This window comes from Budorcas taxicolor, chromosome 11 (genome assembly GCF_023091745.1).
Source record: "Budorcas taxicolor isolate Tak-1 chromosome 11, Takin1.1, whole genome shotgun sequence".
Taxonomy (NCBI): domain Eukaryota; kingdom Metazoa; phylum Chordata; class Mammalia; order Artiodactyla; family Bovidae; genus Budorcas; species Budorcas taxicolor.
The window spans coordinates 95,826,393-96,267,476 of NC_068920.1; the positions used below are offsets into that span (position 1 = coordinate 95,826,393).

At 38.6% G+C, this 441,084-nt stretch overlaps 5 protein-coding genes and 1 long non-coding RNA gene across 7 annotated transcripts; 3 read left to right on the forward strand and 3 right to left on the reverse strand.

Annotated features, from left to right (window-relative positions):
- Positions 1-23,361: 23,361 nt before the first annotated feature.
- On the reverse strand, positions 23,362-184,865 carry ASB3 (ankyrin repeat and SOCS box containing 3). Of its 2 annotated transcripts, none has more exons than XM_052647499.1 (10): positions 184,762-184,865; positions 98,714-98,922; positions 91,266-91,424; positions 60,410-60,522; positions 59,680-59,815; positions 56,863-57,040; positions 54,545-54,742; positions 42,035-42,292; positions 35,759-35,892; positions 23,362-24,040 (listed from the first exon to the last, which is right to left on the reverse strand). In XM_052647499.1, exons 1-10 carry the CDS (start codon positions 184,863-184,865, stop codon positions 23,835-23,837), a joined length of 1,695 nt encoding a protein of 564 aa, XP_052503459.1. In that variant the 3' UTR covers positions 23,362-23,834. The 2 variants fall into 2 exon arrangements, with proteins under 2 accessions (XP_052503459.1, XP_052503461.1); XM_052647501.1 differs by lacking the exon at positions 184,762-184,865 and adding an exon at positions 129,571-129,702.
- Positions 103,477-112,505, forward strand: CHAC2 (ChaC glutathione specific gamma-glutamylcyclotransferase 2). The gene is made up of 3 exons (XM_052647504.1): positions 103,477-103,662; positions 109,768-109,803; positions 111,516-112,505. The coding sequence occupies exons 1-3, from the start codon at positions 103,528-103,530 to the stop codon at positions 111,909-111,911; spliced, it is 567 nt and encodes a 188-aa protein (XP_052503464.1). The 5' UTR covers positions 103,477-103,527; the 3' UTR covers positions 111,912-112,505.
- On the forward strand, positions 129,842-153,426 carry ERLEC1 (endoplasmic reticulum lectin 1). Its single transcript, XM_052647503.1, has 14 exons — positions 129,842-130,122; positions 135,628-135,732; positions 137,156-137,236; positions 137,695-137,772; positions 137,906-137,969; positions 138,773-138,807; positions 140,824-141,047; positions 141,138-141,267; positions 146,162-146,323; positions 146,960-147,019; positions 149,578-149,702; positions 151,136-151,213; positions 151,515-151,590; positions 152,525-153,426. The coding sequence occupies exons 1-14, from the start codon at positions 129,961-129,963 to the stop codon at positions 152,594-152,596; spliced, it is 1,452 nt and encodes a 483-aa protein (XP_052503463.1). The 5' UTR covers positions 129,842-129,960; the 3' UTR covers positions 152,597-153,426.
- GPR75 (G protein-coupled receptor 75) lies at positions 178,274-179,971 on the reverse strand. The gene has a single exon (XM_052647502.1). The coding sequence runs from the start codon at positions 179,894-179,896 to the stop codon at positions 178,274-178,276; it is 1,623 nt and encodes a 540-aa protein (XP_052503462.1). The 5' UTR covers positions 179,897-179,971.
- A 4,322-nt stretch (positions 184,866-189,187) lies between the features above and the next one.
- Positions 189,188-285,504, reverse strand: PSME4 (proteasome activator subunit 4). The gene is made up of 47 exons (XM_052647439.1): positions 285,263-285,504; positions 264,322-264,462; positions 263,054-263,170; positions 251,677-251,721; positions 249,804-249,953; positions 248,484-248,547; positions 247,691-247,765; positions 246,398-246,520; positions 243,924-244,016; positions 242,903-243,168; positions 240,214-240,400; positions 239,361-239,450; positions 238,578-238,642; positions 238,139-238,289; positions 236,892-236,990; positions 236,608-236,677; positions 236,076-236,143; positions 235,262-235,477; positions 234,657-234,814; positions 233,337-233,432; positions 226,134-226,189; positions 225,174-225,230; positions 224,911-224,966; positions 224,718-224,816; positions 223,238-223,300; positions 222,868-222,963; positions 221,469-221,600; positions 219,708-219,917; positions 218,523-218,659; positions 217,633-217,686; positions 217,371-217,500; positions 216,674-216,755; positions 213,967-214,120; positions 212,844-212,913; positions 212,187-212,312; positions 211,504-211,656; positions 209,410-209,514; positions 208,774-208,865; positions 207,770-207,901; positions 207,000-207,208; positions 205,737-205,822; positions 198,072-198,200; positions 196,870-197,025; positions 195,041-195,203; positions 191,957-192,090; positions 191,118-191,256; positions 189,188-190,700 (listed from the first exon to the last, which is right to left on the reverse strand). The coding sequence occupies exons 1-46, from the start codon at positions 285,502-285,504 to the stop codon at positions 191,122-191,124; spliced, it is 5,532 nt and encodes a 1,843-aa protein (XP_052503399.1). The 3' UTR covers positions 189,188-190,700; positions 191,118-191,121.
- An 83,079-nt stretch (positions 285,505-368,583) lies between these two features.
- LOC128056949 (uncharacterized) lies at positions 368,584-411,210 on the forward strand. The gene is made up of 4 exons (XR_008200189.1): positions 368,584-368,602; positions 369,098-369,271; positions 391,966-392,120; positions 411,111-411,210. It is a non-coding gene; the product is annotated as an uncharacterized LOC128056949 (long non-coding RNA).
- The last annotated feature ends 29,874 nt before the right edge of the window (positions 411,211-441,084 follow it).

Consider the following 441,084-nt stretch of genomic DNA (forward strand, 5'->3'; position numbering starts at 1 on the left):
AAAATTGTCTTTAAATAAAATTCATGCAATTTTTATGTCTAACAAACCATTACATTTTTATTACTGAAGTAGTAACAGTAGTTTATTAAATTTTAAAAATGCCCTATGGATGATCACTGAAGGTCTTTCTTCTTCCTCAAGTAGCTCTTAAGTGACAAAAGTCATTGTTCATCACGATTACTAGGTATTAGTCACAGATCATAAATAGCCCCTATTTCTTGCAGTGGGTCTTTAGGGGATTAAAAAAGGACAAAATGAATAAACTGCCCTCTGAACCACTTAAAAATCATCCCATTTAGATTTAGAAATATTCAGGAGAGAGATAGTCAAAGCACTGTCAAGACCACTATTATCTGCATTTTTTGTAAACAGGAACAACTGATCTTGCACAGCCCATAAACTGTACCACCAACATTGAATAAGCAAAAAAATCCCTTCTGCTGAGGTGTCCCCCTCTCTGTCTGAATCACACTTGAAATATTTATGGTGACTCTTGTTACAGTAAAACTGCTCTCACATCTATCTTCCCCCAGAGTAAAATCTCAATTTTAAAGGGCTCCTCAGTAATTCTGTGAGTTTGTGATTCAAATTATCTTAGAAGCTTTGGCAGATGAAGAACTATAAAGACTTGAGAATGAAAGCTCAAACTGGCTGCAAGGATCAATAGTCTCAAATGGAGTTGTTCTAAGGGAAATAATGAAAAAACAGATATTTTACTCCTTTGGCTCATTACACTTGACATCTGTAGTCTTTTGGGACATGGTGAAAGTTTCCACTCTTTATTTTTGTCTTTTTTCTGCCTTGCATAGGTCTCTGAATACCACAGCCCCTACAGTCTGAAGATAATAAAGGTATTTTTTTTCTTTCTTCAAATCTTTCAACACTATATTCATCCAATTTCTGTCATCATATTCTTTGTTTCATAGTCTTTGCATATCTCTATTGTACTAAGTAATTTAAGGCTATCTATAAAAGCAGAGACATTACTTTGCCAACAAAGGTCCGTCTAGTCAAGGCTATGGTTTTTCCACTGGTCATGTATGGATGTGAGAGTTGGACTGTGAAGAAAGCTGAGCACTGAAGAATTGATGCTTTTGAACTGTGGTGTTGGAGAAGACTCTTGAGAGTCCCTTGGACTGCAAGGAGATCCAACCAGTCCATCCTAAAGGAGATCAGTCCTGGGTGTTCATTGGAAGGACTGATGCTGAAGCTGAAACTCCAATACTTTGGCTACCTCATGCGAAGAGTTGACTCATTGGAAAAGACCCTGATGCTGGGAGGGATTGGGGGCAGGAGGAGAAGAGGACAGAGGATGAGATGGCTGGATGGCATCACGGACTCGATGGACATGTTTGGGTAAACTCCAGGAGTTGGTAATGGACATGGAGGCCTGGCGTGCTGCGATTCATGGGGTTACAAAGAGTCGGACATGACTGAGCAACTGAACTGAACTGAACTGATCTTAGTGTACAAACATCCTAAAACCTTGTACAAAGGAGGTCCTTTAAAATGTTGGGGAAACCTACAGACTTTTAAGAGATTAAAAGACACACTAACTGATTATAGAATGTGGGATTTAACTGTATCCTGATTCAAACAAATAATGTGTTAAAAAAAATTATGAGTAGGGAAACTCAAACATTGGCTATTTGACAACATTAAGTAACTGTTAGATGTGATTTAAAATGCATTGTTGTTTGAAGAAAAAAGAGAAAAAGAAAAAAAATAAAAAGAGTATTTGTGTGTGTATATATACCTATACATACATACATACATCTGTGGAAGAAATGATATGAAGTTCGGAATCTGCTTCAAACTAGTTGGGAAAATGGGTGGGAGTATAAATGAAACAATGTTAACTATGACTTTAATTGGGTGGTGGGTATCTGGTAGCTCAGCCCGTAAAGAATCTGCCTGCAATGCAGGAGACTCCGGGTTGATTCCTGGGACGAGAAGATCTGCTGGAGAAGGGATAGGCCATCCATTCCAGTATTCTTGGGCTTCCCTGGTGGCTCAGCTGGTAAAGAATCCGCCTGCAATGTGGGAGACCTGGGTTTGATCCCTGGGTTGGGAAGATCCCCTGGAGAAGGGAATGGCTACCCAGTCCAGTATTCTGGCCTGGAGAATTCCATGGACTGTATAGTTCAGGGGATCACAAACAGTTGGCCACGACTGAGTGACATTCACACATACTTGGAGGTAAGTAATGATGCTTTAAAAAGCACCCCAAGTCGTGGATTAAAACATTTATTTTGCTCACAAATCTGCAATTGGAGCAGCGACTGGTGGAGACAGCTCAAAGATCTTCCACTTAGTGTCTACTGATGATCGTGCTTAGTTGCTTAGTCATGCTCAACGCTTTGCCACCCCAGAGTCTGTGGGCATTTTCAGGCAAGATACTGGAGTGGGTTGCCATTTTTCTCTTCCAGGGGAATCTTCCCCACCTGGGATCAAACCTGCATCTGCTGTGTCCCTGGTATTGCAGGTAGATTCTTTACCCACTGAGCCATCAGGGTAGGCCCAGTGACAATTGGGGAAGCTCAAAGTTGGAGTGGGATCACCTGAAAACCTATTAGCTTATGTCTGGTGGTTGATACTGACTGTTGGCAGGAACTTTTGCTGAGGCTGTTGGCCAGAGCACCTAGGCAGCCAAGTTTCAACGGTGACGTGAGAGGGAGAATGCAAATAAGCACAGGACAAACCCTCTAGTGTCTTATGACCTAGCCTCTTATCACTTCTAACACATTATATTGGCTATAAGCAAGTCACTAAAGCTAAAGCCAATTCAAATCCAAAACTGTTTTGATGGGAGGCCTGTCAATTTAGAGTTCACTCTGTAAACCAAAATTTATTTACATCCCCCCACATGCAAATTATACTCAATCCTCTCTCAAAGCCCAACCCCCAGACTTGTTTATCATAACAATAGGCTCAGAACTAAGGACAAGTATGAATCAAGCCAAACTGCAGGTGAGTTTACTCAGATTAGTTTCTCAAGTTAAGTTTTTAAATTCAGTTTTTGGTCTAAAGTCTTATCAATTAAAGACAAAAGGTATCTGGCCTCCATAAATTCTAGCAATGGTTAGGAAGGAATACACACACAATACATAAAGATCTAATTGAATGACAATAACAGCACAAAGGAGGGGGAAATAGAGCTATACAGAAGCAAAGTTTCTGAATATTGAACTTGAACTGATATTAACCTGAGCTAGATTGTTACAGACTGTGATGTTAATTGCCAGGGCAACCACTAAGAAAATAACTCAAAAATACATAGTAAAAGGAATGACAAGGGAATTAAACTCATATACTAGAAAATATCTATTCAATACAAAAAAAGCAATGGAACAGGGTAGAATTCCATTAAAAGCAAATACAAAGATGAAAGAGAATGACAAGAATAGCACCATACAGATGATATAAGCATGCCAGAGAGACATGCCCATAAATGATGGGAAGTATAACCTTGCATTTCAAAATTAAAATTAAAGAAGAAATTAAGAAGATGATAAGAGATTTAACCAGAATTAGAAAAACTCAAATGAGAGGATTGGAGATTTGATGAAAGAAGAAAAAATTTAGAAAACAATTTAAAGTAAAAAAAAAAAAAATTTGCGAAGTAAATACTAAACCAGAAGGAACACACAGCAAATATGCACAATATCTCTTCCAGTAATGCTGGAAGAGAAATAAAAGATGAAAAGGAAAAAAACAACTTAATTCAAAAGGAAATGAAAAAAATAATAATTTGAAGGAAAGCAATGGGTTCAGAAGGTAGACAAAGTAGATTTCAAAATGTATACAACAGAGAGTCACTGAAGAAGAGAACTAAAGAAATGGAATTCAGAAAACACTAAAAATTTAAGAATTTAAAAAAATCTTTTGCCTATATGTTGAAATGACATTCACCTGAGAAAATGAATCCAGAACAGCCAACACTAAGTAACAGAGGAGGAAAAAAAACATTTCCTTCCACTCCTCTATGTACAACACTTATTTTTCTCATTACTCTTAATATTTATTTCACTTTTGACACCAAATGTATGTTTTTTTCCCCCTACACTGACTAATTCTCTGGCACCAGTTGGGTGTCCTACAACTTTATTCAATTCTGAAACTATCTACCAGGAGTTAGTATCAGGTCCCACAAGTTATTGGCTCAGTATCCCTATTTCAGACCCAGTCACAAGTCCAAGCCTGTCATACTTCTAGCCAACTGGCTATAAACTAGGGGTTCTCACAACCCTCTCCCCAGGTTCAATAATTTCCTAGGATGGCTCAAAAAAATCAGGAAAGCACTTTGCTTACTGTTACTCATTTATTACAAAGAATATGGCTCAGGAGAGGCCAAATGAAAGAGCTGCATGGTACAAGGAAGGTGACAAGAGGCATGGAACTTCCATACCTCTCTAGGTGCACCACTGTCCCAGCACCTCAAGGTGTTCACCTATCCAGAAGCACTCCAAAGGAGGGAAGCATTAATCAGTATGATTCAATAAGAGGAAGTACTTGAGGTTTAAGAACTGAAAGGAAGATGGAAACATCTGTGTTTTTAGATGGCATAATGATAGACTTGTAGAAACAATAATAGTAATTCAATGGAAATCAATGGGAAAACTTAAAAACAAAGAGACATCAGTAAAGTGGTAGATGACAAAATTAACACAAAATCAACAGCTTTCATATTTATAAATAAAAACCCAGTTAAAAAGCATAAATGAAGAAGACTATGAAATACTTCTGAAAGACATAAAAGTAGATTTGAACAACAGGTAAAACAAACTGTGTTCTTGCATACCACATCATAAGAAGACACATCATTCAGAAGTCACTTTTCTCTAAACTAATTAATAAATTTAGCCTGAAAGAACAAACAAGGGAAAACAGTCACAAAGAAAAGAAAATACCAATGAGGAGTTGGTCTTGTCTGGTTTTTAAGATGTACTACAAGCCCTCTATTATTAAAACAGGTTAGTACAGGTGCATAATCAGAAGACACGAGAGTGGAAAACAAAAAAGTATACTGATATGTAGTGTCAATTAATACTGATATGTGTCTCAATAAAAGGGGAAAAGATGAATTTTCTAATAAATGTTGTTAGGATAACCATATACATTTTAAAGAAATCATTAATATTGGATCCATTCCTACCACCCATGTGAAAAGATATTCCATTAGAGAAATACAAACTGAAATCATACTGATACATATTTGTCACCTATCAGGTTGGCAAGTAGCTAAGAGTTTTACAGTTTTCTCTAGTAACACTCTCCTACATTACAGGTATACACTATTTGCCTCTGAAGGGGAATTTAGCAGTATCCAGCAAATTAATGTATGCATTTTACCTTTTGACACAGCAATCCCAATTTTAGGAATCTTCCAGAGCAAAACTGGCCAAAAAAAAAAAAAAAACGGGGGGGGGGGGCACAAAACTATTCACTGTAGCACAAGTTTTAATAGCAAAAGACTGGAAATAATTCAAATGTCCATCAATTGGGGAAACGCTGAATAAATCATGGTATATCAGCACTGCTGCTGTAAAGAGAAATCAAGACTATCTACTACTACAGAATTATTTCCAGGATACATTATTAAATGAAATAGATGGAGAAAACTGTATATACTACCCCTAAATAAGGAAGGGGTTTGACAATATATGCTTTTGTTTAAAGCAAATTTTAAAAAATTATAAAATATACAAAAAAAAAAAAAAACTTCCCTTGAAAGAGTCAGAAAAGAGGATGAACAGGAAACAGAAGCCAGATTTATTTGAATATACTTTTTTTCTTTACATTTAACTTTGAAGCCTATAAATACTTCTTACAATTATGAAGCAACATTAAATTTCAAAAATCCTTATAAGATTGAAAATCAAACATATAATCCTGTGTATTCAAGTAACTAAAACAACAATTTGACCATACAACCCTAAGTGCGTGCAGGCATGCTAAGTTGCTGTGGACATGTCCAACTCTTTGCAACCCTACGGACTGTAGCTCACCAAGTTCCTCTGTCCACGGGATTCACCTGGCAGGAATTCTGGAGTAGGGTGCCATTCCCTTCTCTGGGGGATCTTCTGACCCAGGGATCGAACCCATGTCTCCTGTGGCTTCTGCACTGCAGATGGGTTCTTTACCGCTGAGCCACTAGGGAAGCCCCATAACCCTAGTGAGATATACTTAAATAACAAAAAGAACCTGAGAGGGAGGAAATTTTTAAACAATATTATAATATTATTGATGGTAGTGCAGAAAATGTTATTGAGACTACTGTGTGTGAATCTTGTATAAAACAAATGGGTTATTGTTATCATCACCGAGAAGTAGGATTTTCAACATAAAACAAACGAAATGTGCAGATGTAAAATCACTGAAGTTATAGTTTAAAAATGTACTTCTGGATTTGAAGAATCAATTTGCAGAATATGAACAGAATTAACATATACTTATTTCTTAGTTCTGTTCACTGAACAATGATGAAACTAGAAGTGAATATCCCTAATGCTGAGATTACTCTCTATGTGTATTATAGTCTATAAATAGCATTTCTGAAAAAAGTAAACAAAGCTTTTTAGAAAAGTAGCTAATTCCAGTTCTGAGGAAGGAAACAGACACAATAAACAGAATTTCTTATCATCAGAAAACAAAATTATCAAAGCCGACTTAAATGTTAGCTTAAAATGGGACAATCTGACTATCAATAAGGATAATAACTACAATGGATTACATTATACTAAAAAAATCCATGTTCATGTTAATAATAAAAATTATCAATCATCTTTTAGAAGATATTAGAGAATCAATTCATTGTTCAAAAGAACCAAGCATTGTACCATTTTTCCTATATGTATTAGATGTCAGGATAACCAAATAATTAAGGGAAGTTCTTTTTTTAAAGTATTACAGCCAGTAGAAAAATGAATTTATAATTAATTAATAGATCTAGCTAAGAATCACTAGTGGCTGCCAACATCACAGAAATAAAGTTCTCTTCACCTGTGAAGCAGTAGTGTAAGGGAAAAAAGCATGTAAGAATCATATGTCAATCTAATCAAGTCTCTAAATCCAGGGTTGATTTTACCATCTGGGCCATCACACAGGCCTCTGTGCTCTAGAATGGCTCCATGTTGGGCTCAATATTCTGTTGTTCCCATCCTGAAATTTGAACAAAGAGCCCCATATTCTCATTTCACACTGGGCTCTGTAAACTATGTAACCTTTGACTATGGAAATAAGATTAGTGGATTAACAAGATAGCTGCACTAAATGTAAGACCAAAAACTGAAACTCCTAGGAGAAAAAGTTGGTAGAACACTCATTGGAATACACGGTAGCAATATTTAGAGGGACCAGACTCCTAAGGAAAAGGAAACAAAAGCAAAAATAAACTATTGGGACCTAAATAAAGGAAACCATTGACCAAACAAAAAGACAGCCTAGGAAATGAGAGAAATTTGCAAATTATATACATGAAAAGAGATCGGAATCCAAAATATAAGACAGTTCATACAATTCAATATCAAAAACCAAACAACTTAAGTTATTGGCAGAAGACCAGTACAGACATTTTTATGAAGATGCTATAACAATGGCCAATAGGTATATAAAAAGATATCCAATATCACTAATTATGAGAGAAATGCATCTCAAAACAACAATAAGCTATTATTACCTCACACTTGTCAAAATGGCTATCAACAAAAATACCACAAATAACAAATGTTGGAGAGGATGTGGAAAAAAGGAAACCTCTTGTACATTGTTGGAAGGAAAGCAAATTGGTTTAGCCTGGTTGGAAAACAACATGGAAGTCTCTAAAAAACTGAAAACAGAACTACTGTATGATCAAGCAACTCTATTCTTGGGTACCTATCTAAAGAAAATGAAAACACTACTTCAAAAAGATATATGCACCCCCAAAGTACTGCTCAGCAATTTTTACAATAAGCAAGATATGGAAAAAAATCAACAGTGAATAAATAAAGAAATCACACACACACACACATACGAATACTATTCAGCCAAAAAAAGAAATTTTCAGTTCAGTTGCTCAGTCGTGTCTGACTCTTTGCAACCCAATGGACTGCAGCAAACCATGCCTCCCTGTCCATCACCAACTCACGGAGCTTGCTCAAACTCATGTCCATCGAGTTAGTGCTGCCATCCTACCATCTCATCCTCTGTTGTCCCCTTCTCCTCCTGCCTTCAATCTTTCCCAGCATCAGGGTCTTTTCCAGTGAGTCAGTTCTTTGCATCAGGTGGCCTAAGTATTGGAGCTTCAAATTCAGCACCAGTCCTTCCAAAGAATATTCAGGATTTCCTTTAGGATGGACTGGTTGGATCTCCTTGCAGTCCAAGGGACTCTCAAGAATCTCCTCCAGCACTGCAGTTCAAAAGCATCAGTTCTTCCATGTTCAGCTTTATGGTCCAACTCTCACAACCATACATGACTACTGGAAAAACCACAGCTTTGACTAAACAGACCTTTGTCAGCAAAGTAATGTCTCTGCTTTTTAATATGCTGTCTAGGTTTGCCATAGCTTTTCTTCCAAGAAGTGAGCCTCTTTTAATTTCATGGCTGCAGGCAACATCTGCAGTGATTTTGGAGGCCAAGAAAATGAAGTATGTCACTGTTTCCACTGTTTCCCCATCTATTTGCTATGAAGAGATGGGACTGGATGCCATGATCTTAGTTTTCTGAATGCTGAGTTTTAAGCCAGTTTTTTCACTCTCTTCTTTTACCTTCATTCAAGAGGCTCTTTATTTCTTCTTCACTTTCTGCCATAAGGATGGTGTCATCTGCATAGCTGAGGTTATTGATATTTCTCCTGGAAATCTTGATTCCAGCTTGTGCTTCATCCAGCCTGGCATTTTGCATGATGTACTCTGCATAGAAGTTAAATAAGCTGGGTGACAATATACAGCCTTGATATACTCCTTTCCCAATTTGGTACAGTCTGTTGTTCCATGTCAGATTCCAACTGTTGCCTCAGATTTCTCAGGAGACAGGTAAGGCGGGCTAGTACTCCCATCTCCAAAAATTTTGCCCAGTTTGTCATGATCCACACAAAGGCTTTAGTATAGCCAATGAAGTAGATGTTTTTCTGGAATTCTCCTGCTTTTTCTATGATCCAATGGATGCTGGCAATCTGATCTCTGGTTCCTCTGCCTTACCTAAATTCACCTTGAACATCTAGGAGTTCATAGTTGTTGAAGCCTTGCTTGGAGAATTTTGAGCATTACTTTACTACCATGTGAGATGAGTGCAACTGTGCAGCAGTTTGAACATTCTTTGCCATTGCCTTTGGGACTGAAATGAAAACTGACCTTTACCAGTCTATGACCACTGCTGAGTTTTCTAAATTTGCTGGCATATCGAGTGCAGCACTTTAACACATCGTCTTTTAGGATTTGAAATAGCTCAGTTGGAATTCTATCACATCCACTAGCTTTGTTCATAGTAATGTTTCTTAAGGCCCACCTGACTTCACATTCCAGGATGTCTGGCTCTAGCTGAGTGATCATACCATCGTGTTATCTGGTTCATTAAAATCCTTTTTGTATAATTCTGTGTATTCTTGCCACCTCTTAATATCTTTTGCTTCTGTTAAGTCCATACCATTTCTGTCCTTTATTGAGCCCATCTTTGCATGAAATGTTCCCTTGGTATCTCTAATTTTCTTGAAGAGATCTTTAGTCTTTCCCACTCTATTGTTTTCCTCTATTTCTTTACACTGATTACTGAGAAATCTTTCTCTCTCCTTGCTATTCTTTACAACTCTGCATTCAGATGGATATCTCTTTCCTTTTCTCCTTTGCCTTTCACTATTCTTCTTTCCTCAGCTGTTTGTAAGGCCTCCTCAGACAACCATTTTGCCTTTCTGCATTTCTTTTTCTTGGGGATGGTTTTGATCACCACCTCCTGTACAGCGTTACAAAGCTCCGTCCACAGTTCTTCAGGCACTCTATCTAATCCCTTGAATCTATTTGTCACTTCCACTGTATAATCATAAGGGATTTGATGTAGGTCATATGTGGATGGTCTAGGGGTTTTCTCTACTTTCTTCAATTTAAGTCTGAATTTGGCAATGAGGAGTTCATGATTGAACTATAGTCAGCTCCTGGTCTTGTTTCTGCTGATTGCATAGAACTTCTCCATCGTTGGCTGCAGAGAAAATAATCAATCTGATTTCAGTATTGACCTTCTGGTGATGTCCATGTGTAGAGTCATCGCTTATGTTGTGGGAAGCGGCTATCTGCTATGACGAGTTCTCTTGGCAAAACTCTGCTACCCTTTACCGTACTTCATTTATTGTGTACTCCAAAGCCAAATTTGCCTGTCACTCTGGGTATCTCTTGACTTCCTACTTTTGCATTCCAGCCCCCTATGATGAAAAAGACATCTTTTGGGGGGTGTTAGTTCTTTCTAGGTTTGGTAGGTATTCATAGAACCATTCAACTTCAGCTTCTTCAGCATAAGTGGTTGGGGCACAGACTTGGATTATTGTGATACTGAATGGTTTGCCTTGGAAATGAACAGAGATCATTCTGTCATTTTTGAGGATGCACCCAAGTACTGCATTTCAGACTCTTTTGTTGACTATGAGGGCTACACCATTTCTTCTAACGGATTCTTGCCCACAGTAGTAGACAGAGGGTCATCTGAATTTGCCCATTCCCATCCATTTTATTTCATGGATTTCTAAAATGTCAATGTTCATTCTTGCCATCTCCTGTTTGACCACTTCCAATTTATCCTGATTCATGGACCTAACATTCCAGGTTCCTATTCAATATCGTTCTTTACAGCATTGGTTCCATCGCCAGTCACATCCACAACTGGGCATTGTTTTCACTTTGGCTCAGCCTCTTCATTCTTTCTGGAGCTATTTCTCCACCCTTCTCCAGTAGCAATATTGAGAACTTAATGACCTGGGGAGTTCATCTTTTAGTGTCCTAATTTTTTGCCTTTTCATTCTGTTCGTGAGGTTCTCAAGGCAAGAATACTGAAGCGGTTTGCCATCTCCTTCTCCAGTGGACCACATTTTATCAGAACTCTCCACCATGACCCATCCATCTTGGGTTGCTCTACAATGGCATGGCTCATGGTTTCATTGAGTTAGACAAGGCCCTGATTCATGTGATCAGTTTGGTTAGTTTTCTGTAATTGTGGTTTTCATTCTCATCTGCCCAAAGATGGATAAGTGCAAGAGGTTTGTGGAAGCTTCCTGATGGGAGGGACTGGCTGTGGGGGAATCTGGTCTTGCTCTGATGGGCAGGGCCATGCTGAGTAAATCTTTAATCCAATTTTCTATTGATGGGTGAGGCTGTTTCCTCCCAGCATTTAGCCTCAGGCCAAACTATGGTAGGGGTAATGGCGGTAATGGTGGCCTCCTTCAAAAGGACATGCCAGCATGCTGTGGCTCCAGGACTGTTGTATTCAGTACCACAGCCCCACAGCAGGCCACAGTCTACCCAGGCTTTGGACAGAGACTCTGAACACTCACAGACAAGCCTGGCTCAGTCTCTTTTGGGGTCACTGCTCCTTTCTCCTGGGTCATGGTGTGCCCAAGATTTTCTTTGTGCCCTCCAACATTCTGTTTCCCCAGTCCCATGGAAGTTCTGTAATCATATCCCACTGGATTTCAAAGTCAAATTCCCTAGGGGTTCTCAGTTCCTTTGCCAGATCCCCAGGTTTGGAAACCTGCTGCAGGCCCTATAACTTTCCCAACAATGTGAGAACTTCTTTGGTATAACTGTTTTCCAGTTTGTGGGTACTCTGCTCAGTGGCTCTATGGTGGGATAATGGTGACCTCCTCCAAGAGGACTGATGCCACATGCCACGCCTTTGTTCTGGTCTGCTCCACCCAGAGCCCCTATCCCTGTGGCAGGCCACTGCTGACCTGTGCCTCTGCAGGACACTCAAACACTCAAAGGCAAGTCTGGCTCAGTCTCTTGTGGGATCCTTGGTTCCTGGTGCACACAAGGTTTTGTTTTGCCATTTGCAATAACACTGATGGACCTGGACTGTATTATGCTTAGTGAAGTCAGACAAATACTGTATGTTATCACTTATATGCGGAATCTAAAAAAATGAATGAATATAACAGAGAGACTTACAGATACAGTGAACAAACCACTACTGAACAAACTAGTGGTTACAGGTTGGAAGAGGGAAGAGGGGAAGGGCAGGATAGTGGCAGGGGATAAAAAGGTAGAAACTACTATGTATAAAATAAGTTACAAAGTTAATTATTATTTTAGCTGCTAAATTGGAGGCAATTTATTACACAGGAATATATAACTAAGACAAGAAAAAAAAAACAGAGAATATGTTAAATGACAGTATGAGTATGCAATCAGCAAAATTTTCAACTATGGGAAACTCTGTAAGAAAATAACCTAGTATCTTCAACCAAAAAATTTCAAAGGAAAAAAAAAATCGCATCACAGTGATATTTTTGGATCTGGATTTAAGAAAACCATTTAAAAAGCTACTGATCAATTAAAAACACGTAAATACTAACTGGATATTTGATATTAAGAAATTATTCATTTTTAAGTTGGTATAATGAGGGTATTATCATTATGCTTTTTAGAAGGGAATCTGACTTCTAAGGATATATACTATTTACCAACGTTATGTCTGCAATTCATTTCAAAATGGATATGGAAGAAAGGGAACTGGTGGGGGAAAGGAAAGAGTAGCCATGAGGTGATAATCATGAAAACTGGGTGATGGGAACATGGAAGCTCACTATATAATTCTTATTTTTTTCAAATGCTTTGAACTATTCATAATAAAAAGGTATGTACTTACATCAGCACACATAAACAAACACGACACTAAGACATTCAAGAGTGGGCTGAATAAAATGAAATAATTATAAGCTAGATGAGCATAAGGATTTGAATGTTTCATTGTCTAAAATAAATAATTTTGACGAGTCAAAATCTAAATTTAGATTGCACATTACTAACAAATGCATCTATTTATGGAACTACTCTGGCATGCAATTGATATCTTTGGCACATATTATTTGATCCAATATTTCAAAATAACCTCAAAAGTATTAAGACTTCTGTTTAATGGTTTGATTCAAATCATAGTCATATTTAGAGACCAGACGGACTTTCTTCTGCACCTATTCCATCATGTTAGAAAAAGAGCGGTAATTAGCACCTTATAATGACTCATGATAAGACTTTTATCATCCACATAGAAAAGTAGTGAAGAGAAGGTTATGCTAACCATTTGATGGTAAAAGAGACATAAACAGATGCTATTCACAAGTCACAGTGCACCAATGGCAATTACCACCTGTTCTGCTTTATCTATTAGTGATATGCATGAGAAAGAAGCCAAGAGACAGAAAAATCATGCAGACACTAATTTTTACTGCAACAATGGTATTTTAAATTCTGTCCTTAACACACACTGTACCTAGTTATAACAGAGTAATGCAAAGGATATGTAATTACATAACTATCCTGGGCTGAGACCAGATGACAAGCACAGTTCACATAGCTCTCACTTCCATTCTTTTTCTTCTCATACAAAGAGGAAAGGGTTGTCTGCTTTATGCAGCTGTCTTAAGAAAGGAATTAAGTCAGAAATGCCTCATTATTTTTCTTTCCTACCAACTTAGAATTTGTAATAAGTCATGGCTTGAGCCTGGCTACAGGTATCAGTAACACAATATAGAAAACGGTACAAGATTGTAAAGGTGAGACTGATTTTAACTATGAAAAAACAAAAACTGTCCTCAAAGTTGTATACAGATTTTTATAAATGTAAGGGAAAGAAAATATTACAACATATAAGTAAACAGAAATACTAAGTTTGGATTATAGGACTACAGCTCCATTTCCCTTCTTCCCTTTTCTTCCTGAATTTTAAGAACTTTTTCCTTTTAAAATGAAACACTTAAAATGCTATTATTCTTATGGCTACATGAGAAAATTTAAAAGACACATTAGCAAAGGGATAGGTTAACAGATACCCTTTACTCAAAATGTTTTATTCACTAAAGCAACTGCAGAAAATACGTACCTAAAATGTGTGCCTAAAGTATATGTTTCCACAAAAAATATAATTCAGACTGGCCTCCTCTCAGTGTAAACACTGACATGTCGTTACAAACAAGGCTATACATTTTCCTACCAACAGGTTAACAAAAATACTAAGCATAATCAGTTCCCTGTCTCATGAAAGCCACAGGTTTTTATTAACTCCAACAAAAAAGAAAACAAGTTTACTTATTTCCAGGTGTTATGATTCAATGACCATTTGTCATTTAATTAACAACAATAATAATATACAGAGGAAGAGTGGCCTCAAAAAGAAATGAGGCTTTCTCTTCCACCTCTAAATGGAAGAGAAAGCAAAACAAAAAAAAAAACTCAAAAGTTGCACACAGGAATATTAAATTTTCCTTAGATGTTTTATTAAAAAAAGAAAAAGGACAAAGAGAAAAATACCAAGTATGTTCATATACTATTATGATAGTCTCTAAGCCTTCAAACATGGGCCATATTTACCTGAAGTTATAAACACCACTTTCTAGGGAGAATACGTGGGTGTAAACTCAGAGATCTAGTATTAGCTCTATATAGCTCTAGTTCACTGTACTTAGCACTCCTTTCCTGATGCAGGGACACTCACTCTAGGTTATCTTTCAAATAACTATCCAGGTCACACAGAGTAATGGGTAATGCAATTTATTGGTTTGGACTCTCACTTACACATAATCTTGACACCTCAGTTATGTAGCTGCTTGGGATAAGACAGAAAGGAGAAGGCAAGTGCTCTGGCACAGGAAATTCAGGGGAATTAATAGTACCAAAGGGTCAAAGGTAAAGTTTTAGAGATCCCTTTGGCTTAGAGATCCTTTTTAAATTGAGTATTTGGATAAGTGAGCAGGGTGAGGTTCCATTTGCTTTAACTGAAGATGAACCAATGAAAATGGAAGCCAGTGTGACATTTTACCACTTAATTCACCCTGCTACTGCTAAGTCACTTCAGTCGTGTCCGACTCTGTGCGACCCCATAGATGGCAGCCCACCAGGCTCTCCCGTCCCTGGGATTCTCCAGGCAAGAACACTGGAGTGGGTTGCCATTTCCTTCTCCAATGCATAAAAGTGAAAAGTCAAAGTGAAGTCGCTCAGTCGTGTCCGACCCTCAGCAACCCCATGGACTACAGCCTACCAGGCTCCTCCGTCCATGGGATTTTCCAAGCAGGAGTACTGGAGTGGGTGCCATTGCCATCTCCTGTTATTCTCCCTAAGAGATCTAAAACATTCGATCACACAACTGAAAATGGCTATATTACTAGAAACTTGACACTAGCCTTTTACCTAACCATTCACATCATTTAAAATCTTTCCACAACAGTACTATAGACCTGCTAGTACTAAGATAACAATCAAACTGAAAGTGCTTCTTCAAACAAATATTTCTATGACCAAACAAGAAATATAATTAGGGGAATATACCTCCAGCAATATAGTTGTTGCTGTTCAGTTGCTAAGTAGTGTCTGACCCTTGGCAACCCCATGGACTGCAGCATGCCAGGCTCCTCTGTGCTACACTATTATCTCCTGGAGCGTGCTCAAATTCATATCCATTGACTCAGTGATGCTATCTAACTATCTCATCCTCTCCCACTCCCCTCTCCTGCTGCCTACAATTCTTTCTAGCATCAGGGTCTTCCAGTGAGTTGGCTCATCCCATCGGGCGGCCACAGTATTGAAGCTTCAGCCTTAGCTACAGTTCTTCCAAGGAATATTCAGGGTTGACTTCCTTTGGAATAGACTGGTTTGATCTCTCTCCTGTCCAAGGGACCTTCAAGAGTTTTCTCCAGCACCATAGTTCAAAAGCACCAATTCTTTGGCGCTCAGCCTTCTTGATGGTCCAATTCTCACATCCATATATGACTACTGAAAAAACCACAGCTTTCACTATGTGAATCTCGGTCAGCACAGAGATGTCTCTGCTTTTTAATATGTGGTCTAGGTTTCTCATAGCTTTCTTCCCAAGGAGCAAGGATCTTTTAATTTCGTGGCTGTAGTCACTGTCTGCAGTGATTTTGAAGCTGAAGAAAATAAAATCTGTCACTGCTTCCACTTTTTAACCTTCTATTTTCCATGAAGTGATGGAACCCAACGTCATGATCTTAGTTGAGTTTCAAGCTAGCTTTTTCACTCTCCTCTTTCACCCTCAAGAAGCTCTTTAGTTCCTCTTTGCTATGCTGTGCTTAGTCGCTCAGTCATGTCCAACTCTTTGCAACCCCACAGACTGTAGCTCGTCATGCTCAGTGTCCGTGGGGATTCTGCAGGCAAGAATACTAAAGTGGGTTGCCATGCCCTCCTCCAAAGGATCTTCCCAACCCAGGGATCGAATTTAGGTCTCCCACACTGCAGGCGGATTCTTTACTGTCTGAACCAACAGGGAAGCCCTAGTTCCTTGTTAGTTTTACCATTAGAGTGATACCATCTACATATCTGAGGTTATTGATATTTCTCACAGAAACCTTAATTCTAGCTTGGGATGCATCCAGCTCAGCTTTTCACATGATGTACTCTGCATATGAGTTAAATAAGCAGGATGACAATATACAGCCTTGTCATAGTCCTTTCCCAGTTTTGAACCAGTGCATTGTTTCATGTTCAATTCTAACTGTTGCTTTTAGACCTGCATACAAGTTTCTTAGGAGACAGGTTAGGTGGTCTAGTACTCCCATCTCTTTAAGAACTTTCCAGTTTGTTGTGATCCACTTGGGCTTCCCTTGTGGCTTAGCTGGTAAAGAATTCACCTGCAATGTGGGAGATTTGAGTTCAATCCCTGGGTTGAGAAAACCCCCGGGTGGAAAGGCTACCCACTCCAGTATTCTGGCCTAGAGAATTCCACAGACTGTATAGTCCATGGGGTGGCAAGAGTCAGACACAGCTGAGCAACTTTCACTTCACTTGAACATTCGTTGGCTTCGCCCTTTGGTGGGGCATTGCCCTTCCTTGGGATTGGAATGAAAACTGACCTTTTCCAGTCCTGTGGCCACTGCTGAGTTTTCCAAATTTGTTGGCATATTGAGTGTGGCACTTTAACAGCATCATCTCTTAGGATTTGAAAGAGTTCAGCAGGAATTCCATCAGTTTCACTAGCTTTGTCCGAAGTAATGCTTCCTAAGGCCAACTTGACTTCACACTTCAGGATGTCTGGCTCTAGATAAGTGACCACACCATCTTGGTTATCTGAGTCATTAAGACCTTTATTGTATAGTTCTTCTATTATTGCCACCTTTTCTTAATCTCTTCTGCCTCTGTTACGTCCTTACCATTTCTGTCCTTTATCACACCCATCCTTGCATGAAATGTTCCCTTGGTATCTCCAATTTTCTTGAAGAGAGCTCTAGTCTTTGCCCATTCAGTAGTTTTCCTCTATTTCTTTGCATTGCTCATTTAATGTAAATGATATAGAATTTTTAAAAAAGAATTTTTTTTATCCTGCTCAGCCAACTATGATGGCTACTCCATTTCTTCTAAGGGATTCTTGCCCACAGAAGTATATATAATGGTCATCTGAGTTAAACTCAACTATTCCAGTCCATTTTAGTTCACTGATTTCTAAAACACTGATGATCACTCTTGCCATCTCCTGTTTGACCACTTCCAATTTGCCTTGATTCATGGACCTAACATTCCAAGTTTCTATGCAATATTGCTCTTTACAGCATCAGACTTTACTTCCATCACCTGTCACATCCACAAATGGGTGTTGTTTTTGCTTTGGTTCCATCTCTTCATTCTTTCTGGAGTTATTTCTCCACTGATTTCCGGTAGCATATTGGGGAGTTCATCTTTCAGTGTCATACCTTTTTGCCTTTTCAAACTGTTCATGGGATTCTCAAAGCAAGAAACCAAAGCGGTTTGCCATTCCCTTCTCCAGTGAACCACGTTTTGTCAGAACTCTCTGCCATGACCCATCCATCTTGGGTGGCCCTACATGGCATGGCTCATAGTTTCATTGAGCTAGACAAGGCTGTGGTCCAAGTGATCAGTTTGGTTAGTTTTCTGTGATTGTGGCTTTCATTGTGTCTGCCCTCTGATGGAGAAGGATAAAAGGCTTATGGAAACTTCCTGATGGGACACACTATCTTGAGGGGGGAAACTGGGTCTTGTTCTGATGGGCGGGACCATGTTCAATAAATCTTTCATCCAATTTTCTTTGATGGGTGGGGCTGTGTTCCCTCCCTGTTGCTTCTCAGTGTCCAACTCTTTGTGACCCCATGGACTGCAGCACACCAGGCCTCCCTGTCTATCACCAACTCATGGAGCCTACTCAAACTCATGTCCACTGAGACAGTGATGAAACCCAACTATCTCATCCTCTGTCGTCCCCTTCTGCTCTGCCCTCAGTCTTTCCCAGCATCAGGGTCTTTTCAAATGAGTCAGCTCTTTGCATCAGGTGGCCAAAGTATCGGAGTTTCAGCTTCAACATCAGTCCTTCCAATGAATACCCAGGACTGATCTCCTTTAGGATGGACTGGTTAGATCTCCTTGCAGTCCAAGGGACTCTCAAGGGTTTTCTTCAACACCACAGTTCAAAAGCATCAATTCTTCGGCGCTCAGCTTTCTTTATAGTCCAACTCTCACATCCATACATGACTACTGGAAAAACCATAGCCTTGACTAGACAGACCTTTATTGGCAAAGTAATGTCTCTGCTTTTTAATATGCTGTCTACGTTGGTCAGAACTTTCCTTTCAAGGAGTAAGCATCTTTTAATTTCATGGCTGCAGTCACCATCTGCAGTGATTTCAGAGCCCCAAAAAATAGTCTGCCACTGTTTCCATGTCTATTTGCCATGAATTGATGGGACCAGATGCCATTATCTTGGTTTTCTGAATGTTGAGCTGTAAGCCCACTTTTTCACTCTCCTCTTTCACTTTCATCAAGAGGCTCTTTAGTTCTTTACTTTCTGCCATAAGGTTGGTGTCATCTGAATATCTGAGGTTATTAATATTTCCCCAGCAATCTTGATTCCAGCTTGTGCTTCATCCAGCCCAGGGTTTCTCATGATGTACTCTGCAGAGAAATTAAATAAGCAAGGTGACAATATACAGCCTTCACGTACTTCTTTTCCTATTTGGAACCAGTCTGTTGTTCCATGTCCAGTTCTAACTGTTGCTTCCTGAACTGCATACAGATTTCTCAAGAGGCAGGTCAGGTGGTCTGGTATTCCCATCTCTTTCAGAATTTTCCACAGTTTATTGTGATCAACACAATCAAAAGGCTTTGGCATAGTCAATAAAACAGAAATAGATGTTTTTCTGGAACTCTCTTGCTTTTTCCATGATCCAATAGATGTTGGCAATTTGATCTCTGGTTCCTGTTGCTTGACCTGAGCCCAAGCTATGGTGGAGGTAAGGAAGATAATGGCAACTTAAAAAACTCAACATTCAGAAAACTAAGATCATGGTACCCAATCCCATCAGTTCAGTTCAGTCGCTCAGTCATGTCCAACTCTTGTGACCCCATGGACTACAGCACACCAAGCCTCCCTTGTCCATCACCAACTCCCAGAATTTACTCAAACTCATGTCCATTGAGTCGGTGATGCCATCCAACTGTCTCATCCTCATCGTCCCCTTCTTCTCCCGCCTTCAATCATTCCTAGCATCAGGGTCTTATTTTTCAAATGAGTCAGTTGCAAAGAACACAATCAATATAATTTCAGTATTGACCATTTAGAAATGTCCATGTATAGAGTCATCTCTTGGGTTTCTGGAAAAGGGTGTTTGCTATTACCAATGTGTTCTCTTGACAAAACTCTGTTAGCCTTTGCCCTGCTTCACTTTGTACTGCAAGGCCAAACTTGCCTGTTATTCAGTTATCTCTTGACTTCCTACTTTTGCATTCCAATCCCCTTTGATGAAAAGGGCATATTTTTTGGGTTTTAGTTCTAGAACGTGTTGTAGGTCCTCACAGAACTGGCCAACTTCAGCTTCTTCAGCATTAGTGGCTGGGGCACAGACTTGGATTACTTTGATGTTGAATGCTTTGCCTTGGAAACAAACTGAGATCATTCTGTCATTCTTGAGGCTACACCCAAGTTCTACATTTCAGGCTCTTTCGTTGACCGTAAGGACTACTCCATTTCTTCTAAGGGATTCTTGCCCACAGGAGTAGATATAATGGTCATCTAAATTTTTAAACTCATCCATTTCCATCCATTTTAGTTCACTGATCCTAAGATGATGATGTTCAATCTTGTCATTTCCTGCTTGACCATGTCTAATTTACCGTGATTCATTCCACGTTCCTTTGTGAAATTCTTTACAGCACTGGACTTTACTTTCACCACCAGACAGATCCACAATTGAAAGTCGTTTCCACTTGGGCCCAGTTGCTACATTCTTTCCGGAGCTCTTTGCAATTGCCCTCCACTCTTCCCCAAGAGCATACTAGCCATGTTCTGACCTGAGGGGCCTTATCTTCCAGTATCACAGATCTTTTTGCCTTTTTGTACTGTTCATGAGGTTCTCCAGGCAGGAATACTGGAGTGGACTGCCATGCTCTCCTCCTGTGGATCACATTTTGTCAGAATTCTTCACTATGACCCATCTATTTTGGGTGGTCCTACAAAGCATGGCTCATAGCCTCATTGAGTTACAAAAGCCCCTTCGCCAAGACAAGGCTGTGATCCATGAAGGTCTCCAAGAATAGAGAGGAGCATAAAAAATGAAAGGCAAACTTTTAGACAGATTTTCTCAACTTCTTGCTATACCTCATGCTGATGGAACCACGTCCACTGTTTCAAAAGACACCGTTATTTACATTCTTATCACAGTTATTACTTATAAGTTTTTGAGGCCCAAACACAATTACAGCAGAATTTTAGAATAACCAATCAAATATACTCAGAGGTCTTGAAACTGTACCTGAGACTATACTTGAAGATCTATGAAGTATTACAATTTTCATACAGGTTTACAGAAAAACTTAGGTGAGAAAAGATCCAAAGTTTGAGATATCAACTGATCATGTGACATATTGTCAATGTCACAAGTGGTCGTGGGACATGGAGGTAGGTAACTGATCTGGGATGCAGGACCACCAGAAAGCTGCATATCAAGATACTTGCTACATGGCCAAAAGGGAGAGAGAAACAAAGAAATGATGTACAATGACTATTATTACACATGATAACATAAATGAATCTGAAAATGCACACAAAAGTAGGAGGAAACTAAAGAGGGCATAGTGGATGATTCCAGGAAAAACAGATTGTTGGTGCTAAAACCCAGAAGAGTGGTTACCCTTCTGGCAAGAACACAGAGACTAGAAGGGCCACAAAAGGAACTTCCAGCATGCTAATAATGTTCTGTTTCTTGAACTACATGCTGATTACACAGACATTTTCATTTTGTAAAAATATAGTTGACCCTTCAACATGTTTGAGCTGGTGCAGGTTTACTTACACATAGACTTTTTTCAACAGTAACACTACAATACAACACAATCTGCAATCCAAACTACCATACTTGATTAGATCCATAATTGGTTGAATTCAGAGATATAGACAGTGACTGTAAGTCATAACCAGATTTTCAATTCTATAGAGGGTAGGAGTCCATTAACTCCCATGTTGTTCAAGGGTCAACTATAATCAGTTTGTATACTTATGATATGTATACTTTTCTTATATGTGTTAAATGTCAATAAAACATTTACTTAAGAAAATGTGATGTCCAGATTACATTATATGAAATCATCACAGAAAGATGTCCTGTGACAGGAATGTTGAGCAGGAAATGCACTTAAAGGACAACATCAAATCAAGGTAGGATAGACTCTTGACAACTGTTATTAAAACCAATTTATGTCCTGCTCTGATACTATATACCACCATTAGAAAACCACTGTATGGAGTTCTTCATCAGGCTCACTGAGACTTTAAGAATACTAAAGCACCATGGTACATGCAGGGCAGAGGTTCAAGTTCACACTACCTGGATGTATCATTTTGATCAGAAGTTGTTAGTGTAATTTACTTACCTTTAGATACTTCTGGATTGGATTTCTTACTGAGTCCTTGGTATTAGTCATAAAAATAATATTTATGTATTATAAAATAGCCTAAAAGAAAGATATTGCATACAGTAAGTAAAATCATTTATGCTTTAAATACTAAGGGTCTTAATGTATCTGAAATATTTTTAAGTTTTTAAGAATAAGAGCTCAATGATAAGTTATGAATAGTTGAATTTATTACATATTTAAACATAAACAAAAACACATGAAATGATTCACCCTAAAAGGTAAACATTCTATGTACACTGGACCCTAACAAAAAAACTGATTATGTTAAAAGCAGAGACTTATTAGGGTTTAAAAAAATAAGGATACAGACATTTAAAAAATACTACACAGTACACACTTTTTAAAGAATTTATTAACTATTAGAATTTCCACCTGTTTTTTCCCTATACACCCTTACTTCTGCATGTATACCCACTTCAAACTCTTATCTCCACCCCACAGGCAGCAACTGTAGCTCCAATCTAAGCTGAATTTAGTTATCCTTTTGGACCTTAATGTCTTCATCATTTGGTATGCCATCATCACTGCTGTTATCAAACAGCAAAAGTCTATCAGCGATGAATCTGATTGACCCACTCCCATCTATATTAAGTCACAGAATCCAAATAGGATAGAATACTTGCCTTCCCTTGGACCCCATCTCTAGTTGTCTAACATGACAGTATGCTTTCCTAACCTTTATCTCAAGACAAATGCCCACAGCCTCTTATCATAGCTCACTCGATACAATATTCAGTCCTCTCTGACTCTAGATTCCTAGCAAACAAGTGTAAAACCAATGAGGCAGTATCTCATTAACCTAAGTCTCTAAGGTTTAAATTTCATGGACTATTTGATAACTTATCCAGATAGTAAAAAGGAAATATATTATAACATTAACAAAACTAGCAACCACTGCTTCATAAGATTGAAGCTACCCTCTGATCTGGAGACTGAATGGACCTGCAGTGTTACATCTGGTCATGAGCAACTCAGAAATACATACCTTTCTTTCTTTAAAAATGATACCACAGAAATGTCTCTCCCAGTCTCCTAGTACTAAGTAAATGTGGTAAAATGCACATTTATCTCAATATTGACCTATTTTTTTTTTCAACATGTCTTTGAATTTAAGTCTGTTCTTGCCTTTGCAGAAACAGGAATCTTTTTTTTTTAAGCCAAAAAGAGTATCAAAGAACTGAGAAAAAAAAAAAAAGCAAAATGATTTATTTTCTATAGTCTTTAAAAAGAGAATTCTCCCCTGAGTTTACCTGTGAAAAGCCAATGAATTTCAAATGAATTAAGAGATGAGAACAGAATACAGTTCTTTTATAAACATAAGAGATACTCAACTTCACTGTGTGTATATTTCCAGTGAAGACTTATGCCTTTTCTTCTAAGCTCTAGCCCTAAGTAAACACAGAATCATAGGTGGAAACAGGCCATGTTTAGCACTAGAAGCAGCATTCACAGTTCATTCACAGAATAAAGCAGAAAATGGTTAGGTAAATGAATATTACAACATAAAGTGTACTGATGATAAAACTGCAATAAAGTAACTTACATGATGTTTACAACACTTTTTTTTACCAGGTAGCCTAGTTGTAAACATTTCCATTAAACCACCGCCCTCTAAAGCCTAACCAACGACACAAACAAAAATCATCTTTTGTGACAATAAAATTGTGAAGAACTTGTACTCCATGGCTCCTTATCTTGGTGGTTTTCAGAGTAAGACAAATACTGTGTTAAGAGGTTTCACTGATTTCTCCATCTTGAATAACTTCCAGTTCTGGAACCTCATTCATCCTCAAAACCTCTGCATAGAGCAAATAATCATGTAGGATTCTGGGAAGAGGCAACTGACGGATAAAACCATCAGACTGTAGGTGTTCTAGTTTTAGACGGGACCAAATTTCCAAACGACAAAGGTGGGTCAGGGATGGAACAGAGGCTGGAGAAACAAACATAAAAAGAAAGATAAAAATGTTGAACCAGAAAGTATAACAGTCCATTAAGGCAAATGCCCTTTTTCCCCCTCACCTCTGTTAGTAAAAACAAGTGGTATGCTACTTAGACTTACTTTTGAAAGATTACTTGGGCCAGGATGACCAAAATAAACTCCATTTATTTATTCATTTTACAACCTTCCTGGTTCTTCTTCCTCCAATTTCTGGCCACACATTCCAAAGTCAGTACCCAGCACCATACAGAATTAATGTTCAAATCCTAAATATCTGGCAATACCAGTTGGGACTTAAGAAATGGGTGATCTAACTTTAGAAATGATAGAAAAGCACAGCAGCAAACATTACTTCCCACTCCCTCTCGCTGCAAATGGTCTCCAGACCCACCACATCAAGTGAATAAATAAGTAGCTTATATTCGTTTTGCTCTTTTTATCCATGAAATAGAATGAAATTTTAAAATTGACAGAAAAGGAACCTTTACTGAAAGCCTACTAAGCCATCTGCCCACACACATTCTATGTTTATCTTCCTTTACTCTGTGAGGTAGGCATTATCACGCTCTCATAGGGACAAGAAAACAAGAGATTTAAGTAACTTTTCAAAGGCCAAACATCTAATACATGGTAGACCATGATTCAAATCCAAGTGCCCATGACCCCAAAACATGCATGTATATGTACGCATGCTAAAACCACTGCTGCTAAAAGCTAATAACCAATTAAAAGGATAACCAACATATGCTTAATTAGCAATCATATGACAGTGGTTTTACTAAGATGAGAAGTGTTAATTAAAGAAGTTAATGTTCATGACGAGGGGTACCTCCTCACCACCGCCCTTCCTGACCTTCAATGTGGCATAGCTCCTCTAGGCCCTCCTGCGCTCCTGCAGCGACTGCTCCTTGGACATCGGGTTGCTCCTCCCCGACGCCGCCCCTGACCTCGGACTTGGGTAGTTCCTCTCGGCTGTTCCTGCGCTGACGCAGCCTGGCACTCTTGGCTGCTGCCCCTGACCTCGGACGTGGGGTAACTCCTCTTGGCCACCACCCTTCGGGCATGGGGTCCTCCTGGCTTCTGCCCCTGACCTTGGACGTGGGGTAGCTCCTCTCGGCTGAGCTTCGTGCACTAGGCGCAGCCGCCCGCGCTTCGTGCGCCGGGCGCAGCCAGTCAGTTTTCATTCCAATCCCAAGGAAAGGCAATGCCAAACAATGCTCAAACTACCGCAAAACTGCACTCATCTCACATGCTAGTAAAGTAATGCTCAAAATTCTCCAAGCCAGGCTTCAGCAATACATGAACCCTGAACTTCCTGTTCAAGCTGGTTTCAGAAAAGGCAGAAGAACCAGAGATCAAATTGCCAACATCTGCTGGATCATGGAAAAAGCAAGAGAGTTCCAGAAAAACATCTATTTCTGCTTTATTGACTATGGCAAAGCCTTTGACTGTGTGGATCACAATAAACTGTGGAAAATTCTTCAAGAGATGGGAATACCAGACCACTTGACCTGTCTCGAGAAATCTGTATGCAGGTCAGGAAGCAATAGTTAGAACTGGACATGGAACAACAGACTGGTTCCAAATAGGAAAAGGAGTACGTGAAAGCTGTATATTGTCACCCTGCTTATTTAAATTATATGCAGAGTACATCATGAGAAACGCTGGACTGGAAGAAACACAAGCTGGAATCAAGATTGCCGGGAGAAATATCAATCACCTCAGATATGCAGATGACACCACCCTTATGGCAGAAAGTGAAGAGCTAAAAAGCCTCTTGATGAAAGAGAAAGAGGAGAGTAAAAAAGTTGGCTTAAAGCTCAACATTCAGAAAACGAAGATCATGGCATCTGGTCCCATCACTTCACGGGAAACAGATGGGGAAACAGTGGAAACAGTGTCAGACTTTATCTTTTTGGCCTCCAAAATCACTGCAGATGGTGACTACAGCCATGAAATTAAAAGACGCTTACTTCTTGGAAGAAAAGTTATGACCAACCTAGATAGTATATTCAAAAGCAGAGACTTTACTTTGCCGACTAAGGTCCGTCTAGTCAAGGCTATGGTTTTTCCTGTGGTCATGTATGGACGTGACAGTTGGACTGTGAAGAAGGCTGAGCGCCAAAGAATTGATGCTTTTGAACTGTGGTGTTGGAGAAGACTCTTGAGAGAGTCCCTTGGACTGCAAGGAGATCCAATCAATCCATTCTGAAGGAGATCAGCCCTGGGATTTCTTTGGAAGGACTGATGCTAAAGCTGAAACTCCAGTACTTTGGCCACCTCATGCGAAGAGTTGACTCACTGGAAAAGACTCTGATGCTGGGAGGGATTGGGGGCAGGAGGAGAAGGGGACGACAGAGGATGAGATGGCTGGATGGCATCACTGACTGGATGGACATGAGTCTGAGTGAACTCCGGGAGATGGTGATGGACAGGGAGGCCTGGCGTGCTGCGATTCATGAGGTCGCAAAGAGTCGGACACGACTGAGCAACTGAACTGAACTGAATGTTCATGAAAACTAGGAGTACTAAAAACAGATACTGGTTTTATGTGAATCAAATCTAATGCCTTTTGTTAAGTGCAAGAAATCCTTCATAAATCCCTGTGAAATGAACCAAAGATTACCAGACCAGGATCAGAGCAGCAAAGACAAGTACAATCAAGAGCCCAACTGACATCAGACCTGCTGGTCTGACTTCAAGTCTAGGGTTCTTTATTAATAACCCACAGGGCCTGAGACATGCTAGTTCTCTACCATCAGTAATATCTTCCAAACCACTGAAGTGAGTCCATCATCTTAGATTTTAATTTAAGCTTACTAGTTTAAGTTTAGTTCATTCAGAATTTGGGTAACTCCTCAAGTCACAGTGTTTCAAAATGCCAAATTAGAAAAGCAACAGAGTTAGTTTATTTTGTAAATAAAACCAAAGTCTAAGAAGAATATTCCCTTAAACTGTGAGTCACATAGATTCCCCACTATAAAAATAAGACTACAGCAACGACAATATAGAGAATATTTACTTCCACTGTTTCCATATTTAATACTGTTTAAAATTTTATGCTTATCTGTAAACTTAAGGAAGAATCATTCTCACTTCAAAGATGAGAAAACACAGATAAAGGGAACACTGGAATGATCAGCAGAAAACCATATGGAAAAAAAGCTCAAACTGCAAACCCCAACAATTTTCCAAAGGAGTACTAAGTAGGTTCAACTTCAACAAGCAGGTGGCCCATGTTCAACTGTTACACATAAGGAAGCCCTCCCTTCCTCTGAGATCATGAACAATAGTTGGCCCTAATGTCACTGGATATGCACAAATGTAATAAAAGTTTCAGAAATGAGCATAACTGATTCTTGGTAAGCACACAGCTCGGCTGGTAGAGACAAAATGTCCTAACCGCTGCAAACACTGATTATGCCATGGGCACAGCCAGAAGGAACTGATAGAGAAAATGATAAGACTACAGAGCATGTACGAAGATCATGGCATCTGGTCCCATCACTTCATGGGAAATAGATGGGGAAACAGTAGAAACAGTGTCAGACTTTATTTCTGGGGGCTCCAAAATCACTGCAGATGGTGATTGCAGCCATGAAATTAAAAGACGCTTACTCCTTGGAAGAAAAGTTATGACCAACCTAGATAGCATATTCAAAAGTAGAGACTACTCTGCCGACTAAGGTCCATCTAGTCAAGGCTATGGTTTTTCCTGTGGTTATGTATGCATCCAAGAGTTGGACTGTGAAGAAGGCTGAGCACCGAAGAATTGATGCGTTTGAACTGTGGTGTTGGAGAAGACTCTTGAGAGTCCCTTGGACTGCAAGGAGATCCAACCAGTCCATTCTGAAGGAGATCAGCCCTGGGATTTCTTTGGAAAGAATGATGCTAAAGCTGAAGCTCCAGTACTTTGGCCACCTCATGCGAAGAGTTGACTCATTGGAAAAGACTCTGATGCTGGGAGGGATTGGGGGCAGGAGGAGAAGGGGACGATCCAGGATGAGATGGCTGGATGGCATCACGGACTCGATGGATGTGAGTCTGAGTGAACTCCGGGACATGGTGATGGACAGGGAGGCCTGGCGTGCTGCGATTCATGGGGTCGCAAGGAGTCAGACACGACTGAGCGACTGAACTGAACTGAACACAGCATGTGAGTTAAAGTGAGACTGGTTAAGAGAATTTTTACTCATATTATATTACAGTTTAGTATGCACCTGGTTAAACTGAAACCTTTCATTCTGTACATTGTTAATGTAGATAGCTATTAAAAATCCAAAAGGAAGATAAAGGATGGCTGTGCAACCTGGAGGAGAACGGCTGGCTCAGAGCTAAGGAATCCTTAATACTTCTCCAGCTTCACCAATTTGACAGACTACACTGACATACAAACTTCTCAGTCTGACCAGGGAGTGTGCCTCTAGCTGTCCCACAGTTTCCTATAGTGCAGACAAGCCTTTCAGAGCCATCTGACTACACCACAGGAGCCCTATTGCTCTATCTTTCAAAACCAAATAAACCATTCATCTGCTTATGCAGATATGTGTGTAGAAAGCTTAATCATCTGTGATCAAGCCAAACTGGACCAGTACACATTTATTAGGGACTTTCCTGCTGGCTCAGACGGTAAAGAATCTGCCTACAGTGCAGGAGATCCACGTTCCATCCCTGGGTTGGGAAGATCCCCTGGAGAAGGGAATGGCTACCCACTCCAGTATTCTTGCCTAGAGAAGTCCATGGACAGAGGAGCCTGGTGGGCTACAGTTCATGGGGTCACAAAGAGTTGGACATGACTGAGTACCTAACACGTTTATTATGGGAAGCTTATATGACTTGTCCATGTTGACACTGTAGAGAAACAACGGAGCTGATACTAGATCCAAATGATTGGACCCCATGTCTAGGGTTTTCTAAACTGGTGATAAACCCAAAATAATTCTCTTAACATCTTCTAAACCACTGAAACTATCATAAATTTCAAGAGAGCTTTCCATTCAATAATTTTAAAAAGGATAATTATTCCAGTTACTGATTCTACTTTCAACGCACTATTTTGATTTTCCTCCGGTGAGCACAAGGTATCACTGGCCTGATGAACAGTTAGAGGTAAGAACTATATTAACGTAGACAATAATATATTCATCAGTGCCATCTTAGTTTAATATGCCAGTGAATACTAAGGGAATTGTATAATGATATATGTAATATTTCAAGGCATGCAAAATTCCTATGAAAGTTTTAGTGATGCATAGTATTTCCAGATGTGTTGCCACTAGACTGAGAGAAGATCAAGACAAGCCTTGAATTTATAATATGGAAAAGCTCAGAAACTGTATGTAAAACATAACGTTCATAAAAACCTGTTAAAACCAGATTTAAATAAATCTCTCTTTTCCAACATTATGGCACTGATCATAGTCTAGAAAATGATGTATAAAACCACAGTATAAATGATGTACAAATTTGTAAATGATGTATAAAACCACACTATATTTGGGTCACTTTTCTGACCCAATCATTTTCAAGTTAATATCTTAAACCCAGTTTACCTCCAGACCTATAAGCAGACAAGCAACCTTTACCTATTCATTTCTACATAGAAGTTTTCAATTTTGTTAACTTTGTCATATGTACAAAGAACAATCAAAACAGAAGGTCACATGTTATATGAAATTGTACTAAAATTAAAATAATGATCAAAATAAACCCCAAAATTCTTAATTATGCTTGTTAATGCCAAGTTTACTATAGTACAGCAATACATATACATCATAAAAACCCATTACCTATATTTTCCAGAACCATTTCATCACTAGCCTGCCTTCATGCCAATATTCAAATGATATATCTGCCTTGACTTTATTTCTATGGTTCCTCTGCAGGGTTTTCCGCATCAAATGCATCCATCTGACTTCTGGGATATCTACTACAATATGTATTTTCATCACTAATATAATGTCTTTATGGTTCCATCCTTTTGTTCACAGTCTTCCTTAACTTACTTGTACAGTCTCTCTCTCTCTTCCACTGAAAACGTCCACTAAAAACTTCAACAAATATAAAAAGAAACTACCTAAAGACGCTGGAGTATAAATAACAGATAGATTAGGACAGGAAATGAAAACTTAAAGAATGACCAGCAGAACAGCAATGAATAGAATGAATGGAAAGGGCACCACCCAGTAACAAGCCCTGAGCTACAGTTGTGAGGCGAAAGTGAAAGTCACTCAGTCGTGTCCAACTCTTTGCGACCCCATGGACTATACAGTCCATGGAATTTTCCAGGCCAGAATACTGGAGTGGGTAGCCTTTCCTTCTGCAGGGGACATTCCCAACCCAGGAATCGAACCCAGGTATACCACATTGCAGACAGATTCTTTACCAGTTGAGTCACAAGGGAAGCCAAAAATACTGGAGTGAGTAGCCTATCCCTTCTCCAGCAGATTGATTCCCCAGGAATCAAACGGGGTCTCCTGTACTGCAGGAAGATTCTTTACCAACTGAGCTATCAGAGAAGCTGAGCTGGAGTTGAGGAGTCATTATTAACCAGTTGTATGACCTTCAACAAGTCATTTAGGTGCTTCAACCTTCAGCTCCTCTTCTATGAATCGAGCATAATGCCTCATCTATACTATGAACATAACTGACACCTCTCTGAATCTAAATGTTATAAACTGCACAATATATCATACAAATCCTAACCATCTTCTAATCTAGTGAAATTGAAATGTTTTGGCTGCACACTTAATTAGTGAAAAGTCTTTTGAGTACTTCATTCCAATGTATGGATATTTCAGTTCAGTTGCTCAGTCGTGTCCAACTCATTGTGACCCCATGGACTGCAACACACCAGGCATCTCTGTCCATCACCACCTCCTGGAGTTTACTCAAACTCATGTCCACTGAGTCAGTGATGCCATCCAACCATCTCATCCTCTGTTGTTTCCTTCTCCTTCTGCCTTCAATGCTTCCCAGTATCAGGGTCTTTTCAAATGAGTCAGCTCTTCACAACGGGTGGCCACAGTATTGAAGTTTCAACTTCAGCATCACTCCCTCCAATGAATATTCAGGACTGATTTCTTTTAGAATGAACTGGTTAGATCTCCTTTCAGTCCAAGGAACTCTCAAGAGTCTTCTCCAACACCACAGTTCAAAAGCATCAATTCTTTGGCACTCAGCTTTCTTTATGGTCCAACTCTCATATCCATACACGACTGATACTGGAAAACCATAGCTTTGACCAGAAGGACCTTTGTTGGCAAAGTAATGTCTCTGCTTTTTGATATGCTATGAAAAGGCAAAATAATAGGATACTGAAAGAGGAACTCCCCAGGTCACTAGGTGCCCAATATGCTACTGGAGATCAGTGGAGAAATAACTCCAGAAAGAATGAAGCGATGGAGCCAAAGCAAAAACAATACCCAGTTGTGGATGCTACTGGTGATACAAGCAAGGTCCGATGCTGTAAAGAGCAATATTGCATTGGAACCTGGAATGTCAGGTTCATGAATCAAGGCAAATTGGAAGTGGTCAAACAAGAGATGGCAAGAGTGAACATCGACATTCTAGGAATCAGCGAACTAAAATGGACTGGAATGGGTGAATTTAACTCAGATGACCATTATATCTACTACTGTGGGCAGGAATCCCTCAGAAGAAATGGAGTAGCCATCATGGTCAACAAAAGAGTCCGAAATGCAGTACTTGGATGCAATCTCAAAAACGACAGAATGATCTCTGTTCGTCTCCAAAGCAAACCATTCAATATCACAGTAATCCAAGTCTATGCCCCAACCAGTAACGCTGAAGAAGCTGAAGTTGAACGGTTTTATGAAGACCTACAAGACCTTTTAGAACTAACACCAAAAAAGATGTCCCTTTCATTATAGGACTGGAATGCAAAAGTAGGAAGTCAAGAAACACCTGGGGTAACAGGCAAATCTGGCCTTGGAATATGGAATGAAGCAGGGCAAACGCTAATAGAGTTTTGCCAACAGAACGCACTGGTCATAGCAAACACCCTCTTCCAACAACACAAGAGAAGATTCTACACATGGATATCACCAGATGGTCAACACCAAAATCAGACTGATTCCATTCTTTGCAGCCAAAGATGGAAAAGGTCTATACAGTAAACAAAATAAAGACCAGGAGCTGACTGTGGCTCAGATCATGAACTCCTTATTGCCAAATTCAGACTGAAATTGAAGAAAGTAGGGAAAACCACTAGACCATTCAGGTATGACCAAAATCAAATCCCTTATGATTATCCCTTAAATAGATTTAAGGGACTAGATCTGATAGATAAGAGTGCCTGATGAACTATGGATGGAGATTCATGACACTGTACTGGAGAAAGGGATCAAGACCATCCACATGGAAAAGAAATGTGAAAAACCAAAACGGCTGTCTGGGGAGGCCTTACAAATAGCTGTGAAAAGAAGACAAGCAAAAAGCAAAGGAGAAAAGGAAAGATATAAGCATCTGAATGCAGAGTTCCAAAGAATAGCAAGAAGAGATGAGAAAGCCTTCCTCAGCGATCAATGCAAAGAAATAGAGGAAAAAAACAAAATGGGAAAGACTAGAGCTCTCTTCAAGAAAAGCAGAGATACCAAGGGAACATTTCAGGCAAAGATGGGCTCGATAAAGGACAGAAATGGTCTGGACCTAACAGAAGCAGAAGATATTAAGAAGAGGTGGCAAGAATACACAGAAGAACTGTACAAAAAAGATCTTCACGACCCAGATAATCACGATGGTGTGAGCACTCACCTAGAGCCAGACATCCTGGAATGAGAAGTCAAGTGGGTCTTAGAAAGCATCACTATGAACAAAGCTAGTGGAGGTGATGGAATTCCAGTTGAGCTATTTCAAATCCTGAAAGATGATGCTGTGAAAGTGCTACACTCAATATACCAGCAAATTTGGAAAACTCAGCAGTGGCCACAGGACTAGAAAAGGTCAGTTTTCATTCCAATCCCAAAGAAAGGCAATGCCAAAGAATGTTCAAACTATCGCACAATTGCACTCATCTCACATGCTAGTAAAGTAATGCTCAAAATTCTCCAAGCCAGGCTTCAGCAATACGTGAACCGTGAACTCCCTGATGTTCAAGCTGGTTTTAGAAAAGGCAGAGGAACCAGAGATCAGATTGCCAACATCTGCTGGATCATGGAAAAAGCAAGAGAGTTCCAGAAAAACATCTATTTCTGCTTCATTGACTATACCAAAGCCTTTGACTGTGTGGATCATAATAAACTGTGGAAAATTCTGAGAGAGATGGGAATACCAGACCACTTGACCTGCCTCTTGAAAAATCTGTATGCAGGTTAGGAAGCAACAGTTAGAACTGGACATGGAACAACAGACTGGTTCCAAATAGGAAAAGGAGTACGTCAAGGCTGTATATTGTCACCCTGCTTATTTAACTTCTATGCAGAGTGTATCATGAGAAACGCTGGACTGGAAGAAACACAAGCTGGAATCAAGATTGCCGGGAGAAATATCAAGAACCTCAGATATGCAGATGACACCACCCTTATGGCAGAAAGTGAAGAGCTAAAAAGCCTCTTGATGAAAGAGAAAGAGGAGAGTAAAAAAGTTGGCTTAAAGCTCAACATTCAGAAAACGAAGATCATGGCATCTGGTCCCATCACTTCATGGCAAATAGATGGGGAAACAGTGGAAACAGTGTCAGACTTTATCTTTTTGGGCTCCAAAATCACTGCAGATGTTGATTTGCAGCCATGAAATTAAAAGACGCTTACTCCTTGGAAGAAAAGTTCTGACCAACCTAGATAGCATATTCAAAAGCAGAGACTACTCTGCCGACTAAGGTCTGTCCAGTCAAGGCTATGGTTTTTCCTGTGGTCATGTATGCATCCGAGAGTTGGACTGTGAAGAAGGCTGAGCACCGAAGAATTGATGTGTTTGAACTGCGGTGTTGGAGAAGACTCTTGAGAGTCCCTTGGACTGCAAGGAGATCCAACCAGTCCATTCTGAAGGAGATCAACCCTGGGATTTCTTTGGAAGGAATGATGCTAAAGCTGAAGCTCCAGTATTTTGGCCACCTCATGCGAAGAGTTGACTCATTGGAAAAGACGCTGATGCTGGGAGGGATCGGGGGCAGGAGGAGAAGGGGATGACCGAGGATGAGATGGCTGGATGGCATCATGGACTCGATGGACGTGAGTCTGAGTGAACTCCGGGAGATGGTGTTGGACAGGGTGGCCTGGCATGCTGTGATTCATGGGGTCGCAAAGAGTCAGACACGACTGAGCGACTGAACTGAACTGAACTGAACTGAAGCAGAGATGTCCAAAAGTCAGTTGGATACATGGGACTGGAACCAAAAGAGGTTGTGGCAAGAGAAACTGACTAGAAAAGCATTAGCTACATTAATACCTCTGAGAAAGGCTTTTCTAAATCTTCAGCGGAACTAAAATCCTCTTAAGAGATGATGATTATTGTCCTAGCAAGCTCTACCTAGCACCTAATTAAATAAGCAGCCCTTGATGGATTCAGTCTACCACATGATAATGCATTCACTTTCAATTCTTGTCTTCATCTGGACAGACGTGCCATATGTTAAAGTCTTCAGAGTGAACTCTCACATATACTAATTGATAGGCTGATTTTCCCACTTGGCATATGCTCCTTTTTGCCTTTCTGTTCCCAAATAGATATTTCATTATCATTAAAGAAATTCTATACTGGAAGGTTTAGAGACTCCAAAGAGATTACACTTTGTTTTCAAAGAGAAACCTAAGAGTTTGAATATACCTCAGTTCAAGAATATATTTTCCTGAATGTCTGTTTTTGACTGAGAAAATTTACTTCAATGTAATTTTCTAAGAAATTAGAAGATATTTCTACATATGCTAAGTTCACTTGTTAAAAACCTATTCAACATGTTTTATGAAGAGTGACATTTCATGCAAAAATAGTAATGAAGAAATAATTTTCCTAACTTAAGACATAATCTGGTGAACAAAATAGATTAATATAAATCTACATAAGTAAACAGAAATACTTTGCCTATGTTATATTTAGTTTAATTCGGTTTCCTTGTATATAATCTTATATTGCATCCTCTTTCTTTTTTAACTAGCTTAAAAGCTTTTTTTTTAAAGTGAGAGTAAGTTCATAATTTGTTTTAAAATAGTCATTTAAAATATCAGTCAATTCACAAAATTTCTACCCAGCTCACTTGCATAGTTATATCTTACCAACACACTGGCATACATTCAGTAAGAAAAGTTAACAATAAAGAATGGTGATACTTCCTTTTAGAGACAATAAAATATTAAAGAGACCACACACATCAACACGCACTCCGAAGAGGAAAATTACATTTAGCATTTTTCTGACCACAAACTAAATATTGACCAACAAAATTTTTAGGATTCACTTTTGCTTGCATAACCCTTACTAAAAACAAAAGGGTATCATTAAAATATCACTAAATACCTGTTATTCTTTACATGCTCCTTAGGCTAAACTTACAAAATCCGATATGATTTATGTTGAAGGAAATTACTATGATCTCCCTCACAGTCCCATCCTCTCCCCATATAAAGAAAATGCAAAGGATGCCCAGTTTAATTATGTTCTCCAGTGACTCTTATCACTTAAAATTACAACACAGCTAGTGAAGACAGAGGAAAAAAAAGTAGTGACGTGTATTGAAAAATTGTATTTTCTTACCAATACGTTGCTGGAGAGCCCAAGAGGAGTTTGAGGCACGAGCAGAGAGCATCTTTTCAACAGCTGGAGGAAGTCTCCTCCAATTAGTAAACTCCAAAGTGAAGATAAGAATGTCATCACTGACTGAGTCAATCCTACATTGACAAGATATTAATACACATTTAGACACAAAATTCACCAAGGGTTCACTGTGAAAACAAATACCATATACCAATTCTTACAACATCTTGATGTGGAGGCAGAAAGACAACTGCAGCAAAGAAAATATTCATGAAACAAAAGGCAAGTTCAGTGGATATGGAAAAATCATCAAACCAGGTTCCTACATGAAACTCAAGTGACTGTGCGAGTAGCTGTCCAGTAGATGACAAGAGGAGTTTCTACTCTAGCAGAGGTAGAATGCCTTGCCATCCCCAGCAGCAGCGGTGAGAAAAGGCAGATTTAGTGTCACTGTCATTAGTGGATATGCCATTATCATCCTCCCAAGTGGACCATCTTGCAAAATCCAGATTGGTCATCCTTACAGACACTTAATTGAACAGTGAAAGGAGAAAGCCTAAACACCCCAAAGCGAAAGTCACTCAGTCATGTCCGACTCTTTGTGACCACATGGACTATACAGTGCTTGGAATTCTCCAGGCTAGAATACTGGAGTGGGTAGCCTTTCCCATCTCCAGGGGATCTTCTCAACCCAGGTATCGAACCCAGGTCTCCTGCCTTGCAGGCAGATTCTTTACCAGCTGAGCCACAAGGAAAGCCCAAGAATACTGCAGTGGGTAACCTATCCCTTCTCCAGTGGATCTTCCTGACCCAGCAATCGAACTGGGGTCTCCTGCATTGCAGGCAGATTCTTTACCAGCTGAGCTATCAGGGAAGCCAAAGCTGTCCCTAAACTGGTATATGGGAGAGACAGCCTATTTCTGACCAACCCTCAGAGATTTACCACAACAGTTCTTGTCAAGAACCTTCCCTGTTATAGATATGACTCTAGAGGATGTACCAGAATAAGTTTTGTCTTTAAGGACTGAAAGAAGTGACGACAAACAGTTCTACTTCTCTTTTTTCAAAATAATGTCAGATTTCCTACCAACGCACCCAAAAGAGACTTCCCAAATTTTGTAAGTACTTGAATCCTAATGGAAAGGGCAATGACCTAAGAAAAGTTCTGATTTCTAACAACACTTCTACTACTTACAAACACATTGCCTAAATTCTTTAAGCCCTAGATACTGGTCTCTAAAATGAGAATAACACTTACCCTGTGTATTTCAGGAGACTGTTCATAAAAACAGCTGAGGCAATACAGTGAACAGACTTTTAAAACTATAAAATACTATATAAATGTTTCATATAACTAGAGCCCGCTTGGAATTTTCAGTATTATATTCTCAGTGGGCCTTATAACATTGTACACATGAAATTTAGTCAAAGCGTAAAGACAACTCTAAATTCTAACATCTTGCACTCAATTAGATACTCCCCTAACATCACACTGTTTGAAGAAAAATAAAATCATTAGGGTCTCTGGTGACTACTTCAAAACCAGAAATTCTTTTCAAGGTCGCTTTTTTGGAGACATTACTGAGCAAGGACAAAAGAAAGGGAAAAATAAAAGAAAAAGAAAGAAACTGAGTAATACTCTAAACTTGTCATCTCAAAAACAACTTATTTCATGTAATTCAGGATCCAAAGTATCCTTGAAATGACTGATTAGAGTATGAAAATTATTTCCCAAATTTTTAATTCTCTAACATGCAAACTCATATAAGGAAAAACAAACTACAGCTCAAACACTCTGGGAAACATTTTACTTCTCAAGAAGTTCTCAGTGCAGTCACAATTTATCAGAAAATACTGAAAATAAATGAAATGATAAAATAAATTCAAAGGCAAACAATCTCCTTCACTTTCTAGGAACCCACACCAAAGGTTTCTCAGTTCCGGTTCCTTATTTCTTTTTTAATGGTTTCATTTTTCTACCTTAATGTGCTTTAAGTCTCACTGTGATCAAACACAGTCATTTTTATGCAGTTATCTAAACACACACACAATAAATCTGTTTACACAGCTTTAGTTAATGTTGAGTATTTTACCAACGCTGACAGTGCCACTAAAAATGTATTGTTACTGTACTACACTGACCATTACATTGTACAAAGCAGTTGTGCAATCATAAGCGACTGACAGTTAATCAATTAAATGCACAGATGACATTCACTTTCTATTATTTGTCTATTGCACTGAGGGTGTGAGGGAAACCTAGTCTTGCATTAAAATATTTCAACTCTGCAGCTCATATTGTGACAGGCAATTATTTAGTCAGATACATTTTTAAAGACTATTTAAGACAAGCAATATCTAGGAAAGACATAATTCACATGACAAAGATTAAGCAACAGACTTACATGTGACATAAATAAAATACAACCAAAATCCACTTTAACAGCATATTGGAATTTTTATGGGATAATTTTTTATAACAGTTCTTTGAATGTAAACTGATCAAAGAAAGCAAAACATTCATCACATTCAGCATAAACACTGGCTTTATCCATTCAATAAAAGATAAGCAAACAAAAATTTGACCATGTTATGCATTTTTACTGCTAAAGTGAAATTTTCTATCGTGTTTTTTCTAATAAATATAAAGTAACTAAAGTTATTCCTTCAGAGTAAATTACATGCAATTTTTGTTCTCAATTCAAATAGCTGAAAGTTTTACAATTTACTAAAAATAATATGTAGTTTACTGTTTATTAACTTTTTTTCTATCCAAACACATCCAATAAACAAAGCACAAACCCAGTGGCTTATTACCACAAAAAATAGGCAAGTTTTCTCAAATAGACAAGTTTTCACATGAGGGGCTGGGAACCCCATGGGGATAGAAGACTATTTTAGGAGCCTTTTAGGAGGATAAAAGCCTTTTAGGAGCCTTTTAGGATAAGCTAAATAATTCCCTTTTCTTCCAACAGTCTGTGTAGTTGTCCGAGGAGGAAAAGAAAAGAGGATACATTTAATTTTTTCCTTAAATACGTTATTCCTAATTTACGAATAGGAAAGAGAAAAGTTGCCCCAGATTCCTCCAGTTTAGGCAAAGGATTAAAGTATCCTTGTCACTCAGATGGTAAAGACTCTGTCTCCAATCCAAGCGACCCGGGAGCGATCCCTGGGTTAGGAAGATCCCCTGGAGAAGGGAATGGATACGTACTCCAGTATTCTTGCCTGGAGAATTTCATGGACAGAGGAGACTGGTGAGCTACAGTCCATGCGGTTGCAAACAGTCAGACACAACTGAGAGACTAACAAGGTACCTGAAACTAAGTGACAAAATTACCACAACCCTGGGGATACACAGGACTAAGGCAGAATAGCATAGAGGCTACAAAGACAGACTTGAGCCATACTACTGGACAGCCTGGGTCCCAATCTTAAGCTCTAGCACTAAATAGCTGTGTGAACTTTGGCAAGTATGTCGTACAGTCTGTGCCTCAATCCCCTTCTCCATAAATTAATGATAATAGTATCTACTATATTTAATATTAAATGAGTTGACAGTAAATAATCAATCATAGTAGCTACTGTATATCGGGCAATATTTTAAGTGTTGGTTAAAGAAATAAACTAAAAACCAGAATGGAGCATGAAAGCTGAAAGTTATAGGAAGTAAGATGGAGCCAAGTAAGTAGCTTCAGTAGTAAAACACAAGGAATATGGTTGAGAAAAATGTGGGTGCCTTGTCAGACTTTACTTTTTTGGGCTCCAAAATCACTGCAGATGGTGACTGCAGCCATGAAATTAAAAGACCCTTGCTCCTTGGAAGAAAAGTTATGACCAACCTAGATAGGATATTCAAAAGCAGAGACATTACTTTGCCGACTAAGGTCCGTCTAGTCAAGGCTATGGTTTTTCCTGTGGTTGTGTACGGATGTGAGAGTTGGACTGTGAAGAAGGCTGAGCGCCAAAGAATTGATGCATTTGAACTGCGGTGTTGGAGAAGACTCTTGAGAGTCCCTTGGACTGCAAGGAGATCCAACCAGTCCATTCTGAAGGAGATCAACCCTGGGATTTCTTTGGAAGGAATGATGCTAAAGCTGAAGCTCCAGTACTTTGGCCACCTCATGCGAAGAGTTGACTCATTGGAAAAGACTCTGATGCTGGGAGGGATTGGGGGCAGGAGGAGAAGGGGACAACCCAGGATGAGATGGCTGGATGGCATCACGGACTCGATGGACATGAGTCTGAGTGAACTCCGGGAGATGATGGTGGACAGAAAGGCCTGGTGTGCTGCAGTTCATGGGGTCGCAAAGAGTCGGACGTGACTGAGCGACTGAACTGAACTGAACTAGGAGTAAGAACAAAATGGAGTGACAGAGGAAAGGGAACACCCTGCCAGGACTGCCCACAGTACCTCTATGAGCTGGATTTACAGAAGCATTTTGTGGAGGGAATGGTGAGGGGCAACTGCTACTAGCTGTCAGAAGCCCAGACACAGCAATAAATTCCACCAAGTAAAAAGTTAAAGGTATTTAAATAGCTCTGTTAATAGCTGGATATCGCATTCAGGAGAGAGTGTTCATATCTCAGCAGTGAGCATATATGTGCATGCACATGTGCACACGTAAGGGGGGTTTGTTACGACAAGGAAACACATACAAATAACTTCTGAAAATTATATTTCTCAATTAACTGTCAATAATTTTATATCTCAGTTATCAAAAAAATACTATGAATTTTTGTGAAATTTTATTTAAATGGTATACATAGAATTACAACAGTGAGTACTTGACAGATAACGATGTATTAATCAATCAACTGCTGGAGAAAGAAGTAAATGCAATCAGGGACTCAAACCACTGTAAATTATAAACAAAAAATAAAGTGGAGATTAGAGCATGTATCTAAATTTTGCTTTACTTCTATATTCCTCAAACTGCCTATCAGATAGATGGCAGTTTTTCCTCACAAGCCACCAAACTGAAACATTCAGTATCAGAAAGACATGATAGTCCTAAACCTAAAACTTTAAATCTCTGCTTAGAGAAAATTGTTGAATTCTATATTATGGTAGGCATAATAAAAAGGTGAGATACTGGGATCCTGCCAAATAAAGATCTTTTCTTTACAATATAGATGGAGAGGCCACCAGGTGGAAAATGGAGTCACAGAAATGCAAATTAAATTTACAAGTAGGAAGCACCAGTGTTGCCTGCATGAATCCCAGAGAGGACCTCTTTGAAAAGCAAAATTTAAATAATAAGATATCAAAGCACTTTTCTGCTGAAATCCAAAATTTCAGTATTTACCCAAACATTATTTTATTAAATGGTAGTTCTGAAGAACAAAAATGAAATCTTCCAAATATTTCATTGAAATTTTATAAAATACCCCATATTCTCTATATTCCTAGAGACTTTTATTCTATTTTCTCACTTGACTCAAATTATCAGGCCAAAAGAGTTCTCCCACTGCTACAATTATCAATAATTTCTCAGTCCATCTAGACACATAACTCCTGCAAAGGCTTGTAGAACAGTTTTTATCCTTTTGCCCGAGAAAAATTCTGACTCAACTTTTATATAATCACTCATAGGCAATGCCCTTCTGGGAAACCACTTGAGGTAAACAGCTGTATCCTCAGCTGCTTCAGAAATCAGTATTTATTGAGAGAGACAGTTCAAACAGACAAGACGCTACAGGATAGGAGTATTCAATCTAGTTGACTAAGGGATGCTAGAAATCGCCAAAGCTGCTACAACCATTCTGTTGCAGGCATTTTAAAAGCAGCATGAGGGATGGCCCAAGTAGAAGAAATAGCCCTTCCGAGAAGATTCACTGGCACCCATTCCTTTCCGTTCCCTTCTAGCCGCCTCTGACCTTTTTCTAGGATTCTATCCTTACATTCAGGGCTTCCCAGGGGCTCAGTGGTAAAGAATCCGCCTGCCAAGCAGGAGACGCAGGTTCAATCCCTGAGTTGGGAAGATCCCCTGGTGAAGGAAATGGCAACCCATTCCAGTATTCTTACCTGAAAAATCCCAAGGACGGGGGGCTTGGTGGGCTATAGTCCATGGGGTCACAAAAGAATCAGACACGACTTAGCAATAAACAAAAACAATCCCTACATTCCATCTCACTATTAGCAGGTCCCCAATTCCTTCATCCCAACACAGCCATCACAATCAAGACACACACAATAACAACCTCTTCCCAACACAGGGATTTCAAGAGACTGGGGAAAATGAAAAGAGTAAGGCCCACAGTGGTAGGATTTCTTACCAGGAACTGCACAGTAGGTTCAGTGGGTCAAATCCAGCAAGCAGCAGAGATGGCAACCACTCTTTGTAGTTCGTCTGTGCTTTAACTGCATGGTTTATAAATTCAGACATATGGTCCCATGGTGTCGATGGGCAACATTTCTTCAAAAAGTAGCGAAATACTGAAAACCTCTCATACTTCAGGCAGTATGCCAAATGAAGTTCATTCAGCTGAGCTCCATATTTCAAAAGAATATTTACAATTCCAAAGAAGTCACAGCTCCATCAGCAAAAAGAAAGGAAGGTAGGGGAAGGCGGGGGAAGGGGAAGGGAAGAGAAGATTTTCACATTAAAAAAAATTCTTACAAATAGTTAATGGTAGTTATGACTGGAAAATAAGAATAGCAGATGCTCAAGAGGGAGGGGACATACGTATACCTATGGCTAATCCGTGTTGATGTACTGCAGGAATCAACACAACATTATAATTAGATATACAGCAGAAACCAACACAATATTGTAATTATCCTTCAATTAAAAATAATTTAAAAAAAGAATGGCAGACGTGATAGTGGATGGTTTTACATGTCCAGTGGGTTGAGACTAGAAGACATTTAATTTACAACACATTGCATGGTTTTTAATTTTCAACTATGAACAAGTCATGCCCTTAGAATTTAAAATACTTACCTTAAATAAAATTATCACTGACAAGTAAAACTCTTTTCAAATTGTGATTTTTTATACACAATGAATTATCTATACTACAAAATACTTGCTAAACAAAGTTAATAAACAACATGATCAGTCAAAAAAGACAGGATCAATTTCCCCCTTTCTTTTAAATTTCTAGTGGTAGAAAGCAATCAAATAGAAAGCCTTTTTTATGAACAAAAACTTAATCTACAGCTTTAAATTTTTTAAAATTAATCTTTATCAAGTGTTTTACTGAATGAAAGTGTATTATTTTATACCTGCTGAATTGGTTACATGTTTTAAAAATGATCATCCTGCTAAGTTGTGCTTAAAATGACTAAAAGTAAGTTTAACTCTTTTATGAGAGAGCTAATTGGCAAAAGGTGTCAAAAGAGGTATTATAGCAAAGATGTAAAGAGCACAGACTGGAGCCAGACTGCTCAGCCACTTACTAGCTGTGTGACTTTGAGCAAGTTACTTAACCATCCTGGCACACAGAACTAGCATTATATAAGTATTTGTAAAATAAAATGATATGCAAAGTAAAATATGACAAATTTAAATATAATAAACATAAATCCTGGGAATTTATCTATGAGACAAAACTAAATTATACACTATTTGCACAAATATATTAACCACAGTATTGTCTATAACAGATTTTTTTTTAAATAAATTAACTGTTTAACAGAGGAGGAGATATGTGCAAAATATGACAGTCATTAAAAACTAAAATTATGATGGTTATGTGATCATATTTAAAAAACTGTTAATGATATAAGTTTAAAACTTTAACAAAGTTCAATAAACATGTATGTTCACTACACAGACAACTGTGAAAGAAAATATGCAGGAATAAAATAAGTCTCCTGAAATTGGCATTAATGCTATTATAAATAACAAGAAATATTTAAAAACTTCATTATTCATAGTATTAAAGAATCTAAATAATTAGGAATCATAAAAAGAATATAAAAAACAAATATAAAACATTTAAACCATTGTCATGTGAGACCAACTACTTCTGAGAACTTGAATGCAAGGTTTCAAAGCAGTTAAATACCATATATATAAATATCACTTATGTAAATTTTTGTAAATCTGTTTTATTTGCTCTCCAATTTGTGCTTCTTTTCTTTAGTTAAAAGATTAAATAAAAATTCTCTTCATTATCAATAATATACATAGCAATTAGAAAAGAAAAACTATAATCCTAAAATTTTCTTTGTAAAAATTAATCAACTTTGTTGTCTGTCTAGTATATATTGATATTTGTTCCTGGAAACACCATCATTCTTATCACTGTTCTTGAAAAGAGCCCTGTATATACTTTTTTTTTCCTATGGCTATTTTCAGATACAGTAAAGCTAGAAGAATTTATTGCCAACAGTCCTGCACTACAAGAAATGCTAAAAGATATACTTTTTTTTTTGTATTGGGGTTTAGCCGATTAAAAAACAATGCTGTGACAGTTTCAGGTAACAGTGTAGGGACTCGACCATGCCTATGTATTTGTATCCACTCTTAGAGGATATACCTCTCACTGATGGTTTTAAACAGTTATAAGCAATTTCTTTCAACCACTCTGACCTCATTTAACTAGGCCCTCATTATGCTGCCTGCAGTTATTACTTGCTGATTCCACTACAGAACAGATGAGCAACACATGACATGGACTTTTGCACACATTCCAACAAACTTATAGCAAAGTGGGAAAAGCTCGAGACACTGCCTTATTACGAATGTGATACACAATCCTCAAGAACACTTAATTTTCAAGGCATGTATGTTTACATGTACACTTCAGAAACTGGCTGAACTCTTCCCTTAAGCAACGTGAAAGCATCAATGGCCTAACCACAGATGCTTTAGCTCTCAGAGAGGATGACGTATTTTTGCTATAGAATACAAAGGTAAATGAGAGCCCTAAATGCACCCTGTTATATTAAGTGCCACAGATAGCTAGAGAATCTATTTTCTGTTTAGGAAAAAAACTGTAAAACCAAGAGGCTTTCCTATTCAAGTTTCAAATATAGCATCTAGCCATGTGACTCATGCTAAGGAAAAACTTAGGGACAAGGCCATTGATAAACCAACCATCCATCTCTAAATGTTAGAGGAACATGTGCACATATAACTCTCCATAATAACAACCTTTATCTATTCTACACCAGGCAACTATGATAAACGTGTTACATGGAAGATTTGCCTTAATATTCACAATAACCCTAAAAAGTAACTTTTATTACCATCTCCACTCTAGATGCAAAAACTGAAGCTTAATCACAAAACTAGGAATTTGTAAAACTGGGATAATAGTAGCAAATCAAAATCCAACAGTGAATATGATATAGCAAATATCAGAAATATCTCTCCTATAAAAACAAAACATCTCAGGAAATAGTCACATCAGGAATTATTTTAAGGCCAGACCTATGTTTCTTGAAGTATGTTCCATCGAACACTAGTCCCTGCAAATGATCTATGTTAAAAAATCCTCCATAATTAAAATATTCGAGAAGCCCTTTATAGTATGTGAAGTAAGTGAAGTCGCTCAGTCGTGTCCAACTCTTTGCAACCCCATGGACTGTAGCCTACCAGGCTTCTCTGTCCAAGGGATTCTCCAGGCAAGAATACTGGAGTGGGTTACCATTTCCTTCTCCAGGGGATCTTCCTGACCTAGGGATCAAACCCAGGTCTCCCGCACTGGAGGCAGATGCTTTAACCTCTGAGCCACCAGGGAATACACACTAGTCCATATAAGAGAGAAATATAGGATGAACTTAATTTTAAACAGTATGCTAGTTACATTTTTAAAATATATGCTCAAATATTTTTCTTCAAACTCCAGATACACTTCAGAGGAAGTAGCTTCAGAATTAAAGCAATAGATCCAATCATTAATCAGAAAAAAGCATAATAAAGAGGATACAAAATGCCCCAAAAGTCTGTAACTACACGAACAATCGTGTATTTATTGTAAAGTTCATCCTATGTTTCCAAATTTTTAGAACTCTGGTAGACTCATCCCTCCTTAGGAATTCATAAAACACACCACCATAAAAAAAAATTATTAGAAGCCTTTCAGGAAACAAATCTAATTACCACTGCTTAACCCTGTGTTTTCCAAACTTAATTAACTAAAGAACCCTTTTTATCCTATGTATTATCTATTAACAATGTATAGAAACAGTATTCTACAAAACACAGCTACAACTCCTTCCAATTATCACACTGCCTTGTATTAGAAGGAATAAGAGCACACACCTAAAAGGCTTTTATAAACTACCTACTGCTACATTATAAACTCTTTTTCAACAGAACTACCATTTACATGGTCAATAATAAACACAAAATAAAACTGGAGGATCATAAAACTTTTTCAGCATGCCCTGAGCTTCTGTTACATTATACATCTCCAATATACACAACAAGCTCCAGCAACTCAAGTAACTTCAGTGCTCTACAATGACCTTGATTATTACATGTCAATGAGCAAGATAAAGGCTTAGATAAAACTTTGGTTAAAATATAAATTACATGGGAATATGTATGTGTTTCTCTTAACACTTAATACAAATTCCCTTTCAAGCCCTGATGGTGAATCAGGAAAACTCTTCAAGTCCTAGAGTAGTCCTTATTTAACACAAATAGCAAGAACTACTTATGACACATTAAGAGACTTCATATTATGTAACAGTGAAAACCATAAGGCACAGAGAAAGAGAAGTTTAAAAACCAAAAATGCAATGCCTAAACCTTACTTGGGGGCTTGTACATTTTCCATCATACTGCCCTTTTAAGTTCAAAACTGTGCACAGAAACAGGATCAGATAAAAAAGAAGCACAGTAAAAGGAAATTCAACATGTTAGTAAGGTTTCTTTTAAACAAATGGAAATGGACAAATATCCTAATAACCTAACAAAACTTACAACTGATTTTTTAGCTGAATTATTAAAAGGCCATATAGGAAGTTTTACTGAATGGCTTTTAACCATCAGCTGCAAATAAAATAAAGACATTACATTATGTCAGATGTATCCATGTGTGATATAATGATAAGAATGGACACAATTATTTTTATAAAATTAACAGGATAACAATGATCAATATTGATTAGAAAGACAGACGTAATCAGGTCAGTTAAACCAGGAGCCCTTTCTATAGTCATATATAAAAGGCATTAATATTTGTTTAAATTTCCTGTAATTTCTCAACTTCCCATCTCTTTCACCCATTCCAGTTAAAGAAGTCATTTTCTTATATTTTCTCATTTGAGTTGAATTACTCAGCTATGCCCCTGAAAGACTGGCTTCATGTCACTGGAGCTGTTAACTTGTTAGCCCCAAAGGACAAAGAATTCTTTTGTACAGTAGTGGAGGAAACAAGACAACTTTCCATCATGCTTTGGAGTATGAGAAGAGCTAAAGGTCACTACTTCAAATAGAAGCCTATTCTCTCCAAGGGATACTCAGTAAAAATGTTTCAGAATGCTAATCCTGAGCTAAAAAGTTAAACTGGCTGAATAAAACAAAAAAGAAGGGAAAACTCAAAACCCAGAGCCATTATTTATTATCTTCATCACTTTTTGATATTAATTATACTGCTAACTTTACCATAACGTAACTTTACCATAATGTAACAGGCCAACAGTGCAAAGAGCATCAGAAATGTTAAATTTCTAGATCTCAGGAGAAATGCCAGAAAACATACAAATAAGAAAACAAAAAGTTTTTGGAAACTATAAGCAAGGTGAAAAGGCAGCCTTCAGAACAGGAGAAAATAACAGCAAAGGAAACAACTGACAAAGAATTAATCTCCAAAATATACAAGCAGTTCATACAACTCAATACCAGAAAAATGAACAACCCAATCAAAAAGTGAGCCAAAGAACTAAACTAACATTTCTCCAAAGAAGACATACAAGTGGCTAATAAATCATGAAAAGATGCTCAACATCACTCATTATCAGAGAAATGCAAATCAAAATCACAATGAGGTACCATCTCACACTGGTCAGAATGGCTGCCACCAAAAAGTTTACAAACAATAAATGCTGGAGAGGGTGTGGAGAAAAGGGAACCCTCTAACACTGTTGGTGGGAATGCAAACTGATACAGCCACTATGGAGAACAGTGTGGAGATTCCTTAAAAAACTGGAAATAGAACTCCCATATGACCCAACAATCCACTGCTGGACATACACACTGAGGAAATCAGAATTGAAAGAGACACAGGTACCCCAATGTTCACTGCAGCACTGTTTACAATAGCTAAGACATGGAATCAACCTCGATGTCCATCGGCAGAAAAACAGGTAAGGTACATAAACACAATGGAGTTTTACTCAGCCAAGAAAAAGAACACATTTGAGTCAGTTCTAATGAAGTGGGTGAAACTGGAGCCTATAATACAGAGTGAAATGAATCAGAAACACCAATACAGTATATTAACACATATATACGGAATTTAGAAAGACATTAATGACGATCCTATATGCAAGACGGCAAAAGAGACACAGATGTAAAGAACAGACTTTTGGACTGTGTGGAAGAAGGCGAGGGTGGGATGATTCGAGAGAATAGCATTGAAACATGTATATTACCATATATAAAATAGATGACTATTGCAAGTTCAATACATGAAGCAGGGTACCCCAAACTGGTACTCTGGGACAATCCAGAGGGATGCGGTGGGGAGGGAGGAGGGTGGGAGGTTCAGGATGCAGGGATACATGTGTACTCATGGCTGACTCATGTTGATGTATGGCAAAAACCACCACCATATTGTAAAATAATTATCCTCCAATTAAAATAACTTAAAAAAAAGTTTTTGACTCATTAATAACTAAAGTCAGGTAAGTGTTGATTAAATCTTTTATACAATGACCTTATACCAAACCAACATTACTATAATAACACACTGTTACTATAAAAATAAAATTTCAAAACTCATACCACAGACTTCCCTGATGGATCAGTGGTCAAGAAATCTGCCTGCCAATGCAGATGCGGGTTCAATCCCTGGTCCAGGAAGATCTCACATACCATGAAGCAGCTAAGCCCATGCACCACAACTATTGAGCTCTAGAGCTCAGGAACTGCAACTACCGAACCCACGTGCCACAACTACTGAAGCCCTGTGCCCTGGAGCCCGTGCTCCACAACAACAAAAGATACCAAAAGGAGAAGACCACGTACCACAAAGAGGAGTAGCCTCGCTCCCTGTAACTAGAGAAACGCCCACTCAGCAGCAAAGACTCAGCATAGCCAAAATAAAACAAAACAACACCGGAGATCAATTCCAGATAGCAGAGCACTGAAACTGCAACTAGCCGTTGAGCAACTACTGACAGGACACTGGAACTCACCGAAAAAAGATATCCCATGTCCAAAGACAAAGGAGAAACCACAACAAGATACCTCATCCACCAGAAGGCAGACAGAAGAAGCAAGAAAATCCCACAGTCACCAGAACGAAAACCATATCACAGAAAGTTAAGCAAAATGAGAAGGCAGAGGATCATGTCCCAGATGAAGGAATAAGATAAAATCTCAGAAAAGCAATTAAATAAAACAGAGATAAGCAACCTTCCAGGAAAAGAATTCAGAATAATGACAGTGAAGATGACCCAGGATCTTGGAAACAGAATGGAGAAGATGCAAGAAATGCTTACCAAAGACCTAGAAGAATTAAAGAACAAACAGATGAACAATACACTGGAAGGAATCAAGAGCAGAACTGAGGCAGAAGAACAGATAAGTGACTGGGAAGACAGAATGGTGGAAATCACTGCCACAAAACAGAATATTTAAAAAAGGATGAAAAAATATATATATGAGGACAACCTAAGAGACCTCTAAGACAACACTAAAGGCACTGACATTTGCATTATAGGGTCCCAGAAGGAGAAGAGAGAGAGAGGATCTGAGAAAATATTTGAAGAGATAATAGCTGAAAATTTGCCTAATTGGGGAAAGGGAATAGTCAACCACGTTCAAGAAGCACAAAGAGTCCCAGGCAGAATAAACCCAAGGAGGAATACACCAAGACACATAGTAATCAAACTGGTGAAAATTAAAGACAAAAATATTAAAAGCAACAAGGGACAAACGACAAATAACATATAAGGGAACTCCCATAGGTTATCAGCTGATTTCTCAACAGAAACTCTACAAGCCAGTAGGGAATGGCACAATATATTTTAAAGTGATGAGGAAAGAACCTGCAACCAACAATATTCTACCCAGCAAGACTCTAGTTCAGATTTGATGGAGAAATCAAAAGCTTTACAGACAAGCTTTTGTTAAGAGGCAAGCAAAGTTAACAGAATTCAGTACCACCAAACCAGCTTTACAGCAAATGCTAAAGGAACTTCTCTAGGCAGGAAACACAAAAGGAGGAAAAGATCTACACAAAATAAACTTGAAACAAATTAGAAAACCATAAAAGGATCATGCTGCTGCTGATGCTAAGTCACTTCAGTCGTGTCTGACTGTGTGCAACCCCATAGACAGCAGCCCACCAGGCTCCCCTGCCCCTGGGATTCTCCAGACAAGAACACTGGAGTGGGTTGCCATTTCCTTCTCCAATGCATGAAAGTGAAAAGTAAAAGTGAAGTCACACAGTCGTATCCAACTCTTAGTGACCCCATGGACTGCAGCCTACCAGGCTGCTCTGTCCATAGGATTTTCCAGGCAAGAGTACTGGAGTGGGTTGCCACTGCCTTCTCGGAATAGGATCATATGTATTGATAATTATTTTAAATGTAAATGGATTAAATGCACCAATGAAAAACACAGACTGGCTGCGGGTGGGGGGATGAAAACATGTGCATGTATGCACTTCCACTCACCATATCACTCTACTTAATTCCCCAAACTGTATGTAATTATTTTATATTGTTAGGTTAATCATGTTTCCATTATGGCTTGCAATTTAATTATTTTTTATTTTTGGTCTGGTTATTGATTGTGAAAACTGATAAACATTTTTTACTATTGTGATCATGTTAGAAAAAAATTTATACCACTCAACATATTATCTATTACCAAATATCTGAAAATCAAATATCTAATAACTAATTTTGGAAAACAGTTTTCCAAGTTCCCTGGTATTATTTTTGTGACCAAAACTCAAATTCTTATTCATAATCAGTAAATGTAATACAGGAAATTCATAAATGTCTTAAGAAGAAACAGAACAAAAGCTATTTTTAAACAAAATTAGTCAATTGTCCTTTAGAAAGGTAATTCTAATTTGAATAATTTTAAGTATGTAACCCAGAGAACTCAAATTTTCAGATGCATATTGAAAGAAATTTAAAAATTAACAAACTTTTTCCATTTCTTTCCCCAGGCACTGTCTATGTTACCCTCCTGAAATACTAAAACAAAATCTACTGGGAGAATTGACAGTTTTCTTGCTTGATCAGCTTTACACTGAATATCAAAATAATCAAATGATTTTCCCATTATATGTACAGCGATTACATGCAAACTAAGAACCTGACATTAGCTTATGTAAATGTATTACAAAGACTAAAAATTTAATTGATGCTATTTTTAGATAAACAGAGAATGGCAAAAGATATGTCTTCTCCAGAAATGAAGGAGAGAATTAACCTTGATGTTTTTTTCTGATGTGCCAGACACTGTGCAGTGCACTATATGTATATACAAATATTAAATGTGAGCATATGTGACAATAAAGCTACCATCTCTTAGCCTTAGTCTCTTGGGAAATGTTTCCCTTTCAATTAAATTTCCCACTGGGTGGGTAAATAATGGCAAAGATGTTTCAAAATTAAGTCTACTGCCATGGCTCTGGCAAACAAATAAAAAATAAACTGTAAAGACTGAGAGAATGTACCCTCATCAAAGAGATATTCTGATGTTTTCGACTTTTTCCCTATGGACTAACAAATAGCATTTTCTGGTGAGTTTTCTTACTGAAAACATACCTTACTAGTTAAAAATACATTTGGTCCAATTATAAGTTCCCACATGGAAGAAAATACATGACAAGTCCTTTTAAAGTCACTAAAAACAGATTTCAGTTATGATACATAGGGCCACTTCACATAGCAACATTGCCAAGAAAAGTAAAAAACAAAGTCTAATAGCTCATGTCTGTGACCAAAGACCACCATAAACCACATTGTTACTTCTTTAAGTTTCCAACAGTTTGATTATTTTGTAAGCATGCTTTTCTTTGAGCTTCTCCTATTTGGTTTACTTAGCTTCTTAAATCTATAAACTTGTGTCCTTATCTAATGTTGGGATGTGTTTGTCCATTATCGGTCACAATCTCCTTCTCCTCTCTTCTGGATCCTAATGACATGAATGTCAATACTGATGATATTGTCCCTCAGGTCCCTGAGGCTCTGTTCTTTTCTGTCCCCCCAATCTTCTTTTTCTCTGTTCTTCTGTTTGGATACTTTATATTGGTCTATCTGCAAGGTAACTGACTCTTTCTTCTGTCAATTCCATTCCACTATGAAGCTCATACAGCTAACTTTTCATTTCAGATATTACACTTTTCAGTCCATTTGGTTCTAATTTTAACTTCTAAGCTGAAAATATCTACCTTTCCATTTATTTCAAGTGTGTTTACCTCATAACAACAGTTATTTACAATTATTTGATATTTCCAACATCTGTATCATCTCAGGGTTGACACATGTTAATTGTCTTTTCCCTCTAAAATCAGTCATATTTTTCTGGTTCTGTCAAGTAATTTTAGACTGTATCCTAGATATTATGAATAGTAATGCTATGTGTAGACTCTGGGCCCTGGGTCCTGCTATAATTCTTTGACCATAATACTGATTGTGTTTGTTTGCTTTAGCAGGTATATAACCTAGTTAGGTTTAGACTACAATTTCTTTTTCACCTCTACAGATAGTTATTCCAATGCAAATTCAGTTCTCAAGCCTTTGCTATGCCGCTTTGAGTCTGGCCCCATGAAATGTGCCACTCAGACCTGAGACTTGGGTCATAGTTCAAATCTTGTTGTCAATAATTTCCATCCCGTGCATTCAAAGGTTGGATGGGTTCTGGACATATGTAGGTTTGTACACAGAATTAAAAAAACCTTTCTCCAGGATTTCCCTCATACCATGTCCCAGAGGGTTCTATTCTACCTAATTCTTCAGGTCAGAAAAACATTCATTTTAAGGTATTTTGGTGTTAATAGGAGCACTGCTATGGTTTAACATGTTTAATTCAAACTACACTTATAAGACGCTGAGCTATGAGGTAAGGTGCTATGACAGAAGAACCAAAAATATCGTTCCTCCAAAAGCTAAGATGAAGGCTAAAACAGATTATTGATATGCTGGACACAAAGACATACAACTATACAAAACTATTATGTTCTTATCAAATAAAAAAATGTTCAATTCTGATCTAATAATAAAAAAAAATGGAGACATACATATAATGACAACTGAATCAACTAAAGTCAACAGTACAGCCCTAGTGAGGCAAACTAAAGTAACTAGGCCTCCTGTTTAGAAAGATAAAACCAAAGAAACTATATAGTGAACTATGAAATCATGAAAGTTATGCAGAGTGGATCCCAGATACTCAGATTAACCAAAACTACAATACTCAGAGTACAGTGTGTACCCAGAGGCTTAAGTTCAGAACAAATAAAAATGAACCACTATTTTACACAGCAAATGTTAAGAGATGGTAGAGAAAGAAAAGTTTAGCAAATAAGTTCTCGATAAATTTTTAAGTCATAGCTAGCAATCCATAATGGTGAATTTAGGAAAGCCAATGAAATTTGAGATCAGCCCACAAACCTCTTTTGCATTATTAAAAATAACAGCTTCTAGCTGCACAACTTATTTTACTATTGGTTGGACCACAGATTTTACTCAATATGGCTTTTCTTACATATAGCCTTTTTTAATTTATTCTATTTTAAAACCTTATGAGTCTGATAGACAAATCTTGTCTAGTTTGGCCAGAAGCTAATCAATAATCTATCAATAATTCTTCATTTATTCTACTCACAGGATCATGGTAGATTAGCAAAAGAAACATTAACATTTTTAAATTTAATTAGTGTGACCTACAGAAATAAATGCTATATACCAAATACATTAAAAGTGCTATAATATCAATAAAACTACAGTTTTATTTTAGATTCATAACAAGTCTTATAAATATAAATTTCAAATGACAAATAACCTGAAACACAGTCAATACAATACTTGACAAATTTTAAAATCTTTTTTATCTTTTTATCTCAGTTTTACTGAGGTATAATTGACAAATAAGATTGCAAGATATTTAAAGTATAAAATGTGATGATTTGATACACATATACATCATGGAAACATTCATCGCCTCATATAATTATCTTTTTGAGAGCATTTAAGTTCTACTCTCAGCAAATTTCAATTCTATAATTCAGTGTTGTCCGTTATAAGTCACCATGTTAAACATTAAATCTTCAGGCCTTAATCACTGTATAACTTAAAGTTTGTTTTAATTCTTGAACTATTTTGAAGATCAAAGACATCAGAGAATTCCTGCATTTACTTTAATACATTAAATATATCCCCTAAAACTGCTACACCAAAAAATATTATCCAGCTCCGAAGAGGAAAGGAAAAAAACCTGACATCATCACCTTGTTTTTGTTATAGTTTGATTAGCGAAACGATCAAAGGTACATCATAGAGACTTTTGTTTTTGTCTGTTTTTCTGTTTTTAAGTTCCCAATTTAGCTCTAAGACATGCTATTTTATCACAAAAGAAAGTCATTTGGAAACACATCTCCATACACCCAAAAGAATGAAAGTAAAGTAGATATACATACTCCTTTTGGAAAGCCATACACAAGGGAGAACTGAATCCAAAAACGAGGCACATCTGGGCATCTGGGCTGTAGCCAGACTGGAGCAACATTTCCAGGCACTCCTCGTGCCCTCCAAACACTGCTGAGTACACAGGACTCACTTTGTTTGGCCCAGTGTCACAAACCTGGTTGGTGAGTGGTATTAACAAGTCCAAGATTCTGCAAATACACAAGTTCAGGAGTATGTTTCTATTTGTACATAATTGTAGACATTTCTACAAGACATATTTTGAGGCACCCACTGATTGAATTTAAGGTCTGTCTGTCTTCAGTGTACTTTCTACCGTACAATAAATTATTACAAGCTACATACTCCAAAATGCTTATTACTTGTTACTTATTACTTATTACTTGTTGCTTATTACTTATTACTTGTTGCTTAATAAGAAGGCCCTTAAACGTATTTGAAACAACTAAATAATGTTCCTATAAAAGTAAATAGGTAACATATTGTCCTTTTTTATTTTTTTACTAATTATTTACCACTACTCAAGTCCCCCAAATTCAAATTTTATATGAGATGTTTTAGGATATAATAAATTATTTAAAACTCCATTACACTAAATACAAACTTATATCAAGACAATAAATTATTTTCCTTTGTAAAGTAGCAACCAAAGTTTTATTTTTCTAATTAGTAAGAATTTTTTAGGATGATGAGAGACATGAAATGAACAGTATTTACATCAGGAAGAAATCAGAATTTCTGCTAAAATATTCTATTCTCAGAAAAGAAGATGAGCTCTTTTATGTGTTATGGCAGATTTATTTAAAAGACTGGTTGCTAACTAGAGAAAGTTCTAAACAAAAATCATTAAAAAGTTCTTAGATTATTTGTAGACTTACCTCTGGCACTCAGCTGGAGAGAAAGGACTATTCTACACTATAAGGATAATATAAGCCAGAAATTCTCCTCTTTCTGGGAAAAGAAAGGCAGAGCTACACCAAAGTATATTTATAACATTCTTTCTCCTTGCCACTTTTCCTTAGGTAAAATAGGACTAAGATAGCAATATTTAGGGAGAACCTATATTTACTAAGAAGAAAATCATCAGTGACCAACAGAAATCTCAAAATTGAGAACAAATAAGAGCAAATTCTCAAGAGGGTTCTGATATCAATTTAAAGCTCAGCGTATAACTGTAGATTTATGATTAAATAAAATATCAAGAGTTAAGAGAAACATCAAATTTTTAAACCTAAGTATTTTGCTAAAATAAAGAACCTGTCGAGTGTCTCTTACACGTAATAAATGGGAAAAAATTTTTAAGTGAGTTCGAAAAATATACTCTTCAGTTCAGTTCAGTCGCTCAGTTGTGTCCGACTCTTTGCAACCCCATGGATTGCAGCATGCCAGGCCTTCCTGTCCATGACCAAACTCTTCAACAAGGCACAAACAAGATTACAAATATGTTTAAGAAAACAGTAAAATACCATGACACCTAGTGGCATAATAACCCAATTACAACATCTGCTTTTCTACTATACAAACATATTAAATACTAAAGACAAGACCATTTCACTATTACTTTTTAAATTAAATAATACTCACAATAGCTATAAAAATTACTACTGCAGTAATAAGACTCTAAAAACTTAAAATATATTTTTAAAAACTGTTTGGTACCAATCTATATTCAGATAGGCTGCCATATTCTCAAGGTAAAACCAGGTTCTGAACTGAACTGAAGATTCTTAGAACTCCCAATTTCAGGGAGTTTCAACTTTCTTTAAGTCTCTCTCTCTCCAAAAATTTCATGTGAATTTCTGGCTAGGGAAGAAGAGTAACAGAGGCAGGATAAAGTACCAGGTTGAATTTGAAATCAGACAAAGAGAAGTCCAGTCAAAGAGTTCAAGATGTGGAGGACTGCCTAGACCCAACGAAAAAGAACTCCAACAGAGATCACAAATCCAAAACCTTTCTGGGGTCAGGGAGGTAATATAAGTATGTTGAAAAAAGTCATCAGATCAGTACCTCAAGATGTCTAGGATAAAACTGGAATGGAGTGGAACAGTCGCTTAAGCAAGTCAGAGGGAAGATTTAACACCCTGAGAAGGTCTCCTGGGCCACTCTGCCTCACTCTAAGGAACTGCAAGACTAAGAACTGCAGGGGATGGCATGGCAGACAGATGTGGGGTGGACCTAACCATCGAGCACATCAGCAGAGAAGGGAACACCAAAGATTATGCCTGGAGGTAAAGGGGCTGGTCCAGAAGATCTAATTTCTTACTACCTCTGAATTATGAGACCATTTTTACTTTTCATTTTTAGCACTTACTTTGTATGGCCCATCTGTGCAGCTGCATGTATAGGTAGCTGCCAATTGTCCTCATTACAGTAAAGATCAGGATCTGCCCCACTGGAGAGCAAAAGCTCCACACATTCTGTGTGGCCCTCTTGAGCAGCAATGAACAAGGGAGTAGCTTTGTCCAAGGCTTGACAATTGACATTTGCACCTAAAATAAAACATTTAACATATAACCCTCTTTAATGCAAAAATTAAAAAGATGATCAACAAACAATTCAAAGCAGCTGCCTTAAAAGGGCTATCATAGTACAACAGATTTTCCTCCTTAATGGATACTGTTGTTGAAACATTAATTTTCAATTTCTTATTGGTAATCATTTAAATTGTTTTTGCTTAAAGATTAATATTTTAGAATTCATTTTTAAGCTAAAATATGAATTTTACTTTATGAAGGACTCATTTCATTCCAACCCTTCCTCCAACAAACACTCTGAGGGTCTAATAAGCAATCATTTTTTAAAAACTGCAAATCATCAAATATGGATAATATTTCTGATCATTATTGAAAGAATAAGAAAAAAATCTAAATTATGAGACTTTATAGATGCCACTAATTGATTCAGGCTGAGTGGTGAAAAAAATTCCAGCAGATATGATATACACAGGGGCTATGATTTTAAACTAATGTTGACTATACTCTCCATTACATCCCTTTTCTTCATGACCAGTGTGTGATGAACAGAGCCCACAATAAAAGGAAAAAGCTCTATTTAAATGGGTTTCTAAGCTGAATTTTTAAGCATAAGTCTAATCAATTATTTAGAAGCAAATGTATAAAGATGTGAAAAAGTTTAGTGACCTCAATTTCTGTGAAGGTTTCATAAATAGCAGACTTTCTCAAACTTTTCTCATTGACAAATAATGTGCTAAGTTATGCTAACTATGTGTGTGTTAATACATGACCACGAAAATTTTTAAATTTCTGGAACACACCTCAGTGGAAAAATCATCATCCTCAAGGGGGAAGACAATTTTTTATTTAAAAGGATGTTTCATAAATATACCTTGAATAAACCAAAGCCCTGAAATGGGTAAGAACAATGCAAAATACAAACAGTAAGTCAGAATTCACTGAACGGTCAGAAATTCCAACTGGGTATTCAACACGTCTAGATACATTGAATCTTCTTGACTTGCACAAGGTGGATGCTTCCTCAGCATTAGAAAGAAATGAACACTATAGCTGAGGAAAGATTATGTCAAAAAGGAAACCTACTTAACTTTCTTTTTAAGCAATGTTTTGTTTTGATTGACAATTTTAATGTATAAGAAATGTATAATAATGTTGTTGTAGTAAGAATCCGACTCCAAGCTGTTTAAGTGACTTGCCAAAGATCTGTAATAGACACTATTCACTGGTGGAACGTATAAGGAATCAATCTCTGTAAAATTTCAGGTAAAGAAAGTTGGGGAAATGAGGAAGAATTCACTGAAAGTCATTTTAAAGAGTTAGAAACATGTATAGTTACATTATAAACATACCTATATACCTTTTCAACTTGCTGTTCATAACTATTCAGAGAGAAGGAAAAAAACAAACAGGTGCTTAGTGTTCCAGGAGACAGGCCCAGCATGAGGAGAGAGTCACTAAGCTGCAATTTAACCTATTTCATTCTAAGTATTAGTTACACACTAACAATTGGAACTTTGGGGACTGGAAGTCATAAAATGCATCATGACAGTCCGTGGGAAGGTACAGCACAGAAGGAGGAAGATGAGAAATCAGAGGCCCGTGTCTGAGTCCTGATTCCACCAGTGAATAGTGTCTATTATAGATCTTTGGCATGTCACTTAAACAGCTCGGAGTCTGGGATTCTTAATACAACAACAAAGCACATGCTTGAGTAAATGATTTTAGGGATTATTTCAACTCTAAAGATTTATAGACCTGATATTTGTAACATATCTTAATTTTACACTTAACGAATGCTTGTTTCTGTTGTTTACTATGTCAACTTGAGTATTTCAAGGTTTATAAGGAGAAAGCAGAAATAAGAAAATATGTGCTCTAAATAAACTTTGTTTTGGTAATTTATTAAAAGTTTAGATATTATAGAAGATATGTGAAAAGCCTAGGTATTAAAAAAAAATTGTGTGGTGGCAAATCTGGTGTCTCTCCCATCTGCTCTGGACTATCCATGTTTTGTCAGGTTAGCACTGTGCGCACAGCAATGGTGTCAGAAGAACTGAAAAGCCCTTATATAACAAATGTTTCTGGTCACAGAAATGTCACACAGAGTAATAAGCATCCCACCTCAACACCATCTTCTCTGACAATGCTGAATATGTAATGGCTGTCACTGAAAAACTTTTAAGCAGGTTTATGTTGCTATTTATTAACATAATAGTGTAAACAGGCTTTGAAATAAACCCATTTAAATATCACACAATTAACCAAAATACACAAGTCAGAGGGTTAATGTACAAAATAGCTATCTAAAAGATTAATTAAGATTATATTAGTCATGTACCCGAGAAAGCTGCAACAGTTCAGGTAGCTATAATGAAGGACAGCCCCATCATTCAACTTGCCAATAAACCTGCTTTAGCAATAGCTCATTAAAGTTCTGCTGAGGTAAGTTAGTAGTTGCGCACTGTATTATGTTAGTTAATAGAGACTTAGTAACCAGGCTTACAAATTAACTTGTACGTACTCTTATTTACCACTAACTTAAGACAATAAATTTCAGAACCTGATTTATATTTAGTTAAGAATTACTCTTCCTAGGAAGATACAGCATTAAAGTCATGATCTTAATAGTGCAAAGGCTAACGGATTAGTCTTACCCGATGATATAAGTATGCTCAAGCTTTCCAGCTTGCCATACTGAGCAGCCACAAATAAAGGTGTGATTCCAAAGTCATCCTGGCATTCCTTGTTTGCTCCTTTTTTAAGAAGCAATTTTATGATCTCAGCATTTTCCTAAGGCACAGATTCATATTTTAAATAAGAGAAAACAAAGAAAATAGAAGATATCTCTCTTTTTATTGTTGTGTGTGTATATGCTTTTTATCCTCACTAAAGGAAAACTCTTTTTTAAAAGTGTTTTGGGTGATGGGAAGAAAGTGTTAATCATTATTCTGTACCTTAAGCTAACCCATTAAACATAAACAGATAAAACAATGATCTCTAGGAATTAGAATCCTTATAAAATCCTGCATAATTAGTCTGCAAGCCCAAGCACTAAGGTATTATCACAGTTATCTAAACAAAGTGCTATAAATATAATAAGCCATTGCTCACTATCAATTTATATATCCCAAATATTCTGACGGCCTCTTACCTCTGCTACCAACATTTGAAAAACTTACCTAATCCCTGCAGCCCAAAGCTTCTAGAACTACTAGAGCAGCAGGCTTATTCAGAACGATCATTACCATTTAGACTGCCTTTCTGTACTGCACTAACCACCATAAATCACAGGCAAGTAGGAAGCAAAGACTGTCTAGAATTATCATTTTAAAAGGGTAAAACACACAATTTACATGGAAATGAAATAATAAATGCAGAGTTTACCTGAAAAGTAGCCTGGTGCAAGGCGTTCCATCCACACATAGAGTGGGATCCATTAACATTTGCTCCGTATCGAAGCAGCAGCCTTAACACATCTATCTGTCCATTTTCAACAGCTGCAATACAGCAGTTAAAAAAATTATCGTCAATAAAAAGGCATGTTTGTACGACTGGGCACTTTGGTGATGTTTCCATCATTTATCCAGCCCAGAACTCACAATACTGTGACCATTCCTATCAACAAATCAAAACATATGTGTACGCCTTGTTCAAGAATAAAACATTTATCACAATTATCTCAACCCAAATCCATTAATATATATACTCTTTTGGGACACCCACAAAATTATTTTTAATTGTATCTTAAAAGATATAGAGGAAATGGAAGCAAAGAGCCAAACATTTATTCTCTCTGATAATGGAGACAATATGTTTCTATTTTGTTAAAATGCAACTGGAAGGGGCATGGGATGAACAGGTAAGAAGAAACAGCATCAGTCTGGAGAAACAGACTCAAAAGAATTGAAATGTTGGCTACTATTACCCTTTCATCAAAAATGACAACAGTAACTGACAAGCAAACTGAAAGCATAATACTCTAAGTCTGTACTTTAGATATTTTCAGCATAATAAACAACAATCTTTGTTACAATGATGTTCTTTTACCAACCAATGAAAATTTAGTAGAACCCTGCTTATTTGAACTAAAAGGGGACTCCAGACAAACTTAGGAGGGTTGTTAAAGAAATGCATATTATTTCACTACAGTAAATGAAACGAATGACTCCCAAGTTGCCACTACAATAGATTATTTGAAGGAAGAGTTTGCATGCCTACAGAGACCTAAAAATTATGTGCCCTTTTACTAATTACATTATGCTACTTTTTTCCACATATCTAACTTAATATTAGCACAGGATATGTGTAGTCTAATATCATGCACATGTGACAGTTTATGAACCCTACCTAATGAGGATGGACACAGGTATAATGCTATTAACTTGATACAACAAACAGTGGGGCTGAACTTTCTACAATATTATCCACCAAAAAATTTTGTTATGAAGGTGGGCAATTCTAAAGGAGTTAATGAAAAAATAGAATGCCAGAGACAGTTAGACATTAACAAAATAAGTACACACATACACCATTAGCAAATCATGTACACTGTGAATGCTGTGGTATTAGGCTATTACACTAACTTTTTAGAACTGTAACTGTGAAGAAATACCAGTACCTACAAGGACAGCAGAGATGTATATAGGAAGCTCTGATCTGTGTGCCTGATGACGTGAAAGGAGTTTTGAAAACGAAGATTTTTAATTTCATTTCAAGCATACAGTTATTCTATATCTTCTACTGTTGTAGGAGGCAGGAAGTTAGAATCAACAAGTCTCAGTGAAAAGTTAAAAAGGCAGTGAAAAGTTAAAAAGGCACTAGACATTCGGACAAAGGACCACACTTGAAAAATGGTAATATACATGAAACAATGGGAAGATGAAATCCTTAAATTTTTCTCATAAGGATAAAGAAGTTCTTTAATCAAGAATTCTCTTATACTGGAAGGTTTCAGATATTCAAACACCTTGGTTGAGAGAGTATCACTGAAGTAGTTTAACCTAACTTCTCTTATTTCTAAGTTAATATTCAAGGACATTTTATCAGGCAAAGAAAGTTTTTCAAGCTAAGTTATGTTTCTATAATCAATTAAAATCAACCTATTTGGGGGTGGAGGTCAGGATAGAAAAGGAAATAAATTTGTTTCATATCCAATTCATACATCATTATCAGTGACTGCTGGCAAAAATCACTCTACAGTCAAGACCTTAAGTTGAAGATTATCAGGTTGTCAGTGGTGATATATGAAACAGAGTGAAAATAAGATTGTTTCCATGAATTAGGCTGACCTTCTAAAAATGAAAGTCAAAAAAAATTTTATTATTAAATACAGTACAGAAGTCAGAGAGAAAAATTTTAGTATCATAAATACACTAAGATATCTGAATTCTGCATGTCTAGTGAAAAAATTTCTCAGTGGCAAAGTAGTATTTTTATACCTTTTGCTAATTATTTCAAAACAAAGCAACTGGTTGACTAATGGGTAATAATTAAGAAATAGTGGTTTAGAAAAGTGTATTTAGAGCTTATACCCTACTAAGACAGGCTGAGACCTGAGACCTGCTACCATGCTTGCACCTGGACAAACATCTCCTCGATCAACAAAATAGCAAGAAATTGTATGGTACTAAAAAGAACTGCATGCATGCACAGATGGAGCAAATCCTAGACAAGAGACTAAAAACCCAAATGCCACTTCTGAAGCGCCTAGAGCAAACGGGGGTCGGGGGCCTGCACACAACACCACATAAAACGCTGACAAACCACCTAAGCCATTCCTGTGGCCCAAACTCTCCTGACACTCCTACCCTCACCCCACATAAGGAACACACTCACCCCAACTCAGGAAATGAGCAAGGGAACCTGTTGTTTGTTCTCACTCCCACTGCTATAGCAGGGTTCCAATAAAGCCTTGCTTGAATTTCTAGTCTGGCCTCTGATCAACTTCTATTGGTTAAGGAGGCCAAGAACCCTGGCTGGTAACACTACCATCAACGCCTCTCCTTTGGAAGAACTGAGTAACTTTTTATCCTTATATAACAACTTAACAAGCTGGAGGGGCAGTGGGAACCATTCCATGACCAAGTGTATTATGCTTCAATAAAAGTTAATTTAAAAAAATACCCAAACTTGAACTTAAAATTTGCTCCTCCTTATCATAAGGAAACTATGCTTCTTGAGGACAGAAACTGGGTCCCCTTCCCCTTACGTGCTCAAGGCCAATCGCAGACAGAAGACAGACAACAAATAAGCATTGACTAGGTGAATGAAAAATAAATATCTAAAATAAAATGAGATTTTCTCTTTTTAAGAATTCATTCGTCTCCAAACAGAACAGGTTACAGAATTGTATTTCCTGATATGACAATACAACGGCACTAAACTAGCCAGTGTAACAGTAGAAAACAGAGAACAACTTTTCCTAGTATTAAACCATGGGCAAAAGACTATGACTCCTAAAGAAAGGGGAGGAAATCATGGCAGACCCATGATGATCCCAGCCATCTGCCTGGGGACATTTCTGGATTGTGGGGCAGTGAGCTAAAGTCCAGGCATAAAAAGAGAAAGGTTGAAGAAAGAATACTCCAAGAAGAGGAAACAGCCGAGGAGACTGCAGCAGTCTGCTGAGCTGAGGAAGAGATCAGAGTTTAAGCAGTTGAAATGGGTGGGGCAAAGCCCAAGAGAAAAGAGAACTGTGCAGGGGGGAATCCCACTGTGGAAGTTGGCCAAGAATCCTTGCCTAAGGTCCGGGTTACACATGTGCAAAGAAGACGAATCTTACCAGAGAACTGCTGAAGAGCTAAGAATGCAGCAGATAACCGGAAGACAAACAGTGCTGAGGGGCAACGGGACTCCTAGGAGTTCCGGCCCAGTCAGAGCGGTGAAACCACACGGCTTGCTACCTCAATGCCTCATTAACACTCCAGGCATCTATCTAAGAAATCCAAAAGGCAGAGCCCTCGGAATAAAGACCACATCTAAGACTAAGGACTACTCTACATCTTCTCTAACAAAGCCTAAAATAAGCTCTGATCAGAATGGAGGCAGAGGATGAGAGTTGAGTCCTCCGGGAAGTTAGACTGGAAAATACGATCTCAATAGAGCATAAAATCAAACCTAAACATATTTAAGGTGATAAGCCAGTAAATAATCTATTATTTAAAAAAAGAAAAATAATAATTATTCCTCAGAGAATAACAAAATTCAAGTCTCTATGAAATACTATCCACAATGTCCAGTATACAAGTCAGAAAGTAGTAAGGAGAAACTAACCCCAAAACGGTCCAGATTCTGGACTGAACAGATTAACTAAAGCAGGTACTATAAAAACAGGTTAATATCTATGGTATACAGGGAGGCTAGAGAGAGAATCTGAGCAGAGGAAAAAAACTTAAAAAAAGAAAAAGAAGAACCAAGTGGAAATTCTATAACTGAAAAAAGAAATGGATGTGCTTGAAAAATCAGAGATAGTAGAAGAGTTGATGTCCTTGAAGACATTAATATAAATCATTTAATCTAAAGAAATGAAAGAGGAAAAAAAACACTAAAGGAAAACCAACTGTATATCAGGGCCCTGTGGACAACATCAAACAGCGCACCATACATTAACTGGAGTCCCGGAAGGTGAAAAGAATAAGAATCAGGCAGCAAAAAAATATATTTGAAGAAATACTGCCTGAAATTTTACAAAATTTGATTTTAAAAACAAAAACAAAAGCCATATTCACTTATAGATCCCAGAAAATCAGCAAACTACAGTGTTTTGAAAACAGTCACTACTCTTAAGACTTCACATTATATGTAAGTTAAGGATGATTATATAAACATACTTGACAGCTCTGTGGAAGAACTTAAATGATTATAAAAGGGGGTGCAAACAACAAGCCACTGAAATCAACTTAGCTATAATAATAGTTTAATTTTTTTCCAGGGCTCTTCAGTTCAGTTCAGTTACTCAGTCACTTCCGACTCTTTGCGACTCCATGAACTGCAGCACACCAGGCCTCCCTGTCTATCACCAACTCCCGGAGTTTACCCAAAATCATGTCCATTGAGTTGGTGATGCCATCCAACCATCTCATCATCTGTCGTCCAGCATCAGGTTCTTTTCAAATGAGTCAGTTCTTGGCATCAGGTAACCAAAGTATTGAAGTTTCAGCTTCAGCAACAGTCCTTCCAATGAATGTTCAGGAACGATTTCCTTTAGGATGGACTGGTTGGATCTCCTTGCAGTCCAAGGGACTCTCAAGAGTCTTCTCCAATACGACAGTTCAAAAGCATCAATTCTTCGGTGCTCAGCTTTCTTCACAGTCCAACTCTCACATCCATACATGACCACTGGAAAAACCATAGCCTTGACTAGACAGACCTTTGTTGACAAAGTAATGTCTCTGTTTTTCAATATGCTATCTAGGTTGGTCATAACTTTCCTTCCAAGGAGTCTTAATTTCATGGCTGCAATCACCATCTGCAGTGATTTTGGAGCCCCAAAAAATAAAGTCTGACACTGTTTCCACTGTTTCCCCATCTATTTCCCATGAAGTGATGGAACCAGATGCCATATTAGTTTTCTGAATGCTGAGCTTTAAGCCAACTTTTTCACTCTCCTCTTTCACTTTCATCAAGAGGCTCTTTAGTTCTTCTTCATTTTCTGCCATAAGGGTGGAATCATCTGCATATCTGAGTTTATTGATATTTCTCCCAGCAATCTTGATTCCAGCTTGTGCTTCATCTAGCCCAGCGTTTCTCATGATGTACTCTGCATATAAGTTAAATAAGCAGGGTGACAACATACAGCCTTGACATACTCCTTTTCCTATTTGGAACCAGTCTATTTTTCCATGTCCAGTTCTAACTGTTGCTTCCTGACCTGCATACAGGTTTCTTAAGAGGCAGGTCAGGTGGTCTGGTATTCTCATCTCTTTCGGAATTTTCCACAGTTTATCGTGATCCACACAGTCAAAGGCTTTGGCATAGTCAATAAAGTAGAAATAGATGTTTTTCTGGAACTCTCTTGTTTTTTCAATAATCCAACGGATATTGGCAGTTTGATCTCTTATTCCTTTACCTTTTCTAAATCCAGCTTGAACATCTGGAAGTTCACGGTTCACGTATTGCTGAAGCCTAGAGAATTTTGAGCATTACTTTACTAGCATGTGAGATGAGTGCAACTGTGTGGTAGTTTGAGCATTCTTTGGCATTGCCTTTCTTTGGGATTGGAATGAAAACTGATCTATTCCAGTCCAGGGCTCTTATTTGCATTCAAAAGAAAACTGGCCATTTTACCATGTCCTTTAAGACTCAGCAATAGTAAATAGTTAATCCAATCATTCAACCGTGCCAAAGACAGTAATAAGCACGAGAGGCATAGAAAGCAACCAACCTACAAAGTAGTTGCCTTCATGGAACTTCTATTCTAGTGGGACTGATAGTAAGTTAGCACATTGATAAAATAAGTTCTGACAAAAGCAACTGTGAAATTTTTTTATGGGGAAAAACAAGTGAAACTTACTAGGTAAAGTAACAGGCAGTAACTGAGTTTGAGAATGCTATGGTCTGATCTTGGAAGCTAAGCAGGTTCGGACCTGGTTAGCACTTGGTTGGGAGAATGCCATGGTAGAAAATGGGACAGACATCATCTCTTTGATACAGAAACTTCTGAACAGAGAAATGAGAGACAAGAAGCAGTAAGCATGCAAAAAAGTGGAAGATGAGTACTCCAAACAGGAAACAGGAAGTATAAAGGCAGTGAGGTAGAAGAGCTGAGTATATGTAAGGAATAATAAGATTGTCAGGAGAGGAAATAAAGCAACCAAGGTAGAAAGACGTGAAATTTTGTAAGCCTTGACAAAAAGTTAGGTGTTTTTGCTTTTTTTTTTTTAAGGAAAAATGAATTTGTAGCAACTTTTAGGAGCACAGCTCATCACCTGCTTGTTCGGAACATAAATCTTGAGGAGTTGAGTGATCTGCCCAATGTCACAGAGCTAATGCCTATCAGACTGGAGACCAGGCTTCCCAGCTATTAGTTAGGACTCCCTCAACTAGTCCCGGTAATATTAAAAAGAATAGGAGTCAGCAAACTTTCTGTAAAGAGCCAGAAAATACAGTCCCCAACTTAAGATGGTTCAACAACAATTTTTTGACTTTACGATAATGTAAAAGGGAGACACATTCAGAAGAAACTGCACTTTGAATTTTGATATCTTCCTGGGCTAGCAACATGTGGTATAACCATCTCTCACAACACTGAACAGTGGCAGCAAGCTGCAGCTCCCCATCAGCCAGCCACCAAATCACGAGGATAAACAAATGACACACTTGCAACCATTCTGTTTTTCACTTTCAGTATAGTTTCAATAAATTACATGAGACATTTAACACTTTAAATTATAACATAAGCTTTGTGTAAGATGTTTGTGCCTAATGAAAGGCACAATGTAGGCTAATGAACATGTTATGAGCACGTTTAAGGTAGGCTAGACTAGGCAATGACGTCTGGTAGGCTAGATGTATTAAGCGGATTTTTAACTTACAACATTTTCAGCTTACAGTGGGTTTACTGGGATGTAACCCTTTCCTAAGTTGACGAAGATCTGAACTCTATTATATCTAGTTTCTCTGGTTCAACATTATATTTATAAGATTTTTCAATATTATTGCCTCCAGTTGCCGATCACCCCTTTTTGTTGCTGTGTACCATCTCCTTGTGTAAACAGAACACTATTTACCCGTTCTATTGCTGGCAGATGCTATTTGGAAAGCTTTCTGTCTGGGGCTGTTAAAGAGTGTGCAACAATAAGAATATTCTAGCACATGTCACTTTTAGTGAACACTGATACACATTACTTTGGGATATATCCCTAAGGACGGAACTGTTGGGACAGAAGATATGTACGTATTTAGCTTTAGTAAATTCTTCCAAACAGTTTCTCAAAGTGGCTGAAACAAATTCACACTCCCACCAGTAATCTATCTTTCGGTTGCTCTACATCCTCATAAACACTCGGCAATTTCAATCTTTCCTTTTTTACCCATTCTGGTAGATGTGTAATGTTTACTCTTACCTTAAGCATCAGTTACCTCAAATTCTCTTTGAAAGTAGTCGAGATATGAATAAATAAACAAAATGTAACACTGTCTTTGTTCTGAGTTCCTTTGGGACTCATTAACTTGGGTACAAGTCAAGTCATGTTAACTGTAAACTAAAATTTCAAATCTTGACATTGGGGTTACAGAAGAAACAAGTTGATAACAGCTATAACTGGCTGACATTACACAGGAGGTTCACTATATTCTCTTTTCAAATACACTTTAAATGCTTCACAATAAAAGCTTTTAGTATTTTTCACCAGCTCATGGCCCCACCCGCATAGTATGGAAACTGCATTACCTAACAAATTCTACCCCCACAAAGACTTCTAGTCTCCTAAACCTGTCATCTGCTCTGAGACACCTTCCTGGTGGTTCACAGTTGTAAAGGCCATTTGAAGTTTATAACTGGCATAGTGCCAACGAGAGTGTCACCTAGGCCGTAGGCTTATCTCCCAACTCTGAACATGCGAGATGCCAAAGTACTGCTGGTTTCCCTGCAGCCCCACTGTAGAGGCAACATGCTGTATGTCTGAGCACCCTTGGAGAAGATGCCCTGTGCCCTAACCTTCAACATGTTCTGTCCCTAAGTCTCCTACAGAGTAGGGCCACTAATAACCCTGTGCCTCTCAGAGCCGCTCACAGAAACAGATCCTTCACCTTCTGCTTTCAGCTCCTCTCACTACAGGGCTCAAATATGAATTCCAGGCTGTTCTTCAATACCCATGTTTCCCAAAAGCCCCCCTACCTCCTAGTCACACAAATAAAAATCTCCACCTGAAAACCATTAATTCTACCCCCGAATTTGCCATGTACTGGTTCATGCTCACAAAAATGCTCAGATGTCTCAAACACATCTGAATTATAATTTAGGATCATAATGGTGTCCTAACTGTAATGGAAAGAACACAGACTGTGTAGTCAGGCACTCTGTCCAGCTATGAGCAAGTTATTCCCTCACTCACATTTATAAAATAAGAATAATCTACTTACCTAGGGGTTTTTATTTTGACTAAATAATTAATATAAGTAAATACAGTAAGTGCTCAATAAATGTTCTTTCCTTCCCTCCCTCAGTCCCCTTACCCCCTTCCTGATAAACTACTGGTCACCTTCTCTTCTTAACAAACTATACATACAGGATACTCAGAAGGTTATTAGCTTTTCAATCATGAGGAATTAGGCCATAATTAAAATTACCTCAATTATTCAGACCTCTGATTAAACTTCTCTTACCAACACTCCATGTGCCCTAAGGTGAGTCTGTCCCCTATGCAGAATCAATCCTTCTGACCAACAACCCAATTAACTGCAACAACCATCACCAGCACTAAGAGAACTGCATATTCAGGTCCCCTTCAAAATGAGAGTGCAAACTCTCAGGTTTCCCCAATCTACTGTCCGAATTATTTCCTCCATGATAATCATCCACAAATCCGCTTTATTAGTTTAATAAACGCTTATGTTTAACTTTCCTCCTCCACAGCCATAACTGATCTGTCTTACAAACATATACACTATTTCCCATTCAAAAAAGGAATTCAAAGCTCATAATCCTCTTTCTTTGCATGGTCAGCTCCTCTATGAACAGTCATTCACTTGCCCAATGTTTCTTTCTTCCAAAAAACAGAATTGGGTCTATAGGTAGGCAGATGCTTATTAACACAGAACCTTTACGCTTTTTTTTTTTTTTTTTTTTGGTCCTTCCACTTCCTGTCAAAGTTTTCACAGACCTAAAGACACTTCTTTAGATGGTTTGGAGCATAAGTCTGATAATCACCTAATCAACTGAGAGTAATGAGGGAAATTCATTTGCAATTTCTACCATCCCACTGATAAGCAAAGGACAGGATAAGTTGGTGTTTTCTTTGTTCCCTCACCTCTCTACATGGGACCCACCTAGTACTACATACTATTGCAAAGAGGACCAACATTTCAAAGACAGAAGAGGACCATAGCTCATTTAAGGATGTACAAAGAGCTGCACTCTCCAACGCAGAAGCCAGCAGCCATACGTGGCTACTTAAATCTGATTAATTAAAATTAAATGAAAATTTGAGTACCTCAATCAAACTAGCCTCATGGAAAGAGTTCAAGATCCACACTAGGCTAGTGATTGGACAGTACAAATTTAGGACACTTTCAAGAGTTACTGTACTGTCAAACTCAGCACATTTTTTAGCCTTAAGAATCGCTGCAAGCTCACTGAGCATTTTCTGTTGTTCGGAAGAAAGTCCACTGCCTATAAGTGCAAGAGGCCCATCCCGACGCTGACCAGTGTTTACTACTGAGCAATGGCTAGTTGATGATGATTCCTTCTTCTCCGGTAGCAGCAACAGTGATTTCATATTTTTACTGTCTGCATAATCCACCCGCTGCAGACCAAATATGTTGACTGCCTCCCTGGAGGCTCCATAGGCGAGTAACAGCTTGACAATGTCCACATGCCCATTCTTCAGTGGTGCTCACCAACGCCTTGTGCTGGAGCAGCAATTCCACCACCTTCAGGTGCCCGTGATTGCAGGCTTCATGCAATGGTGTCCACCCAGCATGATCTTTAACATTTGGGTCACTTCCACTTTGTAAGAGGTATTCAACGGAAGGGATGTCGCCCTTAATTGAAGCAATATGGAGCAAAGTCTCTCCTCGATGATTTCTCTTCACAGCTGTAAGGCTAATGGGCCACAGCTTTGTTGCTGAGGGACTACACATCATTCATCTGTAACTTGGACTGTTCAGTGTAGAAGGCGGCATACCTGGCGAAAGGCTAATGGATTCAACCAATATAGTACGGCTTTTCCTCCTTAACGTGTCACCAACTTTAAGTTTGTTCGAAGGTGGTAAAGAACAACCAGGCAATGGCATGTTTTCTGAGAACACTGTTTGCTTAACAGAGTTTCCACCAGTGCTCTGACTGCTGCTTCTGCATCTCTTAGAAACAGGACTGAAAATTCTATCGTGATGCCCAAGCTTCCCATTACAACCTGATGGCAAGGATTTCTTGGACGGAAGATAGTTTGCAGAGACTGTCTTTTCAGGAGTCACTACTCCATTCTTGCTCTCAATTTCTGGAGAGTGCAACGATTCTTAAGGCTAAAAAATGTGCTGAGTTTGACAGTACAGTAACTCATATCATTGTTCCTGGTGATACAGTTCAAAGCACCCTGAAATGTATGCTTGGAATTCTCAGTGGATACTGGATCCTAAAATTTGAATGGGTGAAAGTATGTCTATAAAGCAAAGAATGTGAACAGGAAAGAAAGTATGAAATTCCTGAAGGACCACAGAAAAGCAGGCTCAACAGAGAACAGCTGTTGCCAAAGCTGTCTGATGGATGCTACTTATATTTTGGGGGAACCTTCAAACACCATCCAAAGGACAACCTTATTAAGCTTGTTGCAGCCGGTGGGGGCCAGATCCTTATTAGAAAGCCCAAGCCAGACAGTGATGTGACTCAAACCATCAATACAGTCGCATACCATGCCAAACCTGATTCTGATCAGCACTTCTGCACACAGTATATCATCTATGAGAACCTGTCTAATCATCGCCCAGAAATGGTTCGGCAGGGCAAAGTCTGGATGGCTCCTTCCCGCTGGTTTATAGATTGTGTGATGTCCTTTAAGTTGCTTCCTCTTGACAACTGAATTCACACAGTGTAATAACCTAGTGATTGCACTGTTTTCATTAGTCACATTTTTACAAATAGGTAGACTCATTCATCAGAGAAGGCGATGGCACCCCACTCCAGTACTCTTGCCTGGAGAGTCCCATGGACAGAGAAGCCTGGTGTGCTGCAGTTCATGGGGTCATGAAGAGTCAGACACGACTGAGCGACCTCACCTTCACTTTTCACTTTCATGCATTGGAGAAGGAATTGGCAACCCACTCCAGTGTTCTTGTCTGGACAATCCTAGGGACGGGGGAGCCTGGTGGGCTGCTGTCTATGGGGTCACACAGAGTCGGACATGACTGAAATGACTTAGCAACAGCAGCAGCAGCAAGTTCCAGAGGACAGCTTTCGTCTAGAGTTTAGAATTTAACTGAACTGGAATTTAACCTAGAATACTAGGCATCTCTACCTCCAAGATACATGCCTGGCAATGAAGACAGGGAGCCAGGCCATTAGTTGTGGTTCCTATGGTTTGAGACAGGTGTTCAAGGAGAGAAAGGAAATGAGTAATTCTGGAACCTGGAAAAGTACTGTGGATTCTCAAAGAGAAAAAGAAAGTAGAATCAGAGGACTAGAGTTCAAGGATAAAGAATAAAGATGAAATAAAACATCTCATTTTGAAGACAGAGCTCAGAGTGCCTGAGGTACACAGAGAAAGGGGAGAAAGGGTTTCCTTTTTTCGATCCAAACAGATTTCGTCTATAAGACTCTAGCTGACACAGCAGAAAAGAAAATCCAGAAGCTCTGAGGACAGGGACACTACTCCTCCCCCAACAGGTCAGACTACTATGCTGAAGAAATTGTACAAACTGAAGTCTAAGAAAGCAAAAATGATATGATAACATCATTTCCTGCAATAATTTCTAGGGAGACATTTATACTGTTAAAGAAACACAGTTTTTCCATTTCCTGTATTTAAGAGGGAAAAAGAAGTAATCTGAGATAACATAACATGAATATCAAATATTATTGAAAAGAAGAAATCAAGGAAATGGAAACAGCCGTGCATAAAACTTCTAACCAAAATCAAAACTCAGTTGAGGCATGGAGCACACTGAGTGCAGCCACAAGGCCCACACACAGACTTCATGAACACGAGGACTCAACACAGGATTCTCATCTGAGAGAAACAGGATAAGAAATAAAGAGCGACACAAAATGTAAGTAATACATCTAGGAATAAGAAACTCAAACTAAAAATAGTAAGCAATGATCATTATTCAATGCAGCATTCATCAAAGAATAAATTTCTAAAGGAAGGACTTTTAAAAATGTGACTATCCTACTGAATGCTCTTTTGGAAAAATGCCTAAAGTGACACTGTGTTCTAAGGAACTCCTATAGACAAGTTCTGTACCGAACACAAAAATCGTAGTGAGTTGAGTTTTATATCTACAAGCTAGAAATATACTCTTTCATCTTGAAGCTCAGATTTTGACCACAATTCTACTGAGAAATATCATGATCAGTAAGGCTGTATAGAACAGTTTAACCACAGGCTGGCCATCTCCTCCACTTATAGCAACAGGTTGGTGATTTCTGAGGAGTCTCAGAGATTACCTATATATCATATTAGTACATTTGATTTGTACATGAATTTTTAACTGCATCTACACTCTAAAGTTCTGCATCTATTCTCCATTTTGCACTTCAAATTTCTACATAATTCAACAATAAAATAATTTCCACTGCTTATCTAATTTGAGTAAACTTTTTCCCTATCTCTTTCACAAAGCAAAAAAGAATATTTGCAACAATTTTATCTACCGTGTATTTCTCTGGTCCTGTGATTACACTGACATCTGGTGGCACTAGAAAAGAATCTAGACAGCAAAGAAAAATAAATTTTTTTCCACTGTTGTGAATCCATCCTACGAATTCTATGACCTCAGATTTTGTTTTTCTAAGATTACCTATTCCTAGGACAGCAAAGTACTATACTAACTCCACTGATGGCACGTTAGTTTCAAACTTTCACTATAATAAAGTGACTGGCAAAGATGGAAAATTATTTCAAAAATGTCACTGGGTAAGCTGGACTACCCACAGGTATTTATCTCATAATTAAATTTTATAATCAGAACAGGATAACCAACAAAACCTTATTGTATAGCACATGGAACTCTGTTCAATGTTATGTGCCAGCCTGGATGGGGGTGGGGGTTTGAAGGAGAATGGAATCATATACATGGATGGCTGAGTCCCTTCACCATTCATAAAACTATCACAACATTGTTAATTGGCTATACTTCAAAACAAAATGTTTGTAGTGTTAAAAAAATTAAATTCAAATATAAAAAATAAATTTGGAGAAGAAAAAAATAAATTTTATAATCAGAACAGTTATGAAGTAAGTTTTTCCCATTAAAGATATATACATAGTTTCAAGCACTTTCCGTATATATTCAAATATACTTCGATAATATGTCTTGGCCATGAATCTTTAGTCTGAGAAGTGAAAGGGAAAGTCACACAGTCGTGTCCAACTTCTCTGCGACCCCATGGACTACAGTCCATGGTATTCTCCAGGCTAGAATACTGGAGTGGGTAGTGTTTCCCTTCTCCAGGGGATCTCCCCAACCCAGGGATTGAACCTAGGTCTCCCACATTGCAGGCGGATTCTTTACCAGCTGAGCCACCAGGGAAGCCCATTAATCTCTCATTGGGCCTAATTTATCATAGGTATACATTTATAGGTAAGAACAGTACACACATGGTTTGGTATAATCTGAGGTTTCCAGCATCCCCTGGTGATCTTGGAACAACATATGCTCCACAGATAAGGGAGAACTACTAAATTGACATAAAATTAAAAAACAAACAAAACTAACCCAGGGTTCAAACCCAGATCTCCCACATTGCAGGCGGATTCTTTACCAGCTGAGCCACAGGAGGAGCCAATCTTTAGCCTAAAAGGTAGTATTTTGTTGCCTAGAAAATTTTTTTCTAAAGTTATAATCGAAAGTTCACTTCTTATAAAGGACCTGGTGTCTCCCAAGTCTTTAACAATCTTAAAAATGTATACTGATGGGAAAAACCATGACCTCGTGGACAAAGTTTATTATGTTAGGAATATATTAATAACAGAGCTTATGAGAAGTACCTGATTCCATGATATGTCTCTATTTCTGATATAGAGAAGTCAAATGGGCAATTAGACAACAGAGACCATATCCAGAAAAGCACATCTTTCAATCACATGGAAGTCTTAGGAGACAAAAAACTAAAATTCTATTATTTTATTATTTCTCCACATGTCTCCCCACCAACAGAGCTGAGAGAAACATTTTAGACAGCACATCTTTAAATTTACATATTCATCCAGAATTATAACAGTGAATCCTACAACTCTTTATAATGATCCAATTCACATTCCTGAAATTCTCATAAAGCAGTATCCTCCTTACAGGAGCTACCTCTGCATGATCTCCACAGTATGGCTTACAGAAATAAATCACTACACTGAGGAGTCCCTAGCAGAGAAAAAGTATATGGCAAAACATACCCCATCCCAAGGACTCCTAATTATAGAGAAGCAACACTTTTATTTCAGCCATGCTAACCAGTGACGTTCATTACACAACTGGCCAGTGGCAATCATAATCATAAATAAAGGAACGACTGCATTAACTACGTAACGATTCCACCTGACAGCCACACATCCATACTGTACAGCAGTGCTACTCAGTACTGTTCACAGCCTGTTGATCTACCAACTGTTATCAGTCCTCAACAAAATGAGAAATTTTTACCAGGATGTAAATCAGTTATGTCCTTAAAACATATTGTTTAGTTCAGCTGACATTTCTCTTGAAAGAAAACTATTTTGATAAAGGAAGTTGTACAAATGTAAATCACTGATTTACATTATGGCTCAAGCCCCTTATCAACAGACTGCCATTTCTGAGTAGCACTGGTCTATGGTATCTAAAGAGAACAGAGATTGCACTGTATGAGCAGGATGCAGTGAGGAATGCCTCATTTAAGTCTATTTCTACCATACACTAGAATATTAAACTATACAAAATACTGACATCAAGAATTTCTGTCTTACTTTAAAAATCTGGACTTTCAATTTTAATATTGTGAATAAAGTAGTTGCCCTTACTCTTCTTAGAAAGCATTAAAGAGCAATTAATCCAAAATCAGCAAAGAAAATAAGAAATAAAAACACATCCTGCATTTTTAGCAAAACTACAAATCCCACTAAAACTTCAGATCAAAAATAGGTAGGAGCTTTCAAAACAGAGGTTAATCGAAGGCACCTGTGGGAGGAAGGGGAGAAAGTGTCAACCGCACATCTCACAAGTAGCAGGCAAAGTAAACTTCTCAGAGGTGGGACGGAGGCTCCCTCTGAGGGATTAAACATAAATGTCTAACAGAGGGATAAGATTCATTAACTAGAAGGAAGAATACCTATGGACAGAGTTGAAATCTCAAAGTCACAAGAGCTGGGTCTAAATAAGGAATAACACAAACATGCTACATTTGTAGGAGTAGTTTGTCTGGGCTAGCACGGAAGTGAAGCTTCCCACAACTGCCTATACCAACCAAACAGTGAAAGATAATGACTAAATGAATTCACTCACTGGAAAAGTTCAGTTCAGTTCATTTCACTTCAGTCACTCAGTCATGTCCAACTCTCTACAACCCCACGGACTTCAGCACACCAGGCTTTCCTGTCCATCATCAACTCCCGGAGTTTACCCAAAATCATGTCCATTGAGTCGGTGAAGCCATCTAACCATCTCATCCTCTGTCGTCTCCTTCTCCACCCGCCTTCAATCTTTCCCAGCATCAGGGTCCTTTCAAATGAGTCAGCTCTTTGCATCAGGTGGCCAAAGTACTGGAGTTTCAGCTTCAACATCAGTCCTTCCAATGAACACCCAAGGCTGATCTCCTTTAGGATGGACTGGTTGGATATCCTTGCAGTCCAAGAGACTCTCAAGAGTCTTCTCTAACACCACAGTTCAAAAGCATCAGTTCTTCAGTGCTCACCTTTCTTTATAGTCCAACTCTCACATCCATACATGACCACTGGAAAAACCATAGCCTTGACTAGACGGACCTTTGCTGGCAAAGTAATGTCTCTGCTTTCTAATATGCTGTCTAGGTTGGTCATAACTTTTCTTCCAAGGAGGAAGCATCTTTTAATTTCATGGCTGCAGTCACCATCTGCAGTGATTTTGGAGCCCAAAAAAATAAAGTCTGTCATTGTTTCCACTGTTTTCCCATCTATTTGTCATGAAGTGATGAGACCAGATGCCATTATCTTAAGTTTTCTGAATGTTGGGGTTTAAGCCAACTTTTCACTCTCCTCCTTCACTTTCATCAACAGGCTCTTTAGTTCTTCTTTGTGGGTGGTGTCATCTGCATATCTGAGGTGATTGATATTTCTCCCAGGATTCTTGATTCCAGCTTGTGCTTCATCCAGCCCAGTGTTTCTCATGATACATTCTGCATGTAAGTTAAATAAACAGGGTGACAATATACAGCCTTGACCTACTCCTTTCCCAATTCGGAACCAGCCGGTTGTTCCATGTCCAGTTCTAATTGTTGCTTCCTGACCTGCATACAGGTTTCTCAAGAGGCAGGTCAGGTGGTCCGGTATTCCCATCTCTTTAAGAATTTTCCAGTTTGTCGTGATCCACATGATCAAAGGCATTGGAGTAGCCAATAAAGCAAAAATAGATGTTTTTCTGAAACTCTCTAGCTTTTTCCATGATCCACTGGATGTTGGCAATATGATCTCTGGTTCCTCTGCCTTTTCTAAAATGACCATGATGCTTTTGGGAAAGCATTGAGGGAAGTAGGAGACGGAGACAAACGAGGATGAGAACGATGGATGGTATCACTGTCTCAATGGACATGAGTCTGAGCAAACTCTGGGAGACAGTGAAGGACAGGAAAGCCTGGTGTGCTACAGTCCATGGGATCACAAAGAATCAAACATAACTGAGGAACTGAACAACAAATGAATTCACACCCAAAAACCATACTGCTGCTGCTGCTGAGTTGCATCAGTCGTGTCTGACTCTGTGCAACCCCACAGATGGCAAGCCACCAGGTCCCTGGGATTCTCCAGGCAAGAATATTGAAGTGGGTTGCCATTTCCTTCTCCAATGCATGAAAGTGAAAAGTGAAAATGAAGTCGCTCAGTTGTGTCCAATTTTTAGTGACCCCATGGACTGCTGCCTACCAGGCTCCTCCGTCCATGGGATTTTCCAGGTAACAGTACTGGAGTGGGTCGCCAGCGCCTTCTCTGAAAACCATGAGTCAAAAGGAAAATTAGCCAGTGTGGAATGTGGCTCAAGCTGCATCCTGTTGAAAATCTCCTGAAACAAAGGTGAAACCTGAACAAAATCTCACATTTCCGATAAGTTATCAAAAAGGAACAAGCACACATCTATTAAAGACACCAAAAAGGGGGAAGAAAGTTATGGGGAAAACTACTGGTAGACCAAAACAACAACAAAAACACAAAACTCTTATTATAAAAATACTGCCAGAAAATGAATGAAAACTGTGGCTAAACCTTTTGTTGTAAATTTTAAAAGGAAAAAAATGAAGCTGGTGTAAAAACGCACAACTGGAGATCAGTAGAGAAATAACTCCAGAAAGAAAGAAGAGACGGGGCCAGAGGAAAAACAACACCGAGCTGTGAATGAGACTGGTGACGAAAGCAAAGTCTGGTGCTGTAAAGAGCAATATTGCATAGGAACCTGGAATGTTATGTCCATGAATCAAGGCAAATTGGAAATGGTCAAACAGGAGACGGAAAGAGTGAACGTTGACATTTTAGGAATCAGGGAACTAAACTGGACTGGAATGGGTGAATTTAACTCAGATGACCATTATGACCATTGCTACTGTGGGCAAGAATCCCTTAGAAGAAATGGAGTAGCCATCACAGTCAACAAAAGAGCCCAAAATGCAGTACTTGGATGCAATCTCAAAAACTAGAGAATAATCTGTTAGTTTCCAAGGCAAATCATTCAACCTCACAGTGATCCAAGTCTATGCCCCAACCAGTAATGCTGAAGAAGCTGAAGTTGAATGGTTCTATGAAGACCTAGAACTAACACCCAAAAAAGATGTCCTTTTCATTATAGGGGACTGGAATGAGAAAGTAGGAAGTGATGAAACACCTGGAGTAACAGGCAAATTTGGCCTTGGGGTACAGAATGAAGCAGGGCAAAGGCTAACAGAGTTTTGCAACTGGTCATAGCAAACACCCTCTTCCAACAACACAAGAGAAGACTCTACACATGGACTACCAGATGGTCAACACCAAAATCAGATTGATTATATTTTTTGCAGCCAAAGATGGAGAAGCTCTATACAGTCAGCAAAAACGAGACCAGAAGCTGACTATGGCTCAGAACATGAACTCCTTATTACCAAATTCAGACTTAAATTGAAGAAAGTAGGGAAAACCACTAGACCATTCAGGTACGACCCAAATCAAATTCCTTACAATTATACAGTAGAAGTGAGAAATAGATTTAAGGGACTAGATCTGATAGAGTACCTGATGAACTACAGATGGAGGTTCGTGACATAGTACAGGAGACAGGGATCAAGATCATCCCCAAGAAAAGGAAATCCAAAGAAAGCAAAATGGCTGTCTGAGAAGGCCTTACAAATAGCTGTGAAAAGAAGAGAAGAGAAAAGCAAAGGAGATAATGAAAGATATACCCATTTGAATGCAGAGTTCCAAAGAACAGCAAGGAGAGATAAAAAAAGCCTTCCTCAGTGATCAATGCAAAGAAATAGAGGAAAATAATAGAATGGGAAAGACTAGAGATCACTTTAAGAAAATCAGAGATACCAAGGGGACATTTCATGCAAAGATGGGTTCAATAAGGACAGAAATGGTAATGGACTTAACAGAAGCAGAAGATATTAAGAGGTGGCAAGAATACACAGAAGAACTGTACAAAAAAGATCTTCACAACCCAGATAATCACAATGGTATGATCACTCACCTAGAGCCTGACATCCTGGAATGTGAAGTCAAGTGGGCCTTAGAAAGCATCACTACGAACAAAGCTAGCAGAGGTGATTGGAATTCAGGCTGAGCTACTTCAAATCCTAAAAGATGATGCTGTGAAAGTGCTGCACACAATATGCCAGCAAATCTGGAAGACTCAGCAGTGGCCACGGAACTGGAAAAGGTTAGTTTTCATTCCAATCCCAAAGAAAGGCAATACCAAAGAAGGCTCAAACTACTGCACGATTGCACTCATCTCACACGCTAGTAAAGTAATGCTCAAAATTCTCCAAGCCAGGCTTCAATAATACGTGAACTGTGAATTTCCAGATGTTCAAGCTGGTTTTAGATAAGGCAAAGGAACCAGAGATCAAATTGCCAACATCCACTGGATCATCGAAAGCAACAGAGTTCCAGAGAAACATCTATTTCTGCCTTATTGACTATGCCAAAGCCCTAGACTGTGTGGATCACAATAAACTGTGGAAAATTCTGAAAGAGATGGGAATACCAGACCACCTGACCTGCCTCTTGAGAAATCTGTATGCAGGTCAGAAAGCAATAGTTAGAACTGGACATGGAACAACAGACTGATTCTAAATTGGAAAAGGAGTACATCAAGGCTGAATATTGTCACCCTGCTTATTTAACTGCAGAGTACATCATGAGAAATGCTGGGCTAGATGAAGCACAAGCTGGAATCAAGATTGCCAGGAGAAATATCAATAACTCAGATATGCAGATGACACCACCCTTATGGCAGAAAGTGAAGAAGAACTAAAGAGCCTCTTGATGAAAGTTAAGGAGAGTGAAAAAGTTGGCTGAAAAACTCAACATTCAGAAAACTAAGATCATGGCATTTGAAAAGACCCTGATGCTGGGAAAGACTGAAGACGGATGGAGAAGGGGACAACACAAGATGAGATTCTGGTGCCATCACCGACTCAAAGGACATGAGTTTGAGTAAACTCCATGAGTTGGTGATGGACACAGAGGCCTGGCGTCCTGCAGTCCATGAGGTCGCAGAGAGTCAGACATGACTGAGCAACTGAACTGAAATGAACTGAGACATAAGTGCTCAGGTAAAAGGTAACTACATAATAGCTGATGTAATATAAACCTGGACAATTTAGAAAAGACCTGGGAAAAATTAAGTTATCACAGAAATGCAATTGAAGCTGTAAAAAATACTAGAGAAAACAGACATTTCTGAAAAGGAACAAAGCAGGAAAAGTAAAAACAAACAAAACAGGTTTAGATTAAATGATAGATATGAAAAAGGACAAACAATAAACAAATAACTGGAGCCCAAGAAGACCATCATAACAGAATAAATATTTAAAGATATAATTACAGAAAGACTTACTAAAATAAATATTGAAACAGCATTTCATGTCTCAGAAAACTCTGAAAGAAACAAAATACTGCCACTAAAAACAGAAGAAAATCAGAGGCCTCCAACTTCAACCCTAGAACATAATAAATATCCACTACAAAGTTTCTCAAAAAAATGTGTCCCAAATTTACCTAATTAAACTGCTATACAAATATAAAATCATTTAATTCTCTGGTGGTCCAGCAGTTAGGACTCCACACTTCACTGCTGAGGGCCCATTTCAATCACTGGTTGAGGAACTAAGATCCCACAAGTCGAGCCACACAGCCAAAAATAATTTAAAAATAAATAAAATCATTATTCAATTATGATTATGAAAGAATTAGAGGAACATTATCTTCATGGGTCCTTTTAGATGACTCATTTAAAGAAAAGAATTTAGTTAACCAAGCAAGACTGGAAAAATCATGGCAAAATAACTGCTGATAAACTTCTAAGCTATTTAATCATTGAACTATAAGAAAAAATAAAATGAAAGTATTAAGATGGCAGTATGCTTACCTTATGGAACAAAAAGATATAGTCTTAAAACATAAAAGAGTATGATATTTTACATCAAGAAAGTAAACAGAACAAGAAATTAACATTTTAAAAATGTAACCTTTTAGTGAACAGCCATACTTCAAACCTGAGAAAACTCAAACTTCTCTTTTCAAGAACATGCCCTCAAATAAAAATGCTAAGGTTACAATCCTTGAGAAAGATGATTAATCATCTATTTAAAGATCTAAAAATAACTCCAAAGATTAAGTTTAATTAATATTAAATATATGAATGCTAAACCTCAAAATTCATAGCACCTCAAAAAATAACTCTATGAATGATCACTGATCCACGAAAACATAAGTGAAAAACGAAATCTAGGTTGGTTTGTTCAACTCTGGAATATACCAACACAATCAAAGGACAGGCCACATGAGCTTAAGTATGACATATTTTATATATTTAATATTGAAATAGGCACCTCTTCCCAGGAGGCTCAGTGATAAAGAATCCTCTTGCCAATGCAGGAGACACAGAAGAGGCAGGTTCAATCCCTGGATCAAGAAGAAAGTCTGGAGGAGAAAATGGCAACCCATTCCAATAATCTTTCCTGGGGAATTCCATGGACAGAGGCGCCTGGCGGGCTACAGTCCATGGGGTTGTAACAGCTGCATGACTGAGCAAACATACACATTGAAATAGGCAGCCTCACATAACACTGTTTATAAAGCACTTTACTAATAAATATGTTGAAGGTTATGTTTAACGTTGAAGGTTACACAGACTAAGCAGACTCTGAAGAACAAAAAATGAAAAATGGTCCATCAAAAGCCAAAACGGCATGCTGTGCAGTTATCACAGAAAACTGTCCTATGAAGTCACAGTAGGTTAGATTTTAGCTTTCCAATTTATCAGTGTTGTTTTAAATTTAGCAAAATAAAGAGAAAACCTATTTCCTTCAAAATCAGCTATATTTTCACTTAGAATCTTCTATATTTATAAATAAAGGTATTCTTATTTCCAAAGCAGTTTAGAATACTTACTGTGAATGCATTTATGAAGCAAGGGAAAAGTAGCTGGGAAAGAAGGCAAAAAAAGAAATAAAGGGCAGACTCCTTGTTAAACATAAACTTTAAGTTGCATGTAGCAAATGATGTTCTATATGAACAATTTTCATGTGGAAAGATACAGAGATGTTTGGTAAATTTCCCCTTTCTTGTGGGGTTTTCTCAATTTAAGTCTTACTGCCATCAAACTGAAAATCTGCCTTCCAAACTCAATTTTATGAAAATCTTGGTGAGCTCTGTACTGGAAGATATTCCCATTACAAACAGTGGAGTAATAAATTTTCTAACTCTCTGCTTTCAGCCTTCAGTTCAACAATAGTGACACACCATTGATGCTGATGACTTTTCCAGCTACCTGCAGTTTTCATAATTCTGTATTAAATTTCTATCCATTGGTCCTCAAGTTTAAGTTCACTTTGAGCCACAGGATAGGTACAATGACATGCAAGGGGAATATAGCTTCCCTTGGGGGAAGAGGCAACATACTCCAAAGTTTCAGCAATGAACAACTTTGGAAGATAACTCTACAGATGGGGAAAGAAGCTATACTACATGGGCAGTTCCTCTTTCTCACTTTACGTCCAGGTGATCCAACCACTCTTCCTCATCTAGAAATTATCATCTATAGTTTGGTTCAAACCTTGAAGTGTTCTGGATTTTCTATTAATTTTTTTAAAAAAAGACTCTTCCATTATAGAGTGAAACACAGATCACTACAGTTATTTAAAAGAGGAAGAAAGATACAGGCAAGCAAAGCAGATTACTAAAATTTGTCTTATTATTTACAGTGCAGAGCAGACACTAGAGCCCAGATCACCTAACTTAAGAAACACCTAATGCAACAAAAGGAGTAAAATACCAAGGGATTAATCTACCTAAGGAGACAAAAGACCTGTATGCAGAAAACTACAAGACACTGATGAAAGAAATTCCAGATGACACAAACAGATGGAAAGAGGTACCATATTCTTGGATCAGAAGAATCAATACTGTGAAAATGACTACACTACCCAAAGTAATCTACAGATTCAATGAAATCCCTATCAAACTACCAATTGTATTTTTCACAGAAATAGAACAAAAAATTTCACAATTTGTATGGAAACACAAAAGAAACCTGAATAGCCAAAGCAATCTTGAGAAAGAAGAATGAAGCTGGAGAAATCAACCTTCCTGACTTCAAACTCTACTACAAAGCTACAGTCATTAAGACAGTATGGTACCAGCACAAAAACAGAAATACAAACCAATGGAAAAAGACAGAAACCCCAGAGATAAATCCACGCACCTATGGGCACCTTATTTTTGACAAAGGAGGCAAGATTATACAATGGAAAAAAGCCTCTTCAATAAATGGTGCTGGGAAAACTGGACAGCTACATGTAAAAAAAATAAAACAAGGACATTTTTTAACACAAAATACAAAAATAAACCCAAAATGGATTAAAGATTTAAATGTAAGGCCAAAAACTATAAAGCACTTAGAGGAAAATATATGCAGTACACTCTTTGACATACTAACAGCAAGATCCTCTTTGACCCACCTCCTAGAGTAACTGAAATAAAAACAAAAGTAAACAAATGGAACTTGATTAAACTTAAAAGTTTTTGCACAGCAAAGGAAAAAATAAACAAGATTAAAAAACAATCCTCAGAACAGGAGAAAACAATTGCAAACAAAACAAATGACAAAGGATTATCTCCAAAATATACAAGCAGTTCATGCAGCTCAATACCAGAAAAACAACCCAATCAAAAAATGGACAGAAGACCTAAACAGATATTTCTCCAAAGAAGACATACAACTGGCGAGTAAACACATTAAAAGATGCTCAACATTGCTCATTATTGGAGAAATGTAAATCAAAACTACAACAAGGTATCACCTCACATCTGTCAGAATGGGCATCATTTAAAAATCTACAAACGATAAATACTGGAGAGGATGTGGAGAAAAGGAAACACTCTTACACTGTTGGTAAGAACGTAAACTGATACAACCACTATGGAGAACAGTAAGGAGATTTCTTAAAAAAAAAAAAAAAAAACTAGGAATAGAACTACCACGCGTGTGTGTGTGCGTGCTAAGTCGCTTCCGTCATGTCTGACTCTTTGCAACCATATGAACTGTAGCCCTCCAGGCTCCTCTGTTCATGGGATTCTCCAGAGAAGAATACTGGAGTGGGCTGCCAGGTCCTCCTCCAGGGGATCTTTCTGACTCAGGGATCAAATCCACATCTCTTACGTCTCCTGCACTGGCAAGCAGGTTCTTTACAACCAGTGCCACCTGAGAAGCCAGAATTACCGTACGACCCAACAATCCCACTGCTCAGCATATACCCTGAGAAAACCATAACTGAAAGAGACACAAGTACCCCAAGGTTCCTTGTAGCAGTTTTTACAAAAGCTAGGACATAGAAACAACCTAGATGTCCATCGACAGATGAATGGATACAGAAATTGTGGTACATATATACAATGGAACATTGTTGTTCTTCAGTTGCCAAGTAATGTCCAACTCTTCACAATCCCATGGACTTCAGCATGCCAAGCTTCCCTGTCCCTCATCATCTCCCAGAGTTTGTCCAAGTTATGTCCATTTCATTGGTGATGCCATCCAATCATCCATGAGGATATATAATGGCACATTCAGTTGAGTTCAGTCACTCAGTCGTGTCCGACTCTTTGCGACCCCATGAGTCGCAACACGCCAGGCCTCCCTGTCCATCACCATCTCCCAGAGTTTACACAAAATCATGTCCATCGAGTCGGTGATGCTATCCAGCCATCTCATCCTCTGTCGTCCCCTTCTCCTCCTGCCCCCAATCCCTCCCAGCATCAGGGTCTTTTCCAATGAGTCAACTCTTCACATGAGGTGGCCAAAGTATTGGAGTTTCAGCTTCAGCATCAGTCCTTCTAGTGAACACCCAGGACTGATTTCCTTTAGGATGGACTGGTTGGATCTCCTTGCAGTCCAAGGGACTCTCAGGACTCTTCTCCAACACCACAGCTCAAACGCATCAATTCTTCAGCACTCAGCTTTCTTCACAGTCCAACTCTCACATCCATACATGACCACTGGAAAAGCCATAGCCTTGACTAGATGGACCTTTGTTTGCAAAGTAATGTCTCTGCTTTTTAACATGCTATCTAGGTTGGTCATAACTTTCCTTCCAAGGAGTGAGCGTCTTTTAATTTCATGGCTGCAGTCACCATCTGCAGTGATTTTGGAGCCCCAAAAGATAAAGTCTGACACTGTTTCCACTGTTTCCCCATCTATTTCCCATGAAGTGATGGGACCAGATGCCATGATCTTCATTTTTTGAATGTTGACCTTTAAGCCAAGTTTTTCACTCTCCTCTTTCCCTTTCATCAAGAGGCTTTTTAGCTCCTCTTCACTTTCTGCCGTAAGGGTGGGGTCATCTGCATATGTGAGGTTCTTGATATTTCTCCCGGCAATCTTGATTCCAGTTTGTGTTTCTTCCAGTCCAGCGTTTCTCATGATGTATTCTGCATATAAGTTAAATAAGCAGGGTGACAATATACAACCTTGAGGTACTCCTTTTCCTATTTGGAACCAGTCTGTTGTTCCATGTCCAGTTCTAACTGTTGCACATTACTTAGCTATAAAAAAAGTATGCATTCCCATCAGTCCTAATGAGGTGGATAAACCTAGAGCCTATTGTACAGAGTGAAGTAAGTCAGAAAGAGATAAATATCTTAATTATTAACACATATACATGGAATCTAGAAAGACGATACTGACAATACTACATGCAGGGAAGAAAAGGAGACACAGACATGAAGAACAGACTTTTGAACTCAGTGGGAGAAGGAGAGGGTAGGATGATTTGAGAGAATAGCATTGAAACATATATATTACCATATGTAAAATAGATAGTGAGGATTTGCTCAATGACACAAGGAGTACACCCAGCGCTCTGTGACAACCTAGAGGGGAGGGATGGGGTGGGAGATGGGAGGGAGGTGCAAGAGGGAGGAGATATATGAATACCTGTGGCTGATTTATGTTGATACATGACAGAAACCAGTACAATATTGTAAAGCAATTATCCTCCAATAAAAAATTAAAAAAAAAAAAAACCTAACTGGAGAGTCATATATCCATTTACATCCCTATGTTTTTGCAAAAGCTCAGGCTTGTACTTTTCCTTTTCTCTTCCTTTTTAAAAAATACTCTACTTCCCTACTTCCAAACAAGAATCTAAAACAACTGATGCAAGACTTGAGCATGTAGAAGTACTCTATGTACGACATCTCCTTGGTTTAAAATCTCTGCTTAAGTCAAAATATTTTTTTATTACCCGATACAAAACATAATTAGGGTGGAAAATTTGCTGTCCAAGAAACTAAGTAAATCCTATTTAGCAATACAGAATTTATAGGATTTATTTGAAGTAAATAAATCCTAATAAATTACTGAAAGTAAGTGATTAAAAGTTATTCACTGGTTTGAATTATCTTGATCACTCTTCCTCTATTAACATAAAAATTGCAAGTTAACTATATCCTGAAATATAAATCACTAAATATTTATATTTAGCAGGAGCTTCCCTGGTGGCTCAGATGGTAAAGAACTAGTTTGCAATGCAGGAGACCTGGGTTTGACCCCTGGGTTGGGAAGATCCCCTGGAGAAAAGAAAGGCTATCCACTCCAGTATTCTGGCCTAGAGAATTCCATGGACTGTATAGTTGATGGGCTTGCAAAGAGTAGGACACGACTGAGCAACTTTCACTTTCACTTTATGGCATCCCAGCCTCTGATCTAAGTTTGGGAGTTAGGAGAGTGAACAAGATAAAATCCCTGCTCTCATGGAACACTCTTTCTAATGAGGGGAGTCAATAAACAAAGTAGCAAGTAAATAACTGTAGCCAGTGATAAGAACTATGAAGATACTAAAATAGGATAACATGGAGCACAGTGGATACAGACTAAGTAGACACATAAAACTACATGGCTACTGTTTTCTGTTTTTCTGCCTTGGGGAATACAAGACATAGCATTTCTCAAATGTATGTTGATCTGGAATCCTTCTGTCAATGAACATGTATTAGCTCACTGAATCAATTCGGGAAACGCTATTCTAACCAATACAGAAGCAACAGCAAGATCAAAACTTATATACAGCACTCCTGATTCTAAAATACAGTGTTTTTACATCGCCTCATCTGTGAGAGTTGAAATAATAATAGTACATATTTCATAGAATCACAGTGTAAAATAAAGGCAATTCATCTAAAATACCTGATACAGGGCTTAGTACACTTTTCTGATAAATAAGTATTACTGTTACTATTAATACAGTACTCTACACATGATATCTTCCCCTGTCATCCCAGGGTGACTTCTGTTTCCCTCTTTTAATACTCTGAACTCTTAATCTCTGACAGGCCTTAATTCATTTTGTTCACGTTTCTATGTTAGATTTTTTTAAGATAACAACGGGAATAAAGATTGCACACAGCACAGCCTCAATGAAAGCTTAAGCTTTCTATGCAGTTGTACAGAATATTCAAGGTGGTTCAAATGTGAATGTGGGGAAAAAAGAAAAAAGAAACTTTATATAAAAGTAATCTCCCCCTCAGGAAATGCAAATCGTATTACAGCAAAGCTTCCATGAAACATCTTCATAACAGTATATATCACATATTGAAAACACTCTTATAAATTAATATCATCAGTAATAGATCATTTTCTTCCTGATAAAATGCACTATCATTTCACTTCTGTGGTATTCCTGGAGAAATACATTACCTGCACTTTATCAAGAAAAAACATGAGAGAAACCCACACTGAAAGACATTTCACAAAACAAATTGCCTGAACTCTTCAAAAATGTTAAAATCATAAAAGATAAGGACTGAAAAACTGTTACAGGAGGCTAAAGAGACATAACATCTAAATATAAAAAATAATCCTGGACTGACCCTGAACCAATAAAAAAAAAATTATTTGTGGAAAAGGAGAATAGTGGAACAACTGGCAAAACTGAGAAATCTGCAAATTACATACAATCTGTAGATTAAATAAAGCACTGCATCAATGTTAACTTCCTGATCTTGATTATTTTATGGCAGATATATAAAAGAATTTCATTGCCTCTAGGAAGTTCACACAAAAGTAGGTAAAGAAGCTTTCTGGTATAATTTAATCTAAAAATGCTTCCAATAAATGACACATGGGTATACAGTGAGAAAAAATGATACAGTGAACAAAGACAATAGAACAAACTTTGGGTGAAAGGTATATAAGAATCTTTGTAATGTTATTTCCACAAATCTGAAATTATTTCAAAACGAAACACACTTTTATCTAATAACAGAATAGAAAAAAAAAAGGAAAATGACAAATAGTCACAAGAAAAGATGTTCAATGTCATTAGCAATCAGGAAAAATACAAATTAAAATCACAGCAAGATACCACTAATTCCTATTAAAATGACCAAAATGTAAAAAAAGCAAAAGAAAAAGCTGTCAGTTCCAAATGACATGGTAAGGATATGGGGCAACTGAAACTCAAACGTTACTGGAGAGAATGCAAAATGGTAGAGTGACTTTGTAAGAAATTTCCAAACTTTTCCAAAATTAAATATATACTTGGACTTCCCTGGTGGCTCAGACAGTAAAGCGTCTGCCTACAGTGCAGGAGACCTGGGTTCAATCCCTGGGTCGGGAAAATCTCTTGGAGAAGGAAATTGCAGTCCACTCCAGTATTCTTGCCTGAAAAATCCCATGGATGGAGGAGCCTGGTAGGCTACAGTCCATGGGGTCGCAAAGAGTTAGACACAACTGAGTGACTTCACTTCACTTCCAATTCCAAAGTTAAATATATACTTACCACATGACCTAACAATCCTAAATATTAACTTAAGAGAAATGAAACCTTATATTTAAAACAAAACCTACATGCAAAAGTTTGTAGCAATTTATTCATAATCACTGAACACTGAACATCACAATTCAAATGTCCATCAATTGGTAAATGGATACACTGTGGTGCACTCATACAATGGAATACTACTTAGCAATAAATGAAAGAATTATTGATACGTGCAACAATATGTATGAATCTCAAAAGCAGTATGCTAAGTGAAAGAAGTCAGTCTCAAAAGTCCCATGTTGTATTATTTCATATATATTTATGTGCTTAGTCACTCAGTCGTGTTTCACTCTTTGTGACCCCACGGACTCTAGTCCACCAGGCTAGAGTAGCTTGCCATGCCCTCCTCCAAGGGATCCTCCCAACCATGGGATTGAACCCAGGTCTCCCACATTGCAGGTGGATTCTTTACCATCTGAGTTACCGGGGAAGCCCATGTATTTACGACATTCTGTTAAAAAGCAAACTACAGGGGAGTTCCCTGGTAGTCTTAGGACTCTGGGCTTCCACTGCCATGGCCCAGGTTCAATCCTTGGTCAAGGAACTTGATTCCTGCCATACAGCAGGGCCAAAAAAAAGAGCAAAATACAGGGATGAAATCAGAAAACAGATCAGTGGTTGTAGGCGTGAAGTTAGGAGGGAACGCTGATAAAAATACGAAACATGATGAAATTCTGGAAGGTGATGAACTCTTCTGTGTCTTGATTATCACTGTCATTACACATTTTTATACATACATCAAAACTCACACAACTGTTCACTAAAAAGAATGAATTCTACTGTACACAATTTTAAGAATATGTATTTTTAAATTCACAAGGAAAAATTACTTTCATAGACATTTTATTTGCAGCCTAATAAAGACTAGGTAGGTACTATTACTCTCATTTTGTAAGTGAGGAAACTGAATCATACAGTAAATAAGCGAACTTACAAATAACATGTGGCAGAACCAAACTATAGTCCAAATACTTGGATTCTATATAAATAATTTATTCTCTTAATTTTCTCATGTTCCACTAAACTTTATGGACCACAGTGTGCTTGAAGACAAATATGATCAAAGATAAGCAGGGAAGAATAAAAGACAGGTAATGGAAGTATGCCCTTTAGAATTTGGCCTCTGTTCTTAATGAATTAAAAAATAGAACGTAAAGGAATAAGTCTGAATAGTGATCCATATAGGCAACAGATTAACTGGCGTTAAAGATTTAGCCTGTTAATTTCTTCCATAAAACTTAAAGTTTTTAATGCTAAGAAAACACAGAAGCAAACATAAAACATGCACAGGTAACCCTGTAACTACTGCTACAATTTAAACTCTACCTGGTCTTCAGAGCAACACTGAGAACAATGATGGTGACTACAATTTACAAAAGATTTTACAACTTTAAACAGACATTTAAAGATATCCTCCCGCCCAAAAAAAGATGATTATTCCCAGATGCTATCAACCAAGGGTAGAAAATGAAGAAGAATCTTTAAAAACACCTTTCTGGTTTCAAAATCAAAGAAATGGCAATATAATATTTGCCGTAAATACAACAGCTTGAGGGAAAACCTGGCTTAGTTTCTTAAGCAAAATATAAAATTAAAAAAATAAAAATTGTTATCTGTACCACAAATAACATACTTCACCTAAAAACAGTGGTGTGGTCTCCTCTAAAGTAGTTGCATTCGGATCTGCCCCAGCTTCTAAAAGAATCTGTATGATCTTCCAATGTCCCTGACTTGCAGCAAGATGTAACGCATAGAAGCCCTCAAATGTCTTTGTCTTGATGTAGTTTTCAGATGAATCTATGAAAGAATAAACTATCAATTAGAAGATATCACTTCTATTTCTTGGGATTAAAAAGCAAAGATTCTAAGAATAATTTAATAAAATACTAAAAGATAAGTATAAATGGGAGCTCTTATAGTCTAAAACTCTAGAAAACCAAGAAAAAGTTCTATACGGGTCACAGTGTAAACAGCTCTCCAGTAGTCTTAACACAGATTCTGCCCACATACTCATTTTCTCCTCTGTTTTTTGGTAATTGGGGGAAAGAGAGTGGCAGGAATTAAAAGGAAACATAAGAGCAAGATTAGAGATTTACTGAAATATTAACAAACTTGATTTTTTGAATTTCTAATTTCCATAAGGAAAATGGTCTCATCTGTAGCATTATTTCTTTGCATTCAACTAATAAAATGAAGGCAGTTTAAAATACACCTTTTCTAAGCTAAAACTACGTTCTAATCATTAATGAAGACTGCATTTCTAAATAATAAAATGCACTCCAAAGAAACTGAATTGTAACAAACAATTTATAAGGAACTTATAAATTAACTGACTTTAAGTTTTCTGGGGTTTGTTAGGAAAATCTCTAAGTTTTGGTAGCATTCAAATTATGGAAATAATGTCCACATTAAATTTTCTGAAACTCCACAACAAAAGGTAACTCTCTTACTTGGCTTCCAAAACAATCATATTCTAAACCCAGAACAGAGGGATGGGCTGTAAGGTGACTAGGGAAGTCACTTCTGAGAGTACAAAAAGTAGACAAATTTTAAAAGCTTTAAGTAATATCTTTCTTGAAATATCAGAATTAAAACTAATGCTCCTGACTAAAATAATCATCGGTTTTAAGTAATTCTTATAACTCACTACTGAAACTGGGGGTCTAAGCTATAACATAAATAAAAAAAACCAGCCTACAACTTTATAAGCTACACAACTAAATGGCAAGATAGAGTAGTTATATTTTAAAAGTTCCTATCACAAAGAAAGCGTTCCCCAGATTAGTCAGAAACGGACATTTATTCAGCTATCCACAAAACTATCACGTTAAGGGACTTCCTGGTGAGCCAGTGGCTAAAATTCCACACTCCCAATGCAGGGGGCCTGGTTTCAATCCCTAGTCAGGGACCTAGGTCCCATATGCTCTAACTAAGACTTTGCATGCCACAACTAAAACCTGGTACAGCCAAATAAATTTAAAAAAAAACACAACTATAATCTATTTCTATATATGTTGAAATTTTCTATAGAACATTTATACAGAGATATAGGTTCGATACGGATACATAAATAGCTTCCAAAAAGAAAATTTCAAAATGATAGAGATGTTGATTCTTCCCAAAATAATAATAAATTTATTATAATTCTAAGCAAAATGTCAACAGAACTGAATGTTACTTGATTGACTGGTTTAATACTAATAAAGTGACTCATGTTGATAGGGGTTGGAGAGAGTAAATAAGAATAACAAAGAATTTAGAAAAATAAAACAAGGAAAATATTGAGGGGAGCCTAGACTTTAAAAATTAAACTATGTGTTAAACTTAGAATAATATAATAATGTGATCCATCTGAAGATAAATCTTTTTTTTCCCCTTAAACTTAATTGTATTACTTGTTATTAACAAAAACAATCTACAAAACATGAGGAAATCCACCCATGAGTACTTTTTAAATTAATGCAGATATTGACATAGCTGTAGAGCTTGATAAAGAACTAAGAGTTCAAAGCAACATATTAACTTGGTTTTGAATCTTATAATTTTTCACTCTTATCTTTAAATTGCAAAATAGTGTAACAAGCAATTTTCATTAACTTAACACTTTTAAACAAACACCCAAGTAGTTTCCCAGTCATCTGTATTCATGCTCTGCTCACAGAACCTCCAGTGGTGGTGATGCCTTTGTGACAATAGGCTGAGATTGTAATACAGAGTCCCCATCCTAAACTCTGTTAATGCAGGAGACACTCTAACAGTTTCTGCGTGATCTTTAGTTAGGAAGACCCAGCTTGAGGTCTGTGAGATCCACAGAGACTTCCGAGGACAGGGGACCCCTGAGCTGACATCTCAGTGATGAGCAGGTGCCAGGGAAGGGGAGGCAGTGAAGAGTCCTCCTTATGTGAAAGGAGAACAGAGAGCAGGAGGACCTGAAGGGAGGCTGGTCAGGAGGCTGGGGAGTGATGACGACCCTCTCCTTGACAAAACTTTAGCCAGTCTCTCCTAAGCCTTCTTGAATAAGCCTAGACCTTGTCCCAGGCCCCATACTCCCGAGTCGTATCTTTGGCCTCCCTAGCCCAGTTCCAGAAAAAAATCCTACTGAGTCAGTTTAGCAAGAATCCCCCTATCCTGATATCCCCTCTTACTGGTTTTCCATTCATGAATCTCCTCACTCTGTTCCTTGACTATAAATTCTCACTATCATTATGTTCAAAGTTTAGCCAGCTCTCTTCCTCTGTCATGATAGTCTTGACAGTGATTGCAATAACCCTGAATACACATTCTTATTCACTAAGCTAAATTGCCTTATTTATTTATCTAAGGATTTCTAATATCTGTTATCATACCCAGTATAACAGCATAATATTTTCTTAATATGAACTAATATAAAGCACTATGAGTTAGATCATTTATTGGCCACATAAAAGCACTTGTTCATAAGATTATAATTAATTACAAAAGTTTAAGTAACCTTTAGTCAGCAAATGGTTTAATATAGAATGGCATGATTAACTGTCAATACCAATTACACCAAATTTCCAATACAAGAAAGAAGAAAAGCAAATCTGTGATTTGTGCTAAAACTTTATACAGAAAGCTAAAGTGAAATATATTTATATATATATATATAATACATATATATATGCATATTAAACTTCTAAGTAATCTATACTACACTTGAGTGTTCTCCAACTTGAATGAGAAGGCCATGTATGACTGATTTCTAGGCTAGATTCTGGATCCAAAATAATGGTAAGCCAAAGCCTTTCTCACCATTTAAGACTCTTCCATTAGGCCTGAGCACCTTCATACTTTAGTGTACTAATAGACTGCTTTAGGAATCTCTGATAGTTCACTAATATTAGATGAAGTTCAAAAATGCAGAAATTCTATAATAAAAGACAATATAATGCAAGTGCTGAGCCACAAAGGGCAAGAGAATTATGAATCATATAAAACAAGGGTACAGCAAGCATAAAGAATGACAGAAATGTCAAACCTGCTTGGGAAACTTTTTAAGATTAACCTACAATACCAGGTTAACTGGTACAGATATGAAGATGCCACTGTCATCAGTAGCAGAAGAAACCTCACTTCATTCTTCAAGACTAGAAACGTTCATAGGTCACCATCACTTTAAAAATACCTCCTTATGTGGAACTGTATGCTAGCTAGACTTTTACAACGTAGTCAGTTATGTTGTACGTTGACCAGTCTCCACTGCTCTTTTTTTTAAATTTGAATCACTCAGAAAAGCTCTATTTATAATCTTTCTTTAAAAGGCAGAGGACCTGAATAAAGTACAAACTTTAAGAGATGAGCCAGGGGAATTCAGAAAACATTTCTGGAAGTGACTTCTAGGTTATATAGACCTTTTGCCTCATTTTAGTTGGATTTCTCTAGTTAGTGAATCAGAACCATACAGAACAACCAAACTCAAAGAAGACTAAGACCGAAAATGTCACCACCTGCTAGAACAAGTCATATACATGCTTCCTACCCTCTGAAAATCCTATTTCTTCTCTCCATCAGTTAGTCAGTCAGTTCAGTTGCTCAGTCATGTCCAACTCTTTGCGATCCCATGGACTGCAGCAGACCAGGCCTCCCTGTCCATCATCAACTCCCAGAGTTTACTAAAACTCATGTCCATTGAGTCGGTGATGCCATCCAACCATCTCATCCTCTGTCATCCCCTTCTCCACCCACCTCCAATCTTTCCCAGCATCAGGGTCTTTTCAAATGAGTTAACTCTTCACATCAGGTGGCCAAAATATTGGAGTTTCAGCTTCAGCATCAGTCCTTCCAGTGATTTCCTTCCGGATGGACTGGTTGGATCTCCGTGCAGTCCAAGGGACTCTCAAGAGTCTTCTCCAACACCACAGTTCAAAAACATCAATTCTTTGGCTCTCAGCTTTCTTTATGGTTCAGCTCTCACATCCATACACAACTATTGGAAAAACAATAGGTTTGACTAGATGGACCTTTGTTGGGAAAGCAATATTTCTGCTTTTTAATATGCTGTCTAGGTTGGTCATAACTTTTCTTCCAAGGAGCAAACATCTTTTAATTTCATGGCTGCAGTCACCGTCTGCAGTGATTTGGGCCTCTGAAAAAAATAGTCTGTCACTGTTTCCACTGTTGGCCCATATTTGCCATTCAGTGATTGGACCAGATGCCATGATCTTCATTTTCTGTATGGTGAGTTTTAAGCCAAGTTTTGCACTCTCCTCTTTCACTTCCATCAAGAGGCTCTTTAGTTCTTCTTCACTTTCTGCCATAAGGGTGGTGTCATCTGTGTATCTGAGGTTATTGATATTTCTCCCAGCAAATTTGATTCTAGCTTGTGCTTCATCCAGCCCAGTTTTTCTCATGATGTACTCTGCATATAAGTTAAATAAGCAGGATGACAATATACAGCCTTGACATACTCCCTTCCCAATCTGGACCCAGTTTGTTGTTCCATGTCAAGTTCTAACTGTTGCTTCTTGACCAGCATACAGGTTTCTCAAGAGGCAGGTCAGGTGGTCTGGTATTCCCATCCCTTTCAGAATTTTCCAGTTTGTTGTGGTCCACACAGTCAAAGCCTTTGGCATAGTCAACAAAGCAGAAATAGATGTTTTTCTGGAACTCTCTTGCTTTCGATGATCCAGTGGATGTTGGCAATCTGATATCTGGTTCCTCTGCCTTTTCTAAATCCAGCTTGAACATCTAGAAGTTCACAGTTCACGTACTGCTGAAATTCTTCTCTTCATCAGTTCAGTTCAATTGCTCAGTCATGTCCGACTCTTTGCGACTCCATGAACCGCAGCATGCCAGGCCTTCCCGTTCATCACCAGATCCCAGAGTTTACCCAAACTAATGCTCACTGAGTCGGTGATGCCGTCTAACCATCTCATCCTCTGTCATCCCCTTCTCCTGCCTTCAATCTTTCCCAACATCTGGGTCTTTTCAAATGAGCCCACCCTAATCCTTGTGTATATACTGCAAATAAATTAGATTTATCCAAAATTTATTTTATAATAGTGAACTCTAATAAAAATAGCAAGAAATTTTATTTGACCTTTATATCAACTATGTTAACTATGGGTGGCCATCTCATCCTCTAAAAACATCAAGTCTAAAAAAAACAGTCATTAACAATGAAGATGGTATTTTTAATTTCTAGAAGAAAACACAAATGATTTACATAGCCAGTTCAAACATATTAAGTCAAAAGCATGCCTAATTTTATTCAGCAGCTAAAAGGAAAAAAAATTGTAACATAAAACTGATGTGGGGGTACTTCCCTGTGCTCCAATAGTTAAGACTCCTTGTTCCCAATGCAGAGGGTGTGGGTTCAATCCCTGATCCAGGAACTAAGATCCCACATTCTAAGTGGCCAAAAAGAGAAAAAAAAAAACAAACTGATGTACAAAGAGATAACAGGGTATCTAGAAAGAGCTTTTTAACCAGAAACAAATATTCAAATTCATGCCTTTGTCACCAGAGATAGTTTGGGAATTCAAGCTATAGAATTAACTTTAAACAAATTCTGAACACACGTATTTTAAAATTTGAGTCATAAATCTTATTTTTTTAGTATCTTTAAACATTCAACTATAACAGACTCTAGAACATGTGATTTAAAAAGCAGCCATGACAAACTGCCTGCATCATGATTATTAGAGACTTTAGCCTTGCTATCACTCATCCCTTAAAACAAAACAAACAAAAAGCCAAGCCAAAAACACTGTAAGGATTATTTTTCTAATCCATGAGGAAATCAGTAATTTTGATGAGCTATAGCCCCAAAAGACTACCTTCTGAATAGCTATGCCTGGTGATGGTAAGTACAAAGAGAAGAAAAATCTGAGTTTCCATGATTAATGAAACGTAAACAGTGCACCAAATGTCATAACATGGAGTGTTATATTCAATCTCAGTTTAAATTAACTGAATGCTAAAAATGTTTATTTTGCTTAAACACTGGAAGCATGCTATAGTGGGAAAACATGAGTCAGAGAAAAGGATTCAAGTCAAATTTCCTAGTTCATTATATAAATTTTGACAAGTCAATTTCTCTTGAAAGAAAGATCAAGCTTTGCTTGATCTTTTCAACAATAAAATGGGTATAACAATGCCTCAATAGCAGCTTTGTATTTATTAGATAAATAATGTAAATCAAGCATCTAGTACAATGATTGCCACAAAGCAGGGCTCAATCACCATCAGTTCCCTTTCCATGCCCTATTCCCTAAGTGTCAAACTCTTTGCTTAGTCTCATTTACTGAGCTCTTCACTCAGCAGTGTGCTGGCAAATGTGTAACTGGCTCAGAGGGAGAGGGAAAAAAAAGTTTATGCAATTGGTTTGTAGCACTGGCTGAGTTCTGGGGTAAAAACATTTCCATATAGCTGACCTCAACCTATGAGCATGATCTCAACCTATGAGCATGAAGTCAATCAAATACAGAGTTGGAAAAAGATGTACATGATTACTCTCTGTCCCATTACTCTGTTTTGTTTTTTCCACAACACTTTCACCTTTTGAAATTATCTTGTTTAACTGTTTCAGTATTTACTGTCTGTTTCCACCCTCACAGGATTAAAAACACCATAAAAGCAGAGATCTTGTCCGTCCCACTCTCTTCTGTATCTTCATTAAATATAAAAGCAAACTAATTGCAGAGAGTCCCAAAATTAAGGAAACCATAAAGTATTTCTAAAAAAGACTAATATACTCACATCCTCAATTTCAGCAGCACTGCTCTTTTTCTTTGGAGAAAGAATAAAAAACAAACATAACCAGTAACTACCAAATGCTTAAATTAAAACAGCAGATACTTTTGCCACATCACCTGGCTTAGCAAGAAAAATCAGCCAGGCACAAGCACTTCCATATAAAGGACAACATTTATAGATGTCTAGCTGGAACACCACACTTACATAATTCAAGGTGGGCAATCTAACCATTCTTAATAACACAGGTGCAGTCACTGTATGACTACAGAAAGGTAAACAAGCCTTACTGTTAGTTAAGTCATGTATTATCACTTTTTTTATTAATCCAACTTGCAAGTCCAGCCTTTCATACCGTGAATTAACTTTACCTGCACGAATTAACATCCGCAAACATTCTACAGAGTTGTGATAAGCAGCTTCGTGAATTGGCATCCATCCCCTGTTATCAGCAACATCAATGCTACGCCCCTTTTTGAGCAGTTTTCTTAATACTTTAACATTGCCTTCTCTGGCAGCAAGTCCAACCGTGGAGCATGTATCAGCATATGCCTCTGTAAAATCCATTCTTTTGACCAATCTACAAAACAAGGTAGAAAGAAAACACTATCATCAATAAATACTGTACTCCTAGATATTAGAAGAGCACAGCTGATCTGTGGCATCTTTTATGTAATTGCTGAGGAAGAGCCTGAGGTAGAGATAGCAACCTGTCATGCCATCACCTCTGCTAGACTAAACCAGGAAGTCTCTCTGCTTGGGGTAGGATTCCATAGAATGCTCATATTAAAGGTATCAAGGGAGTTTAAAGTGTTCCATCACTCCTTGTCTGAGCAACTTCTTCCGGCAGCCTTCCTCTTCCATTCAGACTCCAACAAAATACACTCATTGGAATGCTGTTGACGAGAGCGTAAGGCCCTCAGTTAACCCCAAATGTATACTCTATTGTGTAGAGATGGCCATTTAACTACCAGCAACATTCAGCCTCAAGAATTAATTTCATAGCCCCTTACAGGAAAAAGCTAAACCCAAAAAAGCCAGAAAGGAGTGAAAGACTTTTTTTAAAGAACAAAAATAAGCAGTAATTCTAGTTTTTCTGCACCTGCAAGTCCTTTCCAGAAGGAGCGAAACTCTCAGGTTCTCTTTCCTTGATCAAACAGCCCCATTGACTGAATATGCTAAAATGAACAAAGAGCATGATAAAGAGATGGGTTCAGCTTTTCTACACTAGCCCAGAAAGTTTTTCACAGAATTACTGCCCTCTTCCTCACAATCTCCCTTCAAAGTTCATCTCAAGTTCCCCTGGAGTCAGTGTCCTGTATAGCTCAGAATGTGACTCTTACAAACACAATTTCTTGTTAGTCAAGCTATGAGGCAGATTGGGCTAAGACCCAGGATTTCAGGGCAATGGTTATCTCCCAAGGGGTAGCCCTTTCTCAGTAACACTTCGGTTTCATCCTTCCTTCAGTTTTTCTAAAGATCTTAGGAGGTAGTTCAGGAAATGCTAACATGTCTAGTCCAGTATGGGTAAAAAGGTTTCTAGAGCCATATTCTAAATAATTTAATCAGAAAGGTGGGTTTGAGGAACGAGGTTAAAAGTAAGCACACACAGTATTTCTTGTAGTGCTGGAAAAATTTAAATGTATCTATGGTCATATTTTGGAGAAGGCAATGGCAACCCACTCCAGTACTCTTGCCTGGGAAATCCCATGGACGGAGGAGCCTGGTGGGCTACAGTCCATGGGGTCGCCAAGAGTCGGACACGACTGAGTGACTTCACTTTCACTTTTCACTTTCATGCACTGGAGAAGGAAATGGCAACCCACTCCATATTCTTGCTGGGAGAATCCCAAGAATGGGAGCCTGATGGACTGCCGTCTACAGGGTCACACAGAGTCGGACACAACTGACGTGACTCAGCAGTAGCAGCGTAGTCATATCTGGGGCTTCCAAGATGGCATGGCACAGAGGTAAAGAAACCGCCTGCAAATGCAGGATTCACATGCAGGAAACTCAGCTCAATCCCTGGGTTGGGAAGATTCTTTTAAGCAGGTAATGGCAACTCACTCTAGTATTTTTGCCTGGAAAATTCCATGGACAGAGGATCCTGGCAGGCTACAGTCAATGGGGTCGTGAAGAGTCAGATGCGACTGAGCACACACACAATGGTCATATTTAAATATTAAAACTGTATCTACAGGAACTGATTCCATAGAGAGCTAATGTCAGCTATGATTTAATCTGATTGAATCAACTGTCCATTACTAAGAAAGTGAAGATATTTACTACTACAGAACATTTAATTATTCAGTTAATAATTATTTACTGAACACCAATTAAATGATCAGCAGTAAGGAGAATATAAGATCACAAAGACATAGATTCTATCTCAAGTTATGTACCATCTCACAGAAACAATAAATATATGTGATTCAAAATAGAAAGCAGAAAGTGCCGTAAGAGAAGTATAGATAAAGAGTCATGAGTAGTCAAAGCAGGGGAAAACTACTTCAAGCTGTGCCTAAAAGATAAGGGAGGCTGTGACACTGAGATAACATGCAAAAGAGCATTTCTAGACAGAAGGAAAAAAAATAACCAAAATTATGGAAATGAACAAGCAAGGGTAAGTAAGGTCCAGTGAGTAATGGAAGCAACCAATTCACTTTGGAAGGATTAGGTACACAGTAGAAAACTGAGATTACAAAGGCAGGAAAATCATGGAGAATCTTGAATGCTAAACTGTACATTTCTGAACCACACTACTTGTAGCAAGGGCCATTACATCCAAGTTTCACAAAAAAGGACAAATCACACATTTTAGGACAATTTATAAACATATTCATCTAAGAGAAGAAAACTTTTTTTTCTACACAGAAAAATCACAAACACACACACAAGCAAGAATACTATTCCAAAGACATTAAAAAACAGCATTCAAGTAAAAACAGGTAAGCATCCCTTCTGGCTTTTCTCACAGTTATAAATACTGTTAATAGATCTAGATTAATATGGGGTAATCTGAAAAAATTAACTCTTTGCACTTAAGAGAAAGAGAATCCAAAAGAAATGTACTATAATAGCAAGATCATTCTCTTCAACCCTTAATACAACAAGTTAACACGAATAAACTGTTTATCTTACTTAGGAACTTCCCTGCTGGTTCAGTAGCTAAAATCCCAAGTTCCCAATGCAGGGTGCCAGAGTTCAATCCCCACTCAGGAAACCAGATTCAACATGCTGTGACTAATATTTTTCATGTCTCAGCAAAACTGAAGAGTCCATGTGTGCAACCAAGACCCAGCAAGGCAAATAAATAAAGATCTCTTTTAATAAAACCTATGTTCTAGACTTTAAAAGAGAATACAAAAATATATATAATGTATTAACAAATATGTATGATAAATATACCTCAGCTGGACCTGAACTGGTAAAATATCAGCTACAAAAATTAATTTTGAGGCAATTAAGGAAATCTGAACACAGAATAAATATTTGATGATGTAATTATTGTTTATTTTCTTGATGTTTATATTGGCACTCTGGTTATTAGGAGAATGTCCTTATTCTTAGAATTATTTAGCAGTTAAGTCACAGCACAAGCAGCTTCAAACAATAAAGCGTCTGTCTGCAATGCAGGAGACCCGGGTTCAAGCCCTGGTTTGGGAAGACCCCTGGAGAAGGAAATGGCAGCCCACTCCAGTATTCTTGCCTGGAAAATCCCATGGACAGAGGAGCCCGGCAGGCTACCGTCCATGGGGTCGCAAAGAGTCGGACACGACTGGGCTACTTCACTTTCACTTTCGCTTTCTAAAGAGAAATAAAAGATAAAGCAACTGTGGCAAAATGTTAATTATTGGATCCATGTGGAAGACATAAATGGTCACCATACTCTATATTTCTAACTTTTCTGTATGTTTGAAATTTTTCAGAAAAATTGGGAGGGGGAAACTAACCATTCCCAGCAATGTGAAATCACAACTTGAAGAAAGTTAAGACCTTGTTATTCTTAAACTAAGTTTTTCTTTGTGACAATTTTCTGCTGACTTCTTAAGAGTATAAATAATACTCTTTGAACCTGGATGTTCTAGTATTCTTTTACACGGCTGAAGACTATAAAACATAAATTTTCAAGAAAGAACAAGCATTTCTTTAGGCTTCTGTTCTCACATACATAAACACGGCCTTGACGGCCCAAGTGAGCTTCCTGAACAGTAATTCCAAGCAGCATCTCTAACCTGCAGATCAAAACGTTTTTTAGGATACTTGACCTGCTGGATAAATTCATGAAATCTGTTAAATTCTTCAACAGAAAAACGTACACAAATCCCAAATCCTGTATAAAATTTCAGGAGGCCCACATATGGCTTCCAAAGCCTATGAGCAAGCTAAAAACATTTACCTACATTTTTCTGAGTGAGTTTCTGAGTATATACTAAAGATGACTAAGATCGTTTCACAGAGAAAATTTTAATATATACGCAGCTTTTGTTGAAATAATGATAGCTCTTCCATAGGCACAAAACTTCTGTAGTAAACTTTGTTTTTGAAAGGTAAAAAAAGACTTTTTTTAATGTAAATAAAGTCAAATACAGATTACAATCCCTGTTTGCATTCCCCTAGCTCTTGTTAAATGGGCAGAAATCCAGTTTTTAAAGCATAAGAAATGTCCTTCTACGTGCCACATAAGGTGCCCATAAACAGTTCGTCTCCGTGTATCTAGACCACGCCACCCAAGATTCCCACCCTCTCTCTTCTCCTCCCATTTGAAAAAAGTAAACACACCCAACCTTAAAGCTACACTAAAACGATTGTGGGTACTGTAGTCTTCTGACCACAAGCACCTCGGGAAAGGTAGGGTGATAAACAGAAGCTGCTGAAAAATCCATTGCTTAGCAGAGAGGAAATCAATGCTTCCAAATACCCTAAGCAAGCAGACGAAATAATAACGTTGACTGAGACAGACTAGGAAGCCGTTCCGCGAACTGCAAGTCCCAGTGTGCTTTGCGCCCCCAAGAAGGGAGTGCAGGCTTTGCGCCTACGCAGCCGGTTTCTTGCGTCCGGAAAGTCGTAGACTCTTGCCGGCAGCAGCTCCAAGACAGCAGCTCAGAGACCACGAAGAGGGGACGGCCACTGCGGCCGCCACCGCCACCACCGCCAGCCACCACGGAGGAAAAGCAAGGGAAGGATGTGGGTTTTTGGTTACGGGTCTCTCATTTGGAAGGTGGACTTCCCCTATGAGGACAAGCTGGTTGGCTATATCTCAGGCTACAGCAGGCGCTTCTGGCAGGGCAGCACCGACCACCGCGGAGTTCCTGGCAAGGTGAGGCGCAACCAGTCCCCCACACTTAATGTCCCCGGAGCACTGTTCCTCAACTCCTTGTCCAGCTCTGCGGGACTCACACCCCACCGCCGAAGGTCAGTAGGTTAGGGATACTGCTGCTGCCTCTGTGCACTTTCCTCGGCCACCTGCCCCCGACTCTGGGATCCTAATCCAAGGGCAGTCCTTTTGAAGCCGCTAGAGATGCTGGTGGCAGTTACTTCTTGAGGAGGCAAGAAACGTGGGCACAAGCTCCCACAAGGCGACGTGCTGAGAGGGGATCCCATTTCTTGGCAACCACCCTCCCTCCCCACTCCACCCTCGGCACAAAAAGGTGGGAAGATAAACCTTCCTGTCACCACGGAGTTGAAATACTAAAATCAACTAGTAAATTCAGCTTTTTAGCAATTAAGTTTATTGGCATTTCTGCATTCTGCCAGATTTTCATTGGTCTGAGTTTAAACGTGCATGTTATTTCTGGGATTTCTTTATATCTTTCCAAAGGTTTTATTTTATAACACCTATGGTCACAGAAAAACTAGTTTCCAAAATTATCTCTGGTTATAAAGGAAGTTATGTTGATCACCTTGGTTGTCAGGTACTTCAGAAGTTGAGTCCGGCTTTGTTACCTAAGTAGCACCGTACCAATACTATGTCCAACATTATTTTAATGTATTTTTCTTCAGTGGTTCTCCTCTAAATTGTAAATGTGAAATTAAGTTCTCTGACTGCATTCTTCAGTCACTTATGCAGGGACATTTATCTTAATACACTGTAAATACAGAGAATAACAGCTCACTGCTTATGCAAATCAGCCTCGTTTTTGACTGCAAGACAATCCATAAGAAAAACTAAATTTTGAGTAATAATTTGGATAAGTTGAACACTTATTATAGCTAACTTTTAGAAGAGTACAGAATGTTTAATTGCTTATATGTTGTCTAAAATACTGATAATTATATGAGTTTACCACTTTCTTTAAAAAAAAAATTAATACTGGCTCAGAAGCAGGAAATCTAAAACGCTAGAAATCAGATGTAGAAAGAGATTGAGGTTAATTCCAAAGAAATACCTGTAGCCTTGCATCATGGAAAAGGGAAGAGAAGAAGGCTGTAGTTTGAACCTGCTCATAAATGAGACACAGGATTAGAATCATTTTTTAAAAAGCCATTCTACCTCAACTAGAGCTGGTAAATTAAGAATCTGGCTTTAAGGTAGCAATGACTTGAAAAAAGAGGAGTGATTTACCACAAATGCACATTTACAGGCCAAAAGAGATTTCATGGCCAAACTATCTCCAAGAATATTGTAAAATAACATTTCAGACTTTAAAGAACTAAGTTAAATAAATTGCCTTTTGAGTTGTCAGGTATGAGCGCTTAAAATTGCCATCTGCAAAGGAATGCCTTACTAGGCTTCAGTTTAAAAAACCAAGTGTTAAATACTTATGAACATGGTTAGAATAGCATATTTCAGTACTCTACTCTCAACCAAAATGTTTGTTACACAGCACGCTGAGTTATGTACACTGTCAAAACAAACTGATGATAAGAAATCGCCAAGTCAATACAATTCATAAGTCTTTAATAAAATATTAAAGAAGGTAGCTATAAAAGTCAATATCTCTCTTTACTTAAATATACTAAAATATAAGGTAGGAAAGTTGGGGGCGGGGGCACTGCAATGGCTAACAGTTTGATACCAATTTTTAAGAATCCATCCTATCATATTCAAGGAAAACCTAAAGCATTAAACATTTTCTAAGTATACTGTTCTGCTAAAAAAAAAAAACTGGAAAGAACATTATTTTACTTCACATTTTCTATTATAATGGAGCACAAGCCTTATATAAATATTAACTGTCTTACAAACAGAAATACAAAAGGCTACAGAAATACCTAGCAAATTAGAAGAATAATGTAGATTCTACATAGCCCTATGTTTTTTATAGCAACATATGCTCCTAGTGAGCTAGTCATCAGTACATATGAAATGTGATGTTACTAAACAAATGTTGGACTCATTTCTACATACTGTAATGTGACATTCGTAGGAAAAATGCCAAACCTACTTCCTTTCCTAATTATGCTTTCTTTTTAGCTTCATTAAACTTTAATATCTTCCTAAGTTTAATTAAGCATCTTATTTATTTCTAACAAAACTAGCAATTTCTTATCAAATTAAGGATTTATTTTAAATGTGAAAAAATGTTCACATCAGAAAGAATATATTTCAATTTCAAAAAGAGAAAACATTTTAACACAAGAGATGATTGTGAATATTTACATTTCTAGATGGTGATCAGAAAGGATTTATTTTAAATTTACATTTCTAGATGGTGATCAAAAGGATTTATTTTAAATGTGAAAAAGTGTTCACATCAGAAAGAATATATTTCAATTTCAAAAAGAGAAAACATTTTAACAAGAGATGATCGTGAATATTTACATTTCTAGATGGTGATCAGAAAGGATTTATTTTAAATTTACATTTCTAAATGGTGATCAAAAGGATTTATTTTAAATGTGAAAAAGTGTTCACATCAGAAAGAATATATTTCAATTTCAAAAAGAGAAAACATTTTAACACAAGAGATGATCGTGAATATTTACATTTCTAGATGGTGATCAGAAACATTACTCATTACCCAATGAAAGGAACCAACATGGCTCATATTTCACATCCTCCAATCCTATTCACCTTTCAGGACCCCTTCAGTTTCAATGCCCTTCCCAAAAAATTTAAGTGCACTTACAAATTTACATTGTTTCCCCAATAATAATAGGAACAAGCAGCTTAAGTTTTATAAAATATTTCTGGGTAAATATATCAGTAGTGTCAACAGTGCATGTGTATTTCATCCATAAGCAGTCAAAAGGACCCATCTATTTTCCCTTAATGATTCCCTACATATGCTCTTTGTTTTGTTTCAATTGTCACCACCTACATCAAGGACTTTACTGCCTCTCCCCTTTTCAACAATTACTACTGAGCACTCACATATAAGTGGAAAACACCTATGCAAACAATACCTAGTAAGTGCTATAAGGGAAAAGATGCAATGAGAGTTTAGAAGGAGCTGCTGCAAAGTTGCCTGAAAAGACAGCCAAGCCTTTACGAAAAGAGTGGCAGGAGGATATCCAAGGGATTCTAAAGAAGGGCATTCCACTCTGCTGTGCAATGCTGCGCCGTGCCTAGTCATGTCCGACTCTGCGACCTCATGGACTATAGCCCTCCAGGCTCCTCTCTCCATGGGGATTCTCCAGGCAAGAATACTGGAGTGGGTTGCCATGCCCTCCTCCAGGGCATCTTCCCAACCCAGGGATTGAACCCAGGTCTCCGTACTGCAGGTGGACTCTTTTACGTTTGAGCCACCAGGGAAGCCCATTCCACTCTGGGCACTGGTATATTCAAAGATATGAATGTTTGTAAAGGTCCAATCACTTCATAGCAAATAGATGGGAAAACAATGGAAACTGACAGACTTTATTTTCTTAGGCTCCGACATCCCTGCAGATGGTGACTGCAGCCATGAAATTAAAAGTCGCTTGCTCGTTGGAAGAAAAGCTATGACCAAGCTAGACAGCACATTAAAAAGCAGAGACATTATTTTGCCAACAAAGGTCCATCCAGTCAAAGCTATGGTTTTTCCAATAGTCATGTATGGATATGAGAGTTGGACTACAAAGAAAGCTGAGTGCCAAAGAACTGATGCTTTTGAACTGTGGTGTTAGAGAAGACTCTTGAGAGTCCCTTGGACTGCAAGGAGATCCAACCAGTCAATCCTAAAGGAAATCAGTCCTGAATATTCATTGGAAGGACTGATGCTGAAGCTGAAACTCCAATACTTTGGCCACCTGATGTGAAGAACTGACTCATTTGAAAAGACCCTGATGCTGGGAAAGATTGAAGGCGGAAGGAGAAGAGGTCGACAGAGGATGAGATGGTTGGATGGCAGCACTGACTGGATGGACATGAGTTTAAGCAAGCTCTGAGAGTTGGTAATCGACAGGGAGGCTTGGCGTGCTGCAGTCCATGGGTCGCAAAGAGCTGGACACGACTGAGCGACTGAACTGAAAAATTATAAATAATTTGTTACAGCTTGAGAGGGAAAGTGGTAAGAAGTGAGCTTGGAGTTAACTCATGTAAAGGAATTTTTATTTTATGCTGTAGAATATTATAACCCTGAAAAATTAAAAGCACAGGAAAACTCAAAACCCAATTTTTGCAACAAAAAGTCAACCCAGAGCCGCGTAAAACAAACTGGAGGCAGAGAGCGAAAGCCCTGAGGAAACTAAAGGATGATGAGAAAACAAATTTAGAAAATAATCAGAAGAAACAGCTACCAAGAATTAGTGACTAGGCTGGTGAAAGGGGAAGCAAGGAAAGGTGGAGAACAGAGCTTGTCCCGCAGACCACTAACATTTCTTGCTCACAGTCTACCTCCTTCCCACTTAAATGTGCATACTATACACTTTACCACCATGAACATCCTTGTATTGATGCTGGGAAAGGCTGAAGGAGAAGGGAACAACAGAGGACGAGCTAGTTGGATGGCATCACTGACTCAGTGGACATGAGTTTGAGCAAGCTCCGGGAGATGGTGAAGGACAGGGAAGCCTGGCGTGCTGCAGTCTATGGGGTCACAAAGGGTCAGACACAGCTGAGCGACTGAACAGCAAGTATACTTTAACACACCCATCTTCCCAAAGCATCTGCTTTTCTCATGCCAGTCACCTACTAACTTGAGTGCTACAGTAGCGCCTCGTTTCTTGTTTCTCCCAAATTTCAGTGGCTTGTTTTTTCCATTGTCCCCCAATTTCAACTCCAATCTTTAGCTTTTCAGATTTGACTCTATCCTATTTCTCCAGTTATCCTTCTGAATCATCTTCCATACATGGAGAAGCTTCTGCTAAAGTCAGACACTTTGGCCTGGTTTAATTCTGCTTCTAGACCCTTACTCAGAATTGTGTCTTTTTTCTGACCACCAAGACTCAGAATTATTACTTCACTTAATAAACAGCATACATCACAGCCCTTAAGTATTCTCTACCTATTTCATATGTTAATAAGTTCATATTCCAGACTTACAATATAAGCTTTTAAAAACCAGAATCAGTTTTATCATCTCTACAACAAAGAATAGGTATTCAATAAATAGTTCCAAATTCACTTTGAAATCAAAGGTAATACGGCAATTCCTACATGACCCCCATCAATATATGTATCCTCACTAGCATTATCTTAAATAGAAAAAAGCTAACTATAAATGTCCAACAGTTCAAAGATGTTTAAATTATAGCTCACTGATGGTAGAATATCATGCATCTATTAAAAAGTATCAGAAGACTAACAGGAAAATTAAATTAAAAAACATAATCCAAAATTCCATGTGTTGCATGTTTACGAATTATCTATACAAACGGACAAAGACTACAGGGAAACAGAAACAAGGATAGCACAAATATCTGAATGATGTAGGTTCACTATGTGTCTCACAGCAGGCATACAAGTAGGTAAAGTTGTGGCTTACAACTTTCTCACTAATGTCAATAAATACACAACCTTTGACACGAGATAGGACTTGTATTAAAAAAAAAAAAAGGCAAATTCTCAGACTGTTCCAGACTTACAGAATCAGAAACTACCTCCAAGTAAGTTTTATCTACACTTGAGAACCACTTCTCTATAGGAAAGCACCCTGGAATATCATGTTTTGTTCCTCAGTGGAACACTATAGCAATCTTTATTCCCTGAAGAAAAAAAAAAGTGATCAGAATATTTATTATCGTTGCTTCTTCCTTTTGCTTTTGATTTCAGTCACAGGTGTGTTTTTTAATATATCCATTCTAAGTGAATACAATATACCTATTATACACAAATGTAAGAGAATTTTTTTAAAAGGCCAAGATAGTTTGGATAAGATAGATTCTTTTAATTCACTTTAAAATTTATCATAAAAAGTAAGTACTTTTTAAAAGTGCTCAGTATAAACAAATGAAGTTAAAATATTCCATGTCAACAGTAAGTTGCTAATGCTCAGTTAATGAACTTTAATTCAGGAAAAAAAAATTTTTTTTTTTTCTTTTTTTACTTTTCTTAAAACAGCCTGGAAGAGTTGTGACTCTTGTTGAAGACCCTGCGGTATGGTATAATAATTCTTTTTTGTATAGTCTTTAATTGTAAAGTGTTAACATGTTTCATAGTTTTAATAATCAGTGAAATCTTATTAGCAGTCATCACAGATAATTTGAACTACACTGAGCCTAGAAATTCCTCTCTGTATTAGTTGTATTTCTTCTTATGGGCTGGGAAAAATTGGGATGCAGAATTCAAGGTAGACAATGAAAAGCCAATGGCATGTAGTCTCATTTTTCCCTTCTTGATGAGTTTGTTGACTGAGAATTTTGTGGTCTCCTTTGACATTAATTGGAGAAGGAAATGGCAACCCGCTCCAGTATTCTTGCCTGGAGAATCCCATGGACTGAGGAGCCTGCTGGGTTACAGTCCACAGGGTTGCAAAGAGTCGGACACGACTGAGCGACTTCACTTTGACATTAATGGAGCCAACCCTCAGACAGCCAGATGAACACAAAGAATTAAATGAAAGCCTTAAAGCTTTCCTCACACTTGCTAGGAGTCTAATATTTCAGCAAAAATCTCAGTCATGAATTATCACTTTCTTTACTGCCTAATCTTATCGATAGCACAACAGGTTTTTTTTAAAGTATGGAGTACTAGAAAACTTGTTTATTTGATAGTTCTCTGTTTCTTAAATATTTTCAATCATTTTATTGAGATCCAAATTTTACATTGTGAAGTTAAATATTTAACTTTAGAAAGGACTTTGCTATATAAAAATCAAAGCAGCAAAAATAATAAAAATCAAGCAGCTAGCAATAGCAGATGAATGATGAAATTATGAAATGCTTTCATAACTTACATTAGGAAAAACATCCATAAAAAATGGCTCCAAACTGGTAACTAAAACTCCTAATTAGAGGTAATAAAAGGTACTTTTTTCCTATAGAATGTTAATTTATTCAAGATACTTAGCAACCTGAAGTTTAATAATTAAAAGTTGTCAAGAAACTAAAAAATCTGTGTTGCAAACTACAAATCTTGCTTGTATCACAAATATTTTATTGATACTACAAAAAATCTTTGCAGCTAAAGTACATTGCTTTTACTGACACTGTTCATAGGCTCTCTAGACAAACAGTTTGCCATTTACTATTCTGGATGGAGTAATTTACTAAGGATATTTGAAAGTTTACTCAGTGAAGAAATGAACAAATAAATGAACCTATTGCCTTAATAGCTGATTATTACAGAGCTTTTAAAATACAGAGCTCTTTTTGCAAACAAGGGAACAACTAATATATTATAAGGCTTCCCTAGTGGCTCAGCAGTAAAGAATCCACCTATCAATGCAGATGTTTGTTTGATCCCTGGGTCAGGAAGAGTCAATGCAGAAGGAAATGGCAACCCACTCCAGTGGGTTTCAGCATACTATCAGTGAAATGCTTATGGATTAAAGATATAGAACTATATTTTTAATGACTAAATGAAGATCTGATATTTTTCATTTCAGTCCCATTAGTTAAAAGACATAATTTTAAAAATTTAAACAAAGATAAATATGCTAGTATACAAGGAAATTAATTATTCAGATTGAAAATTTTAAAATGCTTATTTCCTTTATTATTTAGTATTACCTCTTCATTGCACATTAAGGGAAGCAAAACTGCACTGATTTCTAAGAATATACAAGATACTTTCTTAGCTCATAATCTATCTTCACCTATTTTAGCCTTGTAAATACTAAATAATACTTTCTTTTCATTTTTCAACAGGGTTGTGTATGGGGTGTTGCTTACAGACTGCCAGTAGGAAAGGAAGAAGAAGTAAAAGCATACCTTGATTTCAGAGAGAAAGGAGGCTACAGGACCACAAAAGTCATTTTTTATCCAAAAGATTCCATAACAGAACCATTCAGTGTGTTGCTATATATTGGAACATGTGATAATCCTAATTATCTTGGTCCTGCACCTCTGGAAGACATCGCTGAACAAATTTTTAATGCAGCTGGTCCAAGTGGAAAAAATACAGAATATCTTTTTGAACTTGCAAATTCTATGAGAAGCCTTGTGCCAGAAGATGCAGATGAGCATCTTTTCTCTTTAGAAAAATTAGTAAAGGAACGTTTAGAAGGAAAGCAGAACTTCAATAGCATAAAAAGACCTAACTGATTTTTCCACACAAGCAGAACTTTTAATCTTCAGAGAATGGCTTCACTGCACAATATGATTTGTAAACGTGTTTACTTGAAAGTCTTAGTTGTGTTTAATGTTGTAGTCAAGATAATATCTAAATTCACAGTTTAATTGCAACTGGCCTGGAACTCATACATACTCAAAATATTGGGATACAGATAAAGAAAAAATTCATTTCAATAATATAATGAATGATTCTCCAGCTATGATATTGACTACTTGCTCATGAGAAGTTCTTTAGAAAAATACAATGAAGGACTCAGTTCAGATCTTGTTTTTATCTAAATAAATACAATTCTGTTGTTTCATATTGCAATTTTAAAGTTGTAGAGAATTAGACCAAAAGTCCAATAATTATAATAAGGCTATGCCTTTAATATATTCCCATATGTTAACTCTGTAATCATGGTTTAAGATAAATAAGCTTGAAATAACATATAAGTAGATATATATGGTAATGTAGACAAGATTTTGGCCTTGATCGTGAACTTCTTTGTTTAGATTTTAAATGAAACTCCAATTTAAGCCAAAAAGTTAGCATTCTAATATAAAAACTTCCTTGGAATTATAATGTACTGTATCTCTCCTTTTTTGAATAAATGTATTTTATTATACAGTAAAAACCCTTTGAGCTAGAAAAGCACAAATTATACAAATTACGTCTAACAATTTATCACTCAATTTGTATTAATCTTATACTGAAACTTTAAAAAAAAGGCTTTTTGATATTACAGATTAACAGAAACATATATAATGAAAGTTTGCTGTTTGAAATGGCATTTAGAATTGTAATTTTTTAAAGTAAGAAGTGGCGTTACCTGATCATTTGCTACAGTTTTTTTTTTCCTTCTTACATCTTGTCACTTAACAAAGGTATCCACTAAATAGTGTGATGATGCTGCCCACCTAGGAAACATGTATAATTAACGCATGCAAAAGTAACCTTGATTCAGACTAATCAGATCAGTTCTTATTAGAAGGGATTTCCTTCTCAACAGGACATGCAGTCTCTCTAAAATCTTTCAACATGAAAAGAATTTCAGTACCACATCAGATTTAATGTGAAACTAATAATTAGTACCGAAGTTGTTCATGTAAAATAAAGCTGTCCTTTTCATGTTTTTTTTTTTTTAATTTGTTATAAACACCTTACTTGGTAATTTAGTCAGCTATATAAAATTTAAAATATTTTCCAACATTTTCAGTATTAGCTTTCTGGAAGGCATTTCTCTTGTCCTATACAATAAGAAAAGCACTAACATTCATTAATGAATATTTCATAAGGATGTACTAGGCACTTTACACACAGGAGCATCCTCTCAGCTTATTTTCATAGTAACTTGTATACAAGTACACATCCAGTAAGTAGCAGAAGTCTGTGTCTCTGTTAAAGCGCAAGAGTCTACAATATATTTAAAAATCCACATCTTTACTAACCTACATCTTTTTTGTGTATGTAATGAAATAATATGTGGCTTGTTAGATAGAGATATTAATTTTGATATATACAGATTCCCACAAATATAATTAGCCTGTCCAAGAGTCACATGCCATAGCTCAAAATCACATAGATGTATTCAGAGATTCAGTCTTTCATGTTACAAATAAACCTAAGTCCAAAGAAATTTGTAACTCCCAAAGTGATTCTTCTACCATTTAATACATGTTACATATCAAGGGAGAGGGATTACTTTGTGATCGGGCCACATTTGTATCCTTCTAGACTTTCAGTTATTAATAGAAGTTAACTTGAAAATACACATATTGGTATACCATCCACATTTATAGGGAAGCCATGATCCAAAAAGCCCAGGAACAGGAACATTCACTTCCACTGCGATGGGGAGAAACACAACTAAATGGATAAGATAAACAATACTAAATTGGCAGCTAGGGTCTGGAGCCCACAAGTGACTAAGAATCTATCATAAAGGTAATAAGCTATCTAGAGCAAAAGTTTGGAGAAGGCAACGGCATCCCACTCCAGTACTCTTGCCTGGAAAATCCCATGGACAGAGGAGCCTGGTGGGCTGCAGTCCATGGGGTCGCTGAGGGTCGGACACGACTGAGCGACTTCACTTTCCCTTTTCACTTTCAGGCACTGGAGAAGGAAATGGCAACCCACTCCAGTGTTCTTGCCTGGAGAATCCCAGGGACGGGGGAGCCTGGTGGGCTGCTGTCTATGGGGTCACACAGAGCTGGACACGACTGAAGTGACTTAGCAGTAGTAGCAGAGCAAAAGTTATTTTTGTTAGCAAAAGTTTCCATTGTTTCCCCATCTATTTGCCATGAGGTGATGGGACTGGATGCCATGATCTTAGTTTTCTGAAAGTTGAGTTTTAAGCCAACTTTCACTCTCCTCTTTCACTTTCATCAAGGGGCTCTTTAGTTCTTCTTCACTTTCTGCCATAAGGGTGGTGTCATTTGCCTATCTGAGGTTATTGATATTTCTCCTGACAATCTTGATTCCAGCTTGTCCTTCATCCAGCCCAGCATTTCACATGATGTACTCTGTATATAAGTCAAATAAGCAGGGTGACAATATACAGCCTTGACCTACTCCTTTCCTAATTTGGAACCAGTTTGTTGTTTCAAATGGCAATCCACTCCAGCACTCTTGCCTGGAAAATCCCATGGACGGAGGAGCATGATAGGCTACAGTCCATGGGGTCGCAAAGTCGGACACGACTGACAGACTTGACTTTTCTAACTGTTGCTTCCTGACCTGCATACAGATCTCTCAGGAACCAGGTAAGGTAGCCTGGTATTCCCATCTCTTTCAGAATATTCTACAGTTTGTTGTGATCCACAGTCAAAGGCTTTGGTGTAGTCAATAAAGCAGAAGTGGATGTTTTTCTGGAACTCTCTTGCTTTTTCAATGATCCAGCAGATGTTGGCAATTTGATCTCTGGTTCCTCTGCTCTTTCTAAATCCAGCTTGAACATGTGGAAGTTCACAGTTTACCTATTGTTGAAGCCTGGCTTGGAGGATTTTGAACATTACACTGCCAGCACGTGAGATGAGTGCAATTGAGCAGCCGTTTGAACATTCTTTGGCATTGCCTTTCTTAGGGATTGGAATGAAAACTGACCTTTTCCAGTCCTGTGGCCACTGCTGAGTTTTCCAAATTTGCTGGCATATTGAGTACAGCACTTTCACTGTTGTAGTTGTGTGCCTTGTTTCTATTAAATTTTAGCATTATTAAAACTTAAATATAGTATTTCTTAATAAGAACTCAAAGCAAAGTTAGCAAGGAAGCCCTGAAGTTATCTGAGATGTGACTTTGAAGGTTTCGTATTGGTTAAGACCTATCGTTCAAGCATGAGCTGTAAGATTTCTTAAACTAAAATAAGAACCTTATAATACAGCAAGAGCAAGAGTTTCTTACATCTTCTTGCCTCTAATCTTATATCTTCTTTCCATTGCATTCTGTACTCTGCACTCACAATTATTTTTCTAAAATATGGAACTAATCTAGTCAGTAATGAAAATGCCTCCCAGAACATACAAAGTAAAGCTCAAATTCTTTAATCTGGTATTCAACTACTTACAATCTAGTGTCAACATATTTGTCACATTTCACTTCCTACTAATACACACTCTCCATGCTCCAGTCACACCACCCTCCTCAATCATTAAGACCCAGCAAAAAAGAGGGACTAATGATATGTGGCAAACAATAACTTACATACCAACACCACCTGGATAAATAATATAGCTCAGGACTTCCCTGGTAGTACCATGGTTAAGAATTACCCTGCCAATTCAGGGGACACAGGTGAGGTCCCTGGTCCTGGAAGATCCCACATGCCATGGGCAACTCAGCTCATGTGCCACAACTATTGAGCCCTCGAGCTGCAACGACTGAGCCCAAGAACCACAACTGCCGAAGTCTGTGCACCTAGAGTCCGTGCTCCACAATAAGAGAAGCCACCTCAATGAGAAGCCCTCGCACTGAAACAAACAGTAGTCCCCAGATGTTGGCCTCAACTAGAAAAAAACCCTTGCCGAGCAACCAAGACCCAGCACAGCCAAAAATAAAAAGTAAATTAATACAAAAAGAAAAAGATAGCTCCCAGCTATCAAGAAGCACATTTGCTAGAGAGATGCACAAGCAAGCAAATCAATGTTACTCACCATAAAGATTGGGACATAAAATATAAGCAAAATAGAGACAGATAAACTGTTAAACTAACAAGATTAGAGAAAGAAAAAAAAAAAGATCAGAGAAAGCTTCACAGAAAAAAAAAAAAAAAGCTGTTCATGTATCAAAGAATAGTAGCTAACACTTATGGAACACTTACTGCAAATGCCAAAATCTACTCTAAGTACTTTACACATGTTAATCCCCAATGGGAGATAAAAAGAGTTTAAGTTAAAAGAACATATTAACTGTCACTGATTACTAGAACATGCTAAGCACTGTGCTGAGCACTAAAAAGGAACAAAATGGAATTAAGCCCTTTAATTCTGGTAGGGGGAAAAAGTGAGTTCCTTTTTTTTTACCCCCCTGGTAAGTTTTAACCCCAATGAGATTCTTTCCTGAAATAGGATTAAGTTAAAAGAATTAAAAGGATTTATTTGGGGCTTCCCTGGTGGTCTAGTGGCTAAGACTCCAAGCTCCCAATGCAGGGGATCCAGGTTCGATCCCTGGTCAAGGAACTAGATTCCATATGATGCAAAAAGAGTCAGCACACCACAATAAAAGATCTCACATGCCAAAAGGAAGATCAAAGATCCTACTTGCCGAAACTAAGACCGGGCACAGCCAAATAAATAAATAAGGATTCATTTAAGTACCTGTATTCTAAGGTCATAAGTCTTCTTTTAATCTAAAAAGAAGTATGTTTTGCCCAATTTTTCTCAATAACACTGATTGATTTATTCAACAAATACCTATCAATTACCTACTTTATATAAGACAAACTAAGCATACGTGCATTTTCTTTCACTTCCTATCAAAGTCCCACTGAAGTGCATGCAAGCATTCCGGAAACAGAAAAGCAGGTGGGATTATATTGAGGGTGAAGCAAGAACAGAGAAAACCGCAGTCTAGAACCAATGTGCAGCTGCACAGGTATGCACGCACATGCATGAGAAAGCTGCAGCCACTCAGAAGCCTTTCCTTCCAACAGAGTCTTAGGAAGAGCCAAACCTAGAGACAGCAGAAGGGGGCTGCAGGACGAAACTCAGGATAATTCAAATACCCATATGAGATAGACACACCAAACCTTGTATCTCTTTCCTTTACACACAGAAGCTAGCAGCAACAAAGCTAGTGTCAGGCTTAAAACACAACTTTTCTTTTTTTTTTAAACCATCTACCCTGAAAGCATCAGAACACCTTCATGTTCCACAATAAAGCCTTCTTCATTTGGGCACAGGGAGGAGGAAGAAGAGCTTTTTTTCATTTCACCATAAAGTGAGGCCCAACAGTTGATACTCTGCACACTTACAAAGAGCTCAAAAATCCTTTTTTTTTTTAAATTTTTGAGGAATGGCAAAAGCACAAAAGGATAATAACAATCAACTCACCTTAAGGAAGCAGAGCTTTTAAACTTATAAATGTTTAAAATTTGTAAGTGTTATCCTCAAAGAAATTCATGAAGATGCTGCATCTATTAAAAATGAGCAATTGGAAAGAAACTATGGAAACAGGAAAAAAAAAAACACTGACAAAAGATATTCAAAGAGAACTGACAGTCAAAGGAAACTGATCTCTTGAACTGATCTTCCATATTATCTCATTTTTTTTCTTTGTCTTTTTTCTACTTGGAAGAATCTATCCAAATGGTATTCTGAATAAAAAAGAGAAAATGGAAAGTGAAAGTGAAAGTCACTCAGTCCTGTCCGACTCTTTGCGACCCCATGGAACCTTCCTCTGTCCATGGGATTCTCAGGCCAGAATACCGGAGTGGTTAGCCTTTCCCTTCTCCAGGGGATCTTCCCAACCCAGGAATCGAACCCAGGTATTCTGCATTGCAGGCTGATTCTTTACCTGCTGAGCTACCAGGGAAGCCCAAGGAAAACATAATTGAAGAAATAATATTAAAAAATTTCCCAGAAGTGAACAAATAGGACTCAAGGGGTGCAATGAAGGATAAGTGAAAAAAGATCCACAGCTAGAAAGAAATACTCTCATAAAACATCATAAAACCAATGATAAAAAGAGTTCAATAAAATATTCCAGAGGAAAAGGAATATTAGTTGCAAAGAAGGAGAATCAGACTACCTTTGAGATTCTCATCAGATATATTAGATAGTAAACTGCAAAGGAATGATGTCTTCAAAGTTTCAAGCAAAACAAAATGATTGAACTATTAATTCTATTCCCAAACTATTAACTGAGAAGGCAAGACGAATGCATTTTCAGATATACCTGTGAAAATTAAAATATCTACTTTATATCATTTCCTTAAAAAAATTGCTTGTAATTATTTATACCCCAACAAGGTGGGAGAGAAATGTGAAATAAGGATGACACGGAATAACATAAAACAGTAGATTTAATCCAGGAGAGTTACAGGAACAAATACAGATAGAGAGATAGATAGATAGGTAATAGATAAATATGCATCAGATTTGAAAAGCAACTAGTGTAATTAGGACAAAAGTGTTTCAGAGCTCAAAATATATCTTCAAGAACAAAATGGACTCACTTAGCAAAGATGGTACTAATTTTAGAGAGCTAACGTGACATTTTAAAGGGTAGAGGACTGACACAATTACATTTCCTTCTCTGCAGTTCAAATTACACCTCTGGATTTTATAGTGAATGGTACTTGCATAAACAATATTGTGAAGTTTGAGGATCAACCTATAAACAAAGCACAGGAAAACTGGATAAAGTCACAGAATGCAAATGTTATAAAAATATAGTAGTAGCAAACTGGGAAGTACTGAAAATGATATTAAAAGCTACACACATTACATACTTAATATGTAATGAAGGCACTGCACTAAAAATAGCCTCACATGCAGTAACTCACTAAAAACAAAATGGCAACGCTGAGGAGTGGCCAAAAGAAGATTCAGGAGCAAGACTGCTTGGCTTCGAGATCCAGTTCCACTGCTTACCAGTGCTATGACTTTGGGCAAGTTGCCACATTGTGTTAATATATTTATTTCACTTTCAGACTTCTGACATCGAGATGAGTCTTACAATAGATGGCAAGTCATAACTTTAATTGGCAGCAGTTATTTCATTAATAATACAAAAAACTTAAGAGACAGCTCTAAAAGCAGTGGCAAAGGGGAACTGTTATAGTTTAAAACAGATTTTAAATTGGGTCTGACATACACACTACTATATAGAATAGTATAAAAAATAGATATATAAATAGTATATAAAATAGATAATTACTAAGAACTTACTGTACAGCACAGGGAACTCTAGCTAATACTCTGTAATAGCCTATATGGGAAAAGATCATAAAAAAGTGTGTGGGGTGTGTGTGTATATATATATATACATATATATATATAGGTTCACTTTGTTGTACATCTGAAAGTAACACAAAGTTGTAAATCAACTATACTCCAATAAAACCTCTTAAAAATAAAAATAAAACAGACTTTAAGACAATTAAATGCAAGGCATAACCTTTGATTGGATCCTAAATGGCGGAGGAGGGGGGAGGGGGGGATTCAATAAATGGTGCAAGTTGAAACCAGTGTTATTTTTCTAAGATGTGATAACGGTATACATCTTAGTATACAGATAATAGATAATAATACACATATTTTAGAAGAGTCTTTTTTTATTCCTGGTCATTGAGTTTTTTTCAATGTTTAGGCCAGCTGTCTTGTAGAATGTGCCACATTTTCTGTTTGATAAGTTTCTTATACCTAGGCTTGGCAAGAATGCTACACAAGTATTTATACACAGGTGTTGTATACACTATGTTTTAAAAACTCATTCTACCAGAAAATCCTTAAAAAAAAACATAAACAAAAGTATAAGCTATGGGATTGAAAAAAAGAAACATTCTAGCTTGGTATGAAATCAAATTTCCAGTCTCCCTTTTTTCCTTGTACCTAAAAAATGAGTGCATCCAATATTCATATTCCCATCTGTATATTTGCTGGCATTCTGTCACCTGTATACACGCTGCATTTTAACCAAAAATGTCTGAAGGCCAAAGCTTTTCTCTTCATTTATTTTTCCCAAAATGTGTATCCCAGTCTTCTGAAGTCTTATTACCACAGAGTAAATTATATATAAAGGAGGAATTGGGAGGGAAAAAAGATCATTATTGGAAAGTAACAGAAAAGGGCAATTACTGTCTCACAGTCTCTGGAGTAATTACTGATAAACAACCTCAGACCACATGCCAGCTGTTAAAGTTGAGCAAATGTCTTTATTTTATCGATTTTCCCCTTTATATTTCTACATGAGAAACAATATAGAGATCTGGGATAACTTTTAACTCAAAGCCCATCTGGTTAGTTCTCATTTCTTTCTCATAAAAATTTCAACTGGAAAAAAAATTTACAATTTTATTCAGCCATATTTTATAATATGGCAGAGATATATAATTTTATACCTGTGTGTGAATTGTATTAGAACATACTAACCTCTCTTGTGATTCAGTTTCCTCATCAGTAAAATGAGAAAACAATAAAATCTAACTTTGGGGGTTGTTATGAGGAATAAGTCAATTATAAGTTTATATCTATAAAGTGCTTAAAATAGTGCCTGGGCACAACATCTATTAAATTCATAGAATACATAGTAAACATGAATCTTCATAATACTTCTTACATTTTACATTTGTTATTTTCTCCATTTTAAAGGTAAGAAAACTGAGCTCTGAAGAGGTTAAGTAATGTACCCAAGGTCACACATACAGTAGGTAGGATCAGAGTTTTACTGGCCTAACCCTTGAGCCCCTGCTCCTAATCACCTCACTTAATTCAGCTGTATAGAGTTTACATATAATTATTCAGCCATGCCTTATTATTAGAAAATAAGATATGCAAAGGTAATTTCTGTCATTACAGCTAATGCCACAATGAATTATCTTTATACATACATCCTTATGTGTCAGGATTTTTGTTTCTAAATGAGAGAATCCAAAAAATAAAATCACTAGCCCAAAAGGTTTGCACATTTTTAATTTTAAAAATTACTAATTTTACAAAGTTTATTATAGCAGGTCTATCTTTCCTTTTACAGCACCTAGAGTTCCTATCTTACTAAAAACCATCATCCCTACTTCAACTGAAAAATCAATGCTGTCCAAACTTAAACATGAACGTGCAGCTGCTTTCACCAGCAAACTTAAAGGAATGTTTAAAGGTATGGAACTTTCTAAAGACATCATGATTCAGTTCAAACAGTATATGCAGAACCAGAATGTACCTGGGAATACCGAATTAATTGTGAATATCCTGACAATGGGTTACTGGCCAACATATGTGCCCATGGAAGTTCATTTACCACCAGAGATGGTAAAACTTCAGGAGATTTTTAAGACATTTTACCTTGGCAAAAACATAGTGGCAAGAAACTTCAATGGCAATCAACTCCAGGACACTGCGTGCTAAAGGCAGAGTTTAAAGAGGGTAAAAAGAACTCCAGGCCTCTCTTTTTCAAACACTGGTGCTGCTAATGTTTAATGAGGGAGAGTAGTTCAGTTTAGAAGAGATGATGGAGAGTTAAGGAGAACATTGCAGTCATTGGCCTGTGGCAAAGCCAGAGTTCTGGCGAAAAATCCAAAGGGTAAAGATATCGAAGATGGTGACAACTTCATTTGCAATGATGATTTCAAGCACAAACTTTTCAGGATAAAGATCAATCAAATTCAGATGAAAGAAACGGCTAAAGAACAAGCTAGAACCACAGAAAGAGAATTTCAAGATAGACAATATCAAATTGATGCCACAACTGTTTGAATTATGAAGATGAGAAAGACACTCAGCCACAATCTCCTTGTTTCAGAAGTATACAACCAGTTGAAATTTCCAGTCAAGCCTGCTGATCTTAAGAAGAGAAGAGAATCCCTAATTGACTGGGACTACATGGACAGAGACAAAGAAACTCCAAACCAGTACAATTACATTACATAAAATGTTTTTGGCCTTGAAGCAGTTGCTGTCATATACAATACCCAGTGGATAAACTAACCTGTTGTTTTTAACCTGTAGTTCTTTTATACTACCAATGACCAAATGAAGCAGTATAATCAGAATAGTTGAGTGACTTTTCAGTGGTTAACATGCCCATTTAAAGAGTAATACTTACCTTTAAGAAGAATGTTGTTGAACTCTTTGCATGTTATTTAGTATGATATGCAGAAAACTCTTAAGAAAGTACCCGGTTTTCATGACTCCTATTTGGAACTGGGGAAGAGGTCCTTATGGCTATTAAAGAAAGAGGAGGGGGTTCTTATACACTATTTAATTATGAAGCAAAAAGCTTATTTGCTTAAAATGTCATGTAGAGATACTTAAACTGCATGCAAACTTTATTTACTATACAGAGTTCTGGACGTATTTATCAAATAGAATAACCACCCTGGACTTGATTGTTCACCTGTTTTGTGATTTCCCATGAAGAAAAAAATACATTGTCATAGCTCTTGACATTTTACTAAGTAATGTTCTGTTACACTGAAAGGGATGTTTGTAAAATTTTTATTTGGAAACAAGTTTTCAAGTAGAGGGACAGTTGCTTACATATTGTCTTGAATACACACATCCTAAAATGTTCCTTTTATGAGATGTGTGTATATGGTTCAGCCCTGAGTTTACTGTGCTGATAAACAGGTACTTATAAAAATAGCTGAAATAGAAAATTGCTGATCAGTTGTGCTAGAAGAACATGGTAGGAGAGAAAAACCCAACTATTTCTGCATATTAAAAATGAATATAATATGAACACTGCAAAGGAGACCAAACCCCATTTTATAACTTTTTACAAGAGCAAAAATTCACAAACTAGTTTTCAACTTCCTTTAGACTTCAAAATTGTTTGGATAGTTTTGTCTTTAACTTGGACCAATTGTAGATTGTTACAGGCTTCCTGGGATTTAGCATTCCTATTTTCTCTACCAAAGTTTTTTTTGGAAGCACCTCAACTCTCCTTTGGAGAAGGCAATGGCAACCCACTCCAGAACCCTTGCCTGGCAAATCCCACGGACGGAGGAGCCCGGTAGGCTGCAGTCCATGGGGTCGCTAGGAGTCGGACACGACTGAGCACTTTTCACTTTCATGCATTGGAGAAGGAAATGGCAGCCCACTCCAGTGTTCTTGCCTGGAGAATCCCAGGGACGGGAGAGCCTGGTGGGCTGCCGTCTCTGGGGTCGCACAGAGTCGGACACGACTGAAGTGACTTAGCAGCAGCTACTTCAATTATACAAATATTCTCCTAATTCCTTCATACGAATATGTATCTTTAACACATTTACAATTTACTTTTTTATTTTTTACTTTTTTGGCTGTGCCACACAGCTTGTGGGATCTTAATTCCCTGAACAAGGATGGAAGCTAGGCCTTTGGGAATGACGCTGAGTCCTAACCGCTACACTGCTAAGGAATTCCCACAATTTACTTTTTACATATTTTATGATGAGAGGATCTGGTTGGTTTTCCTATAGGTGAATTACATCAGCAGAATCTATTAAAACATCCTTTTCCCACCAACATGAAATGACCCCCTTGTCACCTATTAAAACAGAGACTATTTAATTGGTTTCCACACTTCATTCACACCATCTCTCACTAAAAGTAATCACCTCCTCTTGTGAATGTTTGCAACATTTTATCTGTATAGTACCTCCATGGAGGAGACTAATGGGCTATAGTCCATGGGGTCACAAGAGTCAGACACAACCTAGCAGCTGAACAATAGCATTTTTATAACACCCTTTGAACCGAGGACAGTGCCTCCAAACCATATTTATTAGATAAATAACTGCACAAGTTTCTTGCTCTCTCTCCAGATCTATAATTCTGCGGCTAACTGAAAATTGCCATATTAAGACTAATTTCCTTACAGGCAGAAAAAGGTAGCTTTATCGGATTAAGGGGCATTATGCTGAAATCCATGAAGCAGAAAGTTAAATAAAATTTAAGACTGTGTTTTCTGTACCATACTTATATGAAAAAAGTCAAGACTATTAAACGAAGCAATATTGACTATTTTTTCAAAATAATTTCTAGGCAATGATGGGGTTAATACAGATTCACGACAATCTTCTACATATTTATATTCAAAATCCTCTATGGTAACCAATATGCATAATAATGACATCAATATAAGGTAAGAGTAAGTGTCTTATGGAATCATCAAAGATATAATGCAAACAGGACACTTGCCTTACAGGCAAAGTAGGTATTCACTACATTGCAAAATTTTTAGAGTGCTAGAAAGGTCCTCTGCTTGACACTAAATATCTTCTCACTCAGTAAGCTACTGCCTAAAGCTTTGCCATTAATATTCAAGCTTTTCATTTTAAAGTCTAAACCAGAAATACATTCTCAACCATGGGCCATCTTGCCTGCCAAGGGACATCTGGCAATGCCTGCAGACATTTTTGATTGTCTCAACTTGGCTGGCAAAGAGGGAGGGGAGTAAGGCCGCTACTACCATCTAGTGGACACAAGCCAGGGATACTACTAAACATCATACAATAAGCAAGACAGCCCCTCACAACCAAGGATTATCCAGCCCAAAATGTCAACAGCACCAAGGCTTTCAGAAACTGGCATATACTCTGCTGAAATGCAAAAGCATTATGTTTTTAACTTAATGTACATATAAACAAGCCCTCCACTTCAGTCCAATCAAGCCTTTTTTCCCCTCTACCCCTCCACCATGCTGCCAAATACACTGGTTACTTACTTATCCTCATCATCTACAACTCCTCAAAGCATTTACTTAACTGGAACAACTCTTTCTCTTGACTTCTTTGATATCTCAGTTATCTGACTTTCTTTCTTTACTGGGCATGCCTCCCCAGTCCATTTTGTTAATTCTTCAATGCTGTTCAGTATCTAATGTTGCAATGACTCCTCTTCCTTTTGTTATCCTCATTTTTTCCCTGAAGGATTGCAACCAGCACTATGGCTTTAAATATATCTACGTGCATATAGGGCTCCCCAGGTGACGCTAGAGGTAAAGAACCCTCTTGCCAATGCAGGAGACAAAAGAGATGCATATTCAATCCCTGGGTCAGGCAGATCCCCTGGGAAAAGGAATGGCAACCCACTCCAGTATTCTTGCCTGGGAAATTCCAAGGATAAAGGAGGCTAGTGGGCTACAGTCCATACAGTCATAAAGAGTCAGACACGACTGAAGCAACTTAGCACACAGGCACACGCAAATAACATCAAAATTTATAACTCCAGCTCTGACCTCCGCACCTGTGCCTCAGGTTTAATCAACAGGTTAGCTCTACCTGGATGTCTAACTGATGACATCTAAAACTTAACATGTTCAGTAAATCAATTATACTCCAATTAAAATTAATTTTTAAAAGTAATAAGACTTGACATGTCCAAAATATAACCATTGATTCCAAAATTATTATTATTGTAAGCAAACCACACATATAAAATGTTAATAACTGGAGAATCTAGGTTTGATTCTTGCAAGTAAATTTTATGTAAGTCTGAAATCACTTCAAAATAAAAAAGTAAAACAAACAAAACACATGATTCCCATCAGTCCACATTATTTTCTTCCCTGTTTCAGTAAACTTCACCACTAGTTCCTCACAAAACATAGTTGTTAATAGTCGCTCAGTCAAATCCAACCCTTTGCAGCCTCGTGGGCTGCAGCACACCAGGCTTCCCTGTCCTTCACTATCTCCCAGTTTGCTCAAACTCATGCCCATTGAGTCAGTGACGCCATCCAACCATCTCATCCTCTGTCATCTCCTTCTCCTCCTGCCCTCTATCTTTCCCAGCAACAGGGTCTTTTCCAAAGAGTTGGCTCTTCACAACAGATGGCCAAAGTATTGGCACTTCAGCTTTAGCATCAGTCCTTCCAATGAATATTCAGGGTTGATTTAGGATTGACTGGTTTGATCTCCTTGCTATCCAAGGGACCCTCAAGAGTCTGCTCCAGCACCACAGTTCAAAAGCGTCAATTCTTCGGCACTCAGCCCTCTCTGTGGTCCAACTCTCACATCCATACATGACTACTGGAAAAACTATAGCTTTGACTATATGGACCTTTGTCAGCAAAGCATCATTAATTCATCTCTGTAAGAACATGCCACATCTAATCCACCAGGAAATTCAAGATGTTCTACTCAAAAAATACATTCCAAACTAGACTATTTCTCCCCATTTCCACAGCTTCCTAACTGGTCTCCCTGTCACCATACTTAGCCCCTACATTAGCTTCCTAGGACTGTCATACAAACTACCACAAAGCTGGTAACTTAAAACAACAGAAAGGTACTGCTTCACAGTTCTAGGAGTTAGAAGTCTGAAATCGAGCTGTCAGCAGAGCCAAAATCTCCCTGAAACCTCTAGGGTAGGATTTGTCCCTATCTCCTCCTAACTACTGGTGGTTGCTGGCAAATTTTAGTTGGTTTGTAGACACATCACTCCAATCTCTGCCTCCATCCTCTCTGTCCAAATTTCCTTCTTCTTATAAAGACATTAGACATTGTATCGGGGCCCACTCTCGCTCAGTATGACCTTAACTTTACATCTGCAAAGATCCAATTTCCAAGTAAGTTCACACTTGCAGGTTCCAGGTGTTAAGACTTCAGTATATCCTTTTGGAGAATACAATTCAGCCAACAACATCCCCTACAGTCATTTTCCACACAGCAATCATAATGGTCTTCATGAATGTACATCAGGCCACATCGCTCTCCTACTTAGAGATCTGTGCCCAGCTGGCCTCTTCCAGCCTCTCAAACTTCATCTACTAAGTGCCCTCTTATACTCCAGCAACACCAGCCTTCTTTCAATCCCTCCAATACAAGCTTTTCCTGCTAGAAACTGTTGTGTGGCTTCCACTTCCCCATTTCAAATCATAGCTCAGGTGTCACTTCCTCACCCAAGTCTGACCATCTACCTCAGTAGCATATTTCAGAGTCATTTTCTTTTACATATACCCTAGTTCCTAAGCAGCAATGACCTTTACCAGAAATCATCTTGAGTTTTTTGTTGTTGTTGGAGTTTCCATTACTACAGTCCCAGAGACTAAATCTGGGTAGACAAATACTTTTCATTTCTATTTAGTCAAATACAGCTTTTTTCCTTCACGATTTCAGAGTTTCTTCTCTTACAGATCAGGCTTCCTACTGGCTCAGTTGGTAAAGAACCTGACTGCAATACAGAAGACCTGGCTTCAATTCCTGGGTCAGGAAAATCCCCTGGAGTAGAAAATGGCAACCCACTCCAGTATTCTTGCCTGGGAAATCCCATGGACAGAGGACAGAGGAGCCTGGCAGGCTACAATCCATGCAGTTCCAAGAGTTGGACACAACTCAGTGACTAAACCACCACCGATGTAACAAGATCACTAAATTATTCCCTAATTTTTTTCCTATTGTCTTCTTTTTTTATGTGTGTGACAACTGACTAAATTTTTATTAAGGAAGGAAAATCTTAATACCTATTGTTTTTGTTATTCATTTAAGTATCTAACCCATTTGGAATTAATCTTGAACTGAATTAATTGGAACTGTCGCCATTGCTCTAAGACAGCATTAATCTCCTCTGACTCCACTCTGCCCTATACTCTGACTACACTGAAAAGCCCTAAGGGACCACCTAGAAGGATGGTCCTGCCTGATAAACTCCTATAAATCCTTAAAATCCCAATCCTAATGTCACATCTCCTGGCAAGACTTTCTCACCCAATTGCTGCCCTTACTTATATCCAACATCTACTCTATTATATAATTTAACATCCCTCTACTCTCAGCATGTCTGACTCTTTGAGACCCCATGGACTGTAGGCCACCAGGCTCCTCCACCCATAGGATTTTCCAGGCAAGAATACTGGAGTGGATTGCCATCTCCTTCTCCATTGGATCTTCCCCACGCAGCGGTGGAACCCTCATCTCCTGCACTGGCAGGCAGGTTCTTTACCACTGAGCCACCAGAGAAGCCCATAGTCTATAGTACTTGGCTCATAATAAAGTCGGAGAAGGCGATGGCACCCCACTCCAGTCCTCTTGCCTGGAAAATCTCATGGATGGAGGAGCCTGGAAGGCTGCAGTCCATGGGGTCACTAAGAGTAGGACATGATGGAGCGACTTCATTTTCACTTTTCACTTTTTCATGCACTGGAGAAGAAAATGGCAACCCACTCCAGTGTTCTTGCCTGGAGAATCCCAGGGACAGAGGAGCCTGGTGGGCTGCCATCTATGGAGTCGCAAAGAGTCAGACAGGACTGAAGTGACTTAGCAGCAGCAGCATAATAAAGTACTTAGATGAGTGCACAGAAGAAATGTGAGGTAAGTGTTAACTATTTTATCATTACCATAATAGGCTACCATTATTTGTCTGTGTAATTTGCCTTGCTAGAGGCATGAGACAGAGGACAGATTCATTTATTTGCCATTTACCAACCCCACTGTTCACATACACACTAAACATCAATAGGTAAATCAATGAACAACATCTCAATTCTGGAAAAAATTAATTTTCTTTGATGCCGTGGATTCCTTATGTTAAAAAAGAAATAGGAAACTTTCAAAACAAAAAAATAGAAAAAGGCTGTTCTTCCTGCTATTTGACTTGGAGCAAACTGCAGGGGCAGAGAGAACACACGACGGACGACAGTCTTAAGCATATCTAGCACGAAGGTCTAGCTTTTCTCACCTCCAGAATGACAACGAGAAATGCTCTATATTTGACGCTGTATAACCCATTCATTTCATTTCAGTTCAGTTCAATCGCTCAGTCGTGTCCGACTCTTAGCGACCCCATGGACCACAGCACGCCAGTCCTCCCTGTCCATCACCAACTCCCGGAGTTTACCCAAACCCATTATATTAGAGATTAAAACAATGGCATTTCTTTTAAAGACGGGGAGAATGCAAAACTTTTTGTGTTATTTTGAATGCGGTGAGAGGTGTCTGAATCTTATGTGAATTCATAACCTTAGGGTCACCTGGCCTTGAACCTTACTTAAAGAAACGTATCGGCTTCCTACATAAAACAGCGACACAGCACTTCAACTCTGGGATGAAGGGAGAGCCCCACGTCGGGTAAAAAAAGTAGGGATAATCTAGCTGCCCTCCCCAAGCGGAGAGTCTCCATCTGGGCCACCCTCGGAGAAGCGTAGAATTCTAATACGGAGGGACGACAGGTATTCTCGGCTCAGTATCCCCGAACCCACAGCTGCAGAAACTTAGCCATCCACCCTGTGTTAGTCAGGAGCTGAAAGTACTCAGGTGACCACGGCCCACAGTAAAAGGCGGAGAGAAACTTCCAGCGGGAAAGATAAAAGTGTACAGACGCTACCCGCGGAGAAAAAGGAAAACAGAAGCAGCGAGAGGGAAGAGCAGTCAGGAACACCGCCACTTTTCACTTCTCGTCGCCACCTCGAATTTTCTCGTCTGAATACCTGCACCAGCCCCGCTCTCCGGTAGCTGCTCCATGAGGGCCAAGCCACCGCCCACTCTTGTGGTGAGAGCCGCCCGCCTCCATGACTCACCAGCTCTCCGTGCTGCTACTTGGCCGCCGCGGAAACGGCTGATCCAAGGCCCAGTCTTTGGGCGTCCACTCCTGGCAAGCCACTGCGTTCGCTGCCCCCCGCCGGACTGCGGTTGTGGTCAATAAGAGAAGCACTACCGCCGTCCCGGCTTCCGTAGGCAGACGGTTCGGCGGCCCCGGATGTTGATAGCCACCTGCCCCGGAAACGGTGGCGGGAAGCCCAAGGGGGCGGGGGCGGCGTTCCCGGGCTCTCCGGAAGGAGACGTGGCGGCGGTTGGGCCCCGGGCTGCCTGGACGCTTGGTAGTCCCGCCGCCGCCTCCTCCTCCTCCCCCTCCTCTCCTCTGTGGGCCGAGGAGGCTGTGGCGGCGGCTGGAGAACTGGCGGCGGAGGATGGAGGAAGGAGGCGGCGGCGCGCGGAGTCTGGTCCCAGGCGGGCCGGTGTTATTGGTCCTCTGCGGTCTCCTGGAGGCGTCCGGAGGTGGCCGAGCGCTACCCCAGCTCAGCGATGACATACCTTTCCGAGTCAACTGGCCCGGCACCGAGTTCTCTCTGGTCAGTGCCCTTGCGAACCCGGTAGCCATCTCTCTTCTTCCTGGCACTTAAGAGTTCGGCCCCTTCTCTCGGTATTCTGCGCTTTTTTCCCCTAGAACCTCCTCTGCAGGTGCATGCTTCATTCCTAGTCCAAAGCTTCATTAACCCCGCGTTCGTTCATTCATACAGCAAGTGCTTATCAAACACGTTCTGTGGATGTGCCTCCATGCCTACACATTCAGGATCCAGCGGTCACCTGTTCTCCCTTCTAAAGAAATCTGTCTCTCCAGTTTACCAGCACTCCCCTCCGGTGGAAGCAGCTTTTCTAGAACCACGTCAGGCGCATCTGTTTTCTCTCTGGCAAGACACCTGCAGCTCTTCCTCCACCAGCAACCTTGTCTCCTTCAAGGAGTATTACACACACACCCTTCCTACACAATCAGTTGTACTGTGGATATGAGTTCCCTCTCATACTCGTTTTCTCTCTCGTATATGCACAGTATACATATACCGCACAGCTCTTTTACCTTCCAAGTTGTCTCTGAGAAAGGGCTGTTTGGCCAGTGAGATGTTAACGACACTATGCAGAATGTCCTTTACAGTTTTGATGTATCATAACCGTTACTTAAGACTCCAGAACATGAGATTTTTATGGTCAGTTTTCCTACACTGAAAAACGTATTTATAACCTCGAAGTAATGAATATTTGCAGTCCTTCCTTTGGGACGTGGACTTCCGAGAAGTCTTCCTATCCATTGTCGGCCAGTAAAAAATAGGCTCTTGTGATACTTACCGTATGGTAATTCATTTATTTAAAATGGAAATCAGGGAAAATGTAACAGCCCACCTGCCCCTGAAGAGTTTTTTTTTTTTTAATTCTTATTCCAATTATCAGCAGTCGTTCTACTTGGAAGACTATTTTAGTATATTGTTCTGTTACTGTATCACTAAAACATGAATATGTGATAATGTCAGGTCAGCACAGAATGTCCCAGGATAAGGGATGTCGTCATTTCCACAACCCAGATTTCTATTTGCTGGTGTTGGTTTTAGCTAATATTTCACACCTGGTTTGTTTCTCCTTTCTGTTTTCAGTTCTTGCATTCTGATAGTTCAGTGATTCTTAAATTTAAGTACATATTTCTCTGGGAAGCCAATTAGTCTTTGCATTAATGCCAGAAGATGTTTTTAATTAATTTTTATTGAAGTATGGTTGATTTACAACATTGTGTTAGTTTCTGCTGTACAACAAACTGAATCAGTTAACACATATACGCTATATACACATACATATATCCACTCTTTTTTAGATTCTGTTCCACTATAGGTCATTACACAGCATTACGGAGAGTTCCCAGTTCTATACAGTAGGTTTCTTATTCAGAAAATACTAATATATTAAAATATTTATGTAAAAGTTTGTTATAAGTCATCTACAACTTGAGAGATGAGAATATTTTAGCCCAACCTCTGTGATTATTTCTGAAGAGCACACTAGGCATGAACTCTGCAGATGTTTAAAGAATGTGGTCATTAAAATTTTTTACTCTACATCAGTGTGTTTTTTTTTTTAATTAAAAAAGGCATGCTAATATGTGGCCCTAAAAATTTACTGACCTATATGCAGATGACTAAAACTAGCCTTTTTAGAAGTTATTACCAAACCATTCCATTTTCTTTCTGGCACTGTTGTTTGCTGGCTGCAAAAGGTTATGGAAAAGGATCTCAATGTATGGTGGACCAACCTTTCCTATATCTTAATTTTATTTTGAAATTTTGTTTTTAATTATTTTTATTTGACAATAAAGCATAATCTAAGATGAGCTTGCTTGAAAATTTGGGAAGAATTTTTTTCCTTTTTTTTTAAGTTTGAGTTATTTTGGGGAAAACCTAGAGACATTTTCCTATTCCTTAGCAAAAGGCCTATGGCCCTCCCGCAAAAATAAACCTCAAGAACCATTATCATTGATCTGATTTTTTTTAATATTTTCTTAATCTCCAGGCTTCACTTCCCTACTTTGTGTAATTGAAACTACAACCCTCCACACCTGGCACTGTCATTTTGTTTTATAGGCCAGTTGGATGGACATTTATGTGTAACTAAGCAGCTGAATGAACTAGGATAAAGATCCTTTATCTCTCTATCACCTGAAATTGAGAGGGACTGGATTAAAAGATCTCAGGTTTTTTCAATCTTTATAACTCTTCTGTGCTTTATATTCTCTTGCCATTCAGATATATCAAAATGATACATCATCTTTCAGATTTACTTAGAAAAATTATCAAATGCCAAAAATATATACGCTTTTTAATGTTTCCAATAATTAATGATTATGATATTCTTTCTTTACTGGTTTTTAGCAGTCAGTTTTGGTTTCCTTCTGAAACATCATCTCTGTGTCTTTAAAATGTTCAATTATTCATTACTTCACACAGAATTCGTGAACATCTCCAAAGGAAAACCACAAAATAAGTCTAATTTTCTTTCAACTTCTTTTGCTAATACAGAAATGTATTCCCATTTGAAAACAAATGTTACATTTGGGGGAAATGGTGACCATCTCTGTGGTTTGAATCATGTCCTATATGTTAACAAGTTGTGCCATTGAGTTTATTTTACAGATTCTCCAGGATAGCTTGCTTTCTCATCCTCTGTCTTAGTTCCTCCAGACTTGTGTCAAGCATTAGAAATTTCACCCTTGCCAAGATACTTTTCAAGTTCCTTAATCTTGAAGACTACACCCCTCCTTAATTAGTCTCATTATATTAAAATCTGATTTTTATCATATCGCTAATATTGCCTCTTACACTGGAAATACTTAAAGGTGTCAAGTTATATAAAACAAGTTTTTTTAAACACTGTGATTATGTGCATTCAGAATTCATTTTTTTAACTAAAAACCTATTTTACAAAATCAAAAGGAAGCATTTTAGTTGATCAGAAATTTTTCTAAGTTAAAAAATCACAAAAAGTTAACTTTTCTCCTCTAATTTCCATTATTAAAAAGTTGGATAAAATTTGTTAAAAATGTTTGTGATCCCAATAAATTATACACTATTTCAGCAAAGAGTTTTCAGATAGAAGAAATGTTATTTGGTCTGTTCTATTGAAGAGGAAAGTAGCCTTTCCTATGGAGAAGGCGGTGGCAGCCCACTCCAGTACTCTTGCCTGGAGAATCCCAGGGACAGAGGAGCCTGATGGGCTGCCGTCTATGGGGTCGCACAGAGTCGGACATGACTGACGCCACTTAGCAGCAGCAGCAGCCTTTCCTAAACTCATGAAAAACAAATCTTTGCAGCAACAACAAATCTTCAAATAAGAATAGGGATGGTTTCTAGTTCTGTTACCTTTTACCTAAACCTTAAAAACAAGGAATAAATTTCATCATATAGGCATAAAACACAAGATTATAGTTTTAATTACAAAGAAAGAATTGTCTTTCTTTGCTGTGGTTCCAAACAAGCAGTTTCTTTTTCCATTGTTAGTTAGCACTGTTCTGAACGTTTTAGTAAATGAGTCAGTATTGCTTTTTAATCCAGTTCTGAACATTAGATTGCAGGTACTTCACAAATAGAGAGGAATGCATTTAAGTCATATGCTACTGTCCACCTTCACTGCTGCACAGGAATGATTTGACAAAACTTCAGGCCATCTATTGCTAGCTAAATGTGAGTCATTCTTTGCACAACTCACCATCATATATTCTGACCATATCTGAAAAATACCAAAAGATACGAATGTTATGTCTTAACAGCAGTTTGTTGGCTAAACTGAATAAATGTTTCTAAGTATCCCTTTATCATAAATTTGGCTTTGCAGCTCTCACTTTCAAATCTCTTTGATTCCTGTCTTCACTTAAAATATTCTTTTAAATAAGGATCCTTGGTTATAGTCCAGGACACGACTGAAGCAACTTAACATGCAAGCACACACTGTATAGTAATCTAAGAAAATGTTAACCAAATTGATTCAAATATGTTAAAACCAAATTGATTCAAATATGTTAAAACAGTTAAGAGCACACAGAATATGGAACCAGTCTGCTAGGTTTCTTCTCTGGGCTGTGCTGTTTACTCTGTTACCTTGGACAAATTATTTAAGCCCTGGGCTTCAGTTTCCTTTTCAGTGAAATGGGTACAATGCTTGTTTTGAGCATTGATGAGATAATAATGTAAAGGGCTCAAATGGTACTGTCATATAGCTAATACAGACAGTATTTACTGCTGTTTTTTGTTTTGCTTTATTATCTTGGGAAAACATCGCCCTGATTTCTATTTGTGTTTAAGGTTTCAAGTACTTGAAGTTTCAAGTACTACTGGTTTTATTATAGTTAAAGGTTGTTTTGTTAAATTGAGGAAAGAGTAGAGGCCTGTAATAAGGGTGGTTCTTTCATTACTAGGGATTGCCAAATAGTTTAGTGATTTTATCTACTGTCAGAAGAGAAAAAGAGGGAGCTGAATTGCCACAGAATACTGCTCATAGACTTTGAAAACTTCTGCCTGAGTGGTGGTGGTGGTGATTTAGTCGCTAAGTCGTGTCCGACTCTGGCGACCCTGTGGACTGTAGCCCACCAGGCTCCTCTGTCTGTGGAATTCTCCAGGCAAGAATACTGGAGTGGGTTGCCATTTCCTTCTCCATCTGCCTTAGTAATTAGTGACATATTTTCTGTCACAAAGCAGAGATTTATTTTTTGTAAAATAATACCAGTTATAGTAATTGAAATGTTCATTTGAATTGTGTTGGTTCTTTTTGATTTGTGAATTTGGTTTTATACCATAGAACACTTTAACGATAGTCTTATTGATATATACCATGAGTCAGCAAATTACACCTTTAGGCTGGCCCACTCCAAACTTGATTTCTATAAGGTTTTTTGGTTTGTTTTTTTCTCAGAATACATCCATGCTTATTCATTTACCTAATAATGCCTGTCTACTTACTTCCTACAATGGCATATCTGAATAGCTACGATAGAGACCATATGACCCACAAAGCCTAAAATATTTACTATCTGGCCCTTTACAGGAAAAACTTGCTGACCCTTATACATACTAAAAAAGTTAAATTAGCACAGAAGATTCATAGTAATTTATCCGTATGTTACCCAACTATGAAAATTACTGCACTATCTTAGGTTGAGATGTCCCATCAAAAAGAGTTGAGAGTACGTTTGTAAGGTGCTGTAGGCTCTCATGTATAGGTGGTAATAAGTATTCAGTGATGGTGTATCCGTGACCGTTCACTGCCTCTAAATGCTTTTTAATGCATGTTATAACTTCAGTCTGTTGCGTTACTACTTTTTTCCTTTTTTCCTTTATGCTCCAAACTATATTTTTGTTCCTTCTTCTTCTGTTACATTGTAACACCAAGAAAAAATCTGTTGTCTTCATTTTATCATTAAAAAATATGTAGACTTTTTTTCCTGCCTTTGGAAGTTAATATGTTTGAAAATCCTCTGTTGAAATGATAAATTATAGTTTAGTTTAATCAGATAAAATAATGTACATTTTTTGTTCTATTTCTAGCCTACAACTGGAGTTTTGTATAAGGAAGATAATTATGTCATCATGACAACTACACATAAAGAAAAATATAAATGCATTCTTCCCCTAGTGGCAAGTGGGGACGAGGTAAGTTTTTGTAAATACATTGATAATTCCTGTTACCAAACATTTATTTAAAACATTGCAACTGCATACTTTAAAATAAAATTGAGTGACAGGTTTCTCAGTAATGCTGTCTTACCATAAAAATAGTAATCACATTATTCCTGAATTCTTAGATTATGTATATGTGACATTTTTTATAAAGAACTGCTAGTAAATAAATCTGTAGGTACCTTGTACTTTCTCATTACCTTAGCTCTTGCCCGTTTCTTCCTCCTAAAATGCGCTAACTGCCTCTTATCCATCCTTTAAGGCAATGACTTCTTTCAAGATGAAACAGAGGCAGCATGGTAAAATGGAAAGGACACCAGCCTAGGAGCCAGGAGGCTGAGGTATAGGCTATAGTTAGCTGTGGAACCTTGAACAAATTTGAAACTCAATTCCTCCACTCAATAAATTTTTTGAGCTAATTACAGAATATTTTCACAATCTCTAAAATGGCAGTATTAAATTCAGTGAGTGCTTTCTTAAGAAGTTTTGTTCAGATTTAAGATCTGTGAAAGAGAGCTATCTATTTCATTTTATTTTAAACCTTAAGACACAAATATACACATACACAATTATACACATATTTATGGCATTCAAGTCTGAAATGTAAAATTAGAAAACTGAGAAGTATCTTAAAACTTTCCAGTGTATTATGTAAGATTCAACTATTCGAGGCTTTTATAGCTAGAAATTCTCAAGTAGGTGTATAAGAATTGTTCAGGAAACTGATACTCAGAAACTTTTTTCTAAGAGAAGGAAGAATTGAAGATTTTTCTATGGCTCTGTGTTTTATACTTCAATTCTTTTCTTTTAATTGGAGTATAGTTGGTTTACAGTGTTGTGTTAGTTTCAGGTATATAGCAAAGTGAAGCAGTTATACATTACATATATACATTCTTCTTTAGATTCTTTTCCCATGTAGTCCATTACAGGGTATTGAGTAGAGTTCTCTGTGCTATACAGTAGGTCCTTACTATTAACAGTTATCTATTTTATATATAATAGTTTGTATATGTCAATTTTGATCCCCCAGTTTAGCTCCCTCCCCCACCTTTCCCTCTGGTAGCCATAAGTTTGTTTTCTACATCTGTGACTCTCTTTTTGGTTAATAAGTTCATTTGTACCATTTTTTTAGATTCCACATGCAAGCAATACCATATGATAGTTATCTTTCTCTGTGTGACTTCACTCAATATAGAAATCTCTAGGTCCATCCATGTTGCTGCATATATTTCAGTTCTTTTGAAAGAAATGGCATACCATAGGATCTTATTAAATCTTTTGACTTTTTCCCCTTTTATTTCCAAGCATTTGTGATTTGACCAATGAGTTAATAGCTAAACAGCAGAGTTGAAGAAAATTCCCAAATAATGATATTAAACTCTTAATTCTTTCATAGGAAGAAGAAAAAGATTATAAAGGCCCGAATCCAAGAGAGCTGTTGGAGCCCCTATTTAAACAAAGCAGTTGCTCCTACAGAGTATGTATTTTATGTTCACTTGATAATTAGAAAATAAATTTCCAGCAGCCAATAAACCCTTGAAAATGTAAATTCCTGCATAATATTGTATATGCGGCAAACACCCAGTAATATCACTTATCAAATATATCACTTACCAAACTGAATGTTTAAAAAGAAAGTTTCCTTATATACAATTTTAATAAAAAGTGCTCATTGTGTAGAAAATGGTCCCTTGGCTGGATGTTTATTACAGACCCCAGGTGTAGACCTATTTGCTTCACAGAATTTTTACATTTATCTAATTAGTGAAAACAGTGAATAGGCTTCAGAAATTTTATATTTTCTGAGGCATAGTAACAACTTTCATTTAATGAAAGTTTATTCTAAATCTTAGGAGAAATCTACTCAGTTGCTTAAAATATCAAAAAGTAATTCAGTTGAGTTATGTGGCTTTTGTATACATCCATCTCTCTTAGATTGAGTCTTACTGGACTTATGAAGTATGTCATGGAAAACACATTCGGCAGTACCATGAAGAGAAAGAAAGTGGTCAGGTATTTTTTCTTCAAACTATGAAATATGGAACATTATAAAATGAAAACTGTAATAATGAGATTTTTTAAAATTTGTGTTCTTTAAAAATGTATTTGCAAAATACTTAATACATCATTATTTTTTTTAATATAGAAAGTAAATATTCACGAGTACTACCTTGGAAATATGTTGGCTAAGAACCTTCTATCCGAAAAAGGTTTGTTTCTACAGAGTGATTTAGTAATAATGTTAGTATTTGGTTTAAAGTATATATTCAAATTGGAATTTAAAAGATCTTGTGGGAAGGACTTCTCTGATGGTCTAGAGGTTACAGACTCCATGCTTCCAGTGCAGGGGGCACAGGTTCAATCCCTGGTCAGGAAACTTGAGATATCACATGCCACATGGTGCAGCCAGTCGATTAAGAAAAAAAGATCTTGTTGGAATGAATTGTAAAACACTTAAATAAATTTCAAAGAATACCTTAGAAAACTTTTTCAAAGAGATCTTTTCATTATTTTTTGCTTTAACAAACATTGTTGCTTTTTTTCTACCTATTAATAAATTTTTAAGTCTGGTGACATATACATGTCATTGTTATATTTATATAGTGTTAGCTTTTGCTTGGTTTAAACAAAGTCTTTATATATGGAAATAGACATGTAGATATATCCCTCAAATTATGAAATGTTTTTATTAATCTCTATTATTCAAATTGGCCAACTCTTTTAAGAGTAAACCTTTCACTGAGATAAAAACATTTTAGAAGAAAACTTGTGACCAGTTTTTATGCCTCAAGTAGACTATTTCCTAGATAAAGATAAAATAATTAAATGACTATTCTTTCAAAAGAAACCATTTCAAGAAAATTAGCTTAAACTGGTAAGATAAAAATTATGTGTATGCTTTGAGTCTTCTTTAGAAAGAAGTTTAAGGTTACAAATTGAAAACTTAGTCATTTTATGTCTTGTATATAAGTCACCACTCGTTATTTATACTTACTTTTGTATTAATCCACAGAACAAGAAGCAGAAGAAGAGGAAAAATCAAAAGAGGCAAGTGATAATTGGTGATTTTTTACTCTGAACAGCTAAACACACATTTATGTAACTTAATTGACAGAATATAGCCAGGTGTTCTTTAACTGTCTATCAAATACCTCAAAGGATTTGGTCAAAGAAAATTTGCAATCTGTTAGGTTTTTCTGCAAAAGTTATCCTATATTGTTCTTATTTACTTTTAAGATTATACAAAAATAAATGAATTTATCAAAGATGTGTCTGGGAAAGTTTCTGTAATAGCATTATATCACTTCTGTGCTTAGCGGTGGTTCTTCCCCTCTATTTAACATTGCAAACAATTACAATAGGAGCTTTTACATTTTTTTTTTCTTTTGTTTGAACCCTGTCTCTTGTGGGTAAAACAGATAAACTGTATATGTAAATAACAAGCTACAAGACTCCAAGCTTCTTAAAAGCAGGGACTGTCTTTTATCTCTTTACTCTGCAGTGCAAAGTAGAATGCTAGATATAATATAGGCCTTTCATGAATGTTTATTGAATCTGAATGCATAATTGATGACTGAAAAGTAGGATTGTTTAAAAAACAACAATTCCTTAGGGTGACTAATTAAAATTTTAAGTGCCCTTGTGGTTTAAGGAATGACTTCTGAATCCTTAAAATTTCCATAAAGTTAAATAACTTACTGTTGGAGAATATTCCTACAAATGGTTTCATATCGTAATGATACTTCTATTAGAAGTAAAGTAAAATGGCGAAAAGTCTTACAAATTACTTAAAAGGGGTACCTGTAATTTAAAAAGGTGGCTTTGGAGAAATTGATTAGCTCTGCATAGACACACATAGCATTGCTATTTTAAAAGGTTTTAATTTTACAGACCACCTTTGAGATAAAATATTTATCTCAAAATATTTTGGCTCTGGAGGGTAGCAAGATGGAATTCAAAGTGTGAAATGATAAAGGAAGAGGAAGAAAAGGGTAAGGGAAGAAAACTCACATTTTTGAGCCCCAGTAGAGTAATGCTCAATTCTCCCTATAGCCTTTGGTTATGTATTATTATTCTGGTTTTACAAATGACAAGAACTGAAATTGGGTCAAAGTCGTAAGGCTGGTGAATTCAGAGCTGAGATTTGAACCCAGGATTTTCTAATTCCAGACATTAGCATGAAAACAACATACAAGAAACCTCAAAATATTTTTCTCTAGAATCTTTTATTTATTGCCTGTTTTAGATATAGCACTGACAGGGTACCAAAGTGATACAAGAGAAGCTCCCTGCCTCCAAAGAGCTTGCTTGGAGATATTATTAACAACATCTTTTTAAAGCCCGTCCATGTAATTTTTCTTGTGTTTGTTGATAAAAGTGTGGGAGCTAACTCCTTAGTAATCCTTGTCTTCTGAGGTGATCTCCTTTATTCTCCCATTCCGTAAAAATGTCTTCATTTGTCTTTTGTTGGTCTTGAATAGATTTACTTAAGAGTTTATATGCTGAGAAGGGTGTCTGTCAATAACAGGAAAGAAGAATAACCAGATTGATGAATCAGTGTAATATTTAGATTTCTGTTTTAGAAGATAGTATTAACTGTGTGGCCCCACTTTTTGACAAATCAAACTTCAGACTTATACTAGAATCTGAATTCTAACACAGGCATCCACTGAGGGTTTAGTGAAGAAAGCTTTGACCAGCCCAGTATAGGAAGTTTCTGTATTTTATCCTGGTCTCTTTCTTTATAACTATTGAAGATAATTCATATTAATTATGTCTTTGTAATCCTTTATATAAATGTACAACTTAATTTTAGCACCAAGTAAAAATTTCCTTTTATGCTGTATTAAATTAGCTCTGAAAATATGTATATATTCAAGTAAGAATATGAACCAAAAGAGCATTAGGAGAGCTTATAGAAAATACAGAAGTGTTACCATTATATTAAATAAATGTTAGTTTATAAATAAAATGTAGTGTTCTTCCTTTCAGAATAAGTGCTTCTCCCATCCTCACCCCACCTCTATTTCTAATGAAAAGTCTGTCTTATACTCTTTTTTTAAGATTCCCACTAAAAATATCGAAGGTCAGATGACACCCTACTATCCAGTGGGAATGGGAAATGGTACACCTTGTAGTTTGAAACAGAACCGGCCCAGATCAAGTACTGTGATGTACATATGTCATCCTGAATCTAAGCATGAAATTCTTTCAGTAGCTGAAGTTACAACTTGTGAATATGAAGTTGTCATTTTGACACCACTCTTGTGCAATCATCCTAAATATAGGTAGGATGTGGATTTAATATTTTAAACATGAAATGCACACGATTTAAAATGTTGTATGCTTAGCTTTAACACTTTGTTCTCACTGAACAGATTCAGAGCATCTCCTGTGAATGACATATTTTGCCAGTCACTACCAGGATCGCCGTTTAAACCCCTCACCCTGAGACAGTTGGAACAACAGGAAGAAATACTAAGGGTACCTTTTAGGAGAAACAAAGAGGTGTGAGAATTATCTAACAGTATTTTCTCAGTGCTTCCATTTCCAAAAATCATAACATATATCAGTATTTTAATGATTTCTGTGGTACGGTAATAGTAATTTATTTTCCTGACTCAAAATTGTCAATTCCAATTCTTTTGATTTTAATTTTCCTTATTCTAGTACTTCCCAGAAACTGTTTTAGCATTTTCTTACACTCATGATTCCATAATATTTTAAAGTTTGGCATCCTGTTCATTTCAGTTAAATTTTTCAGCTAGTTAACTGAACTTCCCAGCTAAGCCTCTTGAAAAAATAGACTACAGCCCATCTCCTAATACTTTATTTATTCTTCAACTCACTGCTATTTATTATCAAACCATCATTCTGTCATTCTCCTTAAATGGTTCTTACTAAGATCAACAACTGTCTTTGGTTCTAAATTTGCTAGACATGTACATAACTTGATCTTAGCTGAACATTTGAAGCTTGAACTTTTTCTCTTTTCTTTGCTTCAGGTCATTATCTTACTGGTTCTCTTCTCCTGTGTACTAGCTCTTTCTCTAATTCCTGCTTCTTAAAATGTTACAGTTCCCTTGGTTCTGTTCACAGGTCCTTTCTCTCCTTTTTGTACATTGTCTCCTTAAGTAAGCTCATCCACGACCATTCTTTCAACTCACATTTTCATGCCTGTGTATTATAAATATACATCTACAACCCTGACCTTTTCTCCTGAACTCAAATCACAATCACAATTATTAACATGTATTGAATCTTTACTGAAGAAGGGAGTGGCTACCCACTCCAGTATTCTTGCCTGGGAAATCACATGGACAGACAAGCCTGGTGGGCTACAGTACATGGGGTCTCAAAAGAGTCAGACTTAGCAACTAAACAACAATTGAGTCCTTACAGCTATTATCTAATCCTTACAACAGCATATAAGATATATTATTGCCCACCTTAACAGGTTAGGGAACTAAGGTCCAGAGGGGAAGTGACAAGTGATGGGTTAGAGATTACAATCAAAGTAGTCTGATTCTAGAATCTGTCCCTCTTAACCACTTGTCTCTACTGCTTCTCCCTTTTGATACGCCATCTTCCCTTTTCATCTGCCTATTGGACATATATGGGGCTTCCCTGGTGGCTCAGAGATTAAAGCGTCTGTCTCCAATGCGGGAGACCCAGGTTCCATCCCTGGATCGAGAAGATCCCCTGGAGAAGGAAATGGCAACCCACTCCAGTACTCTTGCCTGGAGAATCCCATGGACGGAGAAGCCTGGTAGACTACAATCCATGGGGTTACAAAGAGTCGGACACGACTGAGCGACTTCACTTTCTTTTCTATTGGACACATATACATTTTCAGTTATCTCAGACTTATCTTTTTTTTCCTCTTTCACAGTGACACTTTTCTTGTCTTTGCCATTCCTTTTAAAGCTGTGTGCTCTACCCAGTTGTCCAAGTCAGAAACCTGAGTCATTCTGCTTGTCTCTCAATGCCGTCAATGTTATCCTCTGACTGCTCTTCAAACCTGTCTTTAGTTCAGAACCTCATCATTTCTTAAGACCTAAAACCAATGTCACACATCTTCCTTCTAATCCTTCCCAAACAGCTGATAAAATGTTCTGTCTGAAATGAATATTTGATAATTTATTTAACTGTTTGGTATTTAACGTGATCTATAAGTCCATCCTAAAGGAGATCAGTCCTGGGTGTTCACTGTAAAGACTGATGTTGAAGTTGAAACACCAGTACTTTGGCCACCTAATGCAAAGAGGTGACTTATTTGAGAAGACCCTGATGCTGGGAAAGATTGAGGGTAGGAGGAGAAGGGGACGACAGAGGATGAGATGGTTGGATGGCGTCACCGACTCAATGGACAAGGGTTTGGGTAGACTCCGACAGTTGGTGATGGATAGGGAGGCCTGGCATGCTGCAATTCATGGGGTCGCAGAGTTGGACACGGCTGAGTGACTGAACTGATACCTCAAGATGAAATTGTTGTTCATACAATCATTTTATCAAAGAATAATAGAAGACCATTCATGATATGGCTTCAGCCTCATCTCTCATTTCCATTCCTTTGATGCCAGCTATTTTGAACAACTTAAGCATTTCCTAAAAGTACCACATTCTTTCCAACCTCCTTGACTGTGGATATACTGTTTTCCCTCTTCTGTTGTCTTCTCCCCTCCCTCCCTACACCTGATGAACTAATAGAAATTTGTCAGGGGTAAGCTTGAAGATCTGCTTTCAGTGTCACTTTGTTTGCAAATGAGCCAGGATTTCTAATGGATTACCTGCATATGAGATCAATGTTTCCTCTTCTGTGAGCTTGTATTTTATTCAGCCCTCTGGTATAGCACTTACATGGTTAAAATCGGTTGTTTTTCCTATGGTTCTTCATTAAAAGGGAGGGAAGATTTTTAAAATTTTCATTACTTGGAGTTTCCAGCTTCTTGTGTGATACCTAGTATGCTGTTAATATTTAACAGTAGGTTAATTATAACTACAAGGCCTTTATCGCCCCTTCCTCTTGAATACTTATTGTGAAAATATTACCAGACTCTTTGTGGATGTTATGAACCCTCCCATTATGATAAGGAGGAAACATTGTCTTAACCGTAATCTGCATTTGATTTGAAGTGCTGTATTGAAAGATTGGAAATGGAATTATTTTCTCATCTTCTTGATAATGATTTCAGTACTAACAAGTACTTAAAAGTCAGCCCCATCAAAATTCTTCACAAACCCAACTTTAATTATTCTTCAAGGAAGAAATGCAGTTTATTTTTCTTTTATGTGTTAAATCTGCAAATTGAAAAAAAATTTTTTTAAGCTATAGATGATAGCTATAATGCTTTCAAAATACCTAGCATCTTGATAGTACATGGTGATGTAATACTGTGAGTAATTACTTAGAACTAGTCATCTTTATCTCAGAATAATTTTTTTAGAAATTCAATTTATTACACATAACTTTTTATTTTAATATTTGGCATATGGTTTGCCTTTCAAGTTTGAACTAAGCTTTACCATAAAGAATTTTTTTTAAACAAAATATATATTTGGCTCTCCGATTGTTGTATCCAATTCTTTCCGACCCCTTGGCTATACCTGCCAGGCTCCTCTGTCCGTGGGATTTCCCAGGCAAGAATACTGGAGTGGGTTGCCATTTCCTTCTCAGGGGAATCTTCCCAATCCAGGGATCGAACCCACCTCTCCTGCATTGGCAAGCAGATTCGTTACCACTGAGCCACAGGGGAAGCCCTACGTTATTATACCACATTAATTTGGAAATTACTGGATTTATTAAGAATCTATTTTCTAAATTTCCAAACCCTGATTCAAAAACTACTATCATCTTGCTTTTATTGGGGTAATTTTCCTTAAAATGGAAGTAGATGTTCTATCCAAAAGAAACAATAATAAACGGTCATGTTTCTTTTTACCTCTTCCCCTTTTCTCAGCTACAGGTTTCACTGTGCAGTATTCTTCACTGACCTTGCTATAGGTCTCATGTATTCTAAGTAATTGTTTTACTCTATTAGACCTTATCATCTTATGAGTAGTAACTATGTCTCCTTCATTTTTAATACTCAGTATTTAAAATAGTGCCAAGAGCATAGTATAGGCTCTGGATGTAGAAAGAGCCTACATTCTATAAATGTAGAAAGAGCCATGTAAAAGTCAAGGTTTTTTTAAAAAAAAAAATGAGAAGGCATCTTGGCAGTCTTTGTTCTTAACACTGAAGAAGAGAGAGGATAAGGCATTGGTTTCCAACATAACCATCCAGTGACTCCTGTTATATAAGATGAAAACAAGAAAAGAACCAAAACTGGCCAGTGGCAACTGCATACATTTTACTGTTCAGTTTCTTTATTGTTATTTTATCCAGTTCATTGGTACACTTATTCCCTCAGTTGTGGTCTAGATTCATTTCCTCTCTGCTCACTGTCAGTACCCAGATAACGTCCAGATTCCAAATCATTGATTTCTTTCATAACTGTCCTCTTCTCTCCACCCCACTTGTCACTCCCTTAGGTTTGAGTCTCTTCATCTCTGGCCTGGGTTACTGAGCTCCTAACTTGACTCTCCACCTCCAGATTTGTTACTATCCCTTCATCCCTGTGACTGCTAAAGTAATTACTTAAAACTCTGATCATACCATATCTTTGCCTAAAACCTAAAAGTTAATGTTCAGACTTAGCATTACATAGTTTTCCACCGTGTGTTGCCTGCTTCTGTCTTTGGTTTTAACTGTCATACCATACCACACATCTTTGCTCTTACCTCTTTCTCAGGTTCATGTGCACTTACCCACAACACATAGCAGATTTTCACATAAGTCACAAATTATTAATGTTCCATGAATTAAGCAAGGGTTTTCTCTTTGTGGAGTCTTTCTGTTTCAGGTCTTCATCAGTCTGTTTGAATCACCCATACCTCTGTGAATCTGCTATTCCCTGCACCCTTCCTTTATTACACTGCAGTTTGCTCCAGGGCAGCAACCAGGTCCTGCTACATTTGAATAATTACAGCTAACATTCATATTCGTTCCCACTTAGCCCTTTATTAGCCTGCTTGTTATCCTTTCTTTATAGATAGTAACCACATTTTTTTAAACTAAATATAAAATCTAACAGATAGTGAAGTACTTAATAAGAATAATGAGACAAAACATACGGAGTAGAAATTATCTCTGTATTGTTAAGAATGGTCACCATACCCCTAACTGGTAGATGGAACTAACAATTGACTAGAGCTTTCTCTACTCTATTAAGTGTTGCAAAATTCATTTTCTTAAAGCACATTAAAAATGAGTAGGCAACTTTTATTTTCCAAATTTTGCAAAGTTAAAAAATAATAATTTAAGTCATATTGAAGCCTATAAATATGTGTTTAATTTTAGGAAGATTTGCAATCAACTAAGGAAGAGAGATTCCCAGCAATCCACAAACCCATTGCTGTTGGTTCTCAGCCAATGCTCACTGTTGGAACAACCCACATATCCAAATTGACAGATGACCAACTCATAAAAGAGTTCCTTAGTGGTTCCTATTGCTTTCACGGGGTGAGAAATAAACCTTCAGTTTAAGTATTTATCTTCCAGCTTTCACTTTGTATGTTATTTATCAAGAGACATTAGCAGCACTGAAGAAGATTTTTTGTCTATAGAGAAATGGCAGGATACTGGAAGCTTTCCAACAGACATTTCTCTACATCTCACTTAAGGCATAGTCATTATAATTTCTCTGTATTCACAGGCTAAAACTTGACCTTTACCTGATAAAATATATATATAAGAATTGCTTATTTAAATAAGTAATTCATGTGTGATTCTGGCTAACTGCTAGAATGGGCACCAATGATTGTATAGCCTGTATTTTGGTTATGAGCCTACATTAGCGCATTTAAAACTTGAGCTAATATCTGCAAAGGTGGAATTTTGCCTCTGACTCAACAGCTTCAGTTGAAAATAGGGTTATAAGTAGAATTTTCATTTTACTTTATTTTACCAAGAAAGTTATTCTCTGTATGTCCATTTTTTAAGTTTATTAATAATTTTTAATTGTGATTTTCAACCATATTATTGCTAGTACAATTTTTTTAATTACATATATGTCCATTACTATCATGTGGCAATATTGAGACAAACCCTGGTACCCCTTTCTCTGTACTGAAACTTGATCTGTTTCCTTTCCTGTAGGGTGTTGGTTGGTGGAAATATGAATTCTGCTATGGCAAACATGTACATCAATACCATGAGGTATGGCACAGCATTTATATCATTCTATCACTAAATGGTTTAAAGTTTCAAACATCTTTTGTGGAAAAATAGAGGAGTGGGGTTGGTGTTACTTTTAAATATGACATGATTTTAATATGGAAATATTCAACAAAACATCTCTAAATTCTGGGAAATGGAAAGCTTATTGTTAGGTAAGACTACATCAGTCATCTTAAAGTAACTTTGTTTATTAACTACTCAGATTCTTGCATTACTGTCAGTCTGGAAGAATAATACACTACTATGACTAACCTCTTCAGTTTTGGCTAAGAAATTAGTCATTTTATAACTCATATTTAGGAACATGAACGGTAAGATAGAATGTTGTCACTAGTGTCAGTAAAATAGGATAAATACAGTAAGTTTCTCAGCTGAAAGAAGGTACCATAAGGTCCAAGTTTAAGTTTTAAGATTAAATGCTCTTTATGCTTTCATTTATACTGTCATAAATCAGCATTCTCTCACACTTGAATCTCACACCTTAAAGCTGCTTCAGTTCTGAAGTTCAAGCCCAAATAGTTTTATTTGTACTTCGTTTAGTAAGGTAAACTACTAGACCCTGAAGACAAACATTAATATTAATAAATATTGATTTGGTTGTTTTAAAAGGCTCTTTATTCCCCAAAATAAATAACAACTGGTAATTAGAAATACCGTATTTGCCCTCCTGAGATGTTTTGAGCTGATCTTAAATTTCATGATGGATCATATCAGGAAAGATCAACTCACTTTCCACATTTAAATCATTCTGAAAAAATGTATGTGGCATCTGTAAACTAGGACTTTTTTTTTCTTCCATTAAACCTGAGCTGTCCCATTTCATCATGCTTTCCTCTTATTCTTGCTGCTTTGTTGATGTTTTATGTATTTTTTAATAACATTTATTAATACAAAAAAGATAAAGTACCATCTAAGTACAGTCCAGATAATACCCACTGGTTGTTTTTTTTTTTTTTTTTTAATTAAAGGAATATGTGCCAGAAATATAGAATGGAATGAAGTAAAATTCTCCTCCACTATTGTCCCATTTTTCAAAAGTAACATTTTCTTAGTTAACAACCAAAAGGGAAAAAAATAATGCATATACATAAATTTTGATGTAACCTTTTTATTTATACAGACAGGATATACTGAATGCACTTGTTCTTTTCACCTGGTATCTTGGAGGTCTTTCCATGTCAGCAACAACTGATTTCATTTTTTTCAGCAGGTACACAAAATTATGCCTATACACGCAGTGTATTAATTAGATCTCTACTGATGATCTTTGAGTTGTTTCCAGTTTCTGCTGTGATAGCATCTTAGTGAACATTTTTATTTTAAATAGTTGCGTTTGTAAACTTTTGCAAGTACGTTCATAGTACACACATCTAGAAATGTACTTGGTGGGTCAAAATATATGCATACTGAACAGTTGCCTCCAAAGGTTGGATCGTTTACATTTCCATTAATAATGAGTGTTTTCCTATACACTTGCCAACACTAGGTTTTATCAAACTTACCTTAGCTAAGGTAGTATAACCTAGAACTTTTCGAGGAACTCTGGTAGGAACTTTGGGGTATACAAAAATAATAGTAGCTAACAAACATAGTACTCACTGTATACCAGGCACTATTCTAAGTACTTTACACATAACATATTAACTCATGTAATGCTCATAAGAGATGAGTGTTGTTATTCTAAGATAAGGAAACTGAAGCAAAGATTTAGTAACTTGCCTAAAATCACATAGGTAGTAAATGGTGAAACCAGAATTCAAACCCAGACAATGTCTATAGCCACCCTTTTATTAAACAGTTTACTATGCCAGGCTAATACCTGTCTGTCTAGGAATTTGCGGTGTGGTTGCTAAAAGAATGTTTAATGGCTCTGTCTCTTCCACTAGGCAGTAAGCTCCACTATACAGTGGCTATGTGTTTTTGCCTCTGTAAGGGTTTTTAATTCTACTCATCAGATGTATACTAGTACCCAACATGGTCCTTGGCATAAAATACAAAGAAAAACAGGAAGACAGGAAAGAAAGAAAAATGAGAAAGAAGGAAGAAGTCCATGTAAAGGGCAGTATAGGGTGCATCATGTCAAATGAATAATATGGAAACTTGTATATAACGAGTAAGAGAGAGAGGCCAGAGATTTAAGTAGGAATCATAGTAGTATGTAGTTATAGTTTCTAGGTATGAGAGAGTAAACTCTAGTTGATGGGTGAGATGCTGGCAATAGACCAATAGAAGAGTGAAGCCAAGACCATCTCCAGGAAAGTGACAGGACTGATGAATGTAGAGTGAAGGGCAACAGAGTCAAAAATAACTACATCTGGACCTACTGACTAGAAAGTGCCAGTTTCATAATTCAGAGAACAAGAAATAAACAATAATGAGCTCAAATTTCTCCCCATCAAGTTTGACTAACATTATTACATCTAAACATAGATATCCAGTGTGCAGTTGAAGATAAGTTCTATAGCTTATAGCCCATCAGCATAAATGTCACCTTGATGTCAAACATTCATTGTCAGAAATATTTTTTCATATATTAGGACAAGGATAGTGGGAAAACCTCTGTGGTTGTGGGAACATGGAACCAAGAAGAACATATTGAATGGGCTAAGAAGAATACCGCTAGAGCCTATCACCTTCAAGATGATGGTACCCAGACAGTCAGGTAAATACTAACTTTATTCGTCTCTGGATCTTAGAATATTTAAAACTCAGAATATTGGAAAATGTTAATTTAAAATAAAATCTTTTTGTTTGTTTTTTTTTCTGGGACATTTTTTAGGTTAGTTTTTTTTAAAGAGGAAGCAACACAGTGTAATAGTTAAAGAGGAGTTTCTGAAGTCAGATACCTTGGATTCAAACACTGGTGACTCACCTACTACCCTGGTCAAATTACATAGTCTTTGCAAGCCTCACTTTTCATGTCTAGTAGTATTTGCCTCAGATAATTGTTATAACATTTAAATGAGGTAATTGGTGTAAAGTGTAGTGCCTGGCAATTGCATGCAATGAACTTTGACTACTTCCTTTGACAGTGTTGGTGTTAGTAACACTGCTGCAATTCCAGGTATTAGGTCTAACCCTGTTATAAAGCATTTTACCCCTTCATGTATAATCTTTACCTCTTTAAGTTACTTAATTCTCTTTAAATGTACTCTAGCATTCTCCTTTGTTATTTAACCGTTGCACAGTAGTGGTTGAAAATAGTTAAACAATGTCGTTTTGAAAAACTACTTCAACATTTCTTTGGGCTATTAGGTATATCTTGTTATAGCAGAAGGAAATTAATCTCTTCTTACCCAAGAATAACTAAGCTTTAGCTTTTCTTATAGTCCATTACCCAGTGATATTAAATCATTCATTCTTTTTCCTTCTCAGATGTTAACTTTGTCCTTCCTAGCACAGATGGTATTGAGAGATCTGTTTTTAGAATGTACTGACTTCTTGGACTGACCAAAATCAAAATTAGCAAAGTTAAGAGATAGGCATTTAAGTGTTAATATACTAAACAGACCAATTTTTTAAATGTTTATATTTTTCAAGTGAAAGTAGCTCATGGTATCATGTGCAACAAGTATTGAAGCACACAAGTATGAGGCTAACAAAATTAAACTTTTGTTTAGTTCCTGCTCTTTGGAATTTATAGCTTAGCATAGGCTTTACCTTCTTACTCCTGCATTACATTATTTTAAGGAGTGCAGCTAAATGGAGGGTAGGAAGAAGGGAAAACTGACAGAGCAAACAATATTCAGGGTAGGGGAAAAGAAGAGCTGGGGAAGCGCTTAACTTTAAAAGAAAACTTTTTAAAAAGCAGTTTAACCTTAATTATTTGTATACAAGTAAATAATATGCAAGTTATTAATAAGATCATTCTTATTAATTAAACCACTAAGAAATATCTCAATTTGATATTCTATAGAACCTGAAAGACTTTCTCTGTGACATAACCTTAAAATATGTATTTTTAAGGAATATAGGTAGATTTTTTTACTTAATGCAAAATTGAGCCCTCTAACCATCTTCTCACCCTACCCATTAAAGTTACTCTGAATGAATGAAGTTCTAGTTTAATAAAACTTGTTTGTTTTTCTGACTCAGGATGGTGTCACATTTTTATGGAAATGGAGATATTTGTGATATTACTGACAAACCAAGACAGGTGACTGTAAAACTAAAGTAAGTTTTAGTTTTCATGCTTTATGCCTTTCTCTTTAATTTGCTTCCTATGGGCAAAAGTTTATATAAGATATAATTATAGATAATTATATTTATTTATAATACAATTTTTCACAAAATAGTTTTATTGGAAGATAGTAAAATCATAATTGTAATTGTTATTATTTTAATAGTTATTGTCGAATTAGGCTATTTCAATTATTAATTGTACAGAACTACTTACAAGATATTTTTATCCTTGAAAAGAAAGAAAATAATTTTGTGTGGTTTGGGCAATAGCTTAAAGTACTCTCTGTTTTAGGTGTAAAGAATCAGATTCTCCTCATGCTGTCACTGTATATATGCTAGAGCCTCACTCTTGTCAGTATATCCTTGGGGTAAGTGGAAAACTAATACTCAGGAATTCAGTTTGGGGCCACATTTAATGTTTAGCATTAAGTCTAGAAAGGATGTTCAGTAGTCTCCAGAATTTAATATAGCCCTCATATCACCTCTGTAAAAATTGAAATCTTTTTTATTGAGGTATAATTTATAAAATTTTTTAAAATGCCAAGTTCCTAAGTGTTGAGTCTGAGTTTTGGAAAAATTTTGCCCGTCATCTATTTCTGGGACTCTGATTAAAACATGCTTATTTCAAGTTGTCCCCAAATCTTCTTTTATCTTATTCTTACCTTTTTCTTGTGTCAATTTGGGCCACATCTTTTCTGTTGAATTATCTTCAAGTTCATTGATTCTTTCCTCTGCTGTGTCCTGTCCACCTCTGAATGAATTTATCTCTGCTATATTTTTCATTTCTAACATTGCTCTTCAGTTTTTTTTTTATCGTTTTATTTTTTCTGTTAAAATCCCCCATCTATTCACACATGTTGTCTATGTTTTCCACTTATTTCCTCTAATTTCCTCCATTATATTTATTATCATTATCTTAAATTTGATAATTTTAACACCTGGCCCATCTTTGGCCATTTTTCTTTACCCTTTTCTTGAATGGTGCAACTGATTATTTTGCCATATTATTCTACATTTTGTTATGTAAGACCTAGCTATGTATTTCTCTCTTTTTCTTGCCCTTTACTCCTTTTCTTTCTTATATCTTTTACTTAAAGATAAAAATACTTACTTACCTATCTAGCATTTTATATGGATGACTAAAAATTGTTTTCTAAAAAATTCACTTTGTAGAAATAACATTGGATGACTTATCCAAAGGACTCATATAAATTTACCAAATTTATATGTATTCATTCAGCAGAATACTGAATAAAGTATTCAGCTTAGCAACTTTAAAATGGTTTTATTATCGTTCTTTAGGTTGAATCTCCAGTGATCTGTAAAATCTTAGATACAGCAGATGAAAATGGACTGCTTTCTCTCCCCAACTAAAGGATAGGAAAGTTCAGGGGAAAAAAACCATTGGAAGTCACGATGATTATCTGACCATTGTCCTGTTACAGAGCTCTCAGTCACTGGACCTCATATAAAGGATTGTATAAAAGGACTCTAAACCACTTTGTGAATATATATGTGTATATAAGAAGTTATTGATAAACTTCTAAGGCAGATATTTGTCTCACCTTTTTCATTTTTGTTGTGTCTTAGGAACTGATTGTGTGTCTTTCTTTGCTTGGATGATGTGATTCCAAAATAAATCTTGTCCAAGCAATTTAGAGTTCATCCTAATGAAATGTCATATAATTGTTGTACCTATTGAAAGTTTTTAAATAATAGATTTATTATGTAAATTATATATAGCTAGTAGATAATGAAGAAAGAAATTGATAGGTTGTTTAAATGAGAGACTGTTAAATATGTAAATTCTAGTGCCTGAAATCTTTTCAGCAAATTTTTATTTAGCAACTGCTCTCTGCCAGGTATTAAACCAGAAACTGGGCACACTGTGAAGCCTCATGTGTAAATTTTCTTTTCCTCCATTAACTTCAAGAGACTCTTATTGCCATAGGTTGCTTCTCTTTCAGAACTTTTATCTGTTTCTATCTATATCATATCTCCTTGACATGAGTGTGTTTTCCCCCAAAATATGTACCTGGTATAGACAGTAAATCATTCTTACCTTTTGATTTAGAATGATTAATCTTAACAAAGCACACTGTGCTGGCTGTCCTTTGTACTTGCCTACTGTATACTACAGATTTTAGTTCTGGACAACTTTACATCACAGTATCTATTTTAAAGTGAATAAACTGTCCACAAGCCGTGTTGTCATGCAGTCAATGGCAGGTTATTCAGTTTCTTTATTTTCTCCATTACTCTGCTTCACACATCATCCTGTTGTATTTTGGGCATACATGTCTAAATAAGGACAGAAAAGCAGACATAAAATTTTTTACTTTTCTTCCTTTTCAGCAGTCTGGTCAAAGATAGTTTGAGAAAAGGTGAATACAGTTGATTATTGGAAGGCTTTCTGTACGTTTTAGTAGTAGGAAGCAGCATACATCGTAATAGCATGTACTTTGAATCCTTAGGCCCAGATACTCTCTTTGACTTACTAACTGTGTGATCCTGGACAGAGCAGTTAACCATTTCCAGCCTCGCTTCCTCTTTTGTAGAGAGACTGCTTATTACTTGATAAGGTGGTTGTATCAGTGTATTAAATTTCTCTATTTTTAAAAAGCCTAGCCCCAGTACTTAACACCAGGTTCCCAATAAGTATTAGTTTATTTTCCTAATACTTCCCCTGTCTCCTATTTCCTCTTGCTACCTCGATTGTGCAGCCATTCTTCCATGTAAGTGGGCTGAATTCCTAATAGGAAGGAAAACAGGCTCACCTACAATATGCCTAATGGACTTTGAGAAGTCTTTCTCAAAGTGGAATCTCTATTAACCGAAGTGAAAGCTGCTTAGTTTTGTCCAACTCTTTGCGACCCCATGGACTATATACAGTCCATGGAATTCTCCAGACCAGAACACTGGAGTGGGTAGCCATTCCCTTCTCTGTGGGATCTTCCCAACTCAGGGGTTGAACCCAGGTCTCCCACATTGCAGGCAGATTCTTTACCAGGTGAGCCACAGGGAAGTCCAATCTCTATTAAGGTGGGTGCTAAATCAGATTCTTTATGCCAGAGCCTAATTATATGCATTTTGAATGTTTCTGAGTGGTACTCTTTATTTTCAATAATTTCTCCTCTGCTTGAGGATTACTGACTTAGGCACTTAAAACAACTTCACACATCCTAGACTTCCTGATTAGGGTGTCTGGAAAATCACTAGCACCTCATCTTTACAGGAAGGTTGAATAATAATAATACCCAAGTAAGACGGTAGGTGTTGCAAGAGGGCATCAGAGGGCAGACACACTGACAACATAATCACAGAAAACTAGTCAATCTAATCAAACGGACCACAGCCTTGTCTAACTCAGTGAAACTAAGGCATGCCGTGTGGGGCCACCCAAGATCAGCGGGTCACGGTGGAGAGATCTGACAGAATGTGGTCCACTGGAGAAGGGAATGGCAAACCACTTGAGTATTCTTGCCTTGAGAACCTCATGAACAGTATGAAAAGGCAAAATGATAGGATACTGAAACAGGAACTCCCCAGGTCAGTAGGTGCCCAATACGCTACTGGAGATCAGTGGAGAAATAACTCCAGAAAGAATGAAGGGATGGAGCCAAAGCAAAAACAATACCCAGCTATAGATGTGACTGGTGATAGAAGCAAGGTCCGATGCTGTAAAGAGCAATATTGCATAGGAACCTGGAATGTCAGATCCATGAATCAAGGCAAATTGGAAGTGGTCAAACAGGAGATGGCAAGGGTAAACGTTGACATTCTAGGAATCAGCGAACTAAAACGGACTGGAATGGGTGAATTTAACTCAGATGACCATTATATCTACTACTGAGGGCAGGAATCCCTTAGAAGAAATGGAGTAGCCATCATGGTCAACAAAAGAGTCCAAAATGCAGTACTTGGATGCAGTCTCAAAAACGACAGAATGATCTCTGTTCGTTTCCAAGGCAAACCATTCAATATCACAGTTACCCAAGTCTGTGCCCCAACCAGTAATGCTGAAGAAGCTGAAGCTGAACGGTTTTATGAAGACCTACAAGACCTTTTAGAACTAACACCAAAAAAGATGTCCTTTTCATTATAGGGAACTGGAATACAAAAGTAGGAAGTCAAGAAACACCTGGAGTAACAGGCAAGTTTGCCCTTGGAATACAGAATGAAGCAGGAGTAAGTCGCTCAGTCGTGTCCGACTCTTTGCAACCCCATGGACTGTAGCCCACCAGGTTCCTCTGTCCATATGATTTTCCAGGCAAGAGTGCTGGAGTGGATTGCCATTTCCTCCTCCAGAGGATCTTCCCGAACCAGGGGTCGAACCTGGGTCTTCCGCATTGCAGGCAGACGCTTTACCGTCTGAGCCACCAGGGAATGAAGCAGGGCAAAGGCTAATGGAGTTTTTCCAAGACAACACACTGGTCATAGCAAAACCCTCTTACAACAACACAAGAGAAGACTCTACACATGGACATCACCAGATGGTCAACACCAAAATCAGATTGATTATATTCTTTGCAGCCAAAGATGGAGAAGCTCTATACAGTCAGCAAAAACAAGACTTGGAGCTGACTGTGGCTCAGATCATGAACTCCTTATTGCCAAATTCAGACTTAAATTGAAGAAAGTAGGGAAAACCGCTAGACCATTCAGGTATTCCTAAATCAAACTCCTTATGATTATACAGTGGAAGTGAGAAATAGATTTAAGGGACTAGATCTGATAGAGTGCTTGATGAACTATGAACGGAGGTTCGTGACATTGTTCAGGAGACGGATCAAGACCATCCCCATGGAAAAGGAATGCAAAAAAGCAAAATGGCTGTCTGGGGAGGCCTTACAAATAGCTGTGAAAAGAAGAGAAGCAAAAAGCAAAGCAGAAAAGGAAAGATATACTCATTTGAATGCAGAGTTCCAAAGAAGAGCAAGAAGAGATAAGAAAAGCCTTCTTCAGCAATCAATGCAAAGAAATAGAGGAAAACAACAGAATGGGAAAGACTAGCGATCTCTTCAAGAAAATTAGAGGTATCAAGGGAACATTTCATGCAAAGATGGTCTCAATAAAGGACAGAAATGGTATGGACCTAACAGAAGCAGAAGATATTAAGAAGAGGTGGCAAGAATACACAGAAGTTCAGTTCAGTCGCTCAGTCGTGTCCGACTCTTTGCAACCCCATGAATTGCAGCACGCCAGGCCTCCCTGTCCATCACCATCTCCCGGAGTTCACTCAGACTCACGTCCATCGAGTCTGTGATGCCATCCAGCCATCTCATCCTCGGTCGTCCCCTTCTCCTCCTGCCCCCAATCCCTCCCAGCATCAGAGTCTTTTCCAATGAGTCAGCTCTTCTCATGAGATGGCCAAAGTACTGGAGTTTCAGCTTTAGCATCATTCCTTCCAAAGAACACCCAGGACTGATCTCCTTCAGAATGGACTGGTTGGATCTCCTTGCAGTCCAAGGGACTCTCAAGAGTCTTCTCCAACACCACACTTCAAAAGCATCAATTCTTCGATGCTCAGCCTTCTTCATAGTCCAACTCTCATATCCATACATGAACACAGGAAAAACCATAGCCTTGACTAGACGGACCTTAGTCGGCCAAGTGATGTCTCTGCTTTTGAATATACTATTAGGTTGGTCATAACCTTTCTTCCAAGGAGTAAGCGTCTTTTAATTTCATGGCTGCAGTCACCATCTGCAGGGATTTTGGAGCCCAGAAAAATAAAGTCTGACACTGTTTCCACTGTTTCCCCATCTGTTTCCCATGAAGTGATGGGACCAGATGCCATGATCTTTGTTTTCTGGATGTTGAGCTTTAAGCCAACTTTTTCGCTCTCCTCTTTCACTTTCATCAAGAGGATTTTTAGCTCCTCTTCACTTTCTGCCATAAGGGTGGTGTCATCTGCATATCTGAGGTTATTGATATTTCTCCCAGCAGTCTTGATTCCAGCTTGTGTTTCTTCCAGTCCAGCGTTTCTCATGATGTACTCTGCATACAAATTAAATAAGCAGGGTGACAATATACAGCCTTGACGTACTCCTTTTCCTATTTGGAACCAGGCTGTTGTTCTATGTCCTGTTCTAACTGTTGCTTCCTGACCTGCATACAGGTTTCTCAAGAGGCAGGTCAGGTGGTCTGGTATTCCCATCGCTTTCAGAATTCTCCACACTTTATTGTGATCCACACAGTCAAAGGCTTTGGCATAGTCAATAAAACAGAAGTAGATGTTTTTCTGGAACTCTCTTGCTTTTTCCATGATCCAGTGGATGTTGGCAATTTGATCTCTGGTTCCTCTGCCTTTTCTAAAACAAGCTTGAACATCAGGGAGTTCACGGTTCACGTATTGCTGAAGCCTGGCTGGGAGAATTTTGATGATTACTTTGCTAGCATGTGAGATGAGTGCAATTGTGCAGTACTTTGAGCATTCTTTGGCATTGCCTTTCTTTGGGATTGGAATGAAAACTGACCTTTTCCAGTCCTGTGGCCACTGCTGAGTTTTCCAAATTTGCTGGCATATTGAGTGCAGCACTTTCACAGCATCATGTTTCAGAATGTGGTCCACTGGAAAAGGTAATGGCAAGCCACTTCAGTATTCTTGCCTTGAGAACCCCATGAACAGTATGAAAAGACAAAATGGTAGGATACCGAAAGAGGAACTCCCCAGGTCATTAGGTGCCCAGTATGCTACTAGAGATCACTGGAGAAATAACTCCAGAAAGAATGAAGCGATGGAGCCAAAGCAAAATCAGTACCCAGTTGTGGATCTGACTGGTGATAGAAGCAAGATCTGATGCTATAAAGAGCAATATTGCATAGGAACCTGGAATGTCAGGTCCATGAATCAAGGCAAATTGGAAGTGGTCACACAAGAGATGGCAAGGGTGAACGTCGACATTCTAGGAATCAGTGAACTAAAATGGACTGGAATGGGTGAATTTAACTCAGATGACCATTATATCTACTACTGCGGGCAGGAATCCCTCAGAAGAAATGGAGTATCCATCATGGTCAACAAAAGAGTCCGAAATGCAGTACTTGGATGCCATCTCAAAAATGACAGAATGATCTCTGTTCATCTCCAAGGAAAACCATTCAATATCACAGTTGTCCAAGTCTATGCCCCAACCAGTAATGCTGAAGAAGCTGAAATTGAACGGTTTTATAAAGACCTACAAGACCTTTTAGAACTAACACCAAAAAAGATGTCCTTTTCATTATAGGGAACTGGAATGCAAAAGTAGAAAGTCAAGAAACACCTATAGTAACAGGCAAATTTGTCCTTGGAATGCAGAATGAAGCAGGGCCAAGAGTAATAGAGTTTTGCCAAGAGAATGCACTGGTCATAGCAAACACCCTCTTACAACAACACAAGAGAAGACCCTACACGAGGACATCACCAGACGGTCAACACCGAAATCAGATTGATTATATTCTTTGCAGCCAAAGATGGAGAAGCTCTATACAATCAACAAAAACAAGACTTGGAGCTGACTGTGGCTCAGATCATGAACTCCTTACTACCAAATTCAGACTCAGATTGAAGAAAATAAGGAAAACCACTAGACCATTCAGGTATGACCTAAATCAAATTCCTTATGATTATACAGTGGAAGTGAGAAATAGATTTAAGGGACTAGATCTGATAGATAGAGTGCCTGATGAACTATGGAATGAAGTTCATGACATTGTACAGGAGACAGAGAGCAAGACCATCCCCATGGAAAAGGAATGCAAAAAAGCAAAATGGCTGTCTGGGGAGGCCTTACAAATAGCTGTGAAAAGAAGAGACGCAAAAAGCAAAGCAGAAAAGGAAAGATATAAGCATCTGAATGCAGAGTTCCAAAGAATAGCAAGAAGAGATAAGAAAGCCTTCTTCAGCGATCAATGCAAAGAAATAGAGGAAAACAACAGAATGGGAAAGACTAGAGATCTCCTCAAGAAAATTAGAGATACCAAGGGAACATTTCATGCAAAGATGGGCTCGATGAAAGACAGAAATGGTATGGACCTAACAGAAGCAGAAGATATTAGGAAGAGGTGGCAAGAATACACGGAAGAACTGTACAAAAAAGATCTTCATGACCCAGATAATCATGATGATGTGATCACTAATTTAGAGCCAGACATCTTGGAATGCGAAGTCAAGTGGGTCTTAGAAAGCATCACTACAAACAAAGCTAGTGGAGGTGATGGAATACACAGAAGAACTATACAAAAAAGATCTTCATGACCAACATAATCACGAGGTGTCATCACTCACCTAGAGCCAGACATCCTGGAATGTGAAGTCAGATGGGCCTTAGAAAGCGTCACTACGAACAAAGCTAATGGAGGTGATGGAATTCCAGTTGAGCTATTTCAAATCCTTAAAGATAATGGTGTGAAAGTGCTGCACTCAATATGCCAGCAAATTTGGAAAACTCAGCAGTGGCCACAGGACTGGTAAAGGTCAGTTTTCATTCCAATCCCAAAGAAAGGCAATGCCAAAGAATGCTCAAAGTACTGCACAATTGCACTCATCTCACATGCTAGTAAAGTAATGCCCAAAATTCTCCAAGCCAGGCTTCAGCAGTATGTGAACCATGAAATTCCAGATGTTCAAGCTTGTTTTAGAAAAGGCAGAGGAAACAGAGATCAAATTGCCAACATCCACTGGATCATGGAAAAAGCAAGAGAGTTCCAGAAAAACATCTATTTCTGCTTTATTGACTATGCCAAAGCCTTTGACTGTGTGGATCACAATAAACTGTGTAGAATTCTGAAAGAGGTGGAAATACCAGACCACCTAACCTTCTTGAGAAACCTATATGCAGGTCAGGAAGCAACAGTTAGAACTGGACATGGAACAACAGACTGGTTCCAAATAGGAAAAGGAGTATGTCAAGGCTGTATATTGTCACCCTGCTATTTAATTTATATGCAGAGTACATCATGAGAAACGCTGGACTGGAAGAAACACAAGCTGGAATCAAGATTGCCAGGAGAAATACCAATAACCTCAGATATGCAGATGACACCACCCTTATGGCAGAAAGTGAAGAGGAACTCAAAAGCCTCTTGATGAAAGTGAAAGAGGACAATGAAAAAGTTGGCTTAAAGCTCAGATTCAGAAAACGAAGATCATGGCATCCGGTCCCATCACTTCATGGGAAACAGATTGGGAAACAGTGGAAACAGTGTCAGACTTTTGGGGGGGGGGAGGGGGGGGCGGGCTCCAAAATCACTGCAGATGGTGATTGCAGCCATGAAATTATAAGACACTTACTCCTTGGAAGGAAAGTTATGACCAACTCAGATAGCATATTCAAAAGTAGAGACATTACTTTGTCAACAAAGGTCCATCTAGTCAAGGCTATGGTTTTTCCAGTGGTCATGTATGGATGTGAGAGTTGGACTGTGAAGAAAGCTGAAGAATTGATGCTTTTGAAGTGTGGTGTTGGAGAAGACTCTTGAGAGTCCCTTGGACTGCAAGGAGATCCAACCAATCCATTCTGAAGGAGATCAGTCCTGGGTGTTCTTTGGAAGGAATGATGCTAAAGCTGAAACTCCAGTACTTTGGCCACCTCATGAGAAGAGTTGACTCATTGGAAAAGACTCTGATGCTGGGAGGGATTGGGGGAGGAGGAGAAGGGGACGACCGAGGATGAGATGGCTGGATGGCATCACCGACTCGATGGACGTGAGTCTGAGTGAACTCCAGGAGATGGTGATGGACAGGGAGGCCTGGCATGCTGCAATTCATGGGGTTGCAAAGAGTCGGACACGACTGAGCGACTGAACTGAACTGAACTAAATAATAATAGTAAGTTCAGATGTGTCCAACTCTGCGACCCCTTGGACTTCAGCATGCCAGGCTTCTGTGTCCATCACCAACTCCGGAACCTACTCAAACTCATTTCCATAGAGTTGGTGATGCCATCCAACCATCTCATCCTCTGTTGTCCCCTTTTCCTGCCTTCAATCTTTCCCAGCATCAGGGTCTTTTCCAATAGTCATTTCTTCACATCAGGTGGCCAAAGTATTGGAGTTTCAGCTTCAGCATCGGTCCTTCCAGTGAATATTCAGGACTGATTTCCTTTAGAATTGACAGGTTGGATCTCTTTGCTGTCCAAGGGACAGGTTGTGACACAGACTTTTTTCGAACTTTTTTCAGCTTTACCTGCGTTTCTTCAAAATGCCACTAGATGGGGCCTTGTTTATATACTCATACCCCTATATCCTTGATTAAAAAGACTGGCAACAAAGGCAACAAATTATATTGGCTAAAGTGAATAGTAAACTTTGTGTATAGTTCTTGGTGAACTATCCTTTTCAGTTAGTCTGATATACAAAAAAGGCCTGACATGATTTTTGACAAAGCTTAAACTTGGTAGTACATAATCAAGCCAAATTACTAACCCAGTTGCATCAAATAGCTAACACAACCCTAACCCAAAGCAAATAAAGGCTGGCCTGACAATCTCAGAACTTAACAAAATGGGGAAAAAAAAAAGAAAAGAACTTACAAAATGGAAAGGAGAAAGGCAAAATTACGAACAAATGGAATATAGGGCTTGTGGTGTTTTGAATCCACACAATTTGTAAACTTTCAAGAATTTTAGAACTTTTTATATGTGAAACAAAAAGTTCATCAAAAGCAAGTAAATCAAGTGAAATTTCTAGTAATGTTAATCATCTCAACTATGGAAGAAATTTGTGAGATTATGAAATAAACCTCTCACGTCTGATCATATACTACATTATATATTTCAAATATGTTAAATTGCTTTCCAGCGCCTTTCAATAGACTAAATTATGCTTTGCCTTAAATTTAAGACAAAATATAGCTTGTTGTATATTTGCCTGAATCACAAACATAATTTTCATTATGTAAAGAAAGAATGCAAAAAATCAAACTTCATTGAAAGTACAGCAAACTAGATTATACAACCCAGTGAGTCAAATCTGTTTTACTATCTAAATTTACTGAGTAACACAACCAAAAATAAATGAACTTTGATAGATTCTAAAAGCTTCCCCTTCCTCAATAAATCAGTAGTTTGCAAATTAGTCTCCAGTCGTCTTTAATGGCAATAAAAGCCAACTTACTCATTTAAGAATTCTATCCAAGGACTTCTCTGTGGTACAGTGGTTGAGAATTCCACCTGCCAGTGTGGGGGACCTGGGTTCAATACACGGTTCAGGAAGATTGCATATGCCGCAGGGCAACTAAGTCCGTGCGCTGAAACCACTGGGTGCCCGCGCTCCGCGACAGGAGAAGCCAGGGCAGTAAGAAGCCCACACACCACGACTAGAAAACGCACACATGCAGCAGCGAGGGCCCACCCAGCACAGCCAAAACTAGACAGTGAATAATGTTTAAAAGATTGTGTACACTTAAAAATTCTATCAGAGCTCCAAATATTATCCTATAGATTAGAAAATATTAATAATTGGTCAAGGAAATTGGAGGTCATTTTTTTTCCTGGATTAGTTTTTCATACTTACAGTTATTAATGTTCTTAAGCCATCTTAATGAATCATTGGTTGGAAAAACTTTCATTAACCACCTTCAAGAAAGTGTTTCACTCCCCAAAGGAGCCAGCTGTGAACAATCTTGAGTCATTATTTGAATTTCGGATAACAGGGTATCCCAGACCCTGCTTTTTTTTTTTTTTTTTTTTTGCCTCTGGCCTCACGGTGTCATGCGGGTCCTAGTTCCCTGACCCAGGGATTGACCCCTTGCCCCTGCGGTAGAAACGCAGACTCTGCTTTTATAATAATAAAAGTAACTGTCATTCTTGAACATTTTTTGAATAGTAGGCACTAGGCTAAACCCATAGATATGCTATGTTCACAACCCTGTGAGTTAGGATTACTATCTTTAACTCACAGGTAAGGAAAATGAGGCTACAAGAATTGAACTAAACTGTAACTGGCTGAGCCAACATTTGAATCCGTTTAGATTCCAGAGTCCATGTTTGTACATAATATGCCATAGTGCTTTCTAGTCACAGAGCATCTGGCCAGTTAACCATTCTCAATTATCATCTTCCACCTGAGAGGGACTCAGAAAATGTCCTGCAAAAAGCAGGAAATGACTGATTTTGTCCTGGTAATATATGACACCGTTGTTTTTTTTTTTTCCCCCCACTAACCTTTCTTAAGCTAATGCAACCCACAAATCTGGCAAATGACTGTTCACTAACAAGATTAATTGGAAATTATGGCTTGGTTAAATGCCATCAAATCCTACCTTCTTTGATAATCCTCTTGTGATAGTAAACAATGCAAGTGCAACTAGATCCTCTAGATCCAGATTGTATTTATGATTTAAATGATAAAAATCCCTTTATCTTGTATTTATCAGAGTAAAGAATATGGCTGTTTCCCCTCAGACCTTGCATAAAACTGACACTCTCCAATTATTCGCTGAGTAAATGATTGACACTTCATCCTTTTTGTTTTTTAGTCACTAAGTTGTGTCCAACTCTTTTTGTTTCTTAACTGTGTAAGCCTAAGTGTGAGTGTGCGTGTGTTAGTTGCTCAGTCGTTCCAACGTTGTGACCTTATGGACTGCAGCTCACCAGGATCCTCTGTTCATGGGATTTTCCGGGCAAGAGTACTGGAGTAAGTTGCCATTCCCTTCTTCAAGGGATCTTCCCGACCCAGGGATTGAACCTGCACCGTGTCTCCTGCATTGGCAGGCCAATTCCTTACCCCCAAGCCACCAGGGAAGCCCTCATTCTCTCTTACCCACACCTTATAAAATCTAACTCAGCTATTCCAATTCCCATGGGTCTCCTGACAGTCCTTATTTTTCAGTGTTCGGTGCTTGGAGGAAAAACATATTTAGCTTAATTTTACAATGGTTGAGAAAGAAAGGCGTAGAATTATCCAGTTTTTCTGCCTGTATTCCTTTTCACTCAAGTGTCCCCTACACTCACAGATTATTTAATTTGTTGATGCCTTACACTGCTTTCCTATGGTTCCATTTGAGGCTTCTCCCTCCTAACAGGAGTACAATGTGTCTCCTTACAGGGTTTCATTTCCCCCACTTGTGGGCAATGACTTACTAAAGCCCCTGACCTCAAAGTTAAGAAAATTATTTTTTCTCTTTTCTTGGCCTTGCCACCCAGCTTGTGGGATCTTAGTTCCCTGACCAGAGATTGAACCAGCAGTGATAACGCCAAGTCCTAAACTAACCACTGGACCACCAGGGAATTCCCAAGAAATTTAAACTTTCAGTCTCCACCCCATGAACTAAAGACATGCTAGTTCCGAGGTAGTTTGAACTCCTCAAAGAAAATATCTAACATTATGGTTCTCTGTGAAGAATATAATTCCCAGTCATACCTTTCCTCAGAGTAATACTAATAAAATCAGTTCTTACATTTCTTTGACATACACTGTTGCTAAACCCAATCAAATGAGCAAGAAGCTTTTGTGAATTCTTGTTAATGTCAGATATGAAATGTACTGAATCTGAAGCATTTACACAGTTTACAAAACCTATCCTAGTTCCACGGCCCCAGAAGACAAGCATAAAGCCCTCTTTGTGAACTGCTCTACTTTTTAAGGCCTTTCTGGCATCTGAACAAGGTACATTTTGCAAAACATCATTCTTTGCATAAGAATCAAGGTTCCCATTTGAAAGATCTCCACTCATCAGCATGCTACAAGCAGCTGAAGGTTCTAGAAAGTGTCAAAAGGGCAAACTGTCACAGAAATGGAACTCAAAGAAACAAATTGAACGTATCTTGGCACCAGATAAGTGTATTTATTTTTTTTTAATCAGAATTAATTCTTTATTGGAGTAAAGGAAGGAAAATTCACTATTTTGTCCATAAACAATAAAGTGATATTTTTACTTTGGTAAAATTAATCTAAAGGCATTGGACCTAAATAGATTACCTGTTAACTATCTCTTATTGAAAGTAAAAACTCTCTGAATCTGCACCTTTATTCAAATTGTCACCTACTTTAAAGTAATTTGTATCCTCTCTTTTGTCCCTCCAAGAACCAATTACTCCTTTTCTCCTTAACTCCTTTGTGGTTGCTGAAGTTTTCTTTCATCCTCAGCGTCCTCAGGCTGCATTATGAGCCAAGAAATTCAAATGAGAATGAATGCAGGTTGTCTGGCATCTCCAGGGCAGCCAGGGTGGTCCCTTGAGAAAAGATGCCTTTAGAGCTGGTCTCCTAACTGAGTAAACAGAGAAACAATGTGCTTTGTATTCCTTCTAAATCAAGACCTATATCCCCTTTCATCAGTGACTTGCTGATAATCATCCTGGGAATACAGAGAGAGATACAAAAGTAACAACCATGGGGAAATTGTAAGCCAGTCAGAGACTTGGGTTGACATCACTCACAGGCTTTATCCATTCAATCATGTATTATATGATTCATTTAGTCAACAGTCATCACTGGAAGCCCACCAGGGCCAAGAACTAATAGGTATTAGGAATACCGTGCTGATCAAAATAGACAGTCTTTGCCTTATTAGAGTTTTTTCTAATGGCAAGACAGTAAACAATCAAGTGTAACTATTATGAACTGAAGGGCGCCCTCCCACACCCCTAAATTCTTCTTTGAAGCTCTTAACCCACATTGTGACTATATATGGAGATAAGGCCTTTAAGGACGGAATTAATGTTACATTAGGTCACAAGGGAGCCCTAATCTGATAAGATTAGTGTCCTTATAAGAAGAGGAAGAAACACCAGCGACCCCCTAAACCTCTCCCTCCATGCACACACAGAGAACAGGCCATGTGAGGACATGCTGAGAAGGCAGCCTTCCACAAGCCAGGAAAAAAGACATCACAAGAAACCAGTCCTGAGGGCATCTTGACCTTGGAATTCTAGCCTCCCGAATTTTGAGAAAATTAATTTCTGTCATTTAAGCCACTTAGTCTGTGGTTTGGTTATGGAAGTCCGAGCAGACTAATACAGTAACATAATGTTGGGGAATAAGAATCGTGGAGAAAATAAAATATAGCAGACGGATAGATAGTGTTGGGGTGGTGAGCTGTGTTGAATGTGGAAACGAGGAAAGGCCCTGGGGGAAGACCATTCCAGACTGAAGTATTCTTGGGGAAACTAATTCCCTGACATGGAAACAAAGTAGAAGCATGTGAGAAAGAGCCAGGAAGCCTGTGTGGCCCCAGCATATCACCTGAAGCCCTTGCCATGGCCGCATTATGGGGAGGAAGGGGGTGAGAAATAGTTGGATTCAGAGTATATTTTCACGATAATTCAGGATTTCTCTATCAATTAGACATGGCATGCAAGAAAAAGAAGAGTCAAGGGCTCTGACAAAGCTATGCACAGGTCATTTCTGTGCTGTTTGCTGAGCTGATGAAACAGCAGGAGGCACAAGTTTGGTGGGGAGTGGGTTCTAATCACGAATCCAGCTTGGTACACACTAAAATTTGAGACCTGAGACTTCCCTTATGGTCCAGTGGTTAAGAATCTTCCTTCCAGTGCAGGGGACATGTATCCGATCCCTGATTGGGGAATTAAGATCCCACATGCTGTGGGGCAACTAAGCCTATGCACCGCGACAGCTTGAGCCCCCACACTGTAACAAGGACCCAGCAGAGTAAAAAAAAAGAAAAGAAAAAAGAATCTAATTTAATAAAATAAAATTTGAGGCATCTTTTAGACATCCAAGTGGAGTTGTTGAATAGGCAGCTCAATAGACCAGCATGGAGCTCAGGGAGAGGTTAGGATTAGAGAGATAAAATGATTCTTATTAGCATTTATGTGGTATTGAAGCACTAATATCACAATCACTGCCAGCACCTGCTTCTCAATCAACAAATCCATATTTAAGGGTTGGCGAGGAAGTAGGGGCCTAGTTTCCTATCTTTCTGCGTCTCCTGTCCCTTCTCCATCCCCTCAAAAATTACCACATTTGGCTTCAAGCCCTCACTTCAAGAAGACGTCACCCTGGGACCAATGCTGCTGGCTCGTCCACGCTGAAGCGCATTCCCCAGTCACCTGTTAAGGCCAAGCCCTCCCCGTGGTGGAGTTTGGCTGCTTTGCCTGTGGTTGTAAAACCAGTCTAGACCTGCCCTCTCTAGACCTGGATCCCTGGAGGAGGTGAGCATTTTACCTAACCACTGCCTGCCTCTCCTCTCACCATTCCACAGACCTGATGTCTTCACTGATTTTTTTTTTTAATGGAGGAAAATTGCTTTGCAATGTTGTGTTGGTTTCTGCTATACGACAATGCAAATCAGTCATAATTATACACATATCACCTCTCTCTTGAGCCTCCCTCCCCTCCCCCCAACCCACCCCTCTAGGCCATCACAGAGCGCCAGGCTGGGCTCCCTGTGTCGTACAGCAACTTCTCACCAGCTATCGCTTTTATACATGGTAGTGTATATACGTCGTGCTACTTTCTCCATTCATCTCACTCTTTCTTTCCCCGACTGTGTCTACAAGTCCATTCTCTACACTGGAGTCTCCATTCCTTCCCTGCAAATAGGTTCATCAATTCCATTTTTCTAGATTCCATATATACACGTTAATAGATGAGATTTGTTTTTCTCTTTCTGACTTACTTCACTCTGCATAATAGGCTCTAGATTCATCCACCTCACTAGAACTGACTCAAACTCATTCTTTTTATGGCTGAGTAATATTCCATTGAATGTATGTACCATATCTTTTTTCATCTGATAGTGGACATCTAGGTTGCGTCCACGTCCTAGCTATTGTAAACAGTCTTCACTGACTCTTGGTCTTTCTTCTTGAACTCCAGTAGGAAGGCAGTGAGAACAAATCTCTCTTATGAGACCACAGACCTCTTTCATTAATGGAGAAGAAAAACAACTGCTTTAAGTGAATAAAACCTACCTCTGAGAATCAAAATGTCCCACTGTAGTCTCCATGTATTATTGCCAATAAACAGAATGAAGAGGATGACTTTGAAAGGGGAGACTCCACAACCTGGCTTGGCTGAGTTATGGAGAAATTACTTAAGAATAAGCCACAGTCCAAAGTCAAATCTAGTGGGAATCTTAACCTGCTGCCACCCTGAACTGCTTGGTGGCCTAGGGGAGAGATCTTCAAACTGGGGTGCAAGTATCTGGAGCAGGACAAAGGGAGCCAGTTAGTAGATGCTCATTTTCAGGCCCCTACAACTGAGCTGTTTAAGAAGGCTATTTATGACCTCATTCTGCTGTTTCTTTGAAAGACCACTGCCCTTTCATTACTGCCCATTCTCACTTTGGAGAAGAATTCCTATCTGGAATCTTACGAAGGCATTGCTTTTGGATGTAAAGAGTGGCTGCCCAAGGAATTCAATATCTTAGTGTCAAAGAAAGATCCTTAAAGTTATTTATGACGACCATAATTCTGTGTTTTCCCTTGGCTTATACTGAACGTTCTATATTACCACTTCTAAGGTAAGCATTTTTTCACACCATAACCTCTGAAACTGCTGAATCTCCTGGGTTAGGAAGATCCCTTGGAGAAGGAAATGGCTATGCACTCCAGTATTCTTGCCTGGAGAATCCCGTGGATAGAGGAGCCTGGCAGGCTATAGTCCGTGGGGTCACAAAGAGTTGGACATGACAGAGCGACTAACACAGTAACAGCGACACACTATCCTGTAAGCCCAAAGGCTATTGTTATCACCTGCTTTTATGCATTTTCACAATCAGAACTTGCAGAATGCATATTGGTGGTACAGTGGAGCACTTTTTATCACTTAAGTAGCAGGGCTGTAGTGAGAAAGTGGACAGTGGGTGGTGAATCAGATGAGGTTAACAATGTTACTAAAACAGGAGACAAATTCTTTTGTCTAGAATAACTCTTAGATCAACAAGTGTTCATGCTCAGACTCTGGTCGTGTCTGACTCTTTGTGACCCCATGGTCTACAGCCCATCAGGCTCCTCTGTCCATGGGATTCTCCCGGCAAGAATACAAGAGTGGGGTGCCATTTCCTCCTCCAGGGGATCTTCCCTGCTCAAGGATCGGACCCATGTCTCTTACATCTCCTGCACTGACAGGCGGATTCTTTACCATTAGCCCCACCTGGAGTTTCTAAACTTAAACCTTCCACCAAGACATACACTCCTTGTTGCCAACACAGTTTTGATGCCTTGAAAAAGTTCTATAAGGGCAGTCTATAAGGAAATACTCAATTCCCAATACTCTTTCTTATTTGCTAGGTTGCCTGCAGGCAATTTTCCTCCACCTTACTTTCCTTGAACAGACATAGGTTTGGGAGTAATTTCAACAGTATTCAGCAATGAACCTGCTCTTCAAAAGTTTGATAATGTGATCACTTCAACAGGAAAAAACAGAAGATATACATTCTGATTATAACTTTGTACAAATGCATGTTTATATAGTAATAAGGTTCAGAAGTGAATTTTGAGTAATACCTATAATCTTATTTTCTGAATTTTTAAAATAACACTCCCATAGCAACTCCCCTCACTGACCTCCACTGTAACAACCCAGCAAGTAACCAGTTCTCTCTCCTCTCTCTAAACTATTCTGCAGGGTCCCCATGCACACCAACCACATACTAGTAGTCTACCTTCTGTGTATAAGCACTTTTGTTGCCATCTCTCTTTGGATCAAGCAAACAAAATCAGTATGAATATGAACCACAGAACCAATAGAATTGAACAAATGAACCTCTAGAAAATGTTTTACTCAACAATTTAAAAATGCACATACTTTTCAAGTATACTCAGATTATTTAAACAAACTGTCCATATATATGCGAACATAAAGCAAATTTCAAGTAATTTTCAAGGGCTGGAATTGTATAGATCTCACTTGCCATGGTGTCATCAAGTTAAAAATCAGTAATTGAAATATAACATTTGGAAACCAAGAGAATCACTTCTAAATAATTTGTGGACCCAAAGAAATACAATAATGGAAATTCAGATGTATCTTGTAATTGAATAATGTTTGTTTATTCTTCAAAAGCTGTTATTAAATTGAAGATGCATCTTAAAATCAATTTAATGTAGCTTAAAATCAGTATAATAATGGAATTTAGCAATAAATGATAATGAAAATAATACTCAGTCAATTCTATTATTGTCCCAAATAGTTTCTAACTTCCCTGAATAAAAATAACATCCCTGACACTTTCTCTGTCTTAACTATTTTGTTTTTCTTCATAGAACATAGCACTATATAAAAATTACATCAGTTCAGTTCAGTTCAGTTGCTCAGTCGTGTCCGACTCTTTGCAATCCCATGAATCGCAGCATGTCAGGCCTCCCTGTCCATCACCAACTCCCGGAGTTCACTCAGACTCACGTCTATCGAGTCTGTGATGCCATCCAGCCATCTCATCCTCTGTCATCCCCTTCTCCTCCTGCTCCCAACCCCTCCCAGCATCAGAGTGTTTTCTAATGAGTCAACTCTTCACATGAGGTGGCCAAAGTACTGGAGTTTCAGCTTCAGCATCATTCCCTCCAAAGAAATCCCAGGGCTGATCTCCTTCAGAATAGACTGGTTGGATCTCCTTGCAGTCCAAGGGACTCTCAAGAGTCTTCTCCAACACCACAGTTCAAAAGCATCAATTCTTCAGTGCTCAGCTTTCTTCACAGTCCAACTCTCACATCCATACATGACCACAGGAAAAACCATAGCTTTGACTAGACGGACCTTTGTTGGCAAAGTAATGTCTCTGCTTTTGAATATGCTATCTAGGTTGATCATAACTTTTCTTCGAAGGAGTAAGCATCTTTTAATTTCATGGCTGCAGTCACCATCTGCAGTGATTTTGGAGCGCAAAAAGATAAAGTCTGACACTGTTTCTACTGTTTCCCCCATCTATTTCCCATGAAGTGATGGGACCAGATGCCATGATCTTCATTTTCTGAATGTTGAGCTTTAAGCCAATTTTTTTCACTCTCCTCTTTCACTTTCATCAAGAGGCTTTTTAGCTCCTCTTCACTTTTGGCCATAAGGGTGGTGTCATCTGCATATCTGAGGTTATTGATATTTCTCCTGGCAATCTTCATTCCAGCTTGTGCTTCTTCCAGCCTAGCGTTTCTCATGATGTATTATGCATATAAGTTAAATAAGAGGGTGACAATATACAGCCTTGACGTACTCCTTCTCCTTTTGGAACCAGTCTGTTGTTCCATGTCCAGTTCCAACTGTTGCTTCCTGACCTGCATACAGGTTTCTCAAGAGGCAGGTTAGGTGATCTGGCATTCCCATCTCTTTCAGAATTTTCCACAGTTTATTGTGATCCACACAGTCAAAGGCTTTGGCATAGTCAATAAACCAGAAATAGATGTTTTTCTGAACTCTCTTGCTTTTTTCAGTGATCCAGCGGATGTTGGCAATTTGATCTCTGGTTCCTCTGCCTTTTCTAAAACCAGCCTGAAGATCTGGAAGTTCACGGTTCACATATTGCTGAAGCCTGGCTGGGAGAATTTTGAGCATTACTTTACTAGCATGTGAGACGAGTGCAATTGTGCGGTACTTTGAGCATTCTTTGGCATTGCCTTTCTTTGGGATTGGAATGAAAACTGACCTTTTCCAGTCCTGTGGCCACTGCTGAGTTGTCCAAATTTGCTGGCATATTGAGTGCAGCACTTTCACAGCATCGCCTTTCAGGATTTGAAATAGCTCCACTGGAATTCCATCATCTCCACTAGTTTTGTTCGTAGTGATGCTTTCTAAGGCCCACTTGACTTCACATTCCAGAATGTCTGGCTCTAGGTGAGTGATGACACCATCATGATTATTTTGGTCGTGAAGATCTTTTTTGTATAGTTCTTCTGTGTATTCTTGCCACTTCTTCTTATTTGGGCTCCAAAATCACTGCAGATGGTGACTGCAGCAATGAAATTAAAAGACGCTTACTCCTGGGAAGGAAAGTTATGACCAACCTAGACAGCATATTAAAAAGCAGAGATATTACTTTGCCAACAAAGGTCTGTCTAGTCAAGGCTATGGTTTTTCCAGTAGTCATGTTTGGGTGTGAGAGTTGGACTGTGAAGAAAGCTGAGTGCTGATGAATTGATGCTTTTGAACTGTGGTGTTGGAGAAGACTCTTGAGAGTCCCTTGGACTGTAAGGAGATCCAACCAGTCCATCCTAAAAGAGATCAGTCCTGGGTGTTCATTGGAAGGATAGATGTTGAAGCTGAAATTCCAATACTTTGGCCACCTGATGTGAAGAGCTGACTCATATGAAAAGACCCTGATGCTGGGAAAGATTGAGGGCAGGAGGAGAAGGGGATGACAGAGGATGAGATGGCAGAATGGCATCACTGCCTCAGTGGACATGAATTTGGGTAAACTCCGGGAGTTGGTGATGAACAGGGAGGCCTGGCTTGCTGCAGTTCATGGGGCTGGAAAGAGTCGGACATGACTGAGCCACTGAACTGAACTGAACTTGTTTATCTTCCTCAGCATAATGTAACTGTCTGGAGAACAGAAACTTCACCAGTGTATCTCAAGTTCCTGGCACAGAGTATTCATTAAATATCCACTGAATGAATGAATACTGTTATTACTTTACTATTTGGGTGTTCTCCCTATCAATATTAATTCCCTTCTTTAATGTGGGTTTGTTTTCAGTTCTTCTCTGCTATTAATATTGTAATGCCCTTATTTTTGTTCAAAGCATGATCTGCTTTTCCTATCTTTTAATTTTTACATCAGTTTATCTTACATTTATCTGTTCCAAGCAACAAATTTTGCACATCTTTTTTTTCTTATGACTGTGCCACGCGACTTGTGGGAATTCTAGTTCTCCGAACTGGGATTGAACCCAGGCCCTCGGCAATGCAATTGCAGAGTCCCAACCACTGGACTGCCAGGGAAAGTGAAAGTGAAGTCGCTCGTGTCCGACTCTGAGACCCCAAGGACTGTAGCCTATCAGATTCCTCCCTCCATGGGATTTTCCAGGCAAGACTACTGGAGTGGGTTGCCATTTCCTTCTCCAGGAGACCTTCCCAACCCAGGGTTTGAACCGAGGTCTCCCACATTGTAGGCAGATGATTTACCATCTGAACCACCAGACTGCCAGGTAACTCCCTGTATATCATTTATAATTAAAGGACTTTTGTCTTTTATAAACAACATAATGCATTTACATTTTTTTGCTGTCTTATTTCTGTAATCCTGCTTTATGTTCCTTACGTTTTGTTTTCTTAGTATTTCCTTCCCTCCACTATTTTATAAAAGTTGTTTATTTTCTCAGAGGAAGGGATAAGAAATAGGGAATGGTGGAAGAAGTAACAAAACACCAACTACGACTTCCTGATCCAAAGCTAGTAAGGCCAGGGACTTCCCTGGTGATCCAGTGGTTAAGAATTTATCTTCCAATCTAGGAAATGTGGGCTCGATCCCTGGTCAGGGAACTAAGATCCCACATGCTGTGTGGCAACTAAGCCTGCACATCACAACTAGAGAGAAGCCCATGCACTGCAATGAAGAGCCCACACTCTGCACTAAGACCCAACACGACCAAAAAGAAAGAAAGAAAGAAGCAAGGCAGGCCTATGTAGCTCCCATGTCTTCTTCCTTATGATGCATTTCCACCAAATTCCTGTTCTTAACCCCGTTTTTCCTGCTGCTTTCCATATGTGTTTGTTGATTTGGGAGCTGGACCCTATAGGTCTATAAGGCCTGTGCTTGCCCAGCTTCAAGGCTGAAGAGTCAGCAGCAGAGACTCAGTGTGTGACAGGCCAGGACCTGGGACCTTTGCTGCAATGCCCAACTGCTGCTTCTGGACAGCTGGGAGTAAAAACAGGGTTTCAGTCCCCATGGACAGAGAAGCCTGGTGGGCTACAATCTGTGGGGTCACAGAGTCGGACATGACTTAGCAAAAAAAGAAAACAAAACAACCAGGTTGTGTCGAGAGAAAAAGCAAGGTACTGTGCATGCCCCCTGGACTCAACACCAATAGAGGTGAGCAAAACACCTAAGCCACCCCTATGGCCTGACCTCTGGACTACCCCTCCCCTCACCCCATATAAGAAACCAGCTCTCCTCACCTCTAGGAGTGAGCAAGGAAACTGTTATTTATTTTCTCTCCCCACTACTGTGACAGGCCTTTTATCAATTTGTGTTGACTAGGGAAGGCCAAGAACCCTAGTCAGTATCAAATGGTTTAATGGATCATGGGGGACTTGAAGCAAGGTCCTGGAGTGACACCCTAGCATGGGTAGCGGTGGGCAGGCAGGACAAGACGGCAGTCTACACCAGAGTGCAGGGAGATGACCAGTGATGGGGGAATTGACATCAGGTGGGCTCATTAGTCACCAGGGAAACTAGTGGAAAGGCACACCACTCACCGCCTCTTTCACAGAAACAATCACCAGCTGGGGCCTGGAGCAAGCCTGTAGGAAGGTTAGCCAAGTACGCAGGGTGCTGCTAGGGCAGGCACAGGGTGTACAAACAGCAAGAGAGCAGCCCTCTTGAGTGGCCTGACCCTTCAGTGGTAAACTTTACAATCTCATCCTTATGTTACAGAATATAAAGTTGAGATTTTTGACTGAACTAGAAAAGTTCATCGCAAGAATGAGAGTAGTTGATCGGACTTTGCATCTTTCCTGTGGAGGAGAGAAGCATGTTTTTGATTAAATGAGAGCAGCTGTGAGTGGCGCTGTTCTTGCTGGTGTTCTTTGGACGTACAGCTAAAGGAGTGGCTATAAATGTTGAGCACCAAAAAGGTGGACCCTTGAGGATGGAGTGGATTGGAACTCATGATCTTTCCTGAACCTCCTTTCAGTTTACCTTTTCAGTGTAACTACACTTTCCAGGTTCATGGAACCTCGGGTTTTAAAGGCAAGTTGGGTTCTGCCAACTAAAGGTCCGGTGCCAATTTTTTTTTCTGCAGCACTGTTTTGATGTCCAGCATTTGCTTTGGAGGTATCAACAGGATTGGTTGTAAAGGTAGTGGCAGTGTAGCAGCCAGTGTCCTTGAAGTCCAAGGTCCAAGGAAATCTACTGACTCCCTCCCTTCCTGGCTATAGCAGAAGGAGCAGCTCTGCTGGCTATTGGTAGCATTTATTTGAAATTTTCCTGAAGACCCATTGTCAAAGAGCCTTGACCTTCTAATGATTGAGAAGATATCTGACTTCCTATGTTCACTCCTTTTCTGTTTAAACTTATGTTTCCTGTTTCTTAAAATCCAACCCTGATTGATAAACTGAAATATCCAGAATTCCATATCTTTTACCAGATTCATGTCATTTCAGAGAAGTGTTTGAAATGTTTAGTCAGAACTTTTCCCACTGGGTCATAAACCTAGTTTAGTAAATAATTAACCTTTGGAGCTAATTATTCCCAGTTATTCTGAGTATAAATGCATGCTACAAAATGTGGTCAAACAAGCTATTTCGTCTTTTAAGGAAAATAACTTTCTCAGAGTTTCAGCACAGCTATTCCCTGATGGTTTTTAAGTGGTTGGACAGGAACATAAAAGCATTGCAGTCTGATTTCCAGAAATGTCAGGATTGTCATTATTTTTATTTTCCAAACATCAGTTTAAAAGAACATTAAAAGCATCAGTAATACAAATCTGGCCTAATGGTTAACATCAGAACAACTATAAAATGTTTGAATCACATACCTTGCATCACAGTAAAGCATCAAGAGAACTAATTAATATGCCCTGCTTAATTAGTCATATAAGTGAATTCTCATTACTTTTATAAAAGTTTTCATTTTAGCCCTTATGGAGAAGTTATAGATGCCTGTTTATATCTTTATCTCCAGGTAGACATAGATATGGCTAGACATATATAACTTAGGAAGAGACAAGTTACATATTCCCACCTCTATATCTATATCTACATATACCTACATACAGACATAGATACAGAGACATAAAGAATCTAGCCCACTATGTACTTCATGCAAGTAAAATCCATAATTTTTTGATGAGCATAAAGAGACTGAAACCTCATATGCACATGCTTAATTTTCTTTATGCTTTGATTTTTACCTGCCAAACATGGGTCAAAATCGTCTCAAACTCAAAAATCACAAAGGAAACCTGTCATTTTTAGTTGTACAAGTACAGTAGAAATTTTTAAAAAATATCTTTTATTGAGTCACATTTGAAATGCCTAGCCAAAAAGAGATTCATACCTTAAAAAGTATGAAATAGCTTCTTGATTAATGTTATTACTTAAAAGCTGTTTGGCTTACTGAAATAAATACCAGATTCTGAATTTAGATAAATGTTTAATTCCTAATTTGCCACCATTCTTCAAATGATCTTGGGAGAGGATATTAGATTTCTTAATTCTGTGTTAAAAAGAGGTTATATACCAACCTGTTTCATGGTAATATTAGCAAATGAAAGCAGAGTTGTATTAAAAATATAAAAGCACAATTGAAATAGGTCATAGTGACTTCCAAAAATAGCATTCAATTACCAAAAAAAAAAAAAGTGAGAGCGGATATTTTTTCTTCTGTTATAAAATTTAATAGTAAAAATAAAGGCTAGAAGGGAGAGAGGGAAGGGAAGGAGAGAGTCCTAAAAAGTGAATTTAAAAACAAAATAAAATCCATATCTCATACTTAAACCTTGGAAATAGAAATGACTGGTTGATACTGGGAGGTCAGAATTATTAGACAAGACTGAGGAGAGTTCTAATTGAGTATTAACTATCTTCCCCATGCCTCTCATAGTCTCTGATTTTAGGAACAGCATGGGAGAGGATGTCATAACCTGAACACCTTTCATCCAAAGGAACAAAGTGCCTTCCAATCTGTAGTAACAGTTCTTGACTATAACAATTTATAAAGACAGGTTTCGTATCTTGATGCTCATCTTTTCTAGAAGCTATAGTTCCAAAATTGTACTGAGTTCAAAAATCAACTACATCATGAAAACATTTTTACATAAAAAAATAAGTTTACAGTTGTTATGCTAGGCATCACTGAGTATATAATAAAATTAGTTTTAAGTGTAGAAATACTTAATCTATTTCCCCTTACTGCCCATTTCCAGTTTAAGATTCATGGGAGAGAAGTAACACAATTACTTTGAAAACAGATCATCTTAAGAATTTTTCTACCATGGTAATATATAAACAAAGATCAAAAAATTTTTTTCTAAATAGTTATTTAGAGACTCTTTGTCAGGTTGTGAACAAACCATCCTCACACTGAAGGAAAGCATGAGTTGAAACACCCCCATTTCATCCTTACGCCTTCTTAGACAATAATTAAAGATTGTCTAACAACACATACAACAGTCTAGCCCACTTCCCACATAACATAACAGCACCCTGATGAGATGACCGCAGTTAGCGCCTACTCTCCCAGGAAAAGCATCACTCTACTATAGATGCAGTCCTCTTCACTAAGTTTCTTGGGTAAGATCATTCTGAAATAAAATAATTCATTTTTAGCAAGAAGAAAAATTTCTTTTCAAAAGAACTATACAGCTACTGAGCTGACACAAAAGAATAATATCTATAATTAGAAATGGTAATAATCATAGTACTCTATTCTTAGATGACTGTCTTATGAAAAGAAAGTAACTAATGCTTGTGCATTTTTGGTAAATATAGCTATAAATAGTACATTTCTGATTTAACAATGTATTATTTATTCCAATAAGCCTGCTACCAAAAACAAAAAATACTGACCCCATTTGAACACTTCAAAGGATTAAAATTTATAATCCAGTTAATAGAAATAATACCTCAGTAAAGATGATACCTTCATAGTCTTTAAAAACATCCAGCTCATACTTCAAAGAATCATAATATTGGCTCAAATGATCATAATCAGTTCCTTCCCTACTTTAATACAGTAGCAAAACCATTCCCTGGCATCTGTTTAAAAATTTAGTACAAAAGACTGGAGTGCAGGTCAGGTGTAAAATAATAAACTTTTTCATCAACTCTTAAAATATCAAGAACCTGCAAAACAAACCAAGAGATGCTAATACTTCAGAAAAAAAGATATAAGTGTCAGCTGTCTAGGTCTTTAAGTTTTGATGTAGCTCTGGTCTCCCAAAATTAAAAAAGAAAATCAATTAGTCTCAGAAACCAAAACAGCTTATATGAGATTCGCTGGCCTCCACGACTCTAAACAGAGGGGACCGGAATCTGCTTGGCCGATGTGCTGTCGTATTCCTGCATCAAATCATTAGTGGTGTGATAATGCATGGCTATATATGAATTGGCAAACCCAAAGGAGTTTACTGGCTGCGAGTTGTGTGGGATGCTCTCTTCCTGGGATGGGCTGCTGTTGTAGATACTGTAGTACGGCTCAATCCGAGTGTTGATGGGGGTAGAGCTGCTCTGACCATAGTGCTGATGTCCAGCAGACATCTTAGGACTGACCACACTTTCCTTGGAGTGACTTGGGCCACAGGCCTGGTCCACAAATTTCTTCTGGGGCTTTGGAGACAACATGTAGGCAGAATTCGTTTCATGATGGGAGGATTTGTTTCTGTTGACTTCGAGGTTCCCTTTTCCCATGGCACGAAGTCGGGTCTTCTGTCTGCAGCAGAAAAAACCCAGGCCGATGTACTGGAGGCACCACAGCACTTTCCTTCTCAGCCCTGCACTGTTCCGAGAATATATAAAAGGGTTTAATCCTGACTTGAGAAATATAAGCGTAAACCCCAACAGTTCAAACTGGTAAAGGATGAAGCTCCCATTGCTGGACAGAACCACCTGCACCAGGGAAATGCCCAGCGGAAGACAGCATACCAGGACAGAGAGCACAATCACCACACAGGTGACCACCGCCCTGGAGTCCTTAGCCGTGGACAGATTGACAGCCGACACCAGCTGGAGCCGGCTGGCTGCAGGGGTTGGCAGCTGCTTGGGACTCTTGGTGTATCCGTGGGTCTGAACGTGCTGCAGTTTGTTGTAATTCTGGTTCCTGTACAGAGCCGGCATGGTACACTGGATGGGCTCACCACCTCCCTTCACAGGGGCCCCCATGAAAGGCTGTGGTCTGGAAGCGTCAACGGTGATCACAGCCGGGCACTTTCTGACTTGAGCGTTCTTCCGCAGTGTCTGAGCAATCATGACGTAGGACACGAAGACCACCGCCACACAAAAGGTGAAGTCGACCACGTAGAGAGACAGGATGGCTTTCCCTTCTCCGGCGATCAGACTGGACATGGGAAGGCAGAGGTGTGATTTGCTGGTTTTCAGGGTGGCCAAGGTGGCAAGGGTGAAACTGGTGGTCCAGAGGAGGAGAGTGAGGAGCAAGGTGCAGGGGAAGGAAGCCGTGCGGTTGGGCTGCTTCCCCAACACCATACGGAGCCGGTGCAGGGCAATCACCGCCACTGTCTTGAGGGACATGATGATGAAGCCCGAGCTGGTGAGGTGGAAGGTGAAGCAGAAAGTGTCCGGTATGCCACTGGCTGTGCTGAAGAACAACACGAAGGTGAACATGGGGGCCGTCACGCCGCAAATGAAGAGGTCACAGAAGGACAGGTTCAGGATCATGAAATCAAAGTTGGTTCTGAATTTCCTGAAGGCTGGATCGAAGAAGGACAAGAAGACAATGAAGTTGCCGTAAGAGCCCAGGCAGAAGATGACCGTGAGCAGAAAGGTACAGGTCACCAAGGTGGCCGTGTGGACCGGTTCCTGGAGACCCTCCCGGATACTAGTACTGTTCCCTCCCTGGGTGTGAGGCATGTGGAGCAGGGTGGTGTTGGGCACATCCTGAAGGTGGCCTGTTGAGTTCATCTTCAGAGACGACTCTTCCTTCTGTGGGAAGGCAGTCAGGGCCTCAACTCACAGACGAGCGACGACTGACAAAGGGGGCCCAAGGCAGAAAAGCCTGCGCACGAAAATGCATCCCCAGAAACAGAAATGAATGAATGGAGACAGCAGAGTGATCTTGTGATCTTTTACAAAAGCACCAGGCTTTTTCAGCTCTGACCCAGTGCCCAGAAAGCATTTCTCCTCCCAAAGCCCCACACAGAAAAGACATAGGTACCTTGAAATACATTAATCCAGCCAAGTTTAGGTTTTAGGACACAGGGGTTTCCAAACTAGTTTAAGCATCAGCTGGAGAGCAGGTTAAAAAAAAAGAAAACAAGATACTGAGGCCTCGTCCCCTTGAGATTGTGATTAAAGGGTGAGTGTACAGATGGTTACCTTCAGAAATTCTGATACCAGACATTGGACACCAAGAATATAACCTCTCCACCAAAGAGATCACAGTCTAGTTGAAACAGATCAATCTAACTGTGTAACTATAGCCAAATGCAGCAAATCAGCTGATGGCAGTGCAGTGTGGAGAGAAGAGAAGGGGGGATTGATCCAGGCCAGGGAGGAGGCTGAGAGAGGCTAAGGGGGTCTTCATGAGGAGGGGCTAGGTGGGTGAAAGGTGAGGGGTATGGAGTGGGGGACAGACAGGCTGGGAGAAGGGAGCAGGTCTTCACAGCAGAAGGACTGAGGCAAGAAACAGCATGTGCTTGACATATAAGCAAGAGTGAAAGTCACTCAGTCATGTCTGACTCTGTGCTTTACCCATGGACTGTAGCCCGCCAGGCTCCTCTGTTCATGGAACTCTCCAGGCAAGAACACTGGAGTGGGTTGCCATGCCCTTCTCCAGGGGATCTTCCCAACCCAGGGATTGAACCCAGGTCTCCTGTACGGCAAGCAGATTCTTTACCGTCAGAGCCACTGGAGAAACCCATAAGCAAGAGGGTACCACTGAAGCATACTGTGGCCTTTTACAAAACTTCCAGACATCACTAACAAATCTGATTTCTTTCTCTAGGAAGAGCCCTTTATTTTCCATTATTTATATTTTCTCCCTGCTTGTGATTTCTTAGCCAACTCCATATTCTCCTCTGGAAAAGAACTTTGTGTAGGACTATATAAATGGAAGTAATGAATGATGTCAGAATTCTATTTGAGACTTACCAGTTTGCTCTGTAAACTCTATATAAATGTGAGTTATCAGGATCCCAGCAGGCATATCCTCGTGATGAAGCAGGATGCATACATTCCCCCAGTGCATGCATTTGTGTGTGCATTCATCCAGTTCATATCTACGTGTGTGTACTCTCTGCCAGCTTTACACCAGGTACTCTGGGCGCATAGGTGAGCACGACACAGCATCTACTTCTAAAGAATAATTTATTTTTCTTTTTGGTTTTTTAACTTTCTGTTCCCATCTTGCAATGAGATTTAAAATACCTTCACACAGTCTTTTATTGTTCAAAATCGCAAAGCCCCATTGGCCTGGTGTCCACCCTACTCCCAGATGCTTCCAGTGGTACATCCAAAGCTCTTGGCAACCAAAAAGAATGTGCTTTAATCCAGCATTTTAAGAATAACCAGTGGTACTGGGGAGGTCCATGGGTGATGTTCAGAATATTTAACCACCAGCTCAAGCTGAGTCCCAGGGCCTCCAGCGAAGCCAGGGGTAAATTCTTTAGTTGCTGAATCGTGGGGTATAGGGGAAGGGGCCTGATCATGAGGGATTACTGGGAGCTTCAGGCAGGAGTTAGGAACCACCCAATACAGAAGTCTCCCAGCATTCAGCAATAGGTACACCTGTGCCAGTATCAGATGCATTTCAGTCCTGGGGAGATCCATAAAACTAACTGGTGTCCTTCATGAAGGAAGAAGATAACCTCTTCTATATTCTCAATGGTCAAAAAGTACAGATCATGAAAATATCATGTATTTCTCCACTGGGAAGTGGGACCAACTTTTCTGTACTTCCCTTGTAAGAGTTCTACGGGAGAGAAGAACTAGTCCTGATCTTTAGTTTCCTGATGATTAGAATTAAATAATAATAATAACAGAGAGCTTATTGTTTTCACTTAAAGACTGTGTGCCCGTTTCTGAACACTTTATAATACCTGTGTAGTGAAAGAAAAAAAAAAACTTTTACTGTTAAGTTTTTGTTAATTGGAAGATTGGGGTTAACCAATGAAAAAGGAAGTAGAAGAGAAAATCCAATTTGTAGAAGCAGAAAGGTGATATTCCTGTTTATAGAAAATTCCCCTGACTCTGAAGGGAGAAGAAGGAATTTGATTTGGAAACATTAGAAGGATGAAGTCTGGAATTAGGATGCTAAGAGAAATATCAAGTGAGTAATAATAAAGGACGGGGTGGGCTTCCCTGGTGGCTCAGTGGTAAAGACTCTGCCTGTCAATGCAGAGGACATGGGTTCAATCCCTGGTCCAAGAAGATCCCACATGCTTCGGAACAACTAAGCCTGTGTGCCCCAACTACTGAGCCTGTGTTCTGGAGCCTGGGAGCCACGACTACTGAGCCCATGAGCTGCAACTACTGAAGCCCGTGCACTCTAGAGCCCGTGCTCCAGCAGAGAAGCCATCATAATGAGAACCCCATGCACCAACCTAGAGAGTAACCTCTGCTCTCTGCAACCAGAGAAAACCCCCATGCAGCAACAAAGACCCAGCACAGCCAAAAATACATAAATAAATGAAAATTATTAGAAAAAAAAAAGAAGTGGTTGATGGAAGTTATGCAGAGTCCAGGCTGGGAAACATTTGGAAAGCGGAAAATAGAATGATGAAGCATCAACATTAGCCAAAGATAAGAGGCAGAAGGAAAAAAAAATTTGGAGGAGTTGAGGGGCAACTTTTACTTTCTCTCCAATTATAATTTTTTTCAATAGATTGATAAAAGAATTCTGAGTCAGGAATTCTGGGGCAGTATCATCATTAGGATGTTCCCTTTACTAAGTGCTTGTGATGTGCTCCACAATGCTCCCAGTGCTCCACACTATTAGCTTATCAAATCGTCACAACCCTGAGACAGACAGTATAGCTTATCTCTAATTTACAGATGAGGAAACTGAGGCAGAGAGAGCACCTGTCTTAAAGGGGCAGAGCATGGATTTGAACCTAAGCAGTTACTCTCTAAAGGCTGCACACCACCAAGCTAAACAAAACAGCAAAGCAATCAAGGCAGGCAGTCCCAGGTCAGAAGACAGTTACAGCAGCTATAATGTATTGGGTGGTTATTATATGCCAGAGACTTCTACTAGAAGCTTTACATAGCTTATCAACTTTATTTCATTCTCATTATAATCCTATGAAGTAGGTACTGCAATTCCTTCCCAACTCAAAGTTCCATGTACATATATCTGTATATGTATTTGCATGTACCTTTTTGGCGAGGTTGAAAAATTATTGTTTGGTATAAGGTAATTATAAATTACTCTGATTTGGGATAATTAGGGAAAAAAAGGAAGGAATCAGAGACAGGGAAGAGAAAAGAGAGAAAAAGAAGAAGACATATCAGAAGTAAAGGTTTCGGCAGAGAAACTTTTGAAGTAATAAGGAAGTGAGGGGAAAGTAAACCTAGGTCTTAGTACTAACTTTTGAGACTTTAAGAAAAAGGAGGCTGAGATAACAATTTGGGACAAAGGTATGCTGGCAGAATTATAAAACTCAGTTATTTGGGGTGGGGTGTAAATGAATGCATCTGCTACTTATTCCTAAATATTAAATAGAGGTTACCAACACTTTTCAATGCAAGCATACAAGCTTCTCTTTATCTCTGGGAGCATAAATAGGGCCTGGATGAAGATGCAATAAAAATAATAAAATCAGAAAAATTTTAAGTTGGAACACCAGTCTTAAGAAGAAGCCATATTAGACATAATAAGAATAAATGAAATCATATCATATGCATCTTATTCCAACTGAGGAGAGACCCTCAAGTAACTGGTAAGTGAGGAATAGTAAGTGAAAATGTACATCAATGATTTCGCATTATGATATGTGTGAAGAGCCTCTGATAATTTAGTGTGCTATCTTAATATTTTAGTACACATTCAAACATTTTACATGAGCTTCTACAAGTCAACTCATGATCTGATTTCTTCCAACTCTCCCCCCACCCCCACCCCCCCCCAACACACACACCAAATAATGCCTTCAATTCCTCCAGGGCAGGTTTGTCCAGACTCTAACCCTCACAGGAGAACAAGGTTTTGTACTACTGTTATTACTCCCACTGGATTTGTATTGAGATATCTGGAAAACAGTAGGGAAGTCAGATGACTTGTCCAAGGTCACTAAGATGCAAGCCAGACTTACCTGCGTTTCAGAGGCCATGCTCTTTCTCCCCACTCAACTACTTTTGAAGCCCGGAGCGGCTGATGGGATCGGGTAGGGTCGGTTGGTGAGGGAGATGGGAGGGTGTGGAGCATCCTCCTGAGGATGAGGCTGGACTAGGAGACTGCTGGGAGGGCATGGCGACCCCGATCGGGGACTTGAGATGGGTCTCGAGGGAACTTGAGGGGCTCCGGGGCTGGAGAAGGTTATGGTGAGGCGGGCCTAGGCCGGTCTAGGGAAGCATGTAAAGGATTCTGGAAAGGGTCGTGGAGGTGAGGAGGGTTCAGGCAGGGCATGGGCGGTGGGGGAGGGGTTCCACCGGCCCCGCGGGGCCCGGGGACGAGCAAGGCAGGAGCGAGATGGTTTCTCCGCAGGCCTCGCCAGGAGCGCAGGTGCGCCGCGGCCGGGCCCGAACCCACGCGGCTGCCGGCTCCCTCACCCGGCGGCCCTCCCGGTCCCCGCGGGGTCGTCCTCCTCCGGGGGCCCGCGGCCTCTCACCTGCCTGGTGGCCGCAGCGCCGCCCCTCCTCCTCCATCTCGCAGCCCGGACCCCAGCTTCGCCCGCCGCCCCGGCGGATGCCGAGCTGGAGGCATCATGGCCATCGCCGCCGCCTCCGCGCATCCCGGGAGCCGCGGCGAGCCGGGGCGCGGAGGCGCAGTCACGGAGACGCCGAGGGCGCCGCCCCCTCCGCTGGACACTCGGGCGCTGTGCCCCGCCTGCCCCCGCGCCCTGGCCGCCTCGCGGGCCTCGTGGGGCACCGGGGCCGGCAGCTCCCGCCGCCGCGACCTCCGTTCCCCGCGCCGCGCGGTCTCGGGCGCGCCGTTTTGCCGCTCGGGAAGTGGGGGCTCCCTGAGGCTGGCAAGAGCTGACATATGGAGGAAGAGGGGGGCGGACTGGGTGGAAAGGAGGGCAAAGGTGGGGGCGCCGATAGCACACAGCGTGACCCATGGGGGCCTTGGCCTTAGAGAGTGAAGACCGTGGACAAGGCGGGGTGGAGGCTTCACGTCGCTAAGAGCGGGGTCCAGGGCCTTCCCTGGGCTTCTGGCCGGCCCGCCGCCGCCCACCTCTCCCCGTTCCTGGTGCTTCCAAGTGCGCCTGCCTAGCTCCTCTCTACGCTGCTGCTAATACTTTGCTCCTAGATTAAACTGGCGTCGCCTTCCAGGGTGGTACCTGGAGACCCAGAATTTGTAAATCACGTCATTGTAACAGACTTCAAATCAAACCAACTTTAACGTCATTTTTTTTATTCCTTCTCTCAGCTCACTGAGAGGGAAATATCTATTAGGAAACAAATGCGAATTGCAAAGAAAGTACCCATGAGAATGGGTAGGAAATGGGCAAAAGCCAAGAAATCATGGACATCACTCAATGCCATGTTGAATGTAAAACATCTTGAAAAGCCATGTATGCAAAACTAGCTAAGCTAATTTTAGTAAAGAATAGGAACCAAAAACGTAACCAACCTCCCATCCTGGGATGTGGACTCCCATCCCAGTTCACAGTGTGTCCAAAATAATGAACTCATTATGTGGGTTGTAGTCTCAAGAGCAATCAAGTAGCATTCCCAAGTATGTTTGCTACTCGGAGACAAAAGGAAGCAGGTTAAGCCCTTTTTCTGCTGCTTCAGTGTGCCAGCCTGCTAACTAGGATCTTGAAAATTCCATTCAAGTGAAGTACTTAGGATATTTCCATTGAAATTATTTTGGCTAATGGTTATCTTTTAAAACAGAACTGTTTGGTACCAACAAGTACCAAAGAATTTGATTTATGCATATAACGTATTTTCCCTAAGTCACCGCCCCCCACTCTGCTTTCATCAGAAGAAAAATCAAGAAGGCTGGATAATTTATGAGGTAGATATTCTGTCCAGGAGTTGATTGTGCTATCAGAATTTACAAATAACTTCAAGGAAAATTTCCAATTCCCACAAAAGTCTACTCTCCTACCACTTGCAGCAATTCTAATCTATGTTGTAATGGTGACCTCAGAGGCTAGAAATAATCGACCAAAAAACATCGTTTAGTACTGAGTGGAATTGCCATTCAAAGTGGAAACTAACCAAATCTCATACTCCTCTCCATATAAATTAGCTGTTGCATAATTTCCAGCTCGTTTCCAGGCATGTGGCCATATGACAGAAGGATATTACAATAGGTCTTGGCCAAAATGCCACGAGTTACACCTATGGGAAAAATTATCTCATACTGGACACACACACACAGTCACAAGTTGTAAAAGATCAGTTGGTCTAGAATAGAGTATCTGGAATCACTAGTTCCAAAACTATTATCAACAAGACTAAAGCTACTGTAATTATGCCTACAGAATGTACCAGCAGTGTGTCAAACTGGAAAGAACACTGGCTTCACAGTCAGAAAGTGGAAAGTCTACAAATAAACAAGCAGAGCTGACTAAACATATGTTAAGATAGGAACAGACTATCAGTTTGCAGGAAAACTACCATTCTGGTACACACTGACAATGGAAACTGACACGTGCACTTTGAGGAAAGAACATCAGAGCCATAAAAATGTTTAAATTCATGACCCACAAATCTCACTCCTTGGAATTTATCATAAGGAAATATTTGAATGTGTTTTAAGCATGAAGTTATGAAAATGTTCACTGTGGTGTGATCTGCAGCCTAGAAAGCTGAAAACCTTGATGTTCAACTATGATGGAATACTCGTTACAGTAACAGGAGAGGTGGCCTTTGGCCACAAAAACAACTACAAAGACTACAGAAAGTTAACTCTTCCAGTAAGACAAAACAACTCACTGGTCTTTTCTGGCCACATTACTAATCGTTCACAGTAAGAGAAGTAGGTAAATTTTCCTCCCAAATTTTGAAACACAACTTGCAAAGTCTTTCTTTTTTAAAGGATGCATTTGGAAACTAAAGATGATTTATTGGCTCTTACAACATTAAGAATGCAGGCTTTCTCTTCCCCTTACTTCTACCTACCACTGGCCCCCCCACCCCAAACCTGCCTTAACTAAGTCTTTCAGGTCCAATCAGCAGTTTGGTCTGCCTTCACACACCTTTCCCCAAAGTCTTAACACTCAGTTCAGTTCAGTCGCTCAGTCGTGTCCGACTCTTTGCAACCCCATGAATTGCAGCACGCCAGGCCTCCCTGTCCAACACTGGCCTTCCCTTAAAATGGTTCCTGCTGTCGTTCTCCATCCTTTTGAATGCAGCATATTTAGACAAGTTGCCATTCATCCCTTTTCTCCCGCTCTTCCTTTTCATTCCTGAGGTCACTGACAGAACCTTTAGGAGGTAAGTAATTCACAATATAAGCAGTTAGAGTATCAAAGTAATAAGCAACTGCTAAACCTGGTATTCCAAAATCACTGCAGATGGTGACTGCAGCCATGAAATTAAAAGATGCTTACTCCTTGGAAGAAAAGTTATGACCAACCTAGATAGCATATTCAAAAGCAGAGACATTCCTTTGCCGACTAAGGTCCGTTTAGTCAAGGCTATGGTTTTTCCAGTGGTCATGTATGGATGTGAGAGTTGGACTGTGAAGAAGGCTGAGCACCGAAGAATTGATGTTTTTGAACTGTGGTGTTGGAGAAGACTCTTGAGAGTCCCTTGGACTGCAAGGAAATCTAACCAGTCCATTCTGAAGGAGATCAGCCCTGGCATTTCTTTGGAAGGAATGATGCTAAAGCTGAAACTCCAGTACTTTGGCCACCTCATGCGAAGAGTTGACTCATTGGAAAAGACTCTGATGCTGGGAGGGACTGGGGGCAGGAGGAAAAGGGGACGACAGAGGATGATGGCTGGATGGCATCACTGACTCGATGGACGTGAATCTGAGTGAACTCCGGGAGTTGGTGATGGACAGGGAGGCCTGGCGTGCTGCGATTCATGGGGTCGCAGAGTCGGACATGACTGAGCGACTGAACGGAACTGAAACCTGGTATTTGGAGAAGGCAATGGCAACCTACTCCAGTGCTCTTGCCTGGAAAATCCCATGGACGGAGGAGTCTGGTAGGCTGCAGTCCATGGGGTTCACTGGGAGTCAGACAGGACTGAGTGACTTCACTTTCACTTTCATCCATTGAAAAAGGAAATGGCAACTCACTCCAGTGTTTTTACCTGGAGAATCCCAGGGACAGCGGAGCCTGGTGGGCTGCCATCTATGGGGTCACACAGAGTCGGACACGACTGAAGTGACTTAGAAGTAGCAGTAGCAAACCTGGTATTAGAATCACTGGGGGCATTTTAAAAACTCACTAAGGTACCTTGATTTTAGGTCTCGAATGGGCCTTTGGGGTCTTCACCAGTGGTTCTCAATCATGGCCACACAACTGAAGCACTGATGGAACTTTTAAAAAACAGATACCTGAGTCCCAACCAGAAAAACTCTGATTGAGGGCCACAGTGGGTGCCTAGTATGTTGTATTTTTAAAAATTCCCCACTTTAGGAACCTCACCTAAATATAGCTTAGCTAGGACGAAACTGAAGTGGTCAATATAACATAAAGCCTCACTGCTCAAACTGTGATTTCAGGACCAGGTATCAGTATCATGAGCTGGGAGTATGAACTGAAATTCATATTCCAGGCACATCAATCTGAGAATCAATCACCCAGGTAAGTGTTGTCGAACTTTCCATGCTGACAAAAAATACTCACGTGCCTACTGAACAGGGTAACCACTAGCCACAAGCGGCTAATGAACGTGTGAAATGTGGCTATTGAGACTGAGTAATTTTTAATTTACTTTAAATGTAAACAGTCACATGTGGGTGCAAGCTACTGTAGCTGGGCAGGTCTGATCTAGATGATTCACTCTGGTCAGAGGGCATGAATTTATGGATCCAGATCTATGAATGCAAAAGGAATCCACAAGTCACTGGCTCCAGAACTGTCTTCTCCTTGTAATGAAGACCAAAAACCAGGTGTTAAAAACAATCCATTTATTGGGTTTTAAACTAGTTACACAATTGAAATAATCAGGTTGGCACTACTCTATACAGGGATTACGCCTGTGTATGCTGACACTTAAATACTGTACCAGGACCTCTGCTGTGCTTAGGCCTGTATCAAGTCATTCAGCAAGTAGATACTAAAAAATATACCGTAGTGTTCCTTTAAGGAAGACTGTACAGGGTGTGTTGCAAGATGACATTCACCACCTTGTGAAGTACTTCAACCTAGAAGATACCTTGCATTCTATAAACTGGTCACAGGCAAACACGTGGTGTTCGCATTTAGAGATACACACAAAAAAGTTACATAAAAATTCAGACATTCTAAGGATAAATGAACTCAAACCCACACCTCAGCTTTTGGAGCATGAAAAGATAAAGAAAATAATTTAAAAACACACAAAAAATGGCATTCAATTGGTACAAAAGCCAAAAGTCACTATAATAAAGAGCTACATGTGAATCTTTACAAGTTAATTACACAATGGTGTTTTGTAAGAGGTTGCATCTGTACAAAGTCTTGCCAATGCTGTCTCTACAGTTTATACAGTCTTTTACATCTATGTAACATTTATTAAACAAGTCAATTAAATATTAAGACTTATTAGTCTCTCAACGATTCTGCAGGCCAAAAAAAAGGGCAGGGGGAGGGAGAAAAAGATTACAGAATTTCCGCAAACACAGCAGTCTTCCATTAGTAAAGTATAACAGTTTTCAAAGAGGGTCAAACAGTATTTGTAAAGAATACAGGTAAAAATCATTCAGTCAGGGTTTTTATTGTTGTTGCTGTTTATTTTCAAAATCACACGCTTGTATACATACATAACAATCAATCAAAAATTTATTCACCAAACCCCTGGTTTTTCAGCAACTGCTCTTCTATTCAGCACCAAAAACTCCAGTCTGTGGGAAACACGTGGACACAGACTTCACTTCTGTGTCTTGGTCGAGCAATCCATCAGGTCCTTGGCTGAGTTCGAGACTTGCCCTCTTTTCTTTCCCTCTTCACGGCTCTCCAGCCCCAAGGCTCTCAACGCTTCAGATGTATGGCCCACAGCCCTACCACCATCTAAACTCAACAGCCATTTGGAAAGAATTCAAAATAATTTGAGATGAATGAAATGACAGGACCTGTGTTACAGATGGGCATCCTCCATTCCAAGTGAACGGTTTCATAATGAGTTCCTAGACTCTGTCTGGTCTTGTATGTCATGATCATACTGGGTAATTATTTCTAGTCTGAGACACTGTGGCTTTGTCAGATGCCTCAAAGAAAAAGTGATCAATATACTGGAAATACTTCCGTACAAGTTAGGAAATCAAACGGCAGCTGAGAACCTGTGGAACTCGGACTAACTGGACCAGACACAGAAACCACCAAAATGATGAGAACTCAACAGAGGCAGAGTTTTTAAACCTGCAGAAAGCCACCACAGATGGTACCTGAGGATCTGGAATTTTTGATGAAAAGAGCTTGAAGTGAGGACTACTCATCTGTATCAAGGAGGAGAAAGGAGGGGGGGAGGAAAGCTTCAGTTAGACAACAGGACATCCAACTCAAAGAGGCAAATAAATGAAATCTTTTTTCATCCTATTTCAATAGAAAGGCTTCTGGGCCCTACCTCTTTAATACAGAACAGATAACAAATACTTAAGAACGGAGATGAAATATTTTCACAACTGTAGAAGCCAGAATCCCTAGGACAACCCAAAATGGCCAGGCCCCACTCAGAGGCAATTGTGAGTAAGAGCTCTTTTCTTTTATTTAACCATAAGCCCGTAAAAGTTGTCGCATCAATTCTCTGCTTAACACCCAAAGCAGAGAAAGAAAAGTATAAAATTCTCCGGGAACTTCCACTGGGTCATAGCAAAAGTCGTGAAAACAGACTTGTGTAAGCTCTGCTGCCTCACCTTTCTATGCATAATAGCAGGGCGACACAAGGAGGTCGGTGAGAACGAGCAGCTGGTCGTCAGTGAATTGCTGTTTGTGTTCCTGCCAGTTATCATGGTGCGTCCTCCGGAAATTGGATAACGTCTTTTTTACAGTCATCTGTAGGGATAAGCAACCCACATACATTTCACTTTAACCTCTCCAAGGCTATGTTCAGGATACCTTTAAGTAGCGATCCTTCGGGAGTTCAGATCTTACACTTCACGAAGCGCTACACAACCAATAAACCGATCTTACCTCAAAAAGCCACCTAGATTACTTCTTTAGAATTGGTACCAGCTTCACTGCAGGACAAATGACTAGAACTCATACCACATTGTTAAATCAGTTTCAATATATACTTAATATATACTTAGTCAAAGTGAAAAGAACCAAGTCATTGGTCTTCCAAGTTGTTTAATGTAGGAACACAGGTGTTCAGTAAATAAAACCATCACATTTTCCTGTTTAACATTAGCCTTTGGTTAGATACTTCCTAAGTATAAAATGCGAGCGAAACAGAAGTATAAAATTTAAATATCCTGACAACACTGGCAATACAGTTTGCTTCCATTGGACTGGGAAGGACAGACCATATGGTAATTTTCTTGCTAACAAAAGACCTCAAATATAGAAAACAGTGGGGTCTCTGCAAGGTTTTAATAACTACTGATGAACAGACGTGGCTCTGGCAGAGGCAGCAGTAGTGACCTTATTGAAGACGACAGCCCAGAGTATGTAGAAAATTATCAGTCTAAATGGTTTCCTAGAAAATTATCACTGTTAATATATGTGCAAAGATACCAAGGGAGAATTTTACCTCGATTGGCTGAGGGTCATTCAGATGTGCACTGAGATTCATAAGGAGCTGGGGCATCCAGGTGGGAACATCGTAAGGACTAGAAAGAACACACGCACCCAGTCCCAGCACCCCAGCGTGGCGTTTCACCAACTCTGCAAAGAAAAAAGCGTTTAAATGAATAGATATTTACAGGACTCTATTGTACTTGCTATAGTGAGATAAAGTTAAGTTTTCCATTATGCTAGTTGTTTCCATTCTGTGAATTTCTGCCTTTAAATGACTCTGTATACACACACATATCAAAAACATGCTTTTAAGCCTGAACTAAAACATCCTACATCCTATATTTTATAGGCTCTCTTTCTTTTTAGTGATACAAGTTAAAGTGCTTTCAAATTCTCAGTACAGACCTAAAAATACTTTGGAACTTAATTTTTAAAAACAAGGTGTTCAACTTAAAAAAAAAACTAGAATTTATTGTATGCTGGTATATTATTTGGACAGAGGAGCCTGATGGAATACAGTCCATGGGCTGACTAAGAGTCAGACACAACTGAGCTTTCACTAATACAACTAACACTTTCACTGTTATGTTATTGGAAATTCCCATTAGGTAACTACATGACATAATTAAAACCCTGCTAGAGAAAGAGAACAGCACTTGTGTTTTTGGGGAGAGGGAGGAGATTGGAATTTGGGATTAGCAAAGGGAAACTACTGAACATAGGATAGATAAACACTAGGGTCCCCCTGCACAGTTTAGGGAACAATATTCAATATCCAATGAAAAGCCATAATGAAAAAGAATGTGAAGAAAAAATATATATAACTGAGTGATGGAACTCCAGTTGAGCTATTTCAAATCCTAAAAGAGGATGCTATGAAAGTGCTGCACTCAATATGCCAGCAAATTTGGAAAACTCAGCAATGGCCACAGGACTGGAAAAGGTCAGTTTTCATTCCAATCTCAAAAGAAAGGCAATGCCAAAGAATGCTCAAACTACCGCACAATTGCACTCATCTCACACGCTAGCAAAGTAATGCTCAAAATTCTCCAAGCCAGGCTTCAGCAATACGTGAACCGTGAACTTCCAGATGTTCAAGCTGGTTTTAGAAAATGCAGAGGAACCAGAGATCAAATTGCCAACATCCTCTGGATCATGGAAAAAGGAAGAGAGTTCCAGAAAAACAACTATTTCTGCTTTACTGACTATGCCAAAACCTTTGACAGTATGGATCACAATAACCTGTGAGAAATTCTGAAAGAGATGGGAATACCAGACCACCTGATCTGCCTCTTGAGAAACCTATATGCAGGTCAGGAAGCAACAGTTAGAACTGGACATGGAACAACAGACTGGTTCCAAATAGGAAAAGGAGTACGTCAAGGCTGTGTATTGTCACCCTGCTTATTTAACTTATATGCAGAGTACATCATGAGACACGCCAGGCAGGATGAAGCACAAGCTGGAATCAAGATTGCTGGGAGAAATATCAATAACCTCAGATATGCAGATGACACCACCCTTATGGCAGAAAGGAAAGCACTAAAGAGCCTCTTGATGAAAGTGAAAGACGAGAGTGAAAAAGTTGGCTTAAAGCTCAACATTCAGAAAACTAAGACCATGGCATCCGGTCCCATCACTCCATGACAAATAGATGAGGAAACAGTGGAAACAGCGTCAGACTTTATGTTTTTGGGCTCCAAAATCACTGCAGATGGTGACTGCAGCCATGAGATTAAAAGACGCTTACTCCTCGGAAGGAAAGTTATGACCAACCTAGACAGCACATTAAAAAGCAGAGATGTTACTCTGCCAACAAAAGTCTGTCTAGTCAATGCTATGGTTTCTCCAGTAGTCATGTATGGATATGAGAGCTGGACTATAAAGAAAGCTGAGCCCCAAAGAACTGATGCTTTTGAACTGTGGTATTGGAGAAGACTCTTGAGAGTCTCTTAGACTGCAAGGAGATCCAACCAGTCCATCCGAAAGGAAATTAGTCCTAAGTGTTCACTGGAAAGACTGATGTTGAAGCAGAAACTCCAATACTTTGGCCACCTCATGCAAAGAGCTGATTCATTTGAAAAGACCCTGATGCTAGAAAAGATTGAAGGCAGGAGGAAAAGGGAACAAAAGAGGATGAGATGGTGAGATGGCATCACCAACTCAATAGACAAGAGTTTGGGTAAACTCCGGGAGTTGGTGATGGACAGGGAGGCCTGGTGTGCTGCAGTCCATGGGGTCACAGAGTTGGACACGACTGAGCAACTGAACTGAACTGAGTTACTTTGCTGTATTAGAAGAAATTAACACAACATTCTAAATTAACTATATTTCAATAACAGAGATCAGATGCTTTTTGGCTATGACATTTAAATTTCTCTTTAAACATGACACAGTCAATCAGATCTCACTGTCTTGTTTGCCTTGATGCTCAATTAGAGTGTAAGCTCCTATAGAATGAGTCTTCTCGCCCTCTCACCAAATGCCTAGTGAAGTGATGATATTCCCCTCTCCAAATGAAAGCAGGAATTGTTCTGTCTACTCAGCTTCTTCTCTCAGTGTGTGTGTGTGCTAAGCTGCTTCCGTCGTGTCCAATTCTTTGAGACCTTATGGACAGTAGCCTACCAGGCTCCTCTGTCCATGGGACTCTTCAGACAAGAATAATGGAGTGGGCTGCCATGCCCTCCTCCAGGGATCTTCCTGACCCAGGAACTGAACCCATGTCTCTTATGTCTCCTTCACTGGTAGATGGGTTCTTTATCACTAGCATCACACATAAGTTGTAAATTCTAAAAACAAATATTGTAGAGCCTCAAAAATAACTAATTCTGGTACCTCTCTTTATAAAGCAATTTCAGGTGAGTGGGTACAGACTTGATTTACTCTAATAGCTGTATGCAGCAGTGTACACATTCCTTGGTCCCTTTCTCAATTTTAGCTTTTATATCCCAGGTCTTGCCTTCTATATATGCAAAGCTTCTCAAAAGCAGCTATTCCTGGTACCTAGCATAGACCTACACACACACAAGCATCCAATAAATATCTGTTGAGCAAGCCTGGTTAATTCCCAAAAGGTGTTTTCTACCAGTATTGTTACCTGCAGAAGGAATCGTATCTCCTACAAAACCAGGGTCACGCTTCCTTTTCTTCGGTAGTTTTGTTTTGCAAAGTTGCTCAAAATGAATCTGCATAGGACTGTCCATGGTAAGGAAGTTACATTGTAACAGACCACTTAAGGTGGTAGCAGCCATTTCTCTAACCTGTAGAGATAATCACTTCCATTAGACTTGAGATCCTAAGCCTGGGGAGGTGGAGAGGGTGGTGTGGGAACTGGGGTGGGGACTTTCCCTGATACTTGTATTCAAACTGTGTAAATGCTCTTTTGCAGTTTCTTAATGGAGAATCCATCAGGCTCTTAAAGGGTCCTGGTCTCAAAACAGATGAGTCACTAACACTAGGCTTACAGAAAGTAAACCCTTACCCATGCTATAAAAAATTAATTCTCTGTACATTCTTTTCCCACTGACTGAGTTTTTCTTATCTAGAGTTTAACTGTAAAAGCAGTGCCAGAGCATGACATTAAAATACAACTTTCCTAGACTCTACATCCCTTAAAACAACTGCCGTTGTTATTTTCATTGGTAATAAAGACACAGGATAATTTCTGTAATTGGCATACACAGTAGAGATTTATATCCGTTTTAATTCTTACAAACTTCATAGGCTGTTTTAAGACTATAAATACAGTCTATAGAAATACTAATAGTTTTTTTCAAATTGAAATGGGAACTCAAGTTTTGGGAAGACAAAAAATAGCTGTAAAAAGTTATACACATCACAACAGTTTCTCCTAAACAGTCATAAGGAAAGGCAGTAATAATTTGAAAAAATGGTTTGCCACTTACTCCTTCAAAATATTTTTTCTTCAATTTTTCAGTGTGAAAAATGGTTGCATACAGTAACAGCTAAGTTTAAGCCTACTACATGGAGTAAAATACAAAAATAATGTGTAAAAGTGTTCTAAAACAAGATCCAGAAAACAGTCCATTTTGCTATAATATCTAAAGGTAGGAAACACTGTCCTTGGAGATGTCTACCTTTTTATGTCTATTCTTCAATGAAAAAAAAAACAACCCTCTAAAACAATTTACAGAAAGCTGCAAATGTTTTAACTGGAGCTTGTCAGAGTTACGACTACAGTGTGAGTACTCGGTAACTAGACACATCTGCTCCGAAGGACACAAGCAAGCTGGAATGCAAAACAGGTTTCCAGTCCCAGTTTCCTGTAGATACAAATGTATTTTCAGCGCTCTCAAATAAAGTATCTATAATCACTGGGAGTGCTCCACTGCATGGAAAACCCATAAAGTCCACAAAATAAAATAAACAAAAATTTCACAAAATTTTCAATTACTTTTTCTTAACCGAAAGCCAATTTAGAAAATTATGTCTTATTCCATAATTATCACATCATGCTTTTCTTGCATTAGGCTCATGTGAACTAACATGGTCTTTTTGTACAAATATTAATGCTTCCTTAGCAAAAGCTGACTTCAATTTCTCTACCAAGGAAAATAAACAGGGATAACAATCTTTTCTTAAATCTACTGAACAACAGCACCTTTGTGTAGATTTTCATTCTCTTGAAACTGCTCTCATACACATTCCTATTAGCCCTTTAAAAATTAGTAAAATAAGCAGAGTGTTATCATTTGCAATTTCATAGATAAGAAGACTTTGGTTCATCAATGTCATCTGCCCAACTGCAAAGAGAAGCCAGAACAAGAATGTGTCCAGTGTTTGTTTACACATGGGGTATCAAAACTAATTACACAGGGCTACGTTAAAATTAAAGTTACTTAAGAGGCGCCAAAATGCTTTCTTTAAATTTATTAAAATTTCAGTTAGCTATAACTTAAATTTTACCTCCAGCTGTTCATCCTCCAAAAGACTTATAACCAGCCACCTGATGTCTTTAACTGCATCTTCATTGTTTAGGAAAATAAAGAGGTTATAAAATACCATGGTCTGGAGGTAGGTCAGTACTGTGTATCTAGCATGCCAAGAACTGCTTCTTGCTGTCTGTGAATGAGAAATCAGAAGAAATGACAAGAACATGAGCTGACAGTGGCATTATACACAAATAATAGAGATTTCCAATGTAACTCCCCTTTTACAAGTACGGCCAGAGCAAGCTCATCTTATATTTCCTTCTAAACAAAAGGGCACACAAGCTGTTTCCGGTAAAGTTATGTACTCTGAATGTATGAATGAGAGTAAAAGGAAAGGAACCCATGGATAAAAGTCAATTTTAGAAGAGTTATTTATAATTAATGACGTAACTCCTCCAAGGGTTGCATATTATCGTACTTTACTTTTGATAGTAGTAGGTAGTGTAGTTAAAGCAAACAAAACGGGGAACTGCTGTAGCCTACTGCATAAAAAATACCAAAAAACATCTTTCAGTGGCAATCAAACTTAAAAATCTGAAAACTGAGGGAAAGTGTCCATTTTTTATATTATATAAGACACATGTAACTGGGTAAAGCTGAGCACAGAGTACACTAAAAATGCAGCCATGGGACTTCCGTGGTGGTTGAAACTTTGAACTTCCACTGCCAGGGGTGCAGGTTTGATCCCTGGCTGGGGAACTAAAATCCCACAGATCCCACATGCTATATAGTGTGGCAGAAAAAAAAAAAAGAAAATTTTAATTAAAAAAAAAAACAAAAAAACGCAGCCAGAAAATAGACACTCACTTAGGTCTTTTTACCACAGATCAGAAAATAGAAGTGAATAAAAAATAAAGGGGAAATGGTAAAAGAGAATGCTCATCCCCACCCCATAAGCACGTTGTATCCAAAGTGTTCCAAGAATTAGCTCTTTATACATACAGAAAACATGGGGGTTGAGTGATCTGCCCAAAGTCATAGAAGTTGGCAGCAAAGCCATGTACAGATTCTAAATCTATTTCTTTGGCCAACATATGTCTTCTCTCATGCCAAAAGAAGATTCACAATGAATGCAAGTAGCAGGTATTTTGTGCGTCACAGGTGACTTTGTGAAATTCTTAGAATGGTAAACCAAAATTCTAACCAGAGATATAAGTTTCTGATATACACTCTTACTTGATTTAGCACCTGAAGTACCAAAGGCACTTGACGAGGGTAAAGCAACCCCTGAGACATTAGTGATAAACATAACTTTGCATCTCTTTTCAGTTCATCATAGCTATTGTCATTTTCCACTGGGGCAATCTAGAGAACAACAAGAACAAAACAAAACAAAGACATCAATTGAAAAACAGCCGCTAAGTACAAAGGCATCCTTACATGAAAGAAATCACATTTTTGACAACTTCTACAGAAAAAAACAAACATATACAAAACTAAAGAACAGTTTAATGAATTCCCACGAATCAACCAATTCTTCAACAATGACAAATTTATGGCTAATCCTTTCATTTTTTGCTCCTCTATTTTCCCCCTCCCTCAATTATTTGAAACAACTACCAAACATATTTCATCCATAAATATTTTATTTTTACCACTGAAAGACAAAGTTTCTCATTTAAAAAACATGTCATGACATTATACATAAAAACTCATTACAGCTAAAATATGTTCAGTAGTGCTCAAATTTCTCCAAGTATTTCATACATGTTATCACAATTACTTTGGGGGAATCTGGTTCAACATAATAGCCATACAACACTGCATTTGGAATGTCTCTTAATATTTAAGAAGAATCTATAAATTTCCCCTACCCGCTTTCAAAATTCCTTTCTTTTAAAACAAGGGGGATGGGGCAGGTCCTTTGTTTTTGTGGTCTCCCTTATTATGACCTCCCTTTCCTTACTACATTCCTTTGCGGCATCTACTGGCTCTAGTTTGTCCTGTAAAGAAGCCATTAGATCTAGAGGTCTGAATTTATTTAAGTCTGACTGGGCACAATATAAGTATTAATAGTATTGTGTATTTCCTTCACTTACATCCAGTTTTCTTTTTGCGATGAACTACTATAAAAGCATAAGTTTCCAAAATAGTGACACTCATTCCTTCTCCGTTGTTGCCTAGGATGCTTTATGGGCCTCCCTGGTGACTAGTGGTAAAGAATCCACCTGCTGATGCAGGAGGCATGCGTTCAATCCCTGGATCAGGGAGAGCCCCTGGAGAGGGAAACAGCTACCCACTCCAAGATTCTTGCCTGGGAAATTCCATGGTCAGAAGAGCCTGGTGGGCTACAGTCCATGGGGTTGCAAAAGAATTGGACATGACTTAGCAATTAAACAACAGAGAAATGTTTTATACAAAAACCTCTTTCTTATACAGAATGATTTCCCTAACCTTCAGATGTGAAAAATGAAACCATTTTTTAAAGTATCATTAAGAACCAATGAATTTCAACAAATGTGATGGTTGTAACCCACTGTAGTTACTCTTCTTTATAGTGCTCAAATTGGCTCCAAGTCCTTTAACAACTACAGCATCCCTGGTTTCTGGTGTGACAAGATGACCTAGGTTTATTCTGTACATTTCTCAGTTCAAACCATATTTTTTAAAGAGAAAGAGATCATGTATTAGCACACTGTTACTTCTGAGCATCTGAATCTTGAAGAGAAAGATGCAAGGTGACAGCACCCTGAAGAGACTATTAGATGCTGTTACCCAGGTCTTCAGAGCTACTGTGGTTCCTACTCCGTCCTTAAGCTGTTACTTCCATTCTATGAACTATGCAGGTATCTCCGAGTAATTGAGCTAATTGACTACTTTTGTTGGCATGGTCACTATAATGCTTACAACCAAAATACAAAATAAGAATACAATGGTATAAAAAAAGGATGATCCTAATCTTTCTTCTGCCTTGTTATCATACAAATTTATTATTTTTAGTGTATCACAGATCAGACTCAACTGCCATTAAACTGTGCTAACCTGTAGAAAGTGCTGCTCCTTTAGATGGAAACACGTCCCCTCTCTCATCCTGACCACTAGCATTTGAGCTCTTGATTATTCCAAGTTAAAGTCTGGTTAAAGACTTGTAACAGACATCTTACACTGTGCTCTCTAGGTCACAGGCATTATCTTATTTCCACCTCATGAGGGATACTCCTATTATTCCACACTTCATAGAAGAAGATAACCTTAGATGCTCAGTAGCTTGTCTAAGATCACCAAAAAAAGCACCTGTCACAGAAAGGATTTTAAACTAGATTTCTATTCAAAGCCTGTGCTCTGTTAGTTATTCTTGGTTACAAATCCTCTTCTCTCATTCTGAAGCAAAATGGAGAATCTTAAAGTAGAATACACAAATAACTGAAACTTGCACCGTGTATTTCCAAGGGTTATTTTGGGGAAGGGGGATATAAAACTGCTTTTCATGGGACAGGAAAAACAATAGTTCATGTAGAATCAAATAAATACCTCAAATATGTCCAAAACAGAACTACCGATCTCATCTCCACGATTTCTGTGCTCCTCCTACAGTTTAGTCAGCTGTACAGTCCTCTCTTTCTTTACTCTGTGCATCTCTTCTGTCTACACAATAACGCTGCGCATCTGTGCTGGGATACCTGCATAACCCAGACCCCTTTAACCACGAAGACCTAAAAGAGGTTCTCAACCTCAATATTTGTACACTGAGGACAACTGTTAGGCCCGTTACTAGCAAACTAATGCAGTATAGCATTCTAATGATTTACATTTTTTTTATAAATTTCAAGTGGATTCAAACCATCCTATCAATCTCATTCTCATACACTATTTGCTTTCGGACTTTTTTTCTGAGTGAAGAAAGGGGGCGGAACTCCAGCTAGTCTAGCATTCATTGCATATTACCCACTAACAAAACTATAAGCTCATGTTCTATACCCACTGTGAAAGGCAGTGGAAAAAACTTTAAGCACCACTGCCCTAAAGACAAATCAAATCTACACCAAGGACTCACAAGTAACAAAGGTGTATCTGTACCTATACTAATAGCCACCGTCCACTTTTATAAAGAGAAGATCCCAAAGGTATTCTGGGTATCAGGCCCTACAGAGCACTTTAAAAAGTATTTTAGTAGTGAATCTTTTGAAAATTACCAGAAGTGTTATCTTTTAGAATCTCCTAAAGACAAAATACACTGTGGCAGATCAGAAGTTTAGCATGCCATTTGCTTATAAATAGTGACAAGGGCCCTGGCTCTTAAACAGCAACAACTGGATTGACCAACAGCTATCACGTAGCGCTGATATTTGTACTAAGCCTTCCCAATCTGCAGTAAGACTATACTTAACCACCACCAACCACAGTATCACTATCAACTATAATTCTGGAAACTACTACATTAATCTTAGTTTACCAGGTTCATTCATTGATTGGATAAATGATTAAAACCACCTCAGGTTGTATCTTGCAGCAAATAAAACTTCAATATGATCAATGGAGACAAGTTACTTTCTCCAAGTGTTTGTTAGAACCAATGATATACAGTGCCATTCAACATTATAAAATAAATACAATATGCATGCATGTTAAGTCACTTTAGTCATGTTCGACTCTTTGCGACCCCTATCGACTGTAGACTGCCAGGCTCCTCTGTCCACGGAATTCTCCAGGCAAGAGCACTGGAGTGGGTTGCATTCCTTTCTCCACGGAATCTTCCTGACCCAGGGATTGAACTCGGGTCTCCCACATTGCAGGCAGGTTCTTTACCATCTGAGCCACCAGGGGAGCCCAAATACAATATACTGAACATTTTGATTTTTGGATTTATTACACATTGAATTAAAAAGTCAGAAACAGTTATATTCAAAATATGCCACTGTAACTTTTTTTTAAGCAAGCAGTATTTTCCTAAACTATTATTACTTGCAAATTGGCACTCAGGGAAACAATATTCTGTCTTTAGACTTTTCACATTAACTATCAAAATCTTACTCTTACCTAACATTAAAAAGATAATTTCAACAAATATTTAACCACTCGATGGCGCAGGAGTGGTGGCTGCGATGGCACAGAACAGCCAAGAGGACCTACCCCATATCCAAGGTAAGGAGCAGTGGCTGTGCTTTGCTGGAGCAGCCGTGAAAGAGATATCCCATGTCCAAGGTTAAGAGAAACCCAAGTAAGACGGTAGGCACTGAGAGAGGGCATCACAGGGCAGACAGACTGAAAACACGATCACAGAAAACTAGCCAATCTGATCACATGGACCACAGTCTTGTCTAACTCAACGAAACTAAGCCATGCCCTGTGGGGCCACCCAAGATAGACAGGTCATGATTGAGAGGTCTGACAGAATGTGGTCCACTGGAGAAGCGAATGGCAAACCACTTCAGTATTCTTGCCTTGAGAATCCCATGAACAGTATGAAAAGGCAAAAAGACAGGAGGCTGAAAGATGAACGCCCCAGGTTGGTAGCTGCCCAATATGCTACTGGAGATCAGTGGAGAAAAAACTCCAGAAAGAATGAAAGGATGGAGGCGAAGCAAAAATAACACCCAGTTGTGGATGTGACTGGTGATAGAAGCAAGGTTTGATGCTGTAAAGAGCAATATTGCATAGGAACCTGGAATGTCAGGTCCATGAATCAAGGCAAATTGGAAGTGGTCAAACAAGAGATGGCAAGAGTGAACACTGACATTCTAGGAATTGGCGAACTAGAATGGACTGCTACTGCTAATGCTAAGTCACTTCAGTCGTGTCCAACTCTGTGCGACCCTAGAGACGGCAGCCCACCAGGCTCCCCCATCCCTGGGATTCTCCAGGCAATAACACTGAAGTGGGTTGCCATTTCCTTCTCCAGTAAATGAAAGGGAAAGGTGAAAGTGAAGTCGCTCAGTCGTGTCCGACTCTTAGCGACCCCATGGACTGCAGCCCACCGGGCTCCTCTGTCCACAGGATTTTCCAGGCAAGAGTACTGGAGTGGGGTGCCATTGCCTTCTCCAGAATGGACTGGAATGGGTGAATTTAACTCAGATGGCCATTATATCTACTACTGAGGGCAGGAATCCCTTAGAAGAAATGGAGTAGCCATCATGGTCAACAAGAGAGTCCGAAATGCAGTACTTGGATGCAACCTCAAAAACAACAGAATGACCTCTGTTCATTTCCAAGGCAAACCATTCAATATCACGGTAATCCAAGTCTAAGCCCCGACCAGTAACGCTGAAGAAGCTGAAGTTGAACGGTTCTATGAAGACCTATAAGATCTTCAAGAACACCCATAAAGATGTCCTTTTCATTAGAGGGGACTGGAATGCAAAAGTAAGAAGTCAAGAAACACCTGGAGTAACAGGCAAATATAGCCTTGGAGTACAAAATGAAGCAGGGCAAAGGCTAATAGAATTCTGCCAAGAGAACGCACTGGTCATAGCAAACACCCTCTTCCAACAACACAAGAGAAGACTCTACACATGGACATCACCAGATGGTCAACACCAAAATCAGATTGATTATATTCTCTGTAGCCAAAGATGCAGAAGTTCTGTACAGTCAGCAAAAATAAGACCAGGAGCTGACTGTGGCTCAGATCATGAGCTCCTTATTGCCAAATTCAGACTTAAATGGAAGAAAGTGGGGAAAACCACCAGACTATTCAAGTATGACCTAAATCAAATTCCTTATGATTATACAGTGGAAGTGAGAAATAGATTTAAGGGCCTAGATCTGATAGATAGAGTGCCTGATGAACTATGCAATGAGGTTCGTGACATTGTACAGGAGACAGGAATCAAGACCATCCCCATGAAAAAGAAATGCAAAGAAGCAAAATGGCTGTCTGAGGAGGCCTTACAAAGAGCTGTGAAAAGAAGAGAAGCGAAAAGCAAAGGAGAAAAGGAAAGATATACCCATTTGAATGCAGAGTTCCAAAGAATAGCAAAGAGAGATAAGAAAGCCTCCGTCAGTGATCATTGCAAAGAAATAGAGGAAAACAACAGAATGGGAAAGACTAGAGATCTTTTCAAGAAGATTAGAGATACCAAGGGAACATTTCATGCAAAGATGGGCTCAATAAAGGACAGAAATGGTATGGACCTAACAGAAGCAGAAAATATTAAGAAGAGCTGGCAAGAATACACAGAAGAACTATACAAAAAAGATCTTCATGACCCAGATAATCACGATGATGTTATTACTCACACTCACCTAGAGCCAGAAATCCTGGAATGCGAAGTCAAGTGGGCCTTAGGAAGCATCACTACGAACGAAGCTAGTGGAGGTGATGGAATTCCAGTTGAGCTATTTCAAATCCTGAAAGAAGATGCTGTGAAAGTGCTGCACTCAATATGTCAGCAAATTTAGAAAACTCAGCAGTGGCCACAGGACTGGAAAAGGTCAGTTTTCATTCCAATCCCAAAGAAAGGCAATGCCAAAGAACGCTCATACTACCACACAACTGCACTCATCTCACACGCTAGCAAAGTAATGCTCAAAATTCTCCAAGCCAGGCTTCAGCAGTATATGAACCATGAAATTCCAGATATTCAAGCTGGTTTTAGAAAAGGCAGAGGAACAAGAGATCAAATTGCCAACATCCGCTGGATCATGGAGAAAGCAAGAGAATTCCAGAAAAACATCTATTTCTGTTTCAGTGACTATGCCAAAGCCTTTGACTGTGTGGATCACAATAAACTGTGGGAAATTCTGAAAGAGATGGGAATACCAGACCATCTGACTTGCCTCTTGAGAAACCTGTATGCAGGTCAGGAAGCAACAGTTAGAACTGGACATGGAACAACAGACTGGTTCCAAATAGGAAAAGGAGTACATCAAGGCTGTATACTGTCACCCTGCCTATTTAATTTATATGCAGAGTACATCATGAGACATGCTGGGCTGGAGGAAGCACAAGCTAGAATCAAGACTGCCAGGAGAAATCTCAATGACCTCAGATACGCAGATGACACCACCCTTATGGCAGAAAGTGAAGAGGAACTAAAAAGCCTCTTGATGAAAGTGAAAGAGGAGAGTGAAAAAGTTGGCTTAAAGCTCAACATTCAGAAAACGAAGATTATGGCATCCAGTCCCAACACTTCATGGCAAATAGATGGGGAAACAGTGCAAACAGTGTCAGACTTTATTTTTTGGGGCTCCAAAATCACTGCAGATGGTGACTGCAGCCATGAAATTAAAGGATGCTTACTCCTTGGAAGAAAAGTTATGACCAACCTAGATAGTATATTCAAAAGCAGAGACACTACTTTGTCAACAAAGGTCTGTCTAGTCAAGGCTATGGTTTTTCCAGTGGTCATGTATGATGTGAGAGTTTCATTATAAAGAAAGCTGAGCACCGAAGAACTGATGTTTTTGAACTATGGTGTTGGAAAAGACTCTTCAGAGTCCCTTGGACTGCAAGAAGATTCAACCAGTCCATCCTAAAGGAGATCAGTCCTGGGTGTTTATTAGAAGGACTGATGTTGAAGCTGAAGCTCCAATACTTTGGCCACCTGATGAAGAGCTGACTCATTTGAAAAGACCCTGATGCTGGGAAAGATTGAGGGCAGGAGGAGAAGGGGACGACAGAGGATGAGATAGTTAGATGGCATCACCAACTCAATGGATATGGGTTTAGGTGGACTCCGGGAGTTGGTGATGGACAGCGAGGCTTGGCGTGCTGTGGTTCATGGGGTCGCAAAGAGTCGGAAATGACTGAGCAACTGAACTGATCACCTAATGATTTTCCTGTGATGATTTTTTTTAGAGATGTACACAAATCATAGAGCCTGAAAACTTCTCAACCATCTGATAATAATTCCTTTTGAAGGTCAAAAGGTGATGCAGCTTTAATTTCAGACATAAACTTACCTTAAAGAACAAAGGCAGAAGCTGAAGCTGTTCTGCGACTGCTGTAGAGAATGATCTTCCTGCACTTGCCATCAGCCATTTCAAAACTTATGGAAACAAAAACAAAGAGTCAGTCTTTGCTACTGAGTTAGAGACTACATAAGGTAGAATAATTCCATGATATAGTGCAACCCAGACAACCACTCTGAGAGCTCTTCAATGTAAAGAAAGAGATCATCTGTGTTACTTCACAGATTTGATCAGCAGTGTGACAGGATCCTGAACAAAGGTTATCAACCAATCCAGGGAACTGAAATCACTTTCAAAAGAATAAATCAGCTAACTATTGATAACTATTTATCTACAAACAACCACATGAAGTACAAATGAAAACCAGCCTTCGAACATCCTAACATAGCAAAAAAGATAATGAAATTAGTTGTTTACACTCATAGTAAAGATCTACAACTCAAAAACAACAAAACAATCTAATTCAGAACTGGGCAAAGAACTTGACATTTCTCCAAAGAAGAAACAAAAATGTAAATGAAAAGAAACAAAAATGAAAAATGAGGGAAATGCAAATCAAAACAAGATACCTTCTTCACACCTAGTAGGAGAGCTACTGGCATAAAAACAGAAAACAAGTCTTGGCCAAAATGTGGAAAAGTTGAAATCTTTCTACACTGTTGGTTGGAATATAAATGGTGAGGCCACTGTGGAAAATACCTTGGTGGCTCCTCAAAAAACTAAACATAGAATTAAATTACCCTATGGTATAGCAATTCTGCTTTCAATACCCAAAAGACTTGAAAGCAGAGACTCAAGTGTAACTTTACATTAACATCCATAGAAATACTATTCTTAATAGCCAAAAGGCATAAACAACCAAAAAGTCCATGAAGAGAAAAACACTGAAAATGTTACACGGTGAAAAAAGCCAGACATAAAACGAGAGATATTTTATGATTCTCCCTACATGAGATCCCTAGAATAGGCATATTATAGAGACAGAAAGGAGACTGAGGGTTGTCAGAGGCCGAGGGAGGGGAAAATGAGGAGCTATTTTTTAACGGGTACAGAGCTTCAGTTTTGCAAGATGAAAAGAGTACAAAGATGGGCGAAAGTGATGGCTGTACAATAATGTAAAGTATTTGATGCCACTCAATTGTAAATTTTACATTATGTACATTTTACCGTAATTAAAAAAGAGAGAAAAAAGTCAATAGGATAATCTAAAGTATCTGTTTTTAAAGGGAGTTTCTACTAATTTGAGCCACTCACTAGTTTTTAAGAGTTTAATGCCCTGGGTTCGTTCATCTTCTTCACCAATTCCATTTTCTTCCATAACATGGTTCTGAATTTCTTCATCTACATCCATGAGGGGTTTCAACTTCTCTAGAATTCGAGCAGTAAACTCAGGGACACGAGGTGATGCTGTTGGTGCAGTATTTGGCAAAGAAACATCTATCATGAATATATAGGTCAGCACACTGTAAAATAAAATACATATAGTAAGAATAGATCCTACATTACGGATAAAACTAAGGTTCAAAAGTATGACCCAACCAAAGTAAATTTGCCCAGGACAATTCCTGGAGAGGGACTTGTGCCTACAACTTGTGCCTGTGCCCAAAACTCTGAGGTATTGAAAACTGCAATGTGGCAACCACCCCCCACTTGCTTGTGAGCACAATACCATTCTATTTTACACTGAGAAAGTGCAAGCGTAGTTGCTCAGTCCAGTCGGACTCTTTGGGACCCCAAGGACTGTAGCCCACAGGCTCCTCTGTCCGTGGAATTCTCCAGGCAAGAATACTAAAAGTGGATTGCCATTCCCTTCTCCAGGGGATCGTTCCAACCCAGGAATCAAACTGTGGTTTCCTTCCATTCAGAGCCTCTCATAAGGTCCCACAACACAATATAAAACAAAATCTGAGGAAAAGTATATCACAAAACTCAACAGTAACATAAACAGTATGTATTATTTGACACCAAAATTTAATAAAAAGAACTCAAGAGGTATACCATACCACAGGGAAAATAATACCCACCTCCCTATTCTTTCCCTGACATTTTTGTAAACCTGGGTGAGTTTGGGCTCCAAATACTTCAGCAGCCTATGCAATAACTCAGGCACTCTCCACTCTTGCTGGGCAAGGCCGCCTTGGAGGACATAGAGTCGACTAAAAATCAAAACAAACGAGAGATGGGTTAGTGCCCCTCTCCACCTCTCCATGTCCCCCACCCCCCAACTCTGTGGCATGCGGGAGTTTAGTTCCCAGCCAGGGATCAAACCCATGCCCCTGCAGTGGAAGTTCAGGGTCTCAACACTCAAACACAAGAGAAGCTCTGCCTTTACATGTTGACAGTCGGTATTCTACCTAAAACTGTTTCATTTTCAAGCTGACAGTTTAGAACAGCATCTTTAGGAAGATTTTATTATTTTTTTCTACATCATTTTCTCTGTATCCCATTTCATCTCCACTACTGTACAGACAAAAGAAATAGACTTTAGAATAGTCACTGAAAAAATAAAAAAAAGAATACTCACTGAGTTAATCTCTAAGCATTATAAGTTTCCTTACTAATTAATATTAATAATAAATGATTTTTCTTATTAACAGGATTATCTAGATTTCCTTCTATTGTTCAGTAATTTGTTTTACAGCTCCTTATGCCCAAGTATGTTTCTCCTTAAAAGGATTACTATCTTCTTTCCTAATAGGAAAGCGTAAAAAACTAGATCATGTGATAAGGAAGTTAGTAATATCATAATGGTACAAAAAACCAGTCCAGACAAGATGTTAACAGTAGAGTAGGCCGGACCTACTTTAGGTTTGAACTGCTCGGGTTGCCTTCATTTCTCCTACTTGTTCTCAAGTGAGAAATAACTCTACTTAGCATCATAGGTTGTATGTAAATGGACTATGGTCATCTCCCAGAAGAACCGGGTTACGATATGTAGCTGTTGGAGGTATAGAGCTTCACTTCCATTTTGACATCAAGAGCAAAGACGTTATCTTTTGTTAACCTCCTCAGTTTCCTTCTTATTTACCATGCATCTACAAAGGAGCCTCCTTCACCACTCAGCGGTGATTCCAAGAGCAGTTCAAAAAGCCAGTGAAGCTTCCGAGGATCTCTGCTTTCCTGTGTTGAAAACATAAAGTAGCAATTAAAACAGGGGCCATATAATTCTGCAAATAAATCAGACATCCTTACTTTAGAAATATAACCAAACCTAAGTCTCGAGGAAGAAAATCAAATTAAAACTTATGGGTGAGTCAAATCCAAATGTAGCTGACGTTAGGAAGAGCAACAGTAAGAAAACTGTCAGCTAATCAGACTGTTTTAAATCAAAGTGTAACTGCTCTGCACGTTTCTGGTGTCAAAAATGATACCTATAACCTTGTACCATCTGGCTTTTACTATATATAAGTGACACTTCTAGGTATATGATTTGGCTTGTCATTTAATCTAAAAATGCAACTATCATGGCAGAGAAGGTATAATTATCACTTAAGAGTTATCACTCAAGGCTTGTTTAAAAGGCTAAACAGTACCATCTCTCCAGTTATGTAAGAGGACAAAATTTCAGGATCAAGAAATAGGAGATTTTACACATTTTGAGACAGAGTATGAAACAGTTTGAACAGATCATTAGTGAGACACAAAAATGAAGAGGAAAACTTACACAGGATGTTGCTATACAAGTTCCCCAGTCGTTGTAAGTTTCTACTGTAATGTTGGACAATGCTGTTCGAAGTAGAGGACACAGAAGTTCCCAAAGCTTCTCCACCTACTCAAATAAAATATAGAAGTTAACGATACTCAGAACACTTTCCTTCAACTATCTGTTCCTGCAAACCCACACATACAAATACACAAACTGATCTTTCCTTCATTTCTTAAAAGACCCAAAGAATCGAAGAAGGTATCATGATACATGAAAACATGGCCAGGTAATATGGCCATTTCCTTCCCCCTGCCCCCTGCAAAAAAAAATCAGAAAAGAGGAGACAACTTATATGGTTCCTTACAAAATCTCTCCTACTATTGAGAAGTTATCTATTCAAATGTCTGAATAACACAGTACACTGGGCTAAAACAAAACCTCAATCATCTCTGTATTTTACATGCTTACAGTCACAGGATTGAATCCTAATACAGGAACCAATGACATTTCAATATAGTTCAGTATTACCTGAAAGTATCATCTTTATATTCCAAGTTTTGGATTATTATAAATAGCATTTAAAAATGTGTTCCAGTTACACAGGCAGTGAATATATGGGTCTAAACACTGAACTGCTTCTCATAGTTTAGTGAGAGCACAAATCTCCTTGACAAAATGCAGATTCTGATTCCTTAGATCAGGATGGGTCTTAAGATCCTTCTTTTCTAATAAACTCCCAAGTGATGCTCAAGCTACAGGTCCATGGACCCTACTTTAAGACAAATGGGAAGAGATGGTTTGGATAAAATTTCCAGTTTAGCATTAGACGCTGAATTAAAAGAAAAACAAACTATATTCTAAACAACTAAAAAGGAAAGGAGCTGTATTCTGGGATTGAGGTAACTCAAAAATGATAGATAAAGGATGACAAAGCTACATATTAACATGTTTACATAAAACTGTTTCATGATATGTCAGGAAACCGGCAATGTTACAAACTAACCAATTCTTTTAATACATGATTTAAATAAGTATGAAGTATTAATATATTAAAAAGTGTTCATAATCCTCCTATGTGTAATTAAGTCTGAGTGTTCTCAGGCATTCTGAACATTTCACCAGGTTATTTTCAGTCTAGCGCATTTTGCTAAGAAAGAAACTAACCTTGAGGTGGGTATGTAAAACTTAATCTTACAATTCAAAAGAGGGATACTCAGAACAAGGCTGTCAAATTCAAAGCCATCTACAAGACCAAATGAGTACACCAGCACAGAGGCTAAGAGAAAAGATTTAAGGAGAAGCTAGAGAGTGCCTCATGAAGGGAGAAGCTCATGCACAGCCCCAGCCAACTGATACAGTGCAGCAACATGGGACCAGGATTCCAGGAGCTTCCTGTTTTTCAAGAGAAACTAAAGTTCTTTTTGCATGACATACCTGGATGGAAAATAACTCAAATTTTAAAAGATATTCAATGCCACCTACAGAACACGACTTTGTGACCTATACTCTAAAGCAATAGAGCCAAAAGTGAAAGTCACTCAGTCGTGTCCGACTCTTTGCGACCACTTGGACTATACAGTCCATGGAATTCTCCAGGCCAGAATACTGGAGTGGGTAACCATTCCCTTCTCCAGGTGATCTTCCCAACCCAGGGATCAAACCCAGGTCTCCTGCATTGCAGGCAGATTCTTTATTAACTGAGCTATCAGGGAAGAAAAGCAATATGGAGTCAAACATTTACTCTTTTAGGTGCTAATATCATTTTTTTTTAAAGATGCATGTCTCCTCGGTGCAGCAGTGAAAATGTTCTGATAAACACGTAATCTGCTGTCCATTTTGGAGGGCACGGGCACCACAGGCTGACCCCATGGAGATGAGATAAGCACACAGGACTGCTGGCCGCCCCACGGCTGTTCCCACCACCACCTCCATCAGACACCTGCCGCCTCCCTCCCTCAGGAGGACTGCTGGCCCCAAGGTGGCACTTGAACATGGGCAGAGGGGCAGAGGAGGCTGAGGGGACTGATCCAGGTGTTAATACCCAATGCATTGGGAACTGTTACACAAATGGACAATGCAACTTTAAGAAATGTGCTCTACAAATTACATCACCTTTTCAAATGTCCAATGCTTAGAGCCTCTGATTAAGCCAGCTATAATTTCTGCAACACATCGCTGGGTGCTCTCATGTGAATCTGCAACCAAACGTTCTAAATGGGGCTTCAGAACTGGCAGGAAGGCATCATCAAAATTTCTGAATATACCCTATGCAAATAAAGAAAAAGTTCTTCAGTACTCAAATGACTACATCTCCATTATAACATGCTCATATTTGTTTACTATATTACTACTGTGCTTAAAATAATCCATGTTCTCACCTTAGAACTTAAGTGCTTTAACAATGTCTGTAAGTTAAAATGGTAAAAGCACTTGTCATTTGCCGTATCACATTAAAATATAATCAATGAAATAAAACTTAATAATCTTTCTGATCTTACAAATATCACACACACCTGAAGAAAAATCAAACAAACATGAAATGCATACAGTCTTGTGGGTTTTGGTATTTTATCACTACTGCTAATTACAAATATTAGAGATAAGCATTTAAAAGCCTGGTTTTTTGAGTCCTAAACCTTAAGCCAAGATGAATATGACAGGCATTACTTTGACAGTAATTTTAAATAAAGATAACGATGACTAAACTCAAACTTTGATCAAATACTTTAGAACTCACAAACCTACAAACTGAGAATCACTAAGCTTTATGAAAAGGGTATATAAATAACAGTTACCTTAAAGAGGCAAAAACGTCGAGGATTAAATTTATCTTTTCCTTTTCTGTCTTCTAAAGATAGAAAGGTAATTAACTGTTCGACAAATTTAGGATCAGAAAAATGATCAAATATAATCTGTTCTGCCTATAAAATTGAAAAAAAAAAGAGAACATTCAGGGATTAAAATTTACTAAAAATTATTTCCATATTTATAAACTACCGTAAGTTAAAAGTAAACTTTGTTCAGAATTACAAAACAGAAGCTATAGCATAAACATAACTGAGGAAGATATAAATTTAAAATAGTTCAAAATATTAAAGAAGTTCTATGAAGACTGAGAGGTTCCAACTTAAATCTATAAATAACTATTTACTGATTATCCACCATTTATATGCAATAAAAAACTAAAAGTCAGTACCTAAGTGAGTGTTAATTAGGCAGTAACTTGAGAGTGACTTAGAGACATAAGCCTTCTGTCAGCTGGTCCTAAGAGAAGGGAGGAGGGTTGGGGCAGGGGGAGAAAGGGAGTATACATTTGCCAGCACTTACTGTACTACACTGCAGGACACAAATTTGGGGGAGAAAAACATGAACTAAGTTCTAATAAATCAATAGCCAAAAGCAAGACACATGTGAACCAGGTGTGTTCACAAATGGTGAAATTAGATGCTTACCTCTGTCAAATCCTCCCTGCTTCTGCCAAGTTTAGGTTGCTCTTCCACACCAGCATAAACAACCATATTCCTACACAGTAACAGTTTGTATTGGTAACACACATAGATAGAAAACAACATTAGAGCTTCATGGATAAAAAGCATGAGATGTACACCAGCAGACGAATGGATAACAAAGTTGTGGTACATATACACAATGGAATATTACTCAGCCATTAAAAAGAATACATTTGAATCAGTTCTAATGAGGTGGATGAATTGGAGCCTATTATACAGAGTGAAGTAAGCCAGAAAGAAAAAAAAAAAACAATACAGTATACTAACACATACATATGGAATTTAGAAAGATGGTAACAATGACCCTATATGCGAGACAGCAAGAGACACAGATGTAAAGAACAGTCTTTTGGACTCTGTGGGAGAGGGCAAGGATGGGATGATTTGAGAGAACACCATTGAAACATGTATATTATCATATGTGAAACAGATCGCCAGTCCAGGTTTGATGCCTGAGACAGGATGCTCAGGGCTGGTGCACTGGGATGACCCTGAGGGATGGGATGGGGAGGGAGGTGGGAGTGGGGTTCAGGATGGGAACAGATATACACCCATGGCTGATTCACATCAATGTATGGCAAAAACCACTACAGTATTGTAAAGTAATTAGCCTCCAGTTAAAATAAATAAATTAAAAAATAAATAAATAAAATACAAAAAAAAAATCTATAGGGTCACGCATCCTAATGACATAGATTACTAGGTCAATAAAAGACAAAGAAGTATTTCTTGGGGCTGGTTTAGACAGGTGTAGTATTTTTTTTTTTATAGGCAGGAATATAATTCAGAGCAACTATCAACAAACTCCTTAGAAGTGTAACGGTAGGACTAAGAAAGTTTAAGGGTTTCAGAAGAAAGACAAGAATAGAGGCAGGATGAGGCACAGCATTGACTGGCAAGAACAAAGAAAAGAAGAAGAGTGGAAAAGCTAGAGATTGTGTATCTTTGGCGACAGAGTGCCTATGCTTGAACTGCCTCAGAACGTCCACAGAAATCCAGATGACAAAACAATCTGTATTGAAGATAAGCTGTTCAATAATAAGGCGTGTGGCAAGCTGCAACTTACTGTGGCCAGGTGTAGTATCCCCAATGAGTTTTTTCCACAAAGCAAATTGACTCCCATTCTTTTTTAGTTCTTGGTATGCTTTTGCTATCATAATGCAACCAGTGGTTATCAGGCCTATCACCAGCAACAATCTGGGTAGGTTTAGGATATCCACCTAAGGAAAAGACAATTACATTTGATGAACTTCAAACTATCTGTGCAATAATTATTCTCGACAACCAATCCATAGTGCTAGTGTGACTTTATCTTCATAACAAGATTCTATGAAAATTCACTCAAGCAAAAAACCACATACATATGAAGCATTTCAAATCAGAAGAGGAAAAATGGGCTTATCATCTACTAAATGGTGCTGGGATAGTTACCTGAGGGAGAAAAAAAAAAAAATCAAGCCTGATCCATACTTCATTCCTTTTACCAAAATTTTAAAAATTAATTTTGTTAGGTTTGATTAATTCAATTAGGCTTGAATTAATTACAAAGCTCAAATAATTCCCATGTATTCTTCAACCAGATGCCTTCAATTTTTACATTTTACCATGTGTACACTTTCACATTCTCTCTCTGTTCCAAAATAAAGATGGTGGCACATAGCTAAACTCTCCTCCTAAAATGGGGTAAGGAGGAAAACTGAAGATAGCTGTTTGAATATCTCAGGAGTTACCAGAGATTAAAAAAAAAATTGATAGTTAAATGATAAATTTGGTTAGGGTTTGGCATGCTCACTGCCGAGGGCCTGGGTTCAATTACTGGTTGCAGAACTAAGATCCCAGAACTAAGCATGAGGTGCAGCCTCAAAAAAATATTTCTCCTTCCAAAATCAAATTAACTTTGCCCCTAAACATTTATTGATGAATTAATGGTAATTGCATTTAAGTCTTTGAAATACTGTTTGAGAAATAACTACTGCAACTGCTTGACTGGTGAGACAAATAAGAAGTAGATAACATGTATTCAGAGTATGTAAAAGGTACACATTTTATGTATTATAAAGACATAAAGAGCCATCTGTTTTATAAACATTGTCATCACTAGTTTTTACTAGGTCAACTGTTTTCCCTTTATAATATTATTTCATACTTAGAATTAAAATCTTCCTAGGCATGCTAGTAAAGTAATGCTCAAAATTCTCCAAGCCAGGCTTTAGCAATACGTGAACCATGAACTTCCTGATGTTCAAGCTGGTTTTAGAAAAGGCAGAGGAACAAGAGATCAAATTGCCAACATCTACTGGATCATGGAAAAAGCAAGAGAGTTCCAGGAAAACATCTATTTCTGCTTTACGGACTATGCCAAAGCCTTTGACAGTGTGGATCACAATAAACTGTGGAAAATTCTTCAAGAGATGGGAATACCAGACCACCTGACCTGCCTCTTGAAAAATCTGTATGCAGGTCAGGAAGCAGCAGTTAGAACTGGACATGGAACAACAGACTGGTTCCAAATAGGAAAAGGAGTACATCAAGGCTGTATCTTGTCACCCTGCTTATTTAACTTCTATGCAGAGTACATCATGAGAAACGCTGGACTGGAAGAAACACAAGCTGGAATCAAGATTGCCAGGAGAAATATCAATCACCTCAGATATGCAGATGACACCACCCTTATGGCAGAAAGTGAAGAGGAACTAAAAAGCCTCTTGATGAAAGTGAAAGAGGACAATGAAAAAGTTGGCCTAAAGCTCAACATTCAGAAAATGAAGATCACGGCATCCGGTCCCATCACTTCATGGGAAATAGATGGGGAAACAGTGGAAACAGTGTCAGACTTTATTTTGGGGGGCTCCAAAATCACTGCAGATGGTGACTGCAGCCATGAAATTAAAAGACGCTTACTCCTTGGAAGAAAAGTTATGACCAACCTAGACAGCATATTCAAAAGCAAAAACATTACTTTGCTGACTAAGGTCCATCTAGTCAAGGCTATGGTTTTTCCTGTGGTCATGTATGGATGTGAGAGTTGGACTATGAAGAAGGCTGAGCGCTGAAGAATTGATGCTTTTGAACTGTGGTGTTGGAGAAGACTCTTGAGAGTCCCTTGGTCTGCAAGGAGATCCAACCAGTCCATTCCGAAGGAGATCAGCCCTGGGATTTCTCTGGAAGGAATGATGCTAAAGCTGAAGCTCCAGTACTTTGGCCACCTCATGTGAAGAGTTGACTCATTGGAAAAGACTCTGATGCTGGGAGGGATTGGGGGCAGGAGGAGAAGGGGACGACCGAGGATGAGATGGCTGGATGGCATCACGGACTCGATGGATGTGAGTCTGAGTGAACTCCGGAAGTTGGTGATGGACAGGGAGGCCTGGCGTGCTGCGATTCATGGGGTCGTAAAGAGTCAGAGACGACCGAGCGACTGAACTGAACTGAACTGAAGGGCTTTCCCTGGTGTCCAGCGGCTAAGATTCTGTACTCCCAATGGAGGGAGTCTAGGTTCGATCCCTGGTCAGGGAACTAGATCCTACGTATATCACAACTAAGAGTTCGCATGCTGCAACTGAACATCTAGCACGGTAAAACAAAATCTTGCAAGCTACAACTAAGCTCTGGCACAGCCAAACAAATATCTTTTTTTAAGTAAAAAAAAAAAATCTATACTTCTATACTTGGTACAGAAAAATATTTGGATCAAGAACTGTAATCTATACATTTCAAAGAAGCTTTCCAAGTCTGACTAAGAAGCACTATTCATCACATTTGGTAATACTTACTGATTTCATAGGGACTGACGGTCAGTTTTTTGTGGGTTCTTTTTAGCTGCTTAAGAATACCAGCAACAGCTGAGATTGCCATCTAGAAAAGAAGCAGGTAAGGTACATTTTATGTCTCTCAAAGGGTTGCTACCTTGACCCAAAGCAGAAGCTTGAGTTTTGTTTCTCTCAAAAGCAGAGAAATACCTCACCCACGTGACATGTGACACGTGATAGCAGTCACGTGAGTGCTAACTCTGATTTGGGCTGAGTTGTTTGCCGTTCTTACTGTTGAACCCTCACCCACGCAAGGCTCTGCCTAAACAACCTGTATCCTTTCTTTGTTAAACCAATTCCTATCTTAGTCTAGACATTTCCTCCTAGGGATCTTTCCCCAGTGTGCCAGGCCAGGTCACCCGCCTCAGATAGTTTTCAAGTAAAACCAAAAATCTGGATCCCTCAGACACCTTTTCCTTCCTGTAACATGTTATAATATAGCTGTGGTTAATTTTTCAAAGTCAGGCTTTCCAATAACATATAAACATGCTTCCTGCTATATCCCCAGTGCTGAAATTCACAGCACCTGAGAACACCTCTTCATGTCTTTGTTGGATGAATTATTACCATCTCTGATCCAAGAGAGGTAGATTTCAAATCAATATACTTCAACATGTAAAAATTCTCAAAGGCAAGATTATAGCTAAAATAAAATATCTACCTTTCGAACTACAATTGCATCATGGTTGAGATTCTCAACAAAAAAACGTATGGCACGAACAGGCAACACTCTGTCATCTCTCAAGAGTAGAGACAAAAGCCCAATGCCTATATGCTCAAATTTCCAGGGCCTGAAAAGGGGAGAGTGGGAAAAAAATCAGAAAACACACAGACAGTCATTCATGGTCTTCAGGGTAGAAATCCTCTATAACATTGAAGATGAAAGTGTTGGGAAATAAAAAAATACTTCTTTTTGCACTTACAAATTTCTCTGCTCCACACCATCTAGCAAAGTGTTAACCAAATTTTCATAGTTCCTTTAAAAAAAAAAAAATTCAGGTGAGCTACTATTTTAATACAGTGCTAAGATGAATATCAAAAATGTAATGTAATTCAAATTCCTGCCAAATTCACCATCCTCATTACCAGACTATAAAGGGTCTGATGAAAAACAAGCCAGAGTGAAGTAAGCAGAGGGGTGAAACCGAAAAGAAAATAAGAAAAGAGAGAAAAAGTAGAGAGAGAAAAAAAAGTAGCACTGGCATACCGAGCAACTGAACTGCTCCTGGGTGGGTATTCAAAAGGAAATCTGTGAGTGGTAATCAGGAGTGGTCTACCTACACAACACCCAGGTATACATGAGGTAGACTATGAAGTTTATTATTTATATAGAAATGCTGGGAAAAAAATTAATGAGTACACTTATAAGGCAAAGAAAATAAAGTTGGGAAAGCTGCTGCTTGAGTGTTACTGCTGAAGTACTTTGGTTCCAAAAATCTAAAAGCAATTTACTAATATCATGATAACAAATTCGTATAAATTTGATCAAAAGGTTACTACTGTAAGAGCTATGATGAGATAAATATATGGAATTTAAATTTAAGATTTAATGAGTGGAATATGTATATGAAAAGAAAAATCAATTCATGCTGAAAAAAACATATGACATGATTATTTTAAGATGGTGTTTTTCTATCTCCATAGCTAAAAGTGACAAACAGATCTTCACAATAACTACCTCTTAACATTTAGGTATCTCTTCAGTATCAATGTATAAATCTCATTAGGTAGTTATAGTGCATCACTATTTGAGAGATATTTAAAACCTACTGTCTATGAAATCACGTCTGGATAAGCAGGCATTAGTAATTACCTTAGGGCATCAACATTCCTCCCTTGTTGGCGTTTAAGTCCTTCTTTAATTTCTTCTGAGCTAAGCGTTGTCTGGTTGAGAGAGGGGTTTTTTGATTGTTGAAGTAATTCTGCTATTCCAACACATGACTTTGGAATCTTATTAAAAAGAAAAGCCAGGAAGAAAATGAAGTATGGACATACCGTGTATAAATCTTAACATTATGCTAAGTGACAGAAGCCAGATATAATCGGCCACAAATTGTATAACTGCATTTACATGTAATGTCCATAATAGGCAAATTAACAGAGAAAAAGAGCAAGTCAGTAGTTTCCAGGGCCTTCGAGTATGGGGAAATGGGAAGCAACTATTATTGGGTATAAGGTTTCTTTGAGTAATTATAATGTTCCAGAATTAGAGTACTGATGGTTATACAACCCTGTGCATAGACTATTGTGATTATAAGCACACAACTGTTTTGTTAAAAAGGTTTTTGTATGTGAATTACATCTCAAGTTTAAAAAAAAATTTTTAAAAGAAAGTATAATCTGACAGTTACAAATCGTAAGAGTATATTTTGCAAAAATGGTATACATTTAGAGCAGTGGTTTTTAAAACTGAGGATAGATGTAAAACAAAATAACTTCAGAAAAGAGGGAGATTCAACTGTACTCACATCTCTCACCCATCCCCAATTCTGTTGGGTGTGTAAATAGGCATTTGAAAATTTTTAGATGATAATCTGCTCTGCATCCTCATCTTAGCTCTACTGAACCTGATACTTACTTTTTCATTTGTCAAATCATCCAATTTTAATCTTCACTATAAATGATAAACCCTGTAGTCAATCTTCTGTGACTTTGACTAGTAAAATTGACCACCTAAAGTAGAACCAACTCTCAGAAAAATGAGGCCACAGACATACAGGGAATAATGGCAAATGCCAACAATGTAATATACTTTGTGGCCTCTTGGTAGAAAACCACCCAGTTCTCTCCTGGCCATGCTTTAACTTTCTACTTCTCCCTGCCATTTACAGTAATGATCACTAAAGCATTAAAAGGAAAGAGAAAACAAATGCTTAAAAAAAAAAAAAGAATCAAATGTCAAGAAAATGATTACTGAAAAAGAGACAAGAAAAATTAGAACATTTTAACAAAGCAGTGTTTGCACTAAAGTTTGAATTTAAAAAATGATTTTGCTTACTGTGAAGTCCAAGCCAATTGTTTCATATTGCCGATGAATCTTTTCTGCAAGATCATCAAACAGCCTCACTATGGACGGCTTTTCCAGGGACATTGCTTGGCTAAGCCCAGAAGAAACAATTGCTGGCCAAGTCTGTACAATACAGTCCCAATCATGAAGGTTTGCCAAGCATACACCACTGTGATTTCCAAGGAGACAATACAAGGCGCCCTGCAGGATAAAATGAAGATGAGAACTAAGGCACTGTTTGGTTGTAGCCAACAATCCTACATGTTGTTTTCAAATCTACTCAACACTGATTATTTAAATGCTTGGTATTGGTTAGTAAAACAGGTTCACACATTTAACATGTTACTTTTATAGAGATCTGAACTTGACACTTAAGTGCAATCCAGTAATATTTTCTCTAAGTCATTTAACAGATGGTTAGCTCAAAGAACGGCTATTAGTACAGAAATGTAAAGATTTGCTTTTAAGGATATTAGCTTCCATTCTAATTCTCTGCTACTACATTTATAAAGGCTGTGAAATCTGCCACTCTTTGCATTTCAGGGTATAATGTCTGGAGTACTTAAAAAAATAGTAGTTAAATCTGGTTGCCGAGTATCTCCCTAATTATATAAAAATTAGGTTACTTCATTATACTGCATACTTTTTATTAATACTAATAAGGTCTGTATAACCAAAGCTATTGTTTTTCCAGTAGTGATGTATGGATCTGAGAGTTGGACCATAAAGAAGACTGAGTGCCAAAGAATTGATGCTTTTGAACTGTGGTGTTGGAGAAGACTCTTGAGAGTTCCTTGGACTGCAAGGAGATTAAAGCAGTCAATTCTAAAGGAAATTAATCTTAAATATTCATTGGAAGGACTGATGCTGAAGCTGAAGCTCCAATAATTTGGCCACCTGATGCACAGACCCGATTCATTAGAAGAGATCTTGATGCTGGGAAAGATGGAAGACAGAAGACGGGGATAACAGAGGACGAGATGGTTGGATGGCATCACTGACTCAAAGGACATGAGAGTGAGAAGCTCTGGGAGATGGTGAAGGACAGGGAAGCCTGTCTGTAGTTTGTGGGGTCACAGTAAGACACAACTGAGGGACTGAACAACAACAAATAGGAGTTCAATTAATCAAAATGATTCTGATGACAGTAGATACCTCTTTTTAAGGTACCCTATTTTACTGAGGACATCCTCAAAGGCTCATCGAGCAAAGACTGCCTGCAATGCAGGATACACAGGAGATGCAGGTTCAATCCCTGGGTTGGGAAGATTTCCTTGAGGAGGAAACGGCAACCCACTCTAAATATTCTTGCCTGAGAAATCCCATGGACAGAGGTGCCTAGCGGGTTATACTCTATAGGGTTGCAAAGAGTCAGACATGACTGAGTGACTAAGTAATCATGCATTTTAATAAAAAAGAGCTGTTAGGATCAAATCATTTTATTTCCTGAACATTCACAATTCCAATCTGGCTTCTTAACCATCTTGGACTCTAATCCTCTTTACAGTTCTTATAAGGTCGCTGTAACTTCAATTTTACTGACTTCACAGTTTCCAATTTTAATCTTACTTGACCTGTCTGATTCTGTCCATTTAAACTGCTCTCAACAACATATCACCCAATGAGTTAGACTGTCTATAACCCTCTTGAATTAGATACCTGCCTTGGGGGTCAGCAATTCCATTACTGTGAAATTCTTTCAATTTTTCTCCACAGTTGAAAAATTTTGTAGTAAAAACAAAAACACTGTACCTTGAACTGCTGTTGAGTGACATCTTGTCTATCAGGTCGTAAGAACCCCAAAACCAAGGGAATGATATCTCTGCAACAGAAGTTATATGCTCCCAAGGCAGCAAAAAATGTTTGCTGGGCCTTATTTCTGACCTAAAGAAAGAATTATGAATAGATGTTTATTAAACAGTAGAAAAACTACAAAAAAAATTCCATATGAATGATTAAAACACAGCAGTAGTAATTTACATGCTGTTGTGATAACAGAAAAATATACCAAAGCACATAACAAAAATGAGTAAATAATAATCTTTTTATCAGAAGGAAAGCAAACTACCACCAACTACATCTAAAGTTTAAGTTACACTTGTTCAATCATTTTTGGTAAAAGAGAGACTGAATGGAACCGATAAGCATTTGTTCAGTAACATAATTAGCAGACTATTAAACTTTTTATTCTGAGTAATTCTTAATGAGAAAAGTCAGACTGTCTTTTGTGTCTACATAAGGAAAATCAAAGACTTTCCAAAACACAAAACAACTTAAACTTTTTAATGCAAACCTTAGGTATAGGCCACATATTTTGAACCCAAACAAAAGATTCAGTATAAATTCATAACCCATGAACGAAACAGTAATGAACAACAGCTCATTATAGTAAAAAGCAATATACTGTACATTTTTCAAACTTTTAAAAATAATACTTCAGGCAAAATCTCTGGGTTAGACTGGTTTCCTAATTTATAGACTCACTGGCTATTTATAAATCTCTTATGAATTTTTGGTCCTATGCTACCTAAAAGGATGCACCCCACAAACTCACATGGCATCTACTTCCTAAACTCGAGCATAATGCCACAGAAGAATTATATGGCCTTCAAAGGCTAGTATTCATAATATGATTTAAGTGGTATCAACATTACACTAGCTACATTAGCATTATCTACTTTAGTTATATTTTTCAAAAAAAAATTTTGAGAAGCAATTATAAACAGCAAAAATAAATGTTATTTTAAAAAGAGAAGCAAAACTAATTTGCATATATTTGTAATTTAAAACAAACTTTTGATGCTAATAAATTATTTAAATCTCCTTGTTAAAATGGGGATACTTAATTTTAAAAAAAATTTTTTTATTTTATATCAGAGTATAGCTGATTAACAACGACATGACAGTTTTAGGTAGACAGCAAGGCACTCAGCCATACATGTACATGTATCCATTCTGCCACGTAACACTGAGCAGAGTTCCATGTGTTTTACAGTAGGTCCTTGTTGGTTATCCATTTTAAATACAGCAATGTGTACATGACATTCCCAAACTCCCTAACTATCCTTTCCTCAAAATGGGGATACTTTAGATTGAGTGTTACAAAATGGGTAAGAGGGGGACACGTCCAGAGTATTTGGACTAGCCTTACCTGACTGTATGAACTTGTAGATAAACGAAGAAGATCTCTAATCATATCTTGATGTATCTTTTTGTATTCGCAACCCTCAACAGTTAGTGTTCGCAGCTAAAAAAGAGACCAGTGTAAATCAAATCTCAAAGTTTTTAATAAAAGTTCATTTAATTATGACATAACACCAATAATTAAATATGTATCTGAAAAACTGTCATTTTAAAAAAGTCATCATGGCGAGTTCCTTGGTGGCCTAGTGGTTAGGATTCCAGGTTTTCACTGCTGTGGCTCAGGTTGAATCCCTAGCTGGTGAACTGAGGTCTCACAAGCCGCATGCAAGGCATGCCCCTCCCCGCAAAAGGTATCTTGATTTTAAAAAGCTATTTACCTCATGTTGCAACATTACTCTGTCAATCAATAGTGCTCTGATATGTTGTTTTTTCCCATGAAGCTGAAAAACAGAGTGGCAAACACTTGAGCATCTTCCATGAATGCCTCAACAATGGGGTCCTCCGAATCCCTTAACAAAAACATTAGCTCAAAGAAGGTACAGGAAGGGCTTGTGGGGAGTGGAGGTGTTTCACTTATTCTAAAATAATATGAGACATATTTAAAAATATATTATTAATTTTATGGCTAACTGTAGGAATATTCCCTTTAAATAGCTCATCCAACACCCACTTTTTCCGATGATTTATTAACAAATCCATGTGCGGGAGAGCAGTGCAGCTGGTCTTTATTCAAGCAAATACAATACTAATACTATAATTACAACACCAGCCCCTAAGAAAATTTATTGACTCTACTCCATTTATAAATAGCCTTTCTGGGTAATTGTATATGTTTACTACAGAATATAACATCTTTTACTTTTGTAAAAATTGTCTTTTAAGTTTTCCCCTAACCCCAATCTTCTACCCAGTCACTAAAGGAAGAAGTCTGGAACCCAGATTCCTCTTTTATACCTTTATCTAATTGGTTATCAAGCCCCCGCCAGTTCTTTCATTTTCAAAACCCCTTACCTCCACCCTAGCGCAGGCTACGCTTTCCCGTCTGAACTATTACTAAAGCCTCTTGACTTCCAGGCTCGTCTGCCTACTGCTTATTCTTACAGCAGTGGCAGAGCTTTTTAAAACCCACTGAATTGAATGTTCATCCTTTCAATATTCACATCAGATCTACTTAAGAACTTTTAAGGACTTCCCCACTGCTGAATGTAAAACTGCAGCACATTCTTGGGACAAAACTAGAACTGACCTAGTTTACCTCCTACCTACAACTACTGTTCCCTAAGGCAGGCCATGTTGGTACATCTCCTTGCCTTTTCCCATGTCAATCTCTTTGTTTAAAATATGTAGTACCCCATGCCTAAACAACAAACTCGTAAAACCTTTACAGTCTCAATTTCCAAAAAAAGTCTCCCAATGAAGAACTGTGCTATGATCATCAAATGGCTGGTTTAAGTTATTCTTTCTTCCCTGCTCCCAGGAGATCTTATATTGCTATCTCCTGGAGAACCAATTAAGATTAAATAAAACACAATGCTTTAAATTCACACCTATGGGCAATTTCTACTTTTCATTCCTTTAGGTTCTTATATGATAGCGAGAATGCGGTTGCCAAGTTATCATACTCCAAATTGCCATTGAGAGTTCAGAGACTAGTACGGAAACTGACAGAAGAGGTTTCAGTAAAGCATATTTATTTCCAGGATCCTTTTGATTATGCCAGGATATAGTATTTGAAAATCTACTATTTTTACTTACAGGGAAACTTCCTCTGTATGCTGAACAAATGCTAAATTAGGTGGTTATATCAATATTATATACCTTTAAGATAAATTCTGAGTTTTAAGTGAAAATACTGACCCGATTTTCCATTGATTTCTTTACTAGGTTAAAGCTTTTCCAACGAGAGTCAAATTCATGCTTGTGAGATCCTTGGAACTGCAAAAGGTCTCCAATAATCTGTGCCAAAGAATTTCAGATTTTATATTTATGAGTTGTCACATCAAATCTGGTCATATTAATAACCATGCAACTGTGTAAGTAACAATTGTACCTTTATGATAAGAAACAAGGACTTGGTATCATCTTCTGAATTATTAAGTATGTGGTCTATAATAGGAGGAAAAGAATTTTTGTTAAAATCTTTTAAATTACCATAGGACTCCTGATATACTAGAAAAGAATGGAAAAAAAAAAACCCACCACCTGATATTCTCACCATTTATAATTTTTAAATGGTGAAGTAAAAGCACATATGCTATAAAATTTCCATATACTTAGTAAAAAATAATTAGTTAAATACATGTATGTACTTACTAAGAAGTTTCCTTATGACCCTAGCAATTGTTTCTCGGTAGTTCTCTCTGGATAGATCTATTTTTAAAAAATGAGAAAAGGCATTTTACACACACTGAATGCAGCCCAGAGCTTTGAAGTTTATATTAGCAGTTATGTCAAGAAGAGATAATGTATCCAGGAAGAAAATAAATGGGTCTGTATATGGAAAAGAATCTAAAAAGAGTAGATACATATGTGTAACAGATTCACTTTGCTGTACACTTCAAATTAATACAACACTGTAAATTAACTGCAACTATACTTCCAATAAAAATTAAAAAAAAAATGTATCTGTCTTTATCATAGTTGGTTAGTAGCTTGGCATGATACAGAATATCTTTTAAAACCTGCACAGTTACAAGAACCTGCTTATAAACCTTTATTATTAGGCAGGCAAGGAGGAGGGAGACAAAACTGTCTTTGCCTGTATTTCAAAGGCTCTAGTCACTAATTACGGACCAAAAATGCATAAGATTCTTTAATCGGTTGTGGTGACCAAATCAAACAAACAAAAGTTACATCTAATTAATTAATCTATGCAATGAACTCCTATGTTAATCCAGCAATAAGGAAGTGTGCTAAATTAATTAATGTTAGATTCAGAACATTAAATTAATGCTAAATGTTTTGCATAAATTGAATATACAAGGGTTTAGCTCAAGTATAGAATAGCCATTGTAACCATAAATGAGCATTACAATATACGCAAGTCTCCCTTTGCACACGGAAAGCATCTACCCTTTAATGGCTATTCTTTATCTAATGATTCCCCACTTTCTCCAGAAAAAGCAAAGACAATATTGTATTAATATTCACTTTACATATGAAAGAGACTAGAAAAGTTGTAACTACAGAATTGTAAAAGAGTTACAATTAACTCTTGTAAAGTAACTGATAAAAATAATCCACATAGATTTACTCAGATTAGGATTCACATACCATATTCAAGTCCAGTATATAACTTTGTCTCTTCCAAGGACACCATACTTGGTACCCTGTATAAAGACAAGAATGCCTGTATTTATTAACAATACCAAAAAGGAGGTTTAAAGGGAAAAATGTCATTGCTAGAATGTTTAGATGATCATCTTTAACACAGACCTCTCATCTTCAACACTTTAATTCTTTACTCTAGCCTTGTGAAGACTAATGGTCTATCTGTTTCAGTAAGTACAGTATTATTCATCTTCAAAAAAATGTTAATTAAATGTAATGATTTTGGGGGGGTGGAATTCACTGCCCAAATGAACATAACACTGATATTCAATATACAAGTGTAAAAGCTTAAGACTGATGATAAACATTTATACAAGGAATAGTAAACTTTCAATGTTATAATAATGGTTAAAATAAACACCAAAAAAATCACCATCAAATTTTACTGTAAAATATATAGCAGACAAGCTTCTTTAGATAATCATCACTCTTCCTCTTACAACCAGCTAAAGTGATCTCTCCTAACACCTGCAATAAAATACCACTACTTCTGAAGATGTTCATATGTAAAAATACCACATTCAAAGTCACATTTTAGGTACCTAAGGACAGATTCTACTGGGGAATATGAATTTTTATATCTGAAATATAAATTTTTTAATGAAAAACATTTTATTTCAAAATATGATTCAATTCAATAACTTTTTATAAACAAATATTTTAATACTTTCTAAGAAAAGGAAGAAAGGAGCAAATTGCTAAGGAAACATGAGATAAGAGTATCCTATATAGGGCTAATTAGTAATAAATAGAAGTTTTATAATTATTGCTTGTAATTCATGAACTGCTACTTGTAAAGAAGAAAAACACTATTTTTAAATCAACACCCCCCACCGATACTGTATTTTTTCTTTTTTAAGTTGAACTAAGTTATCTTTATCCTAATAATTGGTTGCTATGGATTCTGGGGTTTATCTAAACGGGTAAATAACATTAAGATTAGTAAAACCCAATTATTTAACTACGTTCTTGGCCATGATGTAGTGCTTAGGACGGCAACTGTACTGTCTCAAGTTTCCAAACCAAATCTACAGAATATAACAAAGAATGGTAATATTTCTTAATATAAAATGTTAATTTGCTTTTCAGAGAATTTCAAGTTCAAATTCAAATTGGTCTTAAAATCTTGTTTTCACTCCATAAAGTTTCAACTTTTGGCAACAGCGTGCAAACTTGAACATTCTATAAAAATGTGTATGATTGAAAAATATATATGCATACAGAGTCTAGTCAGTAAAAAATAAGATCAGATTCTTTCACAGTGAACTTCAAGGGGAGTTCAGCATCTTTACTGAAATTAGATTTCGCCAAGAAAGAGAAAAGGCTGTGCTCAAATAGTCACAAGCATTAGGCATAAAACTGTTAATCCCCACCCCCACAGAGCAGGGGAAGTACTTGTCACAAGCTATCACAAGGTCTCCTCCTTGCTGCTAATAAACATAATACAACTGTACCTTGCCCAACCCATACCTAGTACCACATAATATTGAACCAAGCATGCATTCTAATTATTGTCACAAAATTACTCTTAACAAATGAGTTTTTTAAAAGCAATCTCTATAATAAACTATCCTGAAAATTTTTGTACTGTATCAAACACACAAGCAAACAAAAGGCTAACAGTTAGGAATCTGAAATGTTTTTTTAATATGCCTTTCTGACTGTAACCACATTTAAAAACAAGTCTCATCTAAGGGTCCCGATGTTGTAAAAATCCACGTGTCACTCTGAACTGTTTCCCTATCAGAAAATTGGAAAAATACTATCACTTATTACACAATTATTTAAAAACATATCAACCTGTATGGAAAATATTTAAGTAGTTTATTTAAATTAAAATGGCTTCAGCTTTTACTTTTAAAACCTGAATTATAACACATCTTACATATCTCAAGTGCATAGAAGGCATCTGTTTAGACATATATTTCAGCTTTATTTGTTTTTATCCATCTCAAGTTTCTTTTATGCTTATTTATCTAAGATTCAGCTTTAACTGATCCCTTATCTAACAGATTAATTAAACTGATTGTACTGACACCTTTTACACTGAATGTTTCTCAGTACAAATATTTATATTAAATATTTCTTCTGATCTTTCTTTAAAAGAAGAATTTTCTAAAAGAAATCTCTCTCCATTACTCAAATAAGACTTGTACCTCTTTGTGGCTACTACATTTTAAGTCTATGTGTGCTGGGCTGTACTCTCCCATACTTAAAACTGCTCTTGTAACTTTTAGTTATGTACATAATCTTTGCCAAGTAGACTTAAAGTGCCATCAACAATTATAGATCTGCATTCTGATTAAATACTATAGTAACAATACATATAATTTAAATCAAATACCATGACTCCTCCACCTCAAGTGAAATTCATTCTACTCATTCATTGGTTCATTTTTACGAACAGTAACATAAAAATAAAATTCTGACAAATAATTTCAACACAGCATATTACAAATAATATTAACTATACAATAATAATCAAGTTAGATCAGGTTCACAGCAACTACACAGTACCACCAAGCCATCTAATTTATAACAAAATGTGTTTAATATTTGCACCACTTAAAAAACAAAGTTTTCTACAACTATGTTATTTGTACCACAGGATGACAATCTTTAGATCTGATTAGAGTAGAACTATGAAAATAATCACTGGTGGGAAAGAAAGGATGATGAAAAAGGAAGAAATGACCAATAACATAAAAACAAAATATACAATACAAATCAAATACGCATATGAAAGCTAGCTGAACTGTCACAGAACAACTGCAAACAATAATTCTTCCTGTCTGTAAGTGGAAGAACAGCTTACCCTTCCCCAAATCCCTCCCCTCCCAAATGAAAACAAACATAAAAGGTATAAAAGCCAAGCCACTAACAGATCTTTTTTTTTTCCCCTCAAGGTAACAAGTGTTTCACAACAGACAACTGACCTATTCCTTTGTCTGTTATCCTGTTCAATCCTGGGCACTGGCAATAGCTATAAACACAAATCAAAGGCTGGCTCTTGCTCTACCATGTGAGACAGTTTGCCAAGTAAAGAGAACCTTACATACCGCTAGATTTAAAATGAGCTTGGAGCCTAAGAGCTACTTCCATGTCTGACACACAAATTTTTAAAAATCAATGAAAACAGTCAGAAGGTGAAATAAGGAGAAAACAGGGTTACTCACCGTGGAGTAGTAACTGTTTCCTTTTTCTGTGTGCAGCTCCCCCAGCAGAGCTGGGTAGTTTCCTGGAGGTGCCAAGAGAGGTTAGCTAGCCCTGCCCCTCAGCGCATAACAACACATCCTTTCACATATTCATGAAATGGTCTCAACTCTTAGACCTTAAGTATGAATTTTTTTTTTTCCAGTGAAAAGTTAGTAAAAGCTGAGATCCTAAGAATGATTTAACTAAGAATGACTTAACAGATCTATCAGAGGAAAGGGGGCACAAAGTAAAGAAGAAATATTTGAGATGAAAAATGATGACTCCTCTACCTTGAGTAACCCTGTTTTTATAGATGTTAGTTTTTTGCATCCTGCAATAGCTGGTTAGACCTAAAAGAGTCTAAAGAATGGACTGCAAAAGGAGACATTAATGACGATTTGAGGATTAAAGGCAAGTGTCCAAAATTCCTATATGACCCTGAAAAGACATAATCCAATTTCCACACCTTTAAAGGCAGAACTATGAGTATAAATTATATCACAGATATTTCTATGACATCATTAACTAAAGGTTCCAAGAGCAAAATAGAGGTCACATTTTAAGATTAATTCAGTAACCTTGGTATCTGACAAAACTGTTAAAATTTCAAACTGAACTAAAATAATTTACTCTTTATTACCCTCAAAGGCCCTTATTTCATCCATCCTTTGAAACAGTAAAATTTATAGTATGTACAAGATACTTAGTAACCTTATAATGTGAAAGGCCAAAAAGTACAATGTAGATACCATTAGGTATGTAATTAATACTTAGGACAATCAACTCATCTCATCTAAGCTTTTTATTTTATTTTTTCAATCTCTATAATTATATAGCACAGAAAATTGTTTTTCACATGTGGTAGCTATTTCCCTCAACACTGGGGTTTTGAGACCATCCCATATCCTCTATCAGGAACTAAGAGTTCCTTACAGGAAAATTCAGAACTGAACTAAATTTGTGGTTTTCTATTGCTGCAATTTGCCAGAAGACTAATACTACTAATATATGTGCAAGACAAACTTAATAATAAGTGATCTGACAAAAAATACTTAAAGCATCTAGAATATTTTACCTAACTGAGATTTATGCAAGAAAAAATGTAAGGTTAATTTTTTTTAAAAAAGGAACTGAGCTGCTAGATGCTTCCAAAAATTGGTCTGGTATTTCAGAAAATGCATAATGTCCTACAATACCACAGCCAATTACCACAGTCACTCCTGACATTAACAGGAGTGACTTCCTCAGACATCTTAGGCATTACACTAAAGCACTGGTCACCGTTACGTGTTTCCTTTTCTCCCCAACTAGGTACATTTTATTCTATCTCCTCTGGAGTAACTCATGTCCGAAATAAAGAGTTCTTTTCATCTCCTAGTTTCCAGCTGACCTGCTACTGGTCATCTCCAAGAATTATGCTGTAGATCTTCGTTCTTCGCACTAGGCAGTATGATTTAATATTACACAACAATGGCACCATCAACTGACATTATTTGATTAGTTCTTTCAAATCAATTTACACTGGAGAGATTTTAATAATTATTGACCGTATTAGGATAAGCATTTTAGAAATTTAAAAGGCCAACTTTGTTTTATTATACTTTGGTGAAAACTATCTTACTATCTGCAAAAAAAAGGTGAAATGTTATATAAAGTCAATGTAAAAACTCACACATTGCCAAAATAAATTAAAATTTCAGACGAAGGTGATCCCAGTTAGAAGTTGGTTTAAAAAAAAAAAAAGAATTCTGTTACAAACTAATTCAAGCCCAGGGAAGACTTTACAAACTCTCTTTTCTTACAATTCAAAGGCAAAGAAATGCTCATTCATCTCTAACTGTCCTTTGTATAATCATGACCCTGAGTGGGTATGTAACTACAAAGAACCCTAAACATGTGTATCGTTCAAGGATTAAAATCACTGAAGTTTTCCTTGTTTTATATTTTATTTCATTACTATGTGCTATTAAATATACAAGAAAATATTTTATATTTATAATCATATTTATATTAACATAGTTTTGTATTACTTCATTACATTATGTTAAAATTTTACTCTAAGTGAAAATTCTAAAACACAACACATTGAACAAATATTTATTTGTTCACGGTTGTGTTGGGTCTTAGTTATGGCACAAGAGCTCTTGGGTGCGGCGAAGGCTCTCTAGGTGAGAGACATGGGTTCTGCAGCTCCGCGGCATGCGGGATCTCGGGTCCCCAGCCTGGGATGGAGCCCACGCCCCCTTAATTGGAAGGCAGATTCTTAACCCCTGGATCATCTGGGAAGTCCCTAAACTTTTAAGTCTAAAATATCTTTCCTGGAAAAAAAACCTATAAAGGGATATTCATGTCAATTTTATAGCTTATAATGTATAGTAAAGGGGGTCTTAATACACTTTTTATAATTAGGCACTGTTTTCCTTATTGAAAATGCATTTCACTACATACAAATCTAACTAGCTTTGTAATAACCAAATATATGGAACTTTCGTCCTGACGCACATTAGTCGTAGAGGATAAAGACTTTGCTTCAGTTTACTAACATAGAGCACTTGGCTCTATGCTGATATGAACTTCAACCGAAATCTCTAAGCCTTTTGAGCTGACCCTTCAGCAATGTATCCTATTCATCATTCAATACTAAAGAGTCCTCTAATTACATACACAAAAGGTACATGCCTTTGTTCTTTGACAAAACTACTGAATTAAAGGACCACCCTTCTCAACATGTTTAAGCAGAACTAAGTTTACTGATATAATCAACTGATGTGTAAAGCAGCTTTTTGGTACACCTTAGCCTTAAGTTATGTTCTCACTATATTATATATTATTAAAGAGCATCAGGAAAATCAAAACCATTTCTGTAGGTCTCTCACTTTAAAACAGTGTTTAAATAAAATCTCTTGAAAAAATGAATTTTGGTAAAGTTGCTCTTATATCAACTATAAAGCTTGATGAAAAACAAAAGTTCTTTAAAAGAATTCAGTAAATTTCTAGACAAACTTAAAATTGATTTCCTTACCTGAAATGACCCTACTTCTCCCTCTTAAATCTAATGAGTAATCTAAAAAGTTCAGTACCTAGAAACAGTTTTTAGATAAGTGAAATAAGTGGGAATTATGAATAAAGTATGACTCCAAAGGACTAATTATGTAGGAAACGGAAAGACAAGCAAGCCATTTTAAAACCACTCCTTGAAGCTTAAGATTCTTGTTGCAAAATCAACAAATAATTCTCCCATTGTGTTCTTCTCAGAGGGCAAGGGTTCCTTCCTTATTTTTGTGTGATTTTCAGTAACTTTCTCAGAAATGAGATACTGGAGTTCAGAGAAAATGATCTAAGATGGGATGTTGAGACTAGCATCTACTACTTGGTAAGTGACCTACAAGTTGGATATTGCTGCTTTCATTTTAATTTTTTCAACTTAAATGGTAGTACTGACAATGGACTAAATCAAGGGATTCATTCAAAATAATACTCTGAAAAGCACTTAAATTAATAAAAGCAACTTGGTGGGTCTCAAAGGTTCAACATCAATGAAAAACAGAGAACAAATTTTTATTAAAAATAAACTACCCCAGGTTTTTTGCTACAAAATCCTTACCAGTGATAGACCAAAAAAAAAAAAAAAGTGCTTTTCTTTCTTTTTAAAGAATTTATCTCAATTAACTCAGTAACCTAACAGACTTAATAGCTCTAAGTTGATATTTTACAACTGATTATCACTAGAAGTTACTCGATCCTAGTACCATATGCAAAATCTGAATAAAGCCCTAAAGTTTATAGACCTAAACTGTGCCTCAGTTATTTTTAGCCTAACATTGACAAAAAGGTTAAAGTTATACAGAAACAAACCAATAACAGAACCAGTGACTCATTATGTGACTAAGTCTTAAAATATATGTCAAATGGCAAGATAGCAAAATATATAAAATAGTTCTCTTTACTTACAAGTTAGTAACCGGCTCTCCTTTCAATGGAGGTAGGAGGTTTCCTGAGCCAATTAAACAGTTGTGGACTATAGTCAGACTCTGCAGAACGTCATCTCTAGAAGAAATAAAAACCATTTTCATATTTGAGAAGACTCCAAATCTGTATTTAACAAAAAGTCTTGCAGAGTCTAAGGTGAAGTACAAGAACTTTATCAAGTGGGAATATACAAAATTAAGCCATAGAAGTGATGAACATTTTCCGTTTACTCACTTAATAGTACAAGGTAATTAAACAGATATTTACTGATAATATCAGACCTACTTACATTTAAATAATCTAAATAATCACAAGTAACAACAACTGATTGCCCTTTGTGAAGCAATTCTGAATATACTTCCCTCTTTATCCAAAGATCACAACCACTAACAAAAGGAAAACTATTTATAGAAGATTCCCTACTACAGTCTATCTTTTAGAATGGATGAAGTAGGGCATGGCAAGCCACTCCAGTATTCCTGCCTGAAGAATCCCCACGGTCAGAGAAGCATGGAGGGCTACAGTCCATGGGGCTGCACAGAGTTAGACACGACTGAAGTGACTTAACACAGGGACCTCTCTGGCAGTCCAGTGGTTAGGACATGGCACTTTCACTGCTGAGGGCTCAGGTTCAATTCCTGGTCAGGGAACTAAGATTCCACAAGCCATACAGCATGGCCAAAATTTTAAAACAAACTAGGTAAACATTTACTTCAAAAAGCAGTTCAGAGTAACATACAGCTGATATAAAGGGCTTCCTCTTCCAACCCCATTCCTAGTGGATTTGCTTATTCAAAATTTCCTGTTATTTGATACATACTAATTTTCTTACTACATATAAAGTAGTCTCAAATAACTGTTTGCTGTTAAAGCTCTTTGGGATCTTAGGGATATTTCTCTAGGTAATAGTAATACCAAAATATGAATTACTAAAAAGAAATGAGCCAGTAAAAGCTTCAGTGAATCTAGAAAAACAGGCATTTCCTCACAAAGCAGGCATATTTATACACACTTCCCAAAATATGCACAAGTGAAAATGCTAAGCAGAAGGCACTAAAAGCAAACTAGAAAAAACTCCGAGTTTTCCTATTTCAGATGTTTAATTACGAGAAACTTTCTGTTGCTAAACTATAAACCATTTTAAATGATTTTCTAATCACATTTATGGGAGGCATCCAAAACACACCTTGTGGGACCTTGAAAATGAATACATCTGATATGCCACAGAGAGAGGGAGAGGTGTGAAAAGAATGTTTTAGTCCACAACTATACATCACTAACTGGTTATAAAAGAAAACTAACCTAGACATTTCGAGTTCTCCATCCCCACAACGCTGGAGTTTGCTGAGCTCAGGCTGAAGGAAAGAGTCCAACAGATAGAACGCGAAAGCCACCTCTTCAGAAGAAGGAACATGCCACTGGATCCCCAAATTCCACAAGTCCCCTGGTTTACCCCAGTCCTACAAGACAGCATTTAACCAGCAATTTGAGAAGCTGAGGTGGGGGGAGGGGGGAACATACACACATAATTTAAAAGGCTTAAAAGAACATGCATAAGTAAACCAAACCAAAGGCAACAAATGCACACCAAAAAAAACATCAGACATCACATGATTCCTTCATTATCATTCCTAAAAAAGGTCTCCTTGAAGAGCCACTCAAATGTGAGTTTACTGAAACAGTAACAGTAAGTTTATGTGAAGCTATTATTGCACTCTGCCCTCAAGTTACATCACACTTTTCAAGTTTAAAACATTTTAATAATAGATTTAGCAATCTATGTTATAAAGAAATTTTTTTTAAAAAAGCAACACTTTTGTACACAACAGGGGAAAACCCCACACTTTGAATCCCTTAGAAAAATAACCCAATATATCCTGGAATCCTAGATTATTGAAAATGCTTGCCTTGATAGGAAAGTATTCAGAAGGAGGCTTGTCAAAGCCGCCTGGCACACTGCAGTACTCGGTAGGGTAGATAAGTGTAGTAGAACGAAGAAGATGATGCAAAAGGTTACAAGACAGAGTGTAACCCTGCTTACAGGTTAAATGTAGGGTTCTTTGGAGAATCTTTACAAGCTGCTCCCTATAAAGAAGCAACTTCTTCCCATCCACTCGAGTAATCTAGGAAGAAAACATTTGAAGATACTTTGTTTAGAAGATCAGGAATCAATATTTAAAGTCTATGTTTGGCTACTAAAGTTGTCTAAAATAGTGACAATGTTTCTTAAAATGGATTTAATTAATTTTAAGACTGTTATTTAAATTATATTCTAACAATGAATCTTAACATCAAAAACACATTTTCTGTGTTTAGGCTCTTAAGTGCAGTAGTAACATCCTTTTCAAGAGTGTACCCCTGAAGAGACAAAACTTAATTGGATTTCTCTGTTCTTTGGTTCCCGAATTAAACTGTACAGGAAACTGAAGTTTGATTGATGGCCAAATTTAAAATATGGGGAAGGGGAAGATGCTAAATCTGATAAACTCGTCAATTAATGAGCTATCCACATCAGAATTAAAAACATTAGGCATGAAGTAGTCAACCATTATCATACTCCTTTCAAAACAAGAAAATGGGATTATCTGCTTTTTTGTAGTCAGATCCAAATCTTTCTAACTTAACATGTTTGGAAGTCAATTTTTCAAAAACAGAGGATACATCCTCAGAGCAACTCAACATTTTCACAGAAAATTTTTTTATTCCACAGATTTATAATACCTCAGACAAAAGTTGAAGATTCCATAGTAACTCCTTATCTAGCTCTTCTTCATTTAATACATCATCATCTAAAAATAGCAAAATAGTATCAGTGGGGAAAAAAAACATCCAATGAAATCCATCATTTAAAAATATTTATATTTAATACTTCTAATAGCTGAGAAAAGTCTGTTTTAGGAAGCTTTTCATTCTTTCGTCATTAAGCTAGGCTTGCTCCAGCAGAGGTGGAAACTCAATTTTCAAAAGATAAACACACCAATCAGGACTCCTGCCCCTTCACATCTCACAAAATACCTTTTATTTTTATGGCCACCTCTGAATGGTTCTTGTATGTATGAAAACAGTAATTTAATAGGGTAAAATTTCTAAGCTACCTGTCAATCTGGATGATAACCTTGTTTTAAGCAATTTTACCCCAAACTGCAAAATTAAAACACTGCACAGCTTAGAGAATCTGTTTTCATCAGCAGAGTTGTAGAAACCAAGAAAAACTTCCAAAATCATAAATATAGATAATAACCTTAAGACTTACTCATTGTAAGCTGAGTTATAACACTGCAGCAGTGGGGAACAAATAGCTTCAAAGATTCCTCTGGGCAGCACTGAAAACATATTTATTTGTATAAGTTTTTTTTGAGAGGCACAAATATTTAACAGTCACAAGTACACACTAGCACTATTTTCAGAGGCAAATAAGGGCAGCTATGAAAGAAATATGTGTATTTTAAGAATGACAAGCATGTCTAAAATAATTAACCACATAAAACTGCTGGCTATTGATTCATTACTTCATCGGTCCAAAAAACCCCAACTCACCTTGACTGCAGCACGGCACATGTCTGCCACCATGCGTCCTGCGACTCTTGTTTCAAATATATGTGAAATAGAAAAATTAAAAACCTTCTGAAGGGCCACCTATTAAAAGATAACATAACATCGGAAATGTCTAACTAGCATTTTTTAAAAACTGAAACATCTTTTTAAACATGAAAGAAAATGTTACTCAGACTATACTAAAAAATAATCAAGTAGAAAAAATTTAACCACCTGAATATATAAAGATTTGTTTAATAATATTACGTTCAGGTCTATGAACAGCCTTTGCACAAGACCCTAAAGTGACCAGAACACTTGAGGCCCAAGATTTTATTTTCTATAGAAATGCTGAACACAAAACTAAAGCTGCTGGAAACAAATGCAATTTAATTATCTTGCTGGTCAATTTAAAACAGAGGGAATATTAAGGAGTATCTAATATTTAGTTTGTTATTCAGACAACTACAAACTATTTCTCTCTCCTCTAAATGATATGAAGCATTCTACTTAATTTTACAATTAGATAATTTTAATTACTGAATGAAGGAATTAGCTCTAGACATGGATTGACAAGGCTGAAAATTATAAACAACTCCTTTCAGAAGATTCTGGTTAAATAAGAGATTATCTAACGTTAACTTCTTTATACTAACATAATCTTAGTAAATATCTCATGCAGCTGTAAGGCAGTTTAGTTTTTAACAAGGACAAACACTGCATAATGATAATCTCAGATGGAGAAAGAAGAAACAGAAATGCAAACAAAGTAAAGGAATAAAAATATATAAAGTTTCTTCACAGTCAATTCTTGTTATATGTAGTAGTTATGCTCTACAAAATTGCTGTGGGCACTGAATTAGCAAATATTGAACCAAAGTTCTTAGGGGAAACGCAGGATTAAGTTCCCATAAGCCTCTCATTACATTTTCATCAACTGATGAATATAAAATTTTGTTTCTGTTTGAAGATACCTTTTTTAACATATATTTATTATTATTATTTTGGCCATACCACACAGCATGTGGGATCTTAGTTGCCCACTGGGGACTGAACCCATGCTCCATGCAGTGGAAGCATGGAGTCATAACTATTCGACTGCCAGGAATTCCTCATCTTTTTCAAATTTTAATATGGAAAGGAAGGAGAAGCTGGTATGATATGCACACAAGTAACCTGAAGTTCAATTTTTAAAACATCAAATAAAAATACAAGTTGGAATGTAGCTCTTTGCAGCAATGCACTCTTACCATAAATATTTCTTTGGAACATTGTGTGAGGATTGTACTAAACGTAGAAGACAGACCTAATTCGACCAAACTCTCCAAGTGAGTCATTTTCTCCGTCTCTGTCTCTTCTCTTGTTTGCTCCAATGTGCTACTTTCTATGAGTCCAAAGCATCTAAACAACCCAAAGAAAATACAATTTAAGCAACTAAAAACTGGCTTAACTTTTTTGGTTGACTTGATTAGATAAATCTTTATTGTCAAGATAATGCAAATGATAGGTATTTCATTTGTATATGGCTCACAAATCAATTGTCCCTTTGTAACCTCAGAAGAAGCACCACCCTTGCATAGTAATTAAGTACAGGCTGCAATGCAGAGTAAGGCTAAAGTTTGCTGAGACAGGACACTGTTATTTTTTAGTATCTATCAGACATTAAATAGATCTGAGGTACTTGCTTACCTGTCCATAAACTGTAAGACGAAATCCTCAAATTCAGCTGTGGCAGAACAAAGTTCTCGCTCTACCTGTAATATGTCAATGTGCAGAAAATTTTCAAATAGGCTTTCATTTTTTTCCCTGGAATAAAACTCAACTATAGTCTACAAAATATGTCTAATACTATATTATTACACTGAGCACTGTGAGAAACAGCACCAAATTCCCCTATCAACGTAGAATAACTCATCTACTTCCCAGGAACCAAAATAAGTAGTAATTAACGTATTTTGTAAAGGCCAAAAACAGAAGTTCAGGCAGCTATATTTTAAAAATCAGTTAATGGTTTTCAAACTGCTTGTGCATGTATAAAGGATTATCTCACTAGCTAACCATCTAAATGCCAAAAGTAAGGTAATAACATACATGTCACAAAGAAAATAGTTCTGAAAAAAACCGACAGTAATGATTCCAATTTCCTCAACAGATTTATTCCCAACATAAAATGGAAAAACAAAATGCCATCACTTTTTGCTTAACAAAACAAAAAGTTGAAATACACCTTTTCATTTCAGTTGTTTACTGGAATAGCCTATTTTCACCCACTCTCTTTGGTGGGTGCTCTGCAGACTATCCTACCAGTGATGACCTGGCCCTCCATTCATATGACTCTAGTCACAAAACAGTAATTTTAATTTGTCAGCACCTCTACAAAGCTGCTTTTAAACTTTCAAATATTAGTATTCATATACAGTAGGAATTAGAACTCAGTTGACCAATCTTTTTACAAGCAGAAAGCATCCTTACCTCTGAGAGGTCATTTCTTTCCTGCAGTACGGATGAACAATCTACTAAAGGCACCAGAGTGGAAAATGTTGCTATAAATTGGAATGTGATCTATGGAAAGATGTGAAGGAGCAAACGTTAATTACATAGAGTTCTAATTCCAAAATACACATATACTATAAGCTACTATCAAGTACCAAAGGAATTATTCTGAGGGGAATACCACAACAATTTTTCTGAAAGCTTTTTGCTTAGAACTGAACATTTTAAGGTTCCTCACAATTAACTAGCTGATAACTGAGTAATGAAGTTGTACTAAATTTATTTTCATACAGTTATTTCTTAGATTCAAGCACAAAGTTCTCTAACCTTTGGTCACTAAGAAGTTACTTGGCTTCCCACCAAAAATGTAATATTAACTAAGTGTAGATAGAAAATGCTGATGGAGAAGCCGGAGACCAGGGAAGAGGGAAGATGAACAATATGTAAGTCAACCTTTAGTCAATCTAGCATTTCACACCCAGTAATTTTTATCATGCTCCTTGTGACCAGTACAAAGAGAAGTACAAATAATCATATGCTATCATTTTTAATGGATCTGCTTACACAGAATAGGAAATCTATAATAAGCTTTAAAACACTGTATGATCATAAATGCATTCAGTTATGGGAAATGACTTAACCTAAGGAAGACCTGATATAGATCAACTAAGTGTTCATGGGTATAAACTTGGGCATCTACAGGTATAATTCTGCTGCCATTAAGAAATTTTACACTTTACTGTGTTCTAAAGAATATATGAAGAAAAAGTAACAGGACATCCACTTACACAATTAAAACTGACATAGAAAAGAGAATTACAAATATGCTCACCATGCATTTACTAAAGTCATTCGGATCCACCCCAGGTAATGCTCTCATCAACAGAGGTAGCATGTGTGTTGGACCTTCAGGAAACCACTTGCCCCCTGATACCAAACTGCGGGCTACTCCAATGACACAACTTAAAGTAGCTGTGAGCTGGTGAGGTTCTGTTAAAGTCTCTAGTGCAGGATATGTTCTGCAGTTTGAAAACAGAATTTTAAAAATTTTCCATGACAGATAAACATATGGAACACATTAAACAATTTACTAAATTCATAAACTGCATTTTGGATTAAAGGTTTGTCCGCTAGCAGAGTATTCTGAGTGAACATTTGCTTTCAAGGTTAACAGAATCACAGAAATAAAGGAAGAGTACATGTTTCCCCAATTCCCTGACATCTCACCACAGTTCCTCATGCCAATTCCACAGTGTAAATAATATTAGCTGGTAGATTTCTGTATTCTTTCAGCATCTTAATCCATTCCCACATTCCTACAGGACTGCATCTAATCTAATCATCAGTGATTATTAGAAATCAGCAATAACACACAACTATTTCACTCTTCTCTTTTAACGGAAAAAAACAATCTTACTAAAATGTTCAAGCGTTTCCTATTTTATACTTTAAAAAAAGGACTGTGTTCTAAAGTTGGAAATCAGCTCTCAAAAACATAAGAGACTATTCTTAACAGCAGAGTGAGTAAAACAGGGGGAATAAGACATGCAATCTTTGATCACTAAGTCAGTATTTAAGAACGAAGAACACCCACTCTATGGTTCAGTGATTTCACTTTTGAGACTCTCTCTTACAGGGGAAAAGAGTCCGAAATGCACTCAGTGTAAGTTCTTCTTAACAGAAAAGGTAAATAAACAATAAGGAAATTTCTAAATAAAGTAGGAAAAAAGGAGGATTTCTAACTAGAATTAAAAAATATAACCAAACCTATGTTTATTTTAAAAGATGAATAAAACAAGCCAAAAATGCTTTGGCAGAGCATGTCTTCAGGAGATGTAAAATCAAGTGTCTAAAATTTTTTACTTTTTAAAAGACTCTAACTTGGAGATTCCCTAGCAGTCCAGTGGTTACGACTCGATGTTTTCATTGCCTTGGCGGCCCAGATTCAATCTTTGGTCAGGAAACTAAGATCCCACAAAGCATGAGGTGTGGTTTAAAAAAAAAAAAAGGTTTCTGTTTTTCTAAAAGAGAAAAAAAAAATCTACAAAAAAAGCTAGCCAATTCACTTCTAAACAGGACAAAATTAAAACTGAGTCTCAAAAAGTATCATTGTATTGTCGATTTTATCAATTTAGCATCTTGGTTGAGATTAAATTTGTCCAAAAATCAACTACTAAAGAAAAACGTGACAGATAATTGTATTTGTATTTATAAGCTTTGTTCCTTCAACTAAAAATTAATCTCACCAGTCATAATTCACCACCTGGAAAACAATGAAATAAGGCAAAACAAAGGGAAAGTAAAGGAATACCAAAACACCTCAGTTCAAAATTTTAATTCTGCAAACAACTGAAGTTATCTCTTGAGGCGAGTCTCTCCTCTCCAAAGAAAATCAAGGGACCCGCCACTGACCAAGAGCTCCTGCTGCCACGTGGAGGCCAAGCAGCAATGAAGAGTGAAGGCTGAGGACAGGGCAGAAACTGCCTACCTTTCACACTCCATTTCCTAATTAAGTTGGACATGCTGGAAGTTACCATGCCCTAAGACATGGACACAAAAAGACAGGGGAGGTTGGAATAGTGACGCCCAACTCAAATATTTATGGCAAAGAACACAGGGCAAGATAGCACAAGCAACTCCAATTACAAATAATGGAGCCTCATTTGGTAGGATACCCTTCGCCAAGCAAATGTCACCAATTTTCCTCTCTCAACAGTGAGTCAGAAAACAGACTGTCATCTGCATGCTGCCAGTAAGGACCCTGGACAAATCGGAGTTTTAGGAAACTCAAGCCCTTAGATCCCTCTGGGCTCCAAAATCTACCATTCTTCCGCTTTTAACGAAGCCATTTAGAGAAGAATCCTAAACCTGAAGTTCAGGCAGCAAAGAATGAATAAAAGAAAGCGTAAGCCATCTGCTCATGCACACTCAAGACCACTGAGAGTGGCTGTTTCCTGTGAAGCACACCAAGCTTGTATTACGACAGCGTCGAGGCAAATGCAGACCTGTTTTTGTTACTATTCCAGCATACAAAACAAAATGAATACAATGAAATTGACATAGTAGAAATAATTCACACAAGGTTATACATATAATACATGAAAATAATAAAGCTAAACTAATTTTCTTCTCTATCACTGACCCTAAGAAGCAGACATCCAGAATTACTGTCACCGCCATGTTCTCAATATTTAGTGACACTCACATTTCGTGAAACAAAACAGCCAGAAGTTTATTTATAAGCAAAAACTTCAATAACTAAAATGAGCACATAAGTCAAAATATTTTACTTTATTCATTTCATGTCAATTTTCTTTTTCTCGTCAATACATCTTTATCAAGTTACCAATCTTTAGGTTTAAATATCTTGTTTCCCCTCTAGGAACAGGAATAAGTACCAAGATAGCAAAACAAGCCACAGAAAAGAAAAGAAAGCCAAGCAGAAGAGTAGAAGAGATAGATAACCAGAGTAACAGTGAACACAGCTGAGGCTTCAATGAAGCATGTGAACCTACACTTACCTTTCAAGTACAGGGGGTATTACTAACTCCGGTCTCATGAGTGCAAGGTTCTGCAGAGCCTGGGCTGCTTCTAAACTACCAGTTTTGCTAAACATAGCCAAGAGGACAGGCTGAATAATGCACTGTACAAAGTCTGTAACATCCTGATCTGTAAGCTTATGGCTATCAGGCACGGGAGTTAACCAAGAAGGTTTCTTGTATCTTTCACGATGTAATCTTCTAACAACGCTGTTTGGCAACCGCTGAAGTAGTTTCATTAACTTGTTCTGAGGAGACAGAAGCAGAAGGTCCTAGGTAGGTTGTCGTTCTCACAGAGGTACTCACAGTTCCTCTACTGTCCCAAGTGAAAATTTTTCAAATAACAGCTTGTATAATAATTTTAAAATATAATCTATCTTTTCATTTTTTAAATTTTATTGAAGTATAGTTGATTTATAATGCTGTTAATTTCTGCTGTACAGCCAAGTGACTCAGTTATACACATATATTCATTTTCATATTCTTTTCCTTTACGGTTTATCACAGGACATTAAATATAGTCACCCGTGCTACACTAAGACCTTGTTGTTTAACAATTTGTATAATCTTTTTTTTTTTTCAGTTTGTATAATCTTATTACAAAGAACTTGTATGGTCTAACTAGTTAGAATAAAATACTCTTACCAATTAATCATCAATAATAATAAACACTTTCAAATTTCAGTTTTACTTTCTAGCATTACATGAGTCTTTCAAAAGCCATAACCCAGCAACTTAAAAAAAGAGCATACACAAAATAAAACTGAAAAGATGATTCTATCGTTTTCTGGCATTTTGTCACCAGTTACTGGTATTTTTGTCACCAGTTATTAGTATTTATTTCTATATGTTCTATAAACACGGCACCTTAATGTAAACATAATCACGCTCACACAGGGAAAGCTTAAACTACAGAAAATGTACACAATAGGCAGTAGTCACATGTGACTATATCTTAAAATAGAATTCCATACCGTAAGAGTAAAATATGAACATTACTCACCAGCCACCGGCCATTATTTGAAGGATGGTAGAAAGACGTGATGCTGTTAAACAAACCAGCCAAGTGCTTTTGCACCAGCTTACTTGGTCCACCCTGTTCAGGTAAAAGAGCAGAAACCACGTAATTCTGTAAAATTGAAAGGGTGAACAAGCCCAGGCCTATATACAAATCACTAATGTGGCTCACATTCATCCCACTGGCAAAAACCAGTTCCACCTCTGAATAAAAGTCAGAAACAATTCCCAGATAAATTTCATATAAATCAAGACAGTCTACTAAAAATAAAGGGCAACTTATTGAAATTGAATCATAAAATGGAAAAGATATCTTTCAATTCAGAGTTAACAGTATCTTTTACCGTTTGCAGGTAAATAACTTTTGCCGCTAAGGTAGTCATCTTAAAATAACCAAGTATACCACATTAAGCATAAAAAGCATTCCTTAAATGACTGAAGAACTCAAGAATTCCTCATTGCAGGAAATATAGATTTACATAAATGCATTCACATATTTATTAGTATTTCTAAATGTTTCAAGTGATTAAACTTGTTATATTTGACCATATTTTGACTCAAAAGAAAAAGATTTTTTTTTTCTTAATCTATTACCAAAACAAACACAGAAAACAACCAACAAGACAGCAATATAACTAGGGTTGCAGGGGGAGGGGGAAAGGAGGAAAAGGCTAACACTCACTTTACCAAGTTGAACAACCTTGGGAATATAGGACTAAAATATAATATAAAGGCCTTGAAACTGTCTGTTTCAAGATGATCTTTTTCAAGAAACAGCACAGATTCATAACGTATGCAAATAGCAAGTCACTATGTCACATACTCAAAACTAACATAGTATTATACACCAACTGTTATTCCAATTAAAAAAAGAATCAGCACAGACCTAAAGTAGACTATCCAGTAACACTAGGAGCATGTCTTCCTGCTGAAATGAAAGTCACATTTCCCCAGTCACATTTCCCAATTTAGATCAAACTATTGAGACCATAATTCCATAGCAAAATACCAAAAAAATTTTCAAACTTCTAACATTGTTGACTTTTAATTATATTAAATATTCATATTTAACACAAAATGAAGCTGCCAATACAAACAACTGTGTGAGCAACAGCAACTAAAATGAGCCTGATACCAATCACTATCTGATCCTGTTTTCCCGAAAGCCCAAGTTCCAACTCACTGCTTAAAAAAGATGATAAATATTCAAATGTTTTTGCTCTTATTGAATATCAGAAAGAAAACGGGATTTCCCCTCTGTTTAATAATAAAATAACAACCAAAAAAGAAAAGCTTGAAAGTTTCTTTTCATCTGACAATGAAATTTACTATCTAAACTTCTGAGTTTCTCTGCTGGCTCTGTGGTAAAGAATCTGCCTGCCAATGCAGAAAAGACAGGTTCGATCCCAGATCTGGGAAGACCCCACATGATCTGGAGCACCTAAGCCCATGTGCCACAACTAATTAGCCTGTGCTCTAAAGTCCAGAGCCACAGTTACGGAGGCCCATGTGCCCTAAAATCTATGCCCCACAACAAGAGAAGCCACCAAGGGAGAAGCCCGCACATTGCAGCTAGATAGTAGCCCCCAGAGCTATGAGAACCCAGCACGCGCAAAAACAAATGTTAAATAGTTTAAGAGCTAAACTTCTCACAACCATTCTGTCTTTTCAACAAAAACAGCCAACTGAGCAGTGTAACCAGGGAAAAAATAGCAAACACAGAACAATATCGAGTGTCACATGCAGAGTAATTCAAAAAGGAGATAACTGCGAAGCAATATGAATGAAAACTTAAGAGAATTATGGTATAAAAGTTGTTCCAATACTCTTATTTAAAAGATGATATAAAAATGTAGACTGTATTTTTACTTCTCTTCAATGATGTTGGAAAAATAATCCTTTATGCTTCTCTCTCTTCACTAAGATTACTTTGTCAACAAGCTTTGTGTTCAGTGTAATGTTTTATGTGAACACTGACAATAAATGCATTAATACTGAGCATACACCAAACTCTGCTTTCAAATCTCACTTTACCAATTTGACTTGGGAAAGTCCTTTTACCCATGACTCTGGTTCTCAGTCTGCAGAACTGTTACAGACATTCTGAATCTCTAGAAACTCTGTCCCCCTACTTAGAGTATAACTGACCTACAACTCTGTTAGTTCCAGTACATAACACAGTGATTTGGTATTTCTATACATTACGAAACGATCATTATAATCAAAACTCTGAACTTCTGACCCTTACTTTAAAGGTCCATTATTTAAGGAGATTTATAAATGGTACATTATGACTACATTCTGAGTCTGAGAAACATAAGTTTACTGCATCAGAAAATATCCAAGAATCAAATGACCAACTAAGCCACTAATTTAGACTTATGCGATTATGCAGAATTTCTGTATGGTTAACCCAAAATTTATAGGAACTATATAAAACAAACATAATGTACTACAAACCATCATGGCAGTGATCCATACTACAGCATGTCCTATATCATAAGCATTTGTTAAAAATCTTGGAACTAACACTTGACTGCTTCCCACTGGGAGGTTCAAGCTTCTCAGAATTCTTGTAAATACCTTTACAAAGAAACAAAGAATTAAGGATAACTATTGACAAATAGCAAGTAATTCGTTCATTAAATAACCTACGTGTTATATATTGGTGTCACGGTATATATTTTCCTTTGATTAGTTTTTATGACATACTGTTTGGTAATTTGCTTTATTCCTTAGGAATTCATATAAATAACTGTATACCTTTTTAAAATGACACTCTGAGGTCACAGGCATGCAGTTATGAAGCAGTCAATACTCAGGTACCCCAAAACAGGCCAGTGGCACATAGTTAAGCATAAAAAGGCAAACAGTAGGTAACTGTAGTTCAATGTGAAATATTTTGACTACATTCTGCCTCGCTAAATGCACACAAAATTATTCTTCCTATGTTTTCATTCCAAGCCAAGGATGCACAAAAATATTTTCTAGCTGATTTCTCTACCTCTTTAAATTTTAAGGCTTGACTTTCCCCTAAGAATCTGCATTTTAATCAGTCATGTAAGATCTTAATACAATTGGATTTATATTTAAAACATAATTAAATACGTCAAATATGGGGGCTAAAGGAGGGAGAAATTTACTTCTCCGTCTTAGTTTCTACTGGCTGGCAACAGAGGGAGGCAGCACAAGCAAAGGCAATCAGAGCATTTGCCCCTGCTGCTCCCCAGCCCTGCTCTAGTGCCCGTGGGCATCAGAACCAACCACAGCCCGGCTCCAGGCCTCCTGAAGCGCCACAGGCGATCCTCCTGCATGGGAACCACCACCCGAGATGCAGCATACCTAGAGACGCTTTCCAGCTTTATTTACTCTTGGAAAGTACACAATGTGATTTTAAAAGTGGGGAATACTCTACAAGAACTAACAATACAGTACAAAAAATTCACTGGAAGGGACCAATGTATGACACCTTGAATAGTATTCTTAGTACTTTATAAATTACTCACTCTGAAACTTAAATTCATGCCCTGCATTGGTAAGACAAAAAAAATCAAACATTTATGATAGCTTGATATGATCTAATTACTTTTTGAAAATAAATGACCCATCCTTATAAATTACTTATGTTTTTACTAACAATCAAAGAATTTGATTGTTTCTGTGCTGCTAGAAATCAGCAACCACACACATTTCTCCTTAAAGATACAAAGATGATGTCAGTGCTGCTGTATTTGTTCAAATGTTCTTAATTACCTTTGGTACGTATGGATCCCAATCTATGTACCCTATATTATCTGTAGCCAATCGAGCAAAGAGATTTACTAGTTGCTGAAAGTAAACGAAAAAGAAAGACAGTTAAGTAAATACATTTGTTATTTTTAGGGGTCACAGTCACATCCTTTATCCATTTGTTCTTTTCAGAACAATCGTTATTGGCACAACTGAATTTATATTTATATCTCAGTCTTTTCAAATTTCCAAATTTAGGTCCTGATTCTCGTCACCCATACAAAATCAAATGCAGTTGAAATGCTTATTTTTAAAAAAAGGAGATAATAAAGCATCATCCACAGTGCAAAAAACAGATAAAGAAGTTTTTAATCAAATACATGTAGAAAACATCCACCAGGTGTCCAGCACCATACGAATGGGGGGTACAACAGGGCCTGCCTCTTCATGTACTTCACAGTACATGCATATACTTCCAGAGAGTGATAAAACCAAAATAAATAAATAAATATAAAGAAATGTCTAGTTCTCTTAGAATACAGCAAATACAATTCTAAAAAACTGATTACAACATCGCTAATAGCCAATTTTAAGGGGACAACGAAGGATGAGATGGTTGGATGGCATCACCAACTCAATGGACATGAGCTTCAGCAAGCTCCGAGAGTTGGTGATGGGACAGAGAAGCCTGGCATGCTGCAGTCCATGGGGTCGCAGAGTCAGACACGACTGAGCAACGGAACTGAAGTTACTTATCAAATGATCTAATAGTTACTTCCAAACTAAAATGTATATAAGAAAAAAATGGGATACTCACCCCCTCCCACTGTGGGAGATTTTGCACTGAAACCCAAAGGCCAATTAATTCATCAAACCAAAGTCTGAAGAAGAAAAATGTTATGAATAGCAAGTGATTTACAGAAAGTGGTTTAAAGCCAGATATCCTTTGTATTTTTTTAAAATCTATTATTCTTACCAAAACTACACAATCTAGAAAAAATACCACTGAAAGTTACAAACTTAATGGAACAAAAGATTACTTTTGTCTGAATATTCCCTTTTCAATTTATTTAAGCTAAAAGGAATAATCTCATCAAATTTCTACTCCATTGCTAAATAACTGTCTATCCCTGTCTAACACTGTTAAGCTTCTCCTTCCTCTCCATACCTTTCTCCTTTAATGCTTTCCTTTCACTACCTGTTCCTGCAACTCTCCCTTACTCTCTTTTCGTTAATAGGCCAACTAGTAATTACACCATTAACTAGCACTACAGTAATAGTTCCATAAAAGAAATGAGTCACAAAGCAATTAAATTAAAGTGGGAAAAAAATATCTCAAAGTAAAGAAAGTGAAGAGAATACAGGGGCAAAAACACACTTGATTATTAACCAGTTTTCACAAATGTCAAAGAAATTTAAAGTTTTTAGAAGTCTGTAATTAAAACTAAAATTTCATAAATATACAGCTAGATACAAAATTTCTGACTTGACAGACAGAAAAGATGTGACATCTCACTATAGAAAACATGCTGGGAGAGATGGTTGGAGGGCCAAGCATAACAACCCTCCCATCCGTAATATGCTGATAGGTACTACTATCCTTCTAGCTTTTTTTTACACCTGTTCCTTTTTTCATAAAAGTACAATCTAAGTATTTTTCATTCTAGGGTTTATTATATACCTGCAGTTATGAGAGAGAGAGACCCAAGAAAAACTATACTACATGATGAGGGTTAAAATCAAGGTTTAGAAAAACATTTTTCCCTTCTCTAAACTCTATGCAATGTAACATTTCCATCACTGCCTATTTATTGAAATTTTCAATTCCTTTTTGCAGTTATCGTTCTTTCTCTCCCAATATCTTTGAAAGCCCACATCTTATGTGGCTTGATATATAAATGCCTTACTTTCTCTTTATTTGCAAACTGATATTTAATTGTTTTAGCTTTCACATACACTTCAAGTGTAATAAACATAATGCTTGAGTTGGTAATTTCTTTTTTACTTATTACTGTACTAGTTTGCCTACATACATACATATGTGTACATGTTTATGTGTGCATATATACATATATGCATTCCCTACTGTATTCTAGAATCTATTGATACACACACACACATATATATATACACTTACTTAAAACCTTTATGATGAAGTTCTGGAGGAAGGGAGGTAGGAAGAAATATTTCAAAATAAGTGATGGCCTTTTGCATTGTTACATCAAAAGGACACATTAAAGGCCGCCATTCTTCTAGCATCTCAGCTGTAGCATCTGCTGGAAAATACCTAATAAAAAAGAAAGTTTTCATGTATCTGATCATTGAATAAAAGCTCTACATCATTATATGACTGACAAGAAGGGAGGTGAAGGGGAATGTACTCATAATATCACACACTACCAATGTTAAGTTAGCTGACAAGAAACACACATTTTTACAATTCTAAAATAAATAGCCTGTTACACTTAAGTTAGATAAGGTAAATTTTCTTCTTGTCTTTGGACCTGGAAAAATGCTATAAAGCTGATAAATCTCAGATAAAACACAAAATCATTAAAGTTACCTACAAACTTAAAACATGATTGCTGTTATTTTTTCCTTCCTGTGTGCTGTATAACAGCAATAGAAAAAAAAAAAAGATCCTGTCACAGAGAACCCAGTCTATATAAGAAACAGACAATCAGCAAAGTGAGAAAGAATATCAGCCCAGGAACCTCTTGGCACCTAAGGAACAAACCATTTACCCTCAGTAGACCCTGAGTTCTGTGTATAAGAAACGACTGAGCTAGATGATCTGGTCCTACAGGCTCTAACATTCTAAGATATGGGCAGGAGCATCGCTGGGGCATGGAAGATTCAGAAAAATAAAAGCAGAAGTGTACAGACAAACACAAAATGAAGACAAGCAGATAATGACGACCCATTATCCATTTGGGTATGGAATGGATACCCAAATGGGGAGGCAACTGGTTTTTAAAATAATGACGAGCATATTAAAATTTCTGATTTGAATATGGGCCAAAAAAAGGAAACCCTTTCAAATACACTTGGAAGTTTGGCCTCTACATCATATTATTAATCTCATTATATCTTTATATCTTTGTGCTACTAGAATCACACTTCACTGCCTATCTTCAAAGATCTTATACACTGAATCCTCTTCCTAATTTTTCATAGTCAACTGTCAGCCGAGTAACCCAGAATAAAAGCTTGGCATTCTACAAATTATCTAAGAACCTAAAACCCAGTAAATACCTCAGTGATGATCAAATTTCACAAAATGACAATGTTCACTAGTAGCTTATTGAATAACAGGTTAGTTCTTAAGCTTCTTAAAAAGGAGACATTCTATATCTTGAAAATACATTTGTCCAAGACTGACTAGTATAGTAGGTCAGCAACAATATCTGATCTATAAACTAATTTCAACTCTTATAATAAGCATATGATAAACATATAAATTTCCATTCAAAAGAGTTCACTGCATTCATACCAGAAGTATGTCTTAGAACAGCCTGATAAATCAGAATGAAAAAATAGTTCAAGACCATACATCTAGACTTTCTAAATTCTATCCACATTTATCTTTAAACATCAGAATATGGGATATTTAAAGTCATACAGTCTACTGGAATGGGAAAAAAAAAAAGTATGGGCCACCTTCTTATTATTCATTTTTATATAATACCTACAAGGCTCATTTTGGAAAATAATTTTGACTTGAGTAACAATACTCTAGGGATATCTTTCAAATGAAGCCAGTTATACACACATTATTGCATTCTTACTTTCTAATGGGTGACTGACACCCACACCACTTAAACCTTTCTGAATTTATAAATGAAATCTGAAAAGTTCAGTTCAAGAGTTGGAAATAATACTGCGCTCAGTGACTAACATCACAATGTCAGACACTATATATATCTTTAATTTCCTTTTCAAGGCATACTAAAGATGGGGAAAAGTCCACAGAAACAACAAGAAGATTTATAAATTGAGAAGCTACTTACGGTCGGCAGCTCTTCACGAGTGTTTTAAGAACATTTTCTACAGAACTGGGGGGAAAAAGCCATTTGGTAAATTAGGTTGGTATATTTTAAGAACAGATATAATTCAATTAATAAATATCTCTAAGATACACAGTTAGATATTACCTGTGTACACGCAATAACTAATACTTCTCTTTCATATGCATAAAAGTCTAGTGAAGTGAAGTCGCTCAGTCGTGTCCGACTCTTTGCGACCCCATGGACTGTAGCCTACCAGGCTCCTCTGTCCATGGGATTTTCCAGGCAATAGTACTGGAGTGGATTGCCATTTCCTTCTCCAGGGGATCTTCCTGACCCAGGGATCGAACCCGGGTCTCCCGCATGGTAGACAGATGCTTTACCGTCTGAGCCACCAGGGAAGTCCTAAGATCCCTACCTAAATGCTGTAATCTACTCTTTCCTTTGTCTTCATTTTGTTCATTCTATACAATGAACGAAAGGGAAGAAAACTGGAAAAAGGGCAAATCATCTTCAATCTTTACAAAGCGGGCAACAATGACCATACTTATCAACACATCAAGAAGTATGCTCGGAGGCTTCAAACAAACAGCAAAGCCTAGAGTGCTGCTATCAGCAGCTGCTGGAGACTAGTTTTCTGTATCCTACCGGTGAGAGTTTAACAACCCTCCAAGGCACTGTACTGCCAGCAACAATTATCAAAATAACAACAGCCACCTTTTTGACCAGCTACTTAAAAAGTTAGTTGATGAATATTAAAGGCTGTAATTTATTTTCCAACTTGTAGGTGGTTCAAGTGACTTTAGTAAAGCAAAATAAACACTGGTATATGAACTTATAAATAACACTTCTATTTTAATGAAAAGTCTAGTGTGTACTAGTTTAAACACACATCACCAGAATGGAATACTTAAAATATTAACTAGGCCACAGTCAAAAGAAGGTCAAATACAAATCAACAAAACAAAGAGTGATTTCGAATTGGAATTTTAAAATACATGTGTGCCTACTTATAGTATGATGTATACAAGTAAAAATAAAGCTAGTCCCTACATCTCAGGAGAAAAAATTATGGAGGAAAGAGGTAGCTTTTAGGCAGTGCTTCCACCTGACACTTTCTCATTAAGCTTCTTGGAATTCTTAAGTCCAAAAGTCTATCCAACGTCTCTGAAAGCTTAAGAACTAATCTTAAGAAATTCTTAAGGAAATTCTAAGGAATAACACAAACCAAACTCAGCACAAGTAATCAATGTAGTATATAACCAAGGAAGAAAACTATTAACTTCATTACTTGAAACAGTAAGAATCTTCTTTAACTTCAAAAGTAAATATTTAGAACAAAATTAACTGAAGAGGAAATTGGGCCACAGCTCATGAGGTAATTCTAAAATAAAGACGATGACCATATGGCTAGAGAGCCACCGTGGAGCATCTTCTGATTATCAAAGAGAGATATCAGCTTCTCTTACCAAAAAACTCACCAATTCAGAATCAGAGTTTAATTGAGGGAACATCTAAGCTTGCCGAGGTTTTTTTTCTTAAAAAAAGGTGAGGAGAGTGGGGCAGACTTCTCTTCAACTACATCTACAACTCCCTGAAGACCACAACTATGATTTTTACTCCTGGGCACTTCTGAAGGGCTTATAACAGGCTGTGTTCATTTACATATACACATATATTACTAACATATTTATATATTTATTAATTTACAAAGCTCTATAAACCTTTTCTATCAGGGCGATAGATAAAAGCATGGATCTTTGGATCTTCTTTTAGTTTGGACTGAAGACCCCCACTGAGAAACAAATTTTAGAACTCATAGATAAGATGCAAAGGTCCATCAGGTTACAAACAAAATAAGAGATCAATTTAAATATAGATTTTTAAAAAAGGTAATTCTAAAAAAAAATTCTAAAATGGTAAACTTATAATTCAAGGAAATAAGCAGAAGATCTATAATTCTACACTTCCTAATGTCTGTTTTCATGTTAACTTTACATTTATTTTTAACTATTTCTGTGGCAGTATTTCTATTTGATAGTACAACACAGAAAACCTGCTATGCTTACTGGTAACTTTTCTATTCTACCAACAAATTTTCGTATAGTATCAAAAATGATGCTAGAAAGCCAGTCACAAAAGGCTGCATAGCTATGCTTTCTCCAGTTCCCTTCACGCTTCAGAAGGACAGGTGGTTATTGTAAGACTTGATAGCTGTCACTTCACTCACTAGAGGAATGGGGTGTGTGGGAATGTGATTCAGTTCATCTAAATGAAGTCAAATTCAACCCCTCCTTATACATAGGCCTGTGCCAATGGATTTATGCTCTTTATCCAGAAAAGGGTACAATCTCTCTAACCTGTGATATCTGTATAGTGACCTTTTGTGATTCTTGTAATCTCTCAAGATGAAGGGAACAATGTTTCTGTTTAAAAATAAAATAAAAGGTTAAGGCTAGATGCTACTAGATTATATTTCACTAATTTTTAGAGGGAGTGAATAATCACTTAAGTTTTCCCAACTGTTGGAAATTTCTAATGTTAAAGTGACAATTCAAAACACTTTTTCTTTTTTTTAAATAAATCAAAAGGGATCTAACAGAGGAACTAAGCTTTGGGTGGGTTTTCTCAAACGCTCTCCCCTCATAGTAAAGGCATGTTAGGTTGGAAAGAAAGCCACAGTATATCATGTAATGAATGGTTCACAGCTTGGGCTCAAAGTTAGACAGATTTGAAGGTGAACACTTGTCCAACTATTTACTAGGAGAGAAATATTATATAGCCTCATATCTATATAAGAACAGTAATACCTACCTCTCATTAGGCTTTTACAAAAATTAAACAAGATAATGTAAAGAAAGCAGTTACCTGGCCCAGAATTAAGCACAATAAATGTTAACTATAATTATTTCATATTTAGCCAAAATAAATTATATTTCCAATCTCCTTAAAAACTAAAATTTTGTACTAATTTTGCTTTTATACTTGTTCTACTGCCTCTGAGTAGCTATTAATTTATATTTAGGAAATGGCATCAAAATAGGAAAGTCTTCCCCCAAATGCCACCCTATTTATCAGGGCAGAAAGTAAGTTCCTGTCCCAATTCTTGAGCTCTTGTCCCAGGTTCAACAGATGACTCTGTGTGAATTTTCCTTTTTGGGAAGCAAGTTCCTTATGATTCCTTATGTTAATAAAGTAAATGCCAAAGATGTAGCAGAGAAGCCTGAAGAAAGCCAAAAGCTTTGGCCCCCAGTTCCTGAGATAGTGGACTTATATAAACCGGACAATGTTCTTGTCGAAATCAAGAAATGTACAGCAAATGACAGTCAAGACGAGAGTCGTATGGACTGCCCATGGCCAGAACGTTCAGCTTCACTTCACAATTCTCAAGCTAAAAATTAACTTCAGGGTAATCAGACTGGCTTTTTTATAAATGAACTCGGAAACTGTAACCCTGGTATATTCTACATACCTCTCCTTCAACCTCCCTGTAACTTAATACATCCATTGTTTCCTGGTTTCCTAAATCAAACAAATCTACCATCAGTTAGTCAAACACTAGCCATCTCAAAGCTAATCTTTTAAAACCTAACACTGCTTATGGCAAGCGGTCGTTTATCACAGCCACTTCACACAAAATTTTGCTGTTGTTCAGTCGCCAAGTCGTATCTGACTCTGTGACCCCATGACTGCAGCACGCCAGGCCTCCCTGTTCATCACCATCTCTCAGAGTTTGCCTACGTTTATGTCCATTGAATCGGTGAAGTCATCCAACCATCTCATCATCTGCCCTCTTCTCTTTTCCTTAGTGTGCTGCCTAGATGTGTAACTTGTAATATGCTACTGCAATTAAGTGCATGGGACACTGTTTCATGACATAAAACCATGACCCAAAGATTCAAATGCTTCTTTTACGAAGTAAACAGTAAGCAGCTCTTAAGTTGCTAGTATTAAGTTCACAGCTGGTACTAAGATCACAGATTTTCCCAATTTTAATTTTTCTACTGGATAATAATAAACAAAACCCCTACAAATTGTTTCTCCAGTAGAAAGTAAGACAGATTAAGAGTAAAAAGGGTATTTTGCCCCTGAGGCAAAAAGAAAGGAGGACAAAGAGGGAAAGGAAGCAAAGGAGGAGGATGGGACAGAGAAGACCAAGGGAAAGGAGAAGCAAGTCTATAATCCTTGCTCCAAACAATGGAACCAGCTTTTAAAATCATGTTGAAATGCACGGCATTCTAAGCAGTGGTTTCAGTAAAGACAAATACATAAGGCACAGGAGTTTAAGACTTGAAAGACAAACAGTTAACAAATGAAGCAACCCTTCACTTTTGATTACTAAAATAGTATTCTAAAAATAGTCATGAGCACATGCAGTCAGCTGACAGAACTGTTTCAAAATGTGTCAGAATACATCTAAGACGAAAGTACTCAAAACAAGATACCAGTTCCAAAAGCATGCCATATTAAAGGGTTCTTTAAGAAAATTTTCTAAAATAAAATGTTTATAAAAAGTCATACTTCTATCCCTTGGTTATGAACACTTGCTATTCTACTGTATTATTTATAAATAGAATCTTTAGTGGAAAGTACGTTTTTAAATGTTCTCAGTGACCCCTCATCTTAGAAATTCAGGGGACAGAGACTACCTGTGAGGAACAAAAAGTACTGTTATCTGGCTCTCCAAATAGTATCTCTAATATTGCTGCATAAGAACCAAGACCATTAGATTCCTCTGGTATTAAAAATCAAGGCAAATGTGATGAAGAAAAGCCCAAGAACCAAAGAATTAAAAAATCTTTCAAAGTTAATTGTTATATAACTTTAAACAGTGTGACCTGAATGGAAATACGCTAACAGGTTCTCCTTTCCAGAGAAGTAAAATATGATAATAACAGTAAAAAAGATTACAAGAAATGAGACACAATGAATAAAAAACTATAGTCCTGAAAAACTGTTTTAAGTATAATTTTCTATCTTGTTTTTTAAACAGAAGACACATTAAGCTTCAAATTTTGTCCTACGGTGCAGCCTCTCACCGAGAAAGAGCCCCCTCAAAAGTAGTTCCCAGTATTCTTCCTAATTCCTTAAAACTGGAACAATAATCACCAGGTTTAAAAAGAGGCTGCATCAACAGAGCTGCACTTCACAACGTGCGCTCCTTTTAGTGGAAGCATACAGCCCGGTATGTAAGTACTTCAAGCCACTGGGCCAATATAGCTCATCTTCCTGGAGCATCAACTTTAGTCAAGAGATACACAGGGAAGAAATTTTTACTTATGAAAACATGACTTAATAAGCTTAATGAAGATATGAATGTTTAAGATAAAATGTAAAAATTCTGAGAAATTCCTCATACCATACCTCTTAGGAAACCTCTTTGGGGAAAGGGTGGGAGGTATTAAGTGGACAGTCTGAGACGCACAGGAACAGGCAGAATATTGGTTTGAAAACTGAAAGACCTGCATCTTACAGAATGAAAAACAGAAAAAAAGAAAGTGCTGGACTAGTGATAAGAAAGCAGGAAGGGCTGATTAATGAGGCAGGAAACTTTAACTTGCATGGAAGCAAGAGAAGAGAAAACAAATTCGTAAGATTTTAACCACATGCACGGAGCATTCTGGAAATGTAAGAGATATTTTTGATTATCACAATTAGTAGGGAGGACTCACTGAAACTTTAGTGATTAAAAGCCAGGTATACCAGATATCCAGCAATTCACGGAACAGCCAAACTCAACAAAAAATTATTATTGCAAGACTTTCAAATATCTCAATACATGGTCATATAGATTAAAACTTTTTGAACATAAAAGATAACTGTTTTAACGTTAACTATTTTTCCCAGTTTATTAATAGACATCGAATCTCTAGGAATACAACTAACATATAAACTGAAGGAAGGCTGTATTTTGTTTTGCTGAAAATTTTACCTAAGGTTATTCATGATTTCTAAAGAAAAAATTACAGCATAATGGCAATTCTGCTGCCACATCTGATTTGCCAAAACCAAGTCCTTGAGCATATACAGATTTGCATATAAATATGTAACTAATATTGATGATTGTTTTAGAACCAAGTATCATTGGCAGTTAGTGATACACAAAAAATGAGGATGTTACAGAACTTCATTAATAGTTTTGTTATTGAAATGCTTCATGTTTTCTTGGACTGTCATCCTTTTTGGGTAGGGCACAAAAGGCTATTCATGCTGTAAAAATTATACACTGACATTATTTACACTGGCAAAAGTCAACTGCACAAATTTTATATGGCTTCATATACTAACGTGTCTTTTCCTAATTAATTCTCTGTCTCTATTTCTTTCACATGTAATAATGTTCAAAAATAATGTTGGAAATACTAGTAACTATCCCACATAATTACATCAAGAATTACTGTGACACTATGTTATAAATAGGGGCTTCGCTGGGGGTTCAGACTGTGAAGAATGTGCCTGCAATGCGAGAGACCACAGTTTGATCCCTGGATTGAGAAGATCCCCTGGAGAAGGGAATGACTACCCACTCTGGTATTCCTGCCTGGAGAATTCCGTGAACAGAGGAGCCTGGTGGGCTACAGTCTATGGGGTCACAAAGAGTCGACATGACTGAGCAACTAACACTCTCACATTTTCCCTATGTTATAAATAAGGTCAGCTCACCTGCCAGAGTATCTTACTTCCTTTTTTCCCAGTCAGTAGTCTGAAGTTAAAAGTTATTTCTCTCTCTCTTATCAGATGTATGATCTGTTATTCTGTATCCTAGTACTAAATTTTATTTTAATGTCCACTAAAAATACTGCTCTTACGTTTTCTTGTACTTCTGATACAGACTGTGTTTTAACCTTTTTTACTTATAAATTCAAACTTACTCATTATAAATAGATGTAAAATCTGAATACCATACTGTTTTACAGTGTAATAGCGCATGCACGTTTGAAATACAGATTGCTTCAAATAAACTTTGTTGTTGTTCAGTTATTAAGTTGTGTCTGACTCTTTGCAACCCATGGACGTAGCAAATTGGCTCCTCTGTCCTCCACTATCTCCCAGAGTTTGCTCCAATTCATGTCCATTGAGTCAGTGATGTTATTTAACCATCTTATTCTCTGCCACCCTCTTCTTTTGCTTTCAATCTTTCCCACCATCAGGGTCTTTTCCAATGAGTCGGCTCTTTGCATCAGGTAGCCAAAGTATTGGAGCTTCAGCTTCAGCATCAGACTTTCCAAAGAATATTCAGGACTGATTTCCTTTAGGATTGACTGGTTTGATCTTTGCTGCTCAAGGGATTCTCCAGAGTCTTCTCCAGCACTACAATTCAAAAGCACCAATTTTTGACACTCAGCCTTCTTTATGGTCCAACTCTCACATCTGTACATAACTACTGGAAAAATCACAGCTTTGACTAGATGGACCTTTATTGGCAAAGTAATGTCTCTGCTTCTTAACACACTGTTTAGGTTTGTCATAGCTTTCTTTCCCAGGAGCATGTGTCTTTTAATTTCACGGCTGCAGTCACCATCCATAGCGATTTTGGAGTCCAAGGAAATAAAGTCTGTCATTGCTTCCACTTTTTCCCCTTCTATTTGCCATGAAGTGATGGGACAAGATGACTGATCTTCATTTTTCGAATGTTGAGATTCAAGCCAGCATTTTCACTCTACTCTTTCCCCTTGATCAAGAGGCTCTTTAGCTCTTCACTTTCTGCCCTTAGAGTGGCATTATCTGCATATCTGAGGTTACTGGTATTTCTCCCAGCAATCATGATTCCAGCTTGTTCTTCATCCAGCCTAGCATTTGGTATGATGTATTCTGCATGTAAGTTAAATAAGCAGGGTGACAATAGACAGCCTTTTTGTACTCCTCTCTCAATTTTGAACCAGTCAGTTGTTTTATGTCCAGTTCTATCTGCTGTTTCTTGACCTGCATACAGGTTTCACAGGAAGCCGGTAAGGTGGTCTGGTATTTACATCTCTTTAAGAATTTTCCAGTTTGTTGTGATCCACACAAAGGCTTTAGCATAGTCAATGAAGCAGATGTTTTCTGGAACTCTCGCTTTTTTGATGATCCAACAGATGTTGACAATTGATCTCTAGTTCCTCTGCCTTTTCTAAATCCAGCTTATACATCTGGAAGTTCTTGGTTCACACACTGATAAAGCCTAACTTAAAGGATTTTGAGCATAACCCTGCTAGTATGTGAAATGACCCTAACTGTACAGTAGTTTGACAATTTTTTGGCACTGCCCTTCTTTGGAACGAAAAATGACCTTTTCCAGTCCTATGGAGACTGCCAAATTTTCCAAATTTGCTGATATAATGAGTGTAGCACCGATCATCTTTTAGGATTTTAAATGGCTCAGCTGGAATTCTATCACCTTCACTAGCTTTGTTCATAGTGATGCTTTCTAAGGCCCACTTGATTTTACACTCCAGGATGTTCGGCTCTACGTGACTGACCATACCATCATGGTTATTAGGGTCTCTGACCTTTTTTGTATAGTTCTTCTGTGTGTTCTTGCCACCTCTTCTTCATCTCTTCTGTTTCTGTTAGGTCCTTACCTTTTCTTTCCTTTACCATGCCCATCCTTGTATGAAATGTTCCCTTGATATCTCCAAGTTTCTTGAAGATATCTCTAGTCTTTCCCATTCTATTGTTTTACTTTATTTCCTTGCACTGTTCATTTAAGAAGGCCTTCTTATTTCTCCTTCCTTGTCTCTGGAACTCTGCATTCAATTGAGATATCTTTCCCTTTATTTCTTTTCCCCTTATTTCTTTTTTGGTTAAAACATAATTTATATTTATTTTTGAGTGTAGAAAGGTCATGTTACTTATGAATTTCACTTTGGAATAGTTATCTACAGAATACAACAGGAGTTTCTGAGTCTATTTGAGTCAAGAGTCATGGCTTTAAAGCAAAAGATTTTGGCAAAGACTCGAGGTCTCTTCAAAATACCAAGAACAGTTAGGGTGAAACTTTTAAGGAAAAGTTTCCATAACAGCAGGGATAATGTGAAGTTAAGGAAATAACTTGGTAATTAGTATCAAGATGAATGGGAAGAACTACAAACAATAACTAACACTAACAGTTATAAGCTCTAACAAAATTTCCAGGAAAACAGTGGCTGAAGAGGAAAGCCACAGGTAACCATGAATAACCATATAATACTTTAAAAAAAAAAAAAAAGTGGCTGCCTCTGGAAAGTTACACCTGTCAGGACAGGAGGTATGACACTTGGTTATAAAGAAGCAAGTAAAAGAACTACTGAAAAAGGAGAAATTACTGACGGAATTGCTTTCTCTCCCACATGATTTATCAAACACTTTCAGAGGTAGTAAAAAATTCAGCCAGGAAAGTTTCAGAAAGATAACTGATTTGAACACAGATTAAAGGTTTCTGAAATCTTTGAAATGGTGATTCTAATCACAAGTTCAATGGGCTCATATTTTAAGGTCTAGTCAATCCAGTCTGTGCCACGCTCCCTCCAGCAGAAATAAAACTCAAAAGTAATCCTTCATGTTAAATTTTGGGTTTTCATAATAAATATTAGTAAAAACACATTTGGACATTTTACCATATAGTTTTATGACAGGTTTTGCCATTTTTATCACTGAAATGGGTTTCTTTGTTTTAACACATGGAGTCTTCAGGAAATAAATGCCTTCTGACCATTATATTTGTGAGCACTGTCCAAAAAGAGTTAGGGCCTAAGTTCACAGTTACCTATATTTATTTACTCTTTTCATTAAATCATTTCACTATTTACCTATGACCTGAATATCTTTAGAGTCTGCCATTTGCCATCATTTTCCAAATAAATTCACTTAAGACTGCTGACTTAAGTGAAGCCTAATAATTAAATGAACTGACCTGGGTAGGCATGTAAACATGTCTAGGACTGAGAGGAAAAAGACAGAGTAAATGTTTAAAGATTTAATTTATAAAAGAGAGAAAGGAAAAATAATACAGGCATATAAAATGATGCTCTTCAGGAAATTAGTACATATATATATAACAAACTACTCTAGATAATAAAAGGAAATAGCTATTAAAAGTTGAAGAGAAGATTTCCTAAAAATAAACCTCAGTTACAAATTCAAGTCAAACATGCAAAGATTAAGAAATTAAAGGGGTAGATCACAACTGGACAAATTGTTAACAGGGAAAAATGACACTGTGCAGTCAAGTCTGAAATCACTATTATTCAAAAAAGGACAGATCATCACACTGTACTCTGTAAAGGTTCCAAATAAAACATAAAATGAGAGATCTGGAAGAGTCAGGATGTATGCACAAGAAGCCAAAAACACCCAGAGATTTATAATCTTGGAATGTCTAAACATTACTAGGAAATTGTATAAACCAAGGAGCATATTTGACCGTCCTCTAAGAAGAGTCATTCACTGAAACTGATGTTTCTTTAACTGTGTGTGTGCTCTGGGATGTGGGTCCCCCTGGAATAGGCAAAGCTCCCCTTTGTGAAGCATTCATTTTAGCTGAAGAATTAGAACACACATGGATCTACTATGAAGAATGCCAAATATGCATTACTTTTAGTGACAAAATACTAGATTTCAAACAAAAATCTCTTGTTTTCTTTGGCCAGTATGCTGATGAACTTTAGTTGTTAAGAGATACAGTGGTGGGAAATTCTTAACTGCAGTTTCAGATATAAGTTCAGTTCAGTTCAGTGGCTCAGTCATATCCAACTCTTTGCAATCCCATGGACTGCAGCACACCAGGCCTCCCTGTCTATCACCAACTCCTGGAGCTTATTCAAACTCAAGTCCATTGAGTCAGTGATGCCACCCAACCATTTCATTCTGTCATCCTCTTCTCGTCCCACCTCCAATCTGTCCCAGAATCAGGATCTTCTCCAATGAATCAGTTGCTCACATGAGGTGGCCAAAGTATTGGAGTTTCAGCTTTAGCATCAGTCCTTCCAATGAATATACAGGACTGATCTCCTTTAGGATGGAGTGGTTGGATCTCCTTGCAGTCCAAGGGACTCTCAAGAGTCTTCTCCAACACCACGGTTCAAAAGCATCAATTCTTTGGCACTCAGCTTTCTTTATAGTCCAATTCTCCAGCAGTCCATACATGACTACTGGAAAAACTACTGCTTTGACTAGACGGACCTTTGTTGGCAAAGTAATGTCTCTACTTTTTAATATGCTATCTAGGTTGGTCATAGCTTTTCTTCCAAGGAGTGTCTTTTAATTTCAAGAGGGCAATAAACTGTTTTAGGAGTCAAGTTACATAGAAATGAGCATATTAAACTGTATATTTGCTTGCTTATCTCAAGTAATCCAGTATTTCTCAACTAAGGTCAAGCCCCAAAAGTGCTCTCCCAAAAGTACTTTAAATGGAAATACTTACTTAGGAAACCAATTTAATCCCAGGTGTTCTGTCTTGGAATATAATATTCTTTCCACCATGTCATAAAGTGGTCGCCAAGGTAACTCCAAATCATCTCTTGAAAGAAGTTCCTTTTTCCTAATTAAAGAAAGAGTGTGCACATTACACACACTATACAGGGAAGGTAGTTGCTAAATGCTGCAGTCATCACAGTGGGTTTTGCTTTCTGCCATCCTCAGCCGTTCACTGGTAAAACACGTCAGTAGGAAGAACAACGCACAGGACTTTTGCTGCTGCTCAAACCTCAAAGGGCACCACATAAAAAGAGGCATTACACAGCCACTATGGAGAACAGTGTGGAGATTCCTTAAAAAATTGGAAATGAAACTGCCGTATGACCCAGCAATCTCACTGATGGGCATACACACCAAGGAAACCAGAACTGAAAGAGACACAGGTATCCCAAGGTTCACCACAGTACTGTTTACAATAGCTAGGACATGGAAGCAACCTAGATGTCCACTGGCAGACGAGTGGATAAGAAAGTTGTGGTACATAAACACAGTGGAATATTACTCAGCTATTAAAAAGAACGCCTTTTAATCAGTTCTAATGAGGTGGATGAAACTAGAGCCTATTACACAGATTGAAGTAAGTCAGGAACAAAAACACCAATACAGTATATTAATGCATATATAAGGAATTTGTAACAATGACCCTATATGTGAGACAGCAAAAGAGACACAGATATAAAGAACAGACTTTTGGACTCTGTGGCAGAAGGTGAGGGTGGGATGATTTGAGATAATAGCATTGAAATGTATAATATCGTATGTGAAATAGATCAGCAGTCCAACTTTGTTGCACGACACAAGGCACTCAAAGTTGGTGCACTGGGACAACCCTGAGGGGTGGGATGAGGAGGGAGGCGAGAGGGGGGTTCAGGATAGGGGACCTGAACCCTATAGGGACATGGACACCCATGGCTGATTCATGTCAATGTATGGCAAAAACCACTACAATGCTGTAATGTAATTAGCCTCAAATTAAATAAATTAATTAAAAAAAGAAAAAAGAGGCATTACAATTTGTGCCACCATTATTGTAGATGAGTTTCATACTTTCCCGTACTATCTATGAAGTACTCCCTGTTTCTGGAATTGTGCTGTGTGCCCAGGATAAGGAAAACCTGGGACTTGGTCTTACCAAAGAACACTTGGCTCTCCTCATTCCCTAAAATCTTAAAGAAAGAAACAAATCTTATTAGAAATTACAACAAATGGACTTACTTTAATAAGTTGATCAAGAGACGGGCAAATCCCTGCATCATGCTGATTTCCAGTTTTGGAATTGATACCAGCTCATACAATAACTTGATAAAAAGAACATGATCTTCTTTGCTAAATTTTCTCCCATAAAGTCGAATATATCTGCAAGAGAAAAATTGATACAGACTTTAAAAATAGATATGGTGACATATTTTTGTTCATTGAGGCATTAGTCACATGCCCAAGGTGCAGAAGTAATGTAAATGTCCATCAACAGATAGATACATGTGTGTGTGTACACAGGCACATATATATGTGTGCAGGAATATTATTCAGCCTTTAAGAAGAAGGCCATCATACGCTAAAACATAGATGGACCTTGAGGACATTACGCTAAGTGAAATAAGACATCAAAAAAAGTCAAATACTGGATGATTATCACTTAGATGTAATATCTAAAGTAATCAAATTCACAGAAACAGAATGATGGTTGCCAGGGGCTGGGAAGGTAGAGATAGGGAGATAACAGGGTTTCAGTCATACAAGATGAAAAAGTCCTAGAGATCTGTGGCATAACAATGTACACACACTTAACAATACCACACAGTACACTTAAAAATTGTTAAGAGGGTAAATTTAAGAGCTTGCCACAATTAAAAACATGTATTGCTACACTTTAATTTCAAATGTCTTTGATGTTATTTTGTATCCACTCATCATTGTTCAGGTAAGATCTACTCTGGATTTTAATTGAGAGATTACCAAATAAGTATTTTATTGACAAGAAACCTCTAATGATAACTGAATTCTCATCAACCTTTAATGACCTGCAATCCCATTCCTGGGCATGTATGCAGAGAAAAACATGATCTGAAAGGATACATGCAGTCCCATGTTCATTGCAGCACTGTTTACAGGAGCCAAGACATGGCAGCAAGTTAAATGTTCATCAACAGAGGAATGGGTAAAGATGTGGCACGTATACACAGTGGAGTATTACTCAGCCATCAAAAAGGACGAAGCACCGCTACTGCAGGAACACGGTGGACCTAGAGAGTGCCATACTGAGGGAAGTGAGTCAAACAGAGGAGAAATTGTGTATGACATCTCTTATATGTGGGATTTAAAAAAAAAAACTGATACAAATGAACTTACTTACAAATAGAAAGAGACTCACAGACCAAAAAATGAACTTATGGTTGCGGGGAGGGGTAGGGATAGTCAGGGCCTTTGGGAAGGTCATGAACACACTGCTATATTCAAAATGCATAATCAAAGGACCTGCTGTATAAGCACGTGGAACTGTGCTCAATGTTATCTGCCAGCCTGGATGGGAGTGGAGTTTGGGGGAGAATGGGATGGCTGAGTCCCTCTGCTGTTCACCTGAAACAGCCACAACACTGTTGATTGGCTATACCCCAATACAAAATAAAGAGTTTACAGTTTGGGGAAAAAAATTCTAATGACCAATTATAACACTGCTGCTTTATTGTCGTATGGTCTTATGCCACAATAACCTGAAAAGAATCCCTCTGGACCTTTCCCTTATTAAACAATGCTCATTCAAGATAACAACCTATTTACGGACTTACTGAAACTAATTTAAAACACCATATCAAAACACAATAAAACAGAAGAAAAGAGTATAGACATAAAAGTTTACTGTTTTAACCACAAAATCTTTGATGCAGGCTTACTAAGAATCTGAAACAATACAGCAAATTATCTAATTTGTACTATTTGTTTCTAGACTCATAACTATAATAAAATTAAATTGCTACAAAAAGTATAGTTTTTAATCTCAAAATTGTATGTTTTCATTCTTTTTTATTAACTTTAGAGACTCAATGTAATCAAAGGTGTCAACTATAAGCAAAATGAAGGAAAAAGTGTCCCAAAAAGCAAGAATGACCATGGCATAGTTAAGGATTAACTACTTAGAAACCAAACTTAAACTTAGAACTTTTACTGGATGCCTAAAATCATAAATTCCTTTTAGGAAGACTGTTCTACAGACAAATACACAAATCACAGAAAAGAGCATTAATATTCCTTATGATCTTTAGCACTTTCCCATTAACTATGATCAAAGTAAACTCACGTTTAACTTCTAAAATGAGAATAACTGTTTTTCTTTTTCTAGAAAATCCTCAAAACTCTTGGTTCAGTAAAAGCACTATTTTCTCAGGCTGCTGCATATTTATTCAGCTCTTGTCTGTCCATCCAAGGTATAATCCCATGATTTCACCTTACTACTAGACAACTAACCAGTATAGGGTGAGCAGCAATGAGACCAGAGATGTTGTTTTACCTTTCAGTGAATGTTTCTTAAGCACTTACGCCAGGGAAAGTAACTGGGCTAATGAAGACAATACACAAAGACCTTAAGCCCAGGGCTGCCAGACGTACTTCAAACTGCTGAAAAAGCATGGTACAAACTCCTGAAGTCTCCCTCAATTTCACTCTAAATTGAGGAGTAAAAGCTGCTGCTGCTGCTGCTAAGTCACTTCAGTCGTGTCCGACTCTGTGCGACCCCATAGATGGCAGCCCACCAGGCTCCCCCGTCCCTGGGATTCTCCAGGCAAGAACACTGGAGTGGGTTGCCATTTCCTTCTCCAATGCATGAAAGTGAAAAGTGAAAGTGAAGTCGCTCAGCCGTCTCCGACTCTTCGAGACCCCCATGGACTGCAGCCTACCAGGCTCCTCTGCCCATGGGATTTTCCAGGCAAGAGTATTGGAGTGGGGTGCCATTGCCTTCTCTGAGAGTAAAAGCTAGAATCATTTAAATGCTACTTTCAAATGAAAACAAACCATAAGAAACAGCATTTATCTTAAAGATAAAACAGAATTTTCCAAAGAAACATCTTGTTCCCAGTGGCTACCTCAGGCCTTGTCAGGCTCCAAGTGCCCCTGTGGTTAGGCACTTACTCTCCCCCGTGGCTAAGATATTTCTGTGGAAAAACTGGAGAAACACTGCTCTAAGCCATTGAAATAATTTACCTACAAGCACATCGCTTTTGCTGTAGTGTATAAATTGTGTAAAAATGAAGGACATGAAATTCATAAACTCCAAAATTCAATACTATGAAGAGACCAACAGGGGAATCCTTAGAGGAGCTAGGACTGCTAACAAAACCAAAAACTTTAGGGGGATTACTCAGAAACTTATTTCCCCTGTTAACAGCAAATAGTTCTTCCCAACCAGAAAGTAATTCCTGTCTCAGCATTTCTCAAAACACAGCCCAAGAATGCTACTTCTGAAAAGCTCAGAAGTACTAAAAGAAGAAAGTTAACTGGTCTTCATTAAAATCAGGAACTTCTATTCACACATGAAAAGTAAAAGATATTTGGAACACATATCTATCTGATAAAGCACTCACTCAAACTGCATCAGAACTCGTACAAGTCAATAAGAAATAGCACAAACAAATTTTCTTAAAAAATGGGCAAAAGACTCAGGTAGGCACTTCTGGAAAGCCAACATCCAGATGACTGATGAGCATATGAAAAGGCACTCAACATCATCACTCATCAGTAAAGGCAAGTTAAAACTACAATAGGGTACCACTTCACACCACCATACTGGCTGAAATTAAAAAGCTCACAATACCCAGTTTTGGTGAGAATAGGGCAAAACCAGTTTTTACAGCCACTTTGGAAAAAGCTGACATCACCTCATAAATGTTCACTAGACATAAGACTGCTTAAAACGCACATTACTGGGCTCTATCTTAAACCTGTATGTGTTACTCACTCAGTTGTGTCCGACTCTTTGCAACCCCATGGACTGTACCTGCCAGGCTCCTCTGTCCGTGGGATTCCCCAGGCAAGAACACTGGAGGGAGTTGCCATTCCCTTTCTCCAGAGAATCCTCCCAATCCAGGGATAGAACCCAAGTCTCCTGCATTGCAGGCAGATTTTTTACCATCTGAGCAACCAGGGAAGCCCCAAAAACTAGTGCATCAAAAATACTGGGAGTGGTAAATGCAATAAAGTTGCTTCTTTTTTCATTCTTGAAAAAGGAAATTTTAAAAAATATTCAGAGTGGAAACTGAGAGTCTTCACTTAAAACTACTCTAGTTGTTCTTTCTTTGTATTTATTCAAAAATTCTACTTTAGATTGTATTTAGAGACAGTCCATTCCCTTTTCCCAATTAATTTGCACATTAAATTTTAGGACTAAAAATTTCTATTAAAATACTTCAAAACCTTAATAACAAGTCATGGCTGAATTTTCAAATAGGATATTTTCTTAAACTATCCAGAATATATAGATGACAAGTCATTAGGTTCCATCCTCCCACAGGAGGAAAAACCATAAAATACAGAAGCACTTTTCAACTGCTTCCTCCTCACAACCTTATAGTGTTATTAGTAAAACGCTTTACTTTTTAATAGCAAGTAAAGACAGTGGCATACCAGGAACAGTCACTATATAATCAAATGTACAATGCTGTCACGGCTTTTTTCTACTATACATCCTAAAGATAAGTCTACTATATATTTCTAGAAAATTTAAGTAAAGTATAAAATTATACAGTACTATTGATATGGACTAAGAATTAGAGCTTAACTAGAGGCTAAAAATAATTGGTTTTCAATACAGGCTTTGTCATTCATCAATTATTTTTCTTCAAGGCAATCATTTGGTTTCTAAGGTTCTAAATATATCCACAAATAAAAGTAAAATTAACATCATTTCAAAGCAATATTAAGACTGTGTTATTATAAAACATATAAGACATTTGGCAAAGAAATTAGATCTTAAGTAAGTGCTTTACATTGGGTAGTCCTACTTACAAGACAAAAAATGAAACTTGAAATTTTAAAAGCCAGAATTTAAATACTGTCATTGAAAGTACTTAAAAGCATTTGTGGATGATTAAAAAAAAAAAAAATCACATCCAGCAATACGCCCTAAATAAAAATTCAGAATATCAAAGTCAAAATACCAAAAATCTTTTCAATGCACACTTGCAATAAAAAATATTTCCTGAAAAAAACCCTTAAAGTCTGATAAAGGAATGATTTGTTAAATTGTGGTTTATGCCTTTAGACTACAGTGCAATCATTTAAAATAGTTTTCAAAGAATTTTATGGACATCAAATGTAATATCATATAAAACATCATGATACAAAACATTCACAACATGTAACTAAACAAAAGGAAACACTCATGCATTAGGATTAAAAAATAAAGCAAACACTATAAAATATTACTTCTTGATGGTCAAACTGACTCATATTCTTCTGTATACCTCTGTTTAAGCAAACTGTTTTAAAGGAAACAGGCATTATCTATTACAATTAAAATTAACATGTAAAAATATTTCATATCAACTTCTGTTGTACAATGCTTATAACTAGGTAATTAATATTTCTGCATTTCTACTATTATCTTAATTTAAAAACCCTTTATCAAAGACTACTCGAGTCCCATTTAAAACAGCACAGGAGAGATTCCTTGGAGGTCCACTGGTTAGGATTCAGCGCTTTCACTGCTGTGGTCCAAGTTCAGTTCCTGGTGGGGGAAGTAAGATTTCACAAGCAGCACAATGGCCAAAGCAATTTTTTAAATAAATAAGAGCACAGGAGTCAAGTTGTTCTCACCAGGCAAAAATGAGATCATAAATCACAATAATTAACTGTGAAAGATGTTTAAATTAAGTTCATAAAGAATAAAAGGTATCACCATTTTGCCTCTATAACAGATGCAGGATGGCCACTAATATCACAAAAAGAGAACATTGGAGGTTACTCATCTCCTGATACAATTATACAATACCGACTATTATACAGTCCTGAAACAGAAAATTAAACTTCATGTGCTGAAGAACAGCAACAAAATCAATTACTGTGTGTCTTTACCACTTTAATCTGACTTCCACTAAAGCATAAGTGGAAATAGAATTATATAATTAATAAAACTGACTTTAAAAGACACAAATAAAAATTATAAGCTTACAGAAACTATGCCTTTTTTTGATCTTTCTGTGGAATACCTATAAACACTGGTTGTAAAATAAACTACAAACAAAACCTTACTTAATTCTAACGTGGATATTACACTGGCCTGAGTCTGATTATAATAATATGTAAATTAGAAAATATTAACCAAGTGTAACAAAAAGAAACCAAATCATTTAAAAGCATGCATATGAGTCAATTAAATAATCACTTTCAGACTTAAGGTAGACTCCTCCATGAGGTACTTCCTTTAAAATCATATTCAGTCAATAATGACTCTTCTTACTGTTATCAATCAGCATTATTCTGAATTTAGATTAAAGAGTAAACTAGAAACAAAAATAACGATAATTGCTTCAGGAAAGGCAGAATAGTACGACGTCAGTGCTATAATTATACCTAAAACATCTGAAAGTGTTAGTCGCTCAGTCGTGTCCAACTCTCTGGGACTCCACGGACTATAGCCTGCCGGGCTCCTCTGTCCATGGAATTCTCCAGGCAAGAATACAGGAGTGGGTTGCCATTCCCTTTCTCCAGGGATCTTCCCAATCCAGGGATCAAACCTGCATCTCCTGCATGGCAAGGGGATTCTTTATCATTTAAGCCACCAGGGAGCCCTGAAACAATCAACTAAAAAACCACTTCTGGACTACAGAAGAAAATCTGCAGAACAGCTTTTTTAAAAGTCAGCAGGCTTCCTGTATGGCTCCCAAATAAAAAAGAACAATAGTTGAAGAAATACTGCTCCATTCATAATACCAACAAATGATTAATTAGAAATACCTCTAAAGAAAAGTGCAAGAGTTAATTTTAACACAATAAAAACTATACTAAAATGTAAAACATCTGAATAAAAAGTGAGGCATAACAGGGAATTCTACTCAATACTCTATAATGGCCTATATGGGAAAAGAATCTAAAAAAGAGTGAATATATGTACAACTTACTTTGCTGCACAACTGAAACTAACCCAACAGCGTAAATAGACTCTACTTCAATAAAAAATTTTTAAGAGACACCCACTAATGCAAAAAAAAAAAAAATTGTAGACAACAGGAATTTTTTAAAATGTGTTTTAATACCTGACAGCTAGGGCTAAACAACAAGTATTTTATAGCCAGGAAAACTAAGATGACCAATGAAATCCTTAACCAACTCCAAAATTAACTTATTTCACACAGTAACTTCAACTCCTCCCTCTACCAAAAAAATAAATATACATACTATCTCTACACTATATCAGCTCCAGTCTTTCTCTTCTGTTCCTAAGTGCAAGTCACTCAGTCATGTCCAACTCTTTGCAACCCCATGGACTCTTTGCAGACTGCCAGATTCCTCTGTCCATGGCATTCACCAGGCCATAATACTGAAGCTGTTCCCTTCTCCAGGGGATCTTCCCAACCCAGGGATCAAACCCAGGTCTCCTGCATTGAAGGCGGGTTCTTTACCATCTGAGCCACCAGGGAATCCCTGTTCCTAAGGTGCCATGAAATAGAAAAAACTTAAAAAGGTAAAATTATCAGATAAATCTAGAGGATGGAGAATTACTTTGACTTCATTCCATGACTAAGTCCTGAAATACATTACGTTAAAAATGTAGATATAGCTTCTCACTGCTAGAAACAGTAAACGAACAGATAAAATGAAAGGTTTTCTCATAAACCCACCTCTCCTCTTTTCACTCAATTATGTATTTATTCAAGCCAGTCCAGGTTCGATGCATGACACTGGATGCTTGGGGCTGGTGCACTGAGACGACCCACGTGTATACCTGTGGTGGATTCATGTTGATGTATGGCAAAACCAATACAATACTGTAAAGTAATTAACCTTCAATTAAAATAAATAAATTTATATTTAAAAAAAATTTTAAAAGCATTTCTAGAACAAATAACATGTACAGTAACCCAAATTGTTCCTTTAGGTCAAGAACTCAAAATCAGATGTAAGGAGACATTTACCAGAAAACTAAGTAATATACTGAAGGAGGGGCATAAATGCAGTTTATCATTAGAATTTTGTGATTTTTTTTTTAACCAAAAGTTTCATTATAAATAAGGCATTATTGAACCAAATCTTGAAAGATTAGAGAGCTGTCATGACTCTGAATAGGGAACTAAAGTTCAGTATAATCTGAGCAGTTGGGGAAAGAAGTGGCGAGAGGCACAAAAGACAGCGCTAGGTAAAGGAACACAGAAAAGCAACTTTCTGTGACAAGAAGACACAGTTGGTGAGGTGGGAGGGAGGCTCGAGAGGGAGGGGATAAATATATATTTGTGGTTGATTCATATCGTTGTACAAGAGAAAACAATACAGCAGTGTAAAGCGATTAAAAATTTAAAAAAAAGACACAGACAAAAGAACATTACTTGTTCTAGTTCCCCTTCAAAAAAGTCAAACTGAGGATCAAGAAAAGGAATAGATTATCACAAACCACCAAATAAGGATGTTAATTCCAAGTGACTGCTGCTTGGGACAAAGGCAACAAAGGTGCTGTCTACAGTGGAGGATGTCTTACGTTTCCATGTTAAGTTGCTTTGCAACTCCCAACATTATAATCAACTCTGGATAGAGAGAATAGTTATGTTTTCAACACAATAGCCAAGCAAGCATCAACAAAATGGTTTTACAAGTTTGCTAAGAATTCAAACTGCTCTATGTCAGTCCCATGGGCAAGTCATTTAATCTTCAGTGCATGTGTATGAAACTTGGGTTTCTTCACAAGGCTATGGGGATAGATAATTGATTAATGGGCTTGAAAGACATTCTTTGATTTAACTATGCTAGAATGGGGCTCCAGGTACCAGCTGTTTTCTTGTAAGTTTCCCAGATGTCTCACTATGTTTGAGAAATACTGCACCAATGACAACCCACTCCAGTACTCTTGCCTGGAAAATCCCATGGACGGAGGAGCCTGGTAGGCTGCAGTCCATGGGGTCGCTAAGAGTCGACACGACTGAGTGACTTCACTTTCACTTTTCACTTTCATGCATTGGAGAAGGAAATGGCAACCCACTCCAGTGTTCTTGACTGGAGACTCCCAAGAATGGCAGAGCCTGGTGGGCTGTCATCTTGGTGTCGCAGAGTTGGACATGACTAAAGCGACTTAGCAGCAGCAGCAGCAGCACCGAAGCAGACTGATGGGAGCATAATTTATGTTTTTTAAAATCTACTTAAATCATTAACAATATAACATTAATACAATGTTTCAATTTATATTTCTTGTGAGGCTAAACATATCTTAAGATAAATTGCCTTTAAAAAATATAAAAAATTAATACCTTAAAAAAGGGGGGGGCAACCCAGAGAATAAACAATGAATTAAGTTATAGATTATAAGACAATGTTCCTTCAACATCTATACTGAACCATGCTGGAAATCTGTGGATGGGACAACAAACCTATACATTTTCTTTCCTTTATTTTTTTTAACCAACTATAAGTTGCATCCTTGAGAACAGAGAGGAAAATATTACTGGGGAGGGGGGGAATTATTATTTTATCAGGAAAGCAATACATACTTATTTAAATGATTCAAATAGTACAGCAAGCTTACAAATTTGAAAACTGTTGCCTATGACTGTTAATAGCCTAGATAATATCCTTCCAGACTTTATTTATATACAAATGTACATATGTATATACTTTTCAAAAACACAAATGTAATGATAATATAGATATTGTTTACTACTACTTTTTTTTTTTTTACTTAACGGACGTTCAAACCACTGTTCAATGCCTATAAAATGTGGTGGCAGAGGTCTCTGCATCACTAATATTTAACCAGAGATGAAACAAGGTGAACACTGAGAACCTTTTTTGCAACTGACTGAGCATACAAGTATACCTTGAGAAATATGACGACTTAAGTACTGTAGCTCCTCCAGGGCTAGTTCTATTTTTAAAACAAAAAACCAAAAAACCTTCAAACTGACAATAAATATCTGACCAAGTTAAACAAACTGGTTTAAAACACACCGAGAGTAGGTTTCCAAAAACCTGAAAGCCAGGTCTGTCATCTTCATCAAGTGTAGCGTAATACCTCTGATGGAAGGCACTAAAGGAACAAAGAGACCCGAGGCTTACTCTCCTCTTTACCCCCACCTACTACAGGATGCGTAACACTGGAGTTTCAGCATATTATCTGTCAGAGTTATGTCCTCTACAACTTACTAAAATTGACACAACAAACTCTAGTAAAGTCATTCACTATTAACATCTAATGATGCCTCTACTTTTCTCCCAGTTGCTTCTCTCTTGACGCACAGATAAGCGGTATTCATTTCTCAAAATGTTTTACTATCATTTAAGAGCCAGACATGGCAACAGGCAATGGAAACATAAATAAGTAACAAATGGCCCTACAGCATGCAGCCTAGAGAGAGGGACAGACAACTGACTAATTCAATACGATGGTCTGAGTACAGACTAACATGTGTGCTCAATCTGCTCCACCTCTGTTCCCACACATTAAACATCTTTCTCCAAATTCTTCCTTACCTAATCAAATCCTATCTCAAGGCTCAGCTGCAGTTTTCCCAGGTGACACAGCCCAGGCAGCTTTCCTTACTCTGGACATATGGTTAAGAGCAAAAGCCTTGTGGTCAGCAAGCAAACTGCCTGTTACATAATAACCTAAGATTCATTTCTTCAAAGGTAAAACTGAGATAATAAATGTCAGTCAGTGAAATTGCTCAGTTGTGTTCGACTCTGCAATCCCATGGACTATAGCCCTCTCCATCCATGGAATGTTCCAGGCAAGAGTACTGGAGTGGGTTGCCATTTCCGTCTCCAGGGGATCTTCCCAAACGGGGATCGAACCCAGGTCTCCCGCACTGCAGGCAAACGCTTTACCGTTTGAGCTACCAGGGAAGCTGAGATAATAAATGTACCTACAGTTAATTGTGAAAATCAAATGAAATAACAAATATAAAGCCTTTAGCATACTGCTGGCACATACTGAGCCCTCAACAGATGGTAGGTAGTATCTATACCACTCATTTAACAATCTGTGGGGCTTTCCTGTGGCTCAGTTGGTAAAGAATCTGCCTGCAATGCAGGAGGGAAAGTGAAAGTGAAAGTCACTCGGTCGTGTCCAACTCTGCAACCCCATGGACTGTCTATGGAATTCTCCACGCCAGAATACTGGAGTGGGTAGCCTTTCCCTTCTCCAGGGGATCTTCTCAACCCAGAGATTAAACCCAGGGCTCCCACATTGCAGGCGGACTCTTTACCAATTGAGCTATCAGGGAAGCAATGCAGGAGACCTGGGTTTAATTCCTAGGTCAGGAAGATCCCCTGATAAGGGAATGGCTACCACTCCAGTGGTAACGGGGAATGCTCCCTTGTAAAATCCCTTGGGTTACTGATATTTGGGGGGCTTCCTTGGTGCCTCAGAGGTAAAGAATCTGCCTGCAATGTGGGAGACCTGGGTTCAATCCTTGGGTCAGGAAAATTCCCTGGAGGAGGACATGGCAAGCCACTCCAGTATTCTTGCCTGGAGAATCCCATGGACAGAGAAGACTGGCAGGCTACAGTCCATAGCGTCACATAAAGTTGGACGCGACTGAGTGTGTATGCATGCACTGATATTTTTAAACTGTTGAGACTTTTTATTTTCATCCTTTGTATCTTGATAGCTCAATAAGTAGGTGTGGATTATATATCTAAAGTACTAAAAGAAACTTGAAAAATGAGTAGCTTTCTAAATTTTTTGGCCACAATCCACAGTAATAAATACAGAATGTAGTATACACAAAAACATATGTATAATTGAAACAATGGTCATGATCATTCACCTTTATTACTTCTAAATTCACTCTAATAATTTAAGTCTAGTTCAACAAATCAAACCAAATCACACCCAATGTGGTTGAGAGCTGAACTCACAGCTCTTTGGTCATAACCCCAAATTTGGGTTAAAACACTTAAAAATGAAACTTTGGATGAAATATTATGAGAATTCCACACACAAACAAAAAAACAAAACATAGTGAAAAGGTCTTAGGATATCTGTCTGTTAAACTTTGAGTTTATTTTAAAAATCACACTTCTAAAATCATTCCTAAGTTGTTAAATCACAACTTTTCTCCTGCTATACACCAAATAGGGACCTCTGTTTTGCATATGTTGACAGAACTTTGAGAATATTTTATTAACTAGGATCTCTGGAACTAACCTATCTTCCCTTAGAACACAAGCTATGCCAACTAAACTCTTCAGGAATGTGTCCAAAATACAAGCACTCAAAAAAAAAATACAAGCACTCATGAACATTCATAAAATTTCTTGCTATAAAAACTTCCTTCATCCCTGGCTTAAAAAAAGGAAGATGTCATACAGAGAACTAGTGGTTACCAGTGGGGAAAGGTAAGAGGGAGGGGCAATATAGGAGAAGAGAATTAAGAAGTACAAACTGTTATGTATAAAATAAGCTACAAGGACATACTTTACAATACAAGGACTATAACCAATATTTTACAGTTAACTATAAATGGATTCCTTTGTGGCTAAGCTGGTAAAGAATCCACCTGCAATGCGGGAGACCTGGGTTCGATCCCTGGATTGGGAAGATCCCTTGGAAAAGGGCAAGGCTATCCACTCCAGTATTCTGACCTAGAGAATTCCATGGACTGTATAGTCCAAGGGGTCACGAAGGGTTGGACACGACTGAGTGACTTTCACTTCATAAATGTAGTACAGTCTTTAAACATTGTGAATCATCTTGTATACCTGTAAGATATATCGAAAATCAACTAACTTCAACTAAAAAAATTAAGTAGAAAGGAAAAAAGAGAATTGTCAGAAAATGAAATGAAACACCCACACTTAACAACCCAAAGATTACTAACATATTCTATTTAAGCTGCCTACCATTATAAGATTATAAAGCATTTTTAATAATTCTTAAACAATTTCCTACTTGAACTAAAATACTATTTTCACATCCATTTCACAGCTGCAATGGTGTTAAGTTTTTTTCTTAGAAAGGGAAAAGGCCTTTATTACATTTTCTTAACTCTAAAATTTAGGATCTAGGTATTATTCTTATTTTTAAAGCCAAATTAGCATAAAAAGGTAATGACCACTACCAAAATTTTATGGTTCATCTACCAAAAAATTGTAGTAACAATACTCTAAATTTTTAAACACTAAATATTTAACAATAATGATGATAGCTTTATTTTTAAATGAGGATTTCAAACTCCCTGATGCAACCGATACAATCTGCTCTCTTCTCTAAATAACTGTCAAAATCCATTCCCTTTACCCTCCCTCTCTCTTTAGGTTACACCATTCTCTTCCTCAACCAAGATGCTCCTTCCCTCTACTTCTTTGGTTAAATATACACTTTCTTTTGAACCCAATATTAAAATAGATCTCACCCCAAATTCATTTTTCTCCATTTTGACTGTCAAAGTAATAATTCATTAGAAACTGCAGAATGTTTTAGGTGACAACGAAACAGTTAATTCTAACATTACTGAGTACCTATGAATGTATATATGCTATCCGATATGCCGGGAGTGCAATGCTGCTGCTGCTGCTGCTAAGTCGATTTAGTCGTGTCCAACTCTGTGCGACCCCATAGACGGCAGCCCACCAGGCTCCCCCGTCCCTGGGATTCTCTAGGCAAGAACACTGGAGTGGGCTGCCATTTCCTTCTCCAATGCATGAAAGTGAAAAGTGAAAGTGAAGTCGCTCAGTTGTGTCTGACTCCTAGCGATCCCATGGACTGCAGCCCACCAGGCTCCTCCGTCCATGGGATTTTCCAGGCAAGAGTACTGGAGTGGGGTGCCATTGGGGATACAATGAAGGAGAGGTAAATATCAAAGACTCTGACCCCAAAAAAGCTCACAGTAGAGGGAAGGTAGGTACACAAAGAACATAAAAGCAGGAATAAGGAATCACAAGAGAGTACACTAAAAGGGAAGAAATGCCTAGGCCGAATATGGAAGTAGCCAACTTCAGGGTTCCAGATGGGAATATTTATAGTGTGTGCTGCTTTTAACACTCCAGTGGCCAGTCTCAATGAATGCAGAGGGTTTTGGTTGTTGTTTGCTAGATGCTGCTCTCGTTACCATGTTCTCAGCTTGCTTTTCACGCGGTACACATGAAATTTAGGTCTAAATTTTCCACATAGGTTGGAGGGAAACACAGATTTGAATTTTATATTTAAAATTGGGGAGGGAGGTTCACTAGAAATGAGTAGCATTTAACAGCAAAAAGAGAATCTCTAGGTTCTACAATGAGAACAGGTTTAGAAGTTGTGCACTTATTCACTAGTAATTGCCCCTTAAAAAACATTAGGAATTTGCCTCTTTCACTTCAATTAAGAACATTTACTTCAAGACAATTTCATTTAATAAACACTTCATCAAGAGCACTTGAAAAAATTGTTTTTAAGTAATAAATTCAGATCTCAAAAGAAAACAAATGGTACTGTTTTACTAATTTTTTTCTAACTGCCTTTTTCAGTGTCTCAAAGAAGGGCATGAAAAACATACTTGTCAAGAGTGTGAATTTTTAAGTAATGCACTTAGCATTCATATTTTCTTCACCCTCCAATTTTTTGATGGAGTTATACCTTGCTTGCTTTGTTCTAAATGAACAAAAATGTGCACTAAGAGAAAAAGAACACTCTGGAACTTCCCTGGAGGGCAAAATTCTTTCACTGATATAACCCCATTGTCAAGAACAGTGCCCATCCCATACAAGGCACTCACACAATAATCTGCTCAGACTCCTGCCTCTACTACTTTGCATCAGGCTGTGTATTAATGTATGAACCTCACAGTACAGCCAAAAGCAAAAGAAAAGATAGTTCAAGGCAGACTTTGTTACCCCAGGATTGATTCTCTGTCTTCAAAGTTGAGGGGGAAAGAAAGATACTACAATATGAAAACATTCACGAATAAACTATTTCTTTTCTCTCTGTCTATGAGGTCTGTTTACAGTAAACCTTAAACAAAACCATGCAAATGAAATGGAAACTAAAGAGTAAAACCACAAATTCTGCAAAAAAGTCAAATCAACTTCATGAGGCTGATCAACATAAATTGTTACTTTTTTTTAAAGTTTGATAATGACATGGGTATTGATTTTTTGTTTCATTCCTTCTCCCTTAAAGATATATATACCAGAAATATTTATGAATGAAGAATATGCTTAAAAAAAAAAAAAAAAAGGTTTAAGGTTGTGGTGATAAAAGGAACATGACTGGCCCTGAGTTGATAACTGCTGAACATGGGTGATGAGTACACCCAGGTTCATTATATTATTCTTTCCTCTCTTGTATATGTTTGGCATTTTTCCATAATAAAAAATACTTGAAAAAAGTTCTATTCACATCAGAATCTGTCAATGACAAAGGAGCCAAAAATATACAATGGAGAAATGGCAATCTCTTTAACAAGTGGTGCTGGGAAAACTGGTCAACCACTTGTAAAAGAATGAAACTAGAACAATTTCTAACACCATACACAAAAATAATCTCAAAATGGATTAAAGATCTAAATGTAAGACTAGAAACTATAAAACTCCTAGAGAAAAATATAGGCAAAACACTCTCTGACATAAATCATAGCAAGATCTTCTATGACCCTCTATGGAAATAAAAGCAAAAATAAACAAATGGGACCTAATTAAACTTAAAAGCTTTTGCAAAATGAAGGAAACTATAAGCAAGGTGAAAAGACGACCTTCAGAGTGGGAGAAAATAACAGCAATCGAAGCAACTGACAAAGAATTAATCTCAAAAATATACAAGCAGCTCATGCAGCTCAATACCAGAAAAATAAACAACCCAATCAGAAAATGAGCCAAAGAACTAAACAGACATTTCTCCAAAGAAGGGTAACAAAAACTTGAAAAGATGCTCAACATCACTCATTATTAGAGAAATGCAAATCAAAACCACAATAAGGTACCATCTCATCCTGGCCAGAATGGCTGCTATCAAAAAGTTTGCAAACAATAAATGCTGGAGAGGGTGTGGAGAAAAAGGAACCCTCTTACACTGTTGGTGGGAATGCAAATTAGTACAGCCACTATGGGAACAGTGTGGAGATTCCTTAAAAAACTGGAAACAGAACTGCCATATGACCCAGCAATCCCACTGCTGGGCATACACACCGAGGAAGCCAAAACTGAAACAAGTACTCCAATGTTCATCGCAGCACTGTTTACAATAGCTAGGACATGGAAGCAACCTAGATGTCCACTGGCAGACGAGTGGATAAGAAAGTTGTGGTACATATACACAGTGGAATATTACTCAGCTACTAAAAAGAACACATTTGAATCAGTTCTAATGAGGTGGATGAAACTGGAGCCTATTATACAGAGTGAAGTAAGTCAGAAAGAAAAACACCAATACAGTATATTAATGCATATAATATGGAATTTAGAAAGACGGTAACAACGACTCTATATGCAAGACAGCAAAAGAGACACAGATATAAAGAACAAACTTTTGGACTCTGTGGGAGAAGGCAAGGGTGGGACGATTTGAGAGAACAGCATTGAAACTTGTATATTACCATATGTGAAATAGATCAGCAGTCCAAGTTCGATGCATGAAACAGGGCACTCAAAGTCAGTGCACTGGGACAACCCAGAGGGTTGGGAGGGATGGAGGACACATGTACACCCGTGGCTGATTCATGTCAATGTATTATAAAAATCACCACAATATTGTAAAGTAATTAGCCTCCAATTAAAATAAATTAATTTGAAAATTTTTAATGGGATTTTGCCACTTACTTGGCAAAATGTGACTTTAGCAAGCTATTTAATCTCTATTGGTGATAGTTTTTTTAAATCTTAACATGCTAAGTTCAATATACATGTAATCTAATAAAACAGAATGTTTCACTCCATCTTCAAAACTCAAAAAAAAAGAAAAAAAAAAATCTGTCAATGACAAATGAGACTCTGGCAGAAGCAGCCAGTTAGCTAGTGAAAAGAAAACTGACAAGACATTTTAAAAGAAAAATCCCTGGAAAATGGAAAGGGCCTCAAATATTTTTAAAAATCAATGTTTGACATTGCTATGAAAAATCAAACTTATGCCAATGTAGGGACAGGGGGTATATGAGAACTCTGCACTTTCTGCTCAGTTTTGCTCTGAACCTAAATCTGCTCTCAAGAATAGTATGTTAGTTTAAAACAAAACAAAAACGTGAAAGATAACTCATCATACAACTTTAGCAGAAAAATTCTTGTCTCCAAAATCAATTACTTAATTTATTTTGTTTTTCCCTATGAACAATCAACTTTCTCACTACAAAATTTAGGGTCCTGTTTTGAGTGTGGCCATTTAATAACAAAGACAAACTTTTTTCTATCACCTGCTCTAACTGGTTCTCACTGATGAATATGGCAATTTGCCAAGATTTCAAGATTCTTTTACAAATAAAAAGCTTATCTTTATTGTGTACTTCACAATTTCATTACTCAAATATTAGATATTCTGTTAAGTATATCATATTAATAGACAACTGAGATTCTAGCATTTTCTTCTTTCTTCTCCAACAGAGAGAGGATGTGAATTTGGGTGTTCCTGGGGTCACAAATTACTTTCCAGAAGAGGAGGTTAATATATTTGATAATGTATATCTTGACTAAACAAGTTCCCAGTGGTTATATAATCTTATTAAATACACGATTCAGTTTAATCCAATTCCTATCTAGTAAGGCCACATAATATTCTTAATAATAATTAACCATGGGAACTACAGTTTAATTAGCAAATGAAATGATTCTCAGTGTAATACAATCATTTCATTATAAAACAGCAGAAAATTGTAACGTTTCCACTGAAACAAAGCATCTAAATTTGTTCCATAATACTCCAAATTCACATATTCTGCTAAAATAAACATTCTACTTAAAAATAAGAAACACAAAAGAAATGATCAAAATTTGTGTTTAATATTTTGCTTTTATGAAACAGTCTGCTGCTAAGTTTTAGGTTTGAAAAACCATTTCTAGTCTACACTAGCACTCTCCAGAAGAGGACTCTAAAGCTCAGAAAGGATAAGCAAGACCAAGATGGCAACAGCAGCAAAGCCAGGTGCAGATACACCTCTTTTGCCTAGATTTCACTGCCTCTCAGGAAAAGTCCAAGAGGACAAGGAAGAAAAAGCAAACTTCAAAATTACCTTTCTTCAACTCCTTTCATTCTCCACATGGGACAAACCAATTTACAGATATCTTTCACTCAGTGTCCAGGAGGTGTCTTGACAGCTGTGTTCCACAGACCATTAGTTTGTACCTCTTTTCTCTAATTTGTTTCCTTGCTTCTTAAAAACTAGTCCCCTGATGTATTATGTCACACAATCTCTCCTCAACAGGCAGTACTAATACTTTAAGCTGTCTGGACAAGAGACCTTGAATTATATCACGAGGACAATTTCTAAAATGAACAGAAATAACTTTTCTTCACAGAGAACTGCTAAACAGACCTGCAAGACTTAAGAAGGATTGAAAGGTAATTATAGCCATCAAAATAAAACAGAAAGTTTAAAAAAAAAAATTGCAGGAGAGAGTCTGAGTATCTCCTGAAGGAGAACTCTACCCAGTCCTGCAACACCCAGATTGGGGATGTACTGGTCAGGGATCCAATCTCAGTATCCCTGAACAGTATTTACATTCTGGGCTTCTTTGGGAATGCACTTGATCTGGGCAACTATTTCCAGTACTTTACAAACTGCTCCAACAGTCCTTGTAGAAAGATACACACTGGCTTATTTTAGGCTTTACAGGATAAAAAAAAAAAAAAAATCATACCAGAGCAGGAATGTTTCTCAGGAATTATTTAGTCCATCTCCCTCACTTCTCTCAAACGCATACTGACACACATGATTAAAATAATTTGCCCACAATCACAGAGCTAGTGGGAGAAATTAGATTTTATTTTCATCACTACTTTCCATTTTTCTACAAAGTACTACGTATGGTCACTACTAAGGCAACTGCCAGCTATCATCACATGTTTTGGCCTCGTGTAGATGTAAACTTGTGCAACACACACAAGGCTTAAAAAACAAGCACAACTATAAGCAGGTCACCTTAGCACGACTTGGGAGAAAAAAATACACCCAAGATTACAACATGTCCCACCAAGTTCAAAATGTCATAGCGCAATCCCAAGAATCAGCTTGAAGAATTTAAACGTTCCAAAATAAAATTCTATCTAATAGCATTTCTTCCTGGTTAATTAAGAGATAAATGGTTTGAGGTTTGCAGGTTATTAAGCCATATAACTGCAATCTTACCCTAAACACCAAGGACTGTTCTCCACTGTGTTTTTAGCCCTTTCCAGGTAAAGATACCTAACAAGCCCAAAACAATAAGTATCCTGGCGTTAATTTGCCAAGCTTAGTAACAATAAAAATGTCAGAAAAAAGTGCTTAACTATGCCTGTGTAGATTCTCCAAACCTGATACAAATTCACACACTGGTCTGTTTTTACATCCTGATTCTAAAAGAAGCTGTTTGTGTCCCCAAAATGGTTATTCTCTGAAAAACCTAATCTAAGTGATTAAAATGAGGAATTACTGGACTGACAAAATAACTTTATTTTTACAAGTGCCCAAATAATGAAAAACCTAGGAAACTCACTTGGAAAAAAACTATGAATTTTAATCATTTATAAAACATTCTTCTGTTGTGACTAAAAGTGGTTCTTCCGCCTACCACAAACTTTACACTCTAAGCAAGAGAAGAGTTGTTAACCTTGACATTTTATGGTCACTCTTTGAAAAGGGCAAACTAACTGTTTTAGTTTTGCTCCTTAATTTAAAAAGTAATTATTCCCACCACCACAGCCATTTAGCAATGAGAAATTTGTCAGAGGCTCCCTAATAATTGGCCGATAAGAATCATCCTGTGAGGAAATGTAGAGAAGACTATTGCATTACAAAACCCTGAGTCATCACCCAGTTCACTCAGCAGATTTGGGTAAACACTGGATAAGTGACTTATGTCTTGTGTGTTCACCCATCCATACCCACAAGAGTGAACATATAATGTTATTGGATCTTATGTACGTTAACCAAACAAGATACAGCAAAATTCTCTTTTAAAAAAGTTCTGACACAGTGAAGATGCCCACCTAGCAAATAAAGTCTCTAACCTTCCCCCCAATTGTATTTTACTCTTGTTTACAGCCAGGTTATGCCCCCCGGCCCCCCGCCCATAGAACTGAAACTGATTTAAGTAATCTATATTCATCTGAACAGCTCATAAACTAACACAAGCCCGACAACCTGACAGCTCTCTTCTCTATTTTCCTCAGTATCGGACATTTCCAAAGGAAATGTCACACAGGAGTAACACACACTTTTCCCGAGGTTCTCAGACTCGGCATTCTCAACATCAACGTCTGGTACACGGCCCGAGAACGCGCTGAGGGCTGAGTTTAAATCAATCTTTTCAAGCAAACCCACAAAGCCTGAGAAAGCCCCCAAAAGCAGAACCTACAAGTTCCCTACGGCCTCCTTCCCATTCAGAAAGTTATCAGACATGAATTGAGAGATAGAAAGAGGCAGGGAACCGTAGGGGAAGAAAGAACCGGAGGCAACACCAGGAAAAGTCAAAAGTTGTTCGCCCGAATCCTCTGCTCCCTCCCCTAGGTTCAAGAAGAACCCTAGGGGGACCGCCCATCTCTTTCCCTGGGGGTCCAGTGGCCTTCCGGCTCCCTGGGGCTCCGAATATCGGAAGGCAACACCCCGAAACCTTGGGGAGAAGCACCTGCGAAGGACGTAGCGGGCTGGTGAGGACCGGGAAGATCCCGTGGGAAAGCGGCAGGGAAGCTCGAGTCGCGACCCTGGGGCTTACTGCACCGAAACGATCCTCCCGACCCGAGGCAGAGTCGGGGAGGGGGGGTGGTCCGGAGGTCCGCGGCGGACAAAGAGCCTCCCCCCGACCGCGGACGCCCTCACACCGAGCCTTTGCCTCCGGCCCATCCTGCAAGCCCTGGCACACTTACGTGGAGAGTTTCCTGGTCCAGAAGAGGCCCCCAGGCCACAGCTCTTGGAGCTGCACCGCCCGGCCCAGGTTGCTTTTGATCTGGGCCAGCTGCAAGTCGGACTCGGCGTCCAGCCGCTCGGCGTAGGGCAGCAGCTTGTTGTAGACGATCTCCTTCTGCGGGACGAAGCCTTGGGGGTCCGGACCCGGGCGCCCGCCCGGCTCCAAGGGATCCCTGCCGCCCGCCCGTTCGGCCGGCTCCATGAGACCAGGAACAGCCCCCTAACCCCCTCCCACCCTATCCCTCCCCGGCCCCCACCCCTCTCCGGGCTCCGCCTCCTCCGCGTTGTCGTCGCCCTACGGCCGCCGGCGGCCCGTCGCCCTCGGCCCGATCGCTGGGCCCCCTCCCCTGGCCGGCTCGCTGCTGTCCCCGCGCGGTCCCGGGTTCGTTGGCGGCTGCAGCGGCCGCTCCGCCCGCCCCGCACCGGCTTGGTTGGTGACGCTGCACCACCCGGCCCGGAGGTTCCGGATGGGCCTCAAGTCACTTCCGGGGCGGGGCGGGGCGGGGCGACGGCAAGGGAGGAGGGGGCGAGGGAGGAGGGGGCGGCGGCGGCGACGGTGGCGGCGGGAGCCCTGAGTGCCGCGCCGTCCTCGCCGTGGGCCGGGCTCGGAGCCCCCAACACCAGGTCTTACCGGCCGAGCGCGAGGCTGTCCCACCGGGAACACGAGGCTGAGTTCCAAGCTATTGTCCTTCCTTGCGTGGGGTCGTGCGCCTTCCCTGCGGCTGCCTCGCGAGCCCTAAGTCGCTGTGGCCTCGGTCGAGGCAAACAGAAGACGTAGTGCTCCACGCCGTTTATGGAAAAACCTAGGTACTCTGTCCATCCCACTTACTTATAGATTTTTTACCCTGTCCCCTCTAAACTCAGGTCTTTCTGGCGTTCTTCTGGCCTCCTTCGTTTCAGAGAAAGGAATTCAATAAATATTCAACAAACATTAATTGAACCACTACTGTGTGTCAGACAGTCCTTTTAGGCCCTTGAGGTGCAAAGTTTCAGAACACCTGGTTTCTGCCTTCCAAGGACTTTACAGTAATGTGGAGCTGTTGACTAAGGAGTAAGCAATTACAAAACAGTACTGCTCTTAATTGCTAGATAAGTATAGGATGTCTTGAGAACATCTAAAGAGGACTTCAGACAGAACGGGGTGTCAGGTAGTTCTAGAAATGATACCTAAAGTTGAGCTTAAGGATTGAGTGCAAAATTTATTAGAAGAAAAAACAGCGTTCAAGATGGAAGGGACATATACCTATGGCTCATTCATGTTGCTGTTTGGCAGAAACGAACACAATTATACAAAGCAATTATACTTTAATTAAATAAGAATTTTTTTTTAAAAAAGCTGAGGAAGCAGCTCAGACTGCAACCTTGCATTCTAGGAATTCAAAGTTCAAAGTAAAGATTGTTTGAAGAGAGGGGAGTGAAGAATGAGACTTCAAAGGACATGCTAAGGAGTTTATAGAGCTTTATCTTAAAGGCAACAAGAAGCTGAAAATTTTTAAGCATTAAGAGTGGTATGGTAAAATTTACATTTCTGAAGAATCACTCTGATTTTGTGTGAAGATGGATTAGAACAGACAGGGTCGGAAACTGGCAGATCTCTTAAGGAGATGTGACATAATGGTGGGCTGCATGTTGGTTGAAATTATTCAAGAGCTATTTCAGCAAGAATGGCCTGAGTTTCGTAGTTGATAGGATATGAAGAGTGAAACAGGGAAAAAGTCAGGATGGTGTTAGATTTTTGGCTTGGGAAACAGATATGAAGCACAGCAGAAACATCAATGGAGGCAGAATGCCTAAGGAATGGGAAAATATTTTCATGTATGGATCAGGACGGTCATCTAAAAGAGGATATAGCATATAGGTGAATTGGAGGGAATGATATATAGAGTATTGTTAAAAGATAAACAGAGGCATAGTAAAAAATTTAAGGGTTTACATGAGCAAAAATTGATTAGAATTGGGCAACACCAAACCTGGAGCACGGACAGAAGCCAGGGAATGACGTATAAAGTACAGAAGCAAAGGAAGGAAATTATTTGATTGGCTACAGCTGAAAGCCTAGTTAGCTATCTTTGATTGTTGTCTTTAGTGTTTAGATTTCATAATCTTGAGGCATTTACACACTTAGACTTTGGTTTGCTTACATAGCCCACCAAGGCATTAGAAACACCTTGGTCTATTGGCCTCCTTGTTTAATTAATTTAATATATGAATAGAATAGAGCCCTTGACCAGTCTTAAGGAACTCCATGTTTAGAGATGGATAGATTTAAGGGCCTAGATCTGATAGATAGAGTGCCTGATGAACTATGGAATGAGGTTCGTGACATTGTACAGGAGACAGGGATCAAGACCATCCCCATGGAAAAGAAATGCAAAAAAGCAAAATGGCTGTCTGGGGAAGCCTTACAAATAGCTGTGAAAAGAAGAGAAGCTAAAAGCCAAGGAGAAAAGGAAAGATATAAGCATCTGAATGCAGAGTTCCAAAGAATAGCAAGGAGAGATAAGAAAGCCTTCTTCAGCAATCTATGCAAAGAAATAGAGGGAAACAACAGAATGGGAAAAACTAGAGATCTCTTCAAGAAAATTAGAGATACCAAGGGAACATTTCATGAAAAGATGGGCTCGATAAAGGACAGAAATGGTATGGACCAAACAGAAGCAGAAGATAAGAAGAGATGGCAAGAATACATAGAAGAACTGTACAAAAAGGATCTTCACTACCCAGATAATCACGATGGTGCGATCACTCATCTAGAGCCAGGCATCCTGGAATGTGAAGTCAAGTGGGCCTTAGAAAGCATCACTACAAACAAAGCTAGTGGAGGTGATAGAATTCCAGTAGAGCTGTTTCAAATTCTGAAAGATGATGCTGTGAAAGTGCTGTACTCAATATGCCAGCAAATTTGGAAAACTCAGCAGTGGCCACAGGACTGGAAAAGGTCAGTTTTCATTCCAATCCCAAAGAAAGGCAATGCCAAAGAATGCTCTAACTACCGCACAATTGCACTCATCTCACATGCTAGTAAAGTAATGCTCAAAATTCTCCAAGCCAGGCTTCAGCAATACGTGAACCATGAACTCCCTGATGTTCAAGCTGGTTTTAGAAAAGGCAGAGGAACCAGAGATCAAATTGCCAACATCCGCTGGATCATGGAGAAAGCAAGAGAGTTCCAGAAAAACATTTATTTCTGCTCTATTGACTCTGCCAAAGCCTTTGATTCTGTGGATCACAATAAACTGGAAAATTCTTCAAGAGATGGGAATACCAGACCACCTAACCTGCCTCTTGAGAAATCTGTATGCAGGTCAGGAAGCAACAGTTAGAACTGGACATGGAACAACAGACTGGTTCCAAATAGGAAAAGGAGTACGTCAAGGCTGTATATTGTCACCCTGCTTATTTAACTTATATGCAGAGTACATCATGAGAAACGCTGGGCTGGAAGAAGCACAACATTTTTTGATAGTTTGGTTGGGAAGAACAAGAGAAAAATAAGGTAGCTGGAATGAAAGAATTTTTGAAAGTGGACTGTTTTGAAATATTGATGAGAAGGCACCAGTGGAGAGAGAGATTGAAAATATGTGGGTGAAGATGCAGAGAGTGGGAGAGAGCATGGATTCACTGGCCTTTAGCAGTAAACCATCCTCTCCTCTTGGCAGAGGAGGAAAGCAGGGGAAAACAGGTGCAAAAGCAGAGGGGTTTGCAAATTTGGTGCCTGGAAGTTGGAGGTCTTTCTGGTGGTTTCTGTTTATTTTTACTTTTGGTGAAGCAAGAGAATGACGGTGATGGGAGGAAGTGGTGGATAGGAGATTTGAGGAGATGGGAAAAGACTTTCGAGTCGTCTTAGAATTCACAAAATTGACTAAAGAAACAGATTTGCATGGCACTTAAGCCTGGAAGCATGAATTTACCATTATCTGACTGCACTACCTAGTGACTCCATTAGTGACTTATTACTTCTACAATAATGTTTAACAGCCAGGATTATATGCTATACAGGCTGATATGATCAAATGACAAGCAAGAGGTTATATACGTTAGCAGTAGTGATGGTAGTGGTTTTAGCTTTTATTTCTTGAGCACTTCCCTCAGCCTGTGCTTTATTCTCTTTATCTCATTGAATAAGAAGAGATCTTGGAGTTGAGAATATTTGAAAGAGAATGGTTAACATCTAAATTGGTTGAAGTCTGAGAAGAGAGAAGAGGTGAAGCAGCGGTTCCAGGTGATCTCAGTTTCCCTGGGAATGGATGTCTGAACTGGAAAGATCAAAATAATTATTGGAGCAAAAAAAGATGAAGTCCCTGTTATTCTATGTGAAGTTTAATAGAAAACACCATTCAGACCCCTTCGGGTGAGAAAGGTAGGAGACCTTAAGTTTCTCCAGAAGACCAAGGCTACTCATAATTAGAGATGCAAAGTCTGGAGTTAATTTTCTCTTCTTAGACCAACTCCCAAGCATCTTTTATCTCATAGAGCTCAGGATACTCTGCCACAGGGTAACAACTCAGTATGCTTTCATCCAGACCTTCCACAGAGGGAGACTCTGACTTCTTATCAGACTCCTCTAGGAAACAGACTGTGATCATTTTTCTTGGAAGACCTCGAAGTGCAGTAGCCCTTCATGAAAAACATTCTAAAGAGAGAGGCTTCCCCTCAAGCTGGAGGATTTGGCAGGGATAATTATCATCAGATATTTATGACATGGATGTACTTGCTGGCCCACTACATGAGCAACCACTTATTAGTGAACAAAAATGACAGGTTGTTAGTTTCATGCCTTCTCCTGCCTTGGATTTTTCTGTATATGATGTATTTGGGACCAGGGGCAGGGGTATTTTGACAGGTATTAATAGATGAATCTTTGTTGTCAGAGCATAGTATTTAGAAATATTTGAATTCTATTAGACTCTATTCAAATATCTAAACTCCTGTCATGCAACAGTTATTAAAGTCACAAGATTATTAGATTTGAGAAATGAGGGGTTTTTTCCCCCTAGTTCCTACATGATTTTTAAGTTTTTAATTTTTCAACCAAAAACCCTCTCATCCAGCCATACTACCCATTTTACCAATTAAACTAGAGTATATTTAGAACTCAACTTTTAATAAGAAGGCAATCACAGCTAACAGAATGAATTTTCCCTTGATTATTTTAGTTCTGTTTCTTGGACATTTTGCCATTTCACTACAATGGAGCTAGCTATAGTTTTTGTGTTTTTTAAATTTATATTGCCATGGATTTGTTTTGTAAAAGATTCTTATGATTTACCAGTCATGCAAAATTTTCAGTTATTTTCACAATCATTTTGTTCCTCTTCTCTCCTTATAGAATTCCATTAGACCTGTGTTGTACTTTCTTATTCTGGTGTTGAATTTCTTACTCAATATTTTGCAAGTCTTTGTCTCTATACTTCATTCCAGATAACTTTTCAGTTCAGTTCAGTTCAGTTGCTCAGTCATGTCCGACTCTTTGTGAACGCATGAATCACAGCACGCCAGGCCTCCCTGCCCATCACCAACTCCCGGAGTTCACCCAGACTCATGTGCATCAAGTCGGTGATGCCATCCAGCCATCTCATCCTCTGTCATCCCCTTCTCCTCCTGCCCCCAATCCCTCCCAGCATCAGAGTCTTTTCCAATGAGTCAACTCTTTGCATGAGGTGGCCAAAGTACTGGAGCTTCAGCTTTAGCATCATTCCTTCCAAAAAACACCCAGGACTGATCTCCTTCAGAATGGACTGGTTGGATCTCCTTGCAGTCCAAGGGACTCTCAAGAGTCTTCTCCAACACCACAGTTCAAAAGCATCAATTCTTCGGCGCTCAGCTTTCTTCACAGTCCAACTCTCACATCCATACATGACCACAGGAAAAACCATAGCCTTGACTAGACGGACCTTTGTTGGCAAAGTAATATCTTTGGTTTTTAATATGCTATCTAGGTTTGTCATAACTTTCCTTCCAAGGAGTAAGCATCTTTTAATTTCATGGCTGCAATCACCATCTGCAGTGATTTTGGAGCCCCCAAAAATAAAGTCTGACACTGTTTCCACTGTTTCCACTGTTTCCTCATCTATTTCCCATGAAGTGATGGGACCAGATGTGATGATCTTAGTTTTCTGAATGTTGAGCTTTAACTTTATCATATCTATTACTTATACTTCTTACAATTTAGTTCACTTGTTTCTTATTATTTTATTTTGGCTGTGCTGGGTCTTCATTGCGATGCACAAGCTTCTGGTTACAGTGAGCGGGCTTCTCTTTTCTCTTGTTGCAGAGCAAAGGCTGTAGAGATGGTGGCTTCAGTAGTTGCTTTGCATGGGCTCTGTAGTTGTGGTACAGGGTCTAGTTGACCCCAGGCACATGGGATCTTAGTTACCAGACAAGAGATCAAATCTGTGTTCCCTGCCTTGGAAAGCCGATTCTTAACCACTGGACCACCAGAGAAGTCCCAGACTTCGTTCATTTGTATTGATCTGCAGTTTAACATGTCCATTGACCTTCTAATTCCAAAGATTATATTTTAAAGTTTGGAATTTCTACCAAGTTCTTTTTCAGGTATCCTATTTTATTTTTCATTGAGTTTTGTTCTTTATGGTTCTAATGACTACTTTGGAACCATGACTACTTTGGACTACTTTATGGTTCCAATGACTAGCTTCCCTGGTAGCTCAGACAGTAAAGCATCTGCTTGCAATGCGGGAGACCTGGGTTCAATCCCTGGGTCAGGAAGATTCCCTGGAGAAGGAAATGGCAACCCACTCCAGTACTCTTGCCTGGAAAATTCCACGGATGGAGAAGCCTGGTAGGCTACAGTCTGTGGGATTGCAAAGAGTCAGACATGACTGAGCAACTTTACCTACTGACTACTTTAACCATTTCAGACATACTTAATTTAATAATTTTCCATGCCCAGTCGTGTCCAACTCTTTGCAACCTTTGGGCTGTAACCCACCAGGCTCCTCTGTCCAGGGAATTTCCCAGGCAAGAATACTGGAGTGGGTTGCCATATCCTCCTCCAGGGGATCTTCCTAACCTAGGGATCAAATATGCATCTCCTGCATTACAGGCAGATTCTTTACCACTGAGCCATCTTATTCAGACATTCCTTCTATTATTTCTAATAATAATATGTTGTGTGTTTGCTGACTTTTGTTCATGATGGCTCATTTACTTGTGTTTTATAACTTTTTATATTGTGAGATCATCTTCAAATGGCTTGTCCCCTTTCCTCCCCCGACCCCTCACCGTGGGAGTCTCATGTGACCCAGAGTGATTTTTTGTTTGCTTGTACCAGATCCACAGAAGTATAGATTTGTACTAACCAATATTTATGTTCATTTTCCAGCTAGTATTAACTTGGATTTCTATCCTATGCAAGTTACAGGCCTGGGAATTCAACATTATGGAGAGTTCTGTTTTTATGCATTATTTCACTTCCAACTCCCTTATGTTCAAGACTTTAACTTCTATCCTTGAGTGGATATTAAAGCCCAATTCACTTGCTGTTTCCAGATCAAATAACTACCCCAAAGTTGATGCAGGGTTAACTCATACTCTTATCACTCTGGCTTTCCTTTCTTCTTTGTTTCAGCATCCAGAGATTTTCCTTTTCTGTGTATGAACTCATCTATGGTTATCACTTACTTTTATGTTTAATATACCATTCCTGTATAAGAGGGGTTTTGCATTAACTCGGTCTGCCATGCTCCTGGAACTAGAGACCTTTAAGGAATGAACTTCTGCTCTAAAATATCAGACATCATGGGTGCAAAAGGAAGTTGTTTAGTCACTAAGTCGTGTTTGACTCTTTTGTGATCATGAAATATAACCCACCAGGCTCCTCTGTCCCTAGGATTTCACAGGTAAGAATACTGGAGTGCATTGCCATTTCCTTCTCCAGGGGATCTTCCTGACCCAGGGATCAAACTTGTCTCTCCTGCCTCTCTTGCATTGCAGGCTATTTTTTTTTTTTACCACTGAGCCCCAGGGAAGCCACAAAAGAGAGTAATTATAGGTAATTGGAGCCTGCCGGGCTTCAGTCTGTAAGGTTTTAACTGAAGTGACTTAGCTTACACACAGGCACAAGAGCATTTTTTAGAATCCTCATATCACATAAATGGCCATTGATGATGTCTATACATCAGCTCTATTTATTGATGGTTTAAAAATAATCTATTTTTTATTTTGTAGAAAAACTATTTGATATTTAAATGCAAAAAAGGGTTTTTCAACAAACTGAAGTTCTTTGTTTTCTTCTTTTTTGACAAGCTGTGACTAATGTAGGAGGTCACAGCTTCCCTCATGATCAAATATAGTAAAGAGATGTATTGTATTTTTTAACAGTAGTTGAAGAAATTAACAATAGAGTCATTGGAGAGATAATAACTAATGCACAAAGAGGACGTACACTCTTTCCACCTACCTCAGTTTTAATATATATAAATAGAATGGTCCTTGCTCATGGACAGAAAATGGGATTGTCTGCATGAATAATATGAATACCAGCAAGACACTCACATGTTATCGTATACTTGGAATGCTACCCTTTGCAGTCTTTTACTTTGTACTAAGAAGAATCACTTTTGAAATTTACAGACTCATAAGAGGGGTACTGTATCAAATCTTGAATTCTCCATAGTGAATTATATCAATATATTCATTAATTCAGCAAACATTTATTAAGTGCCTCTTGAGCACCAAGTTTGAGATCATAAGATGAATGACATAGTACTTGTCCTCAAGGGGTTCGCTATCTAGTGGGCTGATAGACAAGTAAGTAGATAAATTAAAATTGTAACCAAATGTCATCTGTGATCTTTCTGTCTCTTAAGAGCTCTAGATAAAACTCATCTAAACGTCTCTCTAGACTGTGAGAAGTCGATGCCTCATCCAACAGTTCTGCTCAGTTCTGGAGGATGGAGGCTTCTGTATTTATGGTCATTCCCAGCTCTGCGCTTTTGCCTCTGCTAAACTACTTCTGTTTACAAGGCTTCTGTTGTCCCTTTTCCAGTGCCACTTTAAATCAAATTTGGAATTCTGGCTATCTACTTTCCATAATTTCCATACCTCAAACCATTCATACAAGGCTTTTGTGTGTGTGTGTGTGTTGTGTGTATCATTAAATGGAAGCAGGTTCAAGGGATTTATATGCTAGAAATACAAACAACTTAAAATTTAATGTAAAATATTTTCCCAAAAGATCTATGTCTGTGTGGTCCCTGACATTACTGAGCTCACTGTCTGATGGGGCAGTCAGACAGTAAACAATCCATTCTGTAGGTATTTGATTATACTTTTGTTAAATGCTTTCATAGAATAAAGGCTGCTCTGACTGTGTAAAACAAGGAGACCTAGCCTAGACTGGGAGGCCTAGAAAGATTTCTTTGAGGAAGTAGTAGTTGATGAATGAAGAGTTGCAGAGACAGATACTAGAAATGATCTGACTAGAAAAACAGTATGAAGGGAGGCTTGAGGTGGGGGAAGAACTTCTCTTGAGAAACTCAGAAAAGACCATTGTACTTAGGAGAGAAGGTGAGAGTGGCAGATAAGGCTAAGGATGCAAGCAGAGTTAGATCATATAATACCTTAGAAGTTGGGTTAAGAATTTTGGACTTTATCCTAAAAGCTATTTGAGGTATACAAACACAGTATTGCAGGAAGTAACCAAATACTTGGGGGACCTGAATGGGGGCTGTTAGGGTCTTGAAGTCAACTGGATAGGTATACCCCAGGCAGAGTCATCATTATGCAGGAAGCCCTAGCATTTTTATTGGGCCCAGTTAGGCCAGGGAGGAGTATAATGAGGTAAGAGCACAGAAAGGGTGGATAATGGCAAAAGAAGAGGCAAGACAGTAAGCTGATAATAGGTAACAAGTAGCCATGTGTCTGTGTATGGCGGTGACCTTGGTAGTAGTGCCAGCTCATCCCCACCCACAGAGGGTAGACTGCCTTTCCAAAGGATCCGCCTGCCGGTGCAAGAAACACAGGTTCGATCCCTGGGTCGGGAAGATCCCCTGGAGAAGGAAGTTGCAACCCACTCCAGTATTCTTGCCTGGGAAATCCCATGGACAGAGGAGCCTGGTGGGCTATAGTCCATGGGGTTGCAAAGAGTCAGACACCACTTAGTGACTAAACAACAACAATGAAGTCATGATCTATGTGTGGTGGTGTTGATGGAAATAGTGTTAGCTCATCCCCATTCACAGAGAGTGGGCTGCTTTTCTGGACTCAGAATCTAATTCATTTTTTTCCAGTTCTTGCTTTGTTTTGTAAATTAATCTTTTTTTTCTTCTCCTTTTTTTTTTTTTTTTTTGATGCATAGCACAGCTTGCAGAATCTTCGTTCCCTGACTGGGGATCAAACCCAGGCCCGTGCTGGTGAGAGTGCTGAGTCCTAACCACTGGACTGTCTAAGAATTCCTATAAATTAATCTTTTTATTTTGAGATTTTATTTTGTAGATTCCTATATAGTCATAGAAATAATACAGAGAGATCCCTTGTATGCTTTACCCAGTTTCCCAAAACTGGTATTTTTTGTGGTCAATGTCAAAATCAAGATATTTACATCAATACTCTCAAGCAAGACAAGAACATTTCCATCACCACAAAAATCCTTCCTGTTGCCCTTTATATTCCTGTTCACTTTCCTGACCCTCCCATGTCTCTAATGCCTGGAAAATTACTAATCTGTCCTCTCTTTATAATTTTATCATTTATAATTAAATTTATAATTTAATCATTTCAAGGCCATTAATATAAATAGAATAATGCAGGATGTAACCTTGTGGGATTGGGTCTTTTCCTGCTCAGCATAATTCCATAGAAACTCATCCAGGTTGTTGCATGTACTAATAGTTTGTTCCCTTTTATTGCTGAATAGCAGTCCATGGTACAGATGTACCATATTCCGTTTAGCCATTCACCGTTGAAGGACATCTGGGTTGGATATGCCTATTCCAAATAAAGCTGCTATGAACATTCATGTACACGTTTTTATGTGAACGTAAGTTTTAATTTCTCTGGGATAAATGCCCAGGAGTGCAATTGCTGGGTCATGCTGGATTGCATGTTTAGTTTTATAAATAAGAAACTACTAAACTGTTTTCCACAGTAGCTGTACCATATTATATTCTTACCAGCTATGTATGAGTAATCCAGTTTCTCTGCATCCTTGCCAACATTTGGTGTTGTTACTGTTTATTTTAACCATTTTGATAAGTGTGAGTGATGTCTCATTGTGGACTTAATTTGCATTTTCCTTTTGGCTAATGTTGTTGAGCATGTTTTCATGGGCTTATTGGCCACCTGCATGTCTTCTTTGGTGAAATCTCTGCTCATGTTTTTTGCCTGCTTTCTAATTGGATTGCTTGGTTTTTTACTGTTGAGTTTTGAGAGTTCTTTATATATTCCAATTGCTATTCCTTTGTCAGATACGTGACTTTCAGATATTTTCTTCTTGTGTGTAGCTTGTCTTTTCATCCTCTTATTAGGGTCTTTTAAAAATTTTTTCATTTATTTTATTTTGGCTGTGCTGAGTCTTTGTTACTGCAAGGGCTTTTCTCTAGTTGCAGAGGGGGCTACTCTCTAGTTGCAGTGCTTGGATTTCTCATTTTGATGGCTTCTCTTGCTGCTGAGCAGGGGCTCTAGGGCGTGCGGGCTTCAGCAGTTGGGGAACATGGGTTCAGTAGTTGCGGCTCCTGGGCTCTCGAGCACAAGCTCAATAGTTGTAGTGCAAGAGCTTAGTTGCTCTGCAACATGTGGGATCTTCCTGGGCCAGGGATTGAACTGGTATCTCCTGCACTGGCAGGCAGATTCTTTACCACTGAGCCGGCAGGCAGATTCTTTACCACTGAGCCACCAGAGAGGCCCCTTAAATAGGGTCTTTTGCAGAGTAAAAGCGTTGAATTTTGATAGGATCCATTTTGTCAATATTTTCCTCTCATGGTTCAAACATTTGTTGTCAAATCTAAGAACTCAGAATCATCATAGATTCAAAGATTTTTTTCTAATAGTTTTATGTTTTGTATGTAAGTAAGGCTAGTCAAGGCTATGGTTTTACCTGTGGTCATGTATGGATGTGAGAGTTGGACTGTGAAGAAAGCTGAGCACCGAAGAATTGATGCTTTTGAACTGTGGTGTTGGAGAAGACTCTTGAGAGCCCCTTGGACTGCAAGGAGATCCAACCAGTCCATCCTAAAGGAGACCAGTCCTGAGTGTTCATTGGAAGGACTGATGCTGAGGCTGAAACTCCAGTACTTTGGCCACTTCATGCGAAGAGTTGACTCATTGGAAAAGGCTCTGATGCTGGGAGGGATTGAGAGCAGGAGGAGAAGGGTACGGAAGAGAAGGAGATGACTGGATGGCATCACCGACTTGATGCACATGAGTTTGGGTGAACTCCAGGAGTTGGTGATGGACAGGGAGGCCTGGTGTGCTATGATTCATGGGGTCGCAAAGAGTCAGACACAACTGAGCGACTGAATTGAACTGAACTGAACTGAACTGAAGTCCATGATCCATTTTGAGTTATATTTGTGGGAGGTATGCCTGTGAATGTTCAATTAATTCAGTTTTAAATAACACTATTTGAAGGCCATTAAGAGTATAGTCAAAGTGGCAGTGTTCTGAACCCAGTCGTTATATTTCATAGTGTTCGCTCAAACATGCAGTGGAAAGGTACGTATTGGCACCATCCACTCTTGTAGACCACTGTGAGCCAATACTTGTACGAAAAGACATATCTTTCCAGAAATAAAGAGGAAATATTTTGGACAGTTCTTAAGTCCATAATTAGTAATACAAAGGACACATTTGACTAATTCTGCTAGAATATGGTCATGCCAAAAATACACCTAATTGACTGTATTCAGAACACTTAAAGTAGTGGGCATCTGTAACTGTCTGACTACTCAGCATCTGAACCCATGTGCTAGATTTAGGAAACTGCACACCCCGCCCCCCCCCCCCCCCCAAACCCCACCCCATTGCATAGGTCTTGGTGAGAAGTAAGCTCCTCCCTCAGAAGCCTAAGAAGTGCCCCTCTAATCACTCCCTGACAGCCTTGTGATCCAGGTTTGGCCACCATGTACTTTGAATCTTGAGCAAGTAATGCCAAGATGAGGGGATGATAGATGGATCTGTGGTAGCTGTAGTGTAGGCAGCCTGGCATTCATGGCTGTGTTCAGCCCTTCAGGAACAGTGACCATCTACAGTGACCACTGTGTCAAACAGAATATATGGCATACATTGGTGGTGTCAACAGCATCTCAAGCAGTCTGTTTCACTACCCTGACTCCTTTGATGCTGGTCTCTTGTCTGAGACTGTTCTTATCATTTCTTGTCAAATCTGCGAGTTATCTGATGCTTTCCAATAAATTTATCTTCAACTTAAATTAGCCCAGAGAAGATTACTGACAGTAAAGAACACTGACATATCAGGAACCCTCACTGATACTTTCAGCAAATGAGCCTAAGGCAGGATTTAGAGAGCTCCCACCCCCAGAATTTCTGATTCAGTAGGTGTAAAGCGGAGCCTGAGAATTTGCACCTGAACCAATTCCCCACTGATGCCGATGATCAAGTGACCACACAGTCTTCTTCAAGGTTGGTGTGACTTTATGTTTTCTCTCAAACACTTGCTGATTACTGTTTCATTGTTTGAATATACCACAATGTGCCCATCCATTCATCTGATAATAGATGTTTCAGTTATTTCCAGTTTCTGGCTGCTACAAATAAAGCTGCTGTGAATGTTAATACATAAGTCTTTGTATTGACATTTATTTCCTTTCCTTTGGGATAAATGCCTGGGAGGTGAATGGCTGGATCATATGGTAAGTATATGTATAACTTTTTAAGAAACTGCAAGCTGTTTTCCAATGTGGTTATGCCATATTATGTTTTTCCAACACTTTATGGTCAGTCTTTTTATTAATAACTTTAGCCTTTCTAGTAGGTATATAGTAGTATCTCCTTGTGCTTCCAATTTGCACTTTCCTAATGACTAATAACAATGAGCATCTTTTTGCTTGCTGATTTAGCATTCATATATCTTTCTTGATGAAGCATCTATTAAAATATTTTCCCCTTTTTTGGGGCCTTGTTTTTTCATTATTAAGTTTTAATAGTTCTCTATATATTCTGGGGAAAAATCCTGTATCATATATATGATTTGCAAGTATTTTTTCCCAGTCTATGGCCCCTTTATTTTCCTTCATTCTCTTCATAGGCAGAGAAAATCATTTCTGCAAAAATTATCAAGAGCCTCATCAATTTTTCTAATGACCTCCCTTCACTGCTTGATATTCAAATGATGCCTTTTGGAAACACATTTCTGTTTTCTCTGGTTCCATTGTTAACTGGTATGATTGTGGAGCCTTAGATACCAATAGCATTGTATATGATTTGAAGAATTCTCTTATATCACTTTCATAAACTTCATGAAATCTTGTACCTATTGCAGAATCTGTAGTTAAATTCTTTTTGATTCATTTGATTTGGATTTGTTTGGTTGATATTTTTGGATGTTTACCATAACCTCAAAGTTAAAACCTATGAGGTTGTCAACTGAAGGGCCACTGAATGAGCTAAGGTGGGGAAAATAAGCACTAGAGTTTTGTATGGAAAAATATTTAAGTAGAGGCTTGTTTTACAAATGATCAAATTCACTAGAGAATATTTAGTGTTGTATGACTTTTGCTTCCGTATGCCAGCACAGATGTTTTTAACAAATATTCAAAAACAAGGCCCTGCAAGAAACACCCCTCCACCTCTCTTAATATTTTATCTCATATCTTGATCCCTGCCCCTCTCCCCGTGCCGATTCTGCTCCAAGTACCCTGACCTTCACACAGTTTCTTGATCAAGTCAACCTTTTTCACAATGCAAGAAAATATACTCTTTCTCTAACTTAATAAGTGGGCCAAGAATCTAGATTTGCTTTTAAGTGCAATGGGTATCAGTAGACAAGTTTTTAATCACGAAAATGACATCCTTTGATTTAAACTTTCAAGGGGTCTTTCTGACTCTGAATGGAGAGTAGATTATTCAGAGATAAGAATGGTAATAGGGAGACTAATTAGGAGGCTGTTTCAGCAGTCCAGATGATGGCTTGTTTCAGACTGAGAAAATGAGACTTGGTCAGATTTGAGAAATATTCTGAGGTAGAATTAACAAAATTTGCTTATAGAATGTGGTGTGAGAGGAAGGAAAAGTCGCAAATGACTCCAGAACTTCTGTCTCTGGTAATGCATGTATGGTAGGGTCATTAAGATGGAAAAACAGTGTAGGACCAGGTTTGAGAAAAAGCAATCATGAGTTCCATACTGGCAATATTAAGTTTGCCTACGAGATCCTATGTGAAGTTTCAAGCAGGCTTTTGGGTATCAGTTTCTAGAGTTAGTGGCAGGAACTAGGCTGGAGTTATAAATTTGGAAATTGTCAGCATACACATGATATTGTTTGTAATGTTAAGGGTATCACGTAGAAAACGGTATAGATAGAAATGAGAGTGAAACCTTGAGACTCTTAAGTGGGACAGAGCAAGAGAAACTAGTAGAGTCTGAGAAAAGGAAAAACCCATGTATGGTATTTCTGCCCAGGAAAGCCCATTGGAGAATCAGTACCCAAGAGTTTTATTGTAGTCAGGTCATATAGGCACCCTCTGCTTACAAAATTTCAGATTCCCAGAAGGAAAGCAGGTGTTCAGCATAAACCACATTATTTATAAAGTGCAGGCATAATGAACCATAATGATATCACTCAGGGAACAGTAGGAGCACTCCTCAAAATGAAGTTCCCAGTTGCTAGCCAATGGCCAGCCTAGCAAGTTTCTTCAAAAGCTGGCAGGCTCAGGTCTGCTATGTTAACTTTTTTGTACAGACTGGCATCACAAAAGATAGGAGAATGTTTCTAGGGAGAGAGATGCTGCTGAACACACCAATAAGATAAGGACCAAAGTGGCCAGTGGAGCTGGCAATGTCGAGGTCATTTTTGACCTTGACATACACAATTTCAGAGGTACAGTAGGACAGGGAAACTGGATCAGGGAGGATTCAGTAGTGACTTGTTTGGACCTCCTTGGTCATCCAGTGGTTAAGACTTCGCCTTCCAGTGCAGGAGGTGCGGGTTCTGTCTTGGGCAGCTAAGATCCCACATGCCTCTCTATAAAACGGAACCAAGGTTTTAACAGATTCAATAAAGACTTTTTAAATGGTACACATCAAAAAAATAAAAGGAGTGGCTTGTGGATGAAGGAGTGGAAATGACATGTAGACACAGGATATTTCAAAAAGTTTTCTGTGAGAGGAAGCAAAAGAAAGAAAGGCAGCTTAAAGAAGATACACAGCAAATAGGTTTTTAGCAGATGAAAGGTACCGGTACATTTGTTTGCGATCAGCATAGTTCATTAGAAAGGGAGAGAAGATGACATGGAGAGAAAGGGATTAGATCCAGAATAGGAATGAAATGATAGGAGGAGATCCTCCCTTTGAAACAAGGGGGGAGGAGGAGAAAATTTGGCACAGGAGCAGGTAGAATTGTAGATCTGGGAATCAGAAGTTGAGCAACTTCTGATGGCTTCTATTTTCTCAGAGAAGCATGAGGCAGTGTCCTCAACTGAGAGTGCAGGGTCGTGGAAAAAATGCAAAAGGGGTGAGGGTGAAGAGAAAATTTGGGGATTTCTAGAGGAAGGAGGAAAACAATTTGGGAAAAAGAATGTAGAAGCTGGGGAGCTGGCAGGAGAGAGGTCATGTTGGGAGGCTAGAATTATAATGTTTTATTAATAAAAGGCAATACATTGAATTTATATCATTGGAATGTTTCAACCTCTACCAAGATTTACTTCAAAAGGAAACTATTGTTTTAGGTAGCAGTTAAAAATAAGAACCAAATACTTTTTATTTATTAGTCTAAAGCTACATTAGTGTAACAGTTTCATTCCTAAATTGCCAGTGAACAGCTGAAACTCAGTGACCAACTAATGGCCCCCAGACACACACAAAGTATACCTCTAACATAATGCTATTACTTCCCCCATCAAACACAACAGGAAGAATGGTTATGTTTACCTGACAGTGTTAGATGGTCTGTCATGTAGAGTTCCCTTTACTTCTGAATATCAAGTTGGTGAATTATGAAGTTATTTATAATACATAGATTTTCAAACTGCTATTACAGGAGTGGCTTTTCATTTTCATGGAAGTGTCTCATGAACTTCAAATAATGCTATTTGCAGCAACATGAATGGACCTAGAGAGTGTCATACTGAGTGAAATAATTCAAAGAAGGAGAAATATTGTATGACATCCCTTATATGAGAAATCTAAAAAGAAATGATACAAGTGAACTTACTTACAAAACAGACACTCAGGGACTTAGAAAATGAACTTGCAGTTGCTGAGGGAAGAGATAGTTAGGGAGTTTGGGAAAGTCATGTACACACTACTATGTTCAAAATGGATACCCAACAAGGACCTATTGTATAGCACATGGAACTCTGCTCAATCCAGCCTTTCCAGCTCAATCCAGGAAAGGGTTTTGGGGGAGAATGGATACATGTATATATATGGCTGAGTTCCTTCACTGTTCACCTGAAACTACCACAACATTGACAATTGGCTGTACCCCAGTACAAAATAAAAGTTTAATGTTTGAAAAAAAAAATTCCAAGAGGATTGACATATACACACTACCATATATCAAATAGATGACTAATGAGAACCTGCTGCACAGCACAGGGAACTCTACTCAATACTCTGTAATGACCTATATGAGAATAGAATCTGAGAAAGAGTGGATATATTTGTATGTTTAACAGATTCACTCTGTTGTACAGCAAAAAAAAATGATGCAACACTGTAAATCAACTATAATAAAAAATTTTTTTTAATTTTACTTTATTTTACTTTACAATACTGTATTGGTTTTGCCATGCATCAACATGAATCTGCCACAGGTGTACATGAGTTCCCAATCCTGAACCCCCCTCCCACCTCCCTCCCTATATCATCTCTCTGGGTTATCCCAGTGCACCAGCCCCAAGCATCCTGTATCCTGCAACGAACCTAGACTGGCAATTCGTTTCTTATGTGATATTATACATGTTTCAATGCCATTCTCCCAAATCATCCCACCCTCTCCCTCTTCCACAGAGTTGAAAGACTGTTCTATACATCTGTGTCTCTTTTGCTGTCTCGCATACAGGGTTATCATTACCATCTTTCTAAATTCCATATATATGTGTTAGTATACTGTATTGGTGTTTTTCTTTCTGGCTTACTTCACCCTGTATAATTGGCTCCAGTTTCATCCACCTCATGAGAACTGATTCAAATGTATTCTTTTTAATGGCTGAGTAATACTCCATTGTGTATATGTACCACAGCTTTCTTATCCATTCATCTGCTGATGGACATCTAGGTTGCTTCCATGTCCTGGCTATTATAAACAGTGCTACAGTGAACATTGGGATACACGTGTCTCTTCCAATTCTGTTTTCCTCAGTGTGTATGCCCAGAAGTGGGATTGCTGGGTCATAAGGTACATCATGAGAAACGCTGGACTGGAAGAAACACAAGCTGGAATCAAGATTGCTGGGAGAAATATCAATAACCTCAGATATGCAGATGACACCACCCTTATGGCAGAAAGTGAAGAGGAACTCAAAAGCCTCTTGATGAAAGTGAAACAGGAGAGTGAAAAAGTTGGCTTAAAGCTCAACATTCAGAAAATGAAGATCATGGCATCCGGTCCCATCACTTCATGGCAAATAGATGGGGAAACAGTGGAAACAGTGTCAGACTCTATTTTTGGGGGCTCCAAAATCACTGCAGATGGTGACTGCAGCCATGAAATTAAAAGACGCTTACTCCTTGGAAGAAAAGTTATGACCAACCTAGATAGCATATTCAAAAGCAGAGACATTACTTTGCCGACTAAGGTCCATAGTCAAGGCTATGGTTTTTCCAGTAGTCATGTATGGATGTGAGAATTGGACTGTGAAGAAGGCTAAACGCCAAAGAATTGATGCTTCTGAACTGTGGTGTTGGAGAAGACTCTTGAGAGTCCCTTGGACTGCAAGGAGATCCAACCAGTCCGTTCTGAAGGAGATCAGCCCTGGGATTTCTTTGGAAGGAATGATGCTAAAGCTGAAGCTCCAGTACTTTGGCCACCTCATGTGAAGAGTTGACTCATTGGAAAGGACTTTGATGTTGGGAGAGATTGGGGGCAGGAGGAGAAGGGGACGACGGAGCATGAGATGGCTGGATGGCATCACTGACTCGATGGACGTGAGTCTGAGTGAACTCCGGGAGTTGGTGATGGACGGGGAGGCCTGGCGTGCTGCGATTCATGGGGTGGCCAAGAGTCAGACATGACTGAGCGGCTGAACTGAACTGAACTGAACTGAAGGCAGTTCTATTTCCAGTTTTTTAAGTAATCTCCACACTGTTCTCCATAGTGGCTGTACTAGTTTGCATTCCCACCAACAGTGTAAGAGGGTTCCCTTTTCTCTACACCCTCTCCAGCATTTATTGTTTGTAGACTTTTGGATCACAGCCATTCTGACTGGTGTGAAATGGTACCTCATTGTGGTCTTGATTTGCATTTCCTGATAATGAGTGACGTTGAGCATCTTTTCATGTGTTCGTTAGCCATCTGTGTGTCTTCTTTAGAGAAATGTCTATTTAGTTCTTTGGCCCATTTTTTGATTGGGTCGTTTATTTTTCTGGAATTAAGCTGCATGTGTTGCTTGTATATTTTTGAGATTAGTTGTTTGTCAGTTGCTTCATTTGCTATTATTTTCTCCCATTCTGAAGGCTGTCTTTTCACCTTGCTTATAGTTTCCTTTGTTGTGCAGAAACTTTTAAGTTTAATTAGATCCCATTTGTTTATTTTTTGCTTTTATTTCCAGTATTCTGGGAGGTGGGTCATCGAGGATCCTGCTGTGATTTATGTCGGAGAGTGTTTTGCCTATGTTCTCCTCTAGGAGTTTTATAGTTTCTGGTCTTATGTTTAGATCTTTAATCCATTTTGAGTTTATTTTCCTATTGTTCTAGTTTCATTCTTTTACAAGTGGTTGACCAGTTTTGGCAGCACCACTTGTTAAAGAGATTGTCTTTAATCCATTGTATATTCTTGCCTCCTTTGTCGAAGATAAGGTGACCATAAAGTGAAAGTGAAAGAGAAGTCGCTCAGTCGTGTCCGACTCTTTCCGACCCCATGGACTGTAGCCCACCAGGCTCCTCCATCCATGGGATTCTCCAGGCAAGAATACTGGAGTGGGTTGCCATTTCCTTCTCCAGGGGAAACTTCCCGACCCAGGGATCAAACCCAGGTCTCCCGCATTGCAGACAGACAGACACTTTAACCTCTTAGCCACCAGGGAAGCCCAAGGTGTGTGGATTTATCTCTGGGCTTTCTGTTTTGTTCCATTGATCTATATTTCTGTCTTTTGCAAGTGCCATACTGCCTTGATGACTGCTTTGTAGTAGAGCCTGAAGTCAGGCAGGTTGACTCCTCCAGTTCCATTCTTCTTTCTCAAGATTGCTTTGGCTATTTGAGGTTTTTTGAGAATCTTGGCTACCTGAAGGAAATATTATACTACATACACTGACTCACATTTGTTGAATTCCAGCTGCAGCACTTGTCAGAGAACTACTCTACCCCTCCCATTTATCTCATTGTTACTTTCAGTTGTGAGATGAAAATTTTCTCTTTAAATTGATTCCTCTAAATAAATATTCAAGTAGCTAATTTAGTCACTTATTTAATCTCAGGTTAAATCAGAAAAAAAGATTTCCATATGTAAAAAACTCCTTTAAGCTGGCTTCTGTGACTTTGGTGTTTTTCTCAATGCATAAATCATTATCGCCTGTCTCAGTTTTCTAGCACGTGGAATCATTAAACTCAGAATCTGCCTTTCCTAGATGCAACTAATTCAGTGCTATAATCTTTACTTGTATGAATTTTACAATGTGTAACTTTGCATGTGTTTCCAAAGTATCTTTATATTAGTTGGGGATTGGAGCTTAACACCCTGGTAGGCAAAGGTGAGGAAGGAGCATTGAGTGCGGAAAGGCTTCAGACCTGGGTGATGATCTGTCACTCTTGAAAGTAAAGTGGGGAGGAAACAGACTTGGACAAGGAGAGCCTAGCCGAGCTTGCAGACCTAGCGAAGTCTCAGCCAACCCAGTGGGAAGCCCCAGAGCGAAACTCGCCTGAGAGAAAAGTTCTGCACTGGGCAGAAGTAATGAGGTTCGGTAGCCCTGCCGTGCTCAGTCACTGTGTGGTGTGGGTGCTGCACTGGGAAGATGATGACCTCAGCTTGAATGTTGCTGTGGTAGGTTCCAAAGGTGCTGCAGCTGGAAGCTGTCAGCTGACTGCATTCTTCCAGCTGGAGGGAGATCCAAGCAAGGAAAGGCCTCTTTGTGCCAGGTACACCAGCTGTACCTCTTTCGCTAGTGTTGCCCTCTTCAAGCAGTTCAGCTCTGCAGGTCAGATCATGGGTTGTAGCACAGTCTGCAACTCTCCTCCTTTTCACCAGTCCCTCATCTCTCAATTAGGCGCTCTTGGCAGATTAATCTTCTTAAGAGGCCATTTTTATCCTATCAGTCTTTGGCTCAAAAATATTCCCTGTCTCTCTATTATTAACAAAATTAAGCCCAGACTCTTGCGTGGTACTCAAGGCCTACACAAGATCAGCCCCAATGTACCATTCTGCTTTTATCTTTGTGTCCTTTCTAGTCAATCCATGTAGGGCCTACTAGTGATTTCCCCAGAATTTCATTCATATTTACATATTTCTTGTTGCTCACATAATACCTTCTATTCCTGTTTGACACAGCAGTCTTCTATCTACCTTTCAGAACCCAGCTCATCTTTCAAGGCCCAGTTTACATTCCCTCTCCTATAGAAAGCAATGTCTGACCCTTCCTTGAAAACAGTTCAATATGTATCCCACTTATTCATATTCTTCCCTATTTTACTGCTTATGTTTTAATGTTAGCATGTCTCTTTTCTACCTATTCTGTCATTTCCTATGGGGTAAAAGGAGCACAATGTTTTCTCCTCTGCAAGTACTCCATGATTGAATGAAGAGAGCCGTGAGTGAGGGTGTGTAGATGGTAAGAAGCCACCACAGAAATGCGAGCAATAGAAGAGAGTCAGAACTTCAGAATGATGTAGAAAAACGCTCTGGCAAGTGAAAGCCTACTCTGTGTGGCTATTTTGTGGGGATGGATGGCACTCTTTCTTAGGTACAGACCAGGGCAGGATTCTTTACCCAATTTACAGAGTTCTTGAGGCTATTATGGGTGGGCTTTGGGGTAGCTTGCTGATCTAAAACTCTGTGAAATTTATAAAAATTTGTATACATGTGTATGTAACTTTTCTGGGAAGAGGATCCATAGCTTTTACATGATATGGTTTTCAAAGGGGTCTGTGATCATAAAAATATTTAAAACCACTTGACGAGGGTTTGTGGCCATAGTAGGAGAGAGGTCATGCAGGTTGAATGTGATTTTGGCAAGTAGGAGACCATTGGTAATCTTAAAAAAAAAGTTTCTACAGAATGAAGGAAGCAGAAGCCAAATTCCCAGAAATTAAGGAGTGAATGGGTGGTGAGGAAGTGGAGGTAGCATATATAGCTTTTCCTTCCAGAAATATATCCATGAATAAGAAGGGAGATCTATGACAATTTGAGAAACAGGTGGATCAGAGAAGGTGTTTCTGAGAGGGGATAGGAGGTACGTGAGCATATCTACAGAAGAAGACGTGTAAAGGGAATAAATATTAAAGGGAATAGGTGGAGAAGTGTCTTTACCAAGACACTTTACCTACCGGTGGAGTTTATGCTGTGGCAGCAATCCCAAAAGAATAGTGACTTGAAACAGAAAAGTTTATTTCTCGCTAATGCAGACTCTGCTGTAGACTGCTGTCCTCTATGCCAAAACCCACTGACCCATGTTGCTCGAGTCTTTGGAAAACAAGCTCATGGCTGGAGAAGAGAACGGTCCCTCATACCGAGGGATGTGACAGCTGCTACTATGAAGTGACACCTGTTACTTCTACTCATGTTTCACCAGCCAGAACTAGTCGCAAGGACACATTTAATTGGGGGGAGGGGCAGGGAATGTGGAAGAAATATGAAAATAAATTTGGTGAGCATATAATTATGTTGCTACATGAAGGGATCCAGAAAAAAGCAAAAGGAATTCTGGGAAGTTGGAAATGGCATAGTTTTTAAATATCCCCATAAATTCCTACTGGGCTTCCCTTGTCGCTCAGTTGGCAAAGAACCCACCTGCAATGTGGGAGACCTGGGTTCGATCCTGGGGTTGTGAAGACCCCCTGGAGAAGGGAAAGGCTACCCACTCCAGTATTCTGGCCTGGAGAATTCCATGCACTGTATAGTCCATCTAGTCGCAAAGAGTCACAAGACTGAGCAACTTTCACTTTCACGTTTCATCTTCCTACAAAAATAGGACAATTTGGGTTCAAAACCTGAATCCCACAAGCGTGAATAACAAGTTTATGTAGCCAGTTATGAGCTCCTGTATATACACTGGTGGGGACACATCATGGTAGCAAAAGGTTCACATGTGGGAAGATGCAGAGGGAGCCAAAACACAATGCCAAATTACCAGGAGATGGCACCCCACTCCAGTACTCTTGCCTGGCAAATCCTGTGGACGGAGGAGCCTGGTGGGCTGCAGTCCATGGGGTCGCGAAGAGTTGGACACGACTGAAGCAACTTAGCAGCAGCAGCAGCAGCTCCTGCAAAAAGAAGTCCCACTTGGTGTATGAAGATTAGAGAGTTCATCAGAGGGTAGCACTCAAGCGTGGTGAGAAGCTTTGTGGGCTCCATTTCTCAGGTGAGCACGAGGGAACTATGGGAAGGTCAGATGGTGCTAGAATGATCTAGGCTTTATACACTTTTGAAACCAACCTGAGCTTCCTTCCAGAGAGAAGCTGCTAGGACATGACTTAAAACAGGCCACATTTTATAGCTACCACAAATGGTATTAATTATAGAAACTCCAAATCTGAAAATTCATCCCTTCATTTATTTCCATGCCAATTATATTTAGTAATATTGCCCAGTCTTACATACAAGAGGGCTTGCAATGAGATTGCTGTTGTCTAGTCACTGAGTCCTGTCCACCTCTTTTGAGATGCTATGGACTATAGCCCACAAGGCTCCTCTGTCCATGGGATTTCCCAGGCAAGAGTACTGGAGTGGCTTGCCATTTCCTTCTCTGAGGGATCTTCTTGACCCAGGGGTTGAACCTGAGTCTCCTGCTTTGGCAGGCAGGTTTTTTACGGCTGAGCCACCGAGGAAGCCCTACAGTGAGATACACGGCACCATTGAGATCCTTCAGTAATAAAATGCAATTAACACAGTGACCCTCCTAATTTGACCATGAATTCTCTCCCATTATCAAATGCCTAGGAAATATTAAATCCTGAAGATTAAAACCCCTTACAAACTATAGCCCAAAGAAATTAACACCTGAAGTCAAATTCTCTTGTCCTTGAGATTTAAACTTCAAAGAAGTTAAGGTCCAGAATTCATTCTTTTCACTTCATATTTTATTCAGTCTTATTTAGAAGAGTGCTTAAGACTCAGATAGGGTCAGAAGTTTTTGTAAGCAGTTGTAGCTTGTACAGAAATTTATTAGTTTAACATTGTCTCCCATTGAGTTTCTAGAGAGTCAAAAAAAATCAATAAGACACAAAATTATTACAGCACTGGCCCAGCATCCATTAAAATTAGAAAGAGCTATTCCTCAGTCTCTGGTATAGTTATTCCAGGCAAATTGGTCTTCTTAAAGCCTGTTAATTGTGCTTAGTCATTCAGTTGTATCCGACTCTCGGTGACCCCATGGACTATAGCCTGCTAGGCTCCTCTGTCCATGGGGATTCTCCAGGCAAGAATACTGGAGTGGGTTGCCATGCCTTCCTCCAGGTGATTTTCCCAACCCAGGGATCAAACCCAGGTCTCCTGAATTGCAGGCAGATTCTTTACCATCTGAGCCACCAGGGAAGCCCAGGGTTTCAGAGGAGTCAGGGATGAAAAGAAGAGAGATTTTCAGTTTTAGTTTTACCAAGATGGTTGATCTGATGGAAGTTTCTGGAATCCATGTCCTGTGAACATAATTTGGAGATGTCAAATTTGGCACTTTCAGTTTTCCATTTCTAGTGGGGTAATTTGCTATCCATATTAACTCTTCTTTCAGAGAGTAGCATTTGAGGTGCACTGTTGTTTTCTTGTGAAGCTTAAAATTTTGTGGCGCTTGAAAATTGGATTAGTCCTTATTGGCTGGATTATGTTGCAATGGCAAGCTTAAAATGTCAGTGGCTTGAAACAACAACAGTTCATTTTTTAGTCATACTGCATATCCATCATGAATTGGCAGGGAGTTCTGTTCAATCTGTATCCACTTAGGGAGCTAGGATGATACAACCACCACAGATTTTCCCGTGATAACCACAATAGGGACAAGTAAATGTGACAAATTGTTGACCTGGCTCTTATAATCCCTGCCAAGAAGTACTGCACATCTCTCATTCTTGGATTTCCCAGGCAAGAATACTGGAGTGGGTTGCCATTTCCTTCTCCAGGGGATCTTCCCAACCTAGGGATTGAACCCCGGGTCTCCTGCATTGGCAGGCAGATTCTTTACCACTGAGCCACCTGGGAAGCCCTTCATTCACATACCATTGGCTAAAGCATGTTATGTGGCCTTCTATCTTCAAAGGGAACAGGAAGGATAATTTTGCCTTTGAACTGCAAGTTCTTGCCCTTTCATTGCCACATTTAGAGTGAACTCTTTACTAATACTGCTTGTGTAATACCTTGTGAGCTGAAAAGTTAAGTCCTTGGCCATCAGTTGCTGTGACTGCTTCCAGCTGTAGAACAGCTTACACCAATGTTTCCCAAACTTGTCTGATCAAAATAATCACCTGGGTGCTTATAATTTTTAAATAACTCGGTAGAGTTATTAAAAATACTGATTCCTATGTCTTATTCCTGAAGAAACGATTCAGTAGATTTGGAATGAAGCCCACGAATTAAAAAAAAAAAACAACCCTGTTAGGCAAAGAAATCTGACATAAGTGGTTTTATTTAAAAACATTTTTAAATATTATCTGTAATTATTTGTTCATTTATTTGTTCCTGTGCTTTACTTTTGGGTGTGCTGGATCTTTGTTGATGTGCCTGGGCTTTCTCTAGTTGCACTGAGCGGGGGCTTCTCTTTGTTGTGGTGCCTGGGCTTCTCACTGCGTGGCTTCTCATTGCAGAGCACAGGTTCTAGGCATCCGGCTTCAGTGGTTGTGGCACACTGGCTTACTTGCTCTGCAGCATGTGGGACTCTTCCCAGACCAGAGATTGAACCCTTGTCCCCTGCATTAGCAGGCAGATTCTTATCCACTGTACCACAAGGAAAGTCCCATAAGTGTTTTCAATAGACTTTATTTTTGGAGTAGTTTTAAGTTCACAGAAAAATTGAGTGGAAAGTACACAGAGTTCTCATATGCCCCCTAACCCCAAACATGTACAACTTGCCCCACTATCAACATCCCACACCAGAATGGTACATTAGCTGTAATGAATGAACTCACATTGACACATCATTATCACCCCAATTCCAGAGTTTACCTTAGGGTTCTCTCTTGGTGGTGTACATTCTAAAGGTCTGTCCACCGTTTTGTATCATAGAACTGTTTCCTTGCTCTAAAAATCCTCTGTGCTCTGCCTATTCAGTCCTTTCTTCTCCCTAACTCCCAGCAACCACTGATCTTCTCATTGCCTCCATAGTTTTGCCTCTTCCAGAAAGTTATACTTGTAGTCATACAACATGCAGCCCTTTCAATGGACTTCTTTCACTTAGTATTGTGCATTTAAGATACCTGTATGTCTTTTCATGACTTAATAACTTATTTCCTCTTAGTTCTGAATAATATTCTATTGACGACCATAGTTTGTTTATTCATTCACCTACTGAAGGATATCTCGGTTGCTTTCAAGTTTTGATAATTATGAACAAAGCTGCTCTAAATATCTGTGTGCAGGTTTTTGTGCGAACATAAAGCTTTCAACTTCGTTTGAATATTAACTTTCAATATTCTGTTTCATTGATCTACTTTTAGAATTGTTTTGCCAGTACAACAGTGTCTTTTTTCCTTTAATTTTATTGAAATATAATTGACATATTACCACACGGTCTTGATTATTCTAACTTTAGAGTAAGTCTTGAAATCAGGCTGTATCAGCCTTCTGACTTTTTTCTTCTACTTCAATGTTGAATTAGCTCTTCTGTGTCTTTTGCCTCCGTGTGAACTCCAGAATCAGCTTGTCAGTATACACAAAGTAACTTGCTGGGGTTCTTCTTGGGAAGAACTGACATTTGACAATATTGAGTCTCCTTACCTATGATCATGGTTCAGTTCAGTTCAGTTCAGTTCAGTCACTCAGTCGTGTCTGACTCTTTGCAACCCCATGAATCGCAGCACGCCAGGCCTCCCTGTCCGTCACCATCTCCCGGAGTTAACTCAAACTCACGTCCATCGAGTCAGTAATGCCATCCAGCCATCTCATCCTCTGTCATCCCCTTCTCCTCCTGCCCCCAATCTCTTCCAGCATCAGAGTCTTTTCCAATGAGTCAGCTCTACGCATGAGGTGACCAAAGTGCTGGAGTTTCAGCTTTAGCATCATTCCTTCCAAAGAACACCCAGAACTGATCTTTAGAATGGACTGGTTGGATCTCCTTGCAGTCCAAGGGGCTCTCAAGAGTCTTCTCCAACACTACAGTTCAAAAGCATCAATTCCTCGGCACTCAGCCTTCTTCACAGTCCAACTCTCACATCCATACGTGATCATGGTATATCTCACTTATTTAATTCTTTGTTTTATTTCATCAGAATTCTGTAGTTTTACTTAAACAGGTTTTGTGCATATTTTGTTAGGTTTATGCATAAGTATTTTATTTATTTTGGATACTAATATAGATAATATTGTATTTTTAAGTTCAAATTTTACTTTGCTGGTAAATGGGGAAGCAACTGACTATTATAAATTAACCTTGTATCCTACAACCTTTTTGTAATTGCTTGTTAGCTCCCGAGCTTATTTTATTGATTATTCTGGATTTTCTACATAGGCAATCATGTCATCTGTGAACAAAAAGTATTTTACTTCTTCCTTCTCAATATATATACCTTTTATTTCCTTTTCTTATTGCATTAGATAGGACTTCCAGTATGATGTTGAAAGGAGTTGTTAAGAGGGCAGATCCTTGACTTGCTTCTGATCTTACTGGGAAAGCTTCTAGTTTCTCAATTTAATTTTTTAATTAAAAATTTTTATTTATAAATTTATAAATATAAAAAATAAATATTTTTTAATTTAAAATTTTTAATTAAAATTTTAAATTGGAGTATAGTTGATTTACAATGTTGTGTTAGTTTCAGGTGTACAGCAAAGTGGATCAGCTATGCATATACATATAGCCACTCTTTTTTAGATTCTTTTCCCATATAGGTCATTACACAGTACTGAGTAGAGTTCCCTATGCTATATACCAGATTATTATTAGTAGTTATTTATTTCATGCATAGTAGTGTTATATGTCAGTCCCAATCTCCCTATTTATCCCTCGCCCTTTACCTCCTGGTAACCATAAATTTGTTTTCTACATGTGACTCTGCTTCTGTTTTGTAAATAAGTTCATTTGTATCCCCTCTTGTTTTAGATTCTGCATATAAGCATATCATATATTTGTCTTTCTGTGTCTGACTTATTTCACTCTATATGAGAATCTCTAGGTCCATCCAATGTTGCCGCAAATGGCATTGTTTTGTTCTTTTTTTATTCCTGACTAATATTCCACTGTCTATATGTACCACATCTGTGTTATCCATTCCTCTATTGATAGACATTTAGGTTACTTCAGGTCCTGGTTATTGTGAACAGTGCTGCAGTGGACATTTGGGTGCATGTATCTTTCTGAATTACGATTTTCTCCATGTATATGCCCAAGAGTGGGATTGCTGGGTCATATGGTATTTCTGGTTTTAATTTTTTTTTTAAGGAACCTCCATACTGTTCTCCAGAGTGACTATACAAATTTATATTCCCACTAACAGTGTAGGAGCATTCCCTTTTCACCACACTCTCTTCAGCCTTTATTGTTTGTAGATTTTTTTGATGATGGCCATTAGTGATGTTGAGCATCTTTTTATGTGCTTTTTGGCCATCTGTGTGTCTTTTTTTGGAGAAATGTCTATTTAGAGCTTACCCCCACTTTTTTTATTTTTTTGATTGAGCTATTTGTTTTTCTTTTTTTAACTGAGCTGCATGAGGTGGTTTCTCACTCTTAAGAATGATGTTACCTGTTGGTTTTTTGTAGATGTTCTTTATTAAGTTGAGGAAGTTCACCTCTATTCTTAGCTCACTGAGAGTCACATAGGCTTTTTCTTATTCTTGCAGTTCTTTCAGCTGCATAATCAGCAACAGCAGATTTCAAAATTGCTGTTCATGTTTCTAAACCCTAGGACTCTAGGCTCGAGTGAGAGTCAACACCTTTGCCAGTTTCTCTATGAGACACTCTGTTTTTTCTGTTTTTGAATTTCATAAACTTCACAATTGTGTTCCCACAAAGCACAGAAATTCCTGCATGCCCATCTATGCCAGCAGTTCTTAATGTATTTTCTACTCCTGAGTCTGTGAGCAAGCCAAGTTCATAAAGTTTAGTCCCTTCAATTTTGTCCTTTGCCCTGAATGCCAGCAACAACTGAAAGAACTTGTTTTGTTTCCTGACGGGCATCCAGAGCTTGGCTTCTTGTTTTAAAAACAACAAAGGCCTAAAAGAATCTAATTCTGCCACCATCTAGCATTTGCAAGTCCAGTGTTTACCTATGTGGCTTCACCTTTCAGAGAATGCAGAGACCACTTGCAGGTCATGTGCCCAAGACAAGGGTCTTATGGTTCCTGAGACTTTGCTGAGCCTGCCTTTATAAAAATAACCACTCATGTATGGACCAATCCACCGTAAACTACAGTCCCTTCCTATGTTTAGAGTACTGCGTACTTTGAGACAGCTTCTTTTCCAGACTACGGCAGTTAAAAGCTCATACAACTGCCAAGGTCAAAACATTTCTGACCACACCCTAAAGTTTACTCATACCGAAAAATTTATGTAGCTCCTCTCCATTCCCAGTTTGAGTCTTGATTTTTCAGTATCCTTTGACATCTGTCTGATTGGAGGTCTTCAAACTTTAGGGTTGTACTCCCTTTTAAACTGCAAATTTCCCCAGGTCCTGCATGGATAGAGATGGTCTCCTGAGCATCTTATATCCAGGGAGAGAGCAATTGATTCTGGCGACGTGAGCTGACTGGCTACCAAGTGATCTAAAAGTTGGTTAGAGAACGCTGGTTTATTTTCCATAAATTTGCCAATCAAGTAAGTCATTCCTCTTTCCCTAAGATAGATTGGATTTAGAGGCAGAAAAGCCAAGAGGTAAACTAATTGGATTCTCTCTGCATGGGAAGAAACAAGAGTGTAGGAGAAATGTTTTCTGCTAAAAGGGTGGTCTCTCTCAGTGTATTAGAAGACATAAAAGTATTTATGTCTTAAAAATATCTCAGGCAGGGGAAGATAGGGGGACTTGAGGAAAGGACAGAATGGTTTAGAATAATGATTGTAGAGTGTAGAATAAGGACTCAAGGAGAGATTAATTATTTTAAAAATTCCTGAATATCCCTGATAGTCCAACAAGATCCAGGAAATTTGAATCAGGGAACTGAGATGAAAAAACGTGAATAATGGAAAGGATTAGTCTGTTTCTTTTCTTTTGGCCATAGGGCACGCGGGATCTTAGTTTCCCCGCCAGGGATCAAAACCGTGCCCCCTGCAGCAGAAGCACGGAGTTTTAACCACTTACTGGACCACCAGGGAAGTCCCTGGAAGGAAGTTGTACTAACCAGACTGAGAGATAACCAGGATGACTGTAATCACTAGGCTCTACAGAGGATAAGTCAAGCCAAATGAAATGCTGATACTACACGTATTTAATATGAGCCAGGTTTATGTGGATTATCTCATTTAACCTTCAAAGGAATCCTGAGAGAAATTTAGGGCATAGACAGATTAAGTAAGTCATCCCTGGTCACTCAGCTAGTGAAAGGCAGAGTTGGATTTAAACCTAGGGAGTTTGACTCTAAAATCTGTAGCCGTGAAAATAAATAGAAGTAGTAAACTAATTAATTAAATCTGTAGTCATAACCCCAATACTACGGGTTGAGGGTTGATGGAATATATGTTATCCTGAGAACAAAAACCAGGTTCAATAGAATGGAGAAGTAACAAGCAAGAGGTGATAGCTAGGGATGAACATTTCAGTTTAACATCTTGGAGGCTGAGCAGTTTCCATATCCAGAAACCAGTAAGGATGAGGGACTTTCGTGGTGGTCCAGTGGCTAAGATGTCTCACTCTCAATGCAGGGGGCCTGAATTCCATCCCTGGTCAAGGAACTAGATACCACATGCTGCAACTAAGTCCTGGCACAGCCAAATAAATAAATAAAAAGAAGTCAGTAAGGCTGAGAAAGTGTGAAGTCAGGTTGTCAAAAAAGTCATAGAGAGCACAAAAAGACAGCAAAATTCATGTTGACCTTGTCAAGGATGATATCATTGTTGAGAAAAAGGGAAGTTCCTGAAGCTATCATGAAACACAAGGGCCAGCCCCACAGCAGGTAGACAAATCTGCTAAGGAAGAGGGCATGTAAACATTGCAAAAGAAAGTATGTATTGTTCATTTCTCATGATGTACTCTGCATATAAGTTAAATAAGCAGGATGACAGTATACATGACCTACTCCTTTTCCTATTTGGAACCAGTCTGTTGTTCCATGTCCAGTTCTAACTGTTGCTTCCTGACCTGCAGATAGATTTCTCAAGAAGCAGGTTAGGTGGTCTGGTATTCCCATCTCTTTCAGAATTTTCCACAGTATATTATGATCCACACAGTCAAAGGCTTTGGCAGAGTCAATAAAGCAGAAATAGATGTATTTCTGGAACTCTTGCTTTTTCGATGATCCTATGGATGTTGACAATTTGATCTCTGGTTCCTCTGCCTTTTCTAAAACCAGCTTGAACATCTGGAAGTTCACAGTTCACGTCTTGCTGAAGCCTGGCTTGGAGAATTTTGAGCATTACTTTACTAGCATGTGAGATGAGTGCATTGTGCGGTAGTTTGAGCATTCTTGGCATTGCCTTTCTCTAGGATTGGAATGAAAACTGACCTTTTTCAGTCCTGTGGCTACTGCTGAGTTGTCCAAATTTGCTGGCATATTGAGTACAGCACTTTCACGGCATCATCTTTCAGGATTTGAAATAGCTCAACTGGAATTCCATCACCTCCACCAGCTTTGTTTGTAGTAATGCTTCCTAAGGCCCACTTGACTTCACATTCCAGGATGTCTGTCTCTAGATGAGTGATCACACCATCGTGATTATCTGGGTCGTGAAGATCTTTTTTGTACAGTTCATCTGTGTATTCTTGCCACCTCTTCTTTATATCTTCTGCTTCTGTTGGGCCCATACCATTTCTGTCCTTTATTGAGCCCATCTTTGTATGAAATGTTCCCTTGGTATCTCTAATTTTCTTGAAGAGATCTCTAGTCTTTCCCATTCTGTTGTTTTCCTCTATTTCTTTGCATTGATTGCTGAGGAAGGCTTTCTTATCTATCCTTGCTATTCTTTGGAACTCTGCATTCAGATGCTTATATCTTTCCTTTTCTCCTTTGCTTTTTGCTTCTCTTCTTTCACAGCTACTTGTAAAGCCTCCTCAGACAGCCATTTTGCTTTTTTGCATTTCTTTTCCATGGGGATGATCTTGATCCCTGTCTCCTGTACAATGTCACGAACCTCACTCCATAGTTCATCAGGCACTCTATCAGATCCAGTCCCTTAAATCTATTTCTCACTTCCACTGTATAATCATAAGGAATTTGATTTAGGTCATACCTGAATGGTCTAGTGGTTTTCCCTACTTTCTTCAATTTAAGTCTGAATATGGCAATAAGGAGTTCCTGATCTGAGCCACAGTCAGCTCCTGGTCTTGTTTTTGTTGACTGTATAGAGCTTCTCCATCTTTGGCTGCAAAGAATATAATCAATCTGATTTCGGTGTTGACCATCTGGTGATGTCCATGTGTAGAGTCTTCTCTTGTGTTGTTGGAAGAGGGTGTTTGCTATGACCAGTGCATTCTCTTGGTAAAAAACTCTATTAGCCTTTGCCCTGCTTCATTCCATATTCCAAGACCAAATTTGCCTGTTACTCCAGATGTTTCTTGACTTCCTACTTTTGCATTCCAGTCCCCTATAATGAAAAGGACATCTTTTTGGGGTGTTAGTTCTAAAAGGTCTTGTAGGTCTTCATAGAACTGTTAAACTTGAGCTTCTTCAGTGTTACTGGTTGGGGCATAGGCTTGGATTACTGTGATATTGAATGGTTTGCCTTGGAAACAAACAGAGATCATTCTGTTGTTTTTGAGATTGCATCCAAGTACTGCATTTTGGACTCTTTTGTTAACCATGGTGGCTACTCCATTTCTTCTAAGGGATTCCTGCCCACAGTAGTAGATATAATGGTCATCTGAGTTAAATTCACCCATTCCAGTCCATTTTAGTTTGCTGATTCCTAGAATGTTGGCATTCACTCTTGCCATCTCTTGTTTGACCACTTCCAATTTGCCTTGATTCATGGACCTGACATTCCAGGTTCCTATGCAATATTGCTCTTTATAGCATCGGACCTTGCTTCTATCACCAGTCACATCCACAACTGGAGATTGATTTGCTTTGGCTCCATCCCTTCATTCTTTCTGGAGTTATTTCTCCACTGATTTCCAGTAGCATATTGGGCACCTACCGACCTGGGAGTACATCATGAGAAACGCTGGGCTGGAAGAAGCACAAGCTGGAATCAAGTTTGCTGGGATAAATATCAATAACCTCAGATATGCAGATGACACCACCCTTATGGCAGAAAGTGAAGAGGAACTAAAAAGCCTCTTGATGAAAGTGAAATAGGAGAGTGAAAAAGTTGGCTTAAAGCTCAACATTCAAAAAATGAAGATCATGGCATCTGGTCCCATCACTATGGGAAATAGATGGGGAAACAGTGGAAACAGTGTCAGATTTTATTTTTGAGGGGGCTCCAAAATCACTGCAGATGGTGACTGCAGCCGTGAAATTAAAAGATGCTTACTCCTTGGAAGAAAAGTTATGACCAACCTAGATAGCATATTCAAAAGCAGAGACATTACTTTGCTGACTAAGGTCCGTCTAGTCAAGGCTATGGTTTTTCCAGTGATCATGTATGGATGTGAGAGTTGGACTGTGAAGCAAGCTGAGCACTGAAGAATTGATGCTTTTGAACTGTGGTGTTGGAGAAGACTCTTGAGAGTCCCTTGGACTGCAAGGAGATACAATCAGTCCATCCTAAAGGAGATCAGTCCTGGGTGTTCATTGGAAGGATTGATGCTGAAGCTAAAACTCCAATACTTTGGCCACCTCATGCAGAGTTGATTCATTGGAAAAGACCCTGATGCTGGCAGGGATTGGGGGCAGGAGGAGAAAGGGATGACAGAGGATGAGATGGCTGAATGGCATCACTGACTCGATGGACATGAGTTTGAGTGAACTCCGGGAGTTGGTAATGGACAGGGAGGCCTGGCGTGCTGTGATTCATGGGGTCGCAAAGAGTCGGACACGACTGAATGACTGAACTGAACTGAACTGATGGCTCATTTTCTCCCCCACCTGTCAATTTGCACAGGAGGAAACCCCCTTAATTTTACTTTGGAAAAAAGTGAAGAATGAACAAAGGCTAAGAGATATGTTGCATTGCATTGTGTTGATAACAATGTGAAATATAAAGTCCCAATAATTTGTTAAATCTTTGTTGTTTGGTTTGTCTCATTTTAACATTGAGAATCAGGCTATTATATACCTAAGTAATCATTTACTATTAGAATATACAGAGAAATATTTAGAAATATAACACTTTTATTCCTAGGTAAAAGTATAATACTTTTAAACATAGAAGCTGCTTTCTTATTTTTCATTACAATTTCTGGATTTATCTGACATACATGCCATTTAAATATAATTTTTTTCCTTGGATATTCTTGAATAAAATGTTCTTGTGCTGTTCCATGGCAGAAACAATATTCATTGCCGCTGTTTTTATGACATTAAAAAAAAAAATCTCTTGCTCTCTGGTGGCTCAGGTGGTAAAGAATCTGCCTGCAATTCAGGAGATCTGGGTTCGATCCCTGGTTTGGGAAGATCCCTTGGAGAAGGGAATGGCAACCCACTCCAATATTCTTGCCTGGAGAATCCCCATGGACAGAGGAGACTGGCAGGCTACAGTCCTTGGGGTTGCAAAGAATCAGACACAACTGAGCAACTACACACAGCACCCCTTCTCAGATTTGTATTATCTTAGCCTTCATGAATCCATAGCATTTTTTGTAGTTTCTCTCTGGAATGTTCTCTCTCTCATAGTGATAATAATTATAATAGGAAGACCTCTACTATGCAGGTTTTAATCTCTTTTAAAGTCACAAGCATTTAATGCTGTAGTTTGCTTTTTTGTGTCCCTCTTTATTTTAGCTGATTGTCCTTTCCTCACTGGAGAATGGTCTGTGTCATTTAGCACTGAGCTAGCTTATGAGCTTTTATACTTTTGGTTCTAGATCTTTATTGGAAACATCAGATGATGATCTGACATGTGGCATCTAGGTGTATTTTCAACTATTTTCTATGTGTTTCAGCTATATTCTGATGTGTTAAAACAATTCTGATCTGTTTTTTCCTTCTAGGGCATTTTCTCTTTGAGTAAAATCCATTGTCATTTTTATAAACACTTTCAGAGAATTTGATTTGAGTTTTAAATGGTTTCAAGGCTGTTCTGGTTTTTAGAATATCTACACCTGAAAGTTTTTGAACTTGAAAAGTACCTAAAGGTTTTCTGATTTAAAACACTCCTGAAATAAATAGTTCAGTTCCCTGTAATAGGTTAGTTTGTTGAATTTGTTTTGCAGTTGCCTGTCTATTTTTCCTATGCCAAATGAAAGCATAGCACTGTCCCTCTTACTATAGTATTTGGAGAGCTATTTACCAGAATTTGGTTTCTCCTCCTATTCTCGTGTTAACGCTGAAACTTAGTTGGCCTGTTGGTGGCTGTCGAGCCAAAAGACATAACCAAGCCAAAGATCATGAGCAGAAAGGATTTATTTCTTGCAGCAAGTACAGAGAACACCAGGGTTCTTTCCCAAAGCAGTTTCTCCACAAACTGCAAAGTTGGAAACTTTTAAGGGTACATGCATATTTAGGAAGGGGCTTGGAAAGTCAAAGTCCAAGCCTTAGTGGAAATAAAGAACTTGAGAAAAGATCAACATCATCATCCTTCAAGTTCCAGTTGATTTGATGGTTGAGCATCTCAAGCTAATCTTTACCATTGAAACAGAACTGGGCATCTTTATAACTTGATATTTTATATTTGCTATCATTGATTCTCTTGCCTGTTGTTCAGTCGCTAAGTCATGGCCAACTCTATGTGACCCTATGGACTGCAGCACACCAGGCTTCCCTGTCCTTCACTATCTTCTGAAATTTGCTTATGGCACCCCACTGCCTGGAAAATCTGATGGATGGAGGAGCCTGGAAGGCTGCAGTCCATGGGGTCGCTAAGAGTCAGACACTACTGAGCGACTTCACTTTTACTTTTCACTTTCATGCATTGGAGGAGGAAATGACAACCCACTCCAGTGTTCTTGCCTGGAGAATCCCAGGGATAGGGGAGCCTGGTGGGCTGCCATCTATGGGGTCGCACAGAGTCGGACACGACTGAAGCGACTTAGCAGCAGCAGCATGTCCATTGAGTCCATGATGCCATCTCTTGCCTGATAACAGTCATTTGTTTCTACATTCTTTGGTTCTCTTCAGTCAGTTCACTCAGTCGTGTCCAACTCTTTGCAACCCCAGGAATTGTAGCACACCTCGCTTGCCTATCCATTACCAACTCCCAGAGCTTGCTCAAACTCATGTCCATCTAGTCGACCTGTTCAAAGGCAAACATCATGGCTAGGCTTAGATCACAAATTAGCTTAGGTCAAAAAATGGTTTCTCTTATGTCAAGAAAGCCATGTCTGGTTCTCTTTCTCCAGGGACCCCCTATCTGCTTACCCTTATTTCCTTGGCTGTCAACGTGACCCACAGTCATTGCCTCCATTGTCTCTGGCCTGGGCTGTTTCTTTGCTCAAAATGTCACCTTTAGGAAGCCTTCTCTGAGCCCTTACTATTTTTTTCTGACCCCTTATTTTATCTCTTTTTTCTTTGGTGGAGGGGGGCAATGCAAGGCTTGAGGATTGTAGTTCCCTGACCAAGGAGTGAACCCAGACACCCTGCAGTAGACGTGTGGAGTTCTACCTACTGGACCACCATGGACTCTCATGACCTCATTTTATTTTATTAATAATTTTAATTAATTTATTTACTCATTTTTGGTTGTGCTGGATCTTCCTTGCTGTGCAGGTTTTTCTCTAGTTGCAGTGTGAGGGCTTCTCCTTGTGGTGGCTTCTCTTGCAAAAGCATGGGCTGTAGGGTGTGAGGGCTTCTGTAGCTGTGGCTCCCAGGCCCTAGAGCACAGACTCAATAGTTGTGGCACACGGGCTTAGTTGCTCCACAATATATGGGATCTTGTTGGACCAGGGATTGAACCCATGTATCATGCATTGGCAGGCGGTTTCTTATCCACTGTGCCACCAGGGAAGCCCCCTGGCCCTCTGTTTCAAATTACACTCTTGAAGCAGTCTGTTCTTTTCCCCTGCCATTGTTTTATTCATATAGCATTTACTGTCCTCTGATATATTTTAATGGTATACTATTTATTACCTGCACTGCAACATGCTCAAATACAAGTTTCATGAGGAGTTTGAGTATATTGATTGAATAGTGCCAGACACAGAGAAGTCTCTATGAGAAAAAAAGGGGGGGAATGAATGAATTTAGCAGTTAAGTCTCTATGAGAAAAAAAGGGGGGGAATGAATGAATTTAGCAGTTAGCGTGAGAAGTGAGTATAGTATAGTCAAATCTATAGTTTTTCCAGTAGTCATATACAGATATGAGTTGGACCGTAAAGAAGGCTGAGCACTGAAGAATTGATGCTTTCAAATTGTGGTGCTGGAGAAGACTCTTGAGAGTGCCTTGAACAGCAAAGAGATCAAACCATTCAATCCTAAAGGTAATCAACCCTGAATATTCATTGGAAGGGCTGATGCTGAAGCTGAAGTTCCAGTACTTTGGCCAACTGAAATGAAGAGCTGACTCACTGGAAAAGACCCTGATGCTGGGAAAGATAGAAGGCAAAAGGAGAAGGGGGTGACAGAGGATGAGACAGTTAGATAGCATCACTGACTCAATGGACATGAATTTGAGCAGACTCCAAGAGGGGGTAGGAACTCCCCTCTCCAGTCTCCTGTATGGGGTGGTAGGGGCAGGAATGTACAGCAGGGCTGGGGACCTACCTCACCACTTGCTTCTTCAGCCTCAGCGAATTTTTCACCAACTCATGTAGTCTGGTTCAATTCAGTTCAGTTGCTCAGTCATGTCTGACTCTCCGTCACCAACTGCCGGAGTCTACCCAAGCCCATGTCCATTGAGTCGGTGATGCCATCCAACCATCTCATCCTCTGTCGTCCCCTTCTCCTCCTGCCCTCAATCTTTCTCAGCATCAGAGTCTTTTCAAATGAGTAGTCTGGAGGCGGATCATAACTTAAGACTAATAAAACTTGTTTCTCAATGTTTTAACATGTTCAGAAAAGCACCTGCCTTTAGAGCATGGAAAGTATTTGACATCTTGTGCGAACAACAGAGGCCTCAACTGAGCCTGAGACTCTTTCCCACCAGTCATTTTAGATGTGTTGGTCAATTTGCCTTCCATCCCCAACACACCCTCTTCATTTCACTCACAGTCCCTGAAATATTATACAAAAGACTCTCTTCTCTGTCCAAGTAACAGATGACTGAACTAGAGATGGACTCCTAACCCTGGGAGGAATCCAAAGGTGGTCCATTCTGGTTCTCTCCTGACAATATGAACTGAGATTTAAGAACCTGCAGTAAGACGGTAGTAGATGATTGAACTCAGAGTTATTTGGCATCAGGACTGAGAGTCCTAATGGATGAACTGGTGAGTAAACAGAAGAAGGAAGCAGAAGGAGATAGGAAGGCATACAGCCAGAGACATGGGGAGAGCAGTGACTGTTGCTTTTACATTTCCTGGAGACATTCTACCATACTGTCTGCATTTGTTTCTGTAAGATTCTTTTATGTTTTTTCTTTTTTATAGTCTCTCTTTTTATATCAGCTGGTTGAGTGAGAAATGACTGCTCCTTGCAAAGAAATGGAACAGACTAGAATAATAAATTTGTAAAGAATTATTTTTTTCTGTATGACATTTTCTTTATTATGCCTCAGTGGATATTTTGAATTTAAAACATATCATAATCCCACACTACTCAAAGTACCGTCTGAGGACCAGCAGTTTAGGCATCACTAAGAGTGTTAGAAACGCAGTCTTGGCCTCCCCAGATTTACTGAATCATAGGATCCCAGGTGATTTCATACGCATTTGACAGCTTGTGAAGCCTAACTGTTATTTACTCTACACTTTTGGTCAAATCAGGTCAGTTCAGTTGCTCAATCGTGTCCAACTCTTTGCGACCCTGTGGGCTGCAGCACGCCAGTCTTCCCTGTCTATCACCGACTCCCGGAGCTTACTCAAACTCATGTCCATCAAGTCGGTGAGGCCAGCCAGCCATCTCATCCTCTGTTGTCCCCTTCTCCTCCCACCTTCAATCTTTCCCAGCATCAGGGTCTTTTCTAGTGAGTCAGTTCACATCAGGTGGCCAAAGTATTGGAGTTTCAGCTTTAGCATCAGTCCTTCCAATGATTGGTCAAATCAGTCTTCCTGAAATACTGCTTTCATCATATCCCTAGAATTTTAAATGTTCCTCATTGCTCTCAGAAAAGTCAAATGCCCCAGCCTGACACTTAAGGCCACAGTTAAACAAACCTCATCTGTGTCTCTAATCTTTCTTATATGGATGTCCACTGCAGCTAAATCAGTCTAGTTGGTTATTCCCCAAATACGCCAAGTGTGATATTCAGGGACTTTGCTCATGACATTTACCTGTCTGGAATTTTCCTTCCCATCTCCCTACATCCCTCCTTGAAAGACCAGTTCAGTTTCTACATCTCACTTCAGCTCACACTGCTGTGTCATCCTCTGATCATCTGTAGATCTACAGTAGCTGTTCTAGGGTTGTTTTTCATTTGTTGTGTTTTTGTATTTTTTATACTTATAGTCTCTCCTCCCTCATCAGTGCTTACCACAATATGGTGCATATACCAGTGTCTCTATTCAATGGTTACATCTTTACTTTTTTAATGGCTTTTAATTGGGAAGAGACTTGTTACTGTATCAGTTCAGTTCAGTTCAGTTGCTCAGTCTTATCCCACTCTTTGTGACCCCACGAATGGCAGCACGCCAGGCCTCCCTGTCCATCACCAACTCCCGGAGTTCACTCAGACTCACGTCCATCGAGTCGGTGATGCCATCCAGCCATCCTCATCCTCTGTTGTCCCCTTCTCCTCCTGCCCCCAATCCCTCCCAGCATCAGAGTCTTTTCCAATGAGTCAAGTCTTAACATGAGGTAGCCAAAGTACTGGAGTTTCAGCTTTAGCATCATTCCTTCCAATGAAATCCCAGGGCTGATCTCCTTCAGAATGGACTGATTGTATCTCCTTGCAGTCCAAGGGACTCTCAAGAGTCTTCTCCAACACCACAGTTCAAAAGCATCAATTCTTCAGTGCTCAGCTTGCTTCACAGTCCAACTCTCACATCCATACATGATCACTGGAAAAACCATAGCCTTGACTAGACGGACCTTAGTCGGCAAAGTAATGTCTCTGCTTTTGAATATGCTATCTAGGTTGGTCATAACTTTTCTTCCAAGGAGTAAGCATCTTTTAATTTCATGGCTGCAATCACCATCTGCAGTGATTTTGGAGCCCAGAAAAGTTAAGTGGGACACTGTTTCCACTGTTTCCCCATCTATTTCCCATGAAGTGATGGGACAGATGCCATGATCTTCGTTTTCTGAATGTTGAGCTTTAAGCCAACTTTTTCACTCTCCTCTTTCACTTTCATCAAGAGGCTCTTCAGTTCCTCTTCACTTTCTGCCATAAGGGTGGTGTCATCTGCATATCTGAGGTTATTGATATTTCTCCCAGTTCTAATTTTTCTAATTTCTTTGACCAAGCAGGGGTTAAGTCCAAACAGAAAGAAACTGAAAGCAGTGTGCTCACTTACTTTTGTATTTGGTTTTTCCCCATCATTATGCAAAGATGGGCCCAATATAAGCACATGTTGTATAAGGGAAAGTTCTAATGGATCTCTTTTTAAAGTATATCTGAACTATTATTGCAATCGATGTTGCATGTACACATAATTTAGGAGTCAATTGCTCTGTAATTCTTCTTATGATAAATAGTACCCCTCTCCACCTCCATCTTGCAGTGTCAGTTCCTGAGCTTTAGCAGAGGAGGAGGTGTAGATGCCTCATGTGCTACTGTGTTAAGTCTACGCTCGAGTTAGGCAGGTGGTCATGAGTGGAGGGAGCAGCAGATATGAGTGAGTATAGGCTTCCATTTGTAAGCCATTTTCACTCTTCTCTCCTTTAGATCTGAGCTGGTAGAACATGAAAAAGCTGAAGAGACTCAAGATGTACCTGTGCTGGGACCTGATAACTGAGAATATGGTTCACAAAACTCCCTGTGCATCAGTACAACCTGGAGAGCTGTTACTGGGCCCTACTCCAGTGATTCTGACTTAAGAGGTCTTGAGGTAAGGCCCCCAAATTTGCATTTCTTTCTTCCTTTTCTTTTTGAGAAACCAGAGCCATGTTTTTTATTTCTTCATTTCTTGCATCTGAAGTACTCCTTAGTGGCATCGTGTGCCTGAGACTCTTTGCCATAGTCCTTACCGACCACACAGATGCAACCAACCACTTTACTGGGTTTTCCCTCTCAGTCAGTTTAAGAGAATCTACCCATTCCTCTGGGGCTTCCCTGGTGGCTAAGTGGTAAAGAATCCACCTGCCAATGCAGGAGACGTGGGTTTGATCCCTGGGTTGGGAAGATCTCTTGGAGGAGGAAATGGCAACCCATTCCAGTATTCATGCCTGAAAAATCCCATGGACAGAGAAGCCTGGCAGACTCCAGTCCATGGGGTCACAAAAGAGTCGGACACAACTTAATGACTAAACAGCAACAACCACCACCCATTCCCGTAGTTCTTGTTGTCATCAGCCTTAATTGGGTCGATTTGGTGTATAGCACAAAGACCTCCACCAGTTCGTGTGCATGGGGAGAGAAGCCCCAGGCTGGTGGGGAGGGAGTAGCAGCCTCTCCCTTACCTGTGACTGTGAAAGAAATGGATTAGTGTGCTTCCTTTCTCACCTGCACTATCAGACTTCTCACAGGATTTAAATAAGTGCCTTGGAATGCTAAGCAATTTCCAGGAATCTGTGTGCAAATGCTCATATCCCTAAAATTCTAAAGAAAGCCAAGCTGCTGTTCTTTTTCTTAGAGGTAATATTCTGTTTTCAATGTGGAAAAAAGTCAACTGATTTCTTATTGGCAAGTTCAGCTATTTACTATTTCATTAAACATATCATGTTAAGTTTATCTGTAATTTAATTACAAGTTGATTCAGTTCAGTTCAGTCGCTGAGTCATGTCCAACTATTTGTGACCCCACGGACTGAAGCACAGCAGGCCTCCCTTGTGCATCATCAACTCCCAGAGTTTACTCAGACTCATGTCCCTTGAGTCGGTGATACCATCCAGCCATCTCATCCTCTGTCATCCCCTTCTCCTCCTGCCTTCAATCTTTCCCAGCATCAGAGTCTTTTCCAGTGAGTCAGTTCTTTACATCAGGTGGCCAAAGTATTGGAGCTTCAGCTTCAACATCCATCCGTCCTTCCGATGACTATTCAGGAGTGATTTTCTTTAGGATGGACTGGTTGGATCTCCTTGCAGTTCAAGGGACTCTCAAGAGTCTTCTCCAACACCACAGTTCAAAAGCATCAATTCTTCAGTGCTCAGCTTTCTTTATAGTCCAACTCTCACATCCATACATGACTACTGGAAAAACCAAAGCTTTGACTAGACAAACCTTTGTTGACAAAGTAATGTCTCTGCTTTTTAATATGCTGTCTAGTTTCATAACTTTTCTTCCAAGGAGCAAATGTCCTTTAATTTCATGGCTGCAGTCGCCATCTGCAGTGATTTTGGAGCCCCCCAAAATAAAGTCTCTCACTGTTTCCATTGTTTCCTCATCTTTTTGCCATGAAAGTGATGGGACCAGATGCCATGATCTTAGTTTTCTGAATGTTGAGTTTTAAGCCAACTTTTTCACTCTCCTCTTTCACTGTCATCAAGAGGCTCTTTAGTTCCTCTTCACTTTCTGCCATAAGGCTAGTGTCATCTGCATATCTGAGGTTATTGATATTTCTCCTGGCAATCTTGATTCCAGCTTGTGCTTCATCCAGCCTGGCATTTTGCATGATGTACTCTGCATATAAGTTACATAAGCAGGATGATTATATACAGCCTTGACATACTCCTTTCCCTATTTGGAACCAGTCTGTTGCTCCATGTCCAGTTCTAACTATTGCTTCCTGACCTGCATACAGGTTTCTCAAGAGGAAAGTCAGGTGGTCTGGTATTCCCGTCTTGAAGAATTTTCCACAGTTTGTTGTGATCCACACAGTCTAAGGCTTTGGCACAGTCAATAAAGCAGAAGTAGGTGTTTTTCTGAAACTGTCTTGCTTTTTCGATGATCCCATGGATGTTGACAATTTGATCTCTGGTTCCTTTGTCTTTTCTAAATCCAGCTTGAACATCAGGGAGTTCACGGTTCACGTATTGCTGAAGCCTGGCTTGGAGAATTTTGAGCATTACTTTACTAGCATGTGAGATGAGTGCAATTGTGCGGTACTTTGAGCATTCTTTGGCATTGCCTTTCTTTGGGACTGGAATGAAAACTGACCTTTTCCAATCCTGTGGCCACTGCTGAGTTTTCCAAATTTGCTGGCATATTGAGTGCAGCACTTTCACAGCATCATCTTTTAGGATTTGAAATAGCTCAACTGGAATTCCATCACCTCCACTAGCTTTGTTCATAGTGCTGCTTTTGAAGGCCCACTTGACTTCACATTCCAGGATGTTTGGCTCTAGGTTGTTGATCACACCATTGTGATTATCTGGGTTGTGAAGATCTTTTTTGTACAGTTCTTCTGTGTATTCTTTCCACTTCTTCTTAATATCTTCTGCTTCTCTTAGGTCTATACCATTTCTGTCCTTTATTGTGCCCATCTTTTCATGAAATATTCCCTTGGTATCTCTTAATTTTCTTGAAGAGATCTTAGACTTCCCCATTCTATTGTTTTCCTCTATTTCTTTGCACTGATCAGTGGAGAAGGCTTTCTTATCTCTTCTTACTATTCTTTGGAACCTGCATTCAAATGGGTATATCTTTCCTTTTCTCCTTTGCCTTTCCCTTCTCTTCTATTCACAGCAATTTGTAAGGGCACCTCAGACAACCATTTTGCCTTTTTGCATTTCTTTTCCTTGGGGATGATCTTGATCCTTGCATCCTGTACAATGTCACAAACCTCTGTCCATAGTTCTTCAGGCACTCTGTCTATCAGATCTAATCCCTTGAATCTATTTCTCACTTCCACTATATAATCATAAGGGATTTGATTTAGGTCACACCTGAATGGTCTAGTGGTTTTCCCTACTTTCTTCAATTTAAGTCTGAATTTGGCAATAAGGAATTCATGGTCTATGCTACAGTCAAGTCTTTGCATCCAAAGATGCAAATGTGCATCTTTGCATCCAAACATCTTTGCTGCCAAAATGGTGAAGCTCTATACAGTCAGCAAAAACAAGACCAGGAGCTGACTCTGGCACAAGCTGATTAGGAAACATTAAAAAACAAACAAAAAAACAACAAAGAAACAAAGGACCTCCACCAACTTGACATATATAGGCTCATCACAGTTGGATAAAAGCATGCAAAGATGGACTTGGCACTTGTCTAAGGCTTTGGCAGCTTTGTGAGTTCCACGTGCCAGGCCATCATGGCTGACGATGGTCTCAGCACCTCTTGTAAAGCAGGATTAATATCTATTACACCGCCAGCAACAATGCCTTCTTCAGCCATGACGGCAGGTTACGGGTACTTCCTTGGCCATGGCAGTAGATTATGGGTACTGCTCATCTGGAATGCATGTGAGCCTCTGCCTCCACAGTGGTGGTGGGGAGACAGCAAGAATTTTCATTTTAAACAGATTTTAGATGATTCCTAGTTGATGCTGCTGGTTCAAGGACTGCATTTGAGAATCACTAGTATAGGGGGAGAAACATATAAAAAGGGAAAAAAACTGAAGAAGTATGATTTGTTCATCTAGGTCCTTCTTAAAGGTCTGAAAATTGTAACATTAATTCAAATAACCTTTTAAATGAACAAAAAGCACAGTTGTTTATTAAATAGAACTGTTTATCCTTTTTGCTCTTTATATCAAGTGTTTGCAAACATCAGTGTCTATCTGAGAAAGATTTTTAGTTTTATTTATTAAAATTTGTGAATGGGAAGAAAATATGTTTGTTTTCATATGACAGTGAAATTAGTAAACAATGATAGAAGTAGTCTGCAGATTGCTTTCATCTTGTGTTCTCATAGGTGTTTTGGATAAGCTGATTTTTTTTGGCAGTTGAGTATTGGTCACTTATTTTCTTTTTAATTTTATTCGTTTATTCATTTAGTTTTGGCTGCACTGGGTTTTCATTGCTGCTCGAAGGCTTTCTCTAGCTGTGGCGCTCAGGCTTCCTGTTGTGGCGGCCTCTCTTGTTGGCAGAGCACAGGCTCTGGGGCATGCAGGCTTCAGTATGAGTGTGGGTTCAGTAGTTGTGGCACACGGGCCCAGTGCCCTGTGGCATGTGGAATCCTCCCAGATGAGGGGTCAAACCCATGTCCTCTGTGCTTACAGGTGGACTCTCAACCGCTGGACCAGCAGGGAAGTCCAGCCACATTACCGTTTTGCCATTCAATATTTTTGTATCTACTGTGTTTTATCTTTATGTTGTTTTTTTTTTTCCGTGCTTTTACCAAGATATATTGATACTAAGTGAGTTGACCTCAGATGACTTTCTGAAGAATGAAATCTATAATAGCAGTGGGATGATGTATTGGGTTTTTATTTTTAATGATCATCTTAAAAATCAAAATACAGCTCCTGCTGATTGAATGATAAAACTAATTGTATTGTGATTGCTTCCCCTCTGGGAGAGGAAATATCAGTGCAATACTTTCCACAAATGCTGTTTAAAAATATGCTTTTATTTTTTTTTCCTTCCAGTTTTACAGAGATATCATTGACATATAGCACAGTATAAGTTTAAGGTATACAGAGTAATGATTTGATTTACATACATCACGAAGTTATTATCACAATAAGTTTAGTGAACATTCATTATCTCATATAGGCACAAACTTAAAGGAATACAAAAAAAATTTTTTGTGATAAGAACTCTTAAAATTTACTCTTTTAACAATTTTTCTATGTAACATACAGCAGTGTTAATTGTATTTACTATGTTGTGCGGTACAACCCTTGCACTTGTCTTATAACTGAAAATTTGTAACTTTTGCTTACTTCCTACTTTCATCCAGTTCCCCCTCCCCCACCCTCCACCTCTGCTATTCAGAAATCTGATCTCTTTTGTTATGTTTGTTAGTTTTTGAAATATAATTGACCTACAAAAGAGTGTTACTTCCTGTTATGCAACAGAATGGTTAGGTATTTCTACATTTCAAACTCATCACCAAAATAAATCTAATTAGAATGTGTTACCATACAAAGATATTATATAGTTATTGCCTATATTACCCACACTGTACATTTCATACCCATGACTCATTTATTTTGCAACTGAAAATTTGTACCTGAAGAAGACCTTATCTCCCTCAACTATTTCTTTCCTCCTCCTTCTTTCTGGTAAATACCTGATTGTTCTTTGTGTCTGTAATTCTGTTTTATTATATTTGTTTGTTCATTTATCTGATTTTTTTGAGATTCCACATGTAAGTGAAATCATATGGTATATGTCTTTCTCTGTCTGACTTATTTCACTTAGCATAATAGTCTCTAACTGCATCCATGATGACAAAAATGATCAGATTTCATTCTTTGTGGCTGAATAGTCGTCCATTGTAAATATACACACAACCTTTGTTCATTCACCTATTGATGGGCACTTGGGTTTCTTCCATGTTTTGGCTATGTAAATAATGCTGCAGTGAACATAAGGGTTCATGTATTTCCTATATTGCTGGATCATATGATTCTGTTTTTAATTTTTTGAGAAATCTCCATATTGTTTTCCATAATGACTGTACCAATTTACATTTCCACAAAGTTTATAAGGATTCCCTTTTCTCCAAAATCATCACCAACATTTATTATTTGTGGTTTTTTTGATGATAGCTATTCTGACAGGTGTGAGATGATAACTCATTGTGGTTTTAATTTTCATTTCTTGAATGATTAACAGTGTTGAGCATCTTTTCATGTACCTATTGGCCATTTTCATGTCTTCATTAGAAAAACGTCTATTCAGATTTTTTGCCCACTTTTAAACCAGTTTTTTTTTTGATGTTGGGTTGTATGAGATATATATATATATATACATATATATACACACATATATATGTATTAGATATTAATTCTTTGTTGGTCATATCATTTACATACATTTTCTCCCATTCAGTAGGTGGTCTTTTTGTTTTGTTTATGGTTTCCTTTGCTGTGCCAAAGGTTTTAAGTTTAATTAGGACCTATTTGTTTATTTTTGCTTTTGTTTCCTTTGCCTTAGGAAACAGAAACAAAAAAAATTATGATTTACACCAAAGAGGGTTCTGTCTGTGTTTCTTATGGGAACTTTTTTGTCTCAGGTCTTACATTTAAGTCTTTAATCTATTTTGAATTTACTTTTGTGCATGGTATAACAGAGTACTCCAGATTGATTCTTTTCCATGTAGCTTTCCAGTTTTCCCAGTTTATTGAAGAAGCTGTCCTTTTCTCACTGTATATTCTTGCCCACTTTGTCATAGATTAATTGACCATAAATGTGTTGGTTTATTTCTGGGTTCTCGATTCTGTTCCATTAATGTATGTGTCTGTTTTGTGCCAATACCACACTCTTCTGGTGATTGTAGCTTAGTAATGTACTTTGAACTCAGGGAACATGATCCCTCCAGCTTTATTTTTCTTTATCAAGATTATTTTGGCTATTTGGGATTTTTCGTGGTTCCATACAAGTTATAGAATTATTTCTTCCAATTCTGTGAAAAATGCTATTGGTATTTTAGTAGGGGTTGCATTGAATTTGTAGATTGCCTTAGGTAGTATGGTTATTTTACCAATGTTAATTCTTACAACCCATTAACATAGAATATCTTCCCATCTGTCTGTGTCCTCTTCAGTGTCTTTCATCAGTGTCTTATAATTTTTTGAATACAGGTCTTTTATATCCTTTGTTAGATTTATTCCTGTACATTTTATTCTTGTTGATGTTATGGTAAATGAAAATATTGCTTTTAAACAAGGTCTTAAAATACCCTGTGTGCATGTTCGTGCTAGAGTACTGAGAGTACTGGAGAGTATAGTGGAGTGGGTTGCCAGGTCCTCCTCCAGGGGATCTTGTGGCTCCTGTATTGGCAGGAAGGTTCTTTACTACTAGTGCCACCTGGGAAGCCCCTTAAAATACCTTACTATTGATTATAAAACAGTGGGTGGAAAAAACTTTTTTTAAGCCAAAAACTATATATCCTAGTAGTTGCCATCACTATAGAAAGCAACATAGTTATTTCAGTTATTCTGTTATTATCTAAAACCAGAATCAACAAACTAGAGGACCAAATCTATTTCACCAACTATTTTTGTAAATAAAATGTTATTGCAGTACAGGTAAGCTCATTCATTATAGTAGTGTCTTTGGCTCCTTTTACACTATAGCCGCAGAGTTGATTAGTTGTGACAGAACCCATGGGTTTCCCAGGAGAACATGGCAACCCACTCCAGTATTCTTGCCCAGAGAATCCCCATGGACAGAGAAGCCTGGCAGGCTACAGTCTATAGGGTTGCAGAGTCGGACACGACTGAAGTGACTTTAGCACACACACATGACAGAACCCATGTGACCTATGAAGCCTAAAATGTTTATTATCTGAACCTTTACAGAAAAAGTTTACCAACTCCTGGCCTCCCATGTAGTATTTATGATGGCAATTTTTGATTTGTTAAGGTAGAGTTGATCTTTTGAAAATGCCAAAAATTCATTTGAAAAAAAGAAAGGTTAATAATTTGAGTGATCACACGTTCTGATGCCATTTTGTCCAAAATAAAATGTGAATGTATTTAAACTATATTTTAATGATTTTACTAGGACAACCTACTGAATGGGAGAAAATATTTGTAAATGATATCACTAACAAAGAATTAATATCTAATACATATATATGTGTGTGTGTATATACACACACACATATATATATATCTCATACAACTCAACATCAAAAAGCAACAACAACAACCTGGTTTAATGGCCATAGAATTCATAAGGATTTCATCATAAATGAAATTTAATGATTTCATTTATAAGTAGGCTCTGAAGAACCAAAGTGGAATTCCCAGAATGTCTGAGCATTATTGAAATAAACATATACAGAATTATCCTTTTAAATTAAAAATTAGTTAGCGACTGAGCGACTTCACTCTCACTTTTCACTTTCATGCATTGGAGAAGGAAATGACAACCCACTCCAGTGTTCTTGCCTGGAGAATCCCAGGCATGGGGGAGCCTGGTGGGCTGCCGTCTATGGAGTCGCACAGAGTTGGACACAACTGAAGTGACTTAGCAGCAGCAGCAGCTTATCTTTATTGCCTATTCTGCCTTCTTTTTAAAAAAATCAATCTTGGATAAAAATGTCTACATGATTCCAAAATAACTGAACAAATAACTTGCACAGTATCTAGGGTACAAAAGATGTTGTATGATGGAACTTTTTATTTTACAGATAAGGTGTACTGGTGTAAACATATAACTCTAAATTTAATTGAACCATCTGAGCAACTTTAATAAACAGTCCACAGTTTAATAAACAGTTCACAGACTCTTCTGTGAAGAAAGTCACATTATAAGTGCTCAGACTACATAAATACGTTGGCTAACCTTTGGCCAATGAGCAAAGTGAAAAATAAAAATTGACCCCTAGAGAAATTTGTGTCATCTTACTAGTGCTATTACTAAGCTTGCATTTCCCCACAACTTTCTATTCTGAAAAATTTCAAATCTATGGAAAAGTTGTAAGAATAACAAGACTCCTATACTCTTTTTCTTGATCATCAATTGTTAATATTTTGTCAAATTTGCTTCTCTCTCTCCTTTCCTTCCTTCTTCCCTCCCTTCTTTCCTTCCTTTTTTTTTTGCTGAATCATTTGAAAATAAGATGTAGACATAACATTTTACCCTTAAATACTTTAGCATACATAACCTGAGAATATAACCTTATGGTTATTTCAAAAAGTTTCCGTGAATTTCCAAGTGATTATGTTTTTTCTTGTGTTGTTATTTTTGTGGATGATGGTACCATTTTACATTTTATGTATGTATGTGTGAACATATATTTTATTATTCTTGAGTAAGTACCTTGAAGTGGAATTGCTGGATCTCATGAAAAGTGTTTGTTTAACTTCATAAAAAAAATCTCCATACTTTTAAAGAGTAATTGTCATTTTGGCATTTCCATAATCATAATCAATGGTTCAATTGCTCTGTATCCTCACGAATACTTGATTTTGCGAGTCTTGCATTTTAACCATTCTAGTGTGTCTCTTGTGGTATTACATTATGACAGTTTGCATTTGCCTTATGACTAAGCATGTTGAATTATTTTCATATTGCATTTATAGATAATTTGGGGGGGCAGATACAGTGTCTAAATATTTTGCACATTAAAAAAGTAAGCTTTTAATTTTAGAGTGATTTTAGATTTACCAAAAAATTTCAAGATTGTACAGAGAGTTCCCATATACTCTATACCCAGTTTCCTCTGTTACTAACATCTTATATTAACATGGTAATATTTATTACAATTAATGAATCAGTATTTCTACATTATTATTAATTAATGTACATGCTTTATTCATATTTCCTTAAGTGTTGCCTAATGTCTTCTTTCTGTTTCAGAATCTGATCTAGGATATCAGATTACATTTAGCCATCGTGTCCTTTAGCCTGTTCTAGGCTATGACAGTTTCTCAGACTTTCTTTGTTTTTGATGACCTTAATAATTTTGAAGAGTACTCATTAAGTATTTTTAGAATGTGGAATGTCCCTGCATTGGGATTTGTCTGTTATTTTTCTTTGGTTATGCTGGTATTATGGCTTGGGGCAGGAAACTGTAGAGTTTAAAGTGACATTTTTATCACATCATAACAAAGATACATACTATCACATGACTAATCCCTGTTGATGTTGACCTTAATAACCTGGCGGAGGTAATGTTTGTCAGGTTTGTTATACTTTTTTCTCAAAATGTATTTTGTATTTTTTCATTTTTGTGCATTTCCAAGACAATGTGTTTCTAGAAAATAAGAGCTGATCATAATACTCCCAATATAAGATAGTTTTGCTAAGTTAGTCTTCGATGTTTTGCTAATATAAAATAGTTTTGCTAAGTTAGTCTTCGATGCTCTCCAACTTCCTTTTCCTCTAACAAGTAAAACAAGCTGTAACAGTGGCCACAACATAGTCTATGTCCTCAAGAAACTCATTTTTCAGGGAGTGGCTAGAGAAGTAAAGAGATCATTGCAACGATGGGACTGCCATGTGCTATAATAGAGGAAATTTCAGGATGCCATGTGTCACTGATGTAACAAGAGAAGGCTTTATGGAGGAAATTACTTCTAAGCAGAAACCTGAGCGAGGAGGAATTAGCCAGATAAAGCTGGAGAGAGGATGATGAACAGTTACAGGTAAAAAAGGTGGTTTCTACAGAACAGCAAGTGACAAAGAACACTGTGTGTATAGGTCATTTAGGTAGTTTATGAGGACTAAAGGCCAAGACAGACTGACTAGTGACAGTGTTGGTTGGAGAGTAAGAAGAGTCCAGAACACAAATACTTAACAAATCACATCAAAGGGTTTAAGTAGTTATCTCTCAGGGTGGGCAGTGGGAAGAGGTAGTACTGTCTCCACTGTCCTGCAACGTACAGAATTTGCTTTCTAATGTAATCATGGCCAAACATTTAAAAATTGGACTAGTGTTACATGAATTTCCTTTCTGGATAGTAAGGGAAGGAGGTAGTAAATTTGATGAAAATTATTTGTTATATAATTTTTTTCTAATAGGGTTGAGAACCACTAGTATAGACTATGTCAAAGGCAATGAAGAATCCCTGAAAGGGTTTAAAAGGGGAATGACATGATCAGATGTACATTTGGGGAAGATCATTCTGACTATAATGTGGAGAACAGATTGGAAGGAGCCATCCTGGCAGAATATGGACCAGTTGGATGGTAATTTTGGTAATCCAGGTAGTAGACAATGGTGGTGTAAAATAAGGTATTGGTCATGGAGATAGAACATAATGGTATCCTCCCCTGGATTCTCTAAACAGCTTTACTTTTGCCATTATATTCATTTTCAGGACCAAAATAGCATTTGAAATTTCAGGTATTTTTAAAAATAATGAAGAAATATTTTGCAGCAGGCCAATTACCAGGTTTCTCGAATTATATCAATAGTGTAATAATTTAGAGTCAGACTCTGGTTAAGAAGTCTGAGTCCTCTCTTTGACACTGAACAGCCCTAGCTTTGGGAAAATTTGGCTAGTTTTTCTAGGCCTCAGTTTCTTCATCAGCAAAATGGGAATATTAATTGTGTTTGCCATGTTGTAATTCCATGAGCATCAGTATTTACTTCACCTACTTATTAGACCAGCCTTGACTCTAGCTAAAAGGAGTTTCAGAGGCACATCACATAATTATCTTTCAAGTAGTGGTTTTGGACTTATCTCAACTATCTACATGCTCACATTTTGTTTCATATTGGGATAAATTTCAGACAATTCTAGGGTTGGAATTTCTGATTATGATTAGCAGCCATGGAAGAGAGTGAAACTTACCTGTTGGCACCAGGCTTTAACTCAATGCTTTTATAATTTGTTATCATTCTTTAGGGGCATGAAGTATCTTCAAAGGACTTGTGAATGAGGAAATAAAATAGTCCTCTGAGAATAAATTGTAGGATCATGGGAGAAAAATATATAATTACCTGAAAGGGACAGACTTGGGCCAGCTAAAATGTCAGTAACCTAATTGAAGATATTTTAATATGCCCTAAAGATATCAGTCTAAAAAGGATTGATTGACATTCAGTTCCTAGATTTAAAAAAAACACACACATAGGCAAAACTGGCAGTATCCATCCAACTCAGATTAGGAAAGGAAATCGTAGCTTGCATGCTTCTGATTCTGATTAGAGGTGAATGCAAGGTTTACAGGGCTTCTCAGGTGGCACTGGTGGTAAAGAACCCACCTGCTGATGCAGAGACACAAGAGACGCGGGTTCGATCCCTGAGTCAGGAAACCTGGAGGAGGTCATGGCAACCCATTCGAGTATTCTTGCCTGGAGAATCCCGTGAACAGAGAAGCCTAGTGGGCTACAGTCCATAGGGTCGAGAAGAATCGGACGTGAACGAAGTGACGTTTTGTAAGGCTTTGCAAGTTGTCATTATTAGGTTTTGTAGGTTGTCATTATTTCTTTTCTTCCTTTTCCTTGGAAATAGGAGGCTTTATTTTTCAATGAGCACTAAGTTACCCAGAATAAGGATGGTACTTCCAGCTTCCTTTGAAACTATGTGTGGCTCTATGACCAATTGTTTGTCTATGAGATGCATGCCGACATGGTGTGTGCAACTTTCAGAAGTTTCCATAAGAAAAGGGAATGCTTTCTTTTACCCTTACTTTTTCCTTCTTCCTGCTGGTTAGAATATATATGTGATGGCTGGAGATTAAGCAGCTATCTTGAGCTATCATGAAGTTGAAACCATGTGTTGAGTATGGAGAGCAGCAAGATAGTGGAAGCCTGGGTACTTGGTAATGGTGGATCTGCTTTATCAGTCTTCGACTATTTAATCAGGACTTCATTTTTGTGAGAGGTCATAACTTGTTCAAGTCTACTTTGTTCAACCTACTTATATGTGGGGATTTCTACCTCTCAGAGCTGAATGTAATCTTAATTACTGCCTCAGAGTCAGTATTAGTTTCCTTTTGCTGAATGAATTACTACAACCTAATAGATTAATATTAAAACTCAACTTTCAAAAAAAGCTAAGATCATGGCATCCGGTCCTATCACTTCGTGACTGGGAAAACAGATGGGGAAACAATGGAAACAGTGTCAGACTTTATTTTTTTGGGCTCCCAAATCACTGCAGATGGTGACTGTAGCCATGAAGTTAAAAGACGCTTGCTGCTTGGAAGAAAAGCTATGACAAACCTAGACAGCATTATCACAAAGCAGAGACATTACTGACAAAAGTCTGTCTAGTCAAAGCTATAGTTTTTCCAGTAGTCATGTATGGATTTGAGAATTGGACTATAAAGAAAGCTGAGCACCAAAGAATTGATGCTTTTGAACTGTGGTGCTGGAGAAGACTCTTGAGAGTCCCTTGGACTGCAAGGAGAACCAGCCAGTCCATCCTAAAGATCAGTCCTGAATATTCATTGGAAGGACAGATGCTAAAGCTGAAGCTCCAATACTTTGGCCACCTGATGTGAAGCACTGACTCACTGGAAAAGACCCTGATGCTGGGAAATAGTGAAGGCAGGGGGAGAAGGGGACAACAGAGGATGAGATGCTTGGATGGTATCACCAACTCTATGGATATGAGTTTGAGCAAGCTCTGGGAGTTGGTGATGAACAGGGAAGCCTGGTGTGCTGCAGTCCACGGGATCGCAAAGAGTTGGACACGACTGAGTGGCTGAACTGAAGTAAATAGCTTAATATAATGCACATGTGTTCTATTATAGTTCTGGAGATCAGGAATCTAAAATGCATCTCATTAAGCTAAGATCAAAGTGTCAGCAGTGCTGCATTCCTTCTTGGAGGCTTTAAGGGGAAATCCACTTCCTTGCCTTTGTAAGCTTCTTGAGGCTGCCTGTTTTCTTCAGCTTATAGCCCCCTGCTGGCATCACTCCAACCTCTTGTTCCCATCATTACACCCCTTCCTACTGCCTTTGACCTTCTTTTCTTTCTCTCATAAGGAAGCTTGTAATTATACTGGGCCTATCTCAGTAATCTGATAGCTCAGTTTGTTAAGAATTTGCCTGCAGTTTAGAAGACCCCAGTTTGATTTCTGGGTCGGGAAGATTCCCTGGAAAAGGAATAGGCTACCCACTCCAGTATTTTTGGGCTTCCCTGATGGCTCAGCTGGTAAAGAATCTGCCTACAATGTGAGAGACCTGGATTTGATCCTCAATTTGGGAAGATCCCCTGGAGAAGGTAAAGGCTACCCCCTCCAGTCTTCTGGCCTGGAGATTTCCATGGACTGTTTAGTCCATGGGGTAGCAGAGTCGGACTGGACTGAGCAACTTTCACACTTCACCAACTCAAGGGGTAATCAAGGGATGATCTTCCCATCTCAAGATCCTTCATGTAATCACACCTGCAAAGTCCTTTTGCTGCAAAAGGTAACATATTCACATGTTCTGAGTGTTAAGATGTAGACATCTTTGGGGCCTTTATTCTGTCTGCCACATTCTTTTAGTTTGGTTCCATATGTTCATCTTGGAGAAGGAAATGGCAACCATTCCAGTATTCTTGTCTGGGAAATCCCATGGGCAGAGAAACCTGGCAGGCTACAGTCCCTGGGGTGACAAGAGTCGGGCACAACCGAATGACTGAACACACACACACACACACACACACACACATTCATCTCTCTATTCTTATTACTGAGTAGTATTCTGACTATGATTTGATTTCCCAGGTAGGCAGTCTCTAGGGAGAAAATATACAGATCATACAGACACTGAAGTTTCTGTCCCTATGCAGAGATTTCCCGTGGCAAATTAGTAAAGTACTTCCTTAGTATGAATTCTCTTTGCCTTGACTTCAAGGAATCAATGAGAACATGCTGGTCCATGTGAGAAGTTAATTTCTCACTGCAAATGAATAAACTGGCATTTGAATATCTACTTCTGTCTCTGCATGGGTCAGCCTCTTGGGGCTCGTACCTAGGGCATTGCAAGGAGTGAGTTTCTGGGCCAGATCCTGAAAAGTGGCTGGATCTAATTGTGGTGTTTGAATCAATCCTGCCCAGCTCCTGCTGCCTTTCTGGATGACCCCTGACCATTTCCCTTTAAGTTCCTTCTCCACTGATTTCTAGATCATTAACTTGAAAGGAGTTAGTCAAAGGTGTGTGAAGTAATGTTGTCCTTAAATAATGTTTTGTAATGTAGGAAAAAAATTAGAAAATATTTTAATGGACATTAGGATTTTTTTTTTAATACTATTATTAGCTAATACCTGGGTTTGGGTGGACTCTGGGAGTTGGTGGTAGACAGGGAGGCCTGGCATGCTGCGGTTCATGGGGTCGCAAAGAGTCGGACACGACTGAGTGACTGAACTGAACTGAACTGAGCTAATATCTCTGACAATGTGACAATAAATAAAACATACTTTTAGTTAAGTAGTAAATGAATAAAGCAATGGAAAATTGAAATCCATTAAACAAATGAATTCTACTGTAACATTTTAAAGAAAAATGGTTATCAGTGATCATATCAGCAGATAAGATATGGTAAATACCAATTAATGAAAGATTGTTTCAACATATGGTAAATATCAATCAACAAAAGATTCTTTCAAGAATATGAAGGTGACTTAGAACTAGCAAATTCTTTTCACTCAGTGCATTGAATAGATTGGGGTAAGCATTGCCTAAGAGTGTAACAATCTCTAAAATTTTCTCTCCCACACAGTGAAATGCCTATAATTTAATATTCAGTGTTATCAACACTTTCCCTTACATAATAAAGAAATTAAAGGATAAATTAGGAAAAACAAGTTGGATTTATTGAGACAACTCCAGATCACCACTTCCTGGAAGGTGGGAGGACAGATTTATTCTTATCTCTGAGCCTCCTGATTTAAACATTTGTTCTGTGTCCTTGGCCTGGAATGCCCTTCTTGTTGGTCTAGTAAGCACTTCTTCATTCTCTAAGATTCACATTAAATATCACTGTCTCTGTGAAGTCTTCCTTGAGTCTAAGGGGAAGTTAACCCTTACCATCTTCCGTGCTACCACTGTGTACTCTGTACTTTTGATAGATATGTTTTCCTTTCTACTATCTGTGAAATTCTTGAGAGAAGGAATATATACATACATATATACATACATATATATGTATGTATACAGTTATTTATTTATTTTACTTAATATTGCACTTACTATAATACTATATTAGGCACTCTTCCAAGCGCTGCATAAATATCCAATCATTTAATCCCCATTAGTTATAAGGAACTGGCTCAGTGGTTATGGAGGCTGAGAAGAAGGCCTATAGGGGGATTGAGAAGTCCCAGGATCTGTGGTCAGCAAGCTGGAGAACTAGCAGAGCCAGTAGTATAGTTCCAGTCTAAGTCTTAAAGCCAGAATAATGTTTGACCAAATGTCTGGGCACCCTGTGACCCAATCAAATTGACAGCTAGAATGAGCCATCTCAGATGTGTAACAGAGAAGGACTCACTGAGGAAGGAACATCTGAGGGAAGGAGGTGAGTGAGTGAGTCATGTCTGGGGGAAGAACATCCCAGGAACAGTAAGTGCAAAGGTCTTGAGGTGCCTAGAAGGTTTAAGGAACAGCAAAGGGTAGGGAGACTCCTACTAGAATGGACGAGGTGGAGGATAAGGAAATAGGGGACAAAGTTGGAAAAGAAATGAGCCAAGGGCAGAATGTGAAGAGCTTTGAAGGAATTTGAGGAGTTGAGCTTTTACTAAAAATGTCATTGGAAAGTTTCTGAGCAGAAAGGTGACCTTCTCTGGTTTATGTTTTATCAGCATCACTCTGACTTGTGTGTTGAGAAGTCTGAACGGTGTCAGAATGGAAGGTAGAAGACTAGGCTCCTCCACTAACTTAGGTGAGACACAGCAGTGATTATGATAGTGGAATGATGGGAAGTGGTCAGATTCTGCACATATGTTGACAGTTGAATTGACATATCAAATGTGGGGAATGAGAGCAAGAAAGGCATCAGGGATGACTTCTAGGTTTTGGCTTGAGCATCTGGGGAAAAGTAGAAGAGGCACAGGGTTTGGCAGTAGGGAGGTAGTGAGAGGAGGTCAGGAGTTCAGTTTTGGACTTGTTGAATTGAGATGTCTATTAGTCATCAAAGTGGAGGTTTAAGGAGGCTTCTGGATATGTGAGTCTAGTGCAGGGGAGAAATGTAGGCTGGACAACACATATATTGGGTGGTATTTAAAGCCATGAGACTAGATGAGATCACCTAATAAGTGAGTGAAGAAGATGAAGAGGAAAGGTTCGAGGACTGAATTTTGGAATACTCCAAGTTTTGGAAGTCAGAGTGTTGGAAGAGAACCTAACAAAGAAGACTGAGGAGGAACCAGAGATATAGGTAGAAGACCAGATATGTCTCCTTCTATAAACCAAGTGGAAAAGTGGTTCAAGGAGGAGAGAGTGATTGTATTCTGCTAACCAATCAAGTAAGAGGAAGACTGAATATTTAGCCTTTGGATATAGCAACAGGGAGGTTGAAGTGATCTTGATAAGAGCAATTTAGTTGGAGTGGATTTGATAAATACTGACTGTATTAGGTTTAAGAGAGTCTGGGAAGGGAGATTTGGAGGTAGTAGAGATGGTAACTATAGACAACCTCCAGAAAAGAAAAAAAATGGGAGTAGTAAATGGAAGAAGTGGGGTCAAAACAGGGTTTTTCAGAGGTGAGAGAAATAATGTCCATAACTGATGGAAAAGATCTAGTGAAAAGGGAAGAATTGAGAACAGAATTGCTGGAGTGAGTCCTTGAGGAGGTGACAGTAAGTGGGCATCTAGTCTACAAGTATAGCAACTGGTCTTTTGTAGGGGCATGAAGTTTTCATTTATAGCCATAAGAAAGAAACCCAGGACTTGGGCACTCATGCAGTTGGTGGGTGTTTGTGGGAGCTCTCTTCTGACTCATTCTACTTCCTCAGTGAAATAGGAAGCGAGGCCATCAACGGGGAATGAGAATAGGTGGTGAGTAGGTGTTTGAGGTTTGAGGACAGAGGTGAAGGTATGTAATACCACCAGAGAAAGAGGGATAATAGAAGGACTTGGGAAATATAGTATGATTGCTGGCCTACTCAAGGTTTATGATAATAAATTTAAACTGAAATCTCTGCATGGTTTGGTCCTTCACCAGGCACATTTAGCTTGCACAGGTGTAAGCATGGACTACAGGGAATATTGCCTTTAAGAAGGATCATTGTCCAATCAAGTGAGTTTCTCAAAGTGTTGAGGGGCAAAGAAACTAAGGGTACTTGCAATGTATAATAGGAGAAATTCAGCTGAGAAGGGAAACAAGTGAATGTATACATGAATGAGGACTTCTGTGGTGGCTTAGACAGTAAAGAATCTACCTGAAGTCCAGGAGATCCGGGTTCAATCCCATGGTTGGAAAGAACCCCTGGAGAATGGCCGCCCACTCCAGTATTTTTACCTGGAGCATTCCATGGACAGAGGAGCCTGGTGGGCTACAGTCCATGGGGTCGCTAAGAGTCGGACACGACTGAGCAACTAACACCTAGGCTTATACATGAATGAATGTTTTCCTTAGTTGCAACACATTTTTTCCTCTCTCATTCATTGATTCAAAACCTCTTTCTTCTTAATGGCCGATGTAAGAATTGTATCACCCAGAAAGCATGCTGTGCTTAAACAGATTCTTGAATGAGCATGATTTAAGAGGGGGCAAATGTTTTATCATGGGTCTTGGTGTAGCAGAATTTTGCTGTTTAAGTTTTCCCTTAGGTAATTTAGAATTTTTATTTCATTCAAATTTTAGCTTGTTCTGGCAGGAAAACACTGACCTCTGCTAAATGCTAGAGTGTGGCTCAGAGAAGTTTGCACAAGCATTCTTTTTTTTTTTTTTTGACTGGGCCAGATCTCAGTATCTTTCTGAGTATTTGGTGAATGATATTTTGATTGATCCTTATTAGGGGTATGTGTCCAGGGGCATGAGGGTGAAGGGACTCTTATTCCCTTTGGGTCCCTGTTTGGCTTCAATTTTGTATTCAGCAGGCAGAACAAGAGACAACCTTTGTTTACAATACAGAGTCTCCTTTAACCCAAGGTAAGGGTCAGAGAGTACCAAGAAAAAGGTACAAGGCCAACCAATGCACCACCCTGACACATCCTCAGTTCTGCCTTCCTAAGTTTTACATATGACACAAAATAAAGGCTCTTTCTGCTTCACTCTATATAACCATCAGTCCATGCATAGCATGGCCACTCCCTAGCATGACTCTGTGGTCAGGAAACTTGGTGATAGTGGAGTGTGTATGTATGTGGGTACTATTTTAAAACTAGTGTCCTAAAAATAGTTGTGTACAAATAGAAAATGCATGCTGGTTGAGCTCAGGCTTGTTAAGCCCTGGAACTCAGTCTGGGAGTATGGCAAGTATATCGTATTCTGTTACGTAGAACCCGTAACCAAGGGAGAATCTAAAGGAATCTAATACAGAGACACTCCTGCAGAGACCACTAGTTCTCAACAGGGGCAGTACCACCTTTTAGGATGTGTTATAGGAACTATGGGTACATTTTTGGTTATTACAATGATTGAAGGCATGCTAACTGGTATTTGGTGGCTGAGGGCCAGGATTGACAGATGTTTGGAAGAGTTCCATAGGACATAGAAATTGTCCCACCCTACTATCAAATGTCCTTTAAGGTACTGATGTGGGTGAAAACCTATTTATAATTATCTGAACATAACCCTAACTCTAGTTTTATTTTTCTTTTGTATCACAGTTGAAGCATTATGTCAATTAAAATGAGTTGTTTTTTTTTTGTTCCTGTATGTTAGTAGATTATACTATCTATGAATTCCCTTTCAGGATAATGAAGGGATGTTTCATTATAAAAAGGGGATAGTGGGTCTGATATAGTTGAAAACTACTCTTCTAGATATTTGCTTGTGCCTTATTCTTTCCATGCCAGATTGACAAATTATCTATAATCTCATTCAGTTTTATTCACAGGAAGTAAGGAGGCATCAATCAGGAGCCCATATTTAAGTCCTAAAGTCAGAAGAGTCTCAGGTGGAGGCTGCCTGTGAGTCCTCCCTTCTTTCCCCATATTTGGAAGAAATGAAGACAGGAACAGTCCTAATTTTTTGTAGAAAAAGAAATCACAGTGAAAATGTGTGTAAGGATGGGGTGGTCTGGGGCTAGACATCATGTTAGGTGGGAATCCCCACCTGGGCAGAGATAACGTCTTCTCTGTCTCTTAGTCCTCCGCCTGCAAACTCTCCTCCACCATAGCTGTCCACACACAAGTGGTTCCTTTCCCTAGAAATGTAACTTCTACATTTCTGCATGTCCCAATTACTCGATAAACACTGCAAACAGACTTCGTTTCTTCTCAAGATATGTGTTGGACGGTAAAAGGTTTACACCAAAACATGCTGTCCACCAAGCTCCAGACATTCCACTTGAGTGAAAGTGCCAAGTGAAAGGTTTGGAAAGATCTTCAAAAGGAAATGCAGAGAGGCAAAGGATTCATTAATCAGGACCCTGCAATTACGAGGATCCAAGGCCTTTTCCCATCATCAGGGTGAAGCAGCTGCAAATATCACAGTGGGGAGGAACAGTACTGACACTGTGATATTATATGCTTAAAATGGAAATGGTTAAGTTATTTATGTTTTAAAAGAGGGAAGCAGACTGATTAAAAGGAAGATGTTAGGGACCAACCAAAGAGAAGATTGATATTCAAAGGATACTTGCTGCTGTTGAGCATAATGTGAAATTTAGGCATGTAAAAGGATTAACTGAGAAATGAATGTCTCCTGACTGGGCCTGTGTCTCTCAGGAATTCACGCAGGACTTCTTACAGTAGTGTTGTGGACTGGACAAAATGTTTGCTGAGTTTGGTTGAGGTATCAGAGAGGAAGGGCTTAGTGGAGAGAAGTGATTGAGAGCGCATGGTTGAGAGCACTGCCAGCTCATGGGTATACAACCTGTGCAGTCACACAGGGCCCTGTGATTATTAATGCTTTTTGAATGGAGCCCCCCCACATTTCCATTTTGTACTAGGCTTTTCGAATTATGCAGCTAGTCCCGATCAAAAGAATGAATATCTGAGTCAGAGAGATCTGGGTTCAAATCCAAGCTCTACCACTGGTTAAGAGTATGGTCTTGGGCCCCTTATTTAACCTCTCATCTGTAAAATAGGAACCACCATAGTATCTATCTCATAGGGCTGTTCCAATGACTACAAGAAATCGCATAACAATATTTAGTAAATATTATTAATCTTATTATTAATGACAAAAATTTAGATGGCATGGTAAAGGCACCAAGACACAGTCATCGCTAGAGTAGAATTGTTTTCGAAACTCTTTTTTGTAACACACTTCTGCTCTGGATGAGTAGATTGACATTGCCATCCTTGTGGCAGGACAGCCCAAGATAATTTTCTTAATTGCAGGCTTCACTGACACATTTTGTGCCATAACCAAAGGAGAGTAGGTGTTATTTCAAATCTGTGAATCATCCCATATACTCATGCCTCACATATTTCTTATAGATTTAAAAGAGCTGAACTCTAACCAAGATAATGGAGACATTATTTTAGAATGTAGAAATATGCCCATATAAAGGCAACTTGCTATTGAGAAAACTTCCTTCTCTGTGTGGGCCTGCCAAGTCATTTTATTTGCCTTTCAGTTATTTTAGGCAATATTCCCAAACAAAGAAGGTGCAAATCAAAAATATCACCAGGCCCATTTTGCTAGGACTACATACTAATTATCACCTTGTCATGAGCACATTGATTGTATTGTATTAGAATATGGTTTGGGCTAAGTGAGGAATGAAATGTGGAAATAAGCCTGAGTAGATGTGTTTTCTTCCATTTTTACTGAATACCCCCTATTAGCAAGGAACTATCCTTGCTTATTACTATAATTAAAAGTAGTCCTTGGCAGTCCTTTAAAAATTATTTCTGAAGTTGAGAACAAATTTTTTAAATATGAAATGGATTTCTTTAAAAAGACTTTAATATATGAAATATGTCATGACCATTCTACTTAGTAGAAATACCTCAGCTACCATACCATGATAAGGAACTCTCCCTGCAAGAATTGAGTCATAGTTCTAGAAGGACACTCTTCAGTCGTTAGGAAGACAAAATTGCTCCTGTGATGTGGAAAGTGAGTTCTTTTCTTTTCAATGAAGGCTCATCCATAGTTGCTTATGAAGGTAAACTTGGACTTCTACCTCTTTCTAAACAGTTAACCTTGGGGTTCACTCCATCATTAAATATCTGATAAATACAGAGTTGTAAATTTAGGAATGACTCTCCCTAATTTTATTTTCTTTCATTTCTTTGGGCCATTGCCTCACAACTTTCAGGATCTTAGTTCCCCAAGCAGACCTTGAACCTGTGCCCTCAGCAGTTCTAACCACTGCACCACTAGGGAATTCCCTCTCCCTAATTTTATATCTCGCTTTAAAAAAACTTTTTGTGATAGTAAAACCTATATAACAAAGTTTACCATTGCAACCATTTTTTTTTTTTTTTTTGGCTGTGCTGAGTATTAGTTGAAGCATGTAGGATCTAGTTCCCCGACCAGGGATCGAACCTGGGCCCACCCTGTTTGGGGAGCACAGAGTCTTAGCTTCTAGACCACTAGGGAAGTCCCACCATTGCAACCATTTTTAAGTGTATAGTCCAGTATCATTAAGTGTATTCACATATCTTTCTTTTTTAAAAAAGAGGTCTTTAGCTTAAATCTGCACGTGTGTGTGTGTGCTCAGTCATGGATGACTCTTAGCTTGCCACCCCCACAGACGGTAGCCCACCAGGCTCCTCTGTCCATGGAATTTTCCAGGCAAGAATACTGGAGTATAATACCATTTCCTTCTCCAGAGGATCTTCCAGACCCAAGGATCGACCCCACGTCTCTTGTGTTTCTTCTATTGGCAGGAAGATTCTTTACCACTGCACTACCTGGGAAGCCCTGTAAGTCTGCATAATTGTTGCCAAATCTCTGTAAATAATTAGTATAGACACTGACAAGGAAGTGACAGACTTGCCCATGGCGTTTTCAGGAAGTGCACCTTTGTGGCTTGTGAGAGAGCACCCCATACCAGGCAAGAGTGGGTGCACCTCAGGGCTCAGCAAGAAGCGAGAGGGAAACAGGACAGAGGTTTTCTTGAGATTCTGCATGTGTCACTCTTTGTCCTGGGATAGGTTAGAAATAATGAGCTGATTAGTGCCATCCGCACGCTAAGTCGCTTCAGTCTTATATGACTCTTTGCAACCCAATGGGCTGTAGCCTGCCAGGCTTCTCTGTCCATGGGGATTCTCCAGGCAAGAATACTGGAGTGGATTGCCATGCCCTCCTCCAGGGGAGTTTCCCAACCCAGGGATTGAAACTTTGTGTCTTATGTCTCCTTCTTGGCAGATGGGTTCTTTAACATTAGCACCACCTGAAAGCCCAGTCTTCTGTAAATCCTTCTAACAAAGATTGCCTCCCCTCCTCAGACACTTCCCTTAATCAGTTATTTCTATTTCTTCCCTGTTTTATTCTTTTCATCTATTGGTTTTTTATAGCTAGCTAACTGTCTCCTATTTTAATAAAACATAGAAACCAATCCAACCAAACAAAACCCTCTCTTATCAAAATATTCCCTTGATTGCCTTATATTCTACCTTTTTGTGTGTGTCTTCTTTTTAATGTAGTTAAAATTTTTCCTTCAAAGCTACACAAGCCAACATGGAAATGGTTTAAAGTGTCAGATTGTGTTCTAAGGCTTTTGACAACAAACAGTCCCTGCCCCTATGCTGCTTCTTACTCCCCAGGAGCAATGATTTACTTTCTACTTTTAACAATATATTAAAAAAAAATTCATCTCCACAACTCAGAATAACATGCTTGTTCAGATCTTTCCATCTTTGACCATTGGGAGCTCTTTAAGATTGGTTCCAGTGTCCTTTTTGTTGTCTGAGCCCTTCCTTCCTTTCTGGCACTAGACTTATCCTCTCCAAACTTCTTATATCTTCCCCGCCTGCACCCTAGAATCAGCCATTACTCCGAGAAGGCCTGGCTCCTTCTATTGGAAAATGGTGTTTAGAAACCAAGGTCCTGGCACAGGTGTGTGCTCACTGCTATTGGGGAAACACTTCTAGGCTTTCTCAGTGGACAGAGCTAGGAAATATATATACATATTCCCATGTATACACACATTATGTATAATTATCTATTTCTCTACTATCTATCTACTCAAAGTACATAAATTAGGCATGAGTTTATACTGATATCCCCAACTCTAACTTATTATCACTTAGTCTAGCCTCTCCCTTGTTTATTTTTAACTTTTTCCTTTAACTGTGAGGAACTTGGTTCCAATTATCTATTTGTTATCACTTGTTCAACTCTAGTATAGATGTAAAGTACTTTCAGAATTCTTATCTGGTATTCCTGTAAGAAACTAATTTGCAGACTAGAGTACAGTGTTTTATACACAGTCCTTTTTATCTTTAGTTTTAGAGTATCTAGTCTAAATACTATTTTCCAAAATTACTTTAGGTCAGCTCTTCCCCTACCCCTTTCAAAAAGGTTATGTCATGCATCTATAATAGAGTTAGATTCATTTCTCTAGTCTGTATTGCATACTAGCCTCCTCTAACATCCTAGTTAATTTTTTAAATTTGCATTTGTTAAAGTCCACACTTGGTAATGCATAGTTCTATGGGTTTTGAAAAATGCATAGTCACATATATACACTACCTCAGAGCCATACAGCACAATCCTATGACTCTAAAAATGGCCTAATCTCTAATTTGACTTTGGATTGCTTTTATCAAATTGCTTTAAAGAGCTGTGCAATACTGTATCACAATTATGAGCTACCCTCAACAGGGGCTGTAGAGAGACTTCTGACATAGCCAACTGTAAATGACTAGAGGGGCAGGTTAGAAGATCAGATTTACTGGGGGATTGATGGAAGCAGGTGGTACCTGGGGACAAGTTAAATTGTAGGGGAAAGCAGAGAGAACAATTAACTGGGCAGGTCTGTTTCTATGGAGGGCTTCAGTCAGAGGGTGAATGGGCTTATTATTAATTCATTGCCTGTTAGCTCCCTTCATTGACTAACCTGTTTGAATGGGTCTGGGCCCTGTAAATATTTTTCCTTTGGCATTTGGCACTGGAAAGAGAAACGCTGAAGGAGAAAGGGGAATTTCTCTTGGTAGCCTGAAGAACATGCTTTCTTTTTCACTGCCTACTCCTGTAGTGTGTAGCTTTTTCTGTGTGTTTTCTTCAGATCTTGTAAGTAAGTGTGGCTGGGAGCTCCAGACGGCACAACCTTCACTGCAGCCCAGGTTGCTGCTCTGTGAGGGCATGCTGGGACTCATCGAGCTGGCTGTCTAGTGAGCAAGATGCTTAATCTTTGTCCTGTTGAGTGAGTGAGAGCTGCTCTGTCCCCAGCCAAATACAGAGATGTGCCAGGTTCCTGTAGAGGGAGGCCCCTCTAGGTCCTGGTCCCAGAAGTGTCCACAGTGGCAGTCTGGCCCCTCTGTGCACCCACCCATTAGCTTCATCTCACCTGTGCCCCACAGAACTGTTTTCCATGGCTGTCCTGACATGGGCACTGAGGATCCCAGGCCTTAGCTGCAGTGGCCCTCTGACTCAACTGCCTCCTGACTCTCTGCACCTCTTTCCCTCTGCATACCCAGTCTGCCAACCAGCTCTGGCTGGCCTGTCCCCAGAGGGTTGTTTCTGCTTTCCTGGCAACTTTGGACCATCTCTGGCTTAGGTAACTTCTCTGCGTCAAGTGGGCTTTGACAATACCTCCGTCAACAAACGCTGAAGTCTGACCTCCTCCAGCTTCCTCTCTGTTGGTTTTCCCTCAGCTCTTTAGCACCCTTTAGAGCTCTCATCCCATCTTATAGTTCCTGTCCTATCACTGCTCAGTAATGCTTTATAGTCAGCTCCTCCTGTTTAAATTACTCTGTCGTTTCTGCTCTTGATCTGATTGTGACTAATTAAAGTCTGCTCACACAGGGAGAGGACACAGGTGTGCTCAGTCTTTTATTAACTCATTTCAAGAAAGAATAAAGCAGTTTCCTGTCAGGAAATTTGATGACGATATTGGCCCAGGTTCTCTAAGCAGAGGATCAAGTGGATATACAAAGCTTATTTAACCAGTAACTCAAGGCCCCACACCTTAGATCCTAACTTGAAGCTCCAGGTAGAGTTCTGAAAAAGGGAGTTTTCTATATGGTAAACGGACACTGATGAATGGATATTATAACCTGGAACTGATAAAGGTTCAAATCATTTGTTAGACTTCTGCCTATAGTGGAATTAGATGAATTATTCTGAGAACAGTACAGTGAAATGTAAAATTCAGTTTCTTTTTTGAGCTTGGCACTTAAAAATGGCATAATAGCCACATAGTTTCTAGATTAGGCATGTATTAATTAAAGGAAGAAAAAAAAGGTTCTTTGCTTCTTTCTGATTCCTGCCAACAATGCATTTCTAAGTTTCTCTTTTAAAGAAAATTTCCTGGGTCTGAAAAGGAAGTTTGAATTCTGCTGACAGACTGATCTTGCTTTAAATTTATTAAATGTTCTGTTTCTCTTATTTGGCAGATAATGGGTCATTTTAGTTTCTGGATTTTACATGGCTGTGGTTTGAATACTCTTCTTAACACAGTAATTTTCTTTCTTTCTTTCTTTCTTTTTTTTTTTTGACCTAGAAGTTTCATATTAACGACAAAACAAAAATAAGCACACAATACTTTCTCTCTCATCCCATTGGTTACAGTCAAATCACACAGTCATACCTAGGGAGTCCTTGTGTTCAGCTGAAACCCAAGGGTTCCATTACTAAAAGTAAGAAGTGGAGAATTGTTTAGCATTAGCTATAGACACTATACTATATTGCTTCACTAAGCAACTGAGTGGAAGGGGTGGTGGTGTTGAATGGAACTGCTGAGCTAGCCTGGGTCAGAATATTAAGGGGGCTGCTTTGCAGGTTAAGGACTTCTAGCTTTCTTTGGGAGTGATGAAGGGAGTCATTGTTTTTTATCAGACATGTCACTTGATGGAGTTACTTAAAAACAGCCATCTGTTGACAGTTCAGGGTTGGGTTGATCAGGAGGGACTGGAGATTAGGTCAGCAGGTAGCTGACTTTTGCAGAAAGAGATGAGGTGACTAATTCAAGATACGTTTAATCAGTATTGAGATGAGAGTTCACGAAAGTATTGAGGATGTCATTCCAGTTTCAAGCTAGACTCCTGGATTCTGTATTCAGAGGTCCAGGATATGGAACTCTTTCAACTCAGCCTAGAGGCAGTTTCTACATGAGAGAAAGTATAACACTACTATTTCTTCAGTTCAGTCGCTCAGTCCTGTCTGACTGTGACCCTGTGGACTGCAGCATGCCAGGCTTCTCTGCCCATCACCAATCCCAGAGCTTGCTCAGACTCATGTCCATTGAATCGGTGATGCCATCCAACCATCTCATCCTCTGTTGTCCCCTTCTCCTCCTGCCTTCAATATTTCCCAGCATCAGGGTCTTTTTCAGTGAGTCAGTTCTTCATATCAGGTGGCCAAAGTATTGGAGTTTCAGCTTCAGCATCAGTCCTTCTAAAGAATATTCAGGACTGATTTGCTTTAGGATTGACTGGTTTGATCTCCTTGCTGTCCAAGGGACTCTCAAGAGTCTTCTCCAACACCACAGTTCAAAAGCATCAATTCTTCGGTGCTCAGCTTTCTTTATGGTCCAACTCTCACATCTATCGTCGACTACTGGAAAAACCATAATTTTGACTAGATGGACCTTTGCTGGCAAAGTAATGTCTCTGCTTTGTAATACACTGCCTAGGTTTGTCATAGCTTTTCTTCCAAGGAGCAAGCATCTTTTAATTTCATGGCTGCAGTCACATCTGCAGTGACTTTGGAGCCTAAGAAAATGAATTCTGTCACTGTTTCCATTATTTCCCCATTTATTTGCAATGAAATGAAATGGGACTGGATGCCATAATCTTTGTTTTTGAATGTTGAGTTTTAAGCCAACTTTAACCACTTTCTTAAAATCAGCAGTTTGCTGAAGTGACTCTTCACCATAAACACTAAATTTTAATGAATATGTCACCTTTATAGTTCCTCAGAAGGATTTAGTATATAAAATTATCCTCGCTGTGGCAGAATTTATCAGTTAGAAGCAGTCTAAAGAGAATATTCATGTAAAGTTTTTTGTTTTTTGGCCATGCCACATGATTTACAGGATCTTAGTTCCCTGACCGGGAATCAAACCTGGGCTCCAGCAATGAAAGCTCCGAATCCTAACCTCTGAACTGCCAGGGGAGTCCCTAGAATGTTTTTTTTTTAATGAAAAAAAAAAAAGGTTATTGAGTCTATGTTTGATTAATTCAATTCTGATAGTTGTTTACTGTCACATAGTCTTCAGAAAAATACATTTTGTTATACTCAAAGTGTATTTACTCTAGATTGTTAATAAGTTCTGAATTTATAAACTTTTTTTTTTTACTATAATTTGGGTATATTTGTTGCTAGTAAAAATATGTACAAACCTGTCATTTATAGAATACTGATTGTGTGGCAATTTATAAGGTAAAATATAGGAATTACATCAATTGGGAGTTAGAGCAGAGAAGACCCTAAATGATGTAATGGAGTCATAGAAGGATTAAGAGAGGACCAAGCTAAGAATGCAGAGTGAGGGAGGCTTTCATCTGGCTATCAAATGCCATATAGAAGTGATGTAGTAAATACAAAGAATAAATGAACACTGAGAGAACAATATTTTAAAATCATATTTCATGCTTTGGGACATTCACTAATCATACACAGAAACTAGAAGAGAATGTTTTCTTCCATTGTGAGTAATATTTGAAGTCTTTGAAAATTCAAATATTGGTCTCTGAGGGAGACAGGACATACGGAGCAATGAGCTTTTTTAAAATTCAGCACACGTTGGATTTCTGTAGAGAATCTGAACTAAGTAGAGTGTTGGCATTAATGCATGATACAAGTTAAAATATGAGTTATCTCTGGATTTATTCTTACTGGTTCTTTTCTTCGGGGCAGTATATATATTTTAAATCAAAATCATACAAAAGATTAAATAATACTACAAAGCTTTTATTAAAAAAATGAAAAAGCAGTGCTTTCTGTTTCACCTCAGGGGAGGCTTTTAAATCTTTGGCAGTTTTTCCTGATTTAATATGCCTATAGCTATACTGCTATTTCTTGATTTATAAATTTTAGGCTTTATTAATTCCATATGCACATATACTTCCCTTTCCCTATCCTCTTTATATAATCCTAATCTAATTTCTAGTTAGTTCAGTACGTAGTATTTACATTATTATGTAAGTGTTGCTTATTAGTAAGCCAATTAAATGTACTTTGACTGCTTTTCCTTCATTGTACAGCTGCTTATTTTCCTGGAGTTAAGAATTGCCTAGCTTTTCATCATTTCAGTTTTCTGTTACTCTAACCAAATGTTTAATTAGATTTTTAGAAGCTTATCAATCCTACTTTTAACATTTCAGATCAACTGTTGATTATTTCTGTCCTCCTGCTCCTGTCTGGATGGGTTGCGACCTGGATTGTCATCCCAGGACATCTCTAGTAGTTTTATGTATGACATTGCTTGTTTCCCAGTTTTCACGTTTTCTTCTTTTTTGTTAGGTCCATTTTACTGGGACCTAGTCTTCATTAGCTTTCTGAGAAAGGGTATGTGGGTGTGCTTCCTTATTTACTGGCCTAGTTGATTGTTCCTTAATTCTAGGATGAAAATAGCTTCTCCTCTGAAGGGGAAAGGCTTTGCTACATTGTTTTCTGAACTCCTCCATTGCTTTCAAGAAGTTGATGCCAATTCTGTACTGATCCTTTTTATGTAATTGTCTCCTTCCCCAATTCCTTAGAAGTTTTAAGTTTATTCTTAGTACAGTATCCTGAAATTTCATTCTGTAACTTGGTGCCTTTTTAAAAAAATTCATTGGGCTGGGTACTTAGTGGGACTTTTAAATCTGAGATTGCCTGTCTAAATTGCAAGTTTTTTAAAAAAAACTCTAGAGTGTTTTCCTTGATTATTTCATGATTTCTTTCCATCTTCCCCACCCCCACCTTCCCCATCCCCCCCACCCCCTGCCTTTTCTCTTTCTGGAGTGCCTGTCATTAAGATGTTGGACGTTCTGTAAGGATTGTTTAAGTGTCTTATTCTTCCCCTCTTATTATCCATCTTTTTATCTTTCAGTTTTATTTTTTAGAAGATCTCCTTGCTTTTATCTTCTGACCCTTTAATGGAGCATTTTTTAAAACCTTGCAGCCATATTTTTAATTTCTATTAAATTATTCTTGCTTTGATAATTTCTTTATTAAACCAATCATCCTCATTTTGTTACATGAATGTGATACGTTCTTTTATCTCTCTGATGATATAAATTACAGGGTTTTTGTTTTTTTTTAACAAAGTTTTGTTCTGTTCCTTGCTTTATCTTTGTCTCCTCTGGGGTTTGTTGTTGATGTTGGAAGTTTTCCTCAAATGTCTTGGGTCAGGTGCTGAGTTGCTCAGTGGTGTCCGACTCTTTGTGACCCCATGGACTGTAGTCTGCCAGGCTTCTCTGTCCTTGGTATTTTACAGGCAGGAGTACTGAGTGTGTTGCCATTCCCTTCTCCAGGGGATCTTCCCGACCCAGGAATTGAACCTGTGGCTCTTTCATCTCCTGCATTGGCAGGTGGATTCTTTACCACTAGCGCAATATTATTATTCAATCACTCAGTCACGTCTGACTCTTTGTGACCCCATGGACTGCAGCACGCCAGGCTTCCCGGTCCTTCACCATCTTGTGTAGCTTGCTCAAACTTATGTCCATCGAATTGGTGATGCCATCCAACCATCTCATCCTCTATCGTGCCCTTATCCTCCTGCCTTCAATCATTTCCAGCATCAGGGTCTTTTCTAATAAGAGTCAGCTCTTAGCATCAGGTGGCCAAAGTACTGGAGCTTTAGCTTTAGCATCAGTCCTTCCAATGAATATTCAGGACTGATTTGCTTTAGGATTGACTGGTTTGATCTCCTTGCTGTCCAAGGGACTCTCAAGAGTCTTCTCCAACACCACAGTTCAAAAGCATCAATTCTTTGGTGCTCAGCCTTGTTTATGGTCCAACTCTCACACCCATACATGACTACTGGAAAAAACCATAACTTTGACCAGATGGACCTTTGTCAGCAAAGCAATCTCTCTGCTTTTTATTATGCCTTCTAGGTTTGTCATAGCTTTTCTTCCAAGGAGCAAGCGTCTTTTAATATTATGGCTTGCAGGTACCATATACAGTGATTTTGGAGCCCAAGAAAATAGTCTCTCACTGTTTCCATTATTTCCCCATCTATTTGCCATGAAGTGATGAGGCCAGATGCAATGATCTTCGTTTTTTGAATGTTGAGTTTTAAGCCAACATTTTCAGTCTTCTCTTTCACTTTCATCAATAGGCTTTTTAGTTCCTCTTCACTTTCTGCCATAAGGGTGGTGTCATCTGCATATCTGAGGTTATTGGTATTTCTGCTGACAATCTTCATTCCAGCTTGTGCTTCATCCAGCCGGGCATTTCTCATGATGTACTCTGCATATAATTTAAATAAGCAGTGTAACAATATACAGCCTTGATGTAGCCTTTCCCAATTTGGAACCAGTCCATTGTTCCATGTCTAACTGTTACTTCTTGACCTGCATACAGGTTTCACAGGAGGCAGGTAAGGTGGTCTGGTATTCCCATCTCTTTAAGAATTTTCAGAAGCCCCAAATGCCTTGTAGTCATTGGTTAAATACTTATATTTTTAATAATCTAACAGTTTTTTTCCTAGAGATGAATAGACTATATGAATTTATTTGCTGACATATCTTTTATATTTACAAGGCAAAATTTAATCAAGTTCTCTATATACCCGCATTTAATAATGAGGCACTAAATGCTGTTTTTGCACAGGAAGTGCCCATGCTTCCAAGTCCTTAGCCTTTCTGAATGTCTGCAGGGTAAACTGACTGCCTATTTTTTGGTATCCACCTGTTTGGATACTTTGGCTTTACCTTCTTTGGCTCAACAATGTCTTTACCATTCTTCCATCTGTTTTCTAGCATTAAAAAGTGTTATTTTTTGGAACTTACCTAGTGGTCTAGTGGTTAAGAATCCGCCTGCCAGTGCAGGAGACATAGGTTTGATCTCTGCTCCAGAAAGGTACCACCTGCCACAGAGCAACTAAGCCCATGTGCCATGACTATTGAGCTACCGCCCTAGAGCCTGTGAGCCCCAACTACTGAGCCTCAGTGCCTAGGGCCTGTGCTCCACAGTAAGAGAAACCGCCTCAACCAGAAGCCTGTACATCACAACTAAGAGTAAATCCCGCTCCCCACAACTAGAGAAAGCCTGTGCACAGCAGTGAAGACCCAGCACAGCCAAAAATAAATAAATATATCTTTTTATAAAAATGTTGTTTTTTGTCTGCTGATGTTTATTACCTATTTGCTCTCAAGATTCATACCATTTTTTGATACAATTTCTGAAAAGAGACAAATACATGTAATTAATGTCATACTCAACTAGATGCCCCTTACTAGTTTTTTATTTTAGCAATCTGACTTACTAGATATGAAGATTTCCTTTATGTCTCTGAACTGTTAGATTAATAAAAATTAAGTTGGTTTTGATTGGCCAGTGTTATTTTCCTCCTTTCTCTTGTAAGAGCAGTTGCCTCATTACTCTGAATGAACTGCCGCTTCTGCAATCCAAGTGGTTCTGGTGGGGCTGCTAGTCATAGGACCTCAGCCCCCTGATCAGGGATGGGCACATGATCTAATCTGGAAAATGGTTTTATTCTTTGGGGAATATGACTCCTGAGCAGAGGCAAGTGGAGACAGAATGCTGATGGTGCTGAGTTTTATTATTAGTGACCCCTATGGCAGAAAGTGAAGAGGAACTAAAAAGCCTCTTGAGGAAAGTGAAAGAGGAGAGTGAAAAAGTTGGCTTAAAGCTCAACATTCAGAAAATGAAGATCATGGCATCCAGTCCCATCACTTCATGGGAAATAGATGGGGAAATAGTGGAAACAGTGTCAAACTTTATTTTTGGGGGGCTCCAAAATCACTGCAGATGGTGATTGCAGCCATGAAATTAAAAGACACTTACTCCTTGGAAGAAAAGTTATGACCAACCTAGATAGCATATTCAAAAGCAGAGACATTACTTTGCCAACAAAGGTCCGTCTAGTCAAGGCTATGTTTTTTCCAGTGATCATATATGGATGTGAGAGTTGGACTGTGAAGAAAGCTGAGCGCCGAAGAATTGATGCTTTTGAACTGTGGTGTTGGAGAAGACTCTTGAGAGTCCCTTGGACTGCAAGGAGATCCAACCAGTCCATCCTAAAGGAGATTAGTCTTAGATGTTCATTGGAAGGACTGAAGCTGAGGCTGAAACTCCAGTACTTTGGCCACCTCATGCGAAGAGTTGACTCATTGGAAAAGACCGTGATGCTGGGAGGGACTGGGGGCAGGAGGAGAAGGGGATGACAGAGGATGAGATGGCTGGATGGCATCACCGACCCGATGGACATGAGTTTGAGTGAACTCCGGGAGTTGGTGATGGACAGGGAGGCCTGGTGTGCTGCGATTCATGGGGTCACAAAGAGTCGGACATGACTGAGCGATTGAACTGAACTGAGAGGAATGGCCTCATTATATAAGCCTGGGTCCTTCATTGGGCATCATTAAAAACCAACTCTGATTAACTTCAGCAGGAAAGGGATTTAATGGGACCATTTTGAGTGGTTTGTGAAGTTTATGAGGTTTTTGAACCTGATTTTAGAGTCCACTCAGAAAATAATGAATTACCAAGTCTATTTGTTTCCTACTGCTGCTGTAACAAATTACCACACATGTAGTGGCTTAAAACAACACACATTATTTTCTTACAGTTCTGAATGTTGAAAGTGTAAAGTCAAGAACTGTTCTTTCTGGATTCTTTGGGAAATAATCTGTTTTCTTGCCCATTTTCAGCTTCTAGAGGCTGTCCTTCACATCCCTCCAACCTCTTGATTTTGTCAACACATCTTCTCTCTCTCTGATATCCTGCTTCCCTCTTATGAGGATTCTTGAAATTACATTAGGCCCACCCAAGTAATCCTGGATTATAATCTCCATTTCAAGAGCCTTCGGTCACATCTTCAAAGTTCCTTGTACCGTGTAAGATAGCCTGTTCATAGGTTCCAGGAAGTAGGACATAACCATTATTCAGCCCACCACCCCAAGGAAGGCTCAACAGCCAAGAGCACAGCTAGGTTACAGCACAGGACAACCATGAATCCTCACTGCTCCCAACACTGAGTATGCACAAACAGTGCTGTCCACTGGGGCCCCAGAGCTGCCCTGATTCCTCTTCTCCTCAAGTGGGGGCACTGATTACTTTTAATTTATCATCCAATATCCATTCTCATTTATTCTCTAATAGACTTTTCATCTGTTCCTATCAGCACCCAGACTAAACACTTTCCCAGTCTTCCTGCAGCTAGGCATATCCACGTGACTCTAAGTTTTGGATGATGAGGTTTAAGTGAAATTGTCTTGTGGCAGTTTCTGAGAACCTTCCTTAGAAGATAGTTGAGATCTGCCTGGTTCTTCATTCTTTCTTGCATTCTGCTGCCACCTTGGACCATGAGAGTAGGGGTCACACCCTAAGGATGGCAGAGAGTGAATTGAATGAGCCTAGGTCCCAGGGGACTTCAAGGAGCCAAGGTGCTATACCCACTCTGGACTCCTTGTTGCCAGGCTCAGTTTATGTGAGAGAGAATTCAAATTTTATCTGTTTAAACCACTATTATTTTGGGTTTTCTATTATGTTTAGTGGAACTTAATTTTAAATGATACACTGAGGCTTTCTTATTCAGCTCTTCCTTCTGTTGGGTGAGCTGCTCCCATATCTTGCTCATAAATTTTTCCCCTTAACTTAGAAGGATTTTGTTTCTGGGCCTGCTGGAAGGAACTGTGCCAGCCAAAGGAAGGTTTAGAATGTCACATGCTGATAGCATCACAGTGTTACTATCACAGTCAGAAAACTGATTGCTGAGTCCTCTAGCCCAGTAATTCTCTGTAACAGAGAAGATACTATATGCCCTTATGGCATTTTGGAAACTTGTAGACCCATTTTGTCTTATTAAAATGTTAAAATAATTGGAGGATGCACTGGCATTTCATGGGCTGGAACCAGAGATATTTTGCAATGTAAAAGACTAACTCATACATCAAAAAACTATTCTGTGAATTGGATGAGACTTTCAAATGTTCTATGGGAATATTTCATGTAGGTATAAAATTTACAAGTATCTGTGCCTCGAACCCAGCTCCATTTTATATAAAGTTCTAAGTAGTTTTTCCGTATTTTAAAGATCACTGAATTTTCCAGGTATGTAATTACTGTGTAAGCCAAGAGAAGATTGTCCATTGTCGCTGGGGATCTTTACCAAGAGTCATTCTCTGTTTTGAAAATCGTGTGCCTGACAACAGTGCTGCTCATGGCATTTGAGTCTCTAGTACAACATGATCTGCATTTGTGGTTGTTACATCATAGTGATTCTGCTCACAGGTGTAAATCTCTGAGTGCCTAAGAGTTTACATGCTGATCTATATTGTATTTTATTTATCATTTATTTATCATTTATTTTATAACTAGAGTATTACATTGGTTTTAAAAATATTTTGTGTAAATAATATTACCTATGTGTCTGTTTCCGGACCTCAGAGGCAGCATTAGGAATCTGTGTTATAAAGAGGGAGCGTTGGGTCTAGTAGAGCCTGGGCAATAAAAACAAGCACAATCCACTAGTGGAAGCAATGTCTAGGGGATGCTGAGTCTGTTTCCCGAAGGTTGGCATGAGTTCTTTGGACAGGAAAGAGCTGAGCCTTGAAGGATTCCCTTGATAAGGCTCAGGGGCTTCTCTAGACACCTCTTACTAGCCCTCAACATTACCTTGACTCTGACCACCAGATCATAGATTATTACTTTCTTCCTCTGACAGATTACTTTCTAACTGACCTTGAACACCAGCCATCTCTGTTCAGCCTCTGAATCACCTCCTCCGTGACATTGGAAATCAGTAGTTTTAGATGCGGAATCCAGATAAATCTCTATAGAGAAAGGAAATCTGGTTTCACTTTTAATTCCTGTACAGGATATCATTAGCATATTTTCCATATGAATAGCGACTGTTGGGTACCATATGTTATCCACCATATGGTCTTATGCCCGTTTCAAGGCATATTTTAATATAGCACAAAGGCAAAAAGGTTTAAACTGAAATGCTTGCTGTGCATTGTGGTTTGAACTTTTTGATAATCAAGAAGCCTGAGTAAATTAGCTTTTTTTTGTCTGTTTCATAGAATGAGCTCTCAATAAATTACCTGGAAAAATTAACTGAACAGGAGAAACTTCAGGCAAAATAAAAGTAAATTATTAGTATTTTATCTCAATCTAAGCAGGACTTCAGAGATTTTGCAATTACATGCCATTTTACTAGGTGGACAAAGAAGAAACTGGGAAAAGTCTGGTTGACAAGGAAGAAGGAAGGCATAACTTCCGTATTCTCTTTATTAAAGGCTCAAGAATTAGGCTATTTCCCATATTAAAGAAACTTTCAATATGTCCCATATTGAAGATACTTTCTTTAATTAGAGATTTACTGAGGCCCTTTTGTGTTCTAGGCTTTCCTGAGAGGTAAAGAATCTCCTGCAATGCAAGAGATCCCTGTTTGACTCCTGGGTTGGGAAGATCCACTGGAGAAAAGATAGGCTACCCACTCCAGTATTCTTGGGTTTCCCTTGTGGCTCAGCTGGTAAAGGATCCACCTGCAATACAGGAGATCTGGGTTTGATCCCTGGGTTGGGAAGATCCCCTGGAGAATGGAATGGCAACCCACTCCAGTATTCTTGCCTGGATAATTCCATGGACAGACCATGGGATCACACAGAGTCGAACAAAACTGAGGAAGTAACATTTTCACTTTTGTGTTTTAGGTACTGTTAGGTAGTTAGAACAGGAAAAAGTAGTCCAAAGTGGTGGTGGCTTAGGGAAAAGCCTATGAAAATGGAACAAAAGAAAATCCATGGACTGGAGTGAGAACTTCAGGTGAAACAAACATGCCCCCTTCTTGGCCAGCCCAATTTGCATACGCTCAAGGTGGGGAGGAAACAAATGTATAAAAGGAGGAAGCCAAGATGGATTGAGCCTCTCCTTTGGGGTCAGCCCCCCCTCACGCCTTGAGGGTGTACCTTCCTTTGCTTGTGAATAAAACTCTGAGCTGTAACTGAGCTGTAACACTGGTCTGCCATTTCAAATTTTTGCTGCGGTGAAACAGAACCAAGGAAATTACACACTCCCCCGACATATCTGATGCCATGATCCTGATGTAACCTGGCTGAAACAACCTTGGCTTGGCCCTCGCAAGGCAGAGGCCAAGTACAGCAGAAGCCCAACTTGGTGAAAGCTCATGTGGTGAAAGCTGAACGCAAAGGAAACCCAGCGCAGTGGAATAGACAAGAAGCCCAGCATGCTGGAAAGCAGGACAGCAAAAACAAACTTGGCAGAAAGTTCACACAGCTCAGTCTCAGATTCCAGAAGACCTCCGGTTAAGGTAGGAGGTTCTTGGCCCTATGGTTGGAAGTACATATAGCTAACAAAATCTTAGTTCCTTTATAGTCTCTTGTTTCTTGTTTCCTTGAACCCCCTCTGAACAGGCAAGTGGCAGTGGGTGCAACTGAGGGATTCTGGCAGGGGCTACTCCCCAGTGTGTCCCAAAGATTCTGTTATCTGCTGTGCCTTAGCAGCTGTTGCCCAAGCCAGTGAGGGTTCTTCTGTCCTTAATCTTTGTGCCAAGGATCAGGCCAATGAAAACTGTGAGCACACGTCAGGTATTTAGCAGATTTTATGGCAGGTTATGAAGGGGATTCCTCAGCATGTTTTTCCCACTGCTTTTTCCTCCTGTCCTTCAGCTCCTCTATCCATCTATGCCATTGTTTGATTGGGCAGGTCATCATCTTTCTATTTCTGAAAGTTGTGTTTGAAACAATTTACCTAAGATTGGGACTCAAACCCACATGGCAGGAACTCTACTATGCTTAGTCACTCAGTCATATCTGACTGGGACTTGAGCCTGGCCAAAACCCACAGTGCCTGGTTTCAGGACCTAATGAAGCTCAGGTTCTTGATGTCTCATTGCAAAAAGAATTCAGTGAGAGACAAAGCTATAGGTAAGAGGTGGATTTGTTCAGATTCAGAGAGAAGCATACCCCACAGAGTGTGGGCCATTGCAGAGGGTAGGTACGGTGGCCATGAAATGTGGTTTGGTTAGTTTTTGTGAGCTGGGTGATTTCATATGCTAATGAGTGGGAGGATCATTCCAACTCCTTGGTCTTTTGATAGTGCCTTGGAACTGGCATAACTGCCACACAATTGCACTCATCTCACATGCTAGCAAAGTAATGCTCAAAATTCTCCAAGCCAGGCTTCAACAGTATGTGAACCGTGAACTTCCAGATATTCAAGCTGGTTTTAGAAAAGGCAGAGGAACCAGAGATAAAATTGCTAACATCTGTTGGATCATTGAAAAAGTGAGAGAGTTCCAGAAAAACATCTACTTCTGCTTTATTGACTATGCCAAAGCCTTTGACTGTGTGGATCACAACACACTGTGGAAAATTCTTCCAGAAATGGGAATACCAGACCACCTGATCTGCCTCCTGAGAAATCTGTATGCAGGTCAAGAAGCAACAGTTAGAACTGGACATGGAACAAAGATTGGTTCTTAATCAGAAAAGGAGTACATCAAGGCTGTATATTGTCACCATGCTTATTTAACGTATATGCAGAGTACATCATGAGAAACACCAGGCTGGATGAAGCAAAAGCTGGAATCAAGATTTCTGGGAGAAATATCAATAACCTCAGATATGCAGATGACAGCACCCTTATGGCAGAAAGTGAAGAAGAACTAAAGAGCCTCATGTTTTAGGTGAAAGAGGAGAGTGAAAAAGTTGGCTTAAAATTCAACATTCAGAAAACTAAGATCATGGCATCCAGTCCCATCACTTCATGGCAAATAGATGGGGAAACAGTGACAGACATTATTTTTGGGGGGGCTCCAAAATCACTGCAGATGGTGACTGTAGCCATGAAATTAAAGGGCGCTTGCTCCTTGGAAGAAAAGTTGTGACCAACCTAGATAGCACATTAAAAAGTAGAGGCATTACTTTGCCAACAAAGGTCTGTCTAGTCAAAGTTATGGTTTTTCCAGCAGTCATGTATGGATGTGAGAGTTGGACTATAAAGAAAGCTGAGCACTGAAGAATGGTTGCTTTTAAACTGTGGTATTGGAGAAGACTCTTGAGAGTCCCTTGGACAGGAAGGAGATCCAACCAGTTCATCCTAAAGGAAGTCAGTCCTGAATATGCATTGGAGGGACTGATGCTGAAACTCCAATACTTTGGCTACCTGGTGTGAAGAACTGACTCATTGGAAAAAACCCTGATTCTGGGAGGGATTGGGGGCAGGAGGAGAAGGGGATGACAGAGGATGAGATGGTTGGATGTCATCACTGACTCAATGGACATGAGTTTGAGTAGGCTGCAGATGTTCATGATGGACAGGGAAGACTGGCATGCTGCAGTCCATGGGGTTGCAAAGAGTTGGACATGACTGTGAGACTGAACTGAACTGAAATGGAAGTGTCATGGCACCTCTAGGTATGTCATTTAGCTTGCAGATTGAGGATCAAGGTTTAGTTGAACTTTACTTGTCTGCCATCTTGGACCCATTTGATTTTAATCTGTTTATGTTATGTGCTTGGGCTATGTCATTCTGTTAATAGTTATTCCCTGCCCCCTTCTCTCCTGTTTCACGCTCTTTTCCTCAACCCCATCTGGGTCCACAATGTTGTGTCTACAATCTTCTGGCGGGAAAACCAGAAAATAGCTGGCCCTTGGGGAGGGAAATACTGTATAATATCCACTCCTCTAGAGATTCAGGCCTTCATCTTCCATGTTTCCCACAACCTGTGTGACAACAGGACCTCTCAGTGGACCCACTAGAGCGGGTGTCAGGCACACAATGCCTGCTAGAAGTCCATCTGTTGGTGGCATCCCTTCAAGGGCAACTAGGCTTCCAGGGACAATGTTTGCCACTTTAGGAGTTAGCCCTGTAGGCCGTTTGGACCCAAACCCTTACCACCCTTCTCCTAAAGCTACAAACATATCCCCTGGATCAAATCTCCACTCCACTTTTATGGAATATCTGGTCTGTTGCCTCTTATCTATTTGTCCTTAAGCCACTTACTAACTCCTACAACCAGGACCCTGCCCCCTTATACACCACATCTCTCCACCCAGCTTATTATTAAAATACTCTTAATGCCCCTAACATGACCAGATAACCCACTTCTTTGTCATTACTTCTGTTATTACCTAGAATGTGTCTAAGACAATGAAATGTTTACCATTGGAAACACACTAAACTGCTCTTATGGAGGAGGAAATCAGTGACTTACATTCCCTCAGAGCAATAAGAGGATTAGGCTTGTGACTATTTTGCCAGGTTCCCAGTCTCAGGGCACAGGCTTGGATTGCTTTACATCATGATATCTATTGCCATCTGTGGTGGACAAACCATCAATGAGTTAAGATCACAACCCCTTGATCCTACCCAGTACTAGTCGTGCTGGATACCTTGGGGATGCCCAGCTGCAGCCTGGGGTGTCAGGAGGTTGACCTGCCTTGACCTGACTAGGGATCTGGTCCTCAGAAGGTTGTCATATCTCAATCTGCACGGGGATCTGCCAGTCCAGGGGTTCCAGGAGGTTGACTTGCCTCGACCTGCCCAGGGACCCAATTCTTGGGAGGTCGACATGCCTCGACCTGCCCGGGGATTAAATCTCCAGGAGGCTGTCACACCTCAGCCTGCCTGGGGATCTGAACCCTGACCCGGGGACGCCCAGCTCTCAGGTTGCAACAGTACTGGGTAGGATAACCTTCCAAAAGACTCACCCATAAGGAAGTCCACCCGTGGGAATTGAAGAAAGCCTATTACTTGTGGCACTGTGCCCAGTCTCAGCAGTAACTCAAGAGTCCAACAAGAACCCCATTTCCTTTCTGGAAAGTCTAAAAGAGGCCCTCCAAGAGTTTACCAATCTGGACTTAGACTCTTACGAGGGACAGATTTTAAAGGACAAATTCCTGTCCCAGTATGCATCAGACAAAGTTACAACAGCTACAGCAGCAGGACCCTGCTGCCTCTTTAGATGAGATGGTCCAGACAGCCACCAATACTTTTTATAACAGAGAACAGGAGAGGCAAGCCAAGGCCCAGGAAAGGGAGAGAAGGAAAGAGATAAGTCATGCCCAGATGCTGGCCGCCTTCCAGAGAAGCCCTATGGCAAACCCCAAGTCCTTGAAGGACAAGGCACGAGGCAAATGCCTAATCTGTAGACAGGCAGGACATTGGGCCAAAGAGTGCCCACACCGTGACAAGTCTCCTAGAACGGCTTGCTACAAATGCCATCAGTTGGGACATTGGGCAGCATTCTGCCCTCAGGACCCAAGAGCCTCAAGGTGAAGCACCAAGCCTTCCCTCATGATGGTTCAACAGGACTTAAGTGGCCCGCTCCAGCCAGCCCACCTTTCACAGATAACCATCATGGGTCTGGAGCCAAGGGTGCAACTGGATGTGGCAGGTAGGTCCAAGAATTTCTTGATTGACACAGGGGCTACCTACTCTGTCCTGACCTTCTACGTTGGAGCCTTCTCCCAAACCTGTACCATTTTTTGGGTGCTACAGGAAAAACAATTACAAAAAGATTCACCCAAGCACTTCTGTTTTCCTGGGATGGACAAATACTTTCCCCCCAGTTTCTGGCGGTCCCTGAGTGTCCTACTCCTTTATTGGTAAGAGATCTTTCCCTGCCTTCGAAATCTTGCAGCTATTACAGTCCTGATAGAAGATGCTTTAAAACCCTCTCTTGGGAGCAAACTATCTATTTTTACCAGCCACCAAGTGAAAAAACTCCTGAATGGGATAGGCTGTTTATGGATGTCTGATCAAAGGATCCTCAGATATCAAGTAGTGCTGATGGAAAGTCCAGGCCTGACTATATCCTCTTGTGAGGTTCTTAACCCAGCCACCCTCCTGCCTACCCCTGAGGGCTCTCTCCCCTTTCATTCTTGCCTAGAAACTTTGGACCATTGGACAAAACCCTGAGAGGGATTGTCAGAAGATCCTCCGACCGATCCTGAGGAAATCTCATACACTGATGGAAGCAGCTTTGTCTTAGATGGAAAAAGAAGAGCTGGATATGCAGTAGTCTCCAATTTTGAGATCATAGAGGCTAAACCTTTGCCACCAGGTACTTTCAGCCCAATTAGCTGAGCTCATAGCCCTGACTCGAGCTTTAGAGCTGGGAAAGGAGAAAGAGTAGCCATTTACACTGACTTCAAGTATGCCTTTCTGGTGCTACATGCACATGCTGCTATTTGGAAAGAAAGAGACTGCTTGACCACCCAAGGGTCCTCAATCAAATATGGGGATCAAATCCTTAGGCTCTTGGAGGCAGTCTATCTTCCCACTGAGGTTTCAGTCTCCCACTGTAAAGGACACCAAAAAGGGAGCACAGAAGTGGCACAAGCGAACCAAGCAGCTGATCAGGCAGCTAAGAGCAGCATTACGGAACTATGACCTGATAGGGGTTGCCACCATAGTTCCGCAGACTAATTTGCCAGGAAACCCTTCATATACTGAAGGTGAGACTCTTAAAGCTAAGTGTGAGGGCTTCCAAGAAGATCATATGGTGTGGTTCCAAAAGGAGGGACTCCTTTTTCTGCCTGGGAACCTCCAGTGGAGGTTGGTGTTAACCTTTTCCTTACACATGCCACCACTCATTTAGGGGAGAAGGCCCTCCAAATATTACTAGAAAGGTCCTTCAGAGGAACAGGCCTCCAAATGACTATAAAGCAAGTGGTCTCCTCTTGTCCCACTTGCCAATTAAACAACCCCCAAGGAGCTCAAAAACCCCAGCTGGCCCAGCCTGTCCAACAACGTGGGACCTACCCAGGAGAGGACTGGCAGATGGACTTCTCCCAGATGCCAGTTTCTCAAAGGTATAAATACCTAGTAGTCATGATAGAAACATTCACAGGGTGGATTAAAGTCTTTCCCACCTGGACTGAAAAGGCTGAGGAGGTGGTAAAAATACTGCTCCATGAAATCATTCCAAGATTTGGTCTGCCCAGGTCATTACAAAGTGACAATGGGACATCATTTACTTCTAAGGTCACCCAAGGGGTCTCTAAAGCATTGGGCATTACTTCTTATCTCCATTGTGCCTGGAGGCCTCAGGTCTTTAGGAAAAGTAGAAAGAGCCAACCACTTCTTAAAATCAGCACGAACAGATAACCCAGGAGACCTCCCTCAGATGGAAAGAGGCTTTACCAATAGCTCTCCTCTGCACTCGTATTACCCCTAAGGAAAAGGTTCATCTTAGTCCTTATGAGATGCTATATGGGAGACTTTTTGTTAATGTCAATGACCTCTTCCTAGATCCAGAGGCTCAGTCCCTCTGGTCTTATACCATGGCCACTGGGCAATTCCAACAGAATATATGCTTGTGGAGTGTCAACCAGGACCCAAAAGATTCTAAAGAGCCACCACTATATGCTCCCGGGACTCAAGTCCTAATTAAAGTTCCCAAAGGCTCAACTCCAGCCCACATGGTAGGGCCCCTACCCCACAGCAGTTAAGGTACCAGGACATGACTCCTGGATTGACTACTCATGAGTCAAGCCATGGAAGAAAACAGAAGAGGACACTCAATACACCTGTGAGCCCCTGGGAGATCTCAGATACCTATTCAGAAATACAAATAAGTGCCATTCTAATGAACACCCCAACATTAAGTTTCTGGGGATAAGATTTCTCAGGATAGCTCTAAAGAGCCAACACAGCTTGGCAGGGATTGTACTCCAAAATAGACAGGAGATAGATCTCCTGATCCCTGAACAAGGAAGGACTTGAGCCATCTTGAATGAGACATTGTTTCTGGGTAAATACCTCCACGTTAAATAAAAGAAAATCTCACAATCCTCAGGAAAAACATTCAGGTCCTACGGGATCTCAAAGAATGAGCTGGAAAGTCCTCAGGGTGGCCACAGTCTCTCTTTGGGGGATCCTTCTCCTGGTGAGAGGCAATTTGGAGTTGGTTAATGCCCCTACTAATCCCAGTTATCATCATATTGATGCTGCTTATATTGTTCCACGTATTATCATTTGTCTAACCTGTTTTGTCTCTGCCCTAGTCAACAAGCTACAAAATACTGTGCTAGTTCAACAAGAATATGTTAAACTATACCTGACCACAGAAAATATCACTCACCCTTAGATGGACACCACTATAAGGACTCTGAGGCTTGAGACTAGCAAGAAGGGGAGGCCCAATGCCCCTTGCCATCCCAGCTCAGCAGGAAGTAGCCAGAGAGACCTCAACGCCCCTATTCTCAAAGACTTGGGCCTCCCATCTCTTGAAGGGGGAAAGTTAGGTAGTTAGAACAGGAAAAAGTAGTCCAAAATGGTGGTGGCTAGAAGACAAAGAAAGGGAAAAACCCATGAAAATGCAACAAAAGAAAATCCATGGACTGGACTGAGAACTTCAGGTGAAACAAACATGCCCCCTTCTTGGCCAGCCCAATTTGCATAGGCTCAAGGGGAGGGAGGGAGACAAATATATAAATGGAGGAAGCCAAGATGGATTGAGCCTCTCCTTTGGGGTCAGCCCACCCTTACGCCTCAAGGGGGTACTTTGCGTTGCTTGCTGAATAAAACTCTGAGCTATAACACCAGTCCACCTTTTCAAATCTTTGCTGAAGCGAGACAGAACCAAGGAAATTACACACTCCCCTGACAGTACTATGCTAGTTTCTGAGGAAACAGTGGTGAACAAAAGCAGGCACAATCCCTCACCACAAGGAATTTAAAATTACTATTAATACCTATTAATAGTAATTTTAAAACCACTTATGATCAGACATCCTGGAATGTGAAGTCAAGTGGGCCTTAGAAAGCATCACTATGAACAAAGCTAGAGGAGGTGATGGAATTCCAGTTGAGCTATTTCAAATCCTGAAAGATGATGCTATGAAAGTGCTGCACTGAATATGCCAGCAAATTTGGAAAACTCAGCAGTGGCCACAGGACTGGAAAAGGTCAGTTTTCATTCCAATCCCAAAGAAAGGAAATGCCAAACAATACTCAAACTACCGCACAATTGCACTCATCTCACACACTAGTAAAGTAATGCTCAAAATTCTCCAAGCCAGGCTTCAGCAATACGTGAACCGTGAACTTCCTGATGTTCAAACTGGTTTTAGAAAAGACAGAGGAACCAGAGATCAAATTGCCAAAATCCGCTGGATCATGGAAAAAGCAAGAGAGTTCCAGAAAGACATCTATTTCTGCTTTATTGACTCTGCCAAAGCCTTTGACTGTGTGGATCACAATAAACTGTGGAAAATTCTAAAGAGATGGGAATACCAGACCACCTGTCCTGCCTCTTGAGAAATCTGTATGCAGGTCAGGAAGCAACAGTTAGAACTGGATGTGGAACAACAGACTGGTTCCAAATAGGAAAAAGAGTACGTCAAGGCTGTATATTGTCACCCTGCTTATTTAACTCGTATGCAGAGTACATCATGAGAAACGCTGGGCTGGAAGAAGCAGAAGCTGGAATCAAGATTGCCAGGAGAAATATCAATCACCTCAGATATGCAGATGACACCACCCTTATGGCAGAAAGTGAAGAGGAACTAAACAGCCTCTTGATGAAAGTGAAAGAGGAGAGTGAAAAAGTTGGCTTAAAGCTCAACATTCAGAAAACGAAGATCATGGGACCTGGTCCCATCATTTCATGGGAAATAGATGGGGAAACAGTGGAAACAGTGTCAGACTTTATTTTTTTGGGCTCCAAGATCACTGCAGATGGTGACTAGCAGCCATGAAATTTAAAGACGCTTACTCCTTGGAAGAAAAGTTATGACCAACCTAGATAGCATATTCAAAAGCAGAGACATTACTTTGCCAACAAAGGTCCATCTAGTCAAGGCTATGGTTTTTCCAGTGGTCATGTATGGATGTGAGAGTTGGACTGTGAAGAAAGCTGAGTGCCAAATAATTGATGCTTTGGAACTGTGGTGTTGGAAAAGGCTCTTGAGAGTCCCTTGGACTGCAAGGAGATCCAACCAGTCCATTCTGAAGGAGATCAGCCCTGGGATTTCTTTTGAGGGAATGATGCTAAAGCTGAAGCTCCAGTACTTTGGCCACCTCATGCGAAGAGTTGACTCATTGGAAAAGACTTTGATGCTGGGAGGGATTGGGGGCAGGAGGAGAAGGGGGTGACAGAGCATGAGATGGCTGGATGGCATCACTGACTCGATGGACGTGAGTCTGAGTGAACTCCGGGAGTTGGTGATGGACAGGGAGGCCTGGCGTGCTGCGATTCATGGGGTCGCAGAGTCAGACATGACTGAGTGACTGAACCAAACTGAACTGATGATTATATATTTACACATAGAGGTGAGTACTGTTAAGGACTTTGCAACATACACTGATACAAATATCCAATTATTATGTCATACACCTGAAACCAATAAAATATTATATGTCAATTATACCACAATTAAAAAATGTTTTAAAGTACTGTTAAGAAAAATAACCTAAAACAAAGGATATCGAATACCCTGGATTTTTTTTCCAGTGGCTTTTCTGTATCCAACATCCATCTTTCTTGATACCTGCCCTGTGTTCTGGGAGGTTACCTTGATGTCATCCCTCTGGTCTCAGTTTGTGTTTGGCCAGTAAGAGGCATCAGCAGAAGGTTAGAGGGTGCGAGCAGATTGAAACCAGGCCATTAACTTCCCCACCCTGCCAGTATAAACTGACTTGATTTCTTTGCTGGAGAACACAGCTATTCTCTCTAGGTTCTGGGAACCCTCCCTCTCATCCTTTACTGCTGCAACTGAGGGGTGATTAGGGCTTCCCACTGTTACTAGCAAAGGATGCTTTCTAGAGTTGGTCTGGCTGGCTTCCCTTAACAGGGCCCACATGTTTGTAAATGGTCTCATTGAACTCACCTGTGAGTGTGCCTTCATTTTTTTTCTAACAGTCCCCAAACCTTTACACTAGCCTGAACCAGAGTGAGGTGGGAGCAATAAGGAAAAAATGTTTGAAGAAAAGACAAAGTAGCTGGAGCCTGGGGGTGGGAGGGAGGGTGTGGTGTGTGTGTGTGATATGATGCTGGAGGTGGAGACAAGGCCAAATCATGGGTCATAGGCTGTAGTGGATGTTATTCTTTTTTTTCCTTTTCTTTCCTTTTATTTTGACTGCTCAGCATTTGAAACTCCTTCCTGTATTTGGGGAATCCCTCACTTTAGTTGTGTTAATGATAGGTGGGCTGACTTCCTGTTAGAGAAGCTCAGCTCCAGGCAGCTATATGTGGTCACATGACATAGCCTAAGCCAATCAAGTGGACCCAACCAGTATTTGGATCAGGAGCGAGATGAAAACAGTGAAGAATTCCCTTTTCCTTTTGGTAAGTGAGGCAGTGGCTCCAGTAATTGTTTCCAGAATGTTGGCAGTGCCAGCTGTGGCATCCATTTCCTTAGCTTGGTCCCTAGTCTTATGGGTAGCTCACATTCTTTCATAAGTTTCTCTCCTCTGAGTCAGTTTCTTCCTAGCGACAATATGTTTTTAATAAGCTCCTTTGCTCTTTAAATCAGCCAGAGTCAATTTCTCTTGTTGGTAACTAAGAACACTGATAACCGAGGTACACTGTGGTAACTAAGAACAGTATGCTTTAACTACCATTATAAGTGTTTTGACCTTTGTCATAGAAACAAAAGAAAGCTATTGAAGGTATTTAAGCAGTAGAAATGGAGTCTTGGCAGTGACAGGATCAAGCCTGTGGAGAAATGTGTAGGACTGCATTCAAGAAGATCTAGATTAAATGTAGGGAGACCAAGAAATGGGCGCTGTTGGCCTAGACAAAGAGGAGCTGCAATGGAGACAGAAGTCCATGGATGTAAGGGCAATATCGCAAGTGAACTTTCTATGACAGGATGTGGGAAGGTTAAGGAAAAGTGAAGCATCGAGGTTATGCTCCATTTTCTGCTTCCTGAACTTGTATTGTCTGCCTAGATGAATTCAACTACTTTGTTTAAATTCATGATTGCTATTCAGACTTAATGGCTGATCAAGATGATTTTTCCATCCTTTAATGCTTTATATGCATGCATAAACTTGTTGGAATTGGATGCCAATTTCCACCTAAATTGTTTTCTGATTCAGACTCTGAATTCAGACCATGTTTCTAAGCTTGGCTATCACCAATGAGAAACACAGTCAGTCTGAGTCACACTGAGAAATTGCATTTTGTACTGAAGATTCATCTGCAACCCTTGAGTCAACATATTCTTGGGCTCTTATGAGTAGGAGGCAAACCATTTTAGAAGCCAGAATTGGGCTGCCATCTGTTGTGTTTGGGCTTTGTTTCTTGTGCATGACTGGGGAATAAAACATTTAACAGGCGGTACCTATCTGGAAAGGGATATGCACCATCTCCATTCATGATAAAACTCTGAATTTTATTTTCTGTTCAAGGACATTGTTTAAACGTCCTTCTGGGCTTGTTTATGCATTCTCAGTTGAGTGAATTATTGCCTAAAGTTCACTACCATCAGCATATACACTAAGACGTAACAACCGGAAGTTGTGAAAGCTGTTTGTTGCTTATTGGTAGCCACAGCCTCCTCAACATGGGTCAAGCCATGTTTAATACCTCTTTCAAACTTGACTTATTTACAACTTTCCCCAACCAAAGGCATAAAATTTCCATTTATTGTACACTTATTTTGTACCAATCATTGTCAACCACTAATAAATATATATTTACACACCCACCATACACCATGTTTTTATTTAGCTCTCACTATAACCATGTGAAATAGGTATTACTGACCATATTTTACAAATAAGGGAGTTGAGGTCCACATTTTGAAACCCTGATTTGAACCCAGATATGTATTACTGGGCCCTTGCAAAGCACTGGGCCACAAAATCATCTTACTTATTGTATGTTCCTCTCCTTTACTCTGTGTTCCCTCAGTGGTATCAACCCCAAATGTATTATATTATTTTGAAACTGAAGACTTTGTGTAATGCATTCTGATAGAGAATAAAAGTAAAGACAAATAAATTAGTGGAGAAGTAGGGGGAGAAGATACATACACCCCAATGTTCATTGTAGCATTATTTAAAATAGTCAAGTATGGCAACAACCTAAGTACTCATCAATAGATGAGTGGATGTAGAAGATGTGGTTTGTGTATGTAAATAAATATATGGAATATATGGTTATGAAATACTACTCAGCCATAAAAAGCATGAAATTTGCCATTTGCAACAATGTCAATGGACCTAGAGGGTACTATGCTCTAGGTGAATTAAGTCAAATAAGTTAGTAAATAAAGTAAATGAGTAAAATAAGTGAAATAAATCAGACAAAGACAAATGCCATATGATTTCATTTATATGTGGAATCTAAAAAAAAAAAAGAACAAATATAACTAAATTGAGTCATAGATACAGAGAACAAACAAGAGGTTTTGCAAGAAGTATACAGTCTACTAAAATAATAATTTAACTATTTTATTTAAGTTAAATAAATGAGTCATGGGTATGATGTACAGTGTGGGGAATATAATAAATAATTATGTAATATTTTTGTATGGGGATGGCTGGTAACTAGACCTATCACAGTGATCATTTTGAAAAGTATTAAATAAAAAGTTAGTCACTGTATTGTGTACTAACACAGTGTTAGTTGTATACAACACAGTTGCATAGGTCAATTATACTTCAAAAATAAACAAACTCAGAAAAAGAGATCAGATTTGTGATTATCACAGGCAGGAAGGGGCATTGGACAAAAGTAATCAAAAGGTACAAACTTCCGGTTATAAGATAAATAAATACTAGGGACATAATACAACAAGATAGATATAATTAACACTGCTGTATGTTATATATGAGAGTTTTTAAGAGAGTAAATCCTAAGAGTTCTCATCACAAGGGAAAAACATTTTTTCTGTTTCTTTAATCTTATATGAGATGATGGATGGTCACTAAACTTGTTGTGACCATTTCATGATGTATGTAAGTCAAATCATCATACTATACACCTTAACCTTACACAATGTTGCATGTCAATTGTATTTCAGTAAAACTGGAAGAAGGAAAAAAGAAAGTAGGGTGAAAAGTTAAAGAAGTAGTTAAAGGAACTGAATATTTTAAGTAGTTAAATCATCAGGATCTCTGATCAGTCCTGGAAAATTAGTGGAACACTTTTCAGTGGATTCCTCCATATACCTATGTTACAAGTTAAGGTGAGAAGTAGAATCATAAGACTTTAAAAAAAAAATCAGGCAAGTTTCTCTACAATAAAAGGAAAATATGAGACCTGGAGTCAAAAGACAGGGTTTGAATCCCAGCTTTGAATTCAAATCTGGGTAAATCAGTTGACATTTAAGAGCCACTGACTCCGTGGATGATAATACTCCTGTTACACAATACATGTGAGGATTAAATGTTCCTTATTCATGAAATTATTTATAAACCATAAAGCATTATACAAATGCAGGTATTAATTTTTAACCTACTTGAGGCCTTACAGGTTAAATCTCTGAAAATGAGGTCTAGTGCAAATAATGTGTTCCTATAAGAAATGATGTCCATGTTCTTATAAGCAGGGCAGCATTATTAGTAATAATTCCAACCATCATGACAATGCTTATATTTGCTCAATTTTCACATTTTATGTCCTTCTTAAAACAGTGCTGTGAGGCATTGCAGTGTTATAAAATTTACAGAACAAGAAGCTGAAATGTGAAGACTTCCAGTGTCAGAGAGAAAATAAGAAATAAAATTAGGATTTAATTCTACCTTACACTGTATTTCCCCCTTTGAGAATACTTTTGCTTAGTACCATTTATGGAAAAAAATGTATCTTAAGCATCTGTGATTAAATTTAGCAGATACTGTTGAAAAGATGAGACTAAGAGAGTATATTTAGAGAAGGAGTCTACTTAATATGAATTCTTATCTGCTGGGGAAAAAAGTGTGTTTCAGGCATTCCTAGAGCTCAGTCTAGCAAAATTATTCATCATTTACAGGGAAACATCTATGATAACTATACCTATAATTCTTTTTAAAGCATCTCAATTTTGAATTTATATCTGAAAATGCTTTATTATTTCCTATGCAAGATGTCTCATCCTTTCTGATACGTCCACATAGTGGACTAGCAAACCTTCAGGAGAAGGTAAAACTTAACCAAACAATAGATAATTATCAGCTCAGTGACTCTTTACAGTGAACATCTAAGTTGTTTGTCTTTTCTAAATAGAAGCTCTAAGCAGCAATTGTTTTATTATTAGCCTGAGTTGTTTGATTATCTTAAGCATGAAGTATTTTTAGCTCTGTTCATATGACACATAAGATTTAAGTAAAACATTGAGGAAAGGAGAGTGAATGCACATTGTTCAATGTGACATTTCATTTTATAGAGCCTTTTTGACATGGAAATTGTCTGGTTGAATGCTTCACTGACAAGCTGGCTTAGATTCTTCTTACCTGTAGCTGGTATTTCTATGTGGATGGACACTGATTTCTTTAATAATCTTGTGCTTTTCTCTACTCCTTTAATCACTTCATTCCAGGAGAGGAGGGATGACACCGTTTTGTTGAATTTGAGAGAGGAACAGGGTTTGTATAGTCCAGGGTTTGTATAATCCTATCCTTTTGCAGTACAGCATACTATACAATTGTATACACTTTGTGATATGTGTTCCTAGCTTACAAAAAACCCTCTTAATACTTACCTGCTTCCAAGGAGGGACTGCACACAGCAGGATGCTCACCTCCAGCTACTGGTGGAGGTGGGTGAATTTGGGCTAATGAGAGTTCCTCTCCAGGAATTTGAATAAAGATAGTCAGTCAGTCTGGCGATGATATGGCCATTGCTTTCCTGTGTGAAAATTAATAACAGGAAACCTCATTACAATGGAGTCAGGAGGCCAGAAGGGAGAGCTCTCTCTCCCACACCACTCCATCAATACCTATTGCAACAGGAAGGGATGTACTTGGCATCTCCAGCAAAAAAGTGGCCCTACTGCCAGGTGGAGGAAGAAAGAATTCTCCTTGCCTGGCAACAGCTCAGCTACTGAGAGACTGTTGCAACTCGCCAGTAAAAAGCCGCTATACTTCAAACTCGCAGTTTCATCAAATGGACTTTTTGTTTATAATAGTACCACCCCCAAGCTTCTCTTCTCTTTTGTTTTACTAGACTTGCATGTGGTTCACTGTATCTCAAATTGCAGTTCTTTGCTGTTCCCAACTAAAACTGTTTTGATGGTAAAGCAACTGGCTGTTTTGTTTTAGGTTAACACCTCCTATGTGGATTGAGAAGCAAAAGCTATCCTCCAGAAAGAGGAGGATAAGCTAGGTCCAAAGGGGAGAATTGTCTGGCTTCTGATGGCTTTTTAGTTTTTTCTTTCAGTTCTTTTCTGGGACCTGGTTGAATTCCTGACATTGGGTTCTATGAGATGCCTGTATCCTTATAATTACAAATTCACTTTTGGTTTTTGCTAAAGGTAGTCTATGGGGTCACACAGAGTCGGACACGACTCAAGTGACTTAGCAGCAGCAGCAGCACTAGTTGTTTTCTGTTACACGTACTTAAAGTATTTTAATAAATATGTTATTTAGTTGTGGCTAATAGAATAAATAATCTTGTACAGGCTGTTTGAGAAAGAGGTTCTACATGTATCTGTTGGTACAGCCAGTTTTAGGTGGTATAATGAAATTTTCTTTTAAATATCCTTGTTTAGTTTAATTTCTGAAACACTTTAATATGGAAAGAGAGTATGAAATATAGCCATGGGAGTGGAGCATTTTATTCATTTATTTTTCAAATGGGGCATTTTAAAGCAAATCTGGCTGGCTTTAGAGTATAGGAATATATTTTAACTAAAGAGACTTTTGTTATTATTCGTTTTGTGGAAGAAAACAGTTTGAGTTAGTGAGAACAATTAACCAAATATTGATAGATGGCACATACTGTGGGATCAGGAGTAATCTGTCCAACCTTGTCAGGAATATCTATGAAATACTTAAAATAAGGAAATAAGAAAATAAATGTGGTATTTAATCATATGTTTTCTTATTAGCTACAGAATTATATAAAATGGCAATTCTTATTGTCAATAATATGGTTTATTTTATGTTATGAGCAAATAGGTGATATTTGATTCTTCATTCATTAACATGAATTATATTCATCCAGGGAATATAGGGATCATGAACATATAGTTCCTACTCCAGAGTCACATGGAGATTCAGAAATTGTAAATCAGCTAAATTCTGACTTGGAATTCCATTGAACTGTATTTGCCATTGCCAGCCTATAGATAGTAAATGGTCAGCTTCAAAATGTGCCCAATGCCAGTAACCAAAGGGGTGAAGTATTTGTATTACCAAACCAGAAGACAATGTGATTTGACTTTTTCATATATGGGGATAATTCACCTGATATCCTCCATCTCCATTTCCCCAACTTGCTTAAACATCTCCCATTGCCCAAATGAAGCAAAAAAATAGAATGAATGGAAAGATTAATGTGTTGCCACCATATTTGGTTTTACTGTGGTCGTGTATGGATGTGAGAGTTGGACTGTGAAGAAGGCAGAGCGCCGAAGAATTGATGCTTTTGAACTGTGGTGTTGGAGAAGACTCTTGAGAGTCCCTTGGACTGCAAGGAGATTCAACCAGTCCATTCTGAAGGAGATCAACCCTGGGATTTCTTTGGAAGGAATGATGCTAAAGCTGAAGCTCCAGTACTTTGGCCACCTCATGTGAAGAGTTGACTCATTGGAAAAGACTCTGATGCTGGGAGGGATTGGGGGCAGGAGGAGAACGGGACGACAGAGGATGAGATGGCTGGATGGCATCACTGACTCGATGGACGTGAATCTGAGTGAACTCCAGGAGTTGGTGATGGACAGGGAGGCCTGGCGTGCTGAGATTCATGGGGTCGCAGAGAGTCAGACACGACTGAGCGACTGAACTGAACTGAACCATATTTAGAAGCACAATAAACATGACCAGTGATGATATGCAAGTGGGACAATAAGTTTTTTCTGAGATATAGTTGATTTACAATATTCTATTGTTTCGGGTATGCTGAACATAATGAATCAAAAATTTTATAGATGCAGTTCAGTTCAGTTCATTTGCTCAGTCGTGTCTAACTCTGTGACCACATGGACTGCAACACGCCAGGCTTCCTTGTCCATCACCAACTCCTGGAGCTTCAAACTCATGACCATCAGGTCGGTGATGCCATCCAACCATCTCATCCTCTGTTGTCCCCTTCCCCTCCTACCTTCAATCTTTCCCAGCATCAGGGTCTTTTCTAATGAGTCAGTTCTTCACATCAGGTGGCCAAAGTATTGGAGTTTCAGCTTCAGCATCAGTCCTTCCAATGAATATTCAGGGCTGATTTACTTTAGGATGGACTGGTTGGATCTCCTTGCTGTCCAAGGGACTCTCAGGAGTCTTCTACAACACCGCAGTTCAAAAGCATCAATTTTTCGGTACTCAGCTTTCTTTATAGTCCAACTTTCACATTCATACATAACTACTGGAAAAACCATAGCTTTGATTAGATGGACCTTTGTTAGCACAGTAATGTCTCTGCTTTTTAATATGCTGTCTAAGTTGGTCATAACTTTTCTTCCAAGAAGCAAGCGTCTTTTAATTTCATGGCTGCAGTCACCATCTGCAGTGATTTTGGAGCCCAAGAAAATAAAATCTGTCATGGTTTCCATTGTTTTCCCGTCTATTTGCCATGATGTGATGGGACCGGATGCCATGTTCTTAGTTTTTTGAATGTCAAGTTTTAAGCCAAGTTTTCTCTCTCGTCTTTCACTTTCATCAAGAGGCTTTTTAGTTGCTCATCACTTTCTGCCATAAGGGTGGTATCATCTGTGTATCTGAGGTTATTGAGGTTTTATAAATTATAGTCCATATAAAGTTATTATAAAATATTGGCTATACTCCCTGTCTTGTACAATATCCTTATAGCTTTTTGATTTTATACATCATAGTTTGTACTTCTTAATCCCCTATTCCTATTCTGTCTCACCTTCCTTCCTCTCTCTGTTTTGTTATAAACATCTGTTTTATTTTTGAGACTCCGCATAAAAGTGTAATATTCATCTTTCTGTCTGGCTTATTTCACTAAACATAATATCCTTGAGCTCTGTCTGTGTTGCTGCAAATGGCAAAATTTCATTCTTCTTCTTTAATTTTGCTCAGTTTTATATATACTCTATGTGTAACCATATATTTTATATACTTTTATACATATAAACCAGAGAAGGCAATGGCACCCCACTCCAGTACTCTTGCCTGGAAAATCTCATGGACAGAGGAGCCTGGTGGGCTGCCATCTATGGGGTTGCACAGAGTCAGATACAACAAGCGACTTAGCAGCAGCAGCATGCATATAAACATCTTCTTTATCCTTTCATCTGTTGATGCATACTATGTTGCTTCCATCTCCTGGCTTTGTAAATAATGCGGCTATGAACATTTTGGGTACATGTATCTTTATGAATCAATGTTTTCATTGTCTTCCACACACAGGAAAGCTATTGCTGGATCACATGATGATCCAGTCTCTCAGTTGTCTCAGACTCTTTGTGACCCCGTGGATTGATGCACACCAGGCTTCCGTGTCCATCACCAATTCCTGGAGCCTACTCAAACTCATGTCTATCAAGTTGGTGATGGTATCCAACCATCTCATCCTTTGTTGTCCTCTTTCCCTCCTGCCTTCGATCTTTCCTAGCTTCAGGGTCTTTTCCAATGAGTTAGTTCTTCACTTTGCATGGCCAAAGTATTGGAGTTTCAGCTTCAGCATCAGTCCTTCCAACAAATATTCAGGACTGATTTCCTTTAGGATGGACTGGTTGGATCTCCTTGCAACCCAAGGGACTCTCAAGAGTCTTCTCCAACACCACAGTTCAAAAGCATCAATTCTTCAGCGCTCAGTTTTCTTTATAGTCCAACTCTCACATCCATAGTGACTGGAAAAACCATAGCTTTGACTAGACAAACCTTTGTTGGCAAAGTAATGTCTCTGCTTTTCAATGCACTGTCTAGGTTGGTCATAACTTTTCTTCCAAGGAGCAAGTGTCTTTTAATCTCATGGCTACAGTCCATCTGCAGTGATTTTGGAGCCCAAAATAATAAGGTCTCTCACTGTTTCCATTGTTTCCCTATCTATTTGCCATGACGTGATGGGACTGGATGCCATGGTCTTAGTTTTCTGAATGTTGAGTTTTAAGCCAACTTTTTTCACTCTCCTCTTTCACTTTCATCAAGAGGCTTTTTAGTTCTTCTTCACTTTCTGCCATAAGGCTGGTGTCATCTGCATATCTGAGGTTATTAGTATTTCTGCTGGAAATCTTGATTCTAATTGTGCTTCATCCAGTCCAGCATTTCTCATGATGTACTCTGCATATAAGTTAAATAAGCAGGGTGACAGTATACAGCCTTGATGTACTCGTTTCCCAATGTGGAACCAGTATACTGTTCCATGTTCAGTTCTAACTGTTTCTTCTTGACCTGCATACAGATTTCTCAGGAGTCAGGTCAGGTGTTCTGGTACTCCCATCTCTTGAAGAATTTTCCAGTTTGTCGTGATCCACACAATCAAAGGCTTTGGCATAGACAATAAAGCAGAAGTAGATGTTTTTCTGGAACTTTCTCGCTTTTTTGATGATCCAACAGATGTTGGCAATTTGATCTCTGGTTCCTCTGCCTTTTCTAAATCCAGCTTGAATATCTGGAAATTCATGGTTCACATACTGTTGAAGCCTGGCTTGGAATTTTGAGCATTACTTTGCTAGCATGTGAGATGAGTGCAATTGTGTGGTAGTTTGAGCATTCTTTGGCATTGCCTTTCTTCGAGGTTGGAATGAAAACTGACCTTTTCCAGTCCTGTGGCCATTGCTGAGTTTTCCAAATTTGCTGCCATATTGAGTGCAGCACTTTCACAGCATCCTCTTTTAGGATTTGAAATAACTCAGCTGGAATTCCATCACCTCCAATAGCTTTGTTCGTATTGATGCTTCCAAGGCCCACTTGACTTCGCATTCCAGGATGTCTGGCTCTAGGTGAGTGAGCGCACCACCGTGATTATCTGGGTCATGAAGTTCTTTTTTGCATAGCCTTTCTGTGTATTCTTGCCACCTCTTCTTAATATCTTCTGCTTCTGTTAGGTCTATACCATTTCTGTCCTTTATCGAGCCCATCTTTGCATGAAATGTTCCCTTGGAATCTCTAATTTTCTTGAAGAGATCTCTAGTCTTTCCCATTCTATTGCTTTCCTCTATTTCTTTGCACTGATCACTGGGGAAGGCTTTCTTATCTCTCCTTACTATTCTTTGGAACTCTGCATTCAAATGGGTGTATCTTTCCTTTTCTCCTTTGCCTATTGCTTCTCTTATATTCACAGCTCTTTGTAAGGCCTCCTCAGACAACCATTTTGCCTTTTTCTTTTCCTTGGGGATGGTCTTGATCCCTGCCTCCTGTACAACCTGCATCCATAGTTCTTCAGGCACTCTGTCTATCAGATCTAATCCCTTGAGTTTATTTGTCACTTCCACTGTATAAATGTAACAGATTTGATTTAGGTCGTAACAGAATGGCTTAGTGGTTTTCCTACTTTCTTCAATTTCAGTCTGCATTTGGCAATAAGGAGTTCTTGATCTGAGCCACAGTCAATTCCCAGTCTTGTTTTTGCTGCGTGTATAGAGCTGCTCCATCTTTGGCTGCAAAGAATATAATCAATCTGATTTCAGTATTGACCATCTGGTGATGTCCATGTGTAGAGTCGTCTCTTGTGTTGTTAGAAGGGGGTGTTTGCTATAACTGGTGCGTTCTGTTGGCAAAACTCTATTAGCCTTTGACCTGCTTTATTTTGTACTCCAATGTCTAATTTGCCTGTTACTCCAGGTATTTCTTGAATTGGGGACATTTGTTATTGGTTTCTGTTTTTTTGAGATTGAGTTGTATAGGTTGTTTATATATTTTAATGTTAATGCTTTATCAGGCATATCACTAGCAAATATTTTCTCCCATTCAGTCTTCTCATTTTGTTGATGGTTTCCTTTGCTGTGCAAAGGGAAGGGAAAGTCACTCAGTTGTGTCTGACTCTTTGCAACCCCATGGGACTGTAGCCTACCAGGCTTCTCAGTCCCTGGGATTTTCCAGGCAAGAGTACTGGAGTGGGTTGCCATTTCCTTCTCCAGGGGATCTTCCCGACCCAAGGATTGAACCCGGGTCTCCCGCATTGTAGGCAGATGCTTTACCCACAAAGCTAAGTTTAATTAGGTCCAATTTGTTTATTTTTGCTTCTATTTCCTATGCTTTAGGAGACAGATGCAAAAACATTGCTACATTGGACATCAAAGAGTGTTTTACCTGTATTTTTTCCAGGAATTTTATGATTTCCAGTATTACATTTTAATCCATTTTGAGTTTATTTTGTACATGATGTGAGCAAATGTTCTGATTTTATTCTTTTATGTGTCGTTGTCCAGTTTTTCCGGCACTGTTATTGAAGAGATTGTCTTTACCCTTGTGAATTCTTGCCTCCTGTGTCATGGATTAATTGACCATAAGTATATGTTTTATTTCTGGGCTCTCTATTCTGTTCCATTGTCTGTTTTTGTGCCAGTACTATACTGTTTTGATTACTATCACACTGTAGTATATTCTGAAGTCAGGGAGTGTGATACTTCCAGCTCTTTCTCAAATTTTTATTTTTGGCTATTTGGAGTCTTCAGTGTTCCCATACAAATTTAAATGTTATTTGTTCTAGTTCTGTGGAAAATGCCATTGATATTTTGATAGGGATTGCATTGAATCTGTTCTTGGGTAGTGTGGTCATTTTAACAATGTTAATTCTTTCAAGCCATGAACGTGGTAATTTTTCACTTGTTTGTGTCACCTTTGGTTTATTTTATCAGGTCAGTGTCTTAAAAGTTTTCTGAATACAGGTCTTTTGCCTCCTTGGTTAAGTTTATTTCTTGGTATTCTTTGGATGTGGTTGTAAATGGGATTGTTTCCTTAATTTCTCCTTGTGATATAGTTTTTTTTTAGTGTACAGGAATGCAACAGATATTTCTGTATCTTAATTTTGTATCCTTCAACTTTACTGAATTCATTGATGAGCTCTAGTAGTTTTGGGGTGGCATCTTTAGGATTTTCTGTGTATAGTGTTATCTTCCCTGGTGGCCTGCAATGCAGGAGACCTGGGTTTGATCCCTGGGTCTGGAAGATTCCCTGGAGCTGCTGCTGCTGCTGGTAAGTCGCTTCAGTTGTGTCCGACTCTGTGCGACCCCATAGATGGCAGCCCAGGAAATGGCAACTCACTCCATTTGGCAAGTATTCTTGCATGGAAAATCCTATGGATGGAGGAGCCTGGTGGTCTATAGTCCGTGGGGTTGCAAAGAGTCAGACTGAGTGACTAACACATATGTCCATGTATAGTATTACGCCAGCTTCAAACAGTTTTTGACAGTTTTACTTCTTCCTTTTCAATTTAAATTCCTTTTATTTTTTGTTCTTGTCTTATTTCTGTGGTTAAGACTTCCAATACTGTGTTGAATAAAAGCAGTGTGTGGGCATTCTTGTCTTGTTTGAGACCTCAGAGGAAATGCTTTCAACTTTTTACTCCTGAGTATAATGTCAGTTCTGGGCTTATCATATATGATCTTTTTATATTGAGGTATGTTCCCTCTATACCCATTTTGTGGAGAATTTTTTTTTTATCACAAATTGATACTGAATTCTGTCAGAGGCTTTTTCTGTATCTACTGAGATCATTATATGATTTTAATGTTTTAGTTTGTTAATGTGCTATATCACATTGATCAATTTGTGGACACTGGACCATCCTTGCATCCCTGAAATAAATCCACTTGATCATGGTCTCTGATCCTTTTAATGTATTCTTGGATTTGGTTTGATAATATTTTGTTAAGGATTTTTGCATCTATCTTCATCAGTGATATTGGCCCATGGTTTTCTTTTTGTGTGGTATCTTTGTCTGGTTTTGGTTTCAGGGTTATGGTGACTTTCCCTGCAAATTTTTGGAGTAGTTTGAGCAGAAGAGGTGTTGTCTCTTCTCTAAATATTTGGCAGAATTCACCTATAAAGCCGTCTAGTCCTAGACTTTTCTTTGATGGGAGTTTCTTAAAATTATGGATTAAGTTTTATAACTGGTAATTGATCTGTTTGTATTTTTAATTTATTCCTGGATCAGTATTGGGATATAATACATTTCTAGGAATTTTTCCATTTCTTCTAGATTGTCCATTTTATTGACATATAGTTGTTCTTAGTAATCTCTTATGATTCTTTGTATTTCTGTGGTGTTAATAGTAACTTCTCTTTCATTTCTGATTTTATTGATTTGGGCCCTGTCTCTTTTTTTCTGGTGGTTCAGAGATTAAAGCATCTGCCTGCAATGCGGGAGACTTGGGTTTGATCCCTGGGTCGGGAAGATCCCCTGGAGAAGGAAATGGCAACTCACTCCAGTATTCTTGCCTGGAGAATCCCATGGACGGAGGAGCCTGGTGGGCTACAGTTCACGGGGTCACAAAGAGTCGGACACGACTGAACGACTTCACTTTCTTTTTTTCTGATGAGTTTGGCTAACGCTTTAACTTTGTTTATCTTTTCAAAGAAGCAAGTATTAGTTTCATTGGTATTTTCTATTTTTTTAAGTCCATTTCATTTATTTCTGTTTGGATCTTTACGATTTATTTCCTTTTACCACCTTTGGGTTTTGTTTGTTCTTTTTTTTCCAATTACTTTAGGTGTAAGGTTAGGTCGTTTATTTGAGATTTTTCTTGCTTCCTGAGGTAGTCTTATATCACTATAAACTTTCTTTTTAGAATTAGAAGTGATTTTACTATGTCCCATATATTATGGATCATTGTGTTTTCATTTTTGTTTGTCCCCAAGTCTTTTTTATTTCTTCTTGGATTTCTTCAGTAATCCATTGGTTGTTTACGAGCATATAGTTTAGTCTTTATATGTTTGTGTTTTTCCTTTTAATTGATTTCTAGTCTCATAGCATTGTGGTTAGAAAAGATGCTTGATATGACTTCAGTTTTCTTAAATTTACTGAGACTTTGTTTAGAATGTTCTCTCTCTCTATATATATGTGTGTGTGTGTGTGTGTGTGTGTGTGAATATATATATTCATCAGGTTTAATGTATCATTTAAGGCCAGTGTTTCCTAATTGAGTTTTTGTCTGGATGATATAAGTGGGGTTTTAAGGTCACCTACTATTACTGTGTTACTGTCAGTTTCTCCCATTATGTCAATGTTTGTTTTATGTATTTAGGTGCTCCTATGTTGGATGCATATATATTTACAATTGTCATATCTTTTTCTTAGATTTATCCCTTGATGATTATGTAATATTCTTCTTTGTATCTTTTTACAGTTTTTGCCTAAGTATTACCACAATGACTGTCTATTGATTTCCATTTGCATGGAATACTTTTTTCATCTCTGCACTTTCAATCCATGTGAATCTTTAGATCTGAAGTGAGTCTCTTGTAGGCAGCTTATACTTGGGTTTTGTTTTGTATCCACTTAGCGATTCTATTGGAGAAGGAAATGGCAACCCACTCCAGTGTTCTTGCCTGGAGAATCCCAGGGACGGGGAAGCCTAGTGGGCTGCTGTCTATGGAGTCACACAGAGTCGGACACGACTGAAGTGACTTAGCAGCAGCAGCAGCGATTCTATATCATTTAATTGGAGCATTTAGTTTATTACATTTAAAGAACTTATTGAACTGACACAACATTGTAACTCAATTCTACTTCAAAAAATAATTATTGATAGATTTGTACTTATTGCCATTTTGTTATTTGTTTGGAGGTTTCTAGAGTTCTTTTTTGTTCTTTTCTTCTTTTGCTTTCTTCCAGTGTGACTCATTGGAAAAGACTCTGATGCTGGGAGGGATTGGGGGCAGGAGGAGAAGGGGACAACAGAGGATGAGATGGTTGGATGGCATCACTGACTCGATGGACGTGAGTCTGAGTGAACTCCTGGAGTTGGTGATGGATAGGGAGGCCTGGCGTGCTGCGATTCATGGGGTCACAAAGAGTCGGACACGACTGAGCGACTGAACTGAACTGAACTGAGTGTGACTTGATGACTATCTTTAGTGTTTGGATTCCTTTATTTTTTTGTATGTGTCTGTCTATCTGTTTTGTCTTTCTGTTATACCCAATCACCTTACCTGTCTTCTGAGAAACCTGTATGCAGGTCAAGAAGCAACAGTTAGAACCGGACATGGAACAATAGACTGGTTCCAAATTAGGAAAGAAGTATGACAAGGATGTATATTGTCATCCTGCTTATTTAACTTATATGCAGAGTACTTCATGTGAAATGCCGGCTGGGTGAATCACAAGCTGAAATCGAGATTGCCAGGAGAAATATCAGTAATCTCAGATATGCAGATGATTCCACCCTAATGGCAGAAAGCAAAGAGGAACTAAAAACCTCTTGGTGAGTGTGAAAGAGGAGAGTGAAAAAGCTAACTTAAAATGCAGTGTTCAACAAACGAAGATCGTGGCATCTGGTCCCATCAGTTCAGTTCAGTTCAGTTCAGTTGCTCAGTCGTGTCCGACTCTTTGTGACCCCATGAATTGCAGCACTCCAGGCCTCCCTGTCTATCACCAACTCCCGGAGTTCACTCAGACTCACATCCATCGAGTCAGTGATGCCATCCAGCCATCTCATCCTCTGTCGTCCCCTTCTCCTCCTGCCCCCAATCCCTCCCAGCATCAGAGTCTTTTCCAATGAGTCAACTCTTCACATGAGGTGGCCAAAGTACTGGAGTTTCAGCTTAGCATCATTCCTTCCAGAGAAATCCCAGGGCTGATCTTCTTCAGAAGGGACTGGTTGGATCTCCTTGCAGTCCAAGGGACTCTCAAGAGTCTTCTCCAATACCACAGTTCAAAAGCATCAGTTCTTCAGCACTCTGCCTTCTTCACAGTCCAACTCTCACATTCATACATGACCACAGGAAAAAACCATATCCTTGACTAGATGGACCTTAGTTGGCAAAGTAATGTCTCTGCTTTTGAATAAGCTGTCTAGGTTGGTCATAACTTTTCTTCCAAGGAGTAAGCATCTTTTAATTTCATGGCTGCAATCACCATCTGCAGTGATTTTGGTCCCATCACTTTATGGCAAATAGATGGGGAAAAAAATGAAAACAGTGACAGACTTTATTTTCTTGGGCTCTAAAATCACTATGGATAGTGACTGCAACCATGAAATTAAAATGTGCTTGCTCCTTGGAAGGAAAGCTGTGACCAACCTAGACAGCATATTAAAAAGCACATCACTTGCTGACAAAAGTCTGTATAGTCAAAGCTATGGTTTTTCCAGTAGTCATGTATGAATGTGAGAGTTGGACTATAAAGAAGTCTGCGCACCGAAGAATTGATGCTTTTGAACTGTGGTGTTGGAGAAGACTCTTGAGAGTCTCTTGGACAACACAGAGATCAAATCAGTCAACCTAAAGGAAATGAACCCTGAATATTCATTGGAAGGACTGATGCTGAATCTGAAACTCCAATACTTTGGTCACCTGATGTGAAGAGCTGACTCATTGGAAAAAACCATGATGCTGAGAAATATTGAAGGCAAGAGGAGAAGTGGGTGACAAAGGATGAGATGGTTGGATGGCATCACCAACTCAACGGACATGAGTTTGAGCAAACTCTGGGAGACAGTGAAGGACAAGGAAGCCTGGTGTGCTGGAGTTCATAGGGTCACAAAGAATCAGACACAACTGAGTGACTGAATCACAGCATTGTTAATTTGCCTTAAAAACAGCTCTAGATATAGCTTACTGTGCATAATAAAAGTACAATGGACAGTATGTGCCTGACAGACTAATTAGATTATTAATAGAGTTAACAATGGGATGACAAAAATAATTCCTAGTAATAAACTGGAATAATACCTACCTTTAAAGTTTTCTTTTTCCTAAACTTTTTGCACAACTAAAGGTTTTAAAATGTCATTCATGTTGACGTTTCTTTTTACTAATGTTTACATTTTGTGAGTTCCTTGTAGCAGATAGTTGAATGTTGCATTTTTTAAAGTGTTTTGATTTTAGATTTAACATTGCTTCTTCAACATTCACTAGAGCCCAGAAATGAAAATGTTCCTGTCTGGAAAATTATACCTTAGAACAGAAGTTCAGCTCTTATTTCTTTGTACAAAAGCTGTTTAGTTTTTTCATGTAAAATATTAAACCTTGTAGAAAGATTATGTAAATGCAAGGAAAGAGTCCTGGAAGAAGATATAGCAAAGTGATAATAATGGGGAGATGAAAAAAGAACTAAGACTGAGAAAATGTGGAAAGTACAAAGGGGACTTTAAACTCATTTAAATTATATTAAAAACTGATGTGAAGAATGTATACACTTACTACTTAAATAATTAGCAATGAAAAAATAATGTATCTGTCCTGATTTCCTTATTTTTAAGTAAGTTTATTATTTAACATTTTAAATAATATTATTGTATTTCTAAATTATATATTATTTCAATAATTTTGATTGTGTTATTTTATAAACAAACGTGCAATTTCATTTTTTATAATTTATGGCAACACCCTAGTATCAGCACTCCACACTTGTCTTTTGTAAAGCAGTTTCCCAATTTTTTAGCTCTTCATGTTAATTTGTATTATAGGGAAAAACTGAAATATGTATTCAAGTATCTTTTTTTCAGGATGATATTAATGTGAAACAGTTTTGACACCTTGTATTTCAGAGAATATCAATATGTAGATTTCAAATACATTTAATTTTATTTTTTTCAGAGTCAGCAGAAAGAAGACCAGATTGCCTTGGAGAAGGGTCTCTGAAGGAAGGTGGGCCTAGAGATGGGTCAGGGAGAGAGAGAAACAGGGAGGGTACAGCAGACATTTGGCTAGGCCTGGAGTGGAGACGGTGCACAGACAAGGATCCCTTGCAGGTAATCAAACATGGCTTTCATGGAGTCTGAGTAGATAGAAGGTAAGTGAGATAGCACTTAGCAGTTGCCTGTACTAAGTCTTGAAATTTGTCTCAGCAATTTCACCTCGGAGAGCATGAAGATTTAACTATTTCTGTTTAAGTCTGGATAGGTTTTCAGGGTCTTTAAATTAAGTGTTATTTGGAAATAAAACACTGTTTGAGGACACACACTGACTGAAAGTAAAGCTATTGAAAGAAATGTTCCATGCAAATGGAACCCCCCCCCCGCCCCCACCAAAAGCAGAATAGCTATATTTATATCAGACAAAATAGACTTTAAAACACTGACTGTAATTAAAGAGCATTACATAATCATAAAGGGATCAATTCAGTAAGAGGATACTACATTTTAAAATATTTTTGCACCCATATGTAAGCACAAAATATATAAAGCAAATATTAACAGACCTAAAGTGAGACATAGATAGCAATACAATAATGTTTAATAGTAAAGGACTTCAATACTCCACATATATCAATAGATAGATCACCTGGTGAAGTGAAGTGAAGTTGCTCAGTCGTGTCCGACTCTTTGCGACTCCATGGACTGTAGCCTACCAGGCTCCTCTGTCCATGGGATTTTCCAGGCAATAGTCCTGGAGTGGATTGCCATTTCCTTCTCCTGGGGATCTTCCCAACCCGGGGATTGAAGCCGGGTCTACTGCATTGTAGACAGACACTTTACCGTCTGAGCCACCAGGGAAGTCTAGATCACCTAGAAAGAATACTAATAAAGAAACATCAGCCTTAAATGACTCATTAGATCATATGAGCTTAACAGATTTGTACAGAACATTCCATCCAAAAGCAACAGAATAAACGTTCTTCTTATTTGTACATGGAACGTCCTCTGCTGCTGCTGCTAAGTCGCTTCAGTCGTGTCTAACTCTGTGCGACCCCATAGACGGTAGCCCACGTCCTCTAGGAGATCATATATTAGACCTCAAAACAAGTTTTAGCAAATTTACAAAGACTGAAATCATATTAAGCATCTTTTTTGATCACTGTGGTATGAAACTAGAAGCCAATAACAAGAAGAAAACTGAAAAATTCACAAATATGTGGGGATTAAATGGTATGCTCAGAGAAGTAAATGGCAACCCACTCCAGTATTCTTGCCTAGAGGATCCTGTGGACAGAGGAGCCTGGTGGGCTGCCATCTATGGGGTCGCACAGAGTCGGACATGACTGAAGTGACTTAGCAGCAGCAGTAAATGGTATGCTACTGAACAATCAATGGGTTAACAAAGAAATCAAAAGAAAAATTAAAAAATACTTTGGAACAAATGAAAATGGAAATACAATATATCAAAATTTATGGGATTCAGCAAAAGCAATTCTAAGAGGGACGTTCATAGCAATAAAATCTATATTAAGAAAAAGAAAGATTCCTAAAGAACCTAATTTTACATCCAAGGAACTAGAAAAAGAAAGAAAAGAAAGTGAAGTTGCTCAGTCGAGTCTGACTCTTTGTGATCCCGTGGACTGTAGCCTACCAGGTTCCTCCATCCATGGGATTCTCCAGGCAAGAATACTGGAGTGGGTTGCCATTTCCTTCTCCAGGGGATCTCCCTGACCCAGGAATTGAACCCATGTCTCCCACATTGCAGGCAGATGCTTTACCCTCTGAGCAACCAGGAAAGAAGAACAAATGAAATCCAAAGTTAGTAGAAGGAAGGAAATAACAAAAAGCAGAACAGAAATAAATGAAATAGAGACTGGAAAAAAATAGATTAATTTTAAAAGAGCTGATTCTTTTTGAAAAGATAAACAAAATTGATAAGCCTTTAGCTAGATTCACCAAGAAAAAAGAGAGAGAATACTCAAAAGAAATAAAATAAGAAATGAAAGATGAGACATTACACCTGGTACCACAGAAATCCAAAGTATTATAAGTGACTACTATGAACAATTATACATTAACAAATTGGACAACCTAGAAGAAATGGATGCATTTCTAGAAACATACAACCTTCCGAGACTGAATCATGAAGAAATAGAAAATCTGAATAGCTTGATTGCTAGGAAGGATTTTGAATCAGTAATCCAAAACTGTCCAAAAAACAAAAGTCCAGACAGCTGTCCAGGACCAGACAGCTTAACAGATGAATTCTGCCAAACATTCAGAGAAAGATTAATACCAATCCTTCTCAAACTGTGTGCTGCCCAGGTGGCGCTAGTCTTAAAGAATCTGCCTCCCAGTGCAGGAGACACATGGGTTTTATCCTTGGGTCAGTCAGGAAGAGCCCCTGGAGTAGGAAATGGCAACACATTCCAGTATTCTTGCCTGGAGAATTCCATGGACAGAGGAGCCTGGCAGGCTACAGTCCATAGGTCCACAAAGAGTCAGACATGACTGAACGACTGAGAACATAGCATTTCTCAAACTCTTTCAAAAAATGAAAGACGAGGGAACTCTTCCAAACTCATTTTATGAAATCAGTATTGTCTTGATACCAAAACCGGACAATGACACAAGGATAGGAAAGTACAGGCAAATATCCCCGATGAATATAGACATAAAAATTCTCAACAAAATTTTAGCAAACCAAGTTCAACAATACATTAAAAGGATCATACACCATGATCAAGGAAAATTGACTCCAAGGATGCAAGGATGGTCTTGTTTTCTTAAACCAGTCATATGATACACCACATTAATAAAAGGAAGGATAAAAATGATCATCTCAATAGATACAGAAAAAACATTTGACAAAGTTCAACTTTAATGTATGATTAAAAACTCTCAACAAACTGGGTATAGAGGCAACAAAATATAAGCCGTACTGCCTATGATAAGACCGCAGATAACATCATACTCAACAGAGAAAAGCTGATAGTTCCCTCTAAGGTCAGGAACAAGACAAAGATGCCCACTCTTCCACTTCCAGTTCAACATAATATTGGAAGTTTGAACCAAAGCAATGAAGAGTAAGAAGCAATAAAAAGCATTCAGATTGAAAAGGAAGAGATAAAACTGTCACTATTTGCAAGTAATTTGATATTATATATTAAAAAATCTCTAGAGATGCCACCAAAAACCTGTGAGAACAAATAAATGGATTCAGTAAAATTGCAGGATACAAAATCAGTATAAAAAATGAGTTTTCTCTCTAGACATTAATAATGAACTATTATTTTTGTTGTTCAGCCCCTCAGTTGTGTCTGACTCTTTGTGACCACATGGACTGCAGCACGCCAGGCTTCCCTGTCCATCACCAACTCCTGGAGCTTGCTCAAACTCTTGTCCGTCGAGTCAGTGATGCCATCCAACCATCTTGTCCTCTGTCATCCCCTTCTCCTCCTGCCTTCAATCTTTCCCAGCATCAGGGTGTTTTCTAAAGAGGAATTAAGAAAACAGTTTCATTTACAATAGTTTCAAAAAGGAATACTTTTAACCAGGGGTATAAAAGATCTATACACTGAAAACTGGACAGCCACATGCAAAAAAATGAAAGTAGACTGCTGACTCCATACACAAAAATTGACTCTTACAGACTTGAATGTAGGACCTAAAACCATAAAACTCTTAAAAGAAAACATAGACAGTAAGTTTCTTGACATCAGTCTTGGTGATGATTATTTGGATCTGACTCCGAAACCAAAGGCAACAAAAGCAAAAATAAACAAGTTGGGCTACATCAAACTGAAAAACTTCTGCACGGTAAAAATTATTAATAACATGAAAAGGCAACCTACAGAATGGGAGGAAATATTCGCATATCACATGAGTTAAGGGTTAATATCCAAAATATAGAAAGAACTCATATAGCAGTATGAGTAACACTTGGGCAGAGGATCTGAATAGACATTTTTCCAAAGAAGACATACCAACAGGTATGTGAAAAGATGCTCACAGTATCATTAATCATCAAAGAAATGCAAAGCAAAACCACAATGAGGTATCACCTCATACCTGTTAGAATGGCTATTATCAAAAATAAAAGAAATAACATGTTGGTGAGAACGTGGAAAAAAGGGAACACTTGTACTCTATTGATGGGAACGTGAACTGGTACAGCTACAGTACAGAGGTTCTTCATGATCCAGCAATTTCATTTCTAAGTATTTATCCAAAGAAAACAAAGCCACTAATTTGAAAAGATGTATTTACAATAGCCAAGATGTGGAAGCAACCTGTGTCTATCACTAGATGAAAGGATGAAGATGTTGCATACATGTACAACTGAATACTATTCAGGCATAAAAAAAGAAATGGAAAATAAAAGATTTCCATAAAAAAAGGAAAATAAAAGATTTCCATAAAAAATGGAAAATAAAAGATTTCCATAAAAAATGGAAAGCTTGCCAATTCTGACAACATTCTAGATCCATGGGTGGATCTAGAGGGTATTTTGCTAAGTGAAATGTCAGACAGAAAAAGACAAATACTATATGATCTCACTTATACACGAAATATGAAAGAAGCAAGCTCATAGGTACACAGAATAGATCAGTGGTTGCCTGAAATCAGCAGTGCAGGATGGGTAAAATAGGTGAATGGGAGATGGTCAGAGAATACAAACTTCCAGTTATAAAATAAGTAAGTCATAGTAATTTAATGTACAGTATGATATCAGTAATAATACTGTATTTCATGTTTGAAAGTTGTTAATAGAGATGTTTAAAAGTCCTCATCACAAGAATAAAAAAATTTTTAACTATGTATGAAGACAGATGTTGACTGGATTTATTGTAGTGATCATTTTGCTGTGTATACAAATATAATCTCATTATATTATATACCAGAAACTAATATAATATTGTATGTTAATTAGACTTCAGTCAAAACAAAACAACATTTAAATTTATTAAGCACACACATACACATATAAGTAAAATTTTCAGTAATATAACCTATCCTAAATTTCAGTTACTTTTTTTTTGCCACCAATAAATATTTGTGCAGTGAATGAATACAGAGGTTAAATGCAAAGCTGGTGATGGAGATTAGACGATTCTTAGTACATGGAGCATAACTGCTGGAGGTGGGCAAATTATTACTAAGAAGCACAAAAGCAACCAATACAATGAAGAGGGTTTCTGAGTAGCAGAAGTGGCAGTTACACAGATAAATTTCTGTGAAGATGAATTGAATGTCAGAGTGTCCAGCAAAATGGTCCTACAAGACAAGCAGTCCTTTAAGGAGCTGACATAGTATAGAAGAGGGGAATGATCAGAATAGAAAATTAGTCTATGCTCTGAGTAAACTAAGGCTCAGAAAGACTATGACTTGCCCAAGGTATCAGGTGAATAAGTAGAGTTGGAAATAGAAATCAATTCTGCCAGTCCCTGGAGTAACGTTCTTTCCATTATATCACTTCACCTTCTTTAAAGTGAAAGTGAAGTCGTTCAGTCGTGTCTGACTCTTTGGGACCCCATTGACTGTAGCCTACCAGGCTTCTCCAGGGGATCTTCCTGACCCAGGGATCAAATCCAGGTCTCCCACATTGCGGGCAGATGCTTTAACCTCTGAGCCACCAGCCTTCTTTAGAGACTAACAAAGTCATGAAGTGCTAGACTCAGACTGTTCAATGCAAATCCCTCTTGTAGTGGTGTCTGTTGTGTTTTCTGTCTCACGTCTGACTTGGGGAAGTAGGATCTTGACAAGAGAACTGAGTACTGAGAGTAACACAGCAGGTCAAAGTGCACATTTGTGTTTGCTTCCTATTTATCGCCTAGCTTGGAGGTAATCACTGATAACAATCCCTAGTAGTTGAAAGTGAAAATTCAAATACTTTAGGCCAATGCCTGCCACCTACTTTCTCAGTCAGAATTAATAGCTTCCTTTATATATATATATATATATATATATATATATATATATATATATATATATCTCCATACATGGAACAACAGACTGGTTCCAAATAGGAAAAGGAGTACGTTAAGGCTGTATATTGTCACCCTGCTTATTTAACTTCTATGCAGAGTACATCATGAGAAATGCTGGGCTGGATGAAGCACAAGCTGGAATCAAGATTGTTAGGAGAAATATCAATAACCTCAGATATGCAGATGACACCACCCTTATGGCAGAAAGTGAAGAAGAACTAAGGAGCCTCTTGATGAAGGTGAAAGAGGAGAGTGAAAAAGTTGGCTTAAAGCTCAACATTCAGATAACTAAGATCATGGCATCTGGTCCCATCACTTCATGGGAAATAGATGGGGAAACAGTGGAAATAGTGGCTGACTTTATTTTTCTGGGCTCCAAAATCACTGCAGATGGTGATTGCAGCCACGAAATTAAAAGATGCTTACTCCTTGGAAGGAAAGTTATGACCAACCTAGACAGCATATTAAAAAGCAGAGACATTACTTTGTCAGCAAAGGTCCATCTAGTCAAGGCTATGGTTTTTCCAGTGGTCATGTATGGATGCGAGAGTTGGACTATAAAGAAAGCTGAGCACTAAAGAATTGATGCTTTTGAACTGTGGTATTGGAGAAGACTCTTGAGAGTCCCTTGGACTGCAAGGAGATCTAACCAGTCCATCCTAAAGGAGATTAGTCCTGGGTGTTCATTGGAAGGACTGATGTTGAAGCCGAAACTCCAATACTTTGGCCACCTGATGTGAAGAGCTGACTCATTGGAAAAGACCCTGATGCTGGGAAAGATTGAGGGCAAGAGAAGAGGACGACAGAGAATGAGATGGTTTGATGGCATCACCGACTCAATGGACATGGGTTTGGGTGGACTCTGGGTGTTGGTGATGGACAGGGAGGCCTGGCGTGCTGCAGTTCATGGGGTCACGAAGAGTCGGACATGACTGAGCGACTGAACTGAACTGATAATTAAAAATTATTTAACTCCTGTAGCTTCATTACCATCTGTACCAGTCATCAGAAGCTATTCTTGTACTATCTTGGATCATCTCTTCTATTGCCATTTTTAAACAGATAGTTATTTATTTTAGCTATTTAAACATTGTATCATTTAAATTTTTCATTTCTTTAAGTCATTTCAATAAACATTTTAACTCATGATGTCAGAAACTGCATTTTGTATCCTACTCCATGATGAGTATACAGTAGTCATGTATTGTGTGTTTACTGAATAAGTGAAGACTTAAAAGTAGAATTTATTGAAGTTTCTAAATTCATTTTGTAGTAGTATTAGAATCAGATATACTAAACTCAATTTATTTTTAAAAATGAAGTATTTGCTCCAATTAGGAGGAGCCAGAGAGCATCTGTTTCTTATTTATGTTTATCTTCATTATATCTGACACTTAACATAGAATTGAGTCCATGGTATGTTCCAGGGAGATGGTTGCTGAATAGATAAATAGCCATTTTACCCTTCTCATGTCTTCTCTCCAAAAGACATGTATGTGGTCATCTCCTCAGAATCATTTTCACTTTCAATGTGTACCAGCCAGAAGTTTTGAGAGGAGACTAACCCCACTGCAGTAATTCCATCCACCTTACTACAGTGAATTATTCAAGTAATCCAAACCTAAGCCAATTGGATTCAGGAACCTGCAGGTAATCAATCAGGCTAGTAGACAGGGGTTTCTGTTTCAAGTTTCTCATTCTGAGAGAACAATGGAAAGGCAGCTGTCACTCTCCTGAATAGAGCAGAATACAGATGGAAGGTTGGCACTCTTGTAGCCATTTTGTCACCATGAAGGAACCAAGCATTGAGATGATATTGACATCATAGATGTCAAAGCAGAGGGATAGAAAGAAAGAAAATCCTTAATGACATTGTTGAGTCTATGTCAAGTGATTCCCATCAAATTATCTTTACATCCTGACCAGATGCAGATCCAGGTCTAAGATAGGAGTGGCCTGAAGCTTATACAGTTTTGTTCTCTTTAAGAAAAAAGAATGCAAGATCATAAATGCAGAATTAGGTGAAAATGTAAATGTTTGATTAGAATGAGAAAAGAAATCACACCAATCACAAATTTTAAAAAGCTGACAAGTGTCACAAATATTCCCAAACCTAAAAGAACAATATTTTTATTATCTGCCTAATATATCTCTATGGAACTTTTTTAACCTACTTTTTGGGATCCACTTTCTTTGATATCCTTTTCATAAGACAATGTGCTCTTCATAAGATAATAGCATTAGAAAGATTTTGTAATCTTAAGAGAGAACCCAGTGTTGATCAAAATTTGTTTTGTTTTCTTTCAATAACTTAAAAGAGTTTATTTCAGTTTTATATTACACACACACACACACACACACACACTTATTTTTGGCCATGCTGTGTAACTTGCAGGATCTTAGTTCCCTGACCAGGGATTGAATCCAGGCCACGGCAGTGAAAGCCCAGAATCTTAACCACTAGGTCACCAGGGAACTCCCTGCACCATATTATAAATAACATGCAAATAGTACATGTTTTTCAAGTTTGGGAAGTACTCTATAACATTTCAAACATGATTTATAAGATTTCAGAACATGTCAAGTTTTCTTGAGCAACAATACTCTTAAATTGTAAATCTCAAAAATGTAAACCTAGTGCACTTTGAGTTGACCACATGTAATTTCCAATTGTCTTCAGTGTCCTGTTTGTAGTGGCAGATTATTGATTTTATCTTATCTTCATTGATACCAGAATCTTGGGGGGGCTTGCATATATGTGGCTTCCCTTACTCTTATTTATAGTACTTCTCTGCTTTATGTGCTATAAGCACAGGGATTCTGATAAATTCTATCTCAAATGATTCCCATCAAAAACAAAACCCAAAAAAGCCTGGTGCCTTTTAAATGATATATGCTGCATTGTCAAGTATATACCGGACGAGAGGGAGTTTCTGTCTTGACTAGCCATCTGCCTACGCTTTCATGCCTCTGATGGTCTGGCTGGCGAGATGGTTCCTTTTTTGTGAGTCAGCTCAGTTGTTCATTGATCAGTGCTGGGCTGAGTGGTCACTGCACAATGTAGAATGACCTCTCTGTGCTGCTATCAGCAGAGACAGCAGAATGATTAGCACACGGATCTCTCACCTTCCAGGAAGCGGCTTGGGCTTCTTCTTCGTGGGCCAGTCTCATTTCCAAGAGTCGTAAGAGAGCGCAAGCTCTAAGGCCCAAGCAGTTTTCAAGTCTACTTGCGTCTCGGATTGGCACCACACGGGCCTCACAAACCCCTTCTGATACTTGAGTTCTACACTGCTGCAGTCTGAAGCTGTTCTCCCAGAGCCCTAACCCCAGCCCAGCAGGTGTATTACAGTAACTAGGTGGAGGCATATGAAGCTAAAGGATCTCTAATGATGGAGCCAAACTTGAAAATATAAATCAGTTTTCAGTCAGAATACATAATTTGCATACATATACACTTCTTTTTTGAAAACCATTTTAAAAATTGAAGTATACTTCATTTACAATGTGTTAGTTTCAGGTGTACAGCAAAACGATTCAGTTATACATATATATTCTTTTTTAGATTCGTTTTCATTATAAATTATTACAAGATATTGAGCATAGTTCCCTATACTGTATAGTAGGTCCTTGTTGCTTATCTGTTTTGTATATAGTGGTTCAGTTCAGTTCAGTTGCTCAGTCGTGTCCGACTCCTTGTGACCCCATGAATTGCAGCACGCCAGGCCTCCCTGTCCATCACCAACTCCCCGAGTACACTCAGACTCACATCCATCGAGTCCGTGATGCCATCCAGCCATCTCATCCTCTGTCGTCCCCTTCTCCTCCTGCCCCAAATCCCTCCCAGCATCAGAGTCTTTTCCAATGAGTCAACTCTTCGCATGAGGTGGCCAAGGTACTGGAGTTTCAGCTTCAGCATCGTTCCTTCCAAAGAACACCCAGGGCTGATCTCCTTCAGAAAGGACTGGTTGGATCTCCTTGCAGTCCAAGGGACTCTCAAGAGTCTTCTCCAACACCACAGTTCAAAAGCATCAATTCTTCGGCATTCAGCCTTCTTCACAGTCCAACTCTCACATCCATACATGACCACTGGAAAAACCATGGCCTTGACTAGACAGACCTTAGTCAGCAAAGTAATGTCTCTGCTTTTGAATATGCTATCTAGGTTGGTCATAACTTTTCTTCCAAAGAGTAAGCGTCTTTCAATTTGATGGCTGCAGTCACCATCCACAGTGATTTTGGAGCCAGTGGTATGTATATATTAATCCAAACTCCTTATTTATATATCTTCCTGCCCCTGCTATTCCCTTTGGTAACCATCAGCTTGTTTTCTATGTATGTAAGTCTTATTTCTGTTTTGTGAATAAGTTGATTTGTGTAAGTTTTTTAGAATGCATATATAAGTAATATCATACTTCACTTGGTATGATAATCTCTAAGTCCATCCATATTGCTACAAATGGCATCACTTTATTCTTTTTTATGGCTAAGCAATATTCATAATATTCAACGTTGATGGCATTTAGGTTGCTTTCATGTCTTGGCTATTGTAAATAGTGCTGCCATGAACATTGGGATACACGTATCCTTTCAAATTAGGTTTTCTCTAGAGTTCAGGAGTAAGATTGCAGGATCATATGATAACTCTACTTTTAGTTTTTAAGGAACCTTCATACTATTCTCAATAGTGGCTTACCTATTTACATTCCCACCAACAATGTAGGAGGGTTCTCTTTCCTCCACACCCTCTCTAGCATTTATTATTTGTAGACTTTTTAATAATGACCATTTTGACCGGTGTGAGGTGACACCTCATTATAGTTTTGATTTAAATTTCTCTAATAATTAGTTATATTGAGCATATTTTAATATGCTTGTTGGCCATCTGCATATCTTATTTGGAAAAAAATCTATTTAGATCTTCTGCCCATTTTTTGATTGAGTTCTTTGTTTTTTTTTTATGTTGAGCTATATGAGCTGTTTATATATTTTGGAAATTAATCTCTTGTTGGTAGCACTGTTCGCAAATATTTTCTCCTACTGCATAGGTTATCTTTTTGTCTTGTTTATGGTTTCCTTTGCTGTATAAAAAACTTTTAAGTTTAATTAGGTTCCATGTGTTTATTTTTGCTTTTATTTCCATTCCTTTAGGAGACATCCAAAAAAATACCGTTACAGTTTATGTCAGTGAGTGTTCTGCCTATGTTTTCCTCTAGGAGTTTTGTCATATCTGGTCTTACATTTAGTTCTTTAATCCATTTCAAGTTTATTTTTGTGTGTTGTCTTAGAGAATGTTCTAATCTCATTCTTTTACAGATAGCTTTCTAATTTGTTGGAGAGACTGTCTTTTCTCCATTGTATATTCTCACCTCCTCCTCCTTTGTCATAGATGAATTGACTACCAGTGCATGGGTCTATTTCTAGGCTTTCTATCCTATTCCTCCAATTCATGTGTATGTTTTTGTGCTACTACCATACCTTTTGGTTACTATAGCTTTGTAGTATAGTGTGAAGTCAGGGCATGTGATTCCTCCAGCTCTGTCCTTCTTTCTCAAGATTGTTTTGGCTACTTTGGGTCTTTTGTGTTTCTATACAAATTTAAAAAATATTCATTCTGGTTCTGTGGGGAAAACCATTGGTGATTTGATAGAGATTGCATTGAATCTGTAGATTGCCTTGGGTGGTATGGTCACTTTAACAATATTGATTCATCCAATCCAAGAACATGGTACATCTTTCCATCTGTTTGTGTTGTCTTCAGTTTCTTTCTTTCATCAATGTCTTATAGTTTTTGGAGTATAGGTCTTTTCCCTCCTTGAAGTGAAGTGAAGTCTCTCAGTCGTGTCCGACTCTTTGCAACCCTGTGGACTGTAGCCTGCCAAGCTCCTCCGTCCATTTAATGCTAGGTATTTTACTCTTTAGATGTGATGGTAAATGGAATTGTTTCTTTCATTTCTCTTTCTGATCTTTCATTGTTAGTGTATGGAAATCAAGAGATTTCTGTGTATTAATTTTGTATCTAGCAGCTTTACTGAATTCATTGATGAGCTCTAGCAATTTTCTAGTAGTGTCTTTAGGACTTTTCTATGTTCTAAACCATGTCATGTGCAAACAATGACAGTTTTACTTCTTTTCCAATTTGGATTCCTTTTATTTACTATTCTTTAATTGCCGTGATGAGGACTTCCAGAAATATGTTGAAGAAAAGTGGTGAGACTGGGCATTCTTGTCTTGTTCCAGATCGTAGAGGAAATGCTTTCAGCTTTTCACTGTTAAGTATGATGTTAGCTGTGGGTTTGTCATAAATGGGCTTTATTATGTTGATGTTCAGTTCAGTTGCTCAGTCATGTCCGACTCTGCGACCCTGTGGCCTGCAGCACGCCAGGCTTCCCTGTCCATCACCAAATCCTGGAGCTTGCTCAAACTCATGTCCATCGAGTCGGCGATGTCATCCAAGCATCCTCTGTTGTCCCCTTCTCTTCCTGCCTTCAGTCTTTCCCAGCATCAGGGTCTTTTCCAGTGAGTCAGTTCTTTGCATCAGGTGGCCAAAGAATCGAAGTTTCAGCCTCAACATCAGTCCTTCCAATGAATAGTCAGGTCTGAATTCCTTTAGGATTGACTGGTTTGATCTTCTTGCAGGCTAGAGGGCTCTCAAGTGTCTTCTCCAATGCCACAGTTCAAAAGCATCAATTCTTCAGTGCTCAGCTTTCTTTATGGTCCAACTCTCACATCCATACATGACTGCTGGAAAAACCATAGCTTTGACTAGACAGACCTTTGTCGGCAAAGTAATGTCTCTGATTTTTACTATGCCTCTATGTTGAGGTATGTTCTCTATATATCCATTTTTTTCTGTAAAGTTTTTATCATAAATGGATGTTTAATTTTTATAAAAAGCTTTTTCTACATTTATTGAGGTGATCATATGGTTTTGTTCTTCATGTGGTGTATCACCTTGATTGATTTGCAGATACTGAAAGATCCTTGCATCCCTGGAATAAATCCCATTTGATCATGGTATATGACCCTTTTAGTATATTTTTTGAGTCAATTTGCTAGTATTTTGTTGAGCATTTTTGTATCTATGTTCATCAGTGATATTTGGCTATAGTTTTCTTTTTTTGTGATATCTTTGTCTGGCTTTGGTATCAGGGTGATGCTGGCCCCATAGAATAAGTTTGGAAGTGATCCTTCCTCTGAAACTTTTGGAATAGTTTGAGAATAGATATTAACTCTTCTCTGAATATTTGATAGAATTCATCTCTGAAGTCATCTGGTCCTGGACTTTTGTTTGTTAGAAATTTTTAAGTTACTAATTCAGTTTCACTACTGATAATTTGTCTATTTATATTTTCTATTTATTCCTGATTCAGTCTTAGGAAACTATATCTTTTTATATCTTTTTAAGGATTTGTCTGTTTCTTCTTGGTTGTCCATTTTATCGGCATATGGTGGCTCATAGTAGTCTCTTATGATCCTTTGTATTTTTGTGGTGTCAGTTGGAAGTCTCCATTTTCATTTCTAATTTTATTAATTTGGCCCTCTCCCTTTTTCATGAGTCTGGCTAGAGGACTATCAATTTTGTTTATCTTTTCAAAGAAGCAACTATTAGTTTCATTGATCTTTTCTGCTTGTTTTTAAGTCTCTGTTTCGTTTATGTCTGTTCCAATCTTTATAATTTCTTTCCTTCTATTAACTTTGGGCTTCGTTGTTTTCTCTTTAGGTGTAAGGTTAGGTTGTTTATTTGAGATTTTTCTTGTTTCCTGAGGTAAACTCACATCACTATAAACTTCCCTCTTAAAAAAAATTTTTTTTGGCCTTGCTGCGTGGCTTGTGGGATCTTAGTTCCATGACCAGGTATTTGGTCTGGGTCCTCAACAGTGAAAGTGTGGAGTCCTTAGCACTGGACTGCCCGGGGATTCCTTATAAACTTCCCTCTTAGAACTGCTTTAGCTGTATCCCATAGGTTTGGATCATCATGTCTTCATTTTCATTTGTCTCTGGGTATTTTTTATTTTCATTTTTGATTTCTCCAGTAAGCCTTCAGTTGTTTAGTAACATATTGTTTAGCCTCCATGACACATATATCCTTCTTTTATAGCAAAAATACTTTCTTAATGAAACAAGATGCTTTGCCCCCAATAATCAAGTTTTAAACTTAATGTTCTACATTATTATGGCTTTTCATGTCTAAGTTTGCTTTGTGTAGTTTGCAGCCTGAATCTTGATGAAGTTCTCAGGTATTGACAAACCTCCAGCAAATTAGTTATAGGTTAACACTTCTCATTTTGTAGGCAAGATGTAGTGCTTCCCTGGTGGCTCAGATGATAAAGAGTGTTTCTGCAGTAACCTCATAGGCAGGACTAAGAAGTAATCACCATCTTCTCAGGGAAATTATGAAGGGAACTAGAGACTTGCATGCTGTGTTGTCAAGGCAACAATTGCTTGTGACTTCCCAGCAACAGAATTCGTTCATACGGTTATTGAAACTAACACAAATGTTAGTCTCCTGCCAGAAGCCAAGGGTCAGTTTGTGAATGATGTCTCTCTTTCTTTTTTTTTTTTTGATATCTCATTGTGTGTTTTTTTAAATTTATTTATTTTAATTGGAGGCTAATTAATTTACAATGTTGTATTGGTTTTGCCAAACATCAACATGAATCCACCACGGGTGTGGGAGGAGTGTTCAGGACTGGGAATGATGTCTCTTTTGAGGACTAATTAATAAGTACACTAGCTTCCCAGACAGAGACCACAGCAAAAGAAGCCCATATGAGACTGATGCATTATCTTCCTTTCCCATTATACCTGAAGCTCTTATGGCAGCACACCTGTCTTTCTTTGTTCAATTACATTTATTTGTTTCTGTAAAGGTTTTAAATCCCACAGTTAACCTGAAGTGTCCAAGGAGACAAGTCCCAGTGAGTTGTTACTTTCAAAAGAAATCAAAGTCCTATGTTTATAGAGAACAGACACTGGTGGAGAGGGTCAGTAGTAAACAGAGTGGTAGGAAAGAATGTGTAATTAATCTAGGAGGGTGAAAAGAACCAGACGCATATGGAAAATGACATTCGACACAAGCATATTAGGAGAGTCTGGCCTGCTGTGAATAAGCTGGCATGAGGCTCCAGGATCCTGCGGGTAATTGTAGAGCCCCAATCTGGACAGAATATGTTCAAACAGCCTCCTAGATCCTGGACAAAAATACTCCTAAAAAACAAAAAGCAAATTCCACTTTCTAGGTGAAAGGCGCACCTGATGAATGAAATTCTCCTACTGCAAAAAATACAAGAATGGTTTATATGCCAGCATCCTTAAAAGCCTGGAGAATATATCCATTTTAGGACTGTCTATCCAAGGATTAGATCCAAATCTTAGTATTTGGTTTAGCTCTTATGTTATAAATCATGCAGAGTTGACATTCTTTTTATGGATTTGCTGAACGTACAAGTAACATTCACAATCATTTAAGTGAGAGGTTTAATTACTCCTAACCATTTAATCATATTAATTAAATTTCCCTAGGAAAGGAATACTACAAGAGTCAGCAAAAATGGGCTCCAGCTGCCAGGAACTTTGCTACACAGTCAGTTGCTTGCCTTTTACTGCCCTCTTTCTGCCGTCTATGTACCCTTAGGGGCAATATTTAGAGAATCCCTCATTGAGCAAATTTAAATATAGACTGTATGTCAGATGATACTGTTAAATTTATGTCAGTTTTCTTAGATGTGATAGTAGTATTATGATTATGTAGGTGAATGTTTTTATTCTTAGTGGAGGCATGTAGAATATTTAGGGGTGAAATATTTTGATATGTGCAGCATACTTTCAAAAAAACATGAATAGAGAGGAGTGGAAAAGGAGAGATAGAGAAAGGTAAGGGGCATGGGAGAGACAGGCAAATGCAGCCAAAGTTAATGATGATTTGATCTTAGTGAAGACTGTATGGGTATTAATTGTATATATAACTCTTTGCATTTTTTGGACAGGTTGAAAATTATCAAAATGAATGTTGTGAAAAATTATAAAAAGAATATGTAATCCCTGACCTCTGGTGACTAGAAGTTTCTTTGCACTACTTCTATATATTCTTCAGAAATGGAAGACTGACACTCATAAAGGCCTTTACACCAGGCATCTGGTGACCTAGGCGTTAGTTAGTTCAGGCATTACCCCTCTAAAAACTGCAAAGAAAAGGAACAAGCGAGTCAGCTATGGACAGGACTTCAGACAGCAGAGGAAGAGTCCGGGATGGCTGTTCCGTTGGCTCACCGGTCTCACTGGTGGATGTGAGAGGTGGTGTTAAGCACAAAGAATTCTCTAAAGACGTAAGGTGTTTAGGATTTAATATAGTTTTCTTTTTTCTATTTTGCCACATCATTAATTATAACTTTGGCCTGAGAACATAATCCTGGTTTCAAAGAGCCACTTGTTGCACCCCAAAGCAGGAAGTGCCATCCTAGCACTTTCTACTAGGGGAGACAGGTAGTATGTGTGTGTGTTGGGGGTGGTGCATACTCACGTGCACACATATTTGCATGACATTTGAATCAAGTAGAGACTGCGTCAAAGGAATGGATGAAATCACTGTTTCCTAAACTATAATCCTATTTTTTTAAAAGATTTTGTGATCAAGTAAGTTTAGAAACACTGTATATTATATTGTTTTTTTCAGCTTCAAAGCACAATAGTTTATTAAAGACTTTTTAGTATAAGATTTTCCAAACGTATCAGGATACTTATTGAACATTATGCTATAGGCACCATTATGCAACTAGGAGAGCAATGTAAAACAATCATACAGTAATATTTTCTAAGAAATTCTATTGCTATTAAATGAAAATCTGGAGACAATTATTCTCTCAAAAGCAGGCTTTGTACACATTACATTATGTAAAGTACAGGAAGGAATGGCCAGTAAGAGTTCTGGGAGCCCCTGTGACTCTTCCATGAAAATGAGGCATTTAAAAATAATGATATTAATCTATGGGAAAGTCTGACTTTAGAAAACACTCTTGTATATATTTTAAGACACATATTTTAGTAAAGATTATGTTTTAGATATCTTGGTCTCCCTCATATTGCTTTGGATATAACGAGCACTGACATAGTTTGTTTATTGATTAAAATTTGATTTTATATTTTAAAACAGGCAGACAAATTGTACTAATGTTTTTCAAAAGGCAACACCTAGAAGAGGCTATCTGGAATTACTGAAAATGCAAATGTTATCATATATCCTGATTAAAATTTTCAAAGTAATTCAAAATCATGTTTACTGGATGAATGAACAAATAAACACCAAATATTGATTTAGTACATTTGTAATAGAACTGTATTGGAGGATGGGGGAAAGAATGTGTATTTCAGTGTGAGGGGACACAGAAAGAAAGCAGTATCTTTATTCTCTGTGGTAGTGGGAAGTCGATATATAATTTCTAAAATGTAAAAAAGTCAACAGAATAGCAGTGTAAATATATTATTTAGGATCATGAAGGTAAATAACAGAAGAGATTAAAAAGCACAGGAAATGGTTGCCTCTTTCTGTATAATATCTTTTTCATTGAAGTCTCCCTGGGTGCACATTTCATGGCCTTGGTTTAAATAGATACATTTCCAATTCTAGATCTCTTAGTTTGTCTTTCTTTTAATACCTTTAGGATATATCCAGATTAAAACCTAAGTGTAAACAGCTTACAATTTAATGGTTTAAAATCTGACTTCATCTCTCTCCATCCTGAAGGTTTTCTATAGCTTCTGCATCACTTCCAAGGGCATCATTTGTTATTCCTTTCTCATCTTTCTCTAGTTGTTCAACAAACATTTATTGAATGCCTACCATATTTCAGTCTTGGTTCTAGACTTTGGATAAGTAAGTAGTAGATGAGTAAGCCCTCATCATCTCGGTGATTCTTTCTCCAGTGTTACTTCAGTCTGCCTGCTTTGCTTTGTTTCCGTTTTTGCATCCCTTCCCTAAAACAGAGTCACAGCCATCGAGTCACTGTCCAGGGAGAACATAGAATTTTGCATTCTTAGGCTGTGAACAGAAAATCTTGGCAGTCCTCTTGAGGTCAGGCCCCACAGTCAGTCGGCACACATCCAGTTAACAGTACTGGGAAATGATGCGAAGTATCTGCTCAACTGCTGATGGTGAGACAGGTGCATCGTGCCCTGAACAACACTTGTATATTTCATTCACTCATTTGACAGCTTTTGATTATCTACTGTTTCCAGGAACTGTGAACGTAGTGCAGTGCACTGGACTCACAACTGAATGGTGCAAAACCATTTCGATTAAAAAAAATATATTTCAGTCAACTATGTGTGTAAGGCAGATAAGTGAACATAATGTGATAAGAGTCTTAAGAAAGGTATGGAAGAACTGCAGTGTGACCATGAGGCTAGAAGCAGCCCATTCTACCTATCAGGAAGGGTCAGAGATGGAATGAAGTGAATCTCCAAAGAGAAGTGGAGTCCACCAGGAGGCCTGTGGGCCAAGAGGAAGAACAGGCAAAGGCGTGAGGCACATGAAGGAAGCCAGGCTTCCCAGGTGGCAGAATGGTAAGGAACCTGCCTACCAATGCACGAGACACAGGAGATGCTGATTTGATCCCTGGGTTGGGAAGATCCCCTGGAGAAGGACATCATAACCCATCTAGTGTTCTTGCCTGGAGAATCCCACTCACAGAGGAGCCTGGCAGGCTACAGTCCATAGAGTTGCAAAGAGTTGGACATGACTGAAGCAGCTTGACAGGCACACATGAAGGGAGCCTGTCACCTTTGGGCAGCTACAAGCAACACGTAGGTGCAGAGGGGAGTGGAGGGGAGGTAAGTGAAGAAGGGACCAAGTTGTGAAGAGCCTAAACATGAGAAGAATTTTAATCAGTGAAATGGCATACTTTTTAAAAGATGTGGTATAATGTGGGTGGGAGGACTATGAGGGAAACTGGAGAAAGGAAGAACAGTTGGGGGATTTTGTAATAGTCCAGGTGAGAAAGGATGAGCCCCTGAGCAAGGAAAGCGACTATTGCGGGGGGTGGGGGGGGAGGTGTGGAGAATAAGAGTGAATTTAGAAGCTATTTAGGGGGAGAATTTACAGAGCTTGGTATATTTACAGGGTGAAGGAGGCAGAGAACCCAAAATGAACCTGGTTCCAACATAGGAGCTGGACAGAAGGACAAAGAACATGTTTATGAATGAAGAAGAAAATCAGTTCAGTTGTGGAGATGTTGAACTTGCTGTGCTGAGGAAGAGTGAGTTACAGCTGTCTTAGAGGTACGTGCAGGTGTGTGAGATGTGAAGGAGAGAAGCCGAGGGAAGGGAACCACATCCCAGCAGGAATAATGGATGCCAATCATCAGAAGAGGATGAGATTTCAGCTTCATGGTGGGGCGGGGAAGAATATGTTTGGCATCCAGCTTATCCAGCAGAGCCTCTCTTCTTTCTCACACACCCAGTTTTGATGGTAAGTGGACAATGTAGCCAACCTAACCTGAGGAGGATTGCTGACCATAGACTCAGACTCCTCAGGAATGGAGGTTAGGGTTCCCCATCCCCACCCAAGATGAGCCACCTAGACCAGCAGATGTGCTAGCTGAGAGAAGGAAATCTGAAATTGGTAGTAGGGGAGGAAAGTAGTGAGTCTCAGATGTGGTTTTGAGAGCATGTGCAGAGAGAGGCAAGGGCTGTAATTTGGCTCACCAACATTCTTGTAAGGTTCTCCAAACAAAGGAACCAAACAGAAATTGGGGTGGGTTAAATCCAAATGTACGTCAAGGCTGTATATTGTCACTCTGCTTATTTAACTTCTATGTAGAGTACATCATGCAAAATGCTGGGCTGGAAAAGCACAAGCTGGACTCAAGATTGCCGGGAAAAATATCGATAACCTCAGATATGCAGATGACACCACCCTTATGGCAGAAAGTGAAGAAGAACTAAAGAGTCTCTTAATGACAGTGAAAGAGGAGAGTGAAAAAGTTGGCTTAAAGCTTAACATGCAGAAAACGAAGATCATGGCCTCTGGTCCTATAACTTCATGGCAAATAGATGGGGAAACAGTGGAAACAGTGTCAGACTTTATTCTGGGGGGCTCCAAAATCACTGCAGAGAGACTGTAGCCATGAAATTAAAGGACGCTTGCTCCTTGAAATAAAAGTTATGACCAACCTAGACAGCATATTAAAAAGCAGAGACATTACTTTGCCAACAAAGGTCCATCTAGTCAAGGCTATGGTTTTTCCAGTAGTCATGTATAGATGTGAGAGTTGGACTATAAAGAAAGCCGAGCACCAAAGAATTGATGCTTTTGAGCTGTGGTGTTGGAGAAGACTCTTGAGAGTCCCTTGGACTGCAAGGAGATCCAACCACTCTATCCTAAAGGAGATCAGTCCTGGGTGTTCATTTGAGGAACTGATGTTGAAGCTGAAACTCCAATACTTTAGCCACCTGATGTGAAGAACTAACTCATTTGAAAAGACCCTGATGTTGGGAAAGACTGAAGGCAGGAGGAGAAGGGGATGACAGAGGATGAAATGGTTGGATGGCATCACCGACTCTATGGAAATGAGTTTGAGTAAGCTCTGGGATTTGATGATGGACAGGGAAGCCTGGCATGCTGCAATGCATGGGGTCGCAAAGAGGTGGACACGACTCAGTGACTGAACTGAACTGAATTGCAAATGGGGTGAGTTTGCTGTAAGAAGTAAGTGGATCCAAGCCATGTAGTGGGTGTCTACTCACATTCCCACACCAGGGCTGAGATGCTCATTCTCCACTGGTTATGGAAGTATTGGCTGCTGCCAACTTACCTCTGAGTCCTTTTTCTGGAATTGGTTCTCAGCTGAGGAGAGGTACCTTGTCTAATGTGATGTTCTCCAACTCTACACTAATGACTGGTTGATGCTCAGTGACGGGATATGGAGGCCCAGCCCCCTTGTCTCAATTCATGACAGCTATGAAGGACTTTCCCAGCCACAGAGCTCCTGGGACAGGCTCAGGCTTCTGCTCAGCAGGTCAGCTCCTCTTGCAGCTCAGTCCTGCTGCTTTCACTCCTCCAGGGTTGTCCCCGGAGCCTCTGTCTCAGAGTCAGCATCCTGGGGAACCTAACCCAAGACATGAAAGCCATTCAGATGGCTAAGTCCTCCCCCTTTATAGGAGACAGCCAGCTGAGAATATCTAAAGGTGATAATGATCAATACATGGAGGTGTAAATGTATTCTCTAGAGTTACACAGATGACCACCAAAGGAGCTAAAAATGAAAATGATGAAAAAATATTGCTCTTGTAAAGTGACTGGGGATTGATGAGGTGGGAGACTTGCTTTTCCTCCCAAGATTTTCTGAACTACCTGATTTAATATCATTTGCTAAGAGTACTTGATTCAAATCCAATTTTAACAAGAAAAAGACTGTTAGAAAGCACTAACTATGGAGAGGTAGTGGAGTAACATTTGCATTTGGAGGCTGTGATTTAGGCTTCAGACACCATCTCTGTGTCTCACTAATCTGATGTAGGTCATTGTTCTTGCAGAGCTCTAACTTTCTCATCTGGTAAGTGGAAATAATAATAATATTGAAATAAAAACCACTCGATTATTATATGAATGAAATAATGAAATATAAAACCACTTAGTAAAGCTATAAAGAGTCCTATGAGAGAATAAAATACATGTTAGAGTTACTAGTGATGTACAAGAAAATACAAAACAGTTAATTCTAGCTGTGGATGAAGAAGACCTCATTAAAGCTGATCACTTAAAGCTAGCCTGAAGAATAAAGGAGAATTCTGATAGGTAAAGATAGAGGAATGAAAAGGAGGGAGATTTTATTTTATTTTTTAAAGTGATCTTTTTTCAATTATTTTTATCAAAGTAATCCATAGGTATAATTAAACAACCATAAAACTAATTTTTTTATGTCTATGAACTATTGTCTCTTTCCCTTGACTGGAATGTGAGCTCCGCTAAAAGAGAAATATTGATCTGTTCTGTTTATAACCCCCAAAGTGCCTAAAGTATGCCTCACACATTATAGGGACTCAATAAACATTCATTGAAGAAATGAAAAATATAAAACAATCTTATCAACACCACTGCTCCCCAAGCTCTATCCCATATCCCAGAGGCACCTGCTTTTTTTTTAATTAAACAGTCTATTATTTTTGAAAATTCCAAACATACATAAAGACAGAAACAATGGTACAGTGAACCCTGTGAACCCAACATTTATAATCATCACCTATGGCCAATCTTGTTTCTCTATCACTTTATGTTTCAAGGGTAAGGGGGATTGGCACTAAAGTATTTTAAAAGCAAATCCCAGACATCATGTTATTTTTACCTGAAATACTTCACTATGCTTCTAACTACAAAAGATATTTTAAAATCTAACCTACGTGCCATTATGATACCTGACAAAATTAACAGTTTCTTCTATCATCATATTATATCCAGCTAATAATCCAATTTTTCTGTTTCAAAATTCTACCAGTAGAGGTCCCAAATGAAGTCTCCACATTGAACTCAATTGTTTTGTCTCCTGTGATTTACTCACTTTTCCCCTACACCATTGATTTATTAGAGAATCTAGGTCAGTGGTCTAGTAGAATGTCCCATATTCTGCACCTGACTGACTACTTCCTTGTGATGTCCTTTTAACTTGTTCTCCAGAGGTAACTACTTTTAGCAGTTTCTGTTTTCAGTTCTTTTTGTGATTACCTTGATGTCTCTAAATGTGTTGTTTCTTGATATAGCTGTCACGACTATGTAGGGTGCAAATTAGTTCACTTTTCCTGCCTCGTCCTCTGCCACTTCCCTCCTCCCAACATAATTTTGTCACTAATCTCTGCTTCCTCTGCCAGTCGACACTTAGATTTCAGACAGTATCCTTTTTTAAAATTATGTATGTATTTATTGGCTGTGCTGGGTCTTCCTGCTGCTCGGGCTTTTCTCTAGCTGCGGTGAGCAGGCGTCACTCCGTCGCAGTGCAGGGGCTGCTCTTCGTGGTGGCTTCTCTTGTTGCGGAGCACAGGCTTTAGGGCACTTGGGCTTCAGTAGTTGTGACTTGTGGGCTCTAGAATTCGGACTCAGTAGTTGTGGTGCTCAGGCTTAGTCAAACCCATGTCCTCTGCATTGGCAGGCAGATTCTTAACCACTGGACCACTAGGGAAGTCCCAGATAATGTCCTTGAACCTGTGTTTGCTGTTCCTTCAGCCAAGAGAGCATCTCCTGTTGAGGACAGTTGTGCTCAGATGTTCCCTGTTACCTGCTCTTCTCCCGTTTCGCTTTTCAACCTCTGTCGGTTGCAAATTTAGTTCTAAGTTTTTCAAGTGTAATAATTTAGTCTTCTGTGATTTGTTTGTGTTTATTCTAAAATTGTAAAAAATAGTATATGAACATTTATGTTATTGTGAATTTAGTTCACTGTAGAACCAACGTGCCATTGGTTGGTGCCAACCAGGGAGGATGAGAAACCCTTTGGTATCCTCTTTTCTTTTTCTTCTTTCTTTTTTTAATATTGAATTTTTTAAATTTTTTATGTTTAATTGAAGGATAATTGCTTTATAGTATTGCATTGGTTTCTAGCAAACATCAGCATGAAGCAGCCATAGGTTTACCCATGTCCTCTCCCACTTGAACATCCCTCCCACTTCCCTCCCTACCCCACCCCTCTAGGTTGTTACTGAGCCCCAGTTTGAGTTCCCTGAGTTTGCTGCGTACAGCAAATTCTCAGTGGCTATTTTACATTGGTTTCCTCTTTATGAGGTAAATAAAAGAACCCGTTTTTGTCAAAGGAGAATGTCTTTAGTGTCACATTAAAATTTTTATTGCTTTACCTGTTGTACAAAATCATGCCATGTTTTAATTTGCTTTATATTTGGTCCATGCCAGGAATGATAATTGAAACTGTCATTTGAACTGATCTTTCCATCATCATGTGATTCACAAGGGACTATGTGTTTGAACAGTGATAGAGGAAAGTACCTAGACTTTAAAAAGTAATTCTCTTTGAGTGAGAAGTGGGACTGGAGTGAGCAATTCAAACCCTATAATAGAAGGCCTTGAATACCGTTGAATACCATGCTAGGAAGTGTGGACCTTGTAGGTCCTAAGAGGCTCTTGAGGGTTTTTAAGGAGTGCAAGGTATTTGGACTCAAGCCTTCTTGAAAGGAATTTCCCAAAGAGGGTGACCTGCCAGGGTGAGGTCCAGAGTCCCACTGGTTGTCCCAGTAGTGTCACCGTGTCAGGGAGCTGTGTAATCAGAGGGCCCCTCAGGGCATCCAGAGAACCTGCAAATGTCTCCATGAGAAAGCCAGCATTTGAACCCCTGAAGCTCATCCCTGGACCTAGGTAAAAAGCTCTGATCAACACCCTCATTCTCTTAGACTGCATATGAATCATTTATTTAGCATTTTGTGAAAACTGATCGATATTTGAAGAGATTCCAGTTCCTGTTTTTTACTATAACAAACAACATTTCCATGACAATTGTTTTATTTATATTCTTTGCATCCTTGCCCATTTTTTTTTTCCCCTTGGGAGAAATGTATAATTGCAGAACTGCTGGATAAACCATGTGCATTCCTTCCTTTCCTGCCTTCCTTTCTTCTTTCATTTTTAAATTAATAGGCTATTTCTTAGAGCAGTTTTACATCAGAGGAAAAGAAAGTATAGAGAGCTCCCATACTCATCTCAGTGCCCACACAGCTTCTCCTATTACTATCTTACATTGGTGTGGTACCTTTGTGGTTACAATAAATGAAAGAATATTGATACATTATTATTAACTGAAATCCACAGCTTTTATCAGCGTCATCACTCTTTATATTGCACAGATCTATGGGTTTTGACAAATGTATGATGTCTTTTTTTTGCCATTAGAGCATCATGGAGAATAGTTCCACTGCCCTAAAAATACCTTCGTTTATACCTGGTTATCCCTTTCTCCTTCCTCCAATGATGTGTAATTTTTAAGGCTTTCCAGATCTATAGTCAAATTACTGTACAAAATGTTTGTGTTCAAACACTAGCAGTACATGAGAATCCCTATTTTGGCACATCATCAATAATATTGGTTATTGTTATTTTTTATTTTAGGGAAATTGATATCTCTCTTTTTTAGGACAAATACAAGTAAGATATCATTGTGTTAGAGCTCTTGGCTACAATGATAGAGAATTTATACAAGCTGGCTTAAGTAAAATATGAGATTAATGAACATCATTCATCAGGATGTTGACCTCAGGATTGACTTGATTAAGGAACCCAATTGATGTCTAAGAATGAGCTATCCTCATTGGTTTTCTACTGAACATGGCTTTTTCTAAGGAGGGGGATGTAGTTGCAGGCAGCTGCTTACATCATTTCAGTCTAGGAGGTCTGGAGGAAAGAGAAATCTTTGTTCTTTTTTATTTAGTTTTACAATAAGCAGAGCTTATTTGATCTCCTTTATGAAAATCTAACTTAAGTTGATTAAAGCAGAACATATGAATATGTTGGCTCATGTAACTGAAAAGTCTAGAAAAGAGTGTTGCTTTCAGGAACAACGAGATCCACAGGCTCATACAATGCCGTCAGGACTTATTGGTTACCTTTCATCCCACTCTTTTTTTGGGCTTCATTCTCAATAAACTTTCTCTGCCTGTTGACAAAATGGTTCCTGGCAGCTCCAGACTTAAATGACTCAGAAGTCTCATGAGTCTCAAAGAGGGTATACAGTTATCCCTTGGTATCCAAGGATAATTAGTTCCAAGATTCTCTGCAGATTACAAAATTGAGGATCCTCAAGTCTCGCATATAAAATGATGTAGTACTGGCATATAATTTATATATTTAAACTCCCAATTTAGAGAGTAAATCATCTCTAGATTACATACAGTATCTAATACAATGTAAATGCTATGTAAACAGTTGTCTGCATGCAGGAAATTTAAGTTTTGCTTTTTGGAACATCTTGGAATTTTTTTTCCCCAAATATATTTAATTCAGTTGGTTGAATCCTCAGGTGTCAAACTCAGTTACTGATGACCAACTGTGCCTCAGTTTTGATGTTTGCAGCAAAGGTTCTAAGGAAGACTTTGGTTGACCTGACTTGGATATTGCATTATCCCTAAGCAAATCATGGTGGCAGGGAGGATGAGAAAATTGATTAGTTAGGACTGGGTCAGGTACCACCCAGGCACAAAGATGGAGGGAGATGTTAGCTCCAGCAACAAAACCAGAATGACTCACAGGAGAGGTGAAGGGTTTGTAAAAGAGAAACAGGGGAGAGGGGCTGAATGATGCACCAACAAAAGGAACAGATGTCTATTATAGGTGTCATCAGCCCTCCCAGAACCACAGAGTTGGAATCTGGGACAAAGATGTTTTATATCAAAAAGAGGGGAGAAGAATCACAGCACTGTTAATCAGCTCTACCTCAATACAAAACAAAAAGGTTTAAAAAAATAAAACATGTGGAAAACAAAATAAGCCAAAAAAAAAAAGTGGAAGGGGAGAAGGAATACTGCATAGATTAAAAAGTGAAAAATATCCACCAATCATTGTTTTAAATTTGTATTCACTAATAAACATCAGCTCATATATTTGTTGGCCATCTGTATTTGTTTTTTAAATGAGCTTTCTGTCTGTTTTGCTGTGAGGGCAGCACTTTTATCTTATTGATTTGCAAGAATTCCTGACGTACTGGTGTTAAACCTCAGTTATACATGCTGTGAATCTTTTCCCCAGTTCATCATTTGTTTCTTAATTCTGGTATGTACTTTAAAAAAAAATGTATTTTATATTTGGCTGCTCTGGGTCTTTGTTGCTGTGCACGGCTTCCCCTGGTGTGTGGGCTTCTTGTGGTAGCTTCTCTTATTGTGGAGCATGGGCTCCAGAGCAGGGGCTCACTAGTTGTGGCTCACCGGCTGCTTAGTTGCTCCAAAGCATGTGAGACCTTCCTGGACCAGAGACTGAACCTTCGGCCCCTGCATTGGCAGGTGGATTCTCAACCCCTGGACCACCACAGAAGTCCCTGTTATGTACATTTTTACACAAGAAAACAATTTAAAATTGCATTTGAATCCATGCAATTTGCTGTGCTTGTTATTAATCCTAATTCTCGCACTAAACAGTTCTGTGTCTTACTCTGATTCAACTTCTGTTGCCCAGTTTCCTCATCTGCAAAATGAGCAATAACTTTTCTTCCTTTACCTTTAACATTGTATGACTATCAAACAGCATTAATTTATTTCAAAGTATAGATCTCAAGATAGTGGATACAAAATATGAGAGAACAATGCTCTGAGTCAGTGCTGCCAGAGGATATTTAATGGTATCCCATAGCAAGTGTTGGAGAAGGCAATGGCACCCCACTCCAGTACTCTTGCCTGGAAAATCCCATGGACGGAGGAGCCTGGTGGGCTGCAGTCCATGGGGTCTCTGAGAGTCGGACACGACTGAGCGACTTCACTTTCACTTTTCACTTCCATGCATTGGAGAAGGAAATGGCAACCCACTCCAGTGTTCTTGCCTGGAGAATCCCAGGGACAGGGGAGCCTGGTGGCTGCCGTCAATGGGATCACACAGAGTTGGACACGACTGAAGCGACTTAGCAGCAGCAGCATAGCAAGTGTCCAGTAGGAAGTATAGCTTGAAGTTATTCCTCTTGCCTAATAGAGCAGAATAAACTCTCTCCCCTTTTCTGAGCCAGCCAGGACATGGAGCAGCAGAGAGAAATGCTTTCAGCTACAGAGAACACAGATGCCAGAGCCTGCAAGTTAGAGAGCTCCAGGGCTATAGTGCTAAGCTGAGCAGACCAAAGCCAGCCCCAGCCTGAACAAGAAAGGAGGCAGCCAATCTTTCCTGATGTAACTGTGGGGACAGCTTCTATTGGTGGTAAAGACTTGGCACTTAAAATCAACATTGAACAGACATACAGATTGAGAATTCTCTGCAAGTAGAATTAGGATTCTGACACAAGATACATCCTCACGTGCCTGCTCTATGACTAGAGTAGTTTGATACATGAAGAAGAGCAGCAGAGTCTTGGAAAACAGAATCAAGACTGGATAAGAAGCTATGCCTTTGATCACAATGATCAAGGGTTTTCATAAATTCCTGAATGAGGAAGAACTGGAAATTATTATCAGATTCATTCCTCCACCATGTACCTTTGGTAGTTGATCACATATCTTTATTTTTTAATATATTTTTAAAATTAATTAGTTAATTTATTTGACTGCATTGAGTCTTAATTGCATCATGTGGGATCTTTCGCTGGAACACATAGGCTTAGTTTCTCTGTAGCATGTAGGATCTTACTTCCTGGACCAGGGATTAAACCTGCGTCCCCTGCATTGCAAGGTGGATTCTTAGTCACTGGAGCACCAGGGAAGTCCCAGTTTTTATATTAATGTATAGTGAAATTTTTGAGAAGGAAATGGCAACCCACTCCAGTATTCTTGCCTGGGAAATCCCATGGACAGAGGAGCCTGGCAGACTACAGTCCACAGCATCACAAAAGAGTCAGGCATGACTTAGCGACTAAACAACAACAAATAGTGAAATGTAGATATCACAAAAGTTGAGCTTAATCATGCTTTGTAAGTTCTTTTGTCATCTTTGCATAGAACTTTCCCATGTATTGTCATAGAGAGATTTCTGAAGTGGTTAGATTCTGGGGCCTGAGTGGCCAACCAGATAAACATTTTGGTTTCCTGTGCAGACCACTGTTTTGGGGGCTTATTTTAGTTTGACTGTGCTTCACTTTATGAAAATCACTTTGAAAAGGAAAAAGTATTACATAAATGTCATTTATCACAATCCCTTAGATCTATGGTTCACAACCCTGGCAAAATATTAGAACTGCCTGAGGGGTTTTAAAGACAATGCTGAAGTCTGGCCTAACCCACATTAATTAAATTAAAATCTCTGGAGGTAGTAAAAAATGTTCCCCAAGTGACTATAACCTGCAGCTTGATTAAAAGGGCTGATAGAACCTTGCACAAAATGTGAGCTCTGCAAGTCAGAGATCTTTAGAGAAAATTTGCTTACACAATGTAACATGCCAAACTGAGGTGCAGTGAATAATTCAAGCATTCCCTTCCAAAACCACACAATTCTTTACATATTATCTAGTTGTTTCTGGAATAATTTTTTCACTATTCAGGTATTTTTGAATGTTATTTTTTAAAATTTAGATATTCCACAGATGTTGAGATGACCTAAATTGGCAATGGGGGTGAAGAGAGGGCATTTTATAAATGGGGGGAGTTGATATGAAAATTGGATATATCCAATGGTGATTTTATACTTTTTTCTTCTTTTCCCCAAGTTTCTGTTAAATTTATAATAATGCCCCCTTCCCCTCTCCCTCTCTCGGTTGTACTTACCTGGCGAAACTCCAACTCTAGACATATTTCTCCGAGCCTGCACCGGTATGTGTGAGAGCTTAAGTTTTGACTCCCTCAGAAGCAGACATTGAAACAAGGATTTGGGTTAAAGGAGTTAATTTTGGGAGTATAGATTATACTGGCTGAGAAATGGGAAGTAAAGGGAGAGAACTCATCCAGTAAAGGATGTACTATTAAGCCAGCTAAAGTAGTTTCCATGGGGAAACAGTGCAAAACACACACCTCAGAACTGTCCTACTTTGGCTTTTATTCACCATTTCCTGAGAATCATTATTTGAAGCACTTATCCGGTCCTATCACTTCATGGGAAATAGATGGGGAAATACTGGAAACAATGTCAGACTTTATTTTTTTTGGGCTCCAAAATCACTGCAGATGGTGACTGCAGCCATGAAATTAAAAGACGCTTACTCCTTGGAAGAAAAGTTATGACCAACAACCTAGATAGCATATTCAAAAGCAGAGACATTACTTTGCCGACTAAGGTCCGTCTGGTCAAGGCTATGGTTTTTCCAGTGGTCATGTGTGGATGTGAGAGTTGGACTGTGAAGAAGGCTGAGCTCCGAAGAATTGATGCTTTTGAACTGTGGTGTTGGAGAAGACTCTTGAGAGTCCCTTGGACTGCAAGGAGATCCAACCAGTCCATTCTGAAGGAGATCAGCCCCGGGATTTCTTTTGAGGGAATGATGCTAAAGCTGAAAGTCCAGTACTTTGGCCACCTTATGAGAAGAGTTGACTCATTGGAAAAGACTCTGATGCTAGGAGGGATTGGGGGCAGGAGGAGAAGGGGATGACAGAGGATGAGATGGCTGGATGGCATCACTGACTCAATGGACATGAATCTGAGTGAATTCCGGGAGTTGGTGCTGGACAGGGAGGCCTGGCGTGCTGCAATTCATGGGGCCGCAAAGAGTCAGACATGACCGAGCGACTGAATTGAACTGAACTGAGGCCTGTTGTGAGCCCAGCAGTAAGGATGGCTTTTCACAGTTCTGGAGTAAAGAATTCTTAAGCACAGGGCTAGAGACTTTGTTAGAAGTGGGCTAAGGCACATTGAAAGTCCAAAGGGTAGGATGGCACTGTTGGGGGGTGGGGAACCACACAACTGAGGAGATTGGCATCAACATAAGTTTATGACATTTTCAATCTCAGATAAACATTTTGTGTAGCTGGTAATCCCATAATACATTTCTCATAAGCTCATGTAAAGTGAGTGAAGTGAAAATAGCTCAGTCATGTCCGACTCTTTGTGACCCCATGGACTATACAGTCCATGGAATTCTCCAGGCCGGAATACTGGAGTGGGTAGCCTATCCCTTCTCCAGCAGATCTTCTGGACCCAGGAATTGAACCAGGGTGTCCTGCATTGCAGGTGGATTCTTTACCAACTGAGCTATCAGGTAAGCTCATACTCCCACTTAAAAAGAATCCATGTCTGATAACTGCTATATCTGGGTTACTTGTGGGTCTGTTTTTATTGCCTAGTTTTCTCTTGCTTTTCTGTTTTTTGGTCCTATTTCCTGGTGATGAAATAAAATTTGTATTTTAAGGCAGGACAAGAAAGTTTAAACATAAAATTCTCTGTCTGTGTGGGCCTCCTCCCTCTCTGTCTAATGTGCAATGTGCATCTGAATTACACATTAACCAGACCTCCTTGAAGATGAGAGTGCCTGCCCAACCATAAAGATTAATTTATTTTCCCTTTCTTTGGACACTAGCAATGTCACTTCTTAAAAGATTAGTATTTTTTCCGAAGTCTGTGGGAGTCAAGTGGCTTTCTGTTCTCTTCGTTTGTATTTATCTGGACTATATATCTTTGGTGAACTTTATGCAAAATGTCAGTATGCCATTTTGATGTTCTATCCTTTGTCTCAAGAATGTGGATGACTGTGCCTTCAACTTTTAACAGGTGGAATAGTTCTCAGAACTTCGAGAGTCTGTCCCATGGGTTATAATCCCCAGTTTGGCTTGAATAAAATATTCTTTTTTATTCTCAACTTGATGGTTAATCAAATTTTCAACAGGACTGGTATTATTTTAAATTCCAATATCTATCTATATGGATCTATCTCTCCCTGTTTCTCTGGTCTAGTTGATGCTGTCTTCCCCGAAAGGGATTAAACCTTCTTTTTGTCAGCAATTAGACTGGGGCCAGATCATACTGATGCTCTCCAGGACTGAGATAATTTTAGGCTGTTACAGGCTTTGTGGGAGTTGGTCTTTTTTTATTTGCCCTTTGTCTTGAGGAGTGTTCACAGAAATCTGAAGAGCTATCAAGGCCCTTCTTCCTTGATAAACTATAATAATAAACTGTAATTTTTCTCTACCCAGTACCATGAAATTTCTGAAAGCTCTGTGCATCTTTAGTTTTTGGTTTCTTGCCATCTCACCATTGCACAGCCTGAGACTTGGTAAACATCCTAAGGGCAAAAGCCACATCAAACGTAGGGCTCACTTCTCAAATGCTGGTTGCCTACCAGACTGTATGGGTCTTGACTAGACTGCTGTTCCATGGTTCTATGGACATGGAACCATGGACTTGGAACCATGGATATGGACGTTGAACCATGTCTTCCTACCTGTTCCATGGTTCCTCCTTTACACCTTTAGCTGTAGAAGAACTTTCCTGCTCTTCTTCAGGCCTTTCTCACCAATAGTTGTGCTAATTTGTTGAGTCTGTGGGAGGATGTGACTCCAGGTCTCCCTGTTCTACTTGGCCTCTTCCCCTCCACATTAAAAAAAATTGAATTATGTGCATTTTTTTAGACATAATGCTATTGCACACTTAATAGAATACTGAATAGTGTCAACATAATTTCTAAAGGAGATCAGTCCTGGGTGTTCTTTGGAAGGACTGATGCTAAAGCTGAAACTCCAATACTTTGGCCACCTCATGCAAAGAGCTGACTCATTGGAAAAGACTCTGATGCTGGGAGGGATTGAGGGCAGGAGGAGAAGGGGATGACAGAGGATGAGATGGCTGGATGGCATCACTGACTCAATGGACTTGGATTTGGGTGGACTCCGGGAGTTGGTGATGGACAGGGAGGCCTGGCATGCTGGAATTCATGGGGTCGCAAAGAGTCAGACACGACTGAGTGACTGAACTGAACTGAACTGAATTTCTATATACTCTGGCAAACCAAAAAATGTGTGTGACTCATTTTATTGTGCTATCCACCTTATAGCAGAAGTCTGGAGCCCACACTATCTCTGAGGTATGCCTGTAGTCTTCAGAGAAAGTGAGAGAAGACTTTTGTTACAGATGAGCTTGTATCAGACCAAATACCAGCTGAAGACAACTACCAAAACTGGATAAAAGCCAAACCAAACCAAATATCCAGATATTTGAAGAATGGGAAAGGAACTAAATCATCCAGGACTTTATATGACAATATCTTGGGAAAGAATGGAAATACACTGAAGTGAGCTGAACAGTTTACAATGATGTTTCTCACTTGGGAATGTTTTCCGACTTGCAGCATGGAACACAGCCAACCACATTTCCCTGGCTTCCCACTGTACTTGGAACAGAGAGGAGCCTCTTCACCATGGCTTACATAGCCTGGCACACATTGTTTCTACTTGCCTGAACTGACAGCCCTATTTAAGGCCACGTTCCCCTTTTTAATAATGCTTCAGCCATGCTAACCTTCTTGCAATTCTCCCTACTTGGAAAGCTCAGGCGTTCTCCATCCTATTCCCTCTGCCTGGATTAAATTCTCCCACTTTCTTCCTGGCTGTTTCCTTAGACACTTTGCAGGTATCACTTCCTCAGAGAATTCCCATGACAATTTCTCCATGCTCCATACAACCTCATATCTAAGTTAGAGACCACCTTCTCCCCACCACCCACACATAGCACCCACTAAGCTCTTGAGAGATTTACTAAATGAGTGAATGAAAGACTGTTTGAAGGTAGTGTGGCATAGTGGAAGCAACTCTGAATTTTACCTCAGAAGGTCAGATTCTAGATAGGGTCTCTTCCTGGGTAATCTTGGGCAATCCCTTCCGTGTTCTGAGGCTATTGCCTTGCCTCTCAAATAGAGATGGCACCTTGCCTATGGCACTCACAGAATCCTGTAAACATCAGACTGGAGTTGATATATAAGAAGGTCTTAATAATGTAAAAAGCTATGCAAATGTGAGTTAGTATACTATTCACTGACTCAAAAGGAAATCACATATATTCAGTGAGCAAAATATGTTTTAAATTATTGACACTTTACTATGTTCATCATCATTATCAACCTTTTTAAGAAAAAGTTTTATGAAAAAAAAGTTTTATGAATGGCAATGAAAAGTAAATACTTCTAGATGAAAATTTTTTATATAGTAAAACAGTCGCCATCTTATTTATGAGGATATCTCTGAAGCATGTGATTTTTAAACAAGGCTAGTTTTTGAAGGATGCAGTAGATGAATACAGTGTCAGCCGTAACACTGGGCTGGAGGAAGCAGGAGTCCAACCAGCATTTACTGAATGACTTTTCTTGCAGTTTTTGCTTTCCCTGTGCCATCCATGGGGCTTCCTGGGTGCCACTAGTGGTAAAAAACCTGCCTGCCAATGCAGGAGAAATAAGAGACACAGGTTTGATCCCTGGGTAGGGAAGATACCCTGGAGGAGGAAATGTCAACCCACTCGAGTACTCTTGCCTGGAGAATCCCATGGACAGAGGAGCCTTGTGGGCTATGGTCCATAGAGTCACAAAAACTCAGACACTACTAAAGTGACTTAGCACATGCACACATACTGTCCGTATCTGATAGTAATTCATGGTCAAGATACTTTCATATTAGTGAACTGTTCAGTGAAGAGCCCTAACAAAAGTTAAAATGCTTATTTAAGGATTTAGCGTGCACCTCAAATGATTCTAGAAGTACGACACTGAAATAAGAGAGAACTTAGGTGGTACTAACAGCACTCCTATTAGTACCATCTCCTGTTAGCACTCCATCTCTTCAAGAGATGGGAATGCCAGACCACCTTACCTGCCTCCTGAGAAATCTGTATGCAGGTCAAGAAGCAACAGTTAGAACTGGACATGGAACAACAGAGTGATTCCAAATTGGGAATGGAGAACGTCAAGGCTGTAAATTGTCACCCTGCTTATTTAGCTTATATGCAGACTATATCATGAGAAATGCTGGACTGGATGAAACACAAGCTGGAATCAAGATTGCCGGGAGAAATATCAATAACCTCAGCTATGCAGATGACACCACCTGCCGGGAGCCAGCGTGAGGAATTCCACCCGTGACAAGGTCATGCGGCAGAGTTCTGATGTGCAAAGTCGAGTCAGATCTCAGGTTTTCCCCCTGGCATTTCCTGAGCATGTACCCCCCAAAAATAAGAATCTGCCTGCTTTTCCACTCTTCTGACATTCTCTGGAAAAAGCCAATTCAGGGCTTTAGTCTTCTGCATTTGAAAGAGTGTTTCAATCCAAAAACCCCTCTGATGGCTTTCTCGCCTGCCTGCAGGACTCGTACAGCTGCGCGTGTGATTGTTTGAGGTCTCCTGACCGCAGGAGGCACAGGAAGCTTAAAACATCCTGGGAATGTAGGGGCTTCTGAGCAGTCAAAATCATTAGAATAGGACTGATTAAAGGTTTCATTTGCTGAGCCAATACTTGCTGCCAAATTTTCATATCCTTTATTTTTAGATATAGTTGGTATATAGAAAAACTGGTAGTAGACCTGGTATTAGCAACATTAGATCTTTGAGCTAAGTGCTTTCTTTGTTATAACCCACTGCACCTTTGTTCTACAGGAATGTAACTTTAGTATTTTGAGGGTGATGCAGAGTAAAGAAAAAACACTTCTAGGGAAAAGGAGTTTTCTGGTGGATAGACAATTATCCAGGAAGAGAGCCATAAAAATGTTAACAGGCCTCTTGGCCAGAAGATAATGTAAACCACCTGAGACCTTTTGTATACGGGAGGGTATGCAAAAAGAAAGCCTGGTCTCAATGAGGGTCAGGACTGCTGCCCCTGCATAACTCTGCATATTCCATTATTTCTTTATGTACAGCTTGGGGTATATAAGCTAATTTTGAAAGTGGAGTTTTTGGAGTCTTGCACTGATGCTGGGCTTCCCCATGTCGTTCTTTTCTCCCTTTTTCGGCTGAATTCCCATCTGGGGCGTGGAGGCTCACCATGTTTACTTACTTGTCCCAGCTTCTAAGATCCGTAAGAGAGAGAGGCCAAGGCGGGGCACTCTCCATTATTCAAACGGGCGCCGGTGCCCTCACGTAGATGGTGCAAGTTTCTTGTCTGGAACTTTATTGGCTTTCCACATAACCCAAGTTATTCAGCCTCTTTTCTGCACTTAATTTTCCTACTACACTAATTCTTCCTAATCTAATCTTATACTAATAAATAAATAAGTTTTTTCCTCACCTATCCGTCTCCCCTTCGAATCACCCTGGATCCACCGGGGCTGGACCCCGGCAACCACCCTTATGGCAGAAAGCGAAGAACTAAATAGCCTCTTGATGAAAGTGAAAGAGGAGTGGAAAAGTTGGCTTAAAACTCAACATTCAGAAAACTAGGATCATGGCATCAGGTCTCATCACTTCATGGCAAATAGATGGGGAAACAATGGAAATAGTGAGAGACTTTTTTTGGGGGGGGGGGGGGGGCTCCAAAATCACTGCAGATGGTGACTGCACCCAAGAAATTAAAAGACGCTTGCTCCTTGGAAGAAAAGTTATGACCAACTTAGACAGCATATTAAAAAGCAGACATGGAATTAGAAGATGGCGGAGGAATAGGATGGGGAGACCACTTTCTCCCCCACAAATTCATCAAAGAACATTTAAACCCTGAGTAAATTCCACAAAACAACTTCTGAATGCTGGCAGAGGACATCAGGCACCCAGAAAAGCAGCTCATTGTCTTCGAAAAGAGTACAGCTACCGCCAGTAAAGTAGGCACACAGTAAATATTTATATGAATGAATGAAGCTCATCATTCTGCTTATGGCTCAGAGTAGACAGAACATCTTAAAAGTTCCTGCCTTCCAGCAACTTTGAATGATTTCTAATTAGAAATTATTTTATCACTATCCTATGTTCTTCAATGAAAGTTCTCAAATGTTTCTAAAAACAAAATATAAATTATCATCTAGCAATCCTTGTTATTCTTATTTGAAAAGATAATTTCTACATAGTTGAACTTTGCAGTATTTATGATAAATTAAATGTACAATCATTAGTGGCAAAAAAATTTTTGAGAGTTCAGGGCTATGTAACAAAATGAGTATTCATATAATCTATAACATGGTTTAAAACTTCATAAATATATATTTCCCAAAAAGCTTGAACTGTACAAGCAAAAAAATGATTCTTTTAAAAACTTATAAATATGTATAGCCACATAAAAATTTACAAATCTGTGTAATATATAAAAACTGCTTAAATAATCCACAGTATTTACTGGAGAACTCAGAACAACACAACAGCAGAATAACTCAGTAACCCTATCATACTACTATGATACAGGATACAGGGCCAGTGCTGAACAAATCAAATATTCTAAGACTAGACTAAGAAAATCAAATAGTCCCAAAAATGTATTAAAGGATAGTAAAGGGAATTAGTGGATCTAAAGGTTGACATACAAACATAGTAGCTAATGCTTTTATGTCATCTTACAAAGATATAAAAACAAAAGACCCAATGCAGCCCTCCATAGTATAGTTCCTTTGTATTCTCCAGTTTTAAAATGACATATTAATAACTACTTGGATGGAAATGCGTCATATTATCTTGTTCATGTTCAGCAAAATAATGAGAAAGGTAGTAATAATAACAATAATTCCTGAATTTTTTCAAATCAAACACTGATACAGAGTGCCAAGTTTAGTGCAATGTAAGTAAAATACTTTTAAAAATTAACTGAAGCTGCATTTGGAAAACTCAGCAGTGGCCACAGGACTGGAAAATGTCAGTTTTCATTCCAATCCCAAAGAAAGGAAATGCCAAAGAATGCTCAAACTACCACACGATTGCATTCATCTCACACGTTAGTAAAGTAATGCTCAAAATTCTCCAAGCCAGGCTTCAGCAATACGTGAACCATGAACTTCCAGATGTTCAAGCTGGTTTTAGAAAAGGCAAAGGAACCGGAGATCAAATTGCCAACATCTGCTGGATCATCGAAAAAGCAAGAGAGTTTCAGAGAAACATCCATTTCTGCTTTATTGACTATGCCAAAGCCTTTGACTGTGTGGATCACAATAAAGTGTGGAAAATTCTTCAAGAAATGGGAATACCAGAACCACCTGACCTGCCTCTTGAGAAACCTGTATGCAGGTCAGGAAGCAACAGTTAGAACTGGACATGGAACAACAGGCTGGTTCCAAATAGGAAAAGGAGTGCGTCAAGGCTGTATATTGTCACCCTGCTTATTTAACTTCTATGCAGAGTACATCATGAGAAACACTGGACTGGAAGAAACACAAGCTGGAATCAAGATTGCCGGGAGAAATATCAATAACCTCAGATAGGCAGATGACACCACCCTTATGGCAGAAAGTGAAGAGGAACTAAAAAGCCTCTTGATGAAAGTGAAAGAGGAGAGTGAAAAAGTTGGCTTAAAGCTCAACATTCAGAAAACGAAGATCATGGCATCTGGTCCCATCACTTCATGGGAAATAGATGGGGAAACAGTGGAAACAATGGCTGACTTTACTTTTCTGGGCTCCAAAATCACTGCAGATGGTGATTGCAGCCATGAAATTAAAAGACGCTTACTGCGTGGAAGGAAAGTTATGACCAACCTAGATAGCATATTCAGAAGTGGAGACATTACTTTGCAAACAAAGGTCCATCTAGTCAAGGCTATGGTTTTTCCAGTGGTCATGTATAGATGTGAGAGTTGGACTATAAAAAACTGAGCCGAAGAATTGATGCTTTTGAACTGTGGTGTTGGAGAAGACTCTTGAGAGTCCCTTGGACTGCAAGGAGATCCAACCAGTCCATCTCCTAAAGGAGATCAGTCCTGGGTGTTTATTGGAAGGACTGATGTTGAAGCTGAAACTCCAATACTTTGGCCACCTGATGTGAAGAGCTGACTCATTTGAAAAGACCCTGATGCTGGGAAAGATTGAGGGCAGGAGGAGAAAGGGACAACAGAGGATGAGATGGTTGGATGACATCACCAACTCGATGGACATGAGTTTGGGTGAACTCTGGGAGTTGGTGATGGACAGGGAGGCCTGGCGTGCTGTGATTCATGGGGTCGCAAAGAGTCGGACACGACTGAGCGACTGAACTAAACTGAAGTTACATTTTTAAAAGCACCAAAAATGACATTCCTAAGAAATATAACTCCAGAGGAAAATAGTTGTATTTTTGTTTGCAAATAGTAGCCACAATTAAAACTATACTTTTGGATTATAGTTAAGAATTTTGCCTACTATTTTAAGCCCATTTGTCTTGAGGTTCTTTCAATGCTATCTAGTTGATAAATTAATGTTAAGCTAATAGATTTCTTCCTGGTATGTTTTGGATAAAGATGCTGAAACTGTAGCCATTTGAATTTGCTCAGTGTGTTCTTCACTTGATTAAAGTATAAAAAACAAACAAAACCAAAAAAAAAGCAGAGATGTTATTTTGCCAGCAAAGGTCCATCTAGTGAAAGATATGGTTTTTCCAGTAGTCATGTATGGATCTGAGAGTTGGACTATAACGAAAGCTGAGCGCCAAAGAATTATGCTTTTGAAGTGTGGTGTTGGAGAAGACTCTTGAGAGTCTCTTGGACAGCAATGAAATCCAACCAGTCCATCCTAAAGGAAATCAGTCCTGAATATTCACTGGAAGGACTGATGTTGAAGCTGAAACTCCAATACTTTTGCCACCTGATGTGAAGAACTGACTCATTAAAAAAGACCCTGATGCTGGGAAAGATTGAAGGCAGGAGGAGAAGGGGACAACAGAAGATGAGATGGTTGGATGGCATCACCGACTCGATGGACATGAGTTTGAGTAAGCTCCAGGAGTTGGTGATGGACAGGGAGGCCTGGCGTGCTGCAGTCCATGGGGTCACAAAGAGTCGGACACCTGAGCGACTGAGCAGAGCTGAACAGCACTCCTGGAAGAGTAATCCTATCCACCTGACCTGCATTGCCTTGGATAGTTGGTAGGGGGCAGCAACAGACCACAAATTATGGTTAGTTTAACCAATCAGGGCATTGGAAGTGTTCTTTTTAATGTTATTATTTCATTATTTTTTTCAGAATAAAACAGTATAGCTGCAAAGCAACTAGACAATAAAAATAAATAAGCAGGATGAAACTAGTTTATAGACTCTAAGTTACCTAGCCTTTATGCTATAATCTTTCAACAGCAATTTCTTTTTCAAAATTCTAGGCTTTATTACCATTCTTGGCTTGTTTTTTGTTTGTTTGTTTGTTTTTGTTTTTGCTTACAATCTTTATTTCTTCTCTTTGTAAGGACTGAAAATTTTAATGCTTTTTTATTGAGCAGGAGAGAGATGGCATATTTGAACTTTCATTCTGCTTAAACTTTGATCTACTCCTATTGTGAAGATTTTGCCCCTATACATCACATTTGGTAAAGTTCAGTTATGAAGAAAAATAACCCTTCTAGATAGTTAAAACAGAAATAGATTTAACATTGGGTATTAAATAGCTATGGGCTTCCCTGATGGTTCAGCAGTAAAGAATCTGCCTGTGATGCAGGAGACACAGGTTTGCCCCTTGTGTCAGGAGGATCTCCTGGAGGAGAAAATGGCAACCCACTCCGGTATTCTTGCCCGAAAAATCCCATGGACAGAGGAGGCTGATGGGCTACAGTCCATGGGGTCACAAAAGAGTCAGACACAACTTAGCGACTAAACAACAACAATTAAGTAGCTTATGGGATCATTGTGAGGACTACTGAGAGAATCTTTGAATCAGTGGTTCTCAACCCTAGCTTTGTGTCCCAAGCATCTGGGTTGTTTTTAGGAATGTAGATTCTGGAATCCATGGCAGACATATTGAATGAAAACCTCAGGAAGTGAGGTCACTCAGTCATGTTCAACTCTTTGTGAACCCATGGACTGTAGCCTACCAGGTTCCTCTGTCCATGGGGTTTTTCCAGGCAAGAGTACTGGAGTGGGTTGCTATTTCCTTCTCCAGGAGATATTCCCCACCTAAGGATGAAAACTTCAGGGCATGTGTAGAATTACTGAGGTCCCCCGGTGATTCTAATGTGTAACCAGGGTTGAGAACCACTTTGAGTCTGATGGTTTAGGATCTACTCCCCAGCAGAACTGGACCACCGTGGCGGGGTTGGGGGAGGTGTGTGGTGGTGGTCGTGGGGGTGGGGGGGTGGGCAAATGATTCTTCTGCAGTCAGAAACCATGTACTGAATTGAGAAATTGCTGGCTTTAAAACTGTCTTTCCTGCCACTGTTAGGAAGCTGCCATGTTCTGCCACACCCAAGAAACTGCTACTCCAGAACTTGGTACGTGATACTAACCAGTCAAATGGATGTCCTGCACCCTCAGTGACAAGAGGCTTCACTTATGGTGACCTCAGTTAATGACACAGAAAAACTAAATTCCTCTATTGTGCTTATCACAGAACCAGCAGCAGAGGGCCTCAGTCTCGCTCGTGCCCACCTCCATATCTAGTATGGTCTGATCCTCTATCACAGAAAGTACCCTAATTGCAAGGATGTAACATTAAACTGTCCAACTTTAGAGAAGAGGAAAGCAAGCTAGAGATTGGGATGGATGTTGTATACACATCCTGTGATCTAGCAAAAGCATCATGAAATAGACAATCTGTTTTAAATACTGGAGAAGGCTTGATGTCACACTAGACCAGATCTGATAGTAAATGTAATTTATACCTCTCAGGGAATAAACTTACCTGGGTGCACTTGTGTGTGTGTGTGTGTGTACTCTAAGAAGGAATCTGAAGGGAAACGTACATGCATGCGTGTGTGTGTGCACGTGCACATGCACACACATTCTAAAGAGGAATCTTCAGGGATGTCTTCCCCAGATAGGCTTCTTGCTTCCATAGGAAAACCTGAGTTTGGCTCAAGTCTGTAAGTCTGTGCCTGGGAGATATTAGGAGGGGAAGGGTCTGTGTTGCCTAATTTTTTGAATTAGTGTCTTTTCCTTTCTCCTCTTCCTTGTCATTGATGCTATAGAAAAGCCTAGGCACATTCTGTTTAAAACTTGCCTTTGCTGTTTGTTGCCTTTGCAATGTGTCCAAGCAGCAGTATCTCTGATTAGTCCCCTCTTTAGCTAATCTTAACTTTATCCTTCCATTACTTGAGACCTCTAGATGCATATTTCATGTTTTCTAAAGCACACAGTGCTAAGCAAAATGATACTTTTCTATAGTTTCCTCACTTCTCCAATATGTTGTGCATTTTATATAACTTCTTCTAGAAATAAATGGTTTCTGTAATATAGTCCTTTAATTAATCGAGGTATGATTATATATTTAATTATCTATCTGTGCTTCTTTATCCAGTTAAGAAGGGCTTCCCTGGTGGCTCAGTTGATAAAGAATGCCTGCAATGTGGGAGATATGGGTTTAACACCTGGGTCGTGAAAATTCCCTGAAGTAGGAAATGGCAACCCACTCTAGTAGTCTTGCCTGGAGAATCCCATGGACAGAGGAGCCTGGTGGGCTACAGTTCATGGGGTCACAAAGAGTCAGACACGACTGAGTGACTGACACATCCAGTTAAGATCTGCTTTAATGCTTTGAAAATCAACTGTTTAATCCTTAGTGTGAGCATGACTTACACGCTCATCAAAAATTTAAATCACGTCCCATACACTGAAATACTTAAAAATATTTTAAAGTCAATCATGCTATTTATGCACTACAGTGAGAAATTATTTTGAAATGTTAATTATGTATATAACAAGACATTAAAATGAACTTTTAAAGCGTTAACTTTTTATTTTAGGACAGTTTTAAATTTCTAAAAGTATTATGAAGCTAGTACAGAGAGTTCCCCTAATACCCTACACACAGTTTCCCATTATTAATGTCATACATTAGGGTGGTACATTTTTTTTGTCATAGTTAATGAAGCAATACTGATGCCTTACTATTAACTAAAGTTCATCCTTTATTCAGATTTCCTCAGTTTTTACCTAAAGTCCATTCTTCTGTTCCAGAACCCCATCCAGAATACACATTTAGTCATCATGTCTCCTGAGGCTCCTGTTATTGTTTCTCAGGACAGCTTTGTTCTTCTTGACCTTGACAGTTTTGAGGATTATTTGTCACATATTTTGCAGAATGAAAATGGATCCTTACCTTTTAAATTTTATTTTAAAACTTTACATAAAAATTTCAAACATTAAAAAATTAGAGAATAGTATAATAAATCCCCATGTACCCCTGACACAACTTCAATAACTAGTACCAATTTACTAAGCTCATTCTATCTACTCTATCCTACCCCCAACCCTGAGGGTTTTAAAGCAAGTCCCAAATACAGTTTCATAGATACCTCTAACATTTACATACCTCTAACATATACGGCCGTTACAAAAAAATATACCCACAACAAAGTTAAAAATAATTCTGTAACATTTAACAGTCAGCTTGTGCTCAAATTTCACCCAATGGTCTCACAAATGGTCTCTTAAACTTATAAATTCAAATGAGGATCCAAAGTTTATACTGAATTCTGTTGATCTGAAAAAAAGGATTTTTATCTCAGTTTTATCTGAGACCTGAGACTTGAAACAAAACAAGATACACCCACTTTGAAAGTGAAGTCACGTCCAACTCTTTGCGACCCCATGTACTGTAGCCTACCAGGTTGCTCTGTCCATGGGATTTTCCAGGCAATAGTACTGGAGTGGATAGCCATTTCCTTCTCCAGGGGATCTTCCCAACCCAGGGATCGAACCCGGGTCTCCCACATTGTAGGCAGACGCTTAACTGTCTGAGCCATCAGGGAAGTCCCACTTTATGAGGTGGAGTTGGTGATGGACAGGGAGGCCTGGCGTGCTGCAATTCATGGGGTCGCAAAGAGTCGGACACAACTGAACGACTGAACTGAACTGAACTGAAACTACCTCTGTTGTCCAAAAGGAGTGTTTAAGACTGATTTTTAAGGTCCTGAGCTCAGTACCCTTCTCAGGCTCAGGAGGATTTCTTTGAGAAAAGTTTCAGGGAAGCTATGGTTTTTCCCTCTTTGCCCCTGTTCCACCATGGGAGAGAGAAATGGGGTGTTTTCCCTTCACTGCATGCCTAGTGAGAGGGTCTTTAAAAGAACCACCCTGAGAGCTTGGCCTTTACTCCTTGAGGCTAGAAAGGACTGGCCAGACTTACAGAAAGTAAAAAGGCCAGGCTATGACCTGAATAATGCCTGCCAAGTGAAGCAAAAAGAGATGGTTGAATTCAGACCAAACTGTGACTTCTATCAATAGTAGGACAGAGATATCAGTTCAGTTCAGATGTTCAGTTGTGTCCGACTCTTTGCAAGCCCATGGACAGTAGCATGCCAGGCTTCCCTGTCCATCACTAACTCCTGGAGCTTACTGAAGCTCATATTCATTGAGTCGGTGATGCCATCCAACCATCTAATCCTCTGTCATCCCCTTCCCCTCCTACCTTCAATCTTTCCTGGCATCAGGGTCTTTTCCAATGAGTCAGTTCTTCACATCAGGTGGCCAAAGTATTGGATTCAGCTTCAGCATCAGTCCTTCCAATGAATATTCAAGACCGATTTCTTTTAGGATGGACTGGTTGTATCTCCTTGCAGTCCAAGGAATTCTTAAGAGTCTTTTGAACACCACAGTTCAAAAGCATCAATTCTTCAGCCAACTCTCACAGTACGGCAGAGATATGAGTCCTCATAATTAGATGTGGTGGGAAGGAAGGGTCTGGTCTTGTGATCATTTTTAAAGAAATCCCTCCCGTGCAGCCTTCTACCTGGGGGCTAGTCTATCTCATAGGAAAGAGGATGGAGGTGCAGCGTTCAATACAGAGCTAGGATAGGGGTGTGACTGACTGACTAAAGTGCAGGTACGGTCTATCGAGGGAACAAAACTCAGGAATTTCTCATGAAGAAAAGCTTTACCAGAGTCGCCCTACCAGAAAGCAGCTGCAAAAGAATTAATCACTTTTGAATATTTACCATTCGTGGGGAGCCCCAAGTATCAACACCTATCAACCACGCCTGAGTCTCCTATCCCTGCACAAGCAGGGAGCAGAAAGCAGCTTTAAGGCAAAATGAATTTAACTCCTCAGTTTTAAATATCAAATTGGACTATGATAGAAATGATCAAGTGATATAGACCATCACCAAGAAAAAGAAATGCAAAAAGGCATTTAGTTGTCTGAGGAGGCCTTACAAATAGCTGAGAAAAGAAGAGAAGCTAAAGGCAAAGGAGAAACGGAAAGATATAAACATCTGAATGCAGAGTTCTAAAGAATAACAAGGAGAGATAAGAAAGCCTTCCTTAGTAATCAATGCAAAGAAATAGAGGAAAACAATAGAATAGGAAAGACTAGAGATTTCTTCAAGAAAATTAGAGATACCAAGGGAACATTTCATGCAAAGATGGGTTCCACGAGGGAATCCTTCAAGAAGTTGAAGTTGAATGGTTCTATGAAGACCTGAGACCCTTTAGAACTAACACCCCAAAACGATGTCCTTTTCATTATATGGGACTGGAATGCAAAAGTAGAAAGTCAAGAAACACCTGGAGTAACAGGCAAATTTGGCATTGGAGTACAGAATGAAGTAGGACAAAGGCTAATAGAGTTTTGCCAAGAGAACACACTGGTCATAGCAAACACCTCTTCCAACAACACAAGAGACTACACATGGACATCACCAGATGGCCAACACCAAAATCAGATTGATTATATTCGTCGCAGCCAAAATGAAGAAGCTCTATACAGGCAGCAAAAAAAAAAAGACCAGGAGCTGACTCTGGCTCAGATCATGAACTCCTTATTGCCAAATTCAGACTTAAACAAAGTAGGGAAAACCACTAGTCCACTCAGGTATGACCTAAATCAAATTCCTTATGATTATACAGCTGAAGTGACAAATAGATATAAGGGATTAGATCTGATAGACAGAGTGCCTGAATAACTATGGATGGAGGTTCAGGACATTGTTCAGGAGACAGGGAGCAAGACCATCCCAAAGAAAAAGAAATGCAAAAAGTCAAAATGGTTGTCTGAGGAGGCCTTACAAATAGCTGTGAAAAGAAGAGAAATGAAAGGCAAAGGAGAAAAGGAAAGATATACCCATCTGAATGCAGAGTTCCAAAGAAAAGCAAGGAGAGATAAGAAAGCCTTCCCCAGTGATCAATGTTAAGAAATAGAGGAAACCAACAGAATGAGAAAGACTAGAGATCTCTTCAAGAAAACTGGAGATACGAAGCTGAAGTTGAACGGTTTTATGAAGACCTACAAGACCTTTTAAAACTAACATGCAAAAAAGATATCCTTTTCATTATAGGGGACTGGAATGCAAAAGTAGGAAGTCAAGAAACACCTGGAGTAACAGGCAAATTTGGCCTTGGAATGCAGAATGAAGCAGGGCAAAGACGAATAGAGTTTTGCCAAGAAACTGCACTGGTCATAGCAAACACCCTCTTCCAACAACACAAGAGAAGACTCTACACATGGACATCACCAGATGGTCAACACGGAAATCAGATTGATTATATTCTTTGCAGCCAAAGATGGAGAAGCTCTATACAGTCAAAAAAAACAAGACCAGGAACTGACTGTGGCTCAGATCATGAACTCCTTATTGCCAAATTCAGACTTAAATTGAAGAAAGTAGGGAAAACAGCTAGACCATTCAGGTATGACCTCAGTCAAATCCCTTATGATGATACAGTGGAAGTGAGAAATAGATTTAAGGGCCTAGATCTGATAGATAGAGTGCCTGATGAACTATGGAATGAGATTCGTGACATTGTACAGGAGACAGGGATCAAGACCATCCCCATGGAAAAGAAATGTAGAAAAGCAAAATGGCTGTCTGGGGAGGCCTTATAAATAGCTGTGAAAAGAAGAGAGGAGAAAAGCAAAGGAGAAAAGGAAAGATATAAGTGTCTGAATGCAGAGTTCCAAAGAATAGCAAGAAGAGATAAGAAAGCCTTCTTCAGCGATCAGTGCAAAGAAATAGAGGAAAAGAACAGAATGGGAAAGACTAGAGATCACTTCAAGAAAATTAGAGATACCAAGGGAACATTTCATGCAAAGATGGGCTCGATAAAGGACAGAAATGGTATGGACCTAACAGAAGCAGAAGATATTAAGAAGAGGTGGCAAGAATACATGGAAGAACTGTACAAAAAAGATCTTCACAACCCAGATAATCATGATGATGTGATCACTAATCTAGAGCCAGACATCTGGGAAAGTGAAGTCAAGTGGGCCTTAGAAAGCATCACTACAAACAAAGCTAGTGGAGGTGATGGAATTCCAGTAGAGCTGTTTCAAATTCTGAAAGATGATGCTGTGAAAGTGCTGCACTCAATATGTCAGCAAATTTGGAAAACTCAGCAGTGGCCACAGGACTGGAAAAGGTCAGTTTTCATTCCAATCCCAAAGACAGGCAATGCCAAAGAATGCTCTAACTACCGCACAATTGCATTCATCTCACAGGTTAGTAAAGTAATGCTCAAAATTCTCCAAGCCAGGTTTCAGCAATACATGAACCGTGAACTCCCTGATGTTCAAGCTGGTTTTAGAAAAGGCAGAGGAACCAGAGATCAAATTGCCAACATCCGCTGGATCATGGAAAAAGCAAGAGAGTTCCAGAGAAACATCTATTTTTGCTTTATTGACTCTGCCAAAGCCTTTGACTGTGTGGATCATAATAAACTGTGGAAAATTCTTCAAGAGATGGGAATACCAGACCACCTAACCTGCCTCTTGAGAAACCTATATGCAGGTCAGGAAGCAACAGTTAGAACTGGACATGGAACAACAGACTGGTTCCAAATAGGAAAAGGAGTGCGTCAAGGCTGTATATTGTCACCCTGCTTATTTAACTTAGATGCAGAGTACATCATGAGAAACACTGGGCTGGAAGAAATACAAGCTGGAATCAAGATTGCCTGGAGAAATATCAATAACCTCAGATATGCAGATGACACCACCCTTATGGCAGAAAGTGAAGAGGAACTAAAAAGCCTCTTGATGAAAGTAAAAGAGGAGAGTGAAAAAGTTGACTTAAAGCTGAACATTCAGAAAACGAAGATCATGGCATCCGGTCCCATCACTTCATGGGAAATAGATGGGGAAACAGTGGAAACAGTGTCAGACTTTACTTTTGGGGGCTCCCAAATCACTGCAGATGGTGATTGCAGCCATGAAATTAAAAGACACTTACTCCTTGGAAGAAAAGTTATGACCAACCTAGATAGTATATTCAAAAGCAGAGACATTCCTTTGCCGACTAAGGTTTGTCTAGTCAAGGCTTTGGTTTTTCCTGTGGTCACGTATGGATGTGAGAGTTGGACTGTGAAGAAGGCTGAGCACCGAAGAATTGATGCTTTTGAACTGTGGTGTTGGAGAAGACTCTTGAGAGTCCCTTGGACTGCAAGGAGATCCAACCAGTCCATTCTGAAGGAGATCAGCCCTGGGATTTCTTTGAGGGAATGATGCTAAAGCTGAAACTTCAGTACTTCGGCCACCTCATGCGAAGAGTTGACTCATTGGAAAAGACTCTGATGCTGGAAGAGACTGGGGGGCAGGAGGAGAAGGGGACAACCGAGGATGAGATGGCTGGATGGCTTCACGGACTCGACGGACGTGATTCTGAGTGAACTCCGGGAGATGGTGATGGACAGGGAGGCCTGGTGAGCTGCGATTCATGGGGTCGCAAAGAGTTGGACACGACTGAGCGACTAAACTGAAACTGAAACTGAAGGGAACATGTCATGCAAAGATGGGCACAATAAAGGACAGAAATGATATGAACCTAACAGAAGCAGAAGATATTAAGAAGTAGTGGCAAGAATACACAGAAGAACTATACAGAAAGATCTTCATGACCCAGTTAATTACGATGGTGTGATCACTCACCTTGAACCAGACATCCTGGAATGCGAGGTCAAGTGGGCTTTAGGAAGCATCACTATGAACAAAGCTAGTGGAGGTGATGGAATTCCAGTTGACCTATTTCCAATCTTAAAAGATGACGCTGTGAAAGTGCTACACTCAATATGCCAGCAAATTTGGAAAACTCAGCAGTGTCCATAGGACTGGAAAGTGTCAGTTTTCATTCCAATCCCAAAGAAAGGTAATGCCAAAGAATGCTCAAAGTACCACACAATTGCACTCCTCTCACACGCTAGTAAAATAATTCTCAAAATTCCCCAAGCCAGGCTTCAACAGTACATGAACCGTGAACTTCCAGATGTTCAAGCTGGATTTAGAAAAGGCAGAGGACCCAGAGATCAAATTGCCAACCTGCACTGGATCATCAAAAAGCAAGAGAGTTCCAGAAAAACATCTACTGCTTTTTAACTATGCTAAAGCCTTTGACTGTGGGATCACAACAAACTGTGGAAAAATCTTCAAGAGATGGGAATACTAGACTACCTCACCTGCTTCCTGAGAAATCTGTATGCAGGTCAAGAAGAAACAGTTAGAACTGGACATGGAACAGACTGGTTCCAAACTGGGAAATGAGAACGTCAAAGCTGTATATTGTCACCCTGCTT

What these genes read in the sequence shown, in the direction of transcription:
- CHAC2 (XM_052647504.1), top strand. Translation starts at nt 103,528, where the DNA reads ATGTGGGTTTTTGGTTACGGGTCTCTCATTTGGAAGGTGGACTTCCCC. An exon ending in ACCGCGGAGTTCCTGGCAAG is followed by an intron (nt 103,663 to 109,767) that starts GTGAGGCGCAAC and finishes TTCTTAAAACAG; the next exon opens with CCTGGAAGAGTTGTGACTCT. An exon ending in CTCTTGTTGAAGACCCTGCG is followed by an intron (nt 109,804 to 111,515) that starts GTATGGTATAAT and finishes ATTTTTCAACAG; the next exon opens with GGTTGTGTATGGGGTGTTGC.
- ERLEC1 (XM_052647503.1), top strand. Translation starts at nt 129,961, where the DNA reads ATGGAGGAAGGAGGCGGCGGCGCGCGGAGTCTGGTCCCAGGCGGGCCG. An exon ending in CCGGCACCGAGTTCTCTCTG is followed by an intron (nt 130,123 to 135,627) that starts GTCAGTGCCCTT and finishes TTCTATTTCTAG; the next exon opens with CCTACAACTGGAGTTTTGTA. An exon ending in CTTGTCAGTATATCCTTGGG is followed by an intron (nt 151,591 to 152,524) that starts GTAAGTGGAAAA and finishes ATCGTTCTTTAG; the next exon opens with GTTGAATCTCCAGTGATCTG.
- GPR75 (XM_052647502.1), bottom strand. Translation starts at nt 179,896, where the DNA reads ATGAACTCAACAGGCCACCTTCAGGATGTGCCCAACACCACCCTGCTC.
- ASB3 (XM_052647499.1), bottom strand. Translation starts at nt 184,865, where the DNA reads ATGGCCATGATGCCTCCAGCTCGGCATCCGCCGGGGCGGCGGGCGAAG. An exon ending in GCGGATGTTAATTCGTGCAG is followed by an intron (nt 91,425 to 98,713) that starts GTAAAGTTAATT and finishes ATTCTTTCATAG; the next exon opens with ATTCATCTGAAAACTACATC. An exon ending in GAGCATACTTATATCATCGG is followed by an intron (nt 57,041 to 59,679) that starts GTAAGACTAATC and finishes GTTTTATTTTAG; the next exon opens with GTGCAAATGTCAATTGTCAA.
- PSME4 (XM_052647439.1), bottom strand. Translation starts at nt 285,504, where the DNA reads ATGGAGCCGGCCGAACGGGCGGGCGGCAGGGATCCCTTGGAGCCGGGC. An exon ending in ATGCAATTGTAGTTCGAAAG is followed by an intron (nt 216,756 to 217,370) that starts GTAGATATTTTA and finishes CTTCTTTTCTAG; the next exon opens with ATGGCAATCTCAGCTGTTGC. An exon ending in TGGAGGATGAACAGCTGGAG is followed by an intron (nt 195,204 to 196,869) that starts GTAAAATTTAAG and finishes TTATCTCTACAG; the next exon opens with GTTAGAGAAATGGCTGCTAC.